Source organism: Muntiacus reevesi, chromosome 8 (assembly GCF_963930625.1).
Source record: "Muntiacus reevesi chromosome 8, mMunRee1.1, whole genome shotgun sequence".
NCBI lineage: Eukaryota > Metazoa > Chordata > Mammalia > Artiodactyla > Cervidae > Muntiacus > Muntiacus reevesi.
The window spans coordinates 28170759-28668832 of NC_089256.1; the positions used below are offsets into that span (position 1 = coordinate 28170759).

The 498074-nt window shown below is 45.9% G+C and overlaps 3 protein-coding genes, 1 long non-coding RNA gene, 1 other non-coding gene and 2 pseudogenes across 6 annotated transcripts; 4 read left to right on the forward strand and 3 right to left on the reverse strand.

Moving 5' to 3' along the window:
- Nucleotides 1-127329: 127329 nt before the first annotated feature.
- Nucleotides 127330-127992, forward strand: LOC136173490 (large ribosomal subunit protein uL6 pseudogene; annotated as a pseudogene).
- A 35809-nt stretch (nt 127993-163801) lies between these two features.
- Nucleotides 163802-182480, reverse strand: LOC136173767 (uncharacterized). Its single transcript, XR_010664282.1, has 5 exons — nt 182354-182480; nt 170928-171113; nt 170565-170693; nt 166399-166501; nt 163802-164901 (listed from the first exon to the last, which is right to left on the reverse strand). It is a non-coding gene; the product is annotated as an uncharacterized lncRNA (long non-coding RNA).
- Nucleotides 182481-187293: 4813 nt separating this feature from the next.
- SIM2 (SIM bHLH transcription factor 2) lies at nt 187294-237425 on the forward strand. 2 transcript variants are annotated; one of them, XM_065943665.1, is made up of 11 exons: nt 187294-187491; nt 195874-195956; nt 198943-199032; nt 206201-206309; nt 208561-208646; nt 211965-212164; nt 217682-217788; nt 229546-229693; nt 231035-231203; nt 231750-232158; nt 234326-237425. In XM_065943665.1, the coding sequence occupies exons 1-11, from the start codon at nt 187317-187319 to the stop codon at nt 234772-234774; spliced, it is 2025 nt and encodes a 674-aa protein (XP_065799737.1). In that variant the 5' UTR covers nt 187294-187316; the 3' UTR covers nt 234775-237425. The 2 variants fall into 2 exon arrangements, with proteins under 2 accessions (XP_065799737.1, XP_065799738.1); XM_065943666.1 differs by lacking the exon at nt 234326-237425 and adding an exon at nt 232766-234308.
- A 748-nt stretch (nt 237426-238173) lies between these two features.
- On the reverse strand, nt 238174-429283 carry HLCS (holocarboxylase synthetase). Its single transcript, XM_065943664.1, has 11 exons — nt 429089-429283; nt 425561-425698; nt 409110-409272; nt 407484-408436; nt 401565-401747; nt 374517-374788; nt 249065-249132; nt 247417-247577; nt 245758-245872; nt 243362-243575; nt 238174-241478 (listed from the first exon to the last, which is right to left on the reverse strand). The coding sequence occupies exons 1-11, from the start codon at nt 429281-429283 to the stop codon at nt 241307-241309; spliced, it is 2634 nt and encodes an 877-aa protein (XP_065799736.1). The 3' UTR covers nt 238174-241306.
- Nucleotides 395525-395704, forward strand: LOC136173800 (U2 spliceosomal RNA; annotated as a pseudogene).
- A 40605-nt stretch (nt 429284-469888) lies between the features above and the next one.
- RIPPLY3 (ripply transcriptional repressor 3) lies at nt 469889-478124 on the forward strand. The gene is made up of 4 exons (XM_065942784.1): nt 469889-470019; nt 470920-470986; nt 474941-475008; nt 476803-478124. The coding sequence occupies exons 1-4, from the start codon at nt 469916-469918 to the stop codon at nt 477101-477103; spliced, it is 540 nt and encodes a 179-aa protein (XP_065798856.1). The 5' UTR covers nt 469889-469915; the 3' UTR covers nt 477104-478124.
- Nucleotides 478125-481823: 3699 nt separating this feature from the next.
- On the reverse strand, nt 481824-481930 carry LOC136173846 (U6 spliceosomal RNA). Its single transcript, XR_010664325.1, has one exon. It is a non-coding gene; the product is annotated as a U6 spliceosomal RNA (small nuclear RNA).
- Nucleotides 481931-498074: the final 16144 nt, after the last annotated feature.

Genomic DNA, 498074 nt, shown 5'->3' on the forward strand with positions numbered 1-498074 from the left:
GCATTAATGTATCATAAAGGGGAAAGATCTGCATTATGCATTACAAGTAGGAGTTTTGAATATAATGTAATTAAAATATATGTAGTGAATACAATGCATATAAAGTCAATAAATAACAGACATAAAATGGATGCTCAATAATATTACTGAGAAAATTACTGAATGATCATCCTATAAAGTTTCATATGAAAAATCATATTTTGACAAAACTTATAAATTGTTAAGGCAAAGTATCACTGAGAAAGAAAAAAATTTTAATTAAACTATGATGTACCATATATTAGAAGCCAAAAATCAGTTTCAAAAATGCTTAAAGTGAGAAAAAAGATCTGAGTCTTAGAATTAATGAAATACAGTACAATATTCAAAAAATTATTGTCAATTTTATTGCGTCTACTCCACCTGTTATACCACTAACGTCCACTAGATGCCGCTGTGATCTGCTACTTCAGATTCCAAAACGAAATCTGAAAACCAATTTTCTCAGTATTTAAAATTGAAACAGTAAGCCACTTTTAAAGACAAAGGATTTTTTAAATCTCATATTTTGAGAGACTGTTGTTCATAATTTTCTTCTATTAAGATCCATCGTAAGTATCTCACAAAGTGTAAAATTATTTAAAAAGTGAATTGAAAAGTTCTAAAGACTTGATAGAAGTGATTATCACCTCCCTTTTCTCCACATCCTCAGATTTCACATTCTGTCTTGTCTGCAGTGTTATAGAGAAGGGGAAGTAATACTGATAGGAAAATGTCTGACTTAAATCAAATTAAAAGTAAAACATGAACAAAAGAATATGATGTCTTTTGGTTGGTAGACAGCAGATGATGGAATCTTGCACACATGAATTACTGCTTCCCACACAGGAAAAGCTGGGGGGAGGGGAGGGGACTAGGGTCAGTGGGAGAGTCCTGAGCTTAGACCCAAGTGTAATCTTAACCCTGGGGATTGACCTGGGGCCTCCACGCTGAAAACTGGGATAACTTCTCTTATTGGATGAGAATCCGTCCTCCAGTAAAATGATAAGAGGACTTAGAAGCCCAAAAAAGCTTCTGGAGACCAACTTCAAGCAGTGTGACTCAAACTGTTCCCCATCTCCAATAAGATGAGAGCATAAATTGGGTGGAAGCATTTCAAAACACGTTTATAGTAAAATAGCAAAGTAATATCAGGTATGTTAAGCATAAGAAAAAAAATCAGATTTGTATTCTGTATGTCTTTATTTTTCATGTCACTCTTCTCATAATTCAATTTTTTTTAGTATTTTGCAAAAGTATCGATCCATAACAGATTGGAAATTTAAAATAAAAAGAGTACAGTAGTCCTTTACCTCAGATAGCTTGGGAAGCACTCAGAAACCCACCCTAAGCTGCCAAGGGAAGAGATCCCAGAAGCATGACCTTATTAACCCCCTTAGTAATTTTCCAGTGGACAATACAGGTAGAAAAGGGCTGAAGAACAGGGGCACTTGGATTGTGAAGGATAGGATGATCACAGAAGTAAAAAGAAATCCTAAAATAGCACACCTGGGGGGGCCCCAGCCTCTGAGCCTGCAGTTGGCAGCTCACCCCAGAATCCATGTCCCTGTAGCTCTACAAAGGCTCAGAGACCCCCAAGTCATCACCCTGAGCTGGTCCCCTTGCCCAGTGAACACACAGCAATTGGCCCTGGGACTCAGGAACTGCAATGAAAAGAAAACACAAAACCACTCAGAATAGCCCAAACCTTATATATTTAGCTTCAGAAGAGAAGCATGGAGAGAAGTCCATAACTCAGTTGCTTCCTGGCTTAATCCAGCCCAAATCAGCTGGCTTTGATGGAAGGAAGCTTAACTCACTCTCAGTGTCCATTTACAGATGACTGAATTGGCCATTTTGCTTCTCTAGAAACTGCCCTGTTGCATTATCATACTGTTAGTATCTTTTTTGGAAAGTAATTTGGTTGTAATTATCAACATGTAAATTGTGACTACTCTTTACCCCAGCTGTAGAAATTCATCTTATAGTTAAACTCTTAAAGCAAGCAAAGACACACAATACAATACCCAATACTCATTGATGCTTTGTCAGAGGGAAAAAAAAAGAAAAACTAGATAAAAAGCCAAATGTCGTCAATAAGAGATTAGCTAACTGACGGCACCCATAAACCAAAGTAGGACACCCCCAGTGAAAGATTAAATGCTTATCAAAGTTCTAATGTGCAAAGGTTCCAAGACATGATTGTAAGCAAAGGAAGGAAGCTGAAATCCAGTGGGTCCAGTATGATCCTATTTGTGTACAAAAGCAGCACATCCACCCTTGATCATGCAGAAAACCAGGGGTCACCTCTGGGAAGTGGAGCTAAGGGTGGAGACTTGCAAGAAGCACTTTCACTTCTAACACCATGCTCTTCTATGTGATTTTTTAAGTAAAAATGCCTACTGCAAATATTTTTAGTGTTGGGCAATATAAAACCCAGAGGACCACGCAGCAGGGGAGCCAAGGCTCCCAGGCATGATGGCCACCACCAGGTGACAAAATCCAGAGACAACCGCTTGATTACTTAATAACTGTGTGGAAATGGAAAGGGATTGGGGTCCTTATCTTAAAAAATCCCTATAAAAACAAACAAACAAAAAATGATTGCCTGGTGCCACTTCACAGAGGAATGTCTCAGCTACCAGCAATGTTGTTACTATTTGCAGATGGGACACACACATTTCTTGTTAATTCCACTCCACATGATGCTGATTCATTCTGATAACCCTGGTCTCAGAAATGTAACCCTAAAAGTTACATGTATTTACTACACTCTCCCATGCCCCCCGCCACATTCTGCACTCTCAGGATGAGAGCTGTGAGGGAAGCCCCTGTCCCCTTTGGGGCCTTCGGCTCAGCAGACTGCTTGATACACGACTCCTGGCTAATGAGTATTTTCAGAGCTTTTCCAAATTGAGTGTGTGCTGAAAAGCACACTGCTTATTCTGCTTTGGCCTTTCTTTCTACCACTTATTTCATGTTCCAGCCATAGTTTTGAGTAAAAGGTGTTCGGACTTGCCTCAAAGGACAAAAGACTAGTACGCTCGATGTCAGAAAGTCTGTTTCCAGGCAGCTTAAGTTGCCCTCATGGAAATGGTGGAGGAAGCAGAGGGTGAATGAAGGTCAACAAGCCCCCGGGGACAGAAGTCCTCTGCAACTGTAACCAGCATCACAAGCAGCCCTGTGGGCCCAGGAGAGATGACCAAGGGCATGTGAGGGGCCTGTCGAAGCAGAAGCCAGAATTAAACTTCTAAAGGCCCAAAGAGCTATCCTTCCTAACTTCTGTGTGCACTGCCCATGTCATGGCTTATCCCACATACGCTGGGGGGTCTGGGTTGCCAGGAGTGGGGGGCAAGGGGCGGGCAGACACAGAGCCACCCCTTACAGACACACCAGAGCACTCAGGCCTCCCCGTATTCTTGGAAGGAAACTTCCTTTCCTTTCAGTCAGAGTGGGCCGGCCCTACAGCTGTGGCATCACTGAAAACAGTAGCAACAGAGAGAGACAATAGTCGTCCAGATCTGCTGTTAGGGGAAATGGTGGGGTGGGAGAGGGAAGGATCGCATGAATAGGGCTGTGGAATGAGGGTTCTGAGGGGCCTGAGCAGGACAGTGTCTTCTGAGATAGGTGGGTGCCCTTAACGGTGAGGCTTCTGTTTTGCCAACGGAGGGGGCAGGTGCTGCAAATTTGGGGCCAGAAATGAATTTCCTGGCAGTGGGGGGACAGGCTGAGGCTCCCTCCTGACGACTTCTTCTCCTATTGGGCCCTTCCTTTATTTAGAGGACTCAGCCTTTCCTCTAAGTAAATATTGAACAGATCTTTTCAAACCACCCAGTTAAACAGTGGCAAATTGTTATCTTGTCTCCTCCTGGCCCTGTGCATGGCTACTGTGCTTCCTGTTTTAGGCCCTAACTTTGTTGGCGGAGCAGGCGGAGCCACTGCTCTGTGGGTGAAGGCACTTTCGGTGTCGGCCATCTTGCGAGGAGCCTGTGCTCAGACCGGAAGTCCACGGGGAGAGAGGTCTGAGGTGTTCCTTTGTTTGGTCTTGTTAGACATTTAGGGGTGGTGTTTACCACTTGGAAGCAGGAGTGGGAATGGAGTGCATTTATTTAGACCCAGAAAAAGGGAGCCATGCTGAGCAGGCTGAGGTCCATTGAGGGTCTCCCATGAAAAAGAATAGTCGGGACCTCGCTGTGGAGGATTGCCCTACCATGCAGGACTTTTCTCCATAGAACAACTTAAACGGTCCAGAGTTTCGTCTCTTGAGGAAAGCAGTAGTCGCTACCTCAGAGGCACTGCTTTTACATTAACGCCTCAGAAACCCAAAATCTCTTTACAGTGGCGTATACAACCTGTCCATCCCCAAAGAACATGAAGACACGGGGCCCTACTGTAGACATACGGCATCTTGTTCACATGAGGACTGTCCAGCCTTTGCTAGAGCCAACGGTCTGAACAAGCAAGGCCCAGATGGGTTCGGGGCACAATTGAATTCTTGGCCTCCTCATCCTCAAACGTGGTGAACACAGCTCCAGGCTCAGACCCAGCAAACACTGAACTTCCCAGGACATTCTCCCACCGGTCAGACTGGAAATACCAGAAAAGCAAAAGTAGCTGCCCTCAGAGGTAGGGCTGGTATTTTCTTTCCTTTTGGCCAGTTTGTTTTTAACTAGAAACTGGAATACTAATTATAATGATACATGTTTACAGATTTTAACTAATTAATCCCTTGGAGTCCTCTTTTGGGGGGAAAGCATTCTACCCACCTCATACATCAGGAAAACAGAGCCATGTGGGTTGGCGGGGCTGGGTGGTCGCCTGTGTCAGTACAAGCGTGGAGGCCTGGACTTCAGCAGTTCTTGACTTCTTGGCCTGGGTCCAGATTGCTGGGCCTCGCAGCCCCTAGAAAGGTAACACATGAGCAATTGAAGCAGACCAGACCATAAACCATCAGGGGCAGTTGGCTCCAGTTAGGAGGGTGGGCCCAGTGGCCCTGCCTATGCCTGTTTCTCTTAGAAAGACAGGTTTGGAGAGGAGGAAAACCCATTTCTCCAGGACTGTTTTGCCCACCTTTAATTACCAGTTAAAACAAAACATTCTGTAGAGGAAAAACTCCCCTTGAAAGAAAACCCAAGTTGCTGTGAAGGTTTCATCTTTCCCTTATGAATCCCAAGGTCTGCAGTCATGTAATCCAGTGTTGGCCTGAAAAAAATGTTTGACTACAGAAACACCCACAAGGGTATCAGGGACCCAAGTGCCTGGGCATAGGGGTGCAGCCTACAGGGTGCCCCTCAGCCAACCCCCCCCCCCCCAAAATCAGGCTCTGACCTACTTATTAGGAATCCTCTGAATCCCTTTTAACAAGGGGTATCTAGGTTTTCTCCTGATTCTGTCTTCTGTATCTGCCAGCAATATTTTTATCAACAAATTAGGATGAGATAGGAGGTGTGGGCAAAGAGAAAAGGGTAGAAAGGTCTTCAGTGGCTATGGCTATTTCAAGGTAAGGGAAGTGATAGGAATACAGAGGGAGGAAGGGTGGGAACCTTTCAGCATCAACAACGGAAGACACATACAGGCATTCAGGTTGGCAAAGAAATCCAGGCTGGGTCCCCAGAGAAAATTGCTTTTTTAAAGAGTGAGCAGGCATGGTCAAGCATGATACTCTCAGTGTATCCAGGCAGATTAGAAGCTCTGTTTGGAAGCAGAGCCTTGCTATTCCTCCATACCCAAATAGGCATTTATTTAGTCTCGATCCCATATATTAACTTATGTTATTGTCCAGTTTCATATGTGGATGCTCTTTTTCCCCAATTCAGTTGTAGACTTCTTAGTGGTCGAGATCAGAGTTTTCATAATCAATAGTAATTAAAATGATTGATCCAAAAGTTTCCCCTTGTGTGTTATCAACTGAGGGACGTAAACTAATTTCAGCCTCATTTCTATTGCTTGATTTCCTTTCATTGTTCCAGATTTCCTGTTAAGGTCCAAATTTTCAGAGTGCTCCCCAATGCAAGAGCACATCTGGGAGACATGTGTTTCTCTTCTTTGCTCCTTCACAATGGTAATTTTTCCAGCTACTACAGGAAGCTGGGCAGATTCAGAAGTACGGGAGCCCCACCAAAGTCTGAGATGATATTCATTGATGCTATCAGCATGTCTGAACACCAACATCTGCTTCAAGAGTGATTGCTCAGAGAGGTTCATCCAGTCTTAAATTTGGTTGGTCTGTTTTAAGGTGATAGCCTCATATTGAAGTAATTTCTCCCCACCAAAGGGTCTAGAATAGGTTCAGTTGTAACCAATTTTATGTAGTTGTGACTGCCTCAAGAAACCTGGAAAAGGTTATTAAGAGTGTATGTCTAGGCATATGGATAACTGCTCCAACCCAACTGTCTGTGAACACCATTAGTAGCCCTTGAAACAGTTCTCCAGGAAGTGCGGGCTGTTAATAACTCTGCCCCAGTGCTCCTATGTGAGCCAAATGTTGCAAGGAGCCCAAGTGCTCTGAACTGACAACCTGCTGGGGAGACTGCAATGAACCCAGGAAACATTGCTGAAGGAAAGTGGAAAACTATCAACTCTCCCTGGCCAGTAGATGGATTTGTCACTGTCGATAGACAAAAAAGTGACAGACTGATAGATTATAGAGCTGTGTCCCTTCTACTCACTCTGAAAAAGCCTCCACCTCAAACAGTCAGAAGTACTAAAACATCTCTTATGTGGCAAGAGAAAGAATCTTCCCATCAGTAACTTATTAGTTGGCTTTCACTTTGTAGGAAAATACTATATCAAGTGCTTGGAGATAGAAAGGAAAATATGCCTTCAGATGTTTACAATCTAGCTAGGGGGATAAGACACAAGATTGAAAACCTAGTTAAAATGCAAAGCAGTGGAATATCCGCTTTATGGGATAATATTCTCCCACTGAAGTGAATGAAGTAAATCTGTAAGTACTGAATGCTAAGTGGAAAATGGCCAGCAACTGAACAAAATATCATCTACGTAAAAATTAAAGCAAAGTGCCTAAGTATGTATGACCATCCATATGTATGCAAATGTATAAAGGAAACAGGAAGAGGACACACCAAAATACAGACAGTTTCCTTCTCAGGAGGAAAGTGAGACTAGGGAAGGCTGTAAAGGACACTTTCCATATTTTTACTCAACACACTTCTGTATTGAATAAGTTATTCAGAACAAAAAAAATCTGTGTATTTCTTACATAAAAAGGAAAGAGTGAAAAATACAAAGCAAGTTCATGATAGATAGGTGATGACACCAAGGTAATCCACTGTGGTCCCATCCCTCTGCAGTGATTCCTTGGGCTTAATCATGTGATATAATCATGGCCAGTGGGAGGCTGCTGGGTAAAGCTTCCTTGCTCTTAAAGGGAGGAATGAAGAAGAGAAAGCATGTCTTCTCCCTTCTGGTGTATATCATGGTGTCCTGGATGAGAAGCCTGGTGGTGCAGCAGCCATTCTGTGCCTTGAGGAGCTACCCTGGGGACCAAGCTGACCTTTGAGAATGTGGCTAGAAAGACGGAAACACTGGGGTCTTTGAAGACCTCATGGAGCCACTGAATGAACATACCCCAGAACTGCTCTACCTCTGGACCTCTGCTTAGTGAGAGGGCACACTGTTCTTTTTGTTGAGGTGGGATTATCTGTTACTTGCAGCCCAGTGCATCCTTACTGACATAGCAGTCAGCAGGAGCCCTGTCTGCTTATGAGGTCTCAAGCTCCTTGGGACCTGGGGCATCTTTGAGTCCTAGGACTATGTAATATTTTCCAGAATGGAGAAGAGGTCAGGAGCCTGGTGGCTGGAAGGAGAGAGGGAGGTTTGGGGAGGCAGGGAACTCCTCCCAAGACAGGGTCACTCATTTTTCTGGTATCCTGGCAGCAAATGGGGCTGCAGGCGTGGGGCAGGAGGTTATGAGACCAATGACCCCTCAGTCTGGCCCTTGGGAACTTGATCTAAGCCCCTAACAGAGGCAGAGGCTGCACTTGGGAGGTCAAAAGAGTCATCATGACGCTGGGCTATTTGGTGGGAATGTTTCCTTCCCTTGGAGTGCGAAGCTCCAGCTTCTACACATCAGTAGCCTCCTTAGGGCTGAAGCCAGTGTGTGGTGGCCAGCACCGCGGGGAGCACAGCTTCAACCTTGCAGAGCTGAGCATTGGCTGCGGGGGCTGTGACCCGTAGAGTCCGGGCCGGGCGGCAATGGTTTGGAGGTGGCTCCCCGCTGCCTTGCAGTGGGGAAGAGGTAAGAAAGCCCTGGAGATGGTCCTCCATGGGGTCCCAGGATCCACCACGAATTTCCCCAGAAGTGATGACAGTTTTGACTGGTTTGTAGAGAAGTCTAGCTGAATTAAACTCCAGTGATCCCCAACATGCTGTTGATTTAAAATGTTTTAAACTGGAGTTTAAACACTGCTGTGTGGGAGCTGAGTCTCGGAAGGCAGAGCAGGGAAATAAGTCTGATTTATTGTGGTTGCCTGTGTGAGTAGGAGGGCAAGAGACAGAAAGAGACACAGAGTGACAGAGAGGAAGATAGAGACAGAGGTAGACAGAGACAGAGGGAGAGAGATAGAGACAAAGAGAGACAGAGACAGAGAAACAAACAGAGAGACTTAGGGAGAGAGATCGGGAAGAGAGAGTGAGAGGGACCAAGTGATTTCTCGCTTAACCTGAGCCTGAAGAGGTGGGTGACTGGTTTTCACGTGAGCTGTGAAGTCCAGCCCTTGCTTGGAGATCTGTTTTGTTTCCTGGTCTCACCTCCAGCTTGAAATCAATCATCCCACTCAGTTCTTGGGGTGAAGTCAAGGAGGGTTGACTCTTAAATCACAAACTCTGAAAGAGGGTCAAAAAAAAAAACAAACCCAGCACTGGCCTTTGAACTAATCTGTGGAACCTGAAGTGACATGAAAGGGCTTCAGGGGCTGCAGATGTACAACAAGTCTCATTTAAACACTTCCCTGAGTCACGTGGGAAACAAACAAGACAAAAACAAAAGACAGGAAGCAAGTGTTGGTGGGAATGTGGAGAAATTGGGAACACTTGGGCATAGCTGGTGGAGAATATTCTCTATGGAGAATAGTATGGAGATACCTCAAAAAAATTAAATACAAGACCTAGCAATTCCACGCTTGGACATATTAACATATCCCAAAGAATTGAAAGCACAGACTGAAACAGATACAAACAACTATGCTTTTGCCAGCATTATTCACAATAGCCAAAAGGTGGAAATGAGCCAAGTGTCCACCAATAGATGAGTGGATAAACACAATGTGTTCTATCCATATAATGGAACATTATTCAGGCTTAAAAAGGAATAAAGTTCTGATACACACAACCATGTGGATGAACCTTGAAAACATAATGCTAAGTGAAGTAAAGCCGATCACAAAAGGACAAATATGATTCCATGTGTATAAGGTACCCAGAATTGTCAAATTCACAGAGATATAAAGTAGGGTCATGGTTGCCAAGGGCTGGAAGGGAGGGAAGAATAGGAGGCTAGTGTTTCGTGGGTGCAGAGTTTCTGTTTGGGATGATGAAATAGTCTGGATATGGATAGCGGTGATGGTTACACAGTATGAATGTACTTAATGTCACTGAATTCCACACTTAAAAATGGTTAAAGTGCTAAGTTAAAATGGTTAAAGTGCTAAGTTTTATGTTACATATGTTTTACCACAATTGAAAAAATATTTATAAGACTCTAACTGCTAAAAAAAAACTATAATGGAAACGTCATAAACTTCCAGATAGTCAAATATACACGAATTGTGCAGACGTTAGAAAACACCTGTGTGTTAAATTGGGCTTCCTTTAAACTCTCCTGGGAATCAAGCTTCTTCCAGCATTTCTCTGGGGGATTTGCATTTATTGCAAATGTGTCAGGGGCTATGATCTTTTACAAATTCAGACTTGCCTTTATCCAGTTACATAAAATTATGGGAGCATAGCTATGACCTGCTTGTCACAGCCATAGGAGCCCGTTGTATAAAAACACCTGTGACATGCCCAACCACGAGATTACATCTGTCATTTATTTGAAGCTTTTTGACGCTTCTTGTCTAACTTTTATATTTATGAATAAGAATATAAACCACCATTAGATATCATCAGGGGTTCCGCTTTGAAACAGAAACTACCCTCTCTCCTTTTTCAAGCATCTGGACAGTTTAATCAAACAGCATCTTGACACAGCCATCTGGAATTCCCCCTTGATTTTTGTATCCATCAAAATATACAAATATTATCTATTTGAACTCAAAAAATAAAATTTTACTAATAACATACTACATTTGTTTCAAACACTGGGGTTTCTCTAAGATTCAAACTCCAAAAAGATTCTGCTGATAAAAATGAAGTTTGAAAAGCACTGTTTTTGATCAATTTCTGTTTCATTCAGTTCAATGAACATTTTTTGAAGTCTTCATTCAGTTATTAGCTGAACCCACTGAGTTCATGGGGGATAAAAGTGAGAGTTACATTCAGACTGCCTGCAAGCTAAGAATGGTTTTCACATTTTAAATGGTTGGGGGAAAGTCAAGATAAGAATAATATTTCATGACACATGAAAAATTATTCAAATCATGTCCATAAGTAAAGTTTTATAGAAACATAGCCACATTCATATGTATTGTTCATGACTGCTTTTGCTGTACCAGTGCAGAGTTGAGTAGTTCTGATGAAGACCATGTAGTCCCAAAGCCTAAAATAGCTGCTATCTGGTCCTTTGCAGAAAAAATTCACCAATTCCTGGATTAGACAACAGCTGTATCCACGTGAGGTCTGAACATCAAGAACTGAGAAACCTGCCATTCATCTTGATGCTGCCAACATTTCTGCAACATTATTGCATCAGTTCAGTTCAGTTCAGTCACTCAGTCATGTCTGATTCTTTGCAACCCCATGAATCGCAGCACGCCAGGCCTCCCTGTCCATCACAAACTCCTGGAGTTTATTCAAACTCATGCCCATTGAGTCGGTGATGCCAATCCAGCCATCTCATCCTCTGTCATCCCTTTCTCCTCCTGCCCCCAATCCCTCCCATCATCAGGGTCTTTTCCAATGAGTCAACTCTTGGCATCAGGTGGCCAAAATATTGGAGTTTCAGCTTCAGCATCAGTCCTTCCAGTGAACACCCAGGACTTATCTCCTTCGGGATGGACTGGTTTGATCTCCTTGCAGTCCAAGGGACTCTCAAGAGTCTTCTCCAATACCAAAGTTCAAAAGCATCAATTCTTCAGCACTCAGCTTTCTTCACAGTCCAACTCTCACATCCATACATGACCACTGGAAAAACCATAGCCTTGACCAGACGGACCTGTTGGCAAAGTAATGTCTCTGCTTTTTAATATGCTGTCTAGGTTGGCCATAACTTTCATACCAAGGAGTAAGCGTCTTTTAATTTCATGGTTGCAGTCACCATCTGCAGTGATTTTGGAGCCCTAAAAAATAAAGTCTGACACTGTTTCCACTGTCTCCCCATCTATTTCCCATGAGGTGATGGGACCAGATGCCATGATCTTAGTTTTCTGAATGTTGAGCTTTAAGCCAACTTTTTCACTCTCCTCTTTCACTTTCATCAAGAGGCTTTTTAGTTCCTCTTCACTTTCTGCCATAAGGGTGGTGTCATCTGCATGTCTGAGGTTATTGATATTTCTCCCGGCAATCTTGATTTCAGCTTGTGCTTCTTCTAGCCCAGCGTTTCTCATGATATACTCTGCATGTAAGTTAAATAAGCAGGGTGACAATATATAGCCTTGACGTACTCCTTTTCCTATTTGGAACCAGTCTGTTGTTCCATGTGCATAAGCCCATCTAAATCAGTGTCCTCCAGCCTGGACAGGAGACATCCTGAGGGGATGTTAGCAATGCGTGGGCACAACTTTGGTTGTTACCATTTGGGGACATCATGGGTGTGAGTGGACCGGGACTGGGGCTGTCAAACATCCCACAATGACTGGAGCACCCCTGCACAGTGGAGAACTGTTCTGCTCCAAACATCAATGGCACATCCATTGAGAAACAGTAAGCAGAGGGATGGGATGGGAGGGAGGTGGGAGGGGGGGTTCAGGATGGGGAACACATATAAATCCATGGCTGAATCATGTCAATGTATGGCAAAAAACCACTACAATATTGTAAAGTAATTAGCCTCCAACTAATAAAAATAAATGGAAAAAAAAAAAAAAAGTAACAGTAAGCAGATAATTATAGCGATGATTAACTTTATGTATTGACTTGATTGGGCCATGGAGCCCAGAAAACTGATCAAAGGTTCCTCACAATGTGTCTGTGGGGGTTGCATTTTAGATGAAATGAACATCGAAATCAGTGGACTTTGAGTAAAGCAGATTGCTCTGCATAGTGGGAGGGTGGGCCCAACCAGTGGAAGGACCAAGACTGACCTCCCCGAGTAAGAAGGAAATTTTGCCAGCAGATGGCCTTTGGATTTGAACACCAAATCCTCCCTGAGTCTCCAGCCTTTGGCCTAGCCTTCAGATATGGGACTTGTCAAGCCTCCAATCATGTGAGCCAAGCAATTCCTTAAAATAAATATCTCTGTGTTCATGTGTACACACACACACATACACACACACAGACATACAACCTGTGGGTTCTGTTCCTGACGAATGCAATTACCCCAATTTTCCAGTTTTGTGTCTGAAAGTGGTGTTCAGTCTATCTAGTCCTATGCCTTTCAAATTTCACCTCTTTTTCAAATTTCAAAATTTCAAAAAATTTTAACAATGGGATGAAATTGCCCTGAGCCTGCATGCACGCCCTCCAGCATGACCTCATCTCAACCATATCTTCAAAGACCCTGTTGCCACGTGAGGTCACAGGGATGAAGATGTGAGCATCTCTTGGAGAGGCAGGGACACAATTCAACTCTCAACAGGAGACTCCACACGTCCTAACAATCCCCCAGAAGCCACAACGACCCCAAGTAAAACATCTCTTTCCAAGGTCTTTTCAGCCCATGTGGTGCCATCCCAGGAGGCCTCCTGTGGCACCCAGACAGGGAATGGAAAACAACGTGTGTGTTTTCCTTAAACGTTTGGCAGGAGAAAGCTGGTATGTCTCTCAGAATACAGCCCTGTTTTTAGTTCTCCCCATGGACAAGGCTCACAACTTTGCAGAGTGACTCTCGCAGGATCGTGGATCGTCAGATGCTGTGACCTAGCAGCTGCTCACTTCAATTTCCAAGCTGTGCTGAGCAGAAGGCCCAAAATGGCAGTGGTTTGGGGGAAGGCCAGACTTTCTCAAAAAGCTGTCATTTCAAAAAGGAAGAAAAAAAAATTCCACCATTTGGGAGGCTAGGCGCTGAGTAGCAAAGATTTAAAAACTTGGCTGTGACCACAGAATGTCTGAAAGTGGAGGCTGCTTTGTAAAGATCAGCTTCTCCTTAAACCACCAGGCCATCGACTGGGTTCTGGGCAGCATTTAAGCCACTGCGTGGGAGAAGCTGAGGTTTCATACGTCCCCTTCTGGTACCCACTTGGTGAAGGATGGAGAGGGAGAAAGAGAAGGAAGGGAGAAAGAGAATGAAGGGAGAATGGGTGGGAACCTTTTCTAAAGGTGGTTTCCGTCTTTTCCCAGCTCACGGATACACAGGAGATGGGAGCACGGTGGCCTGCCAAATATCTATTTCGGGCAGGACTATAGTTTCAGATGTTTTCCAGGTGGCTCAGTGGTAAAGAATCCACCTGCCAATGCAGGAGTTTCGGGTTCGATCCCTGGGTCAGGAAGATGCCCTTGGAGGAGGAAATGGCAACCCACTCCAGTCGTCTTGCCTGAGAAATCCCCCGGACAGAGGAGTCTGGCAGGGCTATGTATGGTCCGTGGGGTTGCGAAAGAGTTGGACACGACTTAGCAACTAAACAACAACATAGCTTCAGACATACCATCTTGTAACCAGAGCCACACAAACCTCGACTTCTGAACGTTCCCATGGCCAAGACACAGACTTTCACAACATTCCGAGAAAATCCTGAAATCGAGTCCTGTAGATGGCTTGGAATTTGGGGGTGGGGGGCAAGGAAATAATCTTCCACGCATCAGAGGTGCATCTGTGTGGGCAGATGTCTTGAAAGCAACTCAGTGAGGCCCAGAGCTGGTGGTCACTGCTGGAGGGGAAATCGGGCGGGGGCTGGAATGCAGGCTGGAGAGAGTGTTTCGGTCCTGATGCCGAGAGCGCTGGGCTGGGGCCTCAGGCAGGCTGATGGGGGTAGCGGGGCGAGGGGCGGGGCACTGTGGCATGCATCTGTCATCCCTGTTCCCGGCCCCTCACTTCTCCGGGGAACTGGCAACACTGTCATGATTTCTCCGCTAAAAAAAAGCAGGCTGGGTGTATTCAGTTAAGCTTAAAACTGCATTCCAGGCTACAGTAGGTACAGACAAGTATTGCCTGACTCCACTTAAACGAGGTACCTAGAACAGTCAGATTCACAGTCAGAAAGGACATTGATGGATGCCAGGGGCGGGGCTGGGGGACTGGGGAGGGGGAATGAGGACCTAAGTGTTTAATGGGGGCAGTGTAAGTTTAGGAAGGGGACAAGGTCGGGAGATGGATGACGGCGAGAGTTGCACAGCCATGTGAATGCCCTTAATGCCTCTGAGCCATACAGTTAAATAGGGTGTGAACAGTATGTTTTATATTATGTGACTTTTACCACAATTAAAAAAAACATTTTAAAAAATCATGCTGGAGAATATTTAGTGTTTTATTAAAGCTCTTAGGTTTCAGGATGCTCTATCAATGGCAAAATGTCAGCTAAAAATATCCCCATCAAGTTATTTGGATTCTTTCGGATTCCTAGTCGCTCAGTCGTGTCTGACTCTCTGCCACCCTATGGACTGTAACCTGCCAGGCTCCTCTGTTCATGGGGATTCTCTAGGCAAGAATACTGGAGTGGGTTGCCATCCCCTTCTCCGGGGGATCTTCCCAACCCAGGGATCGAACCCGGGTCTCCTGCACTGTGGGCAGATTCTTTACCGTCTGAGTCACAGGGAAGCATCAAGTTATTATAGAAAACGTATTCATGACTTAAGGTTAAAAATAAAGGCCACACCTCCCAGCAGGATCTCCACTGTTCCTCCTGTGGATAAATGAGTCTGAAACTAAGACTCGCTGGCACCTATGCTCATTATAAGTCATCTTCTTTTCACGTCCAATATAGTCAAGGCAGCCACACCCCACGCTCAACCTGCCTGGCCTTCCTTTCCCAGCTTCAGGCCCCACACCATACCAGGATATGTGTGATTACTCTGGTGGGCGAGGAGCCTGTCTTGAAATAAAGCTAATCAGGACCACAGCGGAGTGACTCAAACCGAACGGTGCACCCTGGCTTGGCACATGAACACTTCCTGGCCTCACTTATTAGCTCTGGGAGACACCGAGAGCTCCCCAGGATGGGGTGGGGGGCAGTCTACGAACATCCCTGCCCCAAGGCCCGCAAAGCCCGGGACTCCCCCCGCCCCCACCCCAGCCCTGCGGCCCTGGATTTCAGCAGCTCCAGGTGACAGCACCCGGAGGACGCTGTGATGTATGGTCCCTTCCAGAGGACAGGATGCAGACGCTCGGGGTGGGGGCGGGGGAGGGTAACCCGAGACCAGTGCTGCGAGGATGCTTCTGTGCCCGGGGGTTCCACGTGTAAATTACAAACCACAGCTCTGGGGGAAGGCGAGTATTGAGGTTTCTCTCTTTGGCAAATTTCGACTTCTTTGTGCTCAAGGTAAGTCTGAGAGGAGTGTAGTTTTGACTCTGAGGTGATGTTCCCCCCCCCCCCCATTCCGTTTGAATCATCTACTGGGTCCCCACATAACAATGTGTCCAGCTTGGTGACTAAGCTCACGAGCAGCGAGGACTTTGCCTCGACAGCCCCGGCACCGCTGGCCACACACCCCTGGTGTCCCTGTGTGGCCTTTCCTGGGAGCAGAGGCGTTTGGTAAGGGGAAGGGCGAGATGACATGTGTCACACGTGACACGGTGTGGGCAGATCCCACGTCAGCTGCAGACCCAGCCTGAGACCAACCAGGGTGCTCGGCCTGGACAGTCGTCCTCCGCTCCCCCGATGTGTCCGGAGTCACTCGTGGTCCTGGGTGCACCTTCTCCTCACACGAGGCTTCCACCCTCCCAGCTCCAGGGAGCGAGGCACGCGCCTAAGCAGACCCAGTGTGCTCCCCACACGAGGGCGACCATCTCTGCCACCCCCCATGTTTCTTTTCTTTGCCTTTATACAGAGCAAACAGACAGCTTCAAATGATAGGTTGGTTTCCTGCAAGATGTGCAGCTTTTAGAAACCAACTTTTAGAGATCACAGATCCATCTCCTGAAACCTCATCTGGGCACAGAGCTATGGTGTGGGTTGATATGTGTGTGTGTGCACCAAAAGGAGCATTCTTAAGCTACATTGTTTAGAATCAGCAGTCCCTGACATTTTTGGCACCAGGGACCGATTTTGTGGAAGACAAATTTTTCCATGGGGTGGGGGACAGTTTGCGGATGATTCAAGCTCATTACATATATTGGGCACTTTATTTCTAGTCTAACACTGCCATTGATCTGATGGGAGGTATCCATCCGTGGCCCGGAGGTTGGAGACCCCTGGTTTAGATGGTCTGTGTTAACCAAACTTTTGCAAACAAAGAATTGCACTCAGGACTGAAACTTCAATGATTTAATCTAGGGATGTCCCTGGCAGTCCAGCGGTTAGGACTTCTCACTTCCACTGCAGAGGGCTTACGTTCAATCCCTGGTCAGCTCGTTTAGTTGCTAAGTCTGACCAACTCTTTGCAACCCTATGGACTGCACCCAGCTGGGCTCCTCTGTCTGTAGCAAGAACACTGGAGTGGGTTGCCATTTCCTTCATCGGACCTTCCTGACCCAGGGATGGAACCCGCATCTCCTGTGTTGGCAGGGGGATTCTTTACCACTGAGCCGCCACTAAGATCCTGCAAACCTCATGGCATGGCCAAAACAAACAAAAAAAAGAACGAAAAGAATCTAGGAAGTTTCCCAGTTTGGTGGAAAGTGGATTAAGCACCCTTTCATATGATAAAGAGTAAGGGCGTCCCCACCACTTGACCACCTGCTCTGAGATGTTCCAAACCCTCTGTCTCCCAGAAGACTCCAAGGAGCAGCAACAGGACAGACGGGGAGGCACATGACCTCAACACCGGGGCCTGACTGCCCTCCACGAGCACAAGAAACCTCCCGTCACTCCATCCCACCCCTCCCAGCACTGCAAGCTGAAAGCAGCACACTTCTGCCTTGAATTTCTACCTGCACGAGGGAAACAGGGGAGCCGGTGACAGTGAGAACTAGATGCCCCCTCCCTCTGGGCAAGGCATCACCTGACCACGGCGGAGGCCCAGAAACCAGAGGCACGGTCTGCTCAGTGCCACGCGATAGCTGGGATCACATACCTAGAATCTGCTGGACCTGGGCCCACTGGGGCGAATGCAGGCGCTTGATGTTCAAGTTGTCACATTCACACACGGTCACTAGCCACTTTCTGGCGGGGCAGGTAGGAACTTGGTAGGACGGGAAACAGGACCTGTGTGGAGACACCTGATCAGGCCATGACACGTGGGAGAGGTAGGACTAGGACCTGGGTGTGGGGGGGTCCAGGGACAGCCCTCTTTCCTCAGGTCACCCCCGCGCATGCTGGGGATGCAAGGCACAGATGCAGGGTGCTTTCTGCTTTGGCTCTCCCTGGGTTGCTGGGCGGCCCTGACTCACGCCCTTGGAGTTCTGGGCCCTTTGAGAGCTTTCTTGACCTCCTGCTGCCCTTGGAAGCTGCTCTGCGGACCTTACACAGCTGAGCAGGCCCCCTACCCACATGCATGAGCTCAGTGCAATATGCCAGTTGATCAGTTATCTCCCAAGGAGAGTAGACACCATGGCCCTCCTCAGCAGGGCTGCCCAAACTGATTGAGAATCAATGAAGCACTGACTCTTATCAAGGTCCGATCCAGTGACCTCAAGAGAAATAGGACACAGAGATCCTGACGTCAGGGGCATGTGGTTGCGCATAGAGATGGAACCGAAGGGCACAGACCCAGTAACTGCTGGTCTGAAATATGCTACAGGAGTTGGGAAGGGGGCAGGAGAGAGTGGTGGGCTTCCTGGAGGAGGTGAACGCTAAGCTGAGCCTTGAGGGATGAAGACCTCAAGGCTAAGGGTGGGGAGAAAGGAGGTTCTGGGGCTGGAAGAGCAGCACAGTGGTTGGGGTAGGGGTGCTGGGGTGGTCAGAGGATGGAGTGAGGAATCCCCGACCAAGCCAGGGAAAAAAAGGTGATAACAGAGGCGCTGGCAGGAGGCTAGACTAAGGGGGGTTTGGAAACTTGGCAGAGGCTTCGAAGGGTGACTTCCTAAGCAGGCGAGTCACAGTCTGGGAAGGGTGGGGAGCATGTGGCGGCCACATGTGGGGTGCCCGGAGCACAGCAGAAGAGAGCAGATACCCTCTGGGTGGAATCAGGCCCTGCTGGGGAAGTGTCACCTACAAGGTCCCCAGCATGATCCCCTGCCACCCACTGTCCTGAGTGCAGAGGAGCAGGTCTTCGGGACATGTGGGGAGCCCCTGGCATCATCCATTGCCTTATTGGGAACAGGCTTCCCTGGTGGCTCAGATGGTAGAGACTCTGCCTGCCATGCAGGAGACCCGGGCTTGATCCCAGGGTCAGGAAGAACCCCTGGAGAAGGAAATGGAAATGGCAACCCACTTCTGCATTCTTGCCTGGAGAATTCCACAGACAGAGGAGATTGGCAGGCTACAGTCCATGGGGTCTCAAATAGTTGGACACGATTGAGTAACACTAAAGGGTTGTCATATCTTTAAAGTATGAGCTGGGGCCCTTCTCTGATCCCCCCCCCCCCCACCCACACACACATATTTCCACTATGGGCCCCCAAAGCCTGGCCTCTGGGCCAAAGCAACATCACAAGGGAAAAGAAACATTTATTTCGGCCCATTCAGCCTCCCATTCTGACCTTTCCTCTCCCCTGTGCTGTCCCTTCCACTCAGTACCCACAGGTGTCCTATTCTTTCCTTCTTCCCAGAATCACAGAGTTCGGGATTGGAAGGAACCTCTATGGGGATCACCTGGTCAGGAGCCTACAAACTCTTACTGTATGTAATAGGCAAGATGGCACATACTTTAGGCTTTGCTGGCTGTAGAGCCTCTGTTACAACTGCTTGACTCTGCCCTTGCAGTGTGAAAGCAGCCGTGACTGCACAGGAGTGAAGGGCATGGCTGTATTTCAGTAAAACTTTATTGACAAAAGTAAGTGGAGGGCCGGATCTGGCCCACAGGTCCTAGCCTGCTGCTCCCTATCTAATGTTCACTCTCATTTCACTGATGATGAAGCTGAGCCCTGGAGAAATGGACTGACTTGGCTAAAGACTCAGAGATCTGAAAGTCCACGGGGGACCCATTGGGATGTTTGTGTTTTCACTGGGGTAGAAAAAATAAAAACAGAGGAAGGACTTTATTATTATTTTTTTAGGTGTGCTCATTCATATCCACTTTAAGTCCAGTCAGGCAACTACAGTCATGAGGTTGATTGAGCAGTCATACCTGAGACAGACTTCACTCCAGTGTGATGATAACTAACCTCTCCTCTAGGCTTTACCATCACCTACTAAGTGGTACAATCCATCTGACTACTGCAGTCAGAAGCAGTCAGGCTGCTTCTGTGCTTGGTGGGGACAATATACTGACCTCCGGAGACATGGGACATTGATGGACAGAACCTAGGCTCTGGGGACCACTGGAAAAGCACTGGGTTTCCCCAAAGTTTTGGTTATGCTCCCTACTAAGAGCTTTTTATCATTGTCACTGACACCTGTAGGTACTGTGCACCCCAAATAAAAGGAAAGCAAACACTTGAAAAGGGGAAACTTGAGTATCCATGTTAAATGGTCAATGCATAGGTAGCCCAACATATGAAACCGAACTGTTCTTCTTTTTGGACGTGATAATTCCATCTATTCGGACCACCCTGTCAGCGTGTCAGATGTAAAATATTACACGTGAAATCATGAAAAATTGCCAACATCTCACCACCATCTTTTGATTAATGGGTAGCTCCTCAGAGATTGATCGGTTTGTTTGATTTTGTTACTTGGAGTGACTGATGGCTACTTTAAAAAATACTTAGCTTTAGAGTTACCCAACCTGAGATAATTTTCATAGGCCTTGTGTAGCCCCGTCCAGAATAATTGGACTTTATTGCCTTTCTCCCATGCATGAACTGACGTTCCCTGGAGAAGCAAAACAGATTCAGACTTTGTTGCTTTAATATTTCCACGTAGGTCAGCTGCTGTATTCATAGAGAAGCTCTGACCAGATGGCCAGCCAGCCTTGTAGTGACATTTCCCATTTCCCGTCTATTACTCACTGATGGAAAATAATGTGACGTGAATTCCCCATTTTGGGTAATATGCGGTTAGATCCTTGTCGTACCTGCACTGAAGATAAATGACTTATCATGCAATAATTTTGTCCCTCTCTAGGGAGAAAATAGGAGAAACAACAGTTCCCCGTGTTTGGCAGGCATAAGGAATCGTCACCGTCCAGGCATTCACCAGGACATCTCGATTTAATTTCCTAATTTCTTTTTTTCCCCTCATTGCTTATTTTCCTGTTACTGGGTGGGGACGGGAACTTATTTCTGCTGCTTAAAACAATTAAGCTCAGGTTTTAGCAGGCGTCCTCAGATGCCTGGATTTGGTCACAATACTGGGACGTCTTTTTTCTAGACACCAGTCTGATGCAGAGCTGAGGTAGCAAAAATTAGTGGTGTTGGTAGTTTAGTCGCTAAGTCATGTCCAGTACTTTGTGACCCCATGGACTGTAGCCTACCAGGCTCCTCAGTCCATGGAATTTCCCACACAAGGATACTGGAGTGGGTTGCCATTTCCTTCTCCAGGGGATCTTCCGGACCCAGGGATCAAACCTGGGTCTTCTGCATTGCAAGTGATTCTTTACCGACTGAGCCACCTGGGAAAAATTAGTGGAAAAAAAGTCCAACTTTATCATCTAGACTGACTCAAATGTGTCAGCAAATTTTTTTTTCTTTTTAAAGTATTAGTTATTACTCTTCACTGTTTGACACAATGTTGTCAATATTGTAAGATCGGCCTTGGTTTTCAATTTCTCTCACCTCACCCTAGGAGGTAAATTTATTTTAGTTATCACGCCTTCTAATTATTGCTAAAGATGAGTAAGTAATAACGACAGACTTGTTTATAAAGAGTGTATAATTAAAGGTAACGTCTCTTCCATCTTTAACATGTGCCAAGCAGTGTGGTGAGAGAATCCCACACTTTAGCCATGTAATCGTCACTGTTGTCCTTTGGGGCAAGCACTATTATTACCATCATTTTCCAATTAAAGCAGGGAGGCTGGACAGGAAACTAACCTGCCTGGGTCCAGAGCTGAGTGGGATCTGAACCCACAAAAATGACTTCAGACTTTTAGCCGCTGTGCATTGGTGAAGCCAAGTGCTAGGCAACTCTTCCTTAAACAGCAAAAGAGACACAGATGTAAAGAACAGACTTTTGGACTCTGTGGGAGAAGGCGAGGGTGGGATGATCTGAGAGAATAGCATTGAAACATGTATATTACCATATGTGAAACAGATCGCCAGTCCAGGTTCGATGCATGAGACAGGGTGCTCGGGGCTGGTGCACTGGGATGACCCTGAGGGATGGGATGGGGAGGGAGGTGGGAGAGGGGATCAGGATGGGGGACACATGTACACCCGTGGCTGATTCATGTCAATGTATGGCAAAAACCACTACAATATTGTAAAGTAATTAGCCTCCAACTGAAATAAATTAATTAATTTTAAAAAAGAAAGAAAGAAGGTAACCTAGTTACTTCTGAGTTTCTGTTCTTCCCACTGGGCTACAAGTCTCATCTTGGCTGATTCTCACTGGTATGTGTGTGTCTGTGTCTGTGTCTGTGTGTGTGTCTGTGTCTGCACGCTCAGTTGTGTCCAACTCTTTGTGACCTCATGGACTGTAGCCCACCAGGCTCCTCTGTCCATGAGATCTGCCAAGCAAGGATCCTGGAGTGGGTTGCCATGTCCTTCTCCAGCGGATCTTCCCCACCCAAGGATCATATCCACATCTCCTGCATTGCAGGAGAATTCTGTACCACTGAGCCACCCAGGAAGTCAGGTAGTGCGAATTTTTTAGACTAACAAGTATCAATAAGAAATGAGAGAAATAGTATGGGAAGATGTCTAGAACTCATATGGCAGATGAATGTTATTTTTTACATCAACAAATGCAAATAAAAGATAAGGGGAAATCTTTTTAAAAATCCCCATAGTTGTTTATTCTTCAGAACCTCCTGCAAGTTACCAAGGAAGACTGTGATTACAGGGTCACATATGTGGGATAAGATTTGAATTTTTCAAATGATGGGAATGAGATGAGGAAACAAAGCAAGCTGTGCATTCTGAGTTAGGAACCACTTAATAGACAGAAGTACAGATTGGAGAATTTTTCCTTTTTTTTTTTTTCCATTTAAGAAAACCCTTTGTATGAGAAGATACATCCTTTCAAACATGATTAGTGTGTCTTGCCTGGAGCTTTCTGCTCAAATTATTTCTAATTCTAGTGAGGGGGGAAGCATTTCTTTCTAGCCAAAACAGCCGTCTGGATGAATACAGATGAGCTGGTAAAAGGCTTGAGTTACTCATGGGGTATAAACTCCGGGCAGGTGACCTTCTTCGTTTGAGCTCTCTTGCTGAAGGCTGTTCTAAGCCACTGCCTGGTTTACGTTCTCTTTGGCCGCGGTGGATGGAGGGCTACGGCCAGGTGAGGCTCACTCCAGAGCAGATTCTGCCTGTCTGCAGATTCTGTCCATGGGCTCGCAAAGAGTTGGACACGACTGAGCATGCACAGGCATAGAAGGCACGGACGTTTGACACGCTTTATGCAGAGCAAATACTGCTGTGCACTCTGATATTATGTTGGTGTCAGAGAAATGCCGCTAACGGTACCCTTCCCACGGACCCAGCCGCTTAGGTGCCGGAGGGCACAACTTCCGGGGAGGTGGGTTTTGATGGGAAGATTTAAAAGATCTGCACCACCACTATTAGTTTATGCAGCACCTCGCGTTTCAGTTAAAGAGTAAGTCTTTGCATCAGGGTTTGACAAACCTAGGCAGCATATTAAAAAGCAGAGACAAAGGACCTTTGCTGACAAAGGTCCGTCTAGTCAAAGCCATGGTTTTTCCAGTAGTCATGTATGGATGTGAGAGTTGGACCATAAAGAAAGCTGAGCGCGGAAGAACTGATGCTTTTGAACTGTGGTGTTGGAGAAGAGTCCCTTGGGCTGCAAGGAGATCCAACCAGTCCATCCCAAAGGAAATCAGTCCTGAATACTCATTGGAAGGGCTGATGCTGAAGCTGAGGCTCCAATACTCTGGCCACCTAATGCGAAGAGCTGACTCATTGGAAAAGACTCTGATGCTGGGAAAGATTGAAGGCAGGAGGAGAAGGGGATGACAGAGGATGAGATGGTTGGATGGCATCACTGACTCAATGGACATGAATTTGGGCAAACTGCAGGAGATGGTGATGGACAGGGAAGCCTGGCGTGCTGTAGTCTATGGGGTCACAGAGTCAGACACAACGGAGTGACCTAACAGCAACAATCAAGTTTTCCTTCAAAGACAGGTTTGGGAGGGATGTGGAATATATATATTTTTTTATTAAAAACAAACAAACCCTCATAGATAAGAGTGGGGTTTATTTTGAACAGGAGCAGAAGCGCCGTGGAAATTGGTTTGTGGATTCCATTTCAGCCACAGATTGTTCTGCAAGTGAAGAAGCAGCCTCGAGTCTCCCTAATGAAAGACAGTGGGGGCCTCTGAAGGGACCATCCCCACTCAGGGAGGGGTCTGCGGCAACCTCGCCTTCTCCCTTCCTCGACTGATGAGGCAATCTCTGCCCACGAGCTCACGTGCTCCACCTCGGGCAGGCCAGCCCACCTTTGTCAGCACCTACTGTGTGCCAGAGGGCTTCCCGGGTGGCTCAGTGGTGAGGAACCCACCTGCCAATGCAGGAGACACAGGTTTGATCCCTGGGTCAGGAAGATCCACTGGAGAAGATAATGGCAACCCCCTCCAGTATTCTTGCCATGTGGCACTAGTGGTAAAGAACCCACCTGCCAATGCAGGAGACATAAGAGGCGGAGGTCCCACCCCTGGGTTGGGAAGATCCCCTGGAGGAGAGCACAGCAACCCACTCCAGTATTCTTGTCTAGAAAATCCCCTGGACAGAGGAGCCTGGAGGGCTACAGTCCATGGGGTCGCAAAGAGTCGGACATGACTGAGCAACAAAACAGCAGCAACAACTGTGTGCCAGACCTTGGACACGAGTGCAAGGATCATAAACACACATGTCCTCCTAGTCTTCACAGAGGTACTTTGGTAGAGGAGACAGCACAGAAATAAATACTGATTTGGTTAAGGTTTGTGTGCAAACCCAAAGTCACCTCAGTTGTGTCCAACTCTCTGCGACCGTATGGACTGCAGCCCACCAGGCTCCTCTGTCCAAGGGTTAGGCTTCCCTGGTGGCTCAGTGGTAAAGAATCTGCCTGCAATGCAGGAGACCCGGGTTCGATCCCTGGGTCGGGAAGATCCCCTGGAGAAGGGAATGGCTACCCACTCCAGTATTCTTGCCTGGAGAATCCCATGGACAGAGGAGGCTCATGGGCGATAATCCACGGGGTCGCCAAGTCAGAGGGTTAGGGTTAGGTTAATTATGTTCATAATTAAGGGAAGTCCGTGTGATGATAAAAACATGACTAAGCAAAATCCAAGTGTAGATAACAAAGTGTAGGTGACAGAAAGAGGGAGTGAGAAATTCTGACAGGTGGACAGGCAGGGAGAGTCCCCAGCCTGGCTGACAGGGCTTATGAAGAATGAACAGGTAGACAGGGGGCGCTCTTTCAAGCAGTGGGAGGAGGTTTTGTTTTTTAAGATTTTTTTTTTTATGTTGACCATTTTTAAGTCTCTATTTAATTTTGTTACAACATTGTTTCTTCTTCTTTAAAAAACATAATTTTTAAAATTTATTTTTGGCTGTGCTGGCCTTTGGGTGCTGCATGACTTTTCTGTATTGCCATCAGTGGGGGCTACGCTTCATTGGGGTCCATGGGCTTCTCATTGCAGGGCCTTCTCTTGTTGCTGAGCACCGGCTCTAGGGTGCTGGGGCTTCAGCAGCTGTGGCATGTGGGTTTAGCTGTTGTGGCTCCGGGGCTTAGTTGCTCCGTGGGATCTTCCTGGATCAGGGATCAAACCCGGGTCTCCTGCCTTGGTAGGTGGATTCCTCACCGAGCCACCAGGGAAGCCCCTACAATATTGTTTCTGCTTTATGTTTTGGTTTTTTGGCCACAAGGCATGCAAAATCTTAGCTCTCTGACCAGGGATCTGACCCCTACCCTGACTGGCAGGTAAAGTCTTAACCACTGGACCAGCAGAGAAGTCCCTATGTTTTCTTAGATGCTTCCAATAGAATCAAGGAAGACAGTCTGGAGGAGGGGAGATGGGAAACCAGAGCAAACCTTCCAACAACCCAAATAAAGAAATTAGGGCTAAATTAATTCAGATGAACATGGATCTCTAAGACAGACTGTTGAGTGAAAAACCAAGATGTGAAACAAGTAACATAAAAAAGAAACACTAAAAACAATACTATATGTATTTTAGGGGTATATATGAGAGCCTGTGTCTGTAAATGCATTTTTCAAAGATCTCTATTATGTGTGCATCCCAAACCAATAACAGTCTCTAGGAGGAGCAGGAAGGAATTAGGATTAGGGGTGAGGGGGTCTGAATGGATTGCAGTTTTCTTCTGTATCGCTTGTTTTCTTTGTAATTAGGAGAATGTATTCTGTATTACCTACATAATTAGAATATATTTTAAAAATTAAATCAATAGTCTGTTTACTTTTCATTATAACACAAGGCACTTAAGGATATTAAGGATATTACACTATGTCCATCTATGCTAGGTATTTCTAAATGGATTCTAAAAAAAACCCCCAAAAACAGAATTACTGATCCTTAAAAGGTATAGAGTTCACAGAGTCTAATTCCCTTCTTTTACAAATGAGGAAATGGGGGTTTCTTGGGGTCTCTTTATTTATAAGCACAGGAAGAAGTATGTAAAACAATTCATGGGAAAGTCATTGTTGCCTTTAAGTTTTCCAGGCAGCTATGAAACCTACATTAAAATGCTATTTTTTCCACCAAAATTCATTTGCTCAGCCACAAGAGCCATTTTCTCTGAAAAGGGACGCTCAGTTACAAAGCTTGAAAGTTAATATATTCTTGGGTTGCGAGTGGAACAGGTTAACTTCTGCCCAGAAACCAGCGCATGACCTTGACATAAGCTAACCTCAGTGTTCCTATTCCAGCACCAGGGATTTCCTGCAACCTCAGAAAATATTATTACTCCACTGACAACAAGATTGGGTTGGCAGGGGCGAGGGGGGACTTTTATCTGTGAGCTAGAATGTTAGCCTTAAAAATATGTGCTTCAAACTGATTTCAAAAGTGAGCGTCTAATCTAAGCCTTGCAATTGGTGGGGTTGAAAAACACAAGGGCTTCTCTAGAGATTTTGGTAAGAAAGAGAAGTCGGTATTTGGACTAAAGAAAATATTTAAGTTATGATCAGAAATATATTTGTCTAGAAATAAAAAGGGGTTCTCCCCCCCTTAAATATTCACAGCTGGCTCTCTGACCATATCAAGTTACCAGGCTGCTCGATGACTCAACTGCCCCATCTGCGTTGGTGATTGACACAATGTATTCAGGGCTAGGGAACCCGGAGTCAGGACACCCCTGTTTGATGAAGGTTTATTTTACCAGTACCCAGAGACGCACACAGTTAACATCTGTGCTGCTGCTCCTGAAATTCCGAGCCATAAAACAAGTAAATTCAGCATGGTCTAAAATTCCTGGGCATAGCAACCAACTGTCCAGAGAACACTTTGAGAGGGCTGCTTGGTAATGGAGCGGGGTTTATCTCAAGCAGGACTGGACATCTGGCGGCATCTTTGCAGAGCAAGTGTGGGAAGAAGGAAGCTGGGACTCCCGAGGCCAGCTGGAGAGAGGGACGGGGAGGGCTCTGCTCTGGGCCCTGCGGTCGGGACACTCCCAGTGCTGCTCACCTCTTAGGCTCCAGGCTGTTGAGATGGGGAACGCCACACTCAACCCCAGGAATCAAGGCTGTCTTTGAAGACGCTCACAGCTTACAACTGTGGACTCAGCTCTGTGCCCAACCTGTGGGGGAGAGTTCAGTGAGGCCCGCCTGTCCCTGGAGTATCACAGAGTCTTTAAAAATGATGGTTCCATAGACGTTGAGCCATCATGGGAAAATACTGACCCAGAGACAAAGAGCACAAGAACCCAGGGAAGCACTGATACTACGGTAATAAATTAGTGAGACCTGACACGCAGCCCAGGACCAGAGGTGAACGCAGAGAAAAAGGGCTCATTCTGCTTGTTGGAATGACCGCTTGTTGGGGTGCAGTGTTCCTTTCCAAAAGCTTTTCTATTCTATTAACGGAAAAGCATCATTTAATTATAGTATATGACTAGAAGCTATAGGGATGAAAATGCATCCTCGAAAGACACGATCGCTACTTTTCAGGAATCCTAGAGTCCTGGGGGAGGCATGGAAGTGACGTAGGAATACGACACCAGGTCAGCTGCTGAAACGGGTTATGAGAGAAACACAGGGCAACCCCTCAGGGGAGCCAGAGTGAGAATCACGAACTTGAAAGCGCTCTGACAGTACAGGATGATGAAAACATATGCCTTCCGGACAGCGCGCAGGACCACATCTTCCGGTGTGATGCCCACAGATCTTTGAGGTCACCCTCACATCTGAACACACACTGTGTTTAGTGCACATGTGTTAGAGAGAGGCGGGAGTGACGGAATCACAGAGCTCTCCCAGCAAGACGACCCCCGGTCTCCTTTCTGGCCACGTGCAGGCCTGGCCACACCTGCCCAAAGCACCCCCACCAGAATCAGGCAGCCTCTGATTTACCTGCCATCGCCAGCCACAGTGTCCCTTCTTCACGATGCCTCCAACTCTGGGTCCCTTCACGCTACAGCCCATGTCCTTGCCCGTCCCTCAACACTTACATGGCAGTAACGGGACATGACTTCAGACGCACTGGCTGCATCTCGCCCAGTCCCAGCGAGAGGGAAGGCCGATATTTCCCACCCCACCCCCCACGACAGCAGAGCGGAACCATCCGAAGCCAGGAAGCGTAGCAGGAAGCCATGATCTTACTATATAATTAGAGCCACAGAAGTGTGATTTATGTAGGATGAAAAGGAGGGGTGAAACTATAGACTATTCAAAAACAGAGCAGCAGTTAATTAAATGGCAGGACATCCATTCAATGGAAAATCACTTATCTACCGTATTTGTAAAAAACGCAGCTGTAATGACAATATGGTAATGGAAAAGGGCACATTGGCACAAAATTAAGAGAGAGATCTGTGTACAAAATTGAATATAAGTTATGATTGGAAATATACAGAATCTCTTTAAAGGCTTGAAAGGAATACAAATATAGATGTGCTTACACATAAACACTGCAATATAAATACACGTATAATCATAAGTTGTATTGTCAAAGGGAATTAACAGGTGCAGTGACAGAGAGCAGAGGGTCTTTCTCTGAGCAGACTGATTATTCAGAAGTTGCAGAATCAGGGGGGATTCTTTCCTCTATTGAACCCAATTTTTATGATGTCATATATAACACGTAATTGCAAAATTGTCCTCTGAGAGAGCATGCATTTTGTTTTCTGGCAGACTACTTTCCAAAGTTCAAACAGACAAACTAGATCACACAGCTCACTTATCCTGGTGGCCTGCCTGGAGGCGAAGGCAGGATGGCCCCAAGGGACCCAGACTTCCCATCCTCACTGTTACACCGTCTCTAAACATTTTCCTAGGGAGGGAGGGAAGCAGCACAGCTGTGCTGTCCAGAGATCTGGTTTGACACTTAGGCAGAAAGAAAAAAATACATATCAGAAAATCTTGACAGAGGTTGTAAAGTCAGCTGCGGCCACCTCTGAGCACAGGTGGTCATATGCAGGGGGCTGTCCTTCTTGGAAAACCCACAGTTTGGCTTTCAGCTTCATCCCAGAGAGCCAGCCTGGCACTTGCTTGGTGTCTGTCCTCGGGGTCCAGCTGGGATCGAGCATCCAGCCAAGACCTGCCTGTTCCTGAGGACACATCCCGGGGCGGCCAGCGGAGAACGTGGGGGACCAAGGACAAGAGGCAGGGCCAGGCAGCCCACCCAACCCCAAGGCCTGCCACTCTCTCCTTGTATCAGGTTAGATGCCCAAGTCAACTTACTTAAAAAATGACTTGGGGGGGCGGGCCTTCCCTGATGGTTCACAGGTGAAGAATTCGCCTGCCAGTGCAGGAGACATGAATTCGATCCCTGATGGGGGAAGATCCCATAAGCGGCAGAGCAACTAAGCCCATTGCTGCTGCTGATGCTAAGTCGCTTCAGTCGTGTCCGACTCTGTGCGACCCCATAGATGGCAGCCCACCGGGCTCCTCTGTCCCTGGGATTCTCCAGGCAAGAACACTGGAGTGGGTTGCCATTTCCTTCTCCAATGCATGCATGTATGCTAAGACGCTTCAGTCATGTCCAACTCTGTGCGACCCTGTGGATGACAGCCCACCAGGCTCCTCCGTCCCTGGGATCCTCCAGGCAAGAACACTGGAGTGGGCTGCCATTTCCTTCTCCGACGAAGCCTGTGCACCACAGCTACTGAGTCTGTGTTCCAGGGCCCGTGCTCGGTAGCAAGAGAAGCCTCCACAATGAGAAGCCCATGTACCACAACCAGAGGGTAGACCTGCTCGCCACAACGAGAAACCCCGTGCAGCAATGAAGATGCAGCACAGCCAAAAATAAATAAAACTTGGGACTTCCCCAGCAGTCCAGTGGTTAAGAATGTAAGCTCCCGATGCAACGGGCACAGGTTTGATCCCTGGTGGGAACACTAAGATCCCACTCAGTGCATCCAAAAAAAAAAAAAAAAAGAAAAATGACTTCACTGCGTTACATTTCAATGTTATGTCCCTGACGTTGACCTTCTATAGAAGCAGCTCCATGAAGAATGTTCCTGAATCATTTTATGAAGCTGTTACAGAAGCTGCTCATTACTTTGCTTGATGTCATTATTTCTAAGGATCTATGAGGCAGATTATTTTTTATTAATGAATGTAAGACTATTTCCTGAGGATGATTTTTAAATTTTTTTTTTCACTTGCGCTTTGGCAACTCTAAACTCGAAGTTAAATGTCACGTCTCATCACACTAACAACACTAATATACATTTATGATATATTTGCTCCCTCCTTCCTCTCCACCATCTTTCTACATGTTAAAAACATTTCCTCTTTTATTCAACAGACTATTTCATTGTAAATGGCCTTAAATTATTTCTAAGAAGAGACAGTTTATAAATAAACCTGCATAGCACCGTATCTTGAGGAAATTGTCTACTGGCAGAGGTCCAGCTTGATACATTAAACAAGGTTGTTAACATTGCTTAAGCAAAAACAAATCCACAGCCAGGACAAATCCAGAACATGGCTTTCTATACAATCACTAGACCAGGCAGTTTAAAAATCAAAGCCATAACAAAAGAGGCTGAGAGACTGCTCTAGACTGAGAGACAAAGACACACAACAACAATATGCTGACCTTTGCTTGGATCCTGGTTCAAGAGAAAACCACACAGCTATAAAAGACATTTTTGATGCAACTGGGAAAATTTAAATATGAATTGGATAGTTGTTGTTATTCAGTCACCCAGTCATGTCCCACTCTTTGCGACCCCATGAACTACAGCACTCTAGGCTCCCCTGTCCTTCGCCATCTCCCGGAATCTGCTCAAACCCATGTCCATCGAGTCGATGATGCCATCCAACCATCTCATCCTCTGTCATCCCCTTCTCCTCCTGCCTTCAATCTTTCCCGGCATCAAGGTCTTTTGCAATGAGTCGGCTCTTCACATCAGGTGGCCACAGACTTGGGTAGTAGATGATGTTAATTTTTACAGGTGTGCTAATGGTATAGTGGATATACAGGAGAAAATTTTTAAAAGAGTGAGATATTTATTGTGAAGTGTCATGACTGTTTACAATTCACTTTTAAATAAGAAAATGAAACAAAAACATATGTGTGTCTGTGTGTGTGTATTACTCAGAGAGAGAACAAATACGGCAAAATGAAAACAACTGCTAGATCCAGGCAGACAGTTGTTCATTGTACTAATTACCAGATCTTTACTGTGTGTTTGAAATTTTTCACAGTAGGTTGGGCAGAGGTGTGCAGAAGTCCACTTCCAGATCAATCAAAGATGTTTTAAATCTGATGACAAATCATTTTCTAGAACCCTGAGTGTACCCCAAACATAAACAATTAGGGCAAACATTAACAGGGTTCAAGGAACAGTCATGAACGTAGCAAGAGAAAAGGAAAACAGCCACCACCACAATTTCACCATTGTCACAGGTCGTGGGATGCTCGGGTGGTTCAACAAGACACAAGCATCAGAATCAGGATGCTACAGTTCCAAAAAAGTCACTTCGATTAAAACCTATTTATCTCCATAGTCTGCATGGACAGATTTATTCCACATATGCAACCCAGCCAGTAGCAAGACATTCATGAACCTCTGCCTAGAATTGTGGAGATCACTCAAACCCAAATATGGGCAGTTATAGAAGCAGGAGGAAGCCCCTGTCACCTGACCACCAGCACTGCTTCCAAGGCTGCAAGAGTCTCAGTTGTGTCCCTTCCATTTGCACCCCCCTTCCATGAGGAGGATGCTGACCCATGAAACTCTCTGACCTGAGCTTTTAACCACAGATTCAGAGCTGACATCTTACACTGATCCCACTCCAAACTGTCGACTGGAGAGGCTCTGCTGCTAGCCACATCAGTTTAAGGAATGCTGAGAATGAACTCTGAACCATGCATTCATCTGTTCAAGAGCATCTGAGTACCTACTATGTGCCAGACACTGCTAGATGAGAACATGCTCTTGTGAGTAAATCAGATGAGGTTCTTGTATTCATGGTGTCTAAGATCTAGGGAGGAACATAAGCCATGAAACAAGCAAGAGAATGTGTGTTTATATGTATACATAAAAATACATTGTTGCTTAGTTGCTCAGTCCTGTCCAACTCTTTTGAGACCCCATGGACTGCAGCCCTCCAGGCTCCTCTGTCCGTGGGATTTCGGGAGCAAGAATCCGGGAGTGGAATCACAGATCCGGGGGATTTTCCTGAGGGAGGGAGTGAACACACATCTCCTGCACTGCAGGCAGAATCTTTACCACTGAGCCACCAGGAACCCTCCGGGTGCTTATACATATACATAAAAATGTATCTGAGTACAAATTGATTTGTCCTCCAAAGGAAATACACGGGGTTCAGTTGAATGATGGCATTTACCTTTCCCACTGACATCAGACACTGGGTAGCCTCACCCCCTGAAATCTTGTCCCTTTCGGCCATGAATGAGGGGGCAGTGGGAGATGGAGAGGGGCAGGTCCAAGAAGGTATCTCCGAGGAAGCGACTTGAAGTCAAGTCCTAGAGGAGAGGCAGGAGGGACTCAGTGCTGGTGAGAGCTGGGGGAGGAGGGTACCAGATGCAGAAGGCGCGTGAGGTGGGCCAGGCTGGGTGGAGGCGAATGACCCAAGATGCACCTGGTGAGATGATATCAGGTCAGACTTTGTGGGTGGTTATAAACAGCTCTGCATTTACTCAAAGGGGATGCTGGGCCATTGAATCATTCGAATCAGTGGATGGACATGATGTGACTTAGATTTTAAAACGCTATCCTGCGGCAAGTTGACTGCAAGGGGGCAAGAGGGTAAGCTATTGCTGTGGTCCAAGTGAGACACGTATTCTAAAGAATGTCCACTAGGACAGTGGAGTAGGAGAGAAGTGGGTAGAACTGACAAGCTTTGCTAATGGGCTGCAAAAAGAAGGGACACAGCATGGCTTCTAGATTTCTGGTTCAATCAAATGCTGGTGCCAGTTGAGGACAGACAACTAAGAGTGAATAAACTGGTGTAAAGAACATAAGCAAACAGTTTTAGACAGAATTTTTCACCTTCTAAAAGAATACCTCCTCTCTTATGGTCAGTCAGTTAATCAGTCTGGTACTTGTGAAGGGTTCACCATGCCTCCAGCTCTTCACATTTACCTTGACCATCTACTTTTTCAAAGATGATTTGACAGGACATTCATTAAAAGTCACAGGTACAAAAAAAACTATTGAAAAGGGATGAGCATGTATGTGTGCATGCGTGTCTGTGTGTCAGTAGAAGAACCAAATAACAAAAGGGTGGAAATAAGGGTACGTGTGAGCTCAATTGCTCAATTATGTCTGACTCTTTGTGACCCCCATGGAGCCCCCCTGCCAGGCTCATCTGTCAAAGGAATTTCTCAGGCAAGAATACTGGAGTGGGTTGCCATTTCCTAGTCCAGGAGAATCTTCCTGACCCAGGGATCAAACCCACATCTGAGTCATAATTCTAAAAGAAGCTGTAATGCTTGGAAGCACAAAACTTAGCTCTGAGCTTCCCAGTAGCCAAAGGAAAAAGGGAAAGGTGAGTTTTGTAGTTATCACTGTCTAATAACAGGAAGCATGTTGGTTTGGGTGGAGAAATAAAGTTATGCATACTCTCTACTTTGAAAGCATTTTTTATTACAACATAGCTTGTCTAGGGGCCAGTGATCAATATGGCAAAAGGTTTTGTCAATAACAGTTTAATACAAAAGCCCTCTATACAAAACCTAAAAAAGACAGCCCAAATGCCCAGCAGAATGGACCCATAGGAGGCACTGGTCAAGGGCACAGGTCCTAGGTTTTGTTTTTAATAGTCATTGTGATCTTGGTATCCACTGATTTAACTACAGTTTCTTTTGTCTTAGGATGTGGGTCTTTTCTGAGCCTCTCTTTCTCTGAAGGTGTGTATGTGCGTGGACCCTTTGAGAGTTAGTTGTAGATTTACTAAGACTTTTTAAAACAAACTTTATTTGGCGTTGCTGGGTCTTGGTTGCTGCCCAAGAAGAAACCAACTAGAAACTTGGTTTCTCTAGTTGTGGCGGATGGGGGAGACTCTAGTTGCCCTCCACAGGCTTCTCACTGCGGTGGTTTCTCTGGTTGCAGAGCATCTAGGGTTCAGGGCTTCAGCAGTTGTAGCCAACAAGCGGCTTAGTTGCTCCCAGGCATGTGGAATCTTGCCAGACCAGAGATCGAACCGGTGCTCTCTACACTGGCAGGCAAGTTCTTGAACCACTGGACCCGCTAGGGAGGTCCCTCTAAGACGTTTTGATAAACCTTCCAAGCTCCCAGCCACCCCCCTCGCCCCCTCCCCGACTCTGGCCAGGAAAATTCTGCCTTGACTTGCTTTGGGAGAGCAAGCATCAGATAACAGTTTCCAGACCTCGTCCCTGTCACCCGAGAAATAAACACGCCTGAACTCCTTTTCTGTCCTCTGCTCAGCTGACGCCCCTGAGACAGCCAGGGAGCCCCCTCTGACATCACGGCTTTCTTCTCAGGGGACCCTGGGGCCCTGTGAGCTCCTTGGGGCCAGCCTGAACCAGAGTTCGCTCTCAATGTCCTGAGGCCGGGAGAGAGAGAAACCCACTCCCCACACCCATACCCCCACCCCGGCTGAGTGCCCACCGTGGCACCGCGAACTCACCCTTCCCCGGGGGCTTCACCTCGGCTCATGGCCCTTCAGGGGTCTGCAGCTGGGGTCCAGGGCGCCCCGTTCCCTCCTGGGAAGTGACCCTGAGTCCCGGGCAGCCCCAGAGCGAGGGCCCCCAGTGGCCCGCGGGCGGCCCTGCACGCGGGCGTTGCAGAATGAATAATTGACTAATGCAGGCAGCGGAGTGGAATTACCGCCGCGGTCCTTCCAGCGCAGCCCACGCGCCCGTCGGGCAGCCGGCCTGCGCTGCGCTGCCGCCACCTCCGGAGCACGGCTGCCTTCCCGAGACGCCCTAGCCAGCTCGGCAAGTGCGCGGCCTTTTACTGGGAACAATTTGCATACTGCATCTCAGGTTCAAAGGTGTGCGCTTAGCTCAGAGGATTAATAAACGCAACCTGGAGGGGCGGGGATGCGGGGGTGAAAACGCACCCCCCCATCCCAAGGGAGGGCGGAGGGACTAGGGCTGCCCTCTGGGGTGGAGGGAGCTCCAGCTTCCAAACTGAGGCGCTAAGGGAGCCACCAGCTGCTCCTCTGTTCTCTGCCTTTTCTTCATTCATTTTTTCCCCAACAGATAATTCACTGAGCATCTCCTAGGCGCCAGGGTTGCGTTGGGAGTCGGGGGTGAGGATATAGCCCGGAACAAAACAAGTCGCTGCTTTCATGGAGCCCGCATTTGGTGGGGGGCGGGGGGGGGGGGGAGACAGACAGACAGTAAAGAAATAACATAGTTGGTGGGGGCGGGGTGGGGAGGGGGTGGGGCCTGGGAAGAGCAATTACCCAGAAAGGGCAAGGAGAGTGATGGGGTTATTCAAGAGTGCTGAAAAGATGCTTCTCTGTGGCTGTTCTTAGATTCACACTGTCATTTAACAACCATATTATTCTTTGCTAATAGGACTTACTACATTATGATAAGTGCTTTAGCGTTTTTGCTTTATGTAATTGTCACATCAACTTGATGACACGGATCTTTCTGTGCCCCTTTTACAAAAGAGGAAATTGAGGCAGTGCATCCCAAGGCCACTTAATAACTAGTGGGTGGTCAAACCTTGAACCCAGACTGTTGTCTTTAGGGCCCCACTCTGACATGCTGCGATGAAGTTTATATATATGTTTCCCACTCCTTCCCAGATGTATGAGGAGGCCAAAAATAACCTATTATGCATGAAAGCATTTTGGAAAGTAAAGCCCCCCTCCCCCACATTACATGATATTTCTCTTGCTCTTGATTTCTATTGGATTCTTAAAGAGGGCAAGAAAACACATGATAATTGGGACCTAGATTGCCCAAGGGTCCCCAAGCTGCCAGCAGACAGGTGGCCAGTGTCTCCAGTTCTGCCTGCTGTGATGCCAGCAGCCAGGGCACCCAGTGACACTCGAGAAGACAGCAGTCACACGAGCTCCTGGCTCCTGCCAACCAAGTTTGCATTACAAGGGTGCTGCCTACCAGCCTAGTGGGTGGCAGCTGCCCTCCAGGAACCAGGGGGAGACGGGCAGGACCACTCCCGAGATTAGATCCTCGCCCTGGGTCCCTCTTGCCACTATCCACCCCTATTCATGAGACAGGCAGCACCAGGGACAATGGCCTTTTCCAGAGTCAGGGGAGCCAGGGAATCAAGCCCCTGAGTCCAGAACCAGGATCAGCCAAGACTCCCAAGCACCACGACCCATCCACAGGGCAGCTAAGGCTGGATTCTGGGAAGAATCAGTCCTCGGTGTTAGAACAAAGTACTTCCCTGCTGGCTTAGACGGTAAAGCATCTGCCTACAATGGAGGAGACCCAGGTTCAATCCCTGGGTCGGGAAGATCTCCTGGAGAAGGAAATGGCAACCCACTACAGTATTCCTGCCTGGAAAATCCCATGGACAGAGGAGCCTGGTAGGCTACAGTCCATGGGGTCGCAAAGAGTCAGACACAACTGAGCAACTTCATTTCTTTCTTTCTCCCAGGCCCTAGGAAGTCACCCCTGCCCTCACCATCCAACCGATTCCACTGGAGGATTAAGAGGGACTGAGAGTTGCAATTTAGAAAGAGTAACAAATTTGAAGCGGGGGAGAATTTGGACATTCCTGTTCATTCACTGGGGCTTCCCTGTGACTCAGACAGTAAAGAGTCTGCCCACAATGTGGAAGACCTGGGTTCGATCCCCGAGTGGGGAAGATCCCCTGGAGGAGGACATGGCTACCCACTCCAGTATTCTTGCCTGGAAATCCTCACAGACAGAGGAGCCTGGCGGGCTACAGTCCATGTGGGTCTCAGAGTCTGACATGACAGACCGACTGAGCATGAAGGCCCAAGCATCAGCTACAGACAGCCATTCCCTCCCCAGCCCCTCCACCCAGGAGTGCAGTCGCAGACACCCAATAAGCCAAAACAAAATTTCTCCGGGTTTTATCCAAATATGCCGTGGACTTTGGAATGAACTCTTACTCCTCCTTCCCTGTGACCCGACTGCAAATCAGCTTTTGATGGGATTGGACAGTTTGCGGAGATGGGTAGTGATCACGTTGAAATATGATGACGGGGGCAAGACTGTAAGGACATCCTCGAAATAAGACATGTGCGGTGGAGCAGCCATGTGAAAACAATTAGGACAATAAATTTACTAATTGCTGAGAGTAACTTAATAACAAAACCACAATGCTCTCCACTATTAATCCTGGCTACCGGGGCGGGTACCAATTGCATTTTGCTTGCTGGACGGTTTGTAAATATCGGGTCAGAGACATGGTGTTTGCGGATATCAAATGAAAAGGCTTGCGTGGCTTTTTGTAATTGAAAAGTAAATGATTCTGCAACCTCAAACCCATTCAGGGGGCCCTAGGGGTTTGAGGTATTTCTTAAACCTATGCAGGGAGAGAAAGGTAGGAGACAGGCCTGGCTATGACACATTCTCCTTCTTCAGCACCTTTTGCACTTTTTCCATGTAAACTCAAGCCATGGGAGTTGCTTCAGGTTTTGGAGGCTTGGTAATTGATTTCTAACAAGTGGCGATTCAAATGCCATATTTTAAAGAGGCTTGGAGTCTTAAGGTTGAATGGATAGATTCAAGGTAGCAGCTAGATTCGGGGAACCATTCTTGGATTAGGTAAAGAGCCTTCAGTCTTTGGGTCCCCAAGTCTTTTGGGGGCTGCTTGTTACTGATGGTTCCTCATCAGAAATTAGGTATTGCTCCCTGGCATGAGGAGTAAGGGGCTTCCCTGGTGGCTTAGACAGTAAAGAATCTGTCTGCAATGCAGGAGACCCAGGTTCAATTCCTGGGTCAGGAAGATCCCCTGGAGAAGAAAATGGCAACCCACTCCGGTATTCTTGCCTAGAGAATTCTATGGACAGAGGAGCCTCAACTACAGTCCATGGTGAAAGTCCATGGACTCGCAAAGAGTCAGACACGACTGAGTGACCAACACTTTCACTTTCACATCAGGAGTAAATGCAGTGTATTTGGACCAGAGAAGGACCCTTACCTCACAGAAGATCAAAGACAACCGTCAAATATATCACCTTCAATAATTCAGCAAAATGCAAAGGACGGCAAGTTCCCTAAATGGATGGGCTCTTTGACTAGCATTTATGGCTCAGACAGTAAAGCATCTGCCTGCAATGCAGAAGACCCAGAGTTGGGAAGATCCCCTGGAGAAGAAAATGCCAACCCACTCCAGTACTCTTGTCTGGAAAATCCTGTGGATGGAGGAGCCTGGTAGGTTACAGTCCATGTGGTGGCAAAGAGTCAGACATGACTGAGCGACTTCACTTTCACTTTGAGCCTACAGTTCTCTTAAGGTTTGCCCAAGTCTTCAAGGATTTTGGATCATTCAAGCTTCATTTTTTTCTCTCTGAAATATTCAGGAAAAAATAGACTGAAGTATTTTAAAAAACTTTTCACTGGAGTATAATTGATTTAAAATACTGTGTTCATTTCTGCTATAGAGCAAAGTGACTTAGTTATACATACTCATATATCTACACTTTTTTAGGGTCTTTTCCCATATAAATCATTAGAGAGTATCGTGACGAGTTCCTTGTGCTATAGAGTAGGTCCTTGTTGGTCATCTATTTTACATATAGTAGTGTGTATATATCAATTCCCAGTCTCCCAGTTTCCCTCCTTTGTGTCCATAAGTTTGTTTTCTGCATCTGTGACCTTGTTTCTGTTTTGTAAATAGAGCTACTATATGATCCTGCAACCCTTCTCCTGGGCATATGTCTGGAGGGAATCATAATTCAACAAGATACATGCATCCCAATGTTCACTGCAGTGCTATTTACAATTACCAGGACCTGGAAGCAATCTAGATATTCATTGATGGAGGAACAGATAAAGAAGATTCCGTACATGTATATAGTGGAATATTACTCAGCCATGAAAAAATGAAATAATGTCATTTGTAGCAACATGCCTGAATGTAGAGATTTTCATAATGAGTAAAGTAAGTCAGACAAAGACTGGTATCATATGGCAGCATTTACACCTGGAATTGAAAAAAAATAGCACAAAGTATTTTTTTTTAATACATTTTCTTCTATCTCTCTTCTGTATTTGACCATATCTCAGGGGGAAGTTGCATTTACAAAAGTTGGAGGTTCTGTTGGTAGTTCATTGTGATGTTGTTATCACTGCAATGAGCAGGTTAACATGATAATAACATGAAGTTTCAGAGTTTGAAAGACCAAGCATGTTTTTGCTGGACCATCCCTGGGAGATATCTGATGGCTATTGGGAGGCTGAGAGGAGGAGAGGTGAGTGGGGGGCACCTCAAACTCTGACATGTCCCACTTCACTGAGGATGATCGGTTTTACCAAACCCTTGAACTCTGCCTCCAGCTGCAAGATGGGGGCCAGTGGTGCCTAAATGGGATCCCCTGACGAGATGCCTTCCGGGAAAGTCAGGGGTTATTACCTTGGACTTACTAAAAGTTTGGAGAAAAATAGTATTTCTGAGGCATCCAACTTTTAGTTCCTCTTGAAGTTTACTTTTGGCTTAGTTCCAGTCTTCAGAGACCTGTATACATTGTTTTCATTCCTTTCAGAATTACTTTTACTGAATCCCACATGAGTCTTATCTCATTGGCCCACTTCTAAAGTAGTAAGAAAACAAATTCTCAGGTCCCATCCTGCAGTCTGATGGAGTGTTTCCAGGGGTGTTTCCACACAGCTTGAGAAAAGCTGCGTGTCTGCTGACTGAGGCAGCGCCATTGTCCCTTAACAATTTTTGCTGGTTTGGTTGTTAGCAAGAATTGTGCTTCTTCTGAGCAACTGGTGTATTTTTTTTCATCCCTCGACTCTGGAGTTTCTAACTGATCACGTTTTATCTTGGGGTTGACTGCGTGACTTCCAGATTCAAGCGGACAAGCTCTTACTTAGGACATCGTACTTTATGTTCATTTTCTAACTTCTGTCTTTGTTTCCCCTCTTTCCTTAAAATATGCACTTAACCATTTTTATTATGAAACGTTTCAAACACACAGGAACAGCAAGTATAGTATAATGAACTCTCATATATCCATCACCAGGCTTCACCAATTTTCAATTTAGAGTCAATCTTTAATATTTGATTTTACTCTTACTGGGGTTTGGAATCTCTTGTAAGTCCCTCAAATCCTAGGTGGAGAATACATCCTAAATCATCACAGTAAGTCAGTGGTTCTTCTATGGAGGTGATTTTTGCCCCTCCCTCATCTACCCCGCCCCCCTTCGAGAACATTTGGAAATATCTGGGGACATTTTTGATTGTCACGACTGGGTGGAGGTCAGTATCACACCTGGGCTAGTGACATCAACGTATAGAATTGGGGATGAACAGGATGGCACCCAAGGCAGAGTGATCTAGCCCTAACTGCCAGTACTACCGAGGTTGAGAAACTTTACCCTAAATGAAAAGTATTTTTCAAGTTAGAATCTTCCTAGGAAGTTGAGCTTGAGTAAAGCACAAACTGCATTTTCAAGTTGAAGGCTATTCTATTGGTGAGTACCACAGGGTTTGGTGGCTCATGCCAAATTCATGGTCTGTACACTAGAACACCAGTGAGAAACTGGTTCACAGTGGTTGTGTCTGGGGAGTTGGGGAGCTGGGTGCATAGGAATGGAGCAGGATAAAGATTTGCTTTGCTTTTTTTTTTAACTTTACTAGTAGAACTGTAAGCTTTTTTTTTTTTTTAGGTCATGCCACACAGTTTTCAGGATCTCAGTTCCTCAGCAAGGAACTGAACCCAGGCCATGGCAGTAGCCATGTACAGGAGGTGATAACCAAAACCATCCCCAAGAAAAAGAAATGCAAAAAGGCACAGTGGTTGTCTGAGGAGGCCTTACAAACAGCAGAGAAAAGAAGAGAAGTGAAAGGCAAAGGAGAAAAGGAAAGACAGACCCATCTGAATGCAGAGTTCCAGAGAATAGCAAGGAGAGATAAGAAAGACTTCTTAAGTGAACAACGCAAAGAAATGGAGGAAAACAATAGAATGGGAAAGACTAGAGATCTCTTCAAGAAAATTGGAGATATCAAGGGAACACTTCCTGCAAAGATGGGCTCAATAAAGGACAAAACCAGCAAGGACCTAACAGAAGCAGAAGGGATTAAGAAGAGGTGGCAAAAACACACAACTGTACAAAAAAAGCTCTTAATGACCTAATGGTGTGGTCATCCTAGAGTGTGAAGTTGAGGGGGCCTTAGGAAGCGTTACTACAAACAGAGCTAGTGGAGGTGATGGAATTCCAGCTGAGCCATTTCAGATCCTAAAAGATGATGCTGTGCAAGTGCTACACTCAATATGTTAGCAAATTTGGAAAACTCAGCAGTGGCCACAGAACTGGAAAAAGTCAGTTTTCATTCCAGCCATGCCAAAGGAATGCCTTGGCATTCCAAGGCAATGCCAAAGAATGTTCAAACTACCACTCAGTTGCACTCATTTCACATGCTAGCAAGATTATGCTCAAAATCCTTCAAGTTAAAAAATCTATGATTTTTCTAGCAGTCATATATAGATGTGAGAGTTGGACCATAAAGAAGGCTGGATGCTGAAGAATTCATGCTTTTGAACTGTGGTGTTGGAGAAGACTCTTGAGAGTTTCTTGGATTGCAAAGAGATCCAACCAGTCAATCATAAAGGAAATCAATACTGAACATTCATTGGAAAGACTGATGCTGAAACTGAAGCTTCAATACTTTGGCCTCCTGATGTGAAGAGCTGACTCATTTGAAAAGACCCTGATGCTGGGAAAGATTAAGGGCAGGAGGAAAAGGGGACAACAGAGGATGAGATGGTTGGATGGCATCACCGACTCAATGGACATGAGCTTGAGCAAACTCCGGGAGATGGTGAAGGACAGGGAAGCCTGGCATGGTGCAGTCCGTGGGGTCGCAAAGATTCAGACATGACTTAGTGATAAAGAACAACAATACGGCAGTGAAAGCCCTGGGTCCTACCACCTGGCTCCACCAGACCTTTCAAACTCTTTTAAAAATTGAAGTAGAGCTGATTTGCGTTTCAGATATAGGACAAAGTAACTCAGTTATATATACAAGATTCTTTTCCATTATAGGTTATTGGTTTGGTGGTGGTTTAGCTGCTCAGTTGTGTTAGACTCTTCATGACTCCATGGACTGTAGCCCGCCAGGGTCCTCTGTCCATGGGATTTCTCAGGCAAGAATCCTGGAGGGGGTTGACATTTCCTTCTCCAACTATAAGTTATTACAAGATATTGAATATAGTTCCATGTGCTATGCTGTAGATCCTTGTTTGTTTGTTTAATCTCTTTTTTAGCAGTGTGTATCTGTTAATTCCAAACTCCCAATTTATCCCTCCCTTCCGCCTTTCCCCTTTGATGCCTCTAAGTTTGTTCTCTCTAAGGCTTGCTTTTTCCTGTGTGCCTGTTCGTGGTTTTTCTACTTTATACTGAATGTAGTCTTACCTACTTGAAGTAGTTATGTTTGCATAATGTGGACTCCCTGACTGTTTTTAAAGGATCAGAAAACACAAAATTCTTATTTGAAAAAAGAAACTGTTAAAATGGTTGCGTAAGGAGACCGGAAGAAACCTTCTGAAAGGACTTTCCAGAGAACCGTGAGCCTGTCAGACCCTGAGGACGGCTCGGCAGAGGCCTGGGCCATTAAGTGAATCAGAAACATGTGGAAGGGGTGGCCGTCTGGGCCCCGCATGATGGATCAATTGCAGGGGAGTGAAGTTAAACGAGATGGTCCCCATGCCAAGCCTCTGACACTAATGAGCTCTCAACTCAGGGAACAAGTCTCTGGCAGGCAGGGAGGGGTGGGGGTGCCCTGCAGCCTTGCCTGGCAGTGATGTGGGCAGAGAGCAACCTTGAGCCCCGAAGATGAGTCCCCACCACTGCTGGCTCATGGCTACATGCCCCTGGGGAGTCCCCTTCCCTTGCCCAGATCTTTCGGAGGACACACCTGCGATGAGCTGTAAGTGGTGATGGGAGTGAGGTGAGCTCCTTGCTCCTTTCAAAGAGAGCAGCTCTCCAGCAGTTTCAGCGAGCAGCTGTGCTCGGGGGTGGAGGGGATGGAAGGCCCTCCCACCTCTCCATCCTCCTCTTCCTCCAGGCTCCGGCCTTCTCAGTTCCAGCTCCCAAGGCCTGTGTGGGTCCCTCATATTTGGCAAGCTCCTCTCCACCGAGAGGCCTTTGCACATGCCGTTCTTTCTCCCAGACACACTGTTCCTGTCCCCACCCCAGTGAATGTCTACTCATGTTCACCTCCTCCAGGAAGGCCTCCTTGACTCCCCTAGCAGGTCAGATTCCCTTCTTATAGGATGTCTAGTCTCTCTCTCCCAGCACTTGGAGAGATGCTTCTTCAGACTGTGCAATTATGTGGTAGATGTCTGTCTCCTGGCTGGTCTGTAAGCACCGTGGAGGTAGAGTCTGTGTCTGGATCCCAGCTCAGCACCTGGCACATGCTTGAGACTCAAGTACCTGTTCATCAAGTGACCCAGTGAGTAACAGAAATGGCATTGCCCCAGGGGTGTGACCACGAAGAACTTGTCAAGCCACTTCTGGAAGAGCAGGTAAGCTGGGAGGACTGGAAGTGCCTCCCAGTTGTGGGAGAAGGGGCTCGTGTCGTGGAGGCTCCTGTGGCTTCACTAGGGGTGGGGGCCTGGGCGTGGTGAGGTCAGGTCTCAGCCAGAGAGCACACCTGGATTGCTGCCTGACCACAAGTCAATGTCTTCTGTTTCTCTTCTTTCCCACCTGGTGCCGATGGAGTGAGGCAGACAGACCTCGTGATGCTCAAGTGGTGAATTAGTGACCCTCTCAGGTTGGTCCGTAGACAGGGGAACCCAGGGCAGGAAGAGCTAAGAGATTCTTCAGGATGACCTGGGGGAAATGAGAGACCCCCTTTCTAGTGGACCCTTGGAGAGGGGCAAAGCGGTTCTGCCCTTCTTGGCTACAGTGACCCCAGACTATGTTGAAGGCCACTTCTCTGGGTTCCCATGATGCCCTGGGCCTATTCCAGCTGCTTAGCAACGGTGATGGTGACCTTTGTGTCTGGTGCCAAACATGGTTGGAAGCCCTCAAGACTTAGACTGCGGGTTTATTTTTTCTCCTTCCTTTCAGTCCTCCAATCATGCACAATGCCTCAGTGACCCAGGTGCTCGGTGAGTGTCCACAGAATGGGCTTCACACATTGTCACATGTCATCATGCCTAGAGGCCCAACTTTTGATGACTTTTTTGAAAGAAACTTGTCCATCCTGCCACCATTTCTACCGGCAGAAGAAGTGAAGACTGAAAGAAAGGGGGTTTGCTTCAAGCAAGACTATTCTATTCCTTCAGGTGTTCATTAAACACACACACACACACACGCATGCACACACTCTTAGCTACCAAGAATTCTTGTTGAAGCCAGCAGTGGTAGACGTGTAAGAAAATGCTGTAAAGTGAGAAAGATGTATTTGGTGTTGAAAAGTGAATTGATGGGGAGAAGTACCGTGTGGGTTCCCGGGGTAAGATGAGCCGCCCGGCAGACGCAGAGGCCCCCCGACAGGTGTGCAGGCCTCCCTAGGAGACCCCTGCAGAGGTCCTGGAGGACATTCTGCTATCACCCGCTTCCGACAGAGACAGAACCTCCTCTGGGCTGTTTCCCAGAGGAGAAGGGCAGGCGGACAGGAATCGCATCTGGGGGTTGTACCAGACACGGGCTGGGCAGAGGTTAGAGAGACTATCCTCAGAGATTTTGGTCAACCATGCAGATGCTTTTAAATGTGGACTCTAGGCTCCTGTGGCAGTTGTAGGAAGTCACCTGTGCCAGCGAAGACGCAGAAGCCAAGCTTCCCACAGCCTCACTGCACACACAGTCCCTCCCTGCCATGTTTAATTGTTCCCCTGAACATAGATGCCCCCCCACAAAGCCCACATTGCTAATTTTCTCACAACTCCCTCCCTCCAGAACTGTACTATGAGACACTAACCTGCACTGCTCATGGCTCTGTCTCCAGCATCCAGAACATTGCTGGGCAGGTGTGAGCGCATTGTCTATGGAATGGCCAAGAGAATGAATGAAGTTTACCTTAATAACAATGATCCTGTATTCTGATTCACTTAAAAATATTGCCTTCCTTGAAGCCCCCAAAGCACTAGGCGGTCCCAACCTATATTTACATTTTAGCGACTTAAAAGTACTTTTCTTTTGAGAATATATTGAGTGTTTTTACAAGTGATCCCAAGATAGCTGTGGGGGGTGGTGGGGCGGGGCGGCAGGGTGGGGCTTAACCATCGTTATGGCAACAACAGTTTAATACCTGTTACTGAGACCCAAAATGTTGAATAAACTTTTCATTGGTGTAGATCCTCTGTAAACTTCTATTTCTAGCCAGTCTATGTTAAATCACTTCAGGGCGGACTTGTAGCAATTACAAGCTGAGGGAAAAGTGAGTGGTTTGCTGAGAGTCATCCTGTCAAGAGATATCTAAGTGGGTGACCAGGCTTTTTCTCTTGGCTGGGGTTTCTCACATGGTATCTGAGAGTTGGGTTCTTGGCATTTGGGTGCCCATTCCTTGTCCATGTCTACCTTTTACACACAGCTGTCCCCATCTCCCCATCTCGTCTCCACCTAGGGTCCCGGAGCATCAGCCACCACGTCCCTGGTCCTTCCTGACTCCACCCTACTGGCCTTGGTCCTCACCGCTGGCCTTCTCTGGTCCTAGTGACCTGGCTGCTCTCTCTCTGCCTCCTCCTTACCCAAGCAGTGACTCCTGTGCTAGGTGAGATGGGTGTAGCCCCAGCGTCCCTCCCTATGGAGGCCATGGAGGGCTGGGCAGGAACCCCTGTGATGAGAAAACAGCTTCTCTGAGTTGCTCCCTGGACGCGTCACAGCATGCCAGCTCACCCCGAGGCTGCACATGTAGATCAGGACCTGAGGTTAGGAGTCTCACCCCCAGTTCCCGCTCACATTGCTTTTCCCGGGGCACCTTTTAAAATAACCACTTAGGGAAGCTGCTGTATAGAGCACGGAGCTCACCCTGGTGCTCTGTGATGACTTACAGGGGTGGAGTGGGGGACGAGAGGTGGGAGGGAAGCTCAAAAGGGAGAGGATACATGTGTGCTTATAGCTGATTGACTTCATTGTACAGCAGAGACTAACTCAGCATCGTAAAGCAATCACACGTCAATAAAAATGCATGATCAACAAAAATGATCAACATTAAAAAATTAAGATCATGGTATCTGGTCCCATCACTTCATGGGAAATAGAAGGGGGAAAAGTAGAAGCAGTGACAGATTTTCTTTTCTTGGGCTCCAAAATCACTCTTGACAGTGACTGTAGCCATGAAATTGTATGTAAGATGCTTGCTTATTGGAAGGAAAGTTATGACGAACCTAGACGGCATATTAAAAAGCAAAGACATCACTTTGCCAACAAAGGTCCATATAGCCAAAGCTATGGTTTTTCTAGTAGTCACATATGGATGTGAGAGTTGGACCACACAGAAGACTGAGCACCAAAAAATTTATACTTTTTGAACTGTGGTGTTGGAGAAGACTCTCAAGAGTCCCTGGGACAGCAAGGAGATCCAACCAGTCCATCCTAAAGGAAATAAGCCCTGAATATTCATTGGAAAGATTGATGTTGAACCAGAAACTCCAATACTTTGGCCACCTGATGCGAAGAACTGACTCATTGGAAAACACCCTGATGCTGGGAAAGACTGAAGGTGGGAGGAGAAGGGAATGACAGGATGAGATGGTTGGATGGCATCACTGACTCAATGAACATGAGTTTGAGCAAGCTCAGGGAGTCGGTGATAGATGGGGAAGCCTGGCGTGCTATAGTCCATGGGGTCGCAAAGAGTTGGACATGACTTAGCGACTGAACAAAAACAACAAAAAATAGCAAATACAGTAACCGCTCAGGGCTCAGCCTGAGGATACTGGACGACCTCCGCCCCAAGCACCTGAGAGGTCATCGGTGCCTGCTGTCCTGCTGTGCATCCCCCAGCCGCCGTGGGCTGGGAGGGTCGGTGGCCCTTCCTGTGACTCACTGCACGCCTCCTTTCCTGGAATCTGTAAGTGACACATCTTGTAACTTTACTTCCTCTGTGTGAATGCACTGCAACCGCACCTTGAATCTAAATGACCCGGTATCTTCACCTCCCCAGGGCTGGAGCTCAGACGCTGACGGAGTGGCCTTTGGACACTGGGGGGGTGGCTTGTGTGGCCTGGTCAGCAGGCCGTCATCTGCATGTTCTCAGCTTAGTACACCAGCTCCAGCCCCCAGTGTTCATGCCCACCCAGAGCCCCAGAATGTGACCTTCTGTGAAAATTAGTGTGCTTTGCAGATACACTTAGTTAAGATGAGGTAATACTGGATTCGGACGGGCCCCTAATCCCATGGGACTGATGTCCTTAGGAGAGAGCTGTGTAGAGATGCAGGAGACACAGGCACTCGGAGGGGAGAAGGCCACGGGAAGACGGGGGCAGAGATGGGAGCGATGCGTCTACAGGCCGAACCCAAGGGTCACGGCGGCCCCCAGGAGCTCCTGGAGAGGCCGTCACAGCCTCCAGAAGCAACCAACCCTGCCGACACTGTGATCTCAGATCTCCAGCCTCCAGACTCTTCAGACAGTTACTTCGTGTGGTTTAAGCTGCCTAGTCTGTTGTACTTGTTTGCAGTGGCTCCCGGAAACTGACCCAGAGAGCCGATGGCCTGGCCGAACTTCCCGTTGACTTTCCCACCAGGAGGAGCGTGTGGACCTCAGGAGACATCCAGGCAGACACGCTGATTACCCTCAGACAGGCTTTGTCCCCCCAGCCTCATCCTGGTGAGAGCTGACCCCTGAAACTCTGTCCCGGCCCACCTTGGCCCTTAGCGCTCCTTCTAAGGGTCCACTTTTCTCATCTGATTTCTCTCTGTGGCCCACAAGTTGGCTCCGGGCTCCAGGCAAGGTGCCTGGCATGGGGTAGGATATCACAAATAGCCCTTGGGCTATAGCTACGAGTTTCAGGGAGGAGGTGGTCATCGCCGTCAGGAAAGCTCCTCTTCTGATCTGGGTCTGCGACACAACCTAGGTTGCGGGGTGGGGGGTACCCCTGAGCCAACTCTGTCGTAACTGGCTCTCCTGGAGACCTAGGATGTGCCAGGTGGGATCCCTCACGGGACCACATACCGGGGGGACACTCATTCTCATGAAAAGAGCAGACTCCCCCGTGCTGTTGGAGATCGCTGAAACAGAGAGCGGCTCCCATCAACCACCGGGCCTGTGCTGTTGACCTAGATGAGCGTTCAGCCTGACCCCATCAGTCCTGCCTTCCTGGCCACAGACGAGCCGTCCTTCTTGGCTGATACTTTCAGCATTTTTAGAGGACTGTTGGGGGTGGCGGCGTTGGGCGGGGGGGAGAAGGGAAGGAGGTGGCCTCGTGTGAAATTTCTACAGTTTGCTCACAGTGAAAAATGGGAGAAGTGATAAAGTTACCGCACGCATCAGTCATCCACCCCGAAACATTTGCAACTGATTACATTCCTGGGAGTTGGCACTGAGTCATGAGGGATTCTGGGAAGTAGCCTGCTGGCATGAGCCAAAATGCGGGAAAATGAGAAGGTCCCTCTGAAACACACTCAGAAGGAAAATCTTCCCAAGTCATAAAAAAGATTTGGAGACTGGTAGTTGCCTTTCTGAGCACCAAAGCATCCAGTGTTACCTTAATAATAATTGGAATTATTATTCCAATAAAAATTGGAATGACTTTGGCAAGGGTCTCATTTGAAAAGACGCTGATGCTGGGAAAGATTGAGGGCGGGAGGAGAAGAGGACGACAGAGGGTGAGATGGCTGGATGGCATCACTGACTCAATGGGTATGAGTTTGAGTAAACTCCAGGAGCTGGTGATGGACAGGGAGGCCTGGCGTGCTGCAGTCCATGGGGTCACAAAGAGTCAGACACGAATGAACGACTGAACTGAACTGAACTGAACTGGCAAGTGTAAAGATACAGGCTTGCTAGCAGCCTCAGATGGACTTTCTGAGTCCCTGTCATCATTGAGAGAGGTCCCACGGAGAAAAGGGAGCTGACGGTATGTCAATCCGGTCTTGTGGGCACCCGGGGCTCTGGGCCGCATCCATGGCCACACCCAGTTGACCTGCTGCAGAATCCAGCCTCCTGAAAGGATCACAAATGACATCTGCTGGAAACCAATGCCCCAGTGACCCTTGCTCTGGCCTTCTAGAAATGGCCATGATCGAATTGGATGAAGACTCATGCCTGAGCCAAAAAAAATAAACCCTACTTTTGGCTGAACTAGTCTTTATTGACTTAGAGAGTAAATTCGAATCACAGAAGGAGACAGAAACAAAGATCCTTCCCGACCCAGAAAGGCCCCTGGCATCTCCTGAAGTGCCTGTACCGGGGTGTCTGCCATCCTGGGAGCAGCATCCTTAAGCCATGGTCTTCCCCCTAGAAGGCAGTCTTCTTCCTCCCCCTCTCCACTCTGAGCTGGACCGCCTCCCACTGCGGGGGCTTCTGACTGGTTCTGGGACTGATGCTCTTCCCGAGGCATGTCCTTTTTACCTCCTGGGCTTTGGGGGCACAGAGGCCCACCTGTCCTGTCTCAACTCTAAGCAGAATCACTCGGTTGTCTTGCTGCCTCGGGGCCGGCTGACACGAGACACGCCAAGCCTGGGCCAGGGCCCGTGGACCAGCGGATTGCTTCCCGTGTAGCCGGACGGGCACATGCTCTGCTGTGTTGACAGGGAGACGTTGCATCATCTCAAGATCATGTGGCCCTTCCAGCTGACCTGTGGGGACCGGCAGCACCCGCTGTGGTCTCACGCCTTCCTTCCCTGGCCTCCTGCTTTCCTGAAGACGCTCAGGGGTGACAGGAAGCCGAGGGTGAAAATGCCAAGGGGCTGCGTTCCAGCATGACGGGGGCTGGCAGCTCCTGCAAGTCGGGGTCCGCTCCAGTGGGACAGACGCCCCGTGAGTCTGCAGCTTAGCCCCTGCTCCGGGGCGCATGCAGGGGGCATCTTCCAGCGCTTTTCTGCTTGGAAGCATCCCCAGGGCCAACACTGGGGGAACCCCGAGAGCCTAGCCCAGCATCCCAGAGCCTCTTCTCCTTATTCCTGTACCATCTTCCCCAGAATCCTGGTGATGCCTTAGGAGAAGCCAGGCTTGGGGCACCTGTGAGTGATGACACCGCTTCCCTTGTGGTCAGTCAACCTCCCCCTACCATAGGGCAGGGGGACACGCTGGTCTCACTGGACAACCCCTGCAGAAGCTGGCTACAGCCAATAGCACTTGGAGGAATGTATTCTTACCCCTGTCCTGTTAAGGCTATTATGTCTGAAAGCAGCGTGTAAATGTGGCCAGACACACCTTTCCTGCCAAAGCCCTTTTGGCTCCAAACCTGAAACCACCTGTCTCTCCTCCTCCTACCGTAAAGACCAACCTCCCTTCGGCGAAGACTGATTGCTTCCAAGGCAGGCCTGGTCCCTGCCCTCCTCCCACACAGACCCTGCCTCCCGAGGCCAACGTGGGCACGTCGAATGGCAATGCAGGGTTAGAGGTGCCTTGGGCTCCCCGGTGTCTCAGACGGTAGAGACTGCCTGCAGTGCCAAAGAGCTGCGTTTGATCCCTGGGTTGGGAAGATTCCCCTGGAGGAGGGCATGGCAACCCACTCCAGTGTTCTTGCCTGGAGAATCTCATGGACAGAGGAGCCTGGCAGGCTACAGCCCATGGGATCGCAGAGTCGGATCTGACTGAGGGACTAACACTGGGGCAAAGAGGGGTGTGGATAAAGGGCCACCGTAATCACATTAGGAGAAACGGCTGTGTAGAGTAAGTGCTTGGAGTGACCCAGGCCTGCCTGGTTCTGAGTGTTCCACTCACTCACTTCTCACAACATTCACGGGAGAGAGATCTATTCTTACCACAGAGAGGTCAAGAAACTCGCCCAAAGTCACACAGCTGAGACCTGAGGTGAGAACCGGCCTTCCGGGCTTTTACTCACTGAATTCCAGTATTTCCAACAGGACAGGCCGACGATGTCTGGCCGCCTCAACTATCTATTAAGTTCCTTGAGGGCAACGGAGCCATTTTCCCTCACAGGATCTCTTTTCACTGAGGAAGCACTTAATAAATCCTGACTATATTCTGCCCCGGCCTTCACAGGACTGAGGGGCCTGCAGCAGCCTGGGGGGGATCTGCCTCCCCCACTGGTGGTGGTGTTCAGTCGCTCGGTCATGTCTGACTCTTCAGGGCCCCATGGACTGCAGCACTCCAGGCCTCCCTGTCCACCACCATCTCCCGGCCCCCCATAACCTCTTCTGATGGGGAGCCTCCCCCAAGTCACAGACACAAATGCCTTCCTGAGGCCCCTTGATGTGTACAGGATTGTTTCCATGTTTGCTGGGCATCGCAGCTCACTGTGGGGGCTTTGAGAGCAAAGATCAGCCTCTCTTACCTCTCCTGGGGCTCTCCGAGCCAGCCAGGGGCCTGGCAGGCTGTGAACCATCAGCAGACGTTGGTCAGGTGAATGAAGGAACCTCTGCAGCTCTGCCCAACTCTGCAATTCTAACAGGATCGCTTTTCTAGAACACCCACCCCGACTCCACCTAACGGAGAGAAGGCTGCTTTCCTAGTGTTTGGAATATATTAGGAGGGGGTTCAAATAAATTGCCAAGACGCAACAGGCTCAGACCACTGCGGCTTTGCCAAAATTCACTGGAGAATTCAAGTCAGGGGAGGGGGGTGGGGCCGATGACCCTCGAGAACACCGCTCAGAGGATTCTGTCAAGGAGAGAGGGCTCGGGAGAGCCCAGTCCAGGATGGGGGGGGGGGGGGGTTGCACTCTTGGGCTTCCAAACAGAACTTATCAACGATTTAGTCTCATTAAGTTGTAAGAAAACAGGCAACGTGTTCCAAGGTCATAAGTTTTCTCCAGCGTTCAAACGTTTCCAAAGTTTTCTAAAACCAGAGCAGGGCGGGAGCCCGCTGGGGCTGGCTGGGGTGATGGATATATGTGCAGTTTGTGAGGAACTTTTCCAGCTGCCTTCAAAGCCAGCTCATTACTGTTCCACGGGCTCCAGGCGGTTTCTCTTAGTCCCCGAGCGAAGGCTGCTCAGCTGGTGTGTGTGACGATCTCCAAAGACCTCTAGGGCCCTCGTGGCATTTTCAGCTTTAACAGAAGCTTCTGAGGCTGCCAGTTTGGACACACGCAGCTGGGTTTTCCTTGCTTTTCTGCAAGTTGGGGGGTGTGTGTGCACATGTGCATACCCACACACTCACAGGTCACTGCACAACAGAACTGAGGTTGGCGGCTCTACCCTAGGATAAGGAATTCAAAGAAATTTCTCTTTGATCAGGTCCTATCCCTCATCTCTAGATTCATCCCCCAGAGAAGTTATTCCACAAACGTCAGCCTCACGTCGCCGTGTTCCTCCGGGGGCACGTTGCAGGGCTCTGAGCTGCCCGATCAATGGAGAGTAATTTCATCACTTCACTTCCTGATGCTGCGCAGTCGCCTGGTTTATCAACTGGCGGGTGCGGGCTGCTTACCTCGGGGAACACTCTCATCCTCTACTTTGCAGCTCTGAGAGCAAAGGGGCTCAGTGATTGCTTCTCTGGAGCCCTCAATTGGCAAGGTGTGTTCTCCAGGATATTCTAATTAAAACAGCCTACATTCCAAGTAGGAAAATCTTCCCTTTGAATCAGACTCACCTCCTAGGTCATCAGAGGCGAGGTCTACACAGCCACAGAGGAGCAGCGAGGGTGCTTCCTGGGCAAACCAAGCAAGTTCTGGGCAAACCGTGGGGCCTGCAATCTGCTCCATCCAATCCCTATGCTTGAGGTCTCATGGTCATCAGATGACGGGGCGATCAGCTTTTGAGTCCAGCTGTCCGGGTTGGAAGTCTAGCACTGTCCTTTCTGGGTGTGAGATGTTTGGTAAGTTCCAACTCAAGTCTCTGTGGGCTATTCCTTCTGTGTGGAAAGATGTTGGCCTTAGAAGGTGGCTGTCTGCCTGAAACCAAATGACCGATCCTCAGGTGGAATTAGTGGTAAAGAACCTGCCTGCCAATGCAGGAGATATAAGAGACACAGGTTCGGTCCCTGGGTTGGGAAGATCCCCTGGAGGAGGGCATGGCAGCCCACTACAGTGTTCTTGCCTGGAGAATCCCATGGATGGAGGAGCCTGGTGGGCTACAGTCCATGGGATCGCAAAGAGTCGGGCATGACTGAAGCAACTTAGCATGTAAATAACCAAAGAAAAGCACTTAGAACAGCATCATGTGATGAGAGGTACCAGTTACTAAGAATCCTCTTTATCCAGCATCCTCCTGAAAAAAAAAGGCTCAGTAAATGATATTGCACTCTCATTGGCTTACACAGATTTTCACCAAACATCTTCTTTGTTTCCAGTTGATTTTTAGTTGAAGAGGCTCTTCCTCTGTGTGTATGTGCAGTCTTTCCCTCACCTCTGGGAGAATTAAGTTAATTATCCCTCACATACTACTTGTATGGGCCTCCCTGGTGGTTTAGCGGTAAAGAATCCACCTCCCAATGCAGGAGACACAGGTTTGATCTCTGGGTCGGGAAGAATCCCCTGGAGAAGGAAATGGCAACCCACTCCGGTCTTCTTCCCTGGGAAACCCCACAGACAGAGGAACCTGGTGGGCTACAGTTCGTGGGGTCACAAAGAGTCAAACACAACTTAGTGACTAAACCACAACAACAGCACCACTTGTGGGTGTTAGGGGAAGTCACACTTTAAGGGAATTTTAAAGTGGGTAGATCTATCTGAAAGTAGAGCATTCTTGAAGTTCAAGAACGTTGCTCTGGAGCAGACAGCTCTGGTAAAACGTGGGGTTCTCGTAAGGGCCCTACCTTCAGACATTTGTCTTTAAGGTGATCGCACTGATAAGGCCAGGACCGCAATCAAGGCATCCTGGGATGTAAGCTTCCTGAACCCAGAACTGGGTTTGATCTGTAAAGCTGTACTTTGCTGGGACACCAGATTGTACTCGGACGCTCTCCTCCAACTGGGCTGGCTCTCACATCTTCAAAGCAAAACTTGGCAGCCTGCCTGTCTCAGAGTCCCACACTCGTTACCTTTTAGGATGCACCCCTTGGGGCGTTCACAAACCCTGGGGGTAAGGGAGTGCTCTCCAGGTGGACAAAGACGCCAGGACCTTCCCCTGAGGCACTCTGCAGCTGTGTTCTGTGTCAGAGCCACGTGTCCTGGGGCCAAAAGGAAGCCCCGAGAGATGCAGTGGGGGTTAAAATGGGAATGTATTCATTCTCATTACAATTCAAACGCGCAGGAAACTTCACCGAGGCGCTTCTTTATTTTTTTTTCGGAAATTAATCTGGTCTTCCTCTACGCGTCTCTATTCACTGGATTAAAGGGAAAAAATACTGTTCATCTGATTTCGAACCTAGTGCCATCCATCATTCACTGCTTCTCTAACTATGTGTGGTAAGGGGACCCTTTAATGGGTTGTTTTTAACTTCCAACAAGTTGCAGATCCTTTCATAACATCTAATAGAAACGGATGACTGGAAAATAAGATTTAAGAAGACACATAAAGTACAAGCCAAATTTTTTGTGTGTGTGATTGACTTCTGTAAACATGAAATTATCCTCTCAAGTGGCTACCAGAAACTTCTGAACGTCTACCCTTCATTTCAACGCTTTTATCATCCTATGCTGGCAGTCAACAACTTTGCGAATCCACTCCAGTCCGAGGGCCCACTCTGAGTGGCACTAATTTAAACAATGTCCAAAGATGTAATTTGATTTGGTTGATTTCAGCCTCGCCTGCTACCTCCTCCCAGGTGGCTCAGTGGTAAAGAATGCTCCTGCAATGCAGAAGACACAGTTCGATCCCTAGATCGAGAAGATCCCCTGGAGAAGGAAATGGCAACCCACTCCAGTATTCTTGCTTTCATGAGAATCTCATGGACAGAGGAGCCTGGCGGGCTACAGTCCATAGGGTCCAAAGAATCGGACATGACTGAAGCAATGTGACATGCACACACACGTCCTTCAGCTAAACTCTAAATTTATTCCCACTCTCTGGTCTAAACACATAACAAAACTTCTTCTGGGAGCATTCCTATGGAAAACGACCCATTTTTCCTCTCTATCATAAACCTCACCAGTTCTCCATAGTGGATAGCTTCCAACCCACGTGTCACCTTGTGTTTTAAATTTATTCATCAGCTTTGCTTAAAAAAAAATAATTTTCAGTAACCTCTAAAGAAATGCTTTCTCTCTTATCTCCAAATATTCAAATGACGGACTGCCCATTCTTCTCGCATGAACAAATTACACCTGGCTCCTTTCCACCTGGTAAGTAAACAGGACTCGTGTAGAATGAAGGGTTGGCTTGTCCTCCCTCCGGTGTCTATCTGTCAAGCAGTGTAGTTTTGTGGTGAGCCCACTGGCCTGGGAATGCTAATAACCCTGGCTTCACGGGTAATTTGGGGTGAGGTATTCATTCTGTTCTTCATTTAGCTCCTCTGCAAAATGGGACAAATAATAACACTGCGTGATCTGGAAGCCATAACAAGATGATGGGAATCAAAGTGGTCACCTCCATCTAGCCATGAACTAGAGGGCTGCTCAAATGCGGAATGAAATGTTATCATTCTTCAGGGGAGCTGGATTTCATGAAGAGTTCTGTGTTTTACTCACTTTTTTTTTTTTTTAATAAGAGAAGTAAAGGAAAAAAAAAATGATTGCAGCCTGGGATACGTGGGTTACATTCTCTGTTGCTTGTTAGAGCCAGTAAAAGGCCACACTGATTTGAAAAGTTAATTGCAGGGCATGTTTGAAGGGTTTTATCATGTCCAGTTGCACAGACAATAGGAAAAATATTGTGTATCTTCAGGCATTATTTGCATTTTAATTTTTTGTATTTATTTTTAATTTATTTTTAAATTGAAGTATAGCTGATTTATAATGCTACGGGTGTACAGCAAAGTGATTCAGTTATATTTGTTCATGTTCTTTTCCATTGTAGGTTATTACAACATATTTAATATGGAATATAGTTCCCTCTGCTACACAGTAGGACCTTGTTATTTATCTACTTATATATAGTAATGTGTATCTGTTAATCCCAAATTCCTAATTTTTTTTCCCTGCCCCTTTGGTAACCATAAGTTTATTTTCTATGTCTATGTGGATTTTAAATTCTAAATCACTGCATGAAATATATGGTCTGGTTTAGACTACCCAACCAGACATCTTGGCCTGGTTTCCTTGCTCTAGAGCCCTCTCCTAATAACCAAACAGGAAAAAAAAAGTAGGGCTTTTTTTCAGAGTTGCTAGTCAATGTGCTGTAAACATGGGTCTGAGGTTAGAATATTGAATTCCATGAATATCAACAATCTGTCTTACCCCATTAATCAGAGGTTTACAATCTCTGCAGGCTCAGGAGCCATGGGGCCGTCACTGATAATTCTCTGTCAAAGAGAAATGGAATCATCTAGACGTGTGCTTGAAGAGGAATTTTTCCCCTTGTTGATTTTATGTAGGAAATGATTATTTAAAAAAATGTTGGCTCACAGGGTGTCTTGGGGGCTTGGAGAGGAGGCCTCATGCTGGGGAGGGAGGAGACCTGGGCGACACACGCCCTGTTGGCGGGGCTCTGTGGACCCAAAGAGGGTCAGCAGTTTGTTGGGCTGAGTCTCCTTGGGGACCTCTTTCAGAGCAGTGATACTGTGTGCGTGCATGTTAAGTGACTTCAGTCGTGTCTGACTCTTTGCGACCCCGTGAACTATAGCCTGCCAGGCTCCTCTGTCCATGGGATTCTCCAGGCAAGAACACTGGAGTGGAGTGCCATGCCCTCCTCCGACCTTCCTGAGGATCTTCCCGACCCCAGGATCGAACCTGTATCTCTTGGTCTCTTTACCTCTAGTACCACTTGGGAAGCCCAGCAGTGACACTAATCACCCTCAAATCCACCCCCCCTCCCCTGCGCTAATATACTACACTTGAGTTGTTTTATCCAGAGGCAGACATTGGCTCGGTTCAGATTCCCTAAACTCCAAAGACATGTTCCTCTTCCCAGTGGGAAAGCATGCCTGATGAACTGAAAGCTGTGTTTCTTAAGTCTGGTCTCCCTCCTCCCCAGCTAGCTCCACCCTGTTCTTTGGGATCCTTGGAAATGCTGAAGACTATGCAGGCTGGACTCTGCCTCTGTGAGAGTCCAGGTCCATGTTCAAGTCTCCTGAGGTCAACACAGTTAATTCCTGCATTCATATATGAATCGTCCATGATGCAGTTCATGCTATATGTCAAGAAGTATGCTTGATTCTCCAGGTTAGCGGTACTTGATCTGCGTGGGACTTTAACACATGAGCAAGGGCGGAGGAGTCAGAGAACTTCAGGTGTACCCATGCCAAGCACAAGAAACTAGAGACATGGTTTAAAGGAGTTTGGATAGAGTAATTATTTGGGGAAAGAGAATGCCAGCACCTCTGATTTTTGTCCCTAAGACTACAGGACTTCCAGAAAAATCCATCCCCAGTCTCTAGGACTGATGTAGTTTCACCCTGAATTTCCTTGGCCATCACTGAGGAGGCAGGCTGGGGTGGAGTGACTTTGGTTTAGGTCCTTTCCCCCAAAGATATAATCATAAGTCACTTCCAGTCACTGTTTCACTGAAGACTTGAGTGGCCTGTGTTGCTATGACAGGCAAAATTATTTCCCACCAAACATGTCCTTATCCTAGTTTCCAGGATCTGTGAATATGTTATGTCACATGGCAAGGGGCAGTTAAGGCTGCTAACAAGCTGAACTTATAACAAGATTAGTGTGGATTATCTGGGTGGACACAATGTAATCACAAGAGTCCTTAAATGTAGAAGACAGAGGCAGAGGGTCAGTGTCAGAAGGATGTGATGTGTCAGAGACTCTACTGGCCGTTGCCCGCTTTGATGATGAAAGAAGAGACCATGAGCTAAGAACGGAGGCAGAAAGAAAGCCAGAGGCTGGAAAAGGCGAGGAAACGGATTCTCCCTTAGAGCCTTCGCAAGGGAGAACAGGCTTGCTGATACCTGGATTTTAGCCCAACCAGACTCATCTCTGACTTCCAGAACCATAATAAGTTGGGTCTCATTTTAAGCCACTTTCTGGTAATTTGCTACAGTAGCAATAGCAAATGGACACAGTTGCCTCGGTGTTTTCCTCTAGTTGACAAAAATTGCAAAAGAACTAATTTTGTTGTTCTCGGAACTGTGGCAAGTCAAGTGGGATCAGAGGTTTAGAGCAGCAGCTGGTGCATAAAAGCAGGTAAGGATGGACTTGAGAGACCAGGCGGGCGGCGTTTGGTCTCTCTGCCCACCTCTTGTGAAGACATGCACGAGGTTGCCAGACTCTCCCTGATTCTTTTGGAAAGTGGTCGTCCGGAATACCAGGGGTATCCGTTCTTCAGAAGCCACCCTGCCATCTCCTTAGAGTATCATGGTTTCCATTTTTCCCAATGCCTCCTCCCCTAAAAAAAAAATTATTCTTTTCGTAGGTAACCCTGCTTTGTCGGAAAGATGTAAGTTTCAGACTTCCTTCCCTGGTGGTGTGCTTGCTGGTCAGCTGGTTCTAGGGGCAGCCAGCAGGTCTGCTTTGCCAATTTCTATGGTGTAAATGTTTCCATTTACACCATTTACATTCAGTCAGGGTTGACGTCAAGCTGCCAACTTAAAATGCAGAGGTGGGAAGAGACATTTCCAGTCTGGTTTGGGCAGGCTCCAGCGTACCCCAAGGAGTGTCTGAAGCGCGCCCAGAGGGCTGCTGACATGCAGGGGCTCTGGGTTTCCAGAAAGCACAGCACACTTTAACAGCAGTTTGACTCTTCCTATAAACAGCAGTGTGGAACCTTTCAAAGAAGTTGTGCCTCATTTTACAGCTGATTCTGGAACTAAAGGCCCTCACCCCCAGGCTGCAGCTACTCGGGACCGAAGAGAATTCTAGAGACCCAAAGAGCTGAGTCATAAGCTGACAAGAGTTGATTAAAAACCCCAGTCACCGTGGGCAAGGCCAGTTTGAACTCTGGAGTATGCTTTCTAGAATTCTTCTTTCCTTTTTAGTTTTTCTTCAGTATAGTGTGACTTTACAAGTTTACTTGAAAACCACTGAAAGCTGAAACCATAGGTCTCAGGGAAATTATTAGGAGAGCTTTCATCAAATTAGTATGTCTCATTTTATAGCCATCATGCCTGAACGAACCAGTCAGTCTCATTTCTATCGCTGACCAGACCAGGTGTACTAGTTAGTAATTTGGTATGAGACACTTAAACCAGTTTGTTGAAGGAAGTTTAATGCACACAGAGGAGATATCACATGTGCTTCATGATATGACCGTTGACTTTCAGGCAGGAATACGAGAAAGGGAATAATGATACCAACTGCAGATTGTTAGAAAGGGGATGTGAGTTAATATTTGTCAAGCACTTAGACTCATCCTAGGTGCTTTAGAAGTGTTTGCCCCATAGAGAAAGGACTTGTGAACATAGGTGGAGTGAAGGAGAGGGTGGGACAAATTGAGAGAGTAGCATGTGTGGGTGCTCCGTCACTTCATTCGTGTCAGACTCTTTGTGACCCGTGGGCTGTAGCCCGCCAGGTTCTTCCTGTCCATGGGATTCTTCAGGCAAGAATACCAGAGTGGGTTGCCGTGCCCTCCTCCAGGGAATCTTCCCGACCCAGGGATCAAACCTGTGTCTCCTGCATTACAGGCGCATTTTTTACCACTGAACCACCAGGGAAGCCCAAGAGAATAACATTGATTTGTGTATATATATATATGCTATCCTCTGTAAAATAGCAAGCAGGAAGCTGCTGCATAGTACAATGAGCTCAGCTGGGTGCTCTGGGATGACCTAGAGGGATGGGAAGGGAGTGGAGTGGGAGGGAGGCTCAGAAGGAAGGGGTTACATGTGTACATACAGCTAATTCACTTCCTGGTACAGCAGAAATGAACACAACATTGTAAAGCTATTATACTCCAATTTAAAAAAATTGAAAAAATAATGTGCTTGCTCTTTGTCAAGGAAATCAATATGACTTTAAAGAGTTGAGAACTTAAGAAGTCTTTGACTTGGGACTTATCACTCAATGCTATAAACACAAATCACAGCATAACCAAACTGTTTCTCCCTTGCAGTCTTTACAGAAGTTTTATTCCCCCCTCCCCCTATTTCATTGAAATTGGACACTCGCAGTGACTCTACCTTCCCAGTTGAGCTCCTGGGACTGCACAGTCTCAGCAGCCCGTCAGAATAAGCTCTGACGATTACAGTGGGTGAGAGCTCCATGCAGCCGCTCTCCACATCATTTAGATGGCCTTGGTGACTTCCCTTCCAAATGTGCGTCCCAGCAGCCTGCCACGTACAAGAGCACTTTCTCATTCACCCAACCACACAGCCCCAGCTTGAATGAGGTACCCCTTCCCTACAGGCTCTGTGTTCCCCCTCCTGATTCCTTCCAAAGGCCAGGTGATGGTCTGGCCTCTGCGGGCCCTGTTTGCTGAGGGTTCAGGGCTATAAATCAGGGTACTCCGGCTGATGGGCATGGAGGCCGGAAGACATCTGTCTGCCAGCAGGGAGAAGGAGGTGGTTGCAGCCACTGGGCTGACTACAAACTCTTAGGCTCCCGGGAGTGGGAAGGCTGGGATGAAAGGAAAGGCAGACATTAAGGATGCTGGACCTACATTTTCCAGAGCACATCTTCATCCCATTGTGAATTGATCTGCAGCCCTGGATTTCATCAACGGCATAAAACCTCAAAGTCAGCCCGGAGGGACAGCCTGCCATTTTGTACTCACTGACAACTAGGAGGCCGGTCCGAGAGGCCTGCCCTGCCTTAAGTTGGGACTGTGGAGGGTGTGTGCGTCATACGGACGCACGCAGAAAAAGTCTTTGCCTAGAAATTGAATCCAGTTCCTTTTTCCTGTGTTTGTTTTGCAATCCACCCTTGGAAGGGAAAGTTGCGTAGGAAGGCAATAATTCTCCAAGGCACACCACTTCAATTAAGAGATAGGGAAGCCCAGAGGAGCCCAGGGGTTTCAGGAGGAGCCAACCGCAGATTAATGGATGTCGAAGAATGCTGCATTTGCAGCTGATTTATGCCTATTCGTGTATTCCAAAGTATTTAACTCATGGGCATTCCTTAATCATAGCACGATCCCGCGACCACTTTCATTTGGGGGGATGGGGATGACAGGGTCTTGTTTATTTGGCTGAGCTTTAATAACTTAGCTCTTTCTTACAATGCTCTTGCAGAAAGCATTTTTGTAAACTGAGAACAGTGTCCATCCAGTCCCCTCTGTGTCTCCCTTCCCACATGCTCCTTGACTTTTTCTTTTTTCCTTGGCCATGCCATGAGGCATGATCTTAGCTTCCTGACCAGGGATTGAACCAGCAACCCCTCCCTGGAAGCCTGGACTCTTAACTACTAGACTGTCAGGGAAGTCACTCCTTGGCTATTCTTAATACAGTAATTATTTTCTTCTCCTGAACCAGAAATTGTCCAGACTCCATTCACCCCAATCCCAGGTGTCTCATATTTAGGGTGGTTTGTGGAAGAGGGATGGAGGGAAATCCATGTGCTTCCTAGGATAAACCTAAGTCATTTCCTTTTTTTTTTTTTTTTTTTTTAATTAATTTTGTTTTACTTGGAGGACATTCACTTAGTATCTACTACGTGGGGGTTCCATGCCAGGCAGGAAAGATTTGGAAAGAAAAAAGACTTCACACTTCACACTTTCCACTGTGAGTCTAGTAGGGGAGGCAGAGGAGAAAACCTGTAATTACAGTAAAGTGAGACACTTTGGGGGAAGGCTTCTAGGACTAGAGGACCATGAAACTGAGTACTGAGGGGCAAGTGGGAGTTGGCTGGGTCTAGAGATGAGCCCACTTGGACCCGAGAGGGAGTTTGTCCTCTTCAAGGAAGTGCAGGCAGCCTGCGCTGAATGGACCATGGGGTGGTGGGGGCAAGGCTGTGAGGTAATGAAGTGTCTTCCATGGAACAGGGCTGTGAGGTAATGAAGAGTCTTCCATGGAACAGAGCTGTGAGGTAGAGGAAGGGCCTTCCATGGAACAGAGCTGTGAGGTAGATGAAGGGTCTTCCATGGAACAGAGCTGTGAGGTAGAGGAAGGGCCTTCCATGGAACAGGGCAGTGAGGTAGATGAAGGGTCTTCCATGGAACAGAGCTGTGAGGTGGATGAAGGGTCTTCCATGGAACAGAGCTGTGAGGTGGATGAAGGGTCTTCCATGGAACAGGGCAGTGAGGTAGATGAAGGGTCTTCCATGGAACAGAGCTGTGAGGTAGATGAAGGGTCTTCCATGGAACAGAGCTGTGAGGTAGATGAAGGGTCTTCCATGGAACAGGGCTGTGAGGTAATGAAGAGTCTTCCATGGAACAGAACTGTGAGGTAGAGGAAGGGCCTTCCATGGAACAGAGCTGTGAGGTAGATGAAGGGTCTTCCATGGAACAGAGCTGTGAGGTAGAGGAAGGGCCTTCCATGGAACAGAGCAGTGAGGTAGATGAAGGGTCTTCCATGGAACAGAGCTGTGAGGTAGATGAAGGGTCTTCCATGGAACAGAGCTGTGAGGTGGATGAAGGGTCTTCCAGGGAACAGAGCTGTGAGATAATGAAGGGTCTTCCATGGAACAGGGCTGTGAGGTAATGAAGGGTCTTCCTTGGAACAGGGCTGTGAGGTAATGAAGGGTCTTCCTTGGAACAGGGCTGTGAGGTAATGAAGGGTCTTCCATGGAACAGGGTTGTGAGGTAGATGAAGGGTCTTCCTTGGAACAGGGCTGTGAGGTAATGAAGGGTCTTCCATGGAACAGAGAAGTGAGGTAGATGAAGGGTCTTCCATGGAACAGAGCTGTGAGGTGGATGAAGGGTCTTCCATGGAACAGAGCTGTGAGATAATGAAGGGTCTTCCATGGAACAGGGCTGTGAGGTAATGAAGGGTCTTCCTTGGAACAGGGCTGTGAGGTAATGAAAGGTCTTCCATGGAACAGGGCTGTGAGGTGGATGAAGGGTCTTCCATGGAACAGAGCTGTGAGGTGGATGAAGGGTCTTCCATGGAACAGGGCAGTGAGGTAGATGAAGGGTCTTCCATGGAACAGAGCTGTGAGGTAGATGAAGGGTCTTCCATGGAACAGAGCTGTGAGGTAGATGAAGGGTCTTCCATGGAACAGGGCTGTGAGGTAATGAAGAGTCTTCCATGGAACAGAGCTGTGAGGTAGAGGAAGGGCCTTCCATGGAACAGAGCTGTGAGGTAGATGAAGGGTCTTCCATGGAACAGAGCTGTGAGGTAGAGGAAGGGCCTTCCATGGAACAGGGCAGTGAGGTAGATGAAGGGTCTTCCATGGAACAGAGCTGTGAGGTAGATGAAGGGTCTTCCATGGAACAGAGCTGTGAGGTGGATGAAGGGTCTTCCATGGAACAGAGCTGTGAGATAATGAAGGGTCTTCCATGGAACAGGGCTGTGAGGTAATGAAGGGTCTTCCTTGGAACAGGGCTGTGAGGTAATGAAGGGTCTTCCTTGGAACAGGGCTGTGAGGTAATGAAGGGTCTTCCATGGAACAGGGTTGTGAGGTAGATGAAGGGTCTTCCATGGAACAGAGCTGTGAGGTAGATGAAGGGTCTTCCATGGAACAGAGAAGTGAGGTAGATGAAGGGTCTTCCATGGAACAGAGCTGTGAGGTGGATGAAGGGTCTTCCATGGAACAGAGCTGTGAGATAATGAAGGGTCTTCCATGGAACAGGGCTGTGAGGTAATGAAGGGTCTTCCTTGGAACAGGGCTGTGAGGTAATGAAAGGTCTTCCATGGAACAGGGCTGTGAGGTGGATGAAGGGTCTTCCATGGAACAGAGCTGTGAGGTGGATGAAGGGTCTTCCATGGAACAGGGCAGTGAGGTAGATGAAGGGTCTTCCATGGAACAGAGCTGTGAGGTAGATGAAGGGTCTTCCATGGAACAGAGCTGTGAGGTAGATGAAGGGTCTTCCATGGACCAGGGCTGTGAGGTAATGAAGAGTCTTCCATGGAACAGAGCTGTGAGGTAGAGGAAGGGCCTTCCATGGAACAGAGCTGTGAGGTAGATGAAGGGTCTTCCATGGAACAGACCTGTGAGGTAGAGGAAGGGCCTTCCATGGAACAGGGCAGTGAGGTAGATGAAGGGTCTTCCATGGAACAGAGCTGTGAGGTAGATGAAGGGTCTTCCATGGAACAGAGCTGTGAGGTGGATGAAGGGTCTTCCAGGGAACAGAGCTGTGAGATAATGAAGGGTCTTCCATGGAACAGGGCTGTGAGGTAATGAAGGGTCTTCCTTGGAACAGGGCTGTGAGGTAATGAAGGGTCTTCCTTGGAACAGGGCTGTGAGGTAATGAAGGGTCTTCCATGGAACAGAGAAGTGAGGTAGATGAAGGGTCTTCCATGGAACAGAGCTGTGAGGTGGATGAAGGGTCTTCCATGGAACAGAGCTGTGAGATAATGAAGGGTCTTCCATGGAACAGGGCTGTGAGGTAATGAAGGGTCTTCCTTGGAACAGGGCTGTGAGGTAATGAAAGGTCTTCCATGGAACAGGGCTGTGAGGTGGATGAAGGGTCTTCCATGGAACAGAGCTGTGAGGTAGGTGGAGGGTCTTCCAGGGAACAGAGCTGTGAGGTAATGAAGGGTCTTCCATGGAACAGAGCTGTGAGGTAATGAAGGGTCTTCCTTGGAACAGGGCTGTGAGGTAATGAAGGGTGTTCCATGGAACAGAGCTGTGAGGTGGATGAAGGGTCTTACATGGAACAGAGCTGTGAGGTAGGTGGAGGGTCTTCCATGGAACAGGGTTGTGAGATAATGAAGGGTCTTCCATGGAACAGAGCTGTGAGATAATGAAGGGTCTTCCATGCATGTATGTGATTTGGGATGAGCTACTCTGAGCCCCTTTAAGAAAGACCTCACTGCCAGACCTTTCAAGACAAGAGGGGTTCCCCCAGCCAATGGCTGAGCAAGACAATCCCTGTGACTCCTCCAGTGGGCAGTCTTGCTCCGGACTCCCCTAGGGTCCCTGGCATGGGTGGGGGAGTTTGAACACATTGGCCACCCTAGATGCTTTTGACTGATAACGCAGAACTTCAAAATCCCAATACATGAGACAATGGGGGATGAATCCATCTCTCTACATCTCCTTTCTTCCTCTCACAAACACACCCTCCCTATTATTCCTTTATGGACACTAGGACTGTGACACTATGATGCTACTAGACAAACCATGTGATGGAACTGTGCCATTTGTATCTAAGAAAGTGATTAACTTAATCAGGTAATCAGTTTGACACTTTTTTATTGCTGAATTGAGTGGTTTTGAATTTACCAGTGATTTTCTATCTGATATCAATAAGACTGAAATTATATCAATCTTCTAAAGCCACTTTTATCAGTAATCTACAAATAGCACGGTATTTACAATATAAGGCCAGTGACTTATTTTAAGTGTGTACTCAGTTGCTCAGTCGTGTCTGACACCTTGTGATCCCATGGATTGTAGCCCCCCAGGCTCCTTTGTCCATGGAATTCTCCAGGCAAGGATACTGGAGTGGATTGCCATTTCCTTCTCCAGGGGATCTTCCTGACCCAGGGATCAAACCCACATCTCTTGCATCTCCTACACTGGCAGGCAGATTCTTTACCTTTGCATCACCTGGGAGGTACCAGATATTAAGCTGACTTACTCTAAAAATTGGTAACAAAAGGCAAAGTACATCAGGGTTATAAGCTAGACTTGATTTTGAGGAAAACTCTTCATTATGAAAGGATGCTAGCTAATAAATACCAAATAAATGATCAAGTTAGAAAATCACCATTTTGTAACCTTGAATGAAATAATTGTTCAGTCAAGGATCCTTGATGGATGTTAGAAGGATTCAGGGAAGAGTGGTTGAGAAATCCTGATAATCCGAGATGACTTACTTGTCTTAAGAGTGAACAGATAATTTTATAGTGGAGAAAGAGATTTATAGGCACCCTCTTAACCCAAACATGATCTTCTCGTCCCTAAGAGTGGGGTGACCTGGCATTGACATGACACAGTAGGAGGTACACAGCTCCAACAGAGAAGGTGTCTTGGCAAAAAAGTGTTTAACATGAAATTAACCAATTCTTAAGATCTAATTACCAGTGTACCAGGAAATAACAGGGGCTAATGGACACCCAGGGAAGACAGCAAACACAATACAGGCTATGCAGGAATATATTCTTATTCTTTAGATGCTTACTAACTTACATGGTAATGTAGTGTAATTACTATGCTCTCCTAGTAGTGTCTGCCATTTATTTTGAGTTGCAGCAAAAACACAACAAATTGCCATATATATGGCACAATATTAACAACTGTTAAATCTGGATGGTGAGTATATGGTAATTCATCATCCTACATGCTCTTCTTTTTCTCTATGTTTGAAATATTTAACAATATAAAGTAGAAAAGGGAGATGCTGGAAGACAAAACATTTTAAGATGAAAGCTTCTAGAGAATGTACCTAGTTTTCACCATGTATTTTAATGGCTCTGTGCAGAAAGTGGCATATCCTCAGGGGTTTTGTGAAAGGGATGCTAGTTCAGAAACAATTCAAGTTAGAAAAACAAGCCATCCAGAAACAGAAATGCATAGTATACCCCCTGTAACACCTTACTGCAGGATAGTAAAGAAAGTAATTATGTCCTGTGGTTAATACTATGCAAAGTAGTGTAATTAAAGTGCTTTTAAAACCTCTTCCTGTACTTATCATGGAGGGCTTATTCAATGTTGTTGTTCAGTCACTTAGCTGTGTCCGACTCTGCGATCCCATGGACTGCAGCTCACCAGGCTCCTCTGTCCCTCACTATCTCCCGTGGTTTGTTCAGATTCATGTCCATTGAGTCGGTGGTGCTATCTAACCATCTCATCCCCTTCTCCTTTGCCTTCAATCTTTCCCAGCCTCAACAACATCAGTTTCTCTGTTCTGTCCTTTGCCCACGATATAGTCAGTGATGTTCAGAGTGGCATAAAACATCCCAAGAGCCTGTGTCCTTCAAAGTCAAAGACAAGCTGTATCATTCTCACTCCACCTTGAAGACTATGGACCCCAGGATTCAGAGCAGGCAAGGTTGGCAGGATTCCAGTGGGGAAGGAGTGAACTTCAAACCCAACCGCAGACTGAAAACATGGAGATTCTTAGACTGGAATGCCTTTGGAGCTGAAGGGCGTACCATTACGTCTAGGTGCCCTGAATTGATGTGGAAAGACCCTGCCAAATTCCCTTCTCCAGACTGGAAATTCCAGGATAGTGCTGGTACCCATGAATGACATTTTCTTGGACTGTCCCCAAGAGTCATAAACTACTCTGCCCACCTCTACATGCCTGAGGTATGAAGGGTGAAGATCATCATATAGACATTTAAATTATCTTAAACTTCACATTGAATTGACCTGGGAAGAATGTACAGAGGGTGGATGGAGTCTGACTGAATCATCTCAAGCCCGTTTCTCAAGGGCTCCCTCCTTCCTCAGTGAAATCAGATACAGCAGGGGGATTGCCAAGTTGAGACTGTGCTGAAACACAACAGGCTTTGTTTTACAAGCGTCTCTTTATGATTCTGTAATCGGCCGAGTCCAGGGGAGCCCTGTGCAGTCAGGAGACGATGCGCTCTGGGATTGTTATCCCAGGCTTTTACTGCCCGTGGTTGGGCTTGTTTTGTTTTGTTTGGGGCTCACTATGTAATTCCAGCCCTGGCGTCATCTGCATCTGTGCAGGGGGCTCGTGTGGGTTGTGTCCTTGTGAACTGTATGTGCTCCCCAAAGGGCAGGGAGCACCCCAGGGGTGCACCACGCAGCCTTCTAACTCGGGTTGATGTGGCCCATGTATATGGCACCGCGGGCGACCTGTCTTCTGCAGAGGCTGGGCTTCTGCTTCCTGGGTATTAAAAACAATATTTTTGGCCAAGCCACAGGGCATGTGGAATCTTATAACCCTGACCAGGGATCGAACCTGCAACCCCCATGGTGGAAGCTCAGAGTCCTAACCATTGGATAGCCAGAGAAGGCCCTGGGTTTGTGCTTTCTCTCCAGCAATAGCTCCCCATGGTGACCAGGGATGGGAGAGGGGATATTGTGACAAAGAATATATATCTATATAATTGAATCCCTTTGCTGTACAGCAAAAATTAACACTACATTGTTAATCAACTATATCTCAATAAAATATTTTGAAAATGAAAAAAGTTTAAAAATTAAAAATAAAAAGAGGAGATTCTCGGTCTTCCTAGCACCTCACTTAGCTGACACAGGAGATTTATTACCACCCCTCAGCCCTTACATGGCAATAAGTGAGAATTGGTATCATTTCATAGATCAGCCTAAGAATTTCAAAGCCTAGCTAAATTCCTTTTTCTATCCCCAGTGAGTATAGGAATTAGGGCTGCTTTTAAACAGATGTTTGGGAAGAAATTGATCAAAACTCTGGGCTCTGAAGTCAAGAACTTTAATTCAGCCTTGATTCTGCTACTTTTCACTGTGTAACCTAGCAAACAACTGAATATAAGCCTCGGTTACCTCATCTGTAAAATAGGTCTAAGGGTGATTCAGATTTCACAAGGCCTTTGAGAGGAAAGAAGGAAGTGATGTATGCATACCGCATAGCTCAGCTCCTGACGAACAGACAACATTCCCTAAAGGACAACAATTTTCATTTCCAATCTTGCTCCTTCCTGCCCCATGCCAAAACTAAGGATGTGTCTTACCAAACGACAATGGAGGGCATTTAAAAACAGTGACCCCTAGGTAATACAGTGACCCCTATAGGTAATACACTGTGAAAATTGGAGAAATGGATGACAGCACTAGGTATTAACGCTGCAGTCACTGCAATTCGAGAGATGTGAATGATAGTTACAGTTACACCCATCTACATCTGGGTGTTATTTAGAAGCTTGACCACATGGTTTTGAAATTCTGCACCTGATATGAAAGCTTTGTTTTATGAACTTTTCCTCTGTACACACAATCCTCAGCAAAACCACCAGAGCAAATACAACCTTTAGAAGAAAAGACTTATTAATAGAGGGTCAAAATAATAACACCTAAATTTCTTAATTTATTTACTCTCCAGTAAATTTTAAATTATTTATTTTATATTGAGAACACCCCAAGGATCTAAAATAATTGCTAGAATTACATGAACTGAGCAAAGTCATGATATAAAAATTCAATACAAGAAAAATCAGTTATATTTCTATATGCCTACACTTGAAAATAAGATCCAAAAAAAAATCACTTCCATTTATAATGGCATTCCAAACTTCAACTACCTAGAAATGAATCTACTGAAAGATGTTTAAGACCTATATGTAAAAACTGTAAAACATTCCTAAGAAAAATGAAAGAGACCCAAATAAATGGAATATATTCATGTTCATTGACTGGGAGACTCAATACTATTAAGATGTCTGTTTTCCCTAAAATTATATATTTGTACAACACAATCACTACAACAAATTCTAGAAAGCTTTTTTTTTTTAAAGAAATAAATGAGCTGTTTCCAAAAGAATCTAGAATACCCAAAATGACCTTGAAAAAGAAATACAAACTTGCAGGACTTATACTATGTGATTTCAAGATGCATAATACAGCTACAGTAGTCAAGGCAGTAAGTAGGGTATTGGCATAAAGATATACACACAAATCAGTTGAATGAAACTGGGAGTCAGTCAGTGGACTGACACATAGACAGTCAGTTGTCCACAAAGATGCCAAAGTAATTCTATGAAGAAAACAAGTCCTTTAGTAAATAGTGCTACAATTGAATGTGCCATAATTATACCATGAAATACTACTGGGCAATAAAAAAGAATGAACTATTGATATACCCAACAACATGGATGATTCTCAAATACAGTATTTTGAGCAAAAGAAGTCAAACCCAAAAGAGTACATACACATTGATTCCATTCATAGAAAATCTAAATAAAGACAAAATTAATCTCTTTATATAATCTATTAAAAAGTCAGAAAGTGAGAAGGAGAGGAGATCATCGGAGAAAGCTGGAGGGAAATTGTGGGTATGATTTTTTTTAAAAAGTTCTACATTTTGTTTTGAGTGGTGATTACTAAAGTCTACTCATTCTCAAAGCTTGTTGAACCAAATACCTAGTATCTGTACATTTAATTTACATGAATTATACCTAAATAAAAAGTTTTAAAACAAGAATGAAAAATTTTTAGGGCAGAAATTATTTAAGTAGTGAATTGATCTCATATTATATCTGTTCTACATTTCTCTATTTGTTATTACAAAGATCACTCATATTATGATGGTATGGATCATGTGGTATGATTTCTTAAATTATAGCCCTATTTGAACTTTTAGAATTCTTATCATATGAAGTTGTTTCAAGTAATGAAAGCACATTAGAATAGTTTATACTGTTTGTGGTGCAACCATTTCTAACACAAAGACATTCATTTTTCCACTTAACTTAGATGACAAGGATTTGATTCAATTTTTTACATTCCTGTTAAATTTCCCAAAGACACAGGAGATGAAAGTCTTTAAAGTCAGTTCCCAGTGCTTTCTTCCTTCCCCTCTATCCTTCTCCCCCATGCCCTCATCTTTATTTACTGGTGATGACAGTTTTAAGAAATAAAGTCATATTTAGCAAAAAAAAAAAAAAAAAAAGAAAAAGAAAAGAAAAGAAAGAAAGGAAGAAAAAAAACCAAACTGAAAAATAGACATCCTTGTCTCTCCATAAGAATAAAAATGGGTAGAGCATGTCATCATATTATCTTCTTACAGAATTCTCTATACCAAATTCTCTGACTATGGAATTGAAGTTTCTACTTTTGCAAAGGAATCAAGATTACTAATGCTGGTTATGCTGCTTGGCTGTTGTCTCTCTTGCCATCAAGCAATGTGCAGGGGCCCCCTTGGGTCGACCCCTGACTCCTCTCTTGGGGTGATAAGCTTTCACTGACCCTGATGCTTAGCGACATCAAACTGTGATCAAAAGTCAGGCAAATGGGGCTTCCCAGGTGACTGAGTGGTAACGAATCTGCCTGCCAGTGCAGCAGATGCAGGATACACAAGTTTGGTTCCTGGGTGGGGAAGATCCCCTGGAGGAGGAAATGGCAACCCACTCCAGTATTCTTGCTTGGAGAATCCCATGGACAGAGGAGCCTGGCAGGCTCTAGTCCGTGGGGTCACAGAGGGTTAGACAGGATTGAGCATGCACACATGCTACTTACGACATATATGCCAGGCGTGACTTATATTAATAATCTCCACATACTGCCCTGAGGTAGGACTGTTAGGAATCCTATCCCATGAAGCACAGAAATGTTACATAACTTACATCTAATAAGTAACCGAGCTGGAGTCTGACTCCAGGTGATCTGTCCCCAGAGTCCATGTTCTTAGCCAGCATCTCACCCAACCTAACGCTTTAGCAAAAGGGAACAAATGAAGCAGAAGCATGTGATGCCGCTGTGCGTGGTGTTTGATGATGGACACAGTCTCGGGAGCGGGTACGTTGTTCACAGGAAGCACAAACAAGATTTATTGGCATAGACGGACATTCCTAAACACGACTCTCGTGATTCCATAGATGTTAATGGTCTTGAGTTGTATAACCTTGCAGCTGTTGATGAAGTGCCTCTGGATTTATACCTGGTTTCACTTACTCCCTAGAAGGACCCATCTTGCTTTCAGAACATAAAAAGCGTCACCACCTTTCTGGTGAAATGAGCTCGTCGACCCTGAGAACAATTCTCTCTGGGATTCTGTAATGGAGATGCAATGACGCTTCTGCAGTTGCCCTCCTGGAGACGCCTGTGGAGTCCAGAAATGTGCTGGAGTTTCTTTCCTTTGGAAACTGATCTTGCTATTAATCAACATGAACACTAAGTCTGTGTATCCCCAGATTCCTATCCCATGTGCTCAGTGATTAAAAGGCAGACAAACCATCCCTTCTCACCAGAGGAAGGTAAAAACAAGGATATGTTTTGCTGACATCCTTAGAGTCCATGCTAAGTTGCTTCTGTCATGTCTAACTCTTTGTGACCCTGTGGACTGTAGTCCGCTAGGTTCCTCTGTCCATGGGGATTCTCCAGGCAAGAATACTGGAATGGGTTGCCATTTCATCCTGCGGGTGATCTTCCCGACCCTGGGACCGAACCCAGGTCTCTTATGTCTCCTGCATTGGCAGGTGGGTTCTTTACCACTAGCACCAGAACCACTTAATAAAACAAGTTGATGAATAACTCAACAATCATCTAATCTACTCATACAGAATTTTCTCTCCTTGTCTTCCTTCCATCTTTCCTTTTTTCCCCCATACACAGGGGACTTTCATTTATTCATTCATTTGATAAATATATACAAATTGCCCATGTATGGGGCACTGTTCTAGGTGCTGCCTATACAGTAGCAAATGACCCAAATGACACAAAATCCTGGCAGCCATGATGCTTACAGTCTCTGGGAATCAGATAACAAACAAGATAAAAAAAAAAAAAAAGACTGTCAAATATGGTAGGCGGAGTAATGCCCCTCCAAAGAGGCCCGAATCCTAATTCCAGGGAGCTGTGAATGCGTTGCCTTACACAGCAAGAGATTTGACAAGTGTGATTAAGTTACCATCTTTCCTTTTTAAACCTCCTTGCCCATCCTGGTCCCAGCTCACCTGCCTACTCTGATTATTTTCACCTTTCATGGCAGGGACTCCAACCTCAAGATAAAACTAGGCAGAGATGTAATTGACAAGCTAGAGTGCAACTCACCGCATTGGCGTGTCCCCAGCCTGGGCAAAGTCTACATCTGAAGGCTCCTCCAGGCGCCTCTTGAGCATGTTATCTGGCCTCTTTCCCAGGCGTCCCAGCTCCGCACTTTCACTTGGCTAGATCCCCAGGCATCCCCTCGGTGGCTTCCCCCAGCTTGACCCCTCCACCAACCAGAGCCTCCTGGCCTCGGGTCAGACTGCACTTTGCTCGTCCTTCCTGGAGATGCTGACCTCTCAGCGGGTGTCGGCTCGCTCCTGGAAGGACGTCTCTCCAAACTCCCAGGCACCCAGGGCTGTGGCACGCACAGTTTCAGCTCTCAAAACTGCCCTTTGGGTACTTGCCATTCCAACTCTGTCCACTCTGAAAAGGGGCCAGTGTCTCTCCTGCTCAGCTTAAATTTAGAGTCACTCTTCTCTCAACAAAAGGCCAATCAAGTGCTAAGACGGTTTCACTGACGTCTCTCCCAGCTCAGATGACCTGTTTTCTTAGGCTTCATTGTTACCAGTCATGGCTGGTGCCTCTTGTTGCTTAAATTCAGAAGAAAGCCCAGGCTAAGAGTGGTGTTAGGAAACAGGAAGAGATCTTAAGGAAAAGCGAGCAGGTGAGGGGGGCCATGAAAGAAAAATACTGCAGAAAGGCAGAACTGAGTCCCAGAGAGGAGGGAGGAGGTTGCCCGTGGGTGAAGTCCACCCAGAAGGGGAGGAAAAATACACATGGGAAATGATTTCTTAAGGAAAAGTGAGGCCAAGAAAGGACAAGAAAACCATTAAGAAAGAAAGAAAGGAATGGAGGGAGAGAGAAAGAAAGAAACTTCATGATCAGGATTAAAGCTGTTATGTTGTCTGCGAAAGATAAAGGGGAAGGAACTTCTTCCTTCTGTGTGTGGAGATCCAACCAGCCCATCCTAAAGGAAATCAACCCTGAATACTTACTCATTGGAAGGACTGATGCTGAAGTTGAAGCTTCAATACTTTGGCCACCTAATGTGAACAGCCGACTCATTGGAAAAGACTCTGATGTGGGGAAAGATTAAAGGCAAAAGGAGAAGGGGGGAGGAGAGAATGAGATGGTTGGATGGCATCACCGACTCAAAAGACATGAGTTTGAGTGAACTCCAGGAGATGGTGAAGGACAGGGAAGCCTGGGGAGCTGAAGTCCATAGGGTCGCAAAGAGCTGGACACAACTTCAAGGCTGAACAACAACCACCAACCTTTCAAAGCAGGTTCACTTCCATTTTTCCATAAGGACTTCATCCCAATGACCAAAGTCAGGCAGAGAGCCCAGCTTCCCAGAGGTTGCGGGTAGAAAGTTTCAACCCTTTGAGTGAATGAAGTCGCTCAGTCGTGTCTGACTCTATGTGACCCCATGGACTGTAGCATATCAGGCTCCTCTGTCCATGGGATTTTCCAGGCAAGGGTACTGGAGTGGGTTGCCATTTCCTTCTCCAGAGGATCTTCCCAACCCAGGGATCAAACCCGGGTCTCCCACATTGCAGGCAGATGCGTTATTGTCTGAGCTACCAGGGAAGCCTTCACTAGGTCTTTCTGGTCACCAGCCCATCCTGGGGTCCCACCCTAAGTCATCACTAGCACAAGCTCAACAGGGATTTCTTAGGAATGACAAAGCAGACTTCCATGCCTCAGGAGTTCCCAGGGTATGAGGAACTCTGTGCCAGGTCTGGGACAAAGACGAAATATATTCCTTATAATTACAGTGTCTGTGCTCTGTGACATAGCAGATCTTCCCATCCAAATTCAGAGTTGATTCCTTCGTCCTTGGATCTTGTTTTACCAGGTGCCTTGCTTTGACCAATGTGATGGGAGAAAAATCTCCAACAGAGGTCTGAAGGGTGGGTGTGCTGGGGTTTGCTGCTGCTGGTGGGAATCCACTAGCCACCATGTAACAGGGGCAGGCCAGCTTCCTGGGGAATGAGAGATCATGTGGAGAGAGACCCCAGCCTCCCCTGCCTTCCACCAGCCACAGAAGAAAGTCCTTCCCAGACCTTCAGCCCCAACTGGGTGACTCAGAGCAGGGGAAGTGTTCTCTTCAACCCACAGAATCATGAGATGTAGCAAGTGTTTGCTATTTTAAGCCACTACATTTGGGAGTGGTTTGTTACCCAGCAAAATCTAACTGGTATAGCAACATGTACCTGGCAATGAAAGTGAAAGTGAAAGTCGCTCAGTCATATTGGGCTCTTTGCGACCCCATGGACTATAGAGTCCATGGAGTTCTCCCGGCCAGAATACTGGAGTGGGTAGCCTTTCCCTTCTCCAGGGGATCTTCCCAACCCAGGGATTGAACCTAAGGCTTCCACATTGCAGGCAGATCCTTTACCAGCTGAACCACCAGGGAAGACCAAGAATACTGGAGTGGGTAGCCCATCCCTTCTCCAGCAGATCTTCCTGACCCAGGAATTGAACCGGGGTCTCCTGCATTGCAGGGGGATTCTTTACCAACTGAGCTATCAGGGAATCCCATACCTGGTAATAATAGCCAGTATTTATTAAGATCTTATTAACAACACACACACTGCTGGGTGCATTCTGATCTGCTATGGGATCTCCCTGGTACCGTGGACAGAATCTTAAACACTGCAGATGGCCAGTAGATATCATTTTAATAATTTAAAAAATGTATTTCTATTGTACCTGAGTCCAGAAAGATTAAATGAATACTAAAACACAATCAAGCAGCATAAGTTAAAATGAGGTAAAAGAAGAAAATGCAAGTGTCATAAATACAAGGAGTCATAAAATGAAACTAAGCATAAAGCCAAAAAGAAAAAGAAACAAATATAAATAAAATCTAAATGATGGTTTGGAGTAGGGATACTAGTTTGCAAGGGTTGTCATAACAAAGTGCAGTGACTGGGTGGTTTAACAACAGAAATTTATTTTCTGACAGTCCTAGTTGTCCAAGATCAACGTTCTGGCAGGGTTGGTTCCATCCGAAGCCTCTTTCCTTAGCTTCTTGATGGTCATCTTCTCCTTATATCTTTAGTTTGTATATGTCTGGATCCATATTTCCTCTTATCCAAATTTTCTCTTCTTATAAGGACTCTGGTCATATTGGATTAGGGCTCAACCTAGTGACCTCATGCGTGCATGCTAAGTCACTTCAGTCATGTCCAATTCTTTGTTACCCTATGAACTCTGTAGCCTACTGAGCTCCTCTGTCCATGGGATTCACCAGGCAAAAATACTGGCGTGAGTTGCCATGCCTTACTCCAGGGATCTTCCTGACGCAGAGATCAAACCCGCATCTCCTGTGGCTCTTTACCACTGAGCCACCAGGGAAGCCCCTAGTGACCTCATTTTAGCCCAAAAGCTCTGTTCCCCAAAACAGTCATATTCTGAGGTCCTGCAAGTTGGGGATTCAACACATGAATCTGACAAGACAATGGGGGAAGGAGGGACACCACAATTCAGTGCATAGTGGTTGAAAACTATTTTGTTTTAAGCTTCCCAACACTTAAAGGGGATGGCAGAGGATGACATGGTTGGATGGCATCACCAACTCAATGGATGTAAGTTTGAGCAAGCTCCAGGAGTTGGTGATGGATAGGGAAGCCTGGCGTGCTGCAGTTCATGGGATCGCAAAGAGTCGGACATGACTGAACAACTGAACTGAACTGAACTGAACACTTAACGGAAAGCCTAACAATTACACAAGTTCATGTACATAAACTCAGGAAAAACAGGACTACCCCGTGGCTAGCTCTCGTCACAGACAGGGTTTCCATAATCCTTCTCGTAAAATGCAAAAAAAGAAAAAAAACATAGCAGCTTACAACTAAAACAACAAGTTACAAATCCATCTTCAGCACTGGCCCGTGGTCCAAGACTGGAGAGAATGCTTATTTGAATACACTGTCTTCTCAGCCTCATTACATGAAGGAGTAGCCACTAAATAGGATGGCTGTCAACTTCTGGATCAGTCTTTCCACTAGAATGGTTCTATTTCTTCAGAAGTTAAAGGGATTTTTATTCTCAAGAATTTTCCATTAAAATCCAGCACCATGGTCGAGAAGCAGTGAAGGTGAGAATGACCTGGGTGTGTTTATTAAAGACCCCAGAGTGTAAAGGGAGAGAGAAGTTTCTAGACCAGAGATAATGTATGTCAAGGAACAGTTTTCTCCATTTTATGTCTTAGGTGATATATACCAGATGGGCATTTCTCAACATCTCAGTAAAATTTGATGGCTCAGATGGTAAAGAATCTGCCTGCAATGCAGGAGACCCAGGTTCGATCACTGGGTTGGGAAGATCCCTGGAGAAGAAAATGGCAACCCACTCCAGTATTCCTGCCTGGAGAATCCCCTGGACAGAGGACTTGGAACAGAGCCCTTGGTGGGCTACAGTCCATGGGGTCCCTAGGAGTTGGACACGACGGAGCAACCAAACACTTTCAGCATCTACCTTAACTCCCAGCATCTTTCTCCTTGTAGACTGGACATGCCGATTGTGACTTGCCCCCTCCTAAGGGAAGATAAACTGGCGAGGTCCTCCATAGACAGCCATGCACACGGCAACAATGACCCTCCTCTTCCTGGTCTTAGCTGATGGTCCACTGACCCAGGGACTGGCAACCTATTTATTGGCCAGCAACCTATGACATATGACTTGGCATTATAAAATATGTTCAGCCAATCAGGTTCTCTCTCTCTTACAAGAAATGGGCCAGATGGGAGTGTGAATTACATTGTAAAATTTGGACCAGAGTCCTTAAGGGTTCAAACACAGACTAAAATTATGGAGAAGCAAAAATGGAAAGGAAGTAGAAGCCATAAAGCATTAACAATAACAGAACATGCTTCTCATCCATTAGAAACAGAAAATATTATCCAGAGAACAGAAAAGAAGTGTAGGTGAGGATGTGGAAAAATTAGAATGCTTGTGCATTACAGGAGGAAATGTAAAATGGTATGGCCACTGTGGAAAATAGTATGGTAATTTCTAACAAAAATCAAACAGAGATATCACATGCTCCTGCAATTCCACTTCTAAGTATATACTATCCTGAAGAGTTGAAAGCAGGGACTCAAATGGATACTTGAATGCTGGTGTCCAGAGCATCCTTTACAATAGGCAAGAGATGAGAGCGACCCAATGTCCACTGATAGTGTTTTGAATGTGTTAGTCGCTCAGTTGTGTCCAACTCTTTGCAACACCATGGACTGTAGCTTCTGTCCATGGACTTCTCCAGGCCAGAATACTGGAGTGGGTTGCCATTCCTTTCTCTAGGGGATCTTCTGGACCCAGGGCTCTAACCTGGGTCTCCATAAAGAATCTGCTTGCAATGCAGGAGACCTGCCTACTGTGAGGAGACAACAAAAGTCCTAGATACTTAGATAACATGGAAGGAGACCACAGAGGTCATGGGAGCTTTGGTAACAAATCACTCTGGTCTCTGCCTGCAAAAGTATCAAGATGGACCCTCTGCTCATCCCTGTCATTTGGTTTGGGCTGCAGGTTCTGACGGAGCTTCGGTGGGTACCAGGCACATTTCTGGGCCCCAGGGATACAGCAGGGAACCAAGCAGAAAAGGAATCCCTGCTCTAGTGGGGGAGACAGACAATTACAAGATGAACCCTCAAACTACAGTGTCACTTTACCGTGATAAGTACCGAGGAGAAAAATAACACAGGGAACAGAACAGAAAATCTGATATGGTTACCCACTTAGAATGGCAAGAGATGGAAGGACTCACAGAGAAGGTGGTGTTTGGATAATGACCTAAACCGGGTTGGGAGAGGGGGTGGATATTGGGGGAGGAGCTGTTCAGCCCTAGGGGACAGCACGTGCAAAGGCCCTGAGGTGAGTAGATTTGGTGCAGCTGAGTGTCAGCAAGGAACCAGATTGCCAGGTAAAACACAGGACACTCAGTTAAACTTGAATTACAGATAAAGAATGAGTCATTTTTTACTATGCATGCATGCTAAGTCACTTCAGTCGTGTCCTACTGTTTGTGACCCTACTGGCTTAGCTTGCCAGGCTCCTCTTTTTGTGGAATTCTCCAGGCAAGAATAGTGGAGTGGGTTGCCATACCTTCCTCCAAGGGATATTCCCAACCCAGGGATCGAACCCAGGTCTCTTATGTCTCCTGCATTAGAAGGTGAGCTCTTTACCACTAGTGCCCCCTCGGAAACCCTTTTTAATATGTGTGTGTGTGTGCACACATGCATGTGTGTGTATGTGCACCCACATCTGTGTGTGTGTGTGTGTGTTAGTTGCTTAGTCATGTTTGACTTTTTGCAATCCCCATGGACTGTAGCCCACCAGACCCCTCTGTCCATGGGATTCTCCAGGCAAGAAAACTGGAGTGGGTAGCCATCTCCTTCTCCAAGGGGTCTTCCTGACTCAGGGATCGAACCCAGGTCTCCTGCATTGCACGCAGATTCTTTACCATCTGAGTCACAAGGAGTCTCAAATAGTATATATTGCAGTCTTCCCTGCTCCCCCTCTGAGAGACCATAGGGAAAGACGCAGCTTCTTGGATACGACCCAAGTTGTGATGACCCAGCCGTCAGGAGTGCTGAGGTCCATTCCTTCCGGGTGCATATGCTAGCCTAGCATGAGGAAGTGCATTCCAACGAGGAACACTGCTGGGGCAGCAGCGTGAGGAAGCCCGCCTGCCCTTTCTCACCCAGTCTGCCTGACGTTCTCACCTGGTTTCCTGAGAGCCTTAGGCCTACATTTTTCAGAGTGTGCTCTGAGGAACACCTGTACCAAGGAAAGTTCTGTTAAAAAAAAAAAGTTTCCAGGAGCAGAGTTTGTGCAACACTGCCTATTTTATCTTGTCTGTGATAGATTGCAAGAAATCTTTCCATAAAATAAACCTGGTATCATTTAGCTTAACCCAGCCTTTCTAAACTCATTTGACTGCAGAACCCTTTTACTGGCTGGTGCAGCATATTTGCAAGCATTCCTGCTACAGTGGTTTGTCTTTTTTAGAGTATTATCTTTTTTTCCTTTTATTTATCCACTTTTGGCCATGCAGGGTCTTCACTGATTTTTGTGGGCTTTCTCTTGGTGGCGAGCAGGAGGCTACTCTTTGTGGAGGGGCATGGGCTTCTCATCACAGTGACTTCTCCTGTGGAGTGCAGGCTCAAGGCATGCGGCTTCAGTAGTTGCAGCACATGTCCTGGGTAGGAGCAGTGTTGGGACTCAATAGTTGTGGCACGTGAGATTTAGTTGCTCCCGAGGCAAGTGGGATCTTCCTGGACCAGGGATTGAACCTGTGGCTCCTGCACTGGCAGGCGGATTCTTATCCACTGCGCCACCAGGGAAATCCACCTACGATGGTTGATTTTTATGTGTCAACTTAGCGGGATTACGGGGCTCAAATATTTCACCAAACATTATTCTGGATGTTTCTTGAGGGTGGGATTGGATGAGATTTACATCTAAATTGATAGACTTTGAGAGAAAGGCCAACGACCCTCCATAATTGGCCTTGTCCAATCTGTTGAAGGTTTGGTATACATAAAAGGCTGACGTCAGGACTTCCCTGGGGGTCCAGTGGCTAAGGCTCCAGGCTCTCAATGCAGGATTTCTTGTCCCTGGTCTGGGAACTAGATCTCACATGCCGTGACTAAGATCTGGCACAGTCAAATAAATGAATTTTCAAAAAAAATACAAAAAGGCTGACCTCCCTCAAACAAGAAGGCATTCTGCCAGCAGGTGACTCACAGACTTCAGATGTAACACGTGTACTTCCTGAGTCTCCAGCCCGCCAGCTCACCCTGCAGACTTTTGACCTTGCCAGCCTCCCGTGGCTCGGTTGGTAAGGAACCCACCTGCAATGTGGGAGACCTGGGTTCGATCCCTGGGTTGGGAAGATCCCCTGGAGGAGGACGTGCTAACCCACTCTAGTATTCTTGCCTGGAGAACCCCAAGGACAGAGGAACCTGGCGGGCTACAGTCCACAGGGTCACAAAGAGTCGGACATGACCAAGCAACTAATCACATAAGCATGTGACCCAATTCCTCAAAATATCTGTCTGTCTATCTATCTCTTCGTTTCTCCAGAGAAACAGAACCAATGAGACACACAGGCAGGCTCTTTTATTGTGCTTTGCTTTGTTGCCCATCAAAGATATTGTGTGTGCTGGGGAGGGAGAGTTGTTTGTTTCTTTTTACAAACTGAAGGTTTGTGGCAGTCTTATGCAGAAAGCAATTCTCTTGGTGCCATTTTTCCAGCAGCACTGGCTTACTTCCTGTCTCTGGGTCACATTTGGGAGCTTCTCACAATATCTCAAACTTGTTCATTGTTATTATATGTGTTATAGTGATCAGCGATCTCCGATGTTGCTATTGTCATTGTTCGGGGGCACCACAAACCGTGCACCTATAAGGTAAAACACTTAATTGATAAGGGTGTGTGTGTGTGTGTGTGTGTGTGTGTGTGTGTGTGTTCTGAATGCTCCACCAGTTGGCTTTTCCCCATCTCTCTCTCTCCCCTCAGGTCTCCCTAGTCCCGGAGACAAAACAATATTGAAATTAGGCTAATGAATAACCCTACAATGGCCTTTAAAGTGTTCAAGAGAAAGGAAGAGTCACATGCCTCTTATTTTAAATAAAAACTTAGAGATGAGTAAGCTCAGTCAGGAAGATGTGTCAAAAGGTGACATGAGCCAAAAGTTAGACCTCTTGCACCCATTAGTCAAGTTGTAACGGCAAAGAAAAAGGTCTTGAAGGAAATTGAAAGCGTTGTTCCAGTGAACACACAAATAATAAGAAAGTACCTCAGCCTTATTGTTGATCCAGAGAGAGTTTTAGTGGTCTGGATAGAAGGTCAAACCAGCCATAGCATTGTGCGCACACTCAATCGCTCCATCACGCCTGACTCTTTGCAAGCCCATGGACTGTAGCCCACCAGGCTCCTCTGTCCAGGGGATTCTCCAGGCAAGAATTCTGGAGTGGGTTGCCATGCCCTTCCTTCTCCAGGGGATCTTCCTTAGCCAGTGATCGAACCCTCGTCTCTTGCATCTCCTGCACTGGCAGGCGGATTCTTTACCACTGAGCCACCTGGGGAGCCCCCTACCACAGCAATCAGTTCAGTTCAGTTCAGTTCAGTCACTCAGTTGTGTCTGACTCTGCGATCCCAAGGACTGCAGCACGCCAGGCTTCCCTGTCCATCACCAACTCCCAGAGTTTACTCAAACTCATTGCTTTAAGCCAAAGCCTCATCCAGAGCAAGACCCTAACTCTCTCCAGTTCTGTGAGGGCTGAGAGAGGTGAAGAAGCTCAAGAAGGAAAGTGTGAAACCAGAAGAGGTTGGCTCATGAAATCGGAGGAAAGAAACTGTTTTTCCATAACTTAAAAGTACAAGGTGAAGCAGCAAATGCTGATGTATTTAGCAACTGCAGCCAATTATCTTAGAAAGATCTAGCTAAGATCATTAATAAAGGTGGCTACACTAAGCAAGAGGTTTTCAATGTAGATGAAAGAACCTCATATTGGAAGGAGATGCCACCTAGGGCTTCCATAGCTAGAGAGAAGGCAATGCCTGGCTTCAAAGCTTCAAAGAACAGCCTAACCCTCTTGTTGGGAGCTGATACAGCTAGTAGCTTTAAGTTGAAGCCAATACTTATTTACCATTCCAAAAATCCTAAGGTCCTGAAGAATTATGCTCAATCTACTCTGCCCAGGCTCTCTAAATGGACCAACAAAGTCTGGATGACAGCACGTCTATTTACAACAATGGCTTGCTAAATGCCTTAAGCCCACTGCTGAGACCTACTGCTCAGGAAAAAATATTGTTGCTCTTTGGCAATGCACCTGGTCTCCCAGGAGCTCTGATGGAGACGTACAATGAGGTTAATGTTGTTTTCCTGCCTGCTAACGCAGCAACACAGAATCCATTCTGCAGCCCATGGATCAAGGAGCCATTTTGACTTTCAAGTCTTATTATTCAAGAAGCACACTTTGTAAGGTGACAACTGCCATAGATAAGTGATTCCTCAGATGGATCTGGGCCAAGCAAATGGAAACCTCTGGAAGGGAGTCACCAATCTAGGTGCCATTAAGAACATTTGCGATTCATGGGAAGAGGTCAAAACATCAACATTGACAGGAGCATGGAAGAAGTGATTCCAGCCCTCGGGGGTGACTTTGAGGGGATTAAGACGTCAGCTAAGAAAGTGACTGCAGGTGCGGTGGAAATAACAAGAGAACTAGAATTAGAAACGGAGGCCAGGGCAGGGGGAGGAGGTGAGGAAGGAAAGGTCGAGACAAGTGGAGACAGTAGCATGGACGCATATAGACTACCGTATGTAAAATAGATAGTCAATGAGAATTTGCTGCATGACTCAGGGAACTCACGCTGGGGCTCTATAATAAGCTAGGAGGGTGGGAAAGGGAGGGAGGTTCAAGAGGGAGGGATCCGTGTACACCTATGACTAATTCATGTTGATGTATGGCAGAAATCAAACCAATATTGTAAAGCAGTTATCCTTCAATTAAAAATAAATTCAAAAAAAGAAATGGAGTCTAAAGATGTGCATTGCTGTAGTCTGATAATGAAACTTTAACAAATGAAGAGTTACTTCTTATGGATGAACAAAAAAGTAGTTTACTGAGATGGAATCTGCTCCTGATGAAGATGCTGTGATGATTGTTAAAAGGACAGCAAATAACTTAGAATATTACATGAACTTAGTTGATAAAGAAGCGTCAGGGTTTGAGAGGATTGATTCCAGTTTTGAAAGAAGTTCTACTGTTTATAAAATGCTATCAAGCAGCTTGACTTGCTTCAGAGAAAGCGTTCTTAAAAGGAAGAGTCAATTAATGCAGCAGACTTCATTGTTGTCTTATTTTAAGAAAATGCCACACCTGCCCCAACCTTCAGCAACCACCACCATGATCAGTCAGCAGCTATTAACATCCAGGTAAGGCCTTCCATCAGCAAAAGTATTATGATTTGCTGAAGACTCAGATGATAGCTAGTGATTTGGGTTTTTTTTTTTTTAAGCCATAAAGTATTTTTCAATTAGATATGTACCTTGTTTTTTGACATAATGCTATTGCACACTTAATAGATTACAGTATAGTGTAAACATATCTTTTCTATACACTGGGAAAACAAACAATTCATGTGACGCTTTATTGCAATATTTGCTTTATTTCATTGGCCTGGAACCAAACATGCTCTATGTCCAATATATTCCTGTATATACACATATAGAAGATTTATTAGAGGAATTTGCTCATGAGATTATGAAGGCTAAGTCAAGTCCCATGACCTGCCATCTGCAGACTAGAGGCCCAGAAAAGCCAGGGGTGTAATTCCAGTCCAAAAAGCCTGAGAATCAGGAGTGCTGACGTGGAAGACCAGGAGAGCAAATGTGCCCTTCTTCTGCCTTTTTGTTCTGTTTGGACCCTCAGTGGATCAGGTAAGGCCCGCCTGCTCTGGTAAAGGCAATCAGCTTTACTTGGTCTATCAAAACTGCCAACCTCTTTCAGAAACCCCTTCACAGACACACCCAGAAAAATGTCTCACCAGGTCTTCTGGGCATCCATTAGTCCAGTCAAGGTGACACATACAATTAACCATCGCGATGTATGAATACACATCCTACTGGTTCTGGTTCTCTGGAAAGCCCTGACTGATACATTCTGGACCAGCCTCCATAGAACAGCTGGGGAGCGTCAGTGCAAAGTCTGAGGAAGGATCCCATCACTGAGGCAGTGGGAATCTCCAAGAGCCCCTCCAGGCAGGCTTTCGAAGGCCAGAGAGGCACACAGATCAAGTCAAGAGGCTTCAAACACGCAGTTCATTAAATCAACCCAGAACATACAGCAAGAAGCAAGGGGAGAGGTCTGGGGATGGTTGACTCCCTCTGGGTCAGGTGCTGGTGGGGTGGGAGGACCACACCTCTGAATACTGGGCCACACGGTGTTCACTCGACTCCTCCATCTGCCACGCCAGCCCACCTCCTGATGGTGTGGTCGAACCAGGAGGCTGAGCAGATGGCAGGTGACCTTGCTCTCTGAAGAATCAAGGGAACAAGTTCACTGAGCCAATAGCTGCAGCACATCCAGGAGTATGTTAAGCAGCTGTGGGATTTACCTGCATTTTGAGCAGCTGAGCACATGCAGATGCAGAGAAAGTGACACCAGTGGATGGCTGAGTTAAGACCTCGTGGACCCTGAATTCCTCATGAATATTTTCTTCCATCCCTTCCAAGTCCATTCAATGCATAAGCTCTACTTTGTCTACGACTAACGGGTCTCATGGCTTCCCAGGTTGTGCTAATGGTAAAGAACCCACTTGCTAATGCAGGAGACGTAAGAGATGCGGGTTTGATCCCTGGGTTGGGAAGATCCCCTGGAGAAGGGCACAGCAACCCACCCTGGTGTCCTTGCCTGGAAAATTCCAGGGACAGAGGAGTCCAGTGGGCTACAGTCCATAGGGTCGCACAGTCAGACATGAAATGAAGTGACTTAGCACACACAACGGGTTTCACAAACTACTTTCTTCCACACATGGTTTAATCCATCCTCCTTTTTCATTTTTCTTATTTTCTCTAGCAAAACAGAAGAGTGCTAAACACAAGAACAAACACACATTGCAAATTCAACAAGAGAAATGATGGTGAAGCTGGTGATTTGCCTAGTACTTTAAAAAAGAACACTCTATTTGTTTAGTTTTGCTTTTATTTCCAATATTCTGGGAGGTGGGTCATAGAGGATCTTGCTGTGATTTATGTCGGAGAGTGTTTTGCCTATGTTCTCCTCTAGGAGTTTTATAGTTTCTAGTTTTACATTTAGATCTTTAATCCATTTTGAGTTTATTTTTGTGTATGGTGTTAGAAAGTGTTCTAGTTTCATTCTTTTACAAGTGGTTGACCAGTTTTCCCAGCACCACTTGTTAAAGAGGTTGTCTTTTTTCCATTGTATATCCTTGCCTCCTTTGTCAAAGATAAGGTGTCCATAGGTTCGTGGATTTATCTCTGGGCGTTCTATTCTGTTCCATTGATCTATATTTCTGTCTTTGTGCCAGTACCATACTGTCTTGATGACTGTGGCTTTGTAGTAGAGTCTGAAGTCAGGCAGGGTGATTCCTCCAGTTCCATTCTTCTTTCTTAAGATTACTTTGGCCTTTCAAGGTTTTTTGTATTTCCATACAAATTGTGAAACTATTTGTTCTAGTTCTGTGAAAAATACCGTTGGTAGCTTGATAGGGATTGCATTGAATCTATAGATTGCTTTGGGTAGAATAGCCATTTTGACAATATTGATTCTTCCAATCCATGAACATGGTATGTTTCTCCATCTGTTTGTGTCCTCTTTGATTTCTTTCATCAGTGTTTTATAGTTTTCTATGTATAGGTCTTTTGTTTCTTTAGGTAGATATACTCCTAAGTATTTTATTCGTTTTGTTGCAATGGTGAATGGTATTGTTTTCTTAATTTCTGTTTTTTCATTGTTAGTATATAGGAATGCAAGGGATTTTTGTGTGTTAATTTTATATCCTGCAACTTTACTGTATTCATTGATTAGCTCTAGTAATTTTCTGGAAGAGTCTTTAGGGTTTTCTATGTAGAGGATCATGTCATCTGCAAACAGCGAGAGTTTCACTTCTTCTTTTCCTATCTGGATTCCTTTTACTTCTTTTTCTGCTCTGATTGCTGTGGCCAAAACTTCCAACACTATGTTGAATAGTAGTGGTGAGAGTGGGCACCCTTGTCTTGTTCCTGATTTCAGGGGAAATGCTTTCAATTTTTCACCATTGAGGGTAATGCTTGCTGTGGTTTTGTCATATATAGCTTTTATTATGTTGAGGTATGTTCCTTCTATTCCTGCTTTCTGAAGAGTTTTAATCATAAATGAGTGTTGAATTTTGTCAAAGGCTTTCTCTGCATCTATTGAGATAATCATATGGTTTTTTAGCTTCTGCACTACAAAGGAAACTATAAGTAAGGTGAAAAGACAGCCCTCAGATTGGGAGAAAATAATAGCAAATGAAGAAGCAGATAAAGGATTAATCTCAAAAATATACAAGCAACTCCTGAAGCTCAATTCCAGAAAAATAAATGACCCAATCAAAAAATGGGACAAAGAACTAAACAGACATTTCTCCAAAGAAGACATACAGATGGCTAACAAACATATGAAAAGATGCTCAACATCACTCATTATTAGAGAAATGCAAATCAAAACCACAATGAGGTACCATTACACGCCAGTCAGGATGGCTGCTATCCAAAAGTCTACAAACAATAAATGCTGGAGAGGGTGTGGAGAAAAGGGAACCCTCTTACACTGTTGGTGGGAATGCAAACTAGTACAGCCACTATGGAAAACAGTGTGGAGATTTCTCAAAAAACTGGAAATAGAACTGCCATATGACCCAGCAATGCCACTTCTGGGTATACACACTGAGGAAACCAGATCTGAAAGAGACACGTGCACTCCAATGTTCATTGCAGCACTGTTTATAATAGCCAGGACATGGAAGCAACCTAGATGCCCATCAGCAGATGAATGGATAAGGAAGCTGTGGTACATATACACCATGGAATATTACTCAGCTGTTAAAAAGAATTCATTTGAATCAGTTCTAATGAGATGGATGAAACTGGAGCCCATTATACAGAGTGAAGTAAGCCAGAAAGATAAAGAACATTACAGCATACTAACACATATATATGGAATTTAGAAAGATGGTAACGATAACCCTATATGCAAAAAAGAAAAAGAGACACAGAAGTACAGAACAGACTTTTGAACTCTGTGGGAGAAGGTGAGGGTGGGATGTTTCGAAAGAACAGCATGTATATTATCTATGGTGAAACAGATCACCAGCCCAGGTGGGATGCATGAGACAAGTGCTCGGGCCTGGTGCACTGGGAGGACCCAGAGGAGTCGGGTGGAGAGGGCGGTGGGAGGGGGGATCGGGATGGGGAATACGTGTAACTCTATGGCTGATTCATGTCAATGTATGACAAAACCCACTGAAATGTGAAGTAATTAGCCTCCAACTAATAAAAAAAAAAAGGAAAAAAAATAAACTGAATGGATGTATAAAAAAAAAAAGAACACTCTAGCAAAGGTCATTCATAGTTTGTATATTTGTTCTTTCAAGTAAATGCCCTTGGTTAGAGATGAAGGAGAGCTTCCCAGGTGGCTCAGTGGTGAAGAACCTATCTGTCAACACTGGTTCGATCCCTGGGTCGGGAAGATCCCTTGGAGGAGGAAATGGCAATCCACTCCAGTATTCTTGCCTGGAAAATCCTACGGACAGAGGAGCCTGGCGAGCTATAGTCCATGGGGTCGCAAAGAGTTGGACATGACTGAGCGACTGAGTACACAGAGGTGAAGGAAAAGCAAGTGGTTTTTATTTCATGAAGATTAGAACCTGCCTTGTAACTGAGCGACTGAACTGAATGAATCATTTTCAAAACATACCAGAAGTTGTGAATTTTAAAAAAAAGATCATCATCTTTGAGCAGAGCGAAGACGTTTTAGAAGCTGACATTTGGGGAATTCCCTGGTGGTCCAATTGGTTAGGACACTGCACTTTCACCAGTGAGGGTGAGGGTTTGATCCCTGGTTAGAGAACTAAGATCCCCAGAAGCCACATGGTGTAGCCAAGTGGGGAAGAAAAAAACAACCTCATATAGAAAGTGACATTTCAACCAGGAAAATGGAATGCACTGGGCAGAGAAAAGGAAAGGGCAGCACAGTGTGCTGAATGCTTACCCGGGATTCCTAACGGGCAGGCGGGGGACGCGGAGGCGTGGTGGGGAGGAGAGCAAGGCAGTACAATAAATTTAGAGAGAGAGACAGATGCATATGTAAGTTATAAATCTCAGAGAAGATAAATAAAAGATTAGGAGTGAGAAATGCGAAGGCTGAGAGGTGTTATCTGAATGAATACAAGTGAATGGAGAAAAAAATTTCACAACAGGATTAACTAGAAAATTCAATGTTCCCCCACTTCAACCAAAGGAGGCAAGGACGTTCCGAAGAAATGTATTCCGCTTGAGAATGGCCAGGGTAATTTTTCAGTAATAGAATCAGACATTTCTGAGGGGAAAAACCTAATAAATGGCCTCTCTCTCTCAGTGGTCAGAGGAGGTCTTTTGGAGGATGGAAAACAGACTCCAAAGGCAGGCATTGATTCCCCAGAGGAGAAAGGATAAAGCTGAAACGAAAATCAGGCCAGCGCTGAGGGCTAAGAATTTGAATGTCCAAGGTTAAATTCAGCCTGCTAATTCCTGCCTCGCCTCCACTCAAGGACTGCCAAGAGGCAGTCCAGCAGCCCGCCAGTGTGGACCACTGAGTCTCCATCCGTTGTTGACCAACACGATCCATTTGGCCTCAGACCAGAAATTTTACACAGGCTGCTTCCCAGGTGGCTCAGCGGTAAAGAATCTGCCTGCCAATGCAGGAGATTCCGGTTTGATCCCTGGGTGGGGAAGATCCCCTAAAGAAGGAAATGGTGACCCACTCCAGTATTCTTGCCTGGAAAATTCCAAGGAGAGAGGAACCTGGTGGGCTACAGTCCATGGGGTCACACAGAGTTGGACACGACTGAAGCGACTAAGCGCAGCCCACACACAGCTCAGCACCTACCCAAAACCAGCTGGAAGGAAAGGGTCTTAGAGCTCTAGCAATGGGAGCTTCTCTTTGCAGTAACTTCCATGATCCTGAAAATTAAACCTGGCAGCAACTGATGCTGAGGCTGAAACTCCAATACTTTGGCCACCTGGCTCGACGAGTTGATTCATTAGGAATGACCCTGATGATGGGAAAGAGCTGAAGGCAAAAGGAGAAGAGGGTGGCAGAGGATGAGATGGTTAGATAGCGTCACCCACACAACGGACATGAATTTGAGCAAACTCCAGGAGATAGTGATGGACAGGGAAGACTGGTGTGCTTCTGTCCCCTGGGTTGCAGAGAGTTGGACGTGACTTACCGATTGAACAACAATCACATGGCAGGACCTGCAGCTCTGGTCTCCTGTTCTCAGCCCCCACAAAGTCAAAAGTGATAGTGCAGTGCCTTGCCAAGGCCTTGAATGGACTGTCAGCTCCTCAGGGGCAGCTGGAAGGTTATGAGGGCATCCTTTAATGACTGTTCGGGGATTCCCAAACCAGCTTGGTCCCTTACAACCTCTTCCTGGCCCTCCCATGTTTGGGGCTGAGTAAAGAGTCTCAGCCAGTTTCCCCCTCCGGCCAAGCCTAAGCCTGGGGAAGAGAGTCAGAGATGCTGGGCTGGAGGGAGGACGGAAGGAAAACCCTTCTGTTACATGTAAGATGCTGGGAGAGCGGCCTCAAGGGTCCCGAACAGCCTCTGGGGGCCTGTCTGGCCACTCTCCACAGCAACCCAGGTGGAATCCAGGTGTGTCCACAGACAAATCACTCCCATCGTGGATGTGGCTGACAAGCTGGGGAGGGCTGCAAGCCTCTAGGAGATGGTAGAGTCTCACTAGAAGTTAGGCCACAGGGCATCCCACCCCTGGCCATCATCCTGGATGGGTCCAATGACACCTGATTCTTGCCACTCCTTCAGCTTCCCTCCACCAAAGAAATACCACCTCCTTCCGCTTTGAGGGGCCCACATGCTCACCTTGCTGTCCTAGAGCCTTCAGGAGAGAATCCTTGCCGGCCCCCTCTGGCTCAGCTGTTTGCAGACGATCCCTGTTGCTGTTTGGCTTGTGGCTGTGTAACCCCAGTCTCTGCTTCCTCATCACATGGCGCTCTCCCTGGGCCTGTGTTTCTATGTCCACATTCCTCTCTTCATACAAGGACACAGTGGTCACCTTGGAGGCAGGGCCCACCTTAATCCAGGATGTTCTTATTTTCACTTGATCACATCTGCATAGACACTATTTCCAAAGCAGGCCACATCCTGGGGCTCCTTTTAAGACCAGAATTTTACGAGGATACTACTCAATCCTGTAAAAGAAGCCAGAACATCCTGCAGTGCAGATTCTTTACTGCCTGAGCCACCAAGGAAGCCCACTTTTAACATCAATCAACCCAGCATATTACACACAGTCCACTCACATCAGTCCTTAACGTGCCAAAAACTATACCTGAGTCTGAAAAGCACAGGGCCCGACCCCAGGCAAGCTCGAAGGCTCCATAAAGGGCCCAGGAGGGAATTGATTTCCCTCCTGTATTATTATTCCACAATAGCTGGTATGCACTCCAAAGAAGGCAACAAAGGAACCAGGCCACGCTGGGGAAAGGAGTTTAAGTGAAAATCTGCCAAATACCAGAAACTCTCAAAGGAGAGGAAGTAGTTGGCCACCCCCTGGGCCACAGTTCACCGTCACAGGGCCGGTTTCTATACACCAGGCTTCCACGATTATCTCTCTGCAGAAATGTACAAACACAGCCAGCATACTCTGTGCCTGTGGAAAGACCTGGATCAATAGAAGTAACAGGAGAATGAAGGAAAGAGGAAAAAAAGATTTTATCAGACCTATTTGCTTTAAAGATGCCCTAAAGACCTGCACAAACACACCTGCTTCTTCAGCGCCCAGCAGGAACAGAGCAAACATCCCTCCTTTAAAAGAAAGGGCAGAGAAAGACAGACACTGCAGCTTCAGAGCCGGTCTCCCGGGTTAGGCACTCCCATCTCAGCAAGTGAAAGCGAGAAACCTAACCTTCGGGTCATGACGTGTTAAACATGAGCCGGTGATCACTGTAAAAACCCTGATCACTAAAGGCTTCTGAGTTAGTTCTACATCATACTGGGGACACCGTGGTGCTGGGGAGTGTTTAGCAACTGGACGTCTTGAGGAAAGCACCCAGATCTACAGCATCTGCCAATTTCTGTGGTGTAAATACCCCACAGTAGCTGATTTCCAGCTCCCAGTGTGATTCGTGGAAGGGGGATTTGGAGATGCTGCCGATCCATGTAGACACAACAAACACAAACCACATCTCAGCACAGGGAACTAGAAAAAGGACTAAATGGTTAGGAAGTGATACGTTGTAATGATTTATGACCTGTGTTTTAAATACCATTTGTTTAATTGTAAGCATATACATTTTAATTTTTAATAGTGACTGTCTAACGATCAACTCACAAAAATCAACTCTAGTTGAAAGAAGACGTTCAGCACACCACTGCCTAGGGACCTTTTTGGAAATACCAAGACTCCACCCCTACCCTAGACCAGGCCCAAGACCCTGGTGGGGACCACACAGAATTTTAAAAGCTCACTAGGGTGGTTCCAATGGGCATCTTCCACTGAGACATTCTGATGCATCTCTACAGAAAAGGAAACTGAGGTTCAGAGGTTTAAATGTCCTGGCTGATGCTTCACCAAGGTGGAGAATGACCATGACCATGAGTGAAGTGTCGTGTCTTCCCCCAGGCTTTCCCATGACGGTTATGTGCAGGGAGGAGAGGGGCGACAGAGGATGAGATGGTTGGATGTCGTCATCGATTCAATGGATGTGAATTTGCGCAAACTCTGGGAGATAGCGAAGGACAGGGAAGCCTGGCGTGCTGAAGTCCATGGGGCCGCAGAGTCAGACATGACTGAGTGACTGAACAACAACGTGTGTATAGATATATATGTGGGTTTCCCTGGTGGCTCAAGCGGTAAAGAGTCTGCCTGCAGTGCAGGATTTGCAGGTTCAGTCCTTAGGTCAGGAAGATCCCCTGGAGGAGGAAATGGCAACCAACTCCAGTATTCTTGCTTGGGAAATCCCAAGGACAGAGGAGCCTAGTGGCTACCATTCACAGGGTCACAAAGAGTTGGACACAACTGAAGTGACTGAGCATGTGCATGCATACATATATATGTGTGTGTGTGTGTGTGTGTGTGTATGTGTGTGTATATAATTGCATATAGTTCCCTGTGCTATATGGGGGGAGGGGTGGCCCTTGTTGGTTATCTGTTTTATATATAGTAGTATATACAAGTTAATCCCAAACTCCTAATTTATCTCTTCCATCCTTTCCAGTTTGGTAACCATAAGTTTGTTTTCTATGTCTGTGACTCGGTTCAGTTCAGTTCAGTCTCTCAGTCATGTCTGACTCTTTGCAACCCCATTGACTACAGCACGTCAGGTTTCCCTGTCCATCACCAACTCCTAGAGTTTGCTCAAACTCATGTCCATTGAGTCAGTGATGCCACCCAACCATCTCATCCTCTGTCGTCCCCTTCTCCTCCTGCCCTCAATCTCTCCCAGCAGTCAGGGTCTTTCCCAGTGAGTCAGTTCTTCGCATCAGGTGGCCAAAGGACTGGAGCTTCAGTCTCAGCATCAGTGCCTCCAATGAACACCCAGGACTGATCTCCTTTAGGATGGACTGGTTGGATCTCCTTGCAATCCAAGGAACTCTCAAGAGTCTTCTCCAACACCACAGTTCAAAAGCATCAATTCTTAGGCACTCAGGTTTCTTGATGGCCCAACTCTTTCATCCATACATGACCACTGGAAAAACCATAGCCTTGACTAGACAGACCTTTGTCAGCAAAGTAATGTCTCTGATTTTTAAAATGTTGTCTAGGTTAGTCAAAGCTTTTCTTCCAAGGAGTAAGTATCTTTTAATTTCATGGTTGCAGTCACTGTCTGCAGTGATTTTGGAGCCCCAAAAATAAAGTCTGTCACTGTTTCCATTTGTTTCCCCATCTATTTGTCATGAAATGATGGGACCGGATGCCATGATCTTAGCTTTCTGAATGTTGAGTTTTAAGTCAACTTTTTCACTCTCCTCTTTCACTTTCATCAAAGGCTCTTTAGTTCCTCTTCACTTTCTGCCATAAGGATGGTGTCATCTGCATATCTGAGGTTATTGATATTTCTCCCGGCAATCTGGATTCCAGCTTGTGCTTCACCCAGTCGTGCATTTCACATGATGTACTCTGCATATAAGTTAAATAAGCAGAGTGACAATATACAGCCTTGACATACTTCTTTCCCAACAGAGTGACTCTGTTACTATTTTATAAATAAGTTCATTTGTGTCACTTTTTTAATGTCAATGCAATTAATGTCATGATATTTGTCTTTGTCTGACTTTGCTTAGTATGATCATCTCTAGGTCCATCCATATTGCTGCAAATGGCATTATTTCATTCCTTTTTATAGCTGAGTAGTCCAATATTTGAGTAATGCAATTTTTTGAAGTATTGAGCCTTATGTTAAGAGTCACGCAGAAAAATCTCACTTTTTAGTTATTTAACAAGAGCAGAACTGAAGTTTATCATTAGACTGCCTATAGATGACAGAGGATGAGATGTTGGATGGCATCAACGACTTGATGGACATGTGTTTGAGTAAGCTCCAGGAATTGGTGATGGACAGGGAGGCCTGGCGTGCTGCAGTCCATGGGGTCACAAAGAGTTGGACACAACCAAGTGACTGAACTGAACTGAACTGAACTGATTTGTGAAAAAAGGGAGCTTAACAAAGCAATTCATAGGTAAGGAGACTAAAAGGAGACTTCAAGCATATTTTAAAACCAGCTCTGTATCTATCTTTATACAAACCATTTGTTAATAGCAAATGATTCTCATCTGCTCACCCACAGAGGGCTGGCTGAGCTTGTAATGTTCAGTTAGTGGTTAGTTTAAGTTATTCTTTTTACTGAAAAAAACGAAGTTTACTCTGGCTAGCAAGATTATGGGTGATTTTTAATCACGATGATTTACTCTTCTGCATTTTTTCTGAATTCTCTTCAGCAAGCAGAATGTTATAATGCCAGCATATATTGATACTTTTAAAATGTTTTTATGATCAGAGGGAAGTTGACATTATTTTTTTTAAAAAGAGACTAAATCTACTGTTACTTTCTGCATTCAGGCTGTTCACCAATGCAGTCTGATTTCTCCCCCAAATATCCTAAAGAGAAGAGTGAGAGGTTTTAACTGAGCCTGCAGCTCCTTCAAACTTTCAGGACTTCTCCTGACTCTTCCTTGACGAGAACCTCCCTGAATTCCTGTGGGGTCCCCATGGGACAGGACACAGTTTCTGGCAACAGGTCCCAGGCCAGTCTCTCCCTCTCCTGCTGTGGATTGAGAGAACGTCGCACTGTGAACTCCTCCAAAGAGACGAAACCTGAGTTTCGGATGGAGTGGGTCCAGTTAAGCTGCTAAGAATGAGATCTGCTGATTCCAGCATCTTCCCTGGTCCATCCTGAGAGGACATCCTTGCCTCATCCTGTCCCTGCAGAGGAAGGGTTGGAGGTGGGGGGTGACAGGGCTGGGGAGCCAAGTGGTCAGGGCAGTGGATGCTGGGCTGGGCTCGAGGCTCCTGCGCTTTTCCTTAGAACAAGTGCACATCTTTTGTCACTTTCTCTTCCAGCTGGGCCAGGCTCCTTGAAAGCCATTTTTTTCCTACACCCTTACAGCTCTGGTCTCCAGAGCCACACAGATCTTAGCCCCCTTCTAAGTCACACTGATTAAAGCCCAATTCCTTTTTTTCCCCAAAAACTTTATTTTTGGCCACACTGAGCCTTCTTGCTCATGTGTGGGGTTTCTTTAGTTGTGTCTCTAGCTGTGATGTGCGGGCTTCTCATTGAGGTGGCTTCTCCTGTGGCAGAGTACGTCCTACAGGGCTCTGGGGCTTCAGTAGACACAGCCCACAGGCTCAGGAGCTGTGGCTCGCCGGCTTGAAGCCCGATTCTAAGCCCGGCTCCCCAACACTGGATCTCCTCGTGGATGCCACGTCCAGTGGCAGGTTTCTCACCAGGACACTTCCACACCCGCCCTCCCGACACACTTCACCCCACCCTGGGCAGGGGCAAGCAGGGGGCAAGGAGGGAGGGTGCTCCTGCAGACGGCTATGGAAGAGTCACATCAGAGATCCCTCTTCTGTGTGCAGAGAAAAGGGAACCCTCTTACACTGTTGGTGGGAATGCAAGCTAGTATAGCCGCTATGGAGAACAGTGTGGAGATTCCTTAAAAAACTGGAACTAGAACTGCCATACCACCCAGCAATCCCACTGCTGGGCATGCACACTGGGGAAACAGAATTGAAAGTGACACGTGTACCCCAATGTTCATCGCAGCACTGTTTATAATAGCTAGGACATGGAAGCAACCTAGATGTCCATCAGCAGACGAATGGATAAGAAAGCTGTGGTACATATACACAATGGAATATTATTCAGCCATTAAAAATAACACATTTGAATCAGTTCTAATGAGATGGATGAAACTGGAGCCTATTATACAGAGTGAAGTAAGTCAGAAAGAAAAACACCAATACAGTATATTAACGCATATATATGGAATTTAGAAAGATAGTAACGATGGCCCTATATGCAAGACAGCGAAAGAGACACAGATGTAAAGAACAGACTTTTGGACTCTGTGGGAGAAGGCGAGGGTGGGATGATCTGAGAGAATAGCATTGAAACATGTATATTATCATATGTGAAATAGATCACCAGTCCAGGTTCGATGCATGAGACAGGGTGCTCAGGGCTGGTGCACTGGGACAACCCTGAGGGACAGGATGGGGAGGGAGGTGGGAGGGGGAGTCAGGATGGGGAACACATGTACACCCATGGCTGATTCATGTCAATGTATGGCAAAAACCACTACAATACTGTAAAGTAATTATCCTCCAATTAAACTAAATAAAGTAATTTTTTAAAAAAAGAAAGAAAAGCAAAAAGTTAAGAAAAAAACAGACCCCTCTCCTATCCCTATGGGATGTGTGTCCCGTGATCTCTCAGGACCTCAGTGGCCTCACTGCTAGTTGGCCATGGTGATGTCCACCCACAGATCAGTGTGATCAGATTCGAGAAGCTACTGCATTGGCTAATGGTGCCAATGTCAGAGGCCCCACCAATGCCTGAAAGGGTCTCCACATCTCCTTCCCTGTGGACCTCTCCTCTGGGGTCCCCTGAGTCCCCACACAGGCACCATCCGTCATGTCTCCCTGATATTGGTAGGGTTGCCAGATAAAAAAACAGGACATCCGGTTCAACTTGAATTTCAAATAACAATTAACTTACATGCAGTATTTTTATTTGCTAAGTCTGGCCCCCTTAATTCTAGGAGAGAACGTGCTTCCTGGAGTAGGACACCAAGTCTGACTCATATGCCCTCCCAACCCTCTCTCCCTCCCCAGCCTGGCACAGCAGGAGGCACTCACACACACTGGCCAACAGATATGAGACCCCAGAAGGGGCAGTCCTGCCCCCTGGAGGCTGTTTTGGAGATTGGCGGAGGCATTTTTGATTGGCACCATCAGGGAGCCACCACTTGATCGCTTCCCAGGTGGTACTAGTGGTAAAGAGTCAGTCTGCCAATGCAAGATACATCAGAGACTTGAACTCGGGTTCAGTCCCTGGGGTCGAGAAGATCCCCTGAAGGGGGGCATGGCAACCCACTCCAGTATTCTTTTCCCGGAGAATCCCCATGGACAGAGGAGCCTGGTGGGCTACAGTCCGTGAGGTCACAAAAGAATCGGACATGACCAAAGCGACTTAACACGCACACATCAGGGTGCAGGAGGCGACAGGGGGAATGGGCCCCCCCTCCCCCAACATCTACGGGACAGGAGCCAGGGACCGTCAGGCTCAGCAAACAACCCTCAGCAAAAGTTGCCCCTGGCCCTACACACCATTCCTGCTTCTGAGTGTCTGAGCCTACCCGATGGGTAGGAGGATTAATTTAGTTCATATTGATAAAACACTAGAACATGACACATAGTAATGCTATGTATAGATGCAATTAAATATGCTGTTAATTTTTTAGAGGACAAAGGAGTAAAAGAGGGTCTGTGACTACCCAGATGGGAGAAGCATGAGACGGGGGTGTGAGACCAGTACAGGATGCCCTTCAAGCAGAGGACCCCAGCTCTGGAGGGTCACCAGGTCAGCAGCGTGTACCCCTCCCAAGGAGAGCTGCAACCCTCTCTTTGCCTGAGGGGTCGCCTCCTCCTTACCCGGGCAGAGGGTAAAGCCCTCAGAGACCCCCAGTCAGCCGTGGGTGGGAACTGTCCCCTTGGTCAACTGAGACTCCTGGACGGACGAGGAGGAGCATGTTGGGAAGTAGTCTATGGCTGACTGTGCCTGGGGCGTCTTCTGAGGACCCCTGAGTGGCTGGGGTCAAAGGGCAGCTGCCCTGGAGACACAGCAGCTCTGAGGGGTCTCAGACGTCAGCTGTCCCCCGAGGCAGCCCTGTGGCCCTCTGGTAACTCAGCTCCATCCTGCTTGTCAAGGCAGGTCCACGGCTACCGGCCGGCCTCTCAGAGCCGGGGCGTCCTCCTCCCTCACAGTCCAGTGAGGGAGTCTATCAGGCTCTCTGCTCTGGGTTTCTTCCTTCTCTACTTCCCCAGGAAATAAGGACACCATTCTTTTCACCCATGCTCCTCAGGACACCTCACAGCCCCTGAAAACTCCTCATGTTTTTCCTTTTCAGGCGATGCCCCCTCTTCACTGCCTACAACAGGGAGCAAACTTTCTCTAAAAAGCCAGACAGTGACTATTTTAGGCTTCGTAGGCTATAAGTGGGGTCTCTGTCACAACTGTTGAATGGATGTGACTGTGTTCCAATAAAACTTTATTGATAAAAACACACAAGGGGCCAGATTTGACCTGGAGGTCATACTTTACCAGCTGCTGGCCTTTGAGGTAAAGGAATGTTTTACATTTTCAACAGAAGCTTTTCTGCTGGAATCCTTAAAAAACAGCACAGGCTTCCCTTCCATTTTCCTAGCTGAGTTGCTTGGGTTGTTCTTCATCTCTACACCCCCAAGGAAAGCAGGTAGGCCTCATATGCTCTGCCGGTCAGAGCAGACTCCAAGTCTCGACAAGACTGACAAGACTTGTTCCTCTTTCCCTTCAAGTTCCTTGGAGCTCACCCTGCTACTTGTTTAAAATCCAGAACCTCCCTTAGCAAGTGCACTCCTCTCCATGTTTTTATGAACGCTCAGGAATTGGCCCCATTTTGAGAGAGTTTTATTACTACCTCTTGCTGAGTGAATGCCAAGCCTGTTAAGATGCAGGGGGAGGAGATTCAGTTCCTTTTGTTTTATAGAAAAGAACAATCTCCTGGGCCCACAGGCTTTCTGGTTCCTTCTTCAGTAGCCTGAGCAGACCAGCTCCAGTGGCTAACACCAGTGACCAAAGGACCTATCCCTGGGACAGAACCGGGCCATCTGGAGATCTTGTTATGATAGAGGCAATTCCAAATACAAAGGATCCCCGGAGTTTTGTGAATGTATTTTCTGACCGTTAGACAAAACAGCAGTGTTTCGAAGCCGAAGAAACACGGGGTCTCTTCCTACATGATAGATTATGTTTCCAAGGAGAGTTTGGGTCTTGCTTTAATTTAATCCGAGGAACAAAGGTTTGAAGCCAATGCTTTTCCCTCAGAGCAAAGATTCTTTGGAACGGGACTTTAAAATCCCTTCAAGTGGCTTAGAGAGAGATTTTTTTCCCTGAGTTGAAGAACATATTTGACATGTACTGAACATGCTGGATTTCCTGAGTAGGTGATGTACAGCCTAGCAGGCGAATAAGAAAAGTCTGGAAATGATGACTTCTAAAGGAACTCTGAAAACACAAGGAAGAAAGGCAGGAGGGAGCAGAGAGTGGGAGGGGAGGGAGGCAATTTTTCACTTCGTACCTTCCCATAGTCTTTGGGTTTCTGAACCACACAACTCTAGTACCCAGAATCCCCTACCACCACCACCCCCCCCCCCCCAAAAAAAGCTAATTTTAAAATAGTATAAGAATGAGACTGTTCATTGCCTCTGTAGTCCAGTCGGGATCCTGGGCCACACCTCCTTTGCCCTGGGCAGGGTTCTGCTGGTCCAAGCCTTGCTGGGCGTGGGGCTGAAGAGCAGCACCCCCTGGAGGTGATCTGTGTCCTAGCTCTGGTTTTAAGACGCGGCCAGGGCCTTACCCCAGTTCCAGTGAAAGGTAACCAGCAGTTTTCAGAAACATTTAAATTTCCTGATTTATTGCTAAATGAGTTCTTCTAAGAATGGCCAGTAGTTTCAGCAGGGCTGTGTGGCCATCAAGGAGGTCTTAGAGCCATGAGGACAGAGGCGAGGAACTTGGGAGTCTCCAGGCCTGGATTCCACCCATCACAAAATGAAGACAAATCTCCAGTCTTGCTGACTTGTGAAGAGACGCCAGGGGATGCCCGGAAGTCCCTTAGTAGATCAGCTGCTGCCGTGGTTTACTCGCTCAGTCCTGTCCGACTCTTTGCCACCTCATGGACTGCAGCCCGGCCAGGCTCTCCTGTCCATGGGATTTCCCAGGTAAGAATCCTGGAGTGGGTTGCCACTTCCTTCTTTCAGAGGATCTTTCCAACCCAGGGATCGAACCCGTGTCTCCTGCCTTGGCAGGCGGGTTGTTTACCGCTGAGTCACCGGGGAAACCCCAGTCAATGGGCAGGCTCTCAGTGAAAGAAGCTAACACCAGCAGGGCCCTCAGAGGGAAGACCCCCGAGAAAAGAGCCCGCCCCACTGAAGGAGTCTTTTGGGCCTAGAAAAGAGAAGAACAGTCTCAAAGGCCCCTTGCTGAATCATCTAACTTTGGAGAAAACAAGACAGAATTTTAGTTCCACCCTGATGCTCCAGGCCGGTTGCATCTATCTGGGACTTATCAACCCTTGTCCAGAAACCTTCCACCCCCTACACTTGCCCAGAAGACTTATCTCCCCCTGTCCAGGAACTTTGCACCCCCTACACCTGCCCAGAAGACTTATCGCCCCCTGCCCAACTACAAATGTCATCTCAACAAAAGAATACTCAAAATATCCCGCCTGATTAACGTTTCCCTTATCACTTCCACAAACCTCCCTATAAGTATGAAGCCTCCCTGATCCCTCTCGGTGCTCATCCTGGTTGTCAGGCCAACTGTCGCCCCTCCTTGCCTGAATAAAGGTAACCTACTTCTGTTGAGGTCGTCTTTCCTTTTCTGCCTCACCGGAACTATACCCTACACCCACCCCGCCCCCGCCCCACCATCACGTCCCAGTACTCGGCCTCTCCTGCTCTTGTGGCCCACAGGATGCTCGGTCCTCCAGCTCCCCAGCCGTCCCAGGCCCCGCCCCCTCTGGTCCCCCCCATAGCCAACCCTCCACGTCCCTCCCCAGAACACCTGCATTCGGAGGCCCCGCCTTGGCCTCGCTGGAGGTGGGAGGGGCTGAGGGGGTCGGGGTGGGCTCCTGGGCCCCCCCACACCCCCACACCCAGGGTCCCGCGGAGCTCAGCCCGGTCTCCAGATGACTCCAGCAGAAAACAACCACGACCAACCGGTGCTTAGGGAACAGAGAGGCTTTTGACCTAATTATTCCCCATCGGTGGCCTCCATCGATCACCTTCTCCCGATAATTGCCCGCTGCCCCACGTCTCTCGTGGGATAAATGGGATAAATGGGGTGTGACGCTGAGAACCAGCAGTGCTCACTTTGCACACACTGGGCCTTTGTGGAAGAGGGTTTTGTTTACCGCCCTTAAAACGGAAGGAACACAACCAGGGGCCAGGGGGTGCTGGGGAGCAGGAGGCTCCTGAGCGCAGGAGCTGCTGCTATAAGCTGAGCAGGGCCGGGACCCCTGGGAGACCCCCGCCGCCTGGCCCAGACCCCACTCACTTGCTCGCTCACTGGTGTTTGCACACCTTATCCTTCCCTCCCTGACGCCAGCGTATCAGGACTTCCCCCTCCTGGCCTGGCACGCAAGGCTCCTCCCGGCTCCTGCCCCTTAGCTCTCTGCTTCATCTCCCATCAATCCCCCCTGTGGATGGCCTGCCCTGTTCCGGCTCCGTCCACTATTTCCCGACAGGACAGTGAATTGCTGCCTTGGCCCCTTTGCTTGGTTGGTGCGTCCCCACCCTGCCTTGCCTCCTCCCGCCCTGACACCCACATGCACTCTTTCCAGCTCTGAGTTGCCTCCTCTGGCGGGGGCGTGGGTGCTTGCCTGGCCCCCTCCAGGCCCTCCGAGCACACCTCCATCCCACAGTGCTGCACTGGAGTCCCCCCCTTTTCTGTTTCTCCTGGGAACCCTGGGCCTTTGAGATACCAGCATCGTGATCACATCGCACATGTGCAGAGTACATGCACATACATCTGGTGGCTGATGAAATAACTGGGCGACAGGTGCGTTCCTGTGACATTTACCCCACTGAGGCACTTACAGAGCAGGCCCAGGCCTTCCACGCTCCTCCCTCGAAACCCATTGAGACACCTCTGAGCCGTCTGGGGCTCCCAGAGCTAGCCTAGCAAGAGGCTTCAGCAGCAAACTGGAGCCTCACCCTGGCCGAGTCTGATTGCTCTGTGCCAGGAATCCCGTGGATGGCTGATTCAGCAGAACATTTTGAAAATCAAACCCAAACAGAATGGGTCGGGACTTAATGGAGACCTTTCTCATGGAACCCAACGGAGGACTCGCAAACTGACCTCTCCTCTCCTCACCTCTTCCCCATCATCCCTCCAAACTGAGCTGATTGGACATCCTGGCCCATGTGGATTCCCAGCCCCAGTGTGGGATTCGATGAGCTTGGCTCAAGGAAACTTATAACGTGTGTGTTTATGACGTCTGCGCTCCCCTAAATCTGTGGTTCTCAACCCGGCCAGGGTGCTCTCTGCCCCCAGGGGACAATGTCTGGAAACTTTCGTGGTTATTCCCACCCAGGGGGAGGGGAGGAGACGTGCTCCTGGCGTTTAGTGTGTGGAGGTGGGGGTGCTGCTATACACACCACAGTGCACAGAACAGCCCCCCTTTAAGAAGGACTCAGCCATAAATGTCCATCCTGCAGAGGGTGGGCACCCGGCGAGAGTTCTGTAACACATGTAGGCACGGATCACAGCGTGCGTCTTCTAGACGCCCCATCTGTCTGATTTGAACTCTGGGTTGACATCTTCTGCTGGTCTTCCTTGTCCAGGGAGCCGCCAACATCCCAGAGGAAGAGCAAGCAGGAGGAAACTTCTAACTTGGAGAGAAGCCCAAAGGCGCAGACACCATAAAGGCAAGTGAATCGGGATGCAGGCAGTCCGGGTGCATTCCCGGGAGCCTCCTTTTGAAATTCAGAGCACTCCTTCAATCCAGCTCACAGGAAGGCTCCGGATGAAAGGTCGATGAGAGACGTGTAAAGAGAGCACTTTTGTTTCGAAGCTTACAGGGAAGGGCGGGGAATGTTCTGAATGGAGCCAAACCACACACACCTCTATTGGGCCATGAAAAATGCGCACATCAACAGGACAAAATAATGCACGTGATTCAGCTTTTCAGGCGCACAGCACACATGGCTTACCGAATGAAATGTGAAGGCTTATTTGTTTAGTGGAAATTCTCAAAGAATGGCTCTGCCTGTTGCAGCAAGTAAAACATGTAGTGTAATTGTGCTGGAGTTTTTCAACACAGGATTTCTCTGTCTGACAATATTTGAACAGATGGTGTGTAGGGCAGCACCCATGACAGCAAGAGGCCCGAGCGGTTTTCAGCCTGAGACCCGGATCCAAGGTCTCCAACTGTTGGCTGATGTGCTTATAGACCTTGGAGAGCTCAGAGATCTTTCCTGCCTTCTGTGTCACCAAGACTCCACTGGTCTTATTTTTGCTGACACTTTCTCCTGTCCTTTAGTGACTGTATCTATTAGGACTGCCTTCAGCGGAAAGTTACAGTGACCCTATCTAAGAGGGACTTGAGCTATAAAGACATTCTGTCATGTCACAAGTGAGAAGTAGAAAATACCAAGGTTGTTCTTGTGTGGCTCAGGCATGTCACTGAGGATTCTTTTTCTGCTTTGTTGTTGTTGCTGGATTTTTGCTTATTGTTGTTGTGCAGTTGTTCAGTAGTGTCCAACTCTTTGAGACCCCGTGGACTGCAGCACACCAGGCTTCCCTGTCCTTCACTATCTCCCAGAATTTGCTCAAACTCATATCCATTGAGTCAGCGATGCCATCCAACGATCTCATCCTCTGTCGTCCCCTTCTCCTCCTGACCTCATTGTTTCCCAGCATTAGGGTCTTTCCCAATGAGTCAGGTCTTTGCATCAGGTGGCCAAAGTATTAGAGCTTCAGCATCAGTCCTTTCAATGAATATTCAAGATTGATTTCCTTTAGGATGAAGTGGTTGAATCTCCTTGCTGTCCAAGGGGCTCTCAAGAGTCTTCTCCAACACCACAGTTCAAAAGCATCAATCCTTCAGTGCTCAGCCTTCTTTGTTCTCAATGATTTAGATTTTCATCCTTAAACACATCATCTTGTGGTCCTAAGATTTTGCTGCAGCTGTAAACACAGCATCACAAACAGGGAAGAAAATGTGGTCAAGGGCTTCCCAGGTGGTAGAGCAGTTAAGACTCCAACTGTGAATGCAGGAGACACAGGTTAGATAGGGCCCTGGTCTGGGGAAGATTCCACGTGCTACAGAGCAACTAAACAGAGCACCACAATGACGGAGCCTGTGCTCTAGAGCTGGTGAGCTGCAACTACTGAAGCCTGCATGCCCTAGAGGCTATGTTCTGCAATAAGAGAGGACACTGCAATGAGAAGCCCAAGCTCTGAAATTGGAGAGTAACCCCCACATGCCACAACTAGACAAATCCCACACACCACAATGAAGGCCAAGTGCAACCAAAAATAAATAAAATAATTAAAAAAAAACAACTGGGCAACTCCCAGGGTGACCAGCCATCCCTTGTTGCCCAGGACTGGAGGTTTCTCTGGCAGACTGGGACACCTTGGCCCTCATTCATAGAGGGACATCTCCTCCAGGAGTCCCAGCACACTGCCCTTGTGTCTTGGATCACACCCTCACCACTAGGCCAGGGCCTGGAAAGAGGTCCAGGACCCCTGGCATGCTTCACCCTTTCCCCGGGCTTGTCCACCATTCAGATAGACTTGGTGTTCTATTGGCCAGGAAGAAAGCAAGGACTCAAACATCTGCCAGAGTGCTCCTGAAAAAATGGAATTTCCCAATTAATTGTATCTTACCAACTGAGTGAAGTCCGATGGACTACTCTTTCATTCATTGATTCATTCATTGGGAAAGTATGGGTTTTATGACCAACCTAGACAGCATATTAAAAAGCAGAGACATTACTTGCCAACAAAGGTCCATCTAGTCAAGGCTATGGTTTTTCCAGTAGTCATGTATGGATGTGAAAGTTAGATTATAAAGAAAGCTGAGTGCCAAGGAATTGATCCTTTTGAACTCTGGTGTCGGAGGAGACCCTTGAGAGTCCCTTGGACTGCAAGGAGATCCAACCAGTCCATCTAAAAGAAATCAGTCATGAATATTCATTGGAAAGACTGATGTTGAAGCTGAAATTCCAATCCTTTGGCCACCTGATGTGAAGAACTGACTCATTTGAAAAGACCCTGATGCTGGGAAAGATTGAAGGCAGGAGGAGAAGGGGACGACAGAGGACGAGATGGTTGGATGGCATTACTGACTCGATGGACATGAGTTTGAGTAAACTCCGGGAGTTGGTGATGGATAGGGAGGCCTGTCGTGCTACAGTCCACGTGGTCACAAAGAGTCGGACATGACTGAGCGACTGAACTGAGGAAGCAAAAGGACAAGGAGTTAACAGGATTTGACCAAGTGACTTATGAACATAACTAGTCTCCTGTGTTGTTCATCTTTCCCACTGTCCAGCATGGGACTCTCCGCTGTGTCTTTCATTAACCATTTCTGGCTGGCAAACTGCCCTGTGGGCTTTCCTGGTGGCTCAGATGGTAAAGAATCTGCCTGCAACCTGGGAGACCCGGGTTCAGTCCCTGGGTCAGGAAGATCCCCTGGTGAAGGGAATGGCTACACACTCCAGTATTCTTACCAGGGAAATCCTTCATGGACAGAGGAGCCTGGTGGGCTACATTCCATGGGGTCACAAAGAGTCAGACACAACTGAGCAACTTTCACTCATCAACTACCCTGCAGGAAGCAACAGAAACACTCCTGTCAACTGCTTCTTCAGGACCCAGCCCCCAGGAAAATGACTCACCCTGTGAGCTCTGACCCCAAAACGAATGTAACTCTGTATATAGTAAACACCATCACACCGAGGGTCATCCTTAAAAATGCTTCAGAACAAGCCAAACTAACAAGCACCCCCCACACATGCACTTTTTGAATTAAAATAATATAAAATCTAAATTCCTATTTCCCCTGAATATAGCAGAGGAGACTTGGTGAATCTGATCTCTGTAATACTCCAGCCAAGGAGGAAAAACTCTGATGACCTGATATTCTATCTGTCAAAGTGAAGGAAACGACACAGAGCTTTTAATCAATATTTATGTCACACTCACCAAAAGCTGTACTTGCTGAAGTAAAATATAACCCCTCTCTCTTTAAACACCTTTTACTTGTTATTCGGATAGGAAGTTATTCTTTCAGAATTAGCTACATCTGTCAACCCGACATTCCTGGCTGCCACATATAAAGTCCTTACCATTTCCCACCTTCTCAATAACCTTCTCTTTAGCTTAGATTTTATTTATTTTTGACAACTCCCTGGGGTTTCCTGACAGGAGAAATCTTTAAGATGGAGCCAATATTGTTTTCCCATTCAGAGCTACACTATTTTTTTTATTGGTGTTTTCAACTAAGAAGAAGACAATGGGACAAATCCATGCCAAATGCAGTGAGTTTTTTATTATTATTATTATTATTAATGGTCCCACAGATCAACATTTACTTTAAACCTTAATGTTCCAACTTTTCTTGTCTCCTTTGTCAGTTTAAGAGGTGCCCGGCAGTGTTCTCAAATGTATTTTTGTTGGATCGGCGTAGGTTAGATCTCTTTGACAGGAAAGCATGGGTGAAGCAGATGAAAATTCATCAGCTATCTGTGCACAGTTCCACGCCCTTACTACCGTTGTTCGTTACATTGCCATAAATTGATCAGAATGAATCTGTCCCCTTTCTGCCACTGATCATGGCTTACAATCCATTATCAAAGATGGACAAGATGGTTAGACAGCATCAGTGACTCAATGGACATGAATTTGAGTCAACTCCGGGAGACAGTGGAAGACAGAGGAGGCTGGCATGCTGCAGTCCGTGGGGTCACAAGAAAGAACTGGACCCGACTTAAGAGACTTAACAGCAACAATCAAAGATGGGGTTTTGAGCTTTAGTCCTTGGCTGAAAAACACAAAGATTATCTCCTCCTGCCTCTGTCTTGTGACTAATCCAGTGTCTGTAGCTCTCCCATCTGCCAAGAATACACCTCCCTGTTATACTTAAACCCTATCATTCAAGTGACACAGAACTATTAATAGTGAGGTTAGCCTTGGCGACTCTCCAACAGAATTTTGCCCCTAAAGCAATGGCAGGGTTGAGATTTTCCAAACTTTCCTGGGGAGAACCTTACAGAGAGGGTCACAACGTGTCTCTGGGGGAGGGTGGTCCTAAACCAGGAGGATGGTTTGTGTACAAGAGAAAGGAAGGGTTTGATGAATCTGGCTTCAGAAGCTCTGATGTCCACATACCTCTGGCCTTCCCTTTGGGGTTTTCTGGTTGTCTTCTGATCTAAGTGGAAATCAAAGAGGTAGAAACTGAGCTCTTGAAAGACTGAAAGCAAATGGATTGGGTGAGGTCTTAAATCAGCTTTTCCTTTTTCTTTTTTTTTTTTAAAGAAATTGCAAACCACACTTTGCCTGCTGCACAGACAGTTTTTTCTAGGTTCTTGGTTGAAGAACCGCCCAGGTCCTAACTAGCAGGCTCCCTGTGATATAGTCCAGATTTAACTTTAATATATATATTATTTATTGTACCCTGCCTTGTTCCAGAAGGAGTTTAAGGCAGCTAGCTGAAATATATAATCATGAAAAGCTGATTCAACTTATTTGGCAAAAGCCGTCCTGCTGTAAATGGGGGGAAAAAATTGAAATCCTTTTTCATTATAAAGTGAGTTATTTGAGATGATTACCTTATTTTACAACAAACAGACATTTCTAGTAATTGAACACAGTTAAGTATCTGTCCAAAAATTTCCTTTGTACCTTGTAAATTACGGCTAATACTGCTAATATATAGTGTTTTCGTTCCTTCTGAACCACCAGGAAATCTGATGTCATTGTATAGACCATGCAGAAGCAATGTTTAGCACAGGTGAGGCTGGACAGTCACCAAATTTGAATCACCTGAGGCCAGTGTTTTGCCTGTGCGATGAAGGGTCTTCAGCTCTGACCCCTCCCAGGGTTCTTCCCCTTGTTATTTCATTTTATTTCATTCAACATTGAAGGGCACAGCTTTCTAATTTTTTCCTTCCACATGTTACTTAAAATACCACATTTCTGTGGTTAATTAAAGTATTCCAATGTCATTCTTTCACATCAATTTAATAAATGAACTCTTGCCCATTTTCGTAGCACAGAGCAGAGTCTGTGAAGTCTCTGGCTGGCTCTGGTGGGGCCCGAAGGTGGTCTGTGGCCATGAGGTCAGTTCCACTCTACTGGTCATTAGTGTCATTTCCTGAATTGATGGGTAGATTCTGGAGAAAGAAGGAGAGGAGAGATGCTATGGTGTCGGGTAGAGACGGACACCTTGGCTCAGGTGTGGCGGGGCAACATCTGGACTCAAGGTCCCCTCCAAGTGTCTGGTGTTTGAGAGGACACACTGCCTGCCAGCCCTCCATTATTCCTGCCTTATTCCTGAACGGACAACACCAGGTAAGCCAGCCTTAAGGAAGAGGCGACAGGGGCGGTCAGGGGGGAGAGGAAGCCTGTATAATCTGAGGTTGAGGAGCTTTTATTATTATTTTTGCTTGCTTAATAAAAGACAGAACAGGGGCCCCCTTGGCAGTCCAGCGGTTAAGACTCAGCGCTTCCAAAGCAAGGGATGCAAGTTCACCCCTGGTCAGTGAACTAAGATCCTGCATGCTGCCGGGCACATAAGAGTACATCAAGGAACAAAACAGAAAGAGGGACGGACTCACGGGGCCAACTTCTGTTTAGAGATCTCTCCTGGTATCTTGAGCTCCGTGGGGCAGGGCAGGTGTTGAGGGACTTTCACACACAGGATCACTCTGCGGAGGGAACGCCATCACCCACGTTTTACAGATGAGGAAGCGAGACCCAGAGAAGCCGTTATGTTCTGAAGATCTGTTTGTTTTAATCAGCAGGCCATAAAGAAGGTTGAGCGCTGAAGAATTGATGCTGTTGAGTGGTGGTGCTGAAGTAGACTCTTGACAGTCCCTTGGACTGCAAGGATAACAAACCAGTCAATCCTAAAGGAAATTAACACTGAATTTTCATTGGAAGGGCTGATGCTGAAGCTGAACCGCCAATACTTTGACCACCTGATGCAAAGAGCCGACTCATTGGAAAAGACTCTGAAGCTGGGAAAGATTGAGTGAAAGGTGCTCAGTCGTGTCCAACTCTTTGTGACCCCATGGACTATACAGTCCCTGGAATTCTCCAGGCCTGAATACTGGACTGGGTAACCTTTCCCTTCTCCAGGGGATCTTCCCAATGCAGGGATCGAACCCAGGTCTCCTGCATTGCAGGCGGATTCTTTACCAGCTGAGCCACAAGGGAAGCCCAAGAATACTGGAGTGGGTGGCCTATCTCTTCTCCAGCAGATCTTCCCAACCCAGGATTCGAACCAGGGTCACCTGCACTGCAGGCAGATTCTTTTCCAACTGAGCAATGAGGGAAGCCCAAGAAAGTGAAAGTGGCTCAGTCGTGTCCAACTCTTTGTGACCCCATGGACTGTAGTCCATGGGATTCTCCAGGCCTGAATACTGGAGTGGGTAGCCTTTCCCTTTTCCAGGTGATCTTCCCAACCCAGGGATTGAACGCAAGTCTCCTGCAGAGCAGGCAGATGCTTCACCAGCTGAACCACAAGGGACACCCGGGAAAGATTGAAGGCAAAAGGAAAGGAGGGCTGTAGAGGCAGAGATGGTTGGTGACATCACCGACTCGATGGACACAAGTCTGAGCAAGCTCCGGGGGAGTTGGTGATGGACAGGGAAGCTTGGCGTGCTGCAGTCCATGGGGTCACAGAGTCGGACACGACCTGCCAACTGAACAACACAAAGCATGAAGACCTGGAAATGACTGTCACAGAGGAAGGGGTTTACTCTCACAGCTTCCGAGAAGCAGGAGGCATGGAACATTGTGCAGGGCGACCCGAGATGCAGTGTCATGGGCAGAGGGCAGGGGGCGAGAAGCTTGGTTCATAGCCTTTGCTAGGGTTTTGCGGGGAGGCAAGGCAGGGCAGAGCAAGCAGTTTAGGACGGGTGAATTTGAATAATTACAGCAGGCTCTAGGCTATAGGGTTGTCCCTGGTTGTCTGGCTCCTGACTCTAGGGTAATTTAGAGCTGGGGAATATTGACATGGTCGGTGCCACGTAGATGTAGGAGACGGTTAAGATGTGAACTCTAGATTGGATAGTTTCTCTGTCAAAGACAGGCTTGCAGGGGCGCTGTTTACTGTCTGTAAGAATTAGCTGGGGTTCCCTGGTGGCTCAGTGGTGAGGAATCCACCTGCCAATGCAGGAGACGCGGGCTTCATCCCTGGGTTGGGAAGATTCCCTGGAGGAGGGCATGGCAACCCACTCCAGTATTCCTGCCCGGGAAATCCCATGGACAGAGGAGCCCGGCGGGCTACAGTCCATGGGGTCACATAAGAGTTGAACATGGTTTAGCGACTAAACAACAACAACAACAAATTAGCTAGTGCTGGGAGGAGCAGTCCTTCCAGGTTCAAGTCCCCAAATGCCAGAGCATCAGGAATACAGAAAATAAGAAAATACAGTCAATACACAGGGTTTAACTGGATGCAGCTAATAAGCGACAGAGCCAGGGTTCAGACCCAGGCTGCCTGAGTCCAGGCCCTTCATCGGACTCAACCTGTGAGAAGTTTCTCATCTCCCACCCCAGCCAGCTGCTGCTGCTGCTTAATCTCCTCAGTTGTGTCCCACTTCTTGTGACCGTATGGACTGTAGCCCTCCAGGCTCCTCTGTCCGTGGGATTCTCTAGGCAAGAACAGTGGAGTGGGTTGCCTTTCCCTTCTCCAGGGGATCTTCCCCACTCAGGGACCAAACCCAGGTCTCCTGCATTGCAGGCAGATTCTTTACCGCGGAGCCACCAGGGAAGCCCCAGCCAGCGAACAGGAGCCAAGTAATCCTCGGGTCCTGCTCTTAGGAGCTTGTTTTGGTTAGAGAGTAAAAGTCAGAAGGAAAACGCAAATGTAAGATGAGATAATCTCCCCTGGAAAAGTCACTACAGCGGAGCAAATGGTATTTTAAATGCTTCAGGGACATTTCTGTTTTTAAGGAGGCTCATGATTCATTTTTTCCCCCTATAAATTATCAACAGTTCCCTTGGTTTCCTTTCTTCTTTAGACCCACCTTTGTCATGCATCTTTGGGCCGGGGAGTCAGATTTACTAAGAACATGTCTGTTTAGCCAATATTTACATGTGTACCTGGAAAGTTTCTGAGGCAGAAGTGGCTGTCGGAGCTTGAGTTTCTGGAGGGTTCTCCCCTTTGTAGGAGAACCACCACCCCTGCTGTCTTCTGTGCCACCACCCACACGCAGGTCCAGTGTCCCCATGACCGACACACACATGCACAGCTGTCTGCGGAGCAAACCAGAAACAAAGGAGAAGTGTATGGAGAGAAACAAATGAGCGAGAGAGGCCTAGGTCAGCCCCACCTGACAGAAGTGTCATGGGATTCTCCAGGCCAGAATACTAGAGTGGGTAGCCGTTCCCTTCTCCAGGGCACCTTCCCAAGCCAGGGATCGAACCCAGGTCTCCCACATTGCAGGCAGATTCTTTACCAGCTGAGCCACAAGAGAAGCCCATTCATACCTCAGATGTATTTAAAATTCTCCAGTAGCTATATCAAAAAGATAAAAAGAGACAGCCGAAGAAATATTTAGAAATCTGTTCTATTTAAACCTGATGTATCTGAAGCATTATCATTTCAACTCGTAATCATGTCAATATTTAAGATGCCTTTAACAAAAATTATTAATGAAATATTTAACATTACTCTTTTCTTAATAAGTGTTTAAACTGGGGTGTCTCTTACACTCACAGCATCTCTCAGTTTACACCAGCCACATTGCACACGCTGATTTCGCATCTCGTGTGGCTGGTGGCTTTCACCCTGGATACAGAACAACAAATACCAGGCCATTTGGTCTCGCAGTTTTCTCCACTGATGTATGGGCCCTGATTCAACACCTCCTTCAACTTGTCCACAGGTTGTTTTCAATGTTGTGACACGTAGACAATCCCAGACTTCAAAGATGTTCACATATCTTCAATTGTTTTAAGCATTTCCTCGGGACAGATTACAGGACAGGTTTTAAAAGACTGAGTCCTCACGCAGGTGACTCTGGGCCACACCCTCTGAGGGTTAAAACACCCACATCACGGTAACAGTACAACCTGTATTCTTGGCTTGTCCAGACCTGCCAGCCAGGACCCTCAAACCTCCTCAAAGCTCCCCCCCTAAACTCTCCACCTAGGGAGCAGGACGTGGGCCTCTAGGTCTCCCTGTGACTCCATCTGGTTTCTTCTACTCACTTTTGTCTTATGAGATGTCAGCCGGCCAGTACCCCACGCTGAGGGCCCAACTCCCGGCCTCTGGGCTGATGGAGGAAGGGCAAAGTCGTTCCCAGCTCTGCCACATGCAGGCCAAGCTCAGCAGTGCCTGGGCTCCTGTGTCTCTGTCCACAGACACCAGAGTTTGGCAGGACTAGGACATTCCAGAACCCACCCGCTAGGACAGCATTATTACACTCAGGCAAACTGGAATATCTGCCAGCTCTTAACTGTGGATGAAATTAAAAGATGCTTACTCCTTGAAAGGAAAGTTATGACCAACCTAGATAGCATATTAAAAAGCAGAGACATTACTTTGCCAACAAAGGTCCGTCTGGTCAAGACTATGGTTTTTTCAGTAGTCATGTATGGATGTGAGAGTTGGACTGTAAAGAAAACTGAGTGCTGAAGAATTGATGTTTTTGAACTGTGGTGTTAGAGAAGACTCCTGAGATGGATGTGAGAGTTGGACTGTAAAGAAAGCTGAGTGCTGAAGAATTGATGTTTTTGAACTGTGGTGTTAGAGAAGACTCCTGAGAGTCCCTTGGACTGCAAGGAGATCCAACTAGTCCATCCTAAAGGAAATCAGTACTGAGTATTCCTTGGAAGGACTGATGCTGAAGCTCCAATACTTTGGCCACCTGATGTGAAGAACTGACTCCTTGGAAAAGACCCTGATGCTGGGAAAGATTGAAGGCAGGAGGAGAAGGGGACGACAGAGGATGAGATTGTTGGATGGCATCACCAACTCAATGGATATGAATTTGAGTAAACTCCGGGTATTGGTGATGGACAGGGAGGCCTGGCGTGCTGCAGTCCATGGGGTTGCAAAGAGTCGGACACAACTGACCGACTGAACTGAACTAACTGTGAATGGATTCTTTCCAAGGGTCTCTCAGGCCTCCAGACCCCCAGCCTTCTGACTCAACCACCCATAATCTTCAGAAATGCCTAAAACCCATCGACATCCTAGAGTGAGCCAGCTCAGGTTCTTTTTGCATCTCCCACCACAGACCATTGACCCTCTATCTATTGGCGGTGACAAAGGGCTACCTGGAGATTTTGTGGGAAGGAGTATCACGGGCATGTCTGTGTGTCCAAGGCTGACGAGGATGGAGAGACTCAAGGGAACAACTCAGAGCTGGGGTCAGATGCACTTAAGAATGTGGGGATATTAGAGCGGGAGGGAGACCTGAGCTGGTGTATTGGTCAGTGTTGCTGCAGTGACAAACAGCCCCAAATTTTCCACGGCTATGACAGGAAAGACGTCTTTCTCACTACATTACTGGGCCCACTGCTGTGGCCCTGCTCTGCCCATCTTCTCATCTCAGGATACAGGCTCAAACAAAAGCTTCTTCTGTCTCTCAAGGCAGAGGAAGAGAGCAGGAGAGAGGGCAGCTGCTTCTACAGTGTTTCCTAAAAAGAGTTTGTGCCCACATGTGACTTAAGTCCCTGGATTCATGTTCCATTGGCTGAAAGATACCCTATGGATAAGCCCAAAGTCAGTAGGGCATGGGGTGTAAAACTTTAACAGTGGAGGGAGAGTGATTAACTATGAACACCAAGTCTGAGTACCACAGACAGCACATCCCCAACTCTGTTACACACCTGGGGAAACTGAGGCACGGTAAAAGAAAGGGACTTGCCCAAGTCCACATGCCAGGTAAGAGCAGAACCAGGGCTAGCACTGAATCTCTGGCAATCAACCCAATGTCCTTGATACTACCCTCAGAGTTTCCAAGGGATATCAACAAGAGTCTTTATTGTGAAACATCTCAGAACCTGTTAATATGCCACTGAGAATTATGACTCTGCCAGTCAAGGAAGGGGTTCTAAGTTTTTCTGATTTTTTTTTTAACCACAAAACCCACAGAACAAGCTGAAGAGCAGTTTGTAGCAGTGGCCCTACCAGGAACACACTTTGGGACACAGAGCAACCCCACACCAGCTAATCAAGTGGACTTTAATTCACCATTAAGAACTTGAAATTTTATGCTGCTAAAAGGAATGTGTTAAAATAACATAACCTTCCTATAAATTCTTCAAAGCTTAGAAAGAGACACAATTCTCACTTTTTAGAAGGTTCACATAGCTTTGTGAGGCCATCATTAATTTTGATTATTTTTTCCACTCTCTTTTTTCAGTTGTAGCTGAAAATGTAATAAATGTAATGAAACTGATCTTCACAAAGTCTTTGGTGGATGAATCATAGGTCCCTGGAAAATGTGTTTGCTTGTCTACAGTGTCTTCTTTTTTTTTCTTTGATAAAAACAACAAATGTTACATATCACTTCTCAACAATAAAAATGTTTTAACAAAATGAAAACGTGTGCTTTGGTGTGATAATGACGACACATGTCATTCTCGAGACATCTCGAGGGGTCATAAATGGTCTCCAGTTGAGGCCATGGAACTATTCTGAAAAAAGCATGAGAATTAGATCATCTCAAATCATGAGAGTATTTTTTTCCACAAAGAATCTTTTGATCTGTAACATATGTGAAATTAAAATCAACGTCACACGGTTTTAGATTTCCCCAAAGCCTTCAGAAAGTAAAAGCCTATTCAAATGGCTCAAAAATAGAACTATGAGATACACTGCAGTCACCCTTTAAAATAACTTCCTGACACACTTGGATAGATAGTAACCCAGACCAGGAGGGGCTTCCCTGGCGGCTCAGCCAGCAAGAAATCCGCTTGCAACACAGGAGACCCAGGTTTGATCCCTGGGTTTGGAAGTCCACATGCCAGGTAACAGCAGAACCAGGGCTAGTATGGAATCTCTGGCAATCAACCCAGCACTCTTAATCCTACCCTCAGAGTTTTCCAAAAGAAGGAAATGGCAAGCCACTCCAGTATTCTTGCCTGGAGAATCCCGTGGACAGAGGAGCCTGACGGGGGTACAGTCCACAGGGTCGCAAAGACTCAGACCCGACTAAGTGACTAAGCATACACGCATGCAGGCCGGGAGGGTCGGCTCCTTTTTCCGAGGCTCTCAGGCAGGCAGCCCCAAAGGTCACAAACTTTTGAAACAGAAGAAGCCTGAAAGCCACCAACCTGCTCACTTGGGACCTGGGTCCTCTCTGTTATGTCCCTCTAGGTCACAGCATGAGTCCCAGGACAGTCACCTTCCTTGGGATAGATCGGATGGCACCAAACTGTCCAACTATTTATTTGGCTGTGCTGGGTCTTCATTATGGTGCATGGGTTTTTCCTAGTCCCCCGATCAGGGATCAAACCCATATCCCCTACATTGGCAAGCAGGTTCTTAACCACGAGACCACCAAGGAAGTCCCCAGAGCTGTTTGTTATGTGCAATCAAGACACAATTTCCCTTAGTTTCCAACTCTTGGGGAAGGCGAAAGTGAGTCTAGTTCCTCTGTTCCATGACCATCCCTTCAAATACGTCAAGACTGTCATCTTCCTCAAATGTCAAATACCTGCTGGTCCCAGGCTGCTCCTGGCATGAAGGTCTCTAAGGCCCTTCAGCTACTGGAGACAGACATTAGCCTAAAGGAGCCTCATGTGTCCAGGACTCCAGACAGGGCAGAGATAACCTAGGGCTGCTATATACCAGCAAGTGGGGACATGTGGCATCAGAGCCATGTGGGGCTGGAGGGCCTTTGTCTTCTTCATCTCTCTCTGTCTCCATGACTGGGACCCATGCTGCTATGATGGGGCCTCCCCAGGGCCACACACTGGCTGTGTGGGGATGTTCATTCCTGCAGCAACGCTGACTCATATACCACCAGCAAATAATATGTGTACAACTTAGATCACCAGGCGATCACATTCATAGATTTGCAAAATATTTCTATTATCATTCCAGGATGAAGTAGTTTGGCATTTTTACTGGTGGACTGAGCCAAATCTAGAATTTCAGGTTGTTCTCTGATAGTATTGAAAATGTGTTTAAAATAGTTAAATCTTTTAGGCATGGTGTCAAAAGTCCAGCCAAATTGTTGTCCTGTCAAAGAATAGACGTCTACAAATAATATATGGGTTTCTTTTCTCCCCAGGGCTCCCTTCGCATCCTAGACAACCTGCTTCTACAACAGTTGAGAGAAGGAAGAAAAATCATTTGGAGAAGAGAGTTTGGTCAGCCCTCCATCTCTGCTGGGGCCTGCTTGGGGGATCTACCGAGTTTCATTCCATGATCTTTGTCCGCACATGCATACCTGGGTGAGTTGGAGGCCTCTGCTAACTGCTGGGTTCTGCCCACCTTCCGGCCTCCTTGGGGACAGTGAGCCATTGTTTTTGTGAAAGAGAAAATGATGTTTAATGAGAGCACACACACCCTCAGCCTTCTCTGCCAGGGTCTCATCTTGAGGGACACAGTCAGGGTGGTGAAAGGCAATTGGCCTGGACCCCCAGGAGCCCACCCACCTGAGATCACAGCTCCCCCACGACCCCCACTCCTGCAGGTGTCACCTCGGGTCCCCGGGTACACTGTCCTCCTGAAATTGGACTCCATGGGACACGACCGCAGGGTGTATTGGTAGCAACAAAAGCATAAGCCACTTATTTTTCCTCCCTTTCTCTGGAAGCAGAGTCAATTAGCTACCTAACCGACGATGTGCTGGAAATTGCAACACGCTGAAATGTCTCATGGATGATTATCAAGGTCTCAGCATTGGCTTTGTCAGGAGAACCCTGGACTTGCCGAGGGGACACCCAAGATGCCTACCTCCCTGCCCCACTCCACACATCCATTCTGTTTCCATAACAGCAAGTGTGATGAGGGAAAACTTTTTGTATTCTATTACAAGTTAATCACTAAAGGGGCGTTGCCTATAAGCTTAAATTGCATATAACGGCTTGTCTCTGGGAACCTGCCTCCCAGGTAATGAAAAAGAAGTTTCAATTTAAAAGTTAATTAATTAAAAAAAAAAAAAAAACCTTTGTTTAGCTCACAGAAAACCTCTTGACTAGGCCCCACCTGCAAATGCCTGCAGGGAGGAAGAAATTAACATATCCCCTCCAGAGGCTGATGGGGACCAGGAAGCGTTTGACTTTACACCTCCCTTTTAGTATAAAAGGAGCCCGAAGGCTAACTCAGGCAAGATGATTCTTTGGGGGCCATAAGTTTGCTGTCTTCTCAGGCTGCTGGCTTTCTGAGTAAAGTCGTTATTCCTTGCTCCAACAACTCATCTCTGAATTAATGGCCGGTCGTGTGGCGACCAGCGCAAGCTCAGTCTCAGTAACACGAGGGCGGCAGACACCAACACCCTGGGCTCAGAGTGGGTTTGATCACGATTACATCTCTCACTGGTACTTATAAGCAGTGAGGACTCAGCATGTCGAGCGCGTAAGGACAGGCTACTTGCTAGGTTCCTATGTCCTGAGATAGGAAGGTTGCCCCAAAGACAAATACAGGGAGGAGGCTTCCCCGCCATCGTCCCCTGGCCCCAGCCGTCAGGACACTTTCGAAGCATCAACACATGTGTGTGCAGGCGGGTTCTGAAGCTGTGCTCCCCAGAATCCTTGTGCCACTCAGGACCCCTGGCATCTATCAGGCCTTGCCTGAGGGTGGTCTCCAGTCCTAAGTGGACTGACGTCCCATCCCATCAGGAGGCCCACATGCAAGGAACACTGCTACCTGGACCCCATGGATGAGTTGCTTCAGCATGTTTGTGTATATAGTTACATCTTTAGACTTTATGGAGGTCATTACAAGAAGCAGCTGAGTGAGAGCAGCTTCTGTGTTTGGATGGATGTTACTGTCAAGGGCGGGGCTCTGTTTGTCCCCCAGTGAGCCCACTGGAGGTCCCAGGAAAGATTTAAATTTTTCAAGGAATATAATGCCACAGGGGAAAGGCCTTTGTGAAGATTGCAGGCTCCCCTCCTTCTAATAATGAGTATTATGCAACCCAGTGGCTCCTAGGACGTTTAGAGCCATGTTCAAGGATAAGCCTCAGAATGGTCTGCTTACTATATCTGCTTCCTTCTCCTTTGCAAGGTCTTGTGGGGTTTTGTTGCTGTTGCATTAACATTGCCATATATAAACCTAAACCAAATAATGTTATTTGGTTTGTGCACAGCAGCTTCCAAGGTTTTTTGGAAGGAGATGGAGTATAAATATATAGTGCTAGATATTACTAGCTCCATAAATAAGCTTAGTCCTGTTCGTCTGTAGGAATCCCCTGAAGTTTCTGGAGACACCATCACAGCAAAATGGGTGGTCCTCACTAATAAAAGTCTCTAAGACATTTGCAAATCATAGAAATGTGGGGAGAAGGAAGCCCTGTCACCTGAATGTAGGAACTCTGATTTTGTGGCTGGAGGCCAAACACCAACAAGTCTCTTGAAAATGGCAATTTCCCCACCTAGTTCTGGGAAATGATGGAACAGGCTGCAGTACTTTCTCTAAGAAATATTTCCATTTTTTAAAATTAATTAATTTATTTTTTATTGACCATGCCGTGCGGCATGTGGGATCCTAGTTCCCTGACCAGGGATCAAACCTGCGCTTTCTGCAGTGGAAGCAGAATCTTAACCACTGGACCCCCAGGGAAACCCCAAGAAACATTTTCTATAAGAGAATATACCTACTTCATCCCTCCCCAAAATACTCATTTTTTGAAAATTCCTAGTTAGAAACTCTACATCATCAGTGATTGAAAATGAAAATTTCTCGACGAAAAGACAGACAGATACAGGGAACAAGCTAGTTGTTACCAGTGGCAAGGGGGAGAGGGGGAGGAGCAACATAAGTGTAAGGAGAAAAAAGGGTTATTACAGGATTATATGAGATCAGGTGTGTGAAACTTCTGAAAACTGTAAACCACTATAGAATTTAAAGAATCTTTCCTTCAATTAAAAACTACCAAAAAAATGACAAAACAAAAAATATTTCCAGAAGGCAACTAGCACACTAAAGCAGAAGTCTCTTGGGTGATTAGGACATTGTGGTTTCCCCTGTTTTCCATAACGCCACCTAATAACCAGGGGCTTCCCTGGTGGCTCAGATGTAAAGACTCTGCCTGCAATGTGGGAGACCAGGGTTCAATCCCTGGGAGGGGAAGGTCCCCTGGAGAAGGGAATGGCCACCCACTCCAGGATTCTTGCCTGGAGAATCCCACGGACAGAGGAGCCTGGTGGGTTACAGTCCATGGGGTCGCAAAGAGTCAGACACGACTAACTTTCACTTCACTTCACTTCACCTAGTAAGTGGGCTTCCCGGGGGGCGCTAATGGTAAAGAACCCACCTGCCAATTCAGGAGACATAAGAGATGTGGGTTTGATCCCTGGGTCGGGAAGATTCCCTGGAGAAGGGAATGGCTACCCACTCCAGTATTCTTGCCTGGAGAATCCCACGGACAAAGAAGCCTGGGGTCTTATGATCCATAGGGTTGCAGAGTCGAACACAACTGAAGCGACTTAGCACACACCCAATATCTCACCCATCGTCAATCACATAAGGATCTGGGGAGAAGCCTAAAATTATCCCACCCCAACTGAAGATATTTTCAGTTAAAGACAAGGAGGAGGCTCCAAGGACCCAATTCTTCATGGTGTTAAATGATCCTCGGTGTTCTACTAGAAAACCACGGGTTCTAAGCTGCTCTGCCCTTAATTAGCTCTATGACCATGGAAATGTCCTTTTTCTTCTTGACCTCCATTTCCTTATCTTTGAAAACAGAGGCACGTCTTGGATGATCTTAACGTACTGTTTTCTTCTGAGCCTGTTGCATCCTGGTGGAGCCAACCATTCCTAGAATTGCCAGCAAGCGCTTTCCTAAGGGAAGTAGTCAACAACGTCCACCAGGGGGCGCCTGATTCACTGCAAGCGGTGGCCTTGGGGGTCAGGACACCCTGTGGGCAGATGGGGTGACCCCAGCTTTCCCATCCAGCCCTGGAAGGATTCCCAGGCATCTAGGGATGGAAGGTCCTCCTAGGGGGTTAGGCTAGAACAGCATCATCTCCTCTACTAACCTGTTTGGCCAGCCGGTCTGGACGTCTGTATTTCTGAAATTTCTGGCATTCGGTAACTTGGGGCCAGCTGCCTCTGTGGGAAGCTTTTCAGTTCATTCACCTCTGATCCATCAGAAGCCAAGAATCTAGGAGCTGGGTGAAGCTGGGGAAAAAAAAAAAAGCCACGTCTGTCTCTTACCCTCAATCCCTGGATGCTGAGACCTGGGCTCATGACCAGCGTTTAGAGGGGGTGGTGATTTAGAGGGATGGTCAAAGAGAGTCCTGGGCAATGGGAAGGGGGCAGGGGGCTGAGGACAGGTGTGTGCTGGTGCTGTTCTCCCAAGATGTCCTGAATGTCTCTCCACTCACGAAGGCTACACTCAATCCTGGATAAAATATGGTGCTTTGGCCTCTCTATCTGTCGCTGGAAATCAAGCCACATAGGAATTCTCCAAGTATAAATACAATCAGATACAAGATTCCCTGTCCTCTCAATGAAGTTTCTTGGATTCTTGGGGCTGCTGTTTCAGGCTCTTGAAGAACTTCCCCAGCTCTGTAGAATATGTTTGCTACAGGTTGTTATTCCCTCTAAAAAGACATGTTGAAATTTCAGCCATGGGTACCTGTGAATGTGATGTTATTTGGAAATCGAGTCATTGCAGATGTAACTGGCTATGTCAAGGCGAGGTCATTCAGGTGGGTTTTCAATCCAATGTGCCTGCTCAGTCGTGTCTGACTCTTTGCGGCCCAGTGGACTATAGCCTGCCAGGTTCCTCTCTTCATGGAATTTTTTTCAGGCAGGAATAGTGGAGTGAGTAACCATTTCCTTCTCCAGGGGATCATCCCGACCCAGGGATTGAACCTGGGTCTCCTGCATAGCAGGCTGATTCTTTACCGTCTGAGCCACTGGAGAAGCCCTTGACTCTTAACTGAACAAAAGGTAGCCCTGCCCATTATTTCCAAACTTCCTTCATGGACTGTTTTTCAGTCACCTCCTGCCCTTCCAACATCACCAACCTTTTCTTCTCTCTTTCATTGCTTCTAAACAAAGACTGAAACAAATCGTTAACATTTATACATATTTTCTCTTCTTTCACTCTCAAAAATGTCAGTCTCTGGTCATACTGGGTTGACTGGTGGCCCTACCAAAATTCACATCCACCTGGAACCTAAGAATATGACCTTAGCTTTGAATAATGGTCTTTGCAGATGTAATTGAGCTTCCCAGGTAGCTCAGCAGTAAAGAATCTGCCTGCAAAGCTGGAGACACAGGATACTCGGGTTCGACCCCTGGGTCAGAAAGATCCCCTGGAGGAGGGCATGGCAACCCACTCCAGTACTCTTGCCTGGAGAATCCCGTGGGCAGAGGAGCCTGTCAGGCTACAGTCCATGGGGTCGCAGAGAGTCATGTACAACTGAAGCAACTGAGCACGCGGCACTCGCGGGCGTTATCAAGGTAAGGATCTCAAGATGACATCATCCTCATCGTGGATGGAGGTGAGCCCGAAGTCCAGTGACAGGTGTCCCTGGGAGAGTCAGAAAGGGAAGGGGCACAAGGAGAGACGCGGGGGAGAAGCCATATATAGACGGAGGTGAAGGCTGAAGCGATGCGTCCACAAGCCAAGGAGTGCGAGAGGCCACAGAAAGCTGGAAGAGGCAAGGAAGGACCCCTCCCTAAAGCCTTTAGGAGGAGCATGGGGGACTTCCTTGGTGGTCCAGTGGTTAAGAATCTGCCTTGCCATGCAGGGGGCGCATGTTCCATCCCCGGTCAGGCAATGAAGATCCCAACATGCTATGGAGCAGCTAAGCCAGAGCGCCACAAATAGAGAATCCCTGCACCGCAATGAAAGGTCCAGATGCTGCAACTAAGACCTGATGCCACCAAATACATAAATAATTTTTGTAAAATAAAAAGGACTGTGACTTATAGACACCTGAATTTCAGACTTCTGGTCTCCGTCACCGCGAGAGGATAAATTTCTGTTGCGTTAAGGCACAGGGGCTTGTGGCCATTGTGCACAGCATTATATACAAATATTCCCCCAGGAACCTGATATGACACAAGAGGTCTACAGTTGTTGCTCCAATGTAGACCACTTCCCTTCCTGAAACACTTCTCAACCTTGGCTGCAGAGACTCTATCCCAACTCTTTTCCTTCCAGCACTAAAGAAGCACTTCAGTTCAGTTCAGTTCAGTTCAGTTCAGTCGCTCAGTCGTATCCAACTGTTTGCGACCCCATGAATCGCAGCACACCAGGCCTCCCTGTCCATCGCCAACTCCAAACAAGCACTTACCAAGTGCCTACTCTGTGCCAGGCACACTGCGAGGCCCAGGGCTGCGGCTGCAGTGACGGGTGGTCCCTGCCCCAGGGAGCTTAGATTCTTCTTCCAGCGCACCTCTCCTCCTTGGGTCCTCCTCCCACTAACCAGGGGGTCTTCCCTGCCCGCTCTGCCCCGTGAAGCTTCTATCATAGGAACACCCCCCAAATCTGCAACTCTATCTTCTACCTGTGTCTCCTAGCTTCCAGACCAGACCTGCTTTGTTCGGCAGTTCCGTAACTCCTCCTGGGGCCTCTGGAGATGGCAAATGCCCGCTTCCCTCTAAGCGCCTCTATCCCCATCTATATAACCTGGTTCTCCCGCAGAGTGCCCCGCGGCCTACAGGCAGGTGCCTTGACACTCCTCCTGATGTCCCCACACCCAGGCTCGGCCCAGGCCTGCCCCGCTCCTTCCCTCCCCTACAGCCCGCCCCTGGCTCACCCCTTATCTCCTGGGTCCTCTGTGTGTCCCTCACGCAGACTAGGAACCTGAAAGCCTCACTGTCACAGGCGGGCCTCCCATCAAAGACCCCTGGTGGCCCTGGCCTGACTCCAGAATACCGTCTGGCTCCTTGGCGGGGGCAGCCACAGCCCTCCTTAATGGGAGCCCAGCACACGTGCTCCTGCGGGCTTCCACCAACCTGGACCCTTCACATCCTTAAACGCTCCCAGCCCTGTCCTCCCTCTTGCCTCCCTGCCCAGTGCCCTCACGCTTCCCTTAATCCAGCCCTACCAACCACTGGCCCAGCCTCAAGCTCGCCTCCATGGGGGACGGCGCTCTCGCCTTCCCCGGGATGCAGGCATGGTCCTGGAGCAAGCTCTGACCTGTCATCTGGGCCGTGTCCCATCTCCCACCTCCACGTTCTCTGACCTGAACCTGGTGGGAACCACGGCAGAGCACCAGGGCCACACCACCACCCACCCCTCCCAGCCGCCCCTACAGGAGTGAGCCCAGCGACCAGCCTCAAGGTGGACCAGAGTCCCACCAAGAGCTGTGGAATCAGGATGGGCAAGTTCAGCTCTTGGGGCACATTTTATCCTCCTGCAAGTGAAGCAAGATTCTCTTGAAGAAATACAGGTGCACTGGTGAAGACCCCTCGCTTCCACTGAAGGGGGGCACATGTTCAACGGGTCTGAGAACGAAGCTCCTGTACATCTCACCCTGTGACCAAAAAAGAGAGAGGAGATGGAAAGAAGGTGACAAGCTCTGTGTGAGGATGAGAACTGTCCCCAGCAGACAATTTCCCACCCTCATCACCCGGGCTGTCAAAGACTGCACCCCTCCCCGGCCCCCAAAGCCCCCTGCTATGGGCTGAAATTCACATGTTGAAGTCCTAACCCCCCAACCTCAGACTATGACTGTATTTGGACACAGAGTCATTGCAATTACACAGATGTCATTAATTAAGATGAGGTCATCCTAGAGTACGGGGGCCCTTAATCCAAAATGACTGATGTCTATAAAAAGGGGAAATAGGACAGAGACACACAGAGAGGGCAGACCATGTGAGGATGGAGGAAGAAGACCAACATCTACAAGCCAAAGAGAGGGACCTCAGAAGACACCCACCCTGCTGACATCCTGACTTCAGACTTTTATCCGCCAGAACTTCAAGGCATTTCTGTTACTGAAGCCACCCAGTTATGGAGGGACATTTACCAAATGTCCTTCCAACCCTCTGTCTTAAAAGCGCTGCATTTGCCCCCAGGACCCTCAACTAGGGACATGCTTAATTCCTACAGGGCAGTTACGCAGCTCCAGCAGGGGCTAATTACCCGTCTTTTCATGGTGGGTTGGGGAAGGCAGGCGTGGAATAGCCCTGTTTCCCCCTCTTCCTTTGTCCTCCCCTTTTGTTCTAGGGTCCCTTGGGCATTTCTCCATTCAGCCAACACTAAGGGAAGGCCTGCCATATACCAACAAGGCCTGCCGTATACAAACATACGCAACTGGCCCACGTGTTACACCCTGGCGTGAACACCAGTGCACCCTGGGAACCTCGCCGTGACACCCATATGCCTGGCTAGCCAGTGGGCGCGTTTCCTCTGGATCCGAGTCCAGCCCTGGAGGAGCAGTTGCCCAGGAGAACACAGGCCTTCTTGGGTGCACAGCATTATGTACAAATATCCCCACTTTATGCTGTTCTTCAAAGGAAAAGAGGAGACCCCCCCTTCTCTTGGGAAATTGCATCTCACAGAAGCAAAGAATGGACACAATTTTCCCCCAAGGGTGGACTGGTGGTTCTTCCTGGGAGGCTCCTGGGCCCCAGCAGTGGTGGGAGGCTCTGGTTGTGGGTCTTCACCCTGGAGACCAGGCAGAGAATGTGGGCTGGGAAGACTGAGCCTTCGACCGCGGGCAGGGCAGGGGGTTAGGGCCGGACAGAAGGTCAGCCTGGGAGCAGGGCCAGGGAGGGAGGGGGTCCAGACGAGCAGAGAGAGCTCAGTCCACCACCGTGAAGACCTGGGGAGTCCCGGCAGGGACCCAGGAGGAGAGGGAGAAGTGAAGCTGCTCAGTCATGTCTGACTCTATTGCAACCCCATGGACTGTAGCCTACCAGGCTCCTCAGTCCATGGAATTTTCCAGGCAAGAACACTGGAGTGGGTTGCCATTTCCTTCTCCAGGGGATCTTCCCAACCTAGGGATTGAACCTGGGTCTCCCACACTGCAGGCAGATGCTTCTAGAAGCAGGTGGCTGGGCTGGGAGACAGCCACGGCAGGTTAGGCCCGCAGTTTAGGAAGGAAACATCAGACCTAGGTGGAGAGGAGGTGTGTGAGGATGAGCAAGGCCAGGTCTCCCCAGGATAGACTGGGAAGCCCCCCAGCATGGGGGGCAGCAGCCCCAAGAGCAGGACCTCAGCCTTGCCTCCCAGCCCAGATCATAGAAAGGAACTGTGTCTCTGAAAATAAGAGGAAAACCCAAGTTTCCAGAAGAAGACTGGCAGAAGCTGTGATTTGAGAAGCCAGGCTCCTGAATGGAGGGCAAATGCTCCTGCCTAAGGTCAGGACCCAACAAGGACACGTGGGGACCAGGGGAGGGGTGGGGAGGATGGGGGAGGGAAGGGCAGGTGCGCCGAGATTGGAGGGAGGAGGATTGGGGGACCACGCCAGCCCAAGGGCCATGCTTTTGGAAGCCAAGCATCCTGATGGTCTTTGCACTGTCCCCAAATCCACTGACCTGCCCCAGACACTTTGATGACTTAGCACCAGCTCTCAGACTGCCTCTTCCACCTGGGCAACAGTCTTCCGAGGCTCACAGGGTTTGGAAAGCACGTTTAACTGCCTAAGACTCTCAGGTTGCAGGACTGGTCAGCAGTCAACCCCCAGCCAACACAAGGCCAGCCTGGAGCGTGGCGGCCCCGATCAGGAAGAGGTTTTACTTGGTCTCCCATCTGAGGTCTTGGGAGAGGTGGAAAGGAGTGGGTGGTTGAGCAGGTGACACTGAAAGGTGACCTGCGTTGATGTTTGAGTTGTGAAAACCCATTAACCAGAAGAATAATGTTTAGCCTTCTGCTGCTGTTGATAAGAACAGGTGCTTGAAAGTCACACCTTCTACCATTTGCTGAGCTGAAATAAAAAGAGTGTCTTTGTTCCATCAATAAGCAGATAAATTTGGATTTTCATCCTTCAGTGAATCTGATCAACCTACATAATCATGCATCATTCCCTGTAACTCTAAAACCAGAAAAAAAAGAAGAGAAGCCACTTGTGACATTTAAAAGGAAAAGGAATTGGCAGGAGTTGCCTACATTTGTGCAGTGTCTGCCTCCTCTTTCCCCTCCCCACCATCCACTAGTCTGTCTTGGAGAAGCTCCGGCGAGGGTCCTTCGTGAATTAGAAATTTCGTGACCCCATAGACAACAGACAGAATGAGCGCGGTGAGTAGGAATGACTGCCTCTTAGTAAGTCTGAGAAGCAGAAGCTGACCAGAGAAATGACCTCTTCCACCTCTGGAGCCGGCTGTCTGAGGAATTGAGCAGCCAGACCAACGTTCCCCGGGACATGAAGGCTGATCCTCCATGATGAGAGACACGCGGAGAATCCACGATGCCCGGACGCGCCCCCTCCTCCAGCAGGTTCTACAAGCGAGGGGAACCCTCTTTGGTTCAGTCCCCCGGATCCTGCAGGCCAGGCTTTGCTTGAGACACAGACATGGGCGATGAGGATGCTCTGGTGGGAATCCCCCCAATCATTGGTGCCTGCGTTGTTTTAAATTTTTTTCCCCCCAAGGCCAGAAGCTAACCAGCAGGGCAGAAGACCTGACATCTTAGTCCCAGAAGTTGACTCTGACCAATGCCTGCGGGAGAAGCTCCCCGCTATTATCTCAGGCTGTCCTTGACTCTTCATCCCTGGGATCCCTGAACCCCACCTGTGTGGATGGAATGTTCTGGAAGAATGGGAACTTGGGGGCCTCCCTGGGGGCCCAGTGGTTAAGACTTGGCCTTCTTCTGGTGCAAGGGGTGCAGTTTCCATCCCTGGTGGGGGAGCGAAGATCCCACGTGCCTCACAGTCAAAAAAACAAAACTTAAAACAGAAGCGAGAGCTCTTTTTGCTGCATCTACTGCGCGAATGAAGACCATTCCCAGCAATCAGACTGTCGACATCCCAGAAAATGTCGACATTACCTTGAAGGGACGGACAGTTATTGTGAAGGGCCCCAGGGGCACCCTGCGGAGGGACTTCAATCACATCAATGTAGAACTCAGTCTCCTTGGAAAGAAAAAGAAGAGGCTCCGTGTTGACAAATGGTGGGGAAACAGAAAGGAACTGGCCACTGTTCGCACAATCTGTAGTCACGTACAGAACATGATCAAGGGTGTTACACTGGGCTTCTGTTATAAGATGAGGCTGGTGTATGCCCACTTCCCCATCAACGTTGTTATTCAGGAGAATGGTTCTCTTGTGGAAATTCGAAATTTTGGGGGTGAAAAATACATACGCAGGATTCAAATGAGGCCAGGGGTTGCCTGTTCAGTATCTCAAGCCCAGAAAGATGAGTTGATTCTTGAAGGAAATGACATTGAACTTGTGTCAAATTCAGCTGCTTTGATTCAGCAAGCCACCACAGTTAAAAACAAGGATATCAGAAAATTATTGGATGGTATCTATGTTTCTGAAAAAGGAACAGTTCAGCAGGCTGATGAATAAGATCTCAGTGATCCTGCTGCAGAAACAAGATAGCAGATGGTTCTATGGACTCAGTTGTGATATTTTAAAGAGACAATAAAAACTCTTAATTTGGAAAAAAAAAAAAAAAACCAAACAAACCAGAAGCGAGAGTACAACAAATACCATAAAGACTTTAAAAATTGTCCAAGATTCAGGATGGGGAACACATGTACTCCCATGGCTGATTCATGTCAATGTATGGCAAAAACCACTACAATATTGTAAAGTAATTAGCCTCCAATTAAAATAAATAAATTTTTTTAATTGTCCAAGAATCTTAAAAAAAACAGACAGAACTTGCTCCTTCCCCAACCCCCTCTGCTCAGGGCCTGCACATAGCACTGCCCTGCACAACGTGTCCCAAGGCAGATTCATGGGAAGCCATGAGAAGCTCTTGTCCCAAAGCTGCCAGGGAAGGGCTTGGCTTCCTGACCCGCTTTCAGGGCCCAAAGCCTCCGCAGAAAGTTCCAGGTGGGGTCCTGGTGGGGGGGAGCAAGCCAGGCTGCTGGGCCTGGGTGACCACTCAGTGACACCTTTGGGTGCTGGGGCGGTGGGCGCAGGGCCAGCCAGGAGCCCCCTGGAAGGAGAATGCAGTTCCCTCTGGCCCTCAGCTCATTCACCCCACCTCGGGCCTCCATGGCGCCTCAGGGGGGTCCATCTGCCCCCCTACTCCACATCTCACATCCCACCTGAGCTCCCTGACCCAGGCCGGCCCTGGGGGAGGGGAGGAACACTGCTTGGACACATAAAGGCCCGCAGACTACTCCCAGGGAAAGAGGCCTGGGGCAGGTCGCTGACGCTCTCCAAGTTCCCCATTTCCTGCCTGATAAAGAACACCAGAGCCACCTCTGTCATGGTAAAAATCAGAGGGCTGGAGCACGGGACAACTCTTAGAAAAGAAAGAAATTGAAGTCACTCAGTCGTGTCTGACTCTTAATGACCCCATGGACTGTAGCCCACCAGGCTCCTCTGTCCATGGGATTTTCCAGGCAAGAGTACTGGAGTGGGTTGCCATTTCCTTCTCCAGGGGATCTTCCTGACCCAGGAATCGAACCTGCGTCCCCTGCATTGCAGGCAGACGCTTTACCCTTTGAGCCACCAGGGAAGGATCCCAGCTCTTAGGGCAGGGAACAAATAAAAGGCTTCCCTCCTCAAAGGCAGAAGAGGGCTCTTGGCTTTACTGTTTCTCAAGCCTGGGTGCTCCAGCCTTGCCCTTGAAATGCAAAAGAGAGCAGCAGTTAAGGAATTGGGGAGTATATGAATGCATTATGTGTATTTTATTTTATAATTATGCATACATTAGCGCATATATGTGGAATCTAGAAAAACGGTGCAGATGAACCCATCTGGAAAGAAGTAGAGCCACAGACATAAAGAGTGCAATTTCCGGCACTATGGAGTAGCTGTAATGAGTTTGGACCCGTTTCATAACTTCTATGCCTCAGATTCCTTGTGTATAAAGTGGGATTATAATAATGTGTTAGTAGTAAGCCAACTCAGGGTAATTGTGAGGAGGAAATTTGTTCAGGAAAAGTGTTCAGAAGAGTACCTGGCATTTCCCCGCCCCCCCCCCCCCGAATTTTTGGCACTTATTGTACAACCTCAACAACCACCAGCACTCCATGTGATGCAGCTTGTGGGTGGAGTTCAGAGGGCATGGGCTGGGGCAGCTCCTTCCCTTCAGATCTCTGATGGCAACCATCCCCTTGGCCCTTCACGAGTCCATGTCCAGGAGATAGCAGGAGGAGTCCGGGGTTCCCCTTTTCAGAGCTCTTAGAAAGGACTTGGAGCATGCGTTGAGCAGTCAGCGAAGGGGAGAGGCAGAGCGCTCAGACTACCCAGGGTCTGAGGTATGGGGCAGCTGTGGATGTCCATCTGTGGATGGAAACCATGGTGAGCTTTAGCAGCTGGTTTGAGACACTGGCAGTTGCTACTAAACTAGCATAAGCAGAGCAAAATGTTTTCTAAAAGCAAGTAGAAACGTTTCCCGGGAGAATCTGGGGTTTCATTTGGACAGCCAGGTTGTGAGCACTTCTTTGAGGAAGATCAAGATGTCGTGATGGACCCACTCCACCAGCCCCCCAGACCTCACAACTGGCCACCACTGCGTTGGCACGAGCTTACAACAGCGCCTGGCATTTTGTAAGCTCTCAATAACTGCTAGTTATGATTGCCATTGTTTTACTGGAGCAGACCCTGAAGAAATTTTTCGAGATAGATTCCATCGAAGGTAAAACTTTGAGTCTTTTCATGTATGAAATGTCATTATTTTGCCTTCTCATTTGATTGACAGGTTGCGAGATATAAAGTTCTATGTTTGAAATCACTTTCCTTCAGTAATTCAAAATGCTTTCCCTTGAAGGCATCATCTTACTGTTTTCTCCCACCCAAGTACTAAGCAGGCCCTACCCTGTTTAGCTTCTGAGATCAGGGACATTCAGGGTGATCTGGCCATGGACTGTCTTGCTGTTCTCTAATATCCAGTGTTGCTAATGAGAAATTTCATGCAAATATGATTCTTGTACTTTTGTAAAAAAAACTGTTCCTTGCATTTGTGAGTTTTTAAGGTCTCCTTTTTATGTTTGGTGTTTGGAAAATTCACAAGGATGTGTCTAAGGGTAAAATTTGACCTCTTCAACTTGCCTGATATTTGTCGAACACTTTAGCTGAGACTGTGTTTCTCTTTAGCTCTGATAGACTTAAGTTCTGATAATTTCCTTCTATTATTTTTTTATGAATATTTCTTCCCTTCAATTTTCTTCTTTTGTACTTTTGGAGCTGTCATCTGATAAAATACTGAACTTACTGCAAACTGGTATAGCCAATACGAGGAACAGTGTGGAGATTCCTTTAAAAACTAGAAATAGAACTGCCCTATGATCCAGCAATCCCACTGCTGGGCATACACACCGAGGAAACCAGATCTGAAAGAAACACGTGTACGCCAATGTTCATTGTAGCACTGTTCACAACAGCCAGAACATGGAAGCCCCTAGATGTCCATCAGCAGACAAATGGATAAGAAAGCTGTGGTACATATACACCATGGAATATTACTCAGCCATTAAAAAGAAGGCATTTGAATCAGTTCTAAAGAGCTGGATGAAACTGGAGCCTATTAAACAGAGTGAAGTAAGTCAGGAAGAGAAATACACCAGTACAGTATACTAACGCACATATATGGAATTTAGAAAGATGGTAACGATAAGCCTGTGAGACAGCAAGAGAGACACAGATGTAAAGAACAGACTTTTGGACTATATGGGAGAAGGCAAGGGTGGGATGATTTGAGAGAATAGCATTGAAACGGTTGTATTACCATATGTGAAATAGCTGACCAGTGCAAGTTCAATGCATGAAGCAGGGCACTCAAAGCCGGTGTTCTAGGACCACCCAGAGGGATGGGGTGGGGAGAAGGGTGGGAGGGGGATTTCAGGATGGGGGGACACATATGTACCTGTGGGTAATTCATGTCGATGTATGGCAAAAACCACCACATTATTGTAAAGAAATTATCTTCCAATTAAAATAAATTAATTAATTTAAAAAAATACTGAACTTACTGAATGGATCCTCTATGTCATCTACAATTTCTTTCTTAATTTCCATCTTTTTATTCTGGAAGATTACCTTTGCTCTTTCTTCCAAGTCTTTTATTACAGGTTTTATTTTGATAATAAGGGTTTTCACTTTCAAGAACTCTTCTTTATTCTCTAAGTGCTCCTTTTTCAGAGCAACTGTTCTCATTTTACAACTTGATACCTTAAAGAATTCCTCTAACATACCTATTGGAAGGTTGAATAGAAATTTTATTTTGAGTTCTTTGTTGCCTAGTTTATTCTTTCTCTGGCATTAGTTATTTTTTTTTTTTTTTTATCATCTAGGTCCTCCTGTTTGGTGTCTCTTTCCTTTTAAAGTATGGTGCTCCTCAGTTACGCTCCATATTTATACACCAAAAGAGCTGATTAGTACAGGTAGCTATTTTCTCTGTTCTTGTGTAGGTCTGATCTGTGGCCTGGATGGGCTAGGTGGGAATTGGGAAGCAAATGTTCTCTCTTCTGTCATATCCGTCACCTCTCCCCTTCTCCCCACATAGACCACTCCCTCTTTCCCTTTGCTGGATTCTTCTCCCCCTCAGACCCCCAGAAGTTAGCCCATCCAGCAACTGAGCAAGTCCACACCTACAGTGTGAGCCAGCCTAAATGATCATGCGCAAGGGCTTTGGCGTCACTGGACCAGCTCCCATGAATTCCCATTGGTGCCAGGTTATCTCATTTCCCAGGTGCCCAGTAGATACAAGTTGCCTGTCCAGTTGAATATCAGCGTTTTGTGGATGGGGTACTAGAAGCCCTGAAGTTAATGCACCCAAGCAGCCCAGAGCAGCCCGTACAACCTGCTGGCGTCTACACATCCCCTCTCTAGAGGTGCCGCAGTCTTCCTCTCCAGTACAAGGAGTCCACTCGGGACAGTGGCCCCTGGAGAACCACTATGGCGCTGCCAGACGGTGGCGCAGTGGTAAAGAATCCACCTGCCAATGCACATGCAGGAGACACGGGTTCGATCCCTGGGTCGGGAAGATCCCCTGGAGGAGGAAATAGCAACCCACTCCAGTATTCTTGCCTGAAAAATTCCATGGACAGGGGAGCATAGCGGCTCCTACAGTCCAGCAGGGTGCAAGAGTCAGACACGCCTGAGTGACTAAGCACGCACACAGCCCAGACCACTGCGGGGTCACCCACAGGCATCACAGTGGGTCCTGGGTTTTGAGACTTAACGCACTGATATGGAATTTAATAAGACTCATCATCCTACATTCATGCCTGAAGCTGAAATGGTATTTTCATTTCTTTCTTCCTTTTCTGTGTAATGGGATCTCAACAAACTGAGAGTTGGAGATAGAACTATTCCTAGGAGCCAGAAAACTATTTCCAGCGGCCACCACAATCCTGTGATTGACATGTAAGATACTTGGATACATTTTCCTCTCTGAGGGGGCTGCAGGGGGAACTGAGTACAGGTTAGTGACAATCAATGAACTAATTCACTATCAACTTTACTGTAGAATTACATTTCAAGCTGAACTCAGAGAGTAAGAGAAAGGATGCAGGTCCAAAACAATTTTCCAGCAAATGAGTTTTTTTTTAACCCATTGGTTTCAACGGCAATGGTAAACCAAGGATATTTTGAACTCTGTGTAACCAAAGAATTCAAAGTTGATCTTCAAGTCTTGTCCCACTTGACTAGTTCTCCAACTAAACTAGTTAACACCAGAGACTGAACCAAGAGTGAGAGCTGTATCTGTGCCTTGCCTAGTTCTTTGCTCTGATTAAAAACACAAATATCTATACTTAACCCCCAACCCCCTTATTATTAATTCATAGTATCCATTTAACCACTACCGATAAGTTTTCCCACTCATTTTTAAAAACACAAGTTCAATTTAATTGTTCCAGGCTAAACATATTTGGCTCTCAGTTTCTCCTAGAAATTGGAAGTTGAAGAATCCCTTTGTTTCTCCAAATGAGTTACTGTAATAATAATAATGATAAATTAGCACTACTGTATTACTTTCTTCAGTCAGTTCTGTTGCTCGGTCGTGTCTGACTCTTTGTGACCCCATGAACCGCAGCACATCAGGCCTCCCTGTCCATCATCAACTCCCAGAGTTTACTCAAACTCAAGTCCATTGAGTCGATGATGCCATCCAACCATCTCATCCACTGTCGTCCCATCCCCTTCTCCTCCTGCTTTTAATCCTTCCCAGCATCAAAGTCTTTTCCAAGGAGTTAGTTCTTCCCAGCAAGTGGCCAAAGTATTGGAGTTTCAGCTTCAACATCAGTCCTTCCAGTGAATATTCAGGACTGATCTCCTTTAGGATGGACTGGTTGGATCTCCTTGCAGTCCAAGGACTATCAAGAATCTTCTCCAACACCACAGTTCAAAAGCATCAATTCTTCGACACTCAGCTTTCTTTATAGTCCAACTCTCACATCCATACGTGGACTACTGGAAAAACCATACTTTTGACTAGATGGATCTTTATTGGCAAAGTAATGTCTCAGCTTTTTAATATGTTATGTAGGAATATTAGTTTCCTAGAGCTTCCGTTACAAAGAACAACAAGTTGAGTGACTTAAAACAGTAGAAATTTATTCTCTCATGGTTTTAGGGGCCAGAAATCCAGAATTAAGTTGTGGGCGGGACTGACTCTTTCTTGGGGACTCAGAGGGAGCGCTTGCTCCATGCCTCTCTCCTCATTTCTGCTGGTTCCTGGCAATCCTTGGAATGCCCTGGCTTGTAGCAACATAGCTCCCATCACTGTTGCTATTGTCACATGACCATCTTCCCTCCACATGTCTGTGCCTTTACATGGTGGCTTCTGCTGTATGTGTCTGTCCATTCTCTTCTTCCTATAACTTGCATCTTAATTACATCTGCAAAGACCCTATTTCCAAATAAGGTCACATTCCCAGGTACCAGGGGTCAGGACTTGATCTGCTGGGTGGACCCAACACACAACAACTGCCTACGAAGTCCCACGGACATTGGTCTGGTTACCCTGCAGGAAGTGGGGATCCAGGGCTATCAGATAAAAACATCTTAGATCTTGATTTCAGGTTCTCAGTCTGTGACTATACATACTGTGTCTGCTGTTGCTGCTGCTGCTAAGTTGCTTCAGTCGTGTCCAACTCTGTGAGACCCCACAGACGGCAGCCCACCAGGCTCCCCCTTCCCTGGGATTCTCCAGGCAAGCACACTGGAGTGGGTTGCCATTTCCTTCTCCAATGCATGAAGGTGAAAAGTGAAGTGAAGTCGCTCAGCCATGTCTGACTCTTAGCGACCCCATGGACTGCAGCCCACCAGGCTCCTCTGTCCCTGGGATTTTCCAGGCAAGAGTACTGGAGTGGGGTGCCATTGCCTTCTCCATACTGTTTCTAACCATGATGTAAGATCCTGAAGGAACTCAATCCTGAATATTTATTGGAGGGACTGATGCTGAGGCTGAAGCTCCAATACTTTGGTCACCTGATGCAAAAAGCTGACTCATTGGAAAAGGCCCTGATGCTGGGAAAGACTGAAGGCAGGAGGAGAATGGGATAACAGAGGATGAGATACTGGGATGGCATTGCCGACTCAATGGACATGAGTTTGAGCAAACTCCGGGAGTTGGTGATGGACAGGGAGGCCTGGTGTGCTGTAGTCCATGGGGTCACAGAGAGTCAGACACAACTGAATGACTGAACAACAACAAGATACCAAAGATGGGTTATGCTGAAATCTGCGAAAGACCTCTAACTCTAGGACTGAGAAAATCCCAGGAATCCAAGCTCTCAGTCCTGGTCCTGAAAGCAGCTCATCTTCTGGGCCATGAGGGTGTGTGGAGGTGGCCCTGATGGTCTCCTGGCCACGGAACCAGCCCTGCAGACTTCTTCCACAGCCCAGAGTCATGTGTGATATGTCGTGCTGCTCTGAGCATCTAACAAACGGCAGGATGTGGCTTTGCATGGTAGTTTGAAATGATCAAAAAAATACATATTTACCAAAATGTGAGCTGAGCTAGGCCATCCGGATGCTGGGTGTCAATGCACCGTGGATCACTGTTTAACAGCCGGGGCCATTGGTTTCACAAAACTGATTCGAATGTTTCCAACAGTACAAGCAATGCAGGAAAAAGTGGCACATGGATTGGCTTATAGGAAAACATTTAATGAAGAGGTAAAGAAAAAAAAAAAAAATGGGGTGGGGGGGAGAAAAAGGCTAAAAGGAAAAATAAATGTACAAGTGAAACTCTTTAAGTCTCACAAATCTGCAGGGATTTGTAACTCAGGAAAACCCTAAAGTGAAACACAAATCAAAAAGTGACCAAGAGCCATAATCCACATTCCTAAATAAGTTGTCTTTTCCGGTAATGAAAAAAGAATAAGACTGTAAATATAAAATATCTCTCTCCATCGTTATGGCTTCTTTCATTTCTTTCTTAAAATATTACAAAGCAAACAAATCCTGCATTCTAATCCATTATTAACCAGTTCCATATCTAATCAACTTGAAGCCAAAGCCATATGGGCTGTGCAAACATAAAAAAAAAAGTAATTCTAAGATAAGCAAAACAGGAAATTGGAGGTTGATGCTGCTGAAACTGATATCCGAGTGGTAATCTGAGCGGTGAAGTCACTAAACCCTTCCTGCACCATAAACAGAGTTTCTCGGGGTGTGTTTCATTTTCCTTCCCTTGAGATTTGGCGGTGGGTTACAGCAGTTAGTGAAAATCATCGTCTTTCGCTTACTTACCCCCACGGCGGCAGAATGTGTCGGGGGCACCAGGCGTGGCCATCTGCTCGGCTGAACGCTGTGTGGTCCACCCTTCAGCCGAAGCCCAGGGAACAGGCAGATGGATCCACCTTGGTTTCCCAGTGTCTGTGAAAGCCAGTCTGCCCATCTAGACCAGGCTTCTCAACCACAGCGTTCATCACACTTTAGCCCGGATTCGTCTGTCGTGGCCTGACTGTCCTGAGCCTTGTTGAATCTACCCACTAGCCTCTACCCACTAGATGCCATTAGCAATTCCTTCAGTCGTGATGATCAAAAATATTTCCAGCCATGGCCAGATGGGCCCCTGGGGTGCTGGGGGGTGTGTGGGGGGGGAGGCACATGGGCAGCTGAGAACCACTTATTTAAAGGACCCTTTGCTGGAAAGAGCTCAAATCATGCATTTCAGGAAGTGTTACTTCTTAAGACTTCACAGAGGGAATTAGCTATATGATGCTTTGAACTTGAATGTCACCTTCTGCTTAAGATCTCCTCTGACTGCCCTATTTACACTCACCTACTATTTCTGTTCGATCTCTGGGTTGGGAAGATCCCCTGGAGAAGGAAATGGCCATCCACTTCTGTAATCTTGCCTGAAGAATCCCATGAACCAAGGAGCCTGGCGGGGTTACAGTCCAGGGCGTCACAAAAGAGTCAGACACAACATAGCAACTAGATAACAGCTGCAACTATTTCTGTTGCTTACTTTTCCTATTTAGTTTGATATTCTTTCTCACCTGCTAGAATACATGTAATTCTGGGCAAACAGTGGTTGCTCAAAAATCAGTGGTTCAATAAATGAGTGGATGAAGGCCATTCCACATGGTGTAAACAATGATGAGATGTGTTCCCCACGTAACCAGCATCACCAGCGTGTTGGGTGAAGCGGCTCTAGGGTTTGTTGAGCCAGTGGGGCCACAGACCCTGGGGTCTTCCTTCTCACCAGACACATGGGTGCCCCGCGGGGACAGTCTGCGATGCACCCACGGCATCCCCAGCAGAAGCGCCATTTGTCACTCTGGGATGAGCCACAATTTTTATTCCACTTCGGCTTCGGCACTCCAGAGGGTGGGGCTTGTCACAGGACACCCCTGCTTGGGTCACTGATGTCCTTACAGCAGAGGGCCTGTCAAGGGTCTCAGAGGACAACGTGGGGCTGTGAACTCACCCCAGCAGGCTGTCCCTGCCCTGCCCTGCTGGCCAGGGTGAGAATGCCCACCCCTCGCCATTCCCCCGCAACGGGAACGGCTCACAGAGCTAATCCCCAGCCTGCCAGATCCAGGAAGACACTGATACAGCCGGTCAGGAAGTCACATGCCTCCTTCTGTCAGCACTTATCGAGCACCTACTGTGTGCCAGGCCCTGATACACTGATAACGGTCAGGAAGTCACATTCTACCTTCTGTCGGCACTTATTAAGCACCTACTCTGTGCCAGCCCCTGATACACTGATATAGCTGGTCAGGAAGCCACATGCCTCCCTCTGTCAGCACTTATTGAGCACCTACTGTGTGCCAGCCCCTGATACCCTGAAATGGCCAGTCAGAAAGTCACATTCCTCTTTTGTCAGCACTTATTAAGTGCCAGCTGTGTGCCAGCCCCTGCTAGAGGTGCTGAGCAAACAGCCCTGCCCACCCAACAGGAGGCTTGTGGGAATTTGATTTATCTGGGGGATTTTGATAGCTTCAGAGTCCTGGTCACAGAGCAAAAATCAATAATTATCTTAAATTAAATTGCACGTATGTGAGTGAGAACAGGGGCTTCCCTGGTGGCTCAGCGGGTAAAAAATGAGAACAAGAGAGGAAAAAAGAGGGGACAGGAGTGAGAGAATTAGCTCCTGCCATGCCCAATGAAAGAAAGTGGAAGTGTCAGCCACTCAGCCGTGTCCAACTCTCTGCAATTCCATGGACTGTAACCCGCCAGGCTCCACTGTCCATGGGATTCTCCAGACAAGAATACTGGAGTGGGTGGCCATGCCCTTCTCCAGGGTATCTTCCCGACCTAGGATTGAACCCAGGTCTCCAGCACTGCAGGCAGATTTTTTACCATCTGAGCCACCAGGGAAGCCCCGCCATGCCCAGTAGGACCATTAAAAAGCAAACCTCCATCCCTAGTTTATCCAACAATCATTCCCAACATTTCATCAGAAAGAGTAAACAACTCCTTTCCCTCTTAAGAGTCAGTACAGTATTGTTTTTCAATGTTTCAAATCCATAAACAAACAGCCCCATTTGTAAAATACCATTTCACTCAAAAATTATCCATCTTCATCTGAAACGTCGTCAAAAAAACCCCAAAAAAACCTAAACACTAGAGAAGATTTTGTGACCATTCCTTCAAACCTGAGAGGACAGAGGGGCCTCAGCTTTCAACTTATCTTGTTGGAAGGAACTCCAGACATGGGTATGGGTGTCATGGAGCGCAGGAGAGAAGGTGGCTGGGAAGAGGAGTGTCCTGATGGAAATTCTCAGCAGGACATTGAAAAGTTCAGGAAAATCCTGAGTTGTCAAAGCAAGATAGGTTTAATAATAGCCTCACAAGTTAGAAAGATCCCCTGCAGACGGGAATGGAGACCCACTCCAATATTTTTGCCTGGAGAATCCCACAGACAGAGGAGCCTGGCGGGCCACAGTCCATGAGGTCGAAGAGTCAGACAGGACTGAGCGACTGACGCTTTCACTTACAAGCAGCCCCAAGTGAGAAGAAATGCTCTCTCCCAATGAGAGAAACGCCATTAAAAAAAATTTTTTTTTAATTTTATGTCTTTATTTTTGGCTGTGTTGGGTCTTTGTTGCTGCACGCAGGCTTTTCTCTAGTTGCAGCCAGTGGGGACTACTCTCTAGTTGTGGTGAGCGGGCTTTTCACTCTGGGGGCTTCCCTTGCTGGGGAGCACACACTCTACATGCATGGGTTTCAGAGGTCACAGCACGCTGGCTCTAGAGGGCAGGCTCAGGAGCTGTGGCACACGGCCTCGCGTCCTGTGCATTGGCAAGTGGATTCCTATCCACTGCATCCCACCAGGAAAATCCACTCTTAAAAAATATTTATTTTGTATTTGAAGTACAGTTGATTAAGGATGCTGTGCTAGTTTCAAGTGGACGGCACAGTGGTCCAGTTATACAGTATGCACGCATCTATTCTTTTTCAAATTCTTTTCCCATTCCGGCACAGAACATTGAGTAGCATTCCCTCTGCCATATAGTAGGTCCTTGTTGGTGATCTATTTTAAATATAGCTGTGTGTATATACACCGCATCCCTAACTCCCTAACTACCCCTCCCCCAGCACCACTCTCCCCTGGTAACCGTAAGTTCATTCTCTCAGTCTGGAAATCTGTTTTGTAATTAAGTTCATTTATATCATTTTTTATAAAGATTCTGCATAAAGCAATATCAGATGATGTTTGTCTTTCTCTAACTTTCTCCACTTAGTGTGATAGCCTTCAGGTCCATCCATGTTGCTACAAATGGCATGATTTCATTCTTTTTTGTGGCTGAGTAATATTCCATTGTATTAGTATATGTGAGAGAATCCATTTATGTAATTCCATAACAAATGTCTGTTTGAGAGTTTCCCAAATCATTTCCTTTAGGAGCCCACCCCAAGAACGCTAATTGAATTACCTTTTCCTTAACCTGCCAAAACTCCAGCCCCAGACTTATGTCTCTGTTCACTGCTTGCTTGATTCTGAGGGACCGAAACGAAATCCCAGCCGTGGATGCAGGTTCCGAATGCCGGCAGCACAAACCTCACTGAATCGCAGTTTTACACTTGTTCCTGACACACCCTTTGTATGCCACTGCAGATGCTTCTTGGCTCTCCTTCTCTGCCCCGTTGTGGTTTTCCAAGGTGGAGGTGGAAGGGAATTTCAACACGCCATTCTGTCACATCCCGGCCAGAGAGCCACCTTTTGCCGTGTGCACAAAATCAGCCAAAAGCCAGTGCCAGCAAGACTACCCAGTCACAAGTGACCAAGGGAGCAGACTCAAAGTAACTTCATAAAAAAGAAACCACACATGCTCCATAAACATAAGTGGAATATTACACAGCCATGAAAATGAAATGTACACAGTGGTACCCGCTACCATGCTCATGAATCTTGAAGTCAAGAAGCCAGATGCAAAAGACCTCATATGGTATGAAGGCATTCATATGAAATACCCAGAATAGGTAAATATATAGAAATGGAAAGTGGGGGGCTGGGGAGAGAGGAGAACGTGGTGCAACAGCTTAATAGGTTTCCTTTGGGGATGAGGAAAGTGTTGTGCAAATAAATACAAGAGTGGTTGCACAGGATTGTGAATGTGCTAAATGCCACTGAGTTTTTCATTTTAAAATGGTTAATATTAAGTTATGTGAATTTTGCCTCAATAAACATACATATACTTATTACTGGCAACCTGAAAAGAGGCTGTAATTTTAACATTTTGATGTCACCTGGATGTTTTCTGTAAGTTGTATATATGTCTTAATAACAAAATTCCTTCCATTATATACATAAGACACATTCCTGGATTTTGAATATATGTATATTTAATATATATTGGCCTCACTGTGTGGCATATGTAATCTTATTTCCCTGACCAGGGATTGAACCCAACCCCACTGAAGGGAAAGCATCAAGTCCCAACCCCTGGACCTCCAGGGAACTCCGGGTACTTTTTTTTAAAAAAAGAAGAGTAACATCTGATGTAGGGGCTCAGTTTCCAATTCTCTATCTGCAATGGGGTCTTGACAAGTCTTGATAAGAATAATTTGATCAAGAGGGAAAAAAGAACACAATTCCAGAACATACCTTCTTCCTCATCTTCCAGAGAGGAGAGAGGAGCTCTCCTCTCTAAGACAAACATCATCAACTCAGCAATGGGGGTGTTGAGGGAAGAACATTTATTTGGGGAGTGTTTCCACCACGCCTGTTTCCCCGGTGCACAGATGTCCCTTTAGCAGCACGTGGTCGTGACAACAGACTTTGCTGATTGCCTAGCACATCTGTGTTAGGGCGCAGGTCTCGTTTCAGTGCTTGACAAATGACACGGGACGTCAGATGTCACAAGGCATTAAGTAAAACCCAACAGAGACAGATATTGGAACTGTGTTTATTTGGAAGTGCCAGCGACCACTTAATTGCAATTTTGTAGCAACAAACTATTGGTTGAGAGTTATGTTTATCAAACAGGTTCTTTGTTTCTGCCATTTCCAGGTGCTTGAGCCTCAAGTACCAAAGCTGTTCCTCTGAGGCTGGAGTCATTTCTCACTCGGGCTGGGGGCTGATGGCGTTTGGTGAGCAGCTCGTCACAGGTCCTGCCAACGGACCCTGCTTTGTCTCACTGCTGTCCCAGGCTCCAGCCCTTCATTATTGCCAAGGAAGCTCGTGGCTCATCCCCCCGTTTTAGATGGGGGGCCACCACCGACTGTCCGCCCTCGATTATCCCAAAGTTGACTTCCCCAGTTTGGGACTCCTCCTGGGTTCTTGCTTCCTTCCCCTCCTACTCCTCTACCCCTGTCCTCTACCCCTTCTGCCATGGGATCAGGCGAGTCGGCCAAAGGGAGAGGAAAATCCAGAGAAGCCCGCTCTACTGCTTTCCATCCAGGAACAGGAGAGCTGTGAACAGGGAGGGAGGCGACATAATTTGCAGGGTTCAGTGCAAAATGAGAATGCAGGGACACTTATTCAAAATTGTTGAGAATTTCAAGATGGCGCTAGAAGAGCTTCAGAGCAAGGGTAGGCCCTGCTAAGCACAGGGCCCTTGGGACCAAGCACAGCTTAGGCCCCTGTAGCTGGTGAGGCAGTGCAAGGGAAAGGAAGGTCAATACACGAGAAATTCTAGGTATCCAAGCCCCATCCTGAGTGAAGGGGACCCGAGTTCCAGGAACAGTACCCCAAACTGGGTAGATTGGAATAAACCGAGATGGGACATCCCAGCGGAGAAGATGGGAAACAGAACAGCCCCTGACCTTGAGTCGCCCAACAGCCCCACTGCCCAGCCCTCCGACACAGCAAGTCCAGCAGAGACAACCTCTCCCATTCTCTGCCAAACAAAACTCCCAAGAGACACTGATGGACCCAGCTTCAGGCAGGGGCCCATCCCTGAACCAGTTACTATGGCCAGGGGACCAGGTACTCTGAATGGTCAAGCCTGGGTCATGTGCTCCACCCTTGTGGCCTAGAGAGGGTGGGGCACCTTGATTGGCAGCTGCAACAGAAATCACAGGGAATAAGGGGTGGTTTCCAAAGGCAAAGTGTATGCTACAACCAGAAGGGCAATGGGAAGATGTGTTTAATGAAAAAAAAAAGACAAAGTCAGCCACAACAACTCAAGCTAAGTTATACAAAAAGGAAATTTAAGTGCATGAAAAATTGGGAATCCTAGAGTAGGGTTAGCCTCAGAGAGTCCAGGAACTCACATGTAACACCAGAACTCCTATCTATCTGGCTAACTACTCATCCATCCATCCATCCATCCATCCACCCATCTGTCCATCTGTCTTTCTCATGGTCTTGTTTCTACCTATGTGTTACTAAGGCACAAGGCTCTGAAGCCAAACTATTGAGGTTCAAGGCCAGATTCCATAACTTATAGGTGTGTGGCCTTTGGGCAATTTACTTAAACCCTCTGAACCTCAGTTTCTCCATCTGCAAAATGGGTATAATAAACTATCTCATGAGACTGCTGTGGGGATTAATGGAGTTATTCTTGTAAAGCACTGAGAACAGCACTTGAAAAAGTGAAAGTCGCTCAGTCTGAGGACTGTAGCCCCTCAGGCTCCTCTGTCCGTAGGATTCTCCAGGCAAGAATACTGGAGTGGAAAAAAAAGAAAAAAGAAAAAAAAAAGAATACTGGAGTGGGTTGCCATTCCCTCCTCCAGGGAATCTTCCCAACCCTTTCTTTCACCTATGACTTTTTAATTCATTTACTTATCCAGCTTTTATAGGCATTTGTATCCAGATTTGTTCCATATCAGCTTTGTCCACCATGTTGCTGAAACCAGACATGCAGGTAGACACTCAGCAGGACAATTGTCAAAATTCTGAAAAACAGAGAAATGCACCATTGAGCTGACATCTCACGGAAAGTGAGCAGTCATGGTTAAGCTGCCTGCCAGCCCTATTATTCTGCACCTATTATTCTGCAACTATTTGAAAGATAATATGGAGAACATTACAGGTGCCAACCATCTTTTCCTTTTCCACCTGGCTTTTCCATCTGGCTTACTGTTCATTCAGTCGCATAGTCATGTCCGACTCCTTGCAACCTCATGGACTGCAATACACCAGGCTTCCCTGTCTTTCACTATCTCCTGGAGTTTCCTCAACTTCATATCCTTTGAGGTGGTGATGCCATCCAAGCATCTCATCCTATGTGGCTTATGAGTTGGCCCTCATCAACTAAGAGAAAAGAACAGCCAAAGGTAGCTGTCATTAGTGACAATACAGATTGCCACTCTAGACAGCATCGATTCACCGAGCCCCAGACTGCAGTAAGTGCCTTGTACACATGACCTCATTTGACATTCATTATAATTCTGTAGGGTGGCAACAGTGTTGTGGGTCACACGTGACAAATGCTGAACCTGAGTGATCCAGAGAAGTAAGCTCACGGCTAGTAAACAGGTGTGATGGGACTGAACTCAGGTCATTCAGGCTTTATAGTCTTCAATAAAGAAGCATGGCAAAGTGGATGGAAAATGCTAGATCTCTTTTGGTTTAAATTTCCTTGGCGTCATAGGGGCCATGTTGTGAGAACCCACCTATTCTTTCTAGCACAGAACTATATTAACATTTCTCCCACCTATTCCCTCTCCACCTCCTCTTTCTAGCACAGAACTATATTAACATTTCTGGAGGCTTTCCTTGACTCACTCTCATCCATACCTCACCTCCATTTACCAGCTTCTTTTCCCCGCCCTAGAGTCAAGTTGCTGAAGCCCAAACGCCCATGCTCTGGTTCAGGAGTTAAATGGCTCATCACTAGGAAGTCCACAAGGTGATGAATATCAATAATGCCCTCTCCTTTCCCCCAGTCTCCCACCCCTCCCCCAAGTCCAAGTCTAGCACAAGGGCTAACTCTGGATTCCAGGTCTGCATTGGAAGGTAAGTTGGGCCTTGGGCTGTGCCCTCTCCCCAAATCCACACATGAGTTTGCCTCTGCCTCTTGGCACAAACACAGGACTCAGTTTGCCTTCCAGAGACCAAAGTCCCAGAGAGAGGCCAGGGTCAGAATCAGATTCCACCACCAGCAGTAGAAAGTTAGCCATCTAGAGCCCAACCAGCTCTAGATCTCTAGGGTAATCCCAAGAGCACCCATCCATGAATCAGGGAATTGGATGAAGGAGGGGAGAGGATACCCAAAAAAGTCTTCACACCAAAGCTTTCAACACCCCAGACTGAAACCATCTGTGCACACATCTTTCTGCTGGCCCCTCCATCCCTGCTCCCTCCTCAGACCCACTCAGCCTTCTCTTTTCCAATAACTTTCCTCTTTCCTAGATCAGTTTGATGAAAGTGAAAGAGAAGAGGGGAAAAGTTGGCTTAAAGCTCAACATTCAGAAAACTAAGATCATGGCATCCGGTCCCATCACTTCATGGCAAATAGATGGGGAAACAATGGAAACAGTGTCAGACTTTATTTTGGGGGGCTCCAAAATCACTGCAGATGGTGATTGCAGTCATGAAATTAAAAGACGCTTGCTCCTTGGAAGGAAAGTTATGACCAACCTAGATAGCGTATTAAAAAGCAGATATATTACTTTGTCAACAAAGGTCCATCTAGTCAAGGCCATGGTTTTTCCAGTGGTCATGTATGGATGTGAGAGTTGGACTATAAAGAAAGCTGAGTGCCGAAGAATTGATGCTTTTGAACTGTGGTGTTGGAGAAGACTCTTGAGAGTCCCTCGGACTGCAAGGAGATCCAGCCAGTCCATCCTAAAGGAGATCAGTCCTGGGTGTTCATTGGAAGGACTGATGTTGAAGCTGAAGCTCCAATACTTTGGCCACCTGATGTGAAGAGCTGACTCATTTGAAAAGACCCTGGTGCTGGGAAAGGTTGAAGGCAGGAGGTGAAGGGGATGGCAGAAGATGAGATGGTTGGATGGCACCACTGACTCAATGGACATGAGTCTGGGTAAACTCCAGGAGTTGGTGATGGATAGGGAGGCCTGGCGCGCTGCAGTTCATGGGGTCGCAAAGAGACACGACTGAGCGACTGAGCTGAACTGAACTGAGATCAGTTTTCCTCTCCAAAGCTTTATCCCTCCTTATTTGATGTCCCAGAGCTGGATCTAAAAGAAAGATGTGCAGACATTTCTTCTAGACCTCAACCTCAGCATTGCCATTCCACACCATGCCCCCTGCTGGCCCCCCGCCAACACACATATACCGGACAATTGACAAATGTAGGCATCTTTGTTTGTTATCTAGTGGAGACCAATGGCATTTGAAAAGGTTATTGCTCTTACAGTAAACTGTGTAGCCCAGGGACAGTCACCTTGTGAGCTTCTTTATTCATGAATCCTCAGGATGGATGGGTGACAGTTCCTCCTTCTGAGCCTTTCTTATATATATTTACAGTAGTTTCTGAAGTACATCCTTAATCAAAGGGGCCATGACTCATTGACACATCTTTGGAATATTACTGAGTAACTCATTAAAATGTTAATAGCTTCTGTCCGGATATATTGATCTTGATGTCAACTCTTCTTGGAATAATAAATAATGTTGAGTCTTTAAATTTTATCTTTCAACCATGCTGAGTGATCAGTGAGCAAAGGAGTATCTGAGGGGAAATATGTAAACTTGGAGGCCTCCAGGTGGACTAGGATCAAATAAAGAGGGATCTTCAAGGGCTGTGATGAAAAATCTCACGGCACGAGGAGTCAAGCTCCAACCCAGAGTAAGGGAAAATACCCCAAATCCACCACGGGCCATGGCTTTTTTCCCAAGATGTTTCTAAGTAAACCAGTCAACAAGGATGATTTGGGTGGACTTCTCTGATGGTCCAATGGTTAAGAATCCACCTTGAAATGCAGGGGACACAGACTCAACCCCTGATCCAGGAACCAGTCTCCCACATGCTGCAGGGCAAACAACCTGTGCACTGCAACCGAAGATTCTACATGATGCAACGAAGAGTCTGTGTGCGCCAATTAAGACCCAATTCGGCCAAATAAATAAATAAGTAAATATTTTTTTAAAACCCAAGAATGATTTTATATCAACAAACTGTGCCAGGCTCCTCTGTCTATGGGATTTTCCAGGCAAGAATACTGGAGTACTCAAGTAGCCATGCCCTTCTCTAGGAGATCTTCCTGACCCTGGGATTGAACCTGGGTCTCCTGCCCTGCAGGCAAATTCTTTACCATCTGAGACACCAGAGAAGCCCCAAATAAATAAAATTGAGAGGGAAAAAAAAACAAAACACAAGGATGATTTTGGATCAACAGCCTGGCAAATACCTCCTGGCTTCCCCAAGTGTTCTCAATGATGGAGGCCTGGGCAACTTGCAGACTGAGCCAGCGATCCAAGAGCCATCCTTGGTTTCCCAAGACCAAAGTCCAAGGAGGGCGTGCCCGGGTGCTCTGGCCGCCTACTCATTGTTCTCTAGCTCTCCCACCCTCCTCTTTCTACCTTTTTGATCTTTGAACACGCCATATTCATCACACACTCCTACCCTCGCTCTGCCTTCTGCCTGGGAAGGCTCTTTGGGTCTCAGGTGTTCTCAAGGCTCTGGAAGACTGGATCCTTCCTGCCAGTCAGCTCTCAACCCACCTGTCCCTCCTGGAGATGCTTCCTGGGTTTCCCATTCTCCAACACGCCCCTCATCTGCAATCTAAACCTTCCCTAATGAGATCTCGCTAGTTTTAAATGCCACATCCCTCTCTGAAGTCATCCTTGCTCTTGGTCCACTTGATTTTGCATGTCTCCTCCCAGGAGAGTGAATAGGGACTCTGTGTCTATCTTATCCGTCACTGCAACCCCAGCCTTTCGTTTGGGCCAGGAACATAGTAAGCCCTCAGTCAATACTGGTTGAATAAATGAGGAGTTCCCTAAAACAAGGAAGCGATCCTGGGATGCCCAGAGGGCAATTAAGCTGAAAGGGGCTCCACTAAGGAAAGCAGGAGAGAGGCTGGGAAGGGACCAATGTGGAAAAATCCACAGGAGATGTTTCCTACTCAAAGGATGGGGAGGAGGAAGGGATTTGTTTGGAATGCACACCAAAAACTCCAATGGAAAAAAAAAAACCAACTCCAATGACTACTTGGAGCTCAAGTCAAGAGGGAAAAATCCTTCACATGGCTCCGTGACCTGGGGCCTGAGTACCATGGTTTAAAGACCTGCTTGAACCTTAAGTCAATGTTTCCAGAACAAACACCCACAACCCAAAGTGGCCAGGATCACTGACACATCACCCTGCTCTCTCGGGCTGGGGCAAGTTCTGTTAGGGACATTATTATCATTTCTGACGATCCTGCCATCCCAGCCCTGGCCACTCTGATACCCATCAATGGGCCCATTCAGATGGAGCTCCGTTTTGCATATTATTCTTAATAAACATTCATAGTACAAGCCATAATGGCCCTTTCAAGGCTGCTGCTTTGAATGTGTGTTAACAACAGAGTGTCTTTGTGTACTTACATGTAAAAATACACTGGCCACCCTGTTGATATGCAGCATATATATTTATAAATATTTATCACCGAGTCACGGCTGACATTTTCAAAAGGCTGCATTTGAACTAGGACCTTGGTTTTTTTTCTGTCTCCCGAGCCAAGAGGCCAGACAAGGTTAATTAATCCAATTTTGCCTAATAATGTGCGGGTAATGATCTCCATGCCCTGGTTTTATTTGTCAAGGGGGAGGGGCCCCAAGGAAGGAGGGGTTTCCCAACTCCAGGCTTGATCTCCAGCCAGCCTGGGACGATGGAGACGTGCCCCCGGCACCTTCTGGGAAAACAAGAAAGAGAAGAAGCCAGTTGTACATAAAATCCAGGGCCCTGGATGCAGGTTATTCTCCAGGGAAGGAATAAAGTGGCCTAATGAGTTTCTCTCCCGATTCTGTCCCGGGCTTCTGTCTCCAAGCCCCTGGGAGATTCTGATGACTCAGACCTGACATTCCAAACGCACTCAGAAAGACTGGGCTGCAACTCCTTGCTCTTTGTATTGTGGTTGATATGAGAACACTTGCACCCCTGTCTAGTTCAAAACATGTATTGGCTCTGATAAGGATTGGCCAACAGAAATACCTGTTTTTAGAAAAAAAAAAAACGGGGGAGGTAGGGAGGTGGAGTGCGTGGTGTAAATGCTTTGACCTCCTGCGCCGGGTTGGTTCACAAACCACCGTGCACTGAAGACCCTTCTGCAAATCTGACATCTCTCCATTTCCCCAGAAGGGCTTCCTGTCATGTGCATTTTGATCCCTGTTCAGATTCATCACCTAACTCTTGAAGCTGAGCAGCATCTAAGACAGGACACCATCTTGCAAGGAGGTCTTCAAAGTGTGTCTAAATCCCCTGAAGACCTGCTCATCTCTACTCAACTCCAGTTGGGGTCTCGGTTTTGCCTGGGTACTGCGGGTGCCTCTCTCTTCCCCGTGATGTCCCACTGGGGTCTCGGTACTCCTCTTTGCCCACCCCTGCTCTCCATCCCCAGGTGGCCTCCCAGGTCTCAGAACAGACCTCACAGATGACGGCTCCAAGCTCATTCTGCCTTGTCACCTCCGGGCTTCCCCTGTCCAGCTCTATGGGTTCAGGAAGCTTCCCCATCCCCACACAACCCTCTACCCACACTCACCTCCATCAAGCAAACCTGGGCTGCAAATCCCAACACAACAGTCCCACTTAACCCCGACTGAACAAAGTCTAAGAAGAGCAGTGATCTATCAATACTTTAAAAAACTCAAACGCAGGCACCAGATTAGATTTTAAATCATCTGTTCTTTGGATCACCTCTGGGCCGCGGAGTTTCACTCTTCATGAGGCTTAAGTAACAGATGTCTTAACACACCCTCGCAAATGGCGGGACTGCTCAGCAGGTATTCACTCCACCCGTGTTCTCTTTCTTATGCTGTAGAGCCAGGAAAACAGCAATGGACTTGAAGTCAGAAACCTGGGGGGAAAAATCCCAACTTTGCTTCCTAAAAGCTGCATGACCATGACCATGAGCACATTAGCTAACCTGTATGAAACAGTTATAAACTTATTCCACAGGATCATGGTGAGTTCTGAATAAGATAACTTAAGGAAGCACCCAGAGGGACTTCCCTGGCAGTCCAGTGGTTAAGATTCTGCTTTTCCAATGCAGGGAGTGCAGGTTTGATCCCTGGTTGTGGAACTAAGATCCCACAAGCTCGGTGGCCCGTTTAAAAGTGAAAAGAAAGCACCCAGGATGGAGCCAGGCCATAGTAAGTTCTCAGTTCTCAATAAAACGTTGAAGAGATCACTGATGGAGGAAGTCAAATCTAGAAATGCCTTTATTTCTGTTACTTAAAATCAGGCTCACTAACACCTTGAGAGTTGCAGCAGCTAAACCTTCAAACTCATAAAGCTGGTGGTGGTGTTCAATCAGTCGTGTCCGACTCTTTGCGGCCCCATGGACTGCAGCACGCCAGGCCTCCCTGTCCTTCACCATCTCCCAGAGTTTACTCAAACCCATACCCATTGAGTCGATGATGCCATCCAACCATCTCATCCTCTGTCATCCCCTTCTCTTCCTGCCCTCAATCTTTCCCAGCATCAGGGTCTCTTCCAATGAGGCGACTCTTCACATCAGGTGGCCAAAGTATCAGAGCTTCAGCCTTATGGACTCAGCAAAAACAAAAGAGGTGACAGGCACACCGCAGGGCCTAGGGGCTGGACTCCTCTCTGACAGAGAAGAAGTTGCATGTGGCAACTGATTGTAGAGGGGAGTTAGCTCCCCAAGGGGTGGACATAGACCAAGGGGAAGCAGGAGATGGGAAGAGGCAGAGAGATGATAAGCGGCTTCTCTCTTCATCCATGGGACTGCGCTGAGAAACAGTGACATCCCACAGAGCTGAAAAGCACATGGGCTGACCCACTACAGTAAGTCCCCTACATATGAGCCTTTCAAGTTGCAAACTTTCAAAGATGCGAATGTGTGTTCCATCGGCGTCAGGCATGAGTGACATTGCAGCTCACCCTCTGTCTCCAATAGCTGACCATCCTTCAGCTCTGCCATCTCCCACCTCCACCGCCTCCTCCAGTCAGTCACTCTCCTTGCCCCTTCACTCAGCACCAGCCCCTGTGTGCCAGCTGATGCACTGTACTTTCCAAGGTACTGTACTGTAAGAGTTAAATGCTTTCTTCATTTTTTGTGTGGAATGTTCATTGGAAGGACTGATGTTGAAGCTGAAACTCCAATACTTTGGCCACCTGATGCGAAGAGCTGACTCATTGGAAAAGACCCTGATGCTGGGAAAGATTGAAGGCGAGAGGAGAAGGGGGCTACAGAGGATGAGATGGTTGGATGGCATCACCGACTCAATGGACATGAGTTTGGGTAAACTCTGGGAGTTGGAGATGGTCAGGGAGGCCTGGTGTGCTGCAGTCCATGGGGTCACAAAGAGTCGGACATGACTGAGCGACTGAACTAAACTAAACTGTTTTTATGTATTATTTGTAGAGTGAAGTACTATATAGCCGACTGTATTAGTTGGGTACCTAGGCTAACTTTGTTGGACTTAAACAATCATGCTCTTCGAATGGAACTTGTTTGTATGCAGGGGACTTACCATGGTTCTGTCTTCACATTGACACCTTGCTTCCCACCCTCCTTGAGTCCGCTTCCCCTTCCCTCACTCACTGCCCAGAGATTGCACCTCCCCCCAAAAAAAGCATTAATACTGAATCTTGGCTTTAGGCTCAATTTCTGAGGGAAACTAGACCAAGACAGGTTATTTTAAAGAGGCACAAGCTGAAGAGCAGGAGGAAGGGCTCCTGAATTGAGACTGTGAAAGAGACAGAGGCTGAGACTGTTCATGAGTCCATTCAGTTGATTTCATTAAACTGCCTGGTTCACATGGTGCGATGGACTGAATGTCTATATTTGTCCCCTTGCCACCTCCAAACTCATCTGCTGAAAGCCCTATCTCCAATCTGGAAGTACTGGGAAGGAGGACTTCAAGGAAGTAATTAGGTCATGAGGGTGGAGCCGTCATGAATAGGATTAGTGCCCTTTAAAGAAAAGTCACAGGGACTTCCCTCATGGTCCAGTGGTTAAGAATCTGCATTGCAGTGCAATACAGGGGTGTGGGTTCGATCCCTGGTCAGAGAACTAAGATCCTACATGGCTTGGAGCAACTAATCATAAGACTTGCATCATAATTACTGAGCCAGAGAGCCACCGCTAGTGTCTGTGCACCGCAAATGAAAGATCTCGCATGATGCAACTAAGAACCAACGCAGCAAACAAACAAGTGTATTCACAAAAGAGCTTGCTTTCACTCTCTTTCTGCCTCATGAGGACATAGCAAGAAGGGTGCCTTCTCCAGTCCAGGAAATAGACTCTCACAAGGAACCCAGCTGCCCAGCACTTCTGGCCTCCCAAGCTATGAGAAGTAAATTTCTGTTGTTCAAGTCTGGGAGCCCAAGCTGACTAAGACACGCAGTCATACCAGTTACCCCTTGAAGTCCATGTCCTCAGAAAAGCAGGGGCACCAGGCCATGGGCCCCACGTGCCAGCTCACCTTGCTGGGCTCTGGATGGCCCCAGGGGGATGGTCCAGGAAACCCTGCTCCCAGCCCCTCTGTCTGAGGCTGAATCTTAAGCTGCTCAAGCTCAGCCAAAAAACCCAATCAAGGGCAAAGCATCAGACATTTTCTCTTCTTAGCCTTGCGTTATTTTTACTTATTTTTTTTATTGGAGTATAATTGTTTTACAATGCTATGTTAGCTTCTGCTGTACAATGAAGTGAATCAGCTATTTGCAAACACATATCTCCTCCCTGTAAAGCCTCCCTGCCTCCCTCCCCACCCATCTAGGTCATCACAGATCACTAAACTGAGCTCCCTGTGCTAGGGCTTGTACTATTTTCAAATAATTAATACAGATGTGGTCACAAGCAAAAGAGTTTTACTCCCATGCTGTGATGAAAATGTGGTCAGATCAAGGTCAATGAGTCAGGTAGACAGGCAGAAGGCCTGCCCTTTGGACACCCCTACTCTTTCTCTATCGCTCTCTTTTTCTCTGAAGTAGGCTGATACACAACAGGGATTTCATCTTAATTTTGTCCCTGGAAGAATTCATAACATCACAAGCCCAGCTGTGCTCCTTCTTGGCCAGGCCCCATTCACCATCCCACAGAAAGAGGGAAGGGCATGGCTCCTTTTAAAAGACCCCAATTGAGGCCTCTCATAAGTAAACTTGGGCTTCCCAGGGGGCCCTAGTGGTAAAGAATCTGCCTGCAGTGCAGGAGACAGGGGGTTGATCCCTGGGTCAGGAAGATCTCCTAGAGAAGGAAATGGCAACCCATTCCAGTATTCTTGCCCGAGAAATCCCATGGACAGAGGAGCCTGGCAGGCTACAGTCTATGGGGTAGAGAGTTGGACACAACCGAGCATCTGAACACAATAAGTAAACTAGCAATTAAATCCAGAAGCCAGTAGATCATTCCTTGAACAATAAAAACAGTAGCACATACCTTAGATATAGCACCACACCTTTCTCAAAATTCTTTTCCAGGTTTTGTTAAGTTTGACTGTAACTACAGAAGCCACAAACCTATGTAGCAGTTTTGTATTGAGTTGAACCATATGACCAACTTTTAATTCAAAAATGGTTGAATGTGTTTCAAATACACTGAACAGTGTATTGACAGCCAATGTCAAAATTCTGTCTATTTGACAGCCAACGTCAAAATTCTGTAAGAGAAAGCAACATTAGTAAGCAAGAAGCCTTGAGAAGGTAAGGGCTAGAAAAAGAGATGCAGAAAAGGAAGAGAAATGGGCATTAAATTAAACGGTACCAACAATGACCTCTTTTCTTAGTAATAAGAGTTCAGTGTGGTTTTGAGGCTTGAAATTTAATCTGTATTCCTTCAACCAAATAATCTTATTCCTACAATTAACACATTTTAAAGTGGGTATTTAACAAGTACTTGGTGACTGATGAATGGACACGAAGGTCAACATTGGGAAGAGGGCTACCGGCACCCCAAAATGAAAGGGTTGAGAGTAAAAACATGGCTTGTTTGTCTAAGCGATGGTGGGGCTTAAGCAATCGTGGTTTCTAATGCAGAATAATTTGTCAGGTGACCTTGAATGAGATGTTAACCCTCTTCTTGTTGCGGTAAGAAAGGGGATAATACTTATTCCATACAGGGCAGTGTTGAAGGGGTAAACATGATTGATCACTGTGAGTTCGGGGAAGGAAGACAGTGTAATAAATACTAATTATAATAACCACTCCTGGCTTGGAAGAAAAATGCCTCTTTTTGAAAAAGGAAGGAAGGAAAGAAAAATTCCACACAAAGAGGGTCTCATGGGGAAGTCATAGGGTGTCACGGCCTTATGCTCTTCAGAATAAATCTAAAGGGTAAAAGGCTTGGTTACAGTTCACAACAGTCAGAGAAGGTGGAAACTATTCTTTTAAAAAATTCTTCCATAAATGCACTTCACGTTTTGGTGATCAAATTTGCACAATTTTAGATTAATATATCAGATTATATTAATTGCAATTAATTAATTGTTCATAAGCACACATCTTCATAAATGCTAAATAAAAAAATCCAAATGTAAATTTCATAAATTTGCCTCCTGCAATAACTCAGCTATACATGAGTGTGTGTGTGTGTTCAGTTGCTCAGTTGCATCTGACTCTTTGTGATCCCATGGACTGTAGCCCACCAGGCTCCTCTTGTTCATGGAATGTTCCAGGCAAAATACTGGAGTGGGTTGCCATGTCCCACTCCAGGGGATCTTCCTGACTCAGGGATTGAACCTGCATCTCCTGCATTGCAGGCAGATTCTTTGGCACTACACCACCCAGGAAGCCCCTCAACTATACGTCGTGGTACATATTTCATCAGCACCCTCTGGGCCTCTTGTAGATGGTTGTATTCTCTTTTTTTTTCTTTCAATTTTTATTGGGCTATAGTTGCTTTATAATACTGTGTTATTTTCTGCCATACAGCCAAGTGAACCAGCCATACATTATCTTTAGTGAATTTCTTCATGCAACCGTGGCTTCCAATCGTACATCCTCCAACATCCCATAGTGCAATCTCAAAACAAATGGGAACAACACCTGAATTTTCAAGATGAATTTTCCAACCCTTTAGTTTCTCCCCTCTCAGCTTTCTGGGTCCTCCCTGTTTCTCCCCAACGCTGCACATGGTTTATAGGGCTTCCAGCCCAAACAGAACACGCTCCACAGGGAAGGGGGCTGATTGGTTTAGTTTGCGGGCAGCCCCGTAAGGGGTGGTAATCGACACTTTAACGTATGACATGTTGCGTTCCTTCATCTCGCAGCTGTAATTGAATACACATGAACCCCCACCCTTGCACCGGTGACCCCGGAGTGTGCCACACACCTGGAAGTAGTGAGGTTCAATTAATGTGTCACCGTCACTAATAGCAGCTACCAGTGAGAACCACCAGCAGCCAGGGCACAAAGCCGAGGGCAGGGCGGGTAAACCCCAGGAGCGCCGCTCCCCAGCTGAGCTGCCCTGCACCAGCTCTTAAAACCTGGTTTTCCCAAGAAAATGATTTGCTTTTGATTACTCCAATTAATTTTACCTAATGGCTTTGCTCATCGCTCACTCAAAGAGTTATTTTGGGGCCAACATACCAAGTCAACGGAAAGTAAATGACAATGGCCCAAGTAAATTTCCATGATAACACTTTTTAATAAAGAAACAGATGAGAGATTGAATATTATTTGAAAGGCAGACTCAAGCTGAGGAAATGCAGAATTAGCATGATGAATTCCACCCCTTCTTTCTTTGGGTCCTTCCCTGAGTATTTGCACAGTGCTTACGATGGTCCAGGGACCCTGCAGGGATTAGGGCAGAGGGGTCTCTGCCTCCCCAGAACCCAGGGCCTTGGGGTGAGTCAGAGCAGTTATGTGGGGCCCCGGGGCCAGGAGGCAGAGGAGAGGCAGTCAGGATGAGTGGCCCCCTGTCTGCAGGCCTGGGGGTGCTCTGGGAGGAAGCGACACCTGAGCTCAAGGAGTTGGAATTCACCAGGGAGTGGGGAAGGGAGAGAAGCGTTTTTCAGGGTAAAACCCCACGTGTGCAGGCAGAGGAGGCCAGAGAGAAATTGAAATAACATGGGGTGGCTTCCCAGGTGGTGCTAGTGGTAAAGAACCCACCTGCCAATGCAGGAGACATGGAGATCCCCTGGAGGAGGGCATGGCAACCCACTCCAGTTTCCTTGCCTGGAGAATCCCCATGGACAGAGGAGCCTAGCGGGCTATAGTCCATGGGGTCACCAAGAGTTAGACAAGACTGAGCAACTTGTCAAGCATGTATGCACCGGTGACAAAGACGGGACCAAGCTGAGGGTGGGGGTTGGGGGTCTTTGCTAGGAGAAGGTGAGAGGGAGGACCCAGGTGAGAGCTGCCACCTCCTAGTCTTCTGGAAGACGGGAGTTTGGGCTTCAGTGCCGAAGTCTAGTTACACTTTTTCCAGAGTCAATAGCTTTTTTCTTTCTTAAATACACACCCACACAGACTGGGAGGAGCACTAACGTTAGAACTCAAAAAGAAGGCAAGACTACAATTTTGATATATCCTTGAAAGAAAAGTGTATTGCATTTTGTATTTGCTAAATTTCATTTAATTTACGTTAATTAATTAAATTTAATTAATTGCAGCAATTTCTGAAAGAGTGGAAATAACACCAAAGCTGGACGGTAACCCTGTTCTACAGAAGATGCCAACTGAGTTTCCATGACCTCACTCTACTCCAGTTGTCACTCTGACCACGCCCCGTCCTCATTGGTTGTGACCACGCCTAAGGCAGCTGTCACTCTGACCACGCCCAGTCCTTGAGGGCCCTGGCCACGCCCATGCTTCCTTCTTTCCCAAAAAATACACAGGCCTGCCATTTTGCTGACTGGCAAGGACTGCTTGGTTCCTGGCCTTGGGCTCCCCTGTGACACAACAGGGGTGTAGCCCAGATAAGTGTGCACGTTAGCATGCTGGTTGACCTCCAGGCCTCCAGGAACCCCTGCTGCTCCCTCTCTGACCCACTCCTGGCCCTTAAGTCACTTGAGCAGGAAGGCCTCCTCCATCTAGGAGCCAGCCTGGGTGTCCCTAGACTTGGAGGTCGTGTAGACATGCTTATGGGTCAACCTCTGGGCTGGAGTGCACACGTGTTTATCTCTGCACCCTTCTCACATCCCACCAAAGTGGCAGAAAAGGCAGGAGAACCAAGAAGTGTCTCCCAAGGACAAAAAGGTCAGGAGAAGAAGCATCAGAAGAGAAGAATTTGTGAGGTGAATACTGACTGGACAAGTGGTACCTAACTTAGCAGGAGGGAGAAAGATGGACCCTACCCGCAGGAGGGAGGTGGGGGGAGGGTCGTCGTAAGAGACAAAATGATCCCTGCAGAGCTGTGGAAAGGCTCAGGACTTGGGGGAGGCAGTTACTTCTGAAGGCGAGAGTGCCGTGCCATGCTGGAAACCCGAGAGCTGGTTGAAATACTGTGCCGGAGTGGTGGGGCCGCAGGCCCTCTCCTCCAGTGCATGTTTGTGGTTCTGCACCTGAATGGCCCACTACCCAGCCTGTCTCAGAATGTCTGCTCTCTGCCCACCCCTTCAGGATACTAGAAGTTTCCTCTGTGGCTGGTTGAACCAGAGATTCAGAACACCAGACTCAGTGGAGGGCTAGCACATTCACCCCACCTAATGGCATCGCAAAGTGTGGGGTAGCCCTGAGGGGAAGTCCTTCCTGAACTGGTAGGGTGGCATCCACAGTTTGGTCCCTTTCAAAACTGGTGAGCTGAGATTTCCCTGGCAGTCCAGCTGTTAAGACTCCAAGCTTCCACTGAAGAATGTGCAGGTTCCATCCCTGGTCAGAAACTAAGATCCCACATGTCATGGGGTGCAGTCAAAAAAAAAAAAAAAGACAAAAAGAAAACAAAATTGCTGAGCTGACTGCTTTCTCACCTGGATCCCCACATGTTAACATGCATGAGAACTTTTAGCCTCTGGGAGTGGAGGAGTTTTGTGTAGGGGTTTTCAGGAGAGAGGAACACGAGAAGGCTGAGAAAAGTGGAGGATCCAGCTAAGAACTACCTCTCCCTGTCTTCTGAGCTGATGTGTGTGTCAACGGAGAGTTGTGTTGAGACCCAGCCTGGGTAACGTGGCTTCAAAGCCCCATTGTGGGGCTTCCCTAGTGTTCTAGTGGCTAAGAATACACCTGCCAAGGCCGGGAACATAGGTTCAATCCCTGATCCAGGAAGATACCACGTAGTTCAAGGCAGCTAAGCACAGGCTTCTCATTGTGGTGGCTTCTCTTGTTGCAGAGCACAGGCTTTAGGGCACTTGGGCTTCAGTAGTTGTGGTTCCCAGGCTCTAGATCACAGGCTCAATAGTTGTGGCACATAAGCTTAGCTGCCCTGTGCCATGTAGGATCTTCTTAGACCATGGATGGAATCCATGTCTCCTGCATTTGCAGGTGGACTCTTTACCACTAAGCCACCAGGGAAGCCCATGGCCAAATTTTTTTGCCCAGAATTACCAGATTGGCTAAAATTTAAAGGACTGACAGTGTCGAGTGTTGCCAAAGAATGGAGCAACTAGAACTCTCACATCGCTAGTGGGAGATAAAAATTTTACAACCATGTTGGAAAATGTGTGGCTGTATTTACTAAACTAAACCTACAGGCTCTATGTCTCAGCAGATCCACTCTTGGACATACACCCAAGGATGCAGGTACTTGGGTTCACAAAACATGCACAAAAAGTTCATAGCAGCTTTATTCACAATAGCCCAAGGCAGGAAACAATCCAAATGCCACTTAGAGTTGAAATGAATTTTTGATTTATCTGATATGTATACAACAGAATGCTGGGAAAAATTGAAGGCAAAAGGAGAAAAGGGCAGCAGGGGATGAGATGGTTAGATATCATTACTGACTCCTTGGACATGAATTTGAGCAAACTCCAGAAGATAGTGAAGGACAGGGAAGCCTGGCATGCTACAGTCCACAGGGTCACAAAGAGTCAGACCCAACTTAGCAACCAAACAACAAAAACTAGCAAACTATTTCTAAAGGCAAAAACATCTCACAAGCATAATGTTGAACAAAAGAAGTCATACCCTAAAGAGTACACAATGTGAGACTCCATCTGTGTGAAATTTAAGGATGGGCAAAGCAGATCTTCAGTGAGAAGAGCAGTTACTTTTCAGGATGGTTTGAGAATGGCATGGGTGAGTGAGCCTGCTGGGGAGTTAGATATGCTCTATAGCTTGATCTGAGTGGTGTTTACAGATAGATATACAAATAGAGATAGTGGTCAAGTTGTTTGCTTAACATTGGTGTACTTTATGTAATTTAAACCTCAATAAAAAATGGAGGGGAGATTGCTCAGGCATCTCCTGTCTGGATTGGGTTCTTCTGGAGGCAGATCCTGAGACTAGATTGGAAGCACGTGGCTTATTATTTCAGAGGTAGAAGAACAGTTGTGAGACAGTAGAAAATATGTGTATTGGTCTCTCCCCTCCATTCCTGGCCCAGAGCTCCTGAAACCCTTGTAATTTCCTGGGTGATGGGAATGTCTTTTGTTCTAAGTGGGTGGACTCCTGGATGAGGGCTGGTTACAGAAAGAACAAATTATGGTTAGAAGCTTGGGATGGGAAAAAAAAGAAGCTTGGGATGGTCAGCCCTGCCCCCAGTCTCTTGAGAAGGGAGAAGAGCTATAAATGGAGTTAAAGATTGATCATGCCCATATGATGACGACTCCATAAAGATCCCCAAATCCCAAAAGTACAGGGTTTGGAGAGCTTCTGGGCTGATGAACACGTGACGTGAAAGCTCTGCCCCTTCCCACTTGCCTCAAGCCTGCGTATCTCTTCATCTGGTTGTTCATCTGTATCCTTCATCATGTCTTTTAACACACTGGCAAATTTAAGTTAGTGTTTCCCTGAGTTCTGTGAGTCACTCTAGCAGATTAATCAGACTGGCAGGGGGTTGTCATGGGTACCTCTGATCTGTAGCCAAATCAGACAGCAGTTGTAGGTAACCTGGGGTCCCACCACTTACAACTGGTCTCTGATGTAGCATGGGAGCAGTCTCGTGGGACTGAGCCTTAGCCTGTGGAATCTGATATTATCTAGGCAGATAGTTGGAGAAGAAAATGGCAACCCACTCCAGTACTCTTGCCTGGACAATCCCATGGACAGAGGAGCCTGGTGGGCTACAGTCCATGGGGTCACAAAGAGTCGGACATGACTGAGCACACAGCACAGGCAGATAGTGTTAGAATAGGTTGTAGGACATCCAGTTGGGGTAGCAGAGAGTTGCTTGGTGGTGAGGAAACTACCTCCCTGACACTCTGTAATTGACTCTTAGAATCATTTTAGCACAGGTAGCAAGTAAAGGAGTTACAGGAATGATACAAGGTGAACTGTGGAACCAGCTCTCATGGTTGGTAATTGGGATTCCTCAAGGAAACTTGAGGGAACTTGCAGAACAGACACAGAATTATCCCACCTAAGCGGGGAGGGAGCTGGGGTATTTATACACCTACTCCATAGAGTTAGAACTTAAGGGCAACCAGGGACAAGTGCAATGTCCTGGCACTTCTGGCCTGAAGGCTGGTGAGGCGGGTGAGCCCTCAGGCCAAAGGAAGTCAGACAGAGCACAAAGAGGGACAAAGATGAGGCCCTGACAGCATCTGTCACACTCTCATGTGATACAAGTCATGCTAATAGTGCCCAAAGAGAATTTATATGTGTGTGTGTGTGTGTGTGTGTGTGTGTGTGTGTGTGCGCGCTCAGTTGTGTTTGACCCTTTGTGACCCCTGGACTGTAGTCTACCAGGTTTTTCTGTCCATGGGATTCTCCAGACAAGAACACTGGAGTGCGCTCCCATTTCTTACTCCAGAGGATCTTCCCAACCCAGGGATCAAACCTGCGTCTCCTGCATTGACAAGCGAGTTCTTTACCACTGTGCCACCTGGGAAGAGAATTTACCATGACAAAAAATAAACTCTGAACTCCCAGAGGATCTTGAAATAAATGTGTATGTAAGTCCATCACATCTGCAACATTGCAAAGGCAGAGGTACTAATGTGTTTGTGAGACACATCATTCTTGAAATCTCAGGGCCTCCTGGAGTGTCTCAGGCCCCCAATAGTCAATGTATCAACCAACTAGTGCTCTTTCTGTTATGAAATAAGCCAATTGCCCCCCTCCAGGCCAGAGGCGTTAGGGCCAGGGAATTGGGAAGGGAGGCATCTTGATGGCTTGATCACTTGAAGATAAAGTCACATTTTGGTATTAACAAAGTCTGAATTAAATGGGTACCCCCCCAAAAAAAATGGGTACCCCAAATGGTTATTGGAGCTTTCCTGGTGACTCAGACAGTAAAGAATCTGCCTGCAATGCAGGAGACCCAGGTTCAATCCCTGGGTTGGGAAGATCCCCTGGAGAAGGGAATGGCTACCCACTCTAGTATTCTTGTCTAGAGAATCCCACAGACAGAGGAGCCTGGTGGGTTAGAGTCCATGGGGTTGTAAAGGGTCGGATATCACTGAGGTAGTTGCCATTTAAAACATAGTCATGGGCTTCCCTGTTGGTTGAGTTGTTAAGAATCCTCCCGCCAAGGCAGAGGACACAGGTTCAATCTCTAGTCCAGGAAAGCTCTCACATGCTGCGGGGCAACTAAGCCTGTGCACCACAACTGCTGAGCCCCTGAGCCCTAGAGCCTGGGCTCTGCAACCCGAGAAGCCACTACAACAAGAAGCCGGCACACCACAACTGGAGAGGAGTCCCTGCTCGCCACAACTAGAGAAAGCCCACTCACTGCAATGAAGACCCAGTGCAGTCAAAAATAAACTAATTAAAAAAAAAACAAACACAGTCACTTTGAAGAATCTCTTCAGATAAGTCAGGGTTGGTTCTCAGGTCAATTCCACACTTAAGTCTTAGATGATCCCAGGGGCTTCTGCTCCCTGTCTGCCCACTCTGCTTGCTCATTTTCCCGGTGTAAGTGAAGCCCTGGCAACGATTCCACCCCCGTTCCATCCAGTCTGGTTCCCAGTCCTGTGACCTATATCTACACAGTCGCCTTCCCTTAGGGACCCGGTGCCCAGCACTGAACAACACATCCCCACTCCATCAGACACAGAAGTATTCACCCCTCACCCATTCCCCATTGGGCTGCAAGAGTGGACCTCCAGGGCTCCCTCCGGGGCTGGGTGCACGGTCACCTTCTCTCTTCCCACCCCCACACGCTACAGGCTTCAGTGTTTTGTCTACACAAAGAAGCCATTCTCTCCCGTCTGGGTTGTGGACCAAATTCGAGACCCCGGGAGGGGCCCCACTGCTTGACTATACGTGTGGGTTACATACACGCATGACCTCGATCCATTCCTCTTCCAGCAAAATTCGATTTGACAATAGCCCAAGGTCTCTTCTCTCTAATGAGTCTTTTCTTCCGCCGGTCACGTCCAAAGAGAGCAGCATCCCCCGGTGCCTGTTTTGTCTGTTAAAGAATCTTTTTCTCCTTCCCAACTCTCTATTCATGCACTGCAAACCTAAAGGGAATTTCTCTTTATGATGTCTAATCAAATGCAGAAATAGGAGAGAAATCGTGAACCCGCAGAGAGCAGGGTTGGATACGCAATGAAGCAGGATGGGAGAGACCATCTATGCAGACAAAGGGACAAGAGGAAAACAGAAAAGGATGAGCACTCAGGGGTGACAAGCCGAGGAGGCAAAGCAAGAATGACATGAGTGGGACACTGATGGTAACCATCTAAGTAGCATCCCCGGCGCCCGAGTTGTAGCAGAGGGGACCTGGGCAGGATGCATATAAGCCTTTCAGTTCAGTCGCTCAGTCGTGTCCAACTCTGTGACCCCATGGACTGCAGCATGCCAGGCCTCCCTGTCCATCACCAGCTCCCAGAGTTTACCCAAACTCATGTCCATTGAGTCGGTGATGCCATCCAACCATCTCATCCTCTATCGTCCCCTTCTCCCGCCTTCAATCTTTCCCAGCATCAGGGTCTTTTCCAATGAGTCAGTTCTTCGCAGCAGGTGGCCAAAGTATTGGAGTTTCAGCTTCAACATCAGTCCTTCCAATGAATATTCAGGAAATTTAGCTGTCCCCCGCCATTTCTGAAAGTCCATAAAGCAAGAGGACTCGGACGCTGGCCACCACCCCAGAACCTCCGTGATGTCTGACTCAGTTTATGTGGCCCCCTGATCTGCCCAGCCCTGCCAGCCTCTGGACCGCAGTCCCAGCTGGAATGGCCCCGGAGAGGTCTCATACCACTCCCATCATCAAGTCCTCTTAGCAGTGCCACCCGCCCCCCAACAGCGGTGAGATCCTAGCACAGCCTCCATCGTGCCTCCCCAGGGAGGAGCTGCAGTAGCTGTGGCACCCAGGTCTGGCCTGACCATCCCACGAAGTTGGTATCAGTTACTGAGAATTGCCATCTAGAAGCATGCAGAGGCAGTGGAAGGAACCAGTGGATAAATTGCTTGCCCTTCCTGGCCCCTCCCACCGCCCCACCCCCACCTACCCTGTTTGTTCCAAGTTGTTTCACTGTTGTTTAGTCGCTAAGGTGTGTCCGACCCTTTGCGACCCCGTGGACCTAGAGCCCGCCAGGCTCCTCTGTCCCTGGGGATTCTCCAGGCAAGAGAACTGGAGTGGGTTGCCATTCCCTTTCCAGGGGATCATCCCGAGCCAGGGATCAAACCCACGTCTTCTGCATTGGCAGGCAGATTCTTTACCATCTGAGCCACCAGGAAAGCCCTTGTTCCCAGAAGCAGTGGTTAAATACAACTTCAAGCTGTGGCCAGCTGGGTAATGACCCACCTGTGCTTCTCCTCTTCCTTTTGGCCTCACTCCCCTTCTCCCTCACTCTGGCTTCCCTGGGATTGTACTACCATCCCTACCTCCCCGGAAAAGTATTCACACACAAGCTTTGCTGCAGGTTCTGTTTTCTAGGGCACCAGGACAAGCCTTGCCCCAGCAAACCGGCACCCCTCAGCACAGCAGTGAGGAGCTGTACCCTGGGATATAAACTACACCAACCAAGTTTGTCCTGAGTTTGATCCCTGGCTGGGGAAGATCCCCAGAGGAGGAAATGGCAACCCACTCCAGTTCTCTTGCCTGGAGAATCGCCATGGACAGAGGAGCCTGGCGGGCTACAGTCCATGCGGTAGCAAAGAGTGGGACATGACTTAGCGACCAAACAACAATGAAAACAACTTGGAACAAACTGGGTAGATGTTTGTTTATATCCTGATCTCATCCGTTTCTGGAACTGGGTGTTTGAGCATAGTAATCTATATCTGTTTCCTAGGATGTGACAAATTATAACAAAGGACCACACACTGAATAGTTTCAAACAACCAAAATTTATTCGCTCACAGTTCTGGAGACCAGAGGTCAGAGGTCAGAGGTCAAGGCCCTGGCAGGGTTGTGCTCCCTCCCAGGATCCCTGGGGAGAAGCTCTCCTCCTCTTCAAGCCTCCGGTGAGGACTGGCCCTCCTCGGCCTCCTTGGCTTGTTGGACACATCCCTCTGTCCATGCCCCCATCTTCCCATCATCGCTCCCTCTGTGCATATACCTACCCCCTCTGCTTCTATCCCATAATGACCCTCGTGATGGCATATAGGGGCCATCTGGATAATCACTGCAGATGGTGACTGCAGCCATGAAATTAAAAGATGCTTACTCCTTGGAAGGAAAGTTATGACCAACCTAGTCAGCATATTAAAAAGCAGAGACATTACTTTGCCAACAAAGGCGTGTCTAGTCAAGGCTATGGTCTTTCCATTGGTCATTTATGGATGTGAGATTTGGACCATAAAGAAAGCTGAGTGCAGAAGAATTGATGCTTTTGAACTGTGGTGTTGGAGAAGACTCTTGAGAGTCCCTTGGACTGCAAGGAGATCCAACCAGTCCATCCTAAAGGAGATCAGTTCTGGATGTTCATTGGAAGGACTGATGCTGAAACTAAGGCTCCAATACTCTGGCTTCCTAATGCAAAGAGTCGACTCATTTGAAAAGACCCTGACGCTGGGAAAGATTGAAGACAGGAGAAGGGGATGACTTGTCCCAGAGGATGAGGTGGTTGAATGGCATCACCGACTCAATGGACATGAGTTTGAGTAAACTCTGGGAGTTGGTGATGGACAGGGAGGCCTGGCGTGCTATAGTCCATGGGGTCACAAAGAGTTGGACACAACTGAGGGACTGAACTGAACTGAACTGAACTGGATGATCCAGGATGACGGTCTCCTCTTAAGATGCTCAACTTACACCTGCAAAGTCCTTTTACCAAACACCGTCCATTCACAGGTTCAAGGGACTAAGATGTCAACATATCTTGAGGTGGGTGGCATTTTCGAATTGTCCGAAGAATTGATGCTTTTGAACTGTGGTGTTGGACTCTTGAGAGTCCCCTGGACTGCAAGGAGATCCAACCAGTCCATCCTAAAGGGAATCAGCATCCTACCGCTGCTGGCTGGAATACACAATAAAGAGAAAGAAATTTTAAAAATCCAATGAAATGCTAGCCTTCTCACCAAACAGTTCTAGGGAGAAGAAGCGTGAGCAGGAAAAAAGTGTGAATGTTTCCATTCCTGGGGCCATCTGGGGCACAGGAAAGACCCCACTTTCAATCTTCATGTCAGCATGTGTTATTTCTTCCTCGAGAGAAACAAAATGGAATAATCCAGCATAGCTGGGTAGAAGAGCTCACAAGCGCAAGAGCCAGGGCTGGCTGCCCGCCCCTGGCCCTTGGTGATGGGATCCACCCACCTACCCCCCCCCTTCCCCTGCCTCCCACCAGCTCATTTCAGCTCCTCTGGGCCTGAAAGACCCCAACCCTGCCATAGCTGGAGTGGAACTGTCAGTCCCCCCCATTTAAAACCCATCTGTGAAAGGCTCATAAATCACACCCTCGGAAAACTCACTCCTCATTATAACTCAGCAGAGAACAGCTCTGTTCAGAGATTTAAATAAATATGAGTACATAGTAAGTTGGTTGTTTTTTCAGCGGGAGGTTCTATGTAAGGGGATTTTTGCATCATATTCTTTCAGCTGTTCATGTTAATAGAGCCAGGAATAATGACAGGCCTGTCTCCACATGCAGCCATCCCTACTGTCAGATTAAGCAAATGGCCATTGAATATTTAATGCAATTTCAGGGGAGCCAAAAAGGTTCCCCAATAACTCTCCCTTCTGACCTTGCAAAACAACTCTGTCAATGTCCCAGATTCTACAGTCAGAGCTTCCTTACTTTGGGCTTCCCTTGTGGCTCAACTGGTAAAGAATCCGCCTGCAGTGTGTGAGACCTGGGTTCCATCCCTGGGTTGGGAGGATCCCCCGGAGAAGGGAAAGGCTACCCACTCCAGTATTCTGGCCTGGAGAATTCCATGGACTGTATAGACCATGTGGTCGCAAAGAGCCAGACACGACTGAGCAACTTTCACTTTCACTTTTCTTTGGACCCGCCCCTGGTCAAAACTGAGACCACGGGACTTCCCTGATGGTCCAGTGGTTAAGATTCTGCCCTTCCAACGCAGTGGCTGCAGGTTTGATCCCTGGTTGGGAAACTAAGGTCATGTGGCATGAACAAATTTAAAAAAAAACAAAAAACACTGGTATGACTAGAAGGGGCCATATGCTTTTTTTATTTGGCTGCACCAGGTCTTAGTTGCAGCATGTGGGATCTAGTTCCCTGACCAGACATTGAACCTAGGCTCCCTACATTGGGAGCTCAGAGTCTTAGCCACTGCACCACCAGGGGAATCCCCAAGGCCATGTTATTTAGCAGGGTTCGCATACACATTTATCCTAGCATTTTCTCAGAGCAAGGGTTATGGTGGCCATGCAGGATAATCCACTGGGTGGACAGGGAGCCACGATGGAGCGTAAGGTGAAGAATAAAATGCAAGGCTGAATCCTGGAGGAGGTCCCTGTGATTCTAATTTCATACTTGAATGTATGAAGTACCTACCTTGTGTCCAGGGAGATGTTCCATCCTCATGACCACCTGTGGGGTAGAGACCAAGGCTCTTCCATTTATTAGAAGCGTGGGGTGTAAGTCCATGTTTTCCCACCTAAAGTGGCACCCAACAAGTTACCAAGGTGTATATTCTTTGTTAAGGTAAGTTCCACAAAAGAACAGTCTCCACACCCTGAGCAAGTAGGTGCTTTGGGGCTGACCTGCTTCACAAGATCTATTCACAAAAACAGACAGATGCACACACAAAGGAACGCTGAATCTAAGAGGGGGCAGGGAAGAAAAGAGGGCACTGGGGGGTCTCCAGTTTTCCGTGACCAGAAGCTGAGCAGGAATCACCAAGAACGAGGATAGGATTGGGCAGGAGCTGGCTGGAAGTCCAGGAGGGAGACAGGGCTGGTGTAACCAGGAATCTGGGTGGTGGAAACTGGCCTGAACCACGGCACCAGGGAGCAGGTGGGACTGTCCTGAGGTAGGGGTGTGTGTGTGTGTGTGTGTGTGTGTGTGTGTGTGTGTGTGTATTCAGTCAGGTCCAACTCTTTGCGACCCCATGAACAGTAGCCCGCCAGGCTCCTCCGTCCATGGGATCTTCCAGGTAAGAATACTGAAGCAGGTTGCCATCTCCTTCTCCAGGGGATCTTCCCAACCCAAGGATCAAACCAGCATCTCCTGCATTGGCAGGCAGATTCTTTACCACTCAACCACCTGGGAAGCCCCAGAGAGGGACCCAAATCTGAGATTCTCACCCCAAAAAAACTTTGAATAATCCCAAGGTGAACTGTATGGACAAGTGGGGGCTTCCCCATCTATTGGTAAAAGCAGGTGTAGATCCTCTTTGGAGGGAAGGCTTCTCAGGTTAGTTTGCAGGGATCCTACAAATTAAAATGCAGTACAAACAAAATCACAAATATTTGCAAAGGCAAGTCACTATGAACAAAAGCTAACAGAAACAAGAAACAACAGCTGTAGGTCCCCAAGGAATACAGATGTTTCTATTGTAGCAACAGCATGCAGAATTGTGAAATATAAAACATCTAAAGAAAGGATACACTTATAATTTATGAATAAACAACAAGAAAACATTAGATATCAGTTGATAGAATCAGAGAAAAACACACAGAACTTTTCAAATTAATAACATAACTGTTGGATAAAAAACTAAACTCAGTGGGTGTGTTAAACAGTAGATCACACTGTTAAAGAGAGAATTCGTGAACTGGAAAATATACCTGAATAAATTTTCTAGAATACAGCAGAGAGAGAGGGATAAAGATATGAAAAAGTATAAAAGAGATAGAAAAAGAACAAGATCTAGCACAGAGTTTGGCACACAATGGCCTGTGTGTCAAATCCAACTGGCCACCTGTTTTTAATAAATAAAGTTTTAATGGCACCACCACATTCATTTGATTGTGTGTTGCCTATGGCTTTTTTCACAATACAATAGAGCTGTGTATTGGAGACAAAGCTCATATGGCCTCCAAAGCCTAAAATATTTACTCAATGGCCTTTTACAGAAAAAAACTTACCCCTGGACTAGTACATACATGACTGGGAACCCAGGAGGAAAATATAAAGAAGACAGAAGAAAGGTAATATTTTTAAATATAATGACTACATTTTCCAGAACTGTTAAAAACATGTAGCCACATCGCCAGAAAGTACAATATATTCCAAGCAGGATAATTAAAAAGACTCATGTTAGCAGGATGGATTGAACTGTGTCCTTCAAAGATTCATCCAAGTCCTCAACTTCAATACCTGTGAACGTGACCTTATTTGGAAACAGGGTCTCTGCAAATGTAGTCAAGTTAAGGATCTTGAATGACATCATCCTGAATTTGAGATGGGTGCTAAATTCAATTGCTAAGTGTCCTTACAAGGAAAATGGAGAAAGAGGAGAAGGGAAGGGTACCAGCTGGCTCAGTGGTAAAGAGTCCATCTGGAATACAGAGATGCAGGAGATGTGAGTTTGATTCCTGGGTTGAGGAGATCCTCTGGGGGAGGAAATGGCAACCCACTCCAGTATTCTTGCCTGAAAAATCCCATGGACAGAGGAGCCTGATGGGCTACAGTCGATAGAATCAGAGTCAGACACAATTGAGCACATGCACACACAGACACAGACACAGACACAGACACACACACACACACAAGCACTGATACAGATGCCGGGAAGACTGTGTGAAGACAGAGGCAGAGACTAGAATGATGCAGCCACAAGCCAAGGGATGCCTGGAGCCATCTGAAGCTGGACAGAACAAGGGAAGAGCCCTCTCTAGAGCCTTTGGAGGGAGTGCAGCTCTGCCCACACCTTGAGTTTGGATTCCGTCCTTCAGAACTATGAGAAAATAAATTTTTGTTGTTTTAAGCCACCAAGTTTCTGGTTATTTGTTATGGCAGTCCCTGGCAACTAACACAGATTTTGTTTAGTGTGGAAGAATAAAGATGACTCCATGTTGTTTGGCATTCTCCACACCAAGAGATGATATTTGTCTCCCCTCTTCTTGAATCTGTGCATTGGCCTGTGACTGTCTTAACGAAAAGAATACGGCAGGAGACTTCAGAAACCTTGGCAGATTTTGCTTTTATGCTTCTGGGATCCTTGAGCTGCATCATGAGACGTGCAGCCACCTGCTGAGAGGAGCCCATGGAGAAGCCAAAGGAGAGAGAAGGGGGCCCTGGGACTTGACGGAGAAAGAAAGAAAGGCCCTGCTCTCCAGCATTCCAGTCAGCCCAGCTGTCTAGACGTCCCTGCCACCCAACACTTTGGAGCTGGCTTCTTGCTTTGCCTCCCTCCTGTCCCCTTCCACAAGCCTGGTTCTCAGATTGAGAGCCTCTCATGCCTTCTCAACCCCAAGGAACTTCCCCAGAGAAAGTCCTGCCCAGGGGATCCTGTCACAGGTAAGTGAGATGTCTCGGTTGTCCCAGCGCAGTCGAGCCCCAAGAGGACTGCAGTCCCAGACAGCAGAAGAACCACCCAGCTGATCCCAGTCACTTCGCAGAATCACAAGCAGATGAGGCATTGACAAACTTGAGAAAGAGATGTCCCTACAGATACAGGCACTGCAGGCAAAACAAAGCAGAGATGAATGGCTGGTTCTTCATTCCTGTTCTCAGTAGATGAACTTATAATAATAAACTCTTAGACATGCCTGAGTAGGAAATTTACAGGCAAAGCTAACTCTTGGGTCTTAGTATCGTATGACTCTAGTTTTGTTAACTATACACAAGGAGTGTTTTATTATCATTCACCTCTTTTTTACCTATGTAGATAAAACTACTAATTAAATATAACTAAACCAACCCAGACAGCATATTAAAAAGCAGACACATTACTTTGCTGATAAAGGTCCGTCTAGTCAAGGGTATGGTTTTTCCAGTGGTCATGTATGGATGTGAGAGTCGGACTATAAAGAAAACTGAGTGCCGAAGAATTGATGCTTTTGAACTGTGGTGTTGGAGAAGACTCTTGAGAGTCCCTTGGACTACAAGGAGATCCAACCAGTCCATCCTAAAGGAAATCAGTCCTGAATATTCATTGGAAGGACTGATGCTGAAGCTCCAATACTTTGACCACCTGATGCGAAGAACTGACTCACTGAAAAAGACCCTGATGCTGGAAAAGACTGAAGGTGGGAGGAAAAGGGGACGACAGAGGATGAGATGTTTGGATGGCATCGCTGGCTCAATGGACATGACTGTGAGCAAGCTCTGGGAATTGGTGATGGACAGGGAAGTCCAGGATGCTTCAGTACATGGGGTCACAAAGAGTTGGACGCAACAGAACTAAATGAAACACCAAATGAATAAATACTGAATTTAAAAAAATTAGTATACAGGGTTATCATTACCATCTTTCTAAATTCCATATATATGTGTTAGTATGCTGTAATATTCTTTATCTTTCTGGCTTACTTCACTCTGTATAATGGGCTCCAGTTTCATCCATCTCATTAGAACTGATTCAAATGAATTCTTTTTAATGGCTGAGTAATATACCATGGTGTATGGAAGGGGGGATCGGGATGAGGAATACGTGTAACTCTATGGCTGATTCATATCAATGTATGACAAAACCCACTGAAATGTTGTGAAGTAATTAGCCTCCAACTAATAAAAAAAATAAAATTAAAAAAAAATTAGTAAAACAAACTCACGTGGTTAAATATGTACCTCAGGACCAGAAACCTGACCACCAGGTGGAACTGTAGAAGCAAAATGGCATCTCACTTTGGGTAATCATACTCACTTCCTCTCATAGTCAGAAAGGAAAAAACACATTGCACCTGAGACAAAAAACAAAACAGGATCAGGAAAATAAAAGAAATCTTGAGCCTTTCCTGTGACTTACTAGCTCCCTAGCAAAAGCAAATTTCTCCCAGACTTCTGCAATCCTGCTGCTTGGAGATTTGTCAGGACCTTTGTGAATATGACAATCATGTGATAAATTTGCTATTTTTCTGCCATGAACAGACCAACTGTAATCTCAGTAACTTTGGTAATTTTGAGAATTTTTTTACCTTTAGATACATGTATTTTTTTTTTTTTTTTTTTGGATGATGATCTAATCCTTCTAGCCCGTCAAGATTCTTAGCAGATCTTTTTCAAGTACACTTCTTTTCTAAATACTTTTGTCTCCAAAGCTTCCATTTGTGGAGTCCCCAGACTCAAGCAAAGCAGGCAGAGCAGAAGGTGAGAGCAGAAACCTGGATGGAAAATAGAAGAATTAAGTGAACTTCTATATGTTGAACAGCTGTCTCTCCCACTTAAGTTCCCAGAACACTGGAATGAGGTGTATTTTCCCCAGGTAAGAAATGGGAGGATTTGACCAAAAAAGAAACTAAATGGCCCCAGTTAGAACAATATGGGGCCTTCCCTGGTAGCGCAGCTGGTAGAGAATCCGCCTGCAATGCAGGAGACCCCGGTTTGATTCCTGAGTTGGGAAGATCCCCTGGAGAAGGGTTAGGTTACCCACTCCAGTATTCTTGGGCTTCCCTGGTAGCTCAGCTGGTAAAGAATCTGCCCACAGTGCAGGAGACCTGGGTTCAATCCCTGGGTTGGGAAGATCCCCTGGAGGAGGGAATGGCAACCCAGTCCAGTGTTCTTGCCTGGAGAATCCCATGGACAGGGGAGCCTGGTGGGCTACAGTCTATGGGGTCACACAGAGTCAAACACAACTGCACGACTAACGCACATGCACACAAAACAATTATAGATTCTCATAGCTGGGCCCCACAGTGAAAATACTGAATAGCTTCTCAATCAGCCCACATGGAAGCCCAGCTGCTCACATGTCCTTCCAAACAGCTTAGAACTTTCAATCAGACCCGTTCTCTGATCTGGCCAAGGTCTCTTCCTTTTCTTTGTTTGTTTGCTTTCTGTTTTTGTTGTATGTTCCATCTTTGTCTTATCATTGACACTGTCCACTAACATCATGTTACAGACTTTTTTTCCTAGCATTCTAACGTGACATGGCCTCTAACGTGATAGGTAGAAAACAAATGAACAGGGGGGGGGCAAGAGATATATGTGGGCAGCAGAATCAGAGCAGTAAGCAGTGTTCACCCAAACTCTGAGAACTTCAGTGACTGACCTTACCTGGACGTGTAACTAGTTAGTTTATCTTGAGATGAAATTATCCTGATTCAGTGTTAGTGTTAGTCACTCAGTTGTGTCCGACTCTTTGTGACCCCATGGACTGTAGCCCACAGGCTCCTCTGTCCACGGGATTCCCCAGGCAAGAATACTGGAGTGGGTAGCCATTCCCTTCTCCAGGGGATCTTCCCGACCCAGGGATCGAACCCAGGTCTCCGGCATTGCAAGCAGATTCTTTACTTCCTGAGCCACCAGGGAAGCCCATTCTGATTCAGAGTGGGCCCTAAATTCCATGATTGGCCTCCTTATAGGAAGAGAGGAGGACACAGAGACACACAGGAAGAGACCCAGTTAGAATGGAACCAGGGATCAGAGTGTTGCAGCTATAAACCCAGGAATGCTCGGGGCCACCAGAAGATGGAAGAGGCATGGAAGGATTCTTCCTGAGAGCTTTCAGAGGGAGCATGGCCCTCATGACACCTTGATTCCTGATCTCCAGAACTGTGGGGGAATACATTTCTATCGTTTTTAAGCCACCAAGTTTGTGGTAATTTGTTACAGCAATGCTAGGAAACTAATGCAAACCATGCTGCTAGAGATGCAAAAAATTAGAATACCAGGCCTGCCAGAGAGGAGGAGCCTTGAGGCTTTCTGAGGCTCAGGACTGATAAAAGCTTTCAACAGAGACCTCAGGTGTACATCCTGAGAGAAAGGGAAATCAGATTTAGTCTGAACACTGGACCAAATCACAAGCATGAACAATGCAAAACAAGGTGCATATGAAACATGTGGAGCTCACTGTAAAGATCTAACATAGGTATAACTGGAGTGGGGACAAGATGATGGAGAGGATAAAGAGAAGTGATATTTGAAGATAGACTACGGAGAATTTTCTAAAATGACAAGAGACATCAAACCACAGAGTCAAGCACGATAAATAACTACAACAAAAAAAGTATTTCTAGGCAAATCAGTAAAATGAATGGAAATCAAAGACAATGCCTTCTATTAGCCATTGATGATGAGGTGACCTTTGATGAAATCCATAATTTCATCAGAGGTTTACAACATGACGTATCCTAATTCTATCCTGCCTTCTTTTACAGACAGTATAGTCAAATACTTTTACAGAGAGACAGATGTCCCCCTGTTACCTGTTTGCTTACCTCAGATGTATTTATACTGTTGTATTTCGGCACCTCATCCGTGTCCTTTATTATCATTTTTTTCCTTCACGATTGGGTCCACAGTTGGGCAGTTTGATTTCTTGGAGTATCTGGTTGAATCTAAAGACCCACACTTTCACAGCATCTAATGATTCCTTTCTAATACATTGCATTCATGAAGTCTATGATCCTCTTTCTCCATTTTCTACTGACTTTCCAAAATTAATTAGGGAGGGATGCAATAAAATACTCAAAGAATGCGACAAAGCCCACTGAACAAGCAAGGGACACAACCTGCTGAAGCTGTTCTGTGGACCAGCAGGGACCACCACCAGGCAAAAGTTCAGAAAGCTCTTTCATCAGCTGACGCACCTGAGGCCCGGTATGATGGGTTACACACAGTGTGGAAGTAGACGGTGCACAAAGTCAAACGCATGAATCTGTGCTCAGCTACAGAGTCCTATACCCAGTGACCCCAGGACAGCTGCAATTGGCAGCTGAGATTATTTCTCCAGAAGCACAAGCCTCTCTCCTCGATATGAAAGTCCTCATCTCCTACCAGGACTCAAGTAGTAAAATGGGGCAGACACGGAAACCCCTGCGGATATTCACTTCCCCGTTCCAAGTAATTGACATTCAACCTATGTATCTTTCAACTCAGAGTACGTAGGGACACGTGAGCATTTTATTTTATGGTTATATCTATAGCCTTTTAGAATCTGACGCTGTGAGTTGAACTCATGTTTAATGCATAAACTCAGGGAAAATCTGATTGATAGGATAGATTGCTAATAGATTTAAGGAATCATTTATAGTTATCAGGCTAGACTCAAAAGAGCGGAAACTCTCTCCAAATAAATGAATAAGTAGCAAGTCCTTTACAAACTGAATAACTCAGCAAGTACTCGACAGGAAAAGAAAGCTCTCCGAGTGAGTAATCTTGGCTTTCGCTCATGCTCCTCCTGACCCATTAAATTATACAAGGGCATCAGTCATTGAAAGCTAAAATTAACACCTACGGGTCCTGCCAGAGAGCTCTGATATCTCCAGTGGGAACTTTCCATGCTCCTGTGACAGACCAACAGCCATTGGTGTTGCCATGGGGAAAAAAATAAGAATTGAGTTTCCTGCCTTGGTTTTTCCAGCAGCTGCCAAGTGGGCAGTCTGCTTGGCCTTCGGCAGTTAACTCTGCTCCGGTAACACTGACTCAATAGGTATTTACTGGACATCTGCTGCAAAACCAGTACAATGCTGGGGGCCAGGGGTAAAGAGGGGTGCAGGGTGGACAGAGCACGCACCCCAGGTCCAGGAGACCTGAGCCCCTCGACCAGCCCCAGTACTCATTCGCCACACGGTTCAGGCAGATCCTAGGCACTGGAAGAGTTCCCAGTGAAAGTCACACTCCACACCGAGTGAGTAAGAGCTGGACTAAACCCCAGCTCTGTCCCTGACCAGCTGTGTGGCCTGTCTCTGTGGTCATTTAGAAACAGCCAGAAAGGCAGAAGTAGTTAGGATGGCTGAGTTAAAAGGGTGATCTGATTATAATTTCTGCCTGCTTATAATTTCTCTTCTTCTTTAAACAGAGAGTAATTTTCATATAGCTAAATGTTATGTGCAAGTTTTAAGTACACAGCTTGATGAATTTTTCTCATGAATCTCATGTAACCACCACCCAGATCAAGATACAGAACCTTCCCAATGCCCAGGAGATAAAATTTCTAAAGGGAAAATGCCAAAAGTCAAATCTCAGGACCTCTGTTACGTCACCACAATCAGTGTTACCAACCACAGGGCTGTTTTCTGACTAGTTGTTGTTTGGCCACTCAGTCAAGTCCAATTCTTTTGCAGTCCCACAGACTGTAGCCTGACTATGGGATTTCCCAGGCAAGAACAGAGATGAGCTTATAGTCTTATCTTCCTGGTGACCAAGAGCACGAATTATAAACTAGTCTGCTGGACATAAGGGTACAGATGAAACCTATAAATGTGTCTTGGAACAGTTTGAATGTCTACTGACCTAACTGGCCAATACAAGGATGAAATCTGTAATCTTGCCTTTTCCTTAAAACCAAACTCAAATGTAGCAGTTACCCAGGCCAGATTCTCCTTGCTATAAAATTTACAAAATATTGCTTCCCTCACAGCTCAGTTGGTAAAGAATCCACCTGCAATGCAGAAGACCCCAGTTCAATTCCTGGGTCGAGAAGATCCACTGGAGAAGGGATAGGCTACCCACTCCAGTATTCTTGGACTCCCCTGGTGGCTCAGTTGGTAAAGAATCCTCCTGCAATATGGGAGGCCTGGGTTGGATCCCTGAGTTGGGAAGATCCCCTGGAGAAGGGAAAGCTACCCACTCCAGTATTCTGCCCTGGAGAATTCCATGGACTCTATAGTCCACGGGGTCGCAAAGAGTCGGACACGACTGAGCAGCTTTCACTTTCAAAATTGTTACAGGAACAAAATAAAAGTTGGAGGGACATTATTCATCATGGCCAAAAGGTGGAAACAAAACACATGATCATCAACAAGCAGATAAAGAAAATATGGTCTTCCCGGGCAGTCCAGTGGCTAAGACTCCATGTTCCCATGCAGGTGGCCTGAGTTTGATCCCCGGTCAGGGAACTTGATCCCTTGTGCTGCAGCTAAGAGTTCGGATGCTGCAACTAATGGAGTCTGCATGCCACAACTTCAGATACCACATGCTGCAACAAAGACTGAATATTCCAAGTGCCAAAAATAAGACCTGGTACAGTCAAATAAATAAAATATTTTTTAAAAAAAGAAAGTGTGTTCCCCATCCATGGCTGATTCATGTCAATGTATGGCAAAAACCACTACAATATTGTAAAGTAATTAGCCTCCAACTAATAAAAATAAATGGAAAAAATAAATTAAAAAAAAAAGAAAATGTGGTATATCCACACAATGGAATATTATTTGGCCATAAAAAAGGAATGAAGTCCTGATACATGCTACAACATAGATGACCTGTGAAAACATCATGCTAAGTGGAAGAAACCGAACACATAAGACCACATACTATATAATTCTATTCATGTGGAAGTATAGAATAGGGAAATGCAGAGACAAAAAGTAGGTTAGTGGTTGCTTTGGGCTAGTGGTAGGGGTGGGAGGACTGGGAGTTAATAGCTAGTGGGGTTTCTTTTGGAGGTGATAAAAATGTTCTAAAACTGACTTCTGAGGATGATTGCACATATATATGGATATATACTAGAAAACATTGAATTGTACACTTCAAATGAGTGAATCATATGGTTTGCTGTTGTTCAGTCACTAAGTCAAGTTGCGTCCAGTTCTTTGTGACTCCAAGGACTGCAGCACACCAGTCTCTTCTGTCCTCCACTCTCTCCCAGAGTTTGCGCAAATTCAGGTCCATTGAGTTGGTGATGCTAACTAACCATCTCATCCTCTGTCACCCCCTTCTCCTTTTGCCTTCGCTCTTTCCCAGCATCAGGGTCTTTTCCAATGAGTTGGCTTTTCCCATCAGGTGGCCAAAGCATTGGAGCTTCAGCTTCAGCATCAGTCCTTCCAAATCAAGGTTGAGATGGGCTTCCCTGGTGGCTCAGATGGAAAAGAATCTGCCTGTAATGCAGGAGACCTAGGTTCAATCCCTGGGTTGGGAAGATACCCCACAGAAGGAGATGGCAACCCACTCTAGTATACTCGCCTGGAGAATCCCATGGGCAGAGGAGCCTGCCAGGCTACAGTCCAGGGGGTCAAAAAGAGTCAGACATGACTGAGTGACTACACGTTCACTTTCTTTTTCCTTTAGGGTTGACTGGTTTGAATTATATGGTACCTGATTTTAGTTAAAAATCACAACCCTCTTAAGAGGTAGCTATTATCCCCATTGTACAGATCACAAAACCGAGGCTTAGAGAGAAACCAAACTAGATGTGACACCAAAGTTTGCATTCTTAACCATTATGCAAGAACTCATTTAAAGAAAAACTTTATAAAAAAGGCTTTTGTCATATTGGAAATCATTTCCATAAGACAAATGACGAGAAACAAATACTAGCTCAAAAGCTGTGAACATTTCTAAGGCCCTTGATACACATTAGCAGGCCAGATTCTTGCAGGCAGGCAGGATGGACTGACTCCACAGCAGGGACACTTATCACGAGAATGCATGGCTGGGTGCCTGGCACACTGTGGCCCCCCAGGAATGTCTCCTGAATGAGTAACAGCCTGTTTGCAAGCAGGAGAGAGGGAGAATTCCCCAATTCAAAGAACTACATTCCTTCTGAAACGTAATGTACAAGCTACTCCTAAGTGAGGCCAGCTCTAGACTACATATGAATAACCAGTGCCTGGAATATGCAGCCAACCTATCTGTTGTAGCCACCTTCACACACCAGGTGACTCATCACATAGGCTCCTGGTTTAGCTGACTGCAAAGAGGTAAAAAATGACCTAATAAAGTATGCCATGGTGCATCTGGGTGACCACGAACGGGCTTGCAAACTGCACCCATTCTTTTAGGGAGTAGTTCAGTGGGAGCAGTTTTTAGTAAGTGCAAGGGCTTCTGTCTGGATTATTTCATAAGTCCACTGCCCTAGTAAATGCTGATTTTCCATATAAATATTAGCAGCTGACATACTGTCACAGTCCACTAGAGCCCAAGATAAGTCAGACTGTAAATCGGATGCCTTCGGAAGCTACATTAGCCAGTGTAGGCTGCTACACAGCCTTGACAAGCCCTGCCCTACAAACCTTGGGACCTCAATGAACTGCTCTTTCCTGCAGAGCCAAGTTTGGTAGCAACAGAGTCTGTCTTGAGAATTTCACCACTAAGATACCAACCTGTGGCACATCATCTGACTGTGGGTCTATGTTCCAAGGGGTTCATTCAATCTTTCAGACTCTATCACATGGGATTTTTCACCATCATTATTCCCCCTTAAAAAAAAAAAGCCCAAACCCTATGGGTATTAAAGATGCCCCCGTTTAGTGCTACTTTATGCACCTCTTGGACTACACTTTGGAGGAGTCTTTAAAAGGATGGAATTATAATTTATATTTTCAATACAGGAAATATCTAGAGAAAACGGAGGTCCCCCTTCAGCTCATACTCCACAGGTTGCTCTCACATCCACGAAGCTCTATCAGATCCTCCTGGCACGGTCAAAGAAAGGCAGGGAGGCAGTCTTACCCAACCAGACCTTAATGATTTTATTTATTCCACATGGTCGAAAAACATGTTTGAACATAACTTGCCATAATTTTTCTGGTGATTTCTATGCATCAGTTTTTAATTATGAATAATGTTTTCAGAGACACTCCTGAGAAATTTTTACCCAAGGTTCCCTTGACAACCACCTCATAAAGTATCTAAAGTGAAGCTGCTTCCATGACCAATACGGAACATCAACTTTAAAGCATGGATTCCTCAAAGATCCATTACTCATCTTTGCTGTGAGTGAATCTCAGATTCACACGTGCAAAGGGTCTCAGAGAAATTCAGATCCACCCACATAACTAACAAAATACATTTACTGTCAAAAAAGGTTCAAAAGATTTTTGGACAAAAATAAATTTCCTAACTTTTACTTGGAGCATTTTTTTTCTAGCAAGGGATTTTCTCTGTGTGTCTAAATTATTGCCTTTCTATCCTCCACTGAAAGTTGTCAGTTTTTACAGGATCTGCTGTGGCTATGGCAGGAAGAATCCTTTCCTCTTGACTCAATCCAGGCCACTCAGAAATTTAAATGTTTGTGCATGTTAATGAGCACGAATTTCCCTTTCTGGGTTTTACTTAGGAAAACCCAAGTAACTGCTGGATTTCAAACGACTAAGTAAGAAAGGTCCAAGTACAGGTAAAGGACAGTGAGGTGGGGCTGGTCTGAGAATTCCAGCACTTTCTGCAGGTGCAGCTTCCCTGGCTTCCACTTTCCTTCCTTTGTCAGAGTTGACAGCTTCTGCAAAAAGAGCAATGTAGACATCAAGCTAAACTGAAACATAAATAGGTCAATTAGCTTTCAATGGAGCACTCTTTATGTGGCTTAGACAGGGAGGTATTTTCTGGTCAATTACTTTAAGTAGACATCAATAAACACTAAAATTATTTGTGCACCGGGAGTCATGGCGCTGGGCTTTTTCCTCCCCATTCCTCAACTCTCCAGGAAGTAAAGCAGATTCGTATAGGAGCTTTGCAGTGCTCACTGCCGATATTTAAGGCGTTCAACAAGTGTTTTCGGCTATCACTTTTGGTCTAGACCGTGCTGAGAGCCCCCGAAAGACGTGGAACCTGGCGCCTGTTGTCTCGCCGGGTCGCCAGACCACGCTCCAACGACGGCGTTCACCACCGCGCATTTCTCTCCCCACGCCTGCTTGTATTTATTCAAAAATTAGATTTCGCAATAAACTCTCCTCGCCCCTCCCCACCCCATGCCAGCCGGTGGCTTAGTAATTGGTGGGAACTCTCCAAAATGAAATGCAAGATTGAAACTAAGTCTCACACCACTGGAAGAAAAGTGTAATTAGCTTCGATCTTTGGAGCGGAGTAGCATTTGCACAACTCCACGAAGCCACTGCGCACACTCACACCCAGATCGCCCCTGCTGTCAGGGGGAAAGCGACAACAAAGTACCCTTGAACTTGAAAATCCTCCGGGTGCCGGAGGGCTCACTTGGTTCAAAAGCTTCTCGGAGATAAAAACTGAGAATTTCGTAGTCAGATTAAATAATGTCTTTGTCTGCACCCGTTGGTCGAAAAGAACGTTGGTGCTGTAACCAAGGTGTTTTTTTGTTTCTGCCCTCTAAAAAATGAAGACGGTGCTGGACTTGGGGCCAAAAATAGTCCTAAACCGCACAGTTTGAATTCACCCTGTAGTTTATCAGCTAACCGATACTTTTGCCAGGGAAAATACTCGAACTGAGAAAAAGTGTTATACGAAAAAGTCCCCATTTATGCGAAAACGTGCTCCTCCTCCTGGGTATTTGTTCTGGCAACTAAAAGGAATTCTGTCTTAGGGCAGTTAAGAGGGGGCGAGGGACGGCGTAGGGAAATCGCACCTCCCTCCTCAATCAGGGTACCACGCCGGATCTCCCTCCCAGAAGGCGGAACCACCAGCCTGAGAACCCGACTCCGGATCCCGGCTGCGGGCAAGCGCGCGAGCCGGGGACGGCTCAGGGATATTTGGCGAAGCCGAGATGAAAGTACGGGTCTCTCCTTTTCCACCAGACTTCCATCCATCAACACGCGCCGGCTCTCACCCTCTCCCCAGACCTCTCACGGACCCCAGGCCCCTCCTTTCCACGACGAAAGGATCTGGGGAAGGGGCAGACCGCGTACCAGAAGGATGAGAGGCGGGCACGCGCGGGACAACGGCCGCACCCCTCACACACGCCTGCGAGCGTCCCGCACACCTTCCAGCGCGCACAGCCTCACGCGCTCCAGCTCCGCGCAGGCTTCCTTCCTTGCAAACGCGGGCCCTGCCAGGTTGTACCCTGCGCCCCAGCGGTGAGCGCAGCGCACACGCTTGCTCCAGGGCTTCCTTCCCCGTGCACTGCGCCCCCAGGCCCCTGCCCAAGTGCACTGACACCCCTTCCCCGTGCGCGCGGGTCTGCCACTGTTCCCGGAGCCCTGTACCCTCCGCGTAGACTCAGCCTCTCCTGCGGCCGTGCGCATTGCGCCCCCTTCTGCCAACCTGCCCACTCCCGGGTTTCTAACCACGCGGGCGGTCCCGAGGCTCTGAGTCCGCAAACAGCGGGAACCCCATCGCAAAGTCCGGCCGCAAGGATCTCTTTCTGGGCCCACACCCAGAGTAGGAGTCCCGAGTCCCTTCTGCGGAATTCAGATGACCTCTGGCCACAGGCATGCCTGAAGCTCGGCCCGTGGCTTGAAGGGGAACAGCAACTTCCAAAACCAGATTTCCTCCTAGGAAAGAGAAGGCCGACCAGGGGGCTCCCGCCGCCGCCTGCGTGCCCTGCGAGATGGGGTGCGGTACCCTACCGGGTGCCCACAACCCAGCCTTTCTGAAGTCTGGCTTTAGCGTCCGAAAGCTCAGACGCGGGATGGCTCTCTGCTTTGGGCGTCGCCACCTTCTCCTCCTGGGATGGAAGAGTGTGTTCCCGGACACACACACCTCTCAGAAAACCCGCCTTCCATGCTAGCCCTTAAAACGAAAGAAAAAAAAAATAAAAATCTGCGCGAAGCAGGAAGACGATCACGCCCCGGGTTGGGGCGGCCGCGCGCGCCCAGGCCAGGCTGCAGGGAGCGGGTTCTGCCTGCCCGGCCGCCCGCTGGCCCTGTGTAACTACTAAACCACGAATGAATGAGCGTACATCTTCCTACAGATTTGTTTAGGCCGGGGCGGTTTCCCTCCATGTTCGCTTCGCTGTGCATATAGTCCCTTATGTTCCTTAAATATTAATAAAACGAGTTTGTGTCCTCAAAGTATTTTAAGAGCCCTATATTATAGTCAGGCTTACGTTAAAGGTTGGCGATTACTATTACTACCCTTGAGGGGGAAAAAAAAACAAAACTGTGCTTTCTTTGATATGCAAAAATTGTCTTTGGTGGGGAGATTCGGGTTTGTTTTTGGTTTTTTGTTAAGGAAAAGGTTTGGTTGGTTTTTGAAAGGAGGTTTCAGCGCCCTCGTTAATAAACTGATTGTTTTTCGGATTTCAAGGCGGTCTGTAACTGGTATAACCACTGAGGAATTTCAGCTTACACCGGACTGGTAAGACTCCTCCAGCACAAGGGTTTCCAGACGTGATCGCGGGCTCGCTGGAGGCAAAAAGCGACGTTTTGCCCGGGAGTCGATGGGCCGCCTCTCCCCGAACCAGAGTTTTGAGGCGACGTTTCTGTTAAGCCGGGGCGAGAGCACGCTGGGAGTGTGTTTCGGAGGCTTCGTGCCGCTGGGCCGTGGAAGGCTGGGAGGAGGCCAGAGCCGGACACTCAGCGCCCCTCTCCTTCGGCCGGGATGCCTGGCGGGTGGCTGAGCGCCGCGCGCGCTCCCCACAGGACCCTCGCGCTCTCCCGAGGACATTGGATGTCTGTGTGCACCGTGAGGGTGCCAAAGCGCCGGGCATCTCAAAGATGGGGCAGAAATCGGGGCTAGGTCTGGGAGACAGGGAAGGAATACAGAAGCAAGGGCTGCCCCTCACCATCCCACCCCCACCCCCAGGTAAAACTAGAAGAAGCGTGTGTCTCCAAACCTGGCCGCGGCTTCCGTGGCTCTTCGCGGCCCTCGCTGGGGACTGTGCTAATCACTATAATTACCAGAGGCACTGATTTTGATCCCTAAATGTCTTCGCCTTGAGGGAGCGAGAGAAGCAGGCGGCAGCTACTCTCTTCCTTGGATAGGTGGTCCCCTCTAGCATGGAATCCCAGAACCAAGTCCAAGAAGGACCGCGCTCTTTTCGGAATTCCAGGAGGCAGAGTCAGCCTTGAGCAGGCGGGGATAGGCGACTGGGAGGTGGGAGTAATCCCCCGCTGGGTGGTGCCTCCTTCCCTCCCCCTCCCACCCAGGAGAGCCACTTGGGACACTCTGCGGGGGACTCAAGCATCAAGGGACCCCAGGACCCCATGCAGGAGGGCGGATCTGTCCTGGTTACTGCCACTTGTAATCAGATAATCAGAAAGAAGCCGACCAACCCCAAAGCAAACACTTTCTCCTACGGGGTAGCTACCAGTGACATAAGGTATTAAAAGCAAAACAAAATAAAAAAGAAACTTCTCTCCTTTCACTACTTGGGAATGCGTGAGCAGAGAGTTACTGTCTGGGCTTCTCGAAGAATGGATAACATTAGGAAATTGCTCTGGATACCTCTTATTACTTTTATAGGACGGGGAGTAACATTGTAATGGCTGTCCGATCCTCTCTGGGAGGAGCAATGAGCCCAGGAAAAGTTGGTGACATCTCCATTGGTCTTCCACCGAGAAAGGAGTGAAAAAATCGAAGTACTTTTTTGGGCTAGCTCAGACCAAAAACACCTGGCAGCCATGAAATAGTTGTATATGTGAGGGCGAACCCGAGCTGGATTTTCTGGAGAAACAGCATCGTACTAATTGCCTGTGTAGACAAAGGCTTTATAAACCGAAGAGGTTCACACCTCGGTCGTCCAGGGTTTTCTGCTGGCTAAGCTTGTTGGGCGATTGGCGTTCTCCCTAAACACCGCTTCAGAGATTTCAACTCCCTCCTCCAAATCGAGTGCGAGGCCTGCGAGAAGTCCTCTCCTCCCCGCCTCCTTAAGGACAAAGTCTTTGATCCCCTTCTGCCCCCGCAGCAGCCCATCCCTGGTGGAAAGTCTGCGCGTTTCCGCCTTGATCTCACGCGAAAGTCGGTTTCCGCGGGGGATGGGCCTCAGGTAGGCGCCGGGCGCGGCCTGGAGGAGAAACAGTTGCGGAGCATCTGAAGCGGAAAATCCAAGCAGATGTGGGTCGGCGGGGCCCCTCCCCCTTCCTCTCCGGGCCTCAATTTCTTCCAGATCAGTTTCCTAATGGAAAATTTCTAAGAGGTGTTGCGGGGGGGTGGGGGGGCGTGCATAGGCGTGCTCGTGCGCCTCGGAGTGCGCCTAAAGCTCTGGAAGCAGGATGGGTGGGGGCTGATGGCGCCCCACAAGCAGGCCCCCCGCAAGCGCGGAGAAGCTTTTTGGACTCGAGGTGTCCCACCTGCCCTCTTTCGGGCCCCCAGCCTCCACGCATTTCAGATTCTGCCCACTCCTTCCGGGCCAGGAGGACTGTTTCTGGGTGATGCCCGTAGCGACGGTGGGGTCTTTCGTTGCCCCCTGCGAGCCCGTCTCTGTGCTCTAGACGACGCAATCGGCTCTCAAAACATAGACTAGAAGGGACTCCCTGCCCCTCAGGAACGTGGAGCAGGGAATACAAACGAGGTGTCCCCGCCGGCGGCCGCTGGCTGACATTCCACTTAATGCTTTTCCCGATTTACAGAGAGCTTCTATCCTGTGGGTGCCGTCTCAAGTGTCCCCTGGGCCCCAGGTTTTTCCCTTCGGTGGGTAGTGCCTGGGGACCACCTCAACTAGGCTCAGGGGTCCCTCCTTCGCCATCCCATGCAGACAGCTCTAGGCTTCCCTCCTGGGGAAACCCGGAGGTCGCGCCCAAGTACTTTCAGTTATTTCGGGGCTTTTGTGTCCAGGCCCGTCACCGCGCGGTGTGTGTGTGTGTGCTGAATGAATATATTGCGGGTGCGGTGGGGGTGATACAATGCCCACTTGGACGTTTGCTGGGGCAGACTGTGGTCCCGGACAGGACCCCATGTGCGAATCTTGGGTTGTGACCCCCCATGTGCGAGTCTTCAAACGCCCCGGCATGCTACGTCTCACACCACACGATGCGAACTGTCTCACCGGCGCCCACTGTGCAGACCGGGTATCGACATCTCGAGTCCCGTTTCCCGTAAACTCCGGGAACGTTTTTCAGGAACGTTTCTGTTCCTGGTAACCTGTCGACTTTCTCCCACTTCCACTTAGCCATGTTTCTGCGATCCGGGTAATCCCTTTCAAGCTCAGGAGGAATTCTCCCGGGTCCTTAATTGAGGATCGGAAATCGTGGGGGTGATGCGAAGCCTTAAATCTCCCCCCGAAGCCAGGAAGGTGCCTGAGCGCACTCGGGGGGAGGCCTGTGCGAGGGCGGCGGGGCCCAGCGGGCAGTCCGTCCCCTCCTGGAGCCCCTTCTCCCGGAAGGCGGGAGACCACCGCTGTCCGCGCAGCCGGGTGCGGGCTTCCCGGCCCAGAAGCGGGCCCGGAGGTGCCTTGCGTTTGGGCACTGCCTATCCGCGCCGCTCGCGCGCCGGCCCGACCCTCTGCGCGCACGGCTGGGAACGGGAAAGCGCTCCTGGATCCGAGACTCCAAGGATAAGGGCTAGTTCCTTCGTGCGCCGCGCATTTATTTGGTAGGAGGCCACCAACTCCGAAGCTCCCTAGGCACGATGGTTTCGAGTAAGACCGCGACTGTGGGTTCCGCGGGACGCTGGGGCAGGAGGGGGCCAAGACAGGGTCTGCACACCCTGTCCCGCCCACCGAGGGAGCTACGAAGCCTCCAACGCCATCGAACTTCTGATCTTCAAAGGGGTTCCTGGAAAAGGTCAGGGGCGCCTGCAGCCGACGAGGTAGCCGAAGGCCCTGTCCTCCAGACGCCGGGGAGGGAGGCGAGTTCCAGGTCACTGTACTGCAGTGGGCGCGCTGAGTAGCAGGCTCCTCCCGGGCCAGGGGAGAGAAGCCACCTAGGACGGAGATCCTAGAGCCTGGACCCGCAGCTCCGGAGTCTCCCCTCCTGAACTGACCTCTAGATCGGAGGGCCCCTTACAGCCCCAAGCCCACAGACTCAGCACGTGGCCGAGGGACCCCAGGATCCGTTGCCCTGCGTCCACTGCGGCTGCCCTCTGACCCCGCGCGCCGGGAAGTGTCCCCCAGTGCCTGCGTCCACACCACGTCCAGAAGGTTCAGGCTTCTGGAAGGGATGGGGGTGTGTGCGACCTTCGCGACCGGGGTACTTAGGAGGACCCCCGGGGTTGCAGGCAGGGGGTTGGGATGGGAGGGGATACGAGAGGAGGTCCAGGCTGGCCCTGAGGGAAAGCGCCCAGGAGTCGTACGCCCAGCGGCCGGCCGCGTCTCCAAGGGCGCCTCCCTACTCCGCCTGCCTCCTGCCCGCATCACCTCGGCCCCAGCAACGCTCGTCCGATGCGCCTCCCTCGGAGCCCGTCGTCCCCGCAGCACCGGCTCCAGCCGCGCTTCCCTGAAACTCCTGCTGCCCTGGGTCGGGCTTCGGGAGCGGGTACCGATGAACCCCGTTTTCTCCGCCGCCCAGGGCAAGGCCTCAGCGGTAGGTTCGGCTCCCCCCCGCCCCTCTGTTCGTGCGATCCGCGCGTCCCCGCGGCCTCCGACTCCTCTAGGACAGGCGCTAATCTTTGACTCTCGCGTTTCGAGGAGAGAAAGGGCAGAAGGGTCACTTCCGAGCCTCATTCGTGCCGTTTCCTGAGATGGGGGGCGCTGGGGGGGGGGCGCTTTTCTTCCCCCTCTGGCCTCCCCGCCACACTTTCGGCTCTCCCTGCCAACTGGGGAGAAGCGGGGGCCCCGCGCGGACTCGGGGACTCATCCTCCACCGCGAGGCACTCGGGCCGCGCCGCCCTACAGCTGCCCGGGAGCCATCGAGAAGGTCCCGGCACCCCTTCCCCCCTCCTTCGCCCTCCAGCGCCCCCCCAATCCCCCGCCCCGGCGCCCAGGTCCCGCAACCCGCTCGCGCGAGCCCGTCCCCGCCGCGCGCCCCGGGCACTCACCGCCACTTCCTAGAGGCCCGGAGCGCGCGGGTCTCTCCCGGGAGAGTCCCTGGAGGCGGAGGCGCGCCTGTGACTCCGGGGCCGCGGCGGAGTCTGGAGGCGAGGTTGGCCGCCCCCGCCCCCGCCGCAGTCCCTCCTCCCCCTCTCTTTCCGCCCCCCCTCCCCACTTCCCCGGGCCGCGGCGCCCGAGCGCTCCGCCCGAAGGCGGGTCCGCCATAAACAAACGCGTCTCGGCCGCACGTGGACCACGGAACTTCTGCGCCTGGCGGCAGATCGCGGGCTCCGGGCGCCGCAGCTGCGGGCACAGGGCACCGCCAGGGAGAGCAGGCGAGCGCTCCTGGGCCGGGCCCAGCCGCCTCCGCTGCCCCTCCGCCCCATGGCTCCTCGGCCGCCGCCGCCCGTGCCGCCCTCCAGAACGGAGGGGCCTCGCGGCAGCGGGTACGAACACTCGGTCAAGGACTAAAAACACAGCACCGCCGCCTCCTCGCCGGCCACTCTCCAGCCCTGGAAGGGAAGCCCGCGGCCCGGGGAGACGAGAAGGAAGGAAGGCAGAGTGCGGCCGAAGCGAGCGGGGAGCCGGGGCTCCGGTTCGCCGCGGGACAGTTCGGCCCGGAGGAGGCTGCGCCCCGGGGCGGCGGCGGGCGGAGCGCGGGGCGGCGCCGCCGGGTTGCGCCGACCTCCCGGCCCGCGCGGCTGCAGAGAGGCACCCCGGTGTCCCCCGGGTCGGCCCGCGCGCACCTGCTCGCGCGGCCGGCGCCCCACACCCCTCGACCCCCACCGCCAGGTATCCCGCGCCCCTTTCCCCATCGCCACCGCTGCAGCCGGAGCGCGGCTCAGCGGGCCTGGAGCACCGCCGGGTCTAATATGCCCGGAGCCGAGGCGCGATGAAGGAGAAGTCCAAGAATGCGGCCAAGACCAGGAGGGAGAAGGAAAATGGCGAGTTTTATGAGCTGGCCAAGCTGCTCCCGCTGCCCTCGGCCATCACCTCGCAGCTGGACAAGGCGTCCATCATTCGACTCACTACGAGCTACCTGAAGATGCGCGCCGTCTTTCCCGAAGGTGAGAGGCCCGCAGGTGGGCTGCCGGGAGCGCTGGGAGGCCCAAGCCGGAGCCGGAGCTCTCCCGGAGGGGCGGCTTGAGCCTTTCGGGCCGCTGCCGGAACATCTGGCGGAGGTCGCCGCGGAGAACTTCGGCTCCTCCTGGAGTTGAGGGGCCAGGGGCCTGGTGCCCAGACGACCAGACCATCCTCTGGGCCAGGGCTGGAGAGGGACGAACCAGAAATCGCTGCATGAATGTGCGAGTCCAGCCTGGCCTTTTTTCCTTTCCTCTTTCCTTTCTTCATTTCTTTAACTCCCCTTTAATTTTTTCTTTCTTACTTCTCTTTGCATGAAGGGGAAAGGCAGTGTTCCTCGGTGGGAATTGAAGGGTGCTTGCTGGTCGCAGCTGGGAGAGACTGGAGTACACCCGGGAAGGCTCGGGCCCTGCAGGCCGAGCTACCAGCAGAGCACCTGGGGAGCCTGGGCCTCAGACTGGGGCCTCCCGGTTGTCCGCTCTCTGCTCAGCTTTCTCGGAGCTGGGATTTCAGAGATCAGGGTGGGAAGAGACCCAGGTCAGGGTGGGAGAGACTCGGCTCAAGGAGGTGAACCCAGATGAGGCAGGAGAGGCAGAGGGAGGCGGTTCGTTTGGAAGTGGCAGGCGGGCCTGAACAGAGTCACCTTTTCTAGACTGGAATTGCAAGCCCAGGAGGGGCAGATGCCCTGGTGGTCAAGGGTCACCAGGACGCTCCGAGGTCCTGGCAGTCTCTCCGTGATCAGAAATGGTGGCCGACTGGGCATGGCACTCCCTGCCCCGACCCGGCCTGTGGATGCCTCGCGGGCACCTCTGGGCTGCAAGAGGCCTGATCACCACAGCGGTCCTTTTGGCGTCCCTGGGACTCTGACCCGATGCCTTTCCGGTGTCTCTGCGCCCAGTCACAGGGACTGCGGCCTTGCAGAAGGGATTAGGACCCTTCTCTGAGACGTTCTGCTCTGGGCCTGAGGGGCACAACCCCACGGAGACCTGCAGGCTGCGGAGTCCCAAGAGCTGCGCCGGGACTAGGGAGACGCCTTTGGCCACAGGGCAGAGGGAAGGGTCGCTGCAGCGTCATGACAGGTGTCCCTGAAGCAAAGAGCACCTCCGTTAAGGCGATTCCAGGCCGGGCAATCGACCTGAAGTCGGTAAACCCGACCTTTGAATGGTGGGCACCCCTGAACCTGGTGTTTGGCATCATCTCTGGGTCTTAAGCCGACTTTCACACTGCCTCCCGGGTGGAGTGTGGATGGCCTGTCCTCCCGCTCCGCAGCGGGCGGCTTGGAGCCCAGCACCGTGCAGGACACAGAGCCCAGAGGACTGGAAGCGGTGGCCTGTCCCCACCAGTGCCCTGCGCCTTCCAGCTGCGCCGTGCAGCCGGCTGGAGCGTTTCCCCCGCGAGCAGGAGCCCGTGACCTGACCGCCAGAGCCCCGAGTTCTTGGAAGGGAAAGTTCTTTTCCTTTCCCACCCCCCATCCGGTGCCCCCAACTCGACTCAACTCCTCCCGTTGGGAGCTGCGGTGGCGGGAGGGCGGTAGTGACTTATCTTGTCGACCTTCCACCGAAGTAGAGATGATTCCTCTCCTGCTGAAGTGTCAGTGAAAGTTAGAGGAGAATTAGGTTTTGTAAAACCCGAGTCTCTTTCCAACCCAGGGAGGAGGGAGTGAGCCGGTCAGTAATCGGCATGCTATAAAGCAGGTGCGGAGTCCAGATGAGACGGAAGCCTCCTTTCCCGTCCCAAGGTTAAATGATTTTTAAGCAAGTCAGAACTGAGTTAGAAGTCTGGAGAAAGGGGCTAACTTGCAGGCCATTCGTTGTTTGGCGATTTCCAGGAAAGCACCTTACAAATTGGGAACTGGTGGGTGGACTGCTGCTGCAAGTACTTCAACTGAGGCTGCAGGTTCCAGCTCTGGGAAGCGAGTCTCCAGGCCTTGGGGCCCAGAATTTCTTGGCCCTGAGGCTCAGCGAGATAAAGAACCCACCTGCCAATGCAGGAGACTGGGGTTTGATCCCTTAGGTTGGGAAGATCCCCTGGAGGAGAGCATGGAAACCCACTCCAGCATTCTTGCCGGGGAAAATCCAATGGACAGAGGAGCCTGGCGGGCTGCAGTCCATAGGGTCACAGAAGAGTCGGACAGGACTTTGATGACTGACTACAGGGGCGGGCGGGCTTCGGTCTGCGCCCTGAGCACCGGCCGGGTGTTTCGCTCCTAGGGATCTGTCCGTCTCCTGGGGGGGCGACCATCCAGATTGGAAATCCAGGAGGGGTCGGGGATTGCAGTTTGGTCCTAGAGTTTGGTAAATAGTCCTGGACCTATGGGGTCCCAGTTCATCCAAAATGGGGAGCAGAAGGTGGTCTACCCCAGTGCTCCGGCGGTGCTGATGCCGGGGGTCCTGGTGGGCAGCAGCCTGGGGGACTCCTCCCTGGGCTCAGGGACCTGGGCTCTTCTGCTCTGGTGGTGACACTACCCCCCATTCCAACCCCAAGTGAGTCTGGGACTGGAGAGGTGCCCAGGGCAGAGAAAAGGATGAGTTTAGAAAGACCTCAATTGTGCAAAATGAGTAGTTCCCTTCTCTGGTAGCTCAGAAGGGCTGGAAGTTCGGAAGTAGCACCTGATTGGGGTCGGGGATGGTGGAACCGCAAGGGGTCTCGAGGCGGGCTTCAGTGAAGTTTCAGGACCACCCCAGTCCTGCGACTCGGTGGGAGCTCCAGGATCTGATCCAGGTCTCAGGGCAAACGGAAAGATACGGAAACACCCTTGCCGTTGGGTGGCCCGGAGCCGGCAGGATCCCCGGGTGAAGAAGAATCTAGAGGCTATGTTAGGACCAAGGGAGTTAACACATGAATAGCACAGGCTGAAGAAACCACGGGGATCCTCAGACTAACGCTTTGCATTTGAGGAAATTGAGGCCAGAGCGGGGCGGACTGTTCCCCAGATCCCCTCTCACCTGGCGAGGACCAGGCAGGCAGTGCCCGCCGCGGGCAGGGAGGCCAGTGCTGGAGAGGCCGCCGGGCCTCAGCTCTGTTCATCCTGAGACCGCCGGGTGGAAGGAGGGAAGGAGGAGACACCGCAGCGTGGGGCCAGGGAGAGGCGACTGGAGCCAGGTGGACACTCGGGGGGAGGCCCGTCTGCAAGCTGGACGGCGCTGGCAGCCCAGACAGCTGGTCCAAGGCTCGGCACTGGCAGGCTGGCCCGCTGGGCCTTGGTCTTCTTGTCTGTAAAATGGGCCCATCAGCAGCTCCATGGCTGTGCAAGGTTCCTGGGATGGAGTGTGAGGAGGCAGGCTGGAGCAGGTGGATGTCGACCTCCTCCAGTCTGCGTCCTTCCTGTGACCTCGCTGCCTTCCCCCTGCCCCGGCCAGGTGCAGCTTGAATGCTGCCGGCCCCACTGGGCAGACTTCTGGGACCCACCATCTGGAGTTGGAAGATGAGCTGTTTTCGGGCTCTCCACCAGTTCTTCCCCTTTAATTCGAGCTGAGAAGTGGAGAGGTAGATGGGCAGTCGAGAGGGCAAGGGAGCCAGGCCAGCTTTGGCAGGGACTCAGAATCGAAAGCTTAGTGGGTTAACGTGGGTGGGAAGGCCGGGTGTTCCCAGGGCGCAGGGTCTACCTGACCTCTTGGTACTGTGGCCTTCCCTTCAGGGGAAGGGAGGCGGCTTTGGAAACCCAGAATGCGCCTAGGGTGGGCCATCGCTGTGTGTGACCACGCCAGGCAGGACGTAGCGCAAAATTATTCCGCCATCTGATGATCTGTGCTGGGCCTGGGGAGGCTGGGGTCGGAGCTGGGAGAGCTCAGGGTGGCCAGTCACTGGGGTTAGGCCCCCTTCCTAGGAGTCGGGGTTCCCAGAGGGTGGCCTCCTTCTAGACACTTGTCCAGAAAGCTCTTGCGGAAGAGACTGGCTTCACGTACTCAGTTGAGGAGCAGGAGCAGAGAGAGGAAACAGGCTGGTTATGGGGAGAGAACAGAGCCCCTCCTTTCTACCACCCGCCCCCCCCCCCAAGACCCCAGACAGGTGTGGGCATGCAAGAGAGGCAGGGACCACAACACACGTGACAACCTTTTACTCCAGAGAAGCGAGCTTGTCACACACACAGTTACGTGGGGTTGGAGGCCTGCATAATTCCAGTGGCCGGATTTGTCTGGGTTTGGGTTCAGGCAGAACCTTTCCCGCCCGCCCCGCCCCAACACACCTGAGTGCCAGGAGGAGGGCTGGGGTGGGAGCCGCCTTAGAAACAGTCGCTGAGGATGGAAACGCTTTGATTTAGAGGCTTCAGTAAGGAGAAATGCGCCCTAAACCGACTTGGGGTCACAGATCCAAGGCCTTTCTCTACCGCAGCCCGAAATAATGAGGGTGTTTTTTTTTTTTAAGTAGACATATTTTTTTTAGACGAAAGTGGGTTTTTACAATCCTCTCGATCTCTACTTGGAAGTCTGCCAGGCTGTGCGCCAGGTCTGGGGGAGGACGCTCACAGAGGCGGAAGAGGAGACTCCGGCGGGCAGCCGTGATGGGAACTCCAGAGCTGCGGGGCCCTGGTGGTTGGGGGCGCTCAGATTCACCTCTGGGGGGTTGACCAGCGCTCTAGACCGGCTGGGGGTGCTTGGGGGCACATACCCAGAAGCCTGGCGGGGCACTTGCTGGCCATGAGGCCTCACCCCCATCCTTCAAGGTGTAAGTGTCAGACAACAAGGTTCAAGGTCGCTGGTCGCTTCCAGTTGCCTGTAGTCTGAACGTGGTACCACACTGACTCTTGGCCGAGTAGGACAGGCTGGAACCCCCCCCCCCCAGCCCCTCTTCCCCTGCCCCTACCCAGAGCCAGGCTCCCTTGGGACGCGTCTACCAATCACTCCCCTCAATACCCATTCTCCGGGCTGTGCAGCTGTTGGTTTGGAAGAGAGTTCTAGGGCCGGGATTTTCAGGGAGCCCAGTGATAACGAACCATTCCAAGGCCAGGAAAGGACTGAATTACCCCATTTTCGGTACCCAAGCTTGCACTGGGGGAACTGTGAGAATCACCGTCGGTCCAGGAAGTTCTTATCCAAGTCTAGACCCATTCATTGGTCACCGGATACAGTGGGTTCAGCTCCTGGGTCCAGAGGAGCAAACCCAATTGCCTCCTTTGGGTCTCCACGTGTGTGTTGCTTCATCTGAGAGGGTGAGACCCAATCTCACAGCAAGGGAACCCCTCCAAGTCTCCCGCCTCACTGAGGAACAGACTTATTTATGTGATCTGATGTTTATGGCCTGTGACGTGTACCCAGGCACAGCCGGTGCTCTTTCAAAAGTTGTATATTGACCGACTACCTGAGCACCCAGAAAGGAGAGACCATATTTAAGGGAGCATCTGCAGCGGGCTTCCCAAGTGGCTCAGATGGTTAAAAAAAAAAAAAAAATCTGCCTGAGATGCAGAAGACCCGGGTTCGACCCCTGGATCGGGAAGATCTCGGGAGAAGGAAATAGCAACCCACTTTAGTATTCTTGTCTGGGAAATCCCATGGACAGAGAAGCCTGGCGGGCTGCAGTCCATGGGGTCACAAAGAGTCACAGAAGACTGAGCGACTAATGACTAACACTGGCAGGCTGGGCCTGGCAGGGTTGAAACCAAATAGCCCGCTGAGTGCGTGTAGAAGGTCACCCACAAACCCTTGGAGGCAGGGGGAGAAAGGGGATACCTATCTCCCTTTCCCTGTGACCTCGTGGCTGACCCCCGCAAATGGCCTAGCCATCTAGAGTCCCAGCATCAGACACTGCACCCCGCTGCTGACACATGTAGGGCACGCAGGACCCCAGACTCTGGCTGGAAACCACAGGCCAGGTTGGGAACCCCATTTGCTCCATCCAGTCATTGGTATGGTGCAGGAGTTTCCCAGAATCAGGCAATACAGACCCGTCAACGACATAATCCTGGAGGAGCTCAGCCCAGCCTTTTCTTACACTATTCCCTCATTTTTCTAACAAATGAAGCTTTTTGTCAGGTCCAAATAAGGACCGTGTATCCAGCACCTCACTTTTTCAGGAGTATATATGGCTTTATGGTAACAAGATGGGTTTTTTTTTTTTTTTTTTTTTTTTTTTGGTTACAAACCTTACCTTCTTTAGTCTCTGCATCCAGCCCAAAGTAGATTTTTATGGGCCCAGGGAAAAGGCCTTGCGCACAGCGGTTTCTAATGGAAGAGCTGGCAGCCCCATCACCCTGTGAGATGGCCTGGGGGCAGGGAAGTTCGAGGAGAGCCTCCCACCACCCACCCTCATCAGGCCAGGTCCAAATCTCCGCTGGCAGAGTGGAGGCACAGAGAAACCGTCGTGTTGGATCTTTATATTAAGAGGACAGGCTCTCTTGATGTATCCCGCTATTTGAATTATACAGAAAGTTGGCCTGTGTAGCCCAGTGCACTTTGGTGTGTGCAGCTAGAAGGCTTTGGGGAGACCCGGAGAGTCTGGTGTCGGGGAGAGGTCATTCCCAAAGATGCCAATTTCCCCAGGTCTCTCAGACCCAGGCCTTATGAGGAGTGAGGGCCACGGGCTGTGCCCACTGTCCAGAGAGAGCCAGGCAAAGGTGGCCTGGCCCGGACCGGGGGACGGGACCAGGAGTAGGCTGAAGGACAGTTAACCAGCTGTGTTTGTCCACTGACGGACATCAGAATTCCTGGACCCTTATTACACTTTTTCTTCATTCACATCCCCGAGGACTTTAAATGTTGGTTCTTTCCATTCTGGTTAAGTGGAGTAAATGCCAACACCAGCCGACTCTCGGGTGTTGGGGAGGAAGGACCTTCCGATGGCCCTGTACCGTGGTCATCCTTGGGGGTGCAGTGAACGGTGGTTTCCTGAGGTTAAAGAGACACCTCCGTTCTGAGGTGGGATCTGGGGAGTGGGGTGGGAGTTGTGATGGTATTTGGGAAATCAGGCTATGTGGAAATTAGCCAATTCCTTATGGGAAGACCAGGATAAACTTCTAGGGAGACATAAAGGCCACCCCTTTCTTAGTTGCTTAGTAGAATTGGCCCGTAGAGGGGTCTCCAGGGTCTCTGGGGGGCCCTGGGCCTGGAGGTGCTCTGGGCCCTGTGGCTCCCTGGCACGGGGGTGGTGGGGGATGCGTTTTCTGCCCGCCTGCGGGGATTGAAAATTCCAGAAGCCGTGGTGCTCCGGTAGCCCCACAGGGACAGTGGGGAGACCCAGGTGTCCTGGGAGTGGTCCTCGGATTTGCTCTGGCCCCGGGTCGGGCCCCACACTCCCAGGAGCTTCGGCCAGGGGGCCGGTCTGCCCTAGAGGAGGGGGATGCCAACTCGGAGGCAAGACCCTCAGCTCACCTCGTACGTAGGGTTGCAGCCCGGATGGGAGGGAGCAGGGTGCTAAGACAGCAGTGACCTGCCTTTGCCACGTCGCACCGGCCTCGGTGCTCGCTGGAGGGTTTCGGGCCAGGCTGCTGACAGGAAGGACTCCAGAGAGCGGGCTGGGGGCCCCTCTGAGCTGGTGTTTAGCGCTGCAATCTCACCGGGCTTTCCTGCTTCCTGCAGAGAAAGCCTGGGCGCCCCCGGGGTCACAGCGGCTGAGCCGAGGGCACTTGAGAGGGATATTCTGCTGAGCAGGGCTACCTTTCCCCTGGTGCACTTTCTGCAACACCAGTGCCCTTCCTGGAGGTGGTGGGGAGCCACCAGAGGCTTTGGGGGACGGTTAAGAAGCGGAGGGGCTGCACGCCCCCGATTGTGTGATAACAAACACTTCCCAGTTACCATCTAGTATATACACTGCTCTCCCAGCCCACGGTCCATCCCCCTGCCGGCTGTTGCTAAGTTAGGAGTTCACCTTGGGGAAACCCCCAGGAAACCCCTTTCCAGGTTGGGGCTCCTGAATTGGAAGAAGGTCGGTGCTTCTGGAGTGCATGAGGAGGGTACTGAAAAGTCAGGGAGTTGGGAGGATTCCAGGAGGTTGAAAAAGGTTTTTTTTAAAAAAGCCAGAAAAGCTGCCTCTAAGATGGCCAGGACTCTTAAGTTTGGGCTGCTCTGTCTTTGAGAAAATACATAGGTGCCAGCTTCGCAGGGTAGGGAGAGAGGAGGTACCTTTGGGGGGGAAGTTTACTGGTCTAATCCGTATTCCCGTTTGGATACGAGGATGGCCGATTTCAAAGCAGATTAGATTACCTTGTGGCATGTCAATTGAAACGGCAATTTCAGAGCGGTGAGCCCGCGGGCGACCCAGGGGAGCTACCTACGGGGCCAGGCGGCCTTGGACCTGGAGGCCTCCATGGGAATTTCGCCTCTGCCTTTTTTTAATTTTGATCGAAGGCCAAGGAAGGGGTGATGCGGGTGGGCCGTGGGGGCGGAGGTCGCTGGCTGGGTGCTGCCGTTTACCGGTTTGCTTTGGTTCCCGTCCAGGTTTAGGAGACGCGTGGGGACAGCCCAGCCGCTCAGGGCCCCTGGACACTGTCGCCAAGGAGCTGGGATCACACTTGCTGCAGGTAGTGGGGTTGCCACGCGAGGGGCGGGGGAGGAGAAGTGCTGTGCCACCCAAGGCCCTGGCCTGTGCCCCATGGGGCCTCCCTTCCAACCTGCCACGCCAGTCTTCAGGGGAGGCCCCTTCTCACGGAGCCTCTGGAGGGGCCATTGACCAACCCCCAGGCTGCAAAGGTCAACAGCGATCAGACTTCGGGCCAACAGACTCCCCACAAGTCCTCTTCTTGGGGAAGGGTGCTGGGGCCCCATGTGGATTCTGCACAACCAGTACAACCTCGGTCAGCCCCCCCCACGAACCCCACACCTAGCCTCCTTTCAACTCCTGCCCCCAGGACTCTCTAGCCCTTGAGACCTAGGGAAAGGGCAAAGTCCTTTCCAGTCTGACTTTCCTCAGCACACTGTTTCGGAGCGCTTGCTCTGTGCCCGACACCGTGCCAGGTGCTGGAGCCAGAGAAGGAAGGCCCAAGGACACTCCAAGCCAGAGAGAGGGAGCAATCAAGTGCTTGATGCTTGGGTGTGTGTTTGGAGAAGTTGCAGTCGAGACAGCATCCATAACTGAATCTCAGCAGTTGAGGTGGACGGCGGGTTCAGTGCCGGCCAGATTCTATTCTAAATCTACTATATCATCTCTTCGCTTAGAAGTGTGTTCTATTTTTAACTGCACTTTTTTCAGAGGAAGAAGTCGAGGCACAGAAAGGTTAAGCCGCACGCCTGAGGTCACAGCACGCGGGGCGGAGCCTTGGTCCACCGGAGTGGTCCAGCTCTTAACGTGGGGGCAGCTCGGGACATGGTGCGCGCTCCTGGCTCCGCCGCTTAGCGCCCCCAGTCCCCAGCCATTCAGCCCAGGGCTTTTAAACCGCCCTTACCTCGGGTTTCCCCCCCGCGGTGTCTGGGGCCGGGGCAGAGTGAACGGGCGCACGACCGGCCACTTCCAAGTACGGGGCTGGCGCTAGGTGGGGACAGCAAGTCCCGGTGCCTCGGAGTCTTTCAAATGCCCTTTACAGAGCCTCATCAACGACCCGATTCATTCCCCCCTCCTTTCATTTGTCTCTGCCACCGAAAAATGCCTACCGAGAGCTATTTTGCATTTCCTCTTTCTATTTTGTGTTTTCTTTAAAAAAAAAAAAAAAAAAAAGTTGGCTTCGAAACTCGGGGACTTGGGTCCGCGCTTCGAAAAAGCAGATCTGTTCAAAACTCTTTTGCCCCCAGATGCCCGAGTGTGATTTTTTTTTTTTTTTTTTTTTTTTTTAATGCACGCGCTGGGGAGGAGAAGCTCCGGGGATGTTTGAAACCCGAGGCTTTTCCAGCAGAGCGAGCGGTGCGCGAGCTGACTCGGGAATGGCGCTGTTGGAGCCCTTCCCGCGCCCCGCGCGCTGCCCTCAAGCTCACGTCCAGCGCCGCGCGCGTTATTTTGCATGCTTGATGCGCCTTCATATTACAAGTGACACTAATATCACGGACAGCTCAGTGCCAAGGAGCGCCACTGAAAACCTGGCGGCAAAGTCAACGCCCCCAAGTCTCTCCACTGTACGTTTATTTAATTCCGGAGTGTCTGTGGATGGGCGGCTTTGCAGTTAATATACATGCAAGCGCATTAGGTCATTTGCAGCTCTGAAGGCAGAACCAACATTTTCCATTAAGAGTATTATTTTTTAAGCTACTACTGGCAACGTTCAGAATTTAATTATGATACAACTTTTTCTCTTTTCCTCATACGGCCACTATTATTTCATTTCATGTATTTCTTTCATGATTTTGGAATTAAGCATGCAAAATGGGCCAACATGGTGATAACTTTAGAAATCGCTAGTTCATATGTTTGAAAAGGAGTTTAGTTGGTAAAATATTTCGTAGCTGAGTTAGAAACATGAAAGTCGGGCTACTGATCAAGGTGTTGATTTCAACCTCAACACAAGGAAAGCTAATGATGGCAGAGAAGTTTTTGCAGCAAAACTGTATTTGAGACAGCAGAATGGAAGGATATCTTTCAAGTTTCACTTCTACATTCTTTTTTAGGCACCCCCCCTCCAAAGAGGGGGTGGATTTAGAAAAACCAAAGGTAATCTGGTTTCAATTACATGCTGTAAAAATAGAATTTGTGGCCAGAAATTAATTTGGAATATTTTTTATGGGGGCGACGTTGTGGTTTGTATGGGTCTTTCACCAACTTTATTGCTTTTCTTTGGTTCTGGATCTAAAATATGAATGGGTAAATAAAATGCAGCTTCCTTTTTCAAAAATAAGTTAGTCCCTTTATCCTTGCCACACATAAATGCAATCATTACCTTTCATTTAACTTAATTATGTCTTATAATTTTACTTTATTTTTTTGAGGGTTAGCCAGCTTTGGCAAAAATCTGAATATCCTTTGGGTGGTTTTAATTGTTCAGAAATTGATCCTTCTTCTCCCTGAATTTTGCAAAGGTCGTTTGATCTTTTGCAAATTCTGAATAATTAATTCTGTAGACATAGTCTGTTAAAAATAACCGGGTATTTTCTTTTATTTTCTGGGGAGTGGGAGTGTTCAGAATTTATTATTCAAATGGTACTTAGGGATAACTAGAAAATTGTGGCAAATAAAGCATATGTTCTAGTGGTTTAAACGGCTGCCAATTATGACATAAAATGGTCTATACAGTGGTAGATTTTCCCCTAAGTACCATAGAACTCCGGATTTGTGCTAAGTGCTAAAATAACCCCAACAATAAAGCTACTACGTTTAAACTGAGCTTGATAGGAATTCTCAAATGTTTTGCATGATTTTTGTGATGTAGATGTAAGACTGTTTTTAAAGTCCTTTTAAAGTATTTGAGAGCCTGGCTGGGGAACGAAACCTAACGTCTGTCTCACGGCTCCAGGGCTCCATTTTTACATTTAACCATATACATTGACTGTAATATTTTATACATTGCTCCATCCCACTGACCGTATGATGACCAGCTTTAACTCTAACATTTATCATCTCTTACCCTACTGCTTTTTCTTTTACAGACTTTGGATGGATTTGTTTTTGTGGTAGCATCTGATGGCAAAATCATGTATATTTCGGAAACAGCTTCTGTACATTTAGGCTTGTCCCAGGTGGGTATCATCTAATTTTATGTACAATTAAAATAATAAATTAAGCGTTGGCGGATCTTGACAGCCTTACCCAACTTGAAAATGAGTCTGTCCAAGAGTCTGCTTTTGTGTATGAACCTAATCCAAAATTGCAAAATCGTTTTCTTTTTTTTTTTTTCCGCCGACAGGCTAGGTTTTTCCTCTCCGTGTTACGTTTCACTTTTCCACTTTCTTTTTCCTTTGGGGCTAATGCCTAGTAACATCTTTGCACAGTCAGCTTTGTCTGTTAGCCTGGACTCTGCTCATACTGTAAAGCTCTCTGCCCCTAACAAGAACTTCACAAAGGGAGATTTTTCAGTGCACGCTCGATGGTCTGCATGTGGTATTGTGAGTTGCTATGAAAGAGAGAGGCAAGCTGATGTAGAACATGGATTTTATGCAGAATGTGCTTTGGGGAGAGAGAAAAGGGGGGTAGATTTATGAGTGTTCACGTGGAATTCAGGGTAATTTTTCCTGAGTTTTTCCAGCTCAGTGGTCGTTTCAGTAAAGCATTTTATATGCTTGTGATAGAAACTCATAAAACTCAGTTTACTACTATTTTTTTGCACAGCGAAGTCCTGGTTTCTTTAGAACATTTGAATATTACCTATTTTTCTGAAACTGTCTTCTAAAAAGGAGGTTATTCCCTAGAGGAGAGAGAGGCACTCGATTTTATCTATCCCGTCAAGCCAAGGGTTTGGTGGAGGATTTGGCTGCTGTCTGGGCTGTGGCCAGTCTGGACGGCGGGGGAGTCTACTGATGGTTGCCCATCCACATTTCTGATTTAACAAGCCTGGATCATGGTTCTAAGAGTCACACTGTTTAATACATGTAGGGGCTAAATGTTTCTTTACATTGTGAGTGATCGGAGTGCTTTTTTTCATTACAACTAAAGACACACTAGAATTAATTAGATACAGGAAATGGGCTCCCAGGAGGCGTATGAATAATCTGTGTTGCACCACTCTCCTCCTGTAGTTAAGCCAAAGTAAAACATGCCAATTAAAGTGGCTTGAGTTTTCTCATTGAAAAACAGAATTACCAATTTGGAAACCTGCATCTGGTGTTGTATTCTTTTTTTTTTTCTTCTGCCAAGATGTTTCTTAAACTTTCCATTTGTTTACAGCCTTCTTTCCCAGTGGATGGACATCCTTACCCAGGTCCAAGGGAGTTTCTGTGCCTGTGTATTTCTTCTGCAGAGTCTTCTAAAATGAATCACATATCAAAATTGTTCAGCATTTTCTATTTTCTTCCTCTTCTCTTCTTTTATGATACCAGGCCTCCCAGATAAGATTTAATAAGGTTTGACTCTTTCACCTATGTGAGTCGTGGGATTAGTGTACTTGTAGAATGGGAAACACTATCGGAAATAGGAAGTTTTCTCTTTTTATCTTTTCCAGGGTTGTTATTCTCTGAATTTGCACCTTATTAATCTCTGAATGGTTAGAATTATTTAAGACCCTTTAGTGGGACCCAGCCTGGCTTCTACTCCTGACTTGATCTGTGGCTGAGTGCCCGTGATCAGAGTTCTTAACATTTTAAATGTGACTTACAATAACTTTTGATTAGCCTTGTAATAATGTCACAAACAAGACAAAACATTTCACATACTTTTTTGAAATTTTATTTTTAATTGGAGAGTAATCTCTTTACAGTATTGTGGTGATTCTTGCCGTATGACGTGAATCAGCAATAAGTATACGTGTCACCTCCCTCTTGAACCTCCCTCCCACCCCCACCCATTTCACATACTTTAAAACTGACGGGCCAAATACACTTTAAAGTGGGTAGAGTCACTTTTACTGAATATTAAATTCAGATCTGAGCTCCCTAGCAGCCAAAGCAAAAAGGAAATGCGTTTAGTTATATGGTTTTCATTGTCTGACAAGGGTTGGCAGTTGACCTCTCTGAACCACAACTTAAATAAGAAAGTAACGCCTACTGTACCACTTCTTTAGGATCATGGTGAAAACTATACCAAAGGCCCGCCTTGTGTGATTTATAAACTATAGGGAGCTACACAGAAGCTAAGTGGTATCACAGCTAGAACTGCACTTCAATTAGCATCCTTTGGTGGGCACATATTAGGGATACTTAGTCATGGGAAGTGTCCTGACACATCGTGAGGCTGTATGTACATACCACACGGCATTCCAGTTCATTCCATCAGGCTGTTCTGTCTGGCATCCTATATCCCTCTGTCATTTTTCTCTTTTCACGTGGGAAATAAAAATGATTGTCTTTGAACACGATAATTAAAAAATGACCAAAATATTGGCTAGGTAACAAATACAGCTCGTGTTCATGACAAACACCACAAATGGAAATCTAATCAGAATCACAATTTAAACTATATTTCCTCTCAGTCATAATGCAGATGTAAAAGTTTGTATATCATAATTTTGAAAGGAGAGGGAGTTACATACTATCATTTTCCAAGAAAACTGTAGAGATGCCTTTTGTCTGTATGTTGCCCAGAGAAGTGTCCATTTCAAGTAAGTCAAACTGACCGTCTCTGAGACTGGCTGATTTTTTTCTGGTCTCCTGGCGGGACTATCCCAGTGTCAGCCTCCAGCTACAAAAACACTTTCCCAGTGACATCTGGGGAGTGTTTCATGGTGAACTGTTTAAATAAGCAACAACAAACTTTCCCCTCAAATCTACCTCCTGTTCACGATTAACTCTGCAGAAGGAAATCTAGGCCAAATCACAAAGTGTATTTTTTTCTGTCTTCTTAAATAGTAAAATAAGGTATTGAAAAGAATGTCAAACACCCAACTTCTCTTTAAAAAAATGTTTGCACTTTTTGGATTGTTTTATTAGTAGTAACAAGTCAGACAAGTATATCAAACATGAAAACTTAAATTAAAATAGGCCTCAAGATTTTTTAAATCACCAGAGATAAAAGTGTTGATAAAATTTTACCCACTCGTCAAGAGTAACCTTTTAAAAAGGTTTTCTGATGAATAAGGGTGATAATAGCTTATATTTACACTACAACCTCTGTGTTCCCAGAAGTTTCAGTTATTCTCAATAATAATCTCTCTTTAAGTAATGACATCTTTCACCTTAATTCGGGGGTTAAAGTCTATGTTAGCAGCTTCTAGGAAACATAAACTCCTAGGTTTGCCATAATTGTGTGATAATTTGTAGCAAAGTGGTTTTTTTTAAATCTACACTATCTAACTCTGAATTATCTGAGAGTATAAAAATGATTATGTGTTAATAAACCCAGTTCAAAGCCTTTTATTGAATTTTTTTAAAAGCACATACTGGAATAAGTCTACTTCATTTGGCAGAGTTTATTCATTTATTTTTGCTTTGGAATTAGTAAATGTGGCCATCCTTGCTGTCAGACTTTGGTACTAAAAAAATGACAGAGAGAACCCCAAAATTCAAATTGTCTCCTCAGCCCATAATTCAAGTGTTGGGGGGAAAAAGTCAGGCTTCGACTTGTAAGTTCTGTTTGGTATATGCCACACTCATAATCCAAAATAATTCGTGAAAACAAACTTACATCTGCTTGGAAGAGGTAGAGTTGAGGAAGCACTCTTTATCCGCCAAGTTTATTAAATGATTTAGTTTCACGGCTTTTTGATTAATTAACTTACATTTGAAGCAGGAAAAAAGCCTTGCATACCTGCTGTGTATTTCTTCAAACATTTCAAAGTATCCTTGTGGTTTAAATTTCCTTACCAAAGTTGCATATGGTATATAACATCTAGGTAACTAACATGCATTCTCACATAATGTAGATACATATGAAATAGCTGTTCATGAGCTATATAAAGGAAAATGTAGTATTTGAGAGTGTGGCCGGAAGCACAACTGTAAAAATAACCATGGTGTTGTTTGGAGCCATAAGACTTAATCCTTTCACTTTTGAAATAAAGAGAAAGAACAGCGTTTAATGTTTGTTGACATAACTTGAACTCTGAAACCCAAACCATTTTATTTTAAAATGCTTAATTTACCATAGTCAGCAAAACACCCAAAGCAGAGTAATGTGTATTTCCAGAGTACTGGGTGAGTTTCCCCTCCAACCCCAGAATATATCCATTTAGTGCTGTATTTATCATATGTAGTTCTCTTGGCAGGAAGAAAAGCTATTCAGCAAAACATAAAAAAGCTCTTAGTAGGAAAGCAATTCATTTTGTAGTTAGCTGGGTTTTACAAATACTAAAATATCACATTGAGGGTCTGTTTTAATAAGGTTGATGTATGAGAGCTGGGAGTTTTATAAAGACAACCATAATTTTGTTTTCTTTTTTCTGGTGAGGTAGTCACATTTCTTTCAACATTCAAAAGCACGAATAGATATCTCAATACAGGAAACACCGTGTCAACCATAATTTTGATTCAAGGTCAGCACTGTTTTATCATTCCCAAATCTGTTCTTTAAAAACATTTCCGTGATTTGAAGACTGTTTTACTTCCTAGACAGCCTTAGAGGTTTATCACAAACCTGAGTGTACAGAAAACCAAGCTTTTTCATTCATGGACTGCACTCTTCTCATTCTCTAAAGGCATGTGATGAGAACAGGCTCTTTGGGAACAGATGAAGCTACTTCGGGGATTAAAACACAAATCAAATCCCTATGAGCCCAGATACAAGTCTTTTTACAAATGTATGAAGATGTTTCTCTACCAAGGCATCAGTTACTTTTTTCTAAAAACAAACTCTGAGCAAACCAGAGTAGTCATTTTTCTCTTAAAAACCCAGGTTAAGGGGAAAATGATAGGCTAACACACACACATATTCTACTTATTTTTTCATTTTTAAAAATAAGGCACTGGAATTGTGAATCCGTTAAAGAAAAAAATAGTTTTCTTATTGATTAGCCTCCATTTTTCTCCACCTGACAGGATCTCTAGGGCTGCCCTCAGGAAACAACTTGACTTGAGTGTTGCTAGGTTGTTTAAACTTTTTTAAAGATTAACAGGACTGACTTAAAAGAAGGCTATTTCATTTTTACTCTTTTATTTTTAATGAAATCATGTACTAACTTTTTAAAAATAAAACTTGGCACAGAGTAGGTTCTTGTCTTTTTTTAATATCTGTGGCTGCTCTGGGTCTTAATTGCGGCATGCAGGATCTTTAGTTGAAGCATGTGGGATCTAGCTCCCCATCAGAAAATCGGATCCAGTCCCCCTGCACTGGGAGTTTGAGGTCTTAGCCACTGGACCACCAGGAAGCCCCTGACAGGGTAACATAGGCAAATATCCTTTTGGGTCATCAGGAAAGTGCCAGGTTGGGAAGGTGGAGAGGGAGGATTTCTGTAAGCAGATTCTCTCCATTGCTGTGTATAATATTGGGGAAAACATTCCATGAATAATGCAGAAAATAGAACTGAGAAAACCATTTTTTAAGGGACCAAGATTACTTAGCGGGCCAGAAACATAATTTGTTCTGAATAAAAAGACAACTCTTAAACATCTCAACACATTGGAGAAAGTGGGTGGGAAGAGTGGGATGAACCCCTTCACCTCTCCATGGCCCCCTAGTCTGAAGATGGCCTTGACCCTAATTTGGAACGGTAACTCCTGGGAGAACCTCTCCATTAAACCACTTGCTGGGGCTGCCCAAGGGGGCACCGTCGGGGCTCCCCCTTTTCAGAAGGTCTCTGCTCTGATTAAGAACAGCCACGATGGGGTGGTTGGGACAAGCCTGCCTTTGCTCTCAGATGGCGCCCTCTCCCCTGGGGGCAGGGCTGAGAAAGTTCCTCAGACTCACCCAAGGTTCTGTGCCACCCAAAGGCAGTTGCTCACCTCTCAGCATCTTCCCACACTGGGCTGTGGGGCTCCCACTGGTTGTAGTAGAAGTACCTCCACCGCCCCAGGGGCCCTGACCGATACCAGGTGTATTGATTCACTAACCTGGCCTGCAGTGTTGATCTCTGAAAGAGGATCCACCACCACTGCTTGGAAGGCTGCACTGTTGGTGCTAGCTTCTGGAACATTCTATGCTATGGCCCATCTTCTGATGGGGGAGAGGGCACAGGTCCTGAGGATCTCTGTCATCCCCTATTGTGACACTTGTGTTTGGGAGAACAATCCAGAAGTTCTCAAGGTTAGGACCTCTGAGTCATCTCCCGGGACGTCTGTGGAAAGATGGTGACTATGATACTTCCTGCGGAGGCCCATGCCTAAATGCAAAGCTGAGTCGGATCCAGCAGGGACATGGTCTCCAGGCCTGTGTGGGCTCCTCCGTGGGGTGTGTCTGGAAGTAGGTGGTGTGTGAATATCAGGGGAGCAGCCCTCAGGTCACATGGCTCACTGGAGTGGTCCACACCCTCCCAGAGGTCACTCAGCCAGCCAGCCACACCCACAAGTGGGAGCCATGGGGTTAACACAGTGACCCTGGACCAGACACATTTCTGGCCATGTGAAAGAGGCCTAGTGGTGGTCCCAGGGGAAGGACCTTGTTGGGGGCAGTTGTCCTTAATCAAAGGGAGCCCCCAAGTTTCCCCTCTCAGTCCCTGAGGGCAGGAGCTGTCTGCTCTGGATGTCTCCTGGCCACCCATCCCCGAGGGCAGCAGGTCAAGGATGGGCCTGGCTCTGGTCTGATTTTTCTTTTTTTTCAAGATTGATTTATTTATTTCTGGTCATGCTGGGTCTTCATTGCTGTGTGCAGGCTTCTTGCTGCAGTAGCTTCTCTTGCTGTGGAGAACAGGCTCTAGAGAACCCGCTCAATAGTCGTGGGCTTAGTTGCTCTGAGGCATGTGGGATCTTCCCAGACCAGGGATCAAACCTATGTCCCCTGCATTGGCAAACAGGTTCTTAACCTCTGGACCACCAGGGAAGTCTGATTTAAGGCACTTCCCATGTGAAGGATACTGCCCAGGCCAGGAGGGTCCCCCAATCCATGGCGCACCTTTTCCATCCTTCACTCTACTTCCTCCTGCTCAGGACTCTCCTGGCCTTGTTGGGAGACAGTTGAGCGCTGATTGAGAAAAGGCAAATGTTTCTGTTGGGGCGGGGGGGGGGGGGGTGGGGTGGGTAAGGGAGGGCGTGGGTTGTAAGCTGAGATCAAGGTCCTGTTTCTCCCTGAAGGGTGCATACCTCTGATACAACTTCACCTCCTCCCTCCCCACCTCCCCAAAGTTCTAGTGAAGATTCCTGACTCTTCCCCCCTTCCTTTCCATGGCAGGTGGAGCTCACGGGCAACAGCATTTATGAGTATATCCATCCTTCGGACCATGATGAGATGACAGCTGTCCTGGCAGCCCACCAGCCTCTTCACCATCACTTGCTCCAAGGTATTTCCTCCAGACGAAAAGAAACCAGAATGAACGCCAGATGATGCTCTTTGTCATGACCTACGGGCTTTGTTTCCCACACTGCCCATCCGGGGTCCCTCCAGCAGACACGCAGTGTCCACTGAGTAGGAGTTTGCTTTTACACCTCTGTCCTTTAAAGCAGTACTGCTGATCCCCTTTCATGTGCTGGAGGCTGTGAGAGGTGCAGAGTAGGAGACAGAGAAAAGTGGTCCAAACCTTCCCTCCTAAGGTGCTCCTGGTTTAGAATGCCAATGACCCAGGTCTAGATCTGGGCTTCTTAACCACAGGGTCTGGGGATAAAACTCAGGGAGACCATGAAATTGCATGAGATAATTACATCTTTATTCCCTCTTTAGTTGATATCTAGTGTTTCCTTGCCTGTAGACTGTAGACAACAAGCCATCTTACTATCACTAGTACCTGTGGCTCTGACTACAACAGAAATCACAGGTAGTTTCATTTCACGTTATAGTTGTTGCAGGTATTTAAACATATCGGTTATGCTCACCACTGCTTTGAAATTTCAGGAGTTGAGTCTGTTGCAGAATCTTGTTATTTTATGTGTTACTAAAGCAGCACATTTTATAGCCCACTGTGGTAAGCACCCTTAGCAATAGATGTGGTGTGGCTGTACCGTGGACAATGTGGAACCAGTCTTCACAAAGGACTGAACACAGACTAGCACTCTCAGTTTTAAAACCGCTTGCAGATCTAGCTCTGCGGCCCTCCTGTTTCAGCCCCAGAAATAGTCACCATGAGTCTACCAAGGATGGACACTGGTAAGCTGGTTTCTGAGATGAGATGGGGGCTTAATTGTAGCTGTGACCTCTGGTGCTTAAGTCCTTGGAGATGGTCTGGCTGCATAGATGAACAGGAATATGACTCTAAAGAAGTAATTTCTAACAAAATGAGAGCTAGAAGAGCACATTGCTCCTGACTCTAGTGCTTTCACTGTGGGGTTGTTTAAAGTTGGACAATGACCGATGGAATCTTAAGAGAATCTCTCAGAACGATATGTTGTGTTTGTTTGTTTGTTTTAATTGAAGTAAAGCTGGCTCACAATGTTGTATTAGTTTCAGGTGATAGAGTGATTCGGTTTTATATATATTCTTTGTCAGATTCTTTTTCACTACAGGCTTTTACAAGATATTGGATGTGTTATTGGTTTAAAAATCACAGTGTGTTGATTGCAGGGAAGTGGGATTTCTGCCATTAGCTCTGGTTTCATTTTACCTTCCATGCTTTTAAAAAGTGTTTGGACAATGACAGTAAATAGGAGTTGGGATTATGGCGAGACACATCCAGTTGCCCCGTGGGGTTCACGTCTGAAATGACCCAACAACACAGGAGGAGCGGGTCTGGGAGAGGTGGGGTCTGTGTGGTACTCATTTCCACAGCCAACCAAGTGTTCAAGCTTTGAGGTTCACAAGCGGTTAGTTTTCTCCCCGATTTCTCATCTTTAGAGGGTTTTTTTGCGTCTGAACTGGCTTCATTGTTTTATGGTAATTGTGTGTGACATTGGGCTCTCCCCAAAACTGTATAATTACTGGGGGTGATGGTCTTTAGACCTGAGCGTGGAAACATGACAGACTGGCTGCCATGTTAAAGGGAAGCTCCCAGGCCCCAGCCTGGGCGGAGGAATTATGGGTAAACGTGAAAGCCCCGCCCACTGGGGGAGTCGGGGCCTCTGAGGCGACAGGGAGGGGCACAAGGCCTTCCATTCCCCGTGGTAACCTTTCTTTAAAAATTAATTTATTAACCACCACCAAATGGCTGTTTATTTAGAGTGGAATGACCTCGCTCTCACCCGGGGCGAGGACGCTCTGCCGTCCGTGCCCAGAGAGCTGATGTCCGCTCAGTAAGGCGGAGGGTGTTTCCTCAGGTTGTTTGGTCACCTCAGTCGTATCCGACTGTCTGCGACCCCATGGACTGTGTAGCCCGCCAGGTTCCTCTGTCCATGAAGTTCTCTAGGCATGATCCTTCTCCAAGGGATCTTCCCAACCCAGGGATCGAACCTGGTTCTATCGCATTGCAGGTGGATTCTTTACGTCTGAGCCACCACTCAGGGCCTGGTCACCAGCAAAAGCGCTCTGGCTGGGGGTCTGAGCGGTCCCGGGCTGAGGACTCTAGCTGCTGGATCCGGCCCTGAGGGTTTATTGAGAGCCTGGGGATGAAGTCAGGGAAAGCATTGTGGGACAGTTTGCCAATCTGACTTCCTGCCTGCTTTCAGAGTATGAGATCGAGAGGTCATTCTTCCTTCGAATGAAGTGTGTCTTGGCGAAAAGAAACGCTGGCCTGACGTGCAGTGGATACAAGGTACCCAGCCTCGGGGCTCATAGGAGGGAAGGAGGAGGCCGCGGGTCTTCACTGTGCTCTGCGTTTCGCTTCACATTCAGGAATATCTGCAGACAGGAAGGTGTGGGGACCCAAGGGTTTTATACCGCCTAATGTAGAACTTTCTAGGGACACCACTCATAGCAAATGTGAAAGCTGGCGTCTTACGAGGACATCCCAGGCAGGCTGGCTTGGGTTGTCTGAGACGAGGAATACGTGGGGCTAAGGGTAGAATTTGCCTTTGGCACCTTCAGGTTCTACTCTGCACACAGGGCAGTCCCTCTAGAGTAGCCGCACCTAGACTTTGTCCTGCTGCAGAGAAAAGGATCCTAAGCCCATCACTCTGGAACAAAAGGTTGACAGGAGCCTTTTTATTTTTTCAGGCTTTTCATTTTGTATTGGGGTGTAGCTGATTAACAATGTTACGATAGTTTCAAGTGAACCAGAGAAGTGACTCTGCCATTCATATACATGTGTCCCTTCTCCCCCAGACTCCCCTCCCATCTAGGCTGCCACATAACATTGAGCAGAGTTCCTCGTGCTGTACAGTAGGACCTTATTGATTATCCATTTTAAACATGGCAATGTGTACATGTCCATCCCAAACTCCCTAACTATCCTTTCAGAAAGGAGCCTTTTTGCTGGAGAATTTGTATAAAAGGAGGGAGGGGTGAAGTGAAAAGAGAGGGAATGGTTTTGTGCTTTTGTCCCCTCTTTCTGGAATACCCTTCACCCCTCCTCCCCATCCCATGGTCTGTTTTTCCCCAGCCTCTCCTCAGCCCACTCCTTTGAGCCTTACTCCTAGCTTCTCCCTTTGACCTTCACCTTACTCTTATTTCATAGTCTGGGCAATGAGTTTCTTATTTGCTGTCCCAGACCCTCAGCCTCAGAGATGGGAGCCTCCAGCACTGCCCTACACACAGAAGCTATACTTCTGGAGACTTGGGCCCTGTATTGTTTCTGACACTTATTACCATCCGACTGGCTGATCTTAAGTAAAACCCATCACACACCTTGTCCTCAATTTCCTCATCAGTAAAATGGGAGAATAGATTCCATGGGTAATGTTTGTTCCAGCTCCAAAGACTGAGTACATTTGGGAATACTGGAGGAAAGTTTTTGAAAAGAGAACATTTTAGCTGCTCATCACTACTGTTAGGATGATCTTGAGCCTTTCAAGATTTTACTGACTGTAACTTATGTAAATGCTTCCAATATTGAAGTTTAAAGCTGTACACATGTTTCTGTTTGACATCTGCAACTCTATAAACACTTTCTTCTATACAGTTCTTGGCTGGAACAGTTGTTAATAGAAGGGTTTCTATATAGCCACTCTGAATTTTTGCTTATTGTTGTTGTTGTGCAGTTGCTCAGTCATGTCTGACTCTCTGCAACCCCGTGGACTGCAGCACGCCAAGCTTCCCTGTCCTTCATTATCTCCCGGAGTTTGCTCAGACTCATGTCCATTGAGTTGGTGATGCCATCCAACCATCTTCCTCTGTCACACCCTTCTCCTCCTGCCCTCTATCTTTCCCAGCATCAGGGTATTTTCCAATGAGTCGGCTCTTCGCATCAGGTGGCCAAAGTATTGGAACTTCAGCTTCAGCATCAGTCCTTCCAATGAATATTTGGTGTTGATTTCCTTTAGGATTGACTGGTTTGATCTCCTTGCTGTCCAAGGGACTCTCAAGAGTCTTCTCCAGTACCACAGTTCTGAAGCATCAGTTCTTTGGCACTCTTTATGATCCAACTCTCACATCTGTACATGACTACTTGGAAAACTATAACTTTGACTATATGGACCTTTGTCAGCAAAGTGGTGTCTCTGGTTCTTAATATGCTGTCTAGTTTGTCATAGCTTTTCTTCCAAGAAACAAGCATCTTTTAATTTTGCTTATTATGAGTAAAGAAAACCTTAAATTATAAATAAAGTAAATAGAGACTTCCTTGGTGGTCCAGTAGTTAAGAATCCATCTTCCAGTGCAGGGGATGCAGGTTTGATTCCTGGTCAGGAAACTAAGATGTCACATGCTGCAGAGCAACTAAAGCCACATGCCACAACTAAGACCCAACACAACCAAATAAATAAATATTTCCAAAATATAAAATAACTAAGGTAAAATTTTAATTTTTTTTTTTGTTTGTTTTTTTTTTTTTTGGTAAAATTTTAAATGAGGGCTTTTTGCACTGAAAAAATTCTTCATTTACTAGAGTGATATAGTTTGTCAAATGATATCAATGTCAAGTTAACAGTTGCCAAATTCATCCTCATCAGGGGGTGATAAGCTTTAAGAATCATTACTGAAGTGAACATTATGGAACAAAAGGTTCAGTTCAATTAAGTCGCTCAGTCGTGTCCGACTCTTTGTGACTTCATGGCCAGGCCTCCCTGTCCATCACCAACTTCCAGAGCTTGCTCAAACTCATTGAGTTGGTGATGCCATCCAACCATCTCATCCTCTGTCATCCCCTTCTCCTCCTGCCTTCAATCTTTCCAAGCACCAGCATATTTTCCGAGGAGTCAGTTCTTCTCATCAGGTGGTCAAAGTGTTGGAGCTTCAGCATCAGTCCTTCCAATGAATATTCAGGACTGAGTTCCTTTAGGATTGACTAGTTGGATCTCCTTTCAGTCCAAGGGACTCAAGAGTCTTCTCCAACACCATAGTTTCAAAAGCATCAATACTTTGGCGCCCAGCTTTCTTTATAGTCCAACTTTCACATCCATACAGGACTACTGGAGAAACCATAGCTTCCTAAAATGTCTTTGTTGTGCCATCTAATTGCAACTTGGCCCTGAGTTAAAGTGAAAGTGCTAGACACTCAGTCGTGTCTGACTCTGCAACTCCATGGACTGTAGTCTGCCAGGCTCCTCTGTTCATGGACTTCTCCAGCCAAGAATACTGGAGTGGGTTACCATTTCCTTCTCCAGGGGATCTTCCAAACCCACGGGTCAAACCCGAGTCTTCTCCATTGCAGGTGGATTCTTTACCATCTGAGCCACGAGGGAAGCCTATTAATTATGCTTAAATCCATTCTGTGGTATGTTAAAGTTCCCTCTTATGGAGTTAACCTGAGCATAGTCAATTGCATAAGACAACCCTTATATTTAATTATGATACTGTCTCCTAAGAAAGAAGCAGAGTTCATTTCTTCCAAGCAGTGAATCGGGCATCTGTCAGCATGTTGGCCACGGGGCTCAGTAGAGGCTGGATTTGGGGATACTCCAATTCGCTCCAGAAAGCGAGCAGGCCCAGAGTCAGGAAGAGTTGGTATGAGGCTGACCCTGCCTCTGTTTCCCAGGTCATCCATTGCAGCGGCTACTTGAAGATCAGGCAGTATATGCTGGACATGTCCCTGTACGACTCGTGCTACCAGATTGTGGGGCTGGTGGCTGTGGGCCAGTCGCTGCCGCCCAGCGCCATCACTGAGATCAAGCTTCACAGCAACATGTTCATGTTCAGGGCCAGCCTCGACCTGAAGCTGATATTCCTGGATTCCAGGTGAGTCTTGCACCTGCTGCAGCAGAGTTCTGCAAGATTCTGACAGTGGAAACCAGACCCTGGAAGCTACACTATTAAACCAAAATGTAACAAGCAATAAGCCATACTAAGAATGTGTATTAGAAAGAGATTTCGTGAATCGAAGTCAAGAATTGAAAGAATTAGTATCGACCTTAATATTCAGGGGTGACTGGCTTCTCCAGCTTATAGATACTTGTTTTATTTGTTTATATTTTCATTATCTCACTAGAGTTTGAACTGGAAGTATGTGTTGTGGGCAGCAGCCTTTTTTGCAGGCCCATGATGTCAGGATTCTGCCTCATATCTCCGTCAAGTTGGTAGGACGTTAAAACAAACAGAAAGTTTCCATTCTGAGTGGTGTGTGTTGTGGGAGGCCTTCCAGCTCCATCTGGCAGGAAGCCAGGCTCTGACGGTCACCACAGAATTAGGGCAGCAGGCAGAGAGGTGGCCTTTGCCAGGGGAGAGCTGTGGTCTCAGCTTCACAGGCACCTTTCGGGGTCTGGGCCGGGAGGTCACCTCCAGTGGATGGGGACGGGGGAGCTGTAGTGCCCCCAGACTGTTTCCCACTGGGCAAAGCCCAGCAATTTGAGAATCTCTTCTCAGAGAGAGGAGGGAAGATGGACGGGGCAGAGGCACTGATCTGTTGTTTTGCTCGGCCTGGGGGAGCCCGCTGGCAGGGGGAGGCCTGAGGGGGCCACTCCCTGGGCTACCGTTTTCTTCATTCTCTCGGCTGCCCACATGGCTGTTAGGAAAGACGAAACTAGATGGTAGATGGGAAGTGTTTGTAAAAGGAAAAAACCTGATATACCTGCAAGGTGAGTCATCTTGCTTCCTGGCCTTTTAGATACCTCGGCTGTACAGACAGAAGCAAATGGTCAGAGACCCCACTCCTGACTTTTGGTGCGTGTAGCTGAGCTTTCTTGGAGAAAAGTTAATATATAAATATACACACACATACATACATATATATATATGCACATATGGTACTAGTGTGTGTATATATATATGCACATAGGGTAATAGTGGTGAAGAACCCACCTGCCAATGCAGGAGACATAAGAGATGTGGGTTCGATCCCTGGGTCAGGAAGATCCCTGGAGGAGGGCATGGCAACCCACTTCAGTATGCTTGTCTGGAGAATCCCGTGGACAGAGGAGCCTGGCAGGCAACAGTCCACGGGGTTGCAGAGTCAGACCCAACTGAAGTGACTTAGCAAGCAGGCATGCACATATATGTATGTATATATAAATACACATATGTATAGCACATTTTTCCTATGTGTCTTGAAGCTAGGATTTATTGATTTTTTTCCACTTCTTTTCTTAAAAGATTTGTTAAAATTTACAGTAGTTGTAGTGCACGGGCTTAGTAACCCTGAGACGTGTGGGATCTTCCCAAACCATGGATTGAACCCATGTCCCCTGCATTGGCAGGCAGATTTTTAACCACTGGACCACCAGGGAAGTCTTTTTTCCACTTTTAAAACATTGCAGTAAAATATACATAACGTAAACTTGATCATTTTACCCATTCATGGAATAAAAGTAAACTTACTTGGTCAAGGATGGGAGATGAAGACATTAATTAGTTTAGTTCATCGTAAATGCATCTCAGAACCATTCGGAGGTAGAGACATGGCAAGGCAAGGCCTTACAGAGTTGTCATCATGCTCCCAGAAACTCTAAGCCTAAGAGGAAGCATAACTCCTTGGGGGAAGGATGCCCGCCCCGCTTGAGAGGGCCAGACACTGCCCGGGGACGTTTTCCTGAAGTAAAGATGGGAGCACTGCAGGGGAGGAGCCAGGCATGGGGTAGACAGCACGACCCGCGGGGACGGAGCAGCTCTCTCCAGACTTAGGAACCACTTCTAAAAGAGACTTCCTTCCCCGGTGGTCCGGTGATTAAGATTCCACGCTCCCAATGCAGGGGGCATGGATTCGATTCCTGGTTGGAGAACTAATATCCCCTCATGCTGCAAAACATAGCCAAAAAAAGACCCAAAAAAAAGTGTACTGCAAGAAAATCCACTGGCCGTGTTTATTATTGTAGAAATTTGGGAGAATACGACAGGTTTCTCATTTGTTTTATCTCCCACTTTTTCTTCAGTCATCCTGGGGAAAGCCTCTGAAGCTCAGTGAATTCTCTAGAAGAAGAAAGAGGGATGTTTCCCCAGAGAAGAGAGTATGGGTCTTCTGGAGCTGTTCCATCCGTTTACAGCTCTGACACATGAGGGACAAAGGGAAGGCTTTACAGAAGAGGGTGTGCGACCTTAGCTTAGAGGCCAGCTTCCTCCTGAAGGGACCTCAGATTTTCCTCTGCGAGTTTTCTTCTGCTTCAGGGTGTGAGGGCCAGACCTGAGTGGGTTGAAAGCAAGGTGGTCATGCCAAGGAAGACTTCCTGTCTCTGCAGGAGCCCAGGAAGCTCTTCTTGCTGAGAACAAGGAAGCTTCTAGCAAAGTCTTGAGGTGCTTCTGAACCCCAGCCACCCAGGAGGTCCTTAAGATGGTCAGAAACTTGCTGGGAAATTCTTCACACTCTGGCCTTCAGGCGGTTGTAGCAGCTGAAAGGTCACTGGGCTGGGGGACAGAGGAGCCGGCCCAGTGCTGGGTGGGCAGCAGAATGGCCTGGTGGGGTGACGTCAGTTCCTACATCCAAACCCAAGAAGCCACAGAGTGGGGTTGGCCTGAAGCCCAGCAGCTCCAAAGTCACAAGGGCCAGAGTGGTGGGCCTGGTGGAGGGGGCCCGGCCCCCACCCCCCCACCCAGCATAATCCCAGACAAAACTGAACTCGACGTAACCTGAAATTTGGTTCATAGGGGTTTTGTGGTATTTCACTTTGAAACTGTAGCTGGTGCTTTTGCTAAGGATGGGTGAACCCGACGATGTTTGGGGTTTGGCAAATCCCTCTGACAGGTTTTCAGACACTAGAGGGTTGGAAAAAACCAAGAAGGCATGCTGCCAAAGCCTTCCCTTTCCTTTAATTTTTAAAGCCAGTGTGTACTTTGATGAGAAACTTAATACATGTGTTTCTGATTCATTTACACATTCGGGGCCGTTGTTCTGAAACTTTACGTCTAACGGGTCTGGGAAGCCTCTTTCATCCCCACACGGTAGAGATGCCTGGTTTTCTTCTGGGGCGGGGGAGCCAGACGTCTCAATTTTCCTCCCACACAGAGGCAGACTCCGGTGGGACCTGAAGTTCTAGGTGGCCCTCGGACAGGTCCCCCGGGCCCTGAGAGGCTCTGGTCTGTGCAAATTCCCTTTCTACCCACCTTGAGCCCCATCTCCTTCCTGCCCTGGAGGAACACCATGGAAATGTGTACACCAAATAGTGAATGATTCCAGGGAAATATGAGGCTCACAGAGATTTATGACCCGAAGCCCGTGCAGAGCTCAACAGAAAGGGGAGCGGGTTAGGGAATGAAAGTGAGGTCAAATTTCCCTGTTTAATTTACAGCTAGTGTTTCAGATCCGGGCCAGCAGGGCCCCCGGTCCCTGCCACCCTCAGTCCCCACTGACTTCTCATGGTGGCCTCACTGCCCTTGGAATCTCCTTTCGTCCCCTTCTTTCATCTGTTCTTGAATAGCTGTCACTAAGATGTTGGGGCCACCTGCTCCAGGGATGTGGTTCCCAATACAGTTGCCCAAGGCCTGGGAGTCAGTATCACGGCCACATGCAGCTCTTACCTGCAGGTGGAGCAATCCATGTGCTAGTGATGATGCCATCGTGGGTGCTGGGAGCTACTCTTCTTCAAAGAGCTAAAGTGGGAAAGCTATATGCCTGAGGCTTGATGAAAATAAGAACAAGACAGGGGCCTATAAGCACCGGGAGAGTGTTTCCATTTCCACAGTGAGCTTAAGGCTTGCTTGCAGTCACAACAGCTTGGGATGTTGTTTTACTATTTCTGGGGGTTCTAAGACAGTCCTCCATTGATAAAGAGGCTTCATTGTCTCCATTATTCTCTAGATCTCATCCATAGGAATCACCCCATCATAGCATCATCACCCTGAGACCAACTGTGCCAGTTAACAGTGTTCAGTGTGGACGGGAGGGTTACAAGTTTGCACATGCAATAGGCGAGATGTGAAATCAACCCAAGTGTCCATCATTAGGTGAAAGGATAAACAAAATGTAGTGTCTACATAAAATAGAATATTATGCAGCCATAAAAAGGAATGGCATTCTGGTAGAAGCTATGAATGAACCGTGGAAGCATGTTAAGTGAAAGAGAAGCCAGACATGAAAGGTCAAATATTATATCCCTCCTCTTAGATGAAATTTCTAGAGTAGACAAATTCACAGAGATAGAAAGTAGACTTGCCAGGGACTTGGGGAGGGAAAGTGGGGAATTATTGTTTGATGGATACAGTTTCTCTTCTGGGTGATGAAAAGTTCTAGAAGTGGAAGTGGTGATGGTTGTTGTGAATTGTACCCTTTAATATGGTTAAAATGGTAAATTTTATGTTGTGCACATTTTAACTACGATGATTTTTTCAAAGATTCACAGTAATTTTTAAAAGGTTCTCTTTCCCAAAAGCCCCAGTGAGTGGGCTCTTTCTCACCTTGGCAGCTTCTCCTGATATTAGTAACAAGTTCACTTTTTTTAAAAAAAATACATAATGTATATTTATTTATTAATGTATTTATCCATTTGGCTGCACCGGGTCTTAGTTGTAGCATGTGGGATCTTTAGTTGTGGCATGTGGCATCTAGTTCTCTGACCGTGGATGGAACCCAGACCCCCTGCATTGGGAGTGCAGAATCTTTAGCTACTGGACCGCGAGGGAAGTCCCAACAAGTTGACTCTTAAATGTCCTCTGATAAGCTTCACCTTGAAAAGGGATACAGTTCTAAGTCATTCCAAATCTTTTTAAGTTTTTAAATTTTTTTTAGCACCTTCTGCAGTTGCTTGCTTAAGACTATTATTGGAACTCTTAAATATCCCACAGATTTCAGAAAATAACTCCTTTTTATAATTTTATTTATTTTTATTTTTGTCTGCTCTGGGTCTTTGTTCCTGCATGGGCTTTTCTCTAGTGGCAAGTGGGAGCTACTCTTAATTGCAGTGAGTGGGCTTCTCATTGCGGGGGCTTATCTTGGTGTGGAGCATGGGCTCTGGGTGTGTGGGCTTCCGACTCTAGTGCACAAGCTTAGTCACTCCGAGACATCTGGGACCTTCCCACGTGGAACCAGGGAATGAACCCATGTCTCCTACATTTGACAAACAGATTCCTATCCGCTGAGCCATCAGCGAAACCCCCAAACTTTCTTCTAACTAGTGGTTTCAGAAGGACATTCCTGCTCATGAAGAGTGTGGCGTCCTGCACCAGGCTGGGGTTCATAGACTTTCTTCTTGTATAAAAGATCATTCTTAGTTTCCAACATCAACAACTCCACCAAGCCGTTTCTCATCTAATTCGTTGGCAAAACCGATGTTAGTGTAAATGAAAGGCAATCTCAGGGCTGTGTACCTCACGGGACCTGCCATCCTCCCCCAGGGTGACTGAGCTGACTGGGTACGAGCCGCAGGACCTGATCGAGAAGACCCTGTACCATCATGTGCACGGCTGTGACGTCTTCCACCTCCGCTACGCGCACCACCTCCGTGAGTACCGTATCACCCTGGCGGGAGCCCTGGCCAACAACCCAGGCAACCAGGAGGGGGCGCCACAGAGTGGGGACGGAGCCTTGGTTTGGTGCGGGGACTGCCCGTCTCGTGCACACGTATCTGAGGCCTCAGATCTGTCTCCAGGCAGCCCTGGATTTCAGCTCCGCCCCTGTCAGTTCTCAGACATCTCAGGAAACCCTGGCAGGTGTGGGATGGTTACTGGAGTCTAGATTATGGATGTGGAACCTCAATTTTTCTGTGCCATCTGGATGCCAGTTACAGATAACAACCAAAGCAGAAGAACTAATCACTTACAGGGAACTTACTACCATCCAGCTCTAGTTAAAGGGATTAAATACGTTAACCAAGCCAGTGAGGGAGGTTCTCATGCGCATGGTCCTCCTTTTACTGTTGAGAACGCAGAGGTTCAGAGAGGTTAAGCTCCTTGCCCATGGTCACACAGCAAGGAGGTGGCAGAGCTGGGTGGTGAATCCAGTGAATTTGGTCTCCAATGGCTGGGAAGCTCAGGGAGACCACAGGTTTCTAGGATGGGAGAAGTCCACGTGGAAAGAGAAAATAAACAGTACTCCATTTGCAAATGGAGGCAGTTTGGGGAACATACAATGGGAGGGTGTGGGTGCTAGTCACTGAAGTGTCTAGACAAGTATCGCTTTCTTTTCTAGAATCCAAATTGAGGCAGCAAATAACTGGGATGGAGTAGAATACCTCATCCTCCCAGCGTCTAGCCCCGCCATGCTGATGGCCGGTTCAGGGGTGCTTGTTCGTGGGGTGCAGAGGCCTGGGGAAGCCAGAACTTCTGTGATGCGGTCCTGCTTCTTGCTGTGTGAGGAGGACTGAGAGGCATCAGAGGACAGGTTGTGGGGCTGGTTGGAGGCAGACGGTGGGTCTAGGGACTGCCTGGCCATTTGGTGACAACTGGGACCCGGTCAGCTTGGGAGTTACCAGGGTGTCGCTGTTCTCGCGTCCTGAGTCACTCAGGGCAGAGACCCATGACGACTGGGATGTTGGCCGGGCGGACCTGGTGGCTTCTTCCTGTTCCTTGTAAGTCACGTGGAAAGAACTCTCCCTGCTCAGAAACACGGAACGTTGAGCAACCTTTTCTTTCTTTTCATACAAATGGCCAGTCATGCTCTCATATAAACATCCCTGACCTTCTTAAAGCCCGGCTTGGTAGGAAGCAGCTGCCTAATGTTGGGATGGGTTTTTAGGTTGGAGTCACTGATACGGGAGTTTGAAGGCTTCCTTGTGCAAACAGGGTGGGAAGTGTCCATTATAGAATGAGATCTTTGAGGGCCTGAACAGGCAGGCGGTAGAGGGGAGTAGTGGGGAGCACGTGCTATGGAGTATGGAGAGTGAACTGGGACGTGGAAGACGGTGTGCACCATGGAACAGTCTAGAAGGGAGGACAGGCTGGGGGCAGGGGACCAAACGGGAGCATTCACACCTCCACACACACACCCACCACTGTCGGGGTATCCGAGGGGAAGCCCCAGCCCTAGGGGGTCCCGGCCCCATCCCTCCGAGACAGGAGGGCTTGGGAGCCTCTCTCTGCAGCACAGGAGTAAATTTAACAGTAAATCCTTGAATTACATGGAGGGAGAGTTGTTCCCCAAAGAGTGGAAGCAGCTTGGGAAATCTGACCTGGAAATGCAGAGAAAGGAAGCTAACAGAATTAAAAGTCTTTGTTTTAAATATCATGTTTTAATATCTCTCACACTGCCTAGCTAGCCAAAGGGAGCAGGGGATTTTTCAGGCAGAATAAATTCAACTCGGACTCTGGAAACTGGCCATGGTGGTGGCCAGTGGGAAGCTCCCGGGTTCCCCAATGTGGACTGAATGCTTTTCACCTATCGAACCTGAGGGCGGGTGGGCCGGGAGGTGGAGAGGCCTGTGGGTGGGACTGGTCCCCCGGCCTGTTGGGCACTCAGGTCTTCAGAGGTTCTGACCACTCGATGGGTCTCCAGCGTGTCCACCAGGAGCCCCTGGTCTTCCCCAGCTCATGTGACTTCCCAGACCCGCAAGGGGGTGTGTTTGCGAGGTCTCCTGCGATTCACGTGATGAATTCACTTTCCTTCATTTGGAATGGGGATTTCCAGACCTTGCGATTATCAAAGAGACCCTGAGGGGGAAGGTACACCCAGGCTTCTAAGAGACACGCAGGAAAGGTGGAGGGTTTATCAGAGAGAGCACGGCTTTCTTTGCCAAATGAGCTGTAGGACTGGTCAGTCAAAGAAGATGGAGAACAGCGGTATTGCCAGTGATTGCTGTGTGACTCTGACCTTCACTGTGGCCAATAAACCACTGCAGAGGCAGGAGGCCCAGAGTGGAGGGCAGCCTGCTCCGGGGAGGACGGCTGTGGCCTCAGATCCAACCCAGTTCCCCTCCACCAGCTTCCCCTTGCCCCACATCAGCGTTTCAGCGAAGTGACAGCCCAGGCTCCTCCCACACATCTGGCGGAGGTGGGTCTCAGCCTTGGGACCTGCCCCCTCCAGACGCCCCCTCAGAGCAGCCAAGACACCACCCTGAAGGTCACTGACCCTCAGAGCTGGAGCTTCTGATGAGGAAAGCGACGATGGTCCTCAACCAGGGCAGGTGCTTGGAGGCGAGTCTTCGCGGCGTGGAGCTTGGGCGATGCTGAACGTGTGGTCCCCGAGGCCTCGCTCTTGGAGGTTTGGCGTCACCTTAACTTCCTTAAACTCCAGAAGCCGAGTCAGGTCCAAGGGCAGCAGATTATCTGGTCACTGAAGCAGGGTAGTGAGTGGGAAGGACCATGGAAAGGAGGGAGCCCCTGAGGGAGGGAGCACGTCAGCCGGCGCAGCAGACGGGCCCTCCATCCCCCGGGGACCCTGGGAGCCGGGCAGGACCCCTGTCCCCGGTGGGTGCTGAGGGGGTGAGGGTACTTACACCCCTCTGGGCATCGGCCGAGGCTGCCCTTGGGGTGTCGCGTCTCCCTGCTTATCCATCCTCTCTCAGCACAGTGGGGCCCCTGGGGAGGAAGGGGGGCCTCTGGGAGTTTCTGGTGCGTCGGCCCACATGACGATCCACTCTCCACAGCATCTGCTCAGCTTCCCCACAAGCTGCCCTTGCTTCCTGCCTGGGCCGGTCTCCTCTCTCCGTGGGGGCCTTTTGCCCTCACCACCCCAGGTCCCTGTCAGGCAGGGAAGTGTTCTCCACACGCGAGTTCCTGAGGCAAGTCTGAGGCACGCCGCCCCTGGGCCGGGCTGTGTCTGGACGGCTTGCCCTCTTCTCAGCTCCCGTGTGGATCGCAAGAGTCAGCTTGGCCACCTTGACAGAATGCAGCGGACTGGGGTGGGAGCCGCACAAGTGTGTTTTCTCGCTGACCTAGAGGCCGGAAGTCAAGGTCGGAGGTCACGGGGCTGCATTCTCTCCTCTCTCCTTGGCGTGTGGACGCCCACCAGTCTTCTCACGTGCTCTCCATCCTGCATCTGGGCCCTCTCTTCTCCTGTCTTTCTTTCTGAGGACCTGTTCACACGGGGTCAGGGTCACCCACATGACTTCATGTTATCCGATCACCTCTTTAAAGGCCCCGTCTCTAGACACAGTCATGTTGTGTGATGCTGGGGTTGGGACGTCGACATGTGAACTTGTTGGCAGGGGGAAACAATTCAGCCCATGAAAAGGGCTTCTTTTCAGTGTCTGTATCCTCGCCTGGGGGGTGAGCACAGTCCCGTTCCCGCTGGACACCCTGGCTTGGGGAGGACAGGTGAGGAGACGGAGGAGGTGGGACGCATCCCTTCACCACGTGACTTTTCGGTCCTGTCTCTGGCTGCCCTGGTGGCTCAGGGGCCCGGCCAAGCCTCCCACCTTGCAGGGTCCCCACAAGTCTCCATGATGGCCCCCGGGGACGGGGCTTCGGGTCCTTCAGTCCAGCCACACCAGAGCTGCCCTGGGTGCTGCCTGAGCCCTGGGCGCCCACTCAGCCTTGGCTGCTTCTCCTCCAGCCGCCGCAGCTGAACGTGGCCACGGTGGCCTTCTTGCTGGGCCCCTCTGGCCTCCAAGGCCCCCGGAGGAGCCGCCTCCTTGTGAGATGCACGGACCTTCTGTCTTGGCAGTTCATGAGGTAACTCAGCTCGAGAAGAAAACTAACAGCTGTGGACCCCCAGGACCAAAGGGAGGTCACCCTCCGGTTCTCCCAGGCCAAGCTGTCTTCTCCATACCACAAGCCGGAACCCAGGAGCCAGGCGCAGGGCTCTGCTAGAGGCCTGATCGGACGTCACAAAGGGAGGCTCTGGAGGACCATGGTCAGCCATACGGTTTTCACACATTCTTCAAAATATTATCTTAACCGGGAGCAGGAGTCCACAGAGTCTGAAAAAGCACAGCCCCTAAAGACAGAATCAACGCCTTCCAGAAACGCAGCCTTGCAAGGAGTAGCAGGGCTGGCCACCATGGTCCTGGGGAGCTGAGGTTTCCAGAGGCCACGAGACAAGGGGGCAGGGGTGGCCCCGGCACCTCACGGCACCTTGGCCTGTGGCCAGCATGGTCCTGGGCATGCCCAGCTGAGCTTTCCAAGGGGGACTGTGCCAGGGCCCCCCCCAGAACATTCTGTAAGGGGGTCCTCTAGGGCAGGGGTCCCCAACCTCTGAGATCTAATGCCTGATGGTCTGAGGTGGAGCTGATGTAATAATAAAAGAAATGAAGTGCACAATAAATATAAGATACTTGAATCATCACAAAATCATCCCCCCCACTCCACCTCAGTTTGTGGAAAAACTGGAGTTTCCTCAGTTTGTGGAAAACTTTCCAGTTTCCTCAGTTTGTGGAAAAACTGTCTTCCACAAAACCGGTCCCTGATGCCCAAAGGTTGAGGACCGCTGTTCCAGGGGCTTCTCTGGAAAATGTCTTTGGCCCTCCTGACTCATTCCCCTCACTGCCTCCTGGTGGCTGAGGGGTGGTCCTGCAGCCCCGTCACAGGGCCTTGGGGACAGGCTCCCCGACTGGAGCCTGCCTCCTTGCTCCCTTCGTGAAGCATTTTGGGACTCTTTCTTGTATGTGGGTGGGGGACCTGACTTGCAGCTCCTGGGGGTGGGCAAGGGGCAGCCTGGTGCACAGGTGGGGTGGGGACCAATACTGATAAACCCGAAAGTGTGTGTCAGGGGACATTGAGCAGATTTCTTGTGGACACAGTGTTTTGGAAGAACCTAATGTCTGCGTGGCTGTTCATCCAAAGTAATGGAGAATCTCATCTAGTTCTCCAGGGTGGCCCCTGTCCAGAGTGGGCCAGGCCCCAATGCCAAAGAGAACACAGGCTGTGTCCAACTATCAAAACACTTCAGCGTTCCAGAAAGGCTTCGAAGCCTGAACACGTGGAACATATTTCAATCAACAACTGTCATAACACAATTATAAAGCCTTTGACTGTGTGGATCACAACAAACTGTGGAAAATTCTTTAAGAGATGGGAATACCAGACCACCTGACCTGCCTCCTGAGAAATCTGTATGCAGGTCAAGAAGCAACAGTTAGAACTGGACATGGAACAACAAACTGGTTCCAAATCCAGAAAGGAGTACGTCAAGGCTGTATATTGTCACCCTGCTTATTTAACTTATATGCAGAGTACATCATGAGAAATGCTGGGCAGGATGAAGCACAAGCTGGAATCAAGATTGCCAGGAGAAACATCATAACCTCAGGTATGCAGATGACAACACCCTTATGGCAGTAAGCAAAGAATTAAAGAGTTTTTTGATGAAAGTGAAAGAGGAGAGTGAAAAAGTTGGCTTAAAACTCAATATTCAGAAAACAAAGATCATGGCATCTGGTCCCATCACTTCATGGCAAATAGATGGGGAAACAGTGGAAACAGTGACAGACGTTATTTCTTGGGGCTCCAAAATCACTGCAGATGGTGACTGCAGCCATGAAATTAAAAGACTCTTGCTCCTTGGAAGAAAAGCTATGACCAACCTAGACAGCTTATTAAAAAGCAGAGACATTACTTTACCAACAAAGGGCCATCTAGTCAAAGCTATATTTTTTTCCAATAGTCATGTAGGGATGTGCGAGTTGGGACTATAAAGAAAGCTGAGCCCCAAAGAATTGATGCTTTTGAACTGTGGTGTTGGAGAAGACTCTTGAGAGTCCCTTGGACTGCAAGGAGATCCAACCAGTCCATCATAAAGAAAATGAGTCCTGAATATTCATTGGAAGGACTGATGCTGAAGCTGAAACTCCAATCCTTTGGCCACCTGATGCAAAGAACTGACTCCTTGGAAAAGACCCTGATGCTGGGAAAGATTGAAGGAAGGAGGAGAAGGGGGCGACAGAGGATGAGATGGTTGGATGGCATCACTGACTCGATGGACATGAGTTTGAGTGAGCTCTGGAAGTTGGTGATGGACAGGGAGGCCTGGCATCCTGCAGTCCATGGGGTCGCAAAGGGTCAGACACGACTGAGCAACTGAACTGAGATAGGGCAACTGGTGTAGACCCATGGAGAACACACTCTAAATGACACATAAGAGTCATAGACTCAAATGCTTATGGGGCCAGTCATATAACATGAATGTATGAACGGGCTCAGGGCAAGAGAGTGGTGGAGCTTATGGTCAGCTGGAGAACACATGACCCATCCAAGGGCATTCTGGTGGTAATGGCAACTCTATGCCACCAACATAGCATGTCTGTGGACACATGTCCATGGAATGTCAGCTGGTCTTCAGATAGAAGATACACTTGAGGGCTTCCCTGGTGGCTCAGTGGTAAAGAATCCCATCTGCCAGTGCAGGAGACACAGGTTCGATCCCTGATCTGGGAAGATCCCTTAATTGCTGTGGAGCAATTAAGCCTGTGTGCCACACCTTCTGAGCCTGTCCCCTGGAGCTTGGAAGCCGTAACTACTGAAACTCTCAAGCCCATGCTCTGCAACAAGAGAAGCCACTGCAGTGAGAAGCCTGCACGCCATTACCGGAGAGTAGCCCCCATTTGCCACAACTAGAGAAAAGCCCATACTGCCACAAAGATTCAGCACAGCCAAAAAATACATAAATAAAAATGTTTTTTTTAAAAAAGATACACTTTAAAGGAGTTTTCCTATTTTCAGTGAGGAGTTTTGATTGACGTTCCAGGGAGATTGGCTTCTGCTGCTGGCTTCTCTGGCCTCTGGACTGAAACGGACGATGGAGCTTAACTCACACACAGATCCCTTCCAGATGCTGCCCTCCAAGCAGAGTCTGGAGGTTGAAGCAGCTCTGCTTTGCTGACAAAGGTGTGGGGAGCCCATGCCTTATGTGGGAGCCGTGAGCCAGGAAATAGGAAGTCATCTAGAAAGTACAGTGCTCCCTGCTCCCTGGGAGCAGTTTCAGGCATTTACAGGTGTGACCCAATGGGTCTGCAGAACCTGTCCTCTGTGCTGTGTCACCGTGCAGACGTTGCAAGGTGTGACCTTCTGGAAGTTCTTCCTCCCCACCCCTTGGGGTTTCCAGATCTTCTTACCAACCAAACTGCCTCCAGCAGCAGGTGTAGAGCAGTGGGGTGTTGGGGGGGCATGCAGGCACACCGAGACCCACTCCCCTAAGGACCGCATGGCTTGTCTTCAGTCTCGCCAGCTGAGCTCTCCCTGGGGCCCATTGGCAGCAGAGACAGAGTCCAGAGGAACACGGGGACCACATTTACATCTCCCCCACAGGGGTGGTTTAGTCTTCTGTGGCAGCCGTCAGAAGTGAAAGTGGTAGTCACTCAGTCGTGTCTGACTCTTTGTGACCCCATGGACTGAGGCCCGCCAGGCTCCTCTGTCCATGGGATTTCCCAGACAAGAATACTGGGGTGGATTGCCATTCTTTCTCCAAGGGATCTCCCCACCCAGAGTTCAAAGCTGAGTCTACCACACTGCAGCCGTAACCAAATACCAAAACTGGGCGGCAATGAAATAACAGAAATGTCTTGTCTCACAGTCCTGGAAGCCAGAAGTCCCACATCAAGGCGTCGGCAGGGTCCGGTTTCCTCTGGAGCTTCTGGGGTCAGAGCCTTCCCGCCTCCTGCAGGTCTTGGTGGCTGCTGGCACACCTGGCTTGTGGCCTTCTGCGCCGTTCTCTGCTTCGTTTCCCTGTGTGTCTGTGTCTTCTCCTTTCTGTCTCCTACAGGGACACGTTATTAAATTTACTGCCCTCCCTAATCCAGAAGGTTAACATCCTTAAGATCCTTAATTACATCTACAAAGACCCTTTCCCAGGTACGGTCACATTCACAGATTCTCGAATTTAGAATGTAAAACATGTCTTTTGAGGGGATGCTGTTCAACCCGTGACAGGCGTTGAAATGAAGTGAAAGTCCCACTCAGGCGTGTCTGACTCTTCGAAACCCTATGGACTGTAGTCCACCAGGCTCCTCTGTCCATGGAATTCTTCAGGCCAGGATACGGGAGTGGGTAACTGTTCCCTTCTCCAGCGGATCTTCCCAACCCAGGAATTGAACTGGGTTCAATTGAACTGGGTCTCCTGCGTTGCAGGCAGATTCTTTACCAGCTGAGCTACCAGGGAAGCCAACAGGTGTCATTGGCATCCTTTTAGCTCTTAAAATTCAAAACAGAAATGGAACTTATGCTTGTGGCCAAAGTTTACTCTCCTTCCAGAGGCCAGCTCATTGACCTGGCTCTGCCTCCAGGAAAAAATCTGGAAGCAGGAGGAATTCTGGAGGAACCAGGAAGGCTATCTATCTTTCTGGACAGTGCATTTGTGGAACCGAAAGTTCTATTCCTACGTGGCCTAGGAAAACCATGACCATTGGCTCTCGCCTGGGCATGGGTCCCCTGATGTGGGAGACGCTGCAGCCCAGACAGAGGGTCAGCTGAAGGCTTAGGGGACATCTCCCCCCCCAACCCCCACGAACCATCACAGTTAGCAGGGCTTTGCATCCTAGCACTCACCTGGGATCCTGTCAGACAGCTGATTCAGTTCAACAGATTGGATGAGGAGCTCCAGCAAACCAAATAATATTGTGACTAAGTATCTAGGATTTCAACTTAAATCAATGTATTGATTATCAGCATTAGTCACAGAGCAGGAAAAAAAAATTTTTTTTAACATACACCTATGTTTGTTTGGTCTCTGTACCTAAGTTTAATCTTGGCAGAATCAGGAAAGGTCAGAGCTAATAAAATAGCTGCAAGTTCTGCCATCTGAATCCTCATCTAAAACAGTTAGGATAAATACTCCAATATTCATTGTATCTAGCTTAAGGTGATTATGAGGAGATTTTAGGAATAGTGTAAGGAATAAGGGGAACCCTAAAGTATAAGATAAGAAAAAGGAGAAGTATACTGTCATAGTCCCAGGGGCTTTACAGATACTGCAAGGAATAGATTTCAAAGCCAAAGAGATTAATGAGCGTTTCAGTTGAAGAAAGAATGACATCTCAGGAAATCCACAGGGCCTCAGTTTGACCCTGTGGCCTCTCTTTGGGGGCCATGAGCAAATTGTAAACTGAGTTTCCCCTGTATGTTGGCTCACACCCATCCCCATAAGTAGCTTTGCAGAACCTTCGAAGGGCCGCTGCCCCATCCTGCCTCAGCAGGCCTGGAGAAATAAGAGTCAGAGCACCCGGCTTGGGCCCCAGCTTGCCTTCAAGCTGTGTTAGCCCTGGTTTCCTGGTGGTGTCCACCTGCCATGGGTGTAGGGGAATAAATGAGGCAGTGGATGCGAAAATGAACTGGAACTAGAAACCTTGTATTTGTTGTTCAAATAGCAGCCATTGGGACTTCCCTGGAGGTTCAGTGGTTAACACTCCACACTTCCCCTGCAGGTGGCACAGGTTCGATCCCTGGTTCGGGAACTAAGACTCCTTGTGCACAGCCCCCAAATAAAAACATAAAAAAGCGATCCTCAGAAAGAAGCGCTGGAAAGGCTCTCTTCTTACCTACTACCTTGGGCTACACTCTGTAGTGTGGGATCTTGTTCCTGCGCAGTGAGCCCGCTGAGGTGCAGACGTTAAGCCCAGGAAGGAAAGAGCTGGTCTCTGTACTGTTCCAGAGCTCGGCCTCAGCTTCTGGGCCAGACAGTGGTTACTCGTTTGTCCCTGGCTTCATCCCTAAGGAGTGGGGGTACTCATAGACCTTGTATTTTCACGTCCCACCCCCACACAGACTGTTTGCCTACGTGAAAAATAAATTTTCCTTCTGTTTTTAAAACTTAACACCCTCTGCTTGTTGGAAATTTAGAGAATCAGGAAGAGAAAATGAAAACTACCTGTAATTGTGTCAGTCTGATAAGTGAGAGCTGTTATGTATGGAGCCCTTCATGCACATCTGCCGTGGTCCTAAATCTTCACATAGGTGCTCTAACCCTCACAGCACCCAATGGGGTAAGAACTATGACTGTCCTCCTGTTAATAACTGGGGTAACTCAGGGAGTTAGTAACTTGTCCTGGATCATACAGTTAGCTGTGTGTGTGCACGTGCACACACTTTTTCATAATTAGGATTATACTTGATGCAGTTCTGAGTCTTGTCTTTTCTTCATTTAACATTAGATCAGACATACTCCCCATTATATGATAAATTCTTATGCATCATCATTTGGCTGCATCATTGGGTCTCTGTTGCAGTGCACGGGCTTTGTTGCCCCAGGGCACATGGGGTCTTAGTTCCCCGACCAGGGATCGAACCCATAATCTGCTGCATTGGAAGGCAAGTTGTTAACCACTGAACCACCAGGGAAGTTCCCTCAATCATCATTTTAATGGCTGCTTGGCACTCCACAGTTTATTTATCCTCCTCCCTATTATCAGAGAGTTACCTCTCCCTCACTTTTCTCTTGAATTCTAAGCAGGACTACAAGGAATCTCTGGGCCCTTGAGTCTTTGCCACAAGGACCTCACCGATTCCCCTCCCCCTGTAACCCCTGCAGCCCGCCTCCCTGCGCCCCCAAAGGCCCTGAGGGGAACCAGTGTAATATAGGAGTCCCTGGAGGCTTGAGAAGTGGTTCTCTAGCAGTCCAGAGTCTGCAGCCTTGCAGAGAAGATGGGTCCACAGGCCCAGTGTTCAGCAACTTTGTAGCCACGTAGAGGTCACTCCTACCTGAGCAACATGGGAAATTCATGGGCCTAGGGAGAACTAGGGTTACTAGGATCAATGTGCGTGCTTGCTCAGTCGTGTCCCACCCTTTGCAACCTTATGGACTGTAGCCCTACAGGCTCCTGTCTACGGGATTTCCCAGGCGGGAATACTGGAAAGAAGTATAAATGGCAGTAAGTAACAGACGGAGACACGCTGTGCACACACACACATTCTGGGGAACAGCAAAGATCAGGAACCATTCAACAATTAATTGAATGCAGTTAATTTACTACTGTGTTTAAGTAACTACATCTCTCCCCATTCCTTATACCTATTAAGAGTTCCAAGATTTTAGCATAATTTGTCATCTTGGAAACTAAAAAGCAAAACCAACTTTATCCCTCTGCCAGGTGCGTGTTGTCTGGGGACTAATGCTTCTTCCAGTGAAAGCAGTTAAATTAGAGTTCTTCACACGGGAGGGGAGAGGCTGCTCCGTCGGCCCCATAAAATTGGAAGCAAAAACCCTGGGTGTATGTGCACGCACACATGCATGCATCTTCCTTCAGAGAAAGCTCACACCCTTTGTCAAGTTCTCAAAGGTGTCCTCGGCCCCAGAAAGGTCCAGAACCAGGGCTGCAGGTCATTCCGTGGGGGGCAGCCTCTGCACAGGCGGGTCCGGCTAACCGTCCTTCGGGATTCCTGTCCCCTTGTGCTTGCAGTGCTGGTGAAGGGCCAGGTCACCACCAAGTACTACCGGCTGCTGTCCAAGCTGGGCGGCTGGGTGTGGGTGCAGAGCTACGCCACCGTCGTGCACAACAGCCGCTCGTCCCGGCCGCACTGCATCGTGAGTGTCAATTATGTCCTCACGTAAGTCAGACATATTTGTTTCTCTCCTTGCTCTCTCCTCCCCCCGCCCCCCGCCACCCCATCCCGCATCCGATCAGTCCCTTAAGCACCATGTCTCGCTCCCTGTCTCTTTCTGGAACTGTTCATTTGTCTCCTGTTCTGTTTCATTGGACAGTCTGGTTGCCTGGGAGGTTCTGAACGATTTCTGTGTCAGCATCGAGGGCAGCGGTGGGAACGCGGTCCTGCCCCGGGCACGGCGGCCCGGGTGAGGGTCTGTGGGCGGCAGAGGGAGAGCGGGCGATGCCCCCCATTCTTGAACACGACAGGAAGGGGGTGCACGTCCCAGACTGAGAACACAAACATATACTCTGTGGGCCCACTGACACTCAGGCCATCCTGCTCGCACCTCCCATTTTTTCCATGTCTGCCTATACAGCCGGTTGTAAATTATAATGAATATTTACTGCCTTTAAGGCCTCAGAAGTTCAGTTCAGTGGCAGTTAAGCCCGTTAGAAGCCACAGGACACAAGTCTACTTGGAATCAAATACGACTGTCTGCCCATCATGGTGTTATGTGCTGTATGTTGTACCCAGCTCTGACCTTGAACTCCACACCTTGCAGTTTCCCCAGACACACCCTGCACGGGTCCTGTCTCTCCTGCCTCTGTCTAACGCACTGAGGTTTGCGGCTCTCTGTTCTTTCGCAGAATGATTGTCAGGTTGCCTGGGGTTTGAGCGGGGGGAGTGTTGGGAGGTGAGTGTTTGGTTTTTGTTTGTTTTTCGAGGTAGAGTGATTTTAGCAGAACTGTAGGGGGGAAACCGTTTTGGTCCTGCAGTGATTCTTCCTGAGCCAATTTGCATGGGCTGGGGCCGGTACGTGGGGCAGCTCCCCTCCCACGAGTGTGCCGGTGCCCGGCTGGCTCTTCAGGGCAGGAATGGGCCCCGAGTGTGGAAGTGGACAAGGCTGGAAGCCAGGCTCCGTGGCCTGCCGGGCCACAGACACTCAGCTGATCACGAGCGGTTCCTGCCTCTTCCTTGTTGCCCTGACATCCTGCCTCGTGGCACATGGTGTCCCCAGGAAACGTGTCTGGGGGCCCTGTTAGGTGGGAGAGCACTACCCCATGCTCCCTGACTTCCTGCCACGGAACACCGGGCTCCCTCAGCATCTCCCGGGGTCTCCAAGCCCAAGGCTGCAGGTGGCTTTTACAACGGGGTAGGGGGGCCACTCCTCAAAGCCTAGCGCATCCGCTTAGCGCAGTGACATGGAGGAGCTTCTCAGATGAACTCAGCCCAGGAACAGGCCTGGGAGGGCGTCCCTCCTCGTGGCCCTTGGACATGACCTGTCCCACTCTGGCTCCTCAGGGACATCGAGTACAAGGAGCTGCAGTTGTCTCTGGACCAGGTGTCCACGTCCAAGTCCCAGGACTCCTGGAGGACCGCCTTGCCTACCTCACAAGAAACTAGGAAGTTAGCTAAGCCCAAAAACACGAAGATGAAGACGAAGCTGAGAGCAAACCCTTACCCTGCACAGGTAACACCCGCCGGGGCTCGGGGCACCTGAAGGAAGGGCGAGCCTCCGGCCGCATTCAGGGGTCTCCCTGCCCGGGCGTTTCTCCAGGGAGGCAAAGTCCCTCTGGCCATCCTGCCCCCAGGGTAGAGACTCGGCCTGGTGGAGACAGGCCCAGCCGACCGCCAGGTGGGTGAGTCAGGTCTCAGAGACAGAGGACTCACTCCGGGAAGCTGATCAGAGCTCATGTAGTCAGGGCTCAGGACTCTGGGGCCCCATGTTTCCAGAGCATTTTTGTCTGGAATGGAAACACTTCCGTCTCTTTTTTTTAAAAAGTCTTTTGCAAGCTCTCTGAAGGTGCATGTGGCTTGTGTTGTCACTTGAGGGTGAGGCGATCTCTTTCCACGCAGGGGGAGGGTCCCCCCGGAGGGCTGTCAGCCGGCCACCTGTCCCCAGTGGGACCGAGCTGGTGGCCCCGGGACACAGGCAGGCACCGCGGGGTGAGTAGGCAGCTTGCCGCCAGCGCCCCCGCCCCTGGCGGGCCCTTCATCCGTCGTCTTTGCTCCGCAGCAGTACAGCTCGTTCCAAATGGACAAACTGGAGTGCGGCCAGCTCGGAAGCTGGAGGGCCAGCCCCCCTGCCCACGGCCCGGCTCCCCCAGAACAGCAGCTCCATTCAGAAGGCGGCGACCTTCTGTACGCCCCATCCTACGGCCTGCCCTTCTCCTACCACTACGGACCCTTCCCTCTGGACTCTCACGTCTTCAGCGGCAAGAAGCCCGTGCTGCCGGCCAAGTTCGGGCAGCCCCAGGGACCCCCGTGTGAGGTGGCACGCTTTCTGCTGAGCGCCTTGCCAGCCGGCGGCGAATGCCAGTGGCATTACGCCAGCCCCCTAGTGCCGGGCAGCCCGTCTCCGGCTAAGAGCCTTTCCGAGCCGCCGGTGAACCCTGCTCGGCACAGCCTGATGCCAAGCTACGAAGGTGGGTCCTGTTTACACGAGGGGCACGGGCAGGACGGTGGATGGCGGTGGCGGTGGGTGGCAGATGGAGAAAGGATGCCCAGGCTCTGGGCAAACACGCCACTCCTTCTGCCTCTGAGCGGGAGTGACCATGCCTTCCTGCCCTCACTGCAAGCTCTTCCCGAGGCTGCAACCGCGCCCGTGTGCCTTGTGGGCACCAGGGACGGTGGAGACGGGCTGTTGGGCCCCCCTCCATAAAAGTCCTGGACCCCCTCTGCTCCCTAAAAGGGAGGCAACGTGATTTTCCTATATGGCTTCCCAGGTGGTGCTAGTGGTAAAAAAAAATCTGCCTGCCAAGGCAGGAGACACAAGAGATGCAGGTTCAATCCTTGGGTCGGGAAGATTCCCCTGGAGAAGGAAATGGCAACCCACTCCAGTATTCTCGCCCGGGAAATCCCGTGGACAGAGGAGCCTGGCGGGGTATGGTCCGTGGGGCCGCAGAGAGTCGGACATGACTGAGCAGCACAGCACATGGGTCCCCAGAACCCCTAGCTGTATTTATTTTATGATTACTTTCTACTCCACCCCAAAATGAGCACGAGACACTGCTGGTTTTCTTCTCATGCCAGTTTTCAAAACGCGGGAAGCAGTGGTGGAAAATCATGGGCTCGGGGACAGAAATGCCGATGCCCACCCTAAGGCAAATAGCACAGGTCTTCCAGGACTGTTTCTTCATCTGTAAGATGGGAGCACAAGCCACGTGGATCATACCTACCACAGGGCTTGGCAGGCAGACATGATTGGCCGTCCAGCGAGCAGCCAGACAGATGTCCTCTGTGGAGAGTTCAGTTGCCCGCAGGCCCAGACAGACCCCTGCTTCCTCCCTGGGACAACCCCAGGCAGAGGGTAGGAGGAGGGGATTGAGGGTTAGCTGCCCCCCAGACCTAACCACTGTTGAGACTGTAGACCAGGTTTGCGCAAGAGTCCTGCTGGACCGCTGAAGGCTGGGTGGACGTTACAAGCCCCCGACGAGTGACCTGCCTGGCGTCCCCTCCTCTTCTTCGCTCTTTGGAGGCAGATCGGGCCCTGCGGCTCTTCCGGCTGCTGAGCAAATTTCCTGCTGTGTGCTGCACCCCAGTCTTCACAAGCCTTTGAGATACACAAGAAGAGGCCTAGATCCAGGAGAAATCTGACATTCTCAGAGATTACTGGGACATGTTTTTCAGAAGTAGCCAGTTCAGAAAACAACATGCCAGCAACCAGGGCGGTTCAGGCCTGAGATGTGCATTCCCAGTGCCCATCAGTGCCCTGGGTCCCCCAAATGACCACAGCAGGGATTTCCTTGGCACAGCGGGGGAAGAAAAAAGCAAAGGGATTGTCCTAACAGCTGGAACTGTTACCCACTGGAGACGGGACTTGATAGAATTACTTTCTTGTGTGTGGGGGGCGTTGACCAATGAGATAACACAGTATTTGGTTGTTTTTTTTTTTAATTGCTATTTTGGAAGTGAAAGAGATTAATAACCACCTCATTTGTCAGACACTTGGTAAAAACTGGACCAAAGGTGCTAATTGGGGCAATTTGTAATTGATTTCCTAGTCTTTTTGATATTAAAGGAAGACAAAGGATGTTTGAAGGTTTAAAAGAGGGGAGGGGAGCTAACTGATTCCAGACATCTAATTAGTGATGCTGGTTATGACATTAATTAGGGCAGTACTAAAGGGAGCAGGGTGATTACCACTCCACCCTCCCCACTGAGGGAAAAGCAAAGAAACACAGATCGTGGCAGCCTAGGGTCGGGGGAGGGAAGCCTCTAGGCCAACGCTGTCCAGCATGGTGGCCACCAGCCCAGGGTGGCCAGTGGTGAGAGGTGGTCCGAGCGTCTGCCCCGCATTTGGAAGGCAGAGGCGAAGACCGCCTTATCTGCTTTTTATACTGTTCACACACTGAACTAATCTTCCGGCTCTGTGGCATTAAATCAAGGCTCTTACTAACATTACGGCCACCTGTTTCTCTTCACTGCTTCCTGCGGCTCCTACAACAGGCCACTTGCATCTTGCGATTGGACTTGGCGGGCGTGGGCGGTCGAGCGGGCGGGTGGCGGCCCCAGGCCCCCCGGGGGGGTGTCGCTTGGGGCGGGCCCCCCTTCCCCCGGCGCGGGCGTCTAACTTGTCGCCTGTCCCCGCAGCGCCCGCCGCCGCGCGCAGGTTCGGCGAAGACACCGCGCCGCCGCCGCCGCCGCCGCCGAGCTTCCCGAGCTGCGGCCACTACCGCGAGGAGCCGGCGCCGGGCCCGGCCAAGGCCGCCCGGCAGGCCGCCCGGGACGGGGCGCGGCTGGCGCTGGGCCGCGCGCCCCCCGAGTGCTGCGCGCCGCCGGCCCCGGCGCCCCCGGGCGCGCCCGCGCAGCTGCCGCTGGTGCTGCTCAACTACCACCGCGTGCTGGCGCGGCGCGGGCCGCTGGGGGGCGCGGCGCCCGGCGCCCCCGGCCTCGCCTGCGGCCCCGGCGCCCCCGAGGCGGCGGGCGGCACCCTGCGACCCCGGGCCCCCGGCCCCACCGGCCCCGCCGCCGCCCCGCCGCCCGGCGCGCCGCGGCCGCACTACCTGGGCGCCTCGGTCATCATCACCAATGGCAGGTGACCCGTCCGGGCCGGCCGCCCGCGCGGAGAAGCCATAGGCCGGCCTCCTGGGCTCCCCGCCTCACCGAGTCCACGGTGCCGAGCTGTGTATGCACGGTTTAAATTAATTTATACAGAGACGACTATTTTACTAGAATTCCGCCGCCGACTTCTAGATTTTTTTTTTTTAACCGTAGATGCCATAAACGCCCGGGTAGGGGACAGAAGCGGCGACGTCGGGGACACCCTGACCGCCCGACCTTTTGTTCTCCGAGAGCTGGATTTTCTGAAAAGGCGAGCGCCCAGGGGTGGCCCCAACGATTTCGTCCTTGGGGGGGACTTGGTTTCCTCGCCTTGAAATCAGGCCTGCGCGCCCCCGACGCTCAGTAACAGACCCGCTTTTTTGGAGGGGAAGGGGAGCAGTTGTAACTTCGTGGAGATCACCCCACCCGAAGATGGTCAGATAGATGGGCCAGCCCGGGAAGCCTCCTGTGTTCATTGCCCTTTTTAGGTTCTTAAGGCAGAATTGATGATTTAAGTTCCCTGAATGGACAACTCCACAATCTTCAAGTCATTCATGAGTCTCATGAAACGTTGTTGTTTTCATTTAACCCTTGAATACAAACATCGACAAGCCGAGACCAAGGGGGTGAATGTGGGTGTGCTTCTCAAGTGCATCCACAAAGTTTTTATTCCCTTGTAACCCCGTGAACTCTTGAGAATAGCACCTTCTGAATATATTGAATAGGCATTAAATGCAAAAAATATATATATATAGCCAGATATTTTATGAGAGTGACAGGTGGATGATTTCCGTGCCCAATGGATTGGCTACCCCTGTCCAGTATGATGACAAGCAAAGTCCCTCTGGCCCACACAGACCTGTAATTTCCTAGGCTCGTGTTTGCTACCAGTAGTGCTAATAAAGTTAGTTAAATTGCATGTGCAATATGGAAACTTGTCAATGAACTGCGCCTCGCGGAAGAAAACATGCTAAAGGGATGTAATGAAAATGATGTACACGTCTTCAGCATTTTCTGCATTTTCTACAGAGTAAGAAAACTTCATATGAACATGTCATGTGTAACAGGTAAACAGGAATCTTTTTATAAAGCACCAGCAGTGTTTTTAAAATAAACTCCTATTAATTTTTATTTTTATACTTTTGCTTCAAGATTTCACTTTTAAAAATCCTGTCATGGCTCCGAAGTGGATCAGTGCATTGAACCACACTTTTTCAATCTGCTCCTCACTATAAACACTCCCTCATTTTGCTGCTTTTTCAAAGATGGTTTACTTTTAGGAAACTGTGTCCACCTTTCGGAGTGGAAAGGTTGTTCCCCAATGTCTTCAACTCACTGTTCTTAGAATCAGAGTGCACCTACATGTACTGTTGTCAAAATGTGAAAGGACCTGCCGCCCAGCCAGTGTCACTCTGAGGACCTGTCTACTTCCCTGGGATGGTTCAGTTGCCTTATGGTACAGTTTGCAAATTTAGGAACATGTGTTTTGCAGTGAAGAGGCGAGGTCAGAAGAATCCAGTGCGTATACCTCTACACTGCACTTAGCCATACCTCATGAGCAGCTTGCTCTGAGTGTAGACACAAAATAAGCCTGGGGTACTGTTTTTATGCTGTCAAGACCCGTAATTAAACCCGTGATTCCTGGAAGGTGCAGGTTTGATGAGCAGATTTCACTTGACATTTTTCAATAAAGTACCGTAAAATGCGTTTGTGTCTATCTTGTTATTAATCATTGGGGGCTGTATAAATAAATACAACTGTGAGGACTTCTGGAGCAGTTTAAGACCAAATGTTACTGTCAGAAAAGCGTTATAGATTTATAAACCTTAACACAAATAGGCTTAATGATGAGGGTATGTGTACTTGAAAAATAAAATGTGTACTAGGGAAAACTTCCTTGCCTAAACAAACACGGCAGTTTTCATAATCTAGAACATGAAGGAAGATTCCCATGCAAGCTGGCTTCCAGGCGGACAGCAACTCTGCAAAGTTAGCAGGGCAGTTACTACGGCAACCTGATATTGTTACCTCCATCTTTTAGTCTGTACATTTAAGCTTGGGGATGTTGTTTCTCAACTTCTGTGAGGCTCTGGAAGAGAAAGCATGTTAATAAATACACATGTCGTTCACAAAAATAGAAAAATGTAGTGATTCCTAACATGTTGACAAAAAAATGCCAGATGAAATGGATTTCAAAAATAAGCCCAGTTCAAGACTGGTTTGGCCTTCCTCCACTGGGCCTCCAAGGGAAAGGAATTCCTTTATGTTCTTGGAAGCCCTTTCTAGAAAAGCCATTCCATTCATACCTTTGTAGAGAAGTGAACAGGGTGTCAAGTGCTGCTCTGAAGATCACCCCCACCCCTTTGATCATATTAAGGCCTTCCTCCCTTGGATCCTAAGGATGGGAGAGGTTTACTCCATCAATGAATCCTGTATAAAGTCTGCTGTAGTTTATGATGGCTCAGACGGTAAAGAATCTGCCTACAATGCAGGAGACCCGCGTTTGATCCCTGGGTCAGGAAGATTCCCTGGAGAAAGGAATGGCTACCCACTCCAGCATTCTTGGCCTGGAGAATTCCATGGGCAGAGGAGCCTGGTGGGCTCATGGGGTCGCAAAGAGTTGGACACAGCTGAGCGACTAACACTTTCAAGATGGTTAAGGTAGACTGTGTTGGGGGGGTGGGGGGCTGCTACCGATAAAAGAAAATTTCAAATAAATTCCATAAAATTGCTGTGGAAATTTTAGTGAATTGTAGCCCTTGAGTTATCAAAGATGCATTATTCAAGCTATTCCTAAACTTAAGTATGATAAATAAGGTTGAAATCTTGGGGAAGAACTGTGGAGACAAAAGTCAAGTAGTTCTCACAAAAGAGGAAGAACAATTGAACAAGAACAGAACATGTTCTTATATTAATTATATTTGTTGTTAAAATTTTTAAACTAAAAAATTTACATTATTAAATGTATTTCTCACTTTAGTTAAATTTTTTTGAACTTTTGGGGTTTGCTGACTTTCATTCTTTGGAGTAATATGACTTCTCTTTTGTATGATACATAACACATTTTTCACAACTACATTTTTAAAAAAGCAACCAGCTTCTTAATACTTACACATACCTATTCCTTATGATGTAAAACTATTTATTTTTTAAAATGTTTAAATATGAATAAAAAATATTGTAACCAAAAGGAATTGTTTATTTTGACAAATGAAACATGGTAAAAATAAAAAATAAGCCCAAACTACAGAGAAAGTCTCAAAGTTTATTTTGGTAGACTTGCTTTTTATAGGCACTGGTTTAAAGTAATTACGTTTCAGAGATGAGTCTTTGAAAAACTAAAAATGCAGAGGTTTAATGCTTTATTTCAAATATGCATAGTAGTTACGAATACCGGTTTCTCCATTCTTTGTCCATTAAGACCAAACAGATCTACAGAATGTAAGCCTAAAACATCTCCTTTATGCATTCTGAAACGGTCAGCTGAGGCTGGCTTCTCTCCTGGTTCCCAGATTCGAGGGTGAGGGGTGCCCACATAGTCTTCCCCGTGTGTGGAGGTGGTGGGGTAGGGTTGGAGGTGTGTGGTACCCCACGTGTGGGCCTGTGGACCCACCCCTCCTTCGACATGCTCCCACATCAGGCAGTCACTGTGCTGTAGCAGAGAGCCCCTGGGGGACACAAATCCTTCCAACTGTGCCCCAGCACTGTACATGCTGCCAGGATGACCAGTGCCAAGGAATGCAGGGGAGGGGGGCACGGGAAGCCCAGCTATTGCTGGGTCCTGTTTTAGAGTTCCTCTGAAATCTGCTACCAGCCCCAAGGGGTTGATGTCCTTCCTGCCTTTCATGTAACCTGGTAGATGCTCAATGCGCAGCCTCTACACAAGGGCACAATTCAAATATCCCCAAAGCACATGCCAATCCTGAGTTTAGGTGCTGTGTTTTAAAGATTAAGAGGAAAACGCGAAGTTTCTCGTTAAGATTTTAAAGCTCCTTGAGATCCTAGATCGCTGGGTGCATAAACTGCACCCAAATTGATGAGTGCTGTGTAGCAAGTTTTCCTAATGCTAACAGCGGTAAGCAAAATACCTTTATTCTGCTGTTCTATAGGAAGCACAATTTCAAAAGTCTTTGGTTCATCTGAGGCAAAGTCAGGTTTATGCAAAATGCAGCATCTGCTCCAAGTCTATTCGCCTCCCTCAAGACAACTGGGTGTCGGCACAAGTAAGAAATAAGAACAGTCTTGAAAGCACAGGGGCAAAGCGATACGCCCAGAGCATCTCCATCTGCTGTGACATGGCCACACTTCATTAGTTTTAATTTACCAAAAGGAAATTAAATGATAACATTATTTTTTCCCTAAAGCAGACTGTCTAGAGTAGGACTTCAGCTTAAAACAAATCATAGCATGTTTTTCATTAAATAACCCCCCAAAGAAATGCAAAACGTTAACGATGGCAGCTCTGAGAGATGGCGTGCCTTATATTACAGAGTTTGAGAAGTCAAACTTGCAACGTTAGCCTGAGAACTTTCTTCTTAATGATATTTTGCAGATGCCCTTTCCAGGGTGAGTCCATTTGGTAAATTTGGGGTGCTGTGGACTTCAAACTTTTATTTAGACTTGGGCATTTAGGAGAGAGTGTTTTGTTAAGAAAAATAATTCTAGTTGAAGCCTTATTTGCAAAAAATGACTTCTGAAATCTTTTCAAGTTACATTTCCAAAACACACATATTGGGTTAGTGTACTTGACTAAACATGTTTTTTTTTCCTTCTATGGGGTTGCCTGTGCCTGGCTAAAGGTAGACAGATTTTTATACTGAAAACCACAAACTTTCTGGAGTTAGCCTGACCGGGTGAAGCTGGAGAAAGACAGTGCTAGGTCACAATAAGGGGGTTCTGTGCAAAGCTGAGAGCCTCATCAGCTTTTCTTTCCACTAATTTCAGTTGGGATTGGCAGGAAGAGAGAAAAGCGGGCAAAAAGTGGCCTCTTCAGGCTGAAAAGTAATGTGTATGAGTCTCAAGTTCAGTGGAGATAGGAGTTACATGGAAAAAAGCATGGAATACATCTGGAAATAGCAAATGTATATCAAAAGGCTTCCTTTCTTTTGTTCTTTCACAGAGACTCATAGGGCATCAGATTTTGAACATCTTCTTTTAAGACCTCACACACACGCACACACACACACATGCTCTTAACTGACGGTATACAATAGCAATAACTTTTTTGGCAATGTGAAAAGGGGGCAAAAAACTGTGACTCACAAATGAAATGCCTTGTATGCCTATACTATGCGCACTGCACAGTCCTGCAGGAGTGCTCTCTATTTCAAAGCAAGCCCGAAGCTGGCTTAAAGCTCCAAATCCTCCTCTGCGTGTGGTGTGAGAGCGAGACTTCACCTCCAGCTGTTGGAGCCAAATCTCCCACCCTCACGTCCAAGCAATTACCTAATCAATGCTTTAAGGATCTTGAACTTGATCCCATCACGGCAGAATATTCAGTCAATTTAAACTTAGGAAAGCTCATTAATTAATGTCAAAGTAATTAGCTGATTCCTTCTACAAGGTCATTACAACCAAAGCAGCTAGGGGTGCCTCTGTAGCATGTAGACATTGCTATTGGACCACAAACCACCAGGCTGAGAATAAGGCTTAGAAATCTACCTTCTCATTCTCCACTAAATAAACAAACAAACAAAAAATGATGACTAAGTACCAGTGTATGTTCCTAAAGGAAAACACCTCCCTAGGTTCTTGTAAACAGTGTTACCATACTCCTAACTCACCGATGACCAGGGCCTAAAAGCTTTTTAAAAAAATTTTTTAATAGTCTAGGGATAAAGATCTTCACTGGGCTTCCCAGGTGGCCAGTGGTAAAGAATCCACCTGCCTGTTGTGAAGTAATTAGCCTCCAACTAATAAAAAAAATTTAAAAAAGAAAAGAAAAGAAGAAAAAGAAAGAAAAAAAGGAAAAGAAAAAAAAAAAGAATACAAGATAATTAAAAAAAAAAAAAAAAATCCACCTGCCACTGCAGGAGATGCAAGAGAGGCAATACCTGGGCCGGGAAGATCCCCTGGAGGAGGACATGGCAACCCACTCCAGTATCCTTGTCTGGAGAATCCCATGGACAGAAGAACCTGGTGGGCTACAGTCCATGGGGTTGCAAAGAGTCGGACTTGACTGAGCATGCACAAAGATCTCCACTACTGGAAAATGTGAATTATTCCATTGCTGTTTCCATATAAAAACTTTTTTTTTTTTTTTTTTTGCCAATTAACACATCCAATTTCAAGAGAGGAGAACAAATTTCACATCTATGGCAGGTCTTTACCTGAACTAAATCTTTTCAGTGATCGGCCCTCTACCCCGAACAAAATTTAAGAATGAACAGGTTAATTGGAGGGAGAAAAAAATCGTCAACAACTCTGATTTAGTGTTCCGGCTCCATGGGCTAGGACAGGCAGCAGAAATCCAAGGGGAAGTCTCCCGCCTCGCTTCTGCCCTTCAGTCTGTCTGTCAGTCCCTAGCAGGGACTACCGCTGTTTGGGGACAATGAGGTTCTTCAGCATGTCGAAGGAGTTGCCGTCAGGATGCACCGTCACCACATCACCATTTTCCTGGTGGACCAGAAGGAACCCGGAGTCATCCAGGCCAACTATCCACACCTTTGGTCCCTCGGCACTTCCCAGGCGGACTTGCTGAGCGCTGAAAAGGAAGAACAGCCCTTGTTCACTGGGATGCCGTGAAAGGCAGCATCGGCTTGAGATGATTAGTTAAGTAATCATCCGTTATGGGAAAGGACTCAGGGCTGGTGGGAGAGAGGAGGCTGGGCTGCATGAAGTGAAAATGCATCTGGGTCTGAGTGCTGCCTTTTACTGGTCCCGCCTGAACGGTCTTGGTGAGTACCAGAATAACCAAGTCCAACAGGCAGTTAGGAATTGCTTCTCTTGCAAACATGGTCACTCCTAATTCTGAATGTCTGGGAGGATTTTTTTGCGCCACTTCCTTCACCCTCTAGCACTTTAAAGAAACACTGTGACCCTCCAGGCTTTTTGGCTGAGATGAGATTGGCCTCTTTCTGGCTGTTCTGCAAAGAAGACTTTTATCAAGTTGGGGTGCATCGATTATAAGTTAAATGAATGCTAATTCTACTTGTTTTCAATATTTTTTCAAATGCACCTACTGAGTTATAGCCTTCTTAACAGTTTTAAAAGTATAGAATCTGTACCTCCCCATGTTTATTTTGAAGAATTTCAGACCTACAGAAAGGGGGGAACATAGTACAACTAACCTCATATGCCCTCTTCACTTATACTAATTGATAACATTTTCCATATTTGCAATTTTTCCTCTGTGTGTGTGTGCGCACAGTTTTGTGGCGGGTGGGGGGGGGGGTGTTCCTGATATTTAAAAATAAATTGTAGGCATCATAGCACTTTAAATATTTCAGCATGTATAAGAATAAGAATGATCTTCTTCTTAAATCCAGAATATCATTATCACTCTCAAGAAATGTGATCTTGATACATTATTGAATATCTGTCCCTGTGCAGATGTCCCCATCATCCCATTAATGTCTTTTGTGGTTACTCCCTCCCTTCCAGGATCTGATTATGAATCTCGTATTGCATTCAGCTGTCATGCCTCGTGAGTCTTCTTTAATCTCAAAAATCTCCCACCTTCTCTTTGTTTCTAAGACCTTGACATTGCTAAAAGGTACAGGCCCCTGTTGGTCAACATCAATGTTTTTCAAACTAAGGTGCCTGAGAGCTTGCTGGAGCCTTTGGTAAAATAGGAGTGCTGGGCCCCAGCCTCAGGGGCGGAGCCAAGAATTTGCATTTCTACATGTATATTACCATATGCAAAATACACAGCTAGTGGGAAACTGCTGTGTAACACGGAGCTCAACCCGGTGCTGAACCCGGTGCTGGGGGACAACCCGAGGTCGTATGACATCACGGGTGTCGTATGGGGGGGCCAACACCACCCGGTGCTGGGGGACAACCCGAGGGCGGGGGTGGGGGGAGGCCCATGAGGGAGGGGATGCATGCACACCCATGGGATACACAGGTGTGCACACAACATGGATGTCGTATGGGAGGGACCAACACAACACTGCAAAGCAATTATCCTCCAAACAAAAAAATCTTAATAAAAGAAACAGAAGTCAGCAAAGGAGAAAAATAGAATTTGAACATGGGGGAAAAAAACAGAATTTGTGTTTCTAACAAAGTTCCCAAGTAAGGCTGAGGCTGGGCGGTCTCCCTTTGAAAATGATAGTTACAATGAGAATGTTCCACAGTTTTAAGATCTGCCTGTTGCCTCACAATCAGACTTGGTTTAAACACACATTGGGGAAGGAAAGTCATCAGTGATGTGGTGTCTTTCCCAACGCATCCCACCAGGAGGCATGGGATTGCCCTGGTCCCCATTCCTGGCGATGCTCACTCGCTCAAGGTGGTATCCCCCAGGTTTATCCATCAGTCAAAGAGGATTACCCAGACCCGGGTTTAGTTTCTCGCTTTAAGATGTTAAACTACTGCCTTAGCAAAGGGATTTTAAGAGGATGCAGACAAGCCAGCACTGACCTGTGTACCCAGTATTTATAGTAGAGAGGAAGAATGCCATTGGGCCCCTGGTCCTGAAACGTGTCAATCAGCTTCTCCAGCATGGTCGCCATTCGGGCGATGAGACAGTCAGCTCTCAAGGGCTGTAGCTCTGCCCCGTGTTCCTTATTGTATTCTGTGATGAGATCGTTGATGCATATGGTAGGGTTGCTGTTCGTCACGTTAAATCCACAGCCTAGACGGAAACAAACGATTGACAAGGTGAGCAGTTCAATCTACTTACAACATCACATGTCTCTCTCGACCACCTGGAGAAAGTTACAGCGTTTATGCTCAACTTGCTGCTTCCTTGTCGTCATTTTGAGTTTTTTCCTTGTCTCTGGCCAGTAGTTAGAGAAGGACTTACATCTCAGAATCCATCTTCCTTTTTTATCCTTCCCTTACTATCCTCATCAAATCAGAGTCATTCCAAACGTATTACACATTAGTTGGGGGGAAAAAAAAAAAAAGCAAGTCACATTGGATTCAACGGAGCAGAAAGGGATGAACAGGACAAAACAGAGTTGCTTCTGAAATGATACCTCCTGTGGTCTAGCCAAGAATTGGAGCTCGGCGCTGAACCCGATGTAAAATAGAATCTCTTGTTTCTTTTTCTACTTGAATAATAGAACACATGCTTGAAAATAAAGAATTTTATTCAGGTCTTAAGGAGTAAACTCTGGATTCAGAGACTTCCAACCTCGATCATGGCATAACCCCAAACACATCTTTTAATGCTTTATCCTTGCAAGTCTTTGGTGCTAGGGTTACGCTGTTGGCAGAGGGCCAACCCATGTTCTGTGGCTCTTTCACAGGCCCCTAAACCAAGGATTCAGGAGAGAGTTACCGGCTTATCTCTTTCGTTACTTAACACCGCTGTGCTCTGTCGGGTGGGGCTGAGGGGGTTCTTCGGAAAAGCTGAGAGTCAGTTTTCAGCAGGGCCCTGAATCAACCTCAAAGAGGGCTTCAATAAGAAGTGAAATACTGCAAGAACTAGGCAGTGAGCCCACCATTTTTCCAGGGCCTCTGAGAAGAAAAGTTCCCCAAATACTTGTCTTAGATGGAACAATGACATTCACAGTAACAGTACTTTTTGGTAAATGTTCTGAACTGTTTTCGGTATGAAGGGAAAGGCTTGTCTGACCCCAGATTATTATTATTATTTTTAAAACATATACTGGCTACTAAAATACAAACCAATGTAAATGACACCTGGGAAAAAACAAACAACTACAAAAGCAGGGAAGAATTTGCAGTTGTTCGTTCGTTTGTGCTTTTATCAACAACATACACAACAGCAGAAGTACCTGTGCCGGTATAAGGCATTCAACTACGCATATACAGCACTGAAAAAGCTCCCCTGTACCCAGAAAATGCACGGTCCTGGGAAAAGAGCCACATGGACTGCTGTCAACTTAGGCTGTGTCTTTCTAAGGACCAGCAGGCGCCACTGATGGTGACTTTTTGAATCTTTCCCCAAAGATGCCCTCTGTGCCCCCTGCCCACCTCCCTCGGCCTTAAGATGTCCATAAAAGCTACGGATTCTCTCAGAAGAAAGTTTCGTTTCCCCCTCACTGACAGAGAATTCCTCAGCTCCCTGAAGCCATCATTGGTCCCCATTCGGAACCTCTGTATCCAGCCCAGTTACTCATTTACACATGGGAGACAGAGCTTGGAGGGAAGGAAATAACTTCCCTAGAATAACACTGCCAGTTGGCAGCGGCGCTGGAAACACACGCCGTGTCTTCTCTGGCTGGCACTTCCCACACACCATCACACGCTTTCTGTCCACTGCTGATTTCTGAACCCCACTCCAGTTCCTCTGGGCATTAGGGAGAAGGTGATGCTTGGATGACCAGGGACACCTAGGAACTTCTCGAATGGCTTCTGAATCCATCTCCTTGCCTGATGAGGATGTGCTGAGGTGAAACGGGGAATCTTTACCTCACCCTGACCATTCTGGAGTGTCTTCTGAAGGTCAAAAAGGCAACTTTTCCATGGCCTGGGAAGGTCAGATTAAGAATGCAAGGACACCCATCCTTGAAACTAACTTTTCTTTTCTTATTACCAAGTTATGAAGTGGATATTTTCATCATTTCTAATTCAACAGGAAGCAGGAGTGTAGAGAGGTGTAAGAAAACGCCTGTTTGATAAAACACCCATGTGGTGGTTTCCATGGCCAGAGGTACAAACGCTAAACCTTCTGAAAGGCTTTCTACCCACCTGGCCTGTTCTGTACACATACTGTATTCTATAAGTTAAAGCTCAAAGAAAAAGAAATCCCAAATGATAATCCACTCCCCTCAATAGAGCCATGTGTGAGCCATTTTATTTCTATTAATCTAAAAATTCTGGGGGTAAGGGCTTTAAAAACTTACCAATAAGTATATAAAATGTTTCTCCCATAAGTGTTGAGTTAACCAAAACTCCACCAAGCTTCATGAGGTCACTGTAATAAATATCATTGGGCCACTTCACTCGCAAATTGATATCCTAAAAGGAAAATCTGTGTATTAATCAAGCAGTCTCAAGACACAAAGGGACCAGGAGAGGTTGTCCAACTTAGAAAACATAAAGATGAGCAGAATATTCTAGAAACGGACAGAATAGGAAGTCTCATGCTCTCTTCTTTTTCAGACAGCTGATCACCTCTTTGGAGCAATACTTGGAGTATTAAAGTGCCCCATGGAACTAGAGGAAGGAGACCTAAAGAACACAGGAATTTCAGTCTCCTCTCCCTCATCACTTTGTACCATCATCAGAAACACTCTGAAGTCTCCCATCTTGGGAATTAAATTGATTATCCCAAGATCAATAACCACAGCACAGGGGACCATAATATCCTAGGGAGGAAGGTGGAGAGGTGGGGGTGAATACTCTCAGGGCTCTTTTTCCTTAAGGAGCTCCTGCTCCAGAGTGAAGGATGGTCCTGAACTAACCAGAGTCAGGCAGAAATGTCTTGAGTAGAACACTATGGAGATACACAGGAGCAATTCATTTTACTGAGTCATATTACATCATGTATGGATGTGAGAGCTGGACTATAAAGAAAGTTGAGTGCCGAAGAATTGATGCTTTTGAACTGTGGTATTGGAGAAGACTCTTGAGAGTCCCTTGGACTGCAAGGAGATCCAACCAGTCCATCCTAATGGAGATCAATCCTGAGTGTTCATTGGAAGGACTGATGTTGAAGCTGAAACTCCAATACTTTGGCCACCTGATGTGAAGAGCTGACTCACTGGAAAAGACCCTGATGCTGGGAAAGACTGGGAGCGGGAGGAGAAGGGGATGACAGGATGAGCTGATTGGATGGCATCACCGATTCAGTGGGCATGAGTTTGGGTAAACTCCAGGAGTTGGTGATGGACAGGGAGGCCTGGCGTGCTACGGACCATGGGGTTGCAGAGTCGGACACAACTGAGCGACTGAACTGAACTGACTGATTAGAGGATACTGAGTTTATTAGTCTCCATGAAGTACCAACGGTCAACCTGGGTAACAGAAACAGAGCGGTCCAGTGGCCTACTGCCTCTCCATCCAGAGGGACGTGGCCTGGGCAAGGCTGCCTGTGCCCTCCGGGGAATGACCTGAGAGCAGACACTGCCTTGAACTGGGCCACCTGGAACCCACCTCCTGCCATGACTATGAAGTTAAGGCACACAGACTGGGTGCCTGAGGTTTGTTTAGGCCCCTTTTCAACAGAAAACACCACGGATAAATAGACTCATCCAGTCCAATGTGCTTCAATCAAAAAGAAAGAAAAGGAAAAGAAAGGCATGCCTTTACTAGGACATCGGACACATCTCTCAATAGCACAGAAGGGAAATTCTGGGAAATGAACACATTCCAGCAGGCCTGAAGCAGCTATCATCCTGATGGCGCTTTTAAAACTCCAGGAGCTAGAGAGCTGCCAGCTTTACAAAAAGCAGGCTGAGGCTCCGCGCACAGCAACCATTCAGACACACACACGCTACCAACACGCCTAAACGGAGATGCGCATACGTGCCAGGGATGTATCAGTGAGGAGCTGCACATACCTGGTACCCGGGGATGGATCTCACCGCTTCTACGACGGCCAGGGACATCAGATGCTGGACAAATGGAATCCTCTGTCCCAGCGGGGATCTCAGCGGGATGCAGACCAGCAGGGTGGAAAGGGCGCATCCCAAGGGGCTCAGCCAAGCGTTCTTTCCCCGCCCTGGAACACAAGCCACATCAGGAAACCGGCCAGCCTGCCCTGTGAGCGGACTAAGATGCACATAATGCCGGGAAATATGTTGAGGGCTCACAAACACAAATGGAGGATCTGTCCAGCTGAAACAAACCGGGATTGATGCAAATGCTTGGAGATTCTGGGGTTAACTCAACAATAGAGAAGCTCTTTAAAATCTGAAGCTCTGTGGCTGAGCAAGTTCCCGATAATTAGCATAATGTTCTGCCTCATATCATCCATCCTTTGATGATTCAAAGTCTTACACAGTGTCTGAACATCACTCTTGGTTTAATTCTCACCATATGGCAATGCAGGCAGAAACAGAGACAGTGGGGAAACTGGACCGAACCTACACTGATCCAGGAGAGGTCCTGAAAGTCACTTTTTTAGAAGTGATCCCAATTGTGATGGTCTCATAAAAACCATAGAATTGTACACTTTAAGTGGGGGGACTGGATGGTATATGACTTATAGCTGCCTGTTATTTTTTTTTTTTTAAAGGAAGCTGAATTTGAAAAATGATTCCTGATATTAACTCTGAGTTATTTTTCTTAAAAAAGTTGTTGAGGAAATAAAATAATCAAAATGAGAGGTATAATGTAATTTCTTCCCTGGCTCTTTTTTTTTCCAAACTACCTTATTGAGCACCACAGCCTTGAATAAAAAAAAATTTTTTTTCTTTCTTTGAGTTATGTTCAAAAGACATGCTCAGGAGAAAGAAGTGGAAACAGTGGATTTCTCATTTCATTGCTTCTTCTGGGAAAGGCATAACAGCCTCTGAGAGTTAAAAGTTGGGGGTCTGCCTGGTACCTGCTGGGGGCGGGGAGAGGCAGGGGACAGTGGCCCACGTACGACTCCTGAGCAGGAATAATCCGCTTGCGGCTGGACCCCAGGTGGATCCTGGGAGGGTGTGGGCTCCTGCCTTTGAAGGTCAGCAGGGGGTGGAAGCGCTGGACAGCCCTTTGCTCCTTGGTGATCACTCTGTGAACAGGCACTGAGCACCGATCGAGGGCCCCGTCCATGCAAACTCCATGCCAGCCAGGGTGGGGGCTGGCAGATGAGAGACCCCTCCATGTGGCGCTCGGTCTAGACACAGAAGGCACCTCCCCGAGAACCTTCGGGAAAATAAATGTCTCTCTAACATAGTTATTATTCACACGCGGCAACGCCTAGAATGTGTCAGGAAGAGGAATTTACAAGATGTAGGTAAAAGAATGTGAAAACCATCACAGGCGGATGTCAAGTGGTTTAATAAACATCTTGGTTTGAGGGAACACTTGATTTCTACTGGAGTTCAGTCTTCTAATCAATTTCCCTTCCTCTTCCTCCATTTTAGGGCAACGTGAAAACAAACAACTTCTAACTTCAGTCATCTCGATGATCAGCACGTGCAATCAATTGGCTCTCTGGCCACGAGAGTCACAGATTTTAGAAAACAAAAACAACAGAAGCAGTAACGAAAGATGACTGACCTTTGCCCTGTGTCTGGCGGACTGCAATGGCTATTAAACCCATTTCCTGCGGCATCTCAAACATCAACCTGCAAACGATGGGAAAGACCGGTCAGCCAGAACTGGGACAGGACATGGGAACCTGCGGCTCAACGTGGGGGACGCTGTTTGCTTTCACTTGCGAACGCGTTAGTAAGGAAGGGCCATCTTCCGGGTTTCAAGGGATACTGAGCCCGTTCCCAGCTTCTGGAGTGAGAATGATGGAAAAGGGATGCAGGAAACACCATTTACTAAGAAAAAAAGGTGGACTGGGGGGTGGGGCACGTGTACCTGCCCAAGCTATCATTCAGTTTATTCAAGACATTGTTAGGTTATATTTCTTCAGAATATACTATCAAATTCCTCCCTTCCCTGCTGAGGTGGTGTCCCCTTCTGCGAGTGACAACTAGCAATTCCTGACATTTGTTTCTACTTACGGCGCGTTTCTGTCTGCACACTGGAACATAATCATAACAGAAGTTTCTGATTATTCAGAAAACTAATATGGTGGCAATAAAGCCGTTTAAAAGACACACTATCCCCCGAGAACTAATTATGTTTTAACTATAGTAAATAAATCTACACCTTCTGAGAACTCAGGAGAACCTTGGATCCTTTTAGGCTTGAGTTCTGCTTTTAAAATGGTTTTTATTTAAAAGAATACAAACTTCCCTTTGGGGGAAGGGTAGAAATGTGCACTGTATCTCCAGCAAAAGAGTCAACATAAACTTTTTTCCCCCCAAGAAAAGGGGGGAAAAAACACAAAAACCCTCACTCTGAGAATTTCCTCCCCAGCTCCATTCTACGTATTCAACTCACACTGGGAAGGTTTTCCTCTGCATTCCCAGCAAATGAGCAGGCACAGCTCTCGGTGCATGCTAAGGCGCTTCAGTCCTGTCTGCCTCTTTGCGACCCCACGGACTGTAGCCCGCCAGGCTCCTCTGTCCCTGGGATTCTCCAGGCAAGAGCACTGGAGTGGGTAGCCGTGCCCTTCTCTCAGGGATCTTCCCGACCCAGGGATCGAACCTGTTGTCACTTCCGTCTTGCACTGGCCGGCGGGTTCTTTGCCACTAGTGCTACCTGGGAAGCCCCCTAGCTCTCAGTAGGACTTATAAAACAAAGTAAAACATCAGACCTGTCGGTGCAGCCGCCAGGATGTCTCTGAAATACTTTCTGGGGGTTGAGGGGAGCAGCAAGGGCAGGGGTGACGGCGACGTGGTACTCTTCCGAGGGTGGGCTCCAGAGCATCCCTGCACTAAGAGGGACCACGCTCGGAAAGCACTTCCTCCTCTCTGTCGGGCTCGGGGAGCGGAGTGGAGCGTTAGACACAGGGAGGGAAGGAAAACCCTTAAAGGCCTAAACACCCAGAGCGCCCCTCTGTGACCCTGGCGAGCAGAGCCTCGTGGTGCCCCAGCACGGTAAGGGGGAGCCCTTGGCTGGCTGAGAAGAGCCCAGCCACCCGGGACAGGGGCCGGGCCGGGCCGACAGGCACAGGGCTTGCCAGCAAGCAGGCAGCCCCCTTGTCTGGGTGCCAAGCCCACTTCCATCTCGCATGAAATACAGTTCCAGAGGTATTTCTCTTGGACACCATGAATAACCCATTGAGATCGGCTCTGCTTATACGCTGCTGGGCTCCAAGAATAAAGCGTCCTTTTCTTGCGTGGAAAATTCGAAGAAGGAAGCTTTGTCCACGCGGGGAGATAACATTGTCTTCTCTGGCTCAGCAAAGAGACCCAGCCACCTTCATCTGGGCTCCGAAGGCTGCCGGGCTCTGGGGTGGAGGGGGGAAACACCTAACAAAGTTTTCTATGCAAAAGGGATGGGGGGGAGCAGTGATTTTGCACATGTGAGCAGATTGCAAAGGCTCTTTCCATCTCGGATGTTCTGTAAATAAACAGGTAGATGGAAGACCGTCATGTCTCGAGCCAGCCACGGTGATGGTGGAATTAGGCGTGGGGAGGTGGGAAGGTTCAAAAACCAAACACAGGCTTCCAGAACAAAGACAAATGATGAAGGGAACATACGCACTAAACTTGCTGGAAGCTTGGCAGCAGTGAACAGGGCATATTGATGAGAAGACTGAGCTTGGGAAGCTGAAGGCCAAGAGGAAATTCTGGGAGGAGGGAAACAATGAAGTGGGGGTGGGGGGGATGGGTAATGCTTAGTTTGAGCCAGGTGAAGATCGCCAGGTTTATTTGTGCGACCTGAGACAGCTCTGGGGGCCAAACCACATGGCTCACGGTCCACAAAGAAGCATTTATGAACTTCGGCAAAATGGAAAATTTGCATCCCCGAAGGTGGAGTTACTAGGTTGCTTTAGCAGAAAGGAGACACCCTAAATGCATTTCTAACCCGAGCTGATGTCGTTCTGACAAAAGGAAATAGAAGAAAACGAGGGAAGGAGAGAGGGGAAGGGAGGAGGTTACATAACTACCTCCCCACCTCTGTGGTTTTTTTCTTTGTTGGAAAGGGCTGTTTAATAAACAGTTCCTGTGATCAGCAGCCAGGGGCAGGCACTGGTACCACCGGGACACGGAAGGAGACTGCTCTGTTTTGGCACACTTCCCTTCTAGCTCAGCGGTAAAGAATCCGCCTGCCAACTCAGAAGACGCGGGTTTGATCCCCGGGGAAGGAAGATCCCCGGGAGAAGGACATGCAACCCACTCCAGTATGGTTGCCTAGGAGATCCCCTGGGCAGAAGAGCCCAGTGGTTACCCTCCATGGGGTCACCAAAGAGTCGGACACAACTTAGTGTACAAGAGCTTTGGGCTGAAATACACAGAGCCCCAAGGCTCGCCTGGCAACCAGCACAGGCCCCGACCGCCTTGTTACTAAGGACATCGCAGCTCCCACTGCATGCTCTGCCACCCAGATCACCCTGAATCTCACGTGGCTGTGGGAATTAAGTTTCAATAATTAAAACTAACCGAGAAGACAGACCAGTATTAGCTAGTGAAAATTCTGAGTGAACAGAAGTTTACATTCAGAGTCAAGTCAATCTACTCTGAGGACTGAATCTAAAGAAAGGGTCCACACTCACCACAGCGCTATAGAAGTGAAAATTTGGAAAAAGACATAAGAGTTCACTAGGGAAATGAGGCTGGTGGAATAATCTGCAGTCATCATAAATGATCATTATGAAGATTACATAACAACACAGAAGAAATGCTTGCAATAGAATTTTCAATTTTAAAAAACAGGATATGAAACCTACATATACTTTTAGCCCAACTTTGTAAAATTCACAGAAAAGCGAGGGAGGGAGATTTGACAAAACAAAAATTGTGGCTATATTAGGAAGATTTTATGTGTTAAACTTTGTTTAAGTTGACTGTTCATCTGTTTTTTAAAAAATTTATTTTTAATTGGAGGATAATTGCTTTACAGTTGCTGATGGTTTCTGCCATACAAGAACATGAATCAGCCACAGGCACACACCTGTCCCCTCCCTCTTGAACCTCCCTCCCACCCCATTCCACCTAAGTTGTCACCGAGCACCAGGTTGAGCTTCCTGTATTACACACAACTTCCCACGAGCTATCTGTTTTACGTGTGGTAATGTATACATATATCAACGCTCCCTTCTCAGTTCCTCCCACCCTCTCCTTCCCCAGTGTCCACAAGTCTCTTCTCTGTGTCCCAGTCTCTATTCCTGCCCTGCAAATAGGTTCATCAGTACCATTTTTCTAGATCCCATATATACGTGTTAATATATGACATTTGTTTTTCTCATTCCATCTCAGTAGAACCGACTCAAATTCATTCCTTTTTATGGCTGAGTAACATTCCATTTTACACACACACACACACCCACCCCACAACTTCTTTATCCATTGATGACTGCTTGTATTTACTTTGAAAATTATTTTGAAAAATTTGGGGGAAAGAAGCATGGTTTTTATATTTAGATATAATATTTGTTGGCAACCCACTCCAGTATTCTTGCCTGGATATCCCACGGACAGAGGAGCCCTGAGGGCTACTGTCCACTGGGTCGCAAAGAGTCACACACAACTGAAGTGACTTAGTACACATGCATAATATTTGTAAACATGTCAACGAACAGGAGTAAAAGACCTGCTTTAAAAATAAGATAATAACAGTCACCTGTAGCATCCATTTTATTATAACCAATGAACAAGACCTTATTTAATTTGTAACTAATGAGCAGAAATTCTTAAAACCAGTCTGTTCATATGCAATGGAAGCCTTAAAATTTTTATATCTTCTCACCCAGTGACTATATCCCTAAGATTGGATTCTATGGAGTATTCAGACAGGGAAACAATAATTAAGGGACACAGCTATTTCATCACAGCATTGCACAGTGAAAAAAATCATTAACAGTACAAACAGTCCACAACAGAGGAAAGAAAAGAAATCATAGTATCCTCAACATGAAAAAATATCATAAAGCCATCAGTGATACAGGCAAATGTCCGCTGAACACCATTAGAAGATTTAAAGAGTGTGGAAATTCCAATGTGCAGCATGATTGCACAGGTGCTTTAAAATACACTTTTAAAAATTATTAGGAAATATAACAAAATATTAGCTGTGGTTACTTTTAAGTTATGAGTGTAGTTACAGAAAAACACAGGCAAGTACAAAGCAGAAAAGTCATCCAAAGAAGTTCTTCTTAGAAACATATATTCTTCTATACTTTTCCTCTTAAAAAATACAACATACACACACATACACACACACAATATGTTATACAAAATATTTTCTGATGATTGGAAGGATTGCTCATTTTGGATCTTCTTTCTTTCTCTCTTTCTTTTTGGCTGCGCCAACCAGGGAACTCATGCCCCTGCAGTGAAAGCAGAGTTTTAACCAATGGACCACTAGGGAAGTCCCCAAACTCTTAAAATGAAATAGATATTTAGTTATGGACATTTTTATTTTGTTGACAATAAAAAACAAAAAAGGCATTAAAAACAACATCATGATATGATCCCACCTATGTAAGCTATGTATTCCTATGTGCATTCATAGACAAATACAGGACACCCATTAACAGTGGCTGCCTCCAGAAGGCGGAGGTAGAATTATATCGTGGTTTTAGCTTCTTCATTGTGCTCTTCTACGTAATCTCTGGGAGTTAAGATTCCAAGTGGTTTTTAGTTTCATTATATTTGTCCGCATTTTCCACCGTTTCTATACTTGCAGTGCATTCATTTCATCATCAGGAAAAAAAATGGTTTTTCAAATGTAGTACATTGGGAACACCAACCATTATATCTGAGGATCACTGTTTTTAAAAAAAAAAAGTTAAGAGTTAAAATTTAAGGATTTTTTAAAAAACAGTTCACTCTAACAGTACAATCAGTTTTTTTTTTTTTAAGTTGCCTTCTATGCAAGAACGCACAGTATTGCTTTTGCAAAGAAAATGAGTAGTGTTTTCTGCTCCCAAGAACGCGTATACTGGAGCAAGGAGGGTGGTAGGACTCTGCCATGCACAGGGAGATGGTCTAGGGTGAAAGGTGCTGGACCCTGGGCCAGAAATTTCAGAACAGAGAGGTAGGCATTTGGGGGCAAAGCTGAGACCAACAGTCCCAGAGGAGGACAGTGTTATCCAGAGACCAGGGGTTACTGCTCCTGGCGGGAAAGGAAAGGTTCCTGGGGAACTTGAGAAATGTCACGGCAGAGGTGACTCAGGAAATGGGACAGATTCGGATTCAAAACCCAGTGTTGACTTGAACTAACACTGAGTGACGGGCTCCTCGTCTCCCCATCTCTCAGTCGCCTAGGAAACGGAACACGTGGTGTGGTCTCAGGCTCCGCAAGAACGAAGAGTGAAGGAATACACAAGATGCTCGGTCACAGGGTCAGTGCTTAAAAGCATCACTTTCTCTTGGTTGTAGATCCCAGAACTCCTTACTTCCAACAGACAGGAAGGCCTCGCATTTCCTCCTCTTGGGGATAAGGAGGGTGGTCAGGGAGAAGACAGGGAGGAGAAGAAGGGGAGGAACACGTGTATTCTAGGACCTTTCACAGAGTCTAGAGGGTAATGTCTCTTCCCCAAACCTCTCACCCCCTCTCCCATCGCTCTTACACACACATAACCTGACCTGAAGTCGGGCTAAAAAGTGTTTAGATTAACACTTAAAATTGGGTTCCAAAATCTTCATTTTCAGTTTGAGGGTCTCAAAACTCACTTATCAAAGGTATAAATGGCTGGTTGAACTAGCTATTTGACTTTTTAAAGATAATACGTTTTTAGGTTATTGCTTTTAGAGATAACACATTTTGTATGTTACTGCTTACAAATAATTTTGCCCAGTGATACACACAGGCACAACAGTTTTACTACTATAGTTCTTCTGTTATCTTCTGGATTTGACATTTAAAGCTACCCATCATGAATCTACCTTTCTGGAATGCTGTCAAATAAGTAAGCTCTAGATCATATTCCCTTAGGCGTGGTTTGGTGTATAATATAACAGGAGGAGTGCTTATTTCAGTTAGAGGCAGAGTGGGAATGTGGACTGCCCAAGAGTAGAACCGTCACAGCCTCCCCCTGGGTGCGCCCCAGGAGCAGAGGCCCCACCTGTCCTCCTGTTGAAGGATGTCTGGGGTCAGCTGCTCTGTCAGGGTTCCATATCTCCTAGCATCCCAATCATTCATAGGTTTTTATCTAATCTTCCCCATTTCCAACCTCATACAGAGCCGCATCTACTCTGCCAAATCACTTAACTGCTCACGGGGAGGGCATCCTGTGGACTCAGCTTTCAGACTGAGGCACGTTCCTAGTCCATCAAGCTTTTATTGCTTTTGGTCTGTATTACTCATGATAAACTCAAACCCCTGACATTGAGCCATAAATACTGGATGTCTGAGCATCATCTCCATGGACAGAGGAGCCTGGCGGGCTTCAGTCCACAGGGTCAAGAAGAGATAGACATGATTTAGTGACTAAACAGCAACAGTAACAAGCCTCACCTGCAACCTTAGACCAGTGCTGTTAAAGAATTCACAGGGGCATCGCTGGTGGCTCAGTGGCAAAGAATCTGCCTGCAATGCAGGAGACACGAGTTTGATCCCTGGAAGGGGAAGATCCCCTGGAGAAGGAAATGGCAACCCACTCTAGTATTCTTGCCTGGGAAATCCCATGGATGGAGAAGCCCGATAGGCTATAGTCCATGAGGTCACAAAAGAGTCGAACATGACTTCATGACTAACAGCAACAATTCCTCTCAGACCAAGCCTCCAAGGCAGTCCTGATCCTAGATCCTAGGCATAAACTTGCCACCACACATGCGAACTCAGACCATGCCCTAACCCCTCCACTAGGAGTCCCCAGATCACAGCAAGCATCTTCTCAACTTCAACTGGAACCATCATCGTGGCTCGTTAACCCCAACAGAAGGCCTTCTGTTTGGAAACGCGGCTGCCATTTCAGAAGATAGACGCTGACTCATCTTGACCATAAGGAAAGCAGACATCTGGGAATCATTTTCCTGAAGGCACTGTAGACCTTTCAGCTCGGTCACCTGGAATCAATGCTGATTTTTGGCACTAAAAGTCACCCTTTACAGGCATTATCTCAACCATGCTTTACAAGTCAGATGAGGACACAGTCTTGGAAAGGTGAAATCACTTCTCTGAGGCCACGGAGCCAGCCAATCAGGAATTCAAGTTCTGGTTGGTTCTAAGGCCCATGATCTTTTGTTCTTCATTTTGTTTTCAACCTTTTGCTTTGAAATAATACCAGACATAACAGAAAACTTGTGAGGATACAGTATGAAGAATTCCTATCTGCCCTTCACCCAGCATCACCGAATTGATGGACATGAGTTTGAGTAAATTCCAGGAATTGGTGATGGACAGGGAAGCCTGGTGTGCTGCAGTCCATGGGGTCGCAAAGAGTCGGACTGAGTAACTGAACTGAGCTGAACTGAACTTCACCCAGCACCCAGATTTCCCAGATGTTGACCTTTTTTACCACATAGATACTCCATATTTGTTAGTCTGTCCATAATTTTTTTTTCTAAACTATGTGAAAATAAGTTGCAGCCATAAAGTCTCTTTATCCCTATATTCTTCAGTGTATCTTTCCAAAAAAGTAAGGATATGATTTAACATTAATCAACATACAGTGATCAAAATCAAGAACTTAACATTGATACAACCCTGTTATCGAACCCGGGGATCAGTAAACTTTTTTCTGTAAAGACGAGATAGTAATACACCTGACTGTGTTTCAATGAAATTTTACAGACACAGAAATCTGAATTTCATATAATGCTCATGTGTCACCATCTAGAATTTATTTTAATTAACAGACTTTATTTTTTGAGTGGCTTTAGGTGTATTTAAAAAACAAACAAACAAACAAACAAAAACCCGAAAACCATCAGGGACTTCCCTGGTGGTCCAGTAGTTAGGACTCCGAGCTCCCACTGCAGGGGACACGGGTTCAATCCCCGGTTGGGGAACTAAGATCATGCACACCACGCAGTGTGACCAAAACAAGAAGACCCTAAAGAATGAAAGAAAGACTGAGCAGAATGCACGGGGCTCCCACATAGTCCCTCAACCTCACCCCAAGCGGCTTCCCTGTAATTGACATCTTGTATCAGCGCGGTACGTCTACTATCACTGTGGTTCTTGTTCACTCAAGTCGTGTCCGACTCTTTGCAGCCAGATGGACTGCAGCACATCAGCCTCCCCGTCCTTCACTATCTCCTGGCGTTTGCCCAAATTCACGTCTTGGGTCGATGATGCCATCTCGTCCTCTGGCACCCCCTTCTCCTCTTGCCCTCAATCTCTTCCAGCACCAGGATCTTAGCGACTAAACAACCACCTTCTCAATGCCCCGTGTCAGGAAGCATCTGATGTTGCTGGTCCCAGGACAGGTGCGCTAACGTTGACCCACTTGAGTAAGTGAGGTGGGGTGGGCTAGGGTTTTCCACTGTCAGATGCTAGCTTCCCACTGTAGTTAATTAAGTACTTGTGAGCAGACAAATATCCCATTTCCCATGAAATTTAATCTACTAGTCTTGGCATCTATAGATGATTTTACTCACATCAATTATTTATTTGGTGCTGGCTACAGAGTGGTTTGACTCCAACATTTCCTCCATGTGTACTTGTTGCAATGCTACATAAGGAAGAGCTTTCTCTTCTCCTTGCACATGCTTTTCTTTCTTCCTTTCTTTCTAGCAGAATGAACTTGGGGAGTCTTCTTTATTCCGTAGATTTTTCCTATCATTGTTTATTTTGATGCTCATATCCCAGATTTGGCAAGTAGAAGCTTCTTCAAGCTGATGTCTGTCTCCTGCTGACAAGGCCCTGTCATCTTTCAGCACTTCCTCACTTTTTGGCAATAAGAAGAGGTTCCACACCCATCCTAAACTTTCCCAGGACCAGTCCTGGAATTGGCCTTTTCTCCAAGGAGCTATGGTTCCTTTTAGAGCAGAATGGTGTTTAAAAAACAAATCTGGGTGTTAGGAAAGAACAAAAAAGTACATGTGTTTCCTTCCTTTTTTTCCATCCGTCCAGCCATCTTAAAACCAATGAATTAAAAAAAACAAAACTCAACACCATGAATTAATTGAAAATTTCCAGTTCCAACCCAACAGCATTAGGTCCATTTTACTCTCCTTTATTTTATTATTTTGTATCATTTCATTTTGCCACGCTGAGGAGCACGTGGGATCTTAGTTCCCCAACCAGGGATGGAAACTGTAGTCCCTGTTTTGGAAGCATGGAGTCTGAACCACTGGATTTCCAGGGCAGTCTGTCTTCTCCCCCTTTCTGTATTTGTAACTTCCTTCTCAAATAATGAGAAATCTGGCTCCCATTATCTCAAATATATTTACTTATTTGCTCAACACTCTGACACACACAAAGTGGTTTCAGAATTGCTGACCTGTGCTACTGTGAAAAACAAATTTACTAACTAGGGTTCAGCATCTATCTCCAGTTCTTCTTGCCTTTAGCCTGAGGGTATATAGTCAGATACTGTGTTTTCAAGTTCTTAGGGTTTGTTCTTTTTCTCTTTTACTTGAGCATAGCTACATTAGCCTTCAGAAATAAGGTGAGGTTGAACTGTACTTTTGTGTTCCATTACAGGGTCACCCTGCCATTCTTGTTTCTTTATTCTTTAACTTGATTCCAAGAGTTAAAACTGTACAGAAAAGCAAACTTTGAGAAGTGTTACTTTCCTCCCACTCATCCCTTCTGTTTAAGTCTTGCCATTAAACTTCTTTCTACAATTAACAATTCAACTAGTCTTAGTTTCTGGTTTACTGTTCTCGTAATTCTTTCTGAACACAGGAACAGATAACTGCATATTTTTCTTTCTCGTGCTTCCTTACAGAAAGTCACCATTTTGTCAGTGTTTATTTTGTTTTGTTTGGCCATGCGGAATTGGATTTTAGTTCCCTGACCAGGGACTGAGCCTGCGCCCTTGGACAGAACTGACATCTTTGGGGTGTTGAGTTGTCCTGTCTAGGAGCAAGGAATGGCTTATATCTGTTCATAGGTATACTTTTTCTGAAAAGCTATGAAAATTTATACTCAAGAGTAAAATCAAAATGGGGTCCTTTTTAAAGAATGGAAATAGTGTCGTCCTAAATGTTTAAAAACCAAACACTACCACGCTTGCTCCAAAGTCCATTACGTCTGCAGCGCATGTCTGCAGAGGTATTCTCCCCTGCTCTATACACGTTCAGTCTCAAACATGCTGTTCTTTCCTAACCAGATTTACATAAAATACTGTAATAAGCAGTTTCCTTGCCTGCAGAGCCAAGTGACTGCTGAAACATCTGGGTAGACAAAGCAACATGAAGGTAATGAATTTCTTCCTCTAGAAAGGGAGGTTCCACCCTGCCACTTAAAGCCCCTTCCTGGGCACTGGTTTTTCCACCCCAAGATGGTTGCCATTTCAAGGGTAATTACAAGGAAGAAATCTCTGCCCCTGCCAGCTGGCCCCCAAACCACTGATCCTTTCACCACCCTGCTGCCCTAGATGTCACCCTTCTTCCCTCTCATGCTCAGACCTCTCTCTGGAGCCTCTCATGCACCCCACCCTGCAGAGAGTAAGCAGCGTGCCAGAGCTTGCTCGACCAGGAAGCTTAGCACCAGCTTAACTCTTCACTCAATGGGACAAGGGGCCTCTTTCTTTAATGCAGGGCTTTGCTCCATGATAGGCTGGGTGCATAGCCCCCACAAACTAAACCTGGTGCAGAATCCAATTCTAGAACAGATTTTCCTTCAAATGGTCATTTTCCAGCCCCCTGCCTCCCCAGTCCCATTTTCTAGCCAACTCTGTTGACCCCTGAGAGTGGTTTCTGCTTGGGCTCCTTGCTAGTAAAACATTTTATAGCCTGCTCCCTTACTGAATTCTTAAACCCTTACTACTGATTCTCTAAGGTTTCCCAGGTATGCTATCATATCAACTGCAAGTAGAGATAATTTTACTTCTCTCTCCATTTTGGTGGTTGTTATTTTCTCATAAAGTCATATCAGACTCTTTTACGAGCCCTTGACTGTAGCCCGCCAGGCTCCTCTGTCCATGGGATTTTCCAGGCAAGAATACTAGAGTGGGTTGCCATTTCCTCCTCCAGGGGATCTTCCTGACCCAGGGATCGAACCAGCGGCTCCTGCTTTGGCAGGCAGATTCCTTACCACTGAGCCACCAGAGAGGCCCTTTTTCGGTTTGTATGCTTCTAATTGACTACTCTTGTCTGTCTGAATCGGCCAACATTTCTAGGATGATGATAAACAGAAGTGTAGGTTGTTGACTAGAACTGCCCTAGTTCCTATCTCATTGAGTAGGACACTAGCTTTAGGTCTCAGAGCGTCTCACTCACTCTTTCCCAGCGCTTGGACTCAGTCTCTACTTGCACAGATTCTCCAGGGAGCTCAGGGAGATACTGTTTCCTCCCATGTCCCTTCAGGCCCAGGGGTTCCCTCTGCAGCATCTCTGAAGACCCTCCACACACAAAGCCTATCACCCTGCCTCACCTCCACAAGCTTTTCCATCTCCTCAGCGGGATTCTGTCTGTGGTCCTGGTGACTGCTAGCCCCTACCACATGCCCACTGCAGTGGAGGGACGGTATTCTCAACCCTAAGTCATCAGGACAGTTGTGCGTGGAGAGGAGAAGAAGGCACACAGCTGAAACGTCAGCCTTTCCTGGGGTTTGTCCTGAAAACACTCCTCTCCTGGTATCCTGGTCTTCATCCCCTGCCTCTTAAGAAGGAAGCGGTTTCTCAGGCTTCCCTGGTGGTCCCGTGGTTAGCAAGCTGCCTTGCAATGCAGAGGACAGTGGTTCGATCCCTGGTTCGGCAGGATCCCGCCTGTCACGGGACAACTGAGCCCGGGAGCCACGGCTGCTATGGAGCAACAGGCTTGATAACAAGAGACACCACTGCAGTGAGAAGCCCGTGAGCTGCAAATAGAGAGGAGCTGCTGCTCATCCCAACTGGAAAAAGCCCACATCCAGCAATTAAGACCCAACGCAACTAAAAATAAATATGAAAAAAAAGAAGAAGAAAAGAATTTCCTTGCTTTAAAAATAAAGTGCTTCTCATTTGATAACTTTTGAGTTTTGCTGTCCTTTTATTTTGCTGGACATTTCAGAATCAATCTTCTGTATATGTTTATATATGCTTTTCTATTTAAACTTTTTTCTTTTAAATCTAAAAAACATAGTACCATACCGCCGAAGGTGTTAGGAAACATGCTCAAATAAGGACGGGCTCCAAAGACTGCTCTGCCAACAAAATGCCAGTAAAATCTGAAACCCGGGTTCAGACACACTGGGAGCGTTCCAAAATTCAAAACTTAAAGAACTTCTTTATTCCAGTAAATCAGCTTCCCTGTGAATACCATCAAAATTCTACGCTTTAATGAGTGAGGGAATATCAGAGGAAGGGGTGGAGAAGGAAAGGATTTGGACGAGTATGAAATTTAATTTAAAAACTATTATGAGGAGTTTAATTTCCCCTCCCCCAACTAAATACATAAATCTTTCCCATGCGTTTTTCTTTGTTTCCTTTTCCTTTAAAAAAAACTTTTTTTAAAGGCATCCTGAACCATCTGAAACAATAACAGAGTACGTCCAATGGGGTGGAGTTTTTAATAATAAATACACAGTTACTGGATTCCTATTAATTAAAATGCCATGTTAGATATATGGAAGATATATGCGAAGAAACATTACATAATGGTGCATTCTCATTGAATGTTTAATCAAACCAGGGAGAAAAAGACCTCGGCAGTAAGGATAGCAACACAAGGCCATGTGGGCCGCCTAAGTCCTAGGGACAATAAGAGGCATCAGGGGTAAGGGGGAGATGGCTCACTGCATGACGGGCAGAGTCAGGGAGAGAGGACAAGGCCCAGCAAACCCTGAATTGCATTCAAAGATGTGAACATGTGTGGAACGTAAGCTGGCCTTGGTTGGTGAGCACTAGGGCATGGTCACTTCTGCGCCACGTCCTGGTGTGACTCGGGATGCTCCTCTAAGGGCGTCCCCCAGGACCAGGTGGGAGGGAGCACCATTGTCAATGAGTTCAGTCGCTCAGTCATGTCCGACTCTCTGCAACCCCATGGACTGCAGCACGCCATGCCTCCCTGTCCATCACCAACTCCCAGAGTTTACTCAAACTCATGTCCATTGACTCGGTGATGCCATCCAACCATCTCGTCCTGTCGTCCCCTTCTCCCATCTTCAATCCTTCCCAGCATCAGGGTCTTTTCCAATAAGTCAGTTGTTCACATCAGGTGGCCAAAGTATAGTTTCAGCCAATACTTTTCAGCCAATATCATTGTCATCTTAGCAGAAAATTGGCAATGGAGTGTCTACCTTTGGGAGAGTGCCAGACCATTCCAGCTCCAGCACAACCACCATTCAGGGGGTGCTTGGTTCGACCAGACTGAGGGGCTGCTGAAGCAGGGATCCTCTACCACAGTGGGGGGGTCACAGAAAACCCAACGGAGGTGCTTTTGCTTGGGGGGGGAGGGTGGGCCTGTCTCTGGTGGGTTACCTATCTTTGCCAAGTCCCTGTCTCCCTGTACATATAACTGGGGTTTATCCCTTAACTTCACAGGAAGGAACAGGTCGCCCTGCATGGGCACCCTGCACAGAGTACTGAGCACACTGCAGTCTTTAGTTAACCCACTGGGGTAAGAGATGCACCGCTCCTCCGCAGTGAGCCCTCAAGGAGAGCTGGCAACTCAAGCGCTCAGGACTAACACAGCGCATTCTTCACCTGAGGTGCTCGATCATAAGGACATTCTGGAAAAAAAGGAATCATCTGATGGCTACATCTTACATCCCTGACTGTAAAGAAAATTAAGAGGAAAGACCCTGGAAACACCTGATAAAGCCATCCAGGGCTGCCTAACACTGGTGTTCATCATCCCCAGGCCGATCAAGGCCGAGAGCACCTGTGCTGAAGACAAGACCAGAAACCATTTCTGCTGTTTTCTAATTAATGCAGTTCAGTCACTCAGTCGCATCCGACTCTTTGCGACCTCATGGACTGCAGCACGCCAGGCCTCCCTGTCCATCACCAACTCCCAGAGTTTACTCAAACTCATGACCACTGAGTTGGTGATGCCATCCAATCATCTCATCCTCTATCGTCCTCTTCTCCTCCAGCCTTCAATCTGTCTCAGCATCAGGGTCTTTTCCAATGAGTCAGCTCTTTGCATCAGATGGCCAAAGTATTGGAGTTTCAGCTTCAGCATCAGTCCTTCCAATGAATATTCAGGACTGATTTCCTTTAGGATGGACTGGCTGGATCTCCTTGAAGTCCAGGGGACTCTCAAGAGTTACCTAGTTAATGCTGTCATTAACTAGAGGGTTGTCAGGGCTCCTGGTGGATCGTAGCGGTCTAGTGCTTGTTTCTTTGACTGTTACACCTCGGCTTGCCTGGAGTTGGGGCACAGGTTTTTCTGTTTTGGTTCTGTTGCATGCACTCAACTCCCTGTAGTGAGCTGTTTGGTGACCACGCCCCATCAGACCGAGGCATTTCCTAGTGATGGCACTTGGTCTTCCTGAAGCGGTACTGTGCACACGATCTGGGTACTGCGTACCCAGAGGGTACGGCCCCTCTGCACCCATCCTAAATGCCTGCACAATGCACCTCGAGGGGCACACACAGCCGGCTAATCTGCAGGGTACCTCGGACGACGACCCACCACACTCAGTAACGTGGGTCCACGTGCTGCTGTGCCACGCACGCGCAGAGCAAAGCAGCAGAGCACCAGGGACCAGAGTTGGTTCTGCCGTGGATCGTGGGTACCGACAGAACCTCGGACCGCTGCTCACGCTGCTCCAGCGAATGGCCCTTGGAGAGCCAAGAGCCATGAGCAGAACTTGGCATCCTAATGAAATGGAGATTGCCGTTGTGCCTCCATGTAATGAAGCTGCCTGGAACGTCTCAGACGCTTTTTACGATAAGCATTAAAAGGCAACGAGAACGATAAAGTTCCCCCTGAAGACCCCGTCTGTAACGGGGGGCCGAGGAGGGCTTCAGGGCTGGGTCTGGGAGAGAGGTTTATGGACTGGGTTACAGTCAGAGGTCATTATAGAAAAGGAGTGTGTTATTAAAAGTATCCTGAAGTTTTAAAAACTCAGTGGATTTTTTAGCGAGGATGAATAACGTCTTTGGTAAAGATGAAGTCATGGTCCTCTGGAGCAGGGACGGGAGCTCTGATTGCAGTCACCCCTTTTCCTATAAACTGGGGTGCAGCCATATGCAGTTCTTCCAGGCAGTTGAATTTTGTTGTTTTTGCAGGGCGGTGTGAGGAATATATTCTTTGAAAAAGAAAATTCTAGCGGGTATGAGAGAGTGCCTCCAGTTAGCAAATGAATGCATCGATTGTCCTATTAGAAAAGGGCAACAAAACAGTCCATTTCCTACAGCCATGCACGCCACCTGACACGACCTGCTTTTCCTTCTTAAACACTTACACACCACCTCCTCCAGTAATTGTCAAAAAGAGAATGAAATCGTTGAGTCAGACAACGGTAGTCTGGTGTGGTGGGAAAAAAAGTCTTCTAATACAGTTCTACTTCTTACAAATGCATTCAGTTAACTAAAGTATGCTAAAAAAAAAACAAAAATGACTGGGTTTAAACGAAGAAAGTAGTTTAAATATTTTGCCTATAATTTTGTCTGTTCCCATCAACAGAGGAAACTCCAATTTAACCTCTGTCCAGATAGTAATTGTAAATTCTAAATTCATGGCAGCTAAATTAATATTTTCCCTTAACCATGGTTAGAAGTATGCAGGATTTTTAATTTATGAAAGTAATCATACTATATAGGTAGTTTGGAAAACAGAAATGAAAGCTTTAATTATTCATCCTAACAACTATTATTACTTTCCCATATTTTCTAGTTCTTTTTCGCATGTACATTTTAAACGTTTTAATCTACTAACTATAATTTATTTTAACTGCTCTGGCCATTTCTCTATATTGTTAGTCTTTCTGTTGATGGATAACATTCCCAGTGATTGTGTACTATTTATTTAATTATAAATTACTGATTGTGTACTATTCATATTTGATTACAAATCTTCCAGACTATGGATTTTCACATATACCTGATTACTAGAAGCAGGATTATTGGGTCAAAGAGTATGATCTTTGATTACTGATGCCTACTTCCAAATTGCTTTTCGAAAGGATTTTCCAATTTACATGCCCACCAAGATTTAAAACAAGATTTGAGTATCCATATCTGCTTTATTATATCTTTGCCCATCTTGGATAGCATTGAAAAACATGAGTTTTTGTTTGGGTTCTGTGTTTTGTTTTTCTTTTTTTTTTTTTTTGGTGGCTAATTTAGTGGGTGAAAAATGAAGTTCAATGAATTGTGAAGTAGGGCCCTATGATGTCATCTTGGCTCCTATATTCAGAGTAAAGACAAAAATAATCACAGTGACACAGTCCGTGTTTGGCTGCTTTTCTCTGAGTCTTATGTTTCTACTCATCCACAAAGAAAGATCCAGAAGGCAGCAGGAATATTCCAATCTGGTCTGTCAAGACTCAGACAAGCAAGGGGGGCTGTCTGCACTGGAATGAGGGTCAGGCGATGCTGTATAACCCTCTGGCAAGCCATCAATTCCTCAGTCTGCAGAACGCTTGAGTTTCCAGAGGCACAAGATGGTAATTCTGGTGTTCTCTCCATTTAAAAACAATTATGGACTCAGCAGAATTGTTGAATTGGCACTGGCGGGGCTTCTGGTTTTTTTTTTTTTTTTAAAAGCAATGAATTCAGGTGTTGGACAGTGTGCTTTGTAAATAGAATAAAATGAAGTAATAAATTAAGGTGTGCCTTTGTTTGAGCTTGCTTATATTTACAGTGGGTTAAATATAACTTCTTGGAGATCTTCTGGAACATGAATCATAGTAGAAGAGATTTCATACTGGGAAAAAATAGCAAGGTGTGGGCTTGTCCAAAACAAAATCCATACATTCCTTGCTGTGCCTTGGGTAACTCTTAAAAAGCACTCTTGATTATAAAGAAATTTCAGACATAGAGCAACTAGCAAAAATTGTGTAAGGAGCCCCCACGCCACACTATCAGTGTCAACAACTGCTAAGCCCTTTAACTCTTGCAGACTGGAATGGCACGCCCAGCCCTCCCCAGCCCGCCTCCGGCCAGGCACTCAGTCCCCCCGACCGTAGCCAGTGACTCTCAGCGAGGCAGCTTTGAGCATTTTCGAGAAGCATCGCCTTCAGCTGCCAAATTCCTGCTGGGTCGGCCAAGAGGTATGAACCAAAAATGAAAAAAACATGAAGGATTTGTTTTTTAAAAGCAATACATCAAACATAAAAAGAGCTCTTTTGTAGGAGAATTTTCGATGTGGGAGCCAGAGGGGAGACGATCGTTTGCCCTCCCAGGAGGAAGCAGTCTGACCTCACCTGCGACTTTTCTCTTCCAGTGTGGATTTTTCTCACCCCATTAAATGTAACCTATTCTAGGTGGGTTTGCACCGCATGAGAGAAATAGAGAGTGACGGGGAAACCGCCAACGGGCAGGCTGGGGCTCAGACCAGCATCACCGGGCGTGCTGGAAGGCAGGCCCTCCCGGGGCCACGTGAGCAGGGCACTACGGAGCCACGTGGAGTGCGGCTGCGTCACAGGGGCCTGTTTGCGAGAAGCACAAGGATTCAGTTTCCGTGGCTTCAGAAACCTTGTGGGGAGCCCTCCCCCCGAAAAAAAAATCTTTGCAAAAGGAAGAGAAAAAAGGAAAGAGGGGGACAGGGATTAAAAAAAGAAGAAGAAGAAGAAAAATGCCAGGTTAGAAATGGGTGCCCTCACATCACTTAGAAAGGGCCACTTGGAATGGATGGAGCAGGTTTCCGCGGTGACCCCCCCAGAGAAAAAGCGGCAAAATAACCGCAGTGTCCAGGAAGGCACGGAGCAGCCGTGGAAGGGGCGGAGCGTCCGCCTTGACACCCAGGCTGCCTGTGGCCGAGGCACGAAGGACTGTGCTGCGCGGAGCAGGAAAAGGCAGTCTTGCTGCCGGGTCCCTAAATCCCCATCCCATTAGCCAGGTGCCAAGAGTGAAACCTGCGAAAGGACCCTGGTTAAATCACCGGGCGGTCACTCCGCGGGCGCTCAGCGCTAATCCCTGGGGACGGGCAGCCTTTTTTTCTTTTTTTTTGGTCACACAGCAGGAAGATGAAGCTCACTCTGGGACCAGCTGCCACCTGCTGACAAACGGCTGGTTGTTATAGGGTCTGAGCAGAAGGACTGGGTGGGGCCGCAGGAAATCACTGCCATTCCACTGTTTTCGACAGACCTGCAATAGTGACACTTTGCTAGGTTTCCCGCCTAGGAGGAGCCTCATCTGAAACTGGTTTCATTCCATCAGCCTAGGTGAGCCCCTGCTGGTGATCTTATTCAGTCCTCAGGACAGGGCTTCATGTTGGGGAACAGTATTGATCTTAATGCAACCCCACTTGCAGATGAAGAAGCTGAAGTTACTCATTCAGAGTCACACAGCTAGCAAGAGGCATGCCTGGTATGTGAGTGCCAGGTCGCTTCAGTCGTGTCTGATTCTTTGTGACCCTATGGACTGAAGACTGCCAGGCTCCTCTGTCCATGGGATTCTCCAGGCACGAATACTGGAGTGGGTTGCCATGCCCTCCTCAAGGGGATCTTCCCGGCCAAGGGACCAAAGGTCTCTTAAGTCTCCAGCATTGGCAGGCGGGTTCTTTACCACTAGCGCCACCTGGGGAAGCCTGGTACCCACAGCAAATAAATGCTCTCAAATAATGAAACCTACAGCTACTGTCTCATCTCAGAACCATGGCGCTATTAAGACATGTGGTGCTTCTTGGAACTACAGCCAGGGAGGGAAAAGGAAGATGGCGGAAAGCCTCTGGGAAGAGAAGCCTTCTCACAATGCCTTGGATGGAAAATGCTTTCTACACCCTCGCTATACTGGTAATTTCCTATGAAGTAACCTGCTAAACGACCTTATGGTAACTGCATCTAAGATTATTCAGAACCTGGGTCCGCTGACCAGTACTGGATATGGAGGGAAATGTGTAGTAATTCCTCTTCATCCTGTTATTGCAAGCACTTTCCTATCTTTGTAGAAATGTTTACAATCAAACTTGAATCCCTAATGTGCTTTTATCTTTAATTAAATGACCTGTTCACAGGCTCAACTGATTTCTACAAAAAGGAGAGACCCTGACTTTATTTAGACAAATAAAAAGTTAAATTTGTTGAGATCATTATGTATGCTAAGTCACTTATGTATGCTGTTTCCAACTCTTTGAGACCCCATGGACCAGAGTAGCCTTCCAGGCTACTCTGTGGGATTCTCCAGCAAGAATACTGGAGTGGGTTGCCATTTCCTCCTCCAGGGAATCCTCCTGGTTGAGTCTTTAAATTATCCTTCTGACCTAATATCAGGGCTTCCCTGATAGCTCAGTTGGTAAAGAATCCGCCTGTAATGCAGGAGACCCTGGTTCAATTCCTGAGTCGGGAAGAGCTGCTGGAGAAGGGATAGGCTGCCCACTCCAGTGTTCTTGGGCTTCCCTTTTGGCTCAGCTGGTAAAGAATCTGCCTGCAATGTGGGAGACCTGGGTTCAACCCCTGGGTTGGGACGATCCCCTGGAGAAGGGAGAGGCTACCCACTCCAGTATTCTGGCTGGGAGAATTCCATGGACTGTACAGTCCATGGGGGTCGCAAAGAGTCAGACACGATAGAGTGACTTTCACTTCCCTTTGCCCTAATAAAAAGCTTTTGCACACAGCAAAGGAAACTACTGACAAAGTCAAAAAGACAGCCTAACTAAATGGGGGGAAATATTTGCAAGTGGAATGACTGATAAGGGGCTATCAGCCAAGCTGTTTATATATAACAGCTCATACAACTCAACATCAACTGTACTTCAATTAGAAGATTTTTTTTTTTAAATAAACCTTTCTAATATTTCATTCATTTCTGGACATTACCTTAGGAGTGAGAAATGGAGTATTTCCTGCCATATCAATAAACAAGGATACCACAGCCATCATCAGTGATTTCTGCCCTCCATATGTGAATTTCTGAGCCTGGAGGGCACCTGGGAAAAACCACCTGTGAACCAGTAGCCCTCAGGCTGCCACCTCTCCCTCCGGTGAGCAGAACCAAGGATGTGAGAAATCAAACTGCAGGATGCTGGGCCCAGATAGCTGAGATGCAAATAAAAGGAATGATTTCAATGAGCCCAGATGCTTGCATCTTCCCATACACAGAAAAGTCCTAAATTCCTTAACTCGAGATATCTGGTTTTCCTTGGCTAACAATTATCTTTTGATGTTCAGACTACCTGGCTCATGTTGCAAACTTCTATATAATCTGATTCCTCCCCACTACGTTTCCTCCAAACAGTTCTCTCAGGCCACCTGAGATGAAGTCCTAAAAATTCTCACCAAATAAAACATAACTCTCCACTTCTAGGTTGTGACTATTTTTTAAGTCAACGGGAATAATTACTTTCTGTAGGGGCCCTGCTTCTCACAATCTGTTAAGAACACCCTGAGGCTCGTGCCCATCAGAAGGTTCACAAAAACACAGAACAGGGGGTGCGTCCTCACTGTTCCATTAGATTCACTCCAGGAAGCAAAAATACTGAGTAAGCAAAGAGATAGGTTAAGACAGTATTTTTATATTGAAACAAATACACACCAGAATTACAGAGTAGAAATCAAGGAAAATTTGCGAAAATGTTGAACATAAATCAGACTCCGAAGAAATAGCCTACAGTGAGAAAAGATACTGTTAGAACAAATGGTCGGTTTCTCTTGTCTCCTACATTTCCAGCCAAGAATCTTGGGCAATTCCATAACCACTCTGAGCCTCAGGTTCGTCAGTTATCAAATGGGGGTAATTGCCATCTCGTTCATAAGAGGTTGCTATGAGGGTCCGCTAAGTTAGGACCTACATGGACAGACGGCTGAAGCCCATGATATGCCTATTGTAAAAAGCAGCTTGCTTCTCCATAGAATGTGTTTTCCGACTCACCCTAGAATCTAAGCTTAGGCTAAAGACCAGATGGGGATGCAAATGGGGCTGCCCATCCTGGACTCCCTGGAACAACTTTTCCCAAGGAGCAAGTTCCTTAAGCTCCTTGGGTCACATCGGCCCAGATACGTCTAGTTCAGCAAATGTGGACTATGTGCCAGGCCCTCATCCAGGCTCTAGATGGGTTGTTACAGTGAAAATGTTGTCCTTGCTCCTGAGGAAGCACTCCTGTTGGGGGAGAGGGGTGGGCATGGCAGTGAGGGAGTGGTGTGCAAATTAACAGGTAAATACATAGACTGTCAATGTGGTCATAAAAAAAGAGTGACGGGGAGAGAAAGGGGCAGGGGCGGGTGTTGTTTTTGTGTTGAAAGGGCAAGGAAGACCCTGCTGATCAGATGTTTGATCAGAGAGCAGAAGGGCAGTGAGAGAGTTTGCCAAGACGGATCTGAAAGAGGAGAGCTCCAGGCAGTGGGGACGGGAAGGCCAAAGGCACAGAATGGTCAGAGGAAGAACAAAGTGACTGAGGTGCTAAGTGCGTTTTGCAGCGGAGTGGAGAAGGCATGTGAGCTGGGGGGTGCAGGTGGGGGGTGTGGAGAAAGCAGGTTTAGGGCTTTGTAGGTCTGGATTCTGGATTTTTATACTGAATAAAAGAAGCAGCAATTCTGAGGCCTTCTAAGCAGAGGGATGATACAGTCTGCCTTGTATTTTAAAAGGATTCATGCTGACTGGTGTGTAATGGTACCTCATTGGTGGGAATGCAAACTAATACAGTCACTATGGAGAAGAGTGTGGAGATTCCTTAAAAAACTGGAACTAGAACTGTCATATGACCCAGCAATCCCGCTGCTGGGCATACACACTGAGGAAACCAGAACTGAAAGAGACACGTGCACCTCAATGTTTATCGCAGCACTGTTTATAATAGCCAAGACATGGAGGCAACCTAGATGTCTATCAGCAGACAAATGGATAAGAAAGTTGTGGTACATATACACAATGGAATATTACTCAGTCATTAAAAAGAATGCATTTGAATCAGTTCTAATGAGATGGATGAAACTGGAGCCCATTATACAGAGTGAAGTAAATCAGAAAGAAAAACACCAATACAGTATACTAACGCATATATATGGAATAAAAGATGGTAATGATAACCCTGTATTCGAGACAGCAAGAGAGACACAGATGTACTGAACAGTCTTTTGGACTCTGTGGGAGAGGGCGAGGGCGGGATGACATGGGAGAATGGCATTGAAACATGTAAATTATCATATGTGAAACGAATCGCCAGTCCAGTTTCGATTCATGATACAGGATGCTCGGGGCCGGTGCACTGGGATGACCCAGAGGGATGGGATCGGGAGGGAGGTGGGAGGGGGGTTCAGCATGGGGAACACATGTACACTCATGGCAGACTCAAGTCAATGTATGGCAAAACCACTACATTGTTGTAAAGTAAAATAGATTAATTAATTAATTAAAAAAAAAAAAGGATTCACATGGCTGTCAGGCTTCCCAGGTGGAGCTAGTGGTAAAGAACCCACCTGCCGGTGAGTAGATTTAAGAGACCTGGGTTCGATCCCCTGGAGGAGGGGAGGGCAACCCACTCCAGTCTTCTTGCCTGGAGAATCTCACGGACAGAGGAGCCTGGTGGGCTACAGTCCTTGGGGTCTCAAAAAGTCAGGCACGACTGAAGTGACAGCATGACTTAGCATGCACACACTCATTTGGGAACCATTATCATGGAGATGGTGCTTAGAGCCCTGAGACCAGACCATGAAAGGTCAGCAGGAGAGTGAGTAAGTCTAGGGAAAGGAAGACATCTGGTTAAACTGACTTTGCTTCTCTGGCTGAGGCATCAGGCTAAGACTTTAGAAACCCCTGACTTCTTTTTGAAAACCACAAAGCATGGTAACGGTGGGACGTCATAACACCTGTGCTGCAAACATGGAAAAAAAGGTAGAACTGCATCTCCTGTTATGCTTAAGAGATGTGGATGGTGCTCAGTGACAGGCATCTGTGAGCTCGTGAGTAGAGCAGGGCTGGAAGGATATGGAAACATAGGGGTCTCCTCTGGAGCAGCTCATGCATTCAAACACACTTTTAATATATTCAAAATGGGAGCAAATGATGACACTATGCAGATTCCAAAGTACTAACAACCTTTGACACAAATTACTGAAACCGACGGCATCCTGGGTGGCTCAGTGGTCAAGAATCTACCTTCCGATGCAGGAGGCACAGAAGGCACAAGCTGGATCCCTGGATCAGGAAGATCCCCTTGGCGGAGGAAATGACAACCCACTCTAGTATTTCTTGCATATAAAATCCCAAGGACAGAGAAGCCTGGCAGGCTATAGTCCATGGGGTTGCAAAGAGTCGGACACAACTGAGTGCACACGCACTGAAATCGACTTCACAGTTTCTATGCCACACACACTGCCAAGCATATAGTACATACTTCATACACATCTGATGAATGAATGACTGTATGTTTCTAACTGAAGCTAGGAAATTTGGGACCGTGATTCCTTTATGGCTCAATAAACATACAAAATTATTATTTCATGAGAGACAAACGTCTGAAAGCCCCACATGGTTCAAGCCCTTTCTTTCACAGAAGGAGACATGCTGCCTTGGGTAGTAATAAATGGTGAGCGAACCCTGGAACAAATGAGGGCATGGTTCTTGCCATTCATCTCTCCCCCAGTGCCTGGGATAATGCCCTGTGCAGAGCAAATACCTAATAAATCTAAATGCATGTCTAATGAATGAGTGGATAAATATTCATTAAAAATTAACTCGACAGTTAATTTAGGTCACTCACTGGAAAAAAGAAAAACAGGGAAACTAGAAAAGTATCTTTTTAATTTAAAAGGTTAATTAAGGACAAGGTTTTAGAAAATATTTTGGTGGCTTAAGTAAACCAAACACAACTGGGGTTCAAAACAGCTGCAATTAGTAACTCTGAAAACATTCCATTATGTTCCACAAATTAGAAAAGGGGGAAAAGCTGCCTGATTTGCTTCATGATTCTAGTCTAATTTCAATTCTAAGTAAGTAAGCAAGAAAACAAAATAAGAGGCCCTCTTCACTTATAAATATTGATGTGAAAATTCTAAATGAGATGGTGGCTAACCGAATTCAATGGTGCATCTTATGTATAATGCATTGTAATCAAGTAGTGTTCATCCTAGAAATGCAAGGATGGTTTAATGTCAGAAAAAAATGTATCAGTGTAATCCATCACAGTGAGGAAAATCATGAGACACTCTCAGTAGATACAGAAAAGACGTGATAAACATCAATAGGTCTAGGTCAGTTCTCTAAATGACCTATTAGTCAGATGATCAATTTCCTGAATTTACAAAATTTTCTGGTAAAAGCATGTTTCTTTTTACTATTAAGATATGACAGCAATTTGATGACAATCTCTCTTAACACTATGCCTATGTAAATTAAGGCTTAGCCACTAAAAGACAGTATTTTGTGCTATGTCTAAAATCTTCTAATCTGGTGTAAAATAAGTTTTCTGCAACAGAATAGGGGGATAATGTCAGAAAACAGGGTTGGTTCCATGTCCACAGTTCTTTTAATAGCATGTAAATGACCAAAATTTTATAAATATTATGAAAACAGTTTTCTCCTAGTTTTGGCTTGTATATGTATATTTTTATAAATGGGGCAATGGGATGAGGAAGCATACTAAAAGTCAGCATGCTATTTCTCAGTCGCTCAGTCGTGTCTTGACTCTGTAACGCCATGAACTGTATAGCCTGGTAGGGTCCTCTATTCATGGAATTTTCCAGGCAAGAATACTGGAAGAAGTTGCCATTTCCTTCTCCTGGGGATCTTCCGGACCCAGGGATCAAACCGTCATCTCCTGCATTGGCAGGCGGATTCTTCACCACTGAGCCACCTGGGAAGTCCCAAATCAGTATGCTACACATCATTTAACGAGTTGCTTATGTAAAAAGCTTTATCTTAATACCACTGCAAAAATGTAAGGATTTCCCATTTTAACAAGAAATGAGGTATTAAAGGCACCTTCAGTCCTTCCTGGCAGGCATTTCATCAGTTTCTCAAACCCAGACAGAGTCAGAGCCTGTCCAGGACATGAATGAATGAAAAGGCAAACAAAAGGAAAGCTGCTAACACGAGGCAATGGCATGTATCGTGACAGGTCACACAAAATCTCATCCAATCTTTCTACCTACATTCTGAGTTGCGTTCCTTCATATTCTTTACTTAGCAATTATTTATTGAGAATGTGTAAACATAGCACTAGTTTCTAGGGGATGAGAAATACAACAGTAAGCAGAACAGGCTTAATTCTGGAAGGAGGCAGATATTAAACAAACATACAAATAAATACATTACGTATCAGGTAAGGAGGTAAGAGGAGTAGTGGATGCTGTCTTATGTTTTATAAAGGATGGACAGGAAAGGCCTCTCTCATAAGTTGATATGTGAGCAGAGACCTGAAGGAAACATGAGCACGCAAGGTATTTGGGAGAGGAATGGTCTAGGCAGAGGAGGACCTGGGTTAGGGAGTGTGCTTGCCATTTCTGAGACCTCACACCTATGTGTGCATATGTGTGTCTAGGAGAAAGGGATGTAAAACTTCTGAGCAGGTTAAGAACTATGGATTTTCACCAAGCATAGTATTTCTGAGATCCACGCATGTTGTTGCATGTACTAATAGTCTGCCCCTTTAACTTGCTGAGAAGTATCCCAGCAACTTGTCTATCAATTACAACTTAACAAATATTTGGGTTTCCTGTTTGGAGCTATTATGAATAAAGCTGCTACGAACAACCATGTACAAGTCTTTGTGTGGACTGTTTTCATTTGTCTGGGGGTGAATCCCCAGGAGTAATGTTGCTGGGTCATACGGTGAGTGTATGTTTAACTTCATAAGATATTTCCAGAATGTTTTCAGAACTGGCTGTCTCATTTTGCATTCCTACCAGCAGGATATGAGAATTCCAATTTCTCTGTATCCCTGCCAACACGTAGTGTCAGTAGGTTAGCCCTATAAATGGATGCATAATGCTATATTTCATTGTGATTTAACTTGTATTTCCCTGAATATCTCCTAATGCTGAGCATCTTCTCATGTGCTTCCCGGCATTTATACTTCTCTTATTTATTTATTTGGCTGTGCTGGGTGTTGGTTGCATTGTGCAGGATCTTTCCTTGCAGCATGAGGATTCTCTAGTTGGGGCACATGGATCTAGTGACTCCACAGCTTCCCTGACCAGGAAACTAACCCACATCCCCTACATTGCAAAGTGGATTCTTAACCAATGAACCACCAGGCAAAGCCCTCATATGTTTTCTTTGCTGAAGTGGCTTTTCAAATCTTTTGCCTATGGGAAAACTGGATTGTCTTCTTAATTCTGAGTTATAAGTTTCTTTGGGGCTTCCCTGGTAGCTCAGCTGGTAAAGAATCTGCCTGCAATGCAGGAGACCCTGGTTCAATTCCTGGGTCAAACCCAGGAGAAGGGATAAGGCTCGAGAAGGGATAAGGCTACCCACTCCAGTATTCTTGGGCTTCCCTGGTGGCTCAAATGGTAAAGAATCCATCTGCAATGAGGAAGACCTGGGTTTGACCCAGGGTTGGGAAGATACCCTGGAGAAGGGAATGACTACCCACTCCAGTATCTTGCCTGGAGAATCACATGGACAGAGGAGCCTGGTGGGCTGCAGTCACTGGGGTCGCAATGAGTCAGACACGACTGGGTGACTAAGCACCTAAGTTTCTTCATATATTCTGGCGGCAAGTGCTTTCTCAGGTACATGTTTTGCGGATCTTTTCTCCCAGTCTGTGGCTTGCCTACTTTCTCAACTATGTCTTATAAAGAGCAAAAGGTGTTTGTTTTGTTTTAATAAAACCAAGTCCCTTTTAATCACTTTTTTCTTTTACAATTCATGCCTTTTATGTCTTCTTTAATAAATGTTTCCCAACTCCAATGTCACAAAGTTTTTCTCCTATGTTTTCTTCTACGAGTTAGTAATTTTAGTTTTTGTATCCACTTTGAGTTAATTCTTGGTATCAGGTAAAGGTTGAGATTCATTTCTTTTTTTCCATACAGATATCCAATTGTTCGAGCATCATATATTTGAAAATTATCTTTTCTCCATTGAATGACCCTGGCACCTTTATCAAAAATCAGTTGGTCAAATATATGTGAGTCTATTTCTAGACTCTATGCCATTAATCTATACTTCCACCTTTACTATACAATTATCTTGACTACTGGAACAAATAATTTTGAGATGTCTCTTGGAAATGCAAAAATTAAATATCTAATTATAGTTTATTCATATATTTAGTCAATAAATGACTGTGAGAATCCAAAGATCAGGTGATGTAAAGTTGAAAGCCATCAGTTTAGAGTTAATATTTAAAGCGTGGGACCAGGGTGCACACCCCAACGCTCATGCCCATTACCATTCTTTGGTCAGCTTGAGCAAAAAAAATACAGTCTCCCCAACCTCTCTGATCTGAAAGCAATTGGGTTCCTATCCCTAGTGGTGCCCACAGGGTTCAATACAACTCTTATTTGGATCTGCCAGCTTTCCAAGGACCAAAAAACTGGACTTTATGAATCAGAGCCCCAGATTTAGCCCAGGAATTCACTGCAGTTTCAAAGTCTCAGTTCTCAAATTTGAGAAGATGGCAACACAGTAATTAGCCCAAATCACAGGGTTGTGCAACTAATCACAGAAGAATGGTCAGGTAAGCAGTGGCTACGATTCCTTTACTTTGGGGTGTGGATTCTGTCCGCCACTTTTGCAAGGACAGAACAATCTTGAAAGAAAGAGTCTAGATTCAAACCTTGAACTCACTTCATCGTGAAGCATTGTAGCTGCTGTGGCCATATCATCAGTGGGAGCATTTGCCTCTGGGAATTTCTTTCGTGGCTGTAGTACTTGGATAGTTAATTCAGATTGATGAAGCTGGCAGGAAATGGTATTTGGCTGGACATATTCACATAGGAGAATTAGAGAACAGACTGGTAAGTCACTGTTAAACCATGAAAGCCTGAATAATCATTCATGTGATGCACGCCAGCCCAAACACCTAGTTCACAACAGAGACGCGTAATTTTTCAACCTGCAACAACCTATGAGAAATTGATTTCAGTAGTTGCTGCCCCTGAGTGGCTGACATCTCAGAATCAGATTTTCGTACATAATTAGGTCCCACGGCAATCATCTGAGCCATGTTCTATTGTAACAATGGGGAGGGGGTATGATAGTCCAGAAAAGGAAAAAACCAATTCAATCTTAACGATGAAAGTAATTTGAAAGAAAAGAAAAAAAGTCTCATTTCAAGGCACATTCCTTTTTTATCACATCTGCAAAGTTCTTAGCATTATATGCCTGCCATGTGGTAAAAGTGCATAATCAATGGCACTTAATATTATTTTATTATTGTTAATGTTTCCAGCAGGAATTCACCCCTCACTGAGTCTATTAATTTCTCCTATTGGTCAAGATATGCACAAAAATTTAGTAAAATTTAACATATGGACTTGCTTCATTGTGAATAATTGTTTCCTATATTAAAAATTGCAAGTAGGTTGATTTTCACTTGTACTTTTTTACAGTAATGTCACATATAGGATATAAATGGCTTTCAACAACCGTATGTTATATTTATAATAAGTATAATGCAAAACACATAAAAATAAAATTATACATTAACGGTAGCAAATAATATTCTTTTCCAAAAATCATGATTCATCAGGGTATGCTAACATTAGCTCGAACAATTCTAAGCGCAACGCACAAGTCCAAGGCTAGTCAGGCAGCTGTCCTCCAAGTGGTGACTCAGGGGCAAGCCTTTCCCAACTTGTGACACCACCGTTTTCCCACAGGACCTCCAAGATCACAGTGGAAAGGGAGAGTGGGAGACTCCTCGGGGCCAGGCCTGGAACGTGCATTCTTCACATCCATCCTGAACCCTGGCCACCCACACAACACCAACCTGGCTGAGAGGAGGAGTGTGTGCCCAGGAGGGAAACGAAACACAGTTATGAGTCATGTAATATTTCCTCTGCCACAAATATTCTCCACATATACAATTGACATTTGCCTCGCATTTCACTCATGTTTACCTGGCATTTTTGAATGACGCCTTATTCACTCATGACTAGAAAAAGCTGACGAGTGGCCACTGTTATTGCCATCTTACAAATAAAGAAACTAGGCTTGGAGAAGTCATTTAGTGTTAGTCAAATAGTGGTTGCCTATGGCTAGATTACTGTTCATGGGGTTCTCATCACCAACTTAACATATTAAAATCTGTGTGCAGGTCAAGAAGCAACAGTTAGAACTGGACAGGGAACAACACACTGGTTCCAAATCTGGAAAGGAGTATGTCAAGGCTACATACTGTCACCCTGTTTATTTAACTTCTCTGCAGAGTACATCATGAGAAATGCTGGCCTGGATGAAGCACAATCTGGAATCAAGATTGCCGGGAGAAATATTGATAACCTCAGATATGCAAATGACACCACACTTATGGCAGAAAGTAAAGAAGAACTAAAGAGCCTCTTGACGAAAGTGAAAGAGGAGAATGAAACGAAGATCACGGCATCTGGTCCCATCACTTCATGGCAAATAGATGGGGAAACAGTGGAAACAATGACAGACTTTTTTTTTTTGGGGGGGGGGGTGCTCCAAAATCACTGCAGATGGTGACTGCAGCCATGAAATTAAAAGACACTTGCTTTTTGGAAGAAAAGCTATGATCAATCTAGACAGCATATTAAAAAGCAGAGACATTACTTTGCCAACAAAGGTCCATCTAGTCAAAGCTATGGTTTTTCCAGTAGTCATGTATGGATGTGAGTTGGACCATAAAGAAAGCTGAGCACCAAAGAACTGATGCTTTTGAACTGTGGTGTTGAAGACTCTTGGACTGCAAGGAGATCCAACCAGTCCATCCTAAAGGAAATCAGTCCTGAATATTCATTGGAAGGACTGATGCTGAAGCTGAAACACTAATACTTTGGACACCTGATGCAGAGAACTGACTCACTGGAAAAGATCCTGATGCTGGGAAAGATTGAAGGCAAAAGAAGGGGATGACAGAGGATGAGATGGTAGGATGGTATCACCGACTCTATGGACATGAGTTTGAGCATGCTCTGGGAGTTGATGATGGAGAGGGAAGCCTGGAGTGCTGCAGTCCAAGGGGTCTCAGACACAACTAAGCAACTGAACTGAACTGAGGTTACCTTTTTATTTTCATCCCATAATTTCATAAAAGAGGTACCATCACTATGTAGTTCTTAAAGGTGGAATCACCTTTAGAAAAGAATCTCCAGTAGAACAGAGAAGCAAACCACATGTTACAAATAAACAGTCATATATTAGTTATTTCAGAGAGTATTCAGAAAATAAAAAAGGAATATGGCAACAAACCCAAAATGTGACCTCTAATTCTTATTTTGGAGATGCAGACATAAGTACAGGTATGGGAAAGTATGACTGAATTGAAAATGAACGATATGACAAAAGAACTCTGTACAGAGTCAAGTTCCTAACCTTGTGAAAGTGAAAGTGAAGGTCACTCAGTCATGACCGACTCTTTACGACTCTATGGACTATACAGTCCATGGAATTCTCCAGGCCAGAACACTGGATCAGGTAGACTTTTCCTTCTCCAGAGTATTCAACCCAACCCAGGAATCGAACCCAAGTCTCCCACATTGCAGGTGGATTCTTTACCAGCTGAGTCACAAGGGAAGCCCTTATACATTGAATTAAAAGTGAATCCCACACCTAACATTGGTTGTCATGGTGACAGTGAGCGGGATGGAACTTGAAGACAGAACTGGACACACTGCTAGGAATTCAAAGGCCAAGGTACCCAGAGCTTGCCACAGGAGTAGCTATCCTGCACACCAGCCTCTAATGACAAGATGGTCTTCTTAGTGTAAAAGTTCAAAGCACCACCATAGAGAATGAGGTGCACACTGGTTGGCCAGGAGCCAGGCAGATAAACTGCCCACAGCTTCCTTCTCCATAATCTGTGCCTAGCATCAAAATTTCCACATTGAGGATGGAACAGATTTTCCTAGCATTTAACGTCATGCTTTCTCCTTTCAGAACAAGGAAGCATGTGTAGTATTAAATCTGGATTCCAGAAACCCTGGCATGGGGTGACCTAGTGTCCAGAAGTTTATTGCCAAGGTTCCAGTTTATGCCCACCAGGCCCAGAGCAAAGTTCCGGATGAGCCAGCAGCTTTTGGCTCCAGCGGGTTTTGGCTGCAGTAACGATCTGGTGACTGATTTACTCCACCCTTTCAGTTCTTTACTCTTCATCAAAATAATTCTGCCCAAATCATTTCCATGTTTCCAAAGCAAAAGTTTGGGGGAGAAAAACCACAAGTTAAAAAATAAAAGAGCCTGCAAACAGGGAAGGCTTTTCTCTCCAACATTCATTTCAGGAAACCATCAGGTGGAATTAAGCGATGTAATGGGCAGTTTGGTCTTGACTTCCCATCAGAGACAAGGCCGCACATATACACAGACACACACACCCACTGCCAGGCAACCCCCTGCAGCGGACCACGGGCTTCCGCTGAGACAGAATTCCTGTCGGGAGGGCAGTTTCCTTTTCGCTATACCAACATGATGCTTCATTTCACCAAGACACAGCACGCTCCAATCTTCCAGGTAAGTGAAGAAGGAAGCTTAAAATGTACAGTCACATTTAAAATGCTGAGCATTTCCACCTTAAGTGAACATGTGCTCTACCAAGCTCTTCCATGGCTAGGCTCCACAAGGCCCATTAGTTCCTCCTGGGCAGTCCCCCAGCTGAGCACAATGCACCCAGCAGGTGCAGTAACTGTCAACTCACCCACATGTGACATTTGGGGGCTTCCCTGGTGGCTCAGACGGTAAAGAATCCACAGGAGACCCGAGTTCAATCCCTGGGTCAGGAAGATCCCCTGAAGAAGGGAATGACAACCCACTCCAGTATTCTTGCCTGGAGAATTCCACGGACACAGGAGCCTGGCAGGCTACAGTCCATGGGGTCACAAAGAGTCAGACATGACTGAGCAACTAACACTTTAGCATGACACTGCATCGCCAACAAGGGCGTGGGGAGCTGCCTCCACTTTTGCTGATCACCAGAAAGAATTTCAAGCCGCCTGAGGTAAGTAAATCCAGTTACTCATTGGAATCAGCAAAGATGCCAGGTTTGTCATAAGCCATCAGAGGCAAGGCTCACTCGCCCAGAAGTAATCAAGGCAGCTTGAGGACTTCACAGTGGACCTTCCTTCTGAAATTACTGGCCCTGAACCATGGAACTGATGAAATGAAACAGCCCACACTCAGTTCTTCCAATTAAATGGGGCCTGGAAGGTCTCCTGACTAAGTGGGAAGTCACACTGAGCTAAGTTCCTCCCATACTGACTCCCTCTGTATACCATGGTCCTTAATGTGCATTAGGGTCTCCTGGCCAGAATTTAAAAGAAGTACTTATATTAAAGACGTACTTATATTCTACTTATTAAATGCTACAATATTAGATCACATTTCTAGGAAAATATTGGCTTGCCCAATATAAAATATCTACCAACCCCACCAGGCTTTAGTATGGGGACCATTGGCCTTCGCAGGTGGTACAATGGTAAAGGATCCGCCTGCTAATGCAAGAGACTTAAGAGACGCAGGTTGGGAAGGTCCCCTGAACAGGAAATGGCAGCCCACTCCAGTACTCTTGCCTGGAAAATTCCAGGCACAGAGGAGCCTGGTGGGCTATAGTCCATGGGGTCGCAAAGAGTCAGACACGACTGAGCAACTGAGCACGAAGATCACAAGCACAAATGTGATCATCAAAATAAATACCGACCTTGGCTATAATGAATGAGTCAACTAAAAGCAACCCAATCCTGACGTTCAATAACATCACCTCAGATTTGAACAATACTTGACACTTTGCCAACGGTTTCTATATTAGATCTTCCCAACAGCCTGGCCGGGTAGGTGGGGCTGCAATCACCTCCATCTTGCAGTGGAACAAACTGCAATGAGGAGAGACAGAGATAGGCCTCAAAGCCAGTGAGAAATCCTGACTTTGGCCACACGGTGCTGTCTCAGGAGCCACCGTTAGTCCTCAGTCATGCCGGGAACGGGTCAGCAAGAGATTGCTTTTAATACCAAAGAAAGTCAGTGTGATGGCCACTTGGGGAAATACGAAGTTGGGAAAAACAAAAAGATGCTTCCAAATTTTAAAGGAAAAAAAAAATCCAATCTCTCGATGAATCTTCATGACTCCATCATCAATAAAAGCAACACTCGGGGATCCCCCAGACCCGTGTCAGGCCCAGGTCTGTATCTGTCCTCATCCCAAGCCGTGCAGACATCTGGGCCCGGCTGCGGGTTCTATGTTTATGGGAAGCGGGTGAGGACATGACCACCTAGGCCCCGTGGCGGGTTAAGCAGCCTGATTGAACGTCGCTGCTAATTAAGGGCCCCTGTCGTCTGGCAGGACCGCCAGGGTACCTTCTGCACTTGTTCATGACCACAGCACCTCACTCAGAAATTAACTCTTGATGAGTGCAGACAGGGGCCCAGCTGGTCCTCCGAGTCCTGCCAAGCAGATAAATGAAATGTAATCAGGATGCTGCTGACTGCCAAGAGAAGAGGGGCTCTCCGTGACCTCTTGGTGAAACCCAGAGTCTACTTTCACCGTGACTTAATTCTCTGCACTAGAGACACTTAATACAGCCAGGAATGGTGTGAATAGGCCCATGGCCACAGGGAGGGCACTGGGAAGTCCATCCTCGAATGTCCACTTTATTAAGTATAAGCTAAGAGAATAAAGAGGCAGTGTGGGAGAATCTAATTTTCAATTGGCAGATACTTTCTCTAGGAGAGAGGAGCTATTTTCCTCATGACTCTTCACAGGTCTGGGGACAATGGTGGCTTGTTACAGTTTGCAAATTGTAGAATCATTTTGCTCAGGTTTAAAATATCAAACACTCATTTTTCTAGCACTCCTGGAGGAACGCTTGCCCCTGCTGCTGCTAAGTCGCTTCAGTCATGTCCGACTCTGTGCGACCCCAGAGACGGCAGCCCACCAGGCTCCCCCATCCCTGGGATTCTCCAGGCAAGAACACTGGAGTGGGTTGCCATTTCCTTCTCCAACGCATAAAAGTGAAAAGTGAAAGTGAAGGTGCTCAGTCATGTCCTGACTCTGTGCGACCCCATGGACTACAGCCTACCAGGCTCCTCCGTCCATGGGATTTTCCAGGCAAGAGTACTGGAGTGGGTTGCCACTGCCTTCTCCATTTGATGCCCTGATAAAACATTTAAAAAAACTAAAAGGGTGTTGGGGAGAAACTGTAATAACTCCCAAAGGACTAAAGCTGGAGGCGGGGGTAAGGTGGGAGGAGTCAGGGAAGGTACTCAATTGCTTGAGAGAGTGTCGTGGTTTCCTACTGTCGCACAGCAAAGTAACCTTGTCAAGCTGAGCAGCTGAAGGGCTTCTCAGGTGGCGCTAGTGGTAAAGAACCGGTCTGCCAACACAGGAGATAAGAGATGAGGGTTGGATCCCTGGGTAGGGAACATACTCTGGAGAAAGGCATGGCAACCCACTTCAGTATTCTTGCCATGGACAGAGGGGCCTGGTGAGCTACAGTTCATGGGGTTGCAAAGAGTCAGTCGGATACAACTGAAGCGACTTAGTACACACGAGCAGCTTAAGACTACACACAGTAATCATCTCCTAGTTTCTGGCAATCAAGAGTCTGGGAGTGGCTTAGTTGACTACTTTTAGCTCAATAGCCCCAGGTGTCAGCTAGGGAATGGTCATCGCAAGGCTTGACTGGGGAGGGTTCCCTTCCAAGCTCACTTCCATGGGTGCCCCGAGGTCTCAGCTTCCCATGAAAGTGAACAATCTTTTTTTGCCACACGGGCCTCGCCATCGGACTAGTCACTGCCCATCAGCTTGCTCCTCCCAGTGACAACTCCAAAAGACAGAGAGGGTGAGAAAAAGCTAGCAGGACAGAAGTCACGGTCTTTTTTGTATCCTAACCTCAGAAGTGCCATGAAATTAAAAGACGCTTACTCCTTCGAAGGAAAGTTATGACCAACCTAGATAGCATATTAAAAAGCAGAGACATTACTTTGTCAACAAAGGTCCGTCCAATCAAGGGTATGGTTTTTCAAGTGGTCATGTATGAATATGAGAGTTGGACTGTGAAGAAAGCTGAGCACCGAAGGATTGATGTTTTTGAACTGTGGTGTTGGAAAAGACTCTTGAGAGTCCCTTGGACTGCAAGGAGATCCAACCAGTCCATCCTAAAGGCGATCAGTCCTGAGTGTTCATTGGAAGGACTGATGCTGAAGCTGAAACTCCAATACTTTGGCCACCTGATGTGAAGAGTTGACTCACTGGAAAAGACCCTGATGCTGGGAGGGATTGGGGGCACGAGGAGAAGGGGAAGACAGAGGATGAGATGGTTGGATGGCATCACCGACTCAATGGACATGAGTTTGGGTAAGCTCCGGGAGTTGATGATGAAAAGGGAGGTCTGGCGTGCTGCAGTCCATGGAGTTACAAAGAGTCGGACACAACTGAGCAACTGAACTAAACTAATCAGCATTATCATCTTCACATTCATAATTTACTCTCACACCGCAAGAACATCTTCAGTGAAGGTGTGGAGTTTTAAGTTTAAGGAAAATGGGGCACACATGCCAGACTGATGTTGCTATTTAAACACAGCCTCCCAGAACTGTCTGTCCAGAGTGCTGTCAGAGGCTCTTCCTTTCGTGTGATCTGCCCACGGACTACAGTGCCCACTGAGGGCTCAGCTCTGTGCCCTTCCAGAAGAAGAATCTGTACCAAGAGACACACCCTCACAATAACAACCACTGTTTGCTGAGAGTGCATGATGGCCAAGTACAGAGTCAAGACTTTACAACCATCATCACCATTCATCCTCACAATGACCTTCTCTATAGATGAGAAAGCGAGATGTCGAGCAGGAGAATTTCCCATTGTTAGGAATCCATTAATTAGTGTAATTAGTGTTGAGTAGGTCCTGGGCAACTAATTACCTGTTGCATTAAGGTAGACAGATGAGAAGAAACTGAATGACTATATTATGTTCATATCACATGACCATATACTTTTAAAACTCAGTGAAAAACTATTAGAAGAAAATTAAACCTAGTAAGTGAAGTGGAAGTCGCTCAGTCATGTCTGACTCTGCAACCCCATCGACTGGGGCCTGCCAGGCTGCTCTGTCCACGGAATTCTCCAGGTCAAAATACTGGAGTGGGTTGCCATTCCCTTCTCCAGAGGATCTTCCCGACCCAGGAATCAAACCCAGGTCTCCCACATCGAAGGCAGATTTTCACCATCTGAGCCACCAGGGAAGCCCAAACTTAGTCAAGTATTATATAAAATTAGAATACAGAGAAACTAAGTGTTCCTGTGTGACTATGTACTAGCAGTAACTAAAAAACAGATTTTATGATAACCCATTGTAGAAAATATAGGAAATGTAAGAAAGTAAGATTAAGACATGAAGTCACTTGGGCTTCTACCACCAAAAGGCATTTTGGAACACACCTTTTAGCCTTTTTTCTATATTGTATGAAAGTGTGAATATATCATATCTTTTAAAAATTATTGTTGTACTATAGTGGCTGAATATACCACTTTTTCCATTTAATACAACATTGGGAGTGTTTTTCCTCTATTAATGATTTTCCAAAAAATATTCAGTTTTAAATGGCTACCATAATATTACTCTAATCTAATTTTTAAAAACAATTTCCTTTTACTCCTTTAATGGGTCAAAACCGCCAGAACTACAGTCCTCTGTTTCTCATTTCCTGCCTTTTAAAAAATTATTTGAATATCTATTTTTAATTTTTTTCCTGACTTTTCAGCTATATTCTTTTACTTTTTGAAGTGGCTGCCCCAAGGATTATAATATATGCTATAATTTTTCATAGTCCACTTACAGTCACTATTGTACCATTTCCTGTAAAATATAGAAAACTTACAACAACAGGTCCATATCTACTTTTATGGTTGTTATATGTACCATATCTACAAATGTTACAAGCCCCACAACATATTTATAATTTTTGCTTTAAATAGTTAAAGGGTTAATAAAGAAATTGAGGCAGAAAAGCACAAACAAAAAGACAGTATTTCGTATTTACCTCAATATTCATGATATCCAACGCTTTTAATTTTTCTGGAAGGAGCTGAGTTTCCACCTGGTGTCATGTTCCTTTGCCTTTAAGATCATGAAGTACAGTTCTGTTGGTGACAAATTGTCATGATTTTCTTTACATGAAAAGGTCCTATTTTTTCTTCATTCTTCTTTAAAAATTTTGTATTGTGGTGAAATACATATGACAAAGAATTTACCACTTAATCCATTTTTAAAGGTATAATTCGGTGGCATTAAGCACATTCTTGTACCACAATCAGTACCTCCCACCTCTGAACTCCGTCATCATCCCAGTCTCTTCATTCTGGAAGAACACTTTTACTGGATCTAGAATTCTGCGATGAAAACAGTTTTCTTTCAGAACTTAAAAGATGCTCTTTGATGCTCCTCTGGCTTGCATGTCTTCTGAAGTCAGCCATTAATTGGACTGGGGTTCCCTTGTATTGTTTCCCTCTTGCTGCTTTCAAGGTGTGTGCTTTACCTTTGCTTTTCAAGAGGTTGAAAGAGTCAGCTTGGGCTTCTTTGTATTTACTTGATGTTCCTTCCCCACCTTGTATCTGTAAACTCCTATTCTGCATAGAATTTTGAGAAAGTTTAGCTTTGATTACTTCTAACATTGTTTTCTGATCTATCTTCACTCTCTCCTCTGTCATTTTGACTGTCAGTAAAGTCTACCCAGTATATTCTGAAATTCAGATATTGTATTGTCAGTTCTACTATTTCTACTTTTTTCTTAAGTCATTTCTATGTCACTAATTGTGAGCACGTACTCTTTTACATCATTTGGCACAGTTATTCTTCTTGAGGTTGGAGTAAGTTCATTTTCCTTTCTTCTGAGAGGGCGCTCTCCTTTCCTGGTTTGTCAATTGTTGAGTATTTTATCTTCATGTCCTAGACGTGATGAATGTTAAATTGATTCTGGATTTTGTTACCTTTCTTTGATTAGTGCTGTTTGGATTGGCAATTATCGAATTAATGATATAAGAAATAATGACATTGTGCTGATGTAGGAGAAAATCTTTATTGGTAAGAGATGCATGTCGAAGTCTTTAGGAGTGACATGTAAAGATGTTTTAAGGACTTTCAAATGTTTTATATGAACAAAGACATAAAGAGGGCTTCCCTAGTGGCTCAGTGATAAAGAATCTGCCTGTCAATCCAGGAGACATGGGTTGGATCCCTGGTTCAGAAAGATCCCACATGCTATGGAGCAAGTAAGCCAGGATACCACAATTATTGAGCCTGTGCTCTAGAACCCCGGAGCTGCAATGACTGAGCCGACCTGCTACAACTACTGAGGCCCACACACACTAGAGCCCGTGCTCCACAACAAGAGAAGCTGAGAACTGCAATAAAGAGCAGCCCCTGCTCTACACAGTTATGTCAGGTGTTGGGTTAAGCACTGGGGATAAATTCCAGCCCTCAAGGAACTACAGTGTCATCAGAGAGAGAAGAAAAGAGGCCATGACAAGTAGTGGAATAAATAGGATGATTAGCCATGAAATTAAAAGACACTTGCTCCTTGGAAGAAAAGCTATGACAAACCTAGGCAGCATATTAAAAACCAGAGACATTACTTTGCAAACAAAGGTCCACAGAATCAAAGCTATGGTTTTTCTAGTAGTCATGTACAGATGTGAGAATTGGACCATAAGGAAGGCTGGGCACAGAAAAATTGATGCTTTTGAACTGTGGTGTTGGAGAAGACTCTCGAGAGTCCCTTGGACTGCAAGGAGAGCCAGCGAGGAAATCAACCCTGGATATTCATTGGAAGGACTGACACTTAAGCTGAAGCTCCAATACTTTAGCCACCTGATTCAAAGGGCCGACTCACCTGATGCTGGGAAAGATTGAGGGCAAGAGAAGAGGACAACCGAGGATGAGATGGTTGGATGGCATCATTGACTCAATGGACATGAGTCTGAGAAAACTCCAGAAGTTGGTGATAGACAGGAAAGCCTGATGTGCTGCAGTTCACGGGGTCGCAAAGAGTCGGACACGACTGAGCGACTGAACTGAACTGAACTGTACTAGAAGGGTGCCTCAGTCTGAAAGCTGAGTCCACAGGATACCCTCCCCGTGAGTAGCTAAGTGATTTGGCAGAGTAGATGTGGCTCTGTATGAGGTTGGAAATGGGGAAGATTAGATAAAAACCTATGAATGATTGGGATGCTAGGAGATATGGAACCCTGACAGAGCAGCTGACCCCAGACATCCTTCAACAGGAGGACAGGTGGGGCCTCTGCTTCTGGGGCGCACCCAGGGGGAGGCTGTGACGGTTCTACTCTTGAGCAGTCCACATTCCCACTCTGCCTCTAACTGAAATAAGCACTCCTCCTGTTATATTATACACCAAATCACGCCTAAGGGAATATGATCTAGAGCTTACTTATTTGACAGCATTCCAAAGAGGTAGATTGATGATGGGAAGCTTTAAATGTCAAATCCAGAAGATAATAGAAGAACTATGGTAATAAAACTGTTGTGCCTGTAACACTGGCCAAAATTATTTGTAAGCAGTAACATACAAAATGTGTTACCTCTAAAAGCAATAACCTAAAAATGTATCATCTTTAAAAAGTCAAATAGCTAGTTCAACCAACTGTTTATAGCTTTGCTAACTGAAGAACAGGGAAGCCTGGCATGCTGCAGTTGCAATGAGTCAGACACCACTGAGCAACTGAACAACAAAGTTAATTGGAGAGCAAAACTAGAAGGAGTAAGAGGAAAGGAGAAAAAAAGAAGCAGCAGTAGCACTTGTGAAAGGGGAGTTACCACTCAGATCTGCAAGAAAATGCAGTTGACTGACAGCTTCCTGCCCCTCCCAGGATACAGTGCAGTTCCAGCCCCACATATTAGTTAAGCAGTCCGTGTTTAGTAAAAAAAAAAGAAAATAATAATAATAGTAAATTTCCATCACCCATGCGCTTCCTGGTCCCTACCAGTACTTTAGATAACTGTGATGCTCACCTAGGTCTCAGATCTGATTATCTAACATTAGATAACAAACCACCCCAACAGATAGGGGCTTAAACACCCCATCAATCAATGTGCTCACAGATCTGTGATCTGGGAAGACGTGAGCAGTCGTGTCATCTGGGGAGGCCACAGTGGACGTACAGGAGGAACGTGCAAGATGGCGCATGCACATGACTGACTGGTTGGTGCTCGCAGAGAATTCAGCTGAAGCTGAACCAGGAACTTGGCTCTCCAGAGAGTGATGTGGGCTTTCTCACAGCATGATGACTGGGTTCAAGAGCAAGTGTTTTGAGAGATAAGAAGTGGAAGTCACCAATCTTCTGAAGCCTGGGCCCAGAAACCAGTACTGTGTCTCTTGTACCAGATTCTATTGGCCCAAGCAGTCAGAGCCCACCCACACCAGAGGAGAAGAGGTACAAACCCCACCTAGCCAAAGGAGATCTATCCTAGCCACATGCTCTTATTTTAGGCTACGTAGGAACTGAAAGGGTATATTTACCTCAAACCAGAGTATACACATACACATACACATCAGTAGTCACTAGGTGTGGCATTTGTTACCTAGAGTTTGGTAACAAATCATGGACTCTCCTCACCAAGTCAAAGAAGGCTTTGGAAATGAATGTACCTTGTCTTCCAGCATAAGAGCAAAACTGACAAAAGTTTCCTTAACTAAACCCACTGATATTCATTCATTCATTTAAAGAAATGACTACATGCTGTCTTAGGAACTGTAGGGAAAACAGAGTTAACCAAATATGGTCATTATTTTCAAATTGGTCACAATAGAGCAGGGAGCTAAATGCACATACAATTAACTCTGGGCTTCCCTGTGGCTCAGCAGTAAAGAGTCCGTCTGTAATTCAGGAACTGCACGAGACCTGGGTTTGATCCCTGGGTCAGGAACATTCCCTGGAGGAGGGCATGGCAACCCACTCCAGTATTCTTGCCTGGAGAATCCCACGGAGAGAGGAGCCCAGCGAGTTGCAGTCCGTGGGGTCACAAAGACTCAGACACAACTGAAGTGACTTAGCATGTACACACCCACAATTCCCTCTGATGGGATGGAATTCACAGATGCCAAGAGTAAGCAAAGGCCAAGGGCCCAAGCAGAGAAAGTAGAGAGCGCGACCAACCCCCACATCCACCCAGAAGGTGTCTACTCATGTCTCCATTTCTCTCTGTCATCTCTTCAAGGGTTGAGGGGCAGAAAAGGCTGAGCACCAGGACTTGGAAGCCACAGCAGCTAGTGCGGATTGGCCACTGGCCAGATGGCTGGAGTGAGATGACTACTCACCCCGGAGTCTTGGTTTCTTCACCTGTAAAACCAGAGGGTTGAGGAAGAGTTTGCGGAGGTCCCTTTTTTCTCTGAAGGTCTGTGATTTTTTTTTTACTGATCTTGAAATGACTGGGGTGCCAAGAGCATTGGACAGGTCCTTCCACGCTACTACGGTCACCCTGCAGAGTGAGTAGGAACCTGCAAGAGACACAAGCCAGCCTCATGCACACAGGGACAGACGTCCCTAGACGAGTCACAAGGGGCCTGCATAGTCAGGTGAAGGTGAAAACTCCGTCTTATACAATCAACCGGACCTAAAATCTATTCATTAGATGTTTCCTCCCTCTAACCTTTCTAGAGTCTGCTCATAATGTATTTCATACAGAGGGAAGAAAAGATCTACCTTCTATGGCATTATTTACAATTTTTATAACACATATACTGTGCTAACATTTTGCAGTTCAATGTCTCTTATTTTATTCATGTTATATGATTTTTGATCAATTATTAGTTACATAATTAGCATAATACTGAAATCTACCAAGTTACCTTATCATTTTAAATTTTAAAATAAGTTTTAAAATTGTGATGTGAGGGTTCATAAGCTCCCAAATGCATGTAACTCTCATTATTTTGACTTCAGTTGTTTGCTTAAATTGTTAGGAAAATTATTTTCTCAACAAGCAAATACTATTTTTCAAATAAGGGAGTTGAAAATGAGAAATTACATGTGAAAGAGCAAGCAAAAGACCAGAAAACATAGAAAAAGAAAATTATTTTAGAAAGATAAAGAAAACTACTCAAGTGTTCATTTCTGACTTTTCTTTCTCTCAAAACTAAAAATAAATCAAAACAAATCATGTACACAAAGAGTCTTGAATTTCCACTTTCAGGCAAAACTCAAATATATTTGCAAATACGTAAACTTGATGGGCGATTTTGCTGCAGCTAAGAATATTTCTTTACTGGATTATAAATTTAGTCAGAGTTCCAGGGTACAACCTACTTTATGATACTAAGCAACGCAAACACACTGCCAAACAACTGATGTTTTAATATTCTAACTTCCATTTCTTCCACAACATAATTTCCTGTAATAATCTCTCTCATGCCTGAGGTCCAAAGACATTCTTATTTATGATGTTCAGGTCAGTATGCCATTAGCAGGAAGATGTATTCTTCAAAGACTGGGCTTTTAGAATGAGTCCTAAAAGCATTCTACCATCGCTGCTTTGTGGTAGAAAGTATTCTACCACACAGGGATAATGTAAAAAAGCAAAGAAAATGGTTGTAATGAGATTTTTAGTTAAAAGCATTGGGAGATCGAGTAATATGCCAATTTCTTTCAAATATCGCCAGCATTTGATGCCAACACAATTACAAGTTGGAAAAATGTGTAATGAATGAGGCAGCTCATAATTTCCCTTAGAATATGTATGCACAACACATTAAGTGGCATAAAAAGCAAAGAGTCATGGCAAATGTTGAAACCTTAAATCTGCGGATCATTGCTTTAGGGCATTTGAGTCAAACTCCATCATCTGGAAGTGGCTAACAATAAGAATATTAGGTCATGAACTGTTTTAGAAACACCTGCAAACCTTCACCTAATGAGGTGAATAAACAACAGCTTCATGTTCCTCATCAAATAAGAAAACTTAACAGGTTTAACAATATAATAGCATATTAAAGTTAATAATAAGCCCAAGTTGGAACCCTGAATAAATGAAAATACTCACACGGAGAGGGTTTCCTCTTCCAGATTCTGCTGCTCAGCTCTGCCAGCTCCCTCACCTAAAGCCACCTGGGAGAAGAATGTGCCCCCTATTCTAGGCTGGCGTGAGTTTCTCTAGAGTATGGCTTATTTTGATAATCTCAGGAGGCTCAGAAAGAATAAAGTTTTCTTTGATGTCCCCCTTCCTCATCTGCCCCACCCCCCAGCACACCTCACACCCACAACCTAGGTCAGGAAAAAGATGCCACTGATAGCTCACTCAAAATCCCAATTTCCATCCCATCGAAAGTACCAACTCAGGCAAAGGCAGGAACATGAATGGATGCCGCACCAGGCTCCCCTCTAAGATCAACTGTTTGAAAGGGAAAGGGGTAGTCGCCCAGTGGTGTCCGACTCTGTGACCCCATGGACTGCTGCCTGCTAGGCTCCTCTGTTCATGGAATCTTCCAGGAAGAATACTGCAGCGGGTAGCCATTCCCTTCTCCAGGGGATCTTCCCAACCCAGGAATCAAATCCAGGTCTCCTGCACTGCAGGCAGATTCTTTACCATCTGAGTCACCAGGGAAGCCCAGATGTATACTAACACTTTCTCCCCAAAAGGGTTATACTTTCATTTTCTTCCAACTAGGGTTGCCAGAGTTTGCAAATAAAAATACAGAATGTCCATGCTCACTTCGGCAATACATATACTAAAAACACAGAATGTCTAGTTAAATATGAATTTCAGATAAACAATAGGTAAGTTATTAGTAAAGTATATTCCAAATTTAAACTACTCAATTCATGGATGATCATGAATAGGATGTCTCTATTAGTTGTCTATTCAATTCAGGACACTTATCTGGTGTTTTAAGTTTTGGGCAAATTGTTTTTCCTTAACTCAGGGAGCTCACATATGCGATTGTCAAGACTATCAAATTCACCTGCTATGTGAAACCCTGGCTCCAGCGCTCACGGCTGGTACCCCAGGTCACACAACCACTCGTAGCCTGTTTCCACACCTGTAAAAAGGAGTGAATGACTCTGTGTCATTGACTTGCTGTGAGGGATTACTGAAGAAACTGTCTCAAGTGCTCAGCACAGTATTTAGGAAGCATTTGATAGCCTCCATGTTAATATGTTCTCATTACTACTGTGGTAGTCACTGTTATTTTGCTACTTTGCATGAAGCTCTGAGTTGTTCAATACCACCCTGAAACCACAGACTAGTCACTTAGATTACATTAATTACCTCCTCCCATTTAGCCTGTCTAGAGATAAAGTTAAGGCTCTAGCTGGACCCAAGGATGTAGTTTTACATGTGAGTTGATATGGCCAGCAGAATATGTTGATAGACAGAGATAATAATCTATCGCAAATATTTATCTTGGAAATAGAACTATTAAAGCTTCCCAGGTGGCGCTAGTGGAAAAGAATCTGCTTGCCAAAGAGGAGACATAAGAGATGCTGGTTTGATCCCTAGGTCAGGAAGATCCCTTGGATGAGGGCATGGCAACCCACTCCAGTATTCTTGCCTGGAGAATCCCACGGACAGAGAAGCTTGTCAGGCTACATACAGTCCATGGGGTCACAAGGTGTCGGGCACAATTGAAGCGACTTCGCACACACATACGGAAATATGAATACACAGCTCTGACTGGTACAGAGTCTCGACCCACTAAATCCTAAATGAATACAAATACATTTATTTAACAAAAGAGAACCTGTTTTCTACATTAGAGTTCAATGTTTCAGAACCAGTCGATGCTCCACCTGACAAATTTCAGAAACAGAGATGACAATGTCCGGGTCACAGACAGCTCTCTCACTAGCATGTAACAGATTATGTCCCAGGAAGAAGGTGAGAGGCACGATTCAACTTGCTTTATCAACAGCCACAACCACAAGTAAGGATAGCAAACTTCCTTTCTCCAGGCGCTATGCTGGTGTGAGGGATGGCCTGGCATCCGAGCAAGGCAGCAGGACCCGAGCTGACCCCAGAGGAGGGTCAGAACATGCCTGCAGTCTCACGTATCACAAGGATGTTGCCAACCGCAAGAAGGGCACAGCTGCCCATCATCTAAGCGCCCCCCCCACACCCCTGTTTTTCGCTTTATACCCACAGGTGTGAGAGAAATAGGTGTGAGAGAAAATGTTTCCTTTTCCATGATTAGTAACCTTTCTCAAAAAGTCAGAGGGTTACACTGATTACTCAAGCAAACAATCAGAGAAGTCAGCTGCTGCTACTGCTCAGATCTCGGTAAGACTTCCATTAGCGAAAATTATAGCTGGCTTTCTTCCTTCCTGGCAATCACTCAGAGCGACCTTGTTTGGCTGCTCTATGTCATGGCTGTTGTAGGAACTTTCCAGAGTGAAGAGTTAGCTTCTGATACAGATAAAGATTAGATTAAAATCAAAGAGCAAGCATTACATGAAAGGACACAGCACATACCGTATTATCTCCAAAATGAAAAGGACTACTAACTTGGAGTCCTTTGAAATAAACGTAGATTATAAACATCTTTTTTTCCCTAGCATTTGAAATTACTCTGCTGGTTTTCGTGTTTGTGTCTTTGCTCAGTCTGGACTTAACTGGGGTTTCTATGCCCTTCCCTATAAGAACTGCATCTTTTCTCCCAATGACCTCGCATTTGTTTTAATTTGATCTTCTGGGTTTACGGTATTTTCATCTTCTAGAAACCATTGCTCGTGCCATAGTCGTGATCAGTTCTCCAACATTTGTCTGACTGTGGCTCTTGAGATTTTTAAATCTTAAAAATAAAGAAGAATTCAAATCTCTTCATTCTCAAAGGCTCACCTATTCTGCACCCACAGGGTCTTTCTCTCCCTCACCCCCCTCCACCTCCGTCCCCACCCACCTCCCTGGGGCTTCTTGTCTTTGACACCATACAATCCCCTGAATAAAGGAGATCGGAGTTTTGTTACCAGCGAAACGAACTTTACATGGAGACGTCCAAATTGTGTGGATTTGGTATAAGCTTCTTTGAAAAAGTACTCCTCCATTATGGGGAATGTTTATGCCTCAAAAGAAGATTCTGTGTTCTATTGTGTCAGAAGCTTTCAAAGTGCAATTGTTCAATTTGCAAACTGCAATTGGTTAACCAAGCTAAACTTAATTAGTCCAGCGATCCTCTGGCCCACATCAAACCCCGCTGTTTGATGTATTCTGCGAGGTGTCCGAGCTGCCTCCAGCTGTCTAAGTGCCACAATGAAAAGGCAGCTAGGCTTAGGTCTGGGAACTGAAATGAGCTGTTCTAAGTGGAGCTTTTCTTCCATTTTCTGAGGCTGCACTGCTCTGACCTTCTCCAAATCAATCCTTTGCGGATTAACATGTAAAGCAGTGTCGAATTAATTTCAGAAAGGGAATATGAGATCAGCCTAGGATCATACAAAACATCTAACTCCTAAATACACTAATGCTTCCAGCCATTCAATGAGAAGCTGTCAATAAAGGGAAAAAAGTCGGATGGGGTGGGGGGTGGGGGGGCGGCCAAAAGGATTTGAAGGTTGGAGCAATCTATCAGACGAGTTAGCACATTGCCTACTTCTGTGGCATGGCTAATGCATTCCTCTAGAAGTTAATCCTATTTCTAAAGACCCTCCTGCTAGGAGCACATAGGCTGTGATGAATGAGAACTAAAATGCATTAAAATTCTCAACAACTTCACCAAAAGGCACACTATTAGATTCTGAGTGTCTACAATAAGATGGTTCATTAAAGTGCTGGTCTCAAAGAACCCGCTTTTGTTCCTACACACTACGTAGAGGGGGTCCAGCATGTCACTTGTGACACCTGCAGCCAAAATATTTTTACATTAGGTTGTCTGAGTAATCACATGAGAACCACATGAAATGGCAAGGGAAGGCCCTTTTCCATGGGCTGACTTAAATACCGTGATTATGTGCCTACACTCAGGAAGGATGCATGTTTCCATAGCATTAGCCACACAACAGTGTCATGAAACCCACTTTTAAAAAATCAGACATGAAAGAGCACTTATTCAATTTGCCTTGAAGAAGCCGCAGTGTTTGAACACTTCTCTTTTTCTCCCATTGTATTTTGCTTGTACTCAATTAAGAGATAATTAAGCCATTTATCACGATGTAGTCAAGGCTGAGCATTTATACAGACACTGAGAACAGCTTTTCTTACAGGACTAGAAATTACATCGGATGACTTAGTTTTTAGTCCCTGTCAACATATATAGGAAAAGGCTGGACTACCCTCTAGAATGACTGAAACAAATTACAAAGCAAAGCCTAACACCAGAAATGCCGAGAATGGAACACTTGAGATGCTAAGAAACTGAGCAGAAGCGGCAGGTGAGGAGGTTCTGAGCGACACCACCGAGGAGGGTGCACGAGTGCAGGCTCGGTCGTGTCCGACTCCCTGTGTCCTCATGGACTGTGGGGCCCACTAGGCTTCTCTCTCCGTGGGCCTCTCCACGCAAGAATACTGGAGTGGGTTGCCATTTCCTCCTCCAGGGGATCTTCCCAACCCAAGGATCAAACCGTGTCTCCTGCATTGACAGGCGGATTCTTTACCACTGAGCCACCAGGGGAGCTCCACAGAGGAGACATTATAAAGCAATTACCATTTCCAAAAATAAAAACAGGACGGAAGCACACCTAGAAATGGGAGGGATTCCATGCAAAGTATTTGTTACACGAGTGAATGAATGAATGGAGTCAAACTCTGTTGTTAGGCTCAGTTCAGTTCAGTTCAGTCGCTCAGTCGTGTCCGACTCTTTGCGCCCCATGAACTGCAGCATGTCAGGCCTTCCGGTTTATCACTAACTCCCGGAGTTTACCCAACTCACGTCCATTGATTCGGTGATGCCATCCAACCATCTCATCCTCTGTCATCCCCTTCTGCTCCTGCCTTCAATCTTTCCCATCATCAGGGTTTTTCCCAAGAAGCCAGTTGTTGGCATCAGATGGCCAATGTATTGGAGTTTCAGCTTCAGCATCAGTCCTTCCAATGAATGTTCAGGACTGATCTCCTTTAGGATGGACTGGCTGGTTCTCCTTGCAATCCAAGGGACTCTCAAGAGTCTTCTCCAACACCACAGTTCAAAAGCATCAGTTCTTCAGAACTTAGGCTCAGAACATTTATAGCAATACAGTTGGCTCATGTTCTGCAGAAAATTCATCGTTGATGTGAATACACGGTTCAGCTGAGGCCAGGGCAGGTGAGCAGGTGGAAGAAGAGCAGAGATGGGGGTACGATCACGTCCATTTGGTTTCAGCACTGCGGAATCTACACAGTAGTAGAGATGGGGATATGATCACGTCCATTTGGTTTCAGTGCTTTGGAATCTACATAGCAGTAGTGAAGGTCGCTCAGTCATGTCTGACTCTTTGAGACCTCAAGGACTGTACAGTCCATGGAGTTCTCCAGGCCAGAATACTGCAGTGAGTAGCTGGTCCCTTCTCCAGGGGATCTTCCCAACCCAGGGATCGCACCCAGGTCCCTGGAGTTGCAGGCAGATTCTTTACCAGTTGGGCCACTAGGGAAGCCCACCTACATAGTAAGTGCTGCATTTATTCCTTCATATACATTAAATATTATACTGAAAAATTTGAGATTAATAGCCATTCCCTCTGACCTTTCATTTTTGCATGGGCATCTGTCACTTCTTTGTCATTCAATCCTACTATAAACCATTTCTCATTCCAAAGTATATTGCATCTGAACATAATAACAATCATGGTTACGATATTAATAGTACCATTTAGGGAGACCTTCAAATAAGCACCTGTTTTACAAAAATTATCTCTAATCCTCACAGTCCTTCAGGTAGGTGGCATCCTTGTTTTACAGACGAAACACCTGAAGCTCAGAAAGGGCAAGTTCACTGTTCAATCCTCATTTAATGGATGAAGCACAGGCTTCATAAGGCCTATCTAACCTTATAGGGCCTTTTTTTTAAAATAAGTTTTTCATTTTGGAATAATTTCATATTTACATTGTTTGTTTAAGATATGGCAACCACAGCGGTTTTCTTTGTGCTGAGTTTAGTACACGTGCTGGCCACTAATCCTTATACACAGGCCCTTTCCAATCTATTAACAACTTGTTTGGGGATATATAGATAAAGACTTGTATGTAGATACAATATCTAGACATTACTATGAATTTTCTCTTGGAGTATTACAAAAATATGGCTAAATAGGGCAATTATCCATACCTAGAAAACATCCAGGAAATGGAAGAAAATCTAGTTGTTTATGTTTACTTATAGCAACATAATGGTTTTTTTTTTAAAAATAAATAAATAACTTTTTTGAAAGTATCAATAAAAATAGCACTTAATCCAGAATAAGTTTAAATGAAATGAAAACACCCAAGTAAAGTTAATATATCATGTCCTAGATCACCTGTTCTATAGCTCAAGACATGGCCACACAGGATTTCTTGAACTATGAGCCAGGATTCCTCTGCCTTTTTTATTTTTAAAGGACTGCCAAACACAATCATGACTAATCGCTTTTTAATCTGACCTAAGGCTCCACTGATCGCAGTACACATGCCAATTTCAGAAGGGTTAAAATGTGTGTTTTAGAAGTGGTGAAACAGTAATCAAGTTAAGCCCAAGCCAACCAAAACTACATTTCCTATTTATTTGGATAATGAGCCAGGCAGAGAGTGAGAACTCGGCAAACATTTGCTGAATCGATGGATGGTCTGGGAGGCAATATTCATCTGTAAATAGGAAATTGCTCGCAGCTTGCTGACAAACTATCTTCTTTCCCCTCAGCACCTGTCCAGACCATCACCCTCTACCATCTCCTTGTCGTAAAGAAAAATCAGTTCACTGATAATGGATACCTCTTCACTGTACACGATCATTTCCATGTCAACCAGAAATACTTATTTAACATTCTTCAAGGATTCAAGGGGACGTAGTGAATCATTTCATGTATTTTGGACTTGAAAATATGCGTATATGTGAACTGGGTCTATGATAAGACTGACAATAGTCCATTTACCAGCTTCAGATGTACAGGAGGTCTTGTGCTCTTTCCCTAAATCTGCCTTTCTCTGTTTCTGCATGGGGCAGGGAGACAGCAGGTGAGCGAGCACACACAAATGTGCTTCATGGGAGACTCGTGCTATGTAACGTACTTTCTATATCTCCTACTCCCGGATCGACAGAGTCAGCATAAATCATACCCAACTGGGTTTTTGTCTTTGCATTATCTAGGTAAATGCAATGGAACTACATAGACCAGGGTTGTTTAGCTATTTTTCCCTCTCATCCAAAGAGGACAAAACTCAATTTGTAGTCTGTGTATCTAACATTATGACATCAAGAAAAACACAGCACAGATACCATGCTTGCTGGAAAGTCAACAAGAAGATGAGGGACAATGAATACAGTAGGTAATAAAATACCATCACTTCTCAACATAAACAACAGGGAAAATGTCAGGTTGTCAGAAAGTCATTGACGGGCAACTAAAACTGCAGGCTCCCAGCAGTGGAGAGAGAAACCTTCTTATGGTTTAACCAGGAGAACTGTGAGTTCTTCATGAAAGCCCACTAACAAGCTGTCAGAGGCATCTCAGCAAATGGCCCGCAGACTGCTGACCCTCTGCCCTCCTCTCCACGTTTCCCTGCCAAGCTTTCAGATGCCATACGGTACGGTTAAGGCCAAGTCTGATGCCACGTCAGCTATCTCATGCAGGGGACTCCTGTGCTCAGATGCTCAATCGTGTCCAACTCTTTGTGACCCCATGTACTGTATGGCCTGCCAGGCTCCTCTGTCCGTGGGATTTCCCAGGCAACAATACTGGAGTGGGTTGCCATTTCCTCCTCCATGGAGAGGATCTTCCAGACCCAGGGACTGAACCCTGGTCTCTTATGTCTCCTGCATTGACAATCTAAAAGGACACTAGGGCTTTTGAAGCCTTGCTATCAAACACCAGCAGGAACCCACCTGATGTCAGAGTGGAGACAGTTCAGCTTGTTGCAGACAGACGTGCACAGAGGAAATGCAGAACATCCCAGAAAGAGGGAAGAGGGAGCCACTTATCCCAAGTCTGGGCTCGTGCTGACTGATGCTAAGGGGGTGGATATGGGTGGAACTGTGTTCGCAGTCTCAGAAAAAAAAAGGTTAGAGACCTAAACCCCTCAGAAATGTGACCCTATTGAGAAGTGGGGTCTTTAAAGAGATAAGTTAAACTGAGATCATTACAGTAAACCCAAATGCAATGGGATTCACTTGCTTTGGATGAGTTTAATATGTAGTCAACCACGTTCAAAGTTCTTTGCTTTCTCACAGTCCAGCACAGGCAGGAAACTCTGGCTCATTATTTTAAAGAAAATACTGTGTTGGAAAAAATAAATAAATAAAGGTTGGGGGGAGTGCAAATTTGGACACAGAGAGAGAAACACACAGAGGGAACATGATCTGAAGACACAAGGAGAAGGACTCACGTGACTGGAATGAATGACGCGGCTACAAACCCAGGGATGCGGACAACCACCAGAGGCCAGAAAAGGCAAAGGCGGACCCTTCCCAGAGCTTTCAGGGAGCACCGGGCTCGGCCGATACCCTGGTTTCGAACGTGCAGCCTCCAGGACTGTGAGATCATAAATTCCTATTCCTTAGACCAAAAGCTATTAGTAACCAGCCAGTATAAAACTCTGAACGTTATACTAACTAGATTTCAAATTCCTTTGCTGGTATTTAGTCAGTAAGTCGAGTCTGACTCTTTGTGACCCCATGGACTGTTAGCACGCTGGGCTTCCCTGTCCTTCACTATCTTCCGGAGTTTGCGCAAACTCATGTCCATTGAGTCGGTGATGCCATCCAATCATCTCATCCTCTGCCGCCCTCTTCTCCTTTTGCCTTCAATCCAATTCCTTTAGTACTGTATTAAATATGACTATAGCCTTTGTGTCAACCAATTCTTGAGATTGGTTTGGTTCTCATGCACGTGTGCCTATTTGGGGGTGTGTGTGTGTGTGCACATGTGTGTATATGTGCATGTGTTTGTGTAAACATATGCATCTATATTGTACTGAGTGATTTTTAAGAGGATGAACTTCATTCATTTTCCAGATCAGTTTGACTCCATTCAAATGCAAGAACTGGTTCTGGTTCTATCACGATTGAACAAGATCTGGTGGAATTCAAAGGTCCCTCCCCGCCCCAGGATTCCCTCACTCTACAACACAACCAGTGTAACAGAGGGCTCCGGCCTGCACTTCCGACCAGCATCCACAGATGGCATATGTAACATTTGTGATGCCATAGCAAGCAGCTGCTAGAGAACAAGTGGCAAGGAGGAGTCAGAACTCTTTATGGCCGTAAACAATGAAGAGAGGACTAGAAATCTGGTGGGCTGCCAACCCACACCTCAGTGGGCAGAGGGAACAAAAAGGCAGAGGTGGTAAGGGCTGTCTTCTCTAAAGAGCTAAGGACTTGAAATACCTGGGAGCGTGAGGATGTGTTCTCACCTGGCACAAGGAATCAGAATCAAGTGACACAGAAATGTTAGCAAAAAAACCAAAGATTCCCATCAGCTTCCACTCTGGGAGCTGTGATCTTAATGTAAGACTGACAACGATGGGCAATTGACCAAAAACTATGCCTTTGCATGAAGCCGGACACCTCCTAAAATAATTCTTGACAATGTTAGAGGAATTTCAGTTCTTCCATCCAATCCTTAAAATATATAATCATCTTTACTACTATTGATTTAAGTACATTTTCCAATGAATGAACTTTTAATCTCCTCTCCTCTCTCTTTTTTTTTTTTTATGTTCTTAAGATTCTAGCTGATATTTTCTGTAAGAGGGGCTCGACTCGTGACAAAAAGAGCTTCCTTCTCGAACTTTGTGTTCTTGATCTTTAACATTTGGGGTCTGTTCTTGTTCTTAATTTCTCTTCTTTCCCTTCTTCTCTGTTGCTGATGGGATGTTTTGTCCAAATATATCAAAGGCATGTGCCGAACACCGATTTTATCTTTTTAAGTGAAACATCAATCCCCATGCAAGTTTATTTACTATTTGGCATGAAATACTTACTAAAACATACACAAAAGAAATGCAAATGGAAAGCAGTCCTTATTGACTGTGATACAAGGAGAACACCAGTGCTCGTGTGGGCCATCTTCCCCTAGGAGAGGGGTCTCAGGAGTGGCCAGGGCCTGTTCGGTGGGCTGATGAAAAAAGAGCAATCCAGGAATGTGGAGACGCTTCCACAGGGACGCAAAGGCAACAGCAGGTAGGCACATGAAAGAGTCATTAAGTGGTTAAGCCTGAGATGAAAGGAAGAGCTGGGCCCTGTGAGTAAAAGAAAAACAGACAGGAAGGGATAGATCTCCACCAGCGTGTATGGGCAGAATCTCTAAAAAGAGAGGCCTGGGTTTGGTCCAGAGCTGGATGGGAGATGTCCACTGAGACATCTGACCAGAGGGACCACCACAGCAGAAGACCTGAGGGTGAAAAGGAGGGTTCTAGAGGCAAGAGACCAACAGAAAGGGGTGGGGATGAACCTTGGGGCCAGAGGGAGAGAAGCCAGAGGAGGAAGGAGGCCTTGATCGTGACATGTAGAGAAAGGCATTCCTCGATTCCCTGAAGGTTAAGGTTCTGCAGGAAATTGACATAGATGGGTCACTTAAGATGTGGAAGCAGAAAGAGAGGCAGGGAGCCCTCCTGCTGCTGCTGGGGCTGATCGTATGCAGTTCAGTCCCAGCCTGGGGGGAGCAGCCAGATCGAGTATCCCAAGGCCCAAGAGGCCTGGGTGTTGGGAGCAGGTGTGGAGGCAGTGGGGACCTGACCTCTGGTCGCAGACACAGGCCTGAAGCCAGCAGTTCTGGAGGCTCCCCGACTTGTGCCCTCCCTTATGGCTGTGCCACCTCAAGGGCTCTCCCAGGGCACCCTTGGAGTCAGCGCCTCCAGCCCTCTCTCTGATCTCCCAAGTACTCAGCTACCAATGCTGAAGCTGAAGCTGAAGCTCCAATACTTTGGCCACCTGATGCGAAGAACTGATTCATTGGAAAAGACCCTGATGCTGAGAAACACTGAAGGTGGGAGGAGAAGGGGATGACAGACGATGAGATGGTTGGATGGCACCACCGACTCAGGACATGAGTGTGAGCAAGCTCCGGGAGTTAGTGATGGACGGGGAGGCCTGGAATGCTGTAGTCCGTGGAGTTGCAAATAGTTGGACATGACTGAGTGGCTGAACTGATGCAGATCCCTTTCTGCTCAAAAGACCTGGAATCAGACCCTGACTATCATGCCTGCAGTGTGTCCTCCTTCATCTCCAGATCTCAGTAAACCAGTAACGTTCTAAAGTGTGGCATTTTCCAGGACGTCTGCGTCAAGCTGTATGCCATGCCATACTGTTAACGAACTTTCACAACACCGTGAACGAAATCCTTCTCATCACTGCCGTTTAACAAATGATGGGGCTTGTCCAGAGTTACACAGTGAGCAATACAACTGGGATTCCATTCTGCTCTACTGCCTCCCAAGAGAAGTTTACACCGTGAAGATCAGACCAAGTATTCTAAAGGGAGAAAGGTGAGAAATGGAGGCAGTAGACGGTCTAGTGTTGGCTTGATCAGGATAAATATGATCTGAGCAGGCTTATAGGCAAAAGGAATAAAGAAGAATGGGCGAGTGTGTGGATCAAGAGGTCTAACGGCAGATGAAGCAGTGTAGCAGACAAGCAGGAAGGAGGATTGTGGACGGAAGGGAGGGTACACTAAGGAGACCTTAGAGACACGAGAGGACACGGGCAGTTGGTGGCAGCTGGAGAACAGACACACCTCGTGGATTCCATGAGGAGCTTCTACTTGAAGTCCGTTCTGAGCATAAAGAAGTATGAGGGGCATAAGGCTAGGAAAAGCACTAAAGGTCGCCAAGAGTTCTTCCATGAGTGTATCCAACCGGGAAATGAGAAATATTGCATTGCTAGAAGGGACAGGCATATCATTCCCAAGGCAGAAAGAAACTCTGATGAGCATTTTTTTTTTTAAAAAACAGTGTTTCCATGTTCTGAGAATTAGAGAAAGGATTGAATTTTATTGGAGGTGCAGACTGAGTCTGACTGAGTAGGTTCAGAAAGAATAGACTAAAGTCAGGGGCCAGGATACAGCATGTCAACAAGGGGGTGGGGAGTTACTAGCAAGACTAAATTTCTTGAAAGAATGTTCAACCTTGTATCTCCAAAGAGGTCAGCACTTGGCAGACAGGACACAGAAGTTGGTGGAATGAAATGAATGGCTATGTTTCTCTAGAGCAGGCAGGATCAATGCCCTGGAATTATTAAAGAATGTGCTGCACAAAATTCTACTCAAAGGGAGGACTTTTCTTTCCTTCACTACTCCTTATTCACAAAGGGGTTAACAGATAGGGAATAAATGGAAACAGCAACAGACTTTATTTTCTTGAGAGCCAAAATCACTGCAGATGGTGACTGCAGCCATGAAATTAAAAGAAGCTTGATCCTTGGAAGAAAAGCTATGATCAACCTATACAGCACATTAAAAACCAGAGACAGGAGAAGGAAATGGCAACCCATTCCAGTACCCTTGACTGGAAAATTCCATGGACGGAGGAGTCTGGTAGGCTACAGTTCATGGGTCACATAGAGTCGGACACGACTGAGCGATTTCACTTCACAGCTGATAAAAAGCTTGGGTTGTCTCTTGGGGTGGATTTGCTCCTGGATGGATTTCACCTTGAGGCAGTAGGGAGCCCCGCAGACCTCTCCTGGAAGTGGGCGTATGGCCGAAGCACACCTGGCCCATGTCAGGGGTGGAGCGTGCCTCCTCTGAGCTCCTAGGCAGTGGGTCCCAGGTCTCAAGGGTTTCCATTGCAATTGGGAATGCCCATTTCGTGGGCTCCTGGATCCCCATCGATCAGCATCCAGTGAGGAGAGCGGCGGGGTACGGTCCACAGTTGGTAAAGAGTCTGCCTGCAATACGGGAGACCCGGGTTCATTCCCTGGGTCGGGAAGATCTCCTGGAAATGGAAATGACAGCCCACTCCAGTATTCTTGCCTGAAGAATTCAACGGACTGAGGAGTCTTGTGGACTGGTATTTGTTATCCATTTCTAGATATGTATCCTAAATTTGAACAAAAATGAAAGCATGAAGATGTTTAGCAAAAACTTATGTAAAATAAGGAGACTCAGCAATCCCTCTTCTGAGTATTTACCCAAGAGAAATGAAAAGTTGTGTTCACACACACAAAAAAAAAATAAAACAAATAAAAACCAGAGACATCACTTTGCCAACAAAGGTCTGTCTGTTTAGTCAAAGCTATGGCTTTTCTAGTAGTCATGTATGGATGTGAGAGTTGGACCATCAAGAAGGTTAAGCCCCAAAGAATTGATGATTTTGAACTGTGGTGTTGGAGAAGATTCTTGAGAGTCCCGTGGACAACAAGGAGATCAAACCAGTCAACCCAGAATATTCACTGGAAGGACTGATGCTGAAGTTGAAGCTCCAGTGCTTTGGTCACCTGATGCAAAGAACTGTCTCACTGGAAAAGACCCTGATGGTGGGAAAGATAGAAGACAGGAGGAGAAGTGGGTGACAGAGGATGAGATGGTTGGATAGGATCATTGACTCAATGGACATGGGTTTGAGCAAACTCCGGGAAATAGTTAAGGACAGGGAAGCCTAGCATGCTGCAGCCCCTGGGTCACAAAGACTCAGACACAAGTGAGCGACTAAACAACAATGGTCTACTCAGCAATTTTTTTTTCTTGCTTTCTAATTACAACACATAATACTATATTTTTACTATCAGCAAAACCAATTCACATTAGTAAGGCTTCTTCCATCCACTAGAGTTAAATTTTTTAAGTGGATAAGCAATTAACGGTGTCAAGTAGATTAAAATTGATCCCTAGCACAGAAGTTGTGATCAATAAAAAACAATCTGTAAATTTGATTGCATAAATCCTTTTACTTAAGGCCACCATAAGCATAATTTTCAGGATCACTCCTTTGATCTCACCTACTGAAAAAGAAAATGCAATGAAATTATTAACTATGGATCTTGGTTTCCAGAAAAAGACAATATGGCCTATTTAAAAATTTTGAAACATTTGTGGAAGACAAACGTGCGATTAACAGACCATGCTGCTAATCACGGAAAATGTGTCATTAAAAAGCCCCTTGGGTCTAGCCAAGCTCCGAAACTAGTATATAAAAAAAATACTCTCGAAAATGCAGCATGCCTTATTTAACTGGTTCCAACAGCCCCTGGCTGGTTCATGGTTTGGCAACTTTATATGTTGTCCTCTGGCTTCCCGCTAGGAGGATTTAGCTACCTCCCCGTCATCCATTTCTTAGCTGTGCATCTGTTGCCAGTTCTACTGAATGCCTGTGAAACTTAAGACAACACACCAACAATCCCACTGTTTTATGTTCCAGAAAGTGGATCTTGCTGGTCAGTTTGCTCAAGAAGCATGTCAGTGTTCAACTCTCCATTCTATTTCTCCTCGGCTTCTCCTTCCGCCTCTGCCACCTATTACATCAACCAACCTGAAGACGTCTCTACTCAGTTCAGCAGCAACTGTTGTATCTTCTCTTGTCTAGCAGTTCAGTTCAGTTCAGTTGCTCAGTTGTGTCCGATTCTGCGACCCCATGAACTGCAGCACGCCAGGCCTCCCTGTCCATCACCAACTCCTGGAGTTTACTCAAACTCATGTCCATCGAGTCGGTGATGCCATCCAACCATCTCATCCTCTGTCGTCCCCTTCTCCTCCTGCCCTCAATCTGTCCCAGCATCAGGATCTTGTCAAATGAGTCGGTTCCTCGCATGAGGTGACCAAAGTATTGGAGTTTCACCTTCAACATCAGTCCTTCCAATGAACACCCAGGACTGATCTCCTTTAGGATGGACTGGTTGGATCTCCTTGCAGTCCAAGGGACTCTCAAGAGTCTTTTCCAACAGCACAGTTCAAAAACATCAATTCTTCAGCACTCAGCTTTCTTTATAGTTCAACTCTCGCATCCATACACGACTACTGGAAAAACAAGTAGTCTACAGTCTATAGTCTCTTGTCTATAGATTCATTCTAAAAGCTGATGAATACCAACTTTCACTTAATGAAGCTGAAGGATGCTGTGTTTTGACCCCCAGAGCCTCCAGAAGGAACACGGTCTTGACGGCACTTTAATTTTAGACTTCTAGTCTCAAGAACTGTGAGAGAATAAATATCTATTGTTGTAAGAAACAGCTATAAGAAAGTAATACATATGTCCACGTTTTACTAAGCTCTTCATCACAGTATATACAGTGGCCAATTTCTTTCTCTTCCAGAGGTTTTCTTCCTGGAGGGCTCTGTCTCATTCTTCAGGACTCGGAATGGGTGAACCGAGGCCTGCTTTTTCATTGTCTTCTCAGGAACTCCTTCGCTGATTTTCTAAATTGGACCCGCTGTTTCCTGGATATCATAATTCCATCCTTCTTGGCTTCCTTTCTTATTTTTCCAAAGCGTATCCTCAAGTAACTTCCTGAGAAAAGATATTCATCACGCTGACTTTCTGAGACTTTCAACATAGTATCCCAAATCTCTTTACCTGTCTTTAAATTTAATTGATCACTTGGGTGGAAATGACTGTAGACTCGAAGTCATCTTCCCGGACTTCCTTGGTGGTCCAGTGGCTAAGACTCTTCACTCCCAATGCAGGCAGTCAGGGTTCAATCACTGGTCAAAGAACTAGATCCCATATGCTGCAATGAAAAATCCCTCATGCCAGAGCTGAAAAAGATGCCGCATTCCACAACTAAGTCTTGGTGCGGCCAAATAATAAATCTCAAAAATATACAAGCAACTCCTGCAGCTCAATTCCAGAAAAATAAATGACCCAATCAAAAAATGGGCCAAAGAACTAAACAGACATTTCTCCAAAGAAGACATACAGATGACTAACAAACACATGAAAAGATGCTCAACGTCACTCATTATCAGAGAAATGAAAATCAAAACCACAATGAGGTACCATTACACACCAGTCAGGATGGTTGCTATCCAAAAGTCTACAAGCAATAAATGCTGGAGAGGGTGTGGAGAAAAGGGAACCCTCTTACACTGCTGGTGGGAATGCAAACTAGTACAGCCGCTATGGAGAACAGTGTGGAGATTTCTTAAAAAACTGGAAATAGAACTTTCATATGACCAAGCAATACCACTCCTGGGCATATACACCGAGGAAACCAGATCTGAAAGAGACACGTGCACCCCAGTGTTCATCGCAGCACTATTTATAATAGCCAGGACATGGAAGCAACCTAGATGCCCATCAGCAGAAGAACGGATAAGGAAGCTGTGGTACATATACACCATAGAATATTACTCAGCCGTTAAAAAGAATTCATATGAATCAGTTCTAATGAGATGGATGAAACTGGAGCCCATTATACAGAGTGAAGTAAGCCAGAAAGATAAAGACCAATACAGTATACTAACGCATATATACAGAATTTTAAAAGATGGTAATGATAACCCTATATGCAAAACAGAAAAAGAGACACAGATGTACAGAACAGACTTTTGGACTCTGTGGGATAAGGCGAGGGTGGGATGTTTTGAGAGAACAGCATCGAAACATGTATATTATCAAGGATGAAACAGATCAACAGCCCAGGTTGGATGCATGAGACAAGTGCTCGGGCCTGGTGCACTGGGAAGACCCAGAGGGATGAAGTGGGGGGGGAGGTGGGAGGGGGGATCAGGATGGGGAATACATGTAAATCCATGGCTGATTCATGTCAATGTATGGCAAAAACCACTACAATATTGTAAAGTAATTAGCCTCCAACTAATAAAAATAAATGGAAATAAAATTTAAAAAGTATAATGTAAATATTTATGAAATAAATAAATAAACATTTTTTTTAAATCACCTTCCCTCAGAACTTTCCTCAAAACTAGCACTACTAATTCTCATTCGCTTACAGTTATCTATATTTATCCCTCACTTAAAATTTTTATACTACTCCCTTTATCCGTGGTTCCCTAAGGATTTCACAGTGGTATGTCATAGCTAGATGTATCGACCTAAACTCCACTCTGCCTAGCTATATGTAGTGTCTTTCAACATCAACAGTCATGTGCTCATGTGTGAGTTATCTGGAAAGTCCCTCCCCTCTCTCACCCCCTTTGCTCTGGTCTCCCTTATGGGTCGCCAGGGCTATCTCAATAGCACATGCTGCGATGATGGAAGTTCCCTATAAGTCTGCACTGCCCAGTAGCTGTTATACACATATGGCCACTGAGCAACTGAAATGAGACCAGTGTCACCAAGGAACTGAATTTTTAATTTAGTTTTTATTAACTGAAATTTAAGGCATATACAGCTAGTGAGGTGAGTGAGACCTTTAGGGCGTGTCTCTTATCTCCTCCCATATTCCCCATACTTTCATATTTTTAGTCCTTATCTAAAACATTTTTCTGACTATATCCTTATCTAGCCTCTTTATTAGCATTTCAAAAAATGTGGCAGTCATGATACATTTCCAATATTGTAGCTCTTTTTATTCCCCCTGGCTTTCAGGGGATCTTAGTTCCCTGACTGGGGATCGAACACAGGGCCCAGCAGTGGAAGCATGGAAATTCTAACCACTGAACCACCAGGGAATTCCCTGTAACTCTTTAATAGAATCTGATTCTTGTTTCAAGGATAAAATGACTGCAGATTCACATTCTAATTAAATGTTTTCAAATTCTATTCATTTCCCTTGAATTAGCTATTTTTCCTCAGTAGTCAGTTTCCCTGTTTATGTTGGCCTTTTTCATCGTAAGCTTTAATAACATTCTTGGTAATCCTTGGTTTTCCATTCATATTCAAACCTGAGGTAATAAAAAGAATGACACGTGTTCAGACACAATTCTCCAGGAACATTTTCATATTTTTGCACAATCCAGGTATTCACAGCGAAGAGAACGGGCCGAATTGATTCAAGAATGACTGGATAAAATAAATGTGTTGGTGCACAGCAGCTACACCTCAGTAAAAAAAAATAATAAAGTAAAAAGGTAAAAAGAAAATATGCCTTGGAAGGTAGCAGCGGTAAGTACATTGCTCCAGAGGGATGTAGGTCTATCTCCCTGGACCAAAATTTGTTTACATTTCAGGTTAGTGAAACCCTAGTGACTTCCTTCCCCTTCCTCCTACTGCCCCCCTCCCTCCCCTTCCCCAGGGGCGGGTTTGCTTATATTCCAGTAAAGTATCTCCCCTCCCTCCCAGGGAAGGAGGGACAGGTGTGCCAACCCCCCAGTAGAAGGCCCCAGGCTCCTAATTCAGGAATTCCTCTCCTATGGTACCACCCAGCTGCACATGCAGACTGTTAAGAGCTGACCCCCTCCCTGCCAAATTCATAATGTTGAAATCCTAACCGGCAGTATCTTAGAAGGCAGCTATATTTGGAGACAATGTCTTTACAGATGTGATTAAGTTAAAACCAGGTCCTTAGTGCGACCCTTAATCTAGTATGACTGATGTCCTCATAAGATTGAACTTGGACACACAGAGGGAGGGCAAGGGGAAGACACAGAAGCAGATGGGCACCCGCAAGCCAAGGAGGGAAGATGTCCCCCTGGCTCTCAGAAGGAACCAGGCCCGCCCACACCCTGATCTCGGACTTCTGACCTGCGAAACTGTGACAAAATAAACTTGCACAGATTAAGCCGCTCAGCCAGGAAGGGGCTTCCCAGGTGGCACTCGTGGTAAGAACCGGCCTTCCAATGCAGGAGATATATGATGTGGGTTCAGTCCACATCTGATGTTGGGATGATCCCCTGGAGGAGGGCAAGGCAACCCACTCCAGTATTCTTGCCTGGAGAATTCTATAGGCAGAGGAGCCTGGTGGGCTACGGTCCATGGGGTGGCAGAGTCGGACACGACTGAAGCGATTTAGCACACACACAGCCAGGAATACTTCACAATGGAAGCCCTGGCAAATTAATTCACAGGGTAACATCATCGTCTTACTGCATCACCCATGGGGCTTGAGTACTATGAAGCTTTGTAACACAAGGTCTATTCTCTGATCCAGAAATATCATGTTTCTTGTCAAAGAAATGCATGCACGCTCAGTCACACATGACTCTGCCACCCCATAGACTGTAGCCCGCCAGGCTCCTCTGTCCATGGGATTCTCCAGGCAAGAATATTGGAGTGGGTTGGCATTTCTTCCTCCAGAAGATCTTACTGATGCAGGGATCAAACCTGTGTCTCCTGCAGCTCCTGCACTGGCAGGCAGATTCTTTACCACTGAGCCACCTGGGAAGCCCTTATCAAAGTATATTTATATCTATCAATAGATGCTTCTTTGAGGCACTAATGCTCTAGGTTATCACCTGTGTGTGTATGTGTGTGCTCAGTTGTGTCTGACTCGTTGTGACCTCATGGGCTATACCTGCCAGACTCCTCCATCCTTGGGACTCTCTAGGCAAAAATACTGGAGTGGGTTGCCCTTTCCTTCTCCAGGGGATCTTCCTGACCTAGGGATTGAACCTTCATCTCTTGCGCCTCTCACATTGGCAGGTAGACTCTTCACCACTGTGCCACCTGGGAAGCCAGTTATCACCTAAAGTCATTCAATTTCTTTATAAAGATAAATATTTATTTCCGGGCAAAACTACATGCCATTTCTGCACTGGGGGCACAGGAGAGGGCATACTGACAAGTGGGCATATAACTGAACCCTGTGCTTCCACAACAGACACATCCCAAGTCCAGAGCCTACGAGGACTCTGCTGGGGACTCCCTCCACAGCAGCAGAGCTCCATGGGTACCCTAGGCTGCACCAGCCATGATCCCTCCATCTGCTTTCCATCTTCTAGAAAACAGTTTAACACTCATCTGCTGATAACCATCACTCATTTTCTTTAATGTTGTAGACATTTAACTTTCGCTGTCATACAGTTATTTCAATGGGGGCTCAAGAAGGAGATACGATGAACAGGTGTACAGACTGTCATCCTCAACTAGAAGTGCCGATAGTTTTTCTTGAATCTTCTTTCCTGATACTAAATAAAGTAAGAGACCCAGAGTTATCTTAACTATAATTTACATTCTCAAATAGTTAAACGAACACATGACAGGTTATATAAAATTTTTTTTTAGGGATTTCCCTGATAGTACCCTGATGCTGGGAAAGATTGAAGGTGGGAGAAGAAGGGGACGACAGAGGATGTGATGGTTGGATGGTATCACCGACTCGATGGACATGAGCGTGAGCAAGTTCCTGGAGTTGGTGATGGACAGGGAGGCCTGAAATGCTGCAGTCCCTGGGGTCGCAAAGAGTCGGACACGATCGAGCGACTGAACTGATGCGGATCCCTTTCTGCTCAAAAGACCTGGGATCAGACCCTAACTATCATGCTTGCAGTGTGTCCTCCTTCATCTCCAGCTCTTAGTAAACCAGTCATGTTCTAAGGTGTGGCATTGTCCAGGACGTCTGCATCAAGCTGTATGCCGTGCCATACTGTTAGCGAACTTTCACAACACCGTGAACGAAATCCTTCTCATCACTGCCGTTTAACAAATGAGGAGGCTTGTCCAGGGTTACCCAGTGAGCAATACAACTGGGATCCTATTCTGCTCTACTGCCTCCCGAGAGAAGTTTACAGCGTGAAGATCAGACCAAGTATTCTAAAGGGAGAAAGGTGAGAAATGGAGGCAGTGGAGGGTATAGTAGTGGCTCATGTCTGAGCAGCAGAATTGAACTGAACTGATGGTACAGTGGGTAAGAATCCACCTGTCAGTGCAGGGGACATGGCTTCGATCCCCGGTCTGGGAAGACCTCACAGATGGCGGGGCAGTTAAGCCGATTCACAACTGCTGACCTGCGCCGTAGCTTTAGACCCCGAGCTCCACAATAAGAGCAGCCAACTCGATGAGGAGCCGGCGCACCGCAACTAGAGAGTAGCCCCTGCTAGCCACAACTGGAGAAAGCCCGTGAGCGGCAAAGAGGATTCAACTCCACCGGAAGGACATAAATGAGTATTTTTTAAATAATGTTTTCAAACGCTGTTGAAAATTTTTAAGGAAAATTGAAGAAATAGCAATCTTTGAGGACAATCTAATGGGAGGAAAGAAAATAGAGATGGAGTTCTTTTATCAAAAGAACTACTGGAAACTGAAAAATACTATATTTAGGTATTGAGTTTTCTGGATTTAGGCTTCTTAACAGATGGAAGGGAGAGGATTTTAAACTTTAGAAAAATACCTCTGCTTATTCTGTTGCAGAGCTGGCCTCCGAAGCATCGGCTCTCAGAACTCTCACTAGGAACGCTCCCCAGTGACTTGACCTCTCCTAGTGGCGTGCAGATAATCGATTAGACGTTAAGACAAGCGGCCGGAGACACACAACACAACCGTGCTTTACAGTGCCGATTTTCCGCCTTTCTGCCACCACAGTGGAAGGGGGAACACTCCTCCCAACCCACTGAGAGATGTGTCCTTGCACATAAGCGGGCATTTCGGCTCAGGCAAGGAAGCCCCAGGCAGACAGGTTACTGCTGCTCTGCATGCACGGGCCCTCTCATCTCTGTCCCGTCCACTGCTTGGCAAGTGGCCTTCTGGCTTTAATGTGACCACAGCTACGACCTAATGAAAGGGCAAGAAGGTGAGGGAAACACCTGATGAGGAGGAAAAGGACACAAGGATTGACCTTACTGTCTATATGACTGGACTCCCAGCAGGCAGAGCGTCATGCTAGAGATCCCTGGTGAAGAACCTAGCGTAGAGCACACATGACTCGGTTAATGTCTGAAGAAGTGGTTAAATATGAAACAGTAAAATAAGTGATGCTAGAGCTCCCCAACCTGACATGTAGCCTAGACAAGGATTCCTGGGGTCCCAGAAAGATTAGTGCATGCCAGAGATGGTTCTGAGACCTTTACAGCCATCACTCATTTAATACTCACAGTATATTATTCTTGCTTTGCAGATAAGAATAAGGTTCAGAGAATAAGGTTCAATAACTTGCCCAAAGTCACACAGCTAAATGGCAGAGCCTCAGACCTAACACTGACGGTTACTCCCTAACTCCTGTTCGTTGCTTCCCAAAACATTACCTTTAAATTGCTTTCTCTCGTTTAAGAAATGGATATTACTCTAACTCAGTTGAAAGTGTCAGTCGCGTCCGACTCTTTGAGACCCCATGGACTGTGGCCAACCAGATTCCTCTGTCCATGGGATTCTCCAGGCAAGAATACTGGAGTGGGTTGCCATTTCCTTCTCCAGCGGATCTTCCCAACCCAGGGATTGAACCCAGGTCTCCTGCATTGTGGGAAGATTCTTTACCACTAACCCACCAGTGAAGTCCACAAAGTACATTCTCAAAGGTAGGTAGGAAAAAAATATACCCTCAAAAAACAGCCTTCGTGGCAGCATGAATCTTGAAAGGATCATGAAGCATTACCAGATTCACAGATACCTTCCTAGCACCCAACTCTTGGTTTCAATATTTGGATGACTAAAGGAAGCCCAGGAGTTTGCTCTTCATTCTCCAGTTTCTGGAAGAGCAAAAAATGTGAACTTCCTCCTCTTTAGAGGATAGCATGAGACACAGAGGGTACATAGAACCACCCTCTCCCAACAGAAAACCTCCTGAAACAGATATCTTAAAATATTTGATTTGGGTACTGATTTCACATGGAGATTTTAATACTCAGGAAAGGAAGAACATAATATGGAAATACCTACAGTTAAAAAAATGGGGGGGGGGGGTTTGGATGGGACATTAGCCAAGCAAGGAGGATAAGAACAAAGGGAAAGATTCCAAAATAAGAAAAAAAGTGGTAAAAGATCCAAAGATTCCCACAGCAAAATTACTATAGCTTTAAGTAACTAAAATTATTGCATCTTGATTAATATTTCCAGTGATCAAAATTAGCCCACAAACTGTGGACTTAAGTTTTGAGAAGAAAAGATTCTCCTTCACATCTGTCCAGAATGAAGAGAATTTGCTGGTATTTGGTATTTATCACTGGATACATGTTGGTCCTTCATGAATACTTAACAGTCACATAGCTTCTTCACATTGACAAGTTATCTGATTCCAAATGTGGAAGTGAATTTGCTTCTCTGGTTTAAGTGAGTGTATATGAAAGAAAAAAGGAAGTAACTGACTCAGTGGACATGAGTTTGAGCAAGCTCCAGGAGCTGGTTGATGGACAGGGAAGCCTGGCGAACTGCAATCCATGGGGTCTCAAAGAGCAACTGAACCGAGCTGAGCATGGGTGTGCCCAAGCGTGGGAGACATGAGGAGCCTGAGAGTGACCCACTGCAAAAGTGACTGAGTGTGACAGCAGCCAAGTGCAAGCACGACCCATCACAAGAGAGACCAAGCAAGTGTGACCTAGTGCAAGACCACCACGAGGGAGACTAATCACAAACCTGACCCAGTGTGTCCTGGGCCTTTGGGGGGCCCAGCAGATTGTGGCCATTTATCAAGAGACTCTTCCAGCAAATACTTCTACGGCTTCATATTCTGGGTTCAACACCAAATTTTCAGGTTGAGAAACAAAAATACCTTCTGAAGAAAAGAGTAATTATCCGAGCACAATTGCCTGGGATCAAGGACCTGTGGAGCGCCGCCTTGCACAGTGGAAAGCCTCTCAGAGAGACCGCTACCTTCCAGGCCCGGATGAAAGCTTTCAGCCTCATCTTCCCCATCCTCAGGGTCCTGGCCTTATAGAACCCCGTGGGGAACCCAAGGGCTGGGGAGGAACCACTTCCAACAGAGCAGCCGACCGCTTCCAAGATTTAAAGCCAGGGGATTTCAAGGCGTCTGACTCAGATATCAGTAACGCAACTTATGGTTTTGTCTTTCCTAAATATTGTGACAAAGACTTTAATTTCATATTATGTCAAGAGTCTTCTGGAGCCAAGAAGCTTTCCAGCACTGAAGACTCCTATATGAATCCCACAGAAATCCAACAGCAAAAGCAGCAATCAGAGCTATCACCTTTTGGGTCAAAATTTTGATTAAAACCAACTGACAGCGCAAACGTATTTTATTAGCAGTCAGATTAAACCCAGAGCATGTGTCAAAGCTGTAGAGTCACAATTTCTCCAGATTACAGTTGGAAGTAGTCATTTTGTAACTCGGCCCCTCCCGAGCCCATAAACCTGAAACACAGTTCAGACAGCTTCACTGGACTACAGCGCGCTATCCTGCCCAGGTCAAGACCCTCGGAGTGGAGAGGGGGTGCTCCTGTCTCCAGAGCCTCAATCCCCCAACAGGGCCACGCCAGGGCACCCTGCTCCCACGTGTTTATGGGCCTGGGCATCTCCCAACCCAGAGCTGGGATCGGGTGTCACTGGAGTCTGATGTTCTGCATGCCCCACGTCAGCTGTTCCTGGGCAGACATGCCCCTGGAGCAGGCTAATTAGCTACCGTAAAGACGTCATATTTTGCCAGCGGTAATCAGTACCAGGTCATTTTTAGACATGAACATATCTCTTTGGGCATGTAAGAGCTGGTGCCCTCTTTCTGTGGACCTCCTCTACTTCAGTCACAGTTACAAAGAGCTGATTCCCAATTTGTTAAAAAAAAATCCAAGCAGGAATCACCTGGCTTATATTCATCCCCTAGCCCACCATGCCCACGTCTAAGTTGCCTTCTTACTCAGTAATGCCATGCAAACATGCCCACAACCTCTTGCCAACTCCTAACCCCCACATCACCATCTGCCTTCTCATCCTGACTATGCTTTGCTTGATTTAGTGACACAGTTTCCAAAACACCCCCAAGTCAATCCACCACTCCTCTGAGCCACTGTCACAAGACTTTTCTGGAACAAGGCCCTGCTCCACACTCAGAGGGGCTGACAGTCCTCCACAAGGCAACCCTTCTATCCAGGCAAATTAAGCTGCTTCTCCTCTTGCAAAACAGGATCAAGAACTACATTTACCCTAAGGCCAAGATAGGAATACTATCTTGCTTACTAGTTCAGTGAAAATCCTAGTGCTTAAAAAAAAAAAAAAAAAAAAGGCAGTAAGTTTAAGGAAAGAGCTCATCATTTTTTTCTTAAGTACCAGTCAGGAACTATATCAAAAATGTTTGCTGAATAGTGATAAATGTACACAAACTGAATGGACCTTGATGTTCTCAGCACTGGAGTTTGATCTGCTTATTGTTCAAAAAGTTATTTATAAAGGTTCTGTGAAGCATTAGAAAAACTATGCACTATGTTTTACAAATTTTTATAATCTTACGATCCTTTTAAATGGAAACCTTTAGTACACAACTCAAAATAACTCCAATACAAATTATAGACATTTAAAAATGCAATGCAAAAGACAGCACCTTGGCCATGTCTATGTCAGGAATAGCCTAAACAGAATAAAAGAGGCTGAGGGTGAATTATAAATCCTATTTTTTTTTAAAAATCTATTAATCAAGAGAGCATTAATGTTTAATTTACCTCCTGGCTGCCAGTATTACAACTCCGTAGTCTCAAACACACAAAATTATCAGCAGAAATGGAATGATTCTTTTTTTTTTTTTAATTCTTTCCCAGTAATGTTAGTTCATAGAAGAACATACAAGATCCCCAGCAGTCACATGGGAAGAAATGAGTGGTAATTTTTACACGTTGGAAGAGTTGGTTTTTCATAAAAGTATAATTTTAGAGAAATGTGCAAGTCAGCTGCAATCATGAACCTTCTGTCAAGCTCAATAATGAAAGCCACTTTTGTCTTCACAGGCTCAGCCCTCGTCGAAACCCTGATATGCAGCACAGCTAACCAAGTTTTCACGCTGAGGGGTGTGGGGTCGGGGTAAGGGAAGAGCAACAAAATATAAATTGAAAACAAAATGAATATGTTTCGTGAAACAAAGCCAAAATCTGAATAATCCTTAGGTAATGACCATCTAGGCAGTTGATAGTTTTCCAAGTTTTTCTTTCCACACTTTCTAAGTAACATGGGAATCTGGGCCAGTTTTAAAGCCAGAGATTACTTAGGACTATTTTTAGGTCATTTCATCCCATTTTTAGTTGATGAGTGTAGCCGAGGCTGCAGTTTTCATTTCAAAGCTGCAGAGGAGGACATGTCTGAGTGCTCCCCACACCAGCGACAGGATGCAAGCAAGCCTGCACCCTCCCCAGACACTGGCCAGGGATGTTCCATCTCCATTCCTGCTGTCAGCTTCTTCGTAATACCAGTTGTTCTTCCTTCAGTGGTGTGGGTTAATCATGGCCCACCCTCCCCCAAAATGTATGTCCATGTCCTGATACCCAGACCGTGTGAATATCTCCTTACTTGGATAAAGGGTCTTGGGAGATGTAATTAAGGATCTTGACATGAGATTCCCAGGGTGGGCTCTAGATCCAATGACATATGTCCTTTTGAGCCAGAGGAGAAGGAGACAGACACAGAGGAGAAGGTCACATGAAAACAAAGTCAGACACTGGAATGAGTCTGCCAGCCACACAACACCAGGAATTTCCAGAAGCTGGAAGAAGCAAGATCCCGCCCCCCAGAACCTTGGAGGACGCACGCCCCTGCACACACCCTGATGAGGGCCTTCTGGCCTCCAGGACTGGGAGAGAGTCACTTTCTGTTGTTGAAGCCACCCAGCTTATGGTCACGGTTGCAGCGGTCACAAGAAACTAATACAGTCCGGATACATAGATAAACTCTTCTTATTTCTAAGCAGCAAAGAATATTAAACAGGAACGGGGACCAGCTTCCCAACTGAAGCATTTGGTCTCAACAGCTGTATTAAATGAGACTGGACATACGCCTTGCTTCACATATTCAGGACTGTGCAAAAACCCATAATTGAAAAGACCCAAGAGGTTGATGGACAGAATTAGCATGTTCACTTCAAGGAAAAAAAACAAGACCCATTTTTCAGTATGGCTTTAGTAAATATGGATTGAAAGGGAGAAGGCTTTGTCTCAGTCAAAGCAGATGGGTCTTTCAGAAATAAACCTGCAATAGCGGACCATCTTCTTTAGAATCACGTGTCAGAAAGCAGGTTGGGAAGATGCCTGACTCTAAGATCTTGCTCACACACATGTCTTTTTTTAAATTAATTTTTACTGGAGCATAGTCGCTTTCCAATGCTGTGTTACTTTCTGCTGTACAACAAAGTCAATCAGCTTTATGTTTACATCTGTCCCCTCTTTTTTGGATTTCCCTCCCAATGTGGTCACCACAGAGCACTGAACAGAGTTCCCAGTAGGTTCTTAGTTATTATCTGTTTTATATGGAGTATCGATCGCGTATCTCCCACGTCAGCCCACGCCTGCCCTTTGTCCCTTGGCTCCATACATCTGTTCTCCCCATCTGTGTCTCCATTTCTGCTTTGCAGATAAGATCATCTATACCATTTTTCTAGACTCCACATATATGCATTAATTTATAATATTTGCTTCTCTTTTTCTGACTTACTTCACTCGGTATGGCAGCCTCCAGGTCCATCTACGTCTCTGCAAATGGCATTACTTTGTTCCTTTTTAAGGCTGAGTAATACTCCATTGTATATATGTAGCACATCTTCCTATCTATTCCTCTGCTGAGGGACATCTACGCTGCTCCCCAGTCCAGGCTACTGTAAATAGTGCTGCAATGAACACTGGGGTATATGTGTCTTTTGGAATTATGGTTTTCTCTGAGTACATGCCCAGGAGTCGGGTCATATGTTAATTCTATTTTCAGTTTTGTAAGGCACCTCCATACTGTTCTCCACAGTAGCTTTATCAATTTACATTCCACCAACAGAGTAAGAGTCAACGTTTATCATATGTAGATTTTTTGATGATGGCCATTCTGACCGGTATACGGTGATAATTTACTACTCACACACATTTAGAGATGACTCATTATTTTGTGAGAATCTGCTTTTCTTCCTATACAGAAACACAAACCACACTTCTGCTTTATTATAGAGTATAATCCTCAAAAGGAGTTCAAAGAAAAATTAGACTTACAGATCGAGAAAACAAGCTAGTGGTTAGTTACCAAAGGGGAGAGAGGAAGGGGAGAAGGAAATTAAGGGTACGAGTTTAAGAGATACAAACTACTGTGCATAAAATAGATAAGCAACAGAGATGTACAGCACAGGGAATTACAGCCAATATCTCGTAATAATTTTTAATGGAGTACCATCTGTAAAAATACTGAGTCACTAGGCTCCAACCTGAAACTGACATTATAAATCAACAAACTTTTTAAAAGGGGGGGGGCTAGAAGAGATAGCTCAGGGAAGAAAGAATCACGAGAAAAGAGATAGCGGCAGGGGACCAGGGAACGCCTAAGGCGACAAGACCTACTAACAAGGTGGAAGATCTTGGAAGACAATGTTCGAGGTGTGGCCGAAGAAAACTAATAGACACGTTACTCAAAAATTCATGGGAAGATGGTCCACCTCACAATTAATACTTTACATGCATGTTCTGAATTTTTCACACTGTTTTAGGATACAATAGACATCTCACAGTGACAGGGAGATGGTGAAGGACAGGGAGGGCTGGCCTGCAGCAGGGCACGGGGTCCCAAAGAGGCGGACACGGCTTAGAGAGGGAACAGCAAGACACCTCATACCCAGTACCTGACCTGTAACAGTGTTATCAGTGTGTTTGCCAAGCCAGCTACATTTACACAAAGAGGACTCAAAATGCCTAGTGACTCCAATGATACATTGTAATGGTAACATTTATTTCACTGAATGCCAAGATTAATGAATAGGAAAAGTTTTATTTAGCTTACAAATGGTCCACATATAATCTGCTAGCAGACTTTAGAAGTGCTTTCCGTGGGCGGTGTGGGTGGCGGGGGAGAGCTTCAACATATACACAGACTCTCATCTTCAATAAGACTCCATTTCTGTAAAAGGTAGGATGGATCTTACGTAGCTCATAAACAGACAAACCATTAAAGTATAAAGCAAAGGTGTCCCTCAATTTGCCAAAAATATTTAAACTCAGTTAGCTTACACTTAAATTTTAATGGATTGAATTTGTCAACAAAGAGTATTCTGTTGGCTTTCTGATGTCATTGTTTCATCAGCAAACAAAAAAAAAAATAAGCCACTGCACAAATATTAGGAACAATTTATAATGTGTGTAAAGATCTAGAGTTCATAGCCCCAAACCATCAGTACATTATTTATTATTACAGTTATTTACAGTAATAGCAAGACGCTATGTAGGAGGATCAAGTTAATGTCCTCCATCCCCACATTTTCCATTAGTCATATAATGCACCTTCTTTGGAAGGCAAGAGGATTTAACCAGCACTTAAACACAAAGGCAAGGGCTATACAATACCGCAGCTAAGAACACAGGCTTCTGCTTTCAGATCTGTCTTTGGTGGTTGTTCAGTCGCTAAGTTGTGTCTGACTCTCTACAACCCCATGGACTGAAGCACGCCAGGCTTCCCTGTCCTTCACCATCTCCCGGAGCCTGCTCAAACTCATGTCTATTGAGTTCATGATGCCATCCAACCATCTCATCCTTGGTTGCCCCCTTCTCCTCCTGCCCTTGGTCTTTTTCCTATCTTTGGTAGACACACATCTACTACTGCCTTTAAGACCGTGGACAAATTACGTCACCTTAGCTGCAGTCTTTTCATCTGTAAAAAGGAGAAGGCACAATGAAAGCGCGAGGCGCAAAGCTTGGTCCACGGTGGGCGAGTACAAATGTCAGCTGTGCCCCTTAGCTGGCGTGGCTCTGCTCCGCAGCTGAGGTTGGGCTTGGCACCCTAGAAACACTGCCACTGGTAACACAAGGTCATCAAGTAAGAATGCGAGTACCAGTCTTGAAAGTCTGCTGACCCTGAACTCTCATACATGGCTGGTTGGAAATTGGTTCGTCAGATTGAGTAGAAAACTATTCAGGTTGACGTATGCATACCTTACAACAAAGCAATTCGACTCTTAGGTGTATACTCAACAGAAATGATTACATATGTTCACCAAAAGAACCAGACTGTTCATAACAGCACTATTCATAAAAACCCCAAACCGGAGACAACCTGGATGTTTGTCAATTGTAGAACAGATAAGCAACTTGTGGAGCATTCACCAGATGGAGTATTAACAGCAATTTGTAGTAGTTTAGTCGGCTCCAACTCTTTTGCAACTCCATGGAATATAGCCCACCAGGCTCCCTGCCCATGGAATTCTCCAGGCAAGAATATTGGAGTGGGTTGCCATTTCCTTCTCCAGGGGATCTTCCTGACCCAGGGACTGAACGCTCATCTCCTGGATTGGCAGGCGGGTTCCTTACCACTGAGCCACCAGGGAAGCCCATTAACAGCAATAAGGATCGACAAACTAAGCCGTGCAATGACAGACGGACCCAAAAGAGTCCATAGTATCTGTTTCAATTTCGAACCAGTACAAAACCAGGCAAAATTATGATGGTGCTGGCAGTCGGGATAGTGCGCCTTAGCAGAGAACAGTGACCACAAGGGACCACGACAGGTAACTCTGGGGCGCTAGATAGCTCTGTTCCTTGCTCTGGTTACATGCACTAGTTTAATCTGTAAAAATGTAAACACTACCCCTTTAGGATGTGTATCCTTTTCTATATACATAATATACTTCGCTAGGTACTTAGACACTCAGTCTTGCCTAACTCTTTGCCATCCCACAGACTGTAGCCCACCAGGCTCCTCTGCCCATGGGATTCTCCAGGCAAGAATACTGGAGTGGGTTGCTATTCCTTCTCCAGGGGATCTTCCCGGCCCAGGGATCGAAGCCGGGTCTTCCACATTGCAAGGTAGATTCTTTACCATCTGAGCCACCACGGAAGCCCTATATTTCACTAAAGCTCTCTAACGACATCTACCTCTCAGTTCAGTTCAATTCAGTTCAGTCACTCAGTTGTGTCCAACTCCTTGCAACCCCATGAACCGCAGCACACCAGGCCTCCCGGTCTATCACCAACTCCCGGAGTCCAGCCAAACCCATGTCCATTGAGTTGGTGATGCCATCCAACCATTTCATCCTCTGTTGTCCCCTTCTCCTCCCACCTTCAATCTTTCCCAGCATCAGGGTCTTTTCAAATGAGTCAGCTCTTCGCATCAGGTGGCCAAAGTATTGGAGTTTCAGCTTCAACATCAGTCCATCTACCTCTACCGCTGACAAAAACAAGGAGTCTGCTCCCAGTTCAACGGCAGGTACCCAGGACAGTCCAACCACTCTAGTCCCTGGCCCAGAATGCCACAGACCTACATCAGTGTAACCACGTGTCAAGAGCGTACAGGCCTCTCCCACGCAGTTCTAAGTCCGGCATCTCTCTATTGTTTGTCACGTGTTTGAAACTGGGTGCTTTTCCCTGGTTTAATTCTCCTCTTCTAGACTTTGGCTATCATCTATATGGAAGGAATCTTCAGATAAAAGACACACCTTGGGACAAAAGAGCTGACAGCAAACTCTTTCCACTAAACACATCTTACCTGATGCAACTCATTTAAAATAAGTGTCCACAAGCTTTTGCATAGTTAGTTAGTTGGTTAGTTAGTTCAGTCGCTCAGTCGTGTCTGATTCTTTGTGACCCCATGAATCGCAGCTTTTGCATACATGTATATAAGCAGTATGTATCATATATATCTTAGAAAACTTAGGAACTTTTGCCTAACTAAAAAATTCAAGACATTTTGACTCCACTTGTTTGACTTAGTATGAATAGAATGCTAGATTCTAATTTAAAAAAAAAAAAATAGATGTGCAACAAGCAATAAAGATTTACTATACAGCCCAGGGAACTATAGCCAATATCTTATAATAACCTATAATGGAAAATAATTTGAAAAATAATACACATGTAACTGAATCACCTCACTGCGCACCTGAAACATTGTAAGTCAACTATACTTCAATAAGGGCTTCCCTGGTGGCTCAGCTGGTAAAGAATCTGCCTGCAGAGCAGGAGACCTGGGTTCAATCCCTGGGTTGGGAAGATCCCCTGGAGAAGGAAAAGGCTACCCACTCCAGTATTCTGGCCTAGAGAATTCCATGGACTGTGACATGGAAGGATATAACTGAGCGACTTTCACTATACTTCAATTAAAATATATATATTATGAAAACATAAAAAATAAAATGTGTCCACAAAAAAGATACAATCTTAAGTTTGATCCTTAAAAGAATTATTTATATACAACTGAAGTGAATACAAGCAGTTTACAGAATTTTCTAATTATTAGGCATGTATCATGCCATATCAACCTTGGTAAAATTTATGAAGTATATATGAAATGTTATTTTAAAATATGAAGCACATAAAAGATTGTTCTCTGAAATTTTGTACATTCAATTGTAAAACATCAAAATGACTACTTCTTTGGACCACCATGCATCAGAAAAAATTCCTTTTTAAAATAAACATATCATCATAAAAGAATATTTCAATCCATAATGCTCCCTCCCATAGGGGGATACTGTAATGCGGGAGACATGTCATTACAGATTTGTCCAAACCCACAGAATGTACAACACAAAGAGAGAGCCCTAATGTAAGTGATGTACTTATAATTACGATAATGTATCAATCAATACAGATGTACCACCCCGAGGTGTTAATAACGCGAGAACTAGAGCAGGGACAGGGAGGCGAGACAGTTAGGGGGAACTCGGGACCTTCTGTTCAATTTCTCTATAAACCCAAAACGGCTCTAAGAAATGAAGGCTGTTGGTTAAAGTACAAAATAGGATAAACAAGGCTTCCTCCCAGCTTTTAAGATTTCTACATTTCCCTTTGCTGATTTTACAGGAAACACTCCATTGAAAACACAAAGGCAGCAGGAAAGGACAAAAGCTCTCACACACCTTCAAGGGTTTACCATTACACACACAAACATTGTTCACCTGTTATCAGTCACTACAGAGACACGGTTTTAAAAATGTATTATGGAACCTAATTACCTTGGTTTGGTTTTGCTTTTTGTTTTCTTTTTTTCAATTGGGCTGGCATACTGCTCTTGTGTGTAAGAAGATATAAAACAAAGTGTATTCAAATAAAAGCGAGAATGAGGGTTGACTTTAATACCTCAGGGAGAAATCCGATCGATTGGGTCCATAAGGAAAGATGTATGCGTAAGGTGCTCCCTAATTACGACCGCTTTGGTGGGCGGCGGCGGTGGTGGTGAAACAGATGTTGCAGGCCTATTAAAGAAGGGGTTTCAAACATCTGCTTACAATTTGAAGGCAATTGTAAATACAGCAGAGAAGGTCAATTGGGCCAATTAAGGCTGATGTGCAAATCCACCACCACAGGTTTCTTTTCAAGCTTACATGGACTTGATTTTTTATGCTTCTATTGTCTGCAACCACATTTTTTCTTTTTAAAACACAGGAAATGGGTTTAATAACAACTTTTGTCCATTTTGTGATAAAAAAAAAAAAAGCAACAAACTTTCTGTTCAAGGCATTAACTGCACACTCTTCTTTCATGAGGACTCTTTGGGTCTTCTCTCCTTCCCCTCACTGCCTGCTACTCAGCTTCCTGCAAAGCGGGTCCGAGGAGGTGACGAATAACCAGAAGTAACAAGGGCAAGTGTCCCGTCCAGAAGAGTCAGTATCATGACATGCAGTTTAACAGGGCTCTTAGCTTCGCTGACATTGCCACCTGGAGCAATTTGCATTTCTATCATAGGCATCGCCACCACCCTTAATTAGAAAAATCATGAAGATCAGGCCACTAGTAAAACACTGGCAAATGTTTCTCTCCCTACTCTAAGTATGCAAAACCTAAAATTGTCCCTCGGTATGAAAAGATCACACCAGTCGGAGATAATACGAGGAAAAGATTTCCCAGGCAATTCTAGGCAGTGCTCCAAAGACCAACACGTCCTCTCTCCTCAAAGGCTAGCCTGGGGTGCAGTGAGACCCAGGGGGAGGTGAAAGGTCAGCGAACAGGCAGGGTTTCCACCCGAAATGTTAAATAGGTAATTTTTCCTAAAGCTGAAAGTTTAATAGTTTGATTTTTAGGGTCACTCAGAAGATATAAGGGGCTTCCCCGGTGGCTCAGGGGTGAAGAATCCGCCCGCCAGTGCAGAGATGTGGGTTCAATCCCTGGGTCAGGAAGATCCCCTGGAGAAGGAAATGGTAACCCACTCCAGTTTTTTTGCCTGGGAGATGCCACAGACAGACCAGCCTGGCGGGCTACAGCCCACGGGGTTGCAAAGAGCTGAACACAACTGAGAGACTAAACAAGAACAACAAAGCAGATGGAAGTGTCCAAATAACCCAGGAGACAGAAAGGCCCGCTCTGATGGGAATAAGAAACAAACCTGACTTCCTTTTTCCCTAGGAACAAAAATTTTTGGTGGCCCATACCACCATTTATTCTGTTTATAAAGAGAGGAAAAAAGACAAGCTTAAGCAAACCTAGATTCAAATTCAAATCTTGTACTTTCTATTAGCTGAGGGACCTCAAGGCGTGTTTCCCCATCTATGAAATGACAATAATGCCACCTCCTAACGCTTGAAATGGCAGGACTGAGCACCATTCAAGATGGCAGACGTGGAGAGCATCCCTCTGCACAGACGCATCTGGGCAACATCGACAGAACACCAGCCAGAGCTTTAAATGTTGACACATAGTAGGCACCCAACAAATGTTGGGTTTCTGCCCTCCTTCTGGGCCTGTGTTCCCAAGAAGTGGGACGGAGGACAGTCCTCTAGAGTTTATTCAGGGGGGAAGGTCTATTCAGTTTTTGTGTTGCTGATGCTGTTGTAGCTTCGTTTTGGAGAAAAAATAAAAGAGAGTGGAGGGGCTTCCCTGGTGGTTCAGTGGTAAAGAATCCGCCTGCCGATGCAGGAGACATGGGTTCAATCCCTGATCTGGGAAGATCTCAAAGAAAAAAAAATAGACAAGGTTAAAAACAAAACAGAGAGTGCAGTGGATGATGAAAATATGCAGTTAAATTCTAAAGAAGAATCCTTTAGGGAACAGGATAGGAAGAAATACCAATAAGGACAAAGAAAATTCTGAAGGAAAGTCAATAACACACAGAAATCTAAGTTGAGAAAGAACTTTCTCTTATGCTCCCTTTTTACTTTTCAACCTTGAGGCTCGGCTCACTCAGGTCTGAGCAGGAATAAAGAGCTCTGCTTGTCTAAACAGCTGCTAAATCTGAAAGCAAACAGCTCAGCTCTTGTGGTTCTTCAGCAGCATTCCTGTCGATAAACCCGTCTTTGCTCAATTGGTCCAACAATGCCAGATTCAGAGGCACCCGCTCATCCTCTGTCCAGCATGCAAGGGGATTTTCAAAAGGCCATTCTAACAACAGTTCTCGCAATTTCTGCAGCCTTTTCAAAAACACAAAAATCGAATTCATTTGGCTCACTGTTTCAGCCCTCCAGCTCAAACTGATTTTAAAACCTCCCTTTTGCAAATAATGACATTGGGAACACCATCACTGCCTCAGTATAAAATGATTGTAGTTTTCTCTTTTGCAACAAATTATCATTGTTTTAGCAGTGGAAAACTTCAGGCGGAAACCTTAAGAAATACTACCTGGGGTTCAGAATCTACAAACAGCATCAGATGCCAGAAATCTTTTTAACATCAAAGTTGGAAGGGCAAAATTTTCTTTTAATGAAAAAAAAAATCAAGTGTTTAGCACAGGGCACGGTATAAAAAGTGACCAATTAATAAATTACAGCTGGTATTCATAGAAGCACAAATCTAGTATAAACTCATCTCTATGAATCATTTAAAGGAATCTCAGTACTAACAGCATCAGCACAGAAATTTATAGTAAGCATGAACAGTAAATACAAATATATTTATGTTTTATACTTTATTATAGTAGATATAAATAGTATCTTATTTATTCTCCTAATTGGTCTTAATTCACTAAAGTTGCACGTTAAGTAATTGATATCTAAAGTACTTCAATTTTTTAATAACCCTGAAGTAATTTTTATTGAAAATGCTGCATACGGTAAATTGTAAAACTAAAATAACCCTCAGGTTGAAACTCCAAATAATTGCAGTATTACTGAGCTAGAAAGAAAAAAAAAGGCATAAAGAAAATCCTTTAATATTCCATATGCCTAAAACACTTAATTCTTTCAGTTGGATTTCTTCCTGTTGACAGCAGCAATACATATTCACAGAAGAATTTTTTTAACATTCAAAAAAATCACAAGGAGTGGAAGGGGTCCTCCCATAATTCCATTCCCCACAGAGAACTGTCTTTAATATTAATATATTCAGATAAACTTTTCTCACTTTCTTTCAATTTATGTACAAACCATATTTCTTTACTTTTTTAAAACAAAAATTGGGTCATACCCTGGGTATTGTTTTTCTGATCTGTTTCTATGGGTTTTCTTGTGTTTAACAGCTATGCATATAGTTCTAACAAACTATACAGTTAATCAAATGCATATAAAATTTAACCTATTATTTATAGTCACTGAGACTTTCTCTGTTTTTCTGTATTATACATAGCGGAAAAATGAACATGTAGACATATATATGTACATTTTAAGGCATGTGATACACAAGATGTACCAGAAAATTTGTATTAATTCTGTGCCAACAGTAAAAGAATACCTTTTCACCCACAACTTTGCTCGAGTAATTTTTTATTTATTTATTTACTTTCAAGTAATTTTTCTTGAAAAGTAATTTGGGCTGCAAGAAATTGTCTTTCCCCACATCTATTAATTACTATTAATTATTTATTAATTATTTAATCATACTATATTTAATTATATCAATTAAAATATTTAATTATATTAATCGATTAACTGTAATAATTAATTTATATTATATAATATATTTATATATAATTTTATATATTATATAAAATTAATTTATAAATTAATTCTTTAATTATTGTTGATTAATTATTAACAGCATTCTATTCAGATGTTTTCCCATATTTTGACTGATCACCTGCTTCCATTGGCAATTCACCTTCTTTACCCATTTTTTAACTGGAAAACTTTTGTTTACTGAAAATATTAATCCTTTCATTAGTATCTATTGTGCCAAATATTTTTCTCCATTGGCCACCCATTTCACAGTGTTGCTTCACATATGGAAATTTATTACTATACAGAATCCTATCTTTTTCTTTAAGATTTTTCCTTGGATTTGGGGACTGAACAAGGACTTTCCTATGCCAAAAGCAAATAAACAGGAGGTTTTACATATTGAACTAATATTGGGAGGGCAATGATTTTGATTGCAATGATTGAGAGGGCAAAACACAGCTAAGAAAAGAAAGAAGCAACCCCAAGGGAGTGAGAAAGAGGTGAGAAGGCTTCTAAAAATAACATTTGGCAGACATCGGCTAAATGCAAGTCTAATTTGCCTCTTAGTTAATGAAGGAGAAAATGGAGATGGTGAAGGAATAAGCGGTTCATTCTCAAATGGTAATAATAAAATCCCTTCTGAAGACAATAACAACATTCTTGTTATACACTGAAATCTAATCCTAAAATAATAAAGAATATATTGATATAACAGCACTGTGAATAAATTCCATTTAAGCTGTGTTATTCTAACAATGACCCAGAAAATGCTGGAACTAAAGGAGTTTGCTACATGCCCAGTTGGGAGGACCATACCCACTTGGAGAAGCACAGGGTCTCAGCAGCATACCTGGAAAAGGTCTTTCTGTCTGCAATCAATTAATCAATAATTATGAAGAGGCTAACTTGTACATTGTTTATGACGAGATCATACATAAACACAAGTGCATGTACCTCTAAATTTTACTTATGTCAAAAAGTTTTAGAAGTCTATAAAATTTGTTTCATTTTTCTAGTCCTTAAACAGTATCATAATCCCATCAGGGTCCAACAGAAAAGAAGGAGTTTGGCAGATTTGGGGCCAGGCCCCTGCACCTCCCTTCTGTGGGAGGAAATGGAACCCGTGGGAACATCTGGGATGGAGGAAGGCAGAGACTTGCCCAGACCTAGAGACTACAACCATAGATTCCCAGAGCTTTCTCCCCAGACTCTACTGGCTCTGCCTGCCTTCACTTTCTTTCCTTAAAAAAAAAACATTTTCTTTTAATTTATTTTTTTTGGCTAACACCAGGTCTTAATGTGGCAAGCAAGACCTTTATCTTCATTGCAGCATGCAAACTCTTAGCTTCAGCATGTACAATTTAATTCCCTGGCCAAGGTTCGAACCAAGGTTCCCTTTACTGGGAGCCCAGCGCCTCAGCCATTGGACCACCAGGGACATACCTGCCCTTGATTTCTACTCTCTGAGCTCTATCCTCCAACTTTCTGCTTAGCAGATATGTTTCTTCTCTGCTCAAGTTTCAGTTCAGTTCAGTTCAGTCGCTCAGTCGTGTCTGACTCTGCAACCCCATGAATTGCAGCACGCCAGGCCGCCCTGTCCATCACCAATTTACCCAAGTTTTAACATTTAAAACACTCAGCAGTTTCTGACACAAAGTAAAAATTAAAACCCAGGAGAGATGGCTTTGATGCCAATGTCCCTAGCCCCAAAGTGTGCTTACCCTGTTAAAGAGCAACCTTGGGTCAGCTCTTTCTTTCCCAGGACATTCACAGGGTTTTACACTTTATTTCGTTCCTCTCCCTTACTTCTCTTCATAGTCAACACCATTCTCTAAAACGGGTATCTAATGGGAGAGATGATGAGGCAAAGCAGAGGCGAGAACAGCCTTCTACATTTCAGAAACATGCATTTTAAAAAGTAGAAATTAGGAAAAAACCAAACATACCACATTTTTTTGTATAAGTAATTTTTCCTAAGTTTTTTAAAAGTTAACGATACATACTACAGTGCCACCCAATGAAACTCATAGAGTAGAAATGCTTCTAAGGATGCTAGTAACCCTCATACAGCATTCTTTTATGAAGATCAGAAGAATAATTCTCTTTTCTTTAAGTGCTTCCATTTTTAATCTGCAACTAGTTTAACAGAGCAAATTTTACCCTTTGCTGCTTCTCATTTTAAGGAAAAACTTTAGCCACGATAAATGGTGTTTTTCCCTCAGTCATATGCAACTCTTTGCAACCCCATGGGCTGCACCCGCCAAGCTCTTCTGTCCATGGAATTCTTCACGGTAAGAATACTGGGGTGAGTAGCCATTCCCTTCTCCAGGGGATCTTCCTGACCCAGGGATAGAACCTAGGTCTCCAGCATTACAGGCGGATTCTTTACTGTCTAAGCCACCAGGGAAGCCATAAGTGGGGTTACCAGAAAATTACCCATGAGCTCTTCTGGATTATCTGGGCTACCAGCCACCTGAGACTGGGGGTTCATCCCTTCCTCCAGCTGCCTCTGAAACTAGAAGTCTCCTCTCCTGGCAGAAAGGGCCACTCCCCACCCCCCGCTTCCTGCGGGCTCATAACAACATCTGTAAAAAGCCTTAACCCTGGTCCTGTAGCTTGGGGCCAGGCCATCCGCTGCCCACTAACAAGAGGGCTCTCACTTGTCTTTAGGAAGCCAGAGCAAAAGGGAATCAGAGTCCTTCCCCAGGACGTGTACTCACTTCCTGCCAGCACGTGCCAGGTCACCTCTCCCACAAGTACCAGAGGATGGGGGACCTGGAACACTGGCCAGTAAGCTTCCCTCTGCGTCATCCCCAGTGGCCTAGGGACCCTCACCAAGTCCTGGCACACAACAAGTGCCTTCTGCAAAGGGATCAGACATCTGATGTCTGGTACAGAGTCTGGTACCTCGGGTACAGACATCTAAGTCCTCATCTTGTGCATCTTTTAAAACATAGTTGTAGAGTGAAGTAAGCCAGAAAGATAAACACCAATACAGTATACTAATGCATATATATGAAATTTAAAAAGATGGTAACGATAACCCTATATGCAAAACAGAAAAAGAGACACAGATGTATAGAACAGACTTTTGGACTCTGTGGGAGAAGGCGAGGGTGGGATGTTCTGAGAGAATAGCACTGAAACAAGTATACTATCAAGGGTGAAACAGATCACCAGCCCAGGTTGGATGCATGAGACAAGTGCTCAGGGCTGGTGCACTGGGAAGACCCAGAGGGATGGGATGCGGAGGGAGGCGGGAGGGGTGATCGGGATGTGGAACACATGTAAATCCATGGCTGATTCAGGTCAATGTATGGCAAAAACCACTAAAATATTGTAAAGTAATGAGCCTCCAACTAATAAAAATAAATTAAAAATAATAATAATAAATAATGTCATCTCACAAGAAAAAAATAAATCAATAAAACATAGTTTTATTGATTTATTTTTGGTTGTGCTGGGTCTTCGTTGCTGTGTGAGCTTTTTCTCTAGTTGTGGGGACCTGGGGCTACTCTCTAGTGCAGACCTCCCACTGCAGCGGCTTCTAAGGCGAGGGGGCTCAGTAGGTGGGGCGCCTGTGCTCCTTTATGCATCATTATTCATTCCCACCATGCTTCCAGTATTTTCCCCCAACCACTGTATCTCTACCACTGCTTCTCCTCTTGTCCCTCCCAATTTTAATTCAGGATCTGATCGATTTTAGCACACTTATCAATTGTCTTAAATAATTTCTGGGACAGAGAAGGGCAGAAGAAAGGGAGGGGAACAAAGGAAGAGACAGGAAGAGCACAAATTCTCTAACTTCCAAACACAGGCGTAACGGTCTTACACATTCTGTGGCCTTTCTAGAACGCAGTGCATACCACGGCTGCAAAAGTCTCATGATTAATGAGGACTGAAAATGTCCTAAAATCTTCTAACTGGGGCAAAACATCTTTCCAAGAGGGCATGTAAGCACGAACAGTTCTAAGAGGAAAATTCCCCAGAGCTTCAACTTTCCGTCTGCGTTCTTTCCTAAAACAAGCCTGTTTCAGAATGGACTTGGGAGTCTGGGCATATAAACCTCCTCTGAAACTCCTGTCTCCCTCCCACACGACAAGAAAAGGATACCTCCTACCCTGTGCTGTGCGTGCTTAGTCGTTCAGTCGTGTCCGACTCTCTGTGACCCCGGGGACTGTAGCCCGTCAGGCAACTCTGTCCACGGGATTCTCCAGGCAAGATACTGGAGAGGGTTGACATTGCCTCCTCCAGGGGATCTTCCCAAACCAGGGATTAAACCCAGGTCTCCTGAGTTGCAGGCAGATTCTTTGCTGTCTGAGCCACCAGGGAAGTCCATGAATAATGCAGTAAGTAGCCTAGACCTTCTTCAGGGGATCTTCCTGATCCAGGAATTGAACCAGGGTCTCCAGCATTGCAGGCAGATTCTTTACCAGCTGAGCTACCTCTCACCCTGCCTGGGTCTAACTGTAGCACAGGCCAGGATGTAAAAACCAACCATAGGGATAGCGAAGGGGTAATGCAAACACTGATGTCAGTAAAAGGGAGCTTTTAATCAAACCCCATAAACAAGAGATTGCACCCCATCTTAGACACATTTTGCAAACTGTAGCATTTAGAAATGACGCATTTTGATCCATGCTACATCGTTCCTGTCCCAGATGTATTCTAGAGACTGGCAAAGGGAATGCAAACAACTTCACTATCAATCTTGCCTCTTCCATGACCTAGCTGATATCCAAGAACACTTTACTCCTACAGAAATAACAGAGAGAACTATTTAAGATGGGGGTTCATTGTTTCATTCATGGGACAAAATGCATTTCTCATTTGTTTCAGCTCAGCTCAGTCGCTCAGTCGTGTCCGACTCTTTGCGACCCCATGGACTGCAGTACACCAGGCCTCCCTGTCCATCACCAACTTCTGGAGTTTACTCAAACTCATGTCCATTGAGTTGGTGATGCCATCCAACCATCTCATCCTCTGTCGTCCCCTTCTCTTCCTGCCCTCAATATGTCCCAGCATCAGAGTCTTTTCCAGTGAGTCAGTTCGTTGCATCAGGTAGCCAAAGTACTGGAGTTTCAGCTTCAGCATCAGTCCTTCCAATGAACACCCAGGACTGATCTCCTTTAGGATTGACTGGTTGGATCTCCTTGCAGTCCAAGGGACTCTCAACAGTCTTCTTCAACACCGTAGTTCAAAAGCATCAATTCTTCGGAGCTCAGCTTTCTTTATAGTCCAGCTCTCACATCCATACGTGACTACTGGAAAAACCATAGCCTTGAACAGATGGACCTTTGTTGGCAAAGTAATGTCTCTGCTCTGTATACCCATCTTCAAATTGGAATGAAGTGAGATAGGGTCGCTGGAACATAAATATTAACAGGTTCACCTGAATTGAAAAACAATGATGGACTTTCTAAGAGAAAGCCTGGTTTGGCTCATTGGTTTGCCAAAGAGAACTGGCTTTGCCAAGTAGGTTACATATCATGTACTTTCAAAAGTTGGTCTGTATTATTGTGGCTCAGATGGCAAAGAATCTGTCTATAATGCAGGAGACCTGGGTTTGATCCCTGGGTTGGGAAGATCCCCTGGAGAAGGGCATAGCAACCCACTCCAGTATTCTTGCCAGTATTCTTGTTCAGAATCCCATGGACAGAGGAGACTAGCAGGCTACAGTCCATGGGGTCGCACAGAGTCGGACATGACTAAGCGACTAACACATACTTCAAAAATTGTAAGAGGTAAATCTATACCTCAAGTGTCTTATGAAAGTACGTTTAAAATATAGGATAAAAGAAAATCATTTTGTTTAAAAAGGGTATAATATTATGAGAATGTGTGAAAATAAACTATTTCACTTTTCTCAACTATTCTCAAGTAAATTAAAGTAGGTTTATCTAAGAAACCCATTAATAGGTATGATAATAACAATTTGATAAGTCATAATGAAGTCTCCTAGGCACGAACAGATGTTAATAGAGTGAATGATTCTAATGACTAGTAAAAATTCTTTCATAAATCAAGTGGTGTCCAGTTCTTTGCATTCAACAAAACTGAATAGGACCTCAGTTATTAACTGACAAATCAGCAAAAATAATTACTGATGAGAGAGCAATGTAATTTTCAGCATATAACTTGAAAATATTTCTTAAAAAATGAGTGACAGTGCTATATAAGAAAAAGATTCCCATCCACTTGCACATAAAAAATGTAGAAGAAATTTTCTCACTCGTTACATACATTAAAAAAAAAAGATTTTAATGCTAAACTCTCTTATTCTATCAGTATATCATGTTCATCCACAGATGAACTAACTGAACTAATTGAAAGAAATTACCCCATCCATTCCATTCATGGATATATTTCCAGTAAAAATTTAGTTATGCTTAATAAGCATTTGTCAAAATGTACACTGTATTTGTTTCTGATATACTGTATACCATTGACAATTGCAAAGAGAACTCAATCCAGAATTTTTTTATTCTTAGAGCTTTATGTTCACAGAAAATTACGCTTTTGTTGCAGAGAAAGAGACTAATGTGATCAATAAGACTTTAAGCATAAAAATGTTTTAGATGAGTATAAAATTCTTTGAGAGGGGCTTCCCTGGTGGTCCAGTGATTAAGAGTCCACCTTGCAATGCAAGGGATACGGGTTCGATCCCTGGTCCAGGAAGATCCCACATGACTCAGGGCAACTAATCCCATGCCGCAACTGCTGAGCCCACGAGCCACAACTGCTAGAATCTGCAGACCTAAAGCCTGTGCCTCACAACAAGAGAGGCCGCCACAATGAGAAGCCTGCGCACTGCAACTACAGAGGAGTCCCTGCTCTCCGCAACTGGAGAAAGCTGGCATGCAGCAACAAAGACCCAGTACAGACAAAAACAATGAATTAACTTAAAAAAATAACATAATGCAACAGTCAAGGTGCAACAGTCTCTTTCTTTAAAAAAAAAAAAATTCTTTGAGGGAACTGGAATGGAAATGAGTTCTAGGAGATAAAACCACAACATAAATTTAAGACTATCAAAGAAGAGCTTCATATATTAATAATTTTTAATGGATGAGATAGGCCTATACATAAAGACACAAATTCACTAGAGAAATTTTAGAAAGCAATACTACTCTTTTGAATATCAACATTTGTCATATTCTCTGCAATTACTTAAACTTTTGGTGAACACTGCTCTCCGCTTCAACACATGTAAGAAGATTTCTAGATTTCCAAAATTATCTTGGGTGTACACAAGTGAGAAAGCTAAAGCACTGCTGCAGTAACAACATCCTGCTTCTCTACCATGGAGACAGATGCTCACTGGGTTCCCACCCGAGGCAGGCATGTACCAGGCATAGCAAGAGACACTAAGGAAGATGCCCTGGTCAAAGGATAATGTATAACTTTCAGAAGGAGCTGTAGACTGTCCAGATCCTCAGAGCTCTGCAGAAGGAGTGACTTCTTGGGATGGTACTGACAACATTTCAGAACGGAAGTGGAATTCCAGCAGCATCTTAGGGCATAAGGGAGTAGGGGTAGGGGGCCGGGAGAACCAGACAGAGAGTAGTCCCTTCCCACCACGAGTGAGGAAGGTGCCAGCTTCCCTCCTGTCTGTGAGAACATGGCGAATAATTTGAACAGTTCAATGAGGGGAAAGAAAGCTTAATAAGAAGATACCACATGGATGAAGCCAATGTAACAAGGCAGACCCCTAGAGAAGAGGTCCTCCATGGGTGCAGGCTGGCCCCCAGGGGACATTTCAGAACTTTATTTATCTCTTTTTGCTGGTCACAATGACTAGAATTTCATGCTCAGAGGGCCCAGGGCCTCACACTGTCCTGCAGTAAGAGACCACTCTCCCTCCCACAGAAACAAGGGTCCAACATCCTTCTAGTTACTCATGTAGGTGTAAAAGTGAAAGTCACTCAGTCGTGTCCGACTCTCTGCAACTCCATGGCTATGCAGTCCATGGAATTCTCCAGGCCAGAATACTGGAGTGGGTAGCCTTTCCCTTCTCCAGGGGATCTTCCCAACCCAGAGACTGAACCCAGGTCTCCCACGTTGCAGGCGGATTCTTTACCAGTTGAGCCACAAGGGCAGATGTGAAACCTGCTCACAATTATCTGACATTAGAAAATGATTGCATTTTTATATAAAAACAAAAAGTACTTTCTGTATAGTTTTATTATGCTCTTAATTTTCCAAGCTTGTTACCACCATATAAATCAGTGGAGGAAAGATAAAAGTCCAAAGTACAGGGTTGTTGCCCTTATGAAAAATCTTGTCATCCAAGGCAACACCACTCATGGTGTCCAAATTATTCAATGCAACACATATTTATGCGTCTAAACAGCGGTCAACGTATTTGCATACAGTGTCTAACTACTTTATATGTTTTCCTCAACAGTCAGATATGAACATGTATTAAGACGCATAATATTTTACCTTAACTATTTGCTTCTTTTTTCTCTTTTTATTATGTTTAGAACATTACACTGACTTTTCAAAACCGTGTCTGTACCACCAGCCCAGGTGGGAGGCATGAGTCAAGTGCTCGGGCCTGGTGGGCTGGGAAGACCCAGAGGAATCGGGTGGAGAGGGAGGTGGGATGGGGGACCGGGATGGGGAATATGTGTAACTCTATGGCTGATTCATATCTATGTATGACAAAACCCACTGAAAAAAAAAAAAAAAAAAAACCGTGTCTGTAGGTTGGCTATATGGTCTACCAATTTAACTTCAAGAGATTAAACATGGCATTATAAAATATCTGTAAAAAAACTGAGGTATGGACATGGTACAACATAAATGAACCTTTCACTTACGCTAAGCAAAAGTAGCCAAATACAACACAATTCTGTAAAGCAACTATCCTTCAATGAAAACATAAATAATTTTTTTTTAAAAAACAGAAGCTAAACAGAAAAAGGTCACATGTTATATGATTCATTTATGTGAAATATCCAGATTAGGCAAATCCCTGGTGGCTCAGATGATGAAGAGTCTGCCTGCAATGTGGGAAATGGGGGTTCAATCCCTGGGCCAGGAAGATCCCCTAGTGAAGGAAATGCAACCCACTCCAGTATGCTTGCCTGGAAAAATTCCATGGACGGAGGAATCCAGTGGGCTACAGTCCTTGAGGTAGCAAAGAGTCGGACATGACTGGCGACTAACGCACAGAAAGAGACAAAAAGTACAGAGAGGTTGCCTAGGGCTAGAACTGGGGCGGGGGCAGGGTGGGACGGGAAGTGACCGTGGTGGGTGGGTACTGGCTTTCTTTCTCTCTGGGGCGGGGGGTTAAAAACATAAACTTGCTATGGCTGATTCATATCAATGTATGACAAAACCCACTGAAAAATAAAAAAAATAAAAAAAATAAAAAACAAAACAAAACAAAAAACATAAACTTGGTTGTAGTGATGTTTGCACACGTGCAAATATACTGAAACCCACTGAATTAACTGTAAACTTTCAGTGTTGGATTGTAAATTGTATTTCCAAAAAAATCTGCCTTATGAAAGAAAGAGAGAGAAGTAAGGGTCTGATAGAGTTGGAAACCACTACTCTCTGGGTCACTGACACGGAAGATCAGGCAGGCCAGGACACCCTGGTGGGACTCCTGCAGCGCCACGCGGTCCTGTGAGGTGACCGAGCACTGCTGGGATTTAGACTGGGGACGGCTTCAGTTTTAAAAAACAGACGAATGGCAATAATCGTAGGTGAGACTTTCTAAAATAGAATCTGTCTCAGATTACAAGTGAATACCATGGCTTCTACGGGTCAGAGAGACATAAATAACATATCCTATGCCCATAGTAATTTTTTGAAACCCTCCAGAACCAATTAACACACTGAAAAAGCATTAAAACATAACCCGCTCTAGGAAGTATATCATCAGGCAACATAACACAGTCCCCACAGCAACAAAAAGAAAAATAAAAGGGAAAAAAAATGCAGCAATGCCCAAATAGCGCCCACCGCCAATAATCACCTAGTTAAGAGAAAACCACATCTAGGCTTCATGTTCCCTCACCTCCAGTTATGAGGTGGGTGTGAGCCAGAGCACAAAATGGCTAATGTATTTTGAAATCAGAAAACCAGACCAAAGGAACTCTGATTTACCAGGATGTGAAACCGCACACACACACACACACACGCACACACATGCACATGCACAAATACAACCCATGCACTTTTTCCTCATGGTATCATACTTTCATTACCTTAAATATATTAACTTATTAATACAGGCCATTTCCACTTTGCATGTGTGCATGTGTGTTAACTGCAAAGTCGTATCTGACTCTTTGTGACCCCGTGGACTGTGGCCCACCAGGCTCCTCTGTCCATGGGAATTCTCCAGGCAAGAATCCTGGAGTGGGTTGCCATGCCCTCCCCCAGGGGATCTTCCCAACCCAGGGATCGAACCCAGGTCTCCCACATTGCGGGCAGATTCTTTACTGTCTGAGCCACCAGGGAAGTCCCTCCACTTTGCATGGTTCTCATGCAAACTGAAATTCATCCATGTAGGAACCGTGTCCCCACCAACCACGCTAAGTGAGGTCACTGATCTGACGACAGCCATCACGGGGCCATGCAAAGGGAGCCAGTACTGAAAACAGGCCAAGTGAGGTTTCTAAAAGTCTTCATGATGATATAGGAATTCACTGAAAATCTTGTCCAAGAGGGCCTACTTCTTGTTCCAAACCGCCCTTTCATACCCCAGGCACATGAGGTCTTCTAGTTCCACACGGTTGCTTCAGCGATCCTCTAAAAGGGGACAATGGACAACAATCCTATAGACATTTTCTCCTTCCCTTTCTTTAACCTTCCTTCCCCTCCCACCCCACCGCAAAGGTGGAGATGTGAAGAGAGAGGGCAGAGGTGGGGTGGGAGGAACACAGAGAACCTCCGATCCCTGTTAAGCCCTCGCGTCATACTAGCCCTGTTCCTTGGAATGCTGTGATGACTCACGTTATCCATACCTTTATCTGCGTGGACTTGAGGGAGGCCAGTTGGGTCCTCGGTGAGACCAGCCAGCCTGGGCAGGGCCTTGGGGAAACAGTGAGCTGCAGTGCCAGGGCCCCAGCAGCGATCCTGCTTTGCTTGCCCACCCCGAATCTCCCGGGGCTCTCTGCCTTCCACCCCACACTGGCTCCTCGGGGGCCCCACGTGTCCGCCGCTTCATACAAGTTCCCCAAGTCAAAGCAGAGTGGCCCTGTTTTATTTTTTAGTTTTTTAAAATGGAAGCACAGCTGATCTACAGGGTTGTGCCAACCTCTGCTGTATGGCAAAGTGACTCAGCGACGTGTGTGTGTGTGCGCGTGTGTGTGTGTGCGTGTGTGTGTGTGTGAGCCGCTCAGTCGTATCCAACTCGCGCAACCCCGCGGACTGTTAGCCCATCAGGTTCCTCTGTCCATGGGATTCTCCAGGCCAGAACACTGGACTGGGTTGCCAGTCCCTTCTCCAAGGGATCTTCCCGACCCAGGGACTGAACCCTGGTCTCCTGCATTGCAGGCGAATTCTTTACCGTTTGAGCTACAGGGAAGTCCTACTACATAGGACTACATACTACACGTAGACATTCATTTTTAAATATTCTTTTCCATTATAGATTATCACAGGATACTGAGTGTAGTTCCCTGTGATGTGTAGTAGGACCTTGCTGTCGATCCATCCTACACGTAACAGTTCACATCTGCAAACCCCAGACTCCCAGTCCTTCCCTCCCTTCCCCTGCTCCCCTTGGGGACCACAGGTCTGTCCTCTATGTCTGTGAGTCTGTTTCTGTTCAGGTCTGCCCTTTGTCAGATCCCATCTATAATTGATATCATATGCTATTTGTCTTTCTGACTTAATTCACTTAGTATGATGCATCCATACTGCTGCAAATGGCATTATTTCATTCTTTTTAATGACCGAGTGATATTCTATTGTATATCAGAATGGCCCTGTTTTGTCTTGTTTTTTTTTTTTTCCTGAAAATCCCAGTTCGTAGCTGGCTGTTAATTATTTTGGGGTCCTGGGTTTTTTTTTTAATTATTATTTAATTTATTCAGAAAAGGGAATGGCAACCCACTCCAGTATTCTTGCCTGGAGAATCCCATGGACAGAGGAGTGTGGTGAGTCCATGGGGTCGCAGAGTCGGACACGACTAAGCGACTAACACACACACACTTTAATTTGTTACTGTATTTCACACATTTTCATTAAAGTTTCTATAAAAATCTGCACTCAATACCCTTAAACTTAAGAATTCGTACCAAAAGCATGGCTAACTCTGCACACCCTGTCTCTCCTTTTTCATGTCTTTAATTATTTAACCAATGCAGAATTTTTGATACATCTCCAAATGACAAAAAATTCCAAAAGTAGCTACTGGCTAAGAAGCCTTACTTGAAATACAAAGTTGGGATGCTTTCCCTAACCACCAAGCCTTGTTTCTAAGTGGAACCAGGACTGGCAAAAGTGAGGTTGGAGGGAAACAATCAAAACAGCCTGAAATGCATCTTGTGGATGCACGCACTCGCTCGACAAACATCTCCTGAGCCCCTGCTGTGCCCGGGTGTGAGAGTCAACAAACCCCTGATTTTCTTAAGTTTGTGTTTTTTAGAGGGAGCAGTAAACAAAACGTGGAGACCAGGAAGACGCGTGAGCAGAGGAGGGTGCCTGTTGTGTCAGGACAATAGGACATCCAAGCAGAGACCCACGGGGAGACAGAGGGCAGGCCGTGCACACATGTGGGTCAGCCTTCCAGTGAAGGGGCCAGGTGTGCACCAAAGGTCTATACCACACTCACTTCTCCAGGGACCCTGCTCAGGAACCCTCCTCGCCAGCCGCCTCCTCTGGCTGAGAATTCCCGAAGAAGGCTGAGGTCTGCTGGAGTGGACTTCCCGTGGGGTTGGTGGCTTGACTCTTATTGCCTCTGTATGACAGGTTTCAGGTCAGAATGAGCAGGACAAGAATGTGTGAGCATTGTTTCATTCACACACCCGTGTGCCTTCTATGTAATATTTGTAGCATGTTTGTGCTCAGTTGCTCAGGCATGTCTGACTCTTGTGCAACCCCAGGGACTGTAGCCTGCCAGGCTCCTCCATCCATGGGATTCTCCAGGCAAGAATACTGGAGTGGGTTGCCACTGCCTCCTCCAATGGGATCTTCTCAACCCAGGGATCGAACCTGCGTCTCTTGCGTCTCCTGCATTGGCAGGCGGGTTCTTTACCACTGCACCACCTGGGATGCCCAATGCTTGTCAGGGGAGGGGTAAACTTTCACGGAGCACCTGGTGTCAAATTCAGTTTCTGATTTCATCTTATTCTGAGTAGGCATAATTCTTCCTGGTTTTTCAGATGAGGAAACTGAACACAGAGAAGTCATGCGACTTCCCCAAGGTCACTCAGGCAGTCAGTGGTGGAGCAGGAGTCCAAAACCATGCCCTCTTGGAAGCTAAGTTCCTCCCGCAGTGGGCCACCTAAGACAAAGTTTGAATTCATGAAGTGGGGAGGGTGAGTCAGACCCGAGCGCTGGGGGAAAGCTGCTCAGGTCTCATTGCTAACTACACCCCCAAGTTCAAGTTTCACTCGGAGATATTCAAATTTTAATCATAAGCTCTTTTTCAAGCCCAAATACACTAAGTCAAATCACAACTTCAGCTTTATTTTACAAGGAAAAGAGGCTGAAGGGACAGGCAATAAATAAAAACGAAAAACTATTTCTCTTAGAAATTCACCTGATACAGGGATTATTGCATTTTTCAAACCATGTCTAGTTTAGACATGCCACATCTGGCATGATAGATGCTGTGTATGAATGGAAACAAATTTAGAGTAATAAATGTTTCCCAGTGTTAAAATAAACACCTCAGCGGTTCAGATTCTAGCCAGGCAATTTCTCCGCAGTAGGAAGCACTTACCTACTTTAACACTCTGCTACTTAGAAATTATCACTCAATCAATTACCATCCACATGGGTTTATTTTTACAGAGAGCTTCAATAAAATGAGTGTGAAAATAAGTTAAACACATTCTATTCATTTTCTCAATTTTTCACCTCTCCCCATGGTGGATATGTTGACAGAAAAATTACTTCATTTTATTTCAACAGACATTTATGGAGTGTTGACCAGGTTCTGTGCTGAGGGCTCAGAGACAGGATATGACAAAGAGGAATGAAATGTGGTCCCGAGTCGTTAAGGAGTGTAGGTAACCTACCTTATAACACGGGCTGTGTCTGAACAGCTCAAATAAGGGCACAAATAAGAGAGGAAAATTCTGGGCTCCACAACCTCAACAGCCCCCTCTTTCTGCCCCCAACCCCAAACCCCCTGCGCTTTGCACAGTTGATTTACCTGTGCTCGGGTGTTGCTGGTGTTCGGTCCTGTCTGACTCTCTGCGTTTGGTTAGAGCTGCTATACTATATAGGTTGTCAAGCTACTCTCTGCTGCTTCCGGAGGTGGAGATAACTTTTCATCAAGAGATGTTTCTTTATTATATTATATTTTTAAAGAGTGTGTGCCTGTTAAATCATTTCTGACATATAGTTCTGAATTTCTGTACCACCAATCTTTTTTTTAAATAACACTCTGCTGCTGCTGCTAAGTCGCTTAGGTCGTGTCCGACTCTGTGCAACCCCAGAGACGGCAGCCCACCAGGCTACGCTGTCCCTGGGGTTCTCCAGGCAAGAACACTGGAGTGGGTTGCCATTTCCTTCTCCAGTGCATGAAAGTGAAAAGTGAAAGTGAAGTCGCTCAGTCATGTCTGACTCTTAGCTACTCCATGGACAGCAGCCTACCAGTCTCCTCCGTCCATGCGATGGAGTGGGGTGCCATTGCCTTTGAATAACATCTCTACTGAGATATAACTGAAATGCCACAAATTCACCCTTTTAAAGTGTGAGATTCAGTGGTCTTAATATAGTCACAGAGTTATACAAACATCACCATTAATTCCAGAAAATTTTCATCCCCCAAATGTTTCATTTCAACCCCAAAAAGAAACCACTTACCCATTAGTAATCACTACCCAATTCACCAACCTATCCCCTGCCAACCACTCATTTACTCTGGATCTCCATGGATTCGTCTGTTCTGGACATTCCACATAAAAGAAACCATACGACATGTGGTCTCTGGTGTCTGACTTCTCCACATAGCGTAATGTTTTTCATGGTTCATCCACGCTTGATCACCTATCAGTACCGCAATCGTTTTTGTGGTCTGTACAAACAGACCACGTTTGATATAATCCATTCCTTCTGGGAGTCTAAAACTGTGGCACGGGCTAGGCAGAGGGTGTCTACATGACCAGCCCCCAGTAAAAACGCCGAGTGTCTAGTGAGTGGCAGACAGCGTTTTGGATCTGGTGCCACTGCTCACTGTGGGGAAGTTAAGTGTGCCCTGTGTGAACCGTGGAGGAAGCAATGGCACCCCACTCCAGCAGTCTTGCCTGGACAAATCCCATGGACTGTAGCCTGCCAGGCTCCTCTGTCCATGGGGTCACAAGGAGACGAACACAGCTGAACACACACGCACACTGTGTGAGCTCCTGGGAAGAAGACTCCTGAAGTTTGTGCCTGGCTTCCTCCAGGCTTCCCCCCCGCCCCCCGCCCCGCCCCCGTGCCTTTTTCCTTTGCTGATTTTGTTCTGTGTCCTTCTGTTGCAATAAATCACAGCCATGAGTATGTCTGTATGCCTGTGTGTCCTCCTAGCGAACCAGTGAATCTGGGGGTGGTCTAGGAAGCCCCAGGAACAATAACTGTACCAAAGTTAATTTCTTGCTTTTGATAAATGTACTATGACTGTGTCAGATCTCAACATAAGGGGAAGTTGGGTGAGAATCTCATGGGAATTCTGTTTTTGCATGACCCGTAAGTATCTCAGAAAACAACTGTTTCAAAAGGTGAAGCACACTTTCTTACCCAAGTAATTTACATCTATGGCACAAAATTTGGAAAACACAGAGAAGCATAAAGAATAAAAATAAAATTCCGAAGGACTGCCCCCTTCCCAAGAAAAAGTCAGTTATAAAAATAACAACACTCTCTAATGAGGTGGGTACACCAAGAGCCTGTTATACAGAGTGAAGTTAAGTCAGAAAGAGAAAACCAAATATCGCATAGTAATGCATATATATGGACTCTAGAAAGATGGTACTGATGAACCCATTTGCAGGACAGCCAATGAGACACACAGAGAGCACAGACGTGTGGACACAGAGTGGGAAGGGGGGGGGAGGAATGAAGAGAGTGGCATGGAAACATACACATCACCATATGTACATGAGAGAGCCGGGGGGATTTGCTGCATGATTCAGGGAGCCCAAACTGGGGCTCTGTGACAACCTAGAGGGGTGGGATGGGCTGGGAGGGGGGAGGGAGGCTCAGGAGGGAGGGGACACATGTCTACTTGTGGCAGATTCATGTTGCTGTTTGGCAGAAACCAGCACAATATTGTAAAGTGATTATCCTTCAATTACAAATGAATGAATTTTAACAAAACAAAACAAGAAAACTCTCCTCCCTCATAGATTCTCACCCACCAGTCACTTTCCCCCAGGTCATGGAGAAATGGTTTAGGGTAAGACCACAGTAATGATCGTGGGGAAGCAGGTTTTAGGCAAGGTACGTTATCTTGACGGGGCTCACCAATTTTATTCGTCACACTTCAGCTGCAGATAATAATACAGCCCTTTTCAAACTAAATATTTTTTTTTCCTGAAATGAATGATGGCAAAATGAAGGGTAAAGCAACAGAGCTCATACAGAAGCTACAGCTTCCTGGGATAGGCAGGAACATAAAATAAGACAACATGTTTTTAAACAGGAGTAGATTCTTGTTGCGCCAGAAAAAAAACTGTTCAAGAAATGTTGTGTGGTCTGTCAAAAGAAGTTGGAGAGTTACCCTGAATGGGGTGCCACTGGGCAAATCTGGAGCACTCTGAGCACCAAGGTAAACAATGACATGCAGTACATTATAAACCACTGAATCAAACAGAAATCCATACGTGTGTACTGACACAAACAAACAAACGGATAAAGAAGGAGAGAGAAGGCTATTTCCTACATTGAATGTCAACAAATAAATGTCAAAGGAATGAGTTACAAGTTTGTTGTTTTGCCACCTGATGCGTGCAAGAGTCATAAGAAAACAATTAGGTGAAAGTTTGATACCAGCCTCAAAGCATCTCCCCATCGATTACTTATTTGATACAAAAGGAAAAGGGCACTCTATGTAAACCACACTCACCACGGGATAAAGTCTATCTTGCAGGTACAGGACGCCTGGCCTCCCGTGCCTCCTGGGGAGCTGTTCTGAGAACTCAACATCACATGTGCTATGTTCCTGCCCCAAACTGTCCGAATCAAATCCAGGATTCCTCAAAATGTCAGTGCCATCTGTGGCGAAGGCAGGCTGGGGTAATGCTTCAGGTTTCAGGAGACTCCAGAGACCTAATAAAGTAAATGGGACTAGGTGACTCCGGAACAGGGGGAATTCTCCAGGCAAGAATACTGGAGTGAGTAGCCATTCCCTTCTCCAGGGGATCTTCCCAACCCAGGGATTGAACCCTTGTCTCTTGCATTGCAGGTGGATTCTTTACCATCTGGGCCACCAGGGAAGCAAAACCAGGGAATAAGAGAAAAAGGAGGCTGCCACTGCACGGGCTTCCCAGGTGGCGCTAGTGGTAAAGAATTCACCTGCCCTGAAGGAGGGAATGACAACCCACTCCAGTACTCTTTCCTAGAGAGTCCCCTGAACAGAGGAGCCTGGAGGGCTACAGTCCATTGGGTCATAGAAGGTCAGACATCACTGAAGCGACTTAGCATTCACAGCATCTGTGAAGAGGGGACATAACAGAAGAGACAGTAACGTCTCAAGATGGTGGCTAAGGGGACACTTCCCAACAACAGTGGTGCACAGACCTAGAAGGTGGTCAGAAAGGAAAATTGGAACCAATAAATGCATTTTGAAAATAACACTGATAAGTTGCATGTGTGTACACATACAATTTAGCGAGTTTTAGTATATTCTCAAAGTTGAACATTTTTATTGGGCTTGCCTCGTAGCTCAGTTGGTAAGGAATCTGCCTGTAATGCAGGAGACCCGGGTTCGATTCCTGGGTCAGGAAGATACCCTAGAGAAGGAAATGGCAACCCACTCCAGGATTCTTGCCTGGAGAATCCCATGGACAGAGGAACCTGGCGGGTTACGGTCCATGGGGTCGCAAAGAGTTGGACATGACTAAGCGACTAAACCACAACCGCGACCACCACCAGCTCCTCCCAAAATAACCCCATATCCATTATCAATCAATTCCCGATTTCCCCAACTGCCAACCCCTGGCAACTACTAATTTTACTTTCTGTCTCTATAGATTAGCCTACTCTGGGCATTTCACATAAATGGAATCATACAATATGCAATCTTTTGTGACAGACTTCTTTCACTTAGCATGATGTTTCCAAGGTTCATCCATGGTATATTACATATCAGAAGTCATTTCTTTCCATGGCTAAATACTACTCTGCCCTCCTCCAGGGGATCTTCATACAAAGGGATCAAATCTAGGTCTCCTGCATTGCAGGTGGATTCGTTACCATATGAGTCACCAGGCAAGCCCACTGTATGGACAGACCACATTTTGTTTATCCATTCATCTGCGGGGTTGCTTTCTCATTGGCTATTATGAAAAATGCTGCTATAAATATCCACATACAAGTTCTTATGTGGACATATATATCTCTTGAGTTGATACCTAGAAGTAGAAATGCTGGGTCATATGATAAAGTGTTAGCAGCTCAGTCGTGTCCAACTCTTTGCGACCCCATGGACTGAAGACCACCAGGTTCCGCTGTCCATGGCAAGACATTCTCCAGGCAAGAATACTGGAGTGGGTTGCCATTATCTCCTCCAGGGGATCTTCCCGACCCAGGGATTAAACACAGCTCTCTCATATTGCAGGTAGATTCTTTACCATCTGAGCCACCAGGGAAGCTCATATATATATATAATATATAATATATATATATACTGCAGGGTCATATAGGAACTCTATGTGTAATCTTTTGAGAAACCTTCAGACTTTACCAAGATGTTGCAACCATTTTACATTCCCAAGAGCAGTATAAGAAGGTTCCAATTTCTCCACGTCTTCAACAACACTTATTATTGTGTGTCTTTTCCATAATAGCCACGGTAAATTGCTGTGGTTTTGACTTCCATTTCCCTGGTGGCCGATGACATCTTTCCATGTGCTTTACGAGCAGATCTGTCTTCCCTCACAAAATGTTCTAAGAATTTATGTACTCTTTCAAATTTCACATTTTGCCTCCCTGGTTCAGAAAGGCTTGGCAGGTGCGTCTCTCACCCTCTCACTCCCTGCAGTGAACCTGCCTGCCTCACAGGCAAAGCCTGGGTGACCATCCCACTCACAGCTGGCTGTGAGCTCACACAAGCCCTACAGAGCCTGTGACTCAGCTTCCCGACCAGAGGGGGATGAAAGAAGCTCTAATCAAGCACTCCTAAGTCTGACAGACCGGGGAAGGAAAGAGAGAAAAGGTCGGGGGCCTTGCCAAAGTGAAAGCAACTCAGTGATGGCTGAAATGGAGCCCCAGGGTCTCTGGACTCTTCTTTCCACCAAGCCATGCCACACCACTAATATCAACACTTGCCATTTCTTAACCGCCACAAAATCCCCAAATCCCACATGAGCCAAAAATGTACACGCAGTCATGAATACGGGGGCTCGTTAACTCTCCCATATCCAGCGGGGCATGGATATGCGTGCTCTCCCATATCCAACGTGGCGTGGCACAAGTGGGAAAAAGGTAGGAGCCAAGTGGCTGTCCTCTCTGGTGTGCTAAGGGTTGGGACTTTCTGGATGTGGGAAATGTAAAGCCTGCGAGTTTTTGAGGAAAAAGGGACATGATCAGATTGGCACTTAAAAGGTTCACTCAAGTGACAGTGTCCCTGAACATCACACAGATATATTTTTCTCCAGCGAAGTTATAAAAATTGAAAATTACTATAAAACAGCACTGAGACTTGCTCACGATTCTCTTTTTATTATTTCTCCTGGGAGAACTTTTTGCTGCTCAAGACCCAGCAGCCCATCTGAACCCCATATGAGGTGGTAAAAAATGCTAACCATATCACGTGGAACTCTTTGCACCCCAAAGCAGTGATCTTTGAACCTAGGGCTTGCATGCCCTCAAATGAACTGAAAAAAAAAAAAAGCTAACTATGAAAGCTTTGCATATTTTTAACTTGACATATAAATTTGGGTAGTTCCAACAGATGGAATTTCTGATTGGGTAGACGCTGGCATTTTAAATAAAACTATTATATCACTCTTTTTAAAATGTATTCAAAGGAATTGAAGCACCATAGAAATGAGTTACCCATTATCACCAGTTTTAAAAGTACAGAAATAAACTTTTTAGTCAGAAGTTTTCATTCATTTTTTCCTTCAACAAAATTTTATTTCACCCTCAAAATTTCACCTTAACAATTGTTTTATGTTTGAGAGTCTTAACCTCCCTGATGTACATGTTTACCAATTTTAAAACTATGTAAATATAAATATTTTAATTATTTTATTTTCCACAACCATAAGCTCTAAGAACTAAAATGTTTTTATTGTGGATTGATTTCTACGTACAATTATCGATAGTAAAGAACTGGCCAAAATAAAATTGTTTCAAATGTTCATAAAAATATTACACATATAAACTTCAGATCCGTTGAAAAAACAACTCTCTCAGAGAGGAATGGGTCTTCTTATTTTTAATTGGATCTGTGAATGAATATTACTTACTCATAGAATGAGACAGAGATCAAAAACCAATTCTACTCCTACTTTCCATTTTTTTGGAGGTAAAAACTAAGAAACCTTATTCACATACTAAGTACAAGGCAATAGAAGGAATTTTATTATAGCAGTGCCACTCTTCTTTAAATTCCTTCCAACATATGTGTCAAAAATCAGACCCTTATCTATCACCGACAGGTATTTTTAATGGTCTTCCAGCTGACAGGTTGGTCAGTGCCTCCTTCAGCCTGCTCTAGAGAAATGGAAACCAGCTGACATGCAACGCGAATGGCTACCCATGTGTCACTTGCTTTCTGAGACCAGTATTTCACACCGCCCCTTTGCTGGCCACCCCAGAGATTGCTCCATCTCAGACAAGACTCCTCCACCGTCAGATTATGGATGGATGAAAAGGGCAGTTATGAAGGGGAGAGCAGGAGAATAAAGCAGGCCTGATCCCCACCACAGGCATTTGCTCAGGCGAACAATTTCAGGGAAGTGCCCCGATGAAAGCTGAAGGTCTAAAAAACTAAACCGTCACCACATACACCCCAAAAGGCAACTCCCAGGTTAAAGACCACCGCTCCAGGTGCATGCCTGCACCTGCAGATTCCTGGGTCTTCCACCCTGCTCAAACCTTGCACTGGAAGCTGTGTTCCCATCAAAAGCAAGAGAAAGGATAGGGAGGGCTTCCTTAGTGGCTCAGTGGTAAAGAATCTGCCTGCCAGTGCCAGAGACAGGGGCTCAATCCCTGATCTGGGCAGATCCCACATGCCACAGGGCAACTAAGCCCATGCACAACTACTGAGCCTGTGTTCTGTAGGCCGGGAGCCGCACCTATGGAGCCCACGCGCTGCAACTACTGAAGACGGTGTGCCCTAAAGCCTGGGCCCTGCGACAAGCAAAGCCACTATGATAAGTCCGCACTCCGCAACTACAGAGTAGCCCTGCTCTTTGAAACTAGACAAAAGCCTGCACAGCAATGAAGACCCAGCACAGCCAATAAGAAAATAAATGAATAATTTTTAAAAAATAAAGGAAAGAAATTATATTAAAAAAAAAAAAAGCATAGGGAAGCAGGAATGAACCAAAGGTAAAAAGAAGATGGGAAATGTTAGGAAACGGGAAAGAACAAGAAGAAAAATGTTCACAGAGAAAAGACCTGCAAATCAGAACCCTGCCACGCGCGTGCCAAACCAAGTCCATCGAATTAAGTTCACCTTTTCAACGAGCTCCTTCCCGGCTCCTGCTTCTCTGTAGAAGCACCCACAGAGCCTCTTCGGCTCTTTGCACTTGTTTTGTTTCTTTGTTGTTGTTTTCAAAGCAAAGGGATGTCATTGCAACCCAAGCTTTTTCCAAACGCACAGTAAGATGTGATGGAAATTCCGGAATCTTCCATCACTACTGAGCCTTACTCTTCTGATACAGTCTAATAACTCACAATTATTCCCTGTCGTGTGCACTTTAGATGGCATCAGCTGCCACACAGGTTTTTAATACTAAGCAAGCAGGTGGCCCTAGCCTTCTCTCCTATATCTCACATCTGGTATTGTACTCCATATAAGGTGCTGAGTCCGATTTTTTAATAAAAATATGGCCTAAGCTTGTAAAAGTTCAAGTAAAATATACCTCTAAAACTGCTGTATTTAATTTCCAGCCATGAAAGTCTAAAATTATTGTAAAATAATACTCAACCTTTTTCATAGATCCGTTCAATGAAGCTTAAAACTACTTTCCTTTCAGAAAGGAAAAGCGCTTCATAACTAACAGCTTCTTGAATTCACATGTGCTGTCTTACTTTTGTGAGCCTGAATTGTAGAAATTTTATAACCTTTCAATCTTGACAAAATTAGTTTGGTTAGTAGCGCAAAGTAATAATACATTGAAGTTTCTGGATAATGGCTGGGGGAAGGGAATGGTAGAGAAAAGGGCAGAAATGCTTACAGTTAAATCAATAACCCTTGACTTGGAGAAATTTGTTTTTTTTTTTTCAAAAACGAGATTTAAGATTTAAAAGGAGATACACTCAGAAATAAATATACTAACAAACACCAATGATTATAAACATCATCATATAATTAAACAAATAACCATTTCAACCATATTACACTTTACATGACCTTGGTGTAAAAGTGAGTCGACAAAAATGGTATAGATTTCTGCAAGTTCAAGCTTGTATTCCTGTATCAGACTAAGTGTAAGTTAATGCATTAGCACTAGGCCTCCCCTTCTGTCAGCGAAAGGTGGACTCCCTCAAATCTACATAACTATTTTCATGATTTGAGCAAATCCATAGCGGAAATATAGGGATCCCATTCCTTCAATCATAAACTCCTCAAAAGCAATCTTGCTCTAAGGCAGCTGGTTCTAAATCAAAAGGTAACTTTCATTTCCTTTAAATAATCCAGTTTCATCTTTAACCATCATCTTCAACCACAGATTTTTAACTTGTTACTAAATTGGGTAACCCAGTGGTATTAGATGCTGGCTATAAAACAAAGCCAAGAACTTGAGTAGTTTTTTCTTTAAGTGTTCTGCTCTAATGAATCTACTCAATAATAAACATTTCTCTAAAGAACTTTCGTCCGAGTGTTTCATTTTTCTATTCTCTTTTTTGGGGGGTGGGGATGGTTACTATCACCTAGTAAGATGCAAGAATCACCCACCAGCCTGTGTAGGGAATCCAGATCTCTCAAAGCCCAAGGGAAAACGAAATTGTATATCCACTAGGTTGGCAGGCAGTTTAACAAAGGCCATCCAAACTAAAGACACAAGGGTGATGACCCAGTTCCCACAGAAGAGAGACACTGCACGTATCCACACAGAGTAGCGTGCCACACGGCCACCGTGACACTGATTCAAGGAGCATGAGGTGGGGGCCGGTCAGCTAGCCACTGAGAAGGTAACTGCTAAACAGAGTGGCAGGCTCTTGCTGTGGAGAAGCATGCAGGCATTTAAAGTAACACGCTACATGTATATACGGTAACAGGAAGGCTCCAACGTGCACAGCTGGACCACAGAAGGATGAAGCAGCACAGAGAGCAGCCCGCCCGCAGCCCTTCTCCCCTTCCAGGCTGTGCTCTGCCTCTCCTCACCGCCTCCTCTCAGGCAGGGTGGCTGGGACCAAGGCTCCTGGCAACGGGAGGTGAGAGTGGGCCACTGCGGCCACGTGTGTTAGGAGAAAATTCTGGCCCTCTTTCTCCACCTTGTTGTCCTTCTTGCCGGCTGAAATGGCAGTGACTAGACTGACCTAAGAAGCTACACGTGAAAGATGACAAGCCACTGTCAGCCTGGGACCTGAGTGACTGCGTGGAAGACTGCAGCCCAAAGACCTAGACTAGGTACCCTGGACCAACACCTAAGGAAGAACTGAATGTTTTTCTTTTAAAACCAAATTATTGTTGAGTCTCTAGGTATCTAGCAACTTAATCTTTTATCCCAGTGCAGATTAAAAGATACAGTAAGGGTTTTAAAGATACAGTAAGGGTTTTAATAATCTTTAAATAATACTGTATTTAAAAATCCTAAAGAAAGACAAATCGACTTCCCAACAGTGAAGTCGGAATAAGGAATGGGAGGGTGGGGAGAAAGGAGACAAACAGGACTAGACTGGTTGTTAGTATTAGTTGTAATTTTTAGTTTTATGAAAAGCAAACACATTCACGTGTTGCTTGTATAATTGAAAGCTGATAACAATCTACAGATGGTCCCTAACTAACGATATGGCTCAACTTACAATTTTTTTACTTTACAATAATGCCAAAGCAATATGCACTCAGCAGAAACGATACTTCAGATTTTGAACTCTTAGCCTTTCCTGAGCCAGCAACATGCAGTACAACACTCTTCTGCATTACTGGGAAGGAGCAGCGAACCATAGCTCCCCGTGACCTACATGATCATGAGGGCAAACAACCAAGACACTGAGAACCATTCTGTATCCAGACAACCATTCTCTTTTTCACTTCCGTATAATATTCCATGGGCTTCCCCAGTGGAACCTGCCCACAATGCAGGAGACATGGGTTCCACCCCTGGGTCAGACAGATCCCCTGGAGGAGGAAATGGCAACCCACTCCAGGATTCTTGCTTGGAGAACCCCATGGACACAGGAGCCTGGCAGACTACAGTTCACGGGGCAGCAAAAGAGTTGGACAAGACTGAGTACACACAGTCACACACACAGTATTCCATAAATTACACGAGAGCTTCAATGCTTCGTTATAAAATGGTCTTTGTATTAGATCATTCTGCCCAATGGCAGGTAATGTGTTTTGAGCACTGTGTAGTTGGGGTGAAGAACCAAGGGTGCGCCCCTCTGCATCCTGAGAGTGGGGAGGTTTGGAGCATCCCTCCCTCTCTCTGGACTGCGGTTTCTTCCCGTGGAAAACCGAGAGACTATATAGGTTGTACCTGAGCTCTATGCCTAGGATTCAAGACTCAGCTGGAATGTTCTATGGGAAAAATGACAACTTTTTTTTTTCAATGATCTGAGTCAATTTATTAATGGAAAGATATTTTACATAAGTTTCCTTCGGCCATCTCGTGGTGTACCAGAAAGCAATTTTCACTTTCCAATCTCATTTCTTTCCTAAGGATTACCCATGCTAACTGCATTTTGTTTTCAAAATGTCGTTTGGTTTTAAAAAACCAATATAAAAAAATTAAAAAGCAATATGAGAACACAAGACATACTTAAGAAATTTCATAAAACTCAGAGGGAAAAAATTCTACCTTCAGTAATTCTCATCTTTACCAGGTACACTTAGTCTTATGACATTATCCACCCCATGAGAAAGTTGCTTTCTGATACACTGAGTCCTTATTTTGTGAATCCTTCACTTCAAACTTGCTGACATCCTTAATCTTGTGTTTATATCAGCTGAGTTAAAACCACAGCTCTCAGAACTTCAGCAGTACCTTGGGGATCAAATCCAACACGCTAATTGTTTTAAAAAAAAAAAAAAAGGAGGGAGCTAGGATCATTTTATGAACAAGGGAATTTAACTTCGGGGGGAAACCTAGATTGTTGCTTTGGAATCTTTTATGAGTGGAGCAGGAGTAAGAACGGTAGAGAACCCACCTTTAAAATAAAACCTGTGAACCCTATACATGACAGGTTCAAATTGCACAGAATCTGAACAGAAAACGTTGTTCACCATGGTTTTAAAATTAATTCCACACTGAAGCACGTGTGTTTTTTCATTTAAGAGATGCCAGAAACTGACACTGAAGAACTGTCAGTGGCAAGATCCGGCGGCTTTTGTTTTTCTCCCCAGGGCTGCAGTAAGGAGCACAGCCTCTGGCCACCACGGGCCTGCATTCAAACCCCGTGGCCCCTCCAAAAAGCTAGCACCTGGATCTGCGAGGCTCCTTAGAGGCACACCAGGCCTCCCAGGCAGCATTAGAGGTAAAGAACCCCCTGCCAATGCAGTGGACATAAGAGATGCGGGTTCCATCCCTGGGTCGGGAAGATCCCCTGGAGGAGGGCATGGGAAGCCACTCCAGTTTTCTTGCCTGGAGAATCCCACGGACAGAGGAGCCTGGCGGGCTACAGCCCATAGGACTGCAAAGAGTCGGACACATCTAAGAGACACAGCACGCATGCAGATGCACACGAGGCTCCTTATTACCACAGAGCGTGTGGACCAGTAGAAGAGAATATACAAAAAGTTCTTACCAGTGGGCACCATACACAATGTTAGCAAATGCAACTGTTACTGTCTCATGGCTAGTAGCTATTGACATTAGCTCATTATTTTTTTAAGGTATTATCCTATGAGCAAACTTTTCCTTCTCATTTCTTAAAATACCTACCCAGATGATTATTAAGTTCCCCTAAAAATAAGCAGAAACTTAAAGAGGGGCCTCAGGACAAAATATCACATTAGGGAAAACATCTTAAGGACTGGATGACAAGAAGATTTCTCAGTAAAAGTATGAGCTGGAGATCCAGAAGACGAAAATCCAAACACTAAGGAAAAAAGCTAACTCTTCGTGGGTTCACTGTGACAGTTTTAAGGGACCTGGGCAGAAGGGTCTGGAAAATAGCATCTTAGGGAGAGAAATTGGCACCTACCCTCTACCTCTGGCTAGAGCCTTGGAGAGGTTCTTTTGAGCAATTACAGAATAAAATTACATCAGAATATACAGTAATGAGAATATTTTAAATAATGAGAACACTGCTAATTACATCTTCCCATTTTAACAGGAGGTCAAAGACTTTACTGCAACCCTGAGACGCTTGGGGTGCCCAGCAGGGAGCCTCCTACTCCGCACACACTTGTAAAGGCCAAGACAGCAGGCGGGATGATATGAGGTGTGAGAAATGAAAACTTTATGTGCAGACAAATTTAGATTTTTTAAATATTTTCACTAGGGGCATAAATAGAAAGAAATTAGACCACTGGGATTTCAGAAAATGAGAATACAGACTGTGATTTTTATTTTAAATTTTAGTACTGAGAATACCCAATACCAAAGGAGTAAATAATTCAGCTAGTCACAAAAAGTAACACTTTAGTCTTAACTGCATACTTTTCGTTTACCTCAAAATCATTCTGTTCAAGGGAGAAAATGGTGTGGATTCAAGTAAAAGAAAGAAGAAAAATGTATAAATGTAGGAAACAACATATATTTCCTTTTATGAGGTGGCCTTGACATACAGCTGGGGATACCGAGAGGTTACATAGATCCAGTTTTTGTCAGTTTAAGATCATTTTAAATATGCTATCATGGATATTTTTTAAAATCTTTCACAGTAATTTACTTGTTATAAAAATATTGGTAACAGCTCATGCAGCTTAATATCAAAAAACCAAACAACTCAATCCAAAAAGTGGGCAGAAAATCCAAATGGACATTTCTCCAAAGAAGACACACATGAGAAGATGCTCGACATCACAAATTGTTAGAGAAATGCAAACCAAAACTACAATGAGCTATCACCTCACACCAGTCAGGATGGCCATCATCAAAAACATCTACAAACAATAAATGCTGGAGAGAGTGTAGAGAAGAGGGAATCCTCCTACACCATTGGTGGAAATGTAAACTGGTACAGCCACTAGGGAGAACAGTAAGGAGATTCCTTAAAAAACTAGAGCTACCATAAGATCCAGCAATCCCACTGGACATACAACCAGAGAAAACCATAATTCTAAAGGATATATGCAACTCATTGTCCACTTAAGCACTATTTACAATAGCCAGGACATGGAAGCAACCTAAATGTCCATCAACAGAGAAATGGATCAAGATGATGTGGTACATATACACAACGGAATATTATTCGGGCCACTAAAAAGAATTAAAAAATGCCATCTGCAGCAACATGGATGGTCCTAGAGACTGTCAAGCTGAGTGAAGTCAGACAGAGGAAGACAAATATCATATAATATCACTTACATGCGGAATCTAAAACAATAGTACAAATAAACCTACTTACAAAACAGAAATTGAGTCACAGGTTTAGAAAACAAATTTATGGTAACAAGGGGGAAAGGAGTGAGGGATAAACTGGGAGATTGGGATTGACATATACACATGACCATATATAAAAGATAACTAATAAGAGCCTATTGTATAACACTGGGAACTCTTCGATACTCTGTAATGATCTATATGGGAATGGAATCTAGATGAAAGTGGATACATGTATATATATGACTGATTCACTTTGCTGTGCAGTAGAAACTAACACAACTTAGTAAATCAACTACATGGCAATAAAAAATTAATTTAAAAATACTGATATGTTACAGCAAGTATGAAGTTTTAGGACCAGAGAGAGTCTACCATTAATATTCTATCCACCCACTTATTACTTTATGCATTCCACCATGAACTACAGATAGTCCCTCCTTGGTAATTAAGCCAGCACTTAACTAGAGCTCAATATTTTAGTTTGTATATAAAATTTATCTGGAATGATTTTTATGATAAGATCTGTTGGGGTTTGGAAAATGTATACACCTGTTTTACCTGTTAGTTAAAAAAAAAAAAATTACTATCAGTCAAGGTGTTCCTCTGGGCTCTTGCCAGCTGATGTCCACCCCATCCCCCAAAGACGATCACTCTTCTGAGCTCCTCCCACCACCGATTAGACTTGCTGGTTCTAGAACTTCCTAAAACGGAGGCATACAGCAGGTACTATTTTGTGGAAGTCTTCCCTGATGGCTCAGACGGTAAAGCATCTGCCTACAATGCAGGAGACCTGGGTTCGATCCCTGGGTCGGGAAGATCCCCTGGAGAAGGAAATGGCAACCCACTCCAGTACTATTGCCTGGAAAATCCCGTAGACGGAGAAGCCTGGTAGGCTACAGTCCACGGGGTCGCAAAGAGTCGAACACGGCTGAGCGACTTCACTTTCACTTTCCCTGGCTGTGTATAAAATTTTCGAAACTGGAGCAACTTGATGCATGTATCAGTAGTCTGTTCTTAGTCTGTTTTTTATTGCCGAGTGATATTCAATTGTATGAATATCTGTCCATTCTTCTGGTGACAGACTTTTGGGGTTGTTTCCAGATTTCACTATTACAGATAAAACTGCTGCAAATGATGACGTACAAGTTTTTGCACAGACACATATTTTCCTTTGTCTTGGGTAAACAACTAGGAGTCAGACTGTTGGGTCAGAAGGAAAATGCATGTTTGCTCTTAGAAAACAAACTGCCAGGCCATTCCATCAAGGTGGTTGTAGCATTTTACATTCCTACCAATGATGTGATGTTTGGGAACTGTGAGTTGTTCCATAACCTTGCCAATATTTATTGTGGTTTTTAGCTATTCTGGTGGGTGTGTGTATCTCATGGTTTTAATTTGCATTTTCCTGAAGACAGAAAATGTTGAGAAATGTTTATGTGCTTATTTGGCTGCTGGCATTCTTATTTGTGTGAAATATTGTTCCAATATTTTAATTGGGCTGTTTGTCATTTTGTTACTGAGTTGTAGAAGTTCTTTATAATATTGGTGATATCAGCTTTTATAATATATATGCTTTGAGAATATTATCTCCCAGTGTAACTTGAGTATTCATCTTTTATTATTATCTTTTGATGAGCAGAATATTTTCATTTTTGAGAAGTCTAGTTTATCAATTTTTTTTCCTTTAATGATTATTGCTTTCTCTAACCAGTTTTTGAAACCTTTGACCACTCCCAGATCATGAAAATTTTTATTTTCCTTTACAAGCTGTATAATTTTAGCTTTTGTGTGAAGGTCTATGATCCATCTCAAACCAAGTTTAATGTAGGATGTGAGGGAGGGATCAAGACCCATTTATTTTCCTACATGAGCTTATATGTAATTACGCCAGCACTGTTCTTGAAAACCCTTTCCATTATCCACTGGACTGCACTGACGTCTAAGTCAAAAATCAAATGGCCAGTTAAAAGGCAGGTCTATTTCTGGGGTATTCTGCTCTACTGATCTTTCTTTTTTTATTAATGCCAATATCATCCAACTTTATCACAGATCTACAGTATATCTTAAAAGTCACATATGACTTCAAGTTTATTCCTGTTCAAAGTTATTCTCTCAGCTGTGGAACTCTAACATTCTTATGCAAATTTTATAACCAGTTCATATATTTCTACTAAAGCTCTTGCTATAGTTTTGACTAAATTGGCAACTGAATTTATAAGTCAATTTAAAGCAAACTGGAATCTTAACAACATTGAATCTTCAGATACATGATCATGGCATCTTTATTTATTGAAATCTTCCCTAATCTCAAAATATTTTCTAATTTTTCTTGTGATTTCTTTCTTGATCCATGGATTATTTAGATGTGTGTTACTTAATTCTGAAAGACTTTTGATCTTCCCAGATACATTTTTGTTACTAACTTCTAATTTACTTCCATTGTAGACAGAGTATATGTTCTATGTGATTTCACTTTATTTTCACAGAGACTTGTTTTGTCTCCCTTGGTGAATATACCATGCACACCTAAAAAGAACATGCAGTCAGCTGGGGGTAGTGTTCTATAAACACCCATTACGTGCAAGTGGTGGATAGTGTTACTCAGATCCTCTGTCTTTCATGATTTTAGTTTAGCTGTTTCATTAGCTATTAAAAGAGTGGTGGTGTTAAGTTCTTCAACTATGATTGTGGACTTGTCTATTTTTCTCTTTAACTCTGTTGATTTTTGCAACATGTGTTTTGAAGCTCCCTTATTAAGTGAACACACAACTTTGATATCTGTTCAATGAACTGACACTTTCATCATTCTGAAATATCCCTCTTTAGCTTTCCTAATTCTTTCTCTCAAAGTCTGATTTATTGGATGTTAACAAAGTCATATCTTTTCTTATCCTTTTATAAGAAAGGTATATCTTTCCTTATCCTTTTACTTTCAACCTGTCTGTCTCTATAATTAAAGTGTTTCTCAAAGACAATATATGCTCAGGTCTTACTTATTTCTTTAAAGTCCATTCTGACTTAGTCCATTATCATTTAATAGTGGTTTACCATTTTGTTCATTTTTGTTTTTTCCCTTCTACTTTTTTTGTTTCACTATTCCTTTCTTATCTTTTGTATTCTTTTTTGCTGTCTTCTAGATTATTTGGATATTTTAATTTATCTATCTGCTTATAGGATATAACTCTTTGTCATGCTTTCAGCGGTTACTCGAAAGATTACAATAGGGACTAATAGAGAAAGTACCATCAACACATATATACCATCAGGCGTGAGATGGAGAGCTGGTGAGAAGTTGCTGTGTAACACAGGGAGTCCCGTCTATACTCTGGGATGACCTGGAGGGATGGGATGGAGGGAGAGGAAGGAGGTTAGGGAGGTAGGAGGTATATGTATAATTACGGCTGATTCAAGGTTTTTTTTAGAAAATCACTAAGAAATTAGACATGGCAGCAAGTCCAATTTCCTTCTGTAAAAAAATTAGTATCTAAATAGGTGTTAGAAGTATGGGGGATATAGTATATTAGGATTTCCGAAACATCTGTTAGAGGTAATACAGTATTTGGGGCTAAGAATTAAGGCTTGAGACAAATCTTCTAAGTGCTGCTTCCTCCACCTAACTCTTCATGTGGCTCTGACCAAGCCATTTAAACTCTCTAGGCAAGTGAAAGTCACTAATTCATGTCTGACTCTTTTCGACCCCATGGACTATACAGTCTGTGGAATTCTCCAGGCCAGAATCCTGGAATGGGGAGCCTTTCCCTTCTCCAGGGGATCTTCCCAACCCAGGGATCGAGCCCAAGTCTCCCGCACTGCAGGCGGATTCTTTACCAGCTGAGCCACAAGAGAATCAATAGTGCCCTCATCTCTTAAAATGGAAAGTATAATAGTACCTATTTCACAAGGTCTCAGTAAAGACTGAATAGGAAAAATGCACACTATCTGCCATGGAGTAAATGCCGTATTAACATCAGCTATTATTACTGCTAAAGCACAACATCTCTGTGGACAAAAGATAACATAATTCAAAATGATTATATGACAGTGATAAAACACTGAATAGTAAGGAATATTACTTGCCTCGTCCTGTTCAACTTCTATCAATGTCTGCTTTTGTTTTATAATTTTCCAATTATCTTCTAGGAAAAAATATTGCAATGGGGTCACTAACAGCTTTGTATAAATCTGTTAGCTCAAAAAATATGCTTATCATTTATGACAGGAAAACATGAGAAATAACAACAATGCATTCATAGGAGACTGTGCAGATAAATTATGATCAACCTATATGGACCCCATGAAAGACACATTTTTAGACCATTTAATAAAGTAAGAAATGTTTATTTCATGTACAATATAATCACAATTTTACAAGTGTGTGTAGGAGGATAAAAGACTAGTATGAAATACAGCAAAAGGTTAATATGATCTTTTATAAGTGGTGAGGTTATAGATGATTTTCATCTCATTATAAATTACTGCATTTCCAAGTTTTCTAAAATGAATAAGAATTCTTCTTATATTTGAAAAATATTTTGATAAAAATAAAATAGAGTAGCTTTATGCACCATGATTGGCTTTCTATCAAGGTTTCTGGTCCTTCAGACCCAAAGCTTTGATCTCCAACAAGGTTGAGCACCAAAGAAGGCTAGGTCCTTGGACTGCAAGGAGATCCAACCAGTCCATCCTAAAGGAAATCAGTCCTGGGTGTTCATTGGAAGGACTGATGCTGAAGCTGAAACTCCAATACTTTGGCCACCTGATGTGAAGAACTGACTCATTGGAAAAGACCCTGATGCTGGGAAAGACTGAAGGTGGGAGGAGAAGGGGTCAACAGAGGATGAGACGGTTGGATTGCATCACCAACTCAATGGACATGAGTTTGAGTAAGCTCCAGGAGGTGGTGATGGACAGGGAGGCCTGGTGTTCTGCAGTCCATGGGGTCGCAAAGAGTCAGACACAACTGAGTGACTGAACAACAATAACGAAGATATAAAGAAATGTTTATTAAGGAAGATGCTTAGAGAAAAGATGGCATGGGGATTTAAAAAGGCCATACTAACTATCTTTAAATATCTTAAACTATCTTACCTAATTAACAAATATCTTAAATATCATTTGGGAGACACTGGATCCATGGCCAGATTTCCATTTTGAAATGAGATGGGTTTTAAAAGACCCATCCTGGAAGACAGCACTATGCTAAGACGACTGGAATGAACTACCCTGAGTTAAAAGAACCTAACATATATCCATTAACTGAACAAATGGCAGGAGTCTGGTCACCATCAGGTGCTCAGACACATCCAAAACAGTGCAAAGGGTGTTTGGGCAGTAAGGAGCAGGGGTTCCCCTGATAGCTCAGTTGGTAAAGAATCTGCCTGCAATGCAGGAAACTCCAGTTCGATTCCTGGTTTGAGAAAATCCTCTGGAGAAGGGAAAGGCTACCCACTCCAGTTTCTTGGTCTTCCTTTGTGGCTCAGCTGGTAAAGAATCCACCTACCAATGCAGGAGACCGAAGTTTGATCCCTGGGTTGGGAAGATCCCCTGGAGAAAGGAACGGCTACCTACTCCAGTACTGTGGCCTGGAGAATTCAGACATCTCTCAGATCAAAGAGTTCTGTGACACACTCTTGGTCTGATTTCAGGCTTATTACATGTCAAATCTTCATCCTATCCCAATTATGAAAACTCCAAGTTGAAAAGTGTTGGTCTGTTTCATGGCAGTTTTCCAAGTGCCAGAAAAAAGCAAAACTGCCTATCATCTTACATCCACATAGAGAGAGTTCTCCAAGAAGACCTCTAAGGACCCTGAACACCTGGGAGGCACTTACACACAACACCAAAAAGAAGAGATGAGAAGGCAAGGCAAGGGGACAGAAGGGAACCAAACCTAAACCAAGACCTACAGGAAGCATTTTAAATGACCTTCTAAACCAAAACCAATTTCCTGTAAGATGAGCTCCACATTCTAGATTCACAACCCTGGTTGGCAGCAACCAACTTTCTCGTTTCACCTCCGCAGGTAACAAAGGATGTCAAAAATCAAATGACATTTCCTTTGGTTTAAATTTTTAAGAGAGAAGGTGCCACAGCATCTTTTCTATAAATCCTCCAGTTCAAACTCCCCACCATTGTTCAAGCAAACGTGACCCACACTCCTAATTCAGGGCAATTTCTACACTGTATTAGTGATCCAAACAAGCCTTAATGAAATCTCAAAATCTGAAATGTTAGACAAGACCTCACCTGGGACAACTGCAAACCTGCCAAGCTCCTCCTCTGCCATTTCCACCACTGCCTCCCACCCACCGTGTCTCCCTGCACACTCCGAAGGCTTCTGTGACGGAGGAACACCCACCACAGCTCTCTACTCCATGGTATTATCCCCTCTTAGATTCTGGGTGTTGAAATGGAAGCAATTCCAGCAGAGATTTTTCCTCTCAAATATCATGCATCACTTTGCCAACAAAAGTACATATAGTCAAAGCTATGATTTTTCCAATAGTCATGTACGGATGTGAGAGTTGGACCATAAAGAAGGCTGAGTACTGAAGAACTGATGTTTTTGAACTGTGGCAATGGAGAAGACTCTTGAGAGTCCCTTAGACAGCAAGGAGATCAAACCAGTCAATCCTAAAGGGAATCAACCCTGAGTATTCACTGGAAGGACTGATGCTAAAGCTGAAACTCCAATACCTTGGCCACCTGATGCAAAGAGCAGGCTCACTGGAAAAGATCCTGATGCTGGGAAAGATTGAAGGCAAGAGGAGAAGGGAGCAGCAGAGGATGAGATGGTTGGATGGCATCACCGACTCAATGGACATGATTCTGAGCAAACTCCAGGAGACAGTAAAGGACAGGGAAGCCTAGGGTGCTGAAGTCCATGGGATCGCAAAGAGTTGGACACAACTGAGTGACTAAACAACAGCAACTAGTGGGAGACGTCTGAATAACCACCTGGATAATCAGCCCCAGGGACAAAAACAGCTTAATTCTAACAAGGGTACAGAACCTCCCCCGGTTCCTCTGCGGTCCAGAAGGGGGCCACGGGCACTCAGTCACCAAGGTTATTAGTCTAGAGAAGCCGCGAAACACTGAATGGTGCTTAGTTTAATAAAAAACACACGTGTACTTTCATGTGATACCTAAAAACCAAAGAAACCTGATGCAATCCACATTATGATTACACAGTACAATCTCCTGCAGAAGGCTGAAGGAACTTACCTCAAAAGAGAAAAACTTAAGCCTCCGTTGCCTTAAATCCTTTGGGAATGAGGCTGGGTATAAATAGACCAACCAGTCAGCCTGCCATTAAGATATAAGATATGGGAGAGTTACTCCCCAGTCAGCTGGGCCTGAGTGATCACTGTAAAGGTTTTGGCCAGTGGTCTTGACACCCGTGGAGCTTCCCAGGTGGCAGAACCCACCTGCCAATACAGGAGATGCAGGAGACATCCTTGGTTTAGGAAGATCCTCTGGAGAAGGAAATGGCTACCAGCCCCAGTACTCTTGCCTGGGAAATCCCAGGGACAGAGGAGCATGGAGGGCTATAGTCCATGGGGTCACAAAGAGTCAGACTTGAATGAGACACTGGCGTGCACACACTTGGCACCCAAGCACTGAGGAACCTAAGCTCCAATAAGGCTTCCTAGTCCCATTTGCAGGATATTTCATTTAAAAGGGGGTTTTGGCTTTGAAAAGGAAAGAAAATGAAGCCATGGATCTAGTGTAACCTTCTCCTTTGACAGGGGCCCAGAGAGGTTGAGTGCTTTACCCAACGTCACACAGCTAGCACGTCAAAACGGCACAAAGTTTCAGCCTAAGTTTCCAGGGTTGTTGAACAGCGTTCAACACCGTTCACCGTTACTTACATTTTCAAGCAAATTCTCTGTACTCACATGATCTAATTTGAAACGGTGAAAACTCCATTGGCATTCAGATGACCTCTAGAAAAAGAGGTGAGTGCAGACCTGACCGTAACTCCTTCCCCTTCTCTTGTCTCCTCTACCCTTCTCACATCTCAAGGAAATACCTCCCTGCCAGGCAATGACTTCATCACTCTCCTTCTCGCTAATTTGAATACTCTTGTGGCAGAGCCAAACAAAAAATGAAAATGATGAATGACTCCTTGTGCAACACAGAAAAAATGTGGTGTTTGGGATCTCGACGTGATGGAATACCCCTCATGCAGAAACAGAACATGCTTCTGTCCAAAACAAAGATGCAGAAACGAGAGTATTTCAGAGCTCCAAGGGCATCTGGCCAAATGGTAAGTGTGCAGAAGACTTTAAAGGGCCAGATGAAAGCAAATCAACCCTCACCTCCAGAACAGGTAAGTGTTTTATTTGAAAGAAAAACAGAAGTTTTTCTAAGTAAATCACAAAGCCAAGTCGGGGGAGAAACAGTAGAAGGGGAGAGGGATGCTAAAAAGGGGAAAAGAAAAATATCTGCTTGATTATCCAACACATTCACTGATTTTTACCAAGATAAGTTTTTTAACCCAGAGCTCAGCCTTCATCTTCTCATCACATACATACAGGTAAGCAGGCACACTGGAATCATCATGAAAACTAAATTCTAATGGTATTTAAAATCTTTCCCACATAGGAGTTAGTGTTAATTCATAAACTGAATTTTGTGGGCTTTCTGTGTTTAGAGAGGTTTTTAAATTAATCACATATTTGAGGTATAACATGATGTAAAATTAAGGTGCACATGTTAATTTGCACATGTTATTACAGTTAATATACTGTAATATCCTTGCCACTGCAGCAATAATTAGCACTTCGATCATGTGACCTAATTATCATTTCTTTTTAGTGGCTGGAATAATTAGATTCTGTCTCTTGCAAGTCTGATGATTATAATACAATATTGTTGTCTACATCCACTATACTGTACATAAGATCTCTACTCAGGACAAATCTGTATCCTTAAGAAAGAAACCCCCACCCTCCAGCTCCTGATAACCACTTCTTTACTGTGTTCATGAGTCTGGCTTTTTTTAAGATTCCACATACAAGTGACATCGGACAGTACTTGTCTTCCTCTGTCTGACTGACCCCTCTTGGCATAATGTCCTCAAGGTCTAGTCATACCGCTACACAATCAAGTTTTTAAAATGCTGTTTTCTTGTTGTACATTTCTTGCTGCATTAGAACCTCGGATCATATCCTCAATCTTCATTTTTGCTATTTCCAGAGAGGTGGCCATCAGCCATCTCCATGTGGGAAAAGCGCCCATGTTAGTTGGCAGGCAAGAGGAGATTTAAACCAGCACTTGCTGGCCAACCTGTTCCATGTCAGAAGCTGTCCCACAGGCTGTTTACGCTTCCCTTTGACCTCTAAGACATGACTGGCTCTCCTGAATGGGCATCACTACAGTTTAGCCATTTTTTTACAGTGAGAAGTCATGAAATTTGCCCCAGGCCAGTAGCCAGCGAAACTCCACTGCCTGTTCTGCCATCAGTATCCCAAGCTGGCCCAGGGTCCAAGCTCACTCTGGATGCCCCAACATCATCTAAATGGCCCTGTTGCTAACAAATAACTCCTTTGCACTTTATGACGATAGCAGAAAACATCCCACGCGTCAGAAGACTCAACTCCCTTCTAAACTACAGTCAAAATTCTTGGTTTTCTCCCTAAGGTAAATCTGGACTGAGATTTTTAAGGGACCTCCATACGGTTCTCCATAGTGGCTGTACCAATTTACATTCTCACCAAGTTCGTCTTCACACCCTCTACAGCATTTACTGTTTCTGGATTTTTGGATGAGGGCCATTTTGGCTGGCATTAGGTGATATTTCACTGGAGTTTGTTTTTTTAAAAAAATAATAAATTTATTTATTTTTAATTGGGGGATAATCGATTTATAATATAGTGTTGGTTTCTACCATACATCAACATATTGTTAGCCAGCTAAACCCCAATACAAAGCAAATAGTTTATAAGGGGAAAAAAAAAATCTGGACTGAGATTAAAAAAATAAAACTTTTGTCACATTTATTGCCTTTTCTAGCCCAAAACCTTTTACCTTGTGTCATCTTTTGTGGTCCTTTATTACTGATTTAAATAAAACCAGTAAGAGACATTCATACTAAATCAAATATACTATAAAATCAAGCAATTCTGCAGGGCAACAAATATCTGAGATGTTTGAAGAAAATCAAGAGCATGAAACAGTATCAAATCCATGCATTCTGATTGACACAAAAGGTCTGGAGGAAGATACAGATAATAAACAAGGCATACCCATGCGACTAATAAATACCTTCAGACTGTTGAAGTTCTGGCTCTTTTGAATTGACTATCATTTTCATATGACACAGGAGTCAATTAAGTCAAATAATCTTAAGGATTAAGATTTAAATAAAGAGAAAGTTTGATTTAAAAAAGAGAGAGTGAACTGGCTACACATGTTGTAAGGGAACCACAAACAGAATCAACTCTATTTTCTCATCTTTCCAGAAAAGCTGAACTCAAACAACACATTTTTCACAAAACAATAACCACTGAGGAGCCATTGTGCTTCTGGTACAATGAGAAAAAACTGTCAAAATCTTCAATAAAAACTCCACCCCAAGGAAACGCACATCAAGAACTCAAGTCAAGCTGACAATGATTTGCTTCACTGATGCTCACAGCACCGCCACCGAAAGAATGCATTGGTCAAGAAAGGGAATCACATCTAAAGTTTAAGGAATAATGAGAATTCAACAACATGAGCTATGCACTAAGAGCTTAGCAGACATTTTCCATACATCCTCACCCTATCCTGGAGCTGAACGGGGGCTCCTGGAAGGAAAGTCCCACATCTACTCTATTCCCCACTGGATCCCAGAGCCTAGTGTGGACTCCTGCACACAGCTGGTGCTGAAGAGAAATTAGCTAAGGGATTGAACTGGGAAAGAAAAGAGAAGTTAAAGAGTTGAGACTATTACCAGCTACTTCATATAGACAAGGAAATGGAAGCTTGAAAGGTTACTGATTTGCCGGAGGTTACTCATGCGGCAAATGGCAGACATGCAATTCCAACCCAGGGCAGCAATATTCCACATTAAGCTCTAAGCCCCTAGGTCAACCCAGATATTCGATCCTCAGTCATGGGAAACGAGTGAGCACAGGAAACGAGGCAGTTTCTGGAAATACACAGGGTCTGTGCTGTGCTGCACTGCGCTGTGCTTTAGTCCCACTCTCTGGACCCCATGGACTGCAAACAGCCACTGTCCATGGGGATTCTCCAGGCAAGAATCCTGGAGTAGGTTGCTATGCCCTCCTCCGGGGGAATCTTCCCAACCCAGGGATCGAATCTTGGTCTCCCACATTGCAAGTGGATTCTTAACCATCTGAACCACCAAGGGAGGCTCACCATAGGACCTAGTTACCTAAAAGTCTGGTATACCCTAGAAAGATTAAGACTGCCACCCACCACTGAGAACATGCAAAAGACTGTGTTTTGAGATTGGAGGAGGGTCCAGGGGAAGAGCTTTCAAGCACAGCAGACTGTCCAACACGTCCCTAAAATGTTTCATCACTCACAAGGTATCGGCTGGATGGTCACTTTCAGTCTCACTCTTCTATACAAATTGTGGGGACCTTTCAGGTTGTTAAACATTGTTCCACATGGAGAGAGAGGTAGAAAGAAGCTCCAGTTCTAATGAAAATGCTATCTAAATAGAACACGCTGTCATTATCATAGAATGGCAACCATCATAATAAGCTTGCCCTACTGAAAAAAATAAAATCAGTTACAAAATGTAAACTAAACATTCCAGAACACTAACTATCAATATGGAGACATTTCTGGAAAACAATAGACCATTTGATCATTTGATTCCAGGAGTTTGGCATGTGAAAGGTTAACTTATTCAGGTGTTGAGTTGAGACCAAGAAAACAAAAGCATTTGATAGAGAATTGGCTAGAATAACTCTTCAGTCTTCACCAGCAGAGTCAAAGGCTGGAGTTATACTGTAAACCTTAATTTAGAAGTAAACATTAAAATGAAGGTCTCTTTAAATTCTCCAATAATTTTCACATTAAAAGTACCAAGTTGGCCCATAAAAAAGCTCACGCTAATTTATTTCAAAGCAATCAACTTCTTAAAAACTCTTTATTTCACAATTAGGCTAACATCCCATTAATTTGGGACACTTACCAAAGTATTTATCCCTTGCTCATTACCTATGTGCACATTAAGAGTACACCCGATAACACAATACAGGCATTAATATGTAAAACATCAACAAAAGCCATCTGGAAAGCTAATGAATAATCAAGGGATTTCAAATTAAACTACAGAATTTTCCCTTAGAATCTTTAGGACAACACTGTCAAGTTCAATCTATTCACTTCGCCTCCAGAATCAATTTTTCAAACTTTATGACAGGTCTAATCGCTTCCACCTGTGTCTCTAGCTTGACTCTTGACTGGCATGCTACCAGCCAGGGTGGAAATGTAGACAAAGACCCCTATTAGGATCCGGCTGTTTCTCTACTGTGAGGTCACTCAGCCATTAAATTAGTTCCAGCCCAGTTTCTGTCCTCTCAGGCCTCCACTTGTGGGGAGGAGGGTGCGCAGTAGAACAAGTTAGGGGAGCAGAGTCAGAGGAGAAGAAAGCCGGAAAGAGATGTTAGTGGCTGACTGGACACGTATGTGAAAGGCGAAGGGAGACGTTAGGGCCTGACGGGACACGTATGTGAAAAGCAGAAGGAGATGCTAGTAGCGGATGGAACACGTCTGAGAGAGGCGGCAGGAGATGTTAGGGGCTGACGGGACACGTATGCAGAGAGGTGAGAGGCCCCAGACTGTGACACAAAAAATACTATCTTTCTTAAACGATTCTGGCTCTTCTCCCCTGTGCTATTTCTCCCAAATACTTTTTAATGACTTAAGTGGATTGTTACTCCTTGTCTTTCCCTCCGCTTGTAGAAAAGTCCACCATCTCCCATACAAGCTTTCCTCAATGGACGCTGAAGCTAGTTCACAAAACCATTTCGCCCTCTAAAAGGCCTGGAGGTTATTGAGAGCTAGGAAGGCGGACAATTTTAGGATTCTGACTCCAGGATCACTCCATTCACAGGAGCTGGGGTGCTTCTCATGCCCAGATCGCAGAACTGAGGAGAGCAAGGCCCAAGAGGATGAGGATGCCAAGGTCACAGAGCCAGCGAGTGATGGAATCTTCAGGTCCAGTGTTTCTCTCTACTAGATAGTGAGCTTTATGCCTGACACAGAAACTGCTCCAAAAACTTCACTGACCAGTCTGCTTCTCGCCTAGCGCCGTGTAATATACTGTGACCACTTCTCACTATCTGCCCAAACTCCCAGGCTCAGACCAAAAAGAGGTGCACAGACGTGTGTGCATGTGCATGAACTGAGTGTGCCCGAGGAAGCGCTTCCTCTAGGGCACTGTGAGGTTAGGGCAGTACACTCCCCACGTTCTCTCCCCAGTGCCTAACACAGCCTGGCATACAGCAAGCACTCCATAAGTGTTTACTCCACATAGGATGAAGGCAAACTTAGGCCTGAAGAATCAAGGGACTTCAACAATGGTAAGAAAATAAACGTACTTAACAAAGAAATCTAAATTATTCTTTACAAAAAAAAAAAAAAAAAAGCCCATGTGTGGCCAGTTCATTCAGGATGTATACAAGGATACAAAGAGAATCAGTATGAATGAGTTCGTGTTCATCTGGCTCACCACACACTGTGGCTTCACACAAGTAAGTTGTTTCAACATCTGATCATTGAACTATCACTCAAATAAAAGACAACCACACAATTACCAATAATGGCTCAGTTACCCTAAGCCTGCACTCCAAGGTCTAGTTTTCCCCTTCCCACCTTCCCCAGAGCTGACAGTCATTGCTTATCAGGAGATTCTACTAGATGTGCAGCCCTCTGGACCAAACCAGGCCAGAGTCAGCACCTGGAGGCACTTGTCCAGCAGTGAGGAGGGCTGAGCACTGGCCGATCCACACCCCTTGGTCTGGAACCCCACCGCCAGCGGCAGCTCACATTTTCAAACGGCTTCCGCGTCAGCAGCCACAGGACTGACCACAGAACAGTGAAGGGAAGGTTCCCTGGGCCAGACTCAGGACTAAACCCGTGGCCCTGGTGGGACTCTCCCCAACCAGCTGAGCTAACTGGTCACAAGAACAGCTACTAGGAAATAACTCCGGGGGGAAAAAAGATTGTCTAAGTGAACCGAAATCAGAATTTACCCTGTGTTACCCTGACCATCAGGTAGAAAATGCTTTTCGTGGTTAGAAACACGTGGTAAACAAAGAAAAAGGCCTGGGGTGGGGGATTCAGGGAGAAATTAACCTCTTCCAACCAGACTTGGCTGGGTGGCTTGCCATGTCAGACGATGGGGGAGACAGCACTCACTCCCGTGGTTTTTGCTCTCTATTACTAGAGGGCGAGTCCTCAGGGGCATCAGACACCTTGATGTTATCAGCAAGCCACTCCAAATTTCCCTCTGCTCCACCTTGTCCTCAGAGCGCCTTCCCCTCTACAGAACCACCAGCTGAGCTTTAACTGGGGCAGGAAGTGACGGTGGGGTGGTGGTGGCGGTTCACGGCTTCAAGGTCAGCCTGCTTCCCTGACCACATATCAAATGAAAGCTTTCGCTGCTACCTCAGTGTCACAGTAGCTTAAACTGGGCTTGTGGTCAAAGAAGCACACACAGCCTCCAACAATTTGTCCAAAGAAAACGGTCCAAATCCTCCTGGATTTGTAATAACATAAGAAAGTTACCTCTAATGACACTGAATGAGCAGCAAAATAAAACAAGAGTTACCTGAAAATAATTGTTTCCAACTGATTTTAACTTTTGCAAGCAGTGGGGCCATTGTGAGGTATTATACTACTTAAAGGCCTCCTGCTAATTTTTTAGCAGCCTGACAAACAGAAAGTACAAACAGAAGTTAGAAAGACTTCTAACTGCCCTCTAATACCTGCCCTCCTCTCCTCCTGGTTAACAGAAACCTAAGTTTCAGTAGATTCATCGATGCCAAGTACAAAGATGGCTTTTATTTCCTAGTCGTCCTTGGAGGTAAATATGGTCATGTTCTAGCCCTGGGAGATGAACAAAAACATCATGAGCAACTTCTGAAAGAGCCCATATGTGGACACGCCCCAAATTACACTCTCCTATGCTTACCAGGTAAAATGATAGAGAATATAAAAGCTTGGGTTACCTCTTGGCACCCACCCTACCAAGGTACCCACAAGTCCTCTTGGTAACATACTGCCCACTGCCCAAACCCAGCAACCATAATCTCAATGTTTCAAGATTGCCCCGATACAAAATACTCTTCACTATCGTCCACAAAAACAACAAAAATGGTCTAGAAGTGCCAATGTTTTTCTACCTGAATTTCACCTCCCCAAAATTTTTTGTTAAATATTCTGATTTTTTTTATTTGGCAGATATGATTGGAATGGGTCGCCTTTTTGATATAATAGTGTACACTGGAGTAGCAAAAGATTATCACAGAGTTTGTACAAGCAAGTAATAATTGCTCCGTACAAATACAGGCTTTTTCTTCTCTATGGGAACACCAGGGATTGGGGAGTGGAGGCAGGAGACAATGGCAACACTGAAAGAAAAAAAAAAAATAACACAAAACAACTCGGGAGACAAGACCTATTCATTACTATTGCTCATATTCCCCTTTCGACTTTGTCTCCTCACTGCTAGTTCCCCTATAGTAATGCTGTTTCTACATCCCGTACATACACTAAAATTGCTGCTTCCATGACTGAGCATGAGAGTCAAGAAATCCTAAAATTATCTCATCACCTTATATCAACATACTAGCAAATTCCAGAAAGTATTGTTCAGAAGAAAAGCCAAAATATTTCCATACGTTCCAGATGCTGAATTATGTATCTGACTAATTATGCGGTTCCACAGGTGAAAGTGCCCAGAAACCGTGAAGGGGGTGGGGGATTTTGCAGTCTTACATTCCTCAAATTTTAGTCCCATGTTGAGGGAAGATGCTTTTCTTATTCATGCCCTCTATAACCCTACTTTTTAAACTATCTATCTCAACATAAAAGTATTAATTAATACAGACTAATTTGGAGTTTAAAATTAACCTTTCATCTGTTTCCCATTGTTTAACCTTTAATCAAAATCCATGAAACAGAAGAAATAAGAAGGAAAACTTGAAATAAGACTGAATTTCTAACATCCCAGTGGGATTACAGAGTGCTTTAAAAATGCATTGGATAGCAACATACCAAAACAGGTAAGTACAAAGCTCCTGTTTATTTCAACTGAACACAACTTACATGTCGTTCAAATTTCCTATGCTAATACTCCACAAACATCTTAAACTGGTTATAACATCTCAACACAGATTGTAACAGAGTAAAATGGAAATGTGAACAATAGAGCCACCTGTCAAACACCTTTTTTTCATAATATTCTTTTTCCCAAAGACATTCGGAAAGGTCAGATTAAAGACAGACACAAGGCAGAGAAGTTCCTCATTCTTTAAAACACAGATTTCTGACTCAAGAACTTTAATTTCTCTATCTACAGATGGGTGTATTGCTAGTGGTGTATTAAAGCGTTATCATGCTCATCTTCATTATTAAGTTATGAATAAGCCATTGCTTTAAGCATAGCATTAAGTTATTGCTCTAAATCTTCATCTGTCTCACCAAGCACTGGTTGGAGAGAACCATCAAGATACCTGGGGTCCTCCAAGCAAGTACAGAAACCAGCCTGGCCAGGACTTACCCGTCCAGAAGACTCATTGTGGTGGGCGTCACTTCGGCAAACAGAATGACTTTCCCAAGTTTCCTTGTCTGCAGGTTTTGTTGGTAGATCTCAAAATTGAAGTTTTCTGATGAGAAGGACTCCATGTCAGTCACCACAGGTATGGTGGATGGGGTGATTTCTATTTCAGACGTGTAGGAGGAAATGAATTTCAGGGAGAGCTTGCTGGATGTTATGACTCCTTCGGGATCCACATGTTTCCCCAGCCACTGCATAAGAGGATCCCGGATTTCCTGTGCCATAAAGAAAGAAGTGGGACGGTCGTAATTTGGCATTACATTAGATGATGGTAGCTTTCCCTTAAAATGCCACTCTGGTAAGAGAAGTACTTCCTAATTCATGACCAATAAAAGCTAGGTTAACATATTCTGAACATAAAAACTATCATACAATAGACAATGAGTACACTTAAGTATGGGCTTCCTGGTGGCTCAGTGGGAAAGAATCCGCCTGCCAGTGCAAGAGACTTGGGTTCAATCCCTGGGTGGGGAAGATGCCCTGGAGAAGGAAATGCCAGCCCACTCCAGTATTCTTGCCTGGAGAATTCCATGGACAGAGAAGCTTTGCGGGCTACAGTCCATGGGGTCACAAAAGAGTCAGACATGACTTAGCAACTAATATACCTATATTATAAAAATATGAACTGTTCAGAAAGCAAGATCCAGGGAAATAGGCACATTTCTATCCTACACTAGATCCTAAGTTCTCAAAAGTCCTTCCTTTCCAGTTCTAGAGTTCATTAGTGATCCTCTAGGCCTCTGTGCATTTTACAGAAAGTTTTTAACCTTATACTTCCACCCCTCAAAGAAATTCATTATCTGGGAAAATAAAAGCCTAAGTGAAAAGTCACAGGAGACAAAGTACTAAGATACTAGAGCATTCCCTCTCGGCCTCTGAAGGACCTCCACCTCATCTTGTAGACAAGCTGATCACCACCAGTCACTGACGGGTCACCAACAGTGAAAGGAATGGGGTACCCAAGCTGCTTTCACTTTACCCCAAATGCAAGTCCATGCAGGGGAAGGCAGAAGTCCAGTACTTATGACCTAACCTAGTACCGAACTCTCTAACCTACCTCCCGAGAAGCTGCAACTTCCTCTTGGACCCTGGGAGACCCAGGGCCTCCCCCTGGGGTGGAGCATCAGGGGATTCAGGTAGGGAAGTCAGCATCCCGAGGGGCCAGCACAAAACATATTAAAATCTGTTACAGTAAGTGCTGATCTGAACTCCTGGGCCCTCTTCACACAAATGCCAGGTACTTCCAAAGAGGAGATGAGGCCTTCTCTTAGCATCCGGGGTCCATCCCAAAGCTCTGCATGCCTAAGAGAAGCAGCTTCAAAGATGAAATTTCATTTAACTAAATTCAATTGATGAACCTTTAAAACTCAGTTCCCCTTTGCAGAAAACACAGAGGTAGAGGAACAAGTTAAATGGCTTCAGAAGTAAGTGATGAGAAGAAATCCAGAGAGTGAGATATTTTATAGCACAAGAATCTTCAAGTGTGTGTGTGTGAAAACAAATGTGAATTTCCTTCAACGCATTGAACAGCTGGATGTTATAAGGGCACCACACATGCTAAAGATACATCAGTGGATAGGTACACACACGCACACACGCGCGCGCGCGCACACACACACACACACACAGAGAGATGTAAAAGAATCTGAATAATAAACACTTCTTAACTAACTTGGTTTTCATTAACTCAAGCAGGGAGATAAACAGTTATTCAACAGGTGTAAGTAATGTGACTCCTCTCTATTCAAAGTCAATAAAAATCAAGATGAAACCAAAAAGAAAGAGCCAGCACCAGGTAGAGCTTTCAGAACAGGAAGAAAGCAGGGAACCAATCACCTCTGGAGCAAATTATTAGATGAATGATGTGTAGATGGCCAATCAGATAAACTGTTTTTGAAAGCAAAACATAGAGAGGTACAAATAGGCAAAATAAATTAAAATATGGAGTAGGCAAGGTACAGGAGGTTTTTATTTTTAATCTTATACTTCTTTCATATAATCTTTCAGGACTTAATCAGGGCAAAGTAAGCTACTCAGAAAAAAAGAGAATCGAAAAAGATACAAAATGAGGTGAGGAACCTCTTAAGAAATATAACTGTATACCATCTATAATTCTCCTAAATATTTATATTCACTATAGTCAAATGCAACTTGTAGCCATCAAGTAAAACTAAGTACAGAAGGGTAGTATTTAGGCTCCCCCCACCCCTATTACCCCTGGACAGGAGAATAAAATTCTGATCACAAGAAATATCAAAATTACAACCTGTTTTAAGGGATTCCGCCTGGTATATGCTGTAAAAGGACATAAGTTACAATGATGACTTAAGAGCTGCAGAAGTAGCTGCTAACACATATAAGGAAAAGGAATTAATTAATGATTCTTGGTTTAACTCTACCAATGACCACTAAGAGAGTATAGAAATGCTATTGAAGAAAAAAGCTTGGATCATATACATCAAGGCAAATGGGTAAATATAAGTAGTATTATCAATCCTCTACCCCCCAAATCTACCTAAATCTTTAAACACAACTACCAGAGAGGGCAAAAATGTCACCGCTTTCAGGAAGACTTCTCTGACCCACAGCCTGTATAGGTTAGGACTATCCTTCACAAATTTAATGACTTTATAGCACTTTTCAAACTGTAATTCCATAGTTTGTACAACTGTTTACTCAATGTCCCACTGTTTTGCTAGAATAGAACGTAAGCTCCATAAAGACAACAAATGCGTGTTTCTGTCTTGCTCCCAACTGTGTCCATGGCACTTGGTACCAAGTGGATACTGCATGCTTAATAAGCATTCACTGTATAAATGCACATTAAATTTCCTACCAAAACAAAGTTCCACAAGTAACAGACGTAAATAGGTATATCAAAGAGGGAAAACCCAGAAAAGGCAATGATAAGAGATGGCTTTGAAATGGACATAATATGCATCAAAAAGAAATGTGAAATTGTTAAATCAGTTCTGTTGAAAATAAAACAACTGCTATCAAATTCCATCCCAATGAAATTCATAAAAACCTTCTAATTAATGTTATTTTTTTAACATTTGAACTTCAAGAATTTAGTATTTACCTTTCTCTAAGATTTCAGGCTAATTAAATACAATTTAAGTGGAACCAAAAACAATGTTTTATAGTCACATAAATGCTGGCCCCTTTGAATTCGCCACAGCACTAGGGAAACACTAGCTATTCTCAAGGAAGGTGAAGGTGCCTTTGTTTCCTACTGGGACATGTTGCACACAACATGAAAACCCCAAGGAATCCACCCAAAAAAGTACTAGAACTAGTAAGCTAGTTTTCAGAAAGGTTGCAAAATAAAAGGTCAGTATATAAAAACTGGGTTTATTTCTAGCCGTGAATATCTGAATTTTATGTATTTTAAATTTATTTATAAAATACATTTTATAAATACATATTTATTATATATAAATAATATAATAAATATGTTTATTTTATATATTTTATATTTACATATTTTAAATAAATTTTATTTAAACATCATTTTCAATGGCATCAATAGATCTGAAACATTTAGGAACAAATTAAAATACGTGCCAGACCTGTACACTGCAAACTATGAAACATTGAAAACTTACAGAAGCCCTAAATAACTGAAGAGATATACTATGTTCATGGATTAGAACACTCAATATTATTAAGACATCAGTTCTTCTCCAATTTGATCTACAGATTTGATGCAATTCCCATCAAAGTCCCAGCAAGCTTTCTTTTGTAGACATTGATAAGCTATTTCTAAAACTTAAACAGAAATAGAATAGGCCTAGAATGACTGAAACAATTTGGGGAAGAAAAAAGTTAGAAGATTTATATTATCTGACTTCAAGACATTATAAAGCTATAGTAATCAAGACAGTATGGTATTGGCTTGGTGGTGGTAGTGGTGGTTTAGTCACTAAGTCATGTCCAACTCTTGCAACCCCATGGACCATAGCCTGTCAGGCTCTTCTATCCATGAGATTTGGCAGGCAAGAGCCCTGGAATGGGTTGCTATTTCCTTCTCCAGGGAAAATTCCCGGTCAGGGATCACAGGTGGCTTCTTTACCACTGAGTCACCAGGAAAGCCCACTGTACTGGCTTACAGATAGACATACATTACTAAAAACAGAATAGAATGCAGAAATAGAGCCACACGTGTATGTTCAATTGATTTTCAACAAGGTAATTCACCTGAAAAAGAATCATCTTTTCAATACATGGTGCTAAAACAAGGGGACATATGCAAGAAAAAAAAAAAAGAAAACCACCAAAATTTAACCCTTACAGGTATACTAAAATTAACTTGAAATGAATCATAGACTTATATGTAAGCAGGTCCAAATGTAACACTATAAAACTCCTAAAATAAAATATAGGAGGAAAATTTTCTGATCTTAGGATAGGTATTAATAAATCTTTTCTCAGAACGAAAGAAGTATGAACTCTCACAGAAAAAAAGAACTAGACTTTATAAAATTTAAGACCCCTAAGAACTGCTGCCATTCAAGGATTAATGTTAAGAAAAACGAAAAGACAACAAACTGAGAGTAACTATTCTTAACACATATATCTGACAAAGGACTTATTCCAGAATGCAAAACAACAACAACAACAAAAAAACACTTAAAAAAATGGTTTTATTTATTTATCTTTGGCTGTGTTGAGTAGGGGCTACTCTAGTTGCAGTGCTCAGCCTCTCATTGCGGCAGCTTCTCATGTTGTGGAGCACGGGCTCTGGGGGATGTGGGCTCAGTAGTTGCAGTTCCCAGGCTCTAGAACACAGGCTCAGTACTAGAGGCGTATGGGCGTACCTGCTCCTCTGCATGGGGGATCTTCCCAGATCAGGGATCGAACCTGTGTCTCCTGCATTGGCAGGTAGATTTTTTACCACTGAGACACCAGGAAAGCCCTCCAAAAAACACTCTTAAACATAAGAAAACAATTCAACTTAGAACAGCAGCAAAAAGATTTGAAAAGACGTTACCCAAAAGAAAATATCAGATGGCAAAAAAGGACATGAAAAGTTCTCAGCATCATTTATCACCAGGGAAATACAAAGTAAAACCACGGGACACCTCTACGCACCCATTAGAATGGTTAAATTTTTTAGTTCTGACAGTATCTAGTGTTGGCAAAGATGTGAAGTAACTGAAACTCTCATACATTACTGATGGGAAAATAAAATGGTACAACAATTTTGGAAAGCAGTTTGGCAGTTTCTTATAAAATTAAACATAACATGCCATATGACCCAGGAATTCGATTCCTAGGTAATTAACCAAAAGAAATGAAAACACACATCCACACAAAGACTTGTATATGAATGGCCATAGAAACTTGACTCATAATAGCAAAAAAAATTCAAACAACCCAATGTCCACTAATAGGAAAACAGATAAATAAGTCATGGCAGATCTATACATTGGAACACTACTCAGCAATAAAAATGACCTACTCAGGCAACAAAATGGATGAATCTCAAAAGCATAAGTCTGATTAAAATTTAAAAAGACAAAAGAGTATGTATTGTGTGATTCAACTTATATGAAGTACTGGAAAGGACCAATCTAATTGATAATGATAGAAAGCAGATCAGTGATTGCTTAAGGGTGAGCAAGGGGGTGGGAGAGTAGATGAGAACTGAAGAAACAGAACAAGAGAATTTTATGGGATTCTGGAACTGTTCATCTTTAATGACAGGTACTCCAGCATGTATGTTTATCAAATCCTACACATAAATAAGTACGTTTCCTTGAATATAAGCCACACCCAGCAACAATCTCAGGCAACAGTAACTAAAATCCACAAGACTCTGTATCCATTAATGTCCAAAAAGAACACCATTGTCCCTAGTTCTGAAGAAATAAATGCTTAAATTCACATTTAGTGCAAATACACACAAGTGACTATTCCATAGTTAGTTAACATATTATAGTAACATCTCATACATGGGGTACAACTAAGCTCAGAGATGTACAGTATGCTATGTCCAGGTATGTTAGAGCCATTCCACTCCCTCCCTCGTCTTACTGCTAAATTTTATCCACCTAGCAAGACTCAATGGGTGAAACATAGCCATCCCTCTAATTCAGCATTGGATTCAAAATACTTATTACCATCTCTGCATTCTGTGCTGCTTTTCCCAACAAACACTAAATAACTGATCTTAAATTTTAAAGGTTTTCAATCTTGGAAACACATTTGCCCCACTGTAAATAATCAGATTAGTTGTGCTTCAGCCATAACATTGTAAGTTGCTAGGCAACGTTATAACTTTATGAGTGGGTAAATCAGAAAAAATGAATCTACAAAGACACAGAATACAAGCTTTTTTCATGGATCTTTCCATTCTCAAACATCAGAGTACACAGGAATTCGAAGAATTTGTTTTTAAAAATTACTACTGGTATTTTACAAACAAAATATTCACAATTTCACATTCACTCAGTGTCTTCACACAAGTGATGAAGGCACACAGCATAGAAGATCTTTACAATCAAAAGAGGACACTCCTGGAAATTCCCTGGCAGTCCAGCAGTTAGGGCTCCATGCTTCCACTGCAGGAGGCATGAACTCGATCCCTGGTCAGGGAACTAAGATCCCACAAGCCTCAAAACAAGGCCAAACAGACAAAAAAAAAAAGATGACACTCTTGAAAAAGCAAGACTGTTTTTGGCCCTGATCTCATTTAAAGCAAGGATTGTTCATGTGGCAGCCTTCAGGGTGAACTTTTATTCTGACCACCAGAACCAAGCAGAGCAAAGCCGCAGGCAGGGTCTGAGACAAGTGTGGTCCTCCTTAGGTGACTGGTCCCCCGTGAAGACCCTTCTGCTGTCTCAACTCCAACTGACCCACTGCAGGCTGATCGACCCTCAGATTCCTCCTTGGATGGCACTGCCCCCCAGTTTGGATGCTCAAGGCCCCCACCCTCCTGCATCTTCAAATGTGTTCAGCCACTGATCCCAACACTGTCACCCACAGAATGAATGAGCCTGCAGGGGATTCTAGCTTCAGTGACTCGCTGCTAAAAGCATCCACAAGCATCCAGGTAACTGTCACCCACAAACACCCAAGGGCCAAAATGACCCCAGAGACACAAACCATCTCTGGAAGAAACGGACACACTTTCCCACACAGCAGTAACTGTCTGGGCCCAGGGGAATGACTCTCATTATGTGAGGACACCCTCTCCAACTGGACTCTTGGCTGCCACCTCTTCTGCTCCTAAGCATCTGGGATTGAGACTATCCACCTCGGCCCCGGCATGAAATCTGGAACCAAGCCAGCAAGATATCTGGTGGGGCCCCTGATGACCCTTCCAGTTAGGTTCCCAAGTAATTCAACAGAGTGAGTCTGGCAGTGCTGATTCTCAAAATACAAGGGGTCCGCTTTGGCAGTTCCTCAAAAAGCTAAACAGAGTATCAACATATAACCTAGTCATCTCCAAATATATACTCAAAAGAGTGGGAAACAGAAGCTTCCTCAAACACATACCTCAGCAATACCAATGTTCACAGCAACATTGTTCACGATGGCCAAAAGGCAGAAACAACCCACATCTGTCAAAAGATGGACAGATGAGTGGTTAAACAAAATGTGGTGTGTGTGTGTGTGTGTATATATATATATACACATAAAATACCCCACTGTATTGGAGTTTTGGCCTCAACATCAGTCCTTCCAATGAACACTCAGGACTGATCTCCTTTAGAATGGACTGGTTGGATCACCTTGCAGGCCAAGGGACTCTCAGGAGTCTTTTCCAACACCACAGTTCAAAAGCATCAATTCTTCGTTGCTCAGCCTTCTTTATGGTCCTACTCTTACATCCATACATGACTATTGGAAAAAGCATAGCTGTTGACTACATAGACCTTTGTTGACAAAGTAATGTCTCTGCTTTTTAATATTCTGTCTAGGTTGGTCATAACTTTCCTGCCAAGGAGTAAGTGTCTTTTAATTTCATGGCTGCAGTCACCATCTACACTGATTTTGGAGCCCAAAAAAATAAAGTCTGACACTGTTTCCACACTTTCCCCATCTATTTGCCATGAAACTTGACATTAAATTTTACCAAAAATTTTTAAAAGAGAAGGGGATCAAGATCTCAAGCTGTTTTCTCCCCAGAAGCTTCTGGTCTTCCCTGCAGCCAGGCCACTGCCCCCTGCCGATTTGCCCTGCATAAGATTAAGCGGAGGGGCAGCCATGTAGCCACGGGGTTGGTGGATGGGACAAGGCCCTGACAAGGGTTTTCCCAGGGTTCCTCCTTACCTTACCCGCAAATCACCAAAGGAAGCCACTAGAGTGGCTTCTCACAAGTCTTTTCCAAAGTGACTTTTCACCTAGGCAGACAAATGATTGGCAATGTCTCTCGTGGAAAGATTTTCAGTTGTCTTCGTCAGGCACTAGACTACATCCACCGTATGGAAGTGCTCACTCACTCCATGCAGAGCACTGGGGCTTTAGACAAGGATCCCAACCCTCACTAGCAATGCCACAGCACTATTATCACCACCTACAGAAGAAGAAATGGAACCTCAGATATTCCAAATCACACACTCAGTAAGTCACAGAGCTGGAATTTGAACCCACAAAACCAAAGGTGGCTCCCAAATCATTGCTCTAATTTCTATCCCACCATCCTCAGTAAGAAAAGCTAACCCAAAATGAAGCAACATAAGGAGAAGCCTGTTTACTGTAATCAAAATACCTAAGGCATCACAAAGAAAGATATAAACTCAATATAATATGCAACTATGAAGTAGTGATAAAACAGATGTGGCTTGAAGCTGAGGTGGCATGGGAGGCAGAGTGGGTGGTGGGCAAGGATTAGAATGTTTGGTAAGAGAAACTTGAATCTGAAGAAGTTTGGGTCAACTGTATTTCCTTCAGTTCAGTTCAGTCGCTCAGTTGTGTCCAACTCTTTGTGACCCCATGGACTACAGCACGCCAGGCTTCTCTGTCCATCACCAAGTTTGCTCAAACTCATGTTCAAGTGGATGATGCCATTCAACCACCTCATCCTCTGTCATCCCCTTCTCCTCCTGCATCAGTCTTTCCCAGCATCAGGGTCTTTTCCAATGAGTCAGCTCTTCACATCAGGTGACCAAAGTATTGGAGCATCAGCTTCAGCATCAGTCCTTCCAATGAATATTCAGGGTTGATTTCCTTTAGGATTGACTGGTTTGATCTCCTTGCAGTTCAAGGGACTCTCAAGAGTGTTCTCCAACACCGCAGTTCAAAAGCATCAGTTCTTCAGCGCTCAGCTTTCTTTATGGCCCAACTCGCACATCCATACAGGACTACTGGAAAAACCATAGATTTGACTAGACAGACCTTTGACACCACATTTCAAAAACATCAATTCTTCAGTGCTCAGCTCTATGGTCCAACTCTCACATCCATATACTGGAAAAACCATAGCTTTGACTAAATGGACCTTTGCAGCAAAGTAATGTCTCTGCTTTTTAATATGCTGTCTATGTTAGTCATAGCTTTTCTTTCCAGGAGTAGGCCTTTTAATTTCATGGCTACTCAGGCAAGTCCAGATGAGGACATTTTCACAAAGAAACAAAATTTTTATCATTTAAGTTAATTACCTGTTCATTGCTCTCTGGTTTCAGCCAGAAAGAGATGGTATATTCCAGAGCTCAAGGGAAGGACTGCTTAAGGAACTGTGGGCAGAGCTAAGAGAATTAAAGGAGCAGGGCTGGGGAACGCCTGGATCAGCGACAGGCCCAGAGGAAGAGCAAGAGGAGACAGCACCCACAGGGGCTGTGAGCAGAGAGGGTGGAGAGGAACCCCTCCACCTCTCTCACCCACTGCCAGCACAACCAGGGCCTAGGAAGGCACCCACAGAACAAGTGGCCAGTGTAAACTGAACAGTGGCAAACACAAGTGCTGAGAGTGGACACAACCGCTTTCATCAGCCCCAACTTCGAATGGTAACTCCACAGCACCAAAGGATTTATGAGGAAGGGCATCTGAGACCCAAATCCCAGGCACGGGGGCTCCTCCCCTGGGTCGAACTTGTCACAGTCATTTCCGGTCCCCAATGCCTGGGACACAGTAGGCACTCAATAAATGTCTGTTAAAACCTGTATTCCCTTTATTAAGTAAAAGTTTCTCTCAGGCTCAGGCTCTGAAAGGCCACGGGTTTACTGCATTTTTTGTTACCTGCCAACTAGCGAAGACCACAAAAGGCTGGGGTGGACCCATAAAACAGAGGTAATGAATAAGTCATTTCTAACAAGGCTGGTTTTATAAGCATCACACCTCCGCTGGGCCAAATGGGCTCATTTTAGAGGTGAAATCTATTCCACGAGTGCGGAGACCAAAAAAAGGAGAGAGAGAGAGTGAGCCGTGGGCGGCACTAAAAGAAAGGGGAGGCGTTCTGGGTCGGAGCTCAACCACCACTCCTACTCCAGAGGCGCTAACTTCCACTGACGGGGCCCGTGGGTTTGGGGTTCAACATCCGCAGAAATCTCCAGAGCCTTCATTAAGCCTTGCCGGTGTAAAACGCCCGCCATTTGTCCGAGGCCAACACAAACAGGCTCCTGACGGAGCTAGGAGCGTTGGTTGGGAAGCCAAGAAAGCTCCGGGTGGGAGCCCAGGCCGCGAGCTGGAACACCAGTGCGGCGGCCTATTGCACCTCACCCTGAGGGGGCACGTTCCGGCAGGCGCACACGCACACAGGCACGTACACGCACGCATGCGCACACACAGATGTGACCGTTCCCCCCCCACCTCGGCCATGTTGGGGCGAGCTGCGGGTCTGGAGCGCTAGGCCTAGGGCTGATTCCGCCCCGCCCCCGCCCCCCCCCAATCATCAGAAGCCCAGCCCCCCCACCTGGGCAACTCATCCCAAACTAAGTGCCTGTCATTCGCAGCCTGGTTTTGACCTCTCTGGGGCGGTGTGTGTGGGAGCAGGAGATAAACAGCACAGAATCTGCTCCATAGCTCTGACTAGCTGGGAGACTCTTTTTAGAACGAGAAAAACCCCAGCTTCCCTTTTTCACCTTTAACATTCAAGAGTCAGTGCTTCGTCCCAAATGCTAAAGTTAAAACTGGAACATCCTCTCTAGGATTCCAAAATTAAAATACACATGTTGCCTGCAAAGAGAGAGGTGGCCAGTATGAGTATGATTCAGAGAAGGCAGAGAGAGCTTTCTACTCCAGTCCATTTATTTTAGCAAAACCTCATTGGTCAACTGTTTTTGTACATGACACTCTGGAAAATTCAGAGAGTCCCAGAGGATATTACATTGGAGGGGGAAAAAGGGCCAGTGAAAGCATTCCCTTCTGCCCTACAAGGAGAGAACAGAGCCGCAAGCAAGCATTCCAAGGAGACAGTCTAAAATCTGCGTTTTAGGAAGCCTTACTAGTTGATGGGAAGGAGCAGCTAGCTGATGAGCCAGTGTGTACTTAGTTATAGTTTCTAAACTGGAAAGCACGTTAATAACAGATAAAACTATTCCAACTTTTTTCTGAAGCTCCATCTTGTCAGTCTTCCTCTGGTACATCAACAGCTGATTCTTTGAAACTGTTTAATGTGATGTTTATGAAGCCCCCATCATACCTGGATAAAAGGTGACAGCTAGATTGAACCAGGCAGCCAATCTGAGCCTGGTGGGCTGTTTACTGTTGGCCTGTCCCCCAAGGCTTGTCGACTCTCCCAGACACAGGAATGGAAGAAGTGTTTCACCATACTTTTGTGGGAAACGCCAAAACATTTTTTAGGTTTTCAAACAAAACATGCTTATTAAATGCCTACTATAAGCAAAATACTGGAAAAGGGATACAAAGATTAACAACATATGGTTCTTGCCTTCAAATGATCTTGTATTACAGTTTAATAGGGTAGACAGACATTCATAGACTACAACAGCATTTGTGCACTGCCCCCCCCCCCCAAATTTTTTTAACCTTCATATAAAAGTAAGCTGTCAGATCTAAGGTTCCAAGTTACACTATTCGGGTTAGAAAATTGAAAGAAAAATTGTAAATCCTGTATATGTAACATGGTCATCACTGGAATTTTCCCAGATCAGGGTTGATAGAAGTCCTATGCTGAGCATAAAAGATCAACTAGCTGTCCTCATAGCATGTGGCTCTAAGGTGCTTTATGTTCCATAATTTAGGACTTTTTAAAGATAGATTCTAAAAATTTTCTACTTGCTGGCCCGTTGTGAGGATCAGATATGCCCACAGCCTAGTACCGCAATGACCAGCTATCCAGAACCATTACAAACCAGTAGGCTACTGGCTTTACTTCAAATAAAGAAAACAAGCCCAGGGCTAAGTGAAAATTAGTGGCACTCTCTTATCAACTCCTAGAAACAAAAATGTGGTAGCCTCACACTGTCATAAATAACTTAAGTTCTATGCTTTGTGTTTTACTTGAAGACACACATTTTTTGAAAAACACAAACTCTCTTTACCAATAAATTGTGGCAAAACGTTAACCAGTGGTGAATCTACTAGGTAAAAGTTACATGGGATTTATGTACTATTTTTCACCCTTTCTTTACTTATTTTTCTAAACAAAAAGTTGAGGAGAAACGAAGGGATTTGCTCCAAAAGCTCTCTAAGGCCTCTGTCAGTTCCAACATTCACTGGATATTTTTGTTCTGCTGTTAATCCTGGAATCATCAAAGATGCAGTCTTTGTTTAAAAAGAGAAAAAAATCAAACAACCATCAAGAATACCTTCTAGTACCTGCATCTTGGTTGGATCAGCACAACCCTTCACACTGTCTGCACGAGGGCTAGGTTGCTAAGGTCACTTCAGGCAAGAACACCTCCCTGAAAAACCCCAATTTTCACTATCACAGGCTGTGCCTCCAGAGGCCCAGAGTTTGAGCAGTCCAAGCGAAGGACGTTCTTTCCTGAGCACAAACCCCAGTGCATTTCATGAAGCCTTTCAGTATATGTGGAATCAGTGTATTAATAACAGCTTATTGGCACCAAATGAAAAACACACAAGTCTTAATCTTAGGTTTTGAATTGGGTCCAGGTTCTACGTAATAGCTGGCTGGAAGGGATACAGCCGTAAGCATTGCTTGGTGACTGGAGGCTGTGTAGTGAGACCTGAGTTTTGAAACCAGGATTGGTAGCTTAGCAAAATTTACTGGTTGTAGAAAAAAGTAAACTTGCCTCTAGGGAGGTGAGCTCAGCCGCACCATTCTGACAGCAGCCCCTGGTGGCCAGTTTAGTAAAAAGTGTTGGCTCTGATGCCGAAAGTTCCGACCTTGCCTTAATGAAGGTTGCTACAAGCAGACGGGCCATTCTAGGTGACAGCTGGGCAGTGACTAGGGAAGCAGCAAAAACCCAAACTAAGGTGTGCCTCTGAGTCACATAAATGCATCCACATCACTAGGGTACCTGTCACTTGCATTAACAACAACAACAAAAATTTTTAAATAAATTTTCATATTGTCCTTTGAAAATAAGATGAATATGAAAATTTATTTTAAAAGGGCAAGATAATAACATGAGGCAGATAATACTTACCTTGGTTTGAAAGTTACCTCATTCCTTAATTATGTAGAAAACCTATAAATATGCAAGGCACGTGGACTCCTACACAAAATAAAACATGCCCTGTCTACTTCCCTACACAGTGGGACTCTTACCTACACCCAGTGCTTTTAATTTCCACACATGCCAATGAATTCCTACTGTACTATCGGGAATCACTCATATGGCAGAAATTTCTAGAAGATGCTGCTATCATTCATTCAGGGAATAATAATCAAGATAGTAATAAGTGAAGTCTGATCTCCAGTGCCACAGACTCACACTACGTCACTGGATATAAATAGAAAAATGTTCAGAGGCTGACAGTTGGCTTCAAAGGCAGACAGCCGTAGGAAGTAGAAGCCACAAGCTTCAAGCCGACTTCTTCGTAAGGTGCACGCACTGCATCCTCAGCCATGAGAGAACAATCTGGAAACAATCTGCTGGGCAGCTGCTCTCATCAACAAACTGTTTATTGTAAGAAAGTGGCTGGGTCAAAGGCTAAACATCAACCCGAACTGAAAGCATAGAAGCAAAAATCAATAGCATCCGTGCTAAAAGAAACCCAGGACTTCGCAGAACAGAGGGAGCAAGAAACTCATGTTTCGTTCTGAAAGGGTGGCACTCACGTATCTCGATGTGCAGGGCTGTTCTGCATGATATTACAAATGGTTACTTGCTGTCTTTAGAACAGGAGCTCAAATATGGCACTTAAAACATACAGAAATCAATTTCACAGATCACTTCCCAAAAAAAGTCACAATGGGTTATATCTTGTTGTTTCCATCTTGCATTTGTTTTATAAGGGGGCCAACATGCTTAAACACAATACACAGATATTATAACCCATCTTTTAAAAATCCTGTTTAGTAATTGGTTACTGACTGGTAAAAGAAATTATATGAAGGAATTGTATTATTTTAGGTGTGACAGTGAAATTCCACTGCTTCTATCTTTAAACAGAGTTCTTATCTTTTAAAGACACACACTAAAACATTTACTGGTGAGAGATCTGCTCAGGGATTTGGGTCGAAATTACACATACAAGAGGAGGAGTGGGTAGGAATAGATAAAATGAGATTGGCCAGAATGGAAAACTGTGAAGCAGAGTGCTGAATACATACAGGCATCATTACATTATTTTGTTTACTTTTGTATATTTGAAATTTTCTGTGAAACGTTTATTTTACCTGTGTGCACAGTTCAACAGTCGTTATGAAAGGAAAAATGTTTTCTTAAATATAAGAAAAGTATTAACCTACCAGTGCAAATTCACTAATTTCCCATAAGGATATGTATGGAGAAGGACATATATGGTGAAGATGGTGAAGGATAGGGAAGCCTGGCGTGCTGCAGTCCCTGGGGTCTCAAGGAGTAGGAAAAGGACTGAGTGAACAACAACAACAAAAAAAGGATATATATACACCACAGTATTAGTCAGCGTCCACCATGGCTGTTTTCAAGCACTATCTGATATGAAGCTGTTAAATTCTGAGTCAAACAACAGAGGAGAAAGAGACGTTGAGTATGTCCCCACTGCGTTCATGACCCACCAAGCCGGAATCTGACAGAAACGATACCCCAAGACGGCATCCCACGGTTTACCTGCACCACAGACTAGGAGGACAAATCTGAACTGGTGAGAAAACCCAACTGACAGAAATAACAGGGACCGTGTTTTGTTTGAAAACAGGCAGTTTGGCACACAAACTTTGAAAATACAACTTGTTTGTAAACCTGAGGCTCCTATATATTGCACTGCTAATTCTTAAACTAACAGGAAAAGTAATTAGAGAAGGAGCCTGAAATGAAATAAAGCAGAAAGCAAAATACGCTTTCATTATGCTTCAAGTAACGGTAAAGTATGTATCAATGACTTCAAACTGCTCCAGTATAAAGATGAAATGGTAATAATCACTGATTCTTTTTTTTAAAAAAAACCAACTTTGTGAATAATCACAAATTCTTACCAAAGAATACTTTCAAAGGAACTGTTTTAAAAGTTAAAAAAAATTTTTTTAATTTTTCTCATCCAGTTGCTTTGCTGGGCCCAGCATAAATACTACAGAGCCCTGGAAAGGATGTGAAAGGTCATTTTATCTACCCTCCCCAGACAGCAGAGAGACGGTTTGGAAATGAGGACTCAGAGTCCTTTAAAAAGTCATCTTCTTGAAAAAAAAAAAAAAAAAAAATCAAATCCATCTTCTGTGACAAACTCACTAAGCCAATCTTGAGACACAAAACTAATTCCACCACCATGAAGGGAAAATACATGCAGAGAGGAGAATCTTCAGAAGTACAGACCTTTGACCCTTACAGCATTTTATGGGCTGAAAAGCCACAGAAAAATTCACGTATCTCAAGTTGCCTATGGAAGACCACAATCTATACAGTAATAATCTAGGCCATTCTAGGCAGAGAGAGCCTGGACATTCCCCACTCCCCCACCCACAGAAAAAATGAACCATCATTTTAAAATTTATGAAACCACAATTTGATGTTTTCTTTTAAAAGATGTATTTCCTTATTTACTGAGATTAACAACAGGAAGGGGGGATGACTGGAGCCATCACTCAGTTACTCCCTAATAACTGCTGTATGTGGGATTCATTTTTCCTCAGACAAGAAAACAATTTGTCAAATACTTTCCTACGGCAAAGAAAAGCAAACCCTTACAAGTATTCTTAAAAGAAACTTCACTTTTAACTTTTTAAACTTTTGTTTTGCTACTGGAAGGCAAGTGGGTTTAAACTAACAGCTTTTACAGTTCAGGGTTCGGGAAAGACTCGTGGTTAGTGATACTGACTAATGGCCCAGCAAGGGGTGGCCAGTTCCATATTGGGCAATCCTGGTGACGGTGGCATTTCACTTTGAAAGAGATCTCACTGGGGAACTTATCTTGGAGGTGCAGGAGCTGACTAACACAGTCCTTCTCTTTGCCAATCACCCCTTTCTCTCCACACTTCAACACGCACACAGGAGACAGCCCAAAATAATGTTGTGAAGCTTCATGTATCAGTGGGAAAGTCCATTTAATTTTTAGCGGCATTATATACATAGCATAAATGCCTGTGTATTATAACCTAGGTCTTCGCTCATCCTCAGGAATAAGTGGGAAAGAAGACCTCTCCACCAAGGAAGACCCTACTTCAGCAGCATTTTCTTTTAAAGTTTTAGTGAAAGCAATTCATATGCTAAAACTGAAAGATTCGAATGCCCCTAAAAAACATCAAGTAAAACAAGTGGTATAAAGGCTCAAAATTACTGCCATTTAAAACTAACTTCATAGCGGCCGTGTATGAGGGGTCTGTTCCCTAGAATTCTCTATAAGGGATAGTATCTCCAACAATTAAGGACAAAATTATAGTCTACACGCCACTATTTCTTCCATTGCCTATATCATTAAATATATCATTATCAGAACAAAGCCTGAAAACATTTTAAGAAAGAAACATACTCACAAAGCAAGCAGAGGGACCACGCAGAACTGAACGTCTAAGAAACATACAGGACCCGGAAAGCTGTAGGTAGCCCAGCGGTGCCTGGACAGCAAGCATTTTACTCATAGGCAACCACCAAGGGGCTGAGATGGGAACACCATCAAGAAAGAGAACAGCATTCTCTTCTCATCTCCAAGAGAAAGAGACTGATGGACAGACAGACTGACCCTTGGCCGAGCTTTCCTGTTGCCGGCCTGGCTGGCTTTGGTGAAGAAACCTGAGGAAAAGCACCCAGGACTGACCCAGCCTCCCCCGTTGAGACGCACCCCGGGAACACCATCACCCAGACAGAAGTCCCTTCCCATGAAGGCAGTGGAAACAGAGGCTCAAACGGGCCATCCGGGTCCACAAACTGCCTGGCGGCCTTGAAACTTCGGAAACACTTAGAAACATTTTCTCCAGACGGCACCATCCTCCGAGCAACATTTCCAGATTATCAGCGTGGATGGAAAACAAAATGCCATTCCCCAGCCATAATTCACATCCCGGAAAACTGAGCTAGAACATTTATCAAAACGGGACTCAGGCCCCCGAGCCCCGCATTCCTGCACCGCCTGACAGATTCGGCGGCCGGGAGAGCCAGGCTCCGACGGCGCTGCAGTGACCACGGTGCCCACATCAGTCCTGGCCTCGGGGCCCCCCATCTGACCACCAGGGGGGCCCTTTGATCGTGGCCCCCCTGGCCCCCCAACCCGGGAGCCGTGTGGGAGATGGTACTCATGCCCTGGGACGTTATTTTTCCAGACTCGGGAGAGAGAAATCTGTTCTCTGCAGAACGTTGCAAGCCTTCCGAGAGACAGCTTCAATCAACTTCCCCAGGAGGGGAGCGCCGTCCCCCATACCCGCTCACACATGGCAGCTATTAGGGAGCTGCTGCAGAAGGCAGAAAGCATTTGGTCCGGGAGGACTTTTTCTTCCACGAGAGCCTGTTTCCCATCCACAAATCTGCCCGACTGCACGAGCGCTGGATATAAATAGTCTTGAGGAAATAAAACCACCCCCCCCAACAGGGCCCCGTCCCCGGTAGGACACTGCAGAGAAGGTGCCCCCTCCAACCCGCCAGCCTTGCCCCCCCAGGAAGGCAGCCAAGAGCCACACCACAGAGCAAACGCGGGGACCACACCAGCTCTAAGTGGAGAGCGACCAGGCTAGTGCCTGCCTGCATTTCCCCCAGCGTGTTATCAAGTCTCTGCCTTGACTTCGAGCAGAAGAATTCGCCCCGGAGTCACGTGGAAACCGGCTTGTGGAAACAAGATTCAAGTAAAAATACACCACATCCAGTAGCTGAAAAGCCTCTCCCACCCCACCCACCCACCCACCACCAAAAAAAAAATAAAGAATAAAATGAAGGCAGCTCAGGAAAACATCCCACATATTATTCCTTTTGCATTTCGATGTCAGACTCGTCATGTCGCCTTTGCCGTAGGTATTATGTTTGATAACAGGAAGTCGGTTAAAACGAACAAAAAAATTTTTCTAGTTGGAGGTGAAGGGCAAAGGAAGAAAGAAAGGAGAAAAGGGGGTCTATGAAAGACCCTTAAAAACCTCCCCAGCTATAAAAGCTTTTAAAGGTTGGCTTTCATCTGCCAGCTGCTCTTTGGCTGTTTCCATATTGTAAAACGGCCGCCGCGACACCGCGTCAACCACATGTCAAAAGCTATTCAGGGCGCACCTGGAATTCCGAGCTCCTCTCGAATGTGGACCTCTCAAAATTATATTTTAAGCTGTATTTTAGAGGAGCACTAGACGTTTCCCTCTCGCTGTGTGTACATTTGATTCAGAAATAGGATTAAAGGTGCAGGGAGGGACGATTCCATGACAAATAACTACCCTAAAAGCAAAGTTGTTCTTCTTTTAATTGGAGAATTCTAATTAACTCAAAACAATACATGAGACTCTTCACCGCTCCACAATCCAGTTTGCTCCTCAGAGGGGCAAGGGCCCCCTCCCTGCCCTCCCCCCACTGGCAGAGCCACTTGAGACTCCGATGAGATCCGGACACCTGGAAAGGCCCATCGTTAACTGCAAAGCACGTGAGCAAGATGAGAAACCATCTTCTTGTTTTTCAGAAACTTGCAGAGCAAGGACTCGGAAGTACTCGGGTGTTTGCTGAATGAAGCAGTCTGCGAGAGGAGGGGGTAACACCACGTGATCTGACTTAGTCTAAGTTTCTCCATAAAGCACCCAACATCGAAAACGGAATGCCCCAGGTGGAAGGGACAATCCAACTTTTTGACACAATATCGAAACTATCTTTATCAACAATACCTGGGACTTCCCTGGTGGTCCAGTGGTTAAGAATCTGCCTTCCAATGTAGGGTAGGTGGGATCGATCCCTGGTCGGGGAACTAAAATCCCACATGCGGGGGCTGGGGTGGGGGGGCAACTAAGCCTGATCTCTGCGTTTAAAGAGATGCCCTAGTGCTACAAGGAAGACCCATCACAGTCAAAATAAAAAATAAATTAAAAAAAAAAAAAAAACAATGCCTGTGTACAGTGAGGGGGGATGGGGAAATGTGTCAACCACAAATAATCTGGGGTTAAAATCAAAATGGAATGCTACACTAGATTTTAAGCACCCATGATCCACCCTACAACTCCATACCGCCGGAGCTGCACACAGCAACAACGCAGTGATGTTTCTGCCCAGCTTCTTTAATAAGAAACCCAGTTGTCACTTCTGGTTATGGTTACATCTTGAGCCCCCGAGGAGAAGGAGTCCCACACCCTCTGGTGGAATTCCTGCCGAAGCCCGGCCAGCTTCCCACGCTCGGGGTGCCATCACACCCACTAGCTCTGAGCCGTGAGGAAGGCCCAGAAATAATTCCAGCTTGCTTGTCCCAGAAAGAACCCCACGCGCCCCAGCCCCAAGCGGTGATGTCCCAGGATGAGAGGTGAGGCTGTAGCCACACCTCCAGAGAGGGACTGATCTGTTTGAAAGCATTCACTACACAGATGCCCGCACACATGTGGTCTCCTTTGACTAATGGTTCAAAACAGTTCGACAGTCAAGAAACTGCTACGTCTAGGCAGGGGTAGCGGGGCGCTAGGATGAGAAACGACCAGGATCGCTGGAATGAGCACCCTCCAGCCACCGACGGAGAGGACGGCTGAGACCCAGAGACGCACAGGTGCTGACCTGAGGGCTGAAAATTAAACCCAACAGTCAGCAGCCAGAGTGGAGGCATTTACTAGCAAAGCCAGGTCCTTCTTGAATAACTAATGTGGGTGTCAAATATTAAACAAACTATCAACATCTACACAAGAGTACTTGCCCTTTTTTATTAAAAACATTAATTATCATTGCTGGGAAAAACTGACGGTGGGAGGACAAGGGGATGACAGAGGATGAGATGGTTGAATGGCATCACCGACTCGATGGACATGAGTCTGAGTTGGTGATGGACAGGGAGGCCTGGCGTGCTGCGGTCCACGGGGTCGCAAAGACTCGGACATGACTGAGCGACTGAACTGAACTGAGATTCGTAATATTGTAACAACACTTTTACAAATAATTTTATTTTAGTTACTTCTGGCTATGCTGCGTCTTTGTTGCTGTGGGGGCTGCTCTCTAGCTGCGACGATCAGCCGCGCTACTCTCTACTTGCACTGCTGGGGCTTCCCGTCGGGGTGGCTCCCCCTATGGAGCATGGGCTGAGAGCTCAGACTTCAGCAGGTGTGGCCCGTGGGCTCAGTACTTGTGGCTCCTGGGCTCCAGAGCACGGGCTCCATAGCTGTGGGGCCCGGGCTCCGTTGCTCTGCAGCATGTGGGATCTTCCTGGATGAGGGATCGAATCGTGTCTCCTGCATTGGCAGGCCGATTCTTTACCACTGAACCACCAGGGAAGCCCCGAGTCCTTGCCTTTTAACATTCAAGTTTTGACCTCTTATGGGATGCCTTCAAAGTCCAGTGGTCCAGTGACATATCGCTTCTCGGCCTTTTGGCTAAGATCAAGTGTAGTATTTGTTCTTATCAAAGTCCAGTGACATACAGTAATTTTTTTTTAATTTTTAATAACTGGTTTTGCTCATTATAAAAATAATACATGTCCGTAATAGAATCCCAGACCACCTGACCTGCCTCTTGAGAAATCTGTACGCAGATCAGGAAGCAACAGTTAGAACTGGACATGGAACAACAGACTGGTTCCAAATAGGAAAAGGAGTACGTCAAGGCTGTATATTGTCACCCTGCTTATTTAACTTATATACAGAGTACATCATGAGAAACGCTGGGCTAGATGAAGCACAAGCTAGAATCAAGATTGTCGGGAGAAATATCAATAACCTCAGATATGCAGATGACGCCACCCGTATTGCAGAAAGTGTAGAAGAACTAAAGAGCCTCTTGATGAAAGAGAAAGAGGAGAGTAAAAAAGTTGGCTTAAAGCTCAACATTCAGAAAACTAAGATCATGACATCTGGTCCCGTCACTTCATGGCAAATAGATGGGGAAATAGTGGAAACAGTGGCTGACTTTATTTTGGGGGGCTCCAAAATCACTGCAGATGGTGACTGCAGCTATGAAATTAAAAGACACTTACTCCTTGGAAGGAAAGTTGTGCCCAGCCTAGACAGCTTATTAAAAAGCAGAGACATTACTTTGCCAACAAAGGACCATCTCATCAAGGCTATGGTTTTTCCAGTGGTCATGTATGGATGTGAGAATTGGACTATAAAGAAAGCTGAGTGCTGAAGAATTGATGCTTTTGAACTGTGGTGTTAGAGAAGACTCTTGAGAGTCCCTTGGACTACAAGGAGATCCAACCAGTCCATCCTAAAGGAGATTAGTCCTGAGTGTTCATTGGAAGGACTGACGTTGAAGCTGAAACTCCAATACTTTGGTCACTTGATGCAAAGAGCTGACTCATTTGAAAAGACCCTGATGATGGGAAAAATGAAGACAGGAGGAGAAGGTAATGACAGAGGATGAGATGGTTGGATGGAATCACCAACTCAATGGACACGAGTTTGGGTAAACTCCGGGATTTGGTGATAGACAGGGAAACCTGGAGTGCTGCAGTCCATGGGGTCGCAAAGAGTCGGACACGAATGAGCGATTGAACTGAACTGAACTGAATAGAATATGTGGAAAATAAAAAGTTTTTTTTTTAACATTTAATAAAATCGCCATTAAGTCCCAAACCCAGAAATATAACCCCCATATATACTTCCAGTCTTTTTTTTTCTGTGGACGTATGCATGTGGTGCATAGATGCTCATACAATATGTCACGTCATAATTCTGTGGAGAACTGAATTTCAATCCTGCCCCTGGCGGACTTGGTTAAGTGGGAAGACCTCGGTCAGAGAAGTTCAGCTGGGCCACCCAGAGTCTGCACCTCCGCCGAACCTCGCCTCTGCGTGGTGTCATGCATGGTGACACCCATGAAATCATACGTGACCAGATTTTATAGCGGAAATCACATGCTACTATGGTGTCTGGGTGTCAACGAAGGTCTTAGAAACACACTTCCAGCAAATGCCAAGGGTCGGCTGTACCTTGGGTGAGTGTTTTTTCCTACTTGGATCATGTGTTATTTTTTTTCCATTTATATCAGTGCAATATGGAAACACATAGGTACCTCATAAATCTTCTGTGCTATTTGCTATAAAGAGTGAGTGTCCAGGCACCAAACTGTATAAACACAGCTGGTATGCAGTAAAACTATTTAGATAGCCAGTGTGTTTATTTTGTTCTTTCATAGTTCATCCTACGGTCCCACCTAGTACACAGTAAATGTTCAGTGAAAGGCGAATATTATTAACTGTGACTCTGAAATAATTTCTATGAGCCCAAAAGAAAAGTGCCACCGAAATGATTAAATTATACTATGCAAAACTGATGTAGAGAGAGAAGGGGAAAAAAAAAAAATCAAATCTCTTCCTGCTCACCAGGAAGCCTGGCTCAGCAGCGACACCGTGTGGTCAGAGATCTCAGATTCCCAACAGCACAGAGTAACAGGAAGCAGGAAGCAGAGAGTCTACTGGCATCTAATCTGAAAGGCAGGTGAGAACCCTAAGGATGAGTCATGTGTAACAGATGATGGATACCAGGATCCTCCCCTTGTAACTTATTTCCATGCAGAGCAATGAGATCTATTAAGAAGGCTAACAAAGGAAAACCAAATAGAAAGTACAGTCCAATTCTGTTCCCAGTCTGCCATCCGTATCTTTAACACAGAGCACCAGCACAATGACTCCAAGGTGTTTCAAGATGTCTCCAGTTCAGCATCAGAAGAGGATTCTCAGAATCACTCTTTCCCAAAGATACTACATAGTAAAGGTCGGCGTGGGATCTGTGCGGAATGTTTGTGTGTGTGTATACAGATCAAATGTTTGCTTCTCTGGTGGCTCAGAGGGTAAAGAATCTGCCTGCAATACAGGAAACTTGGGTTTGATCCCTAGGTCAGGAAGATCCCCTGGAAAAGGGACTGGCTGCCCACTCCAGTATTCTTGCCTGGAGAATTTCATGGACAGAGGAGTCTGGCAGGCTACAGTAGTCCATGAGGGTCGCAAAGAGTTGGACACAACTGAGCGATTAACACTTTCACTTTTACATTTGTTTTCACATTGTTAACCCTTTGCGTTCCCATGGTTTGTTGAGTTGTTGTTGTCATTGTTCAGTTGCTAAGTTGTATCCGACTCCTTGTGAACCCCACGGACTGCCACTTGGAAGGTTTCCCTGTCGTCAGTGGGGGTTACCAATCAATAGGAGAAAATGGAACTCCCACCCCCAGGCAGTTAAAAGAAGCAGGAGAACAAAAATATGAAGCATCTTCTGTGTATTGTAATATACAAGTTCAGTTCAGTTCAGTCGCTGCTCAATCGTGTCCGACTCTTTATGACCCCATGGACTGCAGCACGCCAGGCCTCCCTGTCCAGCACCAACTCCCGGAGTTTACTCAAACTCATGTCCGGTGATGCCATCCAACTACCTCATCCTCTGTCGTCCCCTTCTTCTCCTGCCTTCAATCTTTCCCAGCATGAAGGTCTTTTCCAATGAGTCAGCTCTTCACATCAGGTGGCCAAAGTATTGGAGTTTCAGCTTATACACAGACAAATATGCAAAACCTAAGGTTGTGCCCATTCTAAAGAAGACACGGGAGAAGCTAGACTTCCAAACCTCAGATCACAGGGGATTAAGACAAGAGCAGGTGGCTCTTTCCACTGCTACGTCCAAGAGTCAAGAGGCTCAAGTCCCAAGATGGCACGGTCAGAACTCACGGGAGAGGTCAGAGGGCACTGACAGGGCCAGCCTGGGTCAGTCTCCCTCCCTGACCCTGGAGCAGGCAGGCACCCCTCATGAGTCCAGCCTCAGCCCTCCACACTCAGGAAAGGAGAGAGAGAGGTCTAGCAGGGTGACAGCCACACTCCAGAGGATGAGAAACCCTCACCCCAAAGCTCCGCACCATCCCTCCAGCGTGGGGTCTTTCCTGTTGTTCTGTCGCTCAGTCGTGTCCAACTCACTGCGACCCCCTGGACTGCAGCATCCCAGGCTTCCCTGTCCTTCACTCTCTCCCAGAGTTTGCCCAAATTCATGTCAGTCGAGTCAGTGATGCCATCCAACCATCTCATCCTCTGTCATCCCCTTCTTCTCCCGCCCTCAATCTTTCCCAGCATCAGGGTCTTTTCCAATGAGCTGGCTCTTCACATCAGGTGGCCAAAGCACTGGAGCTTCAGTTTCAGCATCAGCATCATTCCTTCCAATGAATATTCAGGGTTGAGTTCCTTTTGAATTGACTGGTTTGATCTCCTTGCAGTCCAAGGGACTCTCAAGAGTCTTCTCCAGCACCACAAATCAAAAGCATCAATTTTTTGGCACTCAGCCTTCTTTATGGTCCAACTCTGACATCCATACATGACTACTGGAAAAACCATAGCTTTGACTAGATGGACCTTTGTCAGCAGAGTGATGTCTCTGCTTTTTAACATGCTGTCTAGGTTTGTCATAGCTTTCTATAGTTGTATCTATAATAGCTGAAGCTCAGAGGACTGGCTTTATTTCGACACTTAAAGTCACAAGATGGAGCTGATGCTTTGCCTTCTGTTAACTTAACACATAAAACAAAGATAAACGATGTGGAGCTTTGAGGTCTGAGATGAAAGTGCAAGCAAAACTCCTAACATTAATCCCCAAGAGCACCCATTAAGAAGAGGGCTGACTGCCTAAAATCTGTGTAAAGAAAATGCAATGAATGTTTCTTAAGCAGAAAAAAAAAAATTAACCATTGCTATAGTTTTAATTTGGTGGGGGGGGGGGCAAATTCCCTGGATATCCAGGGGTTACGACTCCAAACTTTCACTAAAGGAAGTGCAGGTTTGGTCCTTGGTCAGGGAACTAAGATCCTCCATGCCGTGCAGCACAGCCAAAAATAGAAGAAAAAAAAGAAAATGCAATGAATGTTTCTTAGATTAAAAAAAATTCATCCATTGCTATAGTCACAATTTTTTATTAAAAACATCACTTAGTCCTTTTATCCTAGGCACCAGGAACTTATTAGGCACATTATACACTCTTAACTCATTCAGTCTCCAAACAACAACAATAATAATATAACAGTAACAATAATAATTGCACTAAAGTTTAAATAATACAATTTACACAAAACTTTCACAGGTATGGCTTCATGTAGACCTCAAATACTCCTGCAAGGTATCTGAATCCTAAACACTGTCAGATTTTCTATCTTTCTCCTCCAGCTGACATTTCCACCCAGAAAACTCACAGCTCTAGTCTGCCGAAAAGTAGGTTGGCCAGGGGACAGAGGACAACCCAAAAGAGAATTCCTCAGGGAATTTCCAGCAGTTAAGACTCCCAGCTTCCACTGCCTGAGTTTAAATTCTTGGTCATGGAACTAAGATCCCACAGGCTGCACCCGTGGCTTAAACAAGACAACAAACAAACAAAAAAACACCCAAGAGAAAAGAGAATTCTCCTCCCTTTAGAAATGTTGGTGTAGAGGGTATAATTTGCTCTTTTCAAGGGAAGGCAGGTAAGTTTAGAATAACCTGGACTATCAGGTATTTGCTGAAACTACACAGTTATGTCACTAAACTCACAAGTTTACCTATTGATGAAGAGACAGACCCACAAAATAATATGCCCCAAGTAATAAGAAATTTAACAGCTTCACAAAGCCAAGAGATTATCGAAAAGACGTACCCGAATAACCTGGCAACCAGCCCAACCTGGTAACAACCTCAGGCATAAACGAAGACAAAAGGCCAAGAAAAATTCTGAATACGTTCCCAACTCCGTGGCATTTTCCTTTTAGACAAAACAAAAAGACATAAACTGAAACCCAGAGCCCTCCTTTGCCACAAGAGGGCAGACATCAGCACAAAAGTTGTGGTTTTCCCATCCAAAAATTCCCTGAGAAAGGCCCAAATCAAAACAAAGGCTTTTAGTCCCAACTGAATACAGTGTGCTTTCCAAAGACACTCCTGACACATAAAACAGTGCCCTTTCCCCGCCTCGAGTGGAAAGGGCGATAACTTAAGAGACTTGACACCCTCTAAACGCCAGTGTTGTCTCCCTCTTCTTTATAGAAACACCAAAAAAAAAAAAAAAAAATCAGTTACACTTGGATAATTTTATTGTGATTTCCAAACCCAAAGTCAAAAGAGAAACAGAAAAATCAAAACAGAAATCCAGGACGTCCTTGGTGGTCCAGTGGTGAAGAACCTGCCTGCCAGCACAGGGGACATGGGTTCAATCCCCGGTCTGGGATGATCCCACATGCTGTGGGGCAACTATGAGGCCCTTGTGCTGCAACAAAAGAAGCCCCCGCGATAAGAAGCCCACACACTGCAACCAAAGACCTAGCAAAGCCAAAAATAAATGAATACATATTTAAAAAAAAAGAAATCAAAATTGAAACCCCCTGCCACACAACAACTGGGGGAAGGGTCACCATTCTGAAGAAGGGCATCTGAGGGGGTCCCTCCCCACCACACACTCACCTCCGTCGCCGACAGCAGGTAAAGAGGTGTTAAGGCAGGAGCTGGCCTTGCGTCGCAGCTTAGACCCAGCGTCGTCAGGATCTCCGTCAGGACTTCGTATCTTTTAAAGTTGCTTGATTTGAGCAGGTTAAAATCCTCTTGCGTTTGCACTACCGGAGAGCTGGGAGGTAGTTCCAAGTGCACCTGAGGGGGAAAAGACACCACTTCATAAATCAGAGGCGCTGAGGGACAAAAGCAAAGGCGGTGTCCTCACTAGCTTTTCTGAAAACTGGAACATGCATTCTTCTCATTATCAACACTATATATACCTGGAACCTGGCCGTGAAAAGATTCAAGGGAGCCCATTAATATCATGGCCGTGAACGAATGGAGAGAGAAATATACACTACTATCTGGCTTCCCTGGTGGCTCAGATAGTGAAGAATCTGCCTGCAATGCGGGAGACCCAGGTTCAATCCCTGGGTTGGGAAGATCCCCTGGAGAAGGAAATGGCAACCCCCTCCAGTATTCTTGCCTGGGAAATCCCATGGACGGAGGAGCCTGGCGGGCTACAGTCCATGCGGTCACAGAGACTCAAACACGACTGAGCGACGACCACTTCACTTCACTTCACCATATGTAAAATAGAGAGCTGGTGGGAATTTGCCATATGACTCAAGGAGCCCCAACTGGGGCTCTGTGACAACCTAGAGGTGTGGGATGGGGTGGGAGGGGGGAGGGAGGTTCAAGAGGGAAGGGACACATGTATACCTGTGGCGGATTCATGTTGCTGTTTGGCAGAAACCAACACAATATTGTAAGGGAATTATCCTTCAATTACAAATAAGTAAATTTTTTAAAAAGAACTATCAAACTTTGCCTTAAAGATATTTAACCTAGTAAGTTCTTACTGATGGAAGAAAAAAAAAAGCTGTGGCTGTGAAGGCTAAAAGGATCTGCACTAAATGACCATGGACAGTCATTTTCCAGGTCCCAAATTTTATCACTAGTCAGTCACAGGACCTCGGACAAGTCACTTAACATGGTTATAGGACGAAGAGTCTAGGAAAATGGATGTGCTGAGAACCCAAGTATAGTTGCTGCTGAACTTAGGAGGGCCTGGTGAGTCATGCTTGAAGCTCCTGTTCTCCCTACTGGTCCTAACTACCGGGGATGAGAGTGGCCTTATTCACCTCTTGAAGAGTGCTGGTGGTAGGGTGGGAGGTGAGAGGGGGGTTCAAGAGGGAGGGAACATACGTGTACCTATGGCTGATTCACGGTGATGTGAAACCAACACGGTATTGTAAAACAATTATCCTTCGATTTAAAAAAAACACGTTGGCACCGAGGAAACCAGAACTGAAAGAGACATGTGTACCCCAATGTTCATCGCAGCACTCTTGCTTTTGCCAGGGACAGCTGTAGCTTTCTGTTGCCAGCAGAACTCCCAGCCTGATGTTATAAGAACAAGATAAAAAGCCTAGGGCCAGACTTCAGGCAACTTAAAATCTCTCGATCCCTACTCAAGCCTTAACCAGAACAAAAATACTGCCCAAATACCCTGGCCAAAACAACGTGCTTATGGAAAGCTGAAGCCCATCTAAAAAGGCTCGCAGAGCTGTCCAGCTCCCACATCGGGTCAGCTGAGGGCTGCCCGCTTCACCCACGACTGAGCCTGGTGCCCACTACCAGTGGGCCCCAACCTTTTTTGGCCACAGGGATCATCCTCACGGAAGACAATTTTTCCACGAGGTTGGGGGAAATAGGGGGAGGTCCAGGGTGATTCAAGCACATTACATGTATTCCATTATGATTCCATCAGCTCCACTTCAGATCATCAAGCATTAGATCCCGGGGGCTAGGGACCCCTGACTTAAACTGCTCTGGAGGAGGGAGAAGGCAGAAGAGTGACATCCTTTAAGGTATCTGAATCCTACTGTGAGTCCTCTATGTTGTTACCCAAGAGTGTGCCTCTCCTCTCCCGGGGACAAGGCCAGTGCCGGGACAGACGGTCAGCACGGCAATGGATCACATTTCATCCAGGTGATCACGTAACTGTCCGGAGATTACCTCTTGCAGACAGCAGAAATCAAATGAGCAAGCTCTGTCCTCACCTGGGGCCGGGGCAGGGAGAGGAGGGGAGAGTGTTAAAGGTACATGTGCCCTCTGCGCGAAGCAAGTACCCCAGGGTGGGTGTTACACTGTCACATGTGGGAGACGAGGAGGAGAAGGAGAGCTCCCCCTAGGAGCGGTCCTCGGGATTGCAGGAGGTGAAGGTAACGACGAACGTTGTATGCTGAGGGCTGTTGTCATTTCAAGACGAGGTGTTTCTACAAAGGAGAAGGGTCTTCCCTGGTGGCTCAGAAGGTAAAGAATCTGCCCACAGTGTGGAAGACCTAGGTTCGATCCCTGGGGTCAGGAAGATTCCCCTGGAGAAGGGAATGGCAGTATTCTTGCCTGGAGAATCCCCACGGACAGAGGAGCCTGGCGGGCTGCAGTCCATGAGGTCACAAAGAGTCAAACACGACTTACTAACACACACACACACAGCGGAGACAAGAAGAGAGGCCACATCTGCCTCTGCACCTCACTGAGTGCTAGCCACACTCACCCTCATGGTCCTCTGCAGTTTGCAACCAATGTCTCACCCTCCGGCTGTAATGATGTTACCATAGCAATGGGCCCATTTCAGTAGCTTGGTTTTGTCTAAATTAAGGCATTTAGACCAGACCCAAAGCTTTAGTCAAAGCTATGGTTTTTCCAGTGGTCATGTATGGATGTCAGAGTTGAACCATAAAGAAAGTTGAGCGCCGAAGAATTGATGCTTTTGAATTGTGGTGCTGGAGAAGACTCTTGAGAGTCCCTTGGGCTGCAAGGAGATCCAACCAGTCCATCCTAAAGGAGATCAGTCCTGGGTGTTCACTGGAAGGACTGATGCTGAAGCTGAAACTCCAACACTTTGGCCACCTGATGCAAAGAGCTGACTCACTGGAAAAGACCCTGATGCTGGGAAAGATTGAAGGCGGGAGGAGAAGGGGACGACAGAGGATGAGATGGTTGGATGGCATCAACGACTCAATGGACATGACTGAGCAAACTCCGAGAGACAGTGAAGGTCAAGGAAGCCTGGCATGCTGTCGTCCATGGAGTCGCAAAGAGTCAGACATGACTAAGTGACTAAACAACAACAAGGAGCCAAAACTAACAATGTCCTCGGTCACAAACATCAAGGAGGTGGTGCTGCTAACGACCCCACCACAGAGAAGGGACCCATCCAAAATGTCAGCAATGGTTGAGAAACTCTGCTATGGAAGAAGCACAACCGCCTCTGCCGTATGCTGAGCTCAACAAGGACACAGAATACTTCAAATCCATTTCACAAGCTCTACTTGGACAACTTCATGCCAGCGTCCTGGTTCATTTGATAATCAAGTGTCTGCCTTAATCCACAACCTTAAAAATTGTTCCTGCATGTCTGGCCAGTAGAGCAGTACACCAAGATTTCCTTTTTCTGTGTGACTATGAATGCCCAAGGCATTAACTGGTTCCCTGGCTGTGAGACCACCACCTACTGTGCAGCTGTGGTTTGCCCGTGAAGCCCTCCTCTTACTGGGTTACATCAATGCTCCATTTACTACAAAGATGAAGACTATGAAATGGAACAGGGAAAGAGGAAACTAACCAGCCTGTGCTCATATTTACTGGTTGATCTCGGCGGTATGGTAGTGACACAGGCCTGAGGAGAAAACAGTGACTCTGGAACACAGAGAGTGGAAGTCATTTAAAATCAAAAATGACATTCTAATCCTCTGAATCTCATTTTTGAAGCTGCATCATATTGCCTTTTTTTTCCTAGGGCAATGCATGCAGTATCAAATTTTATGACAGTGATGGGGTCAATTTAAATGGTGCGGCGGGCAGATTTGCTATGTAATTCAGAGCAACGGATCACCACAGTGCCGAATCAATTTTCTAGTACAAGTCTGTGCACCAGGGTGGTAAAATTCACTACTCAAAGCTGAAATACAGCTCTAGGAAGTCAGGTTTTTAAGTGGATTTTCTGAGAAGGCAGAGTTACTATAGTTACCATATTTGCAGAGAAAAAAAAGAGGAGCATTCATTAGGCCTCCAAAAACAAATTCATGGGATTTGCAGCCCACATGAAATCAGCTTGGGTTGTACATGTTTATCTGGCCTGATGGTCAGATTTCTTCATTATATGCATCTATAATCTCATTATATACATCTATATATAATTCAAGAAGTATTACCTTAAGAACAAGTGACTGAACTTTAGAATAGTAAAGAAACAAGTATCTGTCCCCTCGAAGAAAGTCTGATCAGAAAACCCAAGAGACTTAATTTCTAGCAGGGCTGGAGAGAGACACAGCATATGAAATGAAAAGAAGTCACACCAAAAAAGAAGGCAAACAATTCTCTAACTCAATAAAAAGATCCATATAATAAAACAAAATCTGTTACACTCATCCTGGGAACCATTCTGGGCAAAAGAGCCACATCTATTTAGTTTTCTCATTAGATCACAAATCCTTAAGGATGAGAGTTCATCTAAACAAAAACTTTTGTCCAAAGGTATTAAAAGATCTGCAGTAAATGATCAGGAATTCTGAAGTAGTCTATCCTGCTACCATTTGCTTAAACAAACAAACAGAAAGCTAAAAGGGGAACATGGGGGAAAAAAAAAACAGCTCTGGAGCCAAAGACATCCCCTAAGGATGGGCGGGAAGTAGCATTTTCCTTTTATTTGTCTCCATTTTTTTCTTACGTGTGTGTGTGTGTGTGTGTGTGTGTGTGTGTGTGTGTGTGTGTGTGTGTGTGTGTGTGTGTGTGTGTGTGTGTGAAGTAGCATTTTCCTTTTATTTGTCTCCATTTTTTTCTTACTTATGTATTTGTGTGTGTGTGTGTGTGTGTGTGTGTGCGCGCGCACGCGGGAAATAGCATTTTCCTTTTATTTGTCTCCATTTTTTTCTTACTTATGTATTTGTGTGTGTGTGTGTGTGTGTGTGTGTGTGTGTTAAGTCCCTTCAGTCGTGTCCGACTCTTTTCAACCCCATGAACTGTTGCCCACCAGCCTCCTCTGTTCATGGGATTTCCCAAGCAAGAATACTGCAGTGGGTTGCCATTTCCTTCTCCAGGGGGATCTCCCCCACTCAGGGATCAAACCCGGGTATCTTACGTCTCCTGCATTGGCAAGCGGGTTCTTTATCACTAGCACCACCACCTATGTAATAATTTGCCAGAAATCACTTCAAAATCACTTCACTTATTTGAACTTGTGCTCAGCACTTAGATTTTAAGAGTGACAAATCATAAAGGAACTAAGGAATTGAAGGTGTTTTCAACACAGTATCCCAGCAGTTGGTGAGTGTTCAGGCACATCCTAGACATCAACTACAACATTTTAATGTGATAGATGGGGTCGCAAAGAGTAGGACACTACTGAGCGACTGAACAACAACATAACCAGTATACAGTTTAAAACAAGCAAGAAGCTTTGGCTAACCCATGGTTCACCAGCAGTCTTTAAATAGCCTTAACTGGTAAAGAATCCGCCTGCACTGCGGGAGACCTGCATTCGATCCCAGGGTTAGGAAGATCCCCTGGAGAAGGGAAAGGCTACTCACTCCAGTATTCTGGCCTGGAGAATTCCATGGACCATATAGTCCATGGGGGTCGCAAAGAGTAGGACACAGCTGAATGACTTTCACTTTCACTCCCTCCTCCATCACAAGCCTTTCAGTGAAACAGGATACAGGACAGCCCACATCTCAACCTGCAACTCACCAGTGGCAAAAATTCCACAGACAAGGTCAGAAGTAACCTCCCCACACAGCCCACAGACCCTCTGTCATCCTTTCAGGAACCTTCAGGAGCGTGTCCCGTCAAGAGACCCAAAGAACTGGCTGCAGGCCTCCATACCTGGCAAAGAACAGCTTCTCCTCCGTGAGTCCCGAAAGGCACTTGCACCAGAAGCCTGTCCCCATCCTCACTGTCCAGGTGGCCATGGAGCTTGCCGGGGCCGAGCAGCTCCCCAGGCTCCTCCTCGTAAACGCAGCCGCTGCTCAAGACGCTGAGCCTCACCGGGCTCCCGTCCACCTTGCAGAAAACCAAGGTCTGGACCGTGTCCCGCAGCGGGGCCTTGCTGGTCACCCGGAAGCCAGGCAGCGTGAAGGACGACGCCAGGGCCAGCAGCTTCCCTCCCTGAGAAAGATAGGCCGTGAACCTGCGGGACAGGTCCTCGGGGACAGGCTCCGCGGTGGCGATGACCAGCAGCAGACAGTTGTCCGCCCACGGGTCCCTGAGAGCGCTTTCCGGCGGCAGGTGGTACAGCGTGTAACAGTCCGTGTCCACACAGTCGGCCAGCGCCGATCGGACCTGCTGGAGCCGGTCCAGGCCATCCCGGGAGTCAGAGCCCACGTACAGGAGGATGTTGGGGGCCTTGCCCGTGACGTTGACCCTCTTCTCGTCCCTCTCAGGACAGAGGTCTTCATCGTCGAGGCCCTCCAAACCGCCGCTGTAGTCATATGGGAGATCTGGAATGTTCTCTGCAGAGGCGAACCTGACAGATTCAATGGTACTGTTCTCAAGCTCCAAACACTCATGGCAGCTTGACAGATGGAGGGGACAGTGCTCCACAGAGCCCACGCCCCTCTCACCGTCCACGGCCGGCTCGCCCCCCACAGGGGCCCCACCTGGCCCCCATGTGGATGCGGAACCCGGAGACCGGGGGTCCTCCCGGCCACTGCTCTCCATAGTGTCGGGCTCAGGGTTCCTCTCAACAGAAGATTCGGGGTTGGGCTGCAGGAGCTGGGCTGGCAGGTCTGAGGCCTGACCCTTAAGTTCCTTTAGGGCAGAGTCCTGCAAGTGGACAGCTGAAGGTAAAAGAAAAGACAACCCATCAGCCCTCTGCTTTGTCTCACATCTCAGCGCAAAACCTCGGGGCCTTCTCTGTACCCACAACCTCCATTCCAAGCAGCTCACATCACCCTTCAACTCCGCGGTCTCCGTGGGATCCACATAACCGCTCCCCACCACCCACCCTCCAGTTAGACGGGTACCCCTGACAATCCCAAGTGAAACTGGGAATTTCCACATCTTTCCCATACAGATCAGAAAACCTCAGACCGTCATGTTGATTGGTCAACAGGTGGCGTTTCAGAGAGGTGATTTTTGTCCACTTGCTTAGAGATTCAGTTGCGTGGGTGTCAATCTTATGCGATAATGATACTAACAAACAAGGGCCTCCCTGGGGGCTCAGCAGGAAGGAATCCACCTGCCAATGCAGGAGACTTGGGTTCGATCCCTGGGTCGGGATGATCCCCTGCAGAAAGAAATGGTAACCCACCGCAGTATAGTTGCCTGGAGAATCCCATGGACAGAAGAGTCTTGGCGGGCTGCAGTCCATGGGATTGCAGAGTTGTCCATGACTTAGCGACTAAACCACTAGTGTTGCCCTTAAGTCACACCAAACAGGAGTGCTCAATCGTCCTGAAGCTTGTTAACTACAGCATCCTGCTATGATGAACATCTCCCCAAGTTACTTACACACGATCTTCTGGGGTATCAGTCCATTAGCCATCTGGAGTCTATCTTCCAGGAATGCCACCCCTAGCTTGCTGAAGTCATCCACACTTGCTCTGGCGATTAACTGATAAGGATCCCCAGGTCGGCAAGCTAACGGCAAACAGCAGTCAGACCACTTCACAATCTGAGACAGAGTGGGCGAAGGAAGGTGAAGAAAGGGTGAGATTTTTCTTCCTTAAAATAACCAGATACTTTACTTTTCCCTTCAGCTCCCACCACAGTCAAACCCAAAGGGTTACTGGATGTTACATTTTAACATCAAAGTTGTCCTGACTCCAACATTCTCATCTCTCCCTGACAACAGGGCTTACAGAGCACTAGACACTATGCTCTCATTTCAAAGGATCATTGAGGGCTTCCCTGGTGGCTCAGTGGTAGAGAATCCACCTGCCAATGCAGGACATACGGGTTTCATCCCTGGTCCAGAACTACCCCACATGCCGGGGAGCAACTAACCCGGTGCGTCACAACTACTGAGGTCCAAGGGCCCTAGAGCCTCTGCTCTGCAACAAGAGAAGCTACTGCAATGAAAAAACCACACGCTGTAGCTAGAGTAGCCCCTGCAGCTAAGAGTAGCCCCCATGTGACACAACTACAGAAAAGCCCACACAGCAACAAAGGCCCAATGCAGGCAAAAACAAATAAAAGAAATTTAAAAAAATAAAAGTAATTCAAGTATTGGACTTCCCTGGTGGTTCAGTAGTTAAGACTCTGCGCTTCCAATGCGGGGCGGGCCTGATCCCTGGATGGGCAACTAGGATTCCACATCCTTCAAGCGCAGCCAATAATAATACCAGGGATTAAAGTCATATACTGCTTTTATTTTTTTATTATTTTTTTTTAAATATACTGCTTTTAAAGGGACTAAACGGGAAAGGGCCCACTCCCCAGACACTGGGAAAACCCGCTCTTCAGTAATAGGAACTAGAACACCGTTAAGCCCAGTATCCATGATGTAAACAGATCATGTTTGCATCATGACACATACATACAAATCGTACTAGATTTTCTTAAAGTCAGGTCCAAGACCCAAGACAACAGAAGTCCCCGGGAGCACGTGAAAACTCACGTTTCGGGGCACCACGCTCTGTCTGAACCGGAAGTGTACCCAGGCTTCCCAGGGATTGCTGAAAGCGAGAGCAGCTAGGACCGCCTCTCCAGAGCGCGCCTGCCTGGCGCAGTGCACACTTCCACCACAAGGGGGCCAGGGGAAAGGAGAGCCGGGAAAGGGCGATAAAGCGCAGTCCCTAAAGCTCTCCAGTGTTCATGGAAGAACTGGAAACTGGAACGGGCAGAACGGGGAGTTCCCCTGGGGTTGGGAGCCTGGCTAAGGAGTCCAAGGACTGGGTCTGGTTAAACGCAGCTAACCGTCGCTGTCTGTCCTTAGGTAAGTCTCAGAACCTCTGAAGTCTCTGCTTATTCGTTTATAAAACAGGAATAATGGGGGTAACCCATCGTGTTATAGGTTCATTATGCTAATGAGATTAAAAGTTAATGTCATGCCCCCAGTTGAAAACTTGGGACAGAACATATGTGTTTGTTAGTCGCTCAGTCGTATCCGACTCTTTGCGACCCCATGGACTATAGCCCACCAGGCTCCTCTGTCCATGGAATTCTCAGGGCAAGAATACTAGAGTGGGATGCCATTCCCTTCTCCAGGGGATCTTCCCGACCCAGAGATCAAACCCAGGTCTCCTGCATTGCAGGCAGATTCTTTACCATCTGAACCACCAGGAAACAGAAAAAGTGCTCAATTAATGGCAGCTGTTATTACTAGATATTATAAATCTGACTTTAAAAGCAATACTGAATATTTGGTTCCTGGTGTGTGCGTGCTCAGTCATGTCTGACTCTTTGTGACCCCATGACCTGTAGTCTGCCAGGCTCCTCTGTCCATGGGGTTTCCCAGGCAAGAATACTGGAGTGCGTTGCCATTTCCTCCTCCAGGGGATCTTCCTGACTCAGGTATCGAACCTGCATCTCCTCTGTCTCCTGCACTGACAGGTGAATTCTTTAACATTGGGCCACCTGGGAAGACCCACTGAATACAATGGTCCTTCTCTAAGAAGTCATGAATAATTTCCCTACTTCCCAAAATCTTCTCAGGAATATACTGCCCCCTCTTCCTGAAAACAGTTGTTGTTTTTTTTTTAAGCTGGATAAATAAATAAATTAAAAAATCGTCTTAAAAGCACTGAAGAATTGATAAGATTATGAACTTCTGGGCCAAATGCCAGGATAAATCCTGAACCTACAGAGGTAAAGGAAATTCCCACAAGTCACTTCTGCCCTGAGCATACTTGCCCAACCAGGAAATTTGGGGCTTAAAAGTCAGGATCCAACAGGCATCAAGATAGACATACAGATCAATGGAATAGAACTGAGAATATAGAAATAAATGTATATATTTGAAAATAATTGATTTTGGACAAAGTTGCCAGACAACTCAAGGGGAAAGAATAATCTTTTCAACAAATGGTGCTGGTATCCACATGCAAAGAATGAAGATGGACCCCCTATCCCAGACCATGTATCACCAGGTATAAAAATCAACTCACAAGGAATCAAATCCTTAATATAAGAGCTAAAACTACAAAACTCTTAGAAGAAAACATAGATGTTAATCATCACAATGTTGAATTAGGCACTGGTTTCTCAGGTAAGACACCAAAAGTACAAGCAACAAAAGAAAAAAATAGATAAACTAGACTTCATCAAAATGTTTGTGCTTCAATGAACACTTTATGAAACGACCATTCACAAAATAGGGGAAAATATTTGAAAATCATGTAATCAATCAGTAAGAGATCTGTATCCACAATATATAAAGAATTCCCACAACTCAACAATAAAAAGACAAATATCCAATTTTAAAAATGGGCAAATAATCTGAAGAAACATTTCTCCAAAGAAAATATACAAGTGTGGCTGATTCATGTCAATGTATGACAAAACCCACTACAATATTGTAAAGTAATTAGCCTCCAACTAATAAAAATAAATGAAAAAAAAAAATCAGATAGCTCTGGAGTACAGAAAAAAAAAAGAAAATATACAAGTGGCAACAGCACTTGAAAAGATTCTCAAAATCATTTATCCTTCAGTTCAGTTCAGTCACTCAGTCATATCCGACTCTTTGCAACCTCATGAACTGCAGCACGCCAGGCCTCCCTGTCCATCACCAACTCCCGGAGTTCACCCAAACCCATGTCCACTGAGTTGATGATGCCATCCAACCATCTCATCCTCTGTCGTCCCCTTCTCCTCCCACCTTCAACCTTTCCCAGCATCAGGGTCTTTTCAAATAAGTCAGCTCTTCGTATCAGGTGGCCAAAGTATTGGAGTTTCAGCTTCAATATCAGTCCTTCCAATGAATGTTCAGGTTTGATTTCCTTTAGGATGGACTGGTTTGATCTCCTTGCAGTCCAAGGGACTCTCAAGAGTCTTCTCCAACACCACAGTTCAAAAGCATCCATTCTTCGGTGCTCAGCTTTCTTTATAGTCCAACTCTCACATCCATACATGACCACTGGAAAAACCATAGCCTTGACTAGACAGACCTTTGTTGACAAAGTAATGTCTCTGCTTTTCAATATGCTGTCTAGGTTGGCCATAACTTTCCTTCCAAGGAGTAAGCATCTTTTAATTTCATGGCTGCAATCACCATCTACAGAGATTTTGGAGCCCAGAAAAATAAAGTCAGTCACTGTTTCCACTGTTTCCCCTAGGGAAACATAAATCCAAACCACAGTGAGGGGCCTGCCTGATGGCTCAGCGGTAAAGAATCTTTCTGCCAATTCAGGAGACTCAGGTTCGATCCTTGACCCAGGAAGATCCCGCATGCCACAGAGCAATTAAGCCCATGTCACAACTATTGAGCCTGAGCTCTAGAGCTTGTGGCCTGCAACAACAGAAGTCACTGCAATGAAAATCCAAATGCCACAATGAGTACCCACCCCCTCCTACTCACTGCAACTAGAGGGAAGCCCTCACGGCAAAAAAGATCCAGCACAGGCAAAAAAGATCCAGCACAGGCAAAAAACAAAAATAAATAATTATTTTTTTTATAAAACCACAATGAGGTACTTCATCCTCTACTAGGACGGCTACAATTGGAAAGATGGACAGTAACAAATATTGAGGATGCTGAGAAATCAGAACCCTCATACCCTGCTGGTAGAACTGTAAAACAGTACACCCTCCTTAGAAAAGCGTTCATCAACTCCTCGAAAGTCAAATACAGAGTTTCCTAATGACCCAGAAATTCCACTCGTAGAGAGTAAAACTTAAGAGAACTAAAAACATATGTCTGCACACAAAACCTGTACACAAAAGTTCATAGCAACATTATTCATCACAGTCAAAGTGTGAAAACACCCCAAGTGTCCACCTAAATTGTGCTAAGTCTAGGAAGCCAGTTACTAAAAGGTCACATATTGAATGATTCTGTTTATATAAAAAAATCAAAATGGAAGGATCTATAGAGTTAACAAGTAGATTAGTGGTTGCCACAGGCAGGAATGCTGGGGAGTGACTAATGGGAATCAGAGAGGAATGCTGATGGGTAGGTAGTTTCTTTTGGGGTATGAAAATATTCCGGAATTAATGATGACTAAACTGTAAATAAACAGTTTAGAGCTACTAAACAATTTAGTAATTGTTTAGTAGCTGTAAATAAACAATTTACAGCTACTAAACTGTAAATAAACACTGTAAAAGGATGAAGTTCACGCTATGTGAATTATACCTCAATTAAAAACAAAAAAAAAAAGTCTGGAGTCCTCTAAGGTCCAACCCTACTCCACAAAATCTTTATTCCTTACTACTTCACTTTTCTCCTTAAGAGAATTCAAATTAAATTTAACTTTTCTCCTTAGGCAAACAATCATTCTAAAAGCTGAGAAACATTGTCTTAGAGGTAAAAATAATAAACACAAATCTTTATGATCAACAGGCTGAAACACTGTCTAGAATATCTGCAGAAAGAGAAACCTCAGAATTCTCTTCCCTCACAACTGCAGGAGTCGAAGGCTCCATCCCTGGGTGGGGAAGATCCCCTGGAAAAGGAAATGGCAACCCACTCCACTTTACTTCCCTGAGAAATCTCATGGACAGAGGAGCCTGGCAGGCTACAGCCCATTAGGTTGCAAAGAGTCAGACACGACTAACCAACTGAGCACACACACTAGACTGACTCCGCCACAGATGCACAGGCTCGCCTGGAGGGTGGGCCTGACCCACGCAGGCTTCAGTAGAACTCTGCATTTCAAATACAACACCTTTGATCCCCGGATGAAGAGTTGCAGTCTACAATCCAGACAAAGATCTAGCTGATTTCCAGCTCTGAGAGTGCAGGAAGGATGTCAGCTCTGGAGAATGAGAAGATAAACCACCGCCTCGGTGACAGCTGACTTTTCTGATGAGGGTGAACGGGAAATATGAAAAGGAGCAGCGCAAACCCGCTGCAGGAGGCTAAAAGCATCTTTGTTCTCAGCACTATGTCGGCTGAGAATGATGGGAGACGTTCAACCACTGGAGACCCATCCCAGGATTTAGTTGTTCAGATGTTGATGTAGCAGCCTGCTTCGGCGAGCACCAGCTTGGAGCTGGAACGCAAAGTAGGCACTTGGTGTAAAAGGAGCCAACAATCAAATCCTCACACCCCGCAGGAGAGCCACAGGAGGTAAACAAATCAAGAGGAAGGACAGGAAATGGCCAGAGAACAATATACACACTCATCTCGATCAAGTTTCTAAACCCATCCAGCTGTTTCCTCACCTAAATGCATTTCCTTTTTCTAGGAACCTGGTCCTTGAGCCACAGACCGTGCAAACTCCTCCAGCAGCACCATGGCCCCATCAAAGCAAAGCCACACGGTCACTAAATGCAAACAGTCTGCTTTCCTTTTACACTTTGAGCTGGAGACAAAGAGGCAGAGAAAGAAAAGGGAAGGCAAGCCAAAAGCTTACTCCCAAAGATCAAAGCCAAGGAAGCCCCGTCAGCCCAAAACAAAGGGATTTCCTCGCCCGTGCAAAAAGCCCTTCCGAAACCCAAGCTTGCAACTTGAGGCTACGATGATCACAGCAAAGGCAGTGATGTGTCTGCTCCACTCAGTTCAGTTCAGTCGCTCAGTCTTGTCTGACTCTTTGCGACCCCATGGACTGCAGCACGCCAGGCCTCCCTGTCCATCACCAACTCCCGGAGCTTGCTCAAACTCATATCCATTGAGTCGGTGATGCCATCCAACCATCTCATCCTCTGTCGTCCCCTTCTCTTCCTGCCCTCAATATGTCCCAGCATCAGGGTCTTTTTCAATGAGTCAGTTCTTCCCAACAGGTGGCCAAAGTATTGGAGTTTCAGCCTCAGCATCAGTCCTTCCAATGAATATTCAGGACTGATCTCCTTTAGGATGGACTGGCTGGATCTTCTTGCACTCCAGGGGACTCTCAAGAGTCTTCTCCAACATCACAGTTCAAAAGCATCAGTTCTTCGGCTCTCAGTTTTATAGTCCAACTCTCACATCCACACATGACTACTGGAAAAACCATAGCTTTGACTAGACGGACCTTTGGTGACAAAGTAATGCCTCTGCTCCACTCACCTCAAAACAAACGTGCACACGGCAGGGGACCCGGGGCCCAAGGGCGCTGGTTTAAACCCTCTTCAGTGAACTGCCCTTCCCAAGGCTGCCTGCAGCAGGTGCTGAGCCGAAGCTCTGCGGCTAATGAGTAGATGGGAACCTTAACAACTAGTCAGGTGACGGTTAACCTTATGTGCCAGATACTGTGGGCTGGGCCACAGTATGTGGATATTTGTCCAAACACCATTTCAGAGGTGACTGTGAAGATATTTTTCAGACATGGTCAACATTTTCAGTGATTTCACTTCAAGTAAAGTAGAGCATCCTCCTGTAACACAGGTGAGCCTCGTCTAATCAGCTGAAGGCCCTACAAGAAAAAGACTGCGGTTCCCGGAGGAAGAGCGAATTCTGCCTCTAGACTGCCTTCACTCAAGGTGCAACATCTATCCTCTAGGGGTTTCCAGCCTCTGGACTGCCCTGCAGATTTAGGACTCACCAGACTCCACAACTGGGCTTCCCCAATGGCTCAGTAGTAAAGAATTCACCTGTAATGTGGGAGATGTGGTTCAATCCCTGGGTGGGGAAGATCCCCTGGGGAAGGATTCTTGCCTGGAAAAAAATCCCATAGACAGGGGAGCCTGGTGGGCTACAGTCCATGGGGTCAATGCATAAGCACAGACTCCACACTCACGTAAGCCAGTTCCTTAAACTAAACCTCTTTCTGTCTGTCTTTCTCTCCCTTACCCCCCTGCTTCTCCGTCTCCCTCCCTCCCTATATATGTATGTGTAATGTGCACGCACACACACACACACACACACACACACACACACACATACAATTCTGTTTCACAAGAGAACCCGAATAAATACAAGTTACCATTAGTGAGCCTGGGTAAGATCAACATCACTGCCTCGACACTGCTAATTTTTTGGCTCTCATTTCTCTTCTCCCAAATCAGTGTAGTTACATGTTAGGTTTTTTAAACATCTAGTAATGAACTGATTGAAAAAGGGCTAGATACACAAAGATGTGAAGATCTGAAACCATGACAGTCAGGGGAAGAGGTTATTTCCCACTTTCAGTTATTCTCAGTGCCTTTTGGGTTTGGGAACAGAAAGGATACAGCAAGACTATAGAATTCCTTTTCACTCTCTATTTAACAAGGTACTATGACGTGTGGTGCTTTTAAAAGAAGGGGATTGGAAACCCAAGTTAACAGCATATGATAAGTCCACCCACAACAAGCAACGGTTGAAATGATAAAGTGACCCTGATGAGACTTAAGATGGATCTGCAAAACCATAACCGACCAGAAAACTCAGTGAAAAGGGTGGTCTAGGTGTTCTAATTTTCTGAATAACTGAGAGCTAATCAGAAAATAACAGAAATAGCCTTGTTGTTATAACTGGTTTTTTTTTTTTTTTTGACCACACCACACAGCATGCAGGATCTCAGTTCCCTCATCAGGGGTCAAACCTACACTCCATGCAGTGAAAGGTTAGAGCCTTAACCACTGGACCACCAGGAAAGTCCCTGTCATAACCATTTTCTGTTATGTGTGTTATTTAGAAGCCCAGTAAGCCTGTGAGGCCCAGCGTCTACAGGGTGCTGTACTAGCAGCCCGTTTTTCACTTTATATCCCTGTCCACTCCCCGTGTTGGTAAGCCAAGGAAGAAGAGAAGTTTTAACAGACATCCCAAGTGTTGCAGTTAGCCACTGCTGGGTAACAAATAATCCCCAAATTTTGCAGCTTGCACTAATCATCTACTGCGCTCACAAAGCTCAATCTGGGCAGAGCTTGACAAGAACAGCGCAACTCTGCTCCACATGGCATCAGTCAGGGTGGTTCCACTGGGCCTGGAAGACCCACGTCCGAGGGGGTTTCCAACACAGCTGGTGAACTGAGGCTGCCTGCCAGCTAGGACTGTCCACAGAGGGCCTCAGTTCTTCACAGGAAACTCGCCTCAGGGCAGCCTGAGCTTCCTTCACAACATGGGAGCTGGGTTCCAAGAACCCAGGCGGAAGCTGTAAGGTTTCTTATGATCTAGCCTTGGAGGCCCCAGAATGTCTCTTCCACCACATCTCTTGAGGCAGACAAATCACTAAAGTCAGCCCAGATTCAAGGGAGGGGTATAAAATTCCACCTGTCCATAAGAGGAAGGAGTCTGTAGCCACCTAAAACCAAAATCTACAACACGGGGTTTCGGCCAGCTCTCTCACGCCTCCGCTCCGTGTGGGAATGGCCCGTCCTGAGACGGCCGTGGTCTCTCTGCCTGGTCCCCACACGGGAAAAAAGCCTGGAGCAGACCCAGTGTGCAGAGCAACCGGAGACTTGCTCAGCCTCAAGCGTGACATGAGCAGAAAACGAAGATTTGCTGTCAGAAGCCACTGAAATTCTGAGGTCACCTGTTCACTCCAGCCAAGCTGACTACAACAGTGGGCAAAACTGCATTCTTTAAACTAGGGGCCCCTCTACCAGCCCCTCCTGCCATATTCCCCACCTCCAGAAATGACCCACCGTCCACCCAAAAATCCCATCATCAGCTCCTAAAAAAGCTCCTAAATCTGTCTCCAACACCTCTCCTCCCTACTACCAATACTCTGCAAGGTTCATCTCTCTTCCCACACAGGGTACAATCCATTCCAGGTTTGCCTCCCCCGGATCCGGTCTCCAATCTGCCTGCATTATGATCTTCAACATAAGAATCTGCTCAATAAACCAAAAAAAAAACTTTTAAAAAAGAATCTGCTCATTCTGCTTTAAAAAAGAAAAAGAAATGTTTTAGCCTGCTGTCCACAGGATAAAGTCCAAATTCCCAATTAGTGCATATAAACCTTTATAATCCGTGTACCCTATGTATTTGCCATATTATTAAAGAACATTTAATTCTAGTACATAGAAAACCAGAAAAACAAACAGAATTTCATAGATATCAGTCTCTTTTAAGATGTGCTAAAAACAAGACAAAAGGAACATGTGTGCTAAACACTGATAAAAAAGAACAAAACAGAAGACGGTATTGCTCCCAGGCAGAAAATCAAGGATGGACCGAGTAAATCTGAGATAATAGTAAGACATGGATCTGCCACTCCCAATTGACAGTTAAAAAGCGAAAGTGAAAGTCACTCCGTTGTGGCTAAGTCACTTGAGTCGTGACCAACTCTTTGCGACCCCATGGACTGTAGCCCGCCAGGCTCCTCTGTCCATGGGATTCTCCAGGCAAGAATGCTGGAGTGGGTTGCCATGCCATCCTCCAGGGTCTCATCCCAACCCAGGGATCAAGCCTAGGGTCTCTACACGGCAGGCAGATTCTTTACCATCTAAGCCACCAGGGAAGCCCCAGTTGACAGTTATGTCATCCCTAAATCAGCCACCTGTTAGGGTTCCATGCATGTTCTGCCTAGAAACAGGCAAAACACACGGCTTCTCTGCAGGTCACTGGTAAGCCGTAGCTCTCCCAGACACCCTGACGTCCTGAATCTCCCCAACAGAGCAAGCCTGTGCTGGCCACAGGCAGCCTCCACCCGCAGAGTCCCTGTGACCATATTCTTGGAGGACAGCCAATGCAGTAGACAGAGGCAGGATGTGTGAACCCTGCCTGGCTCAGGATTCAGGTGTAGAGTCCTTCCACCCCTCAGGAGCCCCATTCCAAGTGGTAACAGAACCCAGAACTGTTTCTTGCTTATATTTTGAATTGATTTAATAGACTGTGCAATTTGAGCATCTTAACTTGGTCTGAGAGCCTCTCTATTCTGTGACCACTGGGTAATGAATGACCGTTGGGTGATGTGACCATTTGGTAATGTTGGTAATGTTTGGTAATGTTCTGGAAAGCTATCACTGCATCAAGGTAATTTGATGCACCACAGGGTCACAGAACAAGTTGGACATGACTTAGCAGCTAAACAACAATAACAATACTCCAGCCACATCTTTCCGCTCTGGCCTTCCCCTGAGCCTCTGTCAACTCATGTTAATTAGACTCCAATTGGGACTTCCCTTCTGGTCAGGGGTTTAAGACTTTGCCTTCTAATGCAGGAGACCTGGGCTCGATCCATCATCGGGAAACTGTAATAAGATCTCTTGTGCCATGAGAGCTTCCCCGGTGGCGCAGCTGACAATGAACCCGCCTGCAATGCAGAAGACCCTGGTCTGATCTTGGGTCGAGACGATCCACTGGAGAAGAGATAGGCTAACCACTCCAGTGTTCCTGGGCTTCCCTGGTGGCCCAGATGGTAAAGAATCAGCCTGCGATGCAGGATACCTGGGTTCGCTCCCTGGGCTGGGAAGATCCCCTGGAGAAGGGAACGGCCACCTACAGCAGTATTCTTGCCTGGAGAATTCCATGGACAGAGGAGCCTGGCAGGAAATACTCCATGCGGATCTGAAAGAGTCAGTCATGACTGAGCGACTTTTACTTCACTTTGTGCCGTGAAGCAACCAAGCTTACTCACTGCAATGAACAGTCAATGCAGCCAAAAACAAATTTAAAAATTGCTTTAATTAGACTCCAATTGTCCCAGGTACAAACACTCTGAGTGCTTCTGCACCTGCCTAGGAAGCCCTTTCTTCCTTCTTCACCTAATTCCTATTTTGCCTTAAAACCTCAGCTATTGCACCCACCCTGAAAGTCCTTCCCGACATCACCCCATCTGGATGGGTTCACCATCTCCCCTGTACTTGCTTTCCCAGAGCACATATCACAAAGGATTGTAATTCTTCACTTACTTAGCTATCTTCTCCCCCCACGCTGTGAGCTCCTTAAGATGACTGTGACTGTCATCACTGAATCCATTATTTTCCTTTAACTCTTTATTGAATTTGTTACAATATTGCTTCTGTTTTACATTTTGGTTTTTTGGCCACAAGGCATAGGGGATCTTAGCTCCCAGACCAGGGACTGAATCCACACTCCCTGCACTGCAAGGCAAGTCTTAACCACTGGGTCACCAGGGTTAAGTGGTGACCCAGTCCCTCTGAATGTGCCCTTCATCTTCAAATGACATACATGCAGCCCTAGAACATAATCTGGCACATAACAGGCACTCAATAGCCCTTGGATGGACGGATGGATGGATGAAGGCCTTTATAGAATGCAAAGAACATGAGTGAATTTTCTGCAACAAAAAAACTGTGTAAGTTCTTTGGGTCATCGACTCTTACTAAACAGGACTGCTAATGTAAGTATAGAAGACACTGAAAATTGAGCTGAATCTGCCTTGACCCATTGGTATTTCTTCTGGCACCTACGAAATAACTAGGACTACTGTTCAACAAATATCTTAGTGAGAGAATGACTGAGTGAAAATATGAATGTGTGAATGCTACAGTTTTTAAACTGAATTCCTGAAATTCATTTATTTGTTGTAAGGGGGGGTCTGTAGAATGATACAAAGGAGATATTCAAAATCCGAAAAGATGCCATTTTCAATAGCTGAAGGAGTGGTACTGTCCTAAAAATGGGAAAGGATTTTATCAAGTTCAAAAGTCTTTCCTCAATAACATATTTGCTATTAAATATCTTAGGATCCTATCAAATTCAAATGACTTGAGAGTTAGGTGAAATACATAGATTCATGAACGCCCCCAAGCTGCAAAATCCCATTGAGCAATAAACGTGAATGGGAACAGCAGACTTATAAGACAGAGACCTGTGAAATCAACTCCTTTTTTAAGATCTGAAGCCCAGTTTACAAAACAGAGCTGTGTAAGTTCTTTGGGTTGTCGACTCTTGGGTCATCTGTGTAATAAATAGCCATGGTGCTCCAAAATATGGTTCTAGACAGCTCTAGCTCCTGGTTGCAAAATCCACTAAACTCTCTGATCACAAATAAGATGACTTAACCGGAGAGTACCTTTGGTGGATAGGCATCCTTTCGCCTCCAGAATTAAGTAACCACCGGGACATTCCAGTGTTGGTGGTACAGTAGTTAAGAATCCACCTGCCAATGCTGAGGGCACAAGCTTGATTCTTGGTCTGGGAACTAAGATCCCACATGCTGCAGGGCAACTAAGCCCGTGCACCCCACAACTACTGAGCCCAAGCACCCTGGAACTCAAGCGCCACAACAAGAGAAGCCACCTCAATGAGGAGCCCTCGCCTCCTGCCACCCCCCGACCACAGATGGAAAACAGCCCCCACTCGCCGCAACTAGAGAAAAGCTCAAGCACAGACAAAAGTATATAATTTATTTAAAAACTGTAAAAGCTCTGTAGGTGATTTGAGGAGGAGCACATGACAACCCACTCGAGTATTCTTGCCTGGAGAATCCCCATGGACTGAGGAGCCTGGCAGGCCACAGTCCATGGGGTCATGAAGAGTCGGTCACGACTGAGTGACTAAACACAGCACAGGTGATTTAAAAAAAGAAAAAGATTACAGTATACTAACAGATATATACGGAATTTAGAAAGATGGTAACGATGGCCCTATATGCAGGGCAGAGGAAGAGACGCAGAAGTACAGAACAGACTTTTGAACTCTGTGGGAGAAGGGGAGGGTGGGATGTTTCGAAAGAACAGCATGTATATTATCTGTGGTGAAACAGACCACCAGCCCAGGTGGGAGGCACGAGTCAAGTGCTCGGGCCTGTTGGGCTGGGAAGATCCAGAGGAATCGGGTGGAGAGGGAGGTGGGATGGGAGACCGGGATGGGGAATTCGTGTAACTCTATGGCTGATTCATATCAATGTATGACAAAACCCACTGAAAAATAAAAATTTAAAAAAAAAAAAAAAAAGAAACAGACCAAAAAAAAAAAAAAAGAAAAAGAATTAAGTAACAGCCCCGAAGAGATCTTAAATCGCCCCTAGAAGGTAACCTAAATGAGAGCGATGCAGCAGAAATGTTCATCATCTCCCAACATCTAGTCTTTCTTTCTCCCTTGTAGTAACAGAACTCCAGGTCGTCACAGAATCCATGGCTGCCCAGCTACGGACTGCAATTCTCCACCTCCCTGCAGCTGAGAGAAGCGACATGTGATGGGAAGCTCCTGGATCACAGCCTCAAAGAGGAAGCACGTTGGTCCCCACCTTCCCAGTCTTTCCCTATTCTGAGGGCTGGAATGTGGATCCAGGTTAGGGGGCGGGGTGGGGTAGGAGGAGCCCAGCCTCCACCGGATGATGGCAGAGGGGAGGCAGCCTAGCAACAGGGCAGAAAGGGGCTGGGTCCCCGGGTGGCCTTCCAGAACAGGACCTTCTCCCTCAGATGCAGGCTGGGCATCACTTGTTACCACAGCGTAGCTTGGACTTGGGCTTCCCTGACGGCTCAGACTGTAAAGACTCTGCCTGCGATGTGGGAGACCTAGGCTGGATCCCTGGGTTGGGAAGATCCCCTGGAGGAGGGCATGGTAACCCACTCCAATATTCTTGCCTGGAGAATCCCATGGACAGAGGAGTCTGGTGGGCTACAGTCCCTGGGGTCGCAAAGAGTCGGACACGACTGAGCGACTTGCACAACAGCCTTTGTGACTTTCACACCTTATGTAATACAGTAACCACATTCCTTAAGGTGCTATGTGTATAGAGATACACATTAGGCAACAATGATTCAGGAAAATTAAGAGCAAAACAGTCACAATTTTATGTTAGAAAAGGAATCTGTGCATATTTGATATTTTACATAGTTGCAATATTTTAGAAATTTTGGCACAGATTTTAAGTTGAAATCTTACTAGATATATACAACATTAGAATACATAAGAAAACTTCAGGGACTTCCCTGGTGGTCCAGTAGTTAAGACTTCGCCTTTCAATGCAGGGGGGCAGGTTCTATCCCTAGACGGGGACTAAGATCCCATATCCCTTGGGGCCAAGAGATCAAAACATGAAACAGAAGCAATATTACAACACATTCAATAAAGACGCTAAAAATGGTTCACGTCAAAAAACAAAACTTTAACCTTTAGTCATATAACTTCAATTTTCTTCTCTTTAAAAATGATCATAATATCTTATAAAATTGTAAGTACTAGAGGTAATATATATAAAACACCGAGCAGGGGCTCAATAAATGGTATGATTATTATTGTAAGTATATAGAGAGTTTAATAAACAGTAGGAACTGGCAGAAGGAAATGGCAACCCACTCCAGTATTCTTGCCTGGAGAATCCCAGGGACAGGGGAGCCTGTTGGACTGTCGTCTATGGGGTCGCACAGAGTCGGACACGATTGAAGTGACTTAGCAGCAGCAGCAGCAGCAGGAACTGGCAGGAGAAAAATGTCATGTCCTAGCACACTAGGTTACTGTCAGACCACCTGCAAAACTCTAAATCCCTCCTGAGCCCCAAATAGAGGAGAGATTCCTGCTCTCTTTTACTTTTTCCTATCTCCTAACTCTTACTTCCATCCACCTTGAGTTCTAGTCAATTATTTCCAGTCTTATTTCTTCCTTTTCATTCATCCCAACACAATGTCTTCAAGACAGTGGTGTGAGATGGAGGTTCAGTGGCCATGGCTGTCTTCAGCAAAATGCCTCCTGGATCGTTCACGCCACAGGCAGGAAGCATACGATGGGTGAGTGAGAGCAGAAAGGATTCACCCCAGACACCAGCATAAGCAGCCTATAAGGGGGTGGGGACTGGGGGGTTAAGGAGTTAGGGGCAGGCATCCACCAGCCTGAGAGGTGACAGCCCCTGGGAGAAGGCATCCATTGAGAGTGTACGCCAGAGGGCATCCCCACTGGGTGTGTGTCCAGAAAGATGACAGGCCATCCCGAGGAAAACCCACAAAGGAGACCCGCGATACGATGATGCCATTTTCAGATTCAACAAAAAGATAATGAAGAGGAGGTTGCAATGAGGAGGAATGGAAGGGAAGGAGTAAAAGCTGGGACACATGGGGAGTGGATTTAGCCGAAAGAAAAGAAAGAAAGAAAGAAATTAGCAGAACTGGTCACTGAATGGCAGGAAAGAGGCAGGAGGAGGGGAAAGGACCCACAGGCTGGGGTGTTCATCTGAGATTTTCTTTTTTTCCCAGGAGAGAAATACAAACCACCAGTTTAGGACACGTTACTGAGTTTGAAGTGCCTTCAGAATACTGAGGGTGAGATGTCCAGTACACAGTGGTAGAAATCAACTGATTTCGGCAGCAAGAAGCTGTGGGGCTGGACTAGATGACCTAGGGAGAGACCTCAGCATTGCTGCCCAGTAACATACGGCAAACCAGAAACACAACTTAAACACAAGTAGCACTTTTTTTTTTGGCTGTACCATGAAGCATGTACGATCTTAGTTCCCCAACTAGGGACCTCAGTGCCCCCTACAGTAGAAGCATGGGGTCTTAACCACTGAACCACCTGGGAAGTCCCAAAACTCAGATAGGTAGACAGACAGATAGATAGATAGATAGATAGATAGATGTATTTGGATATATATGTATTTGGCTGCACAGATTCTTAGTTCCCTAACCAGTGATCCAACCTGAGCCCCAGCAGTAAAAGCGCTGGATCCAAACCACTGGACCAGCAGGGTCCCTACTAATATATTTTTATCTAACCCAAAATGGGGCTTCCCTGATAGCTCAGTTGGTAAAGAATCTGCCTGCAATGCAGGAGACCCAGGTTTGACCCCTGGATTGGGAAGATCCCCTGGAGAAGGAAATGGCAACCCATTCCAATATTCTTGCCTGGAGAATTCCAGGGACAGAGGAGCCTGGTGGGCTACAGCCCATGGGGTCACAAAGAGTCAGATACAACTGAGCGACTAACACTTTCACTTTCAACCCAAAATATCCAAAAAGAAAGCAAATCACGAAAGCCAAGAAAGAGCACTCATGTAAAATAATAAATTTCGTTTTGGTAATGGTTGACAAAGGACAAACACGGTACTCACAGTTTCCGAAGAGGATGCCGGTCTCTGTAAATTCTCACCTTGCACCCAAATGCTCTCTGTCACAAATGCGATGTGCTCTGCTTCAAGTATAAAAGGAGAAACCAGGAACAGGGCCCATTTGTTTAAGTCATCAATGGACTGGATGGAGGGAAAGAGACACAGATCAATAGAGGATTCAACATGACTTCAAAAACAACTGTCCCTTATATTAACATCTAGGACGTCCTCGCCTCTGTAATTCCAGGTGGCATCTACATAAGGTCATCCGATGCTCTCTTATACACTGCATTAACTCACATTTTTTTGTTGAGCTGAAACTGAAAGTTGCTCAGTCATGCCCAACTCTTTGCGACCCCATGGACTACACAGTCCATGGGATTCTCCAAGCCAGAATACTGGAGTGGGTAGCCTTTCCCTTCTCCAGGGAATCTTCCCAACCCAGGGATAGAACCCAGGTCTCCCACATTGCAGGTGGATTCTTTACCTGCTGAGTCACAAGGGAAACCCAAGAATACTGGAGTGGGTAGCCTATCCCTTCTCCAGGGGATCTTCCTGGCCCAGAAATCGAACCAGGGTCTCCTGCATTGCAGGCGGATTCTTTACCAACTGAGCTATCAGGGAAGCCTAGTTGTTGAGCTGTGACTATATAAATAGCTGCAAAATCCTATGGACAGAGGAGCCTGGCAGGCCACAGTCCAAGGGGTCGCAAGAGTTGGACACGATTTAGCAACTAAACAACATGAACAACATCCTCCAATGACCCATGACAGCTTTCACTTCTTTTGTTACTTGCTAGGGCTTTCCTGTTAGCTCAGTCGGTAAAGAATCTGCCTGCAATGCAGGAGACCAGGGTTCATCCAAGCAATTAATTCTGAAGCTTATTCCCACCATTTCTTATTGCCGAGCACATGTAGGAGTTTTCCAAATTACTATTTGGAAGTACATTTGAAGGTGAGGTGGCTCAGAAGCACATGCCCGTCAGCAGAAGCTTGTTACTGACAGTTGCCCAAAGAGCTGTTCTTCCATCTCCTCCACCCATGACAGCATCAAGATCAGTTAGCAGATCGGCTGTGATCACTGACTTCTGCTCGCCCCTTGAAATCTCTCTAGAAAGACTGTACATTTAATTTTAAAGGCTTTAAGACAAGGCACATCCAGAGCAGAAAAAAGCTGAAAGCTAAAGCTGCAAAAGGGGAGCCTTCTCATCATCAGTTCAGTTCAGTTCAGTCACAGTCGTGTCTGACTCTTTGCAACCCCATGAATCACAGCACGCCACGCCTCCCTGTCCATGATCACCCACCCCCAAAAAGGGCATTTGGGTCAAGTTCCATAGGCTTGCTTGTCAGTTCAAACCTGCCCTTGATGGGAAGATGAGAAAGTTATTTTCACAGGGCCTAGTAACCTGGCACAAAGCAGAAGCTTAATAAATATGTGTTGAACCAATCAGAGAATGAAAATGAGACAGAATAACTCCTTCTGTGGGTAAACATAATTATTTTATGATAGTTAAAAACAAAAGCCAGGTTGTAGGAACTTGCCTGGTGGTCCAGTGGTTAGGAATCCACCTGCCAACGCAGAGGACAGCATCTGAGCCCTGGTCCAGGAAGATCCCACATGCCTTGGGGCAACTAAGCCTGTGCACCTCAACCACTGAAGCCCACACACCTTAGAACCCGTGCTATGCAGCAAGAGAAGCCACCACAACTAGAGAGGCCCCCACTCACTGAATCTGAGGCGTAGCCCCCGCTCACTGCAGCTATAGAAAGCCCAAACAGCAATGAAGACTCAGTGCAGCCAAAAATAAGCAAAACTTTTTAAAAAGAGCAAAGTAATTTAAAAGATTGTCCACTTTACCCATAGAAAATATGTACATTAAACAAAAAACTTCAAAGTTCCAGTTTGTATAAACTATCTTTGGTGATACTTAATTCTTGCGGGACCTTTGATTACATAAACATACACATATGGTACTTATGCATCTGACTTTAAGTATATAAAATATGGAGACCGCAAAGGCATAAGATTCAGTTCTGTAAAGTTACTTCGGCCCAGGGAGACTGACAATAAGGTATCCACTGAACCAAATCATCAGTCCCATGGTATTCTCAGTCTTAAAATAACCGTAGCTAACCACAAATAGCCAGACTTCCCAATTGCAGGTTTCAAACAGAGCTTGATTAAACCCAACAACCACTACTTCATTCAGAAGTAAAGTATCTAACTGCAATGCAGGAGACGCAGGTTTGATACCTGGGTCAGGAAGATGGCAACCCACTCCAGTATTCTTGCCTGGGAAATCCCATGGACAGAGAAGCCTGGCCAGCTACGGTCCAAGGGGTGGCAAAGAGTCAGACATGACTTAGAAGCTTAACAACAACAAACAGAAAAATCCACCCTTGGATTTTTCATTTTATCATCTTTCTCAATCAGGATTCCTTAAAAGAATTATGCCTTCCTTCCCTCAGGAATCTACTGAATGTAATGAATGAACATCTAGGCAATATTAGAATCACTCATATTCTGTTATATAGTATATCAACAAGAATGGGTATTTTTTATTTGTAGCAGCAAAGTACAACGGCATACCTAAGCATAACCCCAACAAAATGTTCAAACCTGGGGTAAGAGTTTAATTTCCTCACGCTTTTACACACACAAAGAAAAACTCATTTTAAGAGTGATCCAACTTTTCACAAGGAAGAGCAAAGAGCAAGAAACCATTAAAAGCGTAACACTTTTAAATGTTAATGACAGCAATGTGGGTGATGTCCATGGCAATTTGCACAGCACTGCCCTCGCAAGCCCACTTCCAATAGCTGAGTGGAAAGAACTATTGTTCTGCAGAGATTAAAGGAACGGCCGCCCCAGGTCATCCTGTGGGTGACAGGGCCGGCTGAACTTGTAGCCATCAGGCTAAGTATTCGGGCAAGGAGACCGGACTGCTTGCAAATCGAAAGCAAAAAGATGCAAAGATTAATGAGTAGGTGCCCCGATTGGTACATGACGCAACTGACAGGAGCTGGGGGTAGGGCACTTTTTGTCACCACGGAAACAGGAGACAGAAAGCTGAGGATTTTGCGGTACGTCTCTGAAATCGGGTTCACGCCACCTCCGGCCCAGTGCTAGGCGAGGGACGATGGAGGGACTCGAGGCCCTGGGCGCTGCTCAGGGGCTAATCGACTTTGCACAGGTACACGGGTACACGCCGCTTCGGCAACGCCAAGACCCAGGCGTCCGGACCCTCGCGCGGGCACCGCATGGACAGGTGATCCGATCGGTCTCCGGCCTGATACTCCGGGCTCCCGAGGGCATCGCGTGTAGGGCAGGTCCCCCAGCTGGCCCTTCCGGGACCCCACGGCCTCTCGCGACCTCCAGGCGAAGCGGAGGGAACCCGCTGGCCGCACGCACCAGGGCCGATGGCGGGGTCCGGGCCGGGGGGCGCTCCCGGCTCCCTGCCGGCCCCGCGGCCGCGCGCCCCCGACCGGGCCTGCCCCCAGCCCCCCACCCCGGCGCCCAGCGCCCGCCCACCTGGCTCTCGCCGACACAGAAGACCCGGCCGCCGCGGCTCAGGCACACGCGGGCGCCCCGGGGAGGCGCGGCCGCGCTGCAGAAGGTGAAGGAGCAGCGCGAGGCGCGCAGCCGCTGCACCGTGGCGCGCACGAGCGCGGCCGGCCCGCGCCCCCAGCGCGCCCACAGGTACAGGTAGCACAGCGTGATGAGCATGGCCGGCCGGCCGGCGGCGGCGGAGCTCGGGCCGCGGACGCTCGCACCACCGGCCGGCCCGCCCGGCCCTGCCTCCCGCCCAGGGGCACGGCCCGCCCCCGGCCCAGGCGCACGGCCCGCCCCCACCGAGCTGCCCTCCCGCCCCCGCCCCGCCCCGCCCCCGGACGGCGCGGTAGGTTGGGGACCCCGGCCCCGCCCGAGCGCCCGAACGCGCAAGCGCCCGGCCCCGCCCTTTCATCGGCCCCGCCCTCTCGCCGGCCACGCCCTCCCGCCTGCCCGGCTCTCCCGCCGACCGGAAGAGGCCGCGGGGTGGCTGGGGAGGGTGAGGAGGGACGTGTTGATGGAGGGAGAAGGGCGGCCAGAACCAGAGGGAGGCAAGCCTGTGGGGAGGGCGGTGATGGAGGGAGAAGACAGGCAATGCCGGGAGAGCTGAGTGGGAGGGACCCGGAAGAGGCCACTCTGGGGGGAGGCTGGGGCGCAACGTGAAGGAAGAAGGAGGCAGACGCGCGGTAGGTTGGGGACCCGAGGGGAAGTTCAGTGGCTGCCTGGCCGGGTTAAGCAGGAGTCTAGCCGTCCAGCCTTGAGGGGTGGGAGGCAGATTGAGGAAGGGGCTGATTAACCAGCGCCTTACCAAAACAGGGAAGCCTTGCGTGCTGCATCCACGGGGTCGCGGAAGAGCCCGACACGACTTAGCGACTGAACATTACCAGGGCCCAAAGTGTGTTGATACACACACATCACTCCAAGTGGGAAAAGAGGAGACTGTTTTTATTGGATTATACGACGCCTTCGTCTCACACGCTAGCAAAGTAATGCTCAAAATTCTCCAAGACAGGCTTCTACAGTAACTTCCAGAACTCCCAGATGTTCAAGCTAGGTTTAGAAAAGGCAGAGGAACCAGAGATCAAATTGCCAACATCCGTTGGATCATCAAGAAAGCAAGAGAGTGCCAGAAAAACATCTATTTCTGCTTTACTGACTATGCCAAAGCCTTTGACTGTGTGGATCACAACAAACTGTGGAAAATTCTTCAAGAGATGGGAATACCCGACCACCTGACCTGCCTCCTGAGAAATCTGTATGCAGGTCAAGAAGCAACAGTTAGAACGGGGCGTGGAACAACAGACTGGTTCAAAATTGAGAAAGGAGTACGAAATGCTGGGCTGGATGAAGCACAAGCTGGAATCAAGATTGCCAGGAGAAATACAAATAACCTCAGAGATGCAGATGACACTACCCTTAGGGCAGAAAGGGAAAAACTAAAGAGTCTCTTGATGAAAGAGGAGAGTGAAAAAGTTGACTTAAAATTCAACATTCAAAAAACTAAGATCATGGTATCTGGTCCCATCACTTCATGGCAAATAGATGGGAAAACAATGGAAATAGTGACAGACTTTATTTTCTTGGGTTCCAAAATCACTGCTGGTAGTGACTGCAGCCATGAAATTAAAAGACATTTGTTCCTTGGAAGAAAAGCTATGATCAACCTAGACAGCACATTAAAAAGTGGAGACATTTGCCAACAAAGGTCCTTCTAGTCAAAGCTATGGTTTGACCAGGAGTCATGTATAGATGTGAGAGTTGGACTATAAAGAAAGCTGAGCACCAAAGAATTGATGCTTTTGAACTGTGGTCACCTGATGTGAAGAACTGACTCACTGGAAAGACCTTGATGCTTGGAAGGATTGAGGGCAGGAGGAGAAGGGGACAACAGAGGATGACATAGTTGGATGGCATCACCAACTCGATGGGCATGAGTTTAAGCAAGCTCTGGGAGTTGGTGATGGACAGGGAAGCCTCGTGTGCTGCAGTCCTTGGGATCGCAGAGTGGGCACAACTGAGCAACTGAACTGAACTGAACTAAGCCTTCAAGCAAAAGGAATTTTAAGATCAAGACAGAAATTCACACAATGCAATAATATTGTGTATTTCTGGACTCTTAAAATAAGGACAGGAAACAAGTGGAAGATAGAAGAGCACTATAAGGCGGCCTGCTGTTCTTGAACATGTGGGTCACCAGCCTGACTATGAGTATCCTATGACAACGAGAGAAAGGGAAACAGGAGTCAGTGTCCCTGTCCCCTCAGAGAATCATGGTGGTCCCTGAACCTGACAGGTTTCTCCCCTGGAACCTCATCTTTTTTTAGAGGCAGTAGGTAAAGAACAGCGTCCTCAGCTCAAGTAGCACAGAGGTTTTCTCTTTCCCCCACCTTTGCTGTAAATGGAGGGCAGATTGTAGGGAGGCTGCTCCCAAGTCTGTCTTAATCCAGGGGCTGATTTTTAACATACCTGAACATTCATCTGCTTTAAATAGCAGCATAGGGACTTACTGGGGATCCAGTGGCTAAGACTCTGCACCTCCAATGCAGGGGGCCCATGTTCGATCCCTGGTCAGGGAACTGGATCCCTCGTGCCACAACTAAGACCTGACGAAGTCAAAGAAATAAATTAAAAAAAAAAAAAAAAAAAACAGCAGTATAGGGATTTCTCTGGTGGTAGAGTGGATAAGAATTCGCCTGCCTGCCAATGTAGGGGGCTTGGTTGGACCCCTGGTCGGGTAAGATTCCACTTATCACCAGGGCAACTAAGCCCAACAGGGAGTAGCCTTTTACCGAAGCCTATGTGCCTAGAGCCTGTGCTCAGCAAGGAGAGAAGCCGCCACAATGAGAAGCCTTCGCGTTGCAATGACAAGTAGCCCCCACTGGCTGCAGCTGAAGAAAGCTTGCACCAGCAACAAAGACCCAGTACAGGCAAAATTAATTAGTTTACTTAATTAGAATCACTTAACCAAGTGACTAACCCTAATGCTTTATTAGAAGAGCTCTTCAGATAGCCTTCTTGGAGTTTGCTAAATTATGGCTCAGCTAGAAATGCAGAGGACACCTCTTCTACCTAAAGGTCACAAGTAACCCTAATTTTTCCAAGTTCCTCAAGAACTTTGTGCCCTCTGCTTCCCACAGACAGCGTAACTCCATCTGACCAGATGAGAACTTCAGAGGATTGGGCTTAGATGCTTCAGGATATCAGGGTCTCAGAAAACATCATAAGAGGGACTTCTCTGGTGGTCCAGTGGTTAAGAATCCACCTTCTAATGCAAGGGACAAGAGTTCGATCCCTGGTTGGGGAACTAAGATCCCACATGCCATGGGCCAGCTAAGCCCTTGCGTTGCTACTAGAGATGCCCACATGTCCCAGTGAAGACCTAGTGCAGCTGGAAAAAAAAAAAGTTTAAGAAAAAGCAATGTGGGAAAACGTAAGGATCAGCCAGTATGGATTACAAAGTATGGGGACCGTAGGGGACAGAATGAACTGAGAAGGGGGTAAGGTCCCTCTGGATTGAGGAGGGATTGAAGAGCAGTGATACCATTCACACCCAGGAGGGAACTCAGTAAGGCAGATAGAGAAGAGGAATAAGAGAAGTCACACAGTAAGCCCCATTTATGATCCCATGTAAAATGATGGAAAAGGCTCAGAAAGGAGCTTAGCTCATCATCCCCAGACAGCAAAAGGGAAGGATGCAAAACTAAGACATCAGGGATTGTACTGTGTATACCTGATTCATGACGTGTAGCCCCTCACTACTCAAAGTGTGGTCCTTGGCTGTAACAGGATCACAGGGGCCTTGCTTTAAATGCAGAATCCCGGGCCCCACCCCAGAACCACTGAATCAGCACCTGCACTTGAAGAAAATCCCCAGGTGATTCACAGAGTTCAAGAAGCAGTGCTAAAGTCACCTCTGTCATTCCCTGCATCTGGGTTCTAGAAAAAGTTGTTATTTAAATCTTGCTAATTAGCAAATGCCCAGGCCCAAACCAACCACCACTTCCCTTGCTCAAAAATTAGTTTTGTACCATCTGATCCAGCAGTCCCACTCCTAGGGGAGTGTAATTCAAAAAGATCCATGCACCCCAGTATTCACCAAAGCACTATTTACAATAGCCAAGACTTGAAAGCAACCTGAATGTCCACAACAGATGAATGGATAAAGATATGGTACATATACACAGTGGAATAGTACTCAGCCATTAAAAAAAATGCCTTTTGCAACAACATAGATGAACCTAGACATTATCGTACTAAGTGAAGTAAGTTAAAGACAAATATGCTAAGATATCATTTATAAAAAAAAAAAAGATACAAAGTTATTTACAAAGCAGAAACAGACATACACTTAGAAACAAAAATTTTTGTTAATTTGAGTCACTATTTGAAAGGTTTATTCCAAATAGAAAAATTTTATATTAAATGTCTTTTAAGTTTCCCTAAATGATTTCTTATACAATGAAGCTGAGAAATGTATTACATTAATGGCATTTTATTTTGGTAAACTTTGGTTATTTTTCTACTGTCATTATTTCTTCTAAAGTTTTATATTTATCAAAAGGACTCTACACCAGAGTTGTCTGTAGTTTAAAATATAGAGGAAGGGAAGACCCACACGGACAGACATGGATCTGCACAAAAGAGCAGCACAGATAGTCTACCCAACGCGATCCAATGGACTGTAGCCCACCAGGCTCCTCTGTTCATGGAATTCTTCAGGCAAGAATACTGGGCTGGGTTGTCATTTCTTTCTCCAGGAGATCTTCCTGACCCAGGAATCAAACCTTGGTCTCCCACATTTTGAGCAGTTTCTTTACCATCTGAGCCACCGTGGAAGTCCCTGGTGGGCAGGGGCTGCTTCTTTAAAAGGATAAATTTGAGCTGCATCTTGAATATGGACATACTTTGGATAGGCTGAGAAAACAGGGTGGGCCAGAGGTTGGGGTCGGGGTGGGGCTCTGAGCATGAGGGGAGAGCAGTGTGTAAGGCTTGACAGTGGGGAGGTCCCAAGTAGGCTCCAGGGACAATGAAGGACCAGAAGGGGAACCCTCTAAGGCTGCTGTGGGTAAAATGGAAAGGGAGGTTGGGGGTCAGATTGTGGAGGCTTTGAGTATGGGGTTAAGTTTAGGCTTTTACTCTGGAGACCAGCAGTTCTCATCCTTGCTGAAAACTTGGGTTCTCAGGGATTCTGTTTAGTGGGGCTGGGCTGGGTCCCGGGAGCCTGTTGTTTTAACAGTCACTGCATGCTGGGTGGTTCTGAGCTGGTGGATGGAGGGAGCTCTGGGAAGCACTGTTTGGAAGGAGGGGGCTGCTCGTTACCCATTTTTGGCTAGCTTGCCAGTGGGAGGATGGCATGCAGGGCTGATTGCTGTTGTTCTTGAGTTGCTAAGTTGTGTCTGACTCTATGTGACCACATGGTCTGTAGCCTTCCAACCTCCTCTGTCTGTGGGACCTCCCAGGCAAGAGTACTGGAGTGGGTTGCATTTCCTTTCCCAGGGGATCTTCCCAACCCAACCCAGGGATGGAACCCGCATCTCCCGCGTCAGCTGGAGGATTCTTTCCCGCCAAGCCACCAGGGAAGCCTATAGGCACAGAAGCAGAGGATGGTTTCGATCCATTAACCCTTGGGTTACGGGCCCAGCACACTTTCACTGTACCACTCTGCTACCTCAGGGCTGATTGGGGAGGAAAAAGAGGCAGGGTGGCCTGGGTAGCAGCTGTTGTGATCATCCCGACTGAAGTAGAAAGGAACCCTCTAGGGAGGAAGGGGCAGAGCTGGAGTCATAATGGAACTAACTCTAACCTGCCTACAGGCGGAGAGGCCAAAGGAGGGGCTGGGCTGTATGTCTCCACTGTCAATTCCCTCATCCATGTGTCAGACGTTTATTGAGCATCTCCTTACGTGCCAGGTGCTGGGGACACAGACATGAAAGGCACAGCCCCTGCCCTCAAGGAATCTGCAGTTTAGATGAGAAGATGGACATGTAACCCAATAATTACAATCAGCGTGGCCAGAGCAAAGCCAGCTGTGCGCACAGCACGCTAGGCAGCCAGAGGGTGGATGGATAGGAACCAGCAGGGTGGGCGGGAGGCTGGCAGGGCTCTGTGGAGCCAGGGTGGTGATGGAGGTGAGCCTTAGGATATAAACAGTCAGGGTGAGGATAGTCCTTAACTCAAGCTCTGAGGTCGGGTTTTGTGGGTTCAGATCTCGGCTGTGAAACGAGCAAAGTGACTGCTCTGTGTTTGGCATCTTCGTTCATGAAACAGAGATTAATAACACTATCTTCATCTTCATGGAGCCCTCAGGGGGAAACCACTTAGAATGGGGTCTGGCGCATAGTCATGTGAAATAAAGAATGTTGCCCACCATTCAGTTCTACAAGAATCAAGTCGTTGGCTATTGCAGTTGTTACCCTGAAAGGAATTCAGGGTGACAATCAGGATGAGGCCCTCTGTGCTCTGGGGAAACAGGTGGAACAGGCCCTCAGATATATTGGGAGAAAATTTTATGAACCCTATTTCTTGCATCTTCCCATACTTAGAAAAGCAATAAAATCATTAACTAAGAAAAAAAATAAAATAAAATAAAATAAAATATAGATGACAGTAAAGACAAGATGTGAACTGTGACCCAAGAATTAAAAGAAGTTTTCACATAAACCTATAATGATGACACATGTAATGCATCATTATATCTTAATTATATAATTAATAGCTACCTGTGGCACAGTGGTGAAGACTCCACCAGCAATGCAGGTGCCATGGGTTTGATCCCTGGGTTAGGAAGATTCTCTGGGGAATGAAATGGCAACCCACTCCAGTATTCTTGCCTGAGAAATCCCATGGTCAGAGGAGCCTGGCGGGCTACAGTCCATGGGGTCACAAAGAGTCAAAGTCAGACACTAAACATCAACAAATACCAAGATAATAGCTATCTACCTGATCTTCTGCAGTAAAAATAAACAGTGACTATTAGTAGGTCAAGATAACACTAACCAGGAGAATCAACCAAATTTATTCACTATAAATCTTGGAATAATATGAAACATATACTAAACTGCTAAGAAAATGTTACTGTATTTTTAAAGAAAATCTCAGTTTTAAGATAAGGTTGTGAAAGTTGCTCAGTCGTGTCCCAACTCTATGAGACCCCATAGACTATACCATCCATGGAATTCTCCAGGCCAGAATCTTGGAGTGGGTAGCCTTTCCCTTCTCCGGGGGATCTTCCCAACCCAGGAATTAACCCGGGGTCTACCTGCTTTGGAAGCAGATTCTTTACCAACTGAGCTATCAGTACAAATTGAAAGCTGAATTCAGCAGAGCGTCACTAAAGATTATCAAGCAAAAAGACTCTCTCCAAAGGGAATGGGAAAGAAGACAAGGTTGCTTCAAAAGTCAGGGCAATGAGATAGAAAACAATAGAATAACACATTCAAAATATTGAGGGAACTAGCTCAGCCTAAAACTGTTGACCTCCCCAAACAATCACTCAAGTAGAGCACAAAAAAAAAAAAGATGTTTTCCGAAATGTGACCTCAGACTTCAGCTGATCTAGCTGATCACTAGAGGATGTACTTAAGGAGGAAGATGGATGGATGAATGGATGGATGGAGTTGTGGCATACAAGAATCAAGAGTGAAGAATGATAAAGTTTTCAGAATAAAGAATATTTTGGGGGTACTCTTTTGCCCCCTTCTGATGCCTATGTCAGAAGCTTTCTCTATCTCCTTTATATTTTAATAAAACTTTATTACACACACACACACACACAAAAACAAAGATGGAGGGCAAAGAAACTGCTTTTTTTTTTCCTAGGAAATGGGGGTAGGAAAAGATGGAAGAAAAGAACATTTTTTCCCATGTGGTAACTCAAGCCTAAGGAGCTGGCTGGCTATATACCCATTAAACCAATGTCTTAGGAAACACTGGTCTCTGCCAGAAAGCTGCTCTGAAGCGCTGCTTCATGCCTCAGCACACCCTGGGGCTGGGAGGTGCGGCTCCTTGAGATCCTGTTTGATGTGGCAGAGGCACAGATCTGGGGCCCAACAACAAAAAAAAAAGAATATTTTTGTGACCTCAGATAGGGAAGGACTAGTCGATTAAGATACCAAAACCAGAAGTTAAAGAAGAAAAGACTGATACATTAAAATTAAAAACATCTATTAAGACACTATGGCTTTCCAGGTGGCTCCTGCCAAGCAGGAGTCAAAGTGAAAGTCGCTCAGTCATGTCCGACTCTTTGTGACCCCCATGGACTATACAGTCCATGGAACTCTCCAGGCCAGAATACTGGAGTGGGTAGCCTTTCCCTTCTCCAGGGGATCTTCCCAACCCAGGGATGGAACACAGGTCTCCCACATTGCAGGCGGATTCTTTACCATTTGAGCCACAAGGGAAGCAGGAAGCTTGGGTTCAGTCTCTGGGTCACAAAGATCCCTTGGAGGAGGAAATGGCAACCCACCCCAGGATCCTTGCCTGGGAAATCCCATGGACAGAGGAGCCTGGCGGGCTACAGTCCATGGAGTCACAAAGAGTCCATGGAGACACAACTGAGCATACACTATAAGAAAGACAAGTTCTAAAATGAAAAAGGTATTTGCAAAACACAAATACTCAATAAAGATTCACTCCCTAGCCTACAGTAAAGAATTCCAGGGACTTCCCCTGCGGTCCAGTGGTTAAGACTCCACTCTTCCACTTCAGGGGCACAGGTTCAATAGCTGGTAGGAGAACTAGAATCTGGCATGCTGCCTGGCATGGCCAAAAGAACAAAATTACAAATCAGTAAGAAAAAGGGAAAAAAGAGGAGGGGGGGGGGGCCTGTGCTAAAGACCTCAATAAGCTCTTCAAAAAAGCCATTTGGCAAATAAAAGGTGCTCAGGACTCCCCTGGTGGTCAAGTAGCTAAGACTCTGCGCTCTCAGTGCAAGGGGCCCAGATTCAGTCCCTGGTCAGGAAACCAGATCTCACCTGCTACGACTGAGTTCACCTGGCCGCAACCAAAGAACCTGCCTGCCGTCATGAAGATTGAAGATCCTGCATGCTGCAACAAGGACCAGCGCAGCCAAATAAAGAAAAATAAATATTTTAAAAATAAATTTAAGAGGGAATGACGGCAGGCAGTGCAGGGTGTGCCACTCTGAGCCCCGAGGACAGCCCATTTGCACCCAGATCAGATAAGCTAGGACTGCAGAGTTCAAGCACACCTACAGAGCTTTTGTAAGATTGCAGCAAGATCCCCAGGGCAAATAGCTGGCTCTGGAAACAAACCAAGCCTGCTCACACAGGCAAAGGGGGCTTCTGACACAGTGTCTGTAGGGCAGCAGACTCTCACTAATTCATTACTGTTTCAAGGAACAGTAACGAAAATCTTAAGTTAAAAACTAGAGTCCAGATGCAATGTGGTAAGTAAAGAAGTGCTATGTGATATCCTGAATTGGATCTGAAACAGCAAAGGAACTGGTGAAATCTGACATCTATAGTTAATAGTATTGTGCTAATGTTAATGTATGCATTTTGATAAATCCATGGCTGTATAAGATATTAACACTGGAAGAAGCTAAGCAAATGAACTCTGTACTATTTTTGCAACTTTGTGGTAAGTCCAGAAGTATTTCAGAATAAGTTACGAAAATCAAAGGATGATTGTCCACTGAATGTCACTGGCATTTTTCCCCCTTTCCCTAACTAGCCATATGATCTTAAGGACATCATTTCATCTCTCCGGACCCTGGTTTTTCAACTATTTAAAAAAAGCAAAAGGAAGACAAACCAGATCATCTCTAACTTCCCCTTCAAGCTCTAAAATTCTCAAAAAATCCTAATACATTTACACCGTGATCTAATTTACAAGGATTTGATTAGCAATGACCTCATTTACCTCCACATCCCTGGCATTTAGCACTGTGACAGCACAGTAGATGCTCCGAAAAAGTTTCCTGACACTAAACTGCCTCCTAACTTCTATTTGTAAAGTGAAGTAAAACTGTTACCTCTTGTGCCCAGTTGGCCACTAGAGAGCGAAGTACTCACAAAATTTTCTCCATAGAAAGCAAACTTGTCTTCATCCTGCAGAGGAGAGTGGTCCTTTATATCCCAGGCACATAATAAAAGTTGTCCTGGTTGGGGAGGGGAGTCACCACCTATGAGCAGTTACCTGCCCATCAGACAGGGCCGGCAGCTGGGGTGATCAGTACCATAAGTTTCCAGAACTGACAATGCCACGCTCATTCACAAAGCCCTTAGCAGCCTCAAAAGTCTGAACTGCCTCTGCCTGATCAGAGACTACACTGCAAATAGATGAACTGCCCCTCACTCCCTCCAAGCACCGAGTTTGTCTTCTGAGCAATTCTGTCCCATTTTCTGAACAAAGATCTCACTTTTAGAGGGCGAGTTATTGGGGTCAAACGAATGAATGGGGAAACGGACTAAAACCATTACACTTGAAATGAGAAATGGAATTCCTTAGTGGTCCAATGGTTAGGGCTCTGGGATTTCGCTGCCGGGATTCGGGTTCAATCAGGGATCTAAGATCCTGCAAACCACACAGCCAGGCCAAAAAAAAAAGAAAAAAGAAAAAATTTTTTTAATAAAATGAAATGAGAAAGATCATTAGCAGCACATCTCCCCACCCAGCCCAGGGCCCATCCACAGTATATCTGAGCAGTGAGAAGGGAGCAAGAAAGAACCAAGGGACGAGCAGAGGGGCATCAAAGGACAACTGAAAGAATAAAGGGACTGAAGGGTCAAAAGCTGAAAGGCCCCTAAGCCAGAGAGCCCTGGGAATGTGCGTGGCATCCAGCAAAACACAGGTGAAGATGACTTTAAAAGCAGACTCACGTATACATACCTACAGAAATGGACAAACAAGGTCTTACTCTATAGCAGAGAACTTTATTCAGTATCTTATGATAAACCATAATGGAAAAGAAAACTAAAAAAAAATTTAAGGACTTCCCGGGCAGGCTAGACTTCACCTTCCAGGGCAGAAGGTTCAGGTTCAATCCTGGCTGAGGAACTAAGATCCACATGCCTCAAGGCCAAACCGAATTCAATAAAGACTTTAAAATGGTCCACATCAAAAAATGTTATTAAAAAAAAGAATCTCGAAGCATATAGAATGTATAAAGATCATAAAACCAAGACATATCTTGGTTATGCATAGCCAGTTATGCATATCACTGCATATCATGTAACACTGCAATTATGTGAAAATTCAAGAGTCATATTTGTACCAATCATAAGTTTCATGGATCCTCTCCCAAAACAAACAAAGCAGACTCAGCCTGAAATGGCAGACGCTGTAGTAACACCCAGGACAGCCAGGTCCTCTCATTGGTCCACAAAAGGGACCGATGAATCACATCATAATTTTCTCTTTTCTCTCAGCCAACCTGAACATTTTCTCTTAGGAACTGCAACTTAGTGATTAGATAAAGCCAAACCCTGCTTAAAAGGGAGAGGGGAAAGTCATATACAGTTATAAACTGTTGCTACTGGAAATTTCATGAGTCTGAAAGGGAAGTTCACTGGAAAGAGAGGATGGGGAAGCCAGGAGCTGTCATACAGCCCCTCACATCCCCACCCTGGACTTCGAGTCCCAGTCTTCACTGAATTTGGTTCCCATAGAGGTACCACTACCCAGGCTCCGCAGAGGCAAGGCTGCAATATCCCCTTGTTAATTTCCCTTGCTTTGCAATCAACCTTGGATTTTTAAAAGGCCTATGCAAACCCTGCTTCTTCGTCCCCACAGCTAAAAGTCTATAAGAAAATAACAGTAAATCTGGTGGGGGAAAAGAAGAGAAACTCAGAGTGTAGAAAAGCAAGAAGCATCTCAGGAACCACAGGGCCCTGAAGGGAGAAAACAGCCATCTCCTGGAGAAGCCAAGGGCGGCAGATGCCGCCGAATTGGAACTTGGGACACAGCGCACGGGGAGCAAGACTGCAGCCTGGAAAGCGGCCTGCACCCAGCCACCCATCAGGCATCTTGACAACAGCAAAAGCCGGAGAGCCGGTCTGGATGGAACGACTGGTTTCTATAAATAAGTCTCTCAAGGGGGGGATCAAACAGCAAGATCAAAGGTAGGAAATCCGAGCCCTGGCTTGCCAAACCCATGCCCGGCGCCCCAGCCCTTTACCTGGTTAAGAGGGAGCCCCGGTAGCAGGTGCCTGTGGGCCGAGCCCCGGGACCCCGCGGCCAGTGCACCTGATTGGGGGGGGGGCGAAGAGGCGTCCCCCCAAGGACAGAGCAGGTGGCTGCGGGAGCGTGGGAAGCAGGCCGTGGGAAAGGCCGGGTGGAGATCCCCCTTAGTGGGGGCCCCACTGCCCGGCACAACCCCAAATCCTGCCCGCAGCTCCGGCCTCCGCTGGCCACACTGGCTGGGGCTTCTGGCCGTCCCGGAGCACCGTTCCCACTGCCCTCCTCCGTGCCCCTTTCGGCGTCGATCACCGCCTGGCCCGCCCCAGTATCCTCCTACCCGAAACCCTGAAACATTAGCTCAGGCCTTCAATGTCACCGGGGGTCCCTCGTGGCTCTGCTGGTAAAGAATCCGCCTGCAATGCAGGGGACCTGGATTCGATCCCTGGGTTGGGAAGATCCCCTGGAGAAGGGCAAGGTACCCACTCCAGGATTCTGGCCTGCAGAGTTCCATGGACAGTCCACGGAACTGCAAAGAGTCTGACACGACTGAGCGACTTTCACTCTCAATGTCACTATGTCACCTCCGGGGGTGGCACAGGCCGCCTTCCAGCTGCCCTGCAACTCTGCTCGTCCACCTTGCCCTTGCAGGTCCAGGGTGTCTGCCTCCCCTGGAGACATGTGGAAGCCCTGGGGGCAAGGACCCGGATCTGCGTTCCCAGCTCACAGTGAAGGTAGCCAAAACTTTTGCCGAATGAAGGAGAGAGGAGAGGAGCCGCATAGGGGTCCCCTTGATAGGATGTTGGCTGAAGGAGGTGGACAGTAGGGAGCCGAACTTGTTCACTCAGTGGATTTCTTTTCCTCCCTGGCGTTACTCCCCCTTTCAGCACAACTGAGAGCTAGATGTATTAACTAAGTCTTCCTTTACTAAGAGCAATAGGAGATTTCCATCGCTACCCCTAGGGATGGTCCCTGCATGGTAGGTCTCTTCAGTCGTGTCCAGCTCTTTCTGACCCAATGGACTGTAGCCCACCAGGCTCCTCCATCCATGGGATTCTCCAGGCAAGAATACTGGAGTGGATTGCCATTTCCTTCTCCAGGGGATCTTCCAGACCGAGGGATTGAACCCGCCTCTCTTACAGTTCCTACATTGGCAGGTGGGTTCTTTACATCACCTGGGAAGCCCACCCTAGGGATGAAGGAGTCTTAATTCTGCCATCTGAACCTTTCTGAACCCTTCCAACACAGCATTTTCAAGCAAGGACTGGAGGTTTCCTCCTCTTTGGGAAAATAGGGAATTCATTATTGGGGGGTATGGGGAGGAGTGGACTAACACCTGGTATCAGATACCCACAAAGGGGAAAGCAGTTGTCTCTGACCTCCAGGGACCTGCTTAGGGATGGTCCAAGGAATAAACTCCAGGTCAGAGAAAACCTCAAGCTGAGATCTCCATCACACCTGATACATTTTAACAGCTACAAAATAGTCCATGTTTGAGTATCCATGACCTGTTTAGCCATTCCTCTGTTGTTTGAGTTTTTTTGTTTTGTTTTGTTTTTTCTTTTTTTTTTGTCATGCCAATCGAGGGGCTTGGGATCTTAGTTCCCCACTAGTGATTGAAACAGGGAAACAGTGGAAGCGCTGAGTCCTAACCACTGGACTGCCAGGGAACTCGCAGGGACTGCTGTAGAATGTGCACACTTAAGTCGCTTCCTGTACAAAAGTTTTCTCCACATCCTCACTAATACTAATGCTTGTTTTTTTATGATAGCCTTTCTGACAGGTGTGCGGTGATACATCATTATGGGTCATTGTTTTTTTGTTTAGTGAGTGAAATTGCTCAGTCGTGTCTGACTCTTTGCGACCCTGTGGTATGTAGCCTGCCAGGCTCCTCCATCTATGGGGTTTTCTAGGTCAGAATACTGGAGTGGGTTGCCATTTCCTTCTCCAGGGGATCTTCCCGACCCAGGAATCAAATGGGTCTCCCGCATTGCAGGCAGACTGTTTACCATCTGAGCCACCAGGGAATTACTTGTTTAGGAGTTGTTGGTTTAATTGTTTTTTGGGGTTTTTTTTTGCCTTACTGCCCAGCATGCAGCATCTTTCTTCCCCAACCAGGAATTGAATCCGTGCCTTCTGCAATGGGTGTGCAGAGTCTTACCACTGGACCACCAGGGAAGTCCCTCATTGTGGTCTTGATTTAGAATTCCCTGAAGATTAGTGATATAGAACATTTTTGCATAAGTCTATTGGTCACCTGTATGTCTTCTCCTGAAAAACGTCTATTTCTAAAGTCCTCTGCCCATTTTTTAAACACTTTTTTTTTATGTTGAATTCTGTATTTTAAATATTAACTCCTTATGGACATATTGTTTGCAAATATCTTCTCCATCCCATAGGCTATTTTCTCCTTTTGTTGATAGTCTCCTTCACCGTGCTAACGTTCACTGCCATTTTTCAACTTTGGTATCACTACATTTCCTACTGATTTTATGGGCTCTTTATATTGGGTTGGCCAAAAAGTTCATTCGAGTTCTTCCGTAAGCTGTCATAATGTTATATTAAGGACGTCAACGCTGGGCTGGTATATAGTTGTGGTGTTTTTTTTTTTAATTTGGTTGTATGAGTTCCTAGTTGCAGCACACAGGCTCTCCAGTTGTGGTGGGGGCTCCAGAGCATGCAGGCTTCAGGAGCTGCACTGCTCTGGGTTCAGTTGCATGAGGAATCTTTGTTCCCCAACTAGGAGTTGAACCCAAGTCCCCTGCACTACAAGGCAGACTTTACCAATGAGCCACCAGGGCAGTCCCTGTTTATGGCATTATTTTAAACCAGTTTACCATTTGCCTTTTAATTTTAAGATGATTTTTGATGTATCAATTTTACATTTTAATTAAATAAAACCTCAATTTTTTCATGACGTTTACCATTGCTTTTATGTTTAGAGTCATCCCCAATTTTCCAAACTATAAATATTCCCTAGTAGTTATAATTTTTAAATGGTTACCTTTCAGATTAGCCATCATCTTGAAGGCCTCTTCCAATTATAAAACTGTATGGTTTCCTGATTTTATCTACATTGCTATTTTCAATTCAACATGCAAAAACCGGAGACATCAGTGATGTTTTCAATTGTAACACATTCAAAAGAATTTCCAGTAACATATGTAAGGTACAAAATCTAGTAATAAAATGAACATTATGTACCTACCCCTCAACTTAAGAACTAGATTATTGCCAAATAAGCTTGATAGTTTACTGAAACTGCATTCATACAAGATCCTAGACTTTTTCTTTTTTAAAAAATCACTAATCCTAGACTTCCCTGGCAGTCCAGTGGTTAAGAGTCTGTGCTTCCGCCACAGGAGGCGGAAGTTTGATCCACCATCCAGGGAAGTAAGATCCCACATGTCAGGCACATGGCCAAGACAAAGCAAACAAAAAATGTCACTGGTCCTAATTCTAGCTATACCTTTGCTGCTAATATTTGAAACCAATGTCAACATGTTTACTCCTGTTAAATTGTATCCTGTTGCCTGCGCCCCTTGGATTTAGCCAACTAGGATCTACCATCCTAACTATTAACTACCCTCCTAGGTTTACATCACCCATGAAATGCAGCACCTCCCCTGGAGAAGCTTGAAAATCAAATAAAATGAAGTGATAAACTGTTTGGTAAACAATCCATCCTGGCTATCGCTCTTAAAAATATTACAATGCACATTAAAAGAAAAAAAGAAAGAGATTATTGCCAATAATGCTATACTTCTTACCTACCCTATCTCCCTGCCTAACTACCCTCAATTTTATATATATATATATATATATACTTTTTTTTACTTGTTTTTATTTATATATTTGGCTGTACAGGGTCTTAGTTGTGGCATGTGGGATCCAGTTCCACAACCAGGGATCAAACCCAGGGCCCCTGGGTTTGAGAGATGAGAGTCTTAGCCACTGGACCACCAGGGGAGTCCCTCAATTTTATATTTTTATTTACCTTGTTTTTAAAAATCTTACTATAAGGACTTCCCTGGTGGCCCATTGGTTAACAATTCGCCTGCTGTTTCAGAAAACACAGGTTCAAGCCTTAGTCTGGGAGGATTCCACATGCCATGGAACAACTAAGCCCCCGCTCTAGAGCCTGTGAGCCATAGCTACTGAGGCCCATGCACCTACAGCCTGAGCTCTGCAACGAGAAGCCCCCACAATGAGAAGGCCTCAAACCATAACAGAGGAGCCCCCGCTCCCCAAAACTAGAGAAAGCCCACAGACAGTAAGAAGACCCAGTGCAGCCAAAAATAAATGAATAAATCCATAAATTTAATAAAAGGAAATCTTAATACAAATAAATACATCCCTAAAAGCTAAAGTTTTTTAGCTTTCAAAAATATTATTCAAAAAGTAAACTTCTAAGCCTTGTCACTCATCACTTCTAAGCTTCACACATATAATTATGCATGTGCGCTAAGCTGGTTCAATTGTGTCTAATTCTGTGACCCTATAAACTGTAGCCCGCCAGGCTCCTCTGTCCATGGGACCTTTCAGACAATAATACAGGAGCAGGTTGCCATTTCCTTCTCCAGGGGATCTTCCCAACCCTGGGATCGAACCCTTGTCTCCTATGTCTCCTGCACTGCAGAAAGATTCTTTACCCACTGAGCCACCTGGGAAGACCCATAGTTTTGCATAGCTGGGCTTTATTCATCTTCACTGCTATATAATATTCTGTTCTACCATAGATTGCTTAGCCATTGTCCTGTTGATGGACACTGGGTTTTTTCCAGTTCACATGCTTTGACCTCTGAGAAGTAATGCTGCTCTGAACATTCCCTTACTCGTCTCTCTGGAGTCCATGGTCAAGCATTTCTCTGGGAACACACCTAGGTAGGACAGGAGTTACTGGATCAAGTTAATGTTGTGTTAAAAACATAACACTAAGTGGTTTTCCAAAGTAACTATAGCAATTTACACTCCCATTACTAGCAGTTTTTATTTCAACTCAGTATCTTTTAGGCCAAATACTCTTTCTTTTTTATTTTAGATTCATACTAAGTTCACAGTTATCTTGAAGAGTCATGAGGTTCTTGAACACAAAGCATCACATTGTGGTTCTTAGTCAGAAGAATCATCTGCAGGCACAAATTCCTTATTGTCCAAAGTCTAGATTTAGGTCATGGTGGTTTGGATTAGGCCCATGAGTCCTAGGACAAGGGCAGGGGGGTTGCTAACAGAAAAAGTCTGCTGGAAAACTCCCCACGCTATGCTTACGGCAGCCGTTTTAGGTTAGCAAACCCCCTGCCATACTACGGGGAGTTTTCCAGTATTGGGAGAGTCCTTTGCATGAGCAGCTGCTTTTAAAATCTCCTGCTATTTGTAGCTCTGTGCTCTCACCTCCTATGGTGACTTACAACCTTCTATTTAAATCAGCCACTCTTAGCATCTTGAATTACTACTCTCTTAAGGCCATAAAAACATTGGCACTCTTTGATTTGGTATGCATAATTCTGGGTATTTATACTAAAAATGGTGACAAGAGCATTTCTGTTCGTAAAGATGTTGATAGCATCAGTTTGTAAGAGTGATTTTTTTTTTAATTGGAAGATTTAATGTTCAACATAGAGAACATATATATAAATTGTGGCATATCCAACTCAGTGGTACAAAGCAAAACAGAGACTTTTTTTTCTTCCCTGAACCATCTGAGATTAAGTTGCAGAAATCTTGACTCTTCACCCACAAACACTTTAGGGATTATTTCCTAAGAACGAGAAGGCTCTCTTAGGTAACCACCCTGCAATGATCAAGTTCAAAGTTCAGAAAATTAACATGGATCCCATGCTAACATCTACGACCGAGTCCATATTCACATTTTGCCAATTGCTCCAATAACATCCTTTATGTAATATTTTTCCCACTTCGAAGTTACACTTTTTCATGGAGTTGTCATGTCTCTTTATTCCTCTTTACTCTGGAACAGTTCCCTAATCTTTGTCTTTCATGACCTTTGGACTAAGCCAGGTCTTAATTGCAGTATGTGGGATCTAGTTCCCTGACCAAGGATCAAACCCAAGCCCCTCTCATTGGGAGCATGGAGTCTTAACCATTGGACCAACAGGGAAGTCCCACAACATAAACATTTTTTTAAAAGTCAGGTCCATGAAGAAGGAAATGGCAAGCCCCTCCAGTATTCTAGCCTGGAAAATCCCATGGACAGAGGAGCCTGGCGGCTATAGGAGTCCCAAGAGTCAGACACAACTTCGTGGAAGTTTCCCATTTAACTAATGGAAATATCTCTGGAAGTTTCATGAATGTATTAAGGGTACATAAGATGAAAGGTACTCTGGTCTGTGGTTAATTCAATGCAGTATTTCTTTCCTGGCCTTTTTGTTTCTTTGCTTTCCAACTTTCTTTCCCCCCTCCCCTCCCTCTTTCCTTCGTATGCTTCCAATACCATGCATCCCTTCCCACTTATAAACAGTTTAAGGAAATATTTTCCCAGTTGTTCAAATAAAGTCCAGTGATTACTCTTTAAAAAAGAATCAGGCCCACTATTTTGTAGTCTGTCCTTCAATTTTAGTTTGTCTGATGTTACCCCAGGATGCTTCCCTAGTAGCTCAGATGGTAACGCATCCGCCTGCAATGCAGGAGACCAGGGTCCAATCCCTGGGTCGGAAAGATCCCCTGAAGAAGAAAATGGCAACCCACTCCAGTATTCTTGCCTGGAAAATTCCACGGACAGAGGAGCCTGGCAGGCTACAGACCATGGAGTCGCAAAGAGTCGGACACGACTGAGCGACTAACACACATACCCCGTGATCCAATTCAGGTTAGGCGTTTTTGGCACTTTTTTTATGTCATTCTCTGTGGTGCTGATTTTGATCACATGGTTAAGGTGGTATTCACCAAATCTTCCCACTATAAAGCTTCCTTTTTTCCCTTTGTAATTATTAAATAATCTGTGCAGTGATCCTTTGAGACTGTGTAATATGTATTTTTTTATACTGGAGACTGACAGGCTACAGTCCATGGAATCACAAAGAGTCAGACATGACTGACTGACTAACACTTTCACTTTCTTTCACTAAGTGAGCTACGTCTCCAAGGAACTTTGGAGAATGGGATTTAGAATCAAAATATGAACACTAGGAATGCTTAGGGCCATTGGGGCGGCCCTGATCCCAAAGTTCTTTCAGCAGGCAGATCTGGGAATCAGAGTCCAGTCCACAGAGCTCTCCCTGGCCTTCCTTCCTCCAGACTTGTACCACTTTCTTCCACGGTGAGACTCCTTGCTCCCAGCAATGCCATGATATTGCCTAATTTGCTTAATCCCAAAATACAGAGAAAATGCTTTCAGAATTGCCATAACAGGCCACTACTAACTAAGTGAAGTTCAAATTTTCTTTGTTTGCTTGTTTATACACAGAAAGCACATAGTCAAGAGTTTTGTTCAACACAGAGAAAACACAAACTTAAGGTTACCAAATGGAAGGGAAACAAACTGGGAGTCTGGGATTAACATATACACACTCTCTCTTTAGTCGCTAATTCATATCCGACTCTTGCGACCCCATGGACTGTAGCCTGCCAGGCTCCTCTGTCCATGGGATTCTCCAGGCAAGAATACTGGAGAATTTAATCCTCCACATTTTCTCCTCCACATACACACTACTATATATAAAATTTGATAAATGGGACTTTCCTGGTAGTCCAGTGTTTAAGCATTTGCCATGCAATGCAGAGGACACAGGTTCAATCTATACTGCCTTGAAGGAAGACCAGGCATGTTCAAGTGCCAGACACACTCAAGCCAGAAGTCTTAATAGTTAAAACACAAGATAATAGATATGGAGTCCAAATCTTGTTACATGAAGTCAGGGAGTTAATGGTCCTTGAAGAAGAGCATTTATGCACATAGCCAAGACAGGAATAAAGGTGCAAGGTGAAAGAAACTTGGTGAAAGGGGACATTATTTGAAACCTGAGATGAATCATCATATTTTAGTATAAAGTGAAAGTGGAAGTGTCACTCGCTCAGTCCTGTCTGGCTTTGCAACCCCATGGACTGAAGCCTGCCAGTCTCCTCTGTCCATGGAATTTTTCAGGCAGGGATACTGGAGTGAGTTACCATGACCTTCTCCAGGGGATCTTCCCCACCCAGGGATCTAACCGGGATCTCCTGCATTGCAGGCAGATTCTTTGCTTTTTGAGTTACTAGGGAAGTTCCTATTTTAGTGTATGTCACCACTATATGACAATCACCCAGTTAGACCATCTAGGGTCAAATCACTAATGATGTAAGCCTTGATGTCTACCCAAAAGTGAGGGAATAGAGGGTTTTCTCCCCACTTTATTTTTTGCAAACAACATTAACTTTGTTTTTTTAAAGGCTTTTTGGGAGCAGTTTCGTGTTCACAGAAAACTTGAGAAGGTACAAAAATTGTTCATATACCCTTTCCCCTCTCCACCCATAGCCTCCCCGACAACTATTGCTTTGATTATACAAATGTAGCCCTCTTTGTTCTTGGGACTGCGAGCCCTTGCCTGCCCACCGGTCTCTCACACAAGCGTCCTATGCTAATAAACTAACTTTGTTCATCTCTTTGCCTCATGATGAAATCTTTTCGCAAGGAGACAAAAGAAGGTAAGAGATTCAGTAAGTCCTGACACCAGGCCAGTTAATCAGTCAGTTCAGTCCCTCAGTCGTGTCCAACTTTTTGCAACCCCAGGGACTGCAGCACGCCAGGCCTCCCTGTCCATCACCAATTCTTCGATTTCCATGAAATGACAGTGGGTTCCAGTCCCCTCCTCAACCAGGGATTAACAAAGGTCCATCTAGTCAAAGCTATGGCCTTTCAAGTAGTCATGTATGGATGTAAGAGTTGGATTATAAACAAAGCTGAACACCAAAGAATTAATGCTTTTTTTGAACTGTGTGTTGGAGAAGACTCTTGAGAGTCCCTTGGACTGCAATGGGATCCAACCAGTCCATCCTAAAAGAAATCAATCCTGAATATTCATTGGAAGGACTGATGCTGAAGCTGAAACTCCAATATTTTGGCCACCTGATACGAAGAACTGACTTACTTGAAAAGACTCTGATACTGGGAAAGACTGAAGGCAGGAGAAGGGGATGACAGGGGATGAGATGGCTGGATGGCATCACCGACTCAATGGAGATGAGTTTGAGTAAACTCCGGGAGCTGGTGATGGACAGGGAGGCCTGGTGTGCTGCAGTCCATGACTGAGCAACTGAACTGAACAGTAGCGATGTGTTGTTTTTTTTTACCCTTGCATCTGGATCCTGGGTCATGAGAAAGCCTCTGCCCACACGCAGGTTACAGAAGAACTCGTCCCACTTGCTGGCTGCAGCTGGACCGGTTCAGCAGTTACCCCTAAACCAGGGGACTGAGCCCGGGCCAGGAGCCCCCGCGGCGAGCACAGGGGGCGGGGTCGGCGCACGGGCGCTTCGGGCCGCGCGTGCGCACCGGCGAGCGGGCCGTGCCAGCCGGGGCTCCGCAGCGGGAGGCGCGCGAGTGCCGCGGGGCCTCTGCCCGGCCTCGGCGGAGACTCCGCCCCTGTAGCTGGCTGACGCGGCTCAGCCGGCTCAACGCCGGTGCGCCCTCGCAACCGCGACCAAAGACGAACGAGGTCCTCGGAGGGGCGGCGACTAGCCCATCCCATCCGACCCCCGCCCTGACCTGTGCGTCAGGCCGGCCGGCTTCTCCGCCCGAGGGCCGCCCCGCTTGACCCGCCGCCGCACGCTGCGCCCTCTCGTGGCCAGGCGGGCGCCGCGTAGGCTGGGCTTGCGAACCACCCGGGTTTCCGCGGGGGCGGCCGCGGCGCGGGAGCTGGACCGCGCTCAGCTCAGCTCAGCTCGGCCGTGTCCGACTCTCTGCGACCCTCTGGACTGCAGCACGCCAGGCCTCCCTGTCCATCACCAACTCCTGGAGTTTACTCAAACTCATGTCCATCGAGTCGGTGATGCCATCCAACCATCTCATCCTCTGTCGTCCCCTTTCTCTCCCGCCTTCAATCTTTCCCAGCATCAGGGTCTTTTCCAGTGAGTCCCTTCTTCGCAACAGCGGACCAGGTTCAGGAGAGACAAGAAAAAAAAAAAAAAAAAACACCCGTGGATGCTTCTGTCCCAGGAGACGTCTGTCCCCACCGCCTGCCCGCTGTGGGCTTTTTAGCTCTTTAACCTTCCTTCCCGCAGCCCTCCAGTCTCTCACCCCCCTACTCCGTCCAACCTTATAAACCCTCCTCGCAAGATGTTGAGCAAAAATACGAGGCCCTCCGCTTGTCTCCTCTGGTCTCACTCCGGACGCACACGGAATATGGACACGTGGGGTCTTTGCTAACATCAACAACCGGTTCTTCGATTTTCTGCCCCCATGTCAGACGCCAGCCGCGAACCGGGGTACCCAGGCTAGGGCATTTCTGAAGCCCGGCCAGGCGAACAGGCCCACAGGTTCCCACCATCCAGCTCCCCGTTTGATAATTTGCCAGAACACAGAGCCAGCCAAGCGCTGCACTTACTGTTTCCGGTGGGAGGTGCTCAGAAGCAGAAGGTGGGGGATGAAGATGGTCCAAGCCCTCTCTGGATGCCCTCCCGGCAGCACTTCCCAAGGGTTTTTATAGAGGTTTCTTTGAAGCAGGGCAGGAGAAAGTGCCAAACCTCTTTGGTCGGCTCCTCGGGACCCCCAGCCCCCATCCTAAGCCGTTTAGAAGCTCGCCAATTATCACCTCATTAGCATAAACCTTGATAGGCTTGAAAGGGGCTCATTATGAATAACAGAGACGCTCTTATCACAGAGGGAAATTCCAAGGATTTTAGGAGATCAGTGAAAGGAATTAGGGACAAAGGCCAAATTTTTATTATTGTTATTATTATTATACCTCAAATCCTTAACCCTGATAAATCATGAGAAAAGTGTTAGACAATTCTGTCAAGGTCAGTCTGAGGTCAGCCTCTCCCAATGAAGAATCGGAGAACTTCACAGGCAAGAGGATCTTAAAGAAATGGTTAAATGTAATGTGGTATCTAGATGGAATCTTGGGATAAAGAAAGGACATCAGGGAAAACAGGAGATCTGAATAAAGTAGGGATTATAGCATTTAAAGAATGTTCAAACTACTGGGCTTCCCTCCTAGCTCAGTTAGTGAAGAATCCACTTGCAATGAAATGTCACCACCCTTCTACTAGTATGATAATCCTAGTTTGACCTCATAGGGTCAGACAAATTAGGGTCCTGCCTAATTTGAAATAGGAACTAATGATGTATGTTGTGGTTGTTTAGTTGCTAAGTCATGTCCAACTCTTGCGACCCCATGGACTGTAACCTGCTAGGCTCGTCTGTCCATGGGATTCTCCAGGCCAGAATACTGGAGTGGGTTGCCATTTCCTTCTCCAGGGGATCTTCCCAACCCAGGGATCAAACCTGGTCTCCTGCATTGCAGACAGATTCTTTACCAACTGAGCTAGAGGGAAGCCCAGTGATATATGTACATGACACGATTCTTTGTAACAATTAATAATCATCATAGAACTGTGAAGAACTGCAAAGAGCCAACTCACTGGAAAAGATCCAGATGCTGGGAAAGATTGAGGGCAGGAGGAGAAGGGGGCAATGGAAGGATGAGATGATTGGATGGCATCACCGACTCAGTGGACATGAGTTTGGGCAAACTCCAGGAGATGGTGATGGACAGGGAAGCCGGGTGTGCTGCAGTCCAGTTCAGTTCAGTTCAGTCACTCAGTCAAGTCTGACTCTTTGCAACGCCATGGATTGCAGCACACTGGGCTTCTCTGTCCATCACCAACTCCTGGAGCTTGCTGAAAGTCATGTCTATCGAGTCGGTGATATCATCCAACCATCTCATCCTCTGTCGTCCCCTTCTCCTGCCTTCACTCTTTCCCAGCCTCAGGGTCTTTTCCAGTGAGTCAGTTGTTTGCGTCAGGTGGCCAAAGCATTGAAGTTTAAGCTTCAACATCAGTCTTTCTGATGAGTATTCAGGACTGATTTCTTTTAGGATGGGCTGATTGGATCTCCTTGCAGTCCAAGGGACTCTCAAGAGTCTTCTCCAACACCACAGTTCAAAAGCATCAATTCTTCTGCACTCAGCTTTCTTTATAGTCCAGTTCTCACATCCATACATGACTACTGGAAAGACCATAGCTTTGACTAGAAGGACCTTTGTTGGCAAAGTAATATCACTGCTTTTTAATATGCTGTCTAGGTTGGTCATAGCTTTTCTTCCAAGGAGCAAGCATCTTTTAATTTCATGGCTGCAATCACCATCTGCAGTGATTTTGGAGCCCCAAAAACTTAAGTCTGTCAGTGCTTCCCCATCTATTTGCCATGAAGTGATGGGACAGGATGTCATGATCTTACTTTTCTGAATGTCGAGTTTTAAGCCAACTTTTTCACTCTCCTCTTTCACTTTCATCAAGAGGCTCTTTAGTTTCTCTTCACTTTCTGCCATAAGGGCGGTGTCATCTGCATATCTGAGGTTATTGATATTTCTCCCGGCAATCTTGATTCCAGCTTGTGCTTCCTCCAGCCTGGCATTTCTCATGATGTACTCTGCATATAAGTTAAATAAGCAGGGTGACAATAAACAGCCTTGATGTACTCCTTTCCCAATTAAGAATCAGTCTGTTTTTCCATGTCCAGTTCTAACTGTTGCTTCCTGACCTGCAAACAGATTTCTCAGGAGGTACGTCAGGTGACCTGGTATTCCCATCTCTTTAAGAATTTTCCACAGTTTGTTGTAATCCACACAGTCAAAGGCTTTGGCATAGTCAACAAAGCAGAAGTAGATGTTTTTCTGGAACTCTCGTGCTTTTTCGAAGATACACTGGATGATGCAGTCCATAGGGTCTCAAAGAGTTGGACACAACTGAGTGACTGACAACAGCAACACTAGAACTGCATCTTTGTAGCGCTTCCAGTTTTTGAGAGTTGGACCATAAAGAAGGCTGAGTGACGAAGAACTGACCCGAGAGCCTGACCCACCTATGTGAGCTGACCAGTGGAGGCCACTGAGAAGGTTGCAAACTCCTAGTTTAAAAGGCGACACCCAGGAGAAGGAAATGGCAACCCACTGCAGTCCCCTTGCCTGGAAAAACCCCATGGACGGAGGAGTCTGGTGGGCGACAGTCCCTGGGGTTGCAGGCGACTGAGTGACTTCGCTCACTCACTCAACCCTCCCCCGAACCTGGTTTCCCTAGTGCAGGCGTCCAGCCTGGCCAGCGACCCCAGGAGGGCTGGCCTGGGGCTCCAAGTTGGTGGCAGGTGGCCGGAAGTGGCCAGCGGCCCAGGGTGAGCAGGGGCCCCTCCCCAGGCACTCAGGGCGCCCCCCTCTCTCCCACAGCGCTGTCAGCATCTGCCGCAGCCCATCTGGGGCCTCCACCACCTGGAATACAGAGCTCAAGACTCGGATGTCGGGGGCCTGACCACCCTGGCCCCAGTGTCTGAGAGCAGCAAGGTGGTGGTGGTAGAGAGCGTCATGTGACGGGCCCCCGGCACCAGCTCCCCCTCTTGTAGCCATAGCACCCCTGCTTCAGCCCCACCCCCTCTCGCAGGGGCTCACCTTTCCCTGCCACTCAACGGGGGTCTGCCTGGCCTGGGGTGGGGGCAGGGGAGGAAGCCCCAGAGTGCTTATAACTCGCTTTTTTGTTTCAATTTTTAATAAAACATCAAAAAAGAAAATAAAAAATAAATAAAAGGCGACACCCAATCTCACAGATGCCTCCTACCCTTCATCACAGGGAATGGGCAGTGAGCCGGGCAAATGTGCTCATCTTTATTTCAAAGGTTTGGAAAACACTGCATTTCCAGGAGCCATAGATTCCAAGGATTGTCTTCCTTTTTCTCCTTATACGCTCCTTGGTCCTCTCGTAACTCCTTTGGAATCTGAGTCCATCGAAGTGTTCTCCCTTTTGGGGGAACTCACTGATGGCCCAGGGTTAGGTGGCAGCGCTTTCACTGCCACAACCTCGGGTTCAGCACCTGGTCAGTGTTCTCAGCTTTCAACACCCTAATAACCCAGAGGGTCCAAGGAAACACGGGAGGCCTGAATTCAATTTCAACATGACCCGGAGCCTGGATGGTGTCATTTGAGGACAATCAGAATGAACTCTGGGTCTTGCTGCCGCTAGCCCGCAGCACAATTTATCCTTTTGTACAGGACCAACTGTGGCCAGCCCCTGGACAATCAGATCAGATCTAACAGGTGACGGGGTGGGGTACGGTGGGGAGGGGTGCCTATCATCTGTGTGGCATGCCTGCTAAGCCCCTTTAAAAAGAACCACAGACCCAAAATGGTGTCACTGGTGCTAAAAGCCCATGACACCAAACCCAGCTTTCATACCTGGCCTAATTGTAGTTTTGACTTTCCTCAGAAATGTGATGTCAGCCAACCAATTTGGAATTTTCTGGTCAGCATCAATGAGGTCCAGTCTTGTGGGCTGGCCTTGCTCCCCCTGAGGAAGAAGGGGGGATCAGCATGATAAAATCATTGCCTAGACACTTCCACAGTGACCCAGAAGTTAAGACTCAGGGGACACCAGTTCGATCCTGGGTCACGGAACTAAGTTGCCATGGAGTGCCACCAAAAAAATAAACACTTGCCTTTCTGTTTCCCCCCCAAAATGTTCTCAGCTGAAAATAACCCTTTCTTTTCTTTTGCTCATAGGTCCCTTGTCCCACCCTTTTTCTAATAAAAACCCTCCATTTTGTGCAATTCTATGGAGCACCCATCCTTCTAGCTTCCAGACAATGCACAACATACCAAGTGAAACACATAATAAAGCCAATTAGATCTATTGACTTGGTTGGGTTTTTTAACATGCTAAACTCTAGAAAGAGCCTTTGTGAGTTCATGTCTAACTCCTGATTTTCCGAGTGACCTTGAGGAAATGATTTTAAATTGTATCTTTTTTTTTTTTACTAAATTTCTTTCCAAATTTGAATATAAACTTTCTAATATAGGTCTGAATTGGAGCAAACTCCAAGAGACAGTGAAGGACAGAGGAGCCTGGCATGCTGCAGTCTGTGGGGTAGCAGAGAGTCGGATACGACTCGGCGATAAACAACAATGTAGGCACAAAAGCGTGTCTGTCTTGCTGGCTGCCAAAACCCCAGCACTAGAAAGAGTGTGTCAAACATAGTAAGTATTACGTGATTATTGAAGAAGTAAACAGAATAGATAATAGAGATACAAAAAGCTATGGAAGTGAACATTGAACTGTTCTTCCGGGAGAAAAGGATTTAACGTCTCCATGATTTTGGTTCTTCATCTGTAAGATGTGGATAATACTACTCTCTTTCTTGTATGTCTGTATAGACCAAGTGAATTAATATTCTTAAACCACAGCACCAGGCACATAATGGATGCTCAGTAAAAGTTAGCCGAAGTTAAGATGACTACATTAGCTAGTGCTAGTGCAGTAGGTAGGCCATTTCCTGAGCTTCTGTCATCTCGTTCCTGAAATGGAGAGGACCCAGGAATTGACACCACAGGTCACTTCCAGCTCAGGATCTGGGGTGTGGCTTCCCTTTTATTGCATGTTAGACTATATCTATATCTATCAGTTCAGTTCAGTCGCTCAGTCAGGACTGCAACACACCAGGCTTCCCTGTCCATCATCAAAACCCGGAGCTTGCTCAAACTCATGTCCATCGAATCAGTGATGCCATCCAACCATCTCATCCTCTGTCACCCCCTTCTCCTCCTGCCCTCAATCTTTCCCAGCATCAGGGTCTTTTCCAATGAGTCAGCTCTTCACATGAGGTGACCAAAGTATTGGAGTTTCAGCTTCAACATCAGTCCTTGCAATGAACACCCAGGACTGATTTCCTTTAGGATGGACTGGTTGGATCTCCTTATAGTCCAAGGAACTCTCAAGAGTCTTCTCCAGCACCATAGTTCAAAAGCATCAATTCTTCAGTGCTCAGCTTTCTTTATAGTCCAACTCTCACATCCATACATGACTACTGGAAAAACCATAGCTTTGATTAGATGGACCTTTGTCAGCAAAGTAATGCCTCTCCTTTTTAATGCTGTCTAGGTTGGTCATAACTTTTCTTCCAAGGAGTAAGCGTCTTTTAATTTCATGGCTACAGACACCATCTGTAATGATAATAATGAAAATAAAGTCTGTCACCGTTTCCATTGTTTCTCCATCTATTTGCCATGAAGTGATGGGACTAGATGCCATGATCTTTGTTTTTTGAATGTCAAGTTTTAAGTCAGCTTTTTCACTCTCCTCTTTCACTTTCCTGGACTTTCCTGATGGATCAGACGGTAAAGCGACTGCTTGCAATGCGGGAGACTCAAGTTCGATCCCTGGGTCAAGAAGATCCCCTGGAGAAGGAAATGGTAACCCACTCAAACATTCTTGCCTGGAGAATCCCATGGACGGAGGAGCCTGGCGGGCTACAGTCCACGGGGTTGCAAAGAGTCGGACACGACTGAGAGACTTCACTTTTTTCACTTTCATCAAGAGGCTTTTTAGTTCCTCTTTACTTTCTCCCATAAGGGTGGTGTCATCTGCATATCTGAGGTTATTGATATTTCTCCTGGCAATCTTAATTCCAATTTGTATTTCATCCAGCCCAGCATTTCACATGATGTACTCTGCATATAAGTTAAATTATCAGGGTGACAATATACAGTCTCGATGTACTCCTTTCTTAGTTTTGAACCATCTATATTTAAGTCAATTTTTTCTTTTTCACACAGCACTAGAAAGGCATAGGCAATGTGTAACTATGTGATTCTTTGTCCTCTTACAGACACAATTAAAACAGTGAATCTTAGGGTTTCCTTGGTGGTCCAGTGGTTAAGAATCCATCTTGCAATGCAAGGGACATGGGTTCCATCCCTGATCTGGGAAGATCCCACATGCCTCGGGGCAACTAAGCCCCTCATGGCAACGACCGAGCTTGCGCTCTAGATAGAGCTCGGGAGCCACAACTACTGCAGCCTGTGTGCCTAGAGCCCGTGCTCTGCAACAAGAGAAACCACTGAAGTGAGAAACCCGAGCACCGCAAATAGAGAGTAGCCCCAGCTCGCTGCAACTAGAGAAAGTCCCAAGTAGCAACGATGACCCAACACAGCTCAAAATTTAAATGAATGAATAAGTCTTTTTTTTAAAAAATAAGTGAATCTTAGATACAACTATGGAGGACATATTTGGGACTTCCCTGGTGGTTGAATGGTTAGAACTCAGTGCTTCCTCTGCGGGGGGTACTTGATCACAGAACTAAGATCCTGCAAGCCATGGGGTGAGCCCCCCTTCCAAAATAATAGGCTCCATTGAGGATGTATTTGTTTCCTGGGGCTGCCATAACAAATTAACATCAACTGGGTGACCTAAAATAACAGAAGTTTATTCTTTCACAGCCCTGGAGGCTAGAAGGCTGAAATCAAGTTATCTGCAGGTTTCTTCACCCTGGAGGCTCTCCTGGATTTGGGTGGCTGCCCAGTCCTGGGCATTCCTTGGCTTGATGTGTTATTCCAGAATCTGCCTCTGTCTTCACATCTCCCCATGTCTCTGCTTCAGGTCTCCCTCTACCTTTCTCTTATAAGGAAACCCATTGCTGGATTTAGTGTTCACTCTAAATCTAATTACATCTGCAAAGACCCTGTTTCTAAGTAAGGTCACATTCACAGATGCTGGGGTAAGAGCTTGGACATATCTTTGGGGGCTACTATTTGATCCTCTTTAAGTGGAATACCACCCTGTTTTCTTTGGGGACAGCCTGAAGTAAGATCCTATTTTTTATCACCTGCCACATGTGGATAAAACATTGCTTTCCATATTCTCTTGCTTTGGATATTAGGTCAGCATATATAATTAAAGTAGACCACTGCTAAGTTTTTCCTTCATTTCCTGCAGAATGTAATCATGGTTACAGCTACACACTCTCCAGCACCTTCTCTATTGTTGTTGTAAACACCAGGATATAGTAGTAAACACAAATAGACAGAAGTCTGGCCTTCATGGAGCTGACATCCTACTGGGAGAGGCAGGCAATAAATAAAAGATTTTTAAAATATTATATTAATATAAAAACATAATATGTATTCTAGAGGATACACACCCCAATGTTCACAGCTGCATAATTTATAATTGCCAAGGTATGCAAACAACCTAAGTGTCTGTGAATAGATGAATGGATAAAGAAGATGTGGTATGCCTGCATGCTCCCTGAATCATGTCTGACTCATTGCCACCCCACAAACTGTAACCCGCCAGGTTCCTCTGTCCATGTGATTTTCCCAGCAAGAATACTGGAGTGGGTAGCCATTTCCTTCTCCAGGGGATCTCCCTGATCCAAGGATCAAAGCTATGACTTCTGCACTATAGGCAGATTCTTTACCATTGAGCTGCCTGGGAAGCCACGATGGACTATTACTCAGCCATGAAAAATGAAAAGTTGCCATTTGCAACAACGTGAGTGGACTTGGAGGGCATTATGCTAAGTGAAATAAGTCATATGGAGAGACAGATACTGTGTGATACCAGTTACATGTGGAATCTTAAAAAAATACAACAAACTAGTGAATAAAACAAAAAAGAAGTATATTCACACAAACACACACACATACATATGTATAAAACTAGTGGTTACCAGCGGGGGGAAGGAAATAGGATGGGGAAAAATAGGTGCAGAGAGGGAAAAAAGGGTTGTTATGGGATTCTGTATGCAGGTCAGGAAGCAACAGTTAGAACTGGACATGGAACAACAGACTCGTTCCAAATAGGAAAAGGTGTACATCAAGGCTGTATATTGCCACCCTGCTTATTTAACTTATATGCAGAGTACATCATGAGAAATGCTGGGCTGGAGGAAGCACAAGCTGGAATCAAGATTGCTGGGATAAATATCAATAACCTCAGATATGCAGATAACACCATCCTTATGGCAGAAAGTGAAGAGGAACTAAAGAGCCTCTTGATGAAAGTGAAAGAGGAGAGTGAAAAAGCTGGCTTAAAAGGTGACATTTAAAAAACAAAGATCAAGACATCTGGTTCCATCACTTCATGGCAAAAAGACGGGGAAACAGTGGAAATAGTGGCTAACTTTATTTTTCTGGGCTCTAAAATCACTGCAGATGGTGATTGCAGCCATGAAATTAAAAGATGCTTACTCCTTGGAAGGAAAGTTATGACCAACCTCGACAGCGTATTAAAAAGCAGAGACATTACTTTGCCAACAAAGTTCTGTCTAGTCAAGGCTGTGGTTTTTCCAGTGGTCATGTATGGATGTGAGAGTTGGACTATAAAAATAGCTGAGCACCAAAGAATTGATGCTTTTGATCTGTGGTGTTGGAGAAGACTCTTGAGAGTCCCTTGGACTATAAGGAGATCCAACCAGTCCATCCTAAAGGAAATCAGTCCTGGGTGTTCATTGGAAGGACTGATGTTGAAGCTGAAACTCCAGTGCTTTGGCCACCTGATGCGAAGAACTGACTCATTTGAACAGACTCTGATACTGGGAAAGTTTGAAGGCAGGAGGAGAAGGGGGTGACAGAGGATGAGATGGTTGGATGGCATCACTGATTCGATGGACATGGGTTTGGGTGGGCTCCGGGAGCTGGTGATGGACAGGGAGGCCTGGCGTGCTGCGGTTCATGGGGTCGCAAAGAGTCGGACACAACTGATGGACTGAACTGGACTGACCTGAACTGATGGGATTATATGAAATCATGTGTGTGAAACTTTTTAAAATCTTAAAGCACTATAGAATTTGTTAAAAAGAAGCTGATAATAGTATGTTAAATGTGGCACCTACTATGGACAAAAGTCAAGCAGGTAAAGAAAGAGGATAGACAATGCTAAGGGGTGTGTGTGTGTGTCTGTGAGAAAGAAAGAGAGAGAGAGCGATGATTTATACATGTGTCCAGAGAAAGCATCACCCTCAGGGGACACTTGAGTAAAGTCTTGAAGAAGGTAAGAGGCAGGTTCACCCAGAAGGTAAGCATGTCTGGGATGTTCCTGGTCTACAAATAGTCCAGAGGCCAGGGGCTTTAAAGGGAGGGATGGAAGAGAGAGCAGTAAATGAGATCTGAGAGGTAAAGGGTGTGGGGGGAGGTCAATCAGGGTCTCGTGGCCATTGATTTGGTCTGGATTTAATGCAGGGAGTATCTGGGGATGGTTCCAATGTCCAGACATAAGTTATCATGTGCTTGAGCCATGGACGTCCACAGTCACGGAGGGAAGCTTGGTTACAAAATGTTTTCCCCATTTACACCTTGAACACAAATTTCATGTTAATTTTTGTTTTTCAAAAGCAAACTCAAAAAAAAAAAAAAAAAAAATGCAAACTCATGGAATTCCCTGGTGGTCCAGTGATAAGTCTCCGAGTTTCCCATGCAGGGGGCTCTGGTTTGAACCCTGGTAGGGGACTAAGATTCCACATAAGGTTTAGCCACAAATTAAAAAATAATAATAAAAATAAATTTTAAAAAAAGCAAATTCAAAGCTTAAAATAAGAACTCAAAACCAAATATATTTCATCTAGCAATCTCACTTCTGAGTATATACCTGAAATAATTAAAAGCAGGGACTTATGAATGCTGTTCATAACAGTATCATTCACAGTAGCCGAAAGACAGAAACAACCCAAGCATTCACTGACAAATGAATGGACAAAAGAATAATAGTCAATGGAATACTGTATGGCCTTGAAAAGGAAGGATATTTCTGACACTTGCTACAACATAAATGAAGCTGGAAGACTGTCAAAGAAACAAAATTTGAGTTTTAAAGATCTTCTTGATTTTATTCAAGGATTTATGAATCAGGCAGCATCCAATCTAGCAGATAAAAAAGAGCTCTGAGGAGCTGTACACAGTGAAAGACCTTTACAGGCAGAAGGGAGCAGGAACAAGGAAGTTAATGGGGCACCAAGAAGATTGGTTGTGGCGGGTCCCTTTCCTTCGGGGCATGGCAGGATCTGTGAGGCAGGTGACCTCACTAGTGCTGAGCAGCTGACTCCTGATGGACTGGTTTAAAAGACTCCATTTCTGGAGGAGGCCAGACTCTAATTGTCTTAGTTTGGCAACATGGGGCTTAGCAGAAGTGACTCCTTATGGGGTCTCTTGTGTTGCTCTTTTAAGATTTGCTTTTCTTTTTTTGTTGGCGCATTTTTTGACATCTTTATTGACTTTGTTACAATATTGCTTCTGTTGTTTTTCTGTAAAGTTTATTTATTTACCTTGGCCACCCTGTGTCTTCATTGGGCTTCCCTCATAGCTGTTAGTAAAGAATCTGCCTGCGTTGCAGGAGACCCCGGTTCAATTCCTGGGTCAGGAAGCTCTGCTGGAGAAGGGATAGACTACCACTCCAATATTCTTGGGCTTCTCTGGTGGCTCAGCTGGTAAAGAATTTGCCTGCAATGGGGGAGACCTGGGTTCGATCCCTGGGTTGGGAAGATCCCCCGGAGAAGGGAAAGGCTACCCACTCCAGGATTCTGGCCTGGAGAATTCCATGGATAGTCCATGGGGTCGCAGAGAGTCAGACGCAACTGAGCGACTTTTACTTTACTGGGTCTCCGCTGCGTTTTGAGGGCTTTCTCGAGCTGGGGCGAGTGGGAGCCACTCTTTCAGTGCACGGGCTTCTCATTGCAGCAGCTTGCCTCACTGCAGAGGTCAGGCCCCAGGTGCTCCCACCCCAATAGTCGGGGCACGTGGACTCGGTACTTGTGGAGCACCTGCTTAGTTATTCCGTGGCATGTGGAATCTTCCTGGACTGGGGATTGAACCTGTGTCCCCTGCATTGGCAGGCAGATTCTCCTTCACCGCACCACCAGGGAAGTCTTCGCCTCTGTTTTCTGTTTTGGTTTTTTGGCCCTGAGGCACTGTGGGATCCTAGCTCCCTCACTAGGGATGGAGCCCCCACCCTGGCACCCCACCCCCTAGTCCCTGGCACTGGAAGGCAAAGTCTCAACCACCGGACCATCAGGGAAGCCCTTGTTGTCTGGTGGATCAGATGGTAAAGAATCTGCCTGCAGTGCGGGAGACCAGGGTTCAATCCCTGGGTCAGGAAGAGCCCCTGAAGGAGGAAATGGCAACCCACTCCACTATCCCTGCCTGGAGAATCCCACGGACAGAGGAGCCTGGCGGGCTACAGTCCGTGGGGTCGCAGAGAGTCAGACACAACTGAGCGACTGCTATAACAGGGTATTATGCAGTGAAATAAGACAGTCACTAAAGGACAAATGCATGACCCACGTACATGAAGTACATAGAACAGTCAACTCATAGAACAGAAAGGGGGAAATGGACTTATTATTTAATGGGTGCAGAGTTTGGAATGATGAAGAGGTTCTGGAGTTGGATGATGGTGATGGCTGAATAAAAATGTGAATGTATTTAATACCACTGAAGTGTATACTTCAAAATGGTTAAAATGGTAATTTTTAGGAACTTCCCAGACAGTCCAGTAGTTAAGACTGGAACTTCCCTGGCAGTCCCAGTGCAGGGGGTATGGGTTCGATCAATCCCTGGTTGAGGAACTAAGATCCCACAGGAGCGGCCAAAAATTTTTTTAAAAAGGTATCATTTAGTTATATGCCTTGCCATGATTTCAAAAAATAAAAATTTATTAATTAATTGTGAAATATATATATATACTTGTTTCCCTTGAAACAAATTGTTTCTGAAGATACAAATATATATTTATTGTGTTTCCAAAAAATCTTTCAGAAAAAAATCATCAACAGCACTAACAGCATCTTGTCATTCCTAAATCACATTTCAGAGGAACAGAGCACTCTGTGGAGTGGGTAACAGGAAATAGATTCTGCCTAAACAGAAGGAAAGGAAATGGTCACTTCCCTGCTTGTCTTCAACACTGTTTATGTAAAAATATTCTGCCCTCTTAGATGTTTTGACTTTTGGTATCCTCCTCCTAAGCAAGCCGGAAACCCTGAGGGTTAACATCTTTACCCTTTTTTTTCAAGGAACAGCTGAAAATCAGCATTTGAAAAAGAAATTTTAATTGAAGAGAGCAGAACAGGAAACAGAATCTCAATTTTATTTAGTTCCCACACTACCTCTCAGGCAGGAATTTGCATACTTGAAATTATACAAATTTTCCCAGTTTATAAACCTCGGACCTAATTAAGTTTAAGATTTCTATATCCTTCATCAAATGCTTCCTCTATCATACAGATCTTTCTTGGATCCAAAAAAGTTTAAGAGATAGTATAACGTACTTAGTAACACAAAAGCCCTTTAAATTCCCAATTATCTCACCAGCACTGTATTTCTTTCTCAGTATTCTAATTCCTTTACCTGAAAAAAAATTTTTTAAAAAAACCTTTTTTTCTGTATTTCCAATGAAGTTATTTTTCATTACATCATTTTCATCAAAAGCATTCATAATTTTCAAACTATGGTTTGTATAATTTGTATACACTCCACCTCAATGAGGGTTGAGTGTCTGCATAAACTTTTTTTTTTTTTTGATTTTTTAAATGAAGTATTGTTGATTTAGGGCTTCCCCAGTGGCTCAAGCAGTAAAGAACCCACCTGCAAAGCAGGAGACACAGGAGACTCAGTTTTGATCCCTGGGTTGGGCTGGGAAGATCCCCTGGAGAAGGGAATGGCAACCCACCCCAGTATTGTTGCCTGGAAAATCCAGTGGACCCAGGAGTCTGGTGGGCTATAGTCCATGGGGTCGCAAAAGAATCAGACATGACTTTGCAATTAAAGCGCCACATAGTTGATTTATAATGTTGTGTTAGTTTCAAATGTACAGCAAAGTGATTCAGTTATACATAGATATAATATTTTTCATATATATACTTTTTATAGTTCCCTGTGCTATACAATAATTCCCTGCTGGTTATTTATTTTATATAGTAATGTGTTTATGTTAATCCCAACCTCCTAATTTATCCCTCCCCTCCCTTTCCCTTCAGTAACCATCAGTTTGTTTTCTAAGTTTGTGGTTCTATTTCTGTTTTGTATATAACTTTGTATCATTTTTTTTAGATTCCAAATATGAGTGATAGCATATGATATTTACCTTTGACTTACTTCATTTAGTATGATAATCATAGGTCCATCCATGTGGCTCCAAATGGCATTATTTTGTTCTTTTTTATAGCTAAGTAATGGTCCATTGTGTATATGTACCACATCTTTTTTATCCATTTGTCTGTCAACGGACATTCAGGTTGCTTCCATGTCTTGGCTATTATAAATATGACTGCAATGAACATTGGGGTGCATGTATCTTTTCCAGTTATGGCTTTCTCTAGTCTACATAAACTTCTTGGAACTCTTGGGAAAAGCATACTTGCCTAGGGCTTCCCTGGTGGTAAGAATCCGCTTGCCAGTGCAGGGGACACAGGTTCGATCTCTGGCCCAAGAAGATCCCACATGCCACAGAGCAACCAAGCCTGTTAGCACCACTATTGAGCCTATGCTCTGGAGCCCAGGAACCCCAACTGCTAAGCTCACTGCAACTACTGAAGCCTCTGCACCCTAGAGCCTGACTCCACAACAAGAGAAGTTACTGAAATGAGAAGCCCTCACAATGAGAAGCCTACAGATCACAGCTAGAGAAAAGGCCTCACCGCAACGAACAGCCAGAACACCCAAAATAAATAAATATATAAAATAAAATTATATGAAAAAAGAATACTTGCCTGTAGTGCCCATGTAGTCATTCATTCAATATTTATTGATGTCAATACAAACTGATATTATTTATTGCATATTTTGGCTTATAACCTAATAATGCCTTTTTTTGGTTGTTCAAATTGTTCCAGCCTTGGCCACAATGCTCTTGCAGGTGCTGGGCAGAAAGAAAAGCAAAACAAAAAAGACAAAACTTAGTAGGGGTGAGGATAAATTCAGAGTTTGAGGTTAACAGATACACATTACTATAGATAAGCAACAAAGGCCTACTGTATAGCACAGGGAACTATACTCAATATTTTGTAATAATGTGGAAGTGAAAAGAATCTGAAAAGTAATATATATGTATAACTAAATCACATTGCTGTACATTTGAAACTATAACACATTGTCAATCAACTATAATTCAATTAAAAACAAAATAAAACTGAGTACCTAGTGTGTGCAGGTGCTGTCTTGGGTCCTTTTGCACTTTAAATTTATTTTTTTTTGGCATTTGGTTTCCAAAATCCATGTACCCAACAAGACCAAGAGTTCTAGTCTCTTACCAGACAGTGACTTTACACCAGTTATCTAACCTCTCTCAACTTCAGTTTCTTAATCTGTAAAATGAGAATAATGCCTATTTGCAGGGTTGGGGTGAAGATTAAATGCGCAACTTATAAAATTAATACATGCTCCACAAAAGGACAAACGATTCCCATTATACAAGCTGGGAATAATCACATCCATAGAGACAGAATGGTGGTTACCAAGGCTGGGAGGAAGGAGGAACGGAAAGTTATTGTTCTATGAGCACAGAGTTTCCGTTCACGACAGTGAAAACATTCTGGGGACGGAGGCTGGTGATGGCTGCCCAGCAGTGTGTGTCTATCTAGGGCCACCGAATTATATTTGGAAACGCTTAAACTGGTAAATTTTACGGTATGTATATTTTAGCGTAGCGTCAAAGCTATTGTTTTTTCAATAGTCACGTATGGATATGAGAGTTGGATCATAAAGAAGGCTGAGCACCGAAGAATTGATGCTTTTGAACTATGGTGTTGGAGAAGACTCTTGAGAGTCCCCTGGATGGCAAGGAGATCCAAACAGCCCATCTAAAGGAGATCAGTGCTGGGTGTTCATTGAAAGGGCTATGCTCAGGCTGAAGCCCCAATAATTTAACCATCTGATTCAAAGAGCTGACTCATTATAAAAGACCCTGATGCTGGGAAAGATTGAAGGCAGGTGGAGAAGGGGACAACAGAGGATGAGAGGGTTGGATGGTATCACTGACTCAACAGTCATAAATTTGAGCAAACTCTGGGAGACAGTGAAGGACAGGGAAGCCTGGTGAGCTGCAGTCCATGGGGTCACAAAGAGTTGGACCTGACTTAACAACTAAACAACAACATATTTTACGACATGCACAGAAGTAATATAGTCTCATTGTGGAAAATTTAGAAAACATTTAAAAAGTGTTTAAAATTCTTTGTAATGCCAGTACTCAGTGGCCACATCTATTCTGTCATTTGTATCTTCCCTTTATAAAATCTTACCCAGTTGGTAGGTTAAATATGGTGTTTTGCTGTAACGTTGTCTGCCCCCTCCTTTAATTAGGTTTCTTTATTGTCATAACCAGTTGCTCTTAAGAAAAAAACATATGGAAATGTTACCAAAAGGTATGTGTGTGTGGCTAGGCGAGGGGTGGGGGGGGGTGTGTGTTGGGGGGGGCAGGGGTCAGGCTGCTTGCCCCTCAAAAGTCAATAAACAGGCCAGGCTGGTGGAAAGGAAGATTTGCTTCATTTCAGATGCTGGCAACTGGGCGGGGGTGGGTGGGAGGGTGGAGACATCTATCCAAAGGCTGACTCTCCCCCCTTCCCAAGCAGGGGGTGAGAGCTTATAGAATGGGGAGGGGGCTACATGCAGAAATTGCACAGTTGTCCCTAATGGTCATCTTCAAATTGATCATCAGTGGTCTGACCAGCATCAACTTGACTGTTTTAGGTTCAGTTACTCTTCAGTTCCAGGGTCCATTTGTTCCCATTTCTTTGTGGTCAATTATCAGAATTGTGGCAACTCATGTCCAGGGTACCAGCTGGTCATCACGCAGTTAACTTCTCCACCTGGTGTTTCAGTATTAAGACAGGATATGTTAAAAAAAAAAAAAAAAAAAAAGACAGGATATGGCTCCCAGGATATGGCTCAGAATATTATCTATAGCCCTAGAGAAAGAACTAAAGGTGTGCTTAATGACCACATTATTATTCTTTAGTCTCCTTTGACTGCTTTCCTTTGTTTCAGCATTTCTCACTTCTCTGATTAAACTTATTCTCTGACTAAAGTCTTCCACAGGCAAAAGGCAGGCAGAGGACAGGGTGAGGGGGCAAGGACCATACGATCCTGCTCCGTTTCAGAAACATTTTAATCTCTGAAGTTCTTTGATTTTTTTTTTTTTTTTTTTTTAATGCATTACTGTAAGTCAGGGGGCTTCCCTGGTGGCTCAAATGGTCAAGAATCTGATTTCAATGCAGGAGACCTGGGTTCCATCCCTGGGTCAGGAAGATCTCCTGGAGAAGGAAAAGGCAACCCACTCCAGTCTTCTTGCCTGGAGAATTCCATGGACAGAGGAGTCTGGTGGGCTAGAGTCCACGGAATCGCAAAGTCGGACAGGTTTAAGCGGCTAACTTTCACTTTTTCACTTTCACTGCAAGCCACAGGATGGAAGCTGGCATTCTCAGAGGAGGAGGTGATGGGGCGTCTGTAAGCGAGGGTCCTGAGTCCAGGCTGGCCGCCTTCAGATTCTGCCGCGGGGCCCTGCTGATGAAACAGCACTTCAGTCCCGGCGCTGGGACCGCGACAGCCACGCCCCCGGGAGCCCGGCAGCCCGGCAGCCCGGCCAGGCGTTCCCGGGGCTCGCGCACCTTCCCGGCTCGTCGAGGCGCTTTCTGGGCCGGGCCTGGGGCTATCCCGAGGAAAATCACACCCAGTTCCGTTCAGTTCAGTCGCTCAGTCGCGTCCGACTCTTTGCGACCCCATGGATTGCTGCACCCCAGGCCTCCGTGTCCATCATCAACTCCCAGAGTTTACCCAAACTCATATCCATCGAGTCTATGATGCCATCCAACCATTTCATCCTCTGTCGTCCCCTTCTCCTCCTGCCCTCAATCTTTCCCAGCATCAGGATCTTTTCAAATGAGTCAGCTCTTCGCATCAGGTGGCCAAAGTATTGGAGTTTCAGCTTCAGCATCAGTCTCCTTCCAATGAATATTGAGGACGGATTTCCACTAGACTTCCCTTGTGGCTCAGCTGGTAAATCGCACCCACTCCTAGAAAAAGCCACATCCTGCCCCAAGGCCCCCATCGGCGAGAAGGGTGCGAGAGGTCTGTCGGCCCCTTTCCACCGCCTGGAAGCGAAGCTGCAGCCCCATCGCCAGTTTCCGTACGCCGATCGGTGGGTCCCCGGCGCCTGCAGTCCAGCCCTGAAGACAGGGCGGGTCCACAGTCTTCGGTAACAGCTCCCTCTGCCCCAGCCCCGAACCCCGCGGCCGCTTTAACCGCGGTGTACGTGAGATTTTTCTTTCCTCTAATCTGGAGACCTAGATGCTGGCGCAGGAACCAAAACCCGAGGGCCGCGGAGATGCCAGAAGGGCGAGAGATCCCGCCTCTCCAGCACCCGGAGGGGGGAGACCCCTGGACGAAGACCCCCCGGTGCCCCTCACATGGCCCCCTCTCCAGGCGTCCCGGGTCACTTCCCGCCGTCCCCTCCCCAGCTTCCTCGCCCTCCTGGGGTTTCCTTTGTCCCCCCCACGCCCTTGCCCCCCGAGCGTCCCCCAGCCCCCCAGGACCTTCGCTCGTCCCCTGCCGGAGTTTCTCCGGTGCGCACCCCACCCTCTCTCGGGTCTCCGTGTCCCCTCCCCGCCCCGCCCCCGCTTTTAAACCTGGCGCCGAGCGCGCGGGTCTGGGAGCGCCCTCGCCCGAGCGGTTAAAGGCGCGGCCGATCGCGGGCGCCGTGTCTTCCGAGGGCACCATGAGACCCGAAGCGGCGGCAGGAGCCCCGGAGGCGCGGGGACGCGTCTGTCACTGCGCCGTGGACGGCCCCCGGGGACCACCGGCGCCGCGCGGGCCCGAGAGGTGAGGGCGTCCTCGCGGCGCGTGGGTGCGGGCGGGGCACGCAGGATGCTCCGGCCGCGCTGATCGTGGGGACCAGGCGGAACCCTGGAGCCCGACGGCGACGCCCCGCAAGTTACTCGGCGTGAGACGGGGACGCAGACTCTTCTCTGCCCCTGAGGTCCGTTCCCAAGTGGGGAGGCCCCGGAGGTGGCTGGCAGTGGACGAAAGCTTCCGTCTCTAGATCTGGAACCCACCCGGCTGGCCGCTCAGCGAGCCCTGCGGGGGGTCGCGTCCTGTTGACCGTCACAGAGTTGGTGATGTTTCTTTGTTTGTCCCGTGCTTGGGGTTCAGCGTTCGCTGTCTTGGGGGCGGGGGAGGGGGGAACCAGACCCTTTTAAGGTAGTCAAGTTAAAATCAAATTAGCAGGGGAGATGGGGAAGGCGCTGGGTGGCCAGGTGGTCAGAGAGGAGAAAGTCCCGCTTTTTTTGCCCGGTAAAACTCTGCAGACTGGTCTGTGGAGTCCTGATCTTTCAGTAGTCAGGGAGATGAGGTTGAAATGAATGAGCGACCAAGTAGCCAGCTGCAGTGGGGAATCCAGCCAGTCTGGGAGGGAAATTTTTCAACTAATATGTATCAGATTTGGGAGTTCTCAGAGCCCGGTGAAGGCAGAGAACTGGAAATGTGGCAGGAGAAACACGCGCGTGCGCGCACGGGCGCGCGCGCACACACACACACACAGCACAGGCTTAACGCACAAACTGAGAACTTGAAAGAACATTCTGGTGTGTCCAGTGACATTTAGGCAGACGTTAGAAATGATTAGAGTGATAACTGATCAAACGTTAGAAATGGTTAGAGTGATTTCTGCTTTAAAAGCAGAAGATGCTGTGGTTCATTCACTCTTGGTCCCTGTCCTTCCAGCCAAACTCCATGGAGACCTTGGACCCTGACCCCTCAGGAAGCTGAGCCTACCAGACCTGGAAGTGAGGTAAGGTTAAGTGTATGGGCCTTAGTGGCACCATCTCTACAATAAAGGGACCAGGAAAGGCCTCCTTGTCCAGTCCCTCTCTCGGTCATCTAATGCAGAATTGAGGGTCTGGGAGTGGGCACCTGGCCAGCCAGGTGTTGATGGGATCTGACTCAGACACGGATTGACTCTGGTTTGCTTCTGTTCTTTGAAAAGCAAAGCCATGATGGCAGAACTGTTTCAAGGACATCATAAAAGATTTCTTCCATGTTGCATTTTTTCTCCCCCTGGTAACACAGCAGGTAGAGGGGGAGTGAAGGCCTTGGCCCGCCTCGAATTAGAGAAAAGATGAGCATGGGCTCAAAAGATTAGCACTAGGCTGGTGCCACAGTGCAAATATGGGCAGAGCTCTGTCTGGAGGGCCTAGAAGGTGCGGTGAAAAGTCTCCACCTGCCATCTGACTCTTTCTGAAACTCCCTGGGCCCTGTCTGCAAGTACTCCTAAGTCATGCTTTCTGAGCAAACACACTCCAGCTGAGGGCTTTGGAGGGCAAGATTAATCGCCACTGCTATTCTTTTGTCTCCTGCATTGGTAACTAAAGTGCTTTATACTTAGCGGAGTAATGACTTGCTTTCACAGAATTCACCTGTCCTTTGTTATATTTTAAAGTATAAATTGATGACTTTTAAAGTGCCAGAGTTAATCAGGCTAGGAAGGACCATTAGGTAACACTTGTGGCAGAGTGTGCAGTTATTTCTAGTCTGATAAGAAACTCAGGTTCAGACTTCTCTGGCATTTTGATATTTAGACTCCTTTATTCAATTAGTCTGAATAATGGGAGTTTTAATTCAGTTACTATTTAAAGAGTGAAGCAAATCAAGTCTATATTGAATGAGGAATATAATTTTTTCTTAGCTCAAATTATTCTTACCTGCAATAACTAGATAATGAGAAGTAATTCCTTCTCTTGCATTCAAAGTTAAGTTCATAAGCATAAGATTTTTAAAAGTTCTTGGGAGAAAAAATTACCCAATTTTCTTTTAAATGAAAAGTATGTGTAGTCTATCAGTTGTTTGCAAGAATAAAAAATACAGCACACTTTCCTAGTGTAAGGTAGTCCTGTTTTTCTTTTTTCTTTTTTTTTTTTCTTTTTTTCCTGTTTTTCTACTATGATGAGAAGGCCATTGGTGAGGAAAAAAATGAAGACTACTTGCAGAAAAATGTTAAGCTGTAGCAGCTTTCTATGGATCATCCACAAGGCACAATGGATGAAGTTGTGTCCATGGATTTTTTTGCGGGGGAGTGGGGTGGGGTGGAGAGTGGTTGTTCGCGCGGGCTGTAGAGCTCAGCTGCCCGGCTCCCCACCGGCCAGCTCTTTGCAGGGTCCGATTGGCTGGACAGAGAGGTCAGTGGGGAACGACCCCGGTACCTCTCTGGGTTCCCGGGAGCCCCAGCCAGGCGAGAGCAACCTGGAGCTGCGAGGGCCGGCTTCTTGCTCAGCAGCGCCCCCTCCCGACAAAGCTGGAGAATTGTTCGACTCCTGAGCTCTTGTATGTTTCTTTTTTTAAAAAACTGTCTATTTATTTATTTATTGCATTTATTTACAGCTCTGGGTCTTCGTTGCTTTGCGCAGCCTTTCTCTAGTTGAGGCCAGCGGGAACTACTCTTTGCTGTGGGGCACGGGCCTTCTCACTGCGGTGACTCCTCTCGTTGCAGAGCCGAGTTGTAGGCACGTGGGCTCGGTTAGTCGCATGCAGTTCGCAGGCTCTAGAGCCGGGTAGTTTTGGCCTAAGGGCTTAGTTGTTTTGCAGCAAATGGGATCATCCCGGACCAGGAACTGAACGATGCCCCCTGTCTTGCAAGGCGATGCCCCCTGTCTCGCAAGGCGTATGCTTAACCACTGGAAGCCTTGTTGTGTATTTCTTGAGAAGTGTCCTTGGCCCGGGACGGTAGGGGTGGGGGTGGAGGGGACTACTGCCTAGTGACCTGAACGGCAGGTCAGCAGACCAAAATTAGAATACAATCTAAAGTCAAGGGAAAGTCTCAAAACCCTGAGCAGCAGAGGTCACTCGCTCATTTGATTTCCCTTTCATGGCTTGGACATGACTGAGCCACATTGAACAACAGCAATAATTAGTGCAGGTCTTCCTGTTAAGATTTTTGTTTTGTTTGTTTCCTGGTTTTTATTTGTTTTGTTTTAGCTGTGTGGCTTGAAGGGATCTTTGTTCCTCGACCAGAGATTGAACCCAAGCCCATAGAAGCCAAAGCATGGAGTCCTAACCATTGGACTACCCAGGGAATAACCATGTTTAAGTTTTTAACCCAGTCTGAGTTATGTGTTCTGTATGGTGTAAGATAAGGGCCCATTTTGCACGTGGTTATTCAGTTTTATCAACACCCTCTATTGAAAAGACTGTCCTTTGCCCATTATATATTTCAAGCCCCCTTGTTATGAATTAATTGATGATACATGCATGAATTTATTTCTGGGCTCTCTAATCTGTCCCATTGATCTATGTGTCTGTATTTAAGCCAATAGCTGTTTGATACTGTTTTAATTACTGTTTTTGACTTTGATTGATTACTGTTTTGCCTACTATAGCTTTGTAATATACTAATAGTTTGAAATCAAGACGTGTGATGTCTTAAGCTTGTCATTCTTTCTTAAGATTGCTTTAGCTGTTCAGGGCCTGCACCAAGTGGTCTCCTACCTTTCAAATGCTATTCATGTCCTTGGGAATCTTTCTCTTCCCTTCTGGTTGGTGTTGCATGCTTGCTAAGTTGCTTCATTTGTGTCTTGACTCTGTGTGAGCCTGTGGACTGGAGTCCACCAGGGTCCTCTGTTCGAGGGATTCTCCAGGCGAGAATACTAGAGTGGGTTATCATGCCTTCCTCAATGGGATCTTGCCAACCCAGAGATCAAGCCCATGTCTCTTATGTCTAATGCATTGGCAGGTGGGTTCTTTACCACTAATGCCACCTGGAAAGCCCCCTGGTTGGTGTTAACTTGAGTTCAAATCTCTCCAAGCCCTTACCTCACCAATCTATGCTATTCGCTGCTTCCAGCAGCCACTGTGATCCTTAAAATATAGAGCTCATTGTTGAACTCCTAGCTCAGAAATCATTAATGGTCTTGAATTCTGTCTCCAGAATGAAACCTAGACTCAGTCATGTGTTTTCAAGGTGTTCAGTATCCGGATTCAACTTCCTGTTGAGCCCCTTTGCCAGTGCAATTTCTCCTTCATTTCACACTGGGCTCTACCTTTCCCCACCTATGCTGTCTATTCTCCTCACCCTCGGAATCGGATGCTATGCTCCGCCATGGATGGGCCCAGAACTGAATAGCCAAGTGCTATTGATGTCTCTGCCAGGCTCCCCGTGAATCCTTTCCTGATCCTTTTCCTTGCTTGGAATAGTTAGCATCTTACTACTTGATGCTTTATAGTGTGGTTATTTGCCTCCATGTGTGTCTTTCCCCATTAGATTTTAAAATGTATGAAATTGGGGCCTGTGTCCAACTCATCTTTCCGTCTTGGGACCCCTCACAGTGCTGGGACATTGTGACAACTATCAAAGGAAGGGGGGCTCATCAATACTCTATTAAGTTGTTTAAATTGTCTCTAACATTGGAACCGATCCTAACAAGTGGAGGCTGTACACACATGTGTGCTCAGTCGTGTCTGACTCTTTGCAGCCCTATGGACTAGACTCCCATGGGAGTTCCCGCTAGGCTTCGTTGGATTTCTCAGGCAATCATACTGGAGTGGGTTGCCACTTCCTACATCCAGGATCTTCCTGAGTCAGGGATCAAACCCTCATCTCTTGCATCTCATGAATTGGCAAGCAGATTCTTTACCACTGTACCACCTGGGAAGGCCCAAGGGCAGGCCGCTTACATTTTATTTTTAAAAGCTTCAGGATGCTACTTTCAAAGGATTCTTGACTGTGTCTGTGTTTGTATGTCTGTCCTTGCAGCTTGAGCCTGGGGGTGATCAAGAAACCTTTGGATCGAAGGGGGCCTTTGGGTTTCAGCATCCTGTCAGGTAATATCTAACTTCACCATAGAAATATATCATTCCTTTTAATATAAGCATCAGTACACTTTAGTGTCTTCAAGTGTATACATTTTCAAAAATCGAAAATAATTCAGTGTATTTCCCAACATTATTTGGTTATGATTACCCCAAGGAACTTCAAGAATATTCTGTTGGATATCTGGAATTTATTCATTTATTTTTCACTGTTTCAGTTGCAAGTTGGAATTGGCCTCTTTTCTTTATATCTATACTATAAAAAAAATTATTTATTTATTGTCTGTGCTGGATCTTAGTTGCAGCATGTGGAATCTTTAGTTGCAGCTTGTGGGATTTAGTTACCTGCCGGGGGATCGAACCCAGGCCCACTGCTTTGGGAGCTTGGACTCTTAGCTAGGAAAATCCCCTGTGTTGATACTTTTTGTTTATATCTTTCATTATACATTTTGCTATGCGTTTAATTGCATGTGACTTGTATATGTGTATCTGCTGATTCACTTAGATATTTAGGTTCCTTTCTATTTTCTCCCAGGATATAAGTTAATATATTGCCTAGTGCAAAATAGACCTCCTAACTGTGGGTGTGGAGAAAATGAGGGGCTGGATGGATGCTACATCGTGGTTGGAACCTCTGCCATCTCGGTAGTTCTGTTGACAGTGATCAGGACCCTCACTGCTCTAATCCTCTTACGTTTCATTTTAGGCAAGTGGCTCGTTCTCAGCGTTTCTATTTCTCTGTGTACCTCTCTCTATTTCTCTCAGCCTCTCTCTCTCCAGCTGTCTTTTCCTTCATCAAAATAAACCTAGTCTGTGCTGTCACCTCTCGGCAGAGTATTGTTACCCTGGTTAGCCTGGAAGACTAGAGGCTTTAATAAAACCCAAAGATACTAACTGCTGGAGATGAAATTCCAAGCCCCTCAGGCTGATCAAAGAGTGATTTGGGGATAAAGGACATTCTCTTAGTGTTTCACACCATAGTCTTCAGTTCTTATAGAATCACCGCAAGTGCAGTGCAAGTTGCTCAGTTGTGTCCGACTCTGCGACCCCATGGACTATAGAGTCCATGGAATTCTCCAGGCCAGAATACTGGAGTGGGTAGCCTCTCCCTTCTCCAGGGGATCTTCTCAACCCAGGGATCGAACCCAGGTCTCCCGCAATGCAGGCGGATTCTTTACCAACTGAGCTATCAGGGAAGCCCCGGAAACATTGAAGAAACTTTAAAAATTCTAATGCAAGATGATTCTCCTGGGGATTCTGGAGAAAAGTTCAGTAATGTCCGACTCTTTGCGACCCCCTGGATTGTAGCCCGCCAGGCCCCTCTCTCTGTGGGATTTCCCAGGGAGGAATACTGAAGTGGGTTGCCATGCCCTTCTCCAGGGAATCTTCCAGACCCAGGGATCGAACCCAGGCCTCTCACATCACAGGCAGATTCTTTACCATCCGAGCTACCAGGGAAGCTTCAAAAGAGCAGGTTTCGGTAATTTTGTTTGTTTGGGGTCCTGCAGCATGTGGGATCTTCGTTCCCCCACCAGGGATCCAAGCAGCACAGAGTCTTAACAACTGGCTCTCCCAGGGAGTCCTCGGTAGCTCATTTCTGACCTAGAGTGGGGTTCATCACCAGGTGCCCCCCACTTGCTCAGCTTTGTGTCCTGTGTGCATAATAAAAAAAAAAATGTGTACACTGAAAAGCAAAATGAGAGAGGAAGATTGGGCGTTGACTGCTTCTAAAGAAAAGGCTCCTCGCGATGGGGTTGAAGACTGTCTTCAGGCTGACTCACGATGTATTTGTCTCTTTCATCTCAGACTCTACTTGCCCATCTCTAAGCGTCAAGAGTATCTGCAGCGCTCCGGGGAGAAGGTGCTGGCCAGTTTCCCCGTGCAAGCCACCATCCACTTCTACAACGATGAGTCCGACTCAGAGGAGGAGCCGGAGGAAGACACCCAGCTCTCTGCCCTGCAGCGAGAGGAGGTGGCCGATGGCTCAGAGGGAAAGGCCGGAGACGGGGCGGCAAACCCGGCACGGCGACCTGGGGGCCTCGATGGGGGGGGTCCACCCCCCGACCCTGGCTCCCCCGAGGCTGCTGCCTGCCCCTCACGCGTGTAAGTCTGTCTGTCCGGTACCAGCCCGCCTCGCACATGCCCTGGGGACAGCCCTGCGGGACAGCCGCCCCAGGACACTTCGCGTTTCCACTGGGCGTACAAGGACTTGGCTGTCTTTGGCCAGCACCCCACCAGCCCCCAGGACCCAGCTTTTACTCGTCCTCCTCTGAGTGATTCTTTGCGTCTCATTCATAGCTTCGAGAGAGGATTCTACATCCAAGATGTTTGCATTAATGCAGGTTGTTATCTGATAGGGCCCGCCTTCAAAGCACACCCAGCAGTGTCACTGTGCCGATCAAATGACAAATCATTCCACATCAATTAGTACCCCGCCCTCACCTCTTACTTAACCTGAGACCCCTCATTTGGCTACATCCACGTTTGTAAACAAAGGTCCCACCAGCCGAAGCTATGATTTCTCCGGTAGGTTTCTCCAGTAGTCATGTATAAATGTGAGAAATGGACCATGAAGAAAATTGAGTGCCAAAGAATTGATGGTTTTGAACTGTGGTGCTGGAGAAGACTCTTGAGAGTCCCTTGGACTGCAAGGAGATCAAACCAGTGCATCCTAAAGGAAATCAGTCCTGAATATTCACTGGAAGGACTGATGCTGAAGCTGAAACTCCAATCCTTTGGCCACCTGATGAGAAGAACTGACTCATTAGGAAAGCCCCTGATGCTGGGAAAGATTGAGGGCAGGAGGAGAAGGGGACGACAGAGAATGAGATGGTTGGATGGCATCACTGACTCAGTGGACGTGAGTTTGGGAAACTCCGGGAGATAATGAAGGACAGGGAAGCCTAGGGTGCTGCCGTCCAGGGGATTGCAAAGAGTCAGACACGACTGAGCAACTGAGCAACACCAACAACTTTTATAAAAATGAATTATTTTCAAGGTTGATATGATTGTTTAAGCATTCTGAAAAAAAGTTTATGAAAAGCACATAAGCACACTGAACAATTTCCATAAGAGTAACAAAAATAAAAGATCAGAATTTGGGGATGCGAGACCATTCTGGATAAAAATGTCTATGATTCTTGTCTAAGGGCTGTGTGTATGAACAGAAGAGCTTACTAGCTCTTCATTGAGGACTGCTTTGGGCTTTTTACTTGAATAACAAAACACTGTTTTCGATCAAAGTACTTAATGTAATATTATTTTCAGGTTTTTATTTTTTGATGACCAAATGAGTGTATTTGTCAGTTTTTTACAGAACTATTTTACATGTGATTGTCTTCCTAGTTTCTACCTGAAATAAATATTTTGAAAGACAAAATCATTTGATAATCACCTTCTGTTTGACGTTTTACATTAAATTGGTTCCTGCTTTAAAGTTTTTAAAAGTTTGTCAGGATTTTTTTCTATGTCTAACTCTTCACGTTATATTTGTGTTTTTTAGGAATGCAGAAAAAGTATTAAAATGAAAGCAAAATGGCCTATAAGCGCAATGCCCAAATAAGTCATTAATATTATCCCATAGGAGACACATGCAAATATTCTAACAATCCAAAGAACATGTGTGTTGTAAAGTAAAAGTCAGGTGACTCTTTCTCTGTCCAAAGGTAGTCAACATCTTTTTTTTTTTAATTGCTCTTTCTCTTGGAATACTTGAAAATTTTCCTTCCTTTAAATTTTTTCCTTAAAAATATTTTTGTTTTCCTTTAAAAAATGTTTTTATTTTAGTTATATTGTCCTACTTACTGTCTAAATAACCTTTTTCCAATATTAAGAATTCCTATGGGGCTTCACTGGTGGCTCAGACAGTGAAGACTGCCCACACTATGAGAGACCTGGATTCAGTTCCTGGTTTGGGAAGATCCCCTGGAGGAGGAAGTGGCAACCGACTCCAGAATTCTTGCCTGGAAAATCCCTGGCGGGCTACAGTCCATTGGGTCACAAGAAGTAGGACAAAACTGAGCAACTCTTTCACACACACATGGAGCTTATTTTAGAAAGGATTGAAGATGACTTCCTATTTATCGGGTTAACTAGAAGTCTTACACTTATTCTCCCTCCCTGTGATGCTTGGGATGCAGCTCAAGTCATCAGGTTTGGCTTTGTTTTGCTTTTCTAATAAATCCATTTTACTGAGAAAAAAATCTGGTTGAATCACCTGCTTACCTTAAAGAAACCAAACCTAGTCCTCATGGCACCAGAATTTTAATTGTGCTGCATTGTCAACTTAGCATATGGCCAGCTGAGTGCAAATGTAAGAAAATAAAGACCCTGTGGCCATGGCGGTGACGGTGTCACAGGTTCTGTGGGTGCATGAAGGCATTTATGATGCAGGAGATGGTGACCCTGGGGCTCTTGTGTTCTTGCTGGTAACAGTGGTTTGGCTACATAAAGGCTCAAACCTGAGCGAGTTCCCCACTTTTGATCATGTATCCCTAGCATTAAAAAAGCAGCTGAGGGGAGGGGGAGATAAATTAGGAGTTTGGAATTAACCTATACACACTGCTCAGTCGTGTCTGACTGGGACCCCATGGACTAGCCCGCCAGGCTCCTCTGTTCATGGGATTTCCAGGCCTATTGCCCACAGTCTCAATTTCCCTTCATTTACCAAAAAAAAAAAAAAAATCCGTTTAATGGTATTTTCTAAAATCTGCATTTCCCCTTCAGTTTATTTTCTACAATAGCTTGCCTAATAATGATGCAGTTGGTAAATGACCATCTTTCTACCTTTCCTCTGGAATCTTACTAACCAAAGTACGCACCCCAGCAATGGTTACACTTAGCCAGGTTTCCATAAAGTGTATTATTTTGAATAAGTAATTTATGCTTGAGGCCAACTACCTGACACAATCTCTCTTTTGATGGCTCACAGAAAATAGCTCCAAATGAATCTTGCAAATACCACAAGCTGAAACATGTTAGAAACATTTTTGAACTTTCACCCAGCTGTACTGCAAACCTCCCACACTGAATAGTTTGTTGTAATATGTGTTTCTCCAAATTTCTACCACATTTTCTTAGTCTTCCAACCCATCTGCTAAGAAAAGAATGCATTTCATTTTGTCACTGTATTGTTTTCTGTTTTATTGTGTTAACCAGTTTTAAATAGGAAGAAAAAGTATTATCCCAGTGGTGTGTTTCTTTTTGCACTTCTGTGTTAAACAATCTGTACTTAGTTGCTCTATCATGTCCGACTCTTTGCGACCCCATGGACTGTAGCCCACCAGGCTCCTCTGTCCATGGGGATTCTCCAGGCAAGAATACTGGAGTGGGTTGTCATGCCCTCCGGGGAATCTTCCCAACCCAGGGCTCAAACCCAGGTCTCCCGCATTGCAGGAGGATTCTTTACCATCTGAGCCACCAAGGAAGCCCAAGATCTCTTAAACAAGAGATCACAAAACAATCTGCTAAACATTTATCATTAAGTTTGATGAAATTTTGTAAAATACTAGATTGTGAATCCCATAATCTTAAACTTATGGTCATTATATCTAAGATATAAAATATGCTTTGTTTGAGGTTCAATGATAATATTAATTCAATTATTTTTCAATTGAGTATAATTGATTGTATGTTAGTTTGGGTGTATACCATAATCAATTTTTTTTTTTTGAAAGTTTCAATTGTTTTGCTATCTTTTCATCTGATCTTTCTCCCTTAGTAATGTAGAAGATGAGGTTATGATGAAGGTGTTTTTCAGCCTTGCTATTATCTTGTGATTTGCTTGTACTTGCATTTCCTGTACTATTTTCAGTCCAATTTCTGGGGCAGAAATTGTTTGTGTGTGTGTGTGTTTGTGTGTGTGAGATAACTCACATGTTCCAAAATTTACCCTTTTAAAATGTACATCTCGCTTTTAGTATATTTACAAAGTTCCACAACCATCTCCTCTAATTCCAGAATATTTTCATTATCCCCAACAGAAAACCATTTCCATTGTCAGTCAGTCTCATTCCCCGCAACCCTTCCAGTCCCTGACACCTACTAAGCTACTTTCTGTCTCTCTGGACTTCTTTTTGTTGTTATTGGGATTTTTTTTTTTTTTATTGGAGTGTAATTGATTTACAATGTTGTGTTAGTTTCTCCTGTAGAGCAAAGTGAGTCAGCTGCACATGTACATAAATCCACTCTTTTTTAGATTCTTTTCCCATGTAGGTCATTGAAGAGTACTCAGTAGAGTTTGCTGTGCTATACGGTAGGTCCTTATTAGTCATCTATTTTACACATAGTAGTGTATATATATGTATATATATATATGGGGCTTCCCAGGTGTCGCTAGTGGTAAAGAACCCATCTGCCAATGCAGGAGACATAAGAGCCACAGGTTTAAGCCCTGGGTCAGGAAGATTCCCTGGAGGAGGGCATGACTGCCCACTCTAGTATTCTTGCTTGGAGAATCCTGTGGACAGAGGAGCCTGGTGGGCTGCAGTCCATAGGGTTGCAAAGAGAAGCTGAGTGACTTAGCAGCGGCAGCAGTGTATATATGTCAGTCCCAATATCTCAACCCATCCTTTTTCTCCTCTCCATCTGGCAACCACAAATTTGCTTTCTACACCTGTGACTCTATCTCTGTCCTGTAAATAAGTTCATTTGTACCATTTTTAAAGAGTCTACATATAAGTGACATCACATGTTTGTCTTTTTCCTGCCTGACCTACTTAACTCAGCACGACAATCTCCAGGTCCATCCTTGCTACTGCAAATAGCATCATCTTATTCTTTTTCATGGCTGAGTAATATTCCATTGCACATATGCACCACATCCTCTTTAGAATGTGGAATGCTTCACAGATCTGCATGTCCTCCTTGCCCAGGGACCATGCTAATCTTCTCTGTATCATTCTGGTTTTACTATATGTGCTTCTGAGGCAAGCGCGCTCTGGATTTTTTTTTCTAAATATTTGATGAAAATGGAACCACACACATATGACCTTTTGTGGCTGGCTTCTTTCACTTAGCATAACATTTACAAGAGTCATCCTGTTGTAGCGTGTGTCAGTACTTGGCCGAATAATATTTCATTGTATGGATAGACCACATTTTATTGACCTGGTCATCAGTTGATGGACATTTTGTTGTTGCATCATTTTCCACGGATCCCTTGGCATCCTCCCCTGGGCTGTATGTGTCCATATACAAACCCCTCACCTTGGTTATACTCTACTGGACTTTAATCCAGCTACCTTGGCTCAGGGAAAAAGCATTCTGAATAAGGAAATAAGCAAAACCTTTTTTGCAAATTTCTGCAGTTGGCCAAGCTCCCCTCATGTCAACTGCCCCTTCCCCTTTTCAGTACCTGACTCACATCATGTGACTCACTGTGCATTTTCAGTGGAACTATATTCATGCAGGGAGAAGCAAATATCGGTTATCACGGAAAGCTACGAAGAACTAAAATATGTACTATCAAAGCCCATAGGCCCAGGGGATTTACTTTTCAGGACTTGGTAGTAAATTCTGGTGGGCTTCATACAAAAAAATAGGAGACTTTATTTTAGGAAGATTTTAAATAGAGGCATAAAACTGCTTTCTGAAATTATATAAAAGATTATAATTTCTTTTTATATTCCAGAGGTCTATTTGATGAGGACAATTTTTTAGAGGAAATTTCATAGCAATTTTATTATAAGTATTATATTAATAAATAAAAGCATCCCTTCTTCCTTACCCCCTCTTTTTTTTTTTTTTTGGCTATGCTACATGGCTCATGGGATCTTAGTTCCCCAACAAGATCCCCAGCTACCTCGGTGAAAGCATAGAGTCCTAACCACTGGGATGCCAAGGAATTCCTTTCCCTTTCCTTAATTAAAAAAATCACGCTAACTTTTTAATGTAATTATTATTGGGCATGCAGGATCTTAGTTCCTAGACCAGGGATCAAACCCGAACCCCATGCAGTACAAACATGAAGTTGAAATCACCAGGGAAGTCCCAATGTAAACTTTCTTTTTTTTTTTCCCAATGTAAACTTTCTATTGAAAATAATACACCTAGGAAGGAAAGTTATGACCAACCTAGACAGCATATTAAAAAGCAGAGACATTACTTTGTCAACAAAGGTCCATCTGGTCAAGGCTATGGTTTTTCCAGTAGTCATGTATGGATGTGAGAGTTTTACTATAAAGAAAGCTGAGCGCCGAAGAATTGATGCTTTTGAACTGTGGTGTTGGAGAAGACTCTTGAGAATCCCACGGACTGCAAGGAGATCCAACCAGTCCATCCTAAAGGAGATCAGTCCTGGGTGTTCATTGGAAGGACTGATGTTGAAGCTGAAACTCCAATATTTTGGCCACTTGATGCGAAGAGCTGACTGATTTGAAAAGACCTTGATGTTGGGAAAGATTGAGGGCAGGAGGAGAAGGGGACGACAGAGGATGAGATGGTTGGATGGCATCACCGACTCCGGGAGTTGTTGATGGACAGAGAGGCCTGGCGTGCTGCGGTTCGTGAGGTGGCAAAGAGTCGGACACGACTGAGTGACTGAACTGAATTGAAGAACTTCTAATAACACAAACTTGATACATTTTTGCAAAGTTAATATGCTCATGAAAACAGCATCCCAGTAAAAGGTAACAGAGCCCCAGGACAGCCCTTGTATTGCTCCTGGTCCCCACCGCCTCCAGCACTGATGGAGTCCACTTGCCCGGTTCTGAACGTGCAATCAGTGGACTCACACATGGGTTCTGTTTCATCTGGCTTCTCACCTTAGCCTTGCATTGTGACCTCTTCCAGAGTGTTGCAGTTGTAGATGGCTACTTATCCGTGCTGAATAAGACCCCCACTGTGTGAGTAAACCACTATGTCTTCATCCCTTCTCCTGCTGATGAGGACTGGCTCAGTTTCCAGTTTGGAGCTTTTAGGACTAACACTGTTTTGGCCATGCATGTATATGGCGATTGGTAGAGGGCCCATTTCCACTGTGTGTCTACAAATGAAAGCAAGAGCACACTTATTTATTTATGAGTCCACTCTGCGTGTGTCTGGTCTCCTCCAGCCAGAAAATAGTTTAAGAACTGGGGAAAAGGAAGCAGAGACCAAGGAGTTCTAAAGAAAAAGAATGAGATGACAACAAGGCTTTCTTTTTTTTTCTTGGAGATCTTTATTTTTATTTTATATTTTTTCTTTGAGATCTTTAAAGATGGGCTGGAACTTAGAGGCCCTGTTGGGGCCAGCAAGTGACCATAGTCAGTGGGACCTCCCTTTCTCCTGAGTTGGAATTCTGTAATGTGATTTAGGAGTTTATTTCGTTAGAGAATGGGACATGCAATGGAAATGTGAGGGGAGACCTGGGAATTGAAGATCAATTCCTTCAACAAATTGAAAGAGAAGGAAATTTAAGAGCTCTTTTCTGCAGATTCCGAGACGTTTTCAGAAACTTATTAAGCTTTCAACAAAGCTCTTGAACTCATTTCATCCCTTTATATACAGAGAAAATCCAACTACAGAAAGAGTCAAATCCGAGAACAGAACCCACAACCCAAAGAACGCTCCCTTTCCAGCAGTGAGTCGGGCCCCTTCCCCTGCTCCCTGCCTTGGTCTCTGGGCAGCTTCCCTGATTTGGAATTAATTACATGAACCACAGGCCACAGGTCCCTCCTATTACCTGTTTCTGTAGCGCACACCTTGTGTGTGAATTATACAGACTCTACTAAGATGTTTCCGTCATTTTATCTTGGACCCTTGAACGAGCAACTGAACTCAGAGGTATTTGTTCAAGCAGTTTACTTTAATCACCTTTTTTTTTTTGCTGGCAGGAAGATGATATCTCTGAATATAAGAAAAAGTGCACTATACAGAAATATCAGAGGGAGGAGGTAGAAGAAGATGGCAGAGGAGGAAGATGGGGTGATCGCCAGCCTCCCCACAAATACATTAAAAACCCATCAAGATACTGCAACAGCTCCTACAGCAGAAGACCCCAGGCCTCTAGCGGGGCAAGCTGAGCTCCTGGGAATGAGAAATCAAACCAGTATTATAAAGCAATCATCAATCAATTAAAAATAAATATTAAAAAAAAAGAAATATCAGAGGGGGAATTTTCTACTTTCCTGCAGGGCATGAGTCACTGACTCACTTTTGTACAATTACTGGTGAAAAACAAATGCATGAGTAGGTGATTTTTTATGATGATCATGAAAATGATGGATGCTTATAAAAATTGCCTTTGAGGTTGCTGGGCAAGTCTAAAATACAGTATTATCTTAATATTTCATTATGTCCCTAAATGGTAACCCTTACAAGCTGATTTTATTTTATAGTTTTAGATATTTCAAAAAGGTGCTCCATGTCATTATTCCTTACAGAGATGCAAATTAAAACCACAATGAGATACTGTCATTAGAATTTTTAGTTCTAATAAATTAAATAGTGATAAAATTCTAATAAATTAAATTGTGCTAAAAACCTATCACAATTTTTTTTAAGAAATTGAACCATATTTGATTGTGCTAGTTTCAGGGGTACAGCAAGGTGATTCAGTTTTCTATTTATATATATATTCTTTTCAGATTGTTTTCCATTATACATTATTACAAGATAAGGAATATAGTTCCTTGTGCTGTACAGTAAGTCCTTGCTGGTTATCTATTTTATATATAGGCGTGTATATGTTAATCCCACACTCCTAATTTATCCCTTCTTCCCTTCCTCTTTGATAAACATGTTTGTTTTCTATGTCTGTGGCTCTGTTTCTGTTTTTTAAATAAATTCATTTCTGTTGTTTTTCAGATGCCACGTGTATGTGATGTCATATAAAATGTGTCTCTCGCTGTCCATTCACTTCTCTCAGTATGCTTATCTCCAGGTCCATCCATGTTGCTGCGAACGGCAGAATGTCACCATTTTAATGACTAATATTCCACTGCCTGTAAGCACCACATCTTCATTCATCCGTAGAGGGACACTTCGGTTCCTTCTACATTAGGTTGGCTCTTGTAAATAGCAACTGTGGACACTGGGATGAATGCATTGTTTTAAATTAGAGTTTTCTTGGATATACGCCCAGGAGTGGGATTGCTGTATCACACGGTTAACTCTACTTTTCGTTTTTTAAGGAATTTCCATACTGTTCTCCATAGTTGCTGCACCAATTTACATTCCTACCAGCAGTGTAGGAGGGTCTCCTTTTCTCCACCCTCCTCAGCATGTATTATTTGTAGACTTTTTGATGATGTCCACAGAATGGTTTCTATTTCTAAAAGACAGATAATAACAAGTGTTGTCAGAGATGTGATGAAACCCGAAACCTCATACATCACTGGTGGGAATGTAAACTAGCTAACAGTTTGAGAAACAGTTCGGCAATTTCATTAAAAAGTGAAAGTGAAAGTCGCTCAGTCCTGTCTGACTCTTTGTGACCCATGATTCCATGACTATACAGTCCATGGATTTCTCCAGATCAGAATACTGGAGTGGGTAGCCTTTCCCTTCTCCAGGGGATCTTCCCAACCCAGGGATCAAACCCAGGTCTCCTGCATTGCAAGCAAATTCTTTACCAGCTGAGCCACAAGGGAAGCCCTTCATTAAAAATTTAGCATAACTTTACCATACAGTCTAACAGTTCCATTCCTTGGAATCTGTCCAGGAGAAATGAAACTATTTGTCCACTCAAAGACTTGTTACATGAATGTTCATAGCAGCTTTATTCATAATAACTCCAAACTGGAAACAATCTAAATTGATAAATATATTGACTGGTGAATGGATAAATAAATATGAGACACCCATGCCATGGGACATTATCAAGCCATAAAATGAGTGCAATGAAGTTTTAAGACAGGCTAAAACATGAATGGATCCTGAAAACGTCATGCTAAGTGAAAGCAACAAGATACAACAGATTACACTGTGTGATTCCATTTATATAAGAAAATGCATATTTATAGTAACAAAAAGCAGAACTGGTTGCTTAGTGCTGGCAGTGGGAACAGGGATTAAGTGTAAATGGGCACAAGGAAACTTTTAGCCGTGATAGAAATGTTCTGAAGTTGGATGATGGTGATTGTTGAACATTTCTATCAATTTACTAAAATCATTGAATTGTTTAGTGCCAATGAGTGACTCTATGGTATTTAAAGTACACCCCAATAAAGTTGTTTTAAAAAGCTTAAGCTCTTCTATTATAGCCGTATTTTTGTCTTCTTTAGCCACTGAACCACTACAGGAATGATACAATCTCTTTTTGGCATAACAAAATTCACACTTTGAAAAGTAACATAAAGAATAAAAGCTGTAAAGAAACCCTTTGGTTTCTTCTTTGGCACTCTTAGTTTTTGACTCTCCTGGGTTTATCAAGGTTCCTGTCTTTTGCACACTTGCAGTGACCTCTGAACCATCCATCACATAAAGGTAAAGAGGTCCCAGGTGTGCTTTCAGGATGAGGACTTCAATTTCAAAGTAAGACATAACAGGATGACCAGTTGCTGAGATCCAGGTCATCATTAGGCTAGATACTTCTGAGTCTCTTAAATTATTTAAACTCAAGATAATGTTATTGAACAACATACTCTGCCCAATACCCAGATTTAAGTGAAGTGTAAGACTTCAGTTCAGTTATCAACAATACAAAAGAATAATGGCCCCCAATTATAATTTGGGATCTCTCCAGGTACCTTGAAGAGTACAGCTGCAAATTCAGAAGTTTTACTTAGTTTTCTACAAGATGCTGCTGATTCCTAGCAATAGTTACAGCTACCAAGTGGATCATTAAAAGATATTTTAAAATGTTTCCTTGGAAGTACATTTCTTATCAACATACAACAGATACAGAGAAGTGAGCAAATTATAAGTGTGTGAGGAATTTTCAAAAACAACACACCTTTTGAAACTCCAGCCAATTTAAGAAATAGAAAATTTTCATCACCCCAGAAGCCCCTCTTATGATCCTTCCCAGCTACCACATTCACTCTCTTCCTCAAAAATAATCACTATTTGAATTTCAAATACCATAGACTCATTTTGCGGCCCCCCCTAGTAACTTTTTTATGGCCGTGTGGCATGTAGGATCTTAGTTCCCCAACCAGGCATCAAACTTGTGCCCTCTGCATTGGGAGCATGGAGACTTAACCTCTGGGTCACCTGGGAAGTCCCCCTTTTTGCCCAATTTTGAAATTTATATAAATGGAATCATAGTATATGCTCATTTGCTTCTAGTTTCTTTTACTCCACATGAATCACCAACTCTTCTCTTCTATTGCAGGAACATATCACGACTTATTTATCCCTTCTATTGTTGATGGACTTCTGGATTGTTTCCAGTTTGGGGGCTAATATGAACAAAGCAGCTATGAGAATTTTGGCATATGCCTTTTGCTTACAAGTGTGTACATCTCTGATGAGTAGATATTTGGGAATGGTCTCTGGGTCATAGGGTATGTGTATGGTTAGCCTGAGTATAAATCACTGGATTTGTTAAAATCTAGAAAGCCACTTGAAGTGATTTCAGAGTAAACATTCCTAAATGCAGAAATTTCCTAAATATAAACACACATTCATTCTTCTTCAGACTTGACCTGAGCAAACAGTCTCATAGGCGGGACAATTGAATATCAGTCACAAAGTTACTGAACTGTGATCTCACACAAACATAACTTCTGAGCATGCGTCTCCTGTGGGTTTCAACCCTCGGGAAATGAGGCCACCCTGAACTTCCTGGCATTCCTGCAAGCTTCCAGGTGGGATCTAGAGGAGCAAAGTTTCCATCTTGCTATAGCTTTGATCTGCAAGAAAGCAGTGTTTGTTCAGTTTCCTCCTGAAGCCTGAAAACCAATTTATTTTGAGAGGTTTAAAAAAGTTCAAGGCAATTACTATTATTTTCATTTTCTTCCCCATCCATTTGCCATGAAGTGATGGGACCAGATGCCATGATCTTAGTTTTTTGAATGTTGAGTTTTAAGCCAACTTTTTCCACTCTCCTCTTTCACCACCTGAAGCGAAGAGCTGACTCATTGGAAAAGACCCTGATGCTGGGAAAGATCGAAGGTAGGAGGAGAAGGGGATGACAGAGGATGAGTGGTTGGATGGCATAACCGACTCAATGGACATGAATTCGAGCAAGCTCCGGGAGTTGGTGATGGACAGGGAGGCTTGGCGTGCTGCAGTCCATGGGGTCACAAAGAGTCGGACATGACTGAGTGACTGAACATCATCAACAACAATTATTATTATTTTGGCTGCACTGTGAGGCATGTGGGATCTTAGTTCCCTGACCTGGGATTGAACGCACACCCCCTACATTGGAAGTGGTGGTTTAGTTGCTAAGTCGTGTCCGACTCTTGTGATTCCATGGACTGTAGCTGGACCTGGCTCCTCTGTCCATGGGATTCTCTAGGAGAGAATACTGGAGTGATTTGCCATTTTCTTCTTCACTTACATTGGAAGCACAGAATCTTAACCACTGGGCCGCCAAGGAAGTCCCCTCCAAGGTAATTATTACCACAAGAAGGTGGGCTGAGTCTTCCATTTCTTAGGGGGCACTTTGCTATTTTTCTGGAGCTCTGTGGCTGTCTTCCAGGAGGGTTCTAGGCTCTTGCCCATGACCACTTCTGGGGTAGCTGTGGGCTCATAAACTGGCCCATGTGATAGCTCGCCCCTGACCCCCTACCTTGACTGTTGAAGTCAAGCCTGGGAACCCTGGTTCACCAACGATGCTGTCTCCACAGCCCACATGAGTTTTAGAAATCCAGAGGTTCTGCCCGCAGGGAACGGAACTTCCCAGGGAGCATCCACATCAGTTTCACCTCCTGGTCTTTGGACTGGGTGTCCACCTGGGCTGGGAGAAAACTTTCTATGAACACAAGGGATCCTCTGGCTGGCCACCTGCCCTCGGGAAGTTGAGGGATTCACCAGAATTCCTGCACCTTGAGGTTTTTTTTTTCACACTGGGAGGTAGAGATGTCTCAGTTTTGTTTTCTTTCAGCCTCTCTTTTTATTTGGATTCCTTCTGTTGTTGTTTCAGCTTTCTGAGTCTGAGAGGTACTTTGTTAGAACACAGAGGAGCGGCTTCCTGAAGAGTATCCGTTATGTCTTTGCATTCAGATGGTAAGTGGTGACTTCACTTTTTCTTTTCCACCAGACCTTTTTTTGTCCCCAAGAGAGCGGCTGTAGCTCTAGCATTCATTGTTAAGAGAAGTTATCACATGTGCTTAACTTTCCGCTTGCCTTTGCTTTTTTTGCTTTAAAAATTGCCACAGGACTTCCCTGGTAGTGCAGTGGATAAGGACCCACCTGCCAGTTCAGGAGTCAGAGGTTCGATCCCTGGTCCAGGAAGATCCCACATGCTGTGTAGCAACAAAGCCCATGCACCATAACTACTGAAGCCTGAGCCCCTAGAGCCTCTGCTCTGCAACAAGAGACGCCACCGAACTTAGAAGTGAGAAGCTGTGCACCCCAGTGAAGAGTTGCTCCCACTTGTAGCAACTAGAGAAATTCTTTGCAAAGCAACGAAGACCCAATGCAGCCAAAAATAATAAATAAATAAATTTATTAAAAAATTGCCACAATTTTTTACTTTCTCATTTGCCAGAGGTTGTGTTCCCCAATCTCAGATGGGCTTTCTGAATTCAGTCACATTTCTCGTGTTTTCTTTCTTTTTTTTTTTTCCTTTTTTTGGTTGCCCAGAGGCATGCAGGATCCCTGACCGGGGATGGAACCCACAGCTACTGCAGTGGAAGTGCAGCCTTAACCACTGGACTGCCAGGGAAGTCCTTCTTGTTTTGATCAACTGTGGCCATGTTCTAAAATTCTACCATGTTCTAAACTTCTGCCTTTCCTGGGGCCATTTGCTGTAGTGAGTTTTGAGGATGTCTCCCAAGGCCCAAGGTTTCCACATGCTCTGAGGGGATGTTGGACCAGATAGCTCTGCTCAAATGGTTCAGTTCAATTCAGTCGCTCTGTCGTGTCCGCCTCCTTGCGACCCCATGGACTGCAGCATGCCAAGATGCCAAGCCTCCCTGTCCATCACCAACTCCTGGAGTTTACTCAAACTCACGTCCAATTGAGTCGGTGATGCCATCTAACCATCTCATGCTCTGTCGTCCCCTTCTCCTCCCACCTTCAATCTTTCCCAGCATCAGGGTCTTTTTCAATGAGTCAGTTCTTCACATCAGGTTTCCAAAGTATTGGAGTTTCAGCTTCAGCATCAGTCCTTCCAATGAATATTCAGGACTGATTTCCTTTAGGGTGACCTGGTTGGATCTCCTTGCAGTCCAAGGGACTCTAAAGAGTCTTCTCCAACACTACAGTTCAGAGGCATCAATTCTTCAGTGCTCAGTGACATTGAAATGGTAGCCAGGGCCAGATCCATCCTCAGAGAGCATCCAGTGCCTTCCCTGCTTGCACCCTCCTCCCTCCTGCCCCCTGCACTTGCATCCTGCAGCTGCCTGGTGGTCTTGCTCTGGCTCCTCCCACCACCCCGGGAGAAAGCATGCTTCCTGCCTGACCTTGCCATCACCTCCTCCTCCTGTCCTGAGGCCCCTGGGTCCAGCCCCCTCCTCTCAGCCCATTTCTCTCTGTCCTGTGTGTTTTGCCCACAACAGTTCTCCCAGTCATTAAAGAGTTCTGTTGCCTTATCGGCCCTGTGGGTTTATATCTGAGCCCGCTCTCTCTTGAAGTCATCTGCCCCTGAGCAGCAGAGGCCAACCTCTGGAAGCCCAACCAGACTGGACTCCACCGCCCCAGTCTCTCCCCTGCCCCCCAGCCCTTCAGGTTCTGTCTCTGCTTCCGGCCTGCATCCCTGCTGGGCTCCCCTGAGGCCCCTGTGTCTAGGGTACGTGTCACTTAGGTACGACTTACTTCCAGAGGGCCAATGGCTGCCAGCTTTAGCCCACCTAAACCAGACCCCCAGGCTCTCTGAGTCTCCCCGCAGGTAACCCCCCTCCCTCACCCAGGTCTATGCCCTCCCCTTTATAAATATGTGGGGCCTCTCCCGACAGCATGTAGGACCTTAGTTCTCTGACCAGAGATTGAAGTCGCATCCCTTGCGTTGGAAGGCATTGTCTTAGCCTCCGGCCTGCTGCAGATGTCTCGGGTCAACGGTCCTTGTGTGGAGATTCCACCCGGGGTCCTCAAAAGGAGTCTGGTCAGCAATCAGAGGGGCCAGCAGGCAGAGCAGGGGAAGCAGGATGGGCCAAGAGAAGCTTGGCTGCCGCCTGGGCAAAGCCTGCTGCCTGCTCTCCCCCCGTAGTAAGAGTACTGCTGAGTCACCCCCAGACCCCGCTGGGCCCCATGATGCTTGCAGACTTCACCACCTGCACCCAGCCCCTCGGCCAACAGTGACCAACCCCTCCCAACACGACCCAGGGGATACCTCTTTGCTACAGACCCTGCTTCCCAAGTGGTGCTAGCAGTAAAGAACTAGCTTGCCAGTGCAGGAGATGTAAGAGACATAGGTTTGATCCCTGGGTCAGGAAGAGCCCCTGGAGAAGGAAATGGCAACCCACTCCAGTATTCTTGCCTGGAGAATCCCATGGACAGAGGAGCCTGGCGGACTACAGTCCATGGGGTTGACCAGAGTCAGACACGACTGATGCAACTTAGCATGCACTCCTTAATTATTAGTGACTGCTTATTCAACCACTCAAATCATTTAATAAAAATGGACTGAACACCTACTGTGTACCAGGTATCATTCTACACCTTAGGGACACATGGTGAATAGACAGATGAGGTTCTTGTCTGCCTTGGAACTCACAGTCAACAGGGGACAAACCAGTGATGCTTAGTGGGGTCTATGGACACAGGGCCAGGCAAAAACCTTCGTGTTACTGGTCTCAGACAAGGTAGTACTGAACTCAACAGACATTTTTAGGAACTTCTCTAGCTCTTTGAGTAATTTTATATTTGTTAAGTTTAGTTTTAAAAAAAAAAAAAACAGCCTCTTGTTTATGTTTTCTCCATTTTGTTTTTCTAGTAAGCATTCTTACACTTTACAAGTTCAGTGCAGTTCAGTTGCTCAGTTGTGTCTGAGTGACTGTTTGCAACCCCATGGACCGCAGCATGCCAGGCCTCCCTGTCCATCACCAACTCCTGGAGTCTACCCAAACTCATGTCCACTGAGTTGGTGATGCCATCCAACCATCTCATCCTCTGTTGTCCCCTTCCCCTCCTGCCTTCAATCTTTCCCAGCATCAGGGTCTTTTCCAATGAGTCAGCTCTTACCATCAGGTGCTCAAAGTGCTGGAGTTTCAGCTTCAACGTCAGTCCTTCCAATGCAGAGGTGTGCAATGGGCTAGAAATTTAGAAAAAGTTATCCCCCATTCCAGAAAATTTGAGAAGCATTGCTCTAAACCATAAACTGCAATTCCTGCCATGAAGAACATGGAGAATAACAAGAAAACCTGGTCTACAGAAGGTGGGAGCTGATGGGACCTGAAGGGTGAGGAGGAAACAACCAGGCAAAGAGCAGAGGAAGCTGTCCAGGCAAGGGGACAGCCTGTGCAAAGGCCCTGGGGTGAGTGAGAATCAGGAGGCCTGACATAGGAAGGAAGTCAGCAGAGCTGGAGCAGAAGGAGCAAGGGGAGATGCCGAGAGGTGGGGTCTGATTACTTGGGTGCCCTCAAGAGGCTCCAAGAAGACACCACAGTGTCTTAGGGAAAAGAGTGATGTGTCTGGCTTATGAAGAAAGGCTCCCTCTGCTGCTGCGGAGCAGTGGGTTGAACACAGCAGGAGAGGCCAAGGAAGCCCGCTGGGATGCAAGTAGTTCAGTCTGCAACTGCACCTGGGGGTCAGTGTCCACAGGATTCCAGGAGGGCTTGTTCCTGTGCAGACGTGGGGTGAACACACGTGGCATCAGCACTTCCTACCTGCCCCTCACAGGTAACACACATCAGATCCAGAAAGTCGTCGTGACAGCAGTATCTCAACTGAAATCCAATCCGGAGACAAGGGTTTTCAGATCAGCTTCTTGGAGCACGCAAACCCTTTTATTTTTTAAAAAAAAAATTTTTTTTTTTTTTTTTTTTTGGTTGCACTGTGAGGTTTGCAGGATCAGTTCCCTGAAGAAATTGAACCTGAGCCCTCAACAGTGAAAGTGCTGAGTCTTAACCACTGGAACACCTGGAATTCCCCAAACCCCACTTTTTTTGGCCTTGCCACGACATGCAGGATCTTAGTTCCCTGACCAGGGATCTAATCCTTGCTCACTGCAGTGGAGTCTTAACCACTGAACTGCCAGAGAACTCCCCCAAACCCTTTTAAAAGAAACTTCTTGTGCCTTGGGCATTAATTGATTGAGACAAGATGCTGCCAAGGTGAAATCTGATTTAAAGAAGGATTTCCTCAAAGATACTCTGTTTTTCAACTAAGAAAAAAAGCTGAAGAAAGAAGAAGGGACTTAATTCGAATTCATAATTTTTCTGAAACGTCAGAGGAGAGACTGGGTAATAGAAAAGTTGTCTGAGTGCCCTTCTATCTCTTGATGTTTGTGTTTCCACAACTGGGTGATAATGGCTGCCTTGAAGAATAATGCAAAGACACTATAAACTTCTAAAGTTATCTTGTAAATCACTAAAAGGAAAATTTAATGATTTCAGCATAACTTTATGAATTGTGAATTTTTTTTTTTTTTTTTTTGGCCCTGCGTCTTGTGGGATCTTAATTCCCCAACCAGGGATGGAACCCAGGCCCCTTGCAGCGCAAGCATTGAGTCCTAACCACTGGACCACAAGGGAATTCCCAGAATTGTGATGTCTGCATTCATTTTTTTTTAAATGTAAGCTGTAATTGAGACCCTTTTAACAGGATGGTCTGTAAGTCTTCAGTAATTTGCATGTATCTATAATTGGATGGCTGTATTTCTTTTCTCTGCACTCTACTGCATCAGCAGAGAAGAGTTTGCCAGGCCACTGTCACCGAGGCTGCGGCCCCCTAGTTCCCAGGCATGGACGAGGGTTCCTTAGACCCTGCATGACCTTAGTTCCTTAGGCCAGGCATGGAACCCGGGTCCACGCAGTGGAAGTGTGGAGTCTTAACCACTGGGCTGCAGGGAATTTCCCGAAGGGAATTTTCAAAATAACTTTGCAAATTCAAGTCATGCCTTACAAATAAATGACTTCTTTGTCTTGGGCCTGCCAGGGAATTTCCTGAAGGGAATTTTCGAAATAAGTTTGAAAATTTGAGTCATGCCTTACAAATAAGTGATTTCTTTGCCCTGGGCCTGCCACAAAGCTCTTCATAGATGGTTTCTTCCTTTTTTTCCCCCCACTACGTTTGCTTTATGTATTCCTTTTTTCTTGATCTTTTCCTCTTTTTAAAAAAAACTTATTTTATTGTTTAGTATAGTTGATTTACAATGTTGTGTTAAATTCTGCTGTGCAGAAAAGTGATTCAGTTATACATGTACATATTCTTTCTCATATTCTTTTCTGTTGTGGTTTATCACAGGTTATTGAATACAGTGCCCTATGCTATACAGTTGGACTTTGTTGTTTATCCATTACATACAAAACAGTTTGTTGCTGTTGAGTCACTAAGTCCTGTCTGACTCTGCAACCTGGCGTCTGTAGCCCACCATGCTCCTCTGTCCATGGGATTTCCCAGGCCAGGCATGAATACTGAAGCGGGTTGCCATTTCCGTCTCCAAGGAATCTTTCCGAACCAGGGATCGAATCCGTGTCTTCTGCATTGGCAGGTGGATTCTTTACCACTGAGCCGCCGGGGAAGCCGAGATAATAGTTTATATCTGCTGTTACCAGACACCCAATCCATCCCTTCCTCACCCCCTACCAACCCTCCTTGGCTACCACAAATCTGTTCTTGTCATAGAAGTTTGCTCATTAAGTAAATCTAAGCAAATTCCTGTCAACTATCCAAGCCAAACTTTATAAGTTCTTTGAATTTATTTCATTATTCTAAAAATGATCATGGAAGACCCATGATCACTTTTTAAAATAATTAGAGCTTAAAATCCATATTAAATGAATGCATAGGCTGTCAGTACATTATGTTGACAAGTAAAGAGTTGTGATTTGCTGTTGTTGTTACTGTTTAGTCTCTAAGCTGTGTCCGAGTCTTTGTGACATCATGGGCTGCAGCCTGCCAATCTCCTCTGTCCATGGGCTTTCCAGTAAAGAGTGGGTTGCCATGTCCTTCTCCAGGGTATCTCCCCGGACCTGGGATTGAGCCCATGTCTCCTGCATTGGCAAGAGAGTTCTTTACCACCGAGCCACCAGGGAAGCCCCACACTTGCTGGCGGGAGTGTAAAATTTCAGCTTCCTTCCCAGGAATTTGGCAATACATGGGGAATATGAGCTTTTAAGAAAATTTATATCCCTTATCCTTTTATAAGTGTTTCCTTAAGACAGAATCAGAGATAAAGACAAATATGTTTATACACAGATAAAAGAAGAGGGCAACAGAGGATGTGATGGTTGGATGACATCACTGATTCAGTGGACATGAACTTGGGCAAGCTCCAGGAGATGGTGAGGGACAGGAAAGCCTGGCATGCTGCAGTCCATGGGGTCGTGAAGAGTCGGACACAACTCAGCAACTGAACAATAACATTTTCTATAATAATAATATTTACAAAAAAATGAAAACAGAATCATCCTAAAAATCAGTAATAGAGAATTTACAATATAAACTATGGTGCATCCATATGACACAATATTGTGCAGTTGTTAAAGGCTCATGTGCTATTTGAAAAAGGAAGCAAAATTATATTTACACCATGAACCTTATTTGTTAAACTCACAGTACACATATCCTTAGAAGAGCTTATAGAAACTGTTTAAAGTACTTATTCTGGAGTGATAGATTATGGGTAACTTAATTTTTTGTTGTTTTCTACAGTTTATCTATTTTTTTTTTTTGTAGTTTGTATTTTTTTGGTCGTATTTAAGAAATTCAAGGTCATTACTATTTTATCATAAGACATATTAGAAGTTTTGTAGTTTGGATTTTTTCTTTTTCTTTTTTTTTAGGCCATCTAGCACAGCTAGTGAGATCATAGTTCCTCAATCATGGATTGAACATGCGCCTTTGTCAGTGAAAGCATGGAGTTCTAACCACTGGACCGCCAGGGACTTCCCTGTTTTATACAGTTTTAAAATTCTCTAAAATGAATATGTATTTTTTAAAATATTTGATACTTATTAAAAATAACAATGAAAATATTTAAGCCATCAGTCCTTAGATATCAATTCATATCCATTACTTATATGGATTAAAATTTCTATAATCATGAAATAACCTTAGTCAAAATATTATAGACTTTTAATCAAGGGTATTTCTAATGTTGTTTATTGATCCAAAGAAAGTGTGGTTAATGGGATCTTCAGTACCTTTCCATTATGTAAGTTATTTGCTCATAGCATTTTCATGATTAACCTAACATGAAAAATCTGATTTAGCCCAATGCACTAGCTACTAATCTTACTGGTGACAAGAAAGTCCTGATAAGGATGGGTTGGAGAGGTGAAGATGAGGGCAAGTTTGGGATTTAACTTCACTGAAACCATTTTCTTTGAGGGATTGGATATCTGATCTGATTTCGTTTACTTCAGATCTTTGAACAAATCATTACCCAGGGATGTTAGGGAGGGAAGGAGTTAAGCACTGCTTGATTTAGGATTTGTTTTGGAATCACTTATCTACCGGGCTGTTGAGAACAATAAACATTTTCTAAATACCTAGAGGAATGAAAGTAGACTGCTTTCTAGTAAGAAAGTGCAGGTGAAACTTGGTTACTTCTCTATATTCATTCAGATGAATGTTTGAGCAAAAAAACCCCCTCAAACCAAAACAAAGCATAAAAGTTTCCTTTGAAATTGGTCATCATCTGTACCTGGTGTGTGGCCCTCTCAGACGTCTAAGATGACCTATGAAAAATATTTATTTTGTAAAATAAAGTTCAAAAAGGCAAAGATATCATCAACTTAGACCAAACACTCAATAACTTCTGCAAATGGATTGTCAATAGGCATTGACATATTACACATTCCTCATTTTGGCCAGGGAGGGGTAGAGTTATTCTCAAGGTTAAGTAAAGGTCACTTCTCTCTGCCAACTGCCACTCAGCGGTG

What these genes read in the sequence shown, in the direction of transcription:
- RIPPLY3 (XM_065942784.1), top strand. Translation starts at nt 469,916, where the DNA reads ATGAGACCCGAAGCGGCGGCAGGAGCCCCGGAGGCGCGGGGACGCGTC. An exon ending in GCGCCGCGCGGGCCCGAGAG is followed by an intron (nt 470,020 to 470,919) that starts GTGAGGGCGTCC and finishes CTGTCCTTCCAG; the next exon opens with CCAAACTCCATGGAGACCTT. An exon ending in CTACCAGACCTGGAAGTGAG is followed by an intron (nt 470,987 to 474,940) that starts GTAAGGTTAAGT and finishes CTGTCCTTGCAG; the next exon opens with CTTGAGCCTGGGGGTGATCA.
- SIM2 (XM_065943665.1), top strand. Translation starts at nt 187,317, where the DNA reads ATGAAGGAGAAGTCCAAGAATGCGGCCAAGACCAGGAGGGAGAAGGAA. An exon ending in TGGGATCACACTTGCTGCAG is followed by an intron (nt 195,957 to 198,942) that starts GTAGTGGGGTTG and finishes TTTCTTTTACAG; the next exon opens with ACTTTGGATGGATTTGTTTT. An exon ending in CAAACCCTTACCCTGCACAG is followed by an intron (nt 231,204 to 231,749) that starts GTAACACCCGCC and finishes TTTGCTCCGCAG; the next exon opens with CAGTACAGCTCGTTCCAAAT.
- HLCS (XM_065943664.1), bottom strand. Translation starts at nt 429,283, where the DNA reads ATGCTCATCACGCTGTGCTACCTGTACCTGTGGGCGCGCTGGGGGCGC. An exon ending in ACAATGAGTCTTCTGGACGG is followed by an intron (nt 249,133 to 374,516) that starts GTAAGTCCTGGC and finishes CATCGTTTGCAG; the next exon opens with GTTGATGTTTGAGATGCCGC. An exon ending in CCGCCAGACACAGGGCAAAG is followed by an intron (nt 247,578 to 249,064) that starts GTCAGTCATCTT and finishes CTTGTGTTCCAG; the next exon opens with GGCGGGGAAAGAACGCTTGG.